This window comes from Natator depressus, chromosome 1 (genome assembly GCF_965152275.1).
Source record: "Natator depressus isolate rNatDep1 chromosome 1, rNatDep2.hap1, whole genome shotgun sequence".
NCBI classification, from domain to species: Eukaryota; Metazoa; Chordata; order Testudines; family Cheloniidae; genus Natator; species Natator depressus.
Genome location: NC_134234.1, coordinates 62325153 through 62771793, shown reverse-complemented (window position 1 = coordinate 62771793; position 446641 = coordinate 62325153). Strand labels below are relative to the sequence as shown.

Genomic DNA, 446641 nt, shown 5'->3' with positions numbered 1-446641 from the left:
TTGCTGAATATTGAACAACTTTCTTAGGAAAAAGAATACTGCATTGACAGATGAGTTGTGCATAAAAGAAAAAAAGACTATTATTTACTAAACTCAGTGCTCAAACTGAAAAATGTGATGGAGAACAGAAGTTGTGGAAGTGAACCTTGCTTATGTTCTCCCTCCCATCTGGCCATCACTTGATGGAAGGGTGTAGGAAAAGTTAGGGCTAGGAAAATAAGTGTCTTCAATTGAGCAGCTACATGAGGGTGTTTTCATACCATCATTTCAGGACGGGGTCCCTTCAAATGGAAGGACTGGTACATAGTTAAGCCTTGTTCTCAGAAGCGGATGTTTGCAGAAGTAAAATACACACAGAAAGTCCTCTAGAAAGCAGAAGCAATCATGTCTGCAAATAATGTTTTTAACTGCCAAGCTCTGTGTGGTTTGAAAGTGTGTCCCTTTCACTGACAAAAGTTGGTTCAGTAAAAGATACTACCTCACCCACCTTGTCTCTCTAATATCCTGAGACCAACACTACAAGTATTAATGTGTCACTTTAAAGTCTTATCCTCCACTACTGGCTTTCAGTGTGAAGCACAAGGAATTTAATAGTAAAATGGAGAATGTTCCACCTTATGCGGAACTCTGAGGAAGTGTAGAGTATTTGCTAGATGCAAACAGAAAGTTATTCCCATCTCTGTGGAGTCTCAGAAAAATGGCTGTCTTATGTAAGGTTCATTTAATCAAAAGGGCTTGGGAATGTTAGGACATCTGCTAGACTGTCGGAGTGAAACTTTCAGTAACACAGCTGGTTGTTGTGCTTGGAAACAGAGTGAATATTATAAAACCAACATGGCTGCAGCAGCTCTTGACTTAAATCCAATATTAAATATTAGCATTACAAACTGCATATGTTCCATGGGAAAACTCCAGTTTTCTGTATGACTTTAGTAGGCTCCCCACATTACTGATTTCATTTCAGCTTGGCTAGCAATTCTGCCAGTCTAAATGACATGATAAAAAAGATGTAACCTAATATTGTTTGCTATTTCTCATTAGTTTAGCATTTCTGTTATTTTGTAAAATAGAACATTCTGGGCTCACTTCTTCTTACGGCTCTTCAGTCACCAGTTAGTTAGTTACTACCCATTATGTCTCTGGCGTTTAGGGCAGCGACAAAGCTCCTCCATTCCTGTCTGTTTCTGGCAAGTATTCAATGGTTCCCCAGGAGTGCCCCAAGTTTTTCAGCTCAGCTTCCACAGCTCTTTGCCATGTTGTTTTCGGGTGTCCCCATTTTCGCTTGCCTTCAGGTGTCCATCTTATTGTTACTCTGGTGATGGAATCAGTTTCAATTCGGGTTAGGGTTGGTAATGATAGTGCTCATATCCTCTTGGCTGCACTGTGTCAATAGATCTTGGTTTGCGATTGTTCTGGGCCAAAAGATATGGAGGATTTTTCTGAGGTAGGTTGCATGGAATGAAGACAGTTTGGGCATGTCATGCTTTTTCATTCCCCAGCATTCTCCACTATAAAGTAGTGTTGAAAGTAAGCCGCCCTCATAAGTCTTAAGTTTGGTTTTGATGTTGTATTTTGATGATTTCCAGACTATATTTAAGCTCCTGAAGGTTTTCCTGGATTTATTGATTCTGTCCTGGCTTGTTCCACTGTTCTGGCTGATGGTGCTGCCCAAGTATGTGAATGTTTCTACACTGGTGAGAACATGATCTTCTATACATACTGGTGGTCGTGAGGCAATATTAAGGCTGAAAGCCTCAGTCATCAGGTAAGCATTTAAAGCTGGTTTGTCAGCGTCAGACTGGGGCTGGCCATACTAGTCAACACAGAGCATTCTTACAGGAGATCTGTTCTGTTCTCTAGAAGAAAAATTATAGATCACTTCCCCCTAAAAAATCACAAACTAAGAACATGGGCCTCAATTTCACGGAGATACACACATCTCATTGGTATCAGTGGGAGACTTGGGAGTACCTGGAATATGGGATCAGGCCCTAAATTAGGAGTGAATACGTCTCTATCAAAATCTTTGTTTTTCTATAGCTCACATTGCTGTAGTACTAAGTGTTTAAATATTTGGCTATGGTCTTTACTTTTTAATATGAGAAAATATCTGTTAAGGCATGACCACATCTTGATGGTTCGGAAAGTTCTTGCTAGTCTAAAAACATAAAGGGTAGAATTTTGTAATTGTCCTAACGATAGAGTAGTGAATAACAACTTCATTGGGCTGGGTTGTGTACCTGTCCAGGTTACACAGTAGATATAAAAAATGGAGAAATTACAGTTTGATGGGACCTAAGAAAACTCTGAGGATAGTTGCTAGGACTTCAGTATGTGGATTGCAGGCAGTATATACCCTAAAAGGGCTAAGCTTGCAAAGAACATAGAGGCTTAGCTGCAAAAATCTTTAACTGAAGTTATACAGCACATCACACAATGCTGCCAGACACAGCTGTAGGAATGAGAGATAGAGAGAGAGAGTGTGTGTGGGAGAGGGTCAGTCTCTATTGCTGGGTCACTAAGCTTAAGTGAAGTCAATGAATACTTAACCCCTGCCATGTAACAGGGATATCACTTTCTGTAACCCTGACCCATGTCATTTGACTGAAAATAAAGACCAATCTCTTACGAGCATTCATGTGTCACACCTTTATTAGATAAATAGTCTGCTCCGCAAGCCCTCTGCCACTTTGGAGAGGCCAGAATGGGGACAGTTCTACTTCCGGCTGCACTTTTTCTGGTTTTGCTTAAGCATGGTGGCAAGCAGAACTTGACCCAAAATATGCAACATTTCTAATGTACATACTTATAAGAGGCATTGGTATACAAGTATCAGTCCTATAATGTGTTGTTCTGGGCAAGCATTGTCTGTACAGTGCCTAGCATATTTTGGGTGTTACCATAGTATACACGAATTAAACACAAAAAACTACATTAAAAGATCATTATTAAGGTTGCAAAGTCAACCCTCCAAAAGTTAGGAAATTCCCATGTGATGGGGTGTGTACTTCACACCTGTCACAGAAAGAGTTGACTGGAGCAAGAGAGCAATTAGTGCAATGGGTTGCACCTGGAAGGTGGGCCAGGCCCTATTCAGGATTAGGCCCAGATGGGGAGGAGCTGGGTGATTAATAAAGGAAGAACTTCAGGGCAGCAGAAGGGAGGCCCATGGGGAGAGTAGGCCTTCAACTATTCTTCCAAGAAAGGCGTTCTGGTGAAAGGCCAGAATGGATACTGGGAATCCACAAGAGTGGAGTGAGCTCCTGTGGTGAGCCTTGACAAAAGGGCAAGACTCTGGGGGCTGGGTCTCTGGAGGAAAGAGCTATAGATATGCAAAGTGGCTGACAGGAGCCAGACCTCCAGGGAGAAAGTGCTGGAAGATGTTGCTCAGTACAGGAGCTGGAAAGAACTCTGCAGAGTCTGGGAGAGGGGCTGGCAAAAAGGGCTTAGAGGCAGGCTAAGGTAGGAAGTAGCAAGGAGTCTGAGGAAGCAGACCTTATCTGCTTGCTACAGGGTCCCTGCACTGCATCCCAGAGTAACAGGGGGGCCTGAGGTCCCTCTCTAGACACCAAAGAAGGTTGTGTGAATGCCCCTTGATGATGAATTATTTAATTAAAAGTGGAACAGCTTCAATAGGAGAGATTGAGACACCTGCATCAGAGTAGTCCAAACTCTCCTATTGAAGTTGTTCCACTTAATTAGTTGAATAGCTAGTGACTAGAACAGGGATCTGCCATCTCTCAGGTGAGTGTCCAAGTCCCTTTTTCCCCTTGAGAAGGACGGACTTAAGCTGGGGGTGTCCCACATCCTTGGGTTTTATCCACTAAGGTAAAGGTTACCAGGGAGATCCTTTGCTGGCCATTTTGTGACTTGGCCATTTTGCCACATTTCTTCCCCAGGCTCCTGGATCACAAGCAGAGAGAGGTGCCTCACTGAAGCCTGGATTTAGGTGCCTATCCCTGTGAGAGGGGTGGCCTTTCCTCAATGTCTCCCATTGGCTAGTTTAGATAGCACACTGGCTGTGAGGAGTCTAAAGTGCCTGCCTCTTCCCATCAGTTGTACAGGGAGCCTAGGTGCCTCACTCAGGTTTTGGGGATAAAAGTGACTTTTCTAGATGCCTAAAAGTTAGGAGTTGCAGTGCTCAGGATTGCAGCGCCTATGACCTTCCATGGATCTGGGCCAGGGAGATTAAGGTCAAAAGAGTCTGCTAATTTTGTGTGCTGCAAATTAGGGTGGGACCTGATTTTTTTCAGAGCACTTGGCATTATATAGTGCTTTATCTTCAAAGCTCAGCTCCTATTGACTTCAGTTGTGGCTGTGAGTAATCAGCACTTCTCTAAATTAGACACCAGGGTATTAAGTCAGGTACATGGAAAATGAGGAAAGCACAAGTAGTGACCATCTGTGAAAAGTCTGGTTTAGGTGACTTGCCCAGCATCACACAAGAAATTTGTAGTAGAGATAGGGATAGTCAATTAATTTATTCCTGTCTGCTTTTTCTTACACATCATGGAATATGAACCTTAAAATGTTTGAGTTTTAATTCAACTTTTGAACCCACCAAATTTGCATCTGTCCCAAATCAGGCCAGACGTTCACCAATCTTCAAACATACCAAATTGTTTGGAACTTAAAAATAAAGAGCTTTGTAAATCTCCACATAGTTAATTAGTAGCTTAATTATAGATAATAAAATTATCTGTAATTAATGGCTTATTTACTGAGGACCAATTCTGGTGTCACTGAAGTTAATGGTGAAATTTTTATTAACTTCAAGACTGACAGCTTGTTCAATGTTTCAGAACCTCCCAGAATTTGAGGTGATCATCTTTCACACAAGACATAAATCTGAGGTCCTGGCCACTTGTACTTATTGAAGATCCTATAACACTTTTTGCAAGAGTAACCCCATTTTCCAGGCTAAATTCCAGTTTGAGTAAACATCATCCCAACTATACATATAAAATGATGGGTCTAAATTAGCTGTTACCACTCAAGAAAGAGATCTTGGAGTGATTGTGGATAGTTCTCTGAAAACATCCACTCAATGTGCAGCAGCAGTCAAAAAAGCAAACAGAATGGTGGGAATCATTTAAAAAGGGATAGATAATAAGACAGAAAATATCATATTGTATCTATATAAGTCCATGGTATACCCATATCTTGAATACTGCTTGCAGATTTGGCCACCCCATCTTAAAAAAGATATATCTGGCCTGGAAAATGTTCAGAAAAGGGCAACAAAAATTATTAGGGGTATGGAACAGCTGCCGTATGAGGAGAGATTAATAAGACTGGGACTTTTCAGCTTGGAAAAGAGATGACTAAGGGGAGATATGATAGAGGTCTATAAAATCATGACTGATGTGGAGAAAGTAAACAAGGAAGTGTTATTTACTCCTCCTCATAACACAAGAACTATGGGTCACCAAATGAAATTAATAGGCAGCAGGTTTAAAACAAACAAAAGGAAGTATTTTTTTCACACAACACACAGTCAACCTGTGGAACTCCTTGCCAGAGGCTGTTGTGACGGCCAAGAATATAACAGGGTTCAAAAAAGAACTAGATAAGTTAATGGAGGATAGGTCCATCCATGCTATTAGCCAGGATGGACGGGGATGGTGTCCCTAGCCTCTGTTTGTCAGGAGGTGGAAATAGGTGACAGGGGATGGATCACTTGATGATTACCTGTTCTGTTCATTCCCTCTGAAGCACCTGGCATTGCCTACTGTCAGAAGACAGGACACTGGGCTAGATGGACCATTGGGCTGACCCAGTATGGCCGTTCTTATATTCTTGAGTAATTATATTCTGCCAAACTAAAACCCTCTCTCATCCAGTCATAATTAAATATAGTCTTCATGTCCATTCCTAAATTGTTAGACTGGTACCCGCACTTTCATGAGGGGTGAAATGATTATTGAAATTATGTGGTTTATTCATGCTCCCACAGAAGTCAATGGGAGCAGTACTAGGCTCTTAGGAGCTGATTCTGCAAACACTTACCACCTGGAGTAGTGACTTTGGTGGGATTACTCACAGTAGTAGGTGCCAGGCTTAGTAGTCACAGCATTTGTAGGATCAGACCCTCAGATGCTATTTTTTGTTCATAGCTTTTTCCTCTTGGAAAAATGAGACATGCAGAGGCATTTGATTAGGTGAAATAAAGTATGCAATCTTGTTAAAAGTATACTTCCTTCATTTTTCAAAATCTCTCAAGTAGGCCAAATAATTATCTTCTGTACAATGGAGAACAATATGTACTTAATATAATATATAATGGCAGGTACATCACAATAGCCTCTAAACTCTTTAGCATACTGTACTGTTTTTCTAACATGTCTTTGACTTTTAAATCTTAAGTCTCTTAGGAAAGTAAGATGTGGTTTAGCTGGCCTTGGTTTCTATATCAGAAATGTAGTGGCCCTCCCTTTTACTGTCTTGCTGTGAAATACTAGCTTTTATATTGGTTTTACAGTTTGTAAAACAGATTTTTATTTTCCATGTTGGATGAGTCCAGTGTTCATAGCTGGAGGAGGATCAGCAATTTAATGAAATATAGCGATTGTTATTACTGCATGCCCCAAACAGTTCCAGTCAATACAAAGCCAGTTCCAAAGGGACATTCTGCAGTTTAAGACAGGAACAGTTATGAGAGTTGAATGCTCAACCGAAGAGCATTTGATTTTTAAAAATCCCTTTTCCCCTCTCTCAGTTCTTAGCATGTGGCTAAAATTAGGTGAGCACGGTAGTAAAGAGACAACACTGTTTCTTGACTATAGAAAATTACTTTGGAGAGAAAACAATGTGAAAAGCTGCCTAAAACTATTTCACTAGAATCTGAATTGTGTGTGGGAGCGGGGGTATCAGACTTGAATTCTGGTGGAGAGTAAAGATGTCCAGTGGTTAGGGAGACCCAGGTTCAGTTCCCTGTTTAGCCACTGACTCTGTGTGACTTTAGCCAAGTGGTTTTCAAACTGCCAGTTGTGACCCGGCACTGGGTCGTGGCAGCTCTGGTCAACACCGCCGACCAGGCAGTTAAAAGTCCCATCAGCTGCCCGGCTAAGGCAGGCTAGTCCCTACCTGTTCTGACACCATGCTGTGCCCCAGAAGTGGCCAGCAGCAGGTCTGGCTCCTAGGTGGGGGGACCACAGGGCTCTGCATGCTGTGCCTGTCCTGAGCACCAGCTCTGTATTCCCATTGGTCAGGAACCAGCCAATGGGAGCTGGGGGTGGTGGTGCCTGTGTGTGAGAGTTGTGGGGAGCCGCTCGTGTACCTCCGCCTAGGAGCTGGATCTGCTGCTGGCTGCTTCCAGTGTGCAGCGTGGTCAGGAGAGGCAGGAAGCCTGCCTTAGCACCCCTGCTGCACTGCTGACTGGGAGCCACTTGAGGTAAGCCTCTGTCCCAGCCCCAGCCCTGAGCCCCCCCCAAACCCAGAGCCGCTTTCTGCACCCCAAACCCCTCATCCCTGGCCCCACCCCACAGCCTGCACCTGCAGCCCAGAGCCCTGACCACCTCCTACACCCCAACCCTCTGCCCCAGACCTGAGCCCCCATCCAAACCCCTCATCTCCGGCCCCACCCCAGAGCCTGCAGCCCCATCCCATCCCACCAAATTCCCACCCCCCCCATCCTGGCTAGCATATGACACTGAACACATTGCTCTCAGAAAAGGTACAATGGGAAGGTACACGAGTAAATATAGTGCATATTTAACAAGCTTTTAAACTCTTGCTTTCCAGACTCCAGTCTTCCCCAACAATGTTGGCCCCTTGCTGTATAATGGGATGACATTGAAACTGGAGGATGACCCAGTTTCCTATTTACACAGTGCCTCAGTGAATGAATGTGGCTGTGGAGTCACACTGCTCTCACTGTTTCCTTCCTTGACTGCCAGTGTGTCCTGGTGAATTACAGGCTTATCCTTGTCTATTCTTTGGGTGCACTAGTCCAGCAGTAAGCACTGAAAAGCAATAAAATAAGAAAGGGGCTTTATTTGCAGGGGCTTTCTGAGATTGGCTTTCATATAGTCTCCTCTAGCCTACACTCTCATTTTTTCCCCTCTCGTTTGGTGTTTTAACCACAGTTTTAATTAACACTTGTCTTTCATGCTGGTGAGGAAAGATTGTTTTACAACTTCTCTTGTGTAGGAGAAAGGAAGTTTCCATCTCCAGTCACACATGCTTAATTCAGTGTACCTGGTAAAAATGTCAGGGTTTCACCTTTTTGTCTTTATGTAAATGTGTGTGTGTGCTTGTACATAAAAATAAGAATTTGAGGGAAGCACTTGTTCCTCCTGAAATGCTAAAAGCATGTGTAAGTGCAATTAGATTCTGCTGTTCACTTTTTTCTTCTTGGTGGCTGGAGCCCCCACTGCCCCACCAAAGTACAATCTCTAGGATTACAGGTAACTGAACTTGACAGCTAGAGTTCTTACTTACACAAGGATGAGTGATCTGTGAAATAATCTTTCAGTGATGCACAACGCATGTGTTGCCGTTTGTAACTGTAATGTCTCTACTGTCTCCATCTGAAATTCATTAAGGACTTTTTAAACTAAACCAACTTCTTAAAAATAAAAATGGTCATCTGTGATGGGCGCAATATCTATAACTAAATAGATAATAAATAAAACACACAATATAATAACTTCAAATATTGTGCGTTCTAACATTGTATCTAGTTCTTAAGATGATGTCACAAATGTTCTCTCCTTTTTTTGGGGTACATCCATGCTTTGAGCTAGGGGTGTGATTCCAAGTTTGAGGGACATACTCATTCTCCCTCTGGTTGAGCTAGTGTAGCTGTGGCAGTGCGAGCAGTGGGACGGGCTAGCTGCCCCAAAAATACACCTGTCTGAGACATTCGGCTAGCTGCTCCCTCTCCCCCAGATACACTCTTGTTTTAGCACACTAGCTTGATCAGAGGTAGCATGGGAATGTCTCCCCAAGCTTGGAATCAGACCTCTAGCACCAAGGGAAGATGTACCTTTATTCCTGGTCTCTAGGCTCTGTGTAAGGCTCTCTCACTGTTGTATAATTTATTATTATTTATTTATAATAATCAAGATCAGGGCTCCAGTGTGCTAGGTGCTGTATGTATATGTAAGAGACCGTCCTGAAGAAAATACAATCTAAATTGGCAAGACAGAAAAAGGCTAGAAAGGGATACAGGGAAGGTGAAGCAGCCCCCTGTGGCAGGGAAAGAGCTCAGCAGTCCAATGCAGGGGCCCCTTCTGGGCAAGTGGGTCCTGAGGGAGTCTGGCCTGGGCAGGCCCTGGTCCTGCTTCAACCTGGCTGATTGTACCGTTCCCGAGGGGCCAGAGTGATCCCCGACCAGCCCCGGCCGTGCTGCCAGCTTGCTGAGCCCCGCAGACACAGTCACCTCTGAGCGGGGCTGGTGAGTGCGGCCGAAGTGGGCAGGGCATGGGAGAGTGGGTCTCTGAGGGGACTTGGGGGGAGCTCTGGGCAGTGAGGGGGTGGGGGGCGCTGGGCAGTGGGAGGCTTGTGGGGGGTGCTGGTAGTGGAGTGGGGGGTGGAGGAGGTCTGTGTGTGTTCGGGCGCTGGGCAGTTGTAGTGGTGGGGCTGTGTGGTAAGGCGCCTAAAAGTTAGAAGTGGCAAGGTACTCATGCCACCCACAGCAGTTCGGAGCTCCCGCAGCTCCTGGCTGGTGCAGGTGGCAGGGGACCCCCACAGCTCCCAGCCGCTGTGGCGCTGGGTGGTAGCCCCCTCGCAGCTCTGAGCTCCTACAGACTGGGGAGGAGCTCAGAGCCAGGGCCCCTACAGCTGCCCAGCCACTAGAGGTACTAGGGGCGTGCAAGGTGTAAATACGGCCCTGCCCACCTCCCAGGATACCAGGCTTGGGGGACCAATATCATTGTCAGTTCTTCAGGGAACTGGGCAGATCTTTAGTTTATCCAAGAGAAGCTTGGATCCAAGAGACCACTGTTTATGTGTCAACATGGGAAGGAAATCTCTGATAGAGAACTCTGTAATCTACCAGCCAAAGACATAACAAGATCCAGTGGCTGAAACGGAAGCTACACAAATTTAGAATAGAAGTAAGGCACACATTTTTAACAATGATGATGACTAAACACTGGAACAATTTACCTAGGGATGTGATGGATTCTCCATCACTTAAAGTCTTTTTAAATCAAGACTGGAAGTATTCGGAAAAGATATGAGAGAAAATCCTGGCGCCACTGTAGTCAGTGTGAGTTTTGTCATTGGCTTCATGGAAGCTGGGATTTCACACATGTTCTAACTCAACCATAAATTATGGGCTTGATGCAGGAATCGCTCTGGTGAAATTCCATGGTCTATGTCAGTGGCTCTCAACCTTTCCAGATTACTGTATCCCTTTCAGGAGTCTAATTTGTCTTGCTTACCCCCAAGTTTCACCTCACTTAAAAACTAGTTGCTTACAAAATCGTACAGAAAATACAGAAGTGTCACAGCACACTAGTGCTGAAAAAATTGCTTACTTTCTCTATTTTTATCATATAGTTATAAAATAAACTAATTAGAATATAAATATTGTACTTACATTTCAGTATATAGTATAGAGAGCAGTCAGTATAAACAAGTCACTGTCTGTATGAAATTTTAGTTTGTACTGACTTCGCTAGTGCTTTTTATGTAGCCTGTTGTAAAACTAGGCAAATATCTAGATGAGCAGCTGTACCCCCTGGAAGACCTCTGCGTACCCCTTTTTGAGAACAACTGGTCACATTAGATCACCATAATGGTGCCTTCTGGCCTTACAAATCTGTGACTTTTGCTCCTTCCTTCCTTTAACAGAACAACTGGGGAGAAATCTCTAAGAGAACCTTGTGGAAAGTCCTCCCCTTTAGGCCTCTTCTATAATTGTTTAATAGGCAGGCATGATCACCCCTGTTAACAGCCCAAGCAAATTGAATAACAACATCATTATCACCCTGATTTGGCTTCTGTACATCTTCAGACCAAACAACAAATAATTTATTATCTAATAAACAGTTAGCTTCATCATGATCTACATTTTTAAAAAAAAGTGCTTTCTCCCATCTGGAATTATAACCAATGATACCTGCTTACACTGCAAGCTGTTAGAATTCATTTAAAAAAATTAAAATAATTTCTTTCTGTGATACGCTGCTAAATTGCCCAGGGCAAATCCAGAAGTACATTAGTTCTGTTTCCAGTACATAAAAGACACTTTTGGTTGGTTGGTTTTTGTTTAAAAAAAAAAGAAAAGAAATCTTATCAGAAAAATTTTTAAATGCCCAATTAGAATAGTAACTTTCCAATGGAGCTGAAATCTCTAGACTCCTTGTCTGATCTAGGGATTCTACAGGTTTATATATTTCTAAGACTGGAACCAATTTTCCCTTCAATGACTACAATCCCCTCCTTTTCCTCACCCCGTATACTCAGCAGTCTCAATGACAAGGAGTTCAGCTGAACTCAGGCTACATAAATTACACTTCCGCTGGGAACTCTCCGAAGAGTCCACTCTTTTGCCAAAAACTAAATTTTTCTTTAGCAAGCACAAGAGACGAGAGGCATCAACTTTCCACTTTTCCTGGGGGTGCTCAACCCGTGCTCTGCCCCAGGTTCCCCCCAGCCACCCCTTTGCTCAACCTGTGCCCTGCCCTCGCTCTGCTCCCTCCCCCAGAGCGCCTCCTGCACGCCACTGAACAGCTGATCGTGGTGGGCAGGAGACACTGGAAGGGAGGGGGAGACGCTGATCGGTGGGGCTGCCGGTGGGTGCTGAGCACCCACTAATTTTTTCCCATGGATGTGCCAGCCCCGGAGCCCTCTTGTTGTCGGCACCTATGCAAGAGACAAAACCTACTTGCTTCCAGTCCATTCTGAATGTCTTGTTTGTCCTCATTATTTGCAACCTCTCCCCATGAGCGACTGTATTATTACCCAGATGATGTTTGGGGATATAGGTGACTAATTTTGTTTCTCTTTCACAGCATGGAACCCCCCCCCCCAAATCTATTCAAAGTAATCTCACACCCAGTAATCCCAATATTGTCCAATTAATGAGCTAACCATTGTGGGGCACATGGAATTGCCTCAAGGAAAAATCTAACTGGCAGCTCCCCTTTTGCTAATGGGGAAACTTGACCTGAGAAAATGGGCCATACCTGGGGATGCCTTAATACTTTGTGGTATTCTCTTTGTGGCCTAATGCTCAAATGGAAGAATAAATGAGAGAGAAACCATCATTCTGGAGGGGGGAAGGGAAATATTGGACACTGCCTATGTCAACAAAGCGACTTTCAAAAACCAGTAAGAAAACCAAGCAATGAAGCTACTTACAACCCTTCCTTAACACCCTCATCACCCCATGCTCTGCAAGAAGATGTCATCAGGAGGATCCTGTCTGGCATCTGCAACGTGTAAGAGCAACTAATACTAGACAGAGCTGGCTTTGTGCTTCCTCCTTCCTCACAAGATGACATAAATAGAGGTCTATACTAAAACTATTCATTGGCTCTGTGCCTCTTCTCCTTTCCCCCTAGAGGTAATGTCAGGGTTGGGGGGGGGGGGAGGCAGGATGGCAACAGAAACATCTGAAACAAGGAAAGTGTCTTTGAGCTCGTCCTTCCTCCACAAAGAGCCCTGCACCTCTGAAGACCTGTGTTCACAAGTGCAATGAGTGTTGTTGATTTAGTTCTTTGGTGATTTGGCTTGACTAGCTGAGAAGAAACCCAGAGTTGGAACTGCAGAGAAGCAGCAGGCTAGACTTCAAGGTACACTGGGCGGGGAAATTTTGCTCTGTCTCCAGTTAATTGTTTTAATGAGCACCATATGATGCATGCTTTATACATACATTATCAATATATAATTGTTAAGCCAATGGTATTTTTTCAGGTGGCTTTCTCTATGGTATATGGATCATTTCCGAACAGCAAGGGTCAGTGCTGTCATAGCTTTGGCTTTAGGAATAGCTTCTACTTTTCCAAGATAAATGTTAATCATTTGTTTTTGTTAAATCCAAATTAGCAACCCGACAGGCCTCACGGTCTTTGCTCTTCTGTTTTTTTAAAAAGTGCTTACATTAGTACATGTGTGGGTGGAAACAAAAAAAATATGAAACCAAGCTCTCCCCCCACAGTGCTTTGCAATAACCAGAGCTTACCATTAATCTTTCATTGTACCCAGTCATGTTTGGATATTCTTTAGTTTCAGTGTTATCCAAATTTTATTTTCACATAATCATGCTAATATGATTTAGATTTATAAAGATGCACTAATGCAACAACTAATTTGAATGCCAAAATTACAGCCTCCTACTGTTCCTTGCGGAGTAAAAATGGAAAATCCACAAACGTCGCAAGCGTATGTTGTGGGAGTTTTTTTCTTGGCTGGGCTTTTTGTTTAAGCCACAGTAACACAGAACCTAGTTTAAAGTTCATTATCTAAGATCATGTTAATATTTTTATGTACTTTGAGGAGAGGGGAGATATATTATAAATCTTTGTTTCATGCTCAACTACTTTGATCAATGGTTCTCAACCTTTTCCATTCCAGATCCCCCTGAGGCCCTCCTTCCATCTCTCTGGGATCCCACCTCTCATTTAACAATGTGGGAAGGGCAGGTAATCATGACCACCTACTGCCTGTTTGAGAGTTGGTCTTAGAGTTTTTGTTTCAGGCTCTCTGCAGATCCAGGTAGACATCACTGCATCCATTTATACCTAGCTCATGTTTCTGAAGTTGTCTCTGCAACAACAGGGGGCTAGAAACGTAACTGATTCTTTTTAAATGGAATGATAAGAGAGGACGGGGCAGGTGGTTGCAATTGCACTGAAACCTGGTTTTGACCCTCTCCCGCCACCCTAGGTTAAGAACCCCTGATAAATGAAATTCAGTTACAACCTACACAGAGACATATTTTCAATGGTAGGAAAAGTGGAACTAGACCCCTCCCCTAAGATCATCACTACCATCGTCCATATTTAAACTTGTAATATAAAAACTTTAAAAAAAAGTGTTCAACAGCAATCCAGGTTCTAATCCTTCAATATATTTTACACAAGGGGCCCTGTGTACCTATACAGAGGCTCATTGATTTCAGTAGGACTCTGCACAGGCATAAAGCTTCACCTGTGTGGATCAGATTGCAGGATAGGACCTAAATAGCGTTGAAAACACACAGTTAGTGGCTGGTGATGTTGTGACACTTCCATTTAAATGTATAGTAAAGCACAATAATATATTAAACAACAGATTGATAGATGGTAAAGGAAATACAGGGGAAATTTCTTTTCAGCTTTTATGACACCTGATAAGCTATATAATTTAAACTGTAATATTTGAGATTTTTATTGGTAAAATTGTAGTGAGCAGGGGTTGTTCAATATTCAGAGCTGAGCAAGCTGCTTATTCCCTGAACTGTGAAACCTTAGGGATCTGACACACTATGAGTTTGTCCGATTTAGCAGCGTGAAATTGAATTAACCCTGTACCCGTCCACACAACGAAGCCATTTTTCGACATAAAGGGCTCTTAAAACTGATTTCTGCACTCCTCCCCAACGAGAGGATTAGTGCTGAAATCGACATCGCCTTTTCGAATTAGGGTTAGTATGGATGCAATTTGAAGGTATTGGCCTCCGGGAGCTATTCCACAATGCACCATTGTGACCTCTCTGGACAGCACTCTGAACTCGGATGCACTGGCCAGGTATACAGGAAAAGCCCCGGGAACTTTGGAATCTCATTTCCTGTTTGGCCAGGCGAGCTCATCAGCACAGGTGACCATGCATAGCTCATCAGCACAGGTGACCATGCAGTCCCAGAATCGAAAAAGAGCTCCAGCATGGACTGAACAGGCGGTACTGGATCTGATCGCTGTATGGGGAGAGGAATCCATGCTATCAGAACTACGTTCCAAAAGACGAAATGCCAAAACATTTCAAAAAATCTCCGAGGCCATGAGGGACAGAGGCTACAGCAGGGACACAACACAGTGCCACGTGAAACTTAAGGAGTTCAGACAAGCGTACCAGAAAACCAAAGAATCGAACGGATGTACCGGGACAGAGCCTCAGACATGCTGCTTCTGTGCTGAGCTGCATGCAATTCTAGGGGGGCTGCCACCATTATCCCACCCCTGTCCGTGGACTCCGATGACGGGGTACTCTTCACCATGCCTGAAGATTTTTCAGACGGGGAAGATGAGGAGGAGGAGGAGGACGAGGACAAGCTTGAGGAGAGCACACAGCACATTGTTCTCCCCGACAGTCAGGATCTTTTTATCACCCTGACTGAAATACCTTCCCAACCCAATGAAGCTGGAGAAGGGACCTCTGGTGAGTGTACCTTTTTAAATATAATACATGTTATAAAAGCAAGCATTTTTTAATGATTAAGTAGCCCTGAGGACTTGGGATACATTCATAGCCAGTACTGCAACTGGAAAAGTCTGTTAACATGTCTGGGGATGGAGTGGAAATCTTCCAGGGACATCTCCATGAAGCTCTCCTGGAGGTACTCTAAAAGCCTTTGAAGAAGGTTTCTAGGGAGAGCAGCCTTATTCCATCCTCCATGATAGGATACTTTACCATACCATGCTAGTAGCAAGTAATCTGGTATCATTGCATGACAAAGCCTGGCAGCGTATGGTCCCGGTGTTTGCTGGCATTCAAGCAACATCCGTTCTTTAGCTCTCTGTGTTATCCTCAGGAGAGTGATATCGTTCATGGTAACCTGGTTGAAATAGGGGAATTTAATTACAGGGACATTCAGAGGTGCCCGTTCCTACTGGGCTGTTTGCCTGTGGCTGAAAAGAAATCCTCCCCGCAGTTAGCCACACGGTTGTGGGGGGGGGGGGCATTGGCACTGAGCTGTTCGTGTTTGGCTAGCAGGGATCTTCCCTGATACCAGCCATGCGGTGGAGTGAGGGGTAAAGCGATCATCCCAGAGAATTGGAGGGGGGCGGTTAGTTTGGTTTCTGCTGCTGCACGTTAACAGGAAAATTGCAGCACTAAACGGCCAACTCAACGTGCTTTGCTTGGTATGGGAGAGGAGGGCACTGCTGTTAGGAAGGTTGTAGAAGCCGAAAGACTATGGCTTACCATGGCTGCCTGCAAGCCAAATTCTGTTGCCCGGCACTGCATGTGTGATCTCTAACACCAAAGCCGGAGGCACTCAATATAAGATGCAAAATACGACCTTGTACCAAAATCACATATGCTATGTAATGTGAATAGTGTTGTTCACTGTGAAAGAGTATAGCCATTGTTCTGTAAAATGTATCTTTTTAAATACTTCACTCCCTTTTTTTCCTCCAGCAGCTGCAAATGTTTCAAGCCTCCCTCCTCCGTCCCAAAGGCTATCTCAGATAAGGTGGCGAAAAAAACACACGTGCGATGAAATGTTCTCTGAGCTCATGCAGTCGTCCGGCACTGACAGAGCTCAGCAGAATGTGTGGAGGGACACAGTAGCACAGTACAGGAAAGCGGCCAATGAACGTGAGGAGAGGTGGTGGCAGGAAGATCGGAGGAGGCATGAGGCCACGCTGGGGCTACTGCGGGATCAAACAGACATCCTCCGGCGTCTGGTGGAGGTTCATGAATGGCAGCAGGATCACAGACTGCCGCTGCAGCCCCTGTTTAACCACCCTCCCTCCTCCCCAAGTTCCATACCCTCCTAACCCAGACGCCCAAGGGGAAGGCTCCGGGCACCCAACCACTCCATCCCAGTGGACAGCCCAAGCAACAGAAGGCTGTCATTCAATAAGTTTTAAAGTGGCCTTTTCCTTCCCTCCTCCCCTCCTCCCACACCCCACCCGGGCTACCTTGTGAGTTATCTCCCTATTTTTATAATCAATGAATAAAGAATACATGTTTTTTAAATGATAGTGACTTTATTTCCTTTGCAAGCAAGCTGTGATCGAAGGGGGGAGGGCGGGTGGCTTACAGGGAATTTCGAGGCAACCAAGAGGGCGGGTTTTCATCAAGGAGAAACAAACAGAAGTGTCACACAGTACCCTGGCCAGTCATGAAACTGGTTTTCAAAGCTTCTCTGATGCAAAGCACTTCCTGCTGTGCTCTTCTAACCGCCCTGGTGTCTGGCTGCGCGTATTCAGCAGCCAGGCGATTTGCCTCAACCTCCCACCCCGCCATAAACGTCTCCCCCTTACTCTCACAGAGATTGTGAAGCACACAGCAAGCAGCAATAACAATGGGAATTTTGGTTTCGCTGAGGTCTGAGCGAGTCAGTAAACTGCCCCAGCGACCCTTTAAACATCCAAATGCACACTCTACCTCCGTTCTGCACTTGCTCAGCCTATAGTTGAACAGCTCCTTACTACTGTCCAGGGTGCCTGTGTACGGCTTCATGAGCCAGGGCATTAAGGGGTAGGCTGGGGCCCTGAGGATATAGGCATTTCAACATCCCCAACAGTTATTTTCTGGTCTGGGAAGTAAATCCCTTCCTGCAGCCGTTTATACAGACCAGAGTTTCTGAAGACGCGAGCGTCATGAACCTTTCCCGGCCATCCCACATTGATGTTGGTGAAACGTCTCTTGTGATCCACCAGTGCTTGCAGCACAACTGAAAAGTACCCCTTGCGGTTTATGTACTGGCCGCCCTGGTGGTCCGGTCCCAAGATAGGGATATGGGTTCCATCTATAGCCCCACCACCGTTAGGGAATCCCATTGCAACAAAGCCATCCACTATGACCTGCACATTTCCCAGAGTCACTACCTTTGATAGCAGCAGCTCAATGATTGCATAGGCTACTTGCATCACAGCAGTCCCTTCCAAATTGATTCCCGACTGACCGGTAGCTGTCTGGTGTTGCAAGCTTCCACAGGGCTATTGCCACTTGCTTGTGAACTGTGAGGGCTGCTCTCATCTTGGTATTCTTGCGCTTCAGGCCAGGGGAAAGCAAGTCACAAAGTTCCATGAAAGTGCCCTTACGCATGCGAAAGTTTCAGAGCCACTGGGAATCATCCCAAACCTGCAACACTATGCGGTCCCACCACTCTGTACTTGTTGCCTGGGCCCAGAATCGGCATTCCACGGCATGAGCCTGCCCCAGTAGCACCAGGATCTCCAAATTGCCAGGGACCGTGGTTTTAGAGAAATCTGCGTTCATGTCCTCATCATCACACTGCCGTCACCTCCTCTCCTGGTTTTTTCAGGTGCTGGTTCTGCATAAACTGCATGATAATGCGCGAGGTGTTTACAATGGTCACAACTGCTGTGGTGTGCTGAACGGGCTCCATGCTTGCATGCTATGGCGTCTGCTCGGGCAATCCAGGGAAAAGGGCGCAAAATGATTATCTGCTGTTGCTTTCACGGAGGGAGGGAGGGTTGACTGATGACATTTACCCATAACCACCCGTGACAAATTTTTGGCCCCATCAGGCATTGGGAGCTCAGCCCAGAATTTCAATGGGCAGCAGGGACTGCGGAAACTGTGGGATAGCTACCCCAGTGCACCGCTCAGAATGTCGACACTTGCCACGGTACTGTGGACGCACGCCGCCGAATTAATGTGCTTATTGTGGACGCATGCACTCGACTTTATACAATCTGTTCCCAAAAATTGACTTCTGTAAAATCGGAGTACTTTTGTAGTGTAGCTGTAGTGACTTAAAAATCCCCATCTACTGCTGTTGCTGCCCGGTTAGCATAGTCGTTTTAAGCTATTAGGGTTATTTACACAGCACTGCAATAACAAATGTGTACGGTTCTTTTTAAGATTAAATGGCCTTAATGTATTGTAGCACATCAATTTGGAAGCCCATCATTTAAGGGTTCATCCTACTGTGGAAACGAAGCCAAGTGGAATATTTCTGCTTCTTCTGCAATACTAAAGCAAATTCAAAATGTCTCTATGGGGGGGTGTGTTTTTCTTTGCAGAGATCTTTCAGTGAGTTTGCATCCTGCAAGTTAGAAAGGTAAGAAGTTTCACAATGGAAAGGGAATGGATTTCATCCTCTTCCACCCCCTACCTCTCTGGCCATGAAGCTTCCCCCAGGAATTAGGACTTCTCTACTGCACAAGGGATACTAGGGGATGGTGCGGGGGCTGCTTTCTGTGGGTCTGTGATCTGCTCTGCTCCATGGATATTTTTTCCTTTCCCCGTGGCATGTAAAGAGTGGGTGGAGGAGAGAGACAGGCACTGGATCAGAAGATCTGCCACTGCACTGAGTATTTGGTCTTCGTCCTCATCTGTAGTGTAGCCACATTAGGGGTGCTCAGTCCTGGGGCCGAGACAGCCTCTAAGGCAGGGGTCTCAAACTCAAATGACCACGAGGGTCACATAAGGACTAGTACGTTGGCCCGAGGGCCGCCCCACTGCCCACGCCCCCCCCACTGTCCCCACTCCACCCCTTCCATGATGCCCTGCTTCTTCCCACTCCTTCCCTGCCCCCATTCCAACCCCTTCCCCGAAATTCCCTCCCCAACTCCGACCCCTTCCTTCCCCCCAGGGGGTGCAGGAGGGGTGCAGGGTGCAGCAGGGGGCTCAGGGCAGGGGGTCAGGGTGCAGGGTGCGACAGGGGGCTTAGGGCAGGGGTGCAGGGTGCAGCAGGGGGCTCAGGCAGGGGGTTGGAGTGCGGGGTGCGGCAGGAGGCTCAGGGCAGGGGGTTGGGGTGCAGGAAGGGTGCGGCAGTACATTTAGGGCAGGGGGTCCAGTGCAGAAGGGGTGTGGGGTGCAGCAGGGGGCTCAGGGAAGGGGGTTTGGCTACAGGAGGGGGTCGGGGGGAGGGTCCAGCCCGGCGGGCACAGGGGAGGCACAGGGGGTCTGTGTCTTATCCTGGCCGCTCCTCCAAGTACCTCCCCCGCAGCTCCCATTGGCCGGGAACAGGGAACTGCGGCCAATGGGAGCTTCGGGGGAGGTACCTGGAGGAGCGGCCAGGGCAACACACAGACCCCTGTGCACCTCCCCCAGGTCCCGGCCACTTGCCAGAGCGGCGCAGGGGCAGAGCCTGCCCTGCCCCCGGTGGGTGCCGGGCCGGAGCCACTCTAGGTAAACACTGGAGGGACGGGGGGGGCCACGGGGAGCTGGCTGGCCGCAGAAAATAACCCCACGGGCCGCGTGTTTGAGACCCCTCCTCTAAGGAATGGCGCTGCACTTGCTCTGTGCTCTTGGAAGCCTGCTGCTTTCACCCCACTGCCCTTCCCCCAAACAAACGCTTGTATTAACCATAACTAGAATTGTCCCTTTTGCACTCCTCCAGTCTTACGGGTTCTAATGTGGTTGGGCTTTTCGGGGATTGTCTTTGGCAGCTGCAAAGTGGTCTGGGTGATTGACTCATTCACAAGGGGGAGATCCAGTTGTGTCCTCCTCTGGGAATTAAAAGCAGAACAAAACCGCTGTTGGAGGCACTCCCAAGACAAAAGAAACGGTGCAGTGATTCTTCCTAAGTATATTCATGATCTAGGGACATGTCACGCCTATTTGGCATGGTTCAGCAGAGTCTGGCTTCTAAATGAAGCAGATAAATTGCATGCACAGAGGCATAGATGTGAACCTTGGGAGCACAGAAGGGTTGCCACAGACCCTGTGTGGGAAATCCTCACGTTCGTTTTCATCCTCCCTTTTGGCAGTCCAGTATTGCTTGTGAATGACTTCTCTTAAACCAAAATGTCTTGCAGCCATAGATCAGCACTATGTAAATCACTGCATCTCTCACCAGAGACTGCCTATTTATTCCTGTATATGAAAGGGCTGGTTTCTGGCAATAATTTGGCTTTCGTAGGCTGGGGCTGAGACATCCGTTGCGTAACTGCTGCTGTCACTCAGCTGTTGTAGAACCTGTTCAAGTTGGCAAGATATTTTGAGAGTTGGGTGCTACCTGATCTTAACTTTATTCATTTTACCCTGAAACAGACAGTCAACAGATCATGATAGCTGTGACTTTTGGGGAGCTATTTAGACGTCACGTTAAATTCTGCTCAGTTACACTAGCGCAAATCTAGAGTATCTCCCCTGGTTTCAATGGGAGTAACTCTAAATTTACATTGTTGTAATAGAGCAGAATTTACCCATGCAACTAAAACTTCAGAGTACAGTCTTCTAAACGGACAGTTATCAAATAATTGGTAGAAAGGTAAGAGCAGACAGAATTAAAGGAATACGTCTTGATCTTTTAGTCAGTGGAACTCCATGCTAGGAGTTCCAAATGCAGGATTGAGGCTGTTCATTTATTCTGTAAGCCTAGAGGCAATTCTGGCATCTTGCTGGTCTATAAACCTCTCAATACCAAAATCTTTCTAGAGGAGCTAATAGTGGCTCTGTCTGATATGGCAACGAAGTGCACAAGATTAATTGTCTTGGGAGACCTCAACATCTATGTGGATGGTGTTTCTGGTATAATAGATGTGATTTAAATGGAGATGGGCCTGAACCAAGCCCAGGATCAAAACACTTGAACTTTGGGAAAGTTCAGATCTAGACAAGGATCTGATCTTTGAGCCTGGCCTCTCTAGAGTGGACTGAAAAAAAAATCCCTGGATCCAACCCCCTCAAACTTGGATAAAGGTCATGTAACAGACTTTTTAAGCCAGAAGGGACCATTATGATAAGCTGATTCTCGTACCACAAGCCACAGGATTTCATCCAATATTTCCTACATCAAGCCCATAACTTGTGATTGTGATAATTTGTATTATCTATAGCTAAACTCTGAGTCTTGGGCCCATATCTACAACTGTATTACTTTAAAGTAGTAGCTGATCACACAACTTCCCCAGTATGTGAAGAAGCTTCTAATATGTAAACTATTAAGCACAGTTACGTTTTAGTCAAGAAAGTCTCTGTAACTGCAGGATTGATTGGCCCCTGAGCACACAAAATGCTTAAAAGTGACGCTTCACTGATTATGGTATAGAGAAGCCAGAATAATCTTGGCTTTTTCTCTCTTTCCCAGACTACGAGAACTTTAGCAGTAAATTACAGCTGGAAAGCAGACATACCCTACACATTGGATATATTTTCAGAGTAGTGAGCTGGGATTCCTTCCAGCCAATTATTATTAATGTTAATGACAGTTGCAAGGCTAAATCTCTAAGTGCTGTGCTGAAAATGTAAGTCTTAGGTTTAGATTGTCTTTAATTGAAGTAGCAGCTGTAGCTTCATGCACAGAATAGCAATATCTTGTATCCCAAAGGATCCCAAAGCACTTTACACATATAGGGCTCAATCCTGCAAAAATTGGGCCCTTAATCTGAAGGCTTGCCTACACTTATCAGGGATCGATGCACGGTGAGACCCGCTAAATCGACTGCAGATAGCTTTCCTGTTGACTCCTGTACTTCACCGGATCAAGAAGAGTAAGGGGAGTTGACAGGAGAGCGTCTCCCATCAACATCGCATAGTGTGGATCCCGAGGTAAGTAGATCTAAACTACGTCAATTTGTGTTATGCTATTCACATAACTCAAATTGCGTAGCTTAGATCGACTTCTCCCTGAGTGTCGACAAGGCCTGATACACAATCTGTCCACAGGTATCACTTGATCTGCTACTGAAAATGCCATATTTGATCCCTGAGGTAGAGGCAATGTTTTAACACATCAGCAACACTACACATCAGTTTAGGAAAGGAAATAAAAAAAATGTATCCAATTAAGCTACAAGGGGAACTTGGTTAGACAGAATGCGATCACCAGAATAGGAGTTTGGCTGGGACATTAGGGTTAAAAGTTCTCCGCTTTTACAGAAAAAGCCATGGGATCCTTAATGAAAAAGTGGCTCATCTCAAAGACTGACCCTCCAGTAATTGTGTCCTACGTACCCAGAGCCTTGTATAATACCTTACCTTACTGACTTGGAGGAATGAGCATCACTGACTTAATTAACACTTTCTGCACCGTTCCCAATTCTTTGGCCACATTTACAAATTTTTGGTTACTTTTAGCAAAGGAGTAACCCGAGTATCTTCACTGGACCTTAGAATGCAGACATCTTTCAGCCTTGTAGCTGGATGGGTGTGTTGGACTAATACTTAGACTATATGATGGGGTGGTGAAGTACAGGTTATATGGGCATGCGTTAGGGATGGTTGTCAATCACTAGTGATGTAGCCATGGGTGCATTATGCAAATCATCCCACACAAATGCTGATAACACCTTTGTAACACACAGTCAGGTGTTTTGTACAGGCCATATTGGTTATAGACGCAAAGGCCTTTGGAATGTGTCAAAAGGTGTCTTGAAAAAAATTACCAGAACTAGTTCTTATTTTCCTCTGCCTTAAAGCCTGTTCCTTAGTTTCCATGAGTTCAATTCTACAGGGCTGGGGCAGGTAGGGGGTGGGGAGGGAAACCTCTCCAGAGGTGACTTAAAATGTCTTTAAAGTTGGTTAACTTGTTGCCAAAAGCAATACTGCCGTTTCCATGGGGACGCTGAGTATCTCCCTTACCCAGTGGGATAAAACTGCTGTTTCTACAGGGCCACAAGATAATGGACTTCTCCTGACTCTATGCTCTGATTAGCTGTTAACGGTGCAGGACTGAATCTTGGCCATCCATAAGCAGTAGAAGGGAATGTTTGTCTGACTTCGTACATACAAGGTGCCTTACTATGAACATTAAGCCCTTCAAGTTCACATAGTTAAAGAGTCTGCCATACAGCTATCTCACTCAAGTGAGACAGATGGCTTTCATTCAGGATTCCCCTTCCACCCCGCAGATGAGGGGATCCTGAATGAAAGCCATCTGGCTTAGACACAGTACAGGAAAGATAGACGTGCTGCTGATTGCCAGTGTGATATGGATCCTTGCTTGCTAGCAACTGATGGATTAGTGGAAAGGGGACTGTGATGTGTATCCATATTCATTAATGTGAGTTAGAAATAAGCTGAACCCCAGAATCTTCAGAACAGGTCAGAGGGCTCTGGCCCTCATGTGGGGGAGGAGAAGGCAAGAGGTTCTCTCTAATCCTAGCACTGGGCTGGGGTCAGTCACAGTCCTTGCCCTCAAGGGAGCATAGAGCCAGCTCCACAGGGAACAATCCATCCTAGAGAAGGTGGGTCCCTGGTGCTGGCCCTCCTCTGCACTGGCCTGCAGATCTGGCAAGTGTGCTGGAGAAGCAGGCTGCACTGTTGCAAGGGATGGTGTGAATAAGCCACCCCCGGAGTGACGTAAGTTACATCACCCTCAGCATCGGTGTGGACAGTGCTATGTCGGCGGGAGAGCTTCTTCTGACGACATAGCGACCACCTCTTGCGGAGGTGGATTTATTATGCCAATGGGAGAGGTCTCTCCCATTGGCAGAGACCTTCTTCCCCAGACACGCTATAGCAGCTCAGCTGCATCGGTGCAGCTGCACTACTGTAGCGCTTCTAGTGTAGACTAGGCCTGTGTCCGTACTGTAACCTTCAGACATTCAATATCTAATTTGCCTTCTGCTTTAGGCAAAGCTATTTCCAGGAAGAGATTTCCTGAATAGCTCAGCTCTATGTTTAAAAGAGGGGCACCAAAACGCACCGTGTCATTCTGGGCCATAAGGGTTCTACCTGATCTACATCCCTGATTCCCCCCTGGTTTGGTTTATACTGTTCCCTTAAATTAGACCTACTCCCATTTAAATAGAGCAATTGTGGACTATATGCTGCAGCAATTCATGTCTTCTAAACCACTTTTTTGCAGCAGGTTGGTTTCCATGACTATGTCAAACTCTTGCTTTGCTCTCATTGCACAAGTTTTATCTGCCATTTACTATAAGGCCTTGTCTATACCGCAGAGTTTTGTCAGCAAACGGCAGCTTTGGGTGGCAAAATAATGGAGGTGTACATGCTAGAATGCCACTTTTGACAACAAAACTCTTCAGTTCTGGAGACAAGATAAAACCATCTTGATGAGAGAGAGAGGGCTTTTTGCGTAAAAGGTTTTTCGACAAAGTGCCAGTGTAGACACTGCCTTGATTATATTGCTTTAATTGGCCTCTGGAAGGTATCCCACAATGCCCATCCAGACCACTTTGGTCAGCAGTTCCAACGCCACTGCCTGCAGCCAGGTAACCAACCCTCCCCATTTAAAGCCCTGGGAATTTTTGAAATTCCACTTCCTTTTTGCTCGGCTCCACGCAGCAGATGCTCTCCCGCTTGGACCACTGTGGAGCTGCTAGATCTGCTCAGTATTTGGGGAGAGGAGGCAGTGCAGTCCCAGCTGCGTTCCAGCCACAGGAATTTTGATACCTACAGGCATCTCTCTCAAAGCTTGTGCAAAAAGGGATATGGTCGGGACATGGTGCAAAGATCAAGTAACTGAGGCAGACGTATCAGGAGGCAAGGGAGCCAAACCCTCAGTCCGGTGCTGCGACGAGCACCTGAGACCTGCTATTTCCATAAGACACTATCCTCTGTGGCAAGCCCATCTCTACCACCAAGAGCCCTGTGGATACTTCAGCTGGGGCTGGAGCTGGCGGAAAGTGGACCTAACCTAGAGGACGAAGTCATTGATGAAGAGGTGGGAGTTAGATGACAATGTGGAGCCCACGGTGGGATTGCCTGGTGCTGTGGCCAGTCAGGAGCTGTTCTCCACCCTGAGATGTCTAACCCGTCTCGGCAGTCACACTCCGTCGAGCAAGAAGCAGGAGAGGAGACCGCAGTAAGTGGTTTTGCTTTGTGAAGTGTAGAGGTGAGTTGTGGGCACAGAAATGTTCAGCGATGGCTGTGTTTCTGTGTGCTGGACATTTCCCTGTGCAGCTAAGCAGTACAGCAGAACAGAGTGTGGATGCACACCAAGATTTCACGGGAAACCTCCAGAGCGATCTCTAGGAAACTTTCCTGGAGGTATTCGGCAATCCTCTACCAAAGGTTCCTTGGCAGAGCTGCTTTGTGCCTTCCCCATTGAAGGAAACTTTCCCATGCTATTCTGCAATCACTTATGCAGGGACCAAAGCGGCACACAGTCAAGCAGCATAGGGACTAGGTCGGAAGCTGCAAGCATGCAGTAGATGCACCTTTGCTTCCTTGCTTAGCAGAGTGAGATATCTGCTGCAATGACCTCTGCTTGTGGAAAAGGGTGGGAAAATTTAGAATGTTGTCCCTAGTCGACTGCATATTGCTTTTCTCCCCATGTAGCATGCCTGCCACCCTGGGATAAACTCACTATGCTTGGGGTGTTCCCCAACATGTGTGCTTGTCTAGGGTCCGTGAGAAAGTGATTGGTATGCAGTGGATCTGGAACATTTTTAATAGTGGGGATGCTGAAAGCCACCCTCCTTACCCTGTCCATGGCCCCCATCCCAGAGCTGAGGCCGGGAGCAGGGCCATGTCCGTGGGAGGGGCGGGGCCTGGGCAGGGCTAAGAGGGCTGAGGATGGGGCCGGCAGCCAGGACCCTCGGAGTGGGGCCAGAAGCCGGGACCCTCGGACGTGGGGCCAGAAGCCGGGACCCTCGGACGTGGAGCTGGAAGCCGGGACCCTGGGACGTGGGGCCAGCAGCCGGGACCCATGGGCGTGGGGCCGGCAGCCAGGACCCTGCATAGGGAGCCAGAAGAGTAGCATGGTGGGTGGGTCCGGATCCCACTTGTGGAGCCAGGAATGCAGCCTAGGCACGGGGCCAGCAGCTGGGACCCCACATGTGGGGCTGGGAGCAGAGCCCCATGTAAAACCTGGGGGTGCTGCAGCACCACCAATATCTCTAGTTCTCCGCCTATGTTGGTATGTTACTAGAGGTGTATTTTATTGCACTGTTTCATTGCTGTACATGTACTTAACAATCACACTTCTGTGTATTGTTCCTTGTGCTTCTGCAGATGTGGCCTTTGGAGGCACCGTCTACACATCGGCGGAGCACCTTCGCCAGATAAGAAAGTGCCTGAGATGGAGCAAGGAAGACATGTTCCGGGAGCTGCTGCAATACTCAGATGCAGAAAAGAGGGACCACACGGAGTGGAGGGAAATTGAAAGGCAGGACAGAAAAGAAAATGAGGCCTTTGTTAAGGAAGCTACTGAGCAGATGATTAAAGTTATGGAGGAACAAATTGAGATGCTCAAGTCCCTCATAACGTGCCAGATTGAGCAGATGTGTGCCCACCCTCCCCTTCAGCACATTCAGAACTATTTCCCAGCCCTCCTCAAGCTCCACCCGTGCATTCCTTTCCACTATCTGGGACTTCTCACTTTCCCGTTCACTCCACCCCCATGGACACCTTTTCAAATGATAGCTGGACTTATGCACAGCTCTGAAAGTCAGCCCTCCCCTTGTACCTCCTCTCTCACCAAGCATATTTTTGTTTTTATATGTGTGTGTTGCGGGGGTGGAGGTGGTGGTGGTAGTAGTGTTTTCTGTGCAATAAAAGCAACATTTTTTGAATGATAAGTAATCTTTATTTGTTTCATGCAAATTGCGACAGCTGGTGGCAGCAACACATACACAAGCAGTTTAATCGTAGAACATCAGAGTTGGAAGGGACCTCAGGAGATCATCTAGTCCAACCCCCTGCTCAAATTAAATCATCCCAGCCAGGGCTTTGTCAAGCCTGACCTTGAAAACCTCAAAGGAAGGAGATTCCATCACTTCCCTAGGTAACCCGTTCCAGTGCTTCACCACCCTCCTAGTGAAAAAGTTTTTCCTAACATCCAACCTAAACTTCCCCCACTGCAACTTGAGACCATTACTCCTTGTTCTGTCATCTGCTACCACTGAGAACAGTCTAGAGTTATCCTCTTTGGAACCCCCTTTCAGGAAGCTGAAAGCAGCTATCAAATCCCCCCTCATTCTTCTCTTCTGCAGACTAAACAATCCCAGTTCCCTCAGCCTCTCCTCATAAGTCATGTGTTCCAGTGCTCTAATCATTTTTGTTGCCCTCCGCTGGACGCTTTCCAATTTTTCCACATCCTTCTTGTAGTGTGGGGCCCAAAACTGGACACAGTATTCCAGATGAGGCCTTACCAATATCGAATAGAGGGGAATGATCACGTCCCTCGATCTGCTAGCAATGCCCCTACTTATACAGCCCAAAATGCCATTGGCCTTCTTGGCAACAAGGGCACACTCTTGACTCATATCCAGCTTCTCGTCCACTGTAACCCCTACGTCCTTTTCTGCAGAACTGCTGCCTAGTCTGTAGCAGGATTCTTCCATCCTAAGTGCAGGACTCTGCACTGGTTCTTGTTGAACCTCATCAGATTTCTTTTGTCCCAATCCTCTAATTTGTCTAGGTCCCTCTGTATCCTATCCCTACCCTCTAGCGTATCTACCACTTCTCCCAGTTTAGTGTCATCTGCAAAGTTGCTGAGGGTGCAATCCACACCATCCTCCAGATCATTAATGAAGATATTGAACAAAACCGGCCCCAGGACTGACCCTTGGGGCACTCCGCTTGATACTGGCTGCCAACTAGATGTGGAGCCATTGGTCACTACCCGTTGGGCCCGACCATCTAGCCAGCTTTCTATTCACCTTATAGGCCATTCATCCAGCCCATATTTCTTTAACTTGCTGGCAAGGATATTGTGGGAGACCGTATCAAAAGCTGTGCTAAAGTCAAGATATAACACATCCACTGCTTTCCCCTCATCCACAGAGCCAGTTATCTCATCATAGAAGGCAATTAGGTTAGTCAGGCATGACTTGCCCTTGATGAATCCATGCTGACTGTTCCTGATCACTTTCCTCTCCTCTAAGTGCTTCAGAATTGATTCCTTGAGCACCTGCTCCATGATTTTTCCAGGGATTGAGGTGAGGCTGACTGGCCTGTAGTTCCCAGGATCCTCCTTCTTCCCTTTTTAAAAGATGGGCACTACATTAGCCTTTTTCCAGTCGTCCGGGACCTCCCCAGATTGCCATGAGTTTTCAAAGATAATGGCTGTGCAATCACATCCGCCAACTCCTTTAGCACCCTTGGATGCAGTGCATCCGGTCCCATGGACTTGTGCTCATCCAGATTTTCTAAATAGTCCTGAACCACTTCTTTCTCCACAGAGGGCTGGTCACCTCCTCCCCATGCGGTGCTGCCCAGTGCAGTGATATAGGAGCTGACCTTGTTTGTGAAGACAGAGGCAAAAAAACATTGAGTACATTAGTGTTTTCCACATCCTCTGTCACTAGGTTGCCTCCCCCATTCAGTAAGGGGCCCACACTTTCCTTGACTTGCTTCTTGTTGCTAACATACCTGAAGAAACCCTTCTTGTTACTCTTAACATCTCTTGCTAGCTGCAACTCCAAGTGTGATTTGGCCTTCCTGATTTCACTCCTGCATGCCAGAGCAATATTTTTATACTCTTCCCTGGTCATTTGTCCAATCTTCCACTTCTTGTAAGCATCTTTTTTGTGTTGAAGATCAGCAAGGATTTCACTGTTAAGCCAAGTTGGTCGCCTGCCATATTTACTATTCTTTCTACAAATCGGGATGGTTTGTTCCTGCAACCTCAATAAGGATTCTTTAAAATACAGCCAGCTCCCCTGGTCTCCTTTCCCCCTTATGTCATCCTCCCAGGGGATCCTGCCCATCAGTTCCCTGAGGGAGTCAAAGTCTACTTTTCTGAAGTCCAGGGTCTGTATTCTGCTGCTCGCCTTTCTGCCTCCCAGGTTCCCATCTACTTTTGCTTCCCCTACTAATTCTTCCCGGTTTGTGAGCAGCAGGTCAAGAAGAAAAAAAAAATCATTTGCTTACATGGAATCCTAGGCCACAAAAATCACAAGTGCTTTCTAGCAAAACTCAATTTCACTGAACATTGCAGTCCCGAGTATAATGAGATACATTATTGGTTCTCATTTTCAAAGTGTTGCCTCAAAGCCTCCCTGATTCTAATTGCCCCCCCCTCCCCGTTTTGTCCCTCTAATAGCCCTGGTATCTGGCTGAGCAGCCAGGAGGTCTGCCTCAGCAGTCTACCCCTGAGCAAACTTTTCACCCGTAGCTTCACAAATATTGGGCAATGTACAACACGCGGCTATGACCATGGGGCTATTTTCCTCATTGAGGTCTAAACCGCCATAAAGGCATTGCCAGCGTGCTTTTAATCTGCCAAACGCGCATTCCACGGTCATCCTGTATCTGCTCAGCCTGTTGTTGAACCACTCCTTACTGTTATCCATGTTTCCCATGTAAGGCTTCATTAGCCATGGGAGTAAGGGATATGCTGGGTCTCCCAGAATCACTATGGGCATTTCAACATTCTCCACAGTAATCTTTTGGTCTGGAAAGGAAGTCCCCCCTTGCAGGTTTCTGTACAGGCTGCTATTCCTGAAGATACGTGTGTCACGACTCTTTCTGGACTATCTTGCATTGATGTCAGTGAAACACCCGCGGTGACGCACAAGCGCCTGCAACACCGTGGAGAAGTACCCCTTCCTATTGATGTACTCTGTCGCAAGGTGGTCTGGTGCAAAAATTGGAATATGCATGCCATCTGTCCGCCCCTCTGCAGTTAGGGAAACCCATCTCTGCAAAGACATCCACTATTTCACGCACATTGCCAAGAGTCATGATCCTTCGTAACAGGATGTGATTAATTGTGCACTTGAGCACAACGGTCGACTTCCTAACACCAAATTGATGCACGACCAACTGGTAGCAGTCTGGAGTTGCCAGCTTCTACACGGCTATTGCCATGCATTTCTTCATCAAGAGGGCAGCTCTCATTTGGGTGTCCTTGCACCGTAGGGCTGGGGAGAGCTCTTCACACAGTTCCAGGAACTTGGCTTTCTGCATCCGTTGCAGCCACTGCTTGTCATCCCAGACCTGCATAACGATGCACTCTCACCACTCAGGGCTAGTTTCTTGAGCCTAAAAGCGACAGTCCAACATATGCAGCTGTTCCGTGAATGCCAAAAGTAATCTAATGTTGCTCCTATCCATGTTGGACAGTACGTCAGGCAACTGTGAATCCTACTGCGTTAGGAACGTCACGATTAACTGCACTGTGATCCGCAATGTGTTACTGACAGCTAGAAGAGCAGTGCAGGATCCATCCTTTCACACAGAGATGGCGGGGTGAACAGCAAACAAGGGTTACGATCCACTCCACCGTCCCACAAGACCAAGTGGCAGAAGGTGGCGAGCTGAACTGTGGGCTAGCTACCCACAGTGCATTGCTCTAACTGGTGATGCTAGTGCCCCAAGCGTGGATGCCCTCTGTGACAGAGGGAGCCTAGTGTGACCATGCAATAGTGATTTTCTTTTTTTGGTCGGCGACAAAACTTTTGCCGAGAAAACTGTGCAGGGTAGACAAGGCCTTAGTAAATCTCTGGATTCAAAAATCCCACATCAGCTTCATCTGACACGGACCACTAGTTGCTTATTTCTTAGCCACTGAATACATTCAGCAACTAAAGCAGAGAAGTAAACTGTCCACTCAGTTCATGAGTGAAAGTTGGGCAGTGCATGTAAATCATAGTACGTCGGGGCATTGTTGAAGTTAAAAGCTTCATAGCCTGAAAAGAAGTTGCATAAATTCACAGTATTTTCCCTAAAGAAATAGGAATTAAGACTTTGGGCTAAACCAGTGTAATGGTTTAGCCGAAACCAAACTGGCATGAACGTATGTCATTTCACTCTTTTATTACAGCAAAAGTACACATTCGGGGCCTGTTTTTGGCTCCACGTGACAAGGCATGTCTAATGTGTATATGCAGATCCTGTGAGGATAGAAGACATTCAGTGGGGTTTTTTTTTGTTTTTTTTTAATAGGCACGGATGGCCAGTTTGAAGTCTATCTGGCCATTTGAATGCACATCTCTGGTATTGGTGTATGTAAATTAAAGTCCCATTGTTTTTAAACAATAACAGTCCCACAACAAAACATTCTTGTACTTTGGTGCTGTCAGTCCTTCAAAATCACAGGAGTTTTTGTTTTAAAACCACTGGATCAGGGGGTTGGGAATGGAATGCAGGCCCTTTGTCTTCCAGGGGGTGCTGGTTCCACTCCAGGCCCAGGTCAAGGGCACTGACTGGATCAGAGGAACTTGGAGTCCAACATTTTTGAGGGGAAGTGACATATAGCAGAACTAATAAATGCCCTCAGTTACTCCATGAATGGGGACAACAGGAACATGTAAACAGCTTTCCATGCAAACTTGAAATCCTCTTCAGTAACTGTCAAAGAGCCTTCAGAGTGTCCTGTTGTTCCCGTTCAGTGAAATACAGAATGAGTTTCTGCTAGTCCTACACTGTGCATTTCCTCCCAAAATGATAGTTGTCATTGATGAAAGGCACATCCATATTCTACTACAGAAATACTACATCTGCAGCAGGTATTTCTTTAAAAAAAACTCTATTTGGGGATTAAAAATATTTATCTATGTAAGATCTGATTATAAGTCACTTGAGTTTATCTTTTAAAGGTTTCCAAAGAGCATTTCACAAATCTCTTATCTGTGGTTTGTGCAGCGTTTTGAAATTAGAAGCAGGATGTTTCTCATTGAATGTAAAATTGCTCAAGTAGAGCTATAAACAGAGCTGTCGTTTTTTGAGCTTCAAAGAGATTACTGTACTGCTTTCAAATATCAGGCTTGGGAACACAGGTTTTCATTGTTTATATATGATTATACAGCAGATGCTAATTTGGGAAGAACAGGGAATAGTGATGAACTGTGAGTGAGAAAGAGATGAGATTTGGATCATTTGCATTACCAGTTAATGTATCTGGACTAACAGGAAACTACAGCTCTGAAGAGATGTGATGAGAAGGAACTTGAAGTCAAATTTGAGGGGAGTTGTTATTTAAGACACCCTGAAAATATTATATCTTCTTGGGAGGAAAGAGAGATTCCATTTTCTCTTCCAAGGAAATAAGCCTCTTTCTCTAACAAGCCCCCACAGACTCCTACATTGCCTCCCAGTTTTGCATTAGTGAAATGCAGAAGTAGGTACATCAGTGTAGATATCTGTACAGTATGTGCGTTCCATCTACCAGCTGCAGATGGGGTGGCTGCAGGACATAGACCAGGAAACGGATTTGAGAGTGATTACTTTTTTAAAAACTTCCACAGTGCAATGTGCAGCTGTATTGGAAAAGGACCAACAGCATTCTAGGTGATTATTGTTTGGACTAACTGAAGTCTCCATGTTATGGCAATATTATTACAAAGAGGCTCAGTAAGTGAAGTGTCCAAATGCAAAGAACATAAAAATCCAAACATGTCACCTACTGATGTTGATACTGGGACCACAAACTAGATCAGAGACAAAAAAAGATTAGGGAATATGTTTCTCAACTGCAAGATTAGCTAAAACAACAGCTCTTTCTAGCAATTAATCTTTGTGGCTATAAAAATAGGCTCCTTACCGTTAGGGTTGCCAACTTTGTAATATTTAAAAACCGGACACTCCAGCAGGAGTGCCAGAACTGCCCTACCCCTGTCCTATCCCTAAGGCCCTGCCCATGCCCCGCCTCTTCTCCCAAGGCCATGCCCCCATTCACTCCTCTTTCCCCCTCCCCTCTGCCTGGATCAGGAGGTACTCACCTGCAGAGCTAGAGCTGTCAGCTGCAGCCGCCCGATGCAGGTAGGAGGTGGCCCTGGCTGAGTAGGTGTTGGCGCAGGTGATGACCTGATGCTTCCTCACCTGCAGTAACTAGACTTGGGGTGTCTGGACAGTACATCTGACCGGACACTGTCAGGTCCCAAAAACCGGACACCTGGCCACCCTACTAACAGTATAAAGAATGACATGGCACTGGCCTGATATCACTGGGAGTTAGGCACCTAGATACCTTTAAAAATCCCACTAGAAACCTAGCTGCATCTTGAGGCATCTAAATACCTTAAAAATATGGCTTATTGTATCAGCTGGTGTCTCGAGGCTGCTCAAATTATCACTTTTGCTTATCAAAGAGTATGTGATACTTTTAACAAAGGATAAAGGTGTTTAATCTGCTCTTGTTTCATGAACCATGTGCTGGGTAATAACAAGAGAAGGCTTCACACTTGTAAAACTAATCTGGCTCATTATTAAGAGAACTATTTACAGACTGCGTCCGATGAAGTGAGCTGTAGCTCACGAAAGCTTATGCTCAAATAAATTTGTTAGTCTCTAAGATGCCACAAGTCCTCCTTTTCTTTTTACAGACATACTGTAGCTAGCATTCTATCCGTGTGCACACAGATTAACCCTCTGGTGCGTCGTCAAACGCTCTTCTCCTGCAACCTGTGCTCCTCACTACAATTTCTATGCATGTTGCTACAGTCCTGACCTGCTATTTCAGTCCAAAAGACATTTTTCAGTTTCTGGCCTGAATCATGGGAGGGGTGTGTGTGTGTGTGTGTGTGTGTGTGTGTGTGTGTGTGTGAGAGAGAGAGAGAGAGAGTGTGTGTGTGTGTGTGTGTGAGAGAGAGAGAGAGAGAGAGAGAGAGAGTGTGTGTGTGTGTGTGTGTGTGTGAGAGAGAGAGAGAGAGAGGAAAAACAGATGGGCCAAACTAAGCCCACACATAGTTTTACTGGGAGAGAGGGAAAGGAAATTTTAACGCTGCATGAGAGTGGATTTGGTGAAACCAAGTTTTAAATTTAAGCTCAACACCAGAGCTCAAATATTAAATTTCTATGTAATCCATCCCGAAAAAATGAAAATAGATGAAAAATAGATTTGTGAAATAATGAGCATATGTGAGATAAATTTACAATCTGCTCCAGGATGCCCGCTAGCATCTGTCAAGTACATTATTTGTTAATTATTCGCTCTGCCCGAGTCTTTAGTCTATTACTAATGGCAGGAATAAATAGGTCACGGAGTCAATATTGAAGACAAATCTCACCACAGTATAAACAACTCAGCTATGAATTTTTCACAGACGGGTACCTGAAAAACATGGAGCAAACTGCCAAAATCACCCGTTACATAAGTAACTCAAGAAGGAGATGGGTATATTTCCAAGACTGGAGAGCGTGAGATGGTTTTGGTGTTAAGAGAATGAGAGGTTGCTGATTGATGTTTCCTGGGGTTGAGGAAATTTTAGAAAACTGGAGGGGGATTTCTAGCCTGAATGCGAGTTACAGGAATCCATTTTTTTTAGTTTGTCTGCACAACGCATTGGAGGGGCTGTGATTTGTAAAGTTCTCCAATGTGCTGCACTGTAACTGCCCTGTGTAAACTTTACTGGTGTGAACTAAAAGGCACCCAGTTTGCATTAATGTAGTCATTTCTCAGTCTACATTAAACACAAACGAGATAGCTTTTAGTTGGTGCCAGCAGGATCTACATGGGTCAATTAGAGTATAGTACAGTGGAGCGTTTTGGTGAGTTGCCTCCAGACAGCTTCAAGTGTGTTACCAGCACCTTCTTCCGCAGCTCACCATTCAGCCGTACTGACTTTGGGAGAATTACAGGAGGCATAAAGTCACTTGGATGGGCAGTTCACAAACAGTTCTGCAATGGACAATATTAGGCAGAAAAAGTGCACAGTATAAAATTGAGGAAAGACAACCCAAGGCCAGTAATGCTATCCTTCAACACAGTGGCCCCCAAACTTTTCAGGTTCACGCCCCCTTTACCCCGTCCATGACTCCCATTCCGGGAGCCGGGGCTGGGAGAGGAGTCATGGCTCCTGGGTGAGGAAAAGGAGGTGATGTGAATAGGGATAAGGGTGCTGAGGTTGGGGGTGGGTCTGGGGCCAGGCCTGGGCCAGGAACAGAGCCGTGGCTAGGGGCCGAGGCTGAGGGGGTGAGGACGGGAGTGGAACTGCAGCTGGGCCACGGTGGGAGCCTTCAGCTGGGCCCACAGCAAGGGAAGGAGCCCGGGGAAGGGGTGGGAGTTGGGGCTGCTGCAGGGTGGGGCCAGAGCAGAGGTGGGGGCTGGGTGGTACTCCCTCCCTGCCCACCCCTCCTTGGGGGCTGGCCTGGGCATGCTGTGCCCCCCACCCTTGAACGTTTCTCTGTGTCCCCTACAATGCTAGAACAAGGGGGCCCTGATTCTTCATTAGCGGTTCTCGGTGTTACTGCAGTACAAATAATGTAAATAATTCTAACACGAGGCCTTACTGGTCCTGATTACAAAAAGAGAATCCTTCTAAACCTCACTCCAGTACCCTTTCAGCCAGAGCGTGCCCTGTTGCTGAGGTGATTGTGTATTTGGATGCTCTTTGGGGAAACTACAGTTGGGCTAAAAATAGACAAGCTTATTTGTATTTACTTTGAAGGGTTAGAGCCGCAGAATGGAACCCTACTGCTGTAGCCTGTCTCACATATGGAATAATACTCTACTATGAAGCTGTTATTTTTGAATGCACTGTAACAAGGTAACATTCGGTGCCTTTTCAGAGGCTACCTGATAATTACTTCAAGTATTTATTGAGCTTGGAGCATTTAAAATCACCAATGTCACAGTTTAAACAATGCTCCTCTTCTCTTCAGGTTTCATGGCAGATAACTGTTTTGGATTTATGTTGTGTCATGCTATCTCTGTAGTATGACCTGATGTCAGACCTCTGAGAATTTGCAAGTTTCTCTTTTCCCGAATACTAATATAGGGTTTGCCACCTTAAAAAAGCCATGGTTTGCCAGACTACACCATATAATTACCACACCATCACCAGTTATTGCCTATTACCAGTAGACATGAAAATTGAGTTTCTCAGACACTGCATTATTGCAATGGTATCTGGCATCTTGATAAATACTCCTCCCCACCCCCCCACCCGCACACACAGGTGGAAGAACTGTGAATGTTACAAAAAAGTGAAAGATTCCACCTCTTGGGCTAGAATCGCAACCCAGGCTAAACCCAATTGTGCTGTTCCTTTGTAGCAAGGAGAACATAAAGCTGGCCTTCTTCTACATTACTTGAATTTTCTCCCCCCCCCTCACCCCCAGCCCCCATGTGCACACACACAGAGGCAGACCAAGGATGAGTGACAGTATGTTCCAGTCATCTTGGGCTATTGCCAAAGTTTTTCTAGGTACTGTTCTAGCAGAAGTACATTACAATGTCCCTATGGCTGCTCAGATTTGTTCTGAGGTCTGGCTGAACTGCCATCTAGCCCTAGGATTTGGATGAAGCAGAAGGGTGACCAAGAGCCACTTTTGCCTCCCCTTGAGTACTGAGCTCCTTATCTCTGTCTCTAAGTTTTTCATATGGTATCTCAACTCAGGTTTCACAGTAGCAGCCGTGTTCGTCTGTATCCGCAAAAAGAAAAGGAGTGCTTGTGGCACCTTAGAGACTAACACATTTATTTGAGCATGAGCTTTCGTGAGCTACAGCTCACTTCATCGGATGCATACTGTGGAAAATACAGAAGATGTTTTTATACACACAGACCATGAAAAAATGGGTGTTTATCACTACAAAAGGTTTTCTCTCCCCCCACCCCACTCTCCTGCTGGTAATAGTTTATCTAAAGTGATCACTCTCTTTACAATGTGTATGATAATCAAGGTGGGGCATTTCCAGCACAAATCCAGCTTTTCTTCCCCCCTCCCCCAAAACCCACTCTCCTGTTGGTAATAGCTTATCTAAAGTGATCACTCTCCTTACAATGTGTATGATAATCAATCGCTACGTAAAAGAATAAATGGACACAAATCAGATGTCAAGAATTATAACTTTCATAAACCAGTTGGAGAACACTTCAATTTCCCTGGTCATGCAATTACAGACATGAAAGTTGCGGTATTACAACAGAAAAACTTCAGAAACAGACTCCAAAGAGAGATTGCTGAATTGGAATTAATTTGAAAATTGGATACAATTAACTTAGGCTTGAATAGAGACTGGGAATGGTTGATTCATTATAAAAAGTAACCTATTTCCCTTTGTTTATTCCTTCCCCCCCCCCCCCCCCACCACTGTTCCTCAGACGTTCTTGTTAAACCCTGGATTTGTGCTGGAAATGGCCCACCTTGATTATCATACACATTGTAAGGAGAGTGCTCACTTTAGATAAGCTATTACCAGCAGGAGAGTGGGGTGGGGGGAGAGAAAACCTTTTGTAGTGATAAACACCCATTTTTTCATGGTCTGTGTGTATAAAAACATCTTCTGTATTTTCCACAGTATGCATCTGATGAAGTGAGCTGTAGCTCACGGAAGCTTATGCTCAAATAAATTGGTTAGTCTCTAAGGTGCCACAAGTACTCCTTTTCTTTTTGCGAATACAGACTAGCATGGCTGTTACTCTGAAACCTGTCATATTGGTAGGAGAGGCCTTTGCCCGATATTGGCCAATGTTCTTGCATTATAGCAGGGAGACTTAATGAAAGAGGGCACCTGTCCAATCAAATGCCTTAGACTACGCTCTCCTCTTTTTATTTGCATGGTTTACATAAAACAACCCCCCACACACACACACATCGCAGCCCCAAAGGGCTATGGAACTCCATTTTGTTGACATATCTCATCAATACCTATTTCTAGTACAGATGATGCATTAGTATTAGCTTGCTCCAACAATGACATATAAGTAGCATCCTATTCCAGCTGCAATGCAGATGTGTGAACTTGATGACAAGTCTGCAAGGTAAGACATCTGCACAAGCAAATGCCTATCACACATCTCTCTGTACACCAGTCATGTAGCAATGACCTAGATAGAGGAGGAATGTTAGAACTGAAATGTCTCACATCCCAGAGAAATAATACAATTGCACCAGAATAGCAGCTCTGCTTTCAGAATTGATTTTATTTTGTTTAAGGCTGACCGGGGAATAGCTTAGTTGTTTTATTGCTTATTGAAAATAGCTCGCTGAGTCTTTGCCTGCCTGGAGCACTTGTTTAATCATATTGCTTGTTAGTGTTAGCACAAGCTCATAGGATCAGTTGATAATTTGGGGAAAATGGCCCGGGAGTTAGTCATAGTCTAAATATAGCTAACCTAAAATAATGCTGCTTGTTGTTTCTTAGGTGTATGCATTGCTCTGCCATGTAGCTATTGTGTCCACCAGAGAAAGCAAACACTGGAAAATCTCATACTAGATGCTCAGGTCAACTGTAATCCTAATTACAAGTTAAGAGTATGGCATATTTACTATTTTACAACTGTGACAGGTTAGACCACCTTCTGAGATGCCACCTGATGTACTGGGGTTTCACTGAGCTCCTCCTGCTCCACCAGCCTGGATTCCCTCTCCCTGTTTTGCTGAATTAGGCTCTCCGGCCTCTTGCAGCACACGCACACAGGTAGGGCCACAGCCAGCTGCAGATACAGACTGAAGTCAGCTCTGTGTGAGAGGATTCACCCAGCACTCACGTGCACACCCCCTTTGGGGAATAAACCCAAAATAATACTGTCTTCCGCTGTATAGAAAGATCTGCACAGGGCGAGCTCATAAAAATTCGCCTTCTCCGTCATTGTGAAGAGAGATATGCACAGCTTCTTGCCCCCCCCCCCAGTTATGGATTGCACAAACTGGGTTATCACCAAGAAATAAGTTTATTAACTACAAAAGACAGATTTTAAGTGATTATAAGGGATAGCAAACAGAACAAAGAAGATTACCAAGCAAATAAAACAAAACATGCATACTAAGCTTACGATCTTAAAGAAACTGGTTTCAAGAAATAATTTCTCACGCTATATGTTGTTTTAGGCAAGTTGATGAGTTTCTGTAGCTTAGAGTTCCAGTTATTTCTTCTTACAGCCTGGACCCCTGTCTCAGTCTGGACTCACCCTGCCTTTCCCTTCAGGTTAGTTCCTTTTCCTCTTCAGGTACTTTCAGCAGTCTTTCTTCTTGGGTAGGCAATGCAGGAAAGTCCAGCCTTAAAAAGGATTAACCCCCTCCCCAGCCTTAAAAAGGATTTACCTAAGGCGGGAAACCTTTGTCTGATCTCCATCCCCCTACAGAGGAAAAGTACCAACAGTGTCCAAGGTGGTATTTTGCATCAGGTGGCATTACCACCTGATCTTGTAGAGTCAATGCAGCATCCCAGGAAATGCCTCAGGAAGGTGGGAGATTAGTATCTTCAGAGTTCTACTGTCCTTCTTAATGGCTCGTTCAGGATGATTGCTTACTGTCTGGTGGGCGTTTTTCCAAGCACACACACAGTTGTAATTGTTACATAGTCAATATTCCTAACTTCAGATAAGGAAATGATACAGATGTAAGCAGAGTCAGGATGAGCTCCACCCTGACATCTGGTGGTGAGGTGTGGCAAGTTGTGGAAAAGAACTTCAGGGGCCGATCTCATTTGCATAGGCACACCCACCCTGCCTAGAATGAGGCCATAGCCGCCCAAATGGTCACTTTGGGATCCCCAGTGTCTCTGTTATTGGGGCAGGAAGAATAGATTGTTATTACCCTGATTATGGGAACTGTGCTTGGAACTGTACTTGGCCTTTTGTTATGATGGAGGGACTCACCATCAACTAAGTAGCACTCGCTAGGCAAGGGTCATGGGTTCCAAAAGTCTGTGAATTGAGAGAGATTGGGGACAAGTATTAATGCTTGGTGGCATGGGTCCCTTGGTGAGGGCCTTACATGCTAATTGCCCTTCCTTCTCTCTCTACTGTGGAATATCAGAGATAATTTTGATTCTATTAGGAGTTTAGTTACAGGCTGCTGAGCTCAGCTTGGGCTAATGGTGCACCAGCACTGAGGCTCCCCTACTACACGCTGAATTCACCTAAGAGCTGAAATCACTGAGTGTTGTGTTAAGTAGTGGGGGAGCCTGAAGATATATTGTGGAGCAGTTTGTGGGACAGCTGGAGTGCCTTGTGGACAGGCTGGTGGAGCAGTTCATAGGATGGCGGGAGCTGCTTGTGAGACACAGAGCAGTTTGTGGGACGGCGGGAGCTGCTTGTGGGACGCGGAGCAGAGCAGTTTGTGGATCGGCTGGTGGAGCAGTTCATGGGACGGTGGGAGCTGCTTGTGGGACGTGGAGTGGAGCCGAGTGAAGCAGTTCGTGGACCGGCTGGTGAAGCGGAGCGAAGGCCTATGGAGCTGCAGGGCGGTCAGCTTCAGATCATGTAAGGTGCCCCTTACCTCTCCCCCGCCCCATCTCCACCCGGGTTGGGAGGTAAAGCTCTGCAGATAAACTTTCAAACTCTGGGGCTGCCCTGACCAGGGACAGAGAATTTTGAGTCATTGGACTTTTGGGACTTTGGGTGATTTGGGGTTGCTGGACTCAAGAACCAAAGGGAAAGGGCATGCCCCAATTTGCTTGGGGTGGGTTTTTGCTCATGGGTTGTGTTATGAATCCTGTTGGTGGTGTTTCCCCAACATAATGCCACATTGTTTCTCTCTGTTATTAAAAGGCTTTTTGCTACACTCAGACTCTGTGCTTGCGAGAGGGGAAGTATTGCCTCTTGGAGGCGCCCAGCGGGGGTGGTATATATTTGTCCCAGGTCACTGGGTGGGGGCTCGAGCCGGTTTGCATTGTGTTATTGGAATGGATCCCCTAGATATTGAACCTGGCCCTTGTTGCTGCCAACTCTGACGGGCAGAAGGGTTACACATACATACAAACTGGATGATCACATTCAGTCAGGGCTTGTCTACATTGGCAAAGTTAAAGCGCTGCCATGGCAGCACTTTAACGTGGCTTGTGTAGTCATGGCACAGCACTGGAAGAGAGCTCTCCTAGTGCTCTAAAATAACCACCTCCATGAGGGGGTGCATCTCCCAGCGCTGGCGCACTGTCTACACTGGCACATTACAGCGCTGAAACTTGCAGCGCTCAGGGGGGTGTTTTTTCACACCCATGAGTGAGAAAGTTGCAGCGCTGTAAAGTGCCAGTGTAGACAAGCCCTAAATCATAACCTTTCCAATGATATCTTACATGAGCCCTCTTGCATAAAGTATAGCTTAGGTATGCCATATTCATATCATAACCACAGTTGCCAACTTTCACGTGGTAAATAAGCACCCCGACTTTCAAAATAAGCCAAAAATCAAGCTAATCCCATTTCAAAACAAGGCCAAAACAAGCCAATCCATAAGAACCCCAACACTCTATGTGACTAGATCCCCCCAGCATGCAGTCTGGGACTGTGGTGGGCCCATTTTGCACCCCTGACTCTCTCCCCCCTCACCCCTGCTTGACCCCACTTGTCCCTGCTTCCCGGGAGCCAATCAAAAAAAAAAAAAAAAAAAAAAAAAAAAAAGCAACAAGCTACAAGCCAAACAAGAAACAAGCCAAAAACTAGCCAACAAGCAACTCAGAAGCCAATTAAGCCAAAAAACAAGCCCAATTTCTGCATTTTTTTTCACGGGGTTGGCATATCTGATCATAACCATATTTCTGTGAAGAATATGGGATGTAACATCACAACAACTATCTAGGAACATTACATCGCACTATTTCTAGCCCCCAAACCCTTGTTAAAGTCAAAACTATTTTAATTACTAGTCTATTACTAACCTCTTAATAATTGTCCTTTGACAATCTAATACTACACAGCCTCAGTTCAGTGCCCTCAGAAAAACCTTGTCAAAAGTAGCTGATGTAAAAGTTCTTCTAGTGCTAGGGATAGCTATGTCTCTTCAGAGGTAAACTGCAGCATCAAGTCCTGGATTTATGAAGACACTGAGGTGGAAGAAGTTACTGATTATTTGGGATAAAAATGATCAACAACCCAATAAGAGACTGCATAATATTCTGCAGAATTCCAGAGAAAAGAATCTTAAATGGAACAGAAGAAAATGCCATATTAGGCTGAATGGGGCCTGGTCTATACTTAAGAAGTTTTGCTGGCATATTATGTTGGTTGGGAGTGTGACAAAATCTGGTATTTTAACAACACCAGCCAAAGAACTCTGGGATAAACTGCATCTACACTAGAAGTTCAGAAGGGTCCAAATAAATGGCTGCAATTTTGGAACATCTAGTTTTAGTGGCACGAAAAAAAATCAAGCAATTTAAACATATTTTAACTTAAAAATCTATCAACCCCCTAGACTTTTATTTTGAGAGAAGTTGACTGAACTCTGACATTCACTTGCTTTGTAGACTCAGATTTTCCCACATTTGCACGCATGCTTTTGCTAAGAAAAAATCATCCAGAGAAACAAAGTGTCTTTTGTTAACCTAATTGGCTGTCCTTAAATATCCTAAGTCTCCGCTACAGTATTGGAAAAGGTTTCATGACCTCAGCTTAGCTGTCTCTTTCTTCTAAGCTCCACCCGATTATGGTTGGAATTTGCAGAATAGTCAATGGCAGCCATATGCCATGATTTCATACACTCTTCACAATACCGGGACTTTGAGAGCTGGATGCAGTGAGGTGTTTTTAGATTTCCCTTTGTTATATAATGTCTGGAAAAATACAAAGGAGTGTTGGGTTTGAACAGTCTGTACTAGGCTGGCAGAGTCGAACACCCTTGCAGAGGAAGAATGCAGAATTCCTGTGAGTCACCCTTAGCTCAGGTGCTATGGCCGTGAATAAAGATGCAAAACAATGAATTTGTGCTGACTCATGTTGGCATCTCTCTTTGTTGTCTTACACTCTGGTACTCTCCTCACTGCCACTCCCTTTAGTGCCACTTTGTTTTCCAATCACTTTCTCTAATTTCCCCTAGCAACTCTGCTCTCACATCTTTCTTCATTACCTAACAACCTTAAGGCTGCTCTAAGGCTAAGGGCATGGCTACACTTGCAGATGTAGAGCACCGGGAGTTAAACCAGCCCTCGGAGACAGCAGCCGGGAAAGCGCCGCTGTGTGTTCACACTCTGCTCCTTGTGACTGTGGAGCAGGTCCACGTTAGCTGCTCTTGCAAGAGAGCAGTGCAGTGTGGTAGCTATCCCAGTGTGCAAGTGGCTGCAGCGTGCTTTGGAAAGGGTTTGCAAAGCATGGGGGGCAGAGTGTGCCAGCATACTATCTTGTAAGTTCAGACAGCGGCAGGGGGAAGGGGGAAACCTGACATCAGTCCCCAGCCCCCGCCTCTCTCTCTCTGTCTCACACACACACACAAAGGCCTGCCTCGGTGGCAGCAGCATTCCACAGTAATGGTCGCTTTGTCCCGGAGCAGATGAGCAGCCGGCTGTCAGAAACGGAGCTTCGAAAGGGGATAGCTGCATGCCTGCAGCCGAGTTCAAAACAATGACCAGAGTGGCCACTTGACTTCAGGGGATTATGGGACGTTTCTGGAGGCCAATCACAGCGCAGTAATGCAACACGTCGTCCACACTGACATCCCGGCGCTCCAGCCGGGGCGCAGAAAGCTCTATGCTTCTTGTGGAGGTGGATTGTGCGGCTCCAGCCGCGGGGTCCGGGCGCTCTAAGTGCCTTGCCAGTATGGACACCTCAGGAGTTAGGGCACCTGGGGCTGATTTAAAGCGCTCTAACCTGCAAGTGTAGCCAAGGCCTATGGATACACTGCACACCTTACAACGGCGTGGCTATGCTGCTACAGCCACGCCATTGTAAGACATGCAGTGTAGCCATTCTTTGTTGCTAGGAGTGAGCTCTCCTGATGACAAAATAAAACCGCGCCCAACGAGGGGCGGTAGCTTCGCTGGTGGGAGAGCGCCTCCCGCTGACAAAGCGTTGTCCACACTGGCGCTTTTCATCGTTAAAACTTGTCATTCAGGGGTGTGGTTTTTTTCACCCTCCTGAGCCACAAAAATGTTAAGTACAAAAGAGCAGTGTAGACAAGGCCTAAATTATGCTAGGAGCCAAACAAGTCCAAGGGAAGCTGTCAAATGTATAGGATAACTGCAATGTATCACAAGGATATTACCATCATAGATGGGGGTTGGGTGTTTATATAATCAAAGAATCATAGAATATCAGGGTTGGAAGGGACCTCAAGAGGTCATCTAGTCCAACCCCCTGCTCAAAGCAGGACCAATCCTGAATTAAATCATCCCAGCCAGGGCTTTGTCAAGCCTGACCTTAAAAACCAATAAGGAAAGAGATTCCACCACCTCCCTAGGTAATGCATTCCAGTGCTTCACCACCCTCCTAGTGAAAAAGTTTTTCCTAATATCCATAATGTAGGGATGCAGTTTACAGAGTATTTCACAGCAATCTGATGTGATGGTTAATTGTAGAAGACCAATGCTTACATGAAAAGATGAGGTGTGGTTTTAAAATGCCATTGATAGATAAAATATTTTGGGGTATATTTTAAACTTTCTTTAAAAAACTCAAGTCTGAAATCTTGGTTTCCAAATCACTTTTACAATGCCTGACTAGGAAAAGGTGGTGCATCTAAGAACTTAAGAACACTAATGACAGGGATTTAACTTGAATTTAAAGTAATAGTCCATCTGCCTGTCAGTCTCGATTCAGCTAATGGATGGTGCATTAATGAGGGAAAGGATTACTATGAATCAGGATAAGAAGTCTGGAATTGGTTCTTTACCTGTTGCCAACACATTGAAGTGTTGGAATGGTGCAATATGTTTCCTAAATTGCTGTGCTGTTTTACCACACTGACATCATTTTCCTTTACATTCATTTTGCAACTATCTTTTAGTCATTTAACCGAGTTAAAAATTCGTTAATGCTCCTGCATCTCGCTCTTATGGCAGTGGCGAGTTGTTCTGTAAGCACACATTTTGAGATAGAGCCTTTCAAAACTGGATGAAAATCGGCAACTTGTGCTTTCATGAAAATTCAAAGGAGAAAGGAGAACTACTTAAGTTTCACAATGAAATCTAAACCTGACGCTAAGGATTTTGCAGCGAGAATATTCCATACTAAAAACCTAATTTAAAAAACATTAAGTTTGCAGAGTGAAAGACTCAAGTCAGCAAATGCCAGAGTTTAGGTGGCACAAGCAATCGTTAATTCTGCTCCCTTTTGTGTGTTCATAACAATGCAGGGCCCAGTTCTCTGGTGTGGTGCAGCTGCTTTGTGGCACACTGCCATAGTAACGAGGCTCTACATTTGGCATAATCAGCCAATGGAAGATCACTCTGCTGTAGAGTTGTTGCAAGGGCTTTTATGACATGCCCTGTCCCTGCTGCTTGGGAACAGGGCCACAGTTGGTGTGTCCCTGTCCCACACAAACTCCCCAGCTGCAGTTTTGGGCTGGTAGTAGGCCTCAGGCTTCTCTAACTGTACATGTGGGGAGGAGTAGCCCTGTACTGAGCTGGCACTAAGATCAGGGGAGTGCAAAGATGAGCTTTAAGCCACCTCTGGATCCCCTTCCAACATGCACTCTGCAGATCAGGTGCAAACCAGGCTCTGGCTCACTGCCTTTAATCGTGTGTTCACACACTTCCACAGGATTGCGACCTCAGCTTTTGGCAAAAGATCTTGCTTCACTGAGCTCCCTGGGAATGCAAAATAATCAAGATCCAAATTGGCTTTGCAAATTAAACCTTTCAAAAGGTATAAACCACATTGTCACTTTTTATTCTTGGTTTTCTGTAGTGCATGTGATTTGAATTCTTAGGTGCTCATTCTCTTTTTGTTCTGAGTTGATTTTCTGGATGACTACTAAACTGTCACTTTGTAATTTAAGAACAACTTTGATCTAATGTTTCTTTTGTCTTTCTTCTTCTTCAAATTTCAGATTGAAGCACACTTGGATACTCTAATAAATGAACACGCTTTCTGTGTGTTAACAAGAGCCGGTCTAAGTTGCATATACAAATCTGTGCAGTTGCACAAACCAGAGCAGGTAAGTATTTACTTTTTCAGCAGCCAACGGAGTACTTCATTTTGCCTGAAACTGTTGAATGGCCTGATTCTCTAATCTACAGCACAGGTGCAACTCCACTGACTTAAATGGCATTAGACTAGCCTAAAACAGTTCTGTAGTGGAGAGGAGACTCAGGCCTGCACAGGTGTGGTGCTGTACTGTGAATGAAGAAGCTGTGCTGTATAACTTTCTTTTATCCTTGCTGTTGAGTGCGAGGAACCAGCACTCATCTTGTGCACTAGACCAAGATATTACAAGACAGGAGCCTAAGAGCAGGAATCTATTTTCACAGTTAGGCTCTGACATAAGTGATCAGAGTCTCAAAAGTGCTGAGCACTCAGTAACTCCCACTGAAGCCAAAAGGGCCCGGCTCCACAAACGGCCAGAGGTGCTGCGATGCTCACTAGCACCACACCTAACGTTCAGCTACCTAGAAAATCAGTGGCACAACAATGGTATCCACAAAGCCTGAGATAGGCACCACAGCTCCCTAAACACTGAACGGGGAGAGAGAGAGAGAGGTACTTAAGAAAGTCCTGGATGGGGAGACTAAGTTATCCCATGGGAGATGCTGGTGAGAGGTATGTGTCTTAAACCCCGCCCCTTCATGAAACTGGGTGTCAATCACTGCTAGGGATCCACACTCAGGAACCACTCTCCCGAGTCAGGTGGGGCTTAGGTGCCTAAGTCACTTCTTGTGAGAATGAGCTAGGTGCCTGCCTCACTCCTCACAAAGCGAGCATGGTATCAGTGACGGGCCAGTCACCTTATAACTTTTAGCCCAGTGATTAGAGCCCTCACCCAGGATGTGAGGGCCCAGGTTCCATTCCCCGGTGGTCTTGATAGGCAGAAATAATTTGAACAGTCGTCTCCCACTGCCCAGAGCACTCAGATACTTTGATACAGGGCTCCCTCAATCCCTCCTGTTGAACCGGTTCCTTTTGTATAAATAATTAAACAGTCATGGAGCAAGAGGGACTAAAGCCTGGGTCTCCCACCTCCCAGGTGGGTGCATTAGCTGCCAGGCTACAAAATCCTTCGCTCCTTGGCCTAATGACTCTCTCCTGTTGAAGCTATTCCACTCTGACTAAATAATGAAAGACTGAGGGAGCCCCACAGCAGAATAGGCCATAGCTTAGGGGTTAGAGCACTCTCCTGACAGTGGGTGTCCCAGTTTAAATCTTCTCTCCCCCTTTGGCAAGGGAACTGGGTCTCCCACATCCCAGGTGAATGCTGTAATCACTGCACTCAACATGATAAGGTGGGTTGCAGCAGCATCACCACCTCCTCCAGCCACCTTTTGAATGGGACCCAATCCTGTGGGTGGCCTCTGAGCATGCCTATTAGATCAGCCCCCCCACAGGTAAGTGAGATGCTCTTCTGCCTATCTTCTCCTGGTTCTTGGATCACTTTGGGGCTTCTGCTGGAGCAGGGAATCTGGATGCCTAGAGTAAAGTAGCAGTACGCATGCCCAGAGGCAGAAACATAGGTGACTTGAGAACTTTTACAGTAAAAATATAGGCACCTCCACGGTTAGGCAGCGGCTGAAAGGGAGTTTTATGGATTGCAGTGGCTCCTAAAACTGGGACTTAAACGCCTGAGTTTGTGGTTAGGCACCTGAGCGCCTTTGTGGATCTGGGCCCCCCTCTCCTCCCCAAATCTTGGCCTATGGACCCAGATCTGCTCTAACACTGGTGCAACTTCAGAATAAATCCATTGCCTGTGGTGGATTTACTCTAAATTTACACTATGGTAATTGCCAACAGAACTTAACCCCACATGGATCCACACACAGACGTATTCACTGTACATCGACTCTCCTTTCCTCTTATACAAGTATAACTTCAGTTGGGTCTGCATGGCTGCTTCTGATTCACAAGAGATTAAGTGAGAGGAGACAACACTCATGTGAATCAGAAGTAGCAGTGCAGAGCTCACTGAAGTTATACTTCCCCGCAGTACCAAGCCAGGGAAGGTGTTCTGGGAGAGGGCAGGATTTACTTGGTCTGAGGTACGCTTACCAGTGGGCAAATGTAGGGGCACTGAGGCACTTAATTATTGTCACAGTTCTTGAGATAATGTTAAGAGGTAAGTTTGATTTTCATATAGCTTTCCTGTACTAACATTAAATATCTTATACAGACTACTCTTGCTTCATAGGTATGTGTAACATTTTGCCATTTGTGAATATAAGTAAATTAATCTCATGTTTAATCCTACTCTTCTGACCTGTTATACTTATTTATAAGAGAATACACTTTTAAAATGCATAGACGTCTTTGAGCTGCCTTAGAAACCATCCTATAAAGTTGAGCTGTAGGGGTTCCCACTCTGCAGTGTTGAGCTGCAAACCTAAGGCAATGGATGAAGTCAATGAGCCTGTATGAATGCAGGAGTCCCCCCCGGATCAGAATGCGGGATTAGGGCCTATTTTGCCATTGCTCTTCATAGTATCTTCTGAACACCAAGATGTCTACATACCATCTTACAGCCAGGCTGGCTGCTTTGTCCTTTCTCTCTCTCCCACCCCATATGCCACACTTAGGCATTTTAATATGCCCATCACAAGAGCTTCAAGACTTCCATTAAAAACAATGCATGTCTATTAACCAGATCAAGTCTGAAGAGTTAATAATGTGCTTACACATAAATATAGTCAAGAGGACTTAAAAATGCAAACTTATTGACAGAGTCAGTGCACAAGGCCCTGGTCTTTCCACTTACATTTAGTGAAAGTGAAATATTAGTACTGAGCTAAGTCAACTCAGGCCATGTCAGGGAGCAAAAAATACCTAAACTAGACTCTCCACATGTAATTATGCACAATTTGGCAAGTGTAATTGGTTCTGGTTAAAGTGAAGCCCTGAACTACTGATTCCCTTCCTATTCAGAGTGGGCCCTTTAGGTTAGGCCTGAAGTTATCCACAGGGCAGAGGAGGAAAGTTCTCATTGTGGGGGTTGGTTAGCAGATAAAGAGTACTTTGATTTTCTGTGTTTCCCATTTGGACTTCAGCACCTGGCATCATGACACGGAAAGCCTGAACAGCATTAAGAAGCACTGAATAAGGTTTCAGAGTAACAGCTGTGTTAGTCTGTATTCGCAAAAAGAAAAGGAGTGCTTGTGGCACCTTAGAGACTAACCAATTTATTTGAGCATAAGCTTTCATGAGCTACAGCTCACTGAATAAGGTGGATTGGTGGTGTGTGGTCCAGAAAGAGATACCTATTACATAGTTTCAGAGTAACAGCCGTGTTAGTCTGTATTCGTAAAAAGAAAAAAGAAAAGGAGTACTTGTGGCACCTTAGAGACTAACCAGTTTATTTGAGCATGAGCTTTCGTGAGCTACAGCTCACTTCATCGGATGCATAGCATATCGTGGAAACTGCAGAAGACATTATATACACACAGAGACCATGAAACAAAACTTCCTCCCACCCCACTGTCCTGCTGCTAACAGCTTATCTAAAGTGATCATCAAGTGATCATCAAGGAAGGCCATTTCCAGCACAAATCAAGGTTTTCTCACTCTTCCCCCCCCTCCCCCCCCACACACACAGACACACATACAAACTCACTCTCCTGCTGGTAATAGCCCATCCCTCTTTGAAACCTCTCTTTATAATGCGCATGATAATCAAGGTGGGTCATTTCCAGCACTAATCCAGGTTTTCTCACCACCACCACCCCCACACACACACACACCCCCCTCCAAAAATCACACACACAAACTCACTCTCCTGCTGGCAATAGCTCATCTTACAATGTGCACAGCAATAATCCAAGTTTAACCAGAACGTCTTGGGGGGGGGGGGGTTGTAGGAAAAAAACAAGGGGAGATAGGCTACCTTGCATAATGACTTAGCCACTCCCAGTCTCTATTCAAGCCCAAATTAATAGTATCCAATTTGCAAATGAATTCCAATTCAGCAGTTTCTCGCTGGAGTCTGGATTTGAAGTTTTTTTGCTTTAAGATAGCGACCCTCATGTCTGTGATTGCGTGACCAGAGAGATTGAAGTGTTCTCCGACTGGTTTATGAATGTTATAATTCTTAACATCTGATTTGTGTCCATTTATTCTTTTACATAGAGACTATCCAGTTTGACCAATGTACATGGCAGAGGGGCATTGCTGGCACATGATGGCATATATCACATTGGTGGATGTGCAGGTGAACGAGCCTCTGATAGTGTGGCTGATGTTGTTAGGCCCTGTGATGGTGTTCCCTGAATAGATATGTGGGCACAGTTGGCAACGGGCTTTGTTGCAAGGATAGGTTCCTGGGTTAGTGGTTCTGTTGTGTGGTATGTGGTTGTTGGTGAGTATTCGCTTCAGGTTGGGGGGCTGTCTGTAGGCAAGGACTGGCCTTTCTCCCAAGATTTGTGAGAGTGTTGGGTCATCCTTCAGGATAGGTTGTAGATCCTTAATAATGCGTTGGAGGGGTTTTAGTTGGGGGCTGAAGGTGACGGCTAGTGGCGTTCTGTTATTTTCTTTGTTAGGCCTGTCCTGTAGTAGGTGACTTCTGGGAACTCTTCTGGCTCTATCAATCTGTTTCTTCACTTCCGCAGGTGGGTATTGTAGTTGTAAGAATGCTTGATAGAGATCTTGTAGGTGTTTGTCTCTGTCTGAGGGGTTGGAGCAAATGCGGTTGTATCGCAGAGCTTGGCTGTAGACGATGGATCGTGTGGTGTGGTCAGGGTGAAAGCTGGAGGCATGTAGGTAGGAATAGCGGTCAGTAGGTTTCCGGTACTGGTTAGTCTCTAAGGTGCCACAAGTACTCCTTTTCTTTTTTCTATTACATAGTGTGTCTATTTTGTTTTACCAAACTTCCATTGTGCTTTTTGTTGCAGAGAGTATAAATATAGTCAGGCTAGACACCTGGAGAAGTAGAGCAGGGAGTATCTGAATATACAGGAAAGTCCAAGAGAAAAGTAATCAAAATGAGACCTGACAGGCTAGACTAATTCTCAGCTCTGAAAGTATGTTCTTCCTTTTCTGTTGGATGTAAATTGTTGGAAAAGGGTGTGGGTTAGTGGATGTAAATTGTTGGAAAAGGGTGTGGGGGTTAGTGGCCTATGCCTCAGCATCATCATTATTATTATACTTTATTTATTAAATGCTGACTGTGCTTGGCACTGTTCAAACACGAACACGCTTTCTCTGCTACGAGAAGTCTCCAATATAACTCAAATATGGAAAAATACAGTTCATATATTATATGATACAGTACCCCATATAGGGACAATCCAGCCTCATTCTATTATTATTCTCAATTAGGAAACTTCTGTAGATGGCCCTAATGGCCTGAAACCAATCCAGGCTTGAATTACAGCTGTTTATATACTATATTCAGACCACATCCAACATGATTAATTCAGAATAGGAAAAAAAAGATGGTAATCCTGTTTGCAGGCCTGTGCTATATAGTTATAGCAGGTTTGCAGGCCTGTACTATATAGTGTAATACATTTGCCCAACCAAGTAAATAGTATCCTTGGACTTTATCCAAACCACTGTCTGCTTGTAATACTCTATCATGTTGCTTAATAAGATGGTCAAGATAATTCCCATAAAATGCGTTGAACTGAAAAGACCACTGGCAAAAATGGGATTAATATCTGTCCAAAGCAGAAAAGGATTGTTCATCATATTGAGAGGGGCGGAATGAAAGTTTCCACTGTAAGTAAAATATTACAGTGATTGCTAAATTTTGAGTTGTTCTAGGGAGCACTGAATTGTATGTGCTTGTTTTAGGGGAACAATACATTATTATTAAGAGGATACATTTGTCTTAATCCAAAATGCTTGTATTTATTTGAGGATATTAACTAACTTTAGTTAATTTAGCCGCAACAACCTTCTGAGCAGGGAAGTAGTTTATTATCTGCATGCTACAGGTGAGGAAACTGAAGCACAGAGATTAAATAACTTGCCCAAGGTCACATCCTTAAAGTTTGTAGCTAAGAATAGAACCCAACTCTTCAAATTCTTATGTCTTCTATCTCGATAAACACTTAGGGCCAAATTTATCCCTGGTGCCCCTCCACTGTCTATCTAAATTGACAGTTTAAAAAACAATCCTGTATAGGCCGTGTTAGTCCATTTAAAAAGTGACATAGAAATGACTCCATTTTCATTAAACTAAATATTTTAGTGTGCAAAAGAAAGAATAAGCCCTGAAAACACTTCCCCCCCCCTTCAAACTATTATGGTGCAAAGTTTATAAATGACAAGGAAAAATACCAAACAGACAGAGCCCAAGTTAAAGAAACAGTGAGATTTCCCCATATTTAACTTACCGTCTGTAAGGTGTAAGTTGCTGGGTTCTCTATTCAAAGGAAACTGGCCATTCAATTCTCTGGATTTCTTTTTAAGTGTAGCCTGATATCCTCATGAATTTGTTTTGTACCAAACATAGTCTAGCACCATTCAAAGATGGCTAGAATAGCCTGCATGCAGAGCTATATAGAAAACACATTACTTTTCATGATTTCTAGCTTTGTTTTGTTATTAAGCATCTCTATAGTGTCATAGATGTACACCGCATTTTGCAGAACATAAGACACACACTGTTCTGAAGAGCTTACAATCTAACACACAATATAAAGCAAGGAACATGGTATAGCAAAAGCTTATTTTCCACCTAAGTAATAGTCCACAAGATATGGTGTACCAAAACCTGGGAATATTTGTTGTCTCCTAACAAAATTCAACCTTGTGGCTACAGTAATGCTAAATGAATCATGTTCAAAATTTGTCCTGTCTTCCAGTGGGGCTGGAACACTTTTAATAGTGGGAGTGCTGAAAGCGAGCCCCCTTGTCCCTGTTTGCTCCCCTCCCCACCCCCAGAGCTGGGACCAGGAGCAGGGAAGTGTCTCTGGGAGGGGGGGACCGGGACAGAGGTAAGGGGGCCAAGGCTGGGGCTGGCAGACGGGACTCTCAGGCGTGGGGCTGGGAGCCAGGACCCTTGGGTGTAGGGCGGCAGCTGGGACCCCACATGCGGGGCCTGGAGCAGAGCCCTGTGTAAAACCTGGGGGTGCTGCAGCACCCCCTGCATCCCTAGTTCCCATGCCTATGCTATCTTCCCCTCTCAAGCTGTTCCAGTGGCTTCCACCTGATTATAGCTTATTACCTATATTTCTGCACTCATTTAGTCTTAGCACTGCTATTGCTAAGATACCTTTTCTCTTTCCTCCATGCTGCTCCCTTTGCTTGGCAAACTCTTCCTGTTGTATATCAAGTAATCCCACTGCTCTGTTAAATCAAATCCTTCCTTTAAAACTCACTTCTTCCATGAAGCTGTATTGGATGATGTACCTTATCATAGTTACAACTTTCTGAATATCTGTGTTCTTGTAAAATGTGCTTTAATGCTCACTGAGACATTATAGATTCTCTCTACAGGAAGACTCTCCAAATACACTTGTATTGTGAGGATTGAGGATCATGTTCAGACAGGTGTCCACAAATCAGAGATTTAGCAACAATAGTCCAACATGTTTGGGAGCCGGGAGAAAATACAAAGAGATGAACTTCTTTACAGAAGGCATCCTTGTGAGGAATGAGAGGCTGACTGCTAGTTCAGGGTACTGCTTTTCCTGGGAAGCTTGCAATGAACTAGGAAGAAGTGAGAGACACTGACAGGCGGTAACTTCTACCAACTTTTTAACATCTTTGTAAATTTCATGCTTCAGTTACAGCTACATGAGAGCAAGAGTAGAAGCTTTAAGCTCTGGAGTCAGGGTTCACAGAATTTCATCATTGTTTTAAAAAAAAAATTGAAAACCCTTATTAGCTCATCCTGTCCATTTAGACTTCAAAAACACTCAGCATTGGTCTAAGTCTGCTCCCATCGAAATCAGTGGGAGTTTTACCCGGTTTACTGCAACATTCAAAAATGCTCCAACCTTTGTGCTGGGGCTCTCACCACTTTCTGTGCAAAACTGTCTAAAAGAACTTGCGTTCTGATCCTCAGCTATTCTGTATATTTTCAGCCTATGATTTCTAGTTAGGGACTAAAACAATTCTTCTCTTTCCTTGTGTATTTACTTTCTGAGAAGGTCACCTTTTCAGGTCATTAGGTAGCAAAGCAATGGACACGGAACATAGCAACATCCCCCACAATTTTGATATGAATGGGCTGCCTCCTTCCACTCTATAGTACTCAGAGGTGGTTCAAAGCCAATGTGTAGCATGTGCTGGCCACGCCTCCTTTTCCTGCTTGCTTTCAGGTGAGTCTTTCCCAAGCTGTATAAATACTCACAGACGGATACTATTAACAACAACATCCAAGCCAACTTATGAACTATGCACAGCAGGCAGTTATCTGCATAGTAATAGTCCAAATCAAATGAGGACCGTTAGGCTAACAAGGCATCCAGGAAGAGGAGAATTGGGGGAGATGCTGCTAGCTGAAAGGAATGATTCCCTTCTGCAGCCCAGTGTCTCCCACAATTCTGATATGTCTGGGAAGTGGAGAGCAGTGAAACAGAAGCAGGGAGGGATCCAGAAACCACAAAAAACCAGAATGAGATAGGAAATTCCCTCTAAAGCTTGCTCAAAGGCAATACTATTACTGGGCCACTGCCTGCAGCACCTTTCTGCTGGAGGCTGCCTCTGCAGAAGACAGAAAATTCACCTTAGAGTATCTTATAAAGAATTTAGCCAGTGCCCATATGGCTGGGCTGCTGGCGTGGCCAGTCTGACTCTTTTGAGGAACCTGGATACTTAGGGTTCTCTGCCAAGGATCCTGCTAACATACCTGGAATGCTATGGTGCTGGGCTGGAGACCTTTATCCACACCTTCTTGTAGGAAGTCCAGAATAGTTGGAATTCCTGGATCTCTAGTGTCTACACCGTTCTCCTGGCCCCATACACTGAACTTGGCCCAGCTGGAGGAGTAGGCTTTTAGCACAGAGACTCCCCTGGATGACAGCAAAGTTTTGATGACTTTGGAAGAGAGGCCAGATGTTGCTAGTGCTTCCCGTTAAATAACCAGGATGTTAGCTGGAGACGATGGAGAAAGGGATGGAGAAAGGGACCCTGGAACAGGAAGTCCAGTCCCAACGGTAGCTGCAACAGTGGTTCCAGCTTCAGCAATATCAACTCAGAAAACTAGGGTCTCCTCAGGCAGTATAAGGTTAACTTGCTTGTTTCTGCTTTATCTTCTGGCTCACTTTCCCTAAGAGTGAAAAGGGTGCAAAAGGCATATAGCAGGCTTTGGGGCCATCTGTGCGACAGGGCATCTGTTCCCATGGACTTGGGATCTCTTTCCCTGGTGAAGTATTTGGGACTCTGTGTTCTTGTGGTTTTCAAACGAGTCAGCTGGTGGAAAGTTGGAGCGCTGAAAGATCAGGCTGAAAAATTCCTGGTTTAGAAACCACTCCAAGTCGTTGAGTCTGCATCTGCTGAGCCAGTTCGCCTTCTGTTACAGCTCCTCTTTTAGGGAAGGAAGAGACTCCATTCTCCATTGCTTCTGCATGTAGCACTGGGCTCCTTGTCCCTCCTTGGTTGTTTATGTATGTGACCATGGTTGTGTTGTCCAACTGAACCAGGACATTATTGCCCTGAGGTGGCTCTGGAACCTTCAAAAGGCTACTTTGACAGGTCTCATCTTCTGGAGACTGATGCTGTGGTTCCTCTGTCCATGGCTCCAGAAGATGAGTTTGGGTTTGTGCAGTTTGGGTTCCTAAATGAACTTCCCAACCCATCAGGCAAGTGCTGGTTGTGAGAACCAGAGGGTCTGGAAGGCATATGGAGAGGTCCTTGCAGATGTTGCCTGGGACTGTCAATTTTAGGGAATCATGCACTTGATTTGGGACCAGCATTTGATCGTTCATGCACTCAGGGGAGCAGTTCCATATTTTGAGCAGGAAGGCCTGGAGACATCTGATGTGTGATCTTGTCCATGGAGTGATCCTTATGCACAACACAAGAAGGCCCAATAGCTGAAGACACTGAGCCATGGCTGGCCTTGTGCACTCTCAGTGATGGACAGACTTTCATCATCGAGGTGTCCATGTCCACTCTCAGGTGTGATATCCTTGTTGAGGGAATCAGTGAACTTTTCTTTACAATTTATTACAAAATCATGCACCTGCAGGAAGTCCAGAGTCTGAATCGTGGCATTGTGTGCGGCAGTCTGGGTCAGAGCTCTGACTGGGATATTGCCCAGAAAGCGGTAAAGGTGGTTCCCCCCGAGACCTGAATCTGGCAACAATCACCATAAGAGTCTTTGTAAAGACTTGGGGGGAGGAGGGGAGGGGAACGATGGGAGTCGAAATGGGAGCATTCAGAACTGTGCCATACACAAACCTCAGAAGCTTGCGGTGACATGGGAGTATGGGAATATGAAGCTACACATCTGCTAGATCTACTGACGCTAGGAGGTCCCCTTGGGATAGAGATGACACCGGGGAGGCCAGGGACTCTATCCTAAATCTCATAGTCTTTATTCACTTGTTGAGCCTCTTGAGGATGGGGTGGGTTTGACTGCCCCACTGCTATTCTGGACAATAAAGATGGAGTAGAACCCTGAGAACTTTTCTTCTAAGGGAGCTCCTTCTATTGCGCCTGCATCCCGGAGCTGGGAGACCTTGTTCCAGATAAGTTCATACTTTGCTGAGTCAATGGATATGGGGGAGGGATGAAGAAGGGATGGCATGGAGCCCGTAGCTCAAGGGCGCATCCCTGATTCACTCTCTCACTCGTCTGTGGTTGACACAGACCATTCCTCTGAAAAGTGGGAAATCCTGCCTCCTAGAGTCAGATCCAGGCACAGCCAGATTTGGTCGTTGTCATGCTGGGTTATTGGGGGCTGAAGGACCACCCTTGAACTTTCCACTACAGCCTCAGTCCCAGGACTTACTATCGTCATTTCGGGTATCCTTCCTCTGATACATCTGTGAGGAGGAGGGGCAAAAGGAGCGTCTCTGCCTGCAAGTGGGCTTGTATGCCCTTCGTAGAACAAGTGGCAAAAAGGGGAAGGCCTGCTTTGATTTTTGCAGCATTTTCTGACACTATCTTGTCCAGCTTTTCTCCAAAGGGGAGAGATCCTGTGAACTTGGAGGAGCATAGGACATGCTTGGAGTGAGCATCTACTTTCCCGGAGCAGAAGCTCCTGGCTGCTGCACTGGATGCCATGACCCTGGCTGAGAATCTCATTGTGTTCAGCAAGGCCTCAGCCACAAATGCAGCTGCCAGGGAATCTTTCCTCAGTGCAGCGCCAGTGTTGGGGTGGTTTCTGTCCGTCGGGCCCTGAAGTCCACCAGCCAGCATTGTGTTGTTCTCAGAAAGCATGTGGCTGACAAGGACGCTCTGAGGGCGATCGAGGAAGCTTCAACATCCCTTCTAAGGGTGGCTTCCAGTCGCCTGTTAGGTCCTTTAGGGAAGAATTCCTCTTCTGAAGGAACAGCCATGTCTCTAGCTCAGGACTCTGCTGCTGCATCAACCTTTGGGACTTCAGTAAGAACATTCTTTGGGTCTTGCAACTTGTAGAACCTAACCTCATGCTTGCTGCTAAGTTTACCTGTGCCAGGCTTTTCCCATTCTTCCCTGATTACGTCCTCGAAGGAGGAGTACAAGGTCATCGCTGTCTCAGGGACGGATCTGGAGTGAGAGTATTTGCTTTGAGGCTTATCTTCAGGGGCCTGCTCAGATTGAATCTGTATTGTGGCCACCACCTTTTTGCACTCAGGTTTTGGAAAAACTGCAACAATTTTTTTCTCCTCTGCTCAGATTCAGATCCCGAAAGCTCGCCTTCCTTGGCAGAGGAGGAGTCTGCATCAGAAGCGGAGTACCTTCTGGATTTTTTATGTACTTTTTCTTCCCCTCTTTATTCTTTTTGGACTTTTTTGGCACACAGTTGTTTGCAGCTTCCTTTTGTGCAGAGCCCTCTAGAAATTTCACCCTGGAAGTCCTCCACTTCAGGATCTAATTTCTCCAGAGTGTGTGGGGGGGTCTCATAATCAGAGTTCTCTGGCTTGTTTTGGGAGGAAGGGGGGCTGGATATAAGCCCAGCTTCTCTCCCAAGGCTACCCAAGAACTATTTCCAGACTTGGGGGTGGGGCGGGGAAGAGTAAGAGGACTGGTAACCATGCAGGAGACTTATGTCTATGGTCCTGTGTCACCCCAGGATTTACTCCTGGCTTATCTGGATGTAGTGGTTGTCCTCAGAGTCTCTGTTCTGCCCTTGGGCTTTTTCTGTGGCAAACATGGTTACTTGGAGGGGATAGGGGCCCCAACATGACTATCTGACCTAGAGCCTCGTGCCCTAGCAGCAAGAGGGTTAGCTGGGTGGGAGCAAGCTGCTCCTGGGAAAGCTCTCTCACATCTAGAGCCCCATTTGTACTTAGCCCAGTGCTTGCACAGCGGCTCTGTCATGTCTGTAACGGGGCAGAGGAGCTCAGGAGGAAGCAGCTGCATTAGAGGTTCTGGGGGCAGTACAAGACTGCTGCACAGCTCCTGGAGGAGGAGTAAGATAAAAGAAAAAAGGCTTGTTACTGCACAGAAATGGCGATAAAAAATAAAGATAACAGGAAGGGATGGACGTAAATGAAACAACACTTGATTGCTATCGCAGAGGCAGGAGACCTGTTGGCAAGCAGGAAAAGGAGAAAGGGTCAGCATACACTATGCTGCAGCTTTGAACGGCCTCTGGGAGTTGCAGAGTAGAGGGGAGCAGCCCAGCCGTATCAGAATTGTGGGAGATGCTGGGCTGCAGAAAATACCTGGAGCAGAGTTACACCATGAGAATGTTGTGCACAATATTGAAACAAAATGTGATTGATAACTAGAAAGCTCTTCACAGGCTTGCATGTTGTGTCAAAATGAAAAATTGTATACAAAGTTCAGAAAGCCAAAGTTCATCTATTTTAAATCTATCTTTCTTAGCTTGGTTGTAGAATCTGATTGTAAAATAGTTCTGACATTATAACATCTTTTGGTTTTGTCTGGAACTTCCACAGGCTCTTTGAAAGTCGGTGAAAGAGCGTAACTCCTTTAGCTGCTTTTGAAAAGTTAACTCTGAATATTCAGTGCCACAGCTGGTCTCCTTTTCAAGTAATCATCTGATCAAAACCGGTGGTTCTCAACCAGGGGTCCGGGGCCCTCTGTGGGGCTGCAAGCAGGTTTCAGGGGGTCCACCGAGCAGGACCAGTATTAGACTTGCTGGGACCCAGGGCAGAAAGCCAAAGTCCCACTGCATGGGGTTGAAGCCCAGAGGCCTGAGCCCCTCCGCCCAAGGCTGAAGCCGAAGCCTGAGCCACTTAGCTTCATGGGGCCCCCTGTGGCATGGGGCTCTGGGCAGGTCCCCTGCTTGCTACCCCCTAACGCTGTGCCTTGCTTTTATATGCAGAAGAACAGTTGTTGTGGCACAAGGGGGCTGTGGAGTTTTTAATAGGACACTGGGGGGCCTCAGAAAGAAAACTGATCTAACCTGTATATGAAAGAGAATGTGAACTCAACTCAGAAAAGTTAACCAGTGAGAAATAAAAGATGAGAATGGGGTCATTTTAAAAGCATATCTTTTAAATTAGGTAGATTGTTGCTTGTTCATTTGGATAATAATGTGGACTATGGTTCTTTTCACTTTAAAGGCTACATGTATTGTTAATCCAAGTAATAACACTTCTACTATCAGAACATAACACTGCTTCATTTCATAGCAATGTGCACATTAGCCAGAAAAATACCACATGTAAAATTTGGTTTACTTACTTAGCAGTTATGCAACATTGGCATTCGAAAATAATCTGTTTATGAATCATTGTATGAGTGGCAAGGAGAACACTCTCTCTGTTTAAAAGTTAAGACTCAGACTACTCCTTGGCTCCCAAAAGCTCTTCAGTCCTTCTCCAGTTGAGTTTGCTTTGCAAGTGGTTTTTCTAGGGGAATCTTTGTTTAATAGGGTTTAAACCATTTTAAATAAACAAGCACACATTGTTCTGTAGGAATAGAAAGGGCAGGCAACATTCTCAGTGAATAGTGTTTAGTCACTTGAGAGATTTGCTTATAGATTTTTTTTTAAACTATCATTCCTTAACAGCATGGACCTACAAGGTGTGAAAGTCCCACTGACTTTTCTGGCACTTGAGGGCACTCTGCATTTCATAGGAGGGACTTGGCAACTGTGTCTATATACCTCCTTCCTTATTAATGGGGAGATACACTACAGTGCATAGTGTCCTTGGAAGCTTAAAGCCTTCAACAGCGTTTGTGTGGTGACTAGGGACTTGGAAAGGCCACACTGAGTGAATTTCATCTTAAACTCTTAATGGAAAATGTCTGTTCAGCTGTAAAAACACTTGAATGCCATGAGTGCCCTTCTTATAATAATTTGGGCAGAGACTGAAAGTGAGAAATGTTGCCTATCCTTTCTTGAACCGTTCTCTATCAATGTCAGCAAGACAGTTTATCCTCTCCAAATTACAGAAGAAAAGAAAAATAGGCAATGGGGAGTGAGGCAGAGAAAGTAAGGCTGACACAAAATCCAATCACTTCTTGTGCTTCTAGGAATGGGGTTATCTCACAGCCATACAGCACCGTGCTAGCCATTATTACACTTATAACAGTGATGAAAAACTCTATATTCAAACTACAAATAAAACAACAAAAAATATCAAGCCCCTCTAATACAAACATACAAATAAATTAGACTACTGATGGTGGTATATCTTTCTGCCTTCAGTACAAGTTAGTGAATTTTACTGGTAGCAGGTAAATTAGCTTGTATGTTCTCAGTTGTTTTATAGAAACTTTAACAATCAAAGAGATACTTGCAACGAACAACATAACAAAAAGTAATTTCTTAAACACATCTGTAACACAAGTATTCAAGCAGTTTTGATCCATGGCTTTAAAACGCGTAGCCCCTGCAAGAAAAGCACAACCTCTAGAGCGCTCACATTTGTCTGCAACCTGACAGCAGCTGTGAAGTTTATTTTACAGATACACAATAGCCCAATAAACTCCTGGATAAGAACCCAATTTTGAAGACAGGGGCCATACTGCAATTCAATAGCACTGCTCCTGTTGTATGTTTGTCTTTCCATTGATTGTTACAGCAGTGTATTAAATTAAGAAATTAAAATTTTACAAAGAAAGACTCTGAGCTATAGCATTACATACATAATGATTTCCAGGCATGTCCGCAAAGGAAACTAAGCTAGAGATGATAGATTGTAACGACATAAACTTCAAAATATGTAACTGAATGACTGATTGGGTCAATGAGACAAGGTGGGTGAGGTCATAACTTTTATTGGACCAACTTCTGTGGGTGAGAGAGACAAGCTTTCGAGCTTACACAGAGCTGAAGAAAAGCTGGTCTCTCTCACGCACAGAAGTTGGTCCAGTAAAAGATATGACCTCACCCACCTTGTCTCACTAATATCCTGTGACCAGCACAGCTACACCACCACTGCTGGAGTCAGTGTCAAGGATTAGCAACCTGCTCTTAATCTTTTCACGCTTTTATTTAGGCGCTTTATACTAACACAGGGCATTTTACAAGTAACGATACAAGGCTGCTTTAAGTTTTTAAATGTGCTTGTCTAATGCACTTTTCACATTCCAACAGAATACATTCTGTCCTCTTTTTATACCATTTGCTGCAGTATGCATCATAATCCTGATGGTAATAAATACATCAAACTGTCTCATGCTGCTTGAAATGAAAAACAACAAATAGTCAGTACGATTACACTTTATACACACAATCATTTAATGATTTTAAAGAAAACCAATTAAAAATTGCATTATTAGAGGTAGTTAAGATTACTTAAGCAAGGATGCTAATGACACATCAGTTGCAGTAAATCAGAACCCTACAATAACAAACAATAATATCCATGCAACGAAGCAATGGCAGTTCAGTAAATAATAGATTTGTTTCAAACTCCTAAGATGGTATAATTAACAGTGAGAAAAGGAGAAGTCATATGTCCTTTTAAGATACAATAAGTCTTATTAAATCAAATGGCAATTTAAGGGGATTGTTGGTACATGTGCTTTGGTGGACTCTGGAATGCTAAACAGGCAGTGCTGAAGTGAACAGCTAATCAAGATGTTTCTCATAATTGTTTTAATTAAATGCATATTTGAAAGCTCTGTCATGACTTAAGGACACAGAAGACCAGTGTGAGTTTGCTAAATTCTTCTATTAACTGGCTGAGCAGCAGAAATTTTTTTTGTAGATTCTAGAGGGAGGGGAAGAACAGCTGCTATTTTGATTTCTCAATGCCAGAGTGATGGATATTAAAGCAGGTGAGATATAGAAAGTCCAGATGGAATTTCTCATATTATAACAATGTAAAGGGACACTGTCAGGTCAACTATGTCCCAGAAGTGAGAGACATAAGTAAAAACCCTTCCAGAACCAACTGAAATCATTTAATGGTTTGGGGCAGGGGGTGGTGAGGGGAGGGGGGGGCAGCTGTCTTAAATTCCACCGGAAGATGCTTTTTAAAAAATTCCCTTGAAGTGTTTGGGTTGAAACTGATGCAGCATGTTGTTAGTACATGGAATCTGAAAATAAAATTGAATAGACACTGGCTGGAAACAAAATAAAACAAATATTTTCATTGTGTCAGGTGAAAGAACTGCACATAATTAAATAAACAGCATAAATAACTAGTACACTAGATTTTGAACATTTTTAATAATCTGCGGTGATGTGCGCTATACTTCTTGTAAACATGATATTTACCCTTGTCAGTCTCCTTTTTAAAATGTTAGTTCAAATTTAATCTAAACTACTCTACTGTGTCCCCAAAAGAAATACCATTAATCTCTATTGCAAAGTTAATGAGGTCACTGAAGTAAATGGAGTTACACCAGGGATGGATCTGTACAATCAAGTGGTCTACAGCAGTGCTTCTCAAGCTAGCTGATATGGGGGACCGGCAATTTTTTTTTCCAATGTGCGTGCAGACTGGCAGCCGATGGCTCGCAGACCGACACCAGTCCACGGACCACCACTTTGAGTAGCACTGGTCTACAGTACAGTAAGTACGATAAAATCTTTAGTTAATTTAAAAGGGAAAAGTATTTTCCTAACTGTAAGAATCTTTAAGGATAAAAGTAGAGTTTTGAGAAATTGCAAAAAGTTGAGTGCTAAGGAGTAATAATTCCATTTAGCACTGTTATACTTAGGGAGCTGTTATAAATACAATGAATGTATTTATAAGTCTGAGAAGCTTATATAATCATATTTTGACATGTGCAGGCAGTAACTGTGTGATTTGTTTTTTAATCCAGTCACAGAGTAGTATCCCAGTGATCTCTTCTCCTCAGGAAGCATAAGACAGTCCAGCTGGGTGTTGCTTTGATTGCCTGGCCAGTTTTTAAACTCATTTTGAATTAGGTTTATCTGTGGAGTTTAGTTTGAACAACTACTTCACAATATTGGGGAAAGACTTACTGCCATGGTATTAGGTATCTGGCAGAGGGGGCAATTTAATTTGGCTTTTCCACATCCCAGGTGAGTGCTCTAACCAACGGGCTAAAAGTTATAAAGTGGGAACCATGCCCACTGCCTCCTCCGGCTGGGTTTTGAGTGGGACATTTGAGCACTCCTACAGTAGCGGACCCTGCACATGATTTAGATGGCTGAATCCCAGTCTTCCCTGGTTTGTGACTTGCTTTAGGACTTGGGCAGGAAATCAGTGTTTGACCGCATGCCCAGAGGCAGAAATAGAGGGGCCTAGGGAACTTTTACCCTGAAATGTTAGGTGCTGAGTGAGTCTAGGCACCTACAGAGTTAGGCAGGAGTTTTCTGTATTGCAGTAGAGCCACACCTGGCACTTAGACACCTAGCTCCCAGAATGCCTCAGTCTTTGAGTTGCTGAGCACTCTTGACTGCCTTTGTACTTGAATGGAAGTTGAGGGTTCTCATCATCTTACAGGATTGGGTCCATAATGCTGCTGTGGGATTGACATGGTGGAAAATGGCAAGACTAGCAAAAATGCATTATGATACATTTAAAAACTGTGATGGTTTTGTAGAAATGAAGGAACAAACAGATTCTCTCTCATCACCCCTCATCCCTCCCAAACAGCATCTTTAATGTAGCTAGAAATGTTGTAGGAGTTAGGAATCTCATTTTTGCAGTGAAGTACCACAACTTCTAAGCATGATTGGAGACAGTGCTCTTTCCTGCATCTTTCAGCTCTTTATAATAATCAACCATGGGGCAAGAGTCTTTTTATTGGTGGTGATGAGAGCTAACAGTTACTCACGGTAGGATAGTGAATTCAATTTATTATGTATTCCAGTGTTCCCGAAGCACAGTGATTGCAAAAGTACTATTAGTTAGCCCATATATAGGGATTTTCATCTTCAAAGTGCTGTGCAAACTTCAACCAATTTAATTCTAAAGCAAGAGTTCCTGTTTGAGAATGTGGAAATGGGAGGAAAATACTTACAATAGAAAAGATGCAGAGTGAGAATGTTCTGCATTAAAAGAAGACCCCCAAACACAGATTTCCTACCAAAACAAAAACCACATACTTTTACTCTCTTGATCTATTTTTCCTTGTTACTTATTTTCTTCTTTATTAAAAGTGTTTTTCTGACACACAGATCTGCCCTCCAGCTCCACATTTTAGAAACCAAAACAGAACATGCAAAGAGCTCTTGAAGTGGAAGCAAAATGTAAAAAAACCATGAGCGCGTCCAGCCTCTGGGGGAAGAGGCCCTTTCCTAGGATTCCTGGCAACAGAGAAACTAGACGTCATCAACTGCTACCATGCAGTGGCAAAGTCATGGTGGTGCACCCTTTAGAAATGTTCATAGATGGGTCTTAGACCCCTTTCAACTCTGTCTTTCCAGGAAAAAATAATTTAACTTTTTTCTAGGGATTTTCACTACTCTGAGTTGTGTGCCAGATCCAATAATGTATGTTTATACTGCAATGTTCTGAGCTTCCACACCATTCTATTGTTCCTGACATCCAACAGCAAAGGTCAGATGCAGATCAGGACGAGCAGTCTTGTTCGAATGTGCAGTTACTTGCATTTCTAATTCTGAACACAGCACACACAACAGGGGGTAGATTAGCTGTGTCCGACTTGCACATTGCTGTATAACTTGGTATTCAACCCCAAGAAACACTGATAATAAAATCGAGTAAAATGATGCTGTCCCAAAGAGCTGCTGGCAATATATCAGCCAGAATGGTCACAAACAATCTGTTATCTGTCCCTCTGTTCGTTGGTCACAGATATTCTGTGCACTACATCACCCCCCTTGTACTCTCTTACCCCTCTGAATGCAGAACTTTAAGTCACCTGATGGCTATGCTGTACGATTTCACCAAAAATCTAAGCTACACAGTGTTATTTTTGGTATTTTGATTAAGCGACTGTAATATTTCAATACGAAAATTATATTTATCAGTTTTATAGTTCTTATCTTCAACAGGAGCTAATTTTGTCTTTCACCAGGCAGCTTGTTTCTGAATTGTGTTTGTTACAATGTCTAATTATTTAATAGTAACAGGAACTTCTTAGGCACTGGACAACATGGTGGATGTAAAGATCTGCTGCAAGATTTGGGGGATCTGCTTGGTATCCAGGGCAATAAAAGACCGGCCTGCTGGTAGCATCTTCTGCAGCCTAGGGATCAGAATGGGGGAAAAAAAGAATTACCATTGCAAATTATGTTTCTGACAGCAAACCAAAGAGTCCTGAGAGTTCCTTAAGAAAGGATGTTTTTACTTTTGAATACCTTGCTGATACATGCCATTCACACTGCGGCACTATGCAATTAAAAGCTTGGGAAAGCAGCAGTGCAAGGAAACACTGAAAGCGGTTATGTCACAGAGGTCTTTTCAGCAAGACAACTGACCTGTTTCTACAGATTTCCATTCCTTTGTTATGGTCACTGTTTCTGGTGTGTGAAAATCTCTGCTGAGATTAAGGTACCAGTGACCAAACAAGGTATTAGCACAGCTGATCTTCTAGAAACAACTAAAAACTCACTCTCTGAGGGGGATCATTTAGTTCATTTAAAAATGTTACTGTGCTAACCTGGCAAAGTGTTTGGGAAACTTTAACTCCACCCCACAGAAACTACTGATTTTATCTGAAGTTTTATATATTGGCTATAAATGTGCGGTTGATACTTCAGCTTCTAGCCTTGGTTAAATTGAATTCATGTTTTTCTACAGCTGCTAGCCCGAGGCCTAAGGTAGTCAGCCTTGTACATTTTTATTCAAAGCTTTTAATAGTACACAAGATGTACATAACAAAATTCACATCACTAATATTTAATCAGCAGTTTTGGTGTATACTGTTTCACTGATTTTTTAAAACAAGTTTTAATTTATATTTGTGTCCCACTGTCATTTCCCTATAGACTATAAACTCAATCCCAGAGATAGCCCATTTGAAATGAAAATATAAGCCATGTGGAAAGAAAAATGAATAAAAACAACTCCCTTCCCGCCTTCCCACCCAAAATTATATTTTAAAGGAAAGCTTTGCTTAATTATGCACATACATGCAGTTGTATTTCAGTGACACTGTGTCATATACATATTCCATATCTAGTAAATTGGTCAAACTGATAACCTCTTTTCCTCATGGATGAATGTGAATGATGAACCCATTTTTCCAGTCAGAAAAATAAAACTCAATCTCCAATAATATTTCAAAATAGGAGCTCTTTATGGGGAACACAAACAATAGATTGATGGAACCTGCAGAAACTCAATGAACAGCAACCACTGTGCAGCTGCATGTTCCAAACTTTTTAAAATTATACCACATGCTGTGGCCTAACTCCTTCTGGGCTTGATCCTATCACCCTTTCAGTCAATGACTTTTTTTTTTAAAGCAGAATTGGCCCTTTAACATTAGTGGTAACTGGCACATGTTTATGATAGAGATAATAGCTTTGAATCGTATGTACCGGTGACTGGGCAGCAGATGCAGAAGGTTGGTTTGTATAAAAGTTCTCTGTCTCCCCTGTACCATCTCAAGCTATGATTAGGGCCCCACCAAATTCCCAGGCATGAAAAACATGTCACGGACTGTGATAGCTGATTTCCCACCATGAAATCTGGTCTTTTGTGTGTTTTTACCCTATACTATACAGATGGCACAGGCCAGACCAGCGTTTCTCAAATTGGGGATCCTGACCGAAAAGGGAGTTGCTGGGGGGTCGCAAGGTTATTTTAGCGGGATAGGGGTATTGCCACCCTTAACTTCTGCACTGCCTTCAGAGCTGGGCAGCTGGAGAGTGGCGGCTGTTGGCCAGGTGCCCAGCTCTGAAGGCAGTGTCAATGCAGACGTAAGGGTGGCAATACCATACCAGGCCACCCTTATGTCTGCACTGCTGCTGGCGGTGGCTCTGCCTTCAGAGCTGGGATCCTGGCTAGGAGCTGCCGCTGTCCAGCTCTGAAGGCAGCGCCACCGCCAGCATCAGCACAGAAGAAAGGGTAGCAGTACCGCGACCCCCTCTACAATAACCTTGCGACCCCTGCACAACTCCCTTTTGGGTCAGGACGCCGACAATTACAACACCGTGAAATTTCAGACTTTAATAGCTGAATTCATGAAATTTACAATTTTTAAAATCCTATGACCATGAAATTGACCAAAATGGACCGTGAATTTGTTAGGGCCCTAGTTATGATATAGGCTATGTGTATATATATGTGTGTGTGTATGTCTATATATATATATCTCAGAAATATAGTTAGTAGTTAGTCTATATACATGTATTTTTAACTCCCTCATTAGGGAAGAGTCCACGGGTGCCGATTTGTGGCCAAAAGCTTAATTCCGTAGTGGATTTATGCCTTTGAAAGCCGCTATCTTGGAGCCAGAGAACTGAATGGACTCCCTCTTGATGCCACCAATGTCTTGAACTGGCTGGAAAAAGTTGCTAATAAGTAGCATAAGGCCTGTGCTGTCACCACTGCTCATCAAACAACATGGGACAAGAATCAAATCTTACTGACCTGTCACTTAGAGCAGAACACTGCTTGTTGCTTGGTCATTGCACCGACATACATTTTTCTGAAAGCACTCTTTAGAGTCATGGAAAAGGCAAATCATTGTATTTTTCAGGGACTAGCAGCAATATATTTACCTGTCTGCCTGGTCTCCTAAGGATCCTATGAATATGGCAAAAGCATTAACTTGAGGGTTGATGGTCAAGGTTTGGGCAAATCTTGCTGGTGGGATACCATATCGTTCAAGGTTTGCATCGCTTAAAACTATGACAAAATATTCGTCAGCCTCTTCTTTAGCAATTTCACGAACAGCATGCTCCGTCCCTTCCAGGGTATGGTCTCCGCTCATACAGAATTGAGCATGGGCGTGCATTATCTGGGTACACAACAAAATCAAAAGGAAATGTAGAGAGAGAACTATTCCAAATAAAACACACATTCTAGCTGGTATGAAAGGGAGCAAACATTCTTCTAAGCCATATTAAGTGAAACGCATTTATTAATGTGCATCCTGCTCCAGATTTTAGAGAATATGCAGCATTTTAGGATTCAGTCAAAGGTTCGTTTCACTCAGTACAACCATAAATTCTTAAAATCCAGTTTGCAATGTCAGAACTAGAAAAATCACATGGAGGGAATTTGGCTTTCAGAACTAGAGAGTGAAGAAGTAAAACACTATGGTAGGCTGGAGATTGGGTTTCCCCATTGCTATAGATCTGAGGGAGAATACCCTGACCAAATCCCATCTGTTCATAATGTATATTAGACTAATGGACTTCAGAATGAAGTGTTATTGCCAAATATAAGACTCATGATCAGATTAAAGAATTTTGTGGCCCTATGCACTGTGGAAATTGGGGCCTCCCACCTTTCTTAAAGTGCTTTCGTCCCATACATGCCACCCCCCCGCCACAAATCGCAGAATGCCCCTCTCTCCCCACCCCACACACAGAATGCCCCTCCTATCCTACATATACCTACAACCCTTCACCACCCCACTTATCCTGACAGCCCCCCCCCACATCCCAGCAGCCCTAACATGCATTCCACTCCGCAGGCCCCAATATTCTACACTTACCCCATAGCCCACCAACAACTCTCCCCAGCTCCTCACCACTGCCGTCCGACTCAATGCTCCCATCCCAGGCTAGGGCAGCTCCTCTCAATCCCAGTCGCCCAGCTCCGCTCCCTCCCCTTTCCCAGCCGACGTGCACACGGCCCTGAACTGCTCAGGTCTGGCCCAGCTACTCCTCCATCATGACAGAGGGGTGTCTGCCCCAAATCTGAGTGAGTGACGTCGTGACCTGGTGCACAAGGTGGCTGCAACACCCAATTTTGTTTTTGTTTGGTGGTCGGGGACCTCTTTCAGTGGGGCTCCGTGAAAGTGCCACAAGTGAACATTGGTTAATCCGGGCCCACTCATGGTGACAAAATAGACTTTAAAATTATTTAAACGTATGGTTTACAAAACAAGAGAGAAATGTGTTATTCTGCAATGGAGAATATGGAGGACAAAGCCATTTCCTATGCAAAAGCTAGGGAGTTTGGTCAATGGAAAACCCAGTTCTCCTAGTCTAATAAAACTGCCTATTTCTGGGGGGGGAAAAAACAGAAAAAAAAACCTTCATAAGAGACACACTGATTTAGAAAACAAAGATTTTCCCGTGAAACTGCCAGTTTAAATATAGAGTTCCATAGTGCCATTCTGTTAATTAGTTAAATTCTACGTTATATTCAGATTTTCTGCTGCTTTGATGTAGCAAAGGTTTCCTAATTACATTGACAGTACATGTTCGCTTCGCGATGATGGTTTAACACCTTTTCAGTCTAGGAGTTTACATATTCTTACTGCTATTACAGCACTTTATGGCTTCCAAGCACTGTACAAACAAATATTAAGGATCACCCCTTGAGTTTCACTCACCAGTGGCTACATGTTAACAATAATATTTTTTATTAACGGAGAGCTTTCCATGTAGCTGTACCAACTGATCAGTGTGTATGGAACTTCCTATAATCATTAATGGACTGTTTAGGACATAGATCCCAAAGAGATGCATCCTTATTCTATTACTATGGCACAGGTTTTTTAAAAGTCAAAAAGTTTTTTCCCCAGCTTCGTGTTTACATACATGACTCCTCATATCCCTCCTTCGCCTCCCTTCCAGCAACTTCCCTCTCTTTACTTTTTCTATTCTGTGACCTGTAGGAACTTATCCTCAGCATTTTAGAATCCTTGATTATCCAGAGCTATTTATTAAGAGGATTTACCTTAATAATCTCTAATCTTTGTTTATTGTTCTTGGGAACTTTGTCACTCCCAACCAATGCAATGTTGAAGCCATCTCCTGAATGTCCAACGATATCGTACTGCAGGAAAGAGAATTAAAGAGTAATCTGTTAAGAATAAGGAGTGACTGCTGACTCAGAATGACATGAGGTCTGATCAAAGGCAATTTGCTTTTAACTAAAAGATAAATACTGACTGCAGTTTACATTTATGATCAGTTTAAAGGAACTGACCACAATTTCTCACTACCACTAAAACACTTTTGCAAGATAAAATTGCCCAAACTAATGAAAATAAGCATCAGTAACTCATTATATTTCTTGGGTCTGATTCTGACTCATTCCACCAGTTTTACAGTGGTGTTAAGTGAGATTAGAACCTTAGCTTTTCACACTGCCCATTTTATCTGTAGAGTTACAATTTACTCTCTTCTCCCTGCAATCTAGCACACAAGAAGTGGATTGTTAAAGAGTAGCTCTGATGTTTGAAAAGCTGTTTATGTGACCTCCGTTCTGATCTGAAAAAAAAAAAAGTGTTACATGCTATTTTTTAAAATCCATCCTTCACTTTTTAGGTCTGCACAATAGATCAAAACCTATGGCTGGAAATACCCAGAGGGGTGAGTTCCAAGAGCCCCATTATGTTTTCTGATTTTTAATAACGATAATAATAGGATTGCATTCAGCATACTTTGGGCTTAGTAGAGAAACAAATCCAGTCCAATAATGGTCACACGGTGAAAGCACAGTGCTCAGTATTCAATACTGTATCGCTTCCAAAAATTATATATATTTTGTCCAAAACAATATGGGTTACTTTCTAAATTACATAAAGTGCAGAGATGAGGTTCTCTTGGGTTTAAGGTCATATGACTCTTTCATAATGTACTATCTCTTTGGATCTGGACCTTCTGATTTCTTCCCCAGATGGCTGTTCTGACACTGATGTTAGCGTACCAACTTTAAGGGTTTCAGAGCAGCAGCCGTGTTAGTCTGTATCCGCAAAAAGAAAAGTGGCACCTTAGAGACTAACAAATTTATTTGAGCATAAGCATTCGTGAGCTACAGCTCACTTCATCGAGCTGTAGCTCACGAAAGCTTATGCTCAAATAACTTTAAGGGGGTATTCCATATTTGCTGCCTGGGAATACCAGCCTGCTGCTTAGCATAAGTCAATAATGAATGAGTCTTTCACTCTGAAGCTACTAGGTTCAACTTGAATTTAGATGATTTGTGAAAATAGGCTTTGAGTAGCTCCTAGTCCATACATCACAAAATCAAGTCACAGTTCGGTTCCTGTATGAGAAAGGTCCATGACTAGTGTCTATGGGCAACTGCAGGCCAAGGCAAAAAGGTATCTGAAAAACTACTTGGAAGCTTGAGCACCTGGCTGCAGTAGGACTGACTTAATCAATGCTATTAGTCTCACACTTTAAGAATCATTAGCACAAAAAGGCTTACGAAAGCAGCTTCCCAAATAACAACTATTATAAACGGAAGTCAAATGCAGAACATCTTGGCCTTCTGTTTATCTTTCAGTGTCTGGCAGCAGACAATGCTTTTTCTCATGAATGCCATTGGGAGAAAAGATTAAGTAAGAATTAAGAACTTTGGGTGTGACCCTGGTGGAGGTTTTTTTTGTTTTTTTTTTTTAACCACAGTGCAAGTTAGCCTCACACATTAGCCTCACAAGCATGGCTGCACACACAAGGGAGATTATAAAGAGGCTATAAACATAAAAAATTCAGTAATAATGGGGGATTATCAACATGGGTACATGTCACCTCAGGATGGGATGCAGAGATAAAGTTTCATGACACCTTAAATGACTGCTTCTTGGAGCAGATAGTCTTGGAACCCACAAGAGGAGAGGCAATTCTTGATTTAGTCTTAAGTGGAGCACAGGTCTGGTCCAAGAGGTGAATATAGCTGACCCACTTGGTTAATAGTGACCCTACATAATAAAATGTAGCATCTCTGGGGGGAGGGAGAACACCAAAGCAGCCCACCATGGTAGCAATTAATTTCAGAAAGGGAACCTACACAAAAATGAGGACATTAGTTAAACAGAAATTTAAAGGTACAGTGCCAAAAGTGAAATCTCTGCAAGTTGCATGGAAACTTTTTAAAGACACCATAATAGAGGCTCAATTTAAATATATATCCCAAATTTAAAAACACAGGAAGAGGACGAAAAAAGTGCCATTCTGGCTAAACAACAAAAAAGTAAAAGTAAAAGTAAAAGAAGCAGTTAGAGGCAAAAGGGCATCTTTTAAAAAGTGGAAGTTAAATCCTAACGAGGAAAATAGAAAGGAGCATAAACTCTGGCAAATGAAGTGTAAAAATATAATTAGGAAGGCCAAAAAAGAATTTGAAGAACAGCTAGCCAAAGACTCAAAAAGTAACAGCAAAAAATGTTTAAGTACATCAGAAGCAGGAAGCCTGCTGAACAACCAATGGGGCCACTGGACGATCAAGATGCTAAAGGAGCGCTCAAGAGAGATAAGGCAATTGTGGAGAAACTAAATGAATTCTTTGCATCAATCTTCGTGGCTGAGGATGTGAGGGAGATTTCCAAACTTGACAAATCTGAGGAACTGTCCCAGCTTGAGGTGTCATTAGAGGAGGTTTTGGAACAAACTGATTAACTAAACAGTAATAAGTCACCAGGACCAGATGGTAGTCACCCAAGAGTTCTGAAGGAACTCAAATGTGAAATTGCAGAACTACTAACTGTGGTATGTAACTTATCATTTAAATCAGCTTCTGTACCAGATGGCTGGAGGATAGCTAATGTGACACCAATTTTAAAAAAACACTCCAGAGGTGATTCCGGCAATTCCAGGCCAGTAAGCCTAACTGCAGTACCATGCAAATTGGTTGAAACTATAGTAAAGAACAGAATTATCAGACACATAGATGAACACGATTTGTTGGGGAAGAGTCAACATGGTTTTTGTAAAGGGAAATCATCCCTCACCAATCTACTAGATTTTTTTGAGGGGGTCAACAAGCATGTGGACAAGGGGGATCTAGTGGATAAAGTGTACTTAGATTTTCAGAAAGCCTTTGACAAGGTCCCTCACCAATAGCTCTTAAGCAAAGGAAGCTGTTATGGGATCAGAAGGAAAGTCCTCTTATGGATCAATAATAAGTTAAAAGATAGGAAACAAAGGGTAGGAATAAATGGTCAGTTTTCACAATGGAGAGAGGTAAATAGTAGTGTCCCCCAAGGGTACCAGTACTATTCAACATATTCATAAAAGATCTGGAAAAAGGGGTAAACAGGGAGGTGGCAAAATTTGCAGAGGATACAAAACTACTCAAGATAGTTAAGTCCCAGGCAGACTGTGAAGAGCCACAAAGGGATCTCACAAAACTGGATGTCTAGGCAACAAAATGGCAGATGAAATTCAGTGTTGATAAATGCAAAGTAATGCACATTGGAAAACATAATCCCAACTATACATATAAAATGATAGGGTCTAAATTAGCTTTTGTCATTCAAGAGAGAGATCTTGGAGTCATCGTAGATAGTTCTCTGAAAACATCCACTCAATATGCAGAGGCATTTAAATGATTAGGGGTATGGAACAGCTTCTACGTGAGGAGAGATTAATAAGAGGCTGGGAATTTTTGGCTTGGAAAAAAGACGAGTAAGGGGGGATATGATAGAGGTCTATAAAATCATGACAGGTGTGGACAAGAAGAACAGAGAAGTGTTGTTCACTCCTTCTCATAACACTAGAACTAGGAGCCACTAAATTAAATTAATAGGCAGCGGTTTAAAACAAACAAAAGGAAGTATTTCTTCATACAACACACAGTCAACCTGTGGAACTCTTTGCCAGAGGATGTTGTGAAGGCCAAGACTATAACAGGGTTAAAAAAAGAACTAGATAAATTCCTGGAGGATAGGTCCATCAATGGCTATTAGCCAGGATGGGCAGGGATGCAAAACTATGCTCTGAAGTGTCCCTAGCCTCTGTTTGCAAGAAGCTGGGAATGGGTGACAGAGGATGGATTACTTGATGATTACTTGTTCTGTTCATCCCTTCTTAAGCACCTGGCATTGCCCACTGTGGGAATACAGTATACTGTGCTAGATGGACTATTAGTCTGACCCAGTATGGCCGTTCTTATGTTCTCTTTAAAGTTGATTTACAGCCCATGTGTGTTACAGCACAAATCAAATAGCCCAGTAATGCTTAAATTGGTGCAAGCTTCATTGACTTAATTGATTATTGCACTACTTGGTGCTGAATTTTCTAATACCATCGGATGCTCTGTGAAAGGTTTTGCTCTGGGTATACAAACTGCAAAACACAAGTCTCCCTAAATATCATCTTTTAGTTCATTACTTTTCTTCAGAAGTTAGTAAAAGTTCATTCCACTCTGCTGTTAAATACAGCACATACTGTGTTGTTGCTACTGTGCAATTCAGAAAGTGTGCGTGAAATGAGAAAAATGTCATCTTCCACTGCTGCTACCGCACTCTGCACCAAGATGTAGCTTTTTTCAAAGCAGTAAGGAAAAATGAAAGGCCATGTGTGTTGAATGGAAAATGTATTACAAATCAGACAGGCTTTTGCTGGAAGGAATACCAGCTTCCAAATCCCCTCCTATTCTGGACAACACTAAATATACCCTTTAATATTTTTATTTAGCCTGCCACCCGCTTCACTTTAAAAAAGAAATTATGCTGCCAAGCATCACAGAACATTTCTCCTTTTTCCTCTTCCACTTAAATGGCACTGCCTCTAATGTCAGCTTCTCAGCTGTGGCCTCCCGGATTGTGTATACAAAATGTGTAATGCTCCCTTTTAATATCACTATAAATCAAAAACTTAAGGCGTTTCCCCAACAATTATATAGCTTGCAGTTCATGGAATCATTTCTGAAGTTTTCTGAAACCCTCATAAAACCTAGTCTAATAACAGAGTTATGGCTCTTGATCTAAAACCATAGGACTTTGTACTTTATGTAAAGCACAGAACTAACGTCCATCTTAGGAGCTATTGCATTTTCAAATAGGTTCACCATGTAAGATGGACAACACTAGAAAAGATGCTGTAATAATTTCAAATCTGCAAAATGACTGTTATTATAATATGTATCCTGGCATTTGCAATGTGAAAAGGGTAGATGGATATGCAGGTGCACCTTTTGCATGCACGATTTAGGAGTAGCCTTTAAAAATGTGACCTCCTGGAGTACCACACAGTTAGCAGTGGTAGTAACATTTATTAAACGCCAACAAGGAGCTCAGCCACTTACAGGACAATTGGACACAGAACGATGCATGTTACCTTCCCCAAGAAGCTTAGAATCTAAATAGACAGCACAGAATGCACTGAGAGACTTGGAAGAAGGTTCAGTTTTAGAGCTTCATTCTCCTCTCTCCCACACATTTAATATGTTGAGTTAGAGGCTAAGCCCTTGTGAGATGCATAGAAGAGGTGATTTTGGAGGAGGAATTTAAAAGATGGCAGTTAATTTAGACCAACTGATTCCCTGATCGTAGAAAGAGTCTCCCTTCTCTTCCTCTCTGAACAAGGCTGTCCCTATGAGAACTGGAAACAAATAGCCACCTTGGGCATAAAGGCGAACAGACAGACAAGAAATGTCCATTGTCACTCTTCTAACCTTAAATGGATCACTACCATATTGTCTGTCTTGGAGCAACCACACTGTGCATTTTTAGTTCTTGCCCCTTGATAAAGTGAAGTAGCAGAGAAAAAAAAAGTGAGTCTACTTCATGTATCATGTAATCAATATGTCAGGCCTAAAAACTAATCTGACAACAAGGAAATCCTTGTCTCATGGGATGGTGACCAAAAGGGTAATATATATGTATTGAGAAAGCACAGTGAAGAAGGGAAAAAAGTTCCCTGATTCAGTCCCCTTTTCAGCAGAGAACTAATTAAAGCACAAGAACAAAAAGTGGGCACAGGCTGGCGAGTGGTTTTAAGCAGTCAAAAATAGAACTTTAATAACAGGAGCAGAGAATTTCAATATGTAATCAGTTCTGAACATTTTGCTTATACTGCTGCTTCACAGATCCGCCAGACCTTGCACCAGAAACTCCTAAAATCTGCTCTTAAATGGCTGCTCCTCTGAGAGATTAATCCAGTGGTTTTCAACCTTTTTTCATTTGCAGACCCCTAAAAAATTTCAGTTGGAGGTGGGGATCCCTTTGGAAATCTTAGACATAGTCTGTAAACCCCCAGGGGCCCAGGGACCACAGGTTTGAAAACCATTGCATTAGTCTACAACAGGAAGAGGTATCAGCAAGTACCTCTGAAGGTCAACAAATTCTGTCAAACCAAGTTATGGGAAGGGCGTGGGGAAAGGTGGAGGGATAAGAGAGAAAAGAAGAGAGTGAAGGCCATTTAACTCTTGCCTCTAGAGAAGTAAAGTAGCAGAGGGAAAAAACTGTGAGTCTACTTCATTTATCATATAATCAGTAAGTCAGGCTACAATTCCCAAACACTCTAAAAACTAGTCTGATAACAAGGAAACCTTTGTCTCATGGAAGAGAGATAAAAGGATAGTATGTATGGGGGAAGCACAGTTAGCTCAACAAGAGTTAGCTCAACTGTGGCTGGGTGCACCCACTGCCCTACAATTTCATGGGTCCAAGGCTCCCCCATTGCCCATTTGGGTCAACTCTGCTGGTCAGTGCAATGTGAGGCCATTTCCCCTCATTGCCAACTTTGGAGAGAACAGCACTAGTGATGACACTGGTCTTCTGCAGACCTTATGCTCCAGTTGTGTCTAGTTCTTATGAAGCAGCAGAGAGAGAAATGGAGAAAGAATAATATCTCACTTGTCCCAGATAAGAGCTGCTCTAATTCAAGATGGGTCCAGCTGGGGCAGAATCAGGGAGCTATATCTAGCTCCCTGACACCACCTCCATTCTCCTATACTGAACAGAGATCTGATGCACGGGAGAACTGAGCTAAGGTCCAACTGAAGTGCAGCAGACATAATGGAAGAGGAGAATGCCTCCTTGGTGTGCCACAAATTTCCAATATCCTATCCACCACTATTATGTTAAGTATAAAATGAGCCTTGCAGTTCTTTACGAGAGTGGCAATTGTCACAACTAATAACTGTGTTCCGTTTTTGTGTGACTGTTTTTATAACCATTAAATTGGTTGTTAAATGGGTGACCAATACTACAATTAACTACACTTTTAACTATTTATATGGCCAAATATGTGGCTTGGCCCTATGCATTAGGGGACATGCCCAGCCAACTGAAATTATTTCTGAATACGAGGTGATGATCTGTAACCCACAGAGCGGGATCTGAGATTTTTAAGGCCAGAAGACAGCATTGCAATCATCTAGTTGGACTTCTTGCATAGCAGAGGTTATAAAACCTTGTCCAGTAATTTCTGCACCAAGGCACCGTTATTTCTGTTTAGGCTACAGCCTATGTTTTAGAAAGAAATCCAGCCTTTAAATCTAGACTTCAGGTGACAGAGAATCCAACATATGCCTTGGGAAGTTGTTTCAATGATTTATTGCTCTCACTCTTAAAAATGTGCACTTTCTTTGTAGTCTGAATTTGTCTAATCTAGTAGAAAAAGGTGTAACAAAATCCAATGGTTGCAAGCTGATGATAACAAGCCATCTACTATCGGAAATCACTTCTCCATATAGGCACTTGTAGATCTCTTAACCTTCTCTTGGACAAAATGACTGAGCTTCTAAAATCTCTATCAGGAACATTCTCCAGACCCTGTACTCGTTCTTGTAGCTCTTTTCTGAACCCTTTCCTAATTTTTGGAAGTGTGGACATCAGAACTGACAAAATATTCCAGTAATGGTCTCACTAATGCTGTACACAGAGGTCATCCCACCTCTCTACTCCTATATGTTATTCCTCTGTTTATGCATTCAGTGATGGCGTTTGTCCTTCTAGCTAGAGCACTGCATTGAGAACTCATATTTAGTTGGTTAACTACCATTACCCTAAATCCTTTTCCATGTCCCTGCTTTCCAGGATACTGACTCCTATCATGTAAGTGCGACCTACATTTGTTGTTCCTAGATGTATGGCCTTGCATTTGGCTGTATTAAATGAGCCCACCTTACCAAGCGATCCAGATGATTGCTCTCCATACCTGACCTACCCCTATCATTGTTTACCACTCTACCAATTCTTGTGTCATCTATTTTGCCAACAATGATTTTATATTTTTCTTCTGATATAAGGGAACTAACCAAGTACCAAAATTTAGAGGAGATGGCAACAAAAACTGGAACAAAGAAAAAAATTCTGGATCCTTAAATTGAAGACATTTGCAACTCAGGGTTTAAGGGTAACCAGCAAAGGAAAAAATAGGCTTTGTCTTTTAAAAATTTCTTTACCTTGATTAATGAAGGCCTGAAAGTTTGTTTTTCCTTGTTTCTTACATCAGAAATTCAAATCTTGTTTTGTCATTTCCCAGAAGATGCTATGGAAGACTGGTAAGATTATGCCACCAGAGAAGCTATGTAAATAGGCTTAGGAGGAGTCCATTTTTATGGATAAATGTCGTAAATGTAAATTTCACCATACACACACAAACCCACTGCACATTATTTCCTTTGATTGTAACTGAAATTTATGGATGGGCAAAATAAGAACATAAGAACAGCCATACTGGGTCAGACCAAAGGTCCATCCAGCCCAGTATCCTATCTAGTGACAGAGGCCAATGCCAGGTGTCAGAGGGAGTGAACCTAACAGGTAATAATCAAGTAATCTCTGTCCTGACATCCATCTCCATCCTCTGACAAACACAGGCGAGGGACACCATTCCTTACCCATCCTGGCTAACAGCCATTAATGGACTTAACCTCCATGAATTTATCCAGTTCTCTTTTAAACCCTTTTATAGTTCTAGCCTTCACAACCTCCTCAGGCAAGGAGTTCCACAGGTTGACTGTGCGCTGAGTGAAGAAGAACTTCCTTTTATTTGTTTTAAACCTGCTGCCCATTAACTTAATTTGGTGGCCCCTAGTTCTTATATTATGGGAACAAGTAAATAACTTTTCCGTATTCACTTTCTCCACACCACTCATGATTTCATATACCTCTATCATATCCCCCCTTAGTCTCCTCTTTTCCAAGCTGAAAAGTCCTAGTCTCTTTAATCTCTGCTCATATGGGACCTGTTCCAAACCCCTAATCATTTTAGTTGCCCTTCTCTGAACCTTTTCTAATGTTAGTATATCTTTTTTGACATGAGGGGACCACATCTGTACGCAGTATTCAAGATGTGGGCGTACCATGGATTTATATAAGGGCAATACGATATTCTTTGTCTTATTCTCTATCCCTTTTTTAATGTTTCCTAACATCCCATTTGTTTTTTTGACTGCCGCTGCACACTGCGTGGCCGTCTTCAGAGAACTATCCACGATGACTCCAAGATCTTTCTCCTGATTCGTTGTAGCTAAATTAGCCCCCATCATATGGTATGTATAGTTGGGGTTATTTTTTCCAATGTGCATTACTTTACATTTATCCACATTACATTTCATTTGCCATTTTGTTGCCCAATCACTTAGTTTTGTGAGATCTTTTTGAAGTTCTTCACAGTCTGCTTTGGTTTTAACTATCTTGAGCAGTTTAGTATAATCTGAAAACTTTGCCACCTCACTGTTTACCCCCTTTTCCAGATCATTTATGAATAAGTTGAATAGGATTGGTCCTAGGACTGACCCTTGGGGAACACCACTAGTCACCCCTCTCCATTCTAAAAATTTACCATTTATTCCTATCCTTTGTTCCCTGTCTTTTAACCAGTTCTCACTCCATGAAAGGATCTTTCCTCTTGTCCCATGACAACTTAATTTACTTAAGAGAATTTGGTGAGAGACCTTGTCAAAGGCTTTCTGGAAATCTAAGTACACTATATCCACTGGATCCCCCTTGTCCACATATTTGTTGACCCTCTCAAAGAACTCTAATAGATTAGTAAGACATGATCTCCCTTTACAGAAACCCTGTTGAGTTTTGCGTAACAGTTTATGTTCTTCTATGTGTCTGACAATTTTATTCTTTACTATTGTTTCAACTAATTTGCTCGGTACTGACGTTAGACTTACAGGTCTGTAACTGCCAGGATCACCTCTATAGCCCTTCTTAAATATTGGCGTTACATTACCTATCTTCCAGTCATTGGGTACAGTAGCTGATTTAAAGGACAGGTTAAAAACCACAGTTAATAGTTCCGCAATTTCACATTTGAGTTCTTTCAGAACTCTTGGGTGAATGCCATCTGGTCCCAGTGACTTGTTACTGTTAAGGTTCTCAATTAATTCCAAAACCACCTCTAGCGACACTTCAATCTGTGACAATTCCTCAGATTTGTCACCTACAAAAGATGGCTCAGGTTTGGGAATCTCCCTAACATCCTCAGCCGTGAAGACTGAAGCAAAGAATTCATTTAGTTTCTCTGCAATGACTTTGTCATCTTTAAGTGCTCCTTTTGTATCTCGATCGTCCAAAGGTCCCACTAGTTGTTTAGCAGGCTTCCTGCTTCTGATGTACTTAAAAAACATTTTGTTATTACCTTTTGAGTTTTTGGCTAGCTGTTCTTCAAACTCCTTTTCAGCTTTTCTTATTACATTTTTACATTTAATTTGGCAGTGTTTATGCTCCTTTCTATTTACCTCACTAGGATTTGACTTCCACTTTTTAAAAGATGCCTTTTTATCTCTCAGTGCTTCTTTTACACGGTTGTAAAGCCAGGGTGGCTCTTTTTTAGTTCTTTTACTGTGTTTTTTAATTTGGGGTATACATTAAGTTGAGCCTCTATTATGGTGTCTTTGAAAAGTGTCCATGCAGCTTGCAGGGATTTCACTCTAGTCACTGTACCTTTTAATTTCTGTTTAACTAACCTCCTCATTTTTGCAAAGTTCCCCTTTCGGAAATTAAATGCCACAGTGTTGGGCTGTTGAGGTGTTCTTCCCTCTACAGGAATGTTAAATGTTATTATATTATGGTCACTATTTCCAAGCGGTCCTGTTAAAATTACCTCTTGGACCAGACACTGCACTCCACTCAGGACTAGATCGAGAGTTGCCTCTCCCCTTGTGGGTTCCCGTACCAGCTGCTCCAAGAAGCAGTCATTTAAAGAAAAATGCTGTTTGAGAACTTATTAGAGTTTGATTTAAGGATATTTACATTGTATATTTTGACATGTGATGTTGACAATTTATGTTTTAATGGTTATAAGGCTTTACCTTCTCAAATCTCAGTGTCTGTCATAAATAATTATTGTCTGATGCCCCTGTTTTCTGACACCCATAACTTCACAGAACTGTGAAAATTTAAATAGATAAAAATAGAAAAAAATGCATAAAAATAAACACCAAATCTGTCAAAATTTCAAAAAATTGAATTCTGCCAAGCCAATATGTAAATAAAAATGGATTGACTGAGATAAGGACAGGATTTTTATTCATTCTATTTAAAACTTTTCATATTTTGTTTTGATTAACATCTATTTTAAGTTATATGCCTGAATAGCTGGAAGAAAGGTCTTTACTAAATATCTGACACCTGTACCCTTTCAACTAAGGGCTGAGCTCTCATGCTTTTGTTCTCCAAGAATGACCTCCAGCAAAACAGGGAACTCCAGACCTGGCATCCTTATTTCTAAATTTAAGAAAACCTTTCAAGCCATATTTATATATCATAGAGAAGAAAAAGGGAGGAGGGCATAAACCCAATTTTTATTTCCCTTATGAGTTATCTGAAATGAGGTTTGGGTCTTATACCGGTCAGTGTGAGAAACAGACACTTTTCTTATGTTCAGATCATCATAGCAGTATTGGAAACAATGGAGAGTGTAGCAGAGGGGAAGGACCTGGTTCTTCTTCCAGCATGGATGCATGGGTGTTTGAGCTCTGGTCACCAACAAAGGCTAGTCATGCTTGTGTGTGCATTGAGCTCATGTCCCTGTGTTTTATAGGCTTAAATATTTCTGTTTAAAAAAAAAAAAGTTTCATAAACTGAATCATAATCTGCACTCATAGTGTTCAATGCTTCCTATCCAGGGGCTGGTATTATTTTCAGGCTGCTAGCAACAGATTTAATTAAGTCTATATTTCCTTACATGAATGAATAATACTCTTTGGCGAGACAGAGTAATGAAATACTTTTTTCCACTGCCCGTACGCAGCCTGTGCAAGTACTCATTACCACTAAACTCCTGGCCCAGCTATAGTTACCTTAAACTTGTGCTCGTAATTCTCAAAAGCTTCCATGACCATGCAGACAGCCTCCATGGAACGCTCTAGTCGACCATCTACCCCGTTAAAGCGATACATGCTGCCAGAAACATCCACTACCAGGCGCAGACGCTTAGGCTTCTGCTGAGGGCTCCCAAGCTATCAGAGAAAAGTACCAGAAAGAACTTTATGATTGGGAAAGCTACAGTTTTGATAAGAACAAAACACTTTAAAAGGAGTTATCACACACTTTTCAAAAACACTAGACAACAAAAACTCAGGCAATCTCTCTCTAGCAAGTTCAGATTATGTTTAAAAAAGGTGAAATTATTTGAATTTTTCTGATTAATAGTTGAGAAAAATTTATTTTAGATACCTGAATCTAGTCTCTCTCTTTCTCTGTTCTATATACTCAATGGCTGGAAACAAAATACGACGATTCCACACATTTATAGGGAAAATACCTTTGTTGCTATATTTCTAATTAACAACATTTTATTACAATAGAAGGAATCTCAAAAATCCAGTTTCTGCCAAGCGTCGTAAGGGTAATGCCTCCTTGAATTATGGTACTAAAGGGGACTCCTATAAGATTGTAAAGTTTGTCTGCTGAAGTTAATACCTTTTTAAAAATGTGTGAAGTCTTTTTCTGATTAACTCCTCAATTTTGTACATTCTGACTGTAAAGCTTTCCCCACTCCCACTTCCCCCTCCCCCTTAAATGTCTGTTTTAACAATTTCTGTCATACTAGATTCTGGAAAGGTATTTTATCCCATATGCAATGAGACAAGTCTGGATTCAAATGAAAGGCTATTAAAAGATGGTCTGGCAAAAAAACAAATATTTAAAATGTTTCTTTATCTGTAACTGATTTCCAAATATTTCTCTTTCATTCAGCTAGCATTTGATCATTTTTAGTTTAGTTTCTTCTTTTTATTATTAATGCAAAGGACTGCAATATCAACTCCCCCCCCCATCCCACTGAAGCCCATGTTTATATATTTTAATTCAAAATGTAAAATTTCCTTCTGAGCATTTTCCCTGCTCTTTTTATAATGTATTGAAAAATACAAAACCAGCACTTTGAAGAGTACTGGAAATTAGGATATTATAGCTTTCCCTTACTGAGCTCTGATGTAGGATGGCTAGGCTGCATAAGCTGTTCAAAACAGCAAATAGTGAGACCATGTAGCATGAAAAATAATTTAGAGAGAGTTGTATCAAATATGTATTTAGCTACTGAGAAGAAAGCTGTTCTAAATGATTGTTTGCAAAATAAAATTCCTTCATGTGTTAACCTTAAACATTAAAATTAAAAATAATCTGCTATATTAAATCTGGCTATTACAATATAATGATGATCAAGACTACTAGTCTTAAAGTTGCTTTGTTGGTGTGTGTCAACTGGTTTCTCTTTCAATGACTCATATAATTCTAACAAAAAAATTTCTGACGAACATCCGAAATGATGAGTAGTCATAAAATAGTAGATTTTTAAAAGCTTTTATTTAGGTTTTAATTATTCACTCATTTTCTCATTAATTTTATATTAGAATTGTTAATTTGCAAATCCGAAAACCTGAGTGCTGAAAGTTTTCTTATATCATGATAAAGTGTGTTAGTGAGGAAAGATGTGATGGTCATTTCATTTTATTTGAACTTGTTAACCATCTTTACTAGGCTAGCATAATGGAGCTCAAGGAACTAGTAAACTCGTTAGCTGCACCCATTAGTTATGGAATACTTACTTCTGGCTCAAGCTCTCCCCGTCGTTTATAAATGGCTTTTTCTCCTGTTAGTCCATCAATTATTTTGGCATCATCTAGCTCTCCAATAGCTTGGTGTCTCAGCCATTGTCTTTCCTTACCCTTGGCCTACAAGAGAAAAGCATCCTTAATTCATTCAGTGCTGCTGGAGCATTTTACACTGTTTAAGAAATACAGAACATGACACAAATATGGGTTTTCTTTGTAATTATGTGACAGCTCTGGCACAAGTTGGTGAAATCCGAACACATTTTCATCAATGCCTGGTCTCTCTTGCTGAGGGACTAATTATTGCTGACAAAGAATATATTTTTCTCCACAATTTTTGTCACTTCTAAGCCTTTTCACATACAGAATTTGAAATATGGACCATGTAATCTTTGCATTTTAATTGCAGATATGTTGGAAATAGTACACAAATGAGTCTATGCAGAAATCCATAAAGCTAGAGGGACAGGCACAACAGAAGTGTTTTCCATCCAGGTATTGTGAGAAAATGTATTGGATGACTAAAACAGAGGCAAAACTCAACATTATTACGTAAAAATACCTACACTGAAGGAGACGTGCATCTGAAGAAGTGCGTCTGAAGCGGGTTTTTTACCCACGAAAGCTTATGTCCTAATAAATCTGTTAGTCTTTAAGGTGCCACCGGACCCCTCGTTGTTTTTATGTATTGGAGTATGAGTGGTTCCTTTTATAACAGCATTCATAATAATCTGGTATGCAATTTACAATCAAAACATTGCAAATAGTAATAATCAAGAAATGCTAACAATGAAATCAAGAAATGCTAACAGCATTTTGGGCTGTATAACTAGGAGCATTGCCAGCAGATCCAGGGACTCGATCATTCCCCTCTATTTGGCATTCGTGAGGCCTCATCTGGAGTACTGTGTCCAGTTTTGGGCCCCACACTACAAGAAGGATGTTGAAAAATTGGAAAGAGTCCAGCAGAGGGCAACAAAAATGATTAGGGGGCTGGAACCCATGACTTATGAGGAGAGGCTGAGGGAACTGGAATTATTTAGTCTGCAGAAGAGAAGAATGAGGGGGGATTTGATAGCTGCTTTCAACTACCGGAAAGGGGGTTCCAAAGAGGATGGATCTCGACTGTTCTCAGCGGTAGCAGATGACAGAACAAGGAGTAATGGTCTCAAGTTGCAGTGGGGTTGGATATTAGGAAAAACTTTTTCACTAGGAGGGTGGTGAAGCACTGGAATGGGTTACCTAGAGAGGCGGTGGAATCTCCTTCCTTAGAGGTTTTTAAGGTCAGGCTTGACAAAGTCCTGGCTGGGATGATTTAGTTGGGGATTGGTACTGCTTTGAGCAGGGGGTTGGACTAGACGACCTCCTGAGATCCCTTCCAACCCTGATATTCTATGATTCTCAGACAATGCACTTTTTGCAACCATGGTTGTTTGTGCATTGACTGTTAATACTGATGTACCATTCTCTACAGCTCAGTCCTGCAGTCCATACGCTAGTAATACTCCCACTGAAGTAAGCTCTGAGGACTGAAGAATTGGGTGCTTAGACAAAAATAATGTATTTAAGAACATTTTCAAAGGATAGTTTCACAATGACTTGCATGTCAGAGGGTCCATTTGAAAATAGCACAGTTTATTTGCTGAGTGTGGGTTTCATGTTTCACTTAATGTATGGTCGGATTCACAGGATCTCCACTTTAACCCACTGGTCCTGGCAGTACAGCTGAGATTTTCATGGAAAGAGAGAATTATTTGGGAGTGAAATGGGATGGTTTGTGTGTGTCTGTCTCCCAACCTATGAGAAGCTGGACATTATACTCCTTTCCTGTAAATTAAACATCAGTGGGACTGGATTAAGGTGTAGGTATTATAGATCTTTGCTAGTGCTCCTGGAGTCACATGATTATGAGGACAACAGGGCTTAAGTGTCCTCTTACTGGTCTCTCATTGTCCTCACAGACCCTGGTTCTTTCAACTGTTAGAAATGTCAGTTTGTCTTCTTTTGAAATTACCTCTCATCAGAAATCTTCTGAAGCAGGGACCATGCTTTGCCAATCCCAGAGAAGTTCAAGATGCACGCCTGGAATTTGAGAGGACAGATCTCTGGAACTTTGTACATTGTGGACAGCTATTTGATGACCCACTACAGTCCACAAAAAATTGTACATCCCAGCTCACTGCCTCTGGCATGTGTTCAAATCTAGGTGTTCTGAACATGTTCTCAGTTTGAAATCAGTTCTAGAAAAACCTACTTTTGGTTCTTAATTGATGGATTCATTGAAGGTCCGACCTTTAAAGCCTTACGTGTCCAGATGTCTTTGTTAGAAGTCTTCTGTTTACACTCTGGAAAAGGGATTTAGCTTAACACCCATATTTCTGTGTTCTCCAGGCAGTGAGAAAACCTCACCTTCCACTTCAAGCCCACATAGCCAACTGGATACTGAATTTCATAGTGGAACAACTGATGAAACAGGTGTCTTATTTCCCAGATGGGCAAGGACAAAGGTTTTAAAACTGTGAAAGCCACCATCTTCATACTGGTTGGGGAAGCAGTTGTAAATCTTGTATGAGACTGGGCAGAACTCATCCTTCTTACTCAAGAGCTCATTCTACAAGATCTATTTCCACTTCAGGAGAAGAGAGGAATCTGAGGAAATCTACAAAGCAAATGATTTGGGCATCTTTTCTGATTCATAAAGTATTACAAAGTGGAAGTCTCATCTTCCTCTGATGTTGCCTTAGGTCAATAAGTTTGCAGTCTGTCATCCTGCCTTGGTTCCTTTTCTGACTGTTTTAACTTCCAGATGATATATACACACCCTATCAAAATTTCACAAGTGATGGCCAGTTTGCCCTGTCTCACACAGAGAGACACAAACGTGACAGGAACAGTAAAATGGGCTGAGATAACATTTTGTTCACAGCATTGACTACAAGCATTTGAGCATGGATGGGTCTTTAACACACCAAGTTCTGAGGACTGCTGTTCTTTCAAGCATTTGTGATCTACTTCCTCTTGGTCGACAGCAAGGGAAAAACAGCAGAAGGCAATAAAGTTTCAGCTTCACTGAGCATATTCTTAATTAGTTTAGTTATTGTTTACACTGACAAAGTTATAGCTTTGAGGATATTCACTACTGAAGGAAAAGATGTGTGGAAAGAAAATGTTTTGACTCGCGGCATGGTTCACACTAATCCTATTCTCTTAGTCATTTTCAGAGATGTGTTTCAGGTGATGATAGCTTCTTCTTGAAGATGTTTGCTATTCTGATTATGCATTAATTAAAAGTATTTGAGTTGTAAACATCTTAAGGGAAAAACGAGTTGACATTGTTCTTTTCCTGCTAAAATTTGATCTAGTTTCTTCTCCAAAACACTGCTAAATTATTTAAAATATTCAATGACTATCCCTTCTATGTAGAATTGCATACAGTTCCTATTCCATCTACAAAGTAAAAGCAAAACAAAAACACACCAAAATGTTTTCAATATATTTTGCAAATGCATGTGATGCTGCTAAAATAGAAAGAGCAAACTGTGCCTGAAAACTCTCAAGGAAGAAACTATTTTTCCATAATGATTTTCAGTTGTTTTTATGTCAATAAAATGATGGCCCATCTTTAAAGGATTCACGATAAAGCAAGAGACAAGTAAACAAATATTAGGGTCTGAATAATATAAACAATGTGCACACATTATGCAATCATAATAAGTTTAAATTTGTCTTTATTTCAAACTTAATTTGAAAAGTTATGAATTTGTATGTCTAGTTATTGCAGTTTATAATACCTCCCAAAGTTAGAAAGTGATTGAGGATTTTTAAGGAGCTTATTTTTCAAAACCATAATTACACAGTAAAATTTGAACTAAAAGTGACACCACTTTTAATTGCACCACTGACTTTATATTCCTGAAATAAGGAATGTCTGCCTGATAAGTTAACTAGTTCTACGTTTTCTCATCTCTAGTGCTATCGCCACCTGCTCCCATTAAAAATGTAAAAATTCTTTCCTTTTTCCAACTTTCTTCACTTTTATCTTGAAATGAATATACTTGTTTTTGTTTACAGTGTTTGTGTACCAGCATTGCTGGAAGCTAGCACAGTTCTATGGTTAATTAACTGATAATACAGCAAACAAAGGCAATAAAGGACAACCTTTCTTGTTGGTTATGTCCTACATAAAGAGAGCAGCTATTTTTATTTTTAAATGTGCCAGTGCGATGTTTCTTTTAAACTGAGTCAAATTTAAGCTTTATAAATTTAAGCTTTCTGCTACACACAGTTGGATGCCTGAAAAGCTATGACCAGGCAGGAGCCGTGGGCCCCCTATGAAAATCTGCCTCATTCACACTTCTGAGCCACAGGGGGGCTCCAGGACAGAATCAGGGACACGGAATGGGATCCATGCATTGTCACACACATCCTTCTCATCTCTCAATATCTCTTCTCTCACTCGGTTTAATTGTGCTTCTAAACAAGTCATCCCTGTGGTGAGTTGTGTGGGAATCCTGATTCTTGGGTGGCCAGAACACAGGTCCACTTTAATGCTGCTTTTGAAACAGTCACATATTCCTGTGTTTGCCCTAATTGTATGTAGGACCTGAATTTGCTCTCGACTCCCAATGATAATATTAATCACATAGTGATATAATGTTAAAGCACAGTTGGTAACATTTTGGTCCTAATCTAGTGAGTTGACAGTTCCCTTTACCAATGAATCAAGTGTTACCTGCAGATTGTCTAGGATGATTCGGAGAGACTGAACTTGTCTTCGGACAGCTCCAGAGAACCTTTCATAAGTAGACGCATCATATTCACTCATCTGGATCTCCTTTAATCTGAAGCAAGAAAGAGGCTAAAAAATTAAGAATGGAATCGTGAAAAAGCATCTAATCCATTTCTACAGGGAGAGGTAAATTTATTTGTTGATAATAGGGTGACAGACCCAGACCAGTGGGGTGCCGGAGTCTGGTAGAAGGCAAATATACTGGCCACTGGATGAACAGTTTTCTGTTCCCTGAGTGACCGGAGCAGGGGCTGCACTAGAGCAATCAGGAACCTGTTAGAACCAATTAAGACAGGCAAGGTAATTAAGACACCTGGAGCCCATTAAGAACATACTAGAATCAATTATGGCAGGCAGACTAATCAGGACACCTGGTTTAAAAAGGACCTCCCATCAGTTAGTGGAGGGTGTGCAAGGAGTGAGAAGGTGTGCTGCTGGAGGACTGAGGAGTACAAGCATGATTAGGCTTCAGAAGGAAGATCGTGCCGTGAGGATAAAGAAGGTGCTGGGGGAGGCCATGGGGAAGTAGCCCAAGGAGCTGTAGCTGTCATGCAGCTGATATAGGAGACATAGACAGATGCTATCCACAGGGCCCTGGGCTGGAACCCGGTGTTCCTCCCATCCCCACCCAACTCCTGATTAGACACAGGAGGAGTTGATCTGGTCTGTGAGCAACACCAGAAGGGAAGGTCTAATTTGGAAAGGGATCTGGCCTGTCCCCGACCCACTAGATGGGACAACAGAGACTGAGGAGACTGTTCTCCATTTCCCCCAGGCTGGCCAGTGATGAGGTTAGCTGAGTGAATGGCAGGTTTGAGCCTCTAGCAAAAGTGGCCAAACTGAAGGCTGCCATGAACCTCTGAGGTGAGTAAATCCGCCAAAAAGCGCAGGACCCACCAAAGCAGAGGAGGAACTTTGTCACAATAGCTAAACTCAAACAACAATGGACAGACTTTGAGGAGTAGCAGCTGCTTTTGTTGAGTTCTGAAGAGACAGTTAATAACTGATGTCCACAAAGCCTACATCACATTTAATATGTATGGAGGGTACTAATCCTTTAGCAGTCTCAGATCCTTGTTTTAGTGATTAGGCTGCAAGTCATATACTTTAACAACTGTGATAAAATTACGCAACAGTTGCTTGCTCAGGTGTTGCTATATGTACATAAAGGGAGTTGTTAAGGTGTGTATTTTTTACCTCATTTGTAATGCATTTTAAACATTCTGGGTAACCAACATTTAACACAAAGATAAGGTTAAGTAGTGCTCTGCAAGTCTGTCCTGGTAGACCTAAAACTAGTTAGTACCTTTTAAATACCCTTTACAAAACAAAGAAACCTCAGAACAAATGGAAAGTTTTGAACAAATGTTTAAAAGAATTGCTCCTAAACAAAGAAGGCAGAACACAGAGCTTAGTGCTGTTAGAAGGTCTAAAATAGAGAATTATTTCTGAGCTGCTGATACTGGTATATATATTTTATACCATTTCCTGTAGGGCTGGTCTACACACACATGTTCTACTGCTTTATCTGTTTCTAAGCATACAGTGAAAGCAGTGCAACACCCTACTGTGGATGCAGTTACACTGGTACAAAGGTGTTTATATCTGTATGGCTTATTTCCAGTAGAAGCACCTTTATACCAGTACAATTGCATCCACGCCAGGGGGCTGCACTGCTTTAACAATATTGGTTTTTAATCAAATATAGTTAAAGTGGTACAAAAACTGCAGGTAGACTAGGTGAGGTAAAACTTAATTTGCTATTACAAGATACTTGCCTCAAGCATATTATATTGTAACATGAATTCTACAGATGCATGAGGGCAGTGGTTCTCAAACTAGGGCTGCTGCTTCCTGCAGCCCCCATTGGCTTGGGGTGGCAAACTGTGGCCAGTGGGAGCCACGATCGGCCAAACCTGCGGAAGCAGCAGGTAAACAAACCGGCCCGGCCCACCAGGGGCTTTACCTGAACAAGCAGCGGCCCTAGTTTGAGAACTACTGCATTAGGGCCTAATCCAACTTGCAGTGAAAGCAACAGAAAGACTCCCATTGCCTTCAGTGGGAGTTGGATCAGTTCTTTAATGAATAATGTTGAAACAAAGATTACAACTTTGTTTTCTTTACTATGATCTAATGTTTTTCTACACTGAATTATACACTTTGTGAGACAGTCGTTACAGAAGATTATTACAGCACCATAGCTAGGAAGAGGAAAACTCTCAATACTGTGCACTGAGACAAAATAGGTGAGGTAAAATCTTTTATTGGACCAACTTCACAGAGCTCTTGTTTAGGTGTGGGGAAGGTAACCAGAGTGTCTAAGCAGGCCGTCCCTAGCTATTGTGGGGCCCTACATAGCCATCCCACAAGCCCCAAGCCAGTGAGTGCAGGCCCAGCCCTGCTGCACTCCTCAGGGGCGGGAAGGGGCGGGGCGGAGCAGGAGCTTTGGGGAAGGGGTGGAGTGGGGGTGGGAAGAGGCGGGGCTGGGGTGGAGGCCATGGGGAAGAAGCGGGGCAGGGGCTGGAGCAGCAAGCAGCTGCGCAGGGCACCAGGAAATTTGGTGCCCCAAATTTCCTGGTACCCTACGCATCTGCATACTTTGCACATGGGTAAGGACGGCTCTGCGTCTAAGCTAAATACAAGTTGGGACAGATTGTAAAGCATAAGGTGTTCACACATGCTGAAAGAGACCACTTAAAATGAAGTTGGCAGTTACTGGTTAGCAAGCGGGTCAAGGGCATGTGTGGTGTTGTGATGATCCATAAAACCAGTCTCTGCTGAGTTCATGGTTTTTAGTGTGTAGCAGAGTTATCTTGTGTCTCATATCCTGGGAACAACACGGCTACTGCAAACAACATTGTGCACTGGCATTTACCTTGGTGACTCCTGGAATCTGAGTTTAATACCTTTGCAACCCAGAGAAAATGTATCTCCTAAATATTAAACTAAAGATCATGTTTTACTATAGTAGTCTATGCGATGTTGTATTATTTAAATGCAACAAATGGACCAAAGGTATTAACATAATCATTCACTGCCCAACATTAAACAGTGTTAAAGGTCTGAAGTTTGGTATACAGAGACCTCAGCCTGCTTTGTATAATGGCAAACATACCATTAAAAATCCTTTTAACCTTTGAAATGTAAAGTATTAAGTAAGGCTTTCATTTTAACCACAATTCTTGTTCCCTTTCCCTTTAGCTGAAGAGAGTTTTTAGAAGGAAAATCCCCATTGTTTCAGAGTCTCTTGGAAGGTAAAAACTGTTCTTCTGAGGGAAAGAGAAGAAGTTAGTTGAGATGAGCTAGAGCTGTTGTTACTGCTGTTTTAAAGTCCAATACCGTTTTATCTCAGGTGGTGTTTCGGACACATCTGGGATTCAGCTGGATACAAATCTTACATTAAACATTAAAAATTTTAAAACAAAGTTTTGTTTGAAATGAACTTTGAAAATAATCGCTTGTTTGCTGAAGTGCCATCTTCTGAGAGAGTCACACATTGGGCTGCCAAAAATATTGCATTAATTTAGATGGAATAAATGGGCCAAGGTGTGGACATAACTGTCCAACATTAAATAGTGTTAAATTCTGTTCCGTTTCCCTTTAGCTGGAGAGAGTTTTAGAAGGAAAAAAAAACCCATTTGACAGTCTCTAAGATGGTACCGAAGACGGTAAATCTGTCCTTTTGAGGAAAAGAGAAGTAGTTAGTTGAGATGAGCTGGAGCTGTTTGTTGCTGCAGCTGCTGCTAAAGTCCGACAGATCCCGTTTCATCTCAGGTGGGTTTGGGATTCAGCTGGAGCTGGTAGGGGTGGTGATGTCATCTGGATCCCTCTCTCTGCCTCAGTTTGGTCAAGACACCTCAGAATTAGGACAAAGCTGGTCTAGGGTCTCAGGACATGGTGCGGGAGGCAGCCATGATGGAGAAGCTCACTCTAGTAGCTTCCATCTGGTTCTTCTCTATTCCACCCACCCAAAGTCTTTCTTTAAGAACCCACAAAGGGAATGGTGGGTGGAATAGCCCATCCCCTCATTATTTTGTCCATCAATTAAGTCTAATATCAGACACACCAATTCTGGTTCATTAATTTCCAGTTCCACATATTCTGTTTTTACCAAAAATGAATTTAACAGTCCTTGAACAATATGAGTAGGCCTTTTCGTTTAGACTAATTCAGCTTTTTTTATCTCCTTTTTGTATTTTTTCCCATCAACACTAGTTATTATAGGTTATTGTGACAACTTGTGAACTTTCACATACTTTTTACAGTTGAGTTCATGAGAGTAAATTTATAGGCCCAATTATCACAACAGTGACCATCCACTATGAAAGTCCACCTGCCAGAAGTAGCTTGATTACACTACTCTATTAACATTCACATGTCCCTCCAAATATTTACAGAGGATTGTCTCAAATGTCAAGGTGGATGTTGCATGAAAAATGATACAATCAGCAGACTGCAGTCTATTAGTTTGATGTCTACAGTTACAGTGGCTGTACCATTTATCCTCTCCCTACAGAGGGGAATTATACTGCAAGATTAATAAGAAAACCACAGTGCTTAGTTTAGAATTAAAAACAGTTCAGCAAAAGAGCTATGCAATATCTGAGGTTTTGCATAAGTTGTCTGATCTTTGAGAGCTCAAAAAACACATTGTGCTTACAGGTATGGATGAATAGTATGATCACATTACACATAAAAATGCACCATGTGTTATTTTAGTTACGATGAAAACTGGAAATAATATGACAGGTTGTAACAGCTTTCTGAAAAATCTCTTGTAAGGTATGTGGAACTCTCAGGGGATTCTAGAAGTTGAAACTGGGGTGGAGAGTAGCAGAATAAACAGAGACCACTTTTATTCAACTGATAATGTCAGTGATTTGATGTGTTTTCCATAGCCAGTAGATTTCAGCCAGGAAATTTCAGGAGTGATAATTTTAAATCCTAGCCTCCCACTCAGAACTGCTAAACAGGCTGCACTATATTTAAGTAGTCCTTTCAGATAATTACATATAAACAGTGAATCTTGCAATTCACTTCACTCTTTCCTTAGTCTAGACCCCAACCTTTCTTGGACTATGTAGCAGGTTCCTTACTAGTTCCTATTACCACTCAGTAAACTTGACAGTAATATTATTATTTATTATTTGCAGTATTGTAGTGCCAGGAGCTTTAGTCATGACCATTCTGATAAGGCTTTTTGAGGTTTGTGGTCTTATATTGGCCTGGAGAGGGTACCAGCCACCTTTCAATGTCTTGTAGATTACTGAGGGGAATGGAGGAGTTTGCTTGGCATATGTTGACAACATTTGTATTTTTAGCCGAATCTGGGAAGAACATATGTCCCAGGTTAGGAGGCTTCTCCACTGCCTTAAGGAGGCAGGACTGGCTGTAAAGGTAGAAAAGTATAAAGCGGAGTAGTAGAAGCGACTTATCTGGGACACAGTCTGGGGAGTGGTCTCATGAAGCCAGACCCTGCAAAGATGGAGGCCATTAAGGACTGACCCGCTCTCAAAATAAAAAAAACAAAAACAGGCCCACTCCTTTATTTGATGGTGGGGTTTTACAGGAGATTTGTACCCCTACTTTAACTCCCTAGCTGCTCCTATCAGTGAATTATAAAAGGGTAAGTCAGACAAAGTAGTTTGGATGGAACAGTGTCAAAAAGCTTTCTGTGAACTGAAGGAAACCCTAAGCAAAGATCCAGTTCTGGTAAACCCAGATTTTGACAAACCCTTTATGGTCTTCACGGATACCTCAGACACTGTGTTGATGCAGACTAATGCTTAGGAAGAGACATCCATTTGCACAGCTAAGCACAAAACTGCTCCCCAGGGAAAAGAATTATGCAACTATTGAAAAGTAATGTCTTGCAACTGTGTGGGCTCGTAAGAGGATGCATGGAAGAAGATCTGTAAGGGTGGCACTTTATTGTATATGGATCGCTTGCCTGGCTCAATCATATAAAAGCTTCTAAAGCCAGGTTGTTATGGACTATAACCCTCCATAATTATGATTATGGAAGTAATTCATATTAAGGGGAATGCAAATATTATTGCTTGTGTGTTGTCCCACGGTGCTTGACTGTCTCTAAATTACTGGGAGTAATCCCGCTCAGTTTGTTCTTAAAGGGGGAAGAGATGTGGAGCTTGGAGGAATTTTTGTAATATTTTTATGAAGCATTATTCAGTTTACCTACTGACTTTGTATGTCTAGCCACTGAGTGTGAAGGGATTAATTTCTACTCTGGGACAAGAGGAACAAGAGAGATGTTGGAATCATATAGGTGTCAGCCTGTCTGGGTGGGACCAAAATGCACCATCAAGAACTGAATGGAATCAGTACAGATAAATGGAGAGACAATGGAAGACCCAAGGACTGGACATTAACTTGTGAATACAGCATAGCTGCATCTGGAGACAAAGCATATGTCTACACTGCAACGTAAGCCCAGGGTGTGTGGGGCTCAAGCATGCAGACTTGGTGTTTGTAAGTCAAGGCCTGAGAGTCTATGCTGATTTAGAATTTCTGGATTCCGGTCTCCCACCTGCACTCATGCATCTACACTGTACGTCGCAGGCCCGAGTCAAACCAGTCTATCCCAGGCTTCCTAGCACCCTCCCGAGCTGTAGCCACTCTAGCCCTTGTTTGTGGTGCAGTGTAAGAAAACTTGACTGCCCATCCCATGGTAGTTTACAGGAAGTTGTTGCAGCCTCTAATACATCGTGCAGGGCCATGTTTTGGGTCTGCATGCCTCTGGCAACTGGAGCCAGCAACAAGGAGTCACCACCATCTATCCTGCTTGGGCTGGAGTCTGAGCCCAGGCTTACATTCCAGTGTAGACTACCCAAAGGGATCAGGTATGAACAAACCGGGGCTTAAGCTGCACACAGATAGACAATGGACTCCAGCAAACCATGGAAAGTTGGAGCAATTGCTTCAGTCAATGCAGACTCTGACTTAAACTTGGCATTTCCATGCAAACCTAAGGACTTTCAAAGGGTTGATTTCAGCTGACTAATAAATGCTGACTTATTCTGAAAAGGCTGCCCTGCATTGCTCCCTGCAGGGGTAAAGTCTCTAACAGGAGCCTGAATTCATTTGGACTTACTGGAGAGTGCACTATGATAAACAAGGGTGTTGTGACCCAAAGGGCCCAGACTTGGAGTCATGAGACTGCATCATCCTTGTAAAAGCCAAACTGAAAGCCTGGCAATAATAGGAGTACACCCAAAGGGACTGTCTGAAGGCTAGGACATCAAACCCCACGTAGATCCATGATAGCTGGTGACAGACTGTCAGGTACTGGATACAACAGTAGTATTTCGCAACAAGTTACTGCAACAGCTAAAACGTGGTAAGTCAAAGGAAACAGTAAGGCAAATGGTGTTTAATCGGCTCCATAAGGAAGATTATACAGCCGTTTAGTAAGAAAAGGTTGTGTTGGAAAAGCTAACCAAGTCACAGCTGATTGAACTGTTTGAGAAGGATAATTAGGCCAAGAACCATGGTCCAGTTCCAGACAAAATTCCAAGTAAGCAGCCCAACTCGTCAGCGTCAGTCAGAAGGGACAGAGGCCCAGCTATCTCGGAGGGGAGAGGAGAGTCCAAGGAGGACAGCTGCAGTGTTATACAGAATCAATGTGGTTTCAAGCTCCCAGAGTGGGCCAAATACAGTACTGTGTGTATAAGTCAGTGGTGGGCAACCTGCGGCCCGTCAGGATAATCCACTGGCGGGACACAAAACAGTTTGTTTACATTGACTGTCCTCAGGCACGGCCACCTGCAGCTCCCAGTGGCTGCAGTTTGCCGTTCCCAGCCAATGGGAGCTGTGTGAAGTGGTGAGGGCCACAGAGATGTGCTGGCTGCTGCTTCACACAGCTCCCATTGGCCGGGAACTGCAAACCGCAGCCACTGGAAGCTGCGGGCAGCCGTGCCTGCGGCCGGTCAATGTAAACACTGTTTCGCGGCCAACCAGCGGATTACCCTGACGAGCCATGTGCGGCCCATGGGCCGTAGGTTGCCCACCACTGGTATAAGTCCTGGGACTTTAATAATCCATGAGTTGTTGATGGTGCAGATATTCAGGTTATATAGCGCGCAGCTGCAACATTCCCATGTCATCTATCAGTAGGCGCTAGCCTTCCCCGGTAAGAAGGATAATATTCTGAAAAGGGGTAACTGGGGGAAGGGAAAAAACATAAAAAGCATGTTGGAGGGAGGTAGAGAGGGGTGTGTGTATGCATCTGTATGTATAATACAAAAAGCTACAAAATGTTAAAATATTTCATAGCTAACCGCAATAGTTGAGTCATTTTGAAGAACAGAGATATATAAACAGTGAGGTAAAAATATTTACCAACATCAGGTTCTATAAATAAATGAATAAAATATTGTACAAAAAGGAAATAAAACTGGGGTGGGTGTACATATTGCCAGTTGAAGTAAGTTTTTCTAAAAAGCCATTTTGTTTCATAGAATCATAGAAGATTAGGGTTGGAAGAGACCTCAGGAGGTCATCTAGTCCAACCCCCTGCTCAAAGCAAGACCAATCCCAACTAAATCATCCCAGCCAGACCTTTGTCAAGCCAGCCTTTAAAAACCTCTAAGTATGGAGATTCCACCACCTCCCTAGGTAACCCATTCCCGTGCTTCACGCCCTCCTAGTGAAATAGTTTTTCCTAATATCCAACCTAGACCTCCCCCACTGCAACTTGAGACCATTGCTCCTTGTTCTGTCATGTGCCACCACTGAGAACAGCCTAGCTCCATCCTCTTTGGAACCCCCTTTCAGGTAGTTGAAGGCTGCTATCAAATCCCCCCTCACTCTTCTCTTCTGCAGACTAAAGAAGCCCAGTTCCCTCAGCCTCTCCTTTTCAGTCATGTGCCCCAGCCCCCTAATAATTTATGTTGCCCTCCGCTGGACTCTCTCCAATTCCTTTTGTTTTCCATTATCATTTTCTGTGCAGCTCTCATATAGTGTTTGTTTTCTTTGTCTTAACTGCTTTGAATTCAGTGTTAACCCCTTTGATGATCATAGAACACTATAGGCAATTTGGTAATAAAATACTGCTGAAAATAAAGTTTTGAGCTGAGTGTTAAAGAGCTAAATTGTTAATTAAACAAAAATCTAATGATTCAACAGTGCAGTGCACATTCTACATTTAATACCCCCAAGAAAACAATAATAAAAATTGTTTATATATCTGTGTAAGCAAGTGGCATTCCCACACTGCTTAAATAACAGCAAATGTCAGTTCCTGATGGAGCTTCTCCAGAACTTGGTGGTTTCTAGGATTTTACTCTCCATCTAGTAGTTCCTTCTGTCCCAGTGACACTTTCAAACTGTCTTATAGCCTGGGCGGGAAATAATAGAACCCACTTGGTCTGGCTGCCAAGAAGAACTCTGCATCTTTATGCAACATACCACAGTTTGACACTAGGGGTGAGTCAGCAGAAACGTGCTGAATTTCTATGCATGGTCTTAGAACCTGACACACTATGCATCTAAAAGCCATTACACATCATGCTAATGCTGGTAAGAACTCTGGTTCTCTTAAGAAAGTCATCTAAGTTATGACAATTTATATGAGCCAAAGACTTGGCCCTAGATCCTTTAAAAATAAGCCATTTTGCTTTTCAAGGATAATTTTCAAAGCAGTTTAAAGGGACTGTTTGTTGGATACTGAAGCTTTACAATGGTGGATTTTTACCATCTGTATATAATCTGAATTCTTCATAATTTAAATGGGAATTTGTATATGGTTATGACATTTTTCATAAGAGTAGGAGCATTTACATCAAGGACCTGGCCAAATTCTCACTCAGGTAATTACAAACTGCCCACACAAATCACCCTAGCATTTTAACAGTGTAGTTTCAATTAGATATAGTTTTCTTCACTTCCTGTCTTAAACTGTGAAACAGTATGAAGGTGTACTGGTAAACAGCTGTGATTACTGTATGCAGTGTTGTTGTAGCTGTGTTGATCCCAGGATGTTAGAGAGTCAAGGTGGGTGAGGTAATATCTGTCATTGGACCAACTTCTATGGGTGAGAGAGACAAGCTTTCAAGCTTACAAAGAGCTCTTCTGGGATTGCTGTAATTTCATCTGAACAATTTCAGCCATCTTTGTTATAATGCTTCCATATAGCTATTCTTCTTGGTGTGGATGGGTGGTCGGCAGACTGGAGGCCGAAATAAAATTTGAATACTAACCTCTGTTTAAAGGCCTTTTCACCCATCTCCCTTGCAGCTCTCTTCACCTCCTCAGGAACAGCATCTTTCTCAGCTTGAGATATCTGGTAAACTTTGTGGCCAGCATCCAGTCTATAGGGCCCACCTTTGCCGCCCAGCCCTGCTGTGTCTCTCCCACCTAGAACAGATGATATGAAAATCAAGAATGTGTCATAACTATCACATAAATCTTCCTCTTTTAAAACCTCCACTATCACCCCACCCCAAGTCCCACAGAAAATATGTTATTTGCATTTGCAAATAACTGTGTACTTTCAAAAGTGAAGTAATACCATGGTAAAGCGGAGTTCTGACTCCAGTTTTATACTATTTTGCGATCAAAATAAGGCCCTTTATTCTTCAAAGATGAAATTCACCCCTGTGCAGAGAGCTTACACTCCACTTAACTCCTACTTTAAGTCCTCAAAGCTATTAGCCCTTAAAACTATTAACTTTGCTTCCTGTAAATTAACAATGTAACTCCAGGTTTCAGAGTAGCAGCCGTGTTAGTCTGTATTCGCAAAAAGAAAAGGAGTACTAATGGCACCTTGGTTAGTCTCTAAGGTGCCAATATAACTCCAAAATTTGTTGTTTGTGTGCCTATGGTTTTCACTACTGTGTATAGTGTGACTGCTGTCATATCATTCAGAATTAGGAGACACTGAACTCTTTGGATGGATGGAATCAGATATTAACAACCTTAACCAAAGTGTAAGAAATAAAGATTTCTAATACCTACTTGCCTGGTCCTGGGTATCTATGTTTATATGATTCTGAAGAACTTTTTACCTTCCACAGAATGCATTAAGTGTGGATTTAAAACTGACAGCAGGAAAATAATTTAATGATAAAATACTTTTGAAATTTAGAACTGTCACCAAAGGTATCTGAGACATCCTTCAAAGACTCACGCAAATCACGAGAACACAACGAATGCTAACCTGTTCCACCAGCCCAGGTGTTTCCGCCAACATGGGGCATGTTGTCTAGATCTATCTTTCCATGCTTAGGGGAGCTCACATCCAAACCACTGTCTCTCTCAATGGTTATCTGTGAAATTAAAAAGAAAGTAAGTTGAAAATATCTCTTCTTATTATACCCAGCATGAATTCTATGACCATCGTGATGGCATGATGATAATACATTGTGTCCTACTTAGGAACCATAGGCCCAGAGTGAACTCAAGAGATGTATTATTTCATAGGCCAGTAAATACAAAACATGTAAAAAAAAAAAATAGCCAGGAGGAGAAAGGTCAGAGCTGCACAGGCTCTTAGAATACTGCAAACCAACCAAACCACAGAGCAGTCTTGGGACTTGTCCACACTAGGAAAAAAGGTGTTTATTTAAAATGTGATAACTAACACTTTTAAAATCCGAACACAGACAGGATAAGAAATAGTTTTAACATGTGTTGGTTGGCTGATGTGAAGCTGAGGCGTCACCTCAACCAGCTAATATGTTAAAACTACAAATCAGTGACCGGTTTCAAGATGCCAGCTTCAAAGACCTGAAGGCTGACCTCTCTTCACTCACAAATAGGCAAATTTTCTGCATCTGTCTACCAACATGCCTGAACCCTGTTCTTAAATAAAAGGTTAGTTCAAATTACACGCTCATTTAATCCTTGGCCTGTCTGCCAACAAAGGTGATGTTTGTAATGGTGATTTTCTGATATGCACACCTGTCCACTGGGGGGCTGGACTTTGCCCACCAGCTCAATGGACACAAAAAACACCAAACAGCTGTCGGATGGTAATGACAGCATCAAATTGGAGACATTTAGGTAAAAGAATGACTCTCCGTTACCACTCCTCTGAGTCATATAGTGACTCAATTCCTAATGTATACATTTTCTTTATAGTAATAATTTTGTATAAATTAAAGCTATTTACTGTTACTTGAAATATAATGACACAGAACTGTAGGTAATAAAATTGATCTAGCTTCTGTGAATGAACTCTTCCCACCCATATACTTACTTTACATTTATTTTAATGTAAAATTGATGCATTCTGAGAGTACACAATTTTACAGCCCATTAAGGAACAAGTTCTCTGGCATTAGCAGGGTGTCCATCAGAGCTGCAGAATAATTTAATCCCTGAATTCACTGTGTGCTGCAGACTCAGCACAACACTGACAGGAATTCCAAATGTTCCTATGATCTGAAAACACATTCTAAAAACAGTGTATTGGCAACAGTTCAAAGAATAACTTTTTTTCATCCTCATATTATTTGTATTAATTCATAAATGTATAATACACCCTCTGTGAAACATGTCATCAATGTGAAATAAAGGTAAATAAAGATCTAATCTGATAAATATCATTAATTTAAAATTTGCATACTAAAAACAGACTTTCAAAAGCACACCACAGTGTTTTGTCCTACTTTCAGTGGGCTGTATAATTTTTTTTAAGTGGGTGCCTTTAAGGATAAAGTAAACAGTACCTTTTAGTGTAACTGCTTGACTAGCATTTTAAACATACCAAAGTCAATGGGTACACCAAAATAGCTGAGTTTATTTAAAAAAAAAAAGAATGAAGGCCTTACAAGATGTAATGAAAATATTTATTCTTCAAAAAGAAACTAAAAACATGGGAAATTCGCTGCACTTTGGCCCTCATGGACCCTTTCTCTATTGAAAATAAACAAAAATCCTACAAAGGGAAGCTTTATGCAGCTTATTTTGGTGTACTTAGTGATATTCAGCTGGTACTTTATTTTTCCATTGAGCAAAGTTCACAAAGTGCTGATTATTTTGAAAGACAGCCATTTTTGACATATTACTATTGGAAAGTTATAGTTTGAGACAGAATTGTATACTAGCTAGTGCTTGCAATTTTAAAATTAACATAAAATTATAAAGCCCTGTTTTGCCAGCATAAGCTGCATCTATCCACTTTTCAAGTGCAGACGTACCCTTACACTCTGTAGCAATTTAATTAATACATTAGCTTTTTCTAAGAATTTGGCACCACTATTGCTCTTACTTTGATTAACAATCTGTCTTACTGCTCTTAGCCACAGCAAAATATTCAATATTATCTTAATTTCTATTAAAAAATTAAAACAGACAAAACAAAAAAAATAAGTGAGAGAAAGAGCAAGCGAGCGGTCTAGAATTAGTCTTAGTTTAGCAATTTGCCCTTACTAAGTTCTCTGTATTTAATTAGCAGATGTTTTTGTTTGAATATTTGGAATACTCAAAGTGCTAGTATGGTATATAACAACAGTGATGTGTATTAACTGTTACAGTGACCTGGACCAAAAGGGAGGGCTGAATCAAAGATGAAAACATGACTATGGACTTGAACGACTTGGAATATTAAGACACAGGGAGGAAGGAGAAGGTTATGGGGGAAGATGAAGAGCTCAGTTTTGGTCATGTTAAGGGTCAACTAACGGCTAGACATTCATAAAGGTAAGTCAGAAAGATAGGCTGAGAATTTTGTTTGGCTGGAAGAAGATAGGTCCAGAGTATATTTGTGAGTCATCAGCATAAAGATAATAGTCAAAGCCATGATAGTGAATGACACCATCCAGAGAGGAAGAAAGGGGAAGTGAGCAATGACAAAGCTTTGAGACTTCCACAGAAAGTGGGAGAGTGGAAGAGTATCCCCCCGCCAATGAAACTCTGAAGAAGCAATCTTAGAGGTAGGAGGAGAACCAGGAGAGAACAGAGTCAGGGAAGTCACAATTTTGAGAAGAATTAGTTAACGACACCAACGGCAGCTGATATTTCAAGCAGGAGGAGGAAGAGTTCCTGAAATATAGCAGGTAGAGGTCCTCAGAGACTGGTGAGAGCCATTTCAATTGACTGTAGGAGTGGAAGCTAGATTGGATGGGATCTTGAATGAAGATAAAGGTGTATGTAAGACAAAGGTGGTAGACTGCATGATCAGTGAGTTTGAAGATGAAGCAGAGAAGGGAGATGGGATCAAAGCTGGATTTTTTATAATGGGAGAGATCAAATTTGTGCATCCTTTGATTAACTGGATCCTCCACTGTGTGACAGTTCTAAAGAGAGCTAGGTGAAATGCAGCAGAGTGTGTGCTGGAGCTAAGATCACCCCTCAACAAAAATACAACCAAAGGTTGGGAGTCATCTTGAGGTAATTGACTGTTAAAAGTTAAGCAGTCAATTGGGGGCTCAGGAGATGTATTTGGAGTCAGGAAAATTGAAAGATGCAAGTAGGGGAAGGATCTAGTTAGGCATGTTACACATACATAGATAATTTGCCAGTAGAAGTGCTAACTATCCCTTGTGATGAGATTTCTTTTGAATTCATTGCATGCCTTTATCAAACTAGTTAAATAATTTGATTGTTTTAGTCAGGTTTTAACTATAGTGAAATTTCAATTTTTCTTGAAAGTGAAACTTGTGCCATTTCATTATGTGCTTATAACTGTAGGCAAATGACAAACTTTATTCATTACTGTTAAGATTTTGCATAGTATGCTGTGCATATCACAGCTAAGTGAAATAACAGATGAATTCAGTCAAAAGTCTTTTGAGCTGTAGCTATGAGGTAAGGGTGACAGCAGAATAGCTGGAAAATATTTTGAAATTTTTCTTTTAAGATTTCCTGCTCTGAGGACTGGTTTCCACCACAACCACAAGCTCTGCAGTAACCATGGCATGTCTTTCTTTTGTGTGTGTCTAGGTTTGTTTACTTGTTAGTGATTCATGCTCTAGATATGGATTTATTTTTCCATTTTATCTGCCTTTCTTCAGGGTTTCCTACCCACAAACAGCAGAATTGTCATCCTCTACTATGCTGCATATGAGCCTGATCCTGAGTCCCTGTGAAGACACAATTTCCAATGAAGTTAATAGGTTGATCTGGACAAGCTGTCTAGGGCCCTCAAATTCTAAGGGAGTTAAAGGCCTGCCACAAATCACAGGATAAGACCCCAACTGACTCGATCACACAGTTCTGGCTTTTTAAACATCTCACTGTATTACAGGACTGATATATATTTGTGTTTCCTCTTACTGATTACAGTAGATACTCCCAATACTAGGAGTGATATAAACTAACAAAGAAGAAAAACCGTATCACTCTTCATATATACAAATGTGAAGTAGACATACAGCCTCAGAGAGCTCAGATATATGACTTACTGAATTGAATGCCACAATGAAATTAGGTCTTCCGTATTACATTTGTGCCAATCAGCTATTTAATTTATGCCATACTGTAATATGTACAATATGGAGACCTATGCTGGCCAGGCAATATATGAAAGGGGTACTCTGTCATGTGTTAATTGAGTCTCAGCTAGTTAAATATGTTTGGAATTAGGTCCAGAATTACATTCACAACACTACTTGTGTAAATGTGTCACTGCTTACATATTATTAAATGTGATTGTTTTACTTACTGCCGTGAAATTATAAAATCTAATGAAAGAAATTACTGAACAGTAACTACAACAATAAATTGGAAATCAGTGGCATCAATCAAACACAAGGTCCAATTTTGGGATTTTTATACCCTCATGGTGATAGAAAGGAGCTGAAAAAAGGTTTATTATGACCTACAGAGCTGACCGCATTAAACAGTGCATTATCTCTATGAGCAATTATAGCAATTGAAGATGAAGGATGTGTCTGCAGTAACCCACTGTGAAATAAGAAAAGGAGTACTTGTGGCACCTTAGAGACTGTGAAATGTGTTTTTTTAAAAAAAACACATATAAATTATGGAGGCACCAGTTGTAGCTCTGAAGCTAAGGTAATCTGAGTTTTGCACTTTATTCAGGGATTCTACTACTTTACCACGTATGAAAAATAACAGTGTCTCCCCAAAATTACAGCACTTAGCCTTTGAGTAAGAATGAATTTTACAAGTAAATTTGTTAATTAGTTTATGTTAAATTAATTTTAAAAATAGGTCATTTCAGATCTTTCTTTTTGTTCCTAATTATCTTAATGACCGCTAGACAACCAACAATCTGAACTCTGCTCTATAGTGACACCATGATGGGAAGAAGGAAAAAAGTCTTTAAAAATAAGTTTTGTTTAATTTGGAACCATAAACACTAAATGTCTTATTATAATCATATGGTTATTAAAAGGTGTCACTAGAAGGCAGAGTTAAGGTTGTTTGGGTACTTTAACTGTGTATTTCCATGCCTTAAAAGGAATCCAAACAGGTTAGGTTTAATCTTAACTCTGAATTTATAGTGCTTGTTTTGGATAACAACATCCCTAAATATAAGGTAGTTTGTCCTAAATTACTGATATGTACTCTCAACCCTAAGTTAATTTTATCAGATTTTTGTTTAGGAATACACACACACACACAATTGATGGGCAAGAATTGTTTCTTCACTTCCCAATTTTCAGGCAAACAATAAGGATATTTAAAAACTCATGCATACAGTGATTGATTCATGGGGATGATACCTAATATGTATTCTGTTAAATAAATAAATGGCTGTTTACCTGATAGACTCAGAAGCACTCTATGTAAGCATCATGTTCACTGCCATTTCTAAGAAAACAGAACATAAGAATGGCCATACCGGGTCAGACCAAAGGTTTATCCAACCCACTGTTAGGGAGTGAACCTAACAGGTAATGATCAAGTGATCTGTCTCCTGCCATCCATCTCCACCCTCTGACAAACACAGGCTAGGGACACCATTCCTTACCCATCCTGGCTAATAGCCATTAATAGACTTAACCTCCATGAATTTATCCAGTTCTCTTTTAAATCCTGTTGTAGTCCTAGCCTTCACAACCTCCTCAGGCAAGGAGTTCCACAGGTTGACTGTGCGCTGTGTGAAGAAGAACTTCCTTTTATTTGTTTTAAACCTGCTGCCCATTAATTTAATTTGGTGGCTCCTAGTTCTTATATTATGGGAACAAGTAAATAACTTTTCCTTATTCACTTTCTCCACACCAGGAAAAGTTATTTTCTGTTGCAGAGGGAATTTGTGATGGAGGGTAGGGACTCTTTAGTCAATAACCGACTAGATTTTGTGCTCCATGATGTTAAATGGGTCATAAAGCAAAAGGCCCAACAGGTAGCCTAAACTTTTGAATAGGTCATAATTATCCACATGAGAGCAATAAAGGCATCCTATTGGCTGCCTTTTTATACAGATGGATAAAATGAACTCTTTAGGATACTTTTAGACTGAATAAATATATTGTTTGAACCCCCCTAATTGTTAGAATATTTATTAATGTGCACAGTTTAAGCACAAAGAGACAATATTGGTAATTATGACCAAGTGAGCATTTATGAAATCAGGTAAATCATTTGTCATTTTAACACAATCAAAATTCCTATGTACACCTTTTTCTCCATTCCCCACACAGATTTCAACTAGTCCACACATCATTTCTCGTTTCACAGGCCTGTTGTTTTATTAAATCAAGGACCAAAAAATGAAGAGAGCATCTTTGTTCCCAGAGAAAAATCTCTCATCCATTGCTCTACCTTTCCACCCAAAACCAGGTTCACCATTATCCATGGGAGTTTTGCATATGAGATCTAACCTTCATCTATACCTGTGATATAGCCAATACTTCTCTCAGCCTGAGATATTCCTATCACATACCCTTTTCTCAGTCTTTTCTACCTAAAACAAACTGACTTTCCAACAACAGCAGAACATCTAGTTAGATTTTACAATAGGCGACAAGAACTCTTTGTAATTAGTTGGGAGATCTTCGTTCAGAAAGGGGGTAAAAGGTCAGACCACATATGTGAAGGTCACTCCAGGAAGAAGATACATCTAACTTGGATGGAAAGTAATAGATGAGCGACTCCCTTTCTGTGATCAACAAGTTTTGCCACTAATTAAGTGTGGAGGTTTTTTTTTGGTTGTCCCTTGACATAGACCTGGGTGCACTCTTGATGTAGATGGATTTATCTATCATATATAGTATTGTTGTAGCCATGTCAGTCCCAGGATATTAGAGACAAGGTTGGTAATATAGCATTTTTTATTGGACCAACTTCTGCATAAGCTTGAAAATTCGTCTCTCTCACCAACAGAAGTTGATCCAATAAGAGATATTACCTCACCCACCTTGTCTATCACAGGCATTTCTAGTACTCCTGTCACCATACTATCTAGAGATGACACATTTTTGTTCAGCATAGTAAGATGTCTAGAGAGTTTACAGACTTTTACACAGTGGCTTGTGTTTGTAGTCTTGTTCAGTTAGCTTTATTACAACTCCAGAAGGAATGAGAGGATTCACAGCCTTTCCTCAGCTACTGGTGCCAAAGTTCCTCCTTTGGAACCCTCATATGACTGAAAAGCCAGTTCCCTAAGGAGAATGGTGGAGGAAATGCTGGTTCCAATAGAGGTGAATCCTCACAGGCACAGAGAGATATAACTTCACTGAGTTAGCTTTAGTGAATGTACCCCTACAAATGTACACACTCATATCTAGTCTCTGTCCTTCTAAAGTATATTCTGCATAATTTTAAGAAACTAAATTATTCTAAATGAAAAAAGACAAGGAGTACTTGTGGCACCTTAGAGACTAACCAATTTATCTGAGCATGAGCTTTCGTGAGCTACAGCTCACTTCATCGGATGTAGCTCACGAAAGCTCATGCTCAAATAAATTGGTTAGTCTCTAAGGTGCCACAAGTACTCCTTGTCTTTTTGCGAATACAGACTAACACGGCTGTTACTCTGAAACCTATTCTAAATGAATTATTCTTAAGGGAAAAAACAAGAAAACACTGAAGGGAAATATTAGTCTGTTCAGCTTTTTACTCCCAAGCCTAGCCTCCAGCAGTATGAAGGAGTCTTAGCTAGATACCTTTTTGTTTTTTTTAATAATTTACCCATTTCAAAATTTCTCAGAATTACATTTCCCCTCTTCATTCTGGGGAATTAAAGCAGAGGCATATTCCTTACAGGATTTCATTGGTATACATCTCCAAAATGTAAGTGCATGAACCTCTCTTTATTGTATGCGGCGACAAATGATTAACTAAATTTTTCCTTAAGCCTTTATTCAGCACCCTATGGAACTTCCAAGCCATGCCAGGTGCAGCACATTTGCTAAACCATTGGAAATAATATGATTATATGCTTCTCTTAACTTGAAATACACACATTACTGTGTTAAATAGTATCTTGAAAGAACAGTGCCAAGGCTGCTGTATATACAGTTGTTGGAATGATTTACACCTAGTATATTAGGCATGAAAAGCTGAGGTACCAAAGTTTTGTTTCATTCACTAGCACTCATTCGAACAGTTAATGGGTAAATACCTACCCTTAATGCTGCCAGTGACAGGAGTGGGAAAGATGGGGAAGCGTAGAGCTCTGGCAATTGCATGTTTAATTAGAGTCATTCCACCAACACAGGACTGAAGTTCTGACTAAAAGTGGTGGATCAATTGCAAGGTAGTTCTTACTGCTGCTTGAAAAGAAATAAAGTGCATTCTCCTTCCTAACACTAAGCCCTGGTCTACACTAGGAGTTTACGTCGAATTTAGCAGCGTTAAATCGATGTAAACCTGCACCCGTCCACACGATGAAGCCCTTTTTTTCGACTTAAAGGGCTCTTAAAATCGGTTTCCTTAATCCACCTCTGACAAATGGATTAGCGCTTAAATCGGCCTTGCCAGGTCGAATTTGGGGTACTGTGGACGCAATTAGACGGTATTGGCCTCTGGGAGCTATCCCAGATTGCTCTATTGTGACCGCTCTGGACAGCACTCTGAACTTAGATGCACTGGCCAGGTAGACAGGAAAAGGCCCGCGAACTTTTGAATTTCAATTTCCTGTTTGCATGGTCACCTGCAGCTTGCCATGCTGGCCAGAGCTCATCAGCAGAGGTGACCATGCAGAGCTCATCAGCAGAGGTGACCATGATGGAGTCCCAGAATCGCAAAAGAGCTCCAGCATGGACCGAACGGGAGGTACGGGATCTGATCGCTGTATGGGGAGAGGAATCCGTGCTATCAGAACTCCGTTCCAGTTTTCGAAATGCAAAAACATTTGTCAAAATCTCCCAGGGCATGAAGGACAGAGGCCATAACAGGGACTCGAAGCAATGCCGCGTGAAACTTAAGGAGCTGAGGCAAGCCTACCAGAAAACCAGAGAGGCAAACGGCCGCTCCGGGTCAGAGCCCCAAACATGTCGCTTCTCTGATGAGCTGCATGCCATTTTAGGGGGTTCAGCCATCACTACCCCAGCCGTGTTGTTTGACTCCTTCAATGGAGATGGAGGCAACACAGAAGCAGGTTTTGGGGACGAGAAAGATGATGATGATGATGAAGTTGTAGATAGCTCACAGCAAGCAAGCAGAGAAACTGGTTTTCCCGACAGCCAGGAACTGTTTCTCACCCTGGACCTGGAGGCAGTCCCCCCCGGACCCACCCAAGGCTGCCTCCCGGACCCGCCAGGCGGAGAAGGGACCTCTGGTGAGTGTACCTTTTAAAATACTATACATGGTTTAAAAGCAAGCATGTTTAATGATTAATTTGCCCTGGCATTTGCAGCTCTCCCGGGTGTACTCCCAAAGCCTTTGCAAAAGGTTTCTGGGGAGGGCAGCCTTATTCCACCCACCATGGTAGGACACTTTACCACACCAGGCCAGTAGCACGTACTCGGGAATCATTGTAGAACAAAGCATTGCAGTGTATGTTTGCTGGCATTCAAACAACATCTGTTCTTTATCTCTCTGTGTTATCCTCAGGAGAGTGATATCATTCATGGTCACCTGGTTGAAATAGGGTGCTTTTCTTAAGAGGACATACAGAGGTGCTGGGCTGTTTGCCTGTGGCTGAACAGAAACGTTCCCCGCTGTTAGCCGGGGGGGAGGGAGGGGGGAGGGGCTAGCCACATGGTGGGGGGAGGCAAAATGCGACCTTGGAACGAAAGCACATGTGCTGTGTATGTAATGTTAACAGCAAGGTTTACCGTGAAAGAGTGTAGCCATTGTTCTAGAAAATGTGTCTTTTTAAATACCACTGCCTCTTTTTTTTTCTCCACCAGCTGCATGTGTTTCAATGATCACAGGATCTTCTCCTTCCCAGAGGCTAGTGAAGATTAGAAGGCGAAAAAAACGCACTCGTGATGAAATGTTCTCTGAGCTCATGGTGTCCTCCCACATTGACATAGCACAGACGACTGCGTGGAGGCAGACAATGTCAGAGTGCCGGAAAGCACAATATGACCGGGAGGAGAGATGGCGGGCTGAAGAGAGTAAGTGGCGGGCTGAAGAGAGGGCTGAAGCTCAAATGTGGCGGCAGCGTGATGAGAGGAGGCAGGATTCAATGCTGAGGCTGCTGGAGGATCAAACCAATATGCTCCAGCGTATGGTTGAGCTGCAGGAAAGGCAGCAGGAGCACAGACTGCCGCTACAGCCCCTGTGTAACCAACCATCCTCCTCCCCAAGTTCCATAGCCGCCTCACCCAGACGCCCAAGAACGCGGTGGGGAGGGCTCTGGCCACCTGGCCACTCCACCCCAGAGGCTTGCCCAAGCAATAGAAGGCTGGCATTCAATAAGTTTTAAAGTTTTAAACTTTTAAAGTGCTATGTGGCCTTGTCCTTCCCTCCTCCACCACCCCTCCTGGTGCTTCTCTCCTCCACCACCCCTCCTGGGCTACCTTGGTAGTTATCCCCCTATTTGTGTGATGAATGAATAAAGAATGCATGAATGTGAAGCAACAATGACTTTATTGCCTCTGACAGCAGTGATCGAAGGGAGGAGGGGAGGGTGGTTAGCTTACAGGGAAGTAGAGTGAACCAAGGGGTGGTGGGTTTCATCATGGAGAAACAAACAGAACTTTCACATCGTAGCCTGTCCAGTCATGAAACTGGTTTTCAAAGCTTCTCTGATGCGCACCGCGCCCTCCTGTGCTCCTCTAACTGCCCTGGTGTCTGGCTGTGCGAAACCAGCAGCCAGGCGATTTGCCTCAACCTCCCACCCCTCCATAAACGTCTCCCCCTTGCTCTCACAGATATTATGGAGCGCACAGCAAGCAGTAATAACAGTGGGAATATTGGTTTCGCTGAGGTCTAACCGAGTCAGTAAACTGCACCAGCACGCTTTTAAACGTCCAAATGTACGTTTTACCACCATTCTGCACTTGCTCAGCCTGTAGTTGAACAGCTCCTGACTACTGTCCAGGCTGCCTGTGTATGGCTTCATGAGCCATGTCATTAATTAATTAATTAATTAAGGATACATATAGGCATTTCAACGTCCCCAACGGTTATTTTCTGGTCTGGGAATAAAGTCCCTTCTTGCAGCTTTTGAAACAGACCAGAGTTCCTGAAGATGCGAGCGTCATGTACCTTTCCCGGCCATCTCATGTTGATGTTGGTGAAACGTCCCTTGTGATCCACCAGTGCTTACGGCATTATTGAAAAGTACCCCTTGCAGTTTATGTACTCGCCGGCTTGGTGCTCCGGTGCCAAGATAGGGATATGGGTTCCGTCTATGGCCCCACAACAGTTAGGGAATCCCATTGCAGCAAAGCCATCCACTATGACCTGCACATTTCCCAGGGTCACTACACTTGATATCAGCAGATCTTTGATTGCGTTGGCTACTTGCATCACAGCAGCTCCCACAGTAGATTTGCCCACTCCAAATTGACTCCTGACTGACCAGTAGCTGTCTGGCGTTGCAAGCTTCCACAGGGCTATTGCCACTTGCTTGTGACCTGTGAGGGCTGCTCTTATCTTGGTATTCTTGCGCCTCAGGGCAGGGGAAAGCAAGTCACAAAGTTCCATAAAAGTGCCCTTACGCATGCGAAAGTTTCGCAACCACTGGGAATCATCCCAGACCTGCAACACTATGCGGTCCCACCAGTCTGTGCTTGTTTCCCGAACCCAGAATCGGCGTTTCCCGAACCCAGAATCGGCGCGTGAACCTGGCCCATTAGCGCCATGATGCCCACATTGCCAGGGCCCCTGCTTTGAGAGAAGTCTGTGTCCATGTCCTCATCACTCACGTTACCGCGCTGACGTCGCCTACTCGCCCAGTATCGCTTTGCCAGGTTCCGGTGCTGCATATACTGCTGGATAATGCGCGTGGTGTTTAATGTGCTCCTAACTGCCAAAGTGATCTGAGCGGGCTCCATGCTTGCCATGATATGGCGTCTGCACAGAAAAAAGGCGTGGAACGATTGTCTGCCGTTGTCCTGATGGAGGGAGGGGCAACTGACGACATGGCTTACAGGGTTGGCTTACAGGCAATTAAAATCAACAAAGGGGGTGGCTTTGCGAGAAACTGAATGGCCCCTCAAGGATAGAACTCAAAACCTCAAGGATAGAACTCAAAACTGGGTTTGGCAGGCCGTTGATTTCACAGAGGGAAGGAGGAGAAAATGAATACAAAACAAATCTGGTCTATTTCTTGTTTTGAGCCACTTCATCTATCTTTATACATCTTGCTGGAGGCAGACTGTGCAGTACGACCGCTAGCCGTCATCATCTCCTGGGTGCTTGGCAGAAGATGGTGCAGTATGACGACTAGCCATCATCTTCTGCTGGCTGGAGGTTAAAAGACAGTGCACTGCCGGTAGGACTGAATCGCCATGAGACGGAACTTAAAAGGGAACTGACCTGGCTGAGTCACTCCCATGTTTGCCCAGGCGCCCGATTAAAAGAGCACCCAGGACTACGTCGATGACGGCTACCAGTCATACTGCACTGTCTGCTGCCAAAAGGCAATTAACTGCTGCTGTGTAGCAATGCAGTACCACATCTGCCAGCACCCAGGAGACATACGGTGATGGTTTGCTGAGCGGGCTCCATGCTTGCCGTGATATGACGTCTGCATAGGTAACTCAAGAAAAAAGGCGCAAAACGATTGTCTGCCCTTGCTTTCATGGAGGGAGGGTGGGAACAGGGGCCTGACAATATGTACCCAGAACCACCCGCGACAATGTTTTAGCCCCATCATGCACTGGGATTTCTACCCAGAATTCAGATGGGCAGCAGAAACTGCGGGAACTGTGGGATAGCTACCCACAGTGCAACGCTCCGGAAGTTGACGGTTGCCTCGGTACTGTGGACACACTCCGCTGACTGCATGCACTTAGAGCACTTGTGTGGGGACACACACAATCAACTGTATAAAAACGCTTTCTACAAAACCGATTTCTATAAATTCGACCTAATTTCGTAGTGTAGACATACCCTTAGTTTCCTAGAACTGTCTTGACCACAAAGTAGGAATCCTGCTAAGGTGCAAAGAGAAGGCTCATTTTACCCTTCTCTGTCTCCTAGCACAGTTGTACACCACAGGGAAAGAGCTAGCCCAGGGATCGTCAACCTTTGGCCTGCAGCCCGCCAGGGTAAGCCCCACATCCCTCAGCCCGTGCCACTTCCCGCAGCCCCCATTGGCCTGGAGCAGCAAACCACGGCCAGTGGGAGCTGTGATCGGCTGAACCTGCGGACGCGGCAGGTAAACAAACTGGCCCAACCTGCTAGGGGGCTTGCCCTGGCGGGCTGCGGGCCAAAGGTTGATGATCCCTGGGCTAGTTCTTTCTCTGTGGTGTACAACTGTGCTAGGAGAGAGAGAAGGGTAAAATGAGCCTTCTCTTTGCACTTTAGCAGGATTCCTACTTTGTGGTCAAGACAGTTCTAGGAAACTAAGTGTTAGGAAGGAGAATGCACTTTATTTCTTTTCAAGCAGCAGTAAGAACTACCTTGCAATTGATCCACCACTTTTAGTAAACAAACTGGCCCGGCCTGCCAGGGGGCTTACTCTGGCATGCCATGAGCCAAAGGTTGCCAATCCCTGAACTAGCCCAATGTTTTTCCCTTTTATTAACATACAGTACAAGTAAATGGGACAATTTATAATCATAGTCAAAGAAGGTTTCCTTTTCTATAAAATGTAATGTTTCAGTATTGAAAAATTAATAAAATCCAGATTGTACCTGAATATCAGTAATTTATTAAGGGACTTTTCCCCATACATCATTTTGGGAGGTGAATATTCTTGAGATGAAAGAAATAATAAATGATCAAAAACAAGATGACTCAAAGGATGAAGGATTACGTTTCCCATAGGATGAAGTGTCTCCTTCAGTGTTTGTGTACAAGACTATGGATTTTCCGGGACCTAAACTGTTTAAACTGCAAAAAGGATTTATAAAAATGTTGCCCTAGGCTACATTTAATAGTTCATAAGAACATCTTTTCCCAGAACACTCTCTATATCAACACTATAGTGAATACATATTCAAGAATGCACTGAAATTCTTACTCAGACTAAATTGATATCAAAAGGCAAATCTGCATGTTGCTATTTAAGTACAAAACAGTGTTCTGTGCTGCTCTCTCTCTTTAATGTAAAACAGTTTCTGGTGAAGATATGAAGAAAATGTTTTATAATCAGCATGTGAGTAGAAAACTTTTGGGCAGGAGAGGGACTCAGGCAAAAAAAACCCCTCGCTGCTCTTATTGCTATAGCTATGGGATTTTATCCTGCTTTCATTAAAGTTAATGGAAAAACTTCTACTGAAATCAATAGTGCTGACTTGAGCCCACACGAAAGGATCATTTTCACATAGAAAGGAGTAACAATGTCCATAGTTATCAAGAAAACAATAATGTATGTGTTATTTTGTGTGCTTTCAATGCTGCCCCTAAAGCTACTAACCATCATTATAGTATTAGCGTTAGCGATGGGTGAAATAGTCAGAATGGTTTTGGTGGTGGTGGTTGTTGAAATTTGCCTGGTTTGGATGTTGTGTAATGCCTGTAAAATTGAGGCATTTTTGCAAAATTTCAAAATGATTTGATAATACTTCATGCAAAATGTTTTTCACTATCTGAAGATTGTGAAAATATCTAAAAGACACTTTTGCTTAAAACATTTACCCTTACCAGTTTGAAAAAAGCTACTTTAAGGATAAGGAGGTAAAATGGAGACAAAGTTCATAGAAGCTACAGATGGAATCAAAAAGTCCTCAAGTGCTATCCCAACTCTGGTCTTAATACTATCTTACCCTTACAACAAACATTAATTTAGTAAACACATTATTACTTGTATACACGGAGATTCTGTTAAGTAACATGCCCCAGGTCAAGTAGATGTAGAAACTACATTTCCTGGGTAAAAGCCCAGCCCTATTAAAGTGAATAGGAATTTTGCCATTCACGTCTATCGGACTAGGATTTTATTCCATGACTCTAATGCCTAATTTACCATGCGTTTCTGAATCTGTAAAATGAGGAATAGTATTTCTGACCTCTCTCTTTTTCTGCCTATAGACATTCAAAACCCTGTATATTTTATGCTTTGGTAAATACCACTGCCCCTACTTTACCAATTCTGAAACCAAGACAGAGTGAGGGTTAATTGACTTGCCTGTGAAGCATTCTAGTTTAGAGAATTAGGTATAGGAATGGAAGTCAAGTGACCAGTTTTCTGATCAGTTGCAGTTGTATGACTTTGACCATATCATGTATCTTCTCTGAACCTCTGTATTTCAATCTGTAAAATATGAGGAATAATAACTAGCTGCTAAATGTTTGGAAAGTACTATATAAGTGTGACATGGATGGGAATAGAATCAATGGCTTCCAGGAATGTGTTTAAACCACTAGATCATGTGGATGTGATTGGCACCACCTTCTCACCTTCTCTTCTTTTTCCAAATTCACAAAGGTGAATTTTCATATGAACGTGGCATGTCAAGTTCCTGGATGATTCCTTTCTAACAATTCTCAGTCCACCAATATATCACAAAAATTAAACGTTTCAGGGGGCATGAAATCATGCAAAACCAACGGACAGAAACTTCTGAACAATTTTTGCTAACCATTTTTCATCAACTTTGCTCAACCTTAGCACCTTGAATTGCTCCTACAAAACCTTAGAAGTTGAGTAAACAATTTACAGGGGCAGGAAAGGCAAGAACATGTTTTTTGAATGCCGGTGTTTTCACAGAAAAGAAAAGAAAAGATATCTGGGCAAGAGAAAAGTTGAACTGAACTGACATACTTCAGACACCTTTGAACAAAGAGGCTGTTCAGAAAGCCGAAGACAGGTTCTGTAGCTCCACAACACTAACATTACCAATCTACCCTGGGCAACAATATGGATTTTTTCCTATTTAAGAAATACCACTTATAGCCAGCAGCAATCCAGTGAATACAGATTAGTATAAAAAAGTTTATTAGTATTACATTTCTTATTTATTTCTTTAAATCTTGCATATGAACTATTGCCTTCACTAGATAACCTTTTATTAGTCTTTAACCCAAATCACTGTCTCTTTGCCACTCAGATTTACATATACACGATTTCATTATTAATGCTCCATGTCCAAATCGTCGGTAATACAGCAATGTCCTGGACATTTTGCTATTCTAATTTAGGCACTTTGGTTTACTGCAGGGAGGACAATCATATTAGTGTTCTGCATCTTGTTCTCCTAGGTACAAAATTCCATCCTCCTCTTGTATTATTTTGACATCACATGTTTTGCAGCAGAGATATAACGTGTAGGCAGCAGATGTACCTGAGGGCTAATATACACTGGCAACATGGTTTGTGTAGTCTTGGTGCAGCACTGGGAGAGAGCTCTCCCAGCACTCTAAAAAAAATTCCTTCATTGCTTTGAATTCAGGCTTTCAGAGTGAAATATTTAACCAGATTCAAGAACGATGATTGACCATTTTTATACTCCTGATCTCACCAAGTTGAAATGAGGACTGATTTGCTTGAAAAATTAGCATCTCATGTACTAACTTGGATACCAAAGAATACAGTTTCTTTTAAATTAGCCCAGAGAATCAATAATGGGAACAGAGCTGAAGGGAAGCTAAAGTTTCTGATTTGCAAACAAGGGGGAGATTTTACTTGCAGAAGAAAACTTGAAAGGAACTGCATATGAAAGCAGAAAGATGATAATTTTCCACAGCCTTGGGGCCTGCAAGCTAGACCAGATGTCAAATTTTCCCTTAGAAAGTACAGATCTGAAATACCAGCTTTGTGGAAGAGACTGAACTGTTGGCTTTGTTTTACAGGTGAGCCACCTACGTCTAGTATTACTATAACATATTAAGTGATCTAACATTTTGATACCTTGTGTCTTTACAGTGATTACAGAGTAAGTTTAATAACGGCAGAACTATTATTTGTTTGATAACAGTGTCATCACTCGTGTTGTGAGCTCTAGCCTCTAAGGCCACAGTACTCACTGGTGCAGACAATAGCAATAGCACTGAAGGATAATTTGTTTGGGCAACCGATTATTTTTGCAAGCTACGGTCTCCCACATTTCTAGGGGAAAGAAAGAGGCACTGTGTACTGTATCTACCTGCTCTAGGAGAAAGCTGAGATTATTGTTCCCACTTACCCTTTGTCTGTCTTCTCTAATTAGTTTGTAAAATCTTCAGGGCAGGGACTGTCTTTCATTACGCATTTCTACAGTGCCTACAATGAGACTCTGATTTCAGCTGGCAGCCTTGATGATGATGTCACTGTTTCAGGGTAACTACATCTGTATTCCCCAGCTCTGTGATCCACTCCAGGAGTGCCAGTCAGGTCTCAGGTTTCCAGCCATCACCTGTGTCTGGACTGGGACTCTTTGACCGACTCCCTTCTGAAAAGAGGCACTCTCTCAGAGGACAATGACAATGTTTTTACAAGAGGCCACACAGCTCTTCCAAGCAAGCACATTAATTCATAGGGCAAAAAGCTTTACAGACAAAACATAAAAAACAACAAACAGATTTAAATTCACCCTCTAAACATACCAGAAATCACCCATCTTCCACATGGACAGTCTGACAGACCAACATCCCTTCCAACCCTTCAGCAAGGGTTGGGGCCTCCCCTTGGACAGAAAGGCATGTCCATTTGCTAGGGTTGCTAGGCATCCGGCTTTCGACCAGAACTCCCAGTCAAAAAGGGACCCTGGCTGCTAAAAGTCTGGTTGACTGCAGCTGCCAGCTCCAAGTAGTTCCTGGAAGCAGCCAGCATGTCCCTCTGATTCCTAAGCGCAGGGGCAGCCGGGGGGCTCCGTGTGCTGCCCCTGCCTGAGGCACTGGCACCGCCCTGACCACCGGCTCAGCAGCTCCCATTGTCCTGAAACCGTGGCCAATGGGAGCTGCAGGGGTGGTGCCTGTGGATGGAGCAACCTGGCCTACCCTCCGCCTAGGAGCTGGAGGGACATGGCAGCCACTTCCGGGAGCCGCCTGAGGTAAGCGCCACCCAAAGCCCGCACCCCAACTCCCTACCCCAGCCCTGAGCCCACTCCCGCACCCAATCTCCCTCCCAGAGCTCGCACCCCCTCCCACACCTAAACCCCCAGCCCTGAGCTCCCTCCCGCAGTCAAAACCCCTCAGCCCCAGCCCAGAGACCCCTCTTGCAGCCCAGAGGCCTCACCCCCTCCCGCACCCCAACCCGGTGAAAATGAGTGAGTGAGCGAGGGTGGGGAAGAGCGAGTGATGAAGGGAGGAGGGATGAAGTGAGCAGGGGCGGGGCCTTGGAGAAGGGGTTGGGCGTGGCGGAGCCTTGGGAAGGGGCAGTGCAGAGGTGGGGCAAGGGTGTTCAGTTTTCTGCAACAGAAAATTGGTTGAATCAATGGTTCAACCATTTGTTGAATCAAAAGGCCACAAGTCAGTTCAAGCTCATCTTTTTATATCAAAAGGCCTTTCTTTGTTTCCTAGTCTCTGGAAAACCCAGGATGAACCAGGATATGCAAACCATCCTGAGGGTGGAACTTCTCTGGAATTGTTTAGCCTTTGTGACTTGCCTTAATCCTGGAGGAGCTGTGTTAACCCTTGTCAATGAAATAGAACACAATCATACCTAAACCACTCATACATTTAATACAATGGTCCCCAAAGACATTGCATGGGGTTGCAATATCTGTCTCAGCGATAATGATAATGAATTGAGGGAGGAGCTGAGCTGCTTTCACCCAGTAGTGAGTTTTGAAGTCATGAACGTGTCAGGGTCTCTAGGTTGTTGACTTTCTAGTCTCATTCTCCACATATGTCAGTGACCTGTTTCAGAGGTCAGCACCTATCTGCTATTCCCGCATCTCCTTTAGAGCCAATCACCAGGCCAGGGAGAGGCCATAGAGCCAGAGTGGTGTCAGTCACCATGTTTGGCAGAGATTTCCCATCACTGAGAATCAGGGAGGATCCGGATGGGTCAGAGCTGGAATACCTGGAGCTCATAAAACTGAGAATTCCAGACATTGACTGTGCAGCCTCCACTCAGAGAGTCTGACTAATTCTAAAATCCCCAGTCTTCATCTCTTTCAGAGTCCCTTGTTTTAGCCCACAGAGTGAAATTTGTAGGAATCTGGGGTTCTCCCCACCTGGTCTGACTCCCAGAAATATGGTTATTCCAAATGCATGAAAATTCTGTAATTCATCATTGAATATTTTCTCCATGTAATTTATGCTATTTGTATGTAAGGATATTTAATAGATGAGAATCGTTAGCATTTTTAGCTCACTGATACCCTCATGTGGTCAGAATAAGCAATTATCCTCATAAAAGAAAAATATAGAAAATGTTACCCTTTCAATTAGTGAACAAGAAAGTATAGTAGCTACATGTAGTAAATGATGTCATTTAAATACCTTCCCTTTCATCAGATTCGAAGGATTGCAGCCATGTTCTGCACAAACTTCATGACAAATATGGCATTTAATGTCATAGAAAGGCTCATTTTTCAAGGCAATGTTTTAGAATAAAACTCCCCTCTACCCCTGTCAACACTAACTGAAAAATATTTCAGACAAAGGATAAAATTTTCCAAAGCACTTCAGTGACTCCGGACCCTAACTTTCCTTTTCAAAAGTATTATAGGCTCTTAGGACCCTAAGTCTCGCTGAAAATGGGACTTCAGCTTCTAAAAGCCTAACTCGCTTTTGAAAGGACTTGGGAGCTTTTTATAATTTTACCTCAATTCAACAATCTGGTTTCCAAACTGAGTTGATTCATGTGAACACAAGATTGAACTGATGTCTTTTCTGGATGTAAAGCATGTGCAAGTTGCAATCATATAACAGTCATTAGGTCTCAATAACACCTAACTCTAGAAGTAAATTTGAGCAACTAAGCTTTTTTTGTGCTAAACTTTCTTGAGCAGTATAGTATTTTACAGCTGCAGCAAATTAATGGAAATAATAAATGAGTTGAATAAAAATAAAAGTATTAACCCACTTAAAGGGTGAATAACTTACTATAGAGTCGCTTATGCACAACTGATGAGAGGAAGGAAAAAAGAATGCTCCAAGATTGCCTGAAAATTATGGAGAACTGAGTAAGCAGCTACAACTTATCTGCCCTCAGACTACAGAAGAGGAAAGGGGGACATCTCAGGGGATGAAGGAAAAGACACTGCCATTAAAAAACCAAACCAAAACAAAAAAAACTTTCCAGGATCCTTTTCCTTCAGACATATAAATAATACTGTGAACTTAATGTTGCTTTGGATTTACTCCAAAGTAATTAAGTGTAACTCCCTTGAATTGCATTGTAAGGGGAGATATGATTGCTCTCTATAAATATATCAGAGGGATAAATACCGGAGAGGGAGAGGAATTATTTAAGCTCAGTAACAATGTGGACAGAAAAACAAATGATTATAAACTGGTCATTGGGAAGTTTAGACTTGAAATTAGACAAAGGTTTCTAACCATCAGAGGAGTGAAGTTTTGGAATAGCCTTCCAAGGGAAGTAGTGGGGGCAAAAGACGTATCTGGCTTTAAGATTAAACTCGATAAGTTTATGGAGGAGATGGTATGATGGGATAACATGATTTTGGCAATTAAATGATCTTTAAATATTCATGGTAAATAGGCCCAATGGCCTGTGATGGGATGTTAGATGGAGTGGGATCTGAGTTACTACAGAGAATTCTTTCCTGGGTATCTGGCTGGTGAATCTTGCCCATATGCTCAGGGTTCAGCTGATTGCCATATTTGGGGTCGGGAAGGAATTTTCCTCCAGGGCAGATTGGAAGAGACCCTGGAGGTTTTTCACCTTCCTCTGTAGCATGGGGCACGGGTCACTTGCTGGAGGATTCTCTGCTCCTTGAAGTCTTTAAACCATGATTTGAGGACTTCAATAGCTCAGACATAGGTGAGAGGTTTATCGCAGGAGTGGGTGGGTGAGATTCTGTGGCCTGCATTGTGCAGGAGGTCAGACTAGATGATCATAATGGTCCCTTCTGACCTTAATATCTTTGAATCTATGAAACTATGTGCAAAAGTGTTGCCCGTCTGAGGATCTCAAAGTGCTTTACAACATTAATAAATATACCATCACAGCACCCTGGTGAATTAGCTACCAAGCCCATTTTACAGATGAGGATACCGAGGCATGGACTACTTAAATGACTGACCCCTGGCTCCAACTGAGGTTGCCAGGGATGCTGCCACGGAGTGGGGATCTTGCCAGACCCCTGGGTCTTGGCTCTAGCTTGGGCTCCAGCCACTCGCAGGCTTCCTGCGGAGCTGAGAAGCCTGAAACACTAGCAGGTTTCCAATGGAAACCAGCCTGTGTTGCAGTGAAAGTTTTGTCAAATCTGTAATAGATTTAGTGAAACATTTTACTACAAGGAATTGGCATTTTTCAATGAAACTGTTTCACCTGAAAATTCCCAACGAGCTCTACTGGGAACACAAGACTCAAGACCCCTAAAATTAATCTTCCCTCCTCAATGTGCGATGAGGTTAAGGCTTTGCTGCTTCTCTCAGCTGATCCACCATTAGTCTATGAAAATTCTCACTTTAGTTCCCCCCCCTCACTTTTTTCTCCCATTTCCCCCGCATGGTTTGAACGATTGCTATTTACAATTACGAGGCTTAGATATTGTTTCTGAATTCTAAATCTTTTGTTTTCGTGACTCTGAAGACTAGGCCTCTTTAAGGCTATGTGTACAGTATGAGCTAAGGGTTTGATTTCCCCTGCTCACGTACACATCACCACACTAGCTCTCATCGAACTAGCATGAGTATAAATTGCAGTGTGGCCGCGGTAGTACTGGTAGCGGCAGAGGAGGCATGGCTGAGCTGTGCTGAGTAAAAGCTACAAGAATTTCATTTTTTTCTGGGAGGATGCAGTAAATTTATATCTTCGGACCTGTTATCAGTAACAGAGATTAATTCAACCAGTACTTGGGGTGCATATTTCAGTGGTCTGCATGCACTGTGCTGCATATTTTAGTGCAAAATGGGAAGATTAAAGAATGAAAAGGAGAGTCTCTATTAGCGATCACAATTTCTAATGTATTTTAAATGTTATACAATTGATGGCTTATTATTCACTTGCAGCTAAATCTTGCACCATGTATGCAAAAGGCAGTGAAAAAAGTGCTTTAGTTTTGGTGGGCTGAGGGCAAGATGGGGAGGATGAAGGGAGCCTTCAAGGATTCCATGCACCTAATGGGTAGAGGACTTGGGGAAGGAGTTGGTGGACCACTACTGCATCTCAGAATCAAACAACCCTGTATAGGGGAATGGTGGGAGAGGAGAACAGGAGGTTTAGGGACTACGGCAGCTGTGAGGCTCCTCTTTGTGGTGATTGGAGGGCATGCTATCAAACCCCACAGTGCGCAGCACATTGACCTTTAATAAACTAGGAGTTAACTCTTGCAAGGAAAAACAGATGTATATTTATTTTTCATGTAACTATCTCTATCTCCTACAAATTTTAATGTTCCTTTAAAAACATCAGTCCAAACTAAGGTGGGCCTACAAATACTATTATATCCTAATCACAACTGTCTGGTTATTTCATGGCATTGCTACCGTTCTCTGAGATGTGAAGAGTATCATATAAGGATAAAGTACTAACTTTTCCAGTTCCCTGGGTAAGGGCACAGCCAGATTCATGTTTTGCAGGAACACTGGTTGAGTGTCACATTAATAAAGTGCCAGCTGGCCAGAGCTGAGGCCAAAAAGACCATAACCCTCCGTGATGTTTCTCTTTACTGAAAACAAATAAGTAGAACAATCAACAACTGTTCTTGAGAGGTACGAGTCCACCGAGAGGTGTGGTGGTTGGCACAAAGCACCTTGTCTTGGTGTACAGCTGGATGATCAATAGTCTTCTGTGATGTCCAATTTGATGGGAGTGTGAAGATCAAGATTTCTTCATAAAGTTGGCTGACAAACGTTTTAATGTCTCTACAGAGTAGAGTAGTGGGGGGTCGGACATTCACCTGGTTTGGCCTCTCTGCCATGGGCGGTAAGAGAGACCTGAGGGAGGGTTGTGGCTGCTCTGTGCTTTATGCCCTCCAACAGAAACTGCTTTTCAAAAGACTATGATCTTGTGTACATGATATGCATGTGCACCTACAATGGGATGCACACTGACACATACTTCAAGAAAAACTACTCTACTCTCCAACTACTACTGTTTTTAAAGGAAAGAGCTCTGGTATGGAACAGAGCAGCTCACTTCTGCAACCACTCGTGGTGCCCAGAGCACAGAAACTGCCTTGAATCTAATGGACAAGTTTTCATGGTGGTATTGTCTAGATTGAGACTGTGAGAATTTGGCGACATTTCACAATGGATCACTTAGCACCACAGCCACAAAGAGGAAAATACCATGGAAACATTAGAGTGCATTGGCCGGAGGTCTTCAGTAAGCCACCAGTGGCAGCGTGGTTTTGGATTTTGGGGGTGTGCAATGTGTGGGAAATTTTGTACACATCTTTTGTAATTTTTTAACCCAAGCACTTTATTTGCACTTGTATTCACCAGGGACTGATGTTTCAGATGTTTTATTTAGGCTTCTAAAAGCATTAACATTTTGACTATAATTTTCTACACATGGAATTCTGACCCTGAGTCTAAGTAAAGCAAGTTTCGTGTTCTAGTTTTGGCACCAATTTGCAATAGTAAAATGTGAAGAGTACTGACCATAGGGAATGTTGCTAGATGGCAACTTATCAGAAATGAGTAATTTATTTTAATTCTGTATTTGGAGATGGAAAGCTAGCTCTGAATGTTTCAGGTATATAAAGTACCTGATGTATAATCACATTATTAAACTTTGCACTCCTTCTAAAATGTATCTCAAAGCTTGTTTTTATATAAATACTGTGGTGTGAGTGGAAGAACCCTCAATTCTGAATGTATTGGAAACTAGATGGGACATAAGATTCAACAATGTGCTGTAGGAGACAACCAAGCACTGGGAGAATTTAATAGGACTTAGAATCATAGAATATCAGGGTTGGAGGGGACCTCAGGAGGTCATCTAGTCCAACCCCCTGCTCAAATTAAATCATCCCAGCCAGGGCTTTGTCAAGCCTGACCTTAAAAACCTCTAAGGAAGGAGATTCCACCACCTCCCTAGGTAACACGTTCCAGTGATTCACTATGCTTCTAGTGAAAAAGTTTTTCCTAATATCCAACCTAAACCTCCCCCACTGCAACTTGAGACCATTACTCCTCCTTCTGTCATCTGATGCCACTGAGAACAGTCTAGAGCCATCCTCTTTGGAACCCCCTTTCAGGTAGTTGAAAGCAGCTATCAAATCCCCCCTCATTCTTCTCTTCTGCAGAATAAATAATCCCAGTTCCCTCAGCCTCACCTCATAAGTCATGTGCTCCAGCCCCATAATAATTTTTGTTGCCCTCCGCTGGACTCTTTCCAATTTTTCCACATCCTTCTTTTAGTGTGGGGCCCAAAACTGGACACAGTACTCCAGATGAGGCCTCACCAATGCTGAATAGAGGGGAATGATCACGTCCCTTGATCTGCTGGCAATGCTCCTGCTTATACAGCCCAAAATGCCTTTAGCCCTCTTGGCAACAAGGGCACACTGTTGACTCGTATCCAGCTTCTCGTCCACTGTAACCCCTAGATCCTTTTCTGCAGAACTGCTGCCTAGCCACTCGGTCCCTAGTCTGCAGCTATGCATGGGATTCTTCCGTCCTAAGTGCAGGACTCTGCACTTGTCCTTTTTGAACCTCATCAGATTTCTTTTGGCCCAATCCTCTAATTTATCTAGGTCCCTCTATATCCTATGACTACCCTCCAACATATGTACCACTCCTCCCAGTTTAGTCTCATATGCAAACTTGCTGAGGGTGCACTCCATGCTATCCTCCAGATCGCTAATGAAGATATTGAACAAAATCAGCCCCAGGACCGACCCCTGGGGCACTCCACTTGATACTGGCTGCCAACTAGACATGGAGCCATTGATCACTACCCGTTGAGCCCGACGATCTAGCCAGCTTTCTATCCACCTTATAGTCCATTCATCCAGCCCATACTTCTTTAACTTGCTGGCAAGAATACTGTGGGAGACCATATCAAAAGCTTTGCTAAAGTCAAGGAATAACACGTCCACTGCTTTCCCCTCATCCACAGAGCCAGAGTCTTTTCTATCTCTAATTTCTAGGTCTGCCCTCTAATAGGCACCAACTAAATTTACTGAGGGTTCTGTGTACATTGCCCTAAAACATTTAGGGTAAGTTTTTTTTCTTTTAAAAATGAGTGCCTAAAGGAAAGCTTCTAAGCCCATACTTAGGCACCTCATAAAGTGGCCAGATTTTCAAAAGTGCTGGACTCCCAGAACATCTAGTAACTCCATTGACATAAATGGGTGTCCAGCGCTTTTGAAAATCTGAACACTTTACTGGTTGCCTAAATATGATCTTAGAAGCCTAACTTCAGACACCCAGATGTAAACATTTTGGCATACTATATAAAACCCCCAACACACACAGAGTCCAAACATTTTATGAAATAGGGAAAATTTCTGATTACATTTTAACATGTAATTTTACTTTTAGAAACTATTTTTTGTAGCCTCATGGTTTCAGCAGTTTGAACACTGTTGAGTGTGTATACAATACAAAACAAATATTGACTGATTTGAAGGCTAACAAAAGATTACACCACTGGATCTCAATTGATGAATACAAAGGCGAAATGGAACAGTTGTGTTTTTGCCTAAAACCTATCCATATTTGTTTAGCCTTGTGGACTGCTGTAGCTAAAGAAAGTTCGGAGGAAGTCCTTGTTGACATTTTATTTAAATACTGTTTGCTTTCCATTTGTTTGGCCGCTTATGTGCATACTGCCTGTTTCTGAGGTTTAATGCCTGCTTGCGGAAACCAAAGCACAAGTCCAGAAGCTAAAACTAAAACTGGTTTGGAGGCCTGTTCTCAGCTATCAGAACATACTTCCTATCAGAGACTTCAAACCATTTTGCTTCAAAGGACAGAAGCCTAGCAGACATGTTGTGTTGTTCGGTGGAGGGGTCAGAAACGTCTCATTAAATACCCGGGAAAAGTCCAACAACTTGAACAAATGTGATCTGCAAGACACTTTTGATTCTTCAAATGTGCGTATTAAGCAATATTTTGATGCAGCTTTTTTAGCAGAGCAGCTTGTCAGTATCTCCTGAGGCCAAGGTTAAATTCACATTTCTTATTTCTTGCTTACTTTCAGATAGGGTAATAATTTTTACTTTTGATAGGGGATAACTTGAGAACATATTTATGCATTGCAATATCATCCCTTAGCTTATGAAAATAAATGCCATGTATAAAACAAAGCTATTATGTCTATGTCCATTAAAAGGCTAACCGCATATGGAAAAAGGGCCTTCTCACTTCCCCACACCAGGTAAACTTATATTTCACAATGTGCACATATTGCGTGCCAACATTTTTAAAAAAAGATACGTTAAATGCTAAACGATAAATTATTTACTTGCTGCTCTATAAAATGCTGTGTGCTGAAAATAATGCATTTTGCAGCAAGTTTGATTTGTAATCAAAATCCTGACCTTTTAAAAAAAAGTAATATAAAGTTGAAAAATGTGCAGAAATGAATATGGTCTGAATTTGCAGACCAAAATGTAGGGTTTCTTCTCAGCCTTTCAGTTCAAATCAATGTTATATAATTTTAAAATCTGACAGTGCCCTGATAGGAGACGTATCTCCTGCATTGTCAGAAGGAAGAAGTAGATGTGCTAACAGGATTTTTCTAACTTTTAGAATCTTATAGCCAACAAAAACGTGGCAATGTGTCTTGTAGTTAGGAAGATTTGGTGTCAAGAGAACTAAATTCTATGACTAATTTGCCATTAAATTACTCTGTGAGCTTGGGAAAATCCTGTAGCCTTTCTGTAATAATTATTACTCAATGTTGTAATATGCTTTGACATTTTCAGATGAAGTATACTTCGCAAGCACAAAGTAGATTTTTTTTAAATATTCAGCTGAGTTGACTGAAATTATAGTAATTCGATGAGACTGAATCAAAAGAGAGCTACAGAACAAACAAACTAAAGCCAGTAATCCTGACACTGTTCTTCCAAGATAAGAACAGTGATATTTTGTTATTAACCACATCAACGAAAAACAACAAGGAGTCCGGTGGCACCTTAAAGACTAACAGATTTATTTGTTATAAATAAATCTGTTAGTCTTTAAGGTGCCACTGGACTCCGCGTTGTTTTTATGGGCACAGACTAACACGGCTACCCCTCTGATACTTGGTACACCTCAGCCAAAATACTCTGGTTAAAACCGACTACATTTGGCCATTAGATGGCACTAGCACTACTTTACTGACAATGGAAATGTCTGGCATTGGTAAAGCAATAAATAACAACACAAATGTTGGTACTGAAAGAGTGTTTTCTTTTCTCATGACTTTTATGAAAGGCATTTGCTCCAGTAACAAGAATATGTTAGTGGTTGCACAAATTTCTATAAATACAGAACATCTTGTGGAATGGGAGTTGGGGGTAGGAAGAGAGAGTGAAAGGAGAATTATACTTTCTGCCTACTAAATCCAATTTATACTTTGGGCTACTGGATCTCTTGAAAATAATGTGGAAAGATTTAATTTAGAAAAGATTAAATCTACTGTCACATTTGAAAGTGCTGGAAAAGGGGTTATACAGATTGATGAAAACTGAAATAATTATAATTACATATAAAGATTACAATTCCTTTTTGTGCAAAGAGACAAAAAGGGAGTAACATATTTATGGCCACATGGGGCTATATAGAGATTGATATACTGCACAGCATGGCTACTTGGAAATTTATGGCAAAAGCTGGAATAGAACTCAAATCCTTCTGAACCTCATGTCCTACTGATTCAAGTATAGGAAAACCTCTTTTAACTGTTTACAGTATACAGATTATGAGACAGTTGAATAGTGCTGATTCTGTCCATTATATTGCTGCAGTGCACATACACACTAGCTGATACATGTATATGTATTTTGTGTGTGCGCACGCATGCCTATACACACACAGTACTCACAGATATTTATATATTTTTTTACTTACATGTTGTATATTGTCATTATCTACAAATCTATTCAGCAATGGAATTTTTGAGACACTTACAATTTGGCCCAATCTGCCTAAATTCTCATGGGGACAGCAAAAGACACCACTCTCGAAACTGGACCGTTCTCCGCAACGTTTCAAGTTCCTTTTCGAAAGTATGGAGGTGGTACAGCGCTTAAAACAATTCCCAATAATTTCTTTGATTAGTGGAAAAATACCTATTTTGGAAATAGCTGAAATATTTTCACTGAAACTTTAAAAAAAAAATCTATCATGAGGCAGAAGGCAAGCTTGGAAAATTTCAGCCCAAATGGTTAAAGTCTAGTAAAAATGCAAACTGAAAACAGGAGGATTTCCTGGAAATGTTAGGCAACTACCAGAACGTAAGAACAGCCATATTGAGTCAGACCAGTCGTCCATCTGGCCCAGCATCCTGTCTTCTAACAGTGGCCAGAGCCAGATGCTTCAAAGGGAACGAACAGAAAAGGGCAACTTCGAGTGCACTATCCCGTTGTCCAATCCCAGCTTTTGGTAGTTGGAGGTTTAGGATACCTGGACCATGGGGTTGTATCCCTGTCCATTTCAGCTAATAGTCATTGATGGACCTATCCTACATGAACTTATCTAATTCTTTTTTAATCCAGTTATACCTTTGACCTTCAGAACATCTCCTGGCAACGTGTTCCACAGGTTGACTGCACTGTGTGAAGAAGTACTTCCTTTTGTTTGTTTTAATCCTGCTGCCTACTATCAGTTCCACCTATAATAAGCTCTTAAAAGACCACATGATTTTTCTGCAAAAAGATCTATTTGATTTTTGTTGCTGGTCTAGGTCTAATTCTACTTCATGATACTTTTCATCACAATTTATTTTTTAAACAACCTAGAAACTTCAACTCACTGGCAATGTTTTGTTAATGTTTTTAACTTGAGATTTTTAAAGTCCTACCTGCACAGGTCTACCATCCTCTTGTCCAATCATGTTTCTCCAGTCCTGCAGAGAGCGCTGTAGGCTGTCAAGTCCTGTCTCCCAAAGCCTGACACTGCCTCCCATATCCACTGTAACCAAACCTACTTTGCCCAGTGGCGCCAACAGAACGTCTGTGTCCGAGATCTTTGACAGCCATGATGTATATGGTGAGAGAGACACTGATCTGAAAAATAAAGCCAAATATGGTTTATCTAACAGTCACAATTGACACTAGAGAGAATATTTCTGTAGCCATGGTGCCAATTTTAAAAAATACCCTTGAGCAAGATCACAGAAAGCTGTATAGTAGTGAATATGATCCATCGACAATCCAAGTGAGATCAAGACTGGACCTGGTAGTCCCACTATATTACCCAAAGCACACCACATACTCGAACTAGATAGGGTGGAAAGATGTTTGCATAATACTGATAGCTGAATAAAAGATAGCTAAGACAAATGTAGCTGTATAAGTACCCTCTCTCTACAATCTATTTTAAGGAGATCAGTCCTCTTGTTAGAGAGAACAAGGGGGGATGAAATAACCAGGTCAAACAGGAAGCAAGCAACACAGAAAATCTGGAAAATAGGGAAGTTGAGCAGAAATCCAAAAGAGCATTTGTATCCTGACTGTTATAACCTCTAAGAATGACCTTCATTCAGGTGCCAGCAGCAAAGTTATTAGTGATCCCAAACTTATCATGCTGGGAATTACAGGAAGGCTCAGAGAAGAGAAATAAAAGATACGATAAAATTATGATTATAAAAATATTTGGCAAGGGAAAACAGAAAAGTACAAAATAAATGGGAAAGAACCCAATAGTAACTTTGGAAAATAACTTGAAATAATACGGAAAATTTCTCTAAGACCTGGTTTACACACTAAGTGGCACCGATTTAATTAAAGGTGTGAAGTTAAAATGATTTAAGCCTTGTCTACATAGGAAGTTACTGCGAGGGAAACCAGGGTGTGAATCTACAGCATACCCGCTTGCTGCACAGTAACTTACGATGTAGACACAGCTATGGTGCACTGAAGTCTTAGAGTACGGCTTGGCTTACTACTACTTGAAATCGTAGTACACCAAGCCAAACTCCAGGACTTTCAGTGCACTGTAACTGTGTCTGCATGGGAAGTTACTGTGCAGCAAGCTGGTATGCTGTAGATTCACACTGTGGCTTGCCATGTAGATAAGGCCTAAATTGATCTGGTGCAACTTAAGGTTATATAGGTTTAAGAATCCCTTAAATCAGTTCATCTTAAATCAGCTTGTAATCATCTTAAACTGAACTGATTTAAAGACTCTTAAATCCCACACTAGGAGAGGTTGTATCAGTTTAACTAAATAGGTTTCTATCCAATTTAATTTGCATGTAGACTGTATGCAGACAAGGTTTATCATCTAAATAATGTGAAATTAAATTAGTACAGCTAAATAACATGATGGTGGGACTAGTTTCATGCCACAAAACTGTCTGCATTACCACACGCAGTAGTTAGCACCATGTATCATGATCTTAACCCAGAAGGAAAACTCTGAAACCTTGATTCAAAAAAGCATCCTTAGGTGGGTAAGAATGCAAGCATGGGCTTACGACGCAATGAAATGAATGTTAAGGCTGAAAGAGATATCAGTGGAGCCCTGTTAATACCCAGAAACAATATTACCTTTCTTTAAAGACATTCTAAATTTCTTAAAACATACAAAAATTACAAAGAGTGGAAATGAATAATTTGGGGATCCAGTCTGTTTTTTACTACTGTATTATCCTGCATTGTTCACCATCATCCCACCTGATTGATCGTGCCAATCTGACCTAAACTTTGCCCCTTTAGTTTATTCTGTAACATAAATGTGCTGTTGGATGTATGCTATTGATTTTATGTATTGTTTATTAAATGTGTAGTAAATATTTCAAGAGGAATACAGTCCCATGTTAAGTTGTCAGAGTTCTATAATTTTTTTATTGTGTAATGTGTTGGAGTAAACAAATATTTTCATGGACAGAATTGGAATGATTGATCTGTTTGGTGTTATGAAATGCGCTAATAATAGTGATGCAATAACGTTATGTAGTGATATGTAGGTCCTGAAAGTTTGTTATTTTAACTATTTTAAATATATGGTGTAGCAACTAACATACCTAGTTTTCTGTAGTTAGGAATGTTTTAGTATATGTTTGTGTTATAGGGCATTAGAAATTAACCCTTAAAAAGGAAATGGAATTTATAATCTATTTGGACCTTTGAACATATTTTTGAAAACTTTAACAGGCAGAATATGCTGACACAACATGTGGCATATGTAATTTCAGACAGAAAGTTAACTTTTGGGGGATGTTTTGGGAGTTTGAAAATAGGGCTTATAATGGAAAACTAGCTTCAGTCTCACTTATGAAGCACCTATCACTGCTCCATAATAAGAAGCAACTCCGGAACCAAAAAGGTTCTGAATATAAGCTACCCACCCAGATTTGGAGGAAAGACCCAAACAGGACTTTCATCTGTATTACTATGAATTCATGCCTTTTAACCTATGTGCTGAGGCCCTGCAAACAATGCATTTCCCTGCCAAATGCTCTCTACAGATTGATAGGACAAAAGATCTAGCTGCAGATTTGCTCTTTGGCTGAATATATTCAGAACTTTTAGGTTATGCAAACCATGAGAAACATGGATGAACAATCATTTTTAGATAAAACTACACTGTACTATAAATAGAAATGTAGATTGCTCATTTACATAGTGGATTCCATTAAAAAAACCTACACTAAAGAATGTTAGTGATGCAAAATGAAGCATTCAAAATTCAGGAAATAATTCCAAATGTACCCTCAAAGTTCAATTGGAAGGAAGCAGAATACATTTAAAATCTGGTCTCATTCCATACATGCTCTTAAAGATCATATGGAATGAGACAGGTTTTTTTAAAATCAATATAATATTTCATACATTTTGGCTATACACACATGTGCAGTACCAATGAAAAGTTGGGAGACTGTTATTCAAGGAAACCTTTATCATTGTGAAAAATGACAATTCATAAGCAAAGTATGCTTTTAAAATTACACTTTGCACTTGCTGAAGATGAATTTATTAACGTAGGCTGTCAGGTACTATAACGTGGAGGCCATACAATCTATCTAAGGTACTCATATGGCCTCACAATTTTTAAGGTGTTTATCATCCAACACCCCTGTGAGGCAAGAAACTGCATTTTACAGACAGGGAACTGAGGCAAAGACAGACTTAAGTGATTTTCCCAAGATCACACAGGAAGTCTAGTGGAGCAGGAACTTGGAGCTCAGGTCCCCCTACCACCGGACTGTCTTTCCTCTCTATATTAGACCCTGGAGAGATAGAAATATGAAGACGAGAAGGGACAGATGAAAAGAGAGAAGGAAGGAAGCAAGGAAGATGAGGAGACAAAGGGTGAGACAGGAGAAGAGAGGAAATGGGGAGGGGAGAAAAAGGAGAAGAGGAAGGTGCCTCTAATATCAATTGCTAACACAAATTTTTTTCCTGGGTACCAGCTAATGGATAAATACAACTTTTTAATAGAGGGGTACACCATACACAGTTGCTGAAGAGTTCTGCACATTGGAGTAAAAATTACTTTCACAACGTTAAATAATCCAATAGATAATAAGGAAAGAGTGTACCGAAAACCCACCCATGCGTCACACAGAAAATATAAAAGCAAATATCTATTCTAAATAATAGAGCTTAATGAATTGTATTTGTTATTCCTACAAGATGAGGCTGTTTTACTGATGGAAATCAGATACCTGGGAATAGGGATGTATTTAAGTTTCTTTGAATTAAGGTCTGTTACTTCCAGATATCCAGCTGTTTGTGGAGGAGCGATATCTGCAGATAAATACATTTGTTAAAGAAAATTACTTTAGCTACATCATTAAAAAAAATTACACTTGTATCTATCAGATTAAATTTAAACATACATTATATAGGACATAACAGAAAATGATAAACTTTCAAATTAAATGTAGGTCTATACATTGCATTTATTGAATTTTATTACTGATATAATAGTCAGCAAATTAGGAGGCCACAATAATAAAAGAGCAACGTTGTACAGTGCAGTGGATGTCAAAACAAATAAAGTCCTGGTCACAAAAATGCCCATCAGGCATTATTGCAACCTCTACCTCATTTCTTTTACCTGTCATTGAAGATAATTCATATTGTTCATCTGACTGACAGTATATTTGTGGAGCATTTCAAAACACAGTGCTTTTAAAAATCTTGAAAATCGCAAGGTACATATTAACTGTGAGGTAATTTTTTAAATTAAATCTGCTGCCTATTAATTTAATCAGGTGACCCCTGGTTTTTGTATTGCGTGAAAGGGTAAATAACACATCTCTGCTCATTTTGTCCACACCATTGATGATTTTATAGGCCTCTATCATATTGCCCCTTAGTTGTCTCTTTTCTAAGCTGAACAGCCCTAATTCTTTTAGTCTCTCCTCCTATTCAGATCATTTATGAATATATTGAACAGTACAGATCCTCTCCCCACTGTGAAAACTGACCATTTATTCCTACCCTTTGTTTCCTTCTTTTAACCAGTTATGGATCCATGAGAGGACCTTCCCTCCTATCCCATGACTCCTTACTTTGCTTAAGAGCCTTTGTTGGGTGACCTTGTCAAAGGATTCCTGAAAATTCAAGTATATATATCCTGGATCACCCTTGTCCACATATTGGTTGACCCCAGCAAGGAATTCTAATATACTGATGAGGCATGATTTCCCTTTACAAAAGCCAGACTGACTCCTTCCCAGCATATTGTGTTCATCTCTGTGTCTGATAAGTCTATTCTTTACTATAGTTTCAACCAATCTGCCCGGGTCTGAAGTTAGGCTTACCAGCTCATAATTACCAGGATCGCCTCTAGAGGTTTTTAAAAATCAGCGTCACATTAGCTATCTACCAATCACCTGGTACGCAATAAGTTACATACCACAGTTAGTAGTTCTGTAATTTCATATTTGAGTTCCTTCAGAACGCTTGGGGAATACCAATACCAAACATAACTTATTAATGTTTAGCTTGTTCCAAAACTTCCTCTACTGACACCTCAATTTGGGACAGTTCTTCAGATATGTCAACTGAAAAGATGGCTCTGGTGTGGTAATCTCTCACATCCTCTGTATTAAAGACCGATGCTCCGTTAGCATCTCAAATCGTTCAGTTGCCCTACAGATTGTTTGGCAGGCTTCCTGTTTCTGATGTACTTAGTTTTATGCTTGTTAGATTTTGTGTCTTTTGCTAGTTGCTCTTCAAATTCTTTTTTGGCCTGCCTAATTATACTTGTACACTTGACTTGCCAGAGTTCTGTTTCTTTCTATTTTCCTCAGTACATTTGACTTTCAATTTTTAAAAGATGTCTTTTTGTTTCTAACCACCTCCTTTACTCTGTTTAGCCACGCTGGCAGTTTTTGGTCCTGTTTTTGTTTTATTTGAAGTATACATATAGTTTGAGCCTCTGTTATGGTGTTTTTAAAAAGTTTACATGCAGCTTGCAGGCATTTCACTCTTGTGACTGTTCCTAGCATCCTCATTTTCCTGCAGTTCTCCTGTTTGAAGTGAAAGGCTACTGCGGTGTGTTTCTTTGGTATTCTCCTGCTCCCCACCCCCGGGGATGTTACATTTAAATATTTATGGTTGCTATTACCGAGCGGTTCAGCTTTCGTCACGTTATAGACCAGATCGTGCTTACACTTAGGACTATACCAAGAACTACCTGTCTCCTTGTGGGTTCCAGGACTAGCGACTCCAAGAAGCAGAAATTTTATTCTGCATTCCATCCTGAGGTGACATGTTCCCAGTCAATATGGGAATAGTTGAAATCCCCCATTATTACTGGGTTTTCAGTTTTTGTATCCTCTCTAATCTCCCTGGACATTCCACAATCATGTCACCATCCTGGTAAGGTGGTCAGTAGCATATGCCTACTGCTATATGCTTATTATTGAAACATGAAATTTCTATCCATAGAGAGCCTATGTAAATAAGATTTTTACTATATTTGACTCTATGCTTTCTTTCACATATAGTGCCATGCCCCCACCACTCTGACCTACTTTGTCATTGCTATATATTTTGTACCTTGGTGTTTCCACATCCTATTGATCATCATAATTCCAAAAACTTTCTCTGATGCCTATTATATCAATATCCTAATTTAATATCAGGTCCTCATCTGCACCCATATTTATTTTTAGACTTGTATTTGTATACAAGCTTTTATAATATTTGTCAATATTTAGTTGTCTGCCTTCATGTGATGTGGTAGAAGTAAGCAGTTATTTTAAATCCATACCCAGTAAATGATAAATGCACAAGTCCATGTTTGCCCTTAAGTAGCCCTAATTTACACATCCTTGCTTTCAGACTTAATAAGTATATTACTGAAATATGACACGATCCCTTACCTATGTTTATATTTTGACGGCACAGATTTATTTGGTATTCTTTGGAGAGTTAATTATTTGCCCCCCTTTTTTTTTTTTAAATATAGCTATTATCTAAGTTACCAGTTCCAATGAAATAAAGAACAACTTCTTTGTTTGCTGCTGCTGGAACAATCTTGACAAAATGTATTGCACTGTGTTAGAATCTGGCTGAAGTATTTTAAATTCTTAATAGAAATGGAAGGCTGTGTGCCAAAACTGACCAGTTACTGGGGAGGATAGGAAAAGTAGGGCTACACACCAAATTCCAGTTATTTCAATTTGGCTGGATACTTAGAACAAATATTTTTTGTTTTTTTATTATAACAAATTGCAACAGTTGCTGAATCAGCATTCTACAGCATTTGCTCATGCATAAAGCCAAGCTTACAGTGATTTTTAATGATTGTTTTATATGCAACTTTCTTCTGTTTCACATGACAACTCAGTTTTGCAGAATAAATGGTGTGAATAAGCAACCTTCTGCTACACATACAAGCTCAAAAATGTAAGAGGCATGTATTTTATCCCTGAAATCAAAGTAGATTTCACATATCAGAATGAGTGAGTCAGCCACAATAAAAGAATATTAATCATTTGAGTGGTTTAAAAATAAAATACACTTAAATAATAACAAAATAAAACACTAATCAATTTAAAAAGAAGTACATTACATTAAAGCAATCTGTTTTTATTAGGGAAATTATATATAAACAGGGAAATTATAAAATTAGGGAAATTATATATAAATTGTATATAAACATTCATCCACAAAATATAATAAATAGTCAAATGTGATTTTCCTGGGAAGCAGATAAGGAAATACAATAATATCCCATTTGGCAGATGAGGAAACTGAGGCAGATACATTAAATGATTTCCCAAGGCAACATGGCAAATCAATGGAAGAAAAGCAGTTAGACTCAGGAATTGCATATGCTCAATATAATAAAAATATTTTGTTCTACTATGCCACTTTCCATCCACAGATGCGAAGGCACTTTACAAACATTTGTGGATTAAGCTTACAACACCCCGATGATGTACTGGCACAGAGAAATGAAGTGATTTGCCAAAGGCTACACAAGGAATCTGTAGCAGATTTACCTGTGCCTGAACCTCACGAACACCCCTTCTACCTTAGAGCATGTACGTGCACAGATGGCCACAGAGTCAAGTTATTGAAGACACAATTAACTCCATCAGGATTAACTCCACTAGGATACCTGTTCTGTGGGTATTCAGATGACTTAATTCCCTAATCTTACAATTTAGGATCTTTAATGTGCGCTAAATTCATTCTAGAATTGGTAAAATTTGTGCAACTCCCATCTTTCTCCCCAAATCCAGTTAGGATTTGAAATGTTTGCTTTCTGATTCTTTGAAGTACTTTATAAACATACAACATGAGTACTCTCCAACAAAGCCTTCATCTACAGTTGATATAGTTGAAATACGATATATCTCTTACCTTTTGGATAAAGTTCTTTCAAAGGGACATCTCCAGGTGCTAAAATTCTGACTATCTGATTAGTAGCTAATAAAGTCACACAATTGATCTGTTTTGCAACTCCAGTTTTCCTGCGCCTCCCATAGTAAAATGGATCAGAAGGAGAAGCATGTCTGCTGCCCAGCGACGAGTCTCTTTTCCAGCTGTACACCTCATTGGGAGACTGAGAGAGAGAGAAGGTAACTTGAGGACTTCAGTGAGCAAAGACTTGTATAAAGCACCCTTTAAACAAATGGTTTTGACAAGCTCCCACTTCAAATCAAACGTAACCATTCTGAACAATTCTCAGTTCATGCCACGACAGGTAGAAGAGTTGGCTGTCTCTGTCTTTGAGGGAGCTTCTACTGACAAGATGCGTGAGCTTCTACTAAAATAAAAACAGCCATATTGGGTCAGACCAAGGCTCTTCTTGCCCAGTACCCTGTCTCTGGCAGTGGCCTGTACCAGATCTTCAGGAAGAGTGTACAGAACAGGGAAATTATGGAGTAATCCACCCCTGTCTTCCACTCCCAGCTTCTGGCAGTCAGAGGTTTAGGGTCATTCCGAGCATGGGGATGCGTCCCTGACCATCTTGGCTAATAGCCATTGATGGACTTATCCTCCATGAACTTATCCGGTTGTTTTATGAACACATTTATACTTTTGGCCACCATAACATCCCAAGGCAATGAGTTCCACAGGTTAGTTGTGCATTGTGTGAAAAACTACTTCCCCTTGTTTGTATTAAACCTGCTGCCTATTAATATAATCAGGTGATCACTGGTTTTTGTATTTTTTGAAGGGGTAAATAACACTTTTCTATTCACTTTTGCCACATCATTCATGATTTTATAAACCTATATCATATCCCCCCTTCATTGTCTCTTTTCTAAGATGAACAGCCCTAATCCTTTTAGTCTCCCCTCGTATGGAAACCGTTCCATACCCTTAATCATCTTTTTTTGCCCTTCTCTAAATCTCTTCCAGTTCCACTATATCCTTTTTGAGATGGGGTGACCAGAACTGGACAAAGTATTAAAGGTGTGGGCATATCATAGATTTATATAATGGCATTATGGTATTTTCTACACCTTTTCTAATAGTTCCTAACATACTGTCAGCCTTTTTGACTGCTGGTAGGCATTGAGCAGAAGCTTTCAGAGAACTATCCAAGGTGATTCCAAGATCTCTTTCTTGGATGGCAACAGCTAATTTAGAACCCATCATTGTATATGTGTAGTTGGCATTAGGTTTTCCAATGTGCATTTCTTTGCACTTAACTTTGAATTTCACCTGCCATTTTCTTCCCCACTCATCCAGTTTTATGAGATCCCTTTGTAACTCCTCAGTCTGTTTCGGACTCAACTATCTTGAATAATTTTGTAGCATCTGCACACTTTGCCATTTCATTGTTAACCCCCTTTTCCAAATCATTAATGAATATATTAAGCAGCACAATTCCCAGTACAGATCCTTGGGGGACTCCACTTGTTCACCTTTCTCCATTGTGAAAACTGACCATTTATTCCTACCCTTTGTTACCCTCTTTGAACCAGTTACTGATCCATGAGAGAACCTTCTTTCTTATCCCATCACTACTTAGTTTCCTTTGGTGAGGGACCTTGTCAATGGCTTCCCGAAAATCCAAGTACACTATATAAACTGGATCACCCTTATCCACATACTTGTTGACTCCTTCAGAGAATTCTAATAGATTGGTGAGGCCTGAATTCTCTTTAGAAAAACCATGTTGACTTTTCCCCAACAAACTGTGTTTATCTATGTATGTTCTTTATAATAGTTTCTTTCAATTCTGCTGGTGTTGAAGTTAGCCTCATCAGCTTGTAGTTGCCAGGATCTCCTGTGGAGCCCTTTTTAAAAAAATCAGCATTATGTTAGCTACCTTGCAGTCATCTGGTACAGAGGCTGATTTCAGTGATAGGATTTGACTTCCAAATTTTAAAGGATGCCGTATTGCCTCTGACGGCCTCCATAATTCTGCAGTTGGTCCTCCTACTTTAAAAAAAAATATTTGGGGTATACATTTAGTCTGAGCCTCTATTATGGTTTTTTAAATAACTACATGTGGCTTGCAAGCATTTTACCCTTGTGACTGCTCTTTTTAATTTCCGTATAACTAACATTCACATTCTTGTGTAGTTCCCCTTATTAAAGTTAAATGTTAAGTGGTGGGTTTTCTTTTTTAACCCCCTCCCCCCCCCCAAAGGATGTTAAATTTAATTACATTAGGTCACTATTGCCAAGCAGTTCAGCTATGGAAAGTTGCTCTTGGGCCCAATCCTGTGCTCCACTAATAATTAAATCAAGAACTTCCTCTCTCCTTGTGGGTTCCAGGACTAGCTGCTCCAAGAAGAGTCATTAATGATGTCTAGAAATGTTATCTCTGCATCACACCCTGTCGGTGACATTCACCCAGTCAGTATAAGGATAGTTGAAATCCCCCATTATTATTGTGTTTTCTGGTTTTGTAGTCTCTCTAACATCCCCTATCATTTCAGAATCACCGTCATCATGCTGGTCATATGGTCAGTAGTATACTCCTATTGCTATACTCTTATGACCCAAGAATGGAATTTCTATCCAGAGATATTCTATGGTACTGTTTGAGTCACTGAAGATTTTCACCCTATCTGACTCTGCTTGTTTTTTTTTAAATATATAGTGCCATTCTCCCACCAGTGCAATCTACTCTGTCATGCCTATATATTTTGTTCCCTGAAATTACTGTGTCCCATTGATTTTCTTCATTCCACCAAGTTTCTGTAGGGCTGTTATAGCAATATCCTCATTTAAGGTCAGGCACTCTAGTCCACCCATCTTAGTATTCAGACTTCTAGCATTTGTATATAAACACTTACACATTTTGTCAATATTTAGCTGCTTGCTTTCATGTGTTATGTTTAAATGGATCTCTTTTACATTTGGCTGTTCCTCACTAAATACTACCTGTACTTTACCAACTTTTGTTCTATCCTCTATGCTAGGATATCGAATTCCCCCTATAATAAATTCCTCCCTCACAGATATCTCCGTCCGAACCATGTCAGCATTCCCCCAACCCTCAGTTTAAAATCTCCTCTGCAACCTTTTTAATTGTACGTGCCAGCAGTCTGCTTCCATTTTGGTTTAGGTGGAGCCCATCCCTTCTGTATAGGCTACTCTTTCACCAAAAGGTACCCCCAGGTTCTAATAACCTAAATTCCTCCTCCCTACACCATCGTCTCATCCACACATTTAGATTCTGCAGTCCTGCCTGTCTGTGGCCCTATGCAGGGAACTGGGAGCATTTCAGAGAATACTACCGTGGAGGTCCTGGACTTTATTCTCTTACCTAGCAGCCTACGTTTGGCCTCCAGGACCTCTCTACTGCCTTTTCCTATGTCACTACCTATAAGGCTATCTTGATGTCTCGTGAGATCTGCTACCTTCACACCTGGCAGGCAATTCACCATACAGTTCTCTAGGTCATCACAAACCTAACTATCTATGTTTCTAATAATCCAATCACCCACCATTATTATCTGTCTCTTCCTAATAACTGGGGTCCCTGTCCCCAGAGGGATATCCTCAGTATAAGAGGATATCATGACATCATCTGGAAGGTGGGTCCCAACTATGAGATCGTTTCCTTCTGCTCCAGCTTGATGCCCTGAGACTTTCACCCTCCTCAACAGCACAGGGGCTGTTGGACAGGAAGTGGGACCACTCTAACTCTACTATGTCCCGAACAGTCTCTTCTATGTTCCTCTCTGTCTCTCTATGCTCCTCCAGTTCAGCCACTGTGGCCTCAAGAGCCTGATCCCTGTCTCTGACGGCTGTGAGTTGCTTGCACTGCACGCCTACATATGCTACCTGCCCACGACAAGCAAGAGGCCAAAAGCACACAAGTCTTGTTTAGGAGAGGTCAGGCTGCTGTGGACATCAGAGTTGACTCTCTAAAGCCTTTTTAATAAAAGCACTTCCATTATTAAAGATAACGCCACAAAAGATTTTTACGCCCTCAGGCCATTCAACTAGGAAGAGAAAAGGTTTCAACAATTTGATCTATAACCAATCTATATAAAGGGGTTTATTTACAAACTGTTTCCCCAACCATGCGATACTGGCAAAAGCCATTAGGTCTGCATTACGTATAAAACTATTTAATGTCTATTTCCCAACATTCAAGAACATAGTTAAAACAAATGTATAATATACACATGGAAAACAAACCTAGTCTAATTATATAGTATTTTAAATATAAATCAGATCAAACTGAAATACTATCCTGTAAAAGTATAGAGGGAGGTTTACCTGCTATTTTCCTAATCTATTTTAGATTTCAGAATACTTGCTAGCTTTTTTCTAATGCCAGCTAATGGTTTCATTCTCTTATTTACCCTGACATATTATATGACCAGAAAAACATTAGACTAATAGTCCTTATAGTCACGTATCCTGTCTCTGATCTTGGCAAGTATGAGTTGCTTCATAAAATGTACTAAAACCCCATGTTGGAAAGCTATTCAGTAATACTGACTAACATTTCTTTCTAATCCAAGGGAGGTAGTGGTTGTCTTATGCAATGAAACATCAGGCCTAGCCAGTGTAACTGTGGCTGATACTGTAATTATTCTTAGAAACGTCTTGTTTCAATTTTAGTAAGCTCTGTACCTTCAAGTGCTATGGCAGTGAGTTCAATGGGTTAACGTTGTTATGTGCTATGTCAAAAAGTATTTCCTTTTATCAATTGTAAATCTGATGACTTTTAATTCCAACAGGTGTCCCCTTGTCCTTTTATTATTAGATAGCAAATAGAATTATCCTAAAAACATTCTTAATACCAAATATACCCCTGTCATGTCCCTCTTGTTCATCTTCACTCTGTGCTACATCCCTAATTGATATACTCTCCCCCCATATGCCTCACCCACAACTATTTCACATTTGGGGACAATATATACCTTCAGGTCAGCAGCACTGCTATGGGTACCCGCATGGCCCCACAGTATAACAACATTTTTATGGCTGACTTAGAACAATGCTTCCTTAGCTCTAGTCCCCTAACACCGCTACTCTAGTTGCGCTACATTGATGACATCTTCATCATCTGGACCCATGGAAAAGAAGCCCTTGAGGAATTCCACCATGATTTCAACAATTTCCATCCCACCATCAACCTCAGCCTAGACCAATCTACACAAGCGGTCCATTTCCTGGACACTACTGTGCTAATAAGCGATGGTCACATAACCACCACCCTATACCGGAAACCTACTGACCGCTGTACTGACCTACATGCCTCCAGCTTCCATCCACGACACCCTACACGATCCATTATCTACAGCCAAGCTCTAAGATACAACCACATTTGCTCCAATCCCTCAGACAGAGACAAACACCTAAAAGATCTCTATCAAGCATTCTTAAAACTACAATACCCACCTGCTGAAGAGAAAAAACAGATTGACAGAGCCAGAAGAGTACCCAGAAGTCACCTACTACAGAACAGGCCCAACAGAAACAGGCCCAAAAGAAAATAACAGAACGCCACTAGCTGTCACCTTCAGCCCCCAACTAAAACCTCTCCAGCGCATCATCAAAGATTTACAACCTATCCTGAAAAATGATCCCTCACTCTCATAGATCTTGGGAGACAGACCAGTCCTCGCTTACAGACAGCCCCCAAACCTGAAGCAAATACTCACCAGCAACCACACACCACACAACAAAAACACTAACCCAGGAACCTATCCTTGCAACAAAACCCGATGCCAGCTCTGCCCGCATATTTATTCAAGTGACACCATCATAGGACCTAATCACATTAGCCATGCCATCAGGTGCTCATTCACCTGCACATCTACCGATGTGATATCTGCCACCATGTGCCAGCAATGCCCCTCTGCCATGTACATTGGCCAAACCGGACAGTCTCTACACAAAAGAATAAATGGACACAAATCTGACATCAGGAATCATAACATTGAAAAACCGGTAGGAGAACACTTCAACCTCTGTGGCCACTCAGTAAAAGATTTAAGGGTGGCAATTTTGCAACAGAAAAGCTTCAAAAACAGACTCCAATGAGAAATTGCTGAGCTTGAATTAATATGCAAACTAGATACCATTAAGTTGGGTTTGAATGGAGACTGGGAGTGGCTGGGTCATTACACATTGTGACGAAGTTCCTCCTCTACCTTGGTGGGTCTTGCGCTTATTGGCGGATTTGCTCACCTTGGAGCTTCACTGCAGCCCTCAGTTTGGCCGTTTTCATGAACCCACAGTCCAGGTCAACTCCTCGTGTGTCTGACCAGGAGTTGGGAGGTTTGGGGGGAACCCTGGCCCGCCCTATACTCCGGGTTCCAGCCCAGGGCCCTATGGAATGCAGCTGTTTAGAGTGCCTCCTGGAACAGCTGTGCAACAGCTACAACTCCCTGGGCTACTTCCCCATGGCCTACTCCCAACACCTTCTTTATCCTCACCATAGGACCTTCCTCCTGGTGTCTGATAATGCTTGTACACCTCAGTCCTCCAACAGCCTGCGTTCTCACTCTCAGCTCCTAGCGCCTCTTGCTCCAAGCTCCTTACATGCGCACCACAAACTGAAGTGAGCTCCTTTTTAAACCCAGATGCCCTGATTAGCCTGCCTTAATTGATTCTAGCATCTTCTTGATTGGCTGCAGGTGTTCTAATTAGCCTGTCTGTCTTAATTGTCTCCAGAAGGTTCCTGATTGTTCTGGAACCTTCCCTGTTCCCTTACCCAGGGGAAAGGGACCTACTTAACCTGGGGCTAATATACCTGCCTTCTATTACTCTCCTGTAGCCATCTGGCCCGACCCTGTCACAACATATTGAATCTATTGCCTTAAGTTAAGTTACCTTCTTGTCAACTGTCTAAATGGGCCATTTTGATTATCACAACAAAAGTTTTTTTTCTCCTGCTGATAATAGCTTATCTTAACTAATTAGCCTCACAGTTTGTATGGTAACTTCCAACTTATCTGTATGTGTATATATCTTACTATATGTTCCATTCTATGCATCCGATGAAGTGAGCTGTAGCTCACGAAAGCTTATGCTCTAATAAATTTGTTAGTCTCTAAGGTGCCACAAGTACTCCTGTTCTTTTTGCGGATACAGACTAAAACAGCTGCTACTCTGAAACCTCTCATATTCCTCTAATCATTTTCATTTCCCTTTCTGGATTTTTTCTATTTCTGCTATAAGATTTCTGAAACAGGGTGACCAACACCAAATATGGTATTCATGATCAGGCACACCATCAATTCAGCCAATGGCATGATAGTATTTTTCTGTAGTATTCTCTAGACTTCTTTTTTTTTAAATACAGCTTGGCATCTCATTTACTGTCTTGTTTGCTGTTGCGTACTGAGTAGATGTTCTCAGAGAATTGTCCATAATTATGTCATTTTCTTGAGTAGTTACATTTAATTTAAAACTTTTCCATGTGTATGAGGAGTAAGACTGTTCTTCCATGAGTAGTGCATGAAACTTATCTCCATTGAATTCATCTGCCTTGTGTCACCCAATTTCCTATCACTGTCAAGTGCTTCAGAAATCTCTCTACACTTGACTATGCTAACAAACATTGCATATTCTGCAAATTTTATTACCTCATTATTCACTACCTCTTGCAAATAATTAGGTTATTAACTATTTAGATGACCTGGTTATGAAATAAATGTAATGATCATTATTTTACAATTTAATAATACTGGTTTTACCATAAGTTCTGGGAAGCCAACAACAATAGTGGCATAATTATGCACATCCAAGAGAATCCTGTTGGGAGAGCTGATCTTCTGTCCCACAGCTATGCTTAGGTTCTCTGAAGATAGTTGGTCACTTGAAACTGTGTGCGGCACACACAAATCAGATGCTAAAGTGGGGAATCAAATGATAAGCATTAAATCCAGATAAGCAAGAGGAACCAATTATCTTTATAAGCACTGAGCGCTAATTACTACTATTCTTATCATAATTCAACACAAATAAAATGAAGAAAAGAAGTAAAGATCTGTTTATGCTATATTGTACTACATACAAAAAATGACGTTAAATTAACATTATTTAGGTTGCAAAGTTGAGCACTCAAAAGTTAGGAAAGCCTTAATTCTGCCAATTTCCTAGATTTTTATGGATTTTTTTAAAGGAAAAAGCATAATCAAATTCTACTATATACAACAGGAACAACCCCCCCACCCAATCGTGAATCATCAGCATGGTTTCAACCGGGAACATTTCGCACTGCAGCAGAGATGGATGCTACTAGGACTACAGGAATCACCGTGTTAGCTGGCAGCAACAGCAGGCTTTTTTGATGTGGGGGATGGGTTGCCGGTTGCAGGTGGTGGGTCTGGGGACTGGTCAGGGGGATGCCCAGCCTAATGAAGATCTCTCTTGCCCCTGGGAAAACTCTGGCACCCCGTATTTACCCATCTGCTGCTCTTCTCGGTACTTCTTCCAATTCTATTGTAACTTTTTTGAGATGTGGCAACCAGAACGGCACACAAGTATTCAAGATGTGGGCATACAATGGTTTTATACAGTGGCATTATGTTATTTTCTGTCTTATTATCTATCCCTTTCCTAATGGTTCCTAACATTCCGTTAGGTTTTTGACTGCTGCTGCAGAGTGAGCAGATGTTTTCAGAGAACTATCCATAATGACTCCAAGATCTCTTTCTTGAGTAGTCACAGACAACTTAGACCCCATCATTTTACATGCACAGTTGGGATTATGTTTTCCAATTACTTTGCATTTATCCACATTGAGTTTCATCTGCTATTTTGTTGCCCAGTCATCCAGTTTTGTGAGAACCCTTTGTAATTCTTCCCAGTCAGCTCTGGACTTAGCTATCTTGAGTAATTCTGTATCCTCTGCAAACTTTGCCACCTCACTATTCACCCCCCTTTCCAGACCATTTATGAATATATTGAACAGCACTGGACACAGTTCAGATCCATGGGGGACCTCACTATTTACCTCTCTCTCCACTGACCTCATTTTCTTTGTTTCCTATTTTTTAACCAGTTACTAATCCATTAGAGGACCTTCCCTTTTATCCCAGGACTCCTTACTTTGTTTAACAGCCTTTGGTGAAGGACCTTGTGAAAGGCTTTTTGAACATCCAAGTACACTAAATCCCACTGGATCATCCTTGTTCACATAATTGTTGACTCTCCTCCCTATTAAAAAATTCTAATGGATTAGTGAGGCACGATTTCTTTTTGCAACAGCCGTACTGACTCTTCCCCAACATATTGTGTTCATCTCTGTGTCTGATAATTCTGTCCTTTAATATAGTTTCAACCAATTTGCCTGGTAGTGAAGTTAGGTTTACCAATCTGTAATTGCCAGAATCTCCTCTGGAGCCTTTTTTAATAATTGGCATTACATTAGCTATCCACCAATCATCTGGTACAGAGGTTGATTTAAGCAATAGGTTACATACCAGAGTTAGTAGTTCTGCAATTTCATATTTGAGTTCCTTTAGAACTCTTGGGTGAATAACATCTGGTCCTTATGCCTTATTACTGTTTAATTTATCAGTTTGTTCCAAACCTGCCTCTACAGACAGTGTTCAATAATTGTGGTATGCTGGCAACATTTTTCTGAGGAATACTAGTGAGAGAAGGAAAACGGCATGTTTTAACTCAATATCTCAGTCAAATCTAAATGGAATTTCATGGGATATAGAAAAGGAACTTCAGAAGCCTAAAGGATTCTTCCTCCTGAATATCAAAGTCTGCTACAAACAATGGAGGTGTGAGATCTCCTCAAATGAAAGGTTGCAAGAATCACTTATAATGGAAAGTGATAGACAGTCTAAATAAAGGGGCTGTTACCAGCGCCCCCTATAATAGATGTTTGTGTGTGTGTGTATAGTTCTCAAAATTTCTGAGGCATTTTATTCAAACAATTCCAAGCCCATGTACAGAACTTTGCCATCTTTTTTGAAACAATGGTATGAACACCACACTACAGGAAAAGAATCAGACACAAAATTACTCAAACATCTAAAGTACCAGAATGTTGTTTGTACAAACACAGAGCTGATAAAAAAACAGAATGACACAGGTTTACACTGAGTACCTGTTGTTAAACCAAAACCCTTGTCAACTGGGTCTTCATTCAATGCATGCAGCTGGCAAACTCCACTTTCTTCAGATACCGTATGCGCTGGCTTGGTTAAAAGAAATTTCCTGTAAACAATGCTGACTTATTAAAAAATGGTGTAACAAGAATATTTATTTATTAAATAGTAAAAATACTTTATACTTATATAACAAGGATCTCAACATGTTTTACTTAAATTAAGCCTCACAACACATCTATGAGGTAGGTAAGCATTTATTCTCTCTAGTTTACAGGTCGAGAAAGTAAACCACAGAGAGACAGATTTGCTTACGGTAACTATTTTTACACTTTTATTTACTGTGAGGTTAAACAGAAACAGGAAAATGGAGTACTGTTTGTTCCATTACACTATGAATCAAAGTAACTGGGAGAGTAGACTAATGAGCTAGATTTTCAGTTAGGCACACTAATATTTGCAAGGACCTAATTTATACAGGCTGTGTAAAATGTGGTATGAACGTGGACATAGCCAAATTTGGTCTAGATTTTCAGTGGTGCGATTTTACATAGGCTCATCTTGCACACTCACCACTCTGGATTCACAAGTGCAATTTGGGCATGGGGAAATCTGCACCTCTAAGAAATCTGACTGTAGGCACCTAACCAAAGACATGAATGAAATCAGTAAATTTGTGTGTACACATCAGGCATTTGTGCAGGTAGGTTAGATGCACACAAATATTGATGTGCAGCTGCAAATATTGCCAAATATCTCCATTTGTTCTATATTTGTATAGCTCTTAGCACAGGGGATCCTGATACATGACTTGGGCTCCTAGACACTACCAAACAAATAATGAATTGGTTAACTTACTGATTTGTTTTGCTTTCCACCAAGAGCCAACGGTCTTCAGCCACTAGGAAAATGGATTTGAGATTGATAGGTAGTGAGATGGTATGAGTTCGACCCTCCAGTACATCCAGCACAATAAGGTGGTTTCTGTGAAATGTAAACCAAGAAAACAATTATGAAGCAGAGAATGTACGCGACAAATCTATTTTTTTAAATAAAAGCAATGTAATTTATAGTTAACTCTCACCCTTCTTCTTTGTAGAACACCAGCCAGTTTTTATGTGAAAACTCTCTGCACATTTTGTGACTGATCTAAAAAAATGCATTACACATCAATTACAATTTGCCAGGTCAGTCCCCAGTAGTTTACCCTGACTCCTTACATTTATAGTTATGCTTTTTACTGTTTAGAAAGGTCAGAAACTAAAATATTTGGCCAAGATGATCAAAAAAATGTGCCTAAAGTTAGGTTTCTAAACCCACATTTAGGCACATAAATAGGTGGCCTGATTTTCAAGAGAGCTGAGAATCAAGCAGCAACCACGGAAATCATACCAAATTTGCTAGTTTTTCTTTAACTAAGTAATTCACTATGATAACTGCATCTCAAAGCACCTTTCCACCTACTCCAAATTCATAAAACTGCATCAGAGTAAAATGAATTACAGCTCACTCTGCTCTGGGCTCAACAGAACCACAACAGCTTGTAACAAAATGTTTTGTAACTCTTAGCAAAATATCTGAAAAGGTTTTATTGTAAAAATTACATATCCCTAGACAGCATCCTGAGGAGGTTGTGAAGGCGAGGACTATAACAGGGTTTAAAAGAGAACTAGATAAATTCATGGAGGTTAAGTCCATTAATGGCTATTATCCAGGATGGGTAAGGAATGGTGTCCCTAGCCTCTGCTTGTCAGAGAGTGGAGATGGATGGCAGGAGAGAGATCACTTGATCATTACCTGTTAGGTTCACTCCCTCTGGGGCACCTGGCATTGGCCACTGTCGGTAGACAGGATACTGGACTGGATGGACGTTTGGTCTGACCCAGTATGGCCATTCTTATGTTCTTATATTCTTATCCCTTATTTATTGCCCTTCTATTCTGTAACGATGATATATTCTGCTGGTACAAAACTGGGAATTCAATATATATATATATAATTCTCAGTTTTGTACCAGCAGAATATATATAAATATATATAAATATATATAAATATGTAAATATATAACAGTACACAATCTGTTTGTTCCATAAAAGATAGAAAGGAAGCTATCCTGCTATCATGTCGGTAATACTGAGCTCTGATACGTTTGCTATAGTCTAGCCAGGAAGTTCCTGTTCCTCACCGGCTCCTCCTTGTTGCCCCACCAGGATGCTCTCTTTGGAACTTCTTGGGTATCTGGTGAGAGTAAAAGTCTATGCATGGCACCAGTTTTCATATCCAGCAACAAGACAACATTACTCTGTAAACAGAAAAGAGAGCATTACGCCCAGTCTTCTTAAAGCTCACAGCAACAGGTCTACATGAAGTGTCTCTGTTCTTTGCAATTGAAGCCAACTAATATCACAAGGAAATTTAATTTCGAAAGTATGAATTGGATTTTACTTTACTAGAAAATTGCAGACTAGATCCTCTGGTCTAGTAAATCTGATCTCAGTGCAGAACTGGTGAAGTAAGGCAAAGGTACAACTTAACTGACAATGGTTGGTCCAGATGAATGGTCCTATTTAAAGTTCTATAATGTTTTATTCATGCTGAAAAAATCGAATTTGTTTGTTTACAGGGAATTATGTAAGTCTAATGTTAATTTACAGTGGCCTACCATGATTTATGCAGTTAAGGCTTAAATCACCTGCAGCAGCCATTTGCAGTCAACTACACAGAAAAGTCTTACCAGCTTTGCTTCTTCTATCTTACTAAAAGATTTGCTGCAACTCTTGTGTGTTTCCTTAACATTATGCTACAATAACAGAACCCCTGGGCCCCCCCAAATATTTAAAGTATATGGAAGTTGAAAAACTACTATATGGAAAGGTTAAGCTAAAATTTGATCTTATTGCATGATCCCTGTAGCATCACTTTAAATATTTCTTTTTAAAACATTCTAAAGTTGTTCCTAAGGCATTAAACTTTAAGGACTCGAGAAAATGATCACACACAGCCAACCTTAACTGCTCTAAATTAAATTTTAAAAGCTACAAAAGAATAAGCTAATTAAGTCTTGCATTTCATTACTTCATTAATGTCTTGGATCTAAATCTTTGTCATTCAGTGAAACGCTACGTTCCTTCAAGGTTTTTTTTAAGGACATATTAAAAGTCAACTGTATGTGTGTCTAAATCTGAAGTAATACACAGTGAATGACAAAGAACTAAAAAGGTGAAGTCCGTAAGATTCTCCTAAATAAAATACGTACTAACTCAATCTGTAGGTTATTTTTGCAGGTTATTTTAGAGCAATGAACTCTTCATTTTTAATGAGAGCTTACTGTAGCTAAATATGGTAAAACATTTAAAATATTATCATGACATTTGTAGCATTTGGAAAATTCAGCTGCAGCTCAACTCTTCTAATAAAAGAAGAATTTGTTAAATGCTCACGTATTCCAACCCAAATTATAGAAATGTGGCCCTGGAGAGGGTTTGTCTTGGATTTTGGTTTTCTGCCATATTGAATTTATATACTTCTGCATCAGCATAGCTGACCTGAAGAAATGCATTAGCCTTCCAAGAAACAAAAATCCCCATATGAATCAGTTATGTTCTGCTACTTAGCATTAAGTTTATACGTGCAGTTCGTAATATAAAAAGCCTCTCTACTCCACCCCTTTTGATGTTAATGGTTTCCTTCTGTGCTAAGTGACCGATGGCATATTCTGTCTGTGTTTAATAATAGAATTTTGCGTCACTTGTGAACACATCCAACTGCAGTTCTGGCAATCCTTCAAGTGGGATGGGAAAAGATGGTGATGTGCAGTTCCATTATGTTTGTTCTCGACTGGGAGAAAAGTAACCTTTGAGTGACCTCATGACCCTGATGTCTGGAATTCCAAACTTTGGACAGATGTAATATCCAGCCTTGTGAGTGGCGTTCTTTTATTTTTAGTGACTGCAGTTTTCCTTTCCTTACTGCTGCTTTTATTTTAGTTAGGATTTTCCTCTTAAAAGTCCTTAAACCAAAGAAGGCTGATATTTCACTGCCGAGTGGAGAAGCTGTGCTCAATTCTTGTCGGCATAGTGGGGAGTAGGGGGGAGCGGCCACAGATAAAAGTAATAATTTAAATATTTAACTTTAACTTACTTCCTCCTTTTTAACCATCTTTCTTGCCCACAAAATTTCCTGTCCCTTGGTCCTTAACTCTATTCCCAGTTTCTCCCTCTTATATGCCTCCTCTCAAACACAGCCATGCTCACACACACAGTTTCTTCCTCTCTTGTCTTATATGCCCCACCCCCTGGAAACACATATATGCAACAAATTCAAATATTCCTCCCCTTTCAGTTATAGATGAGACTTTCCTCCTGGCTTTTGGGCCTTGCAAAGTAAACTGCTCCCTACAGTGTGTGCTCCCAATGCCTCCCTTCCATAGGCAGCTTCTCCTAGCACTGCTACCTGCAGACCTGCACATCTCAGGTGACACTGACACATTTAGCAGCCCTGTCACTGTATATCCGTAAAACAGAGGTAGAGAAAGTAAGTGCAAGAAGTCTGTATAGTGGATTTGAAGGTCCTGGGTTCCAACTCTGCTGAACTCCGAGCTGGGAACATATAGTATATGAACATGTAACAATCACAATGCATACACAAAAGGAGGCGGAAGCAAGGTTCACTGTAGCAAACAGAAAACTGTTTTTTCCCAAATTGTGGATGTTTATACTTGTAAACTTAGGGTTTGTCTACACTGTGCAATAATGCACTCTACAGGAACTTTTAGTTCCTACCAGCAGGGTCTGCACGGACCAATTAATGTACAATCCTTTTGTGTGCTTTAGGAATCACACCCCTGTAGTGCATTACTCCACTATGTAGACAAGTCCTTAATGAGCTTTTATATAACACTTATTGTTTGTAAAATATAGTGTGAGAACCTTGGAATATTTCTAGCTGTTAAAATGCTTTTATACGGCAAAATGTTATATTTAAGAGTAAATTATTATGATGGGTTAATATCAATTTTATTGTTGTATTTCTACAGTTTACATTTCAGTTAATGGGGGCTGTCCCTTTAAGAACAATATGGGATGGAAGTACAGAACAATGTGTGGGAGATTTGGTCTCTGTGTCAACAGAGTCGAAGTCCTGACCTTGTGCAAGATCCAAAAAGGTCAGAACTTGATTTAATCCGTGTATCTTTCAAGAAAACAAATCTCATTCATGAAGGTGTAGCATCAGATCTTACTGGGGGACTGGATGCCTCAGAGCATTGCTTATGGGCTGCAAACCCTCCAACCTGTAGGTCACCAATTTTAATCCAGACCAGATTACTATGGATTAAAAACTGTTCCCACCTAATGGATGTTTGGTGGCCCCCCATTATGTGATGAGTTTGGTGAGTTTCAGTTTCAGTTCCAATGTCACAAACTCACACTATACTCTGCACTAGTTGGCAGACTCAGCAGAGGGGTCAAAAACCTCATGGGCCACAGAGATTGAACTACCCCTGCTACTCATAGAGCAAGTTTCTTCCACTGCATCCTCCAGATAAAGATCAAAGTATGCTGGCAGGGCACTGTGTGTGGACAGCCTGTCCTGCTGATAACAGGAACTTCATTTACTAGGATGCTGAATCAATGCTTTTTACCAGCACTAAATCCACACAATTTTTTCTAAAACAGAAGTTTATTGTTACAGATACATTGGTTCTAAATATGCAAATAATCTAATTAAATAATTTGCATGTGGTTTGCTTCACACACTCAACTCCACAAAACTTACCCGCTATCTACCTGTTACCATTCAGACTGGCCAGCAGCACTGGGTGCATTCAGAGGGGAAACACTTGGTCTGTGAGTGGGAGGGTACCCTGCAGTTTAGTGTGGTGGCAAGGAACACCACCACCACGCTATTTCCCTGAAGAGCTGAAGGCCTCTGCTGAGCACTCTGAACTCCTTCCCCCACATGAGAGCCATTATGGATCTACCACCAAGAGTCAGGTGATAAAGGGCAAGCCCTCCTAAATTACCAACTGAAGCGTTTGACATAGGAGAGATTAAAAAAGGGCCACGCTCACCACTGAGGTCCACAAGCCATTCAGTAGAATGTGAGTCTCCCATCCCTCTCCCAAGGAAATGTGGGGGTAGCTTAAAAGTTGGTAATCCCTACAAATATGCAATTAAGTTAAAGCCCCCAAAAAGTACACTTTAGTAACATTTTATTTAAGAAAGGAGGAAGAAATTAAGAACTTTTATTTTAGTGCAATGCTCTTGATTCAATCCAGATGGACATTATATGAGAAAAAATAAATAGCAGCAGTTTGTCTGCACAGCCATAGATATGGTTGTCTCATCCTTTCCACTATAATTATCTATTTAAGTGTGTTTTGTAATTGAATCATAAATGTTCATCTAAAAATGTTTTATTAAAACAGCTATTTGGAAAGTCACTACTTTGTGATACTAAGTACTGGGGTATTTTAAAAACAAAAATAACAAAAGGGGAAACAGAGATTTTATTTTATTTTATTTTTGAAGTGGTTTTTGTTTCCTTTAAGATTTTAGCATTTTTGGGCCCTTTTTTTGCAATACTCATAACTGGAGATCTGGTTTACATAAAGGTACCTGGTATTTATTATAGCACTTTCTGTCTCCAAACCACTTTACCAGTAGTAGCTAATCCTCATAATGTCCCTGTAACATTGGTTCTGTATGTTATTAGTCTCCCTATGCAGACACAAGGAAGATGCAAAACAGAAAAGTTAAGTGACTTGCCATAGGCCACCAACAGTCAGTGGCAGAGCTCAGATTAGCACTCAGAAGTCCTGTGCTTGGTTCACTATTTGTTTTCGCTTCTATGATGCTTATCACCTCACAAATATCAATACATTTGGCCTCATTTAGGTAAGTAATAGCATCATTCCCATTTTACAGATGCACAGAGACATTAAATGACTTGCCCAGGACCACCTAGTAAGTCTGTTGCAGAGCTAGGTATAAAACCTAGGTCTCCTGTTTTTTAACCTCACAGTCATCCTTGTCCACTAGATTACACCTACCCTCTGAAAGTTTAACTGAACTTTACTTGAACTATACCAAATAAAAAGAACTGCAAATGTAGCATTTTCTAAAATCTCCTGATTTTTTTGAAGTGGACAATACTGTCTTTCCTTCCCCTTCCCATGTCAAAAGTCAGGTGAGGAAATGCCAGCACAGGGGTCTTCCTCATCCTCCTGGAAGCAATAGGCTGAACGAATGTTAGCAGTAATCTGGGCCCTGCTCATTCTGCCTGATATGAAACTAAACAGACTAAATGAGCTGTGAACTAAGGGAGAGCCCAGATCAAAGCTTCAGATCACACAGCAGTGGCCATCAAGGCAAAACCAGGGTCCAGCCCACCAGATAAATGCCTGGTTCCTTGGTATCCCATTTTGGGCCTTGCACCGAGCAAATTATTAACCTGGCTTTCAACTGGTAAAAAATTAAATAGAACGATAGGCAACAATCCATGGTGATTAATAATATGCTACATGAGTGGATCATACTCCTTAGTTTTTATACATAAAGTGCAAGAAGCTGATTGTTATAGAAAGGTTAAGTCATTTTTGAAGGGATCCTAAACATACACAGGCTCTGTAAATCCAAACTGTCAGTTTAATGAAGTATATTTTAAGAATCAGTGAAGATCTATTTTAATATTAAGTTTGTATATGAAATCCTAAGATAATGCAAAAAACACAGTCACATTATTGTTAGTATATTATTTTTCAGCATGATAATTAGGTTTATTTTTAGAATGCCTTTGCCCAATTGTGCACTTGCTGAGAAAGACATGGCTGAAGTTGCCAATATTCAGAGAAAGAAATGGTCAGAGAAAGAAAAGAAGGTTACAGCTGAACAAAAGTCAACAACAATGGTTCATTGACCCACAGTAGCCAACCTACAGTACAGTCTTTATATCAGATTTTAATTCAGGCTTTTATTGAAAAATGTATCCCAAAAGGACAGACATTGTCACAGTGTAAAACCAATCACTGAGTTAACTGCCTAAGGTTTCACAGAAGCCTTTGATAAAATATTCCCTCCCCCCCCAAAGAGATTCAATGCTACTGAAATTTGGTTAAAAATAATACGAACAAGACAATTATTTTCATTTTAGGAATTTCAGAAGTTTAGAAATACAATGGGAGAGTATTGCTAGGTTCTGCCTTCAGAAAATGTCTAGTATTCTAAACATTCTCAGGTACTCAAGGCATAGGATCAAGTGCCATCTGTTTTATAATTTCCTGTACTGACTTTAGTCACAGAGGGCAAAGCCTTGTTTTGAACTGAACAAACTTGTTATGAGCTTCCCAAAATAGCTCAAATAGTACTTTTACAACTAATCAAGATAATTTCATTGGCAACAGTGAAGGAAGTTAGCTTTTGGATGAGAATTGGGAAAATGCATTTCTAGGAGCCCAATTTAACACGGATATAGGCAAATGCAATTCTTCTGAGATCAGTAACAGGTTGCCCCTGCTTACATATGCAGTGAATTTAGTCATAAGTCTAAGTAAAGCATGCTTATATTTAGGCTACGACAATATGCATGGCTTCCTGGGATATTAAATGTGTATGAAATATTTGACACCTCATCAGCTGTGTTGTTAATGGAAATTTCTCATTCTCTCTACTAAATGCAGGAAAGGTTCCTCTGAGCTTGCTAATAGCCACTGGGAAATGAGGAAAGAAACCAAGAACCAGTAGGAAAAAAACAAACAAACAAGAAAAGGAAGAGGGAGGCTGGTGACCAACAATAATGATAATTGTTAATGCTACGTCTCACATCACTTAGGAATGTAAACAGGACGTAAGACTGGAAGGGACCCCCTGAGCCATTCATTCTAATCCCTTGCTATCGCAGGTAATACTATCACATAACCCCATTCATAAATTTATCAAGGGCCATCTTTAAATTAATGGACTACTGCTATTGGAAGGCTGTTCCAGAATCTAATTCCTCAAACCTTCTAATTTCAAGTCTAAATGTTTTCATGGCCATTTGTGTTTGTTTCAACATTGCTATTTGGCTTAAATAACTTTTCTTCCTTCCTGGTGTCTACCCCATTCAGGCATTAATGGGACACAATCATATTTATTAGGCTATTATTATAACTCATACTAATACTTATTCTTTTTTTACTCAAGTCAGCATCTTGGTGGCTGCTCTCCCATCCCCTGTAAAAAGGTGTTAAATTGAAAATATTCTAATCAATTTCTAATAGCAGTTCCAAATAAGACTACTGAAGTGATGGGCCCAAACCAAACAGATCTGACACTGAGAAAGTTAGAATCCATCTCTACAATGTGGTTTACACCACCATCTTGTTTTACCCATCCATCCTACTCTCCGTTTTGTGTTCGCACAAAACTCACGTTATGGAAAGGAAAACATCATGATACTTAATAAAAAACAATGGTAGCATGAACAATTGTGATTCAGAAGTCATTTATTTTTTATTAAAAGTTCAAAAACTAGAACAGGGATGAGCAGGGCTTGGATTTGAATACATAGCCTAAAATAAGGTAGTTTAGACTTAATAAATTTCCTCTGCTAATTTGAGACTCCCAAACTCAAATCATAATCTCCTTTCCCCCGCTCCAATAGTTCTCAGTCTACTTTTACCACTAACAGGATAAACAGGCAAATCTCAGCATTAATAATGCAAAAGTATATAAAAACATACAGTAAACCAGGCTAAACACCGCAAGAAAAAGTAGAGCTGAGGGACCCCCTCCAAAGGTTTATTAGACTAAGTGCAATTAGACGAAGTATCCAGAAGTGTGCATATTTATCTCACAACCTACAGAGGCTGAGGAACCCCAGGGATCCTACTTTTGCTGTACTACTTTCCTCACAATGAAACATGAAACAGGAGGATTTCTAAACTACCTGCTCTTCATGTAGAATCACTTGCCCTTTGAGTGGATTTCCCAGAGGTGCCACAGTCACAAAGGGTTGCCATATACTTCCAACCGTTCTTGGGAAGATGTCATAACAATCCACAAAGTATCCATTTTTACTAGATACATTCATGAAATATAAGGAAACTGGATTGCATGTAGCCACATAGAGAATATTTTCAGTCTCATCTTCTGAAATAAGAAAGTAAGGCAAAATTAATGAAAGTAAAAGACGCTGTCATGATTCAAAATCATGTTAACCAGCAGATTAACTGAAAACTGAATGATGAACTATTGTGGGAATACAGCAACATATTTAAAATAAGTTTATACTATTATGTCACATATATCAATCAATCAATCAATCAATCCATGTAGGACTATGTGCTACTCTTAACCTACAGCAGCATTCCCATGATGACAAAGGGAATTTTGTACATAAATCAAGGATGCGATGTGGTCTATATGTAAACTAAACTTTTAACAGTCAAGTTGCTACCTGCTTCACACTGACTAGTTACTCCCTCCACAAATATTCCAAAAGATATTTGAGTAGCAGACACAAACCTCGTTTGCCATCCAAATCAATTGCTAAAGACTCTAGTTATATGAATCCTCATAACCAGAAACCTATACAGCATACGCAAGTTTACTTATAAAAAAGAAAAGTTTCTAGGAAAGAGAAAACTGTAGTAAAAGCTTTCAGATGCAGACTTTTTAAAAATGTGTCCACTTACTGGAACTAAAACACCAGGTCATTTAATAATTATAGACAAAAGGAAGGAAGTTTCATGTGGCAAGGGAAACACAACAGTTTTTGACTCACTTTAGACATTTCTGAGTATCAAATTAAAACTGTAATTTCTATTAGTGTCATCAAAAAATTGTGAACATGCTTAGAAAGTGAAGCCACAATCAGAAAAAGGCAGCGTTGTCAGTTTTCATAATTTTAATGTATTTACAATGTAAAATAAATTACAGTTACAAAATTTATTACATTTTATAATATACCATAAATAACGGTCACAAATATCAATAATGATGTGATGTGCATTGGGGCATATCTATATCTATATCTTTCTATATATAATGTAGTTAAATAAGGAAGGATTGATTCAATAAGAAAGGGCATTGATCAGCATAAGCACCAGAAAGAAAGCACAGAACTTTGCATGCTACAAGTCTTGCATTTTAACTGGTTTTAATTAAGGAGGGGCAAAGTTAGAAAGACTTTTTAAAATTAATTTTGAAACAATTATTATATCAGTGGTTCCCAAACTTGTTCCGCCACTTGTGCAGGGAAAGACCCTGGCGGGCTAGGCCGGTTTATTTACCTGCCGTGTCCGCAGTTCGGCGGATTGCGGCTCCCAGTGGCCGCAGTTCGCTACTCCAGGCCAATGGGAGCTGCTGGAAGTGGCGCGGGCCGAGGGACATACCGTCCGCCACTTCCAGCAGCTCCCATTGGCCTGGAGCAGCGAACCGCGGCCACTGGGAGCCGCGATCGGCCGAATCTGTGGACGCAGCAGATAAACAAACCAGCCTGGCCCGCCAGGGGCTTTCCCTGCACAAGTGGCAGAACAAGTTTGGGAACCACTGTATTAGATAATTAAAAATTAGGCACACTTTGAATTACACATCTATATTCCTTTTAGAGCCAAATTCCTTCGTAGTTTACATTATCACCAATATGTTTTAATGGAATTATACTTCTCTGTCGTGATTGATGGTTTTAGCATTTTGTCTTCTTTTACTTAAAAAAAAAAAAGTTAAACACAAAGAAGAGAAAAGCAAGCAATATAATTTTTTCTATATCTCATGCAGGCCTCACAGTACAGGTTCCCAGAAATGCACTCTCTGTGTTACTGCGCATACACTCAGTGCAGAATTTGTAGAGTTTCTTTTTTTATTGCCATTACAAAAATGTGATATTCCTCTTGCATATGTCAAAAAAAGGGTATACAAACTACATAGTACTGACTATTAATGAACAGCTATGATCTCATCTGTCCAATTCCGCATGGTCTCCAGTGTAACTTATATCAAACAATAACAGGGAGGGATCATTACAAAAGTTACAAATATTTTACTGTACCTTCTGCTACAGCAACATCACAGACTAAATTAACCTCATTCAATGGCAGTGTCCAAAAAGCAAGTTCTTCTGTGAAACTGAGGGACCTTGCTTCATGCCGTTCCAGTGGAAATCCCTGAACATTTAAATATACTGGACCCTAAGAGAAAATTATAACCATGAGGACTAGGTATTTTATTTCACTCACCAACCTTTATAAATGCTAGGAGTTTTCCTAAAGATTTCTATTGCTTTTAGCACTAAATGCCAGACCAAGCATTATAAACAAAAGAGAAAGGCTTATATTTGGGAAGAAACCAGATTGCTTTTTCTGTAAGCCCTCTGTATCCCACCTGGAGCCCTGAAGATCCTGACATCATTTCCCCCATAATATAAAAGCCACGCTGTTGTCCTCTCTTTAGGCTCCGTATTTCAACTACTACATCCATCTAGTCATGGAGGACTGCATGGAACTTAGTATGGAACCATGATCCTTAATCCCATGGAGGAGAGGTCACATTGCCTGGAGTGTTTTTGATCAATAATGAAAGACCGGATCACAGTGCATATGTGCAAGGAAACAATTCTGAATTTCTTGATTATGGAAGGTTTAAAATATCAAACAACATTACAATAACAGTTCCCCCCCGCCCCACTGAAGTAATAATTAATAAAGACAGGCCAAGAGATTGGGTTTGTAGAGGATGTGGATTAGGTTCAGGTTGGAGGCCAAATCAGACCAAAGGTTCAGATTCAGATTTGAGAGAGAGAAAATTTCAGAAGAATTCAGCTGCATGTGAAATGAAACTGGAAAACAGGCTCCTTCCCATTTTAGATCTCATCCAGATGAGTTGTGATCTGGGGATTGAAACTGGACCTCCCCACATATTCATGCTTGTTTCCGGGCTTTTCTAAAAATGGCATTGTCACCTTCATAGCAAGAACTCTGCAAGAGCTTTTGAACTCAACCCTGCAAAGTCCCCCCACCCCAGTACTCCTTTCAGTATATATCCTGCATATGGAGGGCTCACAAGATAGGACCCCACAGCAACTCAGCTTGCAGTGTGAATGCACAAAATAGTCTACTTTTTTAAACTGTACAATTAACAGCTTTTATTTTGTTACAAAAATCAACTCAGATTCTTCTTTCTGCAGGAAATGAGACATCTTATATTTATTAAATCATAATCTGGGCGATATTATATTGCTGTAAAGAAAAAATGACTAATCAATATTTTTAAGCATTAAAAAAAAGACACACACCTTTATATTTAACTGATGGGTTTCTGTTGGACACAGTAGTTTCTGCTGTGCGTTCCCTGATTGATTGATTCTCCAGTAGCCCATAAATGTATGGTCTGGCAATGGTAGCCTGTCAAACAACATATGAACAAAGAAACATTTATCCCTGTTAATTTGCAATGAACAAGGGATACGTCATTTAACCACAGAGTTTTTCCAAGAGGCTATTTTGAAGATTCTCTTGTTGAAAATGCTCCTTTGCTGAAACATTCAATTTCTTTTAAATGGCAAAAATTTCAATTTTCTGAAACACAAGCAATCTCAGGATTTAAAATACCATGCTCTGAAAAGAAAAGCTTTAAAAAGTCTGAATTGTCTGAGCTGTATAGCAAAGCATATTCAGTGCTCTCTTGATCAGCTTAATTCAATTCAAAGAGGATGCCAGAATGAGTGGGAGGAGCTCTTCTAAGTGATATTTTCCTCTAGGAAAAATGCATAATGAGTACAGTAAATGTTGTACCAGGTTATTGCTGCAAGAAGGAGCATTAATTGCTGTTGTATGTTCTCCTACCCCCAGTGGGTCACACAGTACAGACAATGACCGTATGCTAATTGCCTATGGGGCCAAAACTAGCCTCTGTTTGCCAGAAGCTGGGAATGGGCGACAGGGGATGGATCACTTGATGATTACCTGTTCTGTTCATTCCCTCTGGGCACCTGGCATTGGCCACTGTCGGAAGTCAGGATACTGAGCTAGATGGACCTTTGGTCTGACCCAGTATGGCCTTTCTTATGTTCTGATGTATCACAAGAAAGTGCAGACGGATGGTCCTTCTGTATGACCTGTTAAGGGTATCTATATGGCAGGTGTAGAGTTTCTCATAGATGCTTAGCCTCTACTACTTTCCATGGTTACCTGCTCACAACACAGTCCTTGCCAATCCTGCTGAAAAGATGGGGTTAATTTGCCTAAACTTGAATGATGTTCTTGACCTAATTTTTTTCCATTTGTTTTTCATTCAGGAAGAGAACACGTGGGCCACTGTCAAAAATAATTTCTGTAATAACTGAAAAGATTGGTATATGATAAAGCAGTTTCACAGAATATAATACACACATTTTTGTTCTTCCTCTACTCTCTCTCAAGTGATTTGCAACTACTAATAAAATGATTTAAAGTTTTGCTAATGCAGAATAATTAAATTAAAACCAATGAACTGATATGCTAAGATACAGTATCAGAAAATTTCCTTTTGGTCTCTCTTATTTGGAACTAGTTGGCACGTAGCATGTATTTAATTTGCTTCTAGCGTAAGTAAACTGAGAGCATGTGCAAGATATTTCTAAACACTATTTAAACCTCTTACGTTATTGCACAACTACAAAACTTGGCATGAGAATAGAAGACATCCTTCTAAAAATACATCTCTGAAGGCTATTTTAAGTAAGTTCTCCAAGACTGTTTGTTGTCTGTGCTTGATCTCTCTTGTTCTATTTGTCTCTGTCTGTTCCTACAATCAGAATTCTTTAAAAATAATAGGCTCTGCAATTAAAGGAGGTTTGTTTCTTATAGATATTTTGGTCAGAGAGGGGCCCAAACCAGAAGCCTGGGTCTGAGGCCCCCCCTAAACTTTGGAGAAGTTAAAATCTTTCTCTATTCCAACTTTAGGAATGAACAATTATATTTTCTAATCTTTCTGAATAGCAAAAGAAAAATAAATTAGAATATTCTAATAATTGTTCTGCCCATGTACCTCAATCAACCCGGAGGGGCCACCTCTTGGGGTGAGAGTAGTTCATTCTCCATACCCATTCAGTCCTTGGCCCATTTGCTGAGACTCTCAATAAAGTTGCCAACAATAAGTTTTGTGATATTGAATTAGGAAATGGATTGAAACCATCAAAGCATTTCACATAGGTCAATGTTCAGCCATAAAATGGTAATGGTTTTTGGTGATGCAATCTGGGCTGAATTTAAACTAGCTTGACAGGCGGTGTTTTCCATTACGTTTAATTCGCTAGTTAACCAGCTCTGAGAAGACAGTTTTTATGACCCCCTACACCTATTTACAACATCGGTCAATACCAACGTTTGAGAACTATATTTCTTGTAATTGCTTCCTATTTTCAATTTCCCCTCGTTTAATTATTTGCAGTGTGAGGCCTGTTTTTAACATTGATTGGAAAAAGATTAATACTTTTGAATGAATCTGTTCACAGTGTCTCAACCTTTTTAATCTGTTTCCAAACCAGTCTGGCCAGTTTTCTCCCACATCAGGAGTCAAAATTAAGCCAAAACCAAAAGAAATGCAAATATAACACAGCTCAGGTTATGACATCCAATCCAATCATTAACATTTATTCTGGGTATACTCTTTAATGCACATATAACCCCAAGACAGATGCATTTATGTATAGAGTCAGTTACTAGAATGACATGGTGGTTTATTAATGAAAGTAAATTTCACACTAAGAGTTTTGGATTTCAAAATGATTTTCTGGCAAAGCCTGGGTTTGATCCATTTTTGGGGGGTGTGGCAGGGCAGGGGTAAAACTCCTTGAATGCCCTGCCAAAATGCTGGCTAAGCCCTGCTTTCTGGTAGGGAAGCCAGATATAGGGGCCCAGGCAGCCAGCAGAGAGCCCAGCTGCAGGCCCTAACGAGGGCCGGCTCACGGCAATACTTCAGTTAAGTAAAGGCAGTTGGGCTGAGGAAGGGAAGGGCTATAAAAGCCCTGGAGAAAGCTCAGTCAGGAGGCTAGCCTGGGAGGGGGTAGGAGGCTTACAGCTCTGTCTCCTCACCAAAGGCAAGGAGCCTCACGGGCCAGGAGACCCTGGGAAGGGTCTGAATGGGGATAGCTGTTGGGGGAATAAAAGGGACTACACGGTGACACTGTAAATAAAGACACAAGGGTGAAGTACCAAAGAAGGCGTTGGGACTCTTTATTTGGCTGGACAACACAGGGCACAGGCACGAGGAGGTGGAAGCCTGTGCGGACCCTGTGATGGGGGTTATGAAGGAAGTACATGAATTTAAATTTATCTGTGGGTACTGAACTTGGTAACAGTAGCATCAACTTCACAAGGACTTAGATTTTAGTTTTGAACTCTTACACATAACTCTCATGTGTCATGCATTATAGATCGATGAACCTACTAATAATTATGACTATTTATGAAATTTTACAATTTTCTCCAGTCTTTGGAAAAGCTACATGCTCCTTTTGAGAGGCAATTAGAGCTGATCAATTGAGAGATATACCAGACCCGTTTGAAACTGGGTCATGTCCTGAAGAAAATGTCAAAGATTAGAGCCTTTGTTTTAAATCTGAGATGTAGACAACATATGAAAATACCATGAGTTTATAAATCCTCTATTTCCACTTCCTAAAAATGAATTCTAGTAGGCTGGTGTGATATGAGGTAGTGTCTGGCTAGGTGTTCTTCAAATTCTTTTTTGGCCTTCCTAATTATATTTTTACACTTCACTTGCCACACCTTACGCTCCTTTCTATTTTCCTCACTAGGATTTAACTTCCACATTTTAAAGGATGCCTTTTTGCCTCTCACTGCTTATTTTACTTTGTTGTTTAGCCATGGTGGCACTTTTTTGGTTCTCTATGTTTTTTAATTTGGGGTACACATTCAAGTTGAGCCTCTATTACATTATCTTTATGATGTCTTGCTGGAGCTTTGCTTTGTTAATACTGCATTTTTTTCTTTTCTTTTCCACTAAGGGGACTAAGTTCACCTTTCTCCTAAATTCTTAAGGTTTTATTCTCTTACCCAGTTCTGAATAGTTTAGTCCCTTGGATTTGTTGTAGAAGAGTCAACATGGTTTTTGTAAAGGGAAATCATACCTCATCAATCTACCAGAATTCTTTGAGGGGGTCAACGAGCATGTGGACAAGGGGAATCCAGTGGACATAGTATACTTAGATTTTCAGAAAGCCTTTGACAAGGTCCTGCACCAAAGGCTCTTAAACAAAGTAAGCTGTCATGGGATAAGAGGGAAGGTCCTCTCATGGATCAGTGACTGGTTAAAAGATAGGAAACAAAAGGTAGGAATAAATGGTCAGTTTTCAGAACGGAGAGAGGTAAATAGTGGTGTTCCACAGGGGTCTGTACTGGGTTCAGTCCTAGTCAACATATTCAGAAATGATCTGGAAGAAGTGGTGTCAAGGTTCCTTCCCCACTCTGAACTCTAGGGTACAGATGTGAGGACCTGCATGAAAGACCCCCTAAGCTTATTCTTACCAGCTTAGGTTAAAAACTCCCCCAAGGTACAAACTTTGCCTTGTCCTTGAACCGTATGCTGCCACCACCAAGCGTTTCAAACAAAGAACAGGGAAAGAGCCCACTTGGAGACGTCTTCCCCCAAAATATCCCCCAAAGCCCTACACCCCCTTTCCTGGGGAAGGCTTGATAAGAATCCTCACCAATTGTACAGGTGAACACAGACCCAAACCCTTGGATCTTAAGAACAATGAAAAATCAATCAGGTTCTTAAAAGAGAATTTTAATTAAAGAAAAGGTAAAAGAATCACCTCTGTAAAATCAGGATGGTAAATACGTTACAGGGTAATCAGATTCAAAACAGAGAATCCCTCGAGGCAAAACCTTAAGTTACACAAAGACACAAAAATAGGAATATATATTCCATCCAGCACAGCTTATTTTACCAGCCATTAAACAAAAGGAAATCTAACGCATTTCCAGCTAGATTACTTACGAACTTAAAAGGAGTTGGAAGGCTATATTCCTGATCTGTTCCCGGCAAAAGCATCACACAGACAGAGGAACCCTTTGTTCCCCACCCCTCTAGATTTGAAAGTATCTTGTCCCCTCATTGGTCATTTTGGGTCAGGTGCCAGTGAGGTTATCTTAGCTTCTTAACCCTTTACAGGTGAAAGGGTTTTGCCTCTGGCCAGGAGGGATTTTATAGCACTGTATACAGAAAGGTGGTTACCCTTCCCTTTATTTTTATGACAAGGGGAAACAGTGAAGTGGCAAAATTTGCAGATGATACAAAACTACTCAAGATAGTTAAGTCCAAAGCAGGCTGTGAAGAGTCCTTCAATCTCTGGAATGATAATCTACAGTATCAAACAAGAGCTCTTATTCACACTCTTCATCAAAAGCTAAAGCTTGTTTGTTTTTATGTCTCTAGAGACCCCTAATGTGACATCATATGGAATAAGGACCAACATCTAACACTCAATTCCATTGAATTATTTCCTAGTCAGTTATTTGATTGTGAATCAACCTGTCAGATCCTTTAGATCCATTTTGTTTCAATTATTACTTTGCGACTATTTTACCCTGAGGGCTCTAGATCCAGGATTCACTACTAAGTATGAGGTGGTTATGTAAATAATGTTTTTCTGAAGGAGGAGGAGATTGGCCCAAAACCTTTAGTCAACATGGTGATTCTACACAAAATTGTTTAGTTTGATTTTCTTTATGTACAATAGTCTAATGGGAGAATTTGTCAGAAAATAATTATCTAGAGGCAAAATATAAATGGAGTTCTTGAGTCCACTAAAAATGAAGAGACTAAGTCTATAGGAATCAAGTTACTTGTAATTTGTGTTTTCTGAAGGTAGCTATCAGAACTGATATAGCCGCAGGCAGGAGTTATAAAAGACGACTAGCAAATTGGGGAACTCACAGTCTTGTGAATCAAAGGTGGGATGGAATGTTTCATAACACAAGAACTAGGGGTCACCAAATGCAATTACTAGGCAGCAGGCTTAAAACAAACAAAAGGAAGTATTTCTTCACACACAGTGCACAGTCAACCTGTGGAACTCTTTGCCAAAGGATGTTGTGAAGGCCAAGACTACAACAGGGTTAAAAAAAGAACTAGATAAATTCATGAAGGATAGGTCCATTAATGGCTATTAGCCAGGATGGGGAGGGATGGTGCTCTGTTTGCCAGAAGCTGGGAATGGGCGACAGGGAATAGATCACTGGACGATTACCTGTTCTGGTCATTCTCTCTCAGGCACCTGGCATTGGCCACTGTCGGAAGACAGGATACTGGGCTAGATGGACCTTTGGTCTGACCCAGTATAGCCATTCTTATGTTCTTTGCCAACCAGATCATGGCACTTCAAACAAACAACTTTTGATTAAAGTCTTATTTGTATTATTTAAGATTTCAGTTTAATGACCTTCCTATTTCTTATCCGTGAGACAGGAAGGAGAAAAAAGAGACATTAAAAAATTCAAGCAGCTTGAAGTTTCTCTTGCCTCCAACTCGCTGAGTGAAGACTAAAAATTAAATAGTTCTCCCGTTCTTTCCTTTCTCCCCCTTTCCCTTATGGGAACAGCCTGACCAGTCATTCAATAGAAAAGCATAGGGCTTGAAGGAAGTCACTGTCACCTGTCTCTCCATACAGTCCCTGTTGTGCAGCCCTATCCAGCTCTTTACATTTTCACTACCACAGATCAACTCAGTGATACACAAAGCAGGGAGGGAGATGCTGAGGAATTGACCACAATGACAAGACAAGTTAACAGAAGCAGCAGCTTAGCAACTGAAAACCCACTCACCAATAGCCAGAGAGGGAAGGAATAAGATGTGGAAAAAGCTAATGTACTCAATGCTTTTTTTGCCTCTGTCTTCACGAACAAGGTCAGCTCCCAGACTGCTGCACTGGGCAGCACAGCATGGGGAGGAGGTGACCAGCCCTCTGTGGAGAAAGAAGTGGTTCGGGACTATTTAGAAAAGCTGGACGAGCACAAGTCCATGGGGCCGGATGCGCTGCATCCGAGAGTGCTAAAGGAGTTGGCGGATGTGATTGCAGAGCCATTGGCCATTATCTTTGAAAACTCATGGCAATCGGGGGAAGTCCCGGAAGACTGGAAAAAGGCTAATGTAGTGCCCATCTTTAAAAAAGGGAAGGAGGAGGATCCTGGGAACTACAGGCCTGTCAGCCTCACCTCAGTCCCTGGAAAAATGATGAAGCAGGTCCTCAAGGAATCAATTCTGAAGCACTTAGAGGAGAGGAAAGTGATCAGGAACAGTCAGCATGGATTCACCAAGGGCAAGTCATGCCTGACTAATCTAATTGCCTTCTATGATGAGATAACTGGCTCTGTGGATGAGGGGAAAGCGGTGGACGTGTTGTTCCTTGACTTTAGCAAAGCTTTTGACACTGTCTCCCACAGTATTCTTGCCAGCAAGTTAAAGAAGTATGGATTGGATGAATGGACTATAAGGTGGATAGAAAGTTGGCTAGATTGTCGGGCTCAACGGGTAGTGATCAATGGCTCCATGTCTAGTTGGCAGCCAGTATCAAGTGGAGTGCCCCAAGGGTCAGTCCTAGGGCCGGTTTTGTTCAATATCTTCATTAATGATCTGGAGGATGGTGTGGATTGCACCCTCAGCAACTTTGCAGATGACACTGAACTGGGAGGAGAGCTAGATACACTGGAGGGTAGGGATAGGATACAGAGGGACCTAGACAAATTAGAGGATTGGACCAAAAGAAATCTGATGAGGTTCAACAAGGACAAGTGCAGAGTGCTGCACTTAGGACAGAAGAATCCCATGCACCGCTACAAACTAGGGACCAAATGGCTCAGCAGCAGTTCTGCAGAAAAGGACCTAGGGGTTACAAGTGGACGAGAAGCTGGATACGAGTCAAGAGTGTGCCCTTGTTGCCAAGAAGGCCAATGGCATTTTGGGATGTATATGTAGGGGCATTGCCAGCAGATCGAGGGACGTGATCGTTCCCCTCTATTCGACATTGGTGAGGCCTCATCTGGAGTACTGTGTCCAGTTTTGGGCCCCACACTACAAGAAGGATGTGGAAAAATTGGAAAGCGTCCAGCGGAGGGCAACAAAAATGATTAGAGCACTGGAACACATGACTTATGAGGAGAGGCTGAGGGAACTGGGATTGTTTAGTCTGAGGAAGAGAAGAATGAGGGGGGATTTGATAGCTGCTTTCAACTACCGGAAAGGGGGTTCCAAAGAGGATGGATCTAGACTCTTCTCAGTGGTAGCTGATGACAGAACAAGGAGTAATGGTGTCAAGTTGCAGTGGGGGAGGTTTAGGTTGGATATTAGGAAAAACTTTTTCACTAGGAGGGTGGTGAAACACTGGAATGCGTTACCTAGGGAGGGGGTGGAATCTCCTTCCTCAGATATTTTTAAGGTCAGGCTTGACAAAGCCCTGTCTGGGATGATTTAGTTGGAGATTGGTCCTGCTTTGAGCAGGGGGTTGGACTAGATGACCTCCTGAGGTCCCTTCCAACCCTGATATTCTATGATTCTATGAATAGGGAAAAGGTATGCAGTAGAGAAGAAAAAGGGAGGAAGATGTGCAAGATACCCTCATAACAGCAGTTTGTTTGTTTTAAATTATTTCAGGACCAAATCCAGAGGGCTTCACTCTCTCTTTATTCAGTCCTATTTCATGTAAACACCACAGAGCTCAATGTAGTAATTTGCTAGAGTTAGAATTGACAACAGAGTACTTTCTGGCAGGGCGGGGATTAAACATTACATGTGTGATATTTAAATTCCTACAAATTGCTTTCCCCCAGTTTTAGGTGTAATAATACACTCCATGGTGAGCTCCTAAGCAGCAAATGTGAACCGAGGCACTTTACTGCTGTATGGGCCTCAGCATACCTAAGGTGTGTGGAGATCTGATGAACAGTGCACACCCTGATGTGTGTTATTTTGTACACAACCTCCAGCTGCATTAGATATCAATCAAAAGGAAAACTAATAGATAAAAACAATAGCTTTCCAGTGTGCCTGGCTGAGTGGATACCAATTATAATCACTACCTTCCAAGAACAGGATATGTAGGTAAGTCATCTCTCCTTTATAAACATCAATTCTACAACTCTAAATTTATCAAAAGATATTGTAAAATTCATAAAGATACCCTGACTTAAATAGAGGGGACTACTAGATGGGGAGCAGAGAGAACGGAATTATACTCTCCCACTCCTTACTTGACAGGCAATACCAAAAAACCCCTCAGTTAACTCAAAGGATCCTGGGAGCCAGGACCTGTCCCTAATCTATTATCTGACCACAGATTAACCTCACAGAGATATTGTCAAACCAGCTCAATTAGAAAAAGGTTCAGATGATTTTAAAATGGGAATGGGCAATGTATTTTCTGACTTGGAAAACTGGAGATCTAGAGAAGATATGATAAAACAATGAATGGCTTAAAGAAGGCCAATTTGGTGTTCCTATTTAATATTTCCAAAATAGCATGATGAAATTAAAAAGGCAAAAATAGAAAAAGTACAAAAAATAACTTTTCAAAGTCACACATGAAACTCGTGCCTACATGATATTCTACCCTTATCATGCAAGATCTCAAATACATAGAGTCCTATTTACTCAGTACTTGGACAGGAGAAAGCTCCAAAGAACAAATATGCTACAAGATGTGATGCTGGTGACTCGGTAAGTAGCATTCTTCCCTCTGTGTCAGTCGTGAACAAATGTCCAGAATGGTGTTAGGAGACATTTGTTGGAGATTCTGTCCTTCAGAGAGCAGTTAAAGACCTCACAGCATTTGTGAGTTTAGTAGTGTTAATCTGGTGTCTTGGCCAAATTTCATCTCAGGTCTTAAATTTTCCTGGCAGTTTCAATTAACTATGATAGTTTCCTTCGCTTCTTGTCCTGAACAAATGCTGCAGAAGTGATTGACTTTCAGTGGCATGTGAAGTGATCTTTTATACATAACTATTTAACAAGGATATTGTAAATTGATTAGTTAATGTTTGTGAAAGTATACTGAGATCACTGAATGAAGGGCTGTTAAGAAATGCAAAGCATATTATGGAGGAAAATAGCTTAGTACATTTTAAAAATATGAGATATATATATATATGTGAATGAGAAAAACACCTGCAGTTAAATTAGCTAAGAAAAATATTTTATGGGCCACTAATAACCAAGTGGAGAATCACACTGAATTTTCCCCAACTTACAGTATTGTTTAGTTAGGTGCATTTCCTCAAAAGTATCTGTGATTATCTAGTCAGCCTCTCTTGTGGAGAAACGGCTTTTGGAGGTTTATAATTTTGTTTCCTGGCCTCTAAACACGACTGATTTCTCTGAGGGCTCTCGGTTCTTTTAAGCTTGACAATCTGCTCCAAAATCTCATGCCAAAGACTGAAACCATGGAGAATGGAACTATTATAATTCATTTAACTTTGGAGAAATGGAGTGAGATTCTGTAGGCTACACTGATCACTTCCATGAAACAACTCATATTGCAGGAATCCCTTTTTACTGGCCATTAATGATCTCCTAACCCTTGTCACAAGACTTCATTCCAGAGTCCAAGCAAAAATTCCAGAATGGACAACTGCATTCTGCCTACCTAAATTCATCCTGAAATTTAACTGGATACAGTCTTCTTCTGTGTTTCCTGTCCTAAACTGCTGCGTAATACTCCTGTGTGTTGTTCGTGTGCCTAGCATGCTTTTGTTTCTATATAGATAAATAACACGTATCACATTCCACTCTGGTTTAGTGGTAGATGAAATAATTCCTGCTTGTAAATGTCTTGGATAAAGTGATATGGAACAGATACAAAGATTCACCTCTGCTAAATATGACATGCTCAGTATATTTAAAATAAAATAAAATATTCACAAACTGTTGTATCCAATAGATTAACATATGCAGTAGAATTCCTGTAGAAGTGAAACAATGCATCAATATGTTTCAGAGTGGTAGCCGTGTTAGTCTGTATCAGCAAAAACAACGAGGAGTCCTTGTGGCACCTTAGAGACTAACAAATTTATTTGGGCATAAGCTTTCATGGGCTAAAACCCACTTCATCAGATGCATGGAGTGAAAAATACAGTAAGCAGGAGATATAGATAGATAGATAGATAGATAGATAGATACACACACACACACACAGAGAACATGAAAAGATGGGAGTTGCCTTACCAAGTGCTTAATTGAATTAGCCTCGTTAGCATGGATCCCACACTTGGGAAGGTGGGGTGGCCACCCTGAGCCTGAGAAGGAGCCAGAATTTACCAATGTACATTGCCAAAGAGCCACAGTAATACGTCAGCAGCCCCCCAGGAGCTTCTGCTCCCAACGCCTCCCACGCACGGGCAGCCCCGCCAAACAGCGCCTCTCCCTCCCTCACCACACCTCCCGATCAGCTGTTTCGTGGCATGCAGGAACTCGGAGTGGGAGTGGGAGGAGTGAGGGCATAACAGGTTTGGGGAGGGGGCGGGAAGGGGTGGAGTGGGGGGCAGGGCCTGTGGCAGAGCCAGGCATTGAGCAGTGAGCACCCTCCAGCACATTGGAAAGTTGGCACCTGTAGTTCCAGCCCCAGAGTCGGTGCCTATACAAGGAGCCGCATATTAACTTCTGAAGAGCTGCATGTGGTTCCAAAGCCAAAGGTTGGCCACCCCTGTGGTAAAGCAACTCCCATCTTTTCATGTGCTATATATATACACACACACACACTACTTACTGTATTTTTCATTCCATGCATCTGATGAAGTGGGTTTTAGCCCATGAAAGCTTATGTCCAAATAAATTTGTTAGTCTCTAAGGTGCCACAAGGACTCCTCGTTAATGCATCAATAGAATTACTTCCATATCCTTTAGTTTAGCAGTCTCTACCAACTAATGTCTAATGGAAATGCGTCTATAATCACTAAAACCTGTTACTTCATTTGGCAACATTGGCAATCTGCTGAATAACAAGAATATTTCTGGAAACCTGGATTCAAGTCACAAGTGAAAATGAGTCAGGCAGTCTCATCCTAATCTCTATTTGTTTATTTCACAAAACCATCACGTTAAACAGGAGACTTGAAAATTAGGACTGAAGTACAGTGGCAAAACTACGTGGAAATATTTCCATAGCACTCAAACACATTATTCCTGGCTCGAACCAGCATCATTATTCCACTCTTAAATTCCTGTAAAATGTTTTCTAAAATACAAATAGGCCTAGACCAAAATCCCTAGAAACGAACACTTGTGAGCACTGGGGAAGTTCAGATAGGATATTCTTCTCTATAAAGGGCTAAACCCTGTATCTAATCACCTCTGAATCTGTACATGAACTTCAAGGCTAAGACCATATCCAATAAAAACAAACTGTACATTTATTTTTCTAAAATCCTTAATTAAATTAAATAAAATGCCAACTTATCAAATATAAATGATCATTCTAACTCAGACCACTTTATAGTCCTTCAAAACAGAATTCAGCAAATGATTTTTAGCAAGTAAATTATGGAGATTGTGGCACCAGTTTTAGGGGTATATTGTCATCTTGATGCATATGGTAGTTACTCAGGCATTGAGTTCCTCAGACACGCGATTCCTCAGACATACAGAGGAAAAATTATGCCATAGTAATTAGACTGACTGTCTTCTTCAAAACATCTATGTAGGTTGCTAGGCGTGATTATAGTGGTGCTCCTGCAGGAGAAATCTACACACTGACAAGTGATAAAGACATTTTGTCAGTGGAGTCAACTAAGCTGCTACTAAGCAAACATAAAAGTAATATAGTCCTATGTAAAACTGAATTTTCCATAATCCATCCTTTGCTTTATTATAAAAGGGAAATATTTGTTTCTCCATAAACAGTTCCTTGATTGATTTAATGGTTTGTTTTTTCTGAGATTCCTTAAAAGATGTATTAGATTTTTCAAAACATCTCAGAGGAAGTTTAAAAAAATAAAAATAAAAACATTGCTGTTAATTAGGTTTATTTATCAAATAATATATTATCGGAAGGCAGAAAAAGACAAACATCCATGTGAAGTGCAAAGGTATGAGCTAAATCAGCTGTGATTTTACAATTTAGTTTTTTTTTTAAATGGCTATTTTATTTCTGATCTCTCAAATAGTACATAGTATAACAAGTTCAGTCAATGGCCATGATTATTAAACAATAATGGGGATCTGGATATAAGCAAATGTTAAAACCCTTCTTGTTGCCTGCAGGGATAACTAAGTGCTCTGACATGCTATGATGATTTATTTTTATAGAGCTGAGGATTAAGGACCAATTCTTGCTCCCATTGAAGACAACGGGATTTGTTTTGCTTCTGAGTTTAATGGAAAATAGGAAAAGATCTGTAGTAATTCAATAAAAAACACAGACAGAGAAAGAAACAAATATTTCCCTTTATTTGTTTGTATCTGTTTTTCAGACATACTATTAACATTTACATGGACATTAAATAGAGATGAAATATTAGTAATTTATTACTACTAAATTTACTGGTAAAATATAATTGTCCATTATTTGCAGAAAACAAAACTTCAACCGTAAGAGTATTTAGCTTCAAGTATCCCAGGTTGTTGTTAATCAATTAGCAGCAAAATAAAAGAAAGCGAAAAATGGCTGATAGAGACAAGTGTTAATATATATTAGGTTAGCCTTACTCCTTGGCCAGCTGTATACTGGTGGGTTTTGCTCCAATAGGTATCCCATGTTTGTGCAAAGTGCTGATTAAAGTATCACGCATTTCATTGTTGTAGGAGTCAAAGTCAAACACATTTCGAACCACATTTGCAAGTCCTTCAGTTGGAAATTTCTGCACAGAAACAAAACCCCAACATTCATCTTATTACACATATCTATTAAGTTATTGCACATACTAAAATATTTTATATTGTAGTTAGTCTGTATAGTTAAACTGCTAAAGTCAATTGAGAGAGAAATGCTATGTTTATTTGTCATACAAAGCTTATGTCCAAATAAACAGCTCACGAAAGCTTATGCTCAAATAAATTGGTTAGTCTCTAAGGTGCCACAAGTCCTCCTTTTCTTTTTCCCTCTCTGTTTTCCCTCCTTTATAGCTGGACTTGTTTCTGTATCAGTCACAGAGACAGGTCCATACCTTCACAACTGGTAATGCTGGCAGCTGGGAAGGGGTGCAAGCAGCCTGATAGCCTGTCAGCAGGGAAGACTCTCCTCTCCCTTTTGCCTATGCTCAGTATGGGGTTTGTAAACCCCATTACACCCCTCCTTAAGTGACCATTGCCCCATTCCTACAAACACATATGCACATGCTTAACTTTTCTACCATTGTGAGACTACTCATAATTAAGCATATGCGTAAGTGTTTTCAGGGACAAAAAATTCCCAAGGGGCATATTGTGAACCCATCACTCTTATTTGGTAGCAATTACTCGCATAAGAGTCCCAACTGTGTAAGTAACTACACACCAGTGGAATAAGGGGTTCACAGCCTAAAAGTTCCATTGCACACTTTGACATACTCCTGTCTGAAACAGTGGTACATCAAAGCATACTATGGAATTATTACTGCATGGTAGCAGGGTCCACACGATTAGTTAGTGCATGAAAAGCTGATGCACTCTACATTCACGCCCTGGCTTGCTTGCTGCACACTAAATCACCGTATAGACAAGCCCTTTTAATGTGTGTATCACAAAATACTACAGCACTCATACACAAGAACAATACATACACAAGAATATGCCCTAGAAATTTTGCATACCTGGAGTATATAGAAAAGGCTGCATTATTACTTAGCTAATTATTTGCTTTGCAAAATATGTAATTGTGGGATTCTACAAGTCATTCTCTAGCTGCCCCCAACACATTTAATGTGGCTATTCCTTACAGAATAAAATATAAAAAAGTCCTGTGATAAATGTTCTAAGTTAAGTTGGCTGAAACATTTTAGATAGAATCCCGGTGGAAAAAGTTAATTGACATTTCTGAACTACTAAACTCCTTTCTACTAATAAGACTTACAGCACTGAATAATTTCACTATCCTGGAATCAAAATTAATATATTGCACAGAAAATAATCTACGCATTTATCATGATGTATATCAGACAGATCCATTGCATACACTATCCAAAATTAAAAGCACAAGTATCTACTTATATTGTTACTACTTAGCACATAAAACCATCCTGCCTGAAACAAAATTATACTTGGACAACTTCTATATTCTGCAAAATATATTTAATAGACATTGTAGGAAACAGAACTTATCAGGACTTGTATATACTGTAAATGTAACTGAAAAACATGGTGTGATATATCTTGAATTTTAGAATTTCTGCAAAAGTAAAGCAAATGATCATGTAATTAACAGTACACAGAGTATATTTTGAATAATAAAACAGTAATAATGATGAATAGTTATGGTTAGGTAGCATTTCTTAGTAATAACTCACATTCTTCCTCTCATTACAAAGTGTAACCAACAAAGCTTGCACCGATTTAATTAGTAACTTTCAGTACAGTATCTGAATACGCTAGAGGATAATGACAGGTTTCAGAGTAGCAGCCGTGTTAGTCTATCTATTGATACTGAGCTATTATCAGCAAATTGAATCTATTTCCCCATGTTAATTATCCTCACACCTTCTTGTCAATTGTCTGAATTGGGCCATCTTGATTATCACTACAAAAGTTTTTTTCTCCTGATGATAATAGCTCATCTTAATTAATTAGCCTCTTGGATTGGTACAGCAACTTCCACCTTTTCATGTTCTCTCTATGTATATATATCTTCTTCCTATATGTTCCATTCTGTGCATCTGATGACGTGAGCTGTAGCCCACGAAATCTTGTGCTCCAATAAATTTGTTAATCTCTAAGGTGCCACAAGTACTCCTGTTCTTTTTTTAAGAGGATAATGATTAGCCTCGTTTGCTCTACATTTATTGTTTCATGTAGCTTACAGAGGAAACGGCAAAACCTTTAATAAATTGACTCAAATGTTATCCAGCCCACCCAATAGTCTCTTTATCCTCTTTTGAACTATTTTGTTTCTTCTGACATACATCCCTCACATCTCTGAAACTGATATCTCCATGCTTCCTGTACCAATATTATATGATATGAACTTTATTTCTTTAGAGGCAGATCATCACTTTCAAAAAATTATTCTGAACTAGAGAACCTGTCAATAGGTTCTTCACTTAACTCCATTTTTAAAAATGAGCTCTACTGCTTCAAATGGTACAAATTCAGCAAATTTTTAATATCTGGCTGGAAAACTGTTTACCAAAAAATGTCACTGACAGTTTACTTGAAGCACAAAATTTGTCTGTCTTTACAAATCATTTACTGGATATTGATTTTTAAAACCAGATTCATTCACTGAGTCTTTCAATTACAAGTAACACTTCTATGAGTGTCTTGGAGTACTTTAATATTTTACTCCTAGATTTCTGGTTATTTTTGAAAACAAAAACAGTTTTTGCTTTTAGCAGCTTCATACTGGATATATTTTATGCTTAAAGTCATTACATAGTATGGCTTGAAAAAAAAAAGTACTTTACATGAATCTAAGCTTACGTGAATTGCGAATACGGGTACTATTGTAATCTACTTTAAACTACCGGTACTCCCACGGTCATTCTGTTACGTCAGCATTTACATTCTATGTAGTTTGACATCTTACCAAATACTTTACTAAAACTACTTTTTTTGAAGAAATAGCAAGCACAGTAGCAACCTATTAACATTGTATTCTATTATTCAATCTAAAACGTTTTACTGAAATAGTTTTCTCAGCATGAGCACAGAGATGCTGAACTGTTATTGGAACACAGCTTAACAGTTTTCCTCAGTTCTGCAATCCCTGCATTATGACTGGTTGTGAGTGATTTATCTTCATAATCTCCATAAGGTTATGTCTCCATAATCATAGAGTATGCATATCACTGTACTTTGATTGGCTGACAGTCAGAATGCAGAGATTTACATAATCACTGTACTATTACTTCTGATTCATACACTTAAAATTTTCAGGTTTTCTGCCAAAAACAAAGATATTGCCTTAGCTTCTAACCCTTTTCTGTAGAAGCAGAAAAATTCCAAAATTACATGAAAGAAAACAACAACATGAGTACAAAGAAAGTGAGGCTGTGGAACTGCTGTAAAGGAAATTGTTTAACCATATGACTAAATTACCTCTTTCCTTCCTACAGGCCAGCACTGTTCATTGACTCATTTCCCTCCTTCCTTTCCTCCTCTCCCTTCCGTCCCTGAAGTCCGGCAAGGTCCTTACTCCAGAATAACTATTATATTTTTATTTACACTAATTGTTTACATTAGGTTAATCCCACCTCCTTTACTTGCCAGTTTTGAAACACAATTTACTGTAAACTGTCGCCCCTCTGCTAAGCAGTAGCCGATGTTAGGGCCTTGGAGATAGGTTTTGCATTGAAGGAGAACTCAGTGATGCAATCTGCATATTTACTTAGTGCAACTTGTTTATTTACACTACATCCATTAGTTATTCAACAGAAGTGGGCACAAAAGGCACACAGAGAAACCCCTCTTTCGGAAATCTCAGCCCCACACACCAATACCCTGTTCCCAGAAAGTAACTCTGCACTAATAATTGACTCCAGTGAGGGAAATTGAGGAAGAGAACCAACTCTCATACTGTTTGCCACAGCTTTCCCCAAACAATCTGCATCAGAAAACTAACAAAGCAGTGTTTCTTCAAATATTGTACACTTCTTGCGCACTACGAAAAATAACTCATAAAGCAGTGTAACATTGTCATTTGGTGAGATCTGCCATTAAAACATATATTCTAATTACAGATTATTTGGGGGTGTGGCATTAGGAAGGAAGAACCAAAAGGGCTGTTTTTCTTCAAAACAAATCTGCCTTTCAGCAGTTTGGCAGCCCATTTTTTCTCTTTCATTTAAAATTTGATTATTTGTTTTAATATATTAATATTACTAATAACACACGATACTTGTTTCTATTAATCTGATAAATCACTATGACCTGGTCAATAACACCTCAGCTTTCAGACCTGTAGCTCATTCAGCCCAGGATAGTTATTACTTCATAAACATTCAAATTATCAGTGTTGTTATGCTGTATTTATATTATGGTAGCACCCAAAGGCCTCATCGGCATTCAAGAACTATTGTCTAAAGAACAACTAAAACTGCAGAATGACAAAGTCCCTGCTCCAGAAATCTAGAATTACTAGGTATAAGTATCATTGTAAAAAAAATTATACTATTTCTGAGTCATAATATCTTAGTGTCACATACACAAATTTGACACCCTCCCCCCCTCACCATGCAGCCCCATTGTGCTGTATTAACATACAGGTAGAAATGGTACTTTTGCCAAAGAACTTATAATAAGAGACATTATATTAAAATAATTATTACAACAATATTTCTAGGAAATATAAATTTAACACAGTAAGATCTTAAATCTAAGAAACAGCACTATAATAATTAAAATACCTACATCACGGATTATAAATAGTAGAAAATACAAACATTCCATATTCAAATAAGCAGCAAATACGTTTCAAGTTATACAGCTATTCTTCTATTAGCAGAACCTAACTTAAACCTTTTAACTTTATTATTGAATCAGAATTCAGGATATTGCATTTTGACTGTGTGAGGCAACCAAGGTACATGAGCAACTGTTTGCCAAGTCCATATTCATGTACAATTTTGACAATACAATATGATTTTTGATCTATTATTCTTAAGCAACAGTGTCCAATTTCCCATAAAGGCAACGTAAATCAAAAACGAAACAGCAGGCAAAAGCGTAAATTATTAAGTTATGTTATTCTTATAAAAGCTCAGGGAATTCTATCAGAAAAACCAATATGAACAATGCATAACAGGTTCACTTTCTCTCACACACACAAAGAACATAATGAAAGATAAAAATGTATTGTATGCATTGTACACACTTACAAATAAATGTTCACAAAGATCTAACTACCAACATACATATAGAACCCTATCATTGTGCTATCTGAGCATCTAGATATTGTTACCCTTTCTATATGCAGTTGTTGGACAAATCCTTCCATCCACAAATTTGATTTATTACTTATTTAAAAAAAAATCTTTATCTACAGTACTTGAAGGTTTTTCAAAGAGTATATTGCATTACTGTTCATTTAATTTATTGCATTCTTTTGAATTCAAGATAATGCATATTGTACCTGTAAATGTTTTACTATATTTACAACTTCTCTGGTTGAATAAGGATAGTTAATAATTCCTTGGTCAGCCAAGCTCCTCAGTTCTCCAAAAGCAGCCACCAGTTTCTGAAGGATTGACTCAGGAACATCCGGTCCATACTGTCTAAGCATAGCCAGTTCCGACTGTGGTTTGGGATTATCAACTGCATGGCAGCTAAAAATATCCCCTAAAATAAAAAATATATATAGGGTTCATTTAAGCTTTAATACAAAGAGAGTGTAATAATAATAGATAATATCCACCTTGTATAGTTAAAAAACCCTGAAAGCCTTCAGAAAGTACTGAGCACCCACCCACTGAAAAATCAGGCCACCTGAAGTCATCTCATGCTGGTCACACAAAAACGAGGCATCCAAAAATCACTAGTTACCTTTGAAAATACAAAATTCTTAACTCACTCTTCCTGAATAAAGAGACTGAAAGCTGAATTAGAAATGCCTGAAGGCAAGGTTGGCAAAAAAAAAAAAAAGAGATGCAACAGGAACCTCTGAACTGTCACTATAATTCCCCGGAAATGAGAACTTCTTCATGAAGTCCTGCTTTAAGCACTCTGCAGATAAGTGCTCTCTCCACAAATGCCTGTTTAGACCACAGGAGGTTGCTTTGCAAAATTTGTCCACTACCACCTCTCCTCAGTCAAGGAGGTGGAGCGGACAGTAAATTTCAGTACACAGATAATTTCTGAAGGCCTATGGAAACCAAACCCGGTCCATTTGGCCATTGCATAACTGGACATCTGGAAGCCTTTCCTTCAACTCTTGAAGAGAACAAAGAAAAAGGGATTTATTTTCCTGCTTCTAATCATTCTAACTTCACTTTGAATGTGCTTCTGAAGTCAAAGAGACAAGGTGTTTTCCATTCCTGGTTCAGAATTGGGAAAATCAGAAGGGAAGTGTAACTTGCCTAGGTGAAAAGGGCGCAAAATGTTTGGCAAAAACTAGGACACGTGTAAAGGACCAACTTGTTACTATGAAGAACCAATATGGACAGTTGTGGGAAAGTATGGAGAGCTTTACCCCTATCTTGGCTAAGGAGATCAATAGCCAGAAACCAACTTCAAGAAGAAGCAGCAGAAATTGACTGAATGAAGAAGTGCCACAGGGTGGCTGGCCCCTGAAATGAAGGAAGTTCAGCTCCCTTGTGCTAGAACAGATGCGCTCAGTTGGACCAATGATGAGAGTGGGGCACCCCAGGGCTATAATGAGCCAGGCTCTCAGTATGGAAGGGGGATTGCTCATGGAGCAGGAGCAGGCACAGGCAGTGGGAACCTATTGGAGGGAAAAAGAGCCTCCAAGAAGAAAGCCTTGGAAGGTGATCTGTTAAAGGAGTACAGGAGAATCCTGCCATAGGCCTTCAAGCAGGAGAGACTGAAAGACAAAGGGGAATGTCCCCAGGAAGTTGTAGCCCATGGTGTGCTCAGGAACTGTTTTGTTCTGTATATTTAGAAAATAAAACTGTCGATCCTTCATGGGCTGGGGAAAGGATACAGTCTTCCAGGATGCTTGAACAGAAGTTCACAAAAGCTGAGGAGGATCACTTTTATAACATACTCAAGGCATCAGGGAGCTAAATGAATAGTGGAGAGAGATCAGCTCTTTCAGGAGTACTCTGACGCAAACCTAAAGCTTAGGGCATAGGGATGTAGGGTCATTACTGGGCCCTGCTGAAGATGATCTTGACATGAAAGCAGAGGGGTTTCGACCCCTGGAAATAGCATCAAAAGGTAGAACAAAGCCCGGGACAATTACGACTAAAAGCAGTTTTCTTTAGGAGTTTCCATGTAAGCAGAAGGAGAGGACATATTTAACCATGGGAAAGTTCTATGGAATAGTAAAGACATCCTGGTCCAGTGTTGCTGGGTGAATTTCACTGGGAACAGGTCTACAACACGGACACAGGGCTGTAAAACATTTGCTCTTGAGTACCACTTTCCTGGAAGGGTCTTGATTGCCCTTGCCCACAGGAAAATATGTGGAACTAACTTTCTTGCTGAACAGATGTACATCCCAAACAGGGTCATGTCTAAGGCAATGAGTGTCCTGCCTTGGACCCGGAAGTAATAGATTTAGGGGTCCTCTCCCCACCCCAACCACCCCACTCTTCCTTTCACCATGAGATCAAGTAAAAGAAAGAAAGCTAATGTTCTCCCATACCCAAGACCATTAAATATACCTGATTTACAGTGCTCCCATTTAATACAAATCACTTACCTAGTGTGCCAAAAAAATCATTACCCAAAAAAGGAAATCCGGGTCTATTTGCTAGAACTACCATTCTAAAATCAGGATGAATTACTATTACATTTTCTCTCCCATCTACATTAGCAGGATCTGGAAAACAGATTGTTAAAAAATGTTTTAGTTTTGCCATTTATGAAACAAACAATAGAAATCTGTACATCTTCCAAAAAACCCAAAGGCTTTATCAGCATGTTGCTCCACTATGAGAGCTCTAGGCACTTGCTATAATTATTTTGTTTCATAAACCTAGTGGAATAATTTGTTCCAAGCTCAACGATGCATTGAATATCTCAGGACCAGAACAACTTGTGCCTTCAGTAAAACTTGTGGGAGAAGGCTGGTACCATGAGATATATCCATGAGAACCCCCTTGTGGAGATTTCTACATATTGCCCTGTGTGAGGCAGGGAGAAGAGGTCTGGGGCTTGCCCTCCTACAGAAAACCCTGTGCACAAACTTGAAGACCCCCGGGAAGCTGTGAGAAGCCAGAGCCACGTGTGCAGAGAATGTGCAAACTGGCTCAGGCTAGGCTTCTCCACCTGCTCCCTACAAGCATATCTTCATTGGTACCACAGGGAATCCTCTCACAATTACACAACCAGGATATTAATTTAAACAACCAGAACTATTTCTTTTAAATGACACCCTAGAGATTTGTGATCACCCAGTATAATTCTAGTATTGTATCACTTGAATACTGAATAATTACTTCATTCACACTTAAATCCGTGCTCCTAATCTGTTTAAAAGAAAAACACCACCTCTATTTTCATCACACATATAGCATTGTATTGACAAACAGTGAAGATGCACTTCAAATACAGCTCTACTCCGAAAAGTAACTGTAAAAATTCCAATGTGTTTCAGTTTTTTCCCCCAATGATTTCAACTTGATGAAATTCTAATGACGAAATTTCTCATCGTACAAGTAAAACAGCAACAAAAAAACCACACAAAGATTTTTGCTAACTGCCAGCCCTGAAAAAATTCAACCTGGGACCCAAAACCTAAGATATGGATCTGGCAGACCAAAATATGTTCTGAGCAATAGGACTGCACAGATGTAAGCAAGAGCACAATTTGGTCAAATGCATCCTTATTACTGGAAGTGATGAAGACAGAGCTCAACTTGATTTTTGAATCCCCACCCAAGAGGGTTGCCAATTTGGAAAACTTTTCCATGACAATAACTGCTGAAACACTAACATGGTATCTCACGGGCATGTTTACGGAGTCTCTCTACAAAGAAGTACCACACTTAAAACTCTAATTGCCAACATTTGCACAGCAAACATTTTTTCGACCACTCAACTCTTTTGTAGCTATGGCTTAATAAATGCAATTGCTGTAATATGGCAACATACTATGTTTTACCGTAGACTATAAAAGCAACTTACTGGCAACAAGGCGCCTTCCATCCGACAGAACCATTTCTCCACTTTCCACAAGAGTTTTTAAAATACAGGTAACATTTGTAGGTGCTTTGTCTGCCTCATCGATAACCAGAATATGCCCCAACTTGACTGATTTCACCTAGAAGACAGAAGAAATTAACTGTCATATATACATACACATACATACACACACACACACAAATATTGCAATATTGATTTCTCAGTTTCTTGTAGTAACATTTTGTATTTTCCCTCTATAAGTTAACATAGAAAAACAAAGAGACAGTAAGTGATTACTAATATAATGTTAAAGCATTAATAAATTGTTGCTTGAAAAACTGATGAAAGAAATGGGTCCTGTTAATACCAAAAATGTGTGTTTTCAGTAGGGCAGTTAATTAATCCCAGTTAACTCATGCGATTAATTCAAAAAAATTAATCACTATTAAAAAAAATTAACCATGATTAATTGCAGTTTTAATCGCACTGTTAAACAATAATAGAATACCAATTGAAATGTATTATAAATATTTGTGGATGTTTTTCTACATTTTCAAATATATTGATTTCAATTACAACACAGAATACAAAGTGTACAGTGCTCACTTCATAGTATTATTTTTATTATAAACATTTGCACTGTAAAAAAGATAAATAAAAGAAACAGTATTTTTCAATTCACCTCATACAAGTACAGTAGTGCAATCTCTTTATCGTGAAAGTGCAACTTACAAATGTAGATTTTTTTTGCTACATAACTGCATTCAAAACAAAACAATGTAAAACTTTAGAGCCTATAAGTCTATTCAGTCCTACTTCTTGTTCAGCCAATCACTCAGAGAAACAAGTTTGTTTACATTTACAGGAGATAATACTGCCCACTTTCTTATTTACAGTGTCACCTGAAAGTGAGAACAGGCATTTGCATGGTACTTTTGTAGCCAGCACTGCAGGATATTTACGTGCCAGATATGCTAAACATTCGTATGCCCCTTCATGCTTTGGCCACTATTCCAGAGGACATGTTTCCATGCTGATGACGCGCGTTAAAAAAATAATACATTAATTAAATTTGTGACTAAACTCTTTGGGGGAGAACTGTATGTCTCCTGCTGTTTTACCCACATTCTGCCATATATTTTGCGTTACGGCAGTCTCAGATGATGACCCAGCATATGTTGTTCGATTTAAGAACACTTTTGCTGCAGATTTGACAAAACGCAAAGAAGGTACCAATGTGAGATTTCTAAGGATAGATACAGCATTCAACCCAAGGTTTAAGAACCTGAAGTGCCATCCAAAATCTGAGAGGGATGAGATGTGGAACATGCTGACAGAAGTCTTAAAAGAGCAACACGGTGATGCAGAAACTACAGACCCTGAACCACCAAAAAAGAAAATCAACCTTCTGTTGGTGGCATTTGACACAGATGATGAAAATGAATGTGCGTCAGTCCGCACTGCTTTAGATCATTATCGAGCCGAACCAGTCATCAGCATGGAAGCAAACCTCCGAGAAAAGTATTACAGTACTCCTTTAATAAGCCCCAATCCTGTATAGTTTACAGAGAATTGATAATAGCAGATTTACTTCTGTTTAAATATGCATAAGCAATCACGCATATCAGAGGGGTAGCTGTGTTAGCCCGGATCTGTGAAAGCGGCAAAGAGTCCTGTGGCACCTTATAGACTGACAGACGTATTGGAGCATAAGCTTTTCTGGGTGAATACCCACTTCTTCAGATGTATGTAGTGGAAATTTCCAGAGGCAGGTATAAATATGCAAGCAAGAATCAGGCTAGTGATAACGAGGTTAGCTCAATCAGGTAGGGTGAGACCCTCTTCTAGCAGTTGAGGTGTGAACACCAACGGAGGAGCTCACACCTCAATTGCTAGAGGAGGGCCTCACCCTAGCTGATTGAACTAACCTCGTTATTCCTAGCCTGATTCTTGCTTGCATATTTATACCTGCCTCTGGAAATTTCCACTACATGCATCTGAAGAAGTGGGTATTCACCCATGAAAGCTTATGGTCCAATACGTCTGTCAGTCTATAAGGTGCCACAGGACTCTCTGCCGCAATCACACATATGTAGCTATATATATGTGTATACACAAACACAATGAATTGAAATAAAACACATTTTAATATATGAACCCTAGCTCTGTTTTCCTTTGTATTTCTAATTGAAAATAGGTAAATTACATATTACAGCTAAGGCTGCAAATCTGTGATGGAGGTCACGGAAGTCATGGACTCTGTGACTTTCTGGGACCTCCGTGACTTCTGCAGTGGCCAGTGCGGCTGGCCCAGGGGCCACCTGAGCAGCTTGGGCAACCCCTAGGGAAGCAGCACTGGCCACTGCTGGGGCAGTCTCGGGCCACCGCAACTCCCCCGCCCCCCAGCAGCAGCAGAAGTTTGGGTGTGGGAGGGGGCTCAGGACTGGGGCAGGGAGCTGGAGCATGGGAGGGGGGTTGGGGTGCAGGCTCCGGGCGGCACTTACCTCATGGACCTCCCTGGAAGCATCAACATGTCCCTCCCGTGACTCTTAGGCAGAGGCATGGCCAGGCAGCCCCGCGCGCTGTCTCCACCCATAAGCACCACCCCCGCAGCTCCCATTGACCACAATTCCTAGCCAACGGTGACTGCAGAGCCCATGCTTGGGGCAGTGTGCAGAGCCCCCCTGGCCACGCCTCCGCCTAGGAACCAAGAGACATGTCACTGTTTCTGGGGAGCTGTGCGGAGCCAGGTAGGGAGCCTGCCAGCACTGCCACCCCCCAGCACCAGTGGGGGTCCTGGGCCACCCCGCCTCCCCGAGCATCCGTGGTGCCCCAGGGCTTGTACACTGCCCCAGAGCACCTGATTTAGTCAGGGGTATATAGTACAAGTCGTGGACAGGTCACAGGCTGTGAATTTTTGTTTACTGTCCGTGACCTGTGCAAGACTTTTACTAAAAATACCTGTGACTAAAACATAGTCTTAATTACAGCCAAGATTTTAAAAATTGGATGCCTAAAGGTAGACTCCTAAATCCACGTTCAGGCACCTAAATCAGTGGCATGATTTTCAAGAGCTGAACTCTCAGCAACTCTCACTAACTCCCAGTGTTCTTCCAACAGAAAGTCAATGGAAACTGTTGAGCGTTCAGCATTTTGAAAAATCAAACTACTGATCTTGGTGTCTGAATATGGATTTGGAAGTCTAACTATAGGCTCCCATGTGAAAAAAAATCTTAACATATGTAGTATTGAAGACTACCTCTGGATTCTGTCTAGCTAATGGAGTGGATGCATGGGCAAATGCTGCTGGGAGAGAAGACCTCATCTATCATAGCAGAACCTGAACTCCGTGAATGGCATGACATGCAGAAACAGATTCTCTTGCATATCTGCACACCATGTGCCTGTGCACGAATGGTGATTGCCTGTGCACACATGGAAAAGGCCTTGCCAACATGCAGTGTATTGGTGTGTATGCAGGAAGGGCAGCAGGTGATACTGAAATGAGGAGGGAATGCTAGAAGAGGATGAAGAAATGCCACTGATCTGGGGTGAGAATGAGACGAAGCTGACGTGACAGACAAGAGTGGTTCTGGTAAAGCAGAACCAGGCGGAACGGGGTGCTGCAGCTGGGAGGGAGAGGAGGAGGTTGATCAGGAATAGATTCTGCTGATTGGAGTCTGGGTCCTGATTGCGTGGGAGGATGGAGCAGAAGGCGGTAAAGGGTTTAGGGAGTGGGGCACCGGTGTCAGGAGGCTGAGTCACTGGGTATGTAGGATGTGTGTTTAGAAGCTGGAAGGGAGATATGGGAAAATTTCAGTGCATCAGCATTTGAGGGGCATCAAGTAATTCCAAAGTGAAATAAATAATATGCTCCTTTTGCATGTCAGATACACCAAGACCCCAGAATACTACACTGATTAGCTTGTGGCACAGAAAATGTATGTGAAATGAACAATAATTGTCCTATACTGCCAATAATGTCTTGACATATTTGATTCTGTTGCTGAATTATAATATTCTCATGAAAGTTCTAGAACCCAGACCACAGGGATAAGAATTTTATAACTTAGCCCAGAATTCCTTGGTCTTTGTGGAGCTTCCAATATATTTTTTAGCATTGTTTTATAAATGAAAATAGATTTTCAAATCTACAAATATAATTTAACTACTGACCAGTGGTGAGTCTTCATATGTAATATGGCCATCTGTAACGGAAGGCTGCAGAGTAAGGCTCTGTACAGTGGTATCCCTGAGATTTAAAAAAAAAAATGCAATTGGAAACAAAATAAAACTGATTTTTAGTCAAACTAAAAGGAAAAAAAATATTAAAAGCCCTATTTGGAAGCAATACTGCGGAGTTTTCTCTCCTGTAACACGGAAAGCAAATATAAATAAAAAGCCCACAAACCATTATGCACCAGAGTGCAGAAACTCATGGAACCAATGTACAGGGTTGAGTAAGATAGTGATGTCATGTACGAAGTGTAATTTTATTTTTTTAACTTCATGAGGTACCAAAGTGATAGGTGCCTGGGTGCCCAGAGAGCCTGACTTTTCCACTCCACTTTCTAAGACCCATAAGAAGAAGTGGACTGAGAATGATTAGAGAGCCCATCACCATGATCCCTAATTCGTCAGAGAAGTTACTGTTCAGCAATTTCTCTTCCTCACTCAAGGTTTTCAGAGCAATTTCTTGCCCCTTTGAACCTGGGAAGTGAGAAATCTAAACACTGAACCCCACCTCTCCCATATGGAAGTGCAACGTGCTACCACTAGTTCTGGGTAAAGCATGCGTGTTTTAAACTATAATTTTCATGAAAAACATTTCCAAATGTCAAAGAAATCCCCTCAGATAAAGCAAACTGCTTAGCAGTGTCAAAGTGAAGTCCAGTTAATATTTTAATTGCCTGCTCCATACTACTATCTCCAAGAGAAAGTGAGATTAGAAAAAAATAGTTCTGACCAGAAAATAGTTCATTTTAAAATTTTTACTACCTGAACTGCACCAGATGGAATAACTATTTACTAGAACTTGATACATCATTGTATCATAAAGTGCTAAAGTTAGTTGTTGTTTTTTGGTTTTTAATGGCATGGTGTTCCTTTCTTTCCAAAATAACATACATTTAGGGAGGCTTTTTTTAAAACAGTCTGATGAAAATGTGGGGGAGAGTATACCCTTAATTTCAGTTAGTACATTTCAGTTAGTACCCTTAATTTCAGGTAGTACAATCGACTTCAATGAAAACTAAGTGTGCAGCAAATGAAGAACAGGTTGCAGTTCAGAAAGGTCAAACAATATCTCTTTATCTGTTTAAACCACAAACCTTATTATGAGATCTGATTTAACAAAAATCACACTCACCTTCATAGCCATCTACTGAACCAGAATTGTTTGCTTAACCTAAGGTTATTGATCACTCAAAACTTCAACCTTAGATTTATCTTCAGATTTTGTAACACATTTGTAAAAACCAGCAAGAACTCACTGAGGCTTCACAGACACAGGAAATCAAATATAGCATTGTTTGTAGTAAACTGTAAAATGGAAAGCATTCAATTTTAGCTGAAAACTGGAAGTAGTTAACATCCAAATCTCCTTTATTTGCTGTCAGTAGCATTTCTATCCCCAGCAACTACTGCCTTGTTTAACAAAGGTCATGATTGATCTGCCCTAAGGTCTCTGCTAATAACAAAACAAACAAAAAACCCCAAGCAAGATCATAATAAAAACACAAACTGCTAATTAAATCTTTGCAGCGGGGTATTTTTTACAGACAAACGCAACATGAAACACCACTTTCCTACTACCTTAACCCATTTCTGTCTTGCACAGAGAAATCAATACTAGATGCAGCAACAACTTCAATCAAGGAAATGTTATGGAAACCTTTTATTCTTTGATCACCGATTACTTATGATATAGGCCAAATTCTCAAATGCTGTATTTTGGCATAAATCCATTGAAGTTATAATCTTTAGTCCAAACCCAGAGAGCTTTAAGGGTACAAGAATTTTATGACACGTAAACCGTGCCAATCAAAGACTAGAACACACACATCCAGTGATCAATCAAATCTGGAATAAATGAGTTTTCATGAGTTGGTTGAAGGATAAAAGGGAAGATACTTATCATATACTACCAGGACTGTTCAAAGCATAAAAGGGGACACAACAAAGGCACAAATATGGGAGCACCACAGGAACAGGAGACAAATGGAGAAATCAGGACAAAACCTGGAGAAAACACGAGGCACAGGGGAGGCGGTTACAGAAGGCTTTGAAGACTACAAGTGTGACCTTCATAAAAAAGGAGAGGGAACCACTGCAGAGACAAAAGAGGTGGGGAGATATACAGTGGTATTATGAATGGGCATAAGAGGGCATGGGCAGAACTGGAAGAGAGGAAAAACAAGAGACCAATAAGTGCAATCAGTGTAAGTAAGAACAGTGTGTCAACTGGTTGTAGTTAATCATATGGCTCCAGTATGAAACATCATCTGACATGATGTTAAAAAATGGTCCCCATCTACAGAGAGTGCTAAAATCATGCTTTATGTAATGCTAATTAACACAACTCCTCATAACAACATAATTTTCTAGTGAAGACGAGCTCTAACTGACAAGGATATCTTTGGGGGAAATCAACACTGAAAGCAGTGGGAGGAAACAGAATCAGGTGACAGAAGGCAGAAATGTTTTAATCATCAGGGAGCCTGCAAAATGTAGAAAACATTCTACAAATACATTAGAAGCAAGAGCAAGACCAAGAACAGAGTAGGCCCATTACTCAGCAAGAGGGGAAAGACAATAACAGAAAATGTGGAAAAGGGAGAGGTGCTTAATGACTTCTTTGTTTCAATTTTCACCAAGAAGGTTGGTGGCGATTAGACATCTAACATAGTGAATGCCAGCAAAAATGAGGTAGGATCAGAGTCTAAAATAGGGAAAGAACAAGTCAAAAATAACTTAAGACAAGTTAGATGTCTTAAAATCACCAGGGCCTGATGATATGCATCCTAGAATACTCAAGGAGCTGACTGAGGAGATATCTGAGCCATTAGCAATTATCTTTGAAAAGTCATGGAAGACGGGAGACATTCCAGAACACTGGAAAAGGGCAAATATAGTGCCCATCTATAAAAAGGGAAATAAGGACAACCTGGGGAATTACAGACCAGTCAGCTTAACTTCTGTACCCGGAAAGATAATGGAGCAAATAATTAAGCAATCAATTTGCAAACACCTAGAAGATAATAAGGTGATAAATAACAGTCAGCATGGATTTGTCAAGAACAAATCATGTCAAACCAACCTGAGCGCTTTCTTTGACAGGGAAACAAGACTTGTAGATGAGGGGGAAGTGGTAGATGTGGTATATCTTGACTTTAGCAAGGCTTTTGATACTGTGTCGCATGACCTTCTCATAAACAAACTAGGGAAATACAACTTAGATGGAGCTACTATAAGGTGGGTGCATAACTGGTTGGAAAATCATTCCCAGAGAGTAATCACAGTCATGCTGGAAGGGCATAACGAGCGGGGTCCTGCAGGGATCGGTTCTGGGTCCGGTTCTGTTCAATATCTTCATCAATGATTTAGATAATGGCATAGAGAGTACATTTATAAAGTTTGCGGACGATACCAAGCTGGGAGGGATTGTAAGTGCTTTGGAGGATAGGATTAAAATTCAAAATGATCTGGACAAACTGGAGAAATGGTCTGAAGTAAAGAGGATGAAATTTAATAAGGACAAATGCAAAATACTCCACTTAGGAAGGAATAATCAGTTGCACACATACAAAATGGGAAATGACTGCCTAGGAAGGAGTACTATGGAAAGGGAACTTGGGGTCATAGCGGATCACAAGCTAAATATGAGTCATCAATGGAACGCTGTTGCAAAAAAAGCAAACATCATTCTGGGATGTATTAGCAGGAGTATTGTAAGCAAGACACAAGAAGTAATTCTTCCACTCTACTCTGCGCTGATTAGGCCTCAACTGGAGTATTGTGTCCAGTTCTGGGCATCACATTTCAGGAAAGATGTGGACAAATTGGAGAAAGTCCAGAGAAGAGCAACAAAAATGATTAAAGGTCTAGAAAACATGACCTATGAGGGAAGATTGAAAAAACTGGGTTTGTTTAGTCTGGAGAAAAGAAGACTGAGAGGGGACACGATAACAGTTTTCAAGTACATAAAGGAGGAGGGAGAAAAATTGTTCTTCTTAACCTCTGAGGCTATGACAAGAAGCAATGGGCTTAAATTGCAGCAAGAGCAGTTTAGGTTGTACATTAGGAAAAAATTCCAAACTGTCAGGGTGGTTAAGCACTGGAATAAATTGCCTATGGAGGTTGTGGAATCTCAATCATTGGGGATTTTTAAGAGCAGGTTGGACAACACCTGTTCAGGATAATACTTAATCCTGCCATGAGTGCAGGGGACTGGACTAGATGACCTCTTGAGCTTCCTTCCAGTTCTATGATTCTATTATTCTAAAATAATTGTTGAATTGTTCCTATTGGCATGCAGGAGTTATAGCATGTACAATATCGCAATATCTCTTGATAAAACAAGTAAATCTGAAGAAAGATAGTTTGCATAGTATTACAAAGTTTCCAGGATAGCCACAAAGCAATTTCCAAATCTCTTCTCAATTCCCTGGCTATTCGCCATTCCTTCCCTTTTCACAATATTTTTAAAAAGTACTGGGGGGACTTGCAGTTAATCAGGAAAGCTAAATGTCTGGCATAGCCCAGAATTAATTCCAGTGATTTCCCTCCTGTCCTGTGGATCAGTATAACCAAATCCAGTATGCCAAAATCCAATATTTTCTTAGCATACCAGGTGCAGTAGATATTAACAACCTGTCAGTCTTTCATAAACATAAAATATGCTGTTAGGCTTCAATAATTTCCACTTTTCTTCAATAAATTTAATGTGGATTACATGACAGAAAACATATACAAAACTGACTCAAGTCTTTCAGAAAATCTCCATCTTGTACTGAACTACATTAAGGTAGAGACATACACATTAAGTGACTACAGTTGAACCTTAGTTACGAACACCAGAGTTACAAACCCACCAGACTACCACACACCTCATTTGGAACCAGAAATACACAATCAGGCAGCAGCAGAGACCAAAAAACAAAACCAAACAAAAAAACCAAAACAACAACAACAAAAGGTACAGTACTGTGGTAAATATAAACTACTAAAAAAAAAAAAGGAGCATTTTTCTTCTGCATAGTAAAGTTTCAAAGCTGTATTAAGTCAATGTTCAGTTGTAAACTTTTGAAAGAACTATAATGTTTAGTTCAGAGTTATGAATAACCTCCATTCCCAAGGTGTTCGTGACTCTGAGGTTCTACTGTGTGCTATATTTGAGACTTCTCAACATTGCTGACTGTAGATTTTTTTAAAGCTAAAACCATGAATAACTGGCATTCCTGTCACCAGGTTGCAGAATTTCACTCCCCACATCAAATGACCTAAACTCTCAGTTTTCCTAGTTGATGTTTACTAAATAGAATCTCTCAGCATTAGCCAGGCTCTATCAGAGACATGAGCAACAGAGCCTTGCAGCCTCATCACGCTCTGCACAGAAGGAAGAAGTGGGAATGTAGGAGCAGGTGAGAAAAATGGTCTAATAAATTGTCATCCTGTTTAACTGAGACAATTAGTTCTGTCCTATTAAAAGCAGACAGCGGAATGATGTAGTGTCATTTCCTACTAGCTTATTTTTGCCTCTACAAAAAGAAAAACCTATCAGCTCTTCTCAATCATGATGCTGCTGGGTTCACGACGGTGTCTCCAAAACTCTTGTTGGCATTTTTTTTCTTACTCCATCCCATGATTATATTTATTTTGCCTAGGCAGGTTTTCCTTCTGGTAGCTGTGCATTGCTGCTGGTGCTTTGTTTAGTCCAGATTTATTTTTTTCTGGGGTTTACACATTTGTTCAACACTAACTTGTCTCAATTAGTTACCATCTGATTTTGATTCCTAGTATCCAATGGAGTAGCTGTGAGACCTCGGAAAATCCCGTTAGCAGAAGCACTTATTGAACAGATTGTTTGATCAAGTACTGGTGGTAGAAGAGAAGAGGTAATCCCTCTGCTGACTCTGACCATTTTCTTTAAAACTATGTAAGTCTTACAAAAATAATCTATTTTGGAGAAAAGACATTCTTGCTAGGGTATATTTAATTACCTTAATTAATGCAATTACCATGACCATTCAATCCTGCTGGCAATTTAAGCACTGAGACTAACCAGGGCGCCAATTAGTGCTAAATGCAATGTTGCCTTTTTTAAATGCAGTCACTTCTTCACTAAGGGATTGGATCAAAATCACTACTTATCTCAAACAGGCCACCAAGGGACTGGAACAAAATTACTACCTATTTCACACAGGCCACCAACCATACTGGTCATCATTACCAACCTGGATCATAATTCAAATCAGTCAACTAAAGAATGAAAGTCTCCATATCCCATTGCCAATTTCCCCAAGAAATTAAGTCCTCTAAGCAACTTATTTGAAAATAAGTGGAAAATTTGTTACCTGATATTTTACTTTCTGGGACTAACTTCTTCCCCCAGTGCAAGACTACTGGGTTGATCCTTTCTTACTGCAAATACCGGAGGTAGTACAGATTTGTTCATTAGGTCTGTGGCTTGGTCACATTCCTTCCACTCTCGCACCAGATGAATATTTCTAAAGCTGTTTGGAAATGCTAACTCCTTATTAATAGATTAATATTAAACAGTAATTGCTTATTCAACTATAGGAATGGAACCTGGAGGAGCCACGTAAAAGACTTAACTTGAGTGGGCAAGACTATGCGGAGAGATCAGTCCTAGACGGGATATCACTGAGCAACAAATTTTTCATTCTGGATCCTGACCTCTTCCCCATTCTGAGACATATGGGATGTAACTAACAGTAAGGAAAAATTAGTTGAGGAGGAGGAGGGAAAGAGAGAGGGAAGTAGGACAAAAGAATAACGTTCTCTCTTCCCTAGAATTGGTATTATTAGAGTATTCTGAGCACCTTCTTGCTGAATGATGTTTCCCCAGAGGAATGAACATCAAGCTAGTAATGTTTTATAGAAGCATTGATGGTGTCCAGGTGACAGCTTTACAGATTTCTTCTGTATTGGCTGATGTATTTTCCACCTAGGACATTACCAAGGAAGTGTTTGAACAAACTCTGATTCCTTTTATAATTGGCTTACATTCAGCTAACAGAAAAATAAGCATATGACACTGTTTAACTGAGATGGGAGAGTGAGATGTCTAGGGCATGTTGTAAGGAATCCAGAACAAACATTCAGTTTCACTAAGGTTAATCTTTCTATCTTGAAAACAGCAGGAGAATTTTGTCCAAATCCTTGTGTAGGCTGAGAGGGTGGAATGTTAGGAGAATCCCTTTGGAAAATTATCCCATATTGTTTAGCATCTACTGCTCAACTGCCAAATTATTAGGCTCAGGTAGACTGAATTTAGATACAGGAACAGGCCATGTGATTCAAGATCCAGCCTGCCAGGAAGATGGACAGCTGCCTCCTCCCCAGCTGGAGGTGATGAGACTGACCACTGCTTCTTCCTTTTTTAGCTTTCAAATCACATTTCCTAGTAGTGAAAGGGGAGAAAGCAGAGGACCTGATTCGACTATTTATTGAGGCAGAATGTATGTTCCTTCCAGTGAACTTTGGTCTGCTTTCATGATTAATAATAGTCTCACCGTTGTATTTCAGCTGAACACAAATAAGTCATTCTGGGGTGACTGAGACAGTTCAGGGACTGTTTTGAGTTGTCTAATTGCTGAGGGCTAAGCTACGCCATTCTTGTGTTTAGTGTCCCAATTGCTGTCCTCTCTGGGAAGTTGATGCTCTGGAGCCTGTAACCTTAAACACATTCTCTGTGTGCACTTATAATTATATCCCTAAGATTCCTCAGCCAGGCTATTATCACTATTTCAGCAACCCATTTTACTTGTTTGACATCAGCAGAACTCTTACTTGTGCTATAAAAGGTACAACTCAGCATGAGGAAGGTGGCAGAACCAAGCCCATAGAAACTATATGTCAAATTAACCTTTCCAATCAATGTGCCATCTTCAAATGGGGAAATTATATATCCTTCCCCCCAATTTTTTATTAAATTATAATGAAATCATCTCACCCTAATTGCTAGCTCCTCAGTGAGGGAGATGTCCTTCTACAACTCCCACATTGTGTTTAAGAACATGTTTCACTCAGTGAACAGCTGGAAACATTTAGATCAACTTGAGAGGAAAGTGAAAATCTCTGCCTTTCTATTCTAATTGTATTTCTCCATGACTACCAAACATAAGCAAATTCAAGAAGAATTCAGTTTCTAACAAGGTAAATAAGCTCTCTAGCAGCTGGAATCTGCCAATTTCAGTACCAGTCAGACTGACAGTTTATGAAAGGCTAGTGATGGGAATAGAAAACACAAGCTTGGACGAATGTTTGCAAGTCTTACACTGTAACATTACAATGACTGAAAACATACACAAAAATGGAAATAACAGTCACATGATAGTCACTGCTTCAATGCTCTTTAATGAAGAGAAATTTATATCACAAAGGTACTATTGTTAATATTTATTTCCCATCTCATAAGTTGTTCAAAGAATAAAGCACAGTTTTAGGCTATTTTGTTCAGTGATGCATGAACAAATATAATAATAGTTTAGACATGCATTTCTACTACTCAAATTCATAACAAAGAACAGATATTTATTCTTTATATGTCTGCATAGATTACAGCAACTATGACACTTTCAACTGGTACATCAGGTATAATATTGTCACTTAATATTTCTTCCTCGCTTTGGCATAATTGTCTATGAATGTATATAACTGAACCTAAAACCTAAGTTCTATAAGAGAACAATTTAAGAAATTATCAGGGACATTAGTACAAAAATGATTTTTCTGTGATTGATTACCTGTAAAATTCAATGTAGTTGTAGCCATGTTGGTCCCAGAAGAAGAAGAGAGAAGATAGGTGAGGTAGTATATTTTATTGGGCCAACTTCTATTGGTGAGAGAGACAAGCTTTCAAGCCACACAGAGTTGCTCTTTGTGGCATGGAAGCTTGTTTCTCTCACCAACAGTACTTGTAAAATGGACAGACCTGCCAAACTCAAGTAAACATGCAGATATATTTTGCCATTTACATTGTTCCCTGCTGTCTTAGATTCTAACTACCCTGAGAGAAAGATGTCCATCAAACATCAGCTTGCAAGAACAGCCATATCTTAATTATACTATATAAGCTGTCTTGGACCACGCAAGCTCTTCTTCCTTAAATCAACTTTTTAATTTAAAATTTTTAAAAATCTGAAGTCAAAGCTTAAAGGGTAATTTTAAATGATCCCAACTGGGAACAGAGATAATTGGATTTATAATGATTAGGTGATCTGTAAAGAGGGGAAAGAAAATTAACATCAAAAGATTAACACACAATTTATACTAAGTGTTGCTTGTAGGGACACCAAAAGCTCATTTCCCCCCCATTCATTTGATTGTTAAAGATCTCAAAATAATCATGTTTATTTTGAAAAGGACAGGATGTGTGTCAAGTCGGTCTCTTCTTTTTAAAATTGGCATACTTCAGCAGTTTATCAGTGAAGTGGAAAAGGCACAAGACACATTGTATAGCTTTTCAAAACAGGAATTAATATCCTTTTAATCATCAATCACTAAAACAAACATATTAGCTATGACAAGGAGGTGCAGAAGTAGTAGTGTAGATTCTCAGCCAAAAAAAAAACCCCTACAAAAATAGGGAAGTCCAGCAACAAATCAGTTAAAGTCATTTTAAATAATAGTAAGAAAGTCTTCCAAATACCTAACATTGCTATATCCAACTAATATTGGTATTTTGTTACCAGTGATAAATATACAAATATACTATGTCAAATCATCTACCAGCAAAGCCACTATGCACCTTAGCGCACACAAACAGTGCGGGGCAAGGGGAAAGAAGTTTTTTGAAATTTCAGTTCAAAGATAGCAAAGAATGAATTGAAGTCTTAATATGGTTAATTAAAGGAGCACCCTGACTAAACCTGCTTTATATTTATATTCAATTAAAAGGAGAGAGAGATTCTGCAACTTCTACTTACAAGAAAATGTACAGTAGTCTATATTCTCAAAGACAGCCTTCCAGAGGAGAGTACAGAGAACAACTATGTCCCAAACTAAAGGCAAGAGCATGGAGTAGCTTGGATTTTCAGGCCCTCTCTCTCTCTTTCTGGGCACTGACTCATTTCAATTTTCCAGGGAGATATTTTTGGGGAGAGTTCTCTCAAGACAGAGCCAGACAGACACTCAAGTTCTCAAGCAGCATTTTTCTTACTGTTCCTACCTGTAAATTTTGATTATTATCAAAAGACATTTTTTCAACAAGTAGGGTATGTATGGTGAAATCAATGTTTACAGACACTTACTGACAAATCTAATCCTTCCAAGCCTACAGATATTTTAAAACGTGGTGTCTCCCCACAACCATATACCTCTCATTCCTTTTTTTGCTGACTCAGGATACTATATGCAAGAGTTCAAGACAGTAGATAAAAGAGGAACACCAGGGTTTCTATGGTTTGCAACTATATTCAACTACATAGAGTTTGTTTACTTATATCATCTGATCTAATCTGGGTTTTTAAAGCTATACTTTGGAAATATGGATATTTTGTCATGGTCAGACACAGCCAAAGATTTTACTGAGAAGAATGGACCTGTTTCAAATTGTATAGTTGCTCAATTTGGTTGAATCTATAACTGAAAGCATATGGAAGCACACTTTCATAGCTACATCACCGAATTCTTCGTACCCTTCTTTAACAGAAATCCAGAATTCCTGGTTTGTTAGATTTGAAAACTTAACCTTCTGCATGTGATCACTTGACAATTCTAAGAGATCTTCTTGAGCTGAGATACTTAAAATTGGAATGGAGTAAACTGTTACCACAAATAGGTTTTGAATCTGACCAGTATCTATAGATTCATGTTCAACGCCAGGAAAATAACCATCAAAATGGGAATACAAAGCAGACAAATGAGCTAATATTTGGTTTTTAATTAGCGTTTTGATCACTTTCACTCTATTCTTTTTAAAAGTCTGATAACACTGGCAACAGTGATAGGGCTTTCTAAAGACAAATCAACATCAGGAAGGCTACGTTTTAGTCATGGGTATTTTTAGAAAAAGTCATGGACAGGATACAGTAAACAAAAATTCACAGCCTGTGACCTGTCCATGACTTTTACTATATACCCATGACTAAAACTTGGGGGGGTGCCATCGGTGCTTGGGGGAAGCATGGCCCGGGGGGGCGCCATGGGTGCTCGGGGGGGGGGGCAGGTTGGCAGGGCTGGGGCAGTTTCCCTACCTGGGTCCTGGGAAGCAGTGACCTCCAGCTCGTAGCTGTGCGACCTCCTAGCTCCTCCATGCTGCCTCTGCTCTGCCCAAAGCCCCCGTTCTGCAGCTCCCATTGGCTAGGAGCTAGGGGAGAGGAGTTCCTATCGCCCTTCCGGGGAGGCCCTCCCCACCCCGGTAAGCACCGCCCACAACCCAATCCCCAGCCCTGAGGCCCTCCCCCCAAACGCCTGCTGCTGGGGGGTCAGAGGGGCCAGAGACTGCCCCAGCAGCAGCTGGTGCGATCGGCTCAGGAATCCATGACTTCTGAGACCTCCGTGACAAACACAGAGCCTTTATCATCATTAATCCCCAAATTTTCTCTTTCGTTATCTAGTATCTTTGTATTCCTACCTTGAAGTGTTAGGTTCAGTGCATTCAGTTTGCCAAATACGTCCACCTGGTAAGCTTACACAGTCAAGAAGTCTACATTACACATGTAATCTGCAAGGTCTGTTTTCTCAAGGAGAAAATTCCGAGTTTGTCATGCAATTCAAAGACACGTTGTAACACTTTCCCACATGACAATCACCTTCACTGAGTTCACTGTGAAACAGAAGCTGAGTGTGGTCAGAGCCAATCTCTGCACAGCATACTAAAACAATGTGTGTTTGCTGCCCAGAATTTTATAACAAACTATTTTAATAGCAATGTAGAGGGCTTTGTGTATTTCAGATTGCAACATATTCTGTGCTAAAGCTTGGACGATGAAGCATACCATGTATCCAAATTGCTGCTGGTGTTGCTTTCTTTGTTCGTGTTGCAGTTCCACCATTCTTTCCAAACAGGGTTGCTGCCCCAACAGTGCTCTAGCCCCTGCCTAATTAAGACCTTCAGCCATTATGAATTTATGAAGGATCTTGAATAGTTCCTCACTAGTTGTTTGTGTTGCTTTCTCTGCAAAATAAAAGTACTGCAATTTCTGTACCTGCTTTGCCAAATCGCACATATCACAGAAGCTGAACCATGTTAGCTATGTCTGAGGATTCATCAAGCTCCAGTGCAAAATACTGACCCCTCAACTTGTTCTATCAACTGGTCCTGGATGTCTTCTTCAAGGTCCTGGTTACTACCTAGGACCCCATTCTTGGATTGTGCACTCTGAAACTGGTATAAACTGAGGTGAATTCCACAGTCCCTAGCTGCTGAAACTTTTACCTCCTCTTAAATTTGATTAACTACAGCTCAAGTTGTACAGCCTTGGCAAGAAACTGAACTTTCTTCCATCCAAGAAAGAGCTTGAGTCAGAATTCTACACACAAAGGAAAGAATTTATAATGGAAATGTAAGGATAACGATTATATCTCTAGACAAAAAAAAAAGGTGGCATCTTAACAGAAAGGAAGAACCAGTGAGATGACAAGGTGGCTGAGGTAGTTTTTTTTTTTCCTTTTTCTTTTCCTGGACCACTTCTGCTGGTGAGAGACAAGCTTTTGAGCTTACACAGAGCTCTTCTTCAGAAAGAATCAGTGTCACAGATGGAAATACATTTAAAACTAAGAGATGCAGAACTAAATGTTAAAATAATAGACAGAAGATAGTTGCACTCCAGCAAAAGCCTTTCTCCATATATAATTAGCTTCTAATGTAATAGAAGAAGAGAAGCAAAATGACGCTTTTCCATTTTATTACATCAAGGGAGCCAGCCAACTAAACTTGATGGTACCTTCTTATGTTGTTTTTGTGTAGCAGCTGGGAGCTTACATTTTTACATTTATATGTTACTCTCATCAGTGCTAAGAAGGGTTTTATAGTCTAACAATGCACATGTTTTTCCTTGAGTCTTTTGAAAAGCTTAAATTGTTTTTCCATTGCAGAATCTCTTTGCCCTGAGAGGCTCTGTAATTTTGAAATAAGTGCTGTCACATCCATTTTTCTTCAAACCGATGAAGGCTTTTCCACACACACCCCCGATCCCCCGTTTAAATAAAACTTCACTTTTAGAGTCATTCATTCTACTAACTTTGGCTTCAATTGTTTTTAATACACAATTTTTCATTTCTTTTCATGTGATGGCAATTTTTTAAATGATTAATATAACAGAAAACAAAAGTTAGCAATGTCAAAAGTGATAAGACGGACGAAGACTATTAAAAGAACAATACTACTACCAACAGTTTATAATTTTAAAAAAATGTTAAATACTTAACTATGAATTTACATTTATATAGTGCCTTTCATCTAGAGGGATCTCAAAGTTCCATATTAATTTTACCAATGGATTTTTAATCTCTATATAAGAATCAGTTCACCCATAATTTAAATATAATCTCTTCTAGAGAGAAATGTGACAACCATTAACCAGCACCAAACAACACTAAAAAACAGTTTAGGACAGCAAGTAAAAAAATAAAATACGCAACTGAAACTATAGGAGAATGTAATTATCCAAATAACAATTTAGCCAGGATTCTACACACTTCCCACTCTTGTAAATAAAAATGTCATGGAGTCTTTAATGTCTCAATACTGCCTTAGAAGGAAGAGTGCCACTTACTATATTCACCACTAACTGCAAACGATTTTTTCCTTGGAGGTCTCCCATACTTAGCCTAACCCTGCTTATTTTATGAATTCAAAGCTAGAGGTTGTATGTCTGCTTGTAACAGGGTAGCCATTGACTGAGAGCACCTTTGTGGCCGGGGTAGCTTTGCAGGCACCCTGTCCCATTTAATAACTGCACACAAGCTTTACTGTGGATAATAACACCCCCTGCCTGGGGCTAGTTTAATAACAACTGCAGTTCTTAACAATTCTCAGGGTCCCAAAATACAGTCCATCACCACACAACAGTCTATACTTCACTCTGTCTTCTCTCACAGCTGCATCTCTTTTTCTGTCCCAGTCTGTTCTCACAGTTCGTCTTGCCAGTTTTTCTGGGCCCAAACTCCATTTGAGTTTCCCCACATGAGCCTCCTGGGCTCATCTCTGTCACAACTCCTGTGGTCTTGGGGACTTCCACACAGGAGGCCTTCATACTCTTTGCTGGTTCTCTAAAATGTCTTGAGCGCCTCCCCTTCATTGCAGCCTTGTCCTGTTTTTTATAGGGCAGTCACCTTGATTTCTTCGGGGTATGACTCATTCTGTAATCAGAATAGCCTCAGCCTCCCAGCCACCCTGTTACACTGCCATACTGAGGTTATGTGATTTATGTACCTTAAATGTATGGTTTTATTGATGTGTTATACAACAGCCCCTAGAAGCTGTCTTTAATTAGGATTTCATTTCCGATTACAAATAAATGTGATTATTTATGTGTATACTTGTTATGAGGCATTAAAATACATTTGAAGTACAGGAAATAACTTACCCTGAAAGAAATGGCCCACAGTTTAAGTGATATTTTGTTAATCAAACATGTTTTGGAGGTTCTTCCCTATTAACTGTATCAATGTGTCCCCTTAAATTAATGTTGCAAGTACCAATTTTAGTGTCTGAGAACAAAAAATACCTAAAATGTAAAGATGACACTCAGGAAAGTAAGAAAACTCAGCTAAGAACTGTAAGAAAGGCTAGGAAGAATGATTTATGATTTATTTGTATTACCCCTTGTATGTGAATCAGAAGTAATACAAATACATCCAAATGCCAGAAGAAATCCTACTTATTCCACCTTTCAGTTCCTTTCATCATTATCATGTACAAGTGTATTTATGAAATGTGACTTCAAAATTACTCATGGTATCAGCTCACCGACTCTGATTAGGAAAGTGACCTCTGATGCTTGAATAATATATATTCTATAATTTAAATAATCCCTCAAAATTCAATTTACACCATGTAAATTAACTTCTGGATATGAAAATTGGGTAGATCGTTAGAACTCTTTATGATATTGTACCAATGAAACAAAAATATTTCAACAGCATTTTTAGTTGGATAGGTACCCATTTGCTGAGAAGAGAGTTGGGGAATCTTTCATAATGTATATTTACATCTTATAATAGGACATACTACAGTTACACTTTATTTTTTTTCTATTTCCCTCATATTATTTACTGAAAGTAAAATTTTCAAAAAATATCTTACAGTTTGTCTACATGGGGACATCCAGGAAAGTTAATCTAAATTAATAAACGGTGTGAATTTGAGATTGATTAAACTACATAAATCCAATTTCAAACAGGACTAGACCAAAGAGCATTAACGAGTAGTTAACGCGTGTCAGCAGGGTCTACACAGACACTTAATACAAATAAGTATTAGACTGACCTAGCTACATCGTTCAGCACTGTGAAAACGTTTTAACCCTGTGCAATTTATTTAGGTCAACCTATCCCACACTGTAGATGCAGCTATGTTGACTGAATAGTTCTTCCAATGACCTAGCTACAGCATCTCAGAGAGCTGGATTACCTACACTGATGGAAAACCCTTCCATCAATGCAGGAAGTGTCTACAATACAGTGACACAGCTGCAGCGCCATAGCTATACCGCTGTGATGTAGACATACCCTTAGTATGCGGCAGGCTAGTATGGGGTAGATTCACACGTCTGCTTGTTGAGAACTAAATGTTTGTGTAGACAAGCCCTCAGTCCCATGGAAAGTCAACAGGATTAGATGCTTTTGAAAATGGAGCTTACAGCAGGCTTACATTACAACTACTGCTGAAGCACTGCAGCTGCGCCACTGTAGCAGCATAGTGTAAATGCTTCCTACATTGATGGGAAGGGTTTTTCCAAGAGGCGGCAACTAGGTCAAGGGAAAAATTCTTCTGTCAACCTAGCTGCATCTACTCCAGGAGTTAGATCAATTAACTATGGCCAGAGTGCGAAATTTTTCACAGCCCTGAACAACATAGCTAGGTCAAACTAATTTTTAAGGATCGACCAGATCTGAGACTCCTAAGTCGCTTAAGGCACTTTTGAAAACTTTTACACTGATTGAATTTTAATGATCATTTTCTTTTATTTCCTTTTCCATTTCTCTACAATTTTTTCAAAATAAATTACTATATTTACAGTGGTTCAACTACTGGTAGATATATGTGTTACATTAATCTTTAAGGCCTTGGCTACTTTTTTCCCCAATTCCACCAGTTTCTTCTGCAGCAATTCATTAATTATAACCAGTATTAAGAATATATGATACTTAAGAATACATGTCTTTTGTTCCAAAAAGCACAATGTTTTGTTATATTGTAGTACCAATTGTTATTGTTAACCTTTGTCCTTCGCTGTTGTGTGTGTATATTACTTGTTTTAAATAATAATTATTACACACACACAGCTGTTCCAATTTTGATAAAAAACTCACGCACATGAGTAGTCCCCCTGAATTCAGTAAACCTGTGCCTGGGCAAGTACAGGTGCTAGATATTACCAACCATTCTGTAGAACAGATATCTCATCGGGACTCAGAGTCCCAAGGTAAGGAACTAGCAAGTGAACATTGTATTCAGATGAGATAAAGTGAGGTGGAATTAGAGTGTTCACCTCTAAACTTTAAGGAATGTGGAGGTCATGAGCAGTCAGACAAATAATGAAAGGGCCAACAAAGAGAAGGTCACAATCCATCAGTTAGAGTATACTTGCCTTCAGTCTCCACCATGTGACACTTGCAGAACCAAGTCAAATTGACGGACATTTACAGGAAGTATAACTCTGCTCACAATAGGCTAATGTAACCCATGTATAAAATATAAACAACTATGACAGTTAGAAAAGTTTGCAATTATTTTTCTGCAGTAAATAGCATGTGTTAGCGTGTTCAGATGTGCTGATGCTAGCCACTTACTGATCCGCAGAAATACTGCAGGGCATAATAGGTGATTATCACCCCAAGGCAATGCTCACATATTTTTGAATAAAGACATTCTCTATATTATCAATCAACTAGTTACTTGCTGGAGAGAAAGACAGATATAGAACCAAGAAGCATAATAAAGCACATATCTTTTGTAAACCTACACACAGTCTACAACTTACTTGACACTGGATTCGAAAAGTATGCCTCATTATTTATTATTATCCTTATTGAAAAGTCCTATAGAATTTCTTCAGAAAAGACCATCAAATGTAATAGGAAATGCTGAAATTTCTATATACTTTTTTAAATTACTTTGTAGAATTTCATAGGATTGTATCATTTTCTATTAAATTCTATAAAAATTTTTCTATAGGGTGTTTACAGATCCTTGTAAGTGTACACAGAGTTTTTAGAAAACTCAAAAAGGTTTTTCTTAACTGAGATAGAAAGAGGAGGTTACTCACCTGTGCAGTAACTGACCTTCTTCGAGAGGAGTGTCCCTGTGGGTGCTCCACTCCAGGTGTTGGTGCACCCCGTGTCTTCGCTCGGAGATTTTTACAGTACGTGCACGCGCGGTGCCTACCTCACACACTGAATGTGCCTCAATAATGCGTGTGCACGGCCGGGGTTCCTCACTTCATTGTATACAATGGAGACTGCTCCATACTCCGAAGTAGAGGGAAGGAGGGTGGGTAGTGGAGTACCCACAGGGACACTCATCTCAAAGAACATCAGGTACTGCACATGTGAGTAACCTTCTCCTCTTCTTCGAGAGATGTCCCTGTGGGTGCTCCACTCCAGGTGACTGAAAAGCAGTATCTGCTAAGGAGGTAGGGACTTCAGATCTGGTAAGAAAGCTGTAAACAGCACAGCTCAGCCCATTCGAATGTCAGTCAGGGGTCCCTGAGTAAAAGCATAATGTTTAACAAAGGTATGCTCTGAAGCCCAGCTGGCGGCTTTGCAAATATCTGTGACGTGAATGTTACGTAAGAATGCCACAGATGTTGACACAGATCTGGTGGAGTGTGCTCTTAACAGAAGTTGGAGGATTCATCTTCTTTAATTGGTAGCATAGGCGGATGGAGTCTGCTATCCAATTGGATATTCTCTGGTAGAGATGGATTTGCCTCTGGATCGTTCTGCGATTGCAATGAAAAGTTTAGGGGAAGCGCTAAAGGGCTTAGTCCTATCGAAATAAAAGGACAATGCTCTGTGCATATCGAGTGTGTGCATTACTGATTCAAAAGTGTTCGCATGCGGTTTAGGAAAGAAGGTTGGTAGATGGATAGGTTCATTGAGGTGGAAGGAGGAATGCAGCTTCGGGAGAAATTTAGGATGCGTTCGGAGTGTGACTTTGTCCTTAAAAAATATAGTGTACGGTGGGTCAGCCATAAGTGCGCCAAGTTCTCCTACACATCTGGAAGATGTAATGGCAACTAAAAACACAGTTTTCATGGATAGATGTTGGAGGGAGCATATTGCAAGTGGCTCAAATGGATGGCACATCAAGCATATGCATACCAAGTGTAGGTCCCAGGGTGGAGTGGGTGGTCTAATGTCCGGGTATAGGGTCTGGAGGCCCTTGAGGAACCGCTTTGTGATGCGGTGGGTGAAGATAGTAGTGTCTCTGGTCTTATTGTGAAATGCCGTAATTGCTGCTAGACGTACCTTTATGGAGCTAAAGGAGAGCCCAGATAGTTTAAGTTCTAAAAGACAGTCTAGTATTAGTGAAAGAGGGCGGAAGCAGGAGTGGTTTTGCTTGGCAGAGCACCAGTGAGTGAACCTAGTCCATTTATGGAGATAGGCAGTACGTAAGGATTGTATTCTGCTATGTAATAGTACTCTTTGTACCTATTCAGAGCAGCCTAGGTCCTCATTAGATAACCATTGAGGAGCCATGCTTTGAGGTGCCGCACCGTTACGTTGGGGTGGTGTAATTGACCCCTGCATTGTGATAACAGGTTTGAAAGGGATAGGGAAGTGGAATCGGCGGGCAAACTAACATCCTCATTAAAAATGAGTATCACGCCTGTCTGGGCCATGTACGGGCTTTTAGTATGACCCTAGCCCTCTCCACTCACATTTTTTGTATTACCCTGTGAAGAAGTGGTATCAGAGGGAATGCATATAGGAAATTGTCACTCCATTTGATGGTGAATGCGTCTCCCATTGAGTGCTTTCCTAGGCCTGCTCTGGAACAGAATTCCTGGCATTTTTTGTTGGTAGCAGTTGCAAAAAGATCCAGCTGCGGATAGCCCCATATTTTGAACATGTTGTGTAGGATGGTATCGTTTATCTCCCATTCATGATCTAGGGGGAAAGCTCTGCTGAGCTCGTCCGCGGTGGTGTTTAGTGAACCAGGTAGGTGGGAGGCTGAAATTTGGATATTTTGTGGGAGGCACCAATTCCAAAGTTTCATAGCCTCCGTGCAGAGCGAGTGGGATTGAGCTCCCCCATGTCTGTTTATATAAAACATTCAGGTGATGTTGTTGGTCATGATCCTGATGTGTTGATTCTGGATGTGCGGGAGAAATTGGAAACAGGCGTTGCGGAATGCTCGAAGCTCTAAAAGATTTATGTGCAGTAAGGTTTCTGTAGGGGACCAGAGTCTCTGAGTGGTGTGGTGTTCCATGTGTGTTCCCCAGCCCGTGAGGGAAGCATCCGTTGTAATTATAATGGAGGGGGACTCCTGCGCAGAGGTTGTGTGGAAGAGTCCACCATGTGATTGAGTCCTTAACTTTGGTAGGTATGGACAGAAGTCTGTTTAGGCCGTGCATATTCGGTCTGTAGCCAGTGGTCATCCAACCCTGCAGGCACAGCATGGAGAGGCATGCATTCTTGACCACAAATGTGCAAGAGGCCATATGGCCGAGAAGTTGCAGTCAGTGACCTGCGGGCTGTTTTGCAACTTGGCAACTTTATGGTGTTGAATCTGGAGGATGGGAGAGATGAAAGTCTGGTTGTGGAATCGAGGTGAGCACCTATGAACTCTAGTCGTTGAGTAGGCGTTAATGTGGATTTGTTTTTGTTTATTTGTAGGCCCAGACCCTGGAAGCAGTCGATGGTCATCTGCGTGGCTTGAATGGCCTCCCCGAGAGTCTGTGCCTTGAGCAGGCAATCGTCCAGATAAGGAAAAATTATGACTCCTTTTTTCCACGAGAATCTTGTAAAAGACGCAGGGTGCTATTGAGAGGCCGTCGGGCAGAACCCTGTATTGGTAGTGATTTGAGCCCATAACAAATCTGAGAAAACACCTGTGGGCAGGGTGTACAGTTACATGAAAATAAGCATCCTGCAGGTCGAGGGCTGAGAACCAATCTCGCTGCTCCAATGCTGGAATTATGGTTGTGAGGGTAACCATTTTGAATTTTTGGTTTCTGATGAACTTGTTGAGTCGCCTGAGGTCGAGGATGGGTCGCCATCCCCGACTTTTCTTTTCTGTCAAAAAGCAATGGGAATAAAAACCCTTTCCCATGTGCTGATCGGGAACCGTCTCGACTGCTCCTATTTGCAGAAGATGTTGCACTTCTTGGTGGAGCAAGTGGTCGTGAGACGGGTCCCTGAAGAGGGAGTGAGTGTGGGGTAGGGGAGGCATGGATAGGAAGGGGATGGAATAGGCCAATCGGATGATCTCTAAGGTCCATCCGTCCGTAGTGATGACTTGCCAGTTGTGGTAGAATGGGAGTAAACGGTGACCAAAAGGTTGGATGGGAAGTATAAGCATTGGAGGGGGGGAGGAGGTTTTCTATACCCTCGACGAAGGCTTCAAATCTGCTTATTAGATACAGGGGGTTGGGATGGTGCCTATGTTGTGGGGAGTCATCGCTGATGCCTGGGTCTCTGGCAGTGTTGCTGCTGGTGGTCGTATGGCCTCTGTTGTTGTTGTGTGTAGGCCAGGTATCGTGGGCATTGGTAAGGCTGACACCTGTATTGTCGTCTTCTAGTTGCCGCTGTATGGATGCCTAGGGATCTGAGTGTCGCTCTGGAATCCTTCATGGTGTGCAGCACCTCGTTGGTTTTTGCTGCAAATAACTTCTCGCCATCGAAGGGGAGATCCTCCACGGTGTTTTGTACCTTGCGTGGGAAAGAAGAAGAGGTAAACCATGAAGCCTGACGCATCACTACGGCCTCCACGGTGGACCTGGCAGCTGTGTCCGCAGCATAGAGGGCAGGCTGCAATGCCGTGCAGGAAATAATCTGCCCTTCAGAGACTACTGCTTTGAATTGCTGCCTCTTGTCCTCTGGGACATCATTAATAAAGTCCATGAGCTTTCTGTAATTTCTGTGATCATATTCGGCCAGTAGGGCTGCGTAGTTTGCCACTCTAAATTGTAGCATGGATGATACATATACTTTGCGGCCAAGTAGGTCCATTCTTTTGCTGTCCTTGCCAGAGGGAGTGGATTGGAAATGCTGCTGTTTGTTCTTTTGGTTGGCTGCTTCTACCACCAGTGAATTTGGTGCTGGGCATGAGAAAAGGAATTCTGAGCCCACGGAGGGGACATAGTATTTTCGATCTGCCCTTTTGCAGATAGAGGGTATGGTGGCTGGGATTTGCCACATATTCTTGGCAGGGTCCATAATGGCTCCATTAATAGGTAGGGCCATCTTGGAGGAGGTCGAAGGTTGTAATATGTCGGTCAGCTCATGTTGAGTCTCCAACACCTCATCCAGAGTGATCTTGAGCTCATTAACCACTCCTTTGAAGAGGTCCTAAAAATGAGTAAAATCATCTGCTGTTTCATAGATACCAAGGTCAGAAGGGACCATTATGATCATCTAGTCTGACCTCCTGCACAACGCAGGCCACAGAATCTCACCCACCCACTCCTGCGAAAAACCTCTCACCTATGTCTGAACTACTGAAGTCCTCAAATCGTGGTTTAAAGACTTCAAGGAGCAGAGAATCCTCCAGCAAGTGACCCATGCCCCATGCTACAGAGGAAGGCGAAAAACCTCCAGGGCCTCTTCCAATCTGCCCTGGAGGAAAATTCCTTCCCGATCCCAAATATGATGATCAGCTAAACCCTGAGCGTATGGGCAAGATTCATCAGCCAGATACTACAGAAAATTCTTTCCTGGGTAACTCAGATCCCACCCCATCTAACATCCCATCACAGGCCATTAGGCCTATTTACCATGAATATTTAAAGATCAATTAATTACCAAAATCATGTTATCCCATCATACCATCTCCTCCATAAACTTATCGAGTTTAATCTTAAAGCCAAATAGATCTTTTGCCCCCACTGCTTCCCTTGGAAGGCTATTCCAAAACTTCACTCGTCTGATGGTTAGAAACCTTCGTCTAATTTCAAGTCTAAACTTCCTGGTGGCCAGTTTATATCCATTTGTTCTTGTGTCCACATTGGTACTGAGTAAAAATAATTCCTCTCCCTCTCCGGTATTTATCCCTCTGATATATTTATAGAGAGCAATCATATCTCCCCTCAACCTTCTTTTAGTTAGGCTAAACAAGCCAAGCTCCTTGAATCTCCTTTCATAAGACAGGTTTTCCATTCCTCGGATCATCCTAGTAGCCCTTCTCTGTACCTGTTCCAGTTTGAATTCATCCTTCTTAAACATGGGAGACCAGAACTGCACACAGTATTCCAGGTGAGGTCTCACCAGTGCCTTGTATAATGGTACTAAAACCTCCTTATCTCTGCTGGAAATACCTCTCCTGATGCATCCCAAGACCGCATTAGCTTTTTTCACGGCCATATCACATTGGCGGCTCATAGTCATCCTATGATCAACCAATACTCCAAGGTCCTTCTCCTCCTCCGTTACTTCTAATTGATGCGTCCCCATCAATTAGAAGTAACGGATGAGGTGGATGAGGCTTTCTTCCGGCAACTCACGGAAGCTACTAGATCGCATGCCCTGATTCTCATGGGTGACTTTAATTTTCCTGATATCTGCTGGGAGAGCAATACAGCGGTGCATAGACAATCCAGGAAGTTTTTGGAAAGCGTAGGGGACAATTTCCTGGAGCAAGTGCTAGGGGAGCCAACTAGGGGGGGTGCTTTTCTTGACCTGCTGCTCACAAACCGGGTAGAATTAGTGGGGGAAGCAAAAGTGGATGGGAATCTGGGAGGCAGTGACCATGAGTTGGTTGAGTTCAGGATCCTGATGCAGGGAAGAAAGGTAAGCAGCAGGATACGGACCCTGGACTTCAGGAAAGCAGACTTCGACTCCCTCAGGGAACAGATGGCCAGGATCCCCTGGGGGACTAACATGAAGGGGAAGGGAGTCCAGGAGAGCTGGCTGTATTTCAAGGAATCCCTGTTGAGGTTACAGGGACAAACCATCCCGATGAGTCGAAAGAATAGTAAATATGGCAGGAGACCAGCTTGGCTTAATGGTGAAATCCTAGCGGATCTTAAACATAAAAAAGAAGCTTACAAGAAGTGGAAGGTTGGACATATGACCAGGGAAGAGTATAAAAATATTGCTCGGGCATGTAGGAAAGATATCAGGAGGGCCAAATCGCACCTGGAGCTGCAGCTAGCAAGAGATGTCAAGAGTAACAAGAAGGGTTTCTTCAGGTATGTTGGCAACAAGAAGAAAGCCAAGGAAAGTGTGGGCCCCTTACTGAATGAGGGAGGCAACCTAGTGACAGAGGATGTGGAAAAAGCTAATGTACTCAATGCTTTTTTTGCCTCTGTTTTCACTAACAAGGTCAGCTCCCAGACTGCTGCGCTGGGCATCACAGAATGGGGAAGAGATGGCCAGCCCTCTGTGGAGATAGAGGTGGTTAGGGACTATTTAGAAAAGCTGGACGTGCACAAGTCCATGGGGCCGGACGAGTTACATCCGAGAGTGCTGAAGGAATTGGCGGCTGTGATTGCAGAGCCCTTGGCCATTATCTTTGAAAACTCGTGGCGAACGGGGGAAGTCCCGGATGACTGGAAAAAGGCTAATGTAGTGCCAATCTTTAAAAAAGGGAAGAAGGAGGATCCTGGGAACTACAGGCCAGTCAGCCTCACCTCAGTCCCTGGAAAAATCATGGAGCAGGTCCTCAAAGAATCAATCCTGAAGCACTTACATGAGAGGAAAGTGATCAGGAACAGTCAGCATGGATTCACCAAGGGAAGGTCATGCCTGACTAATCTAATCGCCTTTTATGATGAGATTACTGGTTCTGTGGATGAAGGGAAAGCAGTGGATGTATTGTTTCTTGACTTTAGCAAAGCTTTTGACACGGTCTCCCACAGTATTCTTGTCAGCAAGTTAAGGAAGTATGGGCTGGATGAATGCACTATAAGGTGGGTAGAAAGCTGGCTAGATTGTCGGGCTCAACGGGTAGTGATCAATGGCTCCATGTCTAGTTGGCAGCCGGTGTCAAGTGGAGTGCCCCAGGGGTCGGTCCTGGGGCCGGTTTTGTTCAATATCTTCATAAATGATCTGGAGGATGGTGTGGATTGCACTCTCAGCAAATTTGCAGATGATACTAAACTGGGAGGAGTGGTAGATACGCTGGAGGGGAGGGATAGGATACAGAAGGACCTAGACAAATTGGAGGATTGGGCCAAAAGAAATCTGATTAGGTTCAATAAGGATAAGTGCAGGGTCCTGCACTTAGGATGGAAGAATCCAATGCACCGCTACAGACTAGGGACCGAATGGCTAGGCAGCAGTTCTGCGGAAAAGGACCTAGGGGTGACAGTGGACGAGAAGCTGGATATGAGTCAACAGTGTGCCCTTGTTGCCAAGAAGGCCAATGGCATTTTGGGATGTATAAGTAGGGGCATAGCGAGCAGATCGAGGGACGTGATCGTTCCCTTCTATTCGACACTGGTGAGGCCTCATCTGGAGTACTGTGTCCAGTTTTGGGCCCCACACTACAAGAAGGATGTGGATAAATTGGAGAGAGTCCAGCGAAGGGCAACAAAAATGATTAGGGGTCTAGAGCACATGACTTATGAAGAGAGGCTGAGGGAGCTGGGATTGTTTAGTCTGCAGAAGAGAAGAATGAGGGGGGATTTGATAGCTGCTTTCAACTACCTGAAAGGGGGTTCCAAAGAGGATGGCTCTAGACTGTTCTCAATGGTAGCAGATGACAGAACGAGGAGTAATAGTCTCAAGTTGCAATGGGGGAAGTTTAGATTGGATATTAGGAAAAACTTTTTCACTAAGAGGGTGGTGAAACACTGGAATGCGTTACCTAGGGAGGTGGTAGAATCTCCTTCCTTAGAGGTTTTTAAAGTCAGGCTTGACAAAGCCCTGGCTGGGATGATTTAACTGGGAATTGGTCCTGCTTCAAGCAGGGGGTTGGACTAGATGACCTTCTGGGGTCCCTTCCAACCCTGATATTCTATGATTCTATGATCTTATTACTAAAATTCTTGTTATTAATCCCTAAATGCATGACCTTACACTTTTCACTATTAAATTTCATCCTATTACTATTACTCCAGTTTACAAGGTCATCCAGATCCTCCTGTATGATATCCCGGTCCTTCTCTAAATTGGCAATACCTCCCAGCTTTGTACCATCCACAAACTTTATTAGCACACTCCCACTTTTTGTGCAGAGGTCAGTAATATAAAGATTAAATAAGATTGGTCCCAAAACTGATCCTTGAGGAACTCCACTGGTAACCTCCCTCCAGCCTGACAGTTCACCTTTCAGTAGGACCCGTTGTAATCTCCCCTTTAACCAATTCCTTATCCACCTTTCAATTTCCATATTGATCCCCATCTTTTCCAATTTAACTAATAATTCCCCATGTGGCACGGTATCAAACGCCTTACTGAAATCGAGGTAAATTAGATCCACTGGGTTTCCTTTGTCTAAAAAATCTGTTACTTTCTCAAAGAAGGAGATCAGGTTGGTTTGGCATGATCTACCTTTTGTAAAACCATGTTGTATTTTGTCCCATTTACCACTGACTTCAATGTCCTTAACTACTTTCTCCTTCAAAATTTTTCCAAGACCTTGCATACTACAGATGTCAAACTAACAGGCCTGTAGTTACCCGGATCACTTTTTTTCCGTTTCTTAAAAATAAGAACTATGTTAGCAATTCTCCAGTCATACGGTACAACCCCTGAGTTTACAGATTCATTAAAAATTCTTGCTAATGCGCTTGCAATTTCGGGTGCCAATTCCTTTAATATTCTTGGATGAAGATTATCTGGGCCCCCCCCCGATTTAGTCCCATTAAGTTGTCTGAGTTTCGCTTCTACCTCAGATATGGTAATATCTACCTCCATATCCTCATTCCCATTTGTCATGCTACCATTATCCCTAAGATCCTCTTTAGTCTTATTAAAGACTAAGGCAAAGTATTTGTTTAGATATTGGGCCATGCCTAGATTATCCTTGACCTCCACTCCATCCTCAGTGTTTAGCAGTCTCACTTCTTCTTTCTTTGTTTTCTTCCTATTCATATGGCTATAGAACCTTTTACTATTGGTTTTAATTCCCTTTGCAAGGTCCAACTCTACTTGACTTTTAGCCTGTCTCACTTTATCCCTACATGTTCTGACCTCAAATAAGGTAGCTTTCCTTGCTGATCCCTCCCATCTTCCACTCCCTGTATGCTTTCTGCTTTTTCTTAATCATCTCTCTGAGATGCTTGCTCATCCAGCTTGGTCTACAACACCTGCCTATGAATCTTTTCCCCTTTCTTGGGATGCCGGCTTCTAATAGCTTCTGCAGCTTTGATTTAAAGTAATCCCAGGCCTCCTCTACCTTTAGATCCATAAGTTCTTCAGTCCAATCCACTTCCCTAACTAATTTCCTTAATTTTTGAAAGTCAGCCCTTTTGAAATCAAAAACCCTAGCTGCAGATTTATTTTTATTAATCCTTCCGTTCAGTTTGAACTGAATTAGCTCATGATCACTTGAGCCAAGATTATCCCCTACAACCATTTCCTCTATGAGGTCCTCATTACTCACCAAAACCAAATCTAAAATGGCATCCCCTCTAGTTGGTTCAGCAACTACTTGATGAAGGAATCCATCAGCTATCGCATCTAGGAAAATCTGAGCCCTATTATTATTACTAGCACTCGTCCTACAGTCTATATCTGGGAAGTTAAAGTCTCCCATGATCACGCAGTTTCCATTAGTATTTACTTTATTTAAAACATTAAAAAGGGCTCTATCCATATCCAAATTAGATCCCAGAGGCCTATAGCACACCCCAAGCACTATGCCAGGGGAGGCTCTAATAGTTTTCTTCCCCAATGTAATTTTTGCCCAGACGGACTCTGTCTTATCCATTCCATCGCTTCTTATTTCTTTACATTCTACCTCATCATTGATATACAATGCTACTCCACCACCTTTACCTTTATTTCGGTCTTTCCTAAACAGCACATACCCTTCAATACCTGTAGTCCAGTCATGACTACTATTCCACCATGTTTCTGTTATCCCTATAATATCTGGTTTCACTTCCTGCACCAGTAGCTCTAGTTCCTCCATTTTGTTACCTAGGCTCCTTGCATTGGTGTACAAACATCTTAATTTTTGCTGTTTGGCCTTGCTCACATTCTGTACCCTATTAGGCACGGTCATGCTACAGCCAGTATAACCTATTAGACTGGTATCCACACTGCCCTTCCTCCTTATACACATTCTCCTACCCACGGCTGTATCCTTTCTTACTTTGTTTTCTTCCCTCTCAATGCTAAAATCTGGCGTGGAGATTACCTGGACATCTCCCAACCATCTCCCCCAAATTCCTAGTTTAAAGCTCTCTTAATCAGTTGTGCCAGCCTCCATCCTAGAAGTCTATTTCCTTCCCTACTCAGATGAAGTCCATCCCAAGAGAACTGTCCTCTGTCCATGAATGTCTCCCAGTGGCCATACATCCCAAAGCTCTCCTTATAGCACCATTGCCTAAGACATCCGTTGATAGTCATAATCTTGTCACACCTTTGTTGCCTTTCTCTAGGAACAGGCAGAATCCCACTAAAGATTACCTGAGCTTCGATTTCCTTAAACATCTTCCCCAGCCTAGCATAGTCTCCCTCAATACTTTCCAGCGAGAATCTAGCCGTATCATTTGTTCCCACATGAAGGATAATTAGGGGATTCTTTCCAGCTCCCTTTAGGATCCTTTTCAACCTCAGGTCTACATCCCGTATCTTAGCACCTGGAAGACAGCATACCCTTCTATTCTCTAAATCAGCTCTGGTTACAGGCCTGTCTATTCTTGTCAGTAAAGAGTCCCCGATCACATAGACCGGCCTTTTCCTGGTGATGGTGCTGTGGCCCCTGTTCCCTCTGGCTGCAAGTTCTGTCCATTCCTATTCTTCCTTGCAATCCTCTTCAACCCATCCTGTATCCTCCTAGGGCTCATATTTGGTGTCGTCTCCATTGACTCTTCCCCTTTTCCTATAGGACTAGCCGCTCTTCTCTTCTTCCTTGCCCTTCCACCTTCAGTGATGACCTGCTGAGCCCCTTCTTCATTTTCCAACTCTGCAAACCTGTTCTTGAGCTCTATTTCTCCTTCACTAGCCCGTCTTTTCCTCTGCCTGGTTCTTTAGTCACATGCTTCCACTGACCACTTTCGTCACCCAGTCTCCCCTCAGAATTCCTCAGTCCTGCTTCCAATTGCAAGTCTGAGCTTTTCCCTTCAGATACCTCATGTCTTGCTCCATAATCTGCTCAAACCCCTTCCTAAACTCAACCAGACTTTCCACCTGCATCTCCAAACCTCGGATCTTTTCCTCCATCAGCTCTATCAGATGGTATTTCATGCAGACAAAACTATTACCAGGTACCCCCTCCAGGATCATGGAGCTTCCGCAGCTTCCACATCCAGTCATCTTCATTGTGACTTCCACGATATGAGTCACTCCCACTGCTGCCTCTGTATCTGTCATAGCCTTCCCACCTAAATCCTGTTACTCTAGGAAACACAAACCACACCAAAACACCACCACCCACAGCAAAACCAACCCCCAAACAAGCACCGCAATACAAACTAACTCCCACTCAAACTCCCCTGTTTACAGCTCTGTTTGCTGGCTTCTGTGTCGCTACAGCTGTCTGTGCCGCTGCCTGACTGGCTGGCTACCTTTATAGGACCCTTAGTCAGAGAAGCCCCGCCCCCTAACCAGGACTCAGCTTCTCTCCCTAGTGAGGTGGATGAATTATTATTATTTGGGGAGGGTTCAAGTGCCTCCTTGTCTGCATGCACCGTTGCAGGTTGCCCCTGTCCATCCGTCGCAGAAGTGTGGACGGGTACAGGAGGAGATCTAATGTTGCCTCTGCGTGGGCTGTATAGCTACTGTAGTGCCTGCTGCAGGAATGCCAGGGGTTCCAATAATGCCATTGTCTGGAGAAGGTTATGGGTGGTCACATCCACAGGTGTCCATATCAGGGTGGTAAATCCCCAGAATATGAGGACCTTGGTCCCATGCTAGCAGGAGCGTGAAGGGGGAAGAATGGTATGGTGAAAAAACTCCCTCCACTTAGTCATCCTCATCACTAGAAAAGTGAGAAGGAATAGGGGATAGCTGTTGGTGCTGTGCAGATGGTCCCAGAGAGACATCGGTACCAAGTAATGAGGAATCTGGAGTTGGCGAGATTAGCAAATCGCTGGAATGAATAAATTATGGTGCCGAGGTAAAAGGAGCCAGAATATATAGCACTGGGTGTGGCAGCGGTGCCATACGGTTGGCTGGTGCTGAGCAGTGCAGCGCTGTATGCGGAGTCATAGGTGATTGAGGTGTCGGTGCCAGGACAGCAACCGTACTTGTGTGTGGCACAGGCAGACTCAGCTGAGTAGGCACCGAGTCCTTTGCGGTGCTGTGCGGTGCCATATAAGAAGAGGCAGGCAACTTTAAGTCCGTAGCTGCGGCACCAGAGCACTGCGTACCAGCAGCAGCTGGGATACGGATGGTGCCAGGGATGCAGCGTATGTGCTGAATTGCAGAGCAGTCGGCACTGATGAGACAGACCTGGTCTCTGTGAAGTGATGAAGCTGGCCCTTTTTCTGTTGTTTTCTTGTCCTTAGTGGACTTAGGAGGGCTCTGTCTTAAGTAGGACTCCTAACCTGGGTCAGAGGCAGATCTGAGGAACTTCTCCATTAGAATTACCTTGAGTCTCAGTTCTTTCATGCTCTAGCCTTTAGTTTACTGCAGTGGGCACATTTTTGGGGGACTCCCCCAAACAGCGAACACACTGAGAATAGCCATCAGAGATAGGGATGGCCTCTCTGCATGTAGTGCATCTCTTAAAACTTGGCGAGCCAGACACAGTATGAACTGTCTAACTGACAGAAAAAAACTGAAGTAAAAAAATGTTTTGTTTTTTTTTTTAAGAGAAGAAGGGGGAAATTAAACTTATCTGACTTAAAAAAACTAGATAAACCATAAAAAAAGACTAACTATCTAAAGTGAGAAATAACTGAGCAAGACGGCTGAGCTCCGTTTCAGGCCGGGGATGGTAGAGAAGGAACTGAGGAGCCCGGGCTGTGCGTGCGTCATTGAAGCATGTTTGGCAGGCACCGCACATGCGTGGACCGTGCGAGTACTGCTGTAAAAATCTTCAAGCGGAGGCGCCGGGGCACACCAACACTTGGAGTGGAGCACCCACAGGGACATCTCTCAAAGAAGAAGTTTGGGTTTTTAGTTAGAACATGTCAGCTAGCACATTCTTTAACTAAAGAATTCTAAAGCTCTAGTTTAAACAATGCAAGTTGTACTTTAGCTAGTTGGTTGATGTGAAGCCAAACTGAAGTACAACTTGCATTGTCTAGACTAGCGCTTTAACACATTAGTTAGAATGCGCTAGCTAAAGTATTTGTTTAAAAAAATCTTTTACCCTATTCAAGAAAAATCCAAGGAGACATGAGGCTAGATTTTTAAAGGTCAATGGGAGTAGGCAACTAAATACCTTTAAAAATCTGGCTCACGGTTCCTACCTTAAGGAGCTTCCAGCCTAGCAGAAAAATGTAACAACACAATATAGCTACGCAATTCAGATGCAAAAATGTATATGCTCTCAGTGACAGCAACACAGAAAAGTTTTGTGAAATAAACAAGTTCTGGAGAAGAGAAAAGGTGTTCCACACACAGGAAGTGGGAGGCTGTCCCATGCAGAGGAGATGGTATGAAAGCAGGCACAAAGCTGACAGTAGGAGGTAACAAAGGCTGCATTTAGAAGGGAAGCTGAGAGCAGAGAGATAGAGGGATGGAACTATACCAAGTCTTGAGTGTGAAGACAAGAAACTTAAAGTTCATGTGGAAGTAGAACAAGCCAGTGAAGGGAAATGAGAGGGGAAACGACAAAGGGATTATGCAGACAAATGGCAGCAGTGAAACCTTTTTAGTAGCATTGTTTTAGATACACTGGGGCAAAAACAGGCAGGCTAAATTTAAACACTGTTTGAAACTAGGTTGATGGGGAAGCAATCTGATCCAAACTGATTCTTCATTTAGATGGTCCAATGTATTGGACTACTGATGTCTCATCCATCATTCCAGTGTCTCCAAAGGAAACAGAGAGGACCTCCACAGCTTCACTTTTGAAGACTAAGCATGTAAATTGTTGATAAGTCATTATAGATCAATCATTTGTTGTTATATATGGTTGATATGTAACCAGTCATTATATATCAACCCTTTGTTGTAGATTTTGAATTATTTTGATTTGTGAGTTTAAAGTTTTTTGCCTTTTTTATTGTTTGCATATGAAAAAAGTATAAAGAATATATCATATTCCCCCGCATCCTTTTTCTGTATGTCTGTGATGGAGGTGGAAAGTAGGGGTGCAAAAGGAAAAAGAGAATAGTAGCTACAACTTCCAGTCTCCACAACCCACTTGGTAAATTTTCAGACAAACACCTTTCTGTTTACTCCCATGTTTGGGAGAAGCTCCCTGTAAACATCTGCAAAGCTACCTCATCATCTTCCTTCAAATCCTTTCTTAAAACTCTTCTTTGCTCTGATGCCTACAATAAACTAGACAACAGTCAGGTCCTTGTGTGCTGAGACTACTGCCTATCATGTTTACCAGTATTGTCTCATTGTTTCCTTGTACTCTTTCGTCTGTCTGTAGACGGTAAGTTCTCTGGGGCAGAGAATGTCTTTTGTTCTGTTTGTACAGCACCAAGCACACTTGGATCCTGGTGTCTGACTAGGGCTCTTATGCATTACAGTAATACAAATAATAAACAATAATAAATAAAACTTCAGGAATATGAGATGCGAACATTTAAAAGCTCAGCAGTGAAAATAAAGATGACATTGAAAAAAAGAAATCATGTAAAGTGACATTCTTACCTATGCAGCTGTAAATATTCTCTGGGTCTATTTAACAGGTGAAGGAATCGGTCAACAATCTTGTTTTTTCCCACGCCCTGAAATAACGTATATTAAAAAAATTACAGACAAAGAAGAGTACTTTAATATCCAAGAATTGTCTAGAGAATAAGGTCAGAATTCCTTTACTATCTAGTAGAATCTCACACAAGATACAAAAGTTTTGATCACAATTACGATACTATATTATTAGGTTTACACCAATGTTTAGTTTGAAAAAGAAAAGTCATATTCTTTGTAACTGCATATTTTGTCTGTCCTACTAGATTTTAATATATATATAAAGTGGTATAGCATGGAATATATACATTGCACAAGGAATAGCTACATAGAAATAGATGTGCAGAAATTTTCATATTACCAGTTGTACACTCCCTCTTAGAAATACGATGATAAGTTTTGTAGTTCTTATTTCTACATGCTTTATTTCATATTCAGCGCAACTGGTTTAATAACAGAGCACACTAACGTGAAGTACCCAAAGCAAAGGAGAAAGTGAGCAGCAAATACAGAATACAAATATAATCTACAACCATACTTTGTCTAATAGTGTTACCAGTATTTGGATGACTGAAATCTACATCTCCTTTTAACTAATTTCTAGTACTCTAGTACCTTTAATTCCCAGCATTTGACAGAAGTACAATAGGGGTGCGGATGGTGGGCTTACACTAAATACAAATGCAAAGTAGTAAACTTGGTAGTCAGGGGAAACATCTAGGAGCAATTGGCTGTGGTTAGAGCAGGGGTGGCCAAGCTGTGGCTCCGGAGCCACATGTGGCTCTTCAGAAGTTAATATGCGGCTCCCTGTATAGGCACTGACTTTGGGACTGGAGTTACAGGCGCCAACCTTCGAATGTGCCGGGGGGTGCTCACTGCTCAATCCCTGGCTCTGCCACAGGCTTGCCCCACTACACCCCTTCCCACCCCCTCCCCCTCACCTGAGCCTGCCATGCCCTTGCTCCTTCCCCTCCGCCCCACAAGCCTAATGCAAGCCATGAAACTGCTGATTGGGAGGTGCAGGGAGAGGCACTGATCTGCGGGGCTGCCGGTGGGCGGGAGGCACTGGGAGTGAGGGGATGCTGAATTACTGAGGTTCTTTGGCAATGTACATTGGTAAATTCTGGCTCCTTCTCAGGCTCAGGTTGGCCACCCCTGGGTTAGAGCATTGCCTTTTGTTCAATATCATGTACAATATTTTCTAACCCTGTTCTACTGAAATCAGTGGCAAAAGCCCCAAGTCCACAAACTGAAGTTATGGCTCATGCTGATCCATTGTTTCTTTTAGACTATCAGATAACAGTGGAGGGCAGTGATAACTTTCTCCATCTATCAATCAGAGGGTGAAACAATTCCTCTCTTACACAGACCATAGCATAATGGTTGCAAGATTGATAGATAGGAAAGATAGTAGAGTTGTCAGTCAGAGAAAAGAAACAAAGGAAAGAGATGAGGAGGAATGATAAGTTCACTATTTTGGAAAATATGGAGATTGTGATGAGACATCTAAGATACTTAAAGAGACATTTGAAAATGTAAGACTGAACAAAGAAATAGAGAAGTAGATTTGAGAATCATTCACATAAATGTAGCAGTTGAAATCATGGAAGCATATAAGGTTGCCGAGAGAACAGAGAAGAAAAAAAAAGCTGGTGACCAAACAGAACCACAATGTATGCTTACAGTGAGCTGAGTACGAAACTGGTTGAAAGACCACACTCAAAGAGTAGTTATCAATGGTTTGCTGTCAAACTGGGAGGATATATCTGGTAGGGTCCTGCAGGGATCAGTCCTGGGTCTGGCACTATTCAATATTTTCTGAATGACTTGGATAATGGAGTGGAGAATATGCTTATAAAATTTGCCGATGACACTAAGCTGGGAGAGGTTGCAAGAACTTTGAAGAACAGGATTAGAATTCAAAAGGATCTTGACATATTGGAGAATTGTTCTGAAATCAATACGTTGAAATTCAATAAAGACAAATGCAAAGTACTTCACTTAGGAAGGAAAAATTAAATGCGCAGCTACAAAATGAGAAATAAAGGGCGAGGTAGCTGAAAAGGATGCAAGGATTATAGCACATTACAAATTGAATATGAGTCAACAATGTGATGCTGTTGTGAAAAAGGTTAATATCTTTCTGGGGTGCATTAATAGGAGTGTCCTATATAAGATACGGGAGGTAAAAGGTCCTGCTCTATTTGGCACTGGTGAGGCCTCCGATAGAGTACTGTATCCATTTTTGGGTACCACGCTTCAGGAAAGATGTGGACAAACCTCAAAGAGTCCAGAACAAAGCAACAAAAAAAGAGGACTGGTTTAAAAAATCTTGACCTATCTTTGACCTAAAGGTTAAAAAAAACTGGGCATGTTTAGTCTTGAGAAAAGACAACTGATGTGTTAAGGGCTGTTATAAAGAGGACTGTGACCAATTGTTCTCCATGTCCACTGAAAACAGGACAAGTAGTAATAGTCTTAATCTGCAGCCAGGGAGATTTAGGGTAGATACTAGGAAAAACTTTCTAACTATAAGGGTAGTTAAGCTCTGGAATAGGTTTCCAAGGGAGGTTGTGGAATCCCCATCATTGGGGGATTCTCCACAATGTTAAAAACTGGTTAGACAATCATCTGTTAGGGATGGTCTAGGTGTACTTGGTCTTTCCTCAGAGCAGGAGACTAGACTTGATGACTTTTCACAGTCCCTTCCACCTCTACATTTCTATGATACCTCTATATTTCACACGTTAGGTTATACTACATAAATAAGTCCACCTTTTCATGATTTCTTGACATCAGAATCTCCCAATGGAGTCATAGCTTTATATACAAATGTGATGGGGACATAAGATATGCTTCGTATTACTGACATTTCTATTTTCAATAATTGCCAATATCCTGTAATCACATGCTTGAAGAATTATTGGACTTTTAAAATTCTCCAGTATTTGGAACAAGACATAATATAGCGAAATCATAAGTTCTTCTACAAAGTCAAAGAACACACATTTTATCAGGTAGAAATAAAACATAGCTGGAAAACTGTAATATCACATATGGAGATGGTTACACAGCCATACACTACTGTTACTTAAGCTATGAGATTTTTAAAACCATAAATGGGCTGATGTACTGAAATGTTCCACCTAGTTTCAGCACAGCTACACAGAAGGAGAACTGCATAATGCACTTTTTTAAAAGACCGTCAAAAACTATGGCAGATGGTTACAGTCAGTATTGTGTGCCAATTCCTAGTACAGTCCATGCCTAATTCTCTGCAGAATGGGACTCGAGCCAACTATAGCAAAAAGCAAGCTGCAGCGAGACAGATCAACATACAGAATCAGTACAGAACACATCAAATATCAAACAAATTGGATACTCTATTATAAGAAGAAAGATTCTTTGGCTTTCATCTGTATTGAGAGAGAAAGCATGATTTATCTGTTTGTTTGTAATACTGCCTTAGGAACTAGGGTGACCAGACATCCCGATAAAATCAGGACTGTCCCGATATTGAGCAGTTTGTCCTGCATCCCGACCGAAGTACGGTCGGGACGTCATTTGTCCCGATATTTTGTTTCGAGCACGTCTTTTTTTTTTTTTTTTTTTTTAAACTTAGGCGGTGCTGACAGGCAGGGGGAGCGCTTTTTCAATTGTTACACTCACCCGGCACGTCCAGGTCTTCGACGGCACTTCGGCGGCAGGTACTTCTTTCTTCGCTGGCAAGATTTATTTCCCACCGCCTAAGGTGCCAGGTAAGTGCAACAATAGAAAAGGCGCTCCCCCTGCGGCGGTCCCGATATTTTGTATTTAGTATCTGGTCACCCTACTTAGGAACTCACACATACTCAATTTAGATATTTCCCAACTATTAAACAATTTTGTGGTTTTTTTTCCCTCATCTCTCTAATGTAAGAGAGGACAACATGGCTGCCTCTTGTTTACTTCTTTCTAAGTTATCATTGCCAATGATGAGAGTAAGAATACGCCTAGCTTCCAAAAGAATGTTCAGATGCTAAATGGGTACTGTAAAGCACCAAGGAATGGAGTGAGCAGTACTAACACCACGACAGGTGAAATCCTGCCCCCTTGAAGTCAATGGGTGTTTTGCCATTGACTCCAGTAGAGCCAAGATTTCACCTTAGACATTTTTTGTGTGTTTCATCAAATACAGCCCCTTTTTTGTTGTAGCTTTATTTTCAATCAGTGAGAATGATGTATTTTTAAAATATGCATATAATATTTAGAAACAGGCATTCCCCACTAGATCGTAACGATTATAAAAATGTTAAGGTTGGTCAACTTTTAAACTTAGCTGCTTGAAGGAGTACAGTATGTGCCTACACAGATATTGTGGTGTACCTCACAAAATCCTTGACTGGCAAAAATGGTTAGGGAATCAGAGTCAAAGCTCTTTCATTCTATTCCTGACTGTCCCACAGACTCACACTGTGACAAGTCACCACCTCTGTTTGCCTCAGATTTTCATATCTATAAAATGGGAATACCTCACCAGAGTCCTTCAGTGATTAAAACAGTGTTTGTAAATCAGCTCTCTGGATGCAAAAGCTTCATGTATTGTTATTATTAAGAACAATCTTCCAGCAAGAGGGAATGATTTAATAAAACACTTGGGACAGATCCAGGCCTATTATAAGGCTCCATTGTGCCATCAAGAGACCACTACCGCCAGCTTAACTGACTTCCTGAGGAAATCCTAACTGACAAAGAGCCAGCTGGCTCTACACAACTCTAACCTGGCCTCCATGGTATAAAGAATGTGTTGGGACGTGGGCAAGGAAAAGAAATACTGCAGCACGTTGGAACAGCCTCTTAGGAAAAGTTACCAGTGGACCCAAGTTAGAATAACCCTGAAACAAGCCTGTGGTAGCTGTGGAGATCGAGGAGCATAAGGATGGCATAAAGCCACCCTCCTTGAGTCTTGTACTAAAGTGTCAAGAATAAAGCTCTCTCTCTTATATATACACTGATATCTAGAGTAATGAGCAATTTAACTATACACTTCATATAAAAAGGCTGAAAATATTGGGTTGTTCTATGGGCAGACTGAGGTAACAAATAATTCCTTCAATCTCATGTAACTCGCCCCCATGGATCAGCCAGATTTAACATCACCACCCACAAGGAACATGACTAATCAGCTTATCAGAAGCACAAGAACAATAAATTAGTTCTTTTCTGAGATATCTGCATAGCACTTCTGTATGAAATATTTCCGCTATATAAGCTTAAAGATATGCATTAATCAAAAAATACAGAAATATGCAAATCAGGATGAATAAATAACAGTTGTATTGAAGTTTTGGCTAAGCCAAATAAAAATATCTGAGAAAAGCAAGTGTTAGTACATTTTTTTATTCTGACAGAAATATAGCATACTTGAGCTATATAGCAAATATAGCACACCTTTATGTTAATAGCAAGGCCTTCTTTGAGGTGGTACATTCTTCCTTTGTAGAGGAAGCTGCACACCTTCACAGGCAATAGATTGAAGAAAAAAAAAGTCCTTTAAATTGCTCCATGTAGCAGAGCACAGCTGGCCCTCCTGGCTCCTGCCTCTGATAAAGTCACTCAGTGAGCCTCTGGTTCTGAAACCACTGGTGCTTTTATTTACAAGTCTGTGTTCCCACCTCCTTCTCACCATACAATGTACACAGCTCTGGGTTCCTTGTGTCTGAACCCAAGAGGGAAGGGCTTTCTCCCTGCCTGCACTTCCTCGCTCTCCTCCATCCCACCACCCAGGCTTCCTTCTTCCCAGCCTCTTATATAGCCCTGGGCTAATTGGGCTCTCAGTCCCTAATTAGGACAGGCTCTTTCCAGCTAGCTTCACTTTATTCACTTAAATGGTGTGGCAGGGGGCTGATTCTGCAGTCTCTCTGCTCAGCACCCTGTCACACTCCACAAAACAGGTAAACAATATACATTTGCTATTCTGAGTTTTGTTCAGTGTTACATGCCATTATGGTACTCCTGGTTTCTCCACAAGTGTGTATGTAATTAGATTGGAAGAAGAATATTATCTTTGAAGGAAACATGGTCAAGTTTTCTATAGAACACGGCCTTTGAAATACCTTAAGGAGTCAAGCATTTGTTTTATTAATTTCCTCACACTAAAATTTATTTCTAGTAAGAGCATGTGCGTCTGGTGGTCATTAACAGGGAATAGCACTGGTGAGCAGGGCTGGTGTGGAATGTTCTCCAATGCATCTCGGAGTCCCACTCCTCAGTCACATACAGCAGCTGAACTGCTCTAACTCATGCTGTGGTTTTCTGTCCTCTTTATGAGCAGATTAATGAAGAGGATACCCATAATTTTGGGAATACCCACCTAACCACCCCATTTCCTTCTGGCCATGCCCCTTTTCTCCATTATGCTACCCGCTGTGCTGCACAGTGGTATGGACTGCATTACAGACAGTCTATGCAGGCAGAGAACTGCGTAAGTGCACTGTACATCACGGGCAGTGTGCTTAGTCAAGCAAAGTGGTATAAACTGACTATAGAATACATGAGTCTGGCCATCTACTTTGAAACTTCAGTTACATGAACTGTGAATAATCTGAACAAGACACTATAGGACAGATAAGATTTAAAACATGACTACTCTGCTTTTGCTATGAAGTGGTAAAGAACGTTTTGTAGATTGCAAGGGTAACACTGCCCTCAAGCCAGGGCAGAACCACTGCTGTTGATGCCAGTTGCACCTAACCTGACACAAGAAGATTATCATACAACCATTCTGTTTTAGTTACTAGTAGATGTCCTGACAGAGGTGAACTTTAAGGAGGCATTTGAATTTGGAAAATAAAGTGTCCTTGTGGACCAAAACAGATATAGATTGTTATGAAGCATTTCTGTATATTTATTAAGCCTTCAAAGAAGGCGTCTTAGGGATCAACAGACACTAAGGCTATGTCTACACTGCAATTTTGTCCATCAGGGGTGTGAAAAAAAACCCACACCCCCGACCAGCAAAGGTTTTACTGACGAAAAGCAACGGTGTGGACAATGCTTTGTCAGTGGAGATGCTCTCCTGCCGACAAAGATACTGCCACTCCTTGTGGGGAAGGGGAGGTTCATTTTGCTGGCAGGAGAGCTCTCTCCTACCAGCAAAGAGCGGCTACATGGGAGACCTTACAGTGGCGCCGCTGTAGCAGCACAGCTGTGTTGCTGTAAGATACGCAGTGTAGACACAGCCTAAGCAATGTCTTCAATTATCTGAATAGCTTGTACTGTGCGTGTGTCAAAAAGTGACTATAAAATGGAGTAGTTCAGTCCTCCAACACTAGACTGAATATGTTAGTACTTTAGGATTATGAAATAATGGCGAGCTGAAGCCTTGTGACTTCTTACCTAGGTGTGCGCTTTCTCCCTCCAAAAGGAAAGAAAACACTTGAAACGCTGCAAGTTTTGTTTGGTCGCTTCAGGACTGTTCATATTTGCTTAGACTCCACATTAAGGGCAATGAAATGACAGAAATTGGCACCTCCATTGATATGGCTTCTAAAATCCAACAGTTCTGATAATTTCCTTCCCTGAAAAACTGTTCAGTAAATTTTATACATACAAGCAAACTCAGACATTTGGCAAAACCGTTAGGGGTGTGTGCGTGTGTGTATATGTATATACACGTGCACACACATGCATGCATGCACACATACCATACACAAAATTTTTCATGGACATAATTTCTCTCCCTTCTGCCAAAAATTGGAAATTAGTAAAGACACTGAAGGTCTGGACAGGACCAGATTAAGGTCCCAAGTTGGGATCAGTTGTCTATCCTGCAGGTAGAGTCTGTCAAGACCCTTCAGAAAACGAGGGACCATCAGGTTGGCGAAGACTGAACAGCCAGCTGCTCCTGGATGGAACGCCAAAATGGCCACCAGATGGACCTTGAGAGATGATACTGAGAGGCCCTGTGTTTCAAATGTAGTAGGTAGTCTAAGATAAGAGGTATAGGTGCCCGCATCGGGAGAGTGTGAACTTGAGAACACCAGATTGAGAATCTTTTCCACTTGGCTAGGTAGGTGGCCCTGGTGGAGGGTTTCCTACTGCCAAGTAGGACCTCCCTAACGGCCTCAGAGCACATTAGCTCAGTCAGGTTTAACCATCAAGCTTCCAAGTGGTGAGCTGAAGAGACTTGAGGCTAGGATGATGGAAGTGGTTTTGGGTGATCAGGTCCAGAAGCAGGGGCAACGAGATTGGGGTGTCCACTGATAGCTCCAGGAGCGTGATTTACCAGTGCTGGCAGAGCCAGGTTGACACTACCAGAATGACCGCAGCCCTTTCCCTGTGGATCTTGAGCAGAACCCTGTTGACAAGTGGAAATGGTGGGAATGTGTACAACAGGTGGTCTGTCCAAGGGCGGAGGAACCCATCTGTGAGGGAGCCCGGACTGTGATTCTGGAAGGAACAGAACTGGAGGCATTTTCTGTTGCTCTTTGTGGCAAACAGGTCGATTCGGGGATCTCCACTCCTTTGGAAAATGCTGTTCACCACGTCCGGGTGAATAGACCACTTGTGGTTATGAAAGGATCTGCTAAGATAGTCTGCCAACTCATTCTGAGAACCTGGATGCTATGAATTGAGTGGGCTATAGGGAAGTCCCACAGCTTGAGGGCTTCCCGACACAGGGGAGAAGAACGAGCTCCACCTTGCTTGTTCATATAAAACATTACATTGTGTTGTCCATCATCACCTCTGCTCGTTTCCCTTGCAAGTGCGCCTAGAACGTCTGGCGTGCCAGGTGGACCACTCTCAGCTTCTTGAAGTTGATGTGGAGTGAGAGCTCATCTTGCAACCAGAGACCTTAGGTCTGAAGGTCTCCCAAGTGAGCACCCCACTCCAATGCTGATGCATCTGTCACCAGGGACAGGGAGGGCTGGGGCTTGGTGAAGGGAACTCCCGCGCATACCTTCTGTGGATTGAGCCACCAGTGGAAAGATTCAAGAACTGACACCGGGAGGGTGACCATCTTGTCCAGACTGTCATGCCCTGGCCAACAGTCTGATGCCAGCCAGGCCTGGAAAGGTCTGAGCCTCAGCCTTGCGTGCTGTACCACATACATACATGCTGCCATGTGACCGAGGAGCTTCAAGCAATTCCTCACTGTGGTGGTGGCTTTTGGTGATGAAAATAGGGGAAGAGAGAGGAAACCCAAAGGTCCAAGAACATAAAAAAAGACTTCTCTGATCAAGTTGTACACCTTCCTTTGCAGATAAAAGGAGGATACAGCTCACACATATACACTAACATTATTGATCAGATTCTGTTCTAAGATGCACACCAACCCACTGAAGTCTTTGGGAGATGTGCGTGGGTATCTAAAGGGAAATCACTGTGCACATGCAAAGACAAACTGATCAAAACTGTTAGGTACTGTGACAGCCAGAAGGTAAGAGTCTCCCTGGTATCTAGCAATGAGTCTTAGCTGGCCTGACCAGCTCAGTGTACCACAACTCACTATTGTTATAATCTGTATCTAAAAGGTGTCATGTAAGATATCATATGAGAAATGGCAACATGCTGGTCATTCATATTATTGCATGGTGTATGTATGGGTGATATATGAAAAATTATAAATATGTGATGGAAATATGTTTGCAAAATGTGTTTGGGAAGCAGGGCTTAAGTCACCCAGTCCTAGACAAAGGAATGTGATTCCACCTCCTTGAAGGTATCTCCAACGTAAATTAACCAAGGAGAGACCATGAAATTAAATTTACATGCAAGGCAGACAAAGCCATCAGGCAAATCAGTGGGGGGATGGCCACTGGTTTGTCACTGTGGTGAGAAAACTACTTTGAACAAAAGACTCTAGCTTGCTAAGTAAGGTTTTAGTCTTAGAAGCATATTTTACTTTTGTTTGTAACCATTTCTATCCCAATCACTTCTACTTGGTGTCACTTAAATATCTGTTCTTTGTTAATAAACTCACTCTTGTTCTGTTACACAACCACTCATCTCAGGGTAGTGTTTTAAACTGAAGAGTGAAACCCTCAGCCAAGCTAGCAGGCTGGTACTGTGTACTATCTCTTTAAAGGAGCAGCAAGCTTGATAAGGTTTAGTGTGTGTTCCATTGAGTGGGACTGGACTCAACAGGGGAGATGATTTTGGGGAAGCTCAGGGCTGGAAGGGCTGTTGGTGTCACCCTGCATAGAGTAACCAGGCTGGGGAAAGCCATGCTGGGGCTACTGTGCTTGGGAGAACACTGCTGGTGTCAGGGATGTGAGCCAAAACTGCACAGCACAGAGGCACCCAGGGCTACAGGGTACGTGGTGACACAACCCCTTACTGGTCTGGGATGAACCCCTAAATGTCACAGTTATTCGTTGTATAGTTTGTCTCTCTGTCGCTCTCTCGCTCACATACAGACACAAAAACCTTCAACTAATTGAACACACAGCTTTTTGTGTCCTCCCCTACCCCAAACACACAAATCACCACTGATCCCATGTTATAGAAAGTGAAAGACAAATATGTGTTATAGTACTAAAGAAATGCTGGTAGAGTTAATCTTTCAGTCCCTATCAAACAGATCACACAAAACAGTGACATCAGACTTAGTTTCTAATCATAGATTAAACTTTTAACTTAAGTTAAATGAACAGAAAAGGATAGATTTTTTTTAATTACAACGTTTGCAAGCAAGCAGGAGATGAAAACCTTGGCACCTTGAATGGGAAAGTAATAGTGTTCATGGCACAAAAGCAGGCTTATCTTAATGTGGCTGCTTTTAAAAATATTTAAAATATGTCAACTGGATTAATTCCTAATATCTAGCCTCTTGTTACTTAGATTACAGCAAACGACAATAATCAAGAACTAATAGGAACATACTTAAACTTCTGTGCTGGCAGTGATCAACAAGCTGTGTTTTATGGACACAAAAAAAAAACCCCACGCCCTGAGTTCTGAGCAGGATTAACCAGACAAAAAGAAAGAGTCCTTATCAACTCTTAAGAGCACCTAAAGTGACTGAATCTGATATACAATCAGTTTTCTATGTTGCTGCACAGAAGTAATTTAAGGTACCTATCAAATAAGGCTATATATATACACACAATACTAGTATATTTGTCTTTTTAGGTTTAGATTTCTCTGTAGTTATTTACTTATTCTAAAACTAGATTCCAATAACATTCTCAGATGTAGGCACATGAAACTGAAGATTTATCAATGGCACGATAGATGCAACTTCAACAAAGCAAAAGAGAGTTTCACTTACTTATACCAATGGTGAATGTGGTCCACACACTGTAAAGAGAGATATGTTTTAACTTACCTGGTTGCCAACTAGAAGAAGGTGTTCTCCCAGCAAAAAGTCTTTTAGCATATCCTCCATCACCATCATATGCTAGAGACAAAGAAAACAAGAATTTTAATTACTGTGCTTATACACACAAAATAAATGCAAGATTATTACTTAAAGTATTTTTCACCAGAACCCTTATCTATACCTATTTATTTGGTATTCTAATGAAATAGAATTGTCTCAATCAGAGCAGAGGGAATCTATTCAGTAACAAACAATGAAGTACAGTTTTTAACTCCATTGATATACTATCCTGCACTATGACTGGCGTCAGGTGTCTGATTTCTGTATTTCTCAATAACTGTTCAGAATGAATTTCCTTTTAGTATGGTTGGCTAATATTTGTCAGCCACAGTGCAAGGACTGATATAATGACTGTATGTATGTAGACTGCATCATAGAACGGGCCACCCAAATACCCCGAGAAAACCTGCTTCAATACAGAATTAAAACCCCTGCCACCCGCACACACCTAGTTGTCCCATACCACTCCACACTGGAATCCATACAGGGCATCATTAAACAAGTACAAGCCGCACCCTATGTGGATAGCATCCTGAAACAAATCTTTCCTTAACCCCCTCTTCTGACCTTCAAACCACCCCCCAAACCTCTCCAAACTCATCATCAGAAGCAAGCTCCCCATAGACCAGGACATACCAACTCAAAGAAGCACCAGACTCTGCCAGAACAGATGCAAAACCTGCAGACATATCTCCACTCCCGACAATACACCTTTCAAGATCCATGGATCCTGCACATGCCTATCACAACATGTGGTGTGCTTCATCCAGTGCACTAAATGCCCTGATAAAGCTGTGTGGGTGAACCCAGAGAATTACTATATTCTTAAATGAACTCACAAAGGAAAATGATAAGCCGAGGGTGGCGGGGCACCCCCGCAGCTCCAAGCCGCGGAGGGCAGGGAACCTTGGAGTTCCCAGTCACAGGGGCCCCTGCAGCTCCCAGCCAGCAGCGGGGGACCCCAGAGCCCCAGCAGTGATGGATGCTAGAGATCTGTCTAGCCTGGAAACTATGACTGTTTCTTTGGGTCACAGATTTTACTACTGCAAAACCAAGCCCTGTCACCTCAAATTTAGATGACTATAGTTATGTCCATAACGGTACCTAGAGAAGACTCTTGAGCTGGAAGCCCCGCCACAGGTATAAAAGAAAGAAAGTGGCTGGCAAATCATTCTCCAGAAGTACCCACAACTTTGGAACTCTCCCCCATCCTGCACTGGATCAAAATAGTTTGAATTTGTTGAACTTCAAGGCATGCAGCAAGGTCCATCTTTTACCCAAGCTTTCGGAGAGGAAACAGCATGCAATAGATTACAGCAAACGACAATAATCAAGAACTAATAGGAACATTTTTTGTATGATATGAAGAAAAGTCCCAATGGTCAAATTTGTCTCTGGTACAACTCCACTAAGTCAAGAGATGAATTTGATCCAATATGTTTATAATTACGCACATTTATATTACCTGAAGGTGAGACATTGATCTCAAATTCAAGTTACCTCTGACTTCATCTCAAATACAAGTTTTTATTCCAATTACAGTTTATTTTCAAGAAAAAACAATGAAAATCCATCCCAAATCAAAAGTGTGTGTATTTCTCACAGTCTCAAAATTAGACTGACTAATCACAGCCACTGTTAAAATGCTTGATATATTTAATACTAACTAAATGTTGTAAAACATTCTAACGTACAATTAGTAATGTACTTGAAAACAAATATCAACCTAAACTTGCTCCAAACAAATAGATTTGTTGCAAATAAAAATAATGCAATCATCTAAGGAGCCTGATAACATGAAAAATGCAGGCTGCTTTACTAGCATCAAAATCTTGTGTATCCTCTGTATTTAGTGAAAATAGGTCATGTGTAAGTAGGTCAGACAGGGTACTTAGAAAAAGGAATAACTGTCTTTATATAAATGTAGCATAATACTATTTTTTTCTTTCAGCATCATCATCTCATCATTGGTATTTGCTTCTTGAAATCAGTAACTCCTGCATTATTACTGAGTATACAGAAATATTCAATTTAGAACACTGCAAAAGCTGTTTTGATTTTCCAAATCGCTTTAGACCAGAACAAAAGGCAATATTTTAATGATGCTTATAATCAAAGTTTAATATTGCAAAATCCTAACTACCCAGGTCAAGAGACTATCAAATGCACCATAATTTTTGAGGAGTAGGGGAGAAGGCTTGAAGACAAATTACTGTATTTACGCATACACTGTAAATTTACAGCTGACCCGATTAGTTTTAGTCTCGATTTAACATCATGAATCCCAGCAAGCCACGTCCATTACACTTTCTGAGTTAATTGCTAAAAACATGGGAGTACTTCCTCACAATTCTTCATTTAAACAAACAAATCCTAATTGTATAAATAACTGTGCTCAAGTTGTTTCCCTCAAACAACTGTTTTTTCACAATAAATGCAAGTACTCATTAGAAATTGTCTAATTTTCCTAGCAACAGGGTCCAAGCTAGTATTGTAGTGAGATATACAGAGAACATTTACAATCACGTCATGTTCATATAAGAGATTTGCAAATGGAAATGTCAAAATTCCACTAGCTTTGGCAATACATATTCAATGCTCCCCAAAAGCGAGGCTGATTGGGGCATTTAGCACATATCTAAAAATCATTGTTCTTCTTCTGAGTCTCACAATATGCAGCCCAGTTTAGATAGCTGGCTCCAGCTTTGGTACTACATCTTCAGTTGCAGCATGCTGTGATTTCACAGCAATGCTGAAACCCCACTGGAACATGAAATGTTTTGGGGGCAAGTGTGCATAACTCAATGCTGGGTTTTTAACAACATCACACAATAATGGAATATATTGCCAGTTTCATTCTCCAGCAGAGTTTTATGGTTGTGAAATCATCATCAGAGCACTTTAGTGTGTCACACTGGGGTGGGAGCTGGCAGTGCAGGACTAAAGAAGAAAACTTATTTTTAGTTGGTAATATGTTACTTTCTGACAGTTTTTTAGGAAGATAGATTTGGGGCAATTTCCTTTAGCCAACATGTTTAACAAAAATGTGACACCTAACAAAGCAGATAAATAATATTCTAACATAGGTCAGGTTCAGATTTTTGCAGTGCTTTCAATTTGTAATCACTGCAATTATTGCCTCCTTGAACAAGAAGATGGAAAGAGTAGCACACACACAAGAGCACTGTTCTAGGGTTTAGGATTTCATCTGTGAGAGTCCCAAAGTTAAAGTACTTTACTGAAATGATAGCACAGAACAAAACCTCAAACATCGAATTTTACGAGGGAAAATTAAGAAGATTCTCACAGATTCACATTGCCAGCAGGGCCCATGCAGTGGAGGCTGCACGCTCTGCTCTGCGGAGAACCAACAAATGAGGGGGAAAAGAAAGAAAAGGATATGAAAAAATGAAGGAAAGGAAACTCCCTAAGGAAGAGGCCCTGCCAAGGCTCTAAAAGCTAGTGCTAACAGGCAAACACTTCACAGGAGCTGCCTGTGCTGCCTTTGGATGGCAAAGCATTCAGGAGATTCACTCAGTGGGCAGGCCCTATGGCTAAGCATACCCTGGACTGACAGCTGACACTTCAGTGCTGTGGTGACCAGACACTTGCCCTCTCTAGTGAAGAGCAGTGGACCCGCCTTTGCTAGAGAAAAACACTTCCCCTTTCATAGCACGTTTGCAGACCCACGTCTTTGCTTTTTGTTATTTTTCTTATTCTCTTTCCCTTCATATACATTTTGGAATTTCTCTGGGTCAGCTGAACAGCGTGAGAGGCTGAAACAACATTTCTATTAACACCAAATAGCATGATAATTGTGAGTACAGAGCAGAGATTTTAACCATTAGTAGCCATATTAAAGATTTGCATATATATAGCATAGTTCTCGAGCAATTCTTGCACTCTGATTAGCTAAAAATGTCTGTCAGCCAATTAGAATCCTGGGACTTGCACATAATATAGTTATTAAGAATACTGTACAGTGATTATACAAGTTAGACACTCAGAACCAATGAAAGTGCACAGACTACATAAATGGAGGAAAACTATGCTGCAGCAACTTTTGTTGAATTTCTGCACTCTAGAGAGTCCATTTTAGAATAATAACTGAACTGTATTGAAACAGGAGTGCAGTAGTGTATGATTTGGCTCAGTATGCTGTTAATAAGCATATTGTTTGTGTATTAAAAAAGTGTTACAAATAAAATTACTATGAACAGTGATAGGTTTTCAAAAATTTAATTGTTTTTGTATTTTAAAAATATATACAAGTAATTCCTAAACCAAATTGTGTACTGCAAGCTGCCAAACTTCAAGTTATAAACTTCTAAAAATAGGATCTTAAAAAGGAACTGTTTACCTATAAGAATAGTGGCTTAGGCAAGCTGCAATAATAAAACCTCTCAACACAGTACTTTATTGATTCACTATAAACAAAATCCAGGTTCAATAGTTGTTTCTTTACTTTTTATTAAAGTTCTACAAGATTTTTATAATCTCTTCACAAAGGGATGGTTAAGAAGCTTGATCTCTAGTCATCTGAAATGAGCACCAAATTTACCAACAAGATTAAAAATTTTCAAGGATCACTGTTTCAGCCTGACGCAACCACTTCACCAACATGCTATTTAAAAAAATCTTTACTACAATGTTTAACAAACTCTATTGCATCTGTAGCGTCAGAGAAGTGCACTCACCTGGGTGTTCTCATAAAACAGAACATCAGGCACTTTCATTTTCTCATTGGGGTTATAAACAGGCATGGTGGCAGATCCAATCCTCAGAAACCCATTATGTATTTCACCTATACATTTTATGAAAAACAAAGAATTACTTAGAACACTGATTTGCAGATATGTGGTCAACAATACTGGTAATGAGATAATGCATACATTTGTTGCAATGTATGGGTACAGCAAAGCTTCCAGCTTTCGGAAGAACGAGGACAGAAAAGGAATAGCATAAAGCTCTAAGGCTTAAAATCAGTTCCATTGCAATGTGTGACAAATTGGTGATGTTAGGGGGACAAGTATCAGAAAGAACATTGCAAATTGTGACAGCTGCTTTGGCTGAAGCCTTAACTTGGTACTCTCTTTCTCTAATCATTGAGTGTTATTAAAACTGTTTGACCGTACTCACCCCTTGGAGAAACAGCATGCCAGTCATTTCCTTTAAACTTTAGGCAAGATAAAGTCACCATTGGTTTCTCCATTCAGCACATTTTATACAAATGGTTTAATAACTCAAAATAGGCACATTTAAAATGTCGGTGAAAAGTGGCTAAATTTGCATATGTTGGGGAAACATTCAGAAGTAGTTTGGAGAGAAAAATAATTAAAACCACTGTATTGGCTAACCACAGTAGTCTGCTACAAGGAGTTACGCTACAACACAGCAGTTCCAGATAGTCAACTCTGCCTCCCACAGACGCTTGCCCTTTTCCTCTATTCAGACATCCTGTTGGGTTGGATAAATCTGAACTGTAATACTGAGAAACTGCTCTCCATTGTTTGTTTTTATTTTGTTTAGTTTAACTCTGCTATGGTTTTGCAAATGGTGGAATTACAAAATTACTGGTAATATGAACATGAACTTACTAAATCTGTTGTATTTTTGGTAGTTCTAATGTTGCACATTGTTAATGAATCAGGTTCAATCAGATTTATAAAGTAATATACAGTTTGCATATTAGTGTCAGTTTTGCAAAAAACTAAACTTTGAATGCAACGGAATGACTCTCTAGTCATATTACTATAATTCAAACTATCCTACCTATGAAGTTAGTACTTGGCCCCAATTTATACCACATATGTTTTGAAACTGAAGAGAGCCTGCATTACTAGATACAGTAGCTGTAGACATTTTTACTGGTACAGCATTTTCCAAATATATGTTAAGACATGTCCCCCTGTTTTAAAGATCTAGCAATGAAAACAGACAAGACAAACACATGTAAAACAAAACTCTCAACAACTATGCAGGAGAAGAACAGCAAAGAGTACTGGTGAGGCTAGAAGAAAATAAAATAAGTTGAAAAGAAGGATTTAGTGGACAGGAAGTGACAGACTCTATGGTACATGATAGAAAACATGAAGCTGAGTGTAAGAAAAAAAGATGGAAACAGGAAGGCCAGAGGACAGAGAGGAGTAAATTGGGGGGGGGAGGGAGGGGGGAGGAGATAGGAAGTGAGATAAAAGATGGAAGCGGGAATGATATGTACAAAGTTAACGGGGGGGGGGGAAGAGAAGAGCTTATTTGGGTCATATTAAAGAGGAGGACGCACAGAGTATTGGGGAGGTGGAGGATGTGCTGCAATGGAGAAAGATCTAGAAGACTCAATCACACAAAAATTGTAAGCCTGGACAACAAGAAGGATGACGCGCGCAGTTCTCAAGAATGCTAACAGAGGAAGGTAGCAAAGTGACCCAATAAAGCAAAGTGAACAAGGGCCCCATTGATCTGGGAGACTTAAAAATGTAAAGGTCACACACAAAATTCCACGGGCCAGGCTATGATAAAGAATCACTTAGATTTAGGAAGTTCTACAGTTATGAAAATTTAGAGAACGTATGTAGAGAAATATAGGTACATTCTTTAGCAAGACAATGGCGAAGGGATGTATCTAAAGTAGGGCACACTTAATTAAGGGAACATTTAATACATCTTTTTGTGTTCAAACAGTTGAGTAATGTTCATGAAAGATTAAAAACAAAAGGTGACAGAAGCTTACAACTATAATCCTTTTCCTCTTGTTTCCTAATATCATCCGGGTTTATCTCAATCCCTGAATCCAGCAGATTTTTATGTAAAGCTGATCTTGCGAGATTCGGCAAAAACCTAAACCAAGGAGGGGGGAAAAAAGGAAGGTCAGTTTTTACTTTTCTCAGGGTTCTTTTTGTCTTCCAAGATCAATGTGACACTTCACCCTGACTTCATGCCCTAAATAATACCAAATCCTGTCCCACTCTGACAGTTTCCAACTCCTCACCTACTCTATCTGTGCTTAGCAAAGGAAATGGGTCCTCATGCTATTGGAAACTGTCCAATTTCCTCTCCCCACATCAATAACTCCTAATTCCAAAGTTATATGAGTTTAAAAAAAAATACAATCACAACATACGGAAACTTGTAGCAGCCAAGTATCCTTTAGACTTAATCTAAATTTCAGTCCCAAAATTATATTAACATAAATGCTCATTTTAAAGCACTACATTGTTATGTGGGATTCCTGTGAAGAAGCTGTAATGACGAACAAGTTAGGATGCTGAGGGGATAATGACATTGTTCCTTCCACAGTTAATTGGAGCCAGATCCTTCAGCTGTGACTGATCCCAGATCATACAGGCCGCAGAATTGGACAGCTTAAGATTCTCTGTACCTTGGAGAATTTGGCCCTTAGATTTTCGTCACTCATATTTTCAGAACTTTTTCTAACTGCTGTTGCCTTCCTATGCAATATCTGAGTTGTCTACAACTTTTTAAAAAAATGCAATGCCTAAAACTAAATACAAACCTCCAACTGACACCTAACCACATTGTATTCCATTAATACAATCCTGAGGAATATTTTATCTTTGAGACAGCATCACACTTTCGACAATCATTAGTTCTGAAGACCTATTTCTATTAAGTCATTAAGCATATGCCACACACACACAGATTAGAAAGAAGTGCTGAATGATTTGTTTCAAATGATGTTTGAAATCTGGGAATTCCATAGAAGTGAAATCTAACATTCTTTGATTAGGGAGGATCGGAATAGTAGCAGTTCTACTTTTAATGTCTAACTCCTTTAAAAAAATTTAAGCCATCTTTTTAGCATATTAGCAATTGTTTCTTTGAACCTTAAACTTTCACAGTAAAATTAGTATGGCTACCTGGAAAGACAGGCTTTATTGACAGCATGGTAGAGACTTTCATCTGGATACTGTGATAGCCGACGACAAATTCGTAATAGCTGTCGTGTGGACAAAGATGATGCCAGTGACTGTGCCTGCCAAAAATAAAAGGTAATTTTATTAATAGTCCTCTTGGATTTAAACTGGAACAAACTTGGAAAAAAACTATTTACATTGAAAGCAATTATTTCAAAATTTTGGTCTTAAACAGGTGCTTTCATCCTCATATCCCAGTTTGCACCACTTAATCCTTCACAGGTCAGAATTCCGTGTTTGTGGCAGGAATCTATTACCATGGAAATAATTATGTCATCAAAATGTCAGCATTATGATTTCATTGATGTGTGTGTTATATAAGATGTGTTAACATTATATTATTAATTATTATTATTTATTAATATTAGGAATTACACCAAAAAGACAAATAAGTGAAAATTAAATTATTTGTGTTAAAGCTGATTTATCTGAAAGTTTCCTGCAGTACTGTATGGCACTGCCTCAACATATATGACATGCCTCTGCACATATTAGAGATACAGTATCCTGATTTCAGATCATCTCATGTCCATTATTTTTGAACGAATTTGGCATTTGTAACAGAATTGACATCCTGGAAATCGAAGTCTTCCATTTATTACCAGCTGAATATGAACTCCCCATGTGAAAGAGCAAAAAGAGATAGCACAATCCTTGATGTATAAACAAGGGAATAATGGGCAAGAATAGGGAGATTGTATTACCTACTTATACAGTACTGCCCAGGGCATTACTTGAACACTCACAAAACTGGGTGACTGGGCAACAAAATGGCAGATGAAATTCTGAAAATGTTCATAAATGCAAAAAGAAAAGAAGGACTTGAGGCACCTTAGAGACTAACAAATTTATCTGAGCATAAGCTTTCATGAGCTACAGCTCACTTCATCGGATGTAGCTTATGCTCAAATAAATTTGTTAGTCTCTACGGTGCCACAAGTACTCCTTTTCTTTTTGCGAATACAGACTAACACGGCTGCTACTCTGAAACCTGTCATAAATGCAAAGTAATGCACACTGGAAAACATAATCCCAACTATACATATGAAACGATGGGGTCTAAATTAGCTGTTTCCACTCAAGAAAGATCTTGGATTCACTGTAGATAGTTTTCTGAAAACATCCGCTCAAGGGACAGCAGCAGTCAGAAAAGCGAACAGAATGTTGGGAATCATTTGGGAAGGGATAGATAATAAGACAGAAAATATCATATTGCCTCTATATAAATCCATGGTATGCCCACATCTTGAATACTGCGTGTAGATCTGATCACCCCATCTCAAAAAAGATGGATTGGAATTGGAAAAGATACAGAACAGGGCATCAAAAATTATTAGGGGTATGGACCAGCTTCCATATGAGGAGAGATTTATAAGACTGGGACTTTTCATCTTGGAATAGAGATGGATTAAGGGGAATACAATCGAGATCTATAAAATCATGACTGGTGTGGAGAAAGTAATTAAGGAAGTGTTATTTATTCCTTCTCATAACACAAGAACTAGGGGTCACCAAATGAAATTAATAGGCAGGAGGTTTAAAACAAACAAAAAGGAAGTATTTGTGGAACAATCTGTGGAACTCTTTGCCAGAGGACATTGTAAAGGTCAAGATTACAACAGGGTTCAAAAAAGAACTAGATAAATTTATGGAGGATAGGTCCATCAGTGGCTATTAGCCAGGATGGGCAGGAATGGTGTCCTTAGCCTCTGTTTGCCAGAAACTGGGAGTGGGCAACAGGCGATGGCTCACTTGATGGTTACCTGTTCTGTTCATTCCCTCTGAAGCACCTGGTATTGGCCACTGTCGGAAGACAGGATACTGGGCTAGATGGACCTTTGGTCTGACCCAGTAGGGCCGTTCTTGTGTTCTGGTGTCCACATATTCCAATGGATATTGAAAGTTGGAGACAATTCAAAAAGAGCTATCAAAATGATTCACAGTCTGGAAAATGTGCCTTATAATGAGCACTAAAGGAGCTCAATCTATTTAATTTATTCAGAGAGAGAGAGAATTAAGAGACTACTTGATTGCAATCTGTAATTACACAGGAAGAAGGTATCTGATTCATCTGAGGGTATGTCTACACTACGGAGAATATACTGGTATAGCTATAATCCATAATGTATAATAATGGCATAATCCATAATGGCATAATCCCGTAATGTAGACACAGCCTACACCAATGGCAGAGGTTTTTCCATTGGTGTAGAAATACCACCTCTGCAAACAGCAGCAGCTATGTTGACAAAAGCATTCTCCCGTCAACATAGCTGTGTCTGTGTTGGGCTAAGTCAGCACAGCTATGCTGGTCAGGGGTGTAGTTTTTTCAGACCCTGACAGAAGTAGCTATGGTGACCAAACTACTAATGGGTTCTTGAATCTAGCAGCAAAGACAATAATGTTTGCAAGGGTCTAACAGTTGAAGTCAGAAAAATTCAAATTAGAAATAAGATGCAAATTTTACAATGAGGGTAAATTAACTATTGGAACAAATTGAAGTCTTTATATCAAAACTGGAGATCTTTCTAAAATAAATCCTTTCATTCAACCACAAGTTATCAGATAAAATTCTGCGTGCTGTGTTATGCAACAGTACAGATTAGATGATCATAATGGTATCCTCTGGCCTAATTTATGACTTCACAAAATAAGTACGTAGCATGGGTGACAAAAATACAAGCTTCTCCACACCGTCCTGCCAACGTTTCTAAACTCTGCTTGAGTGAGGCCACCTGTAGAATCAAGATAACAGTTCAAGATCCAAGCCCATTCATTCTTGAGTCTCTGCTGGGTCCATTTACAAAATGGACTGTTATTAATTAAATAGTAGAGCTGGGCAGGAAAAGCTTTTTCTCTCGTGAAAATTTTTGAGATTTCAGAAATTTTTCCCATCTCAAATTGAAATCAAAAATCAAAAATCTCAAAAATGTTCGTGAACCAAAAGTCACAAAAATAATTTGGTTTGGGTCAATCAAAATGTTTCATTTTGATAATTTGAAAGTAATAAAGGGAACCACTGACGTGAAACACACATGTCAACGCACAGCACGGGCATGCTATTTTTATATATATGAGATAGATAGATATATCGCCCAACCTGTGATGTGTATGATTATTTTATATACATATATGCACATCTGATATCATACTGATCTACAGGTATCTTCCAACAGTGAATCATTTGTCTGATAGCATACACTTTCTCTGGATATTTCACAATGCTATGGATGTTAGAGACCCTTTTTTTAATCGCTCTGTTCAGACACCGAACACTTTACAAACAAATACATTCCCTTTTGTAATATATATTGTTAAAGAACCACATACATGCCAATAATGCAATAAATACATAAATAAGTATCAGGTTCACTTCCTTTTATTCATTCATAGATTCATACAGTTTAAGGCCAGAAAGTACCATTACATCATCCAGTCTGACCTCCTGTATATCACAGGCCATTAAGTTGCATCCAGTTACCAACTATTGAGCCTAATTACTTGTGTTTGACTAAAGCCTTAGTTGTGTTTGGTTAAAGCATAATTTCCAGAAAGGCATCCAGTCTTAATTAGTAAATATCAACAGACGGAGAATCCACCACTTCCCTTGGTAATTTGTTCCAGTGCTTAATCATCTGCATTGTTAAAAATGTGTGTCACATTTCCAATTTGAATGTGTCTGGCTTTCAGCTTCCAATCACTGGTTCTTGCTATGCCTTTCTCTGCTAAACTAAAGGGCACTTTAGTACCCACTATTTTCTTCCATGAGTGTACTTATACACTAATCAAGTTACCTCTCAATCTTCTTTCTAATAAGCTAAATAAATTGAGCTAAGTCTTACGCTGTAAGGGAGCCCTCAAATCATTTTTGTGGCTCTTCTCAGTCATTAATTCGAGTCCCCTCCATCCTTCCTGCACCGATATTGGCCCCCCCCGGTGGACACTAGTCTCTTCCACTCCTCTATGTCATTTGCTACTGCTTCCATCTGCTATATGGTGTTGAGATCAATTGTTCTGCCCCCGCTAAGAATTCTTCGTCATGGTTTCTCTTGGGGGTACTTGTTTCCTCACACCACTTGGTTTCCACTTGACAGCTTCATGTGGGAGTCTGTGTGTTGTCATCTGGAGTATACGCCCCAAACATGTCCAGCACATCCATCTGATCCTGGTGGAAACAAGCTGCTGGTTCATGATTTCTCGGATCTCTTTGTTTGTAATGAAATCGTTTCAACCAATGACCAGAATCTTTCTTAGGCACTTATTTTTTGAAGGTGTATAGTTTTAGTAGATCTCCAACTCTCACAGCTGTATGTTATCAATGAGATTATGTTTGAACTGAAAATTCTCAGTTTTGTTTTGATGCTATACATATTTGATTTCCCTACGTTGTTAAGTTTAATACATGCTGTGAATGCTTTTCCTATCCTTGATGTCACTTCCTTTTTGAGCTCTCCATTGGCCAGTAAGTTACTCTGACAGGTACGACAATTTCCTGCAATAACCTTGAAAATCCTTATTGTGTTAAGGTTAAATATCTTTGGATTTCATTGTATTAAAAATGCAAACTTTATGTATTATTGTGAAATTGTATGTAACGTCGGGGGGAAAGGTGGAGGGATGTACCCAATGACCAACTTAAACCCTGGGAAGTGTTATCAGCTTCAACGAACTATTTTAAACCATGTGCCAGACATGAATGAACTTTTGAGACAAACAAAATTAGGTGGGTTTCTCAAGAAATCTCTAGGACAGTGGTTCCCAAACTTGTTCCACCACTTGTGCAGGGAAAGCCCCTGGTGGGCCGGGCCGGTTTGTTTACCTGCCGCGTCCGCAGGTTCAGCCAATCGCGGCTCCCAGTGGCCGCGGTTCGCTCCTCCAGGCTAATGGGAGCTGCTGGAAGCAGTAACCAGTACATCCCTCGGCCCGCGCCACTCCCAGCAGCTTCCACTGGCCTGGAGCAGCGAACCGCGGCCACTGGGAGCCACGATCGGCCGAACTTGCGGACGCAGGAGGTAAACAAACCAGCCTGGCCCGCCAGGGGCTTTCCCTGCACAAGCAGTGGAACAAGTCTGGGAACCACTGCTCTAGTAAATGTAAATATACCACCACCCAGATATGCAAAATCCCAGCCTTTTGAAGATATGCCCTGAGGAGAGAGCTACTGTCTGCCGATCACCTATTACATGAGGACAAGATCAAAGGCATAAGATGTACAAAGAAACGGGCTGATTGGTGCAGGCTGTGTACTTGTTCTAAACCAACACCTGTTTTGAACTTGTAACCACAGAAAATCCCCTAGGTGGGATTTGAAGGACTGATCACCTGCGATAGCCCTTGCTGGAGTTGGGGGGATAGGGGAGATCCTGCCTAAGTTATTAGAATGTGTGTAGGTTCTTTTATTGTTTTTAGTATGTTTGCTCTGTAATTCTATCACCTTAAGAATAAATATGCTTGTGTAGAAAGAGCTGTTTTGAAACTATAACTGTGGGCAATTATGCTGTTTATAGCTTTTGAGGAGAAAGCAAAGCAGGCCTGCTTAGGCAGTCTCTCTTGCTGGGAAACTCACAGTGTAGACACGTAACTGTGAAGTCTGGAAAAATCTTGGTTAAGAGTGAGAGAGATGTGGGTCTCCAGCCCGAAGAGGTGATGGCTGAGATGCTGGGAACCTTGCGGGACCACAGGGCGGAAATACAGGTGCAATTGCCCTGAACTGTGACAGGTGCTGCCCAAGTAGATGAACTTTTCTACTCGCTTGATTTGGCCCTACCAAATTCACGGTCCATTTTGGTCAATTTCAAGGTCATAGGATTTTTAAAATCATAAATTTCATGAATTCAACTATTTAAATCTGAAATTTCAGTGTTGTAATTGTAGGGGTCCTGACCCAAAAAGGAGTTGTGGGGTGGTTGCAAGGTTATTGTTGGGGGGGTGCGGTACTGCTACCCTTACTTCTGTGCTGCTGCAGGTGGCAGCACTGCCTTTAGAGCTGGGCAGCTGGAAAGCGGTGGCTGCTGGCCGAGAGCCCAGCTCTGAAGGCAGAGCCGCTGCCAGCAACAACGCAGAAGTAAGGATGGCAAGGTATGGTATTGCCACTCTTACTTCTGCACTGCTGCCTGCAGAGCTCGGCCATCAGTCAGCAGCTGCCACTGGCCGGCCACCCAGCTCTGAAGGCAGCAGCACAGAAGTGAGGATCACATGGTATGGTATTTTTTTTTTCCAGAGTAGCAGCCGTGTTAGTCTATACCCGCAAAAAGAAAAGGAGTACTTGTGGCACCTCAGAGACTAACAAATTTATTGCCACCCTTACCTCTGCACTGTTACCTGCAGAGCTGGGCCCTCAGTCAGCAGCCACCGCTCTCCAGCTGCCCAGCTCTAAAGGCAGTGCAGAAGTAAGGGTGGTAAAATCACAACCCCCCCTAAAATAACCTTGTGACACACACACCCCCCCGCAGCTCCCTTTTGGGTCAGCACCCCCAATTTGAGAAATGCAGGCCCCCCCTGTGAAATCTGTAGTATAGGGTAAAAGCACACAAGAGACCAGATTTCATGCTCCGTGAAATATTTTTCAAGGCCATGAATTTGGTAAGGCTCGAGTTATATTAAATATATTTTGTTTGAATGGGCCCAGCTGGCCAAGCAATTCACAACATTCTGTATGACCACCTTGTCTTCACCATTATTTATCATTCTGCCAATCTTTCTTATCAGCCACAAATGTTATATATGCTTCCAGACCACCGGTAAAAAAACTGAGTAGCTGTGGGCTTAGTATATAGGCCCCTCTTCAGTGATGATTCCCCCACGAACAACTCCTTTTTTTTGAGACCTGTCATTTAGGCAGTTCTTAATCCATTTAGTGTTTGCTTTATTGACATTGTATAATGGAAATTTTTTAATCAAAATGTCATATGGTATTAACTCAAACACCTGATAAAAACATCTAAGTATCTTACCTCGCCGCACTTTACTTAATCAAAGTTGTAATCTCATCAAAGAATGAAATGAGCTTTTTCTGATAGACCTACTTTTCCATAAAACCATGTTCACTGTCCCTAATTATAATCCCATCCTTCAGTTCTTTATTAACTGAATTCTGTATCAGCTTCTCCATTATTTTGCCTAGGATTGATGTCTGGCCTATACTTACCCAGGTCATCCCATTTGCCCCATTTGAATACTGGCCCAACATAAACATTTTTCCAGTCTTGGGGAATTTCCTCAGCATTCCAAAAGTTATTAAACATGAACAATAGCAGGCCAGAGATCTCCTCAAGTCACCTTTTTTAGGACTCTTGGGTGGAAATTATCCAGACCTGCTGATTTTAAAAGATTTATTTCTAATGTCATCCTTGGTTACTAATGGACTACAAATACTTCATCTCATGTGAAACAAAATTGCTGTCCGCTAAGATGTGGACAGTGCACTTTATTTCTTCCTGCAATGCAGCCAATCAAAAATCTAAACAGTAACATGGTGGGAAACTATTACTGGTGCTAACCTCCTGAGAGTTGAGGAAAGTAGATTACTGTGTATAACCTAACCTAACACAAGTTACATGTGCACACCTATACACCCATGTTGGGTGGCTCCAATAAAAATGTTTGAAACTTTTTATTGCAAAAAGTAAAACATCAATTCACTATTTTAGTTGCCACTGAAATTAATTTTTAAAACTGAGTCTTGACTGTATCAGTTTTAAAAGAGTTCTGCAGTTTTTGTGCCAGTAGTAATTTTTTTTTTTTAATTACTGCTTTAGTAGAACTGCCTACCACAGTAATACTACTAACAGTTCTGAGCACTTTCCTCTTTTCCCCATCTCCCTACCTCCCTGTCTGCATTTTCTAATGGTTAGATAGTCCTCCCTGCCCAAGTAATCCCAAAACAAATCCAGGTATCAAACTTACAATTACTAAAGCACTGTATGACACATAACAGTATTTGTTAAGGGGAGGCGATTTTAAATAAATTCAGTAAACAATTTAAGCATATGCTTTAGTCCATCCCTATTCAGCACATGCTTTTAAGTCCCATTCCTCTTTTATGCATTTGCTTAAGTCATATTGACTACAATGTACATGTTATAATACTGCATGACTTCACTAGAATTTGAGCATACATGCTTAAAATTATGTACATGCTTCAGTGCTTTGCTTAATCAGGTCCTAAATGAGTATATCAAAAATAAAAAAAGGTGCCACATGTATATAGCACAAGAAACCAGTGTTGGATTTCCAAGGCTGGTTTCTCAAATCCCATGCAGGCAGGGTCTACGAATACCATGCTGGCAGCACACTCTGCTCCTGTGGCCATACAAGAAGTGAAGGAACTGGCTCCAGAATGAGCCCAATCCAGCCTCCACTGGTCAAGATAGGTCAGCATAAGGCAAGAACGTAAGGAAATAAGGAAGCATCCTCACATTGCTGGAGAAAATAATTCCTTTGTTGAGTAGAGATAAAATCCTGACTCTAAAAACAGCTACACATATAATGACAAGTAGAACACAAATCTGAAAAACTAGACTCACTGTGGGGTCATTTGTCTCCCGAAGCTTGTGTGTTAACGATAACAACTGTTCCACCGCAACCATGGGCACATTTGGAATCTGTTTAAAAGACAAAAAAAGTATTTGATATATATTTCATGTGTGCATATGTAATTTATATAGACATACACGTATGCACCTACATAAACACAGCCTGCATGTATGTACTGCATATACATTTATTTCAAATAACCAAAAGGAATAACTGTGTCACAAAATATGAAAATATACTGTAATAGAAAACTACCAAGACGAATTTATTCTAATTACAGTAGAAGATACCCTAGACTTAAAAATCAAGGAGTCACTTAGGCTGTGTGAAAGGATTTCACATCATATAAGAAAAGGGAGTATCTATGGTATATTAAAATATTCCAGTTCATAATCATATTCAGCATTTTAAATAGGAACCAATATTAATAACTGGCCAAACCATTGCAAGTGCTTACCATTTCTTTAATAACTTGAATTTCTTCATTCCTGGTGAAGGATTTAACATTATGGAACAGAAACAGAGTTAGAAACTCTGGGCCTAACCATTGCTTTGTGCTACTTCCTATGACAGGAGGCTCGGCCAGGGCAACTACTCTGAACGAGGAATGGATACGAAAGATGGACCTGCAAGAAAATATTTTTTTAAATGCATTACCTGGTAAAAGCAGCAAATAACAAATCTGAACTTACAAACTCCACCTGAGGTACAATCAGTCTTCAAGTGAATTATTGTATTAAGCCACAGCCACAATTTATATTCAGGACATTCGCAATGCAACATAAAAAAAGTCAAAACTGACAAAAATTGCATAATGTAACTAGCAATGTAAAAAACAAAATATCTCTCTCGTAAGTTGAAATGCCTACAAGGTTACCCAAGTTTTGGCTTCATCTACAGCATGACCTGCATGCTTCAAGTTGAGCAAATACCAGTAACCATGCTACCTTTTGTTTACTCTTTTGTATGTATGAAATAGACAAAATTTACAAATGTAATGGTTTTGAAACATTCTCCAAGAGTATTACCTAAAACAGCATTACTAAAAGGCAGATCTGGGGGGCGGCAATATCTTTTGAAGCAGCAACAATGGGTAACTTTTTCTACTCAATTAGACAGACAGGAAAGATAATTTTGTAGTTAAGACACTAGACCGGAACTCGGGGAGGATCTGGGTTTAATTCACAGACTGACTTCCTGTGTGACTTAGAGCAAATCATTTAAAACTCTCTGTGTCTCAGATCCCCATCTGTAAAATGGGGATGATACTATCTCCCATCCATTGTCTCTCTTTTCTATTTAGATTATAAGATCTTCAGGGCAGTGACTGTCTTTTAATATGTTTCTATACAGTGCCTAGCATAATGTGACGCTGATTTCACTTGCGGTCTCCAGGTGCAACTGTTTATACAAGTAAATAATAGCAACTCAGATGTAAATTAGTTGGATGTTGCAATATGGCATGCAATATTTACTCAACACCTCAATTACAATTCCAGACAAATAATTTAGTATTCAAAAATGAGAAAATTGTAATGCAATCATTTATATTTCTCCTGCCTGTTGTCATATGCTACTTTTCATATAATTCTGTTTGAAATTAGAATATTTTGGCCCCAATTCCATCTTTGGTTATTCTTTGGGGGAAATTATGGGTGTAACCGAAGGTAGAATTTGACCATTCAATTTAAATTACACAATGTATAATAGCTTAGCAGGCAGATCTGGTATATACAACGAATCTGATACAGAAAAGCATATACAGTGAACACCCTTGAAAAACTGTTTCCTGAATATGCTGCGCTGTATCAGACTCCCAAATCAAAGCAAACAAAGTGGATGGCATCGGTTACTCTCAGCCGAAAGTCAGAAGCCTAGAAGCTATACCCAGGTTGATAAAAATAGAAGGAAACGTCTGAAAGCATCATGTGAAATACGAACCAATGGGTATGTCATTATCTCTACGCACAGAAAAGGTCAGGGAACAGTGACCAACCTTATTATAGGAGAAACTGTTTTGAAGATAGGAGAAGGCATGTTTAATTTTCGATTAACCTCTTTTTTTCATTAGTAATAAAAATATTCAACATACGTTAAGCTCACTCCTGATCCTGGCTCTGGTCCTTTTGCAATGTTTCTATGTCATAAAGGATCCAAAATGCAGTCAGCTTTCCTCAGCTGGGGATTCCCCCAATGCAGCTGGGGCCATTCTGGCATGTGGCAGGGAGTGGATGAGATGGGTAACACAGCCAGAACACAGTGCACTATGGCAATCCCCCGTACGGGTATGGCCAGCTGGGCAAAGTTTTGAGCTGTTCTGAGAAACAAGCCCCCAGATGAGTCAAAGATCAGGAGTGGGGAGACACAAACAGCACCCCCATTGCCCCCCACTCCTCTCAGGGATAAAGAGTACATCTGAGGACTGAATCCATTATTTCTGAATTAGCTACCAGCAACAGTATTCCAAAAAAATCTTTGAATTTTTAAATTGCATATTTTAATAACTTACAAATAGAAAATTTCCCTGGCAAAGGAATTTTTAATAAACCAGCTATTCGCTGAGGAAAGCTTTCTAACAGGAGAAGCTACTGCACATTGGAAAGCTATCTACAAATGCATTTCTCTTTTTGTTCTCATTAACTAATCTACTGAGCACTTTACTGGTATATTCTCCTCTCCATCATTTGCTCTGTGGCCCAGTGCACCATCTGTTTCAGTTTCCCAGTTTGTAAATGGGAACAACATTCATCTGCTTCACAAGGGTGTTGTTTGGATTAATGTTTGTTCAATCTCTTGAAAATGTAAAGCCAAATATTTAATTATTATTTTAAAAAGGGCTTAATCCTGCAAGCTGGAGAGAATCCTCCATCCAACGTCAACTGGAGATGAGGTTGTTCAGTACCCTGCATGATCAGGCTCTAAACAATCATAGCCACTGTTTCTTTGTGGAGCTATGTTTATTAAGTCTATGCCATATTTGATCACTCTGCAGACAGAAGCCATGTAAGTAACCCCAAAGCCCAACACACTAAGACCTAGAATAAAATTGGCTGGAGGGATTAGCAATACTTTATTAATGTTGAGTACCAGACATCTTCATCCTTTCCTCTTGCCTGTTCAATCTGTAGGTCAGACAAGTAGGAGAGATCATCAGACCCTATTTCTCTCCACCCAGGGGTAAGAAGAATCTTAGGACTTGTCTACACTACAGGGGAAATTTGATCTAAGCTACACAATTTGAGTTATGTGAATAGCGTAACTCGAATTGACGTAGCTTAGACCTATCTACTGTGGGGTCCACACTATGCGATGTCGACGGGAGAGCATCTCCCGTCGACTCCTCTTACTCTTCTTGATCCAGTAGAGTACAGGAGTCGACAGGAAAGCAATCTGTGATCAATTTAGCAGGTCTTCACTAGACCCACTAAATTGACTGCCAATCCATTAATCGCCACTCATCGATCCCCCCGTAAGTGTAGATAAGCCCTTACAGAAAATAACCTCACTGAAGGTCAAACAGAGAATGCAGCCTCACCAGTACAATGCTAAAGACTGATTTCTTGTCTTTGGCACACAAAGAGCATTCCCTTGCTGCCGCACATAAACTTTTCATTTATTTGTCTTTTCCTCTTCTCCAGGTTCACAAACCATCATTTACTACTGCAAACAAAATGAGAACAAATGTAGGAGTGGCGATCGTTTAAAAATTATTATCGCCACACAAGAGTATAATTGTGTGTCAGAAGGTTAGGTGTTTGCATATGAAATATTTATGTAATTCACGTATTGACAACAAAATTTAACAATAACTATAATTTAAAGGTGTTTAAGATAGAGGACATATATTTAAATTAAAGGGAAAAACTATGCTGCATCTTTTCAAATATTCCATCACTTATCCCTGCCAGAATAAAAAGTTATCAAGCACCTGTTTCCTTTTTACTTTTCTGCAATGTATAACACACTGGCTTGGATTATTGTGTTTTCTAATCGACTGACTGCTTTAGTATATGTTCAAACATACTAAAACTGAATGACCAAACAAAAAGAAGTGAAAATAAACAACTCAGAACTAAAGGGTGGTGAATATATTCAGTTAAAATTTAACATATTGGAGCTTCTATTGTCTACAAAATTCACCTTCTGCCACATTGCTTATATTTGTCTCATATGCTGTATGAGCTCTCTTTCAGCCTAGTCACATGGACAGTAATTCACTGCCTTAAGGGTGTTAGGAATACCCACCCATGCATTATAATCGGCTCCTTTCAGCTTTTGAAGCAAATCTGATTATATAAACATTTCTATATTTTTCTCTACTAGCTGCCTGTTTACTATAGTAAATGCTTAATATGTGGAAAAGTCTAAAAACAAAACAAAACAAAAAACCATCTGAACAGGTTAAAATACTGTTTCATAGAGAAACTGGTGCTTTGCCCTATGTCTTCCAACAGTATTTATAGTTATGGAATGCCACCTTCACAATATCTGCCTCAGCAAATGCTTATGTAGGAAAATTCTACACAAAAAGCCTGGATATACATTCTGAATCAATTTTAAGTGACTGCATTTCTTCACGCAGAACTAATTCAACATAGTGAATCATACAATTCTATTAATAGCTAATACTGTGCAGCAACAATTTCTCTATACATAGAGAGTCTTTTTAAGTCCCTTCCTCATCGCCAGCATAGATTTCTTCCCCCATTATCCATAATCTACAAAATAAAATTTCCCCATGTGACCTGATGCCATTGTAACTGGACTGTTTAGTAATAACACAGCACAACTGGCTAAAGCAAGGCCAGTGGAAACAATTTGCAATGCAGGCGGCTAGCTAGCTCATAGATAAAAGGCCTTCAACTGGCCAATGAGTATCCTCCATCCCCAGAACCGCAAATCAGCTGCTTGAGCTCTTGTCATGTCTGCCAGAGTCATCCCACCCACCTGCGTAGCATGTAAACCTTGTTTAAAAAACTTAGTGCAGACTATGGAAGTAGTAACGTGGTGGAACATCAAGCGAAACTGTAACTGATGGCATGTGTAAGATCTTTTGAGTCAGAAATATATTTTATTAGCGCTTAGAGAAGTTATCAGCTTTAACATACATCCTCCAAAAATTTTAATTCAAGAATAAAACTATGATTTTTAGCCTAAAAAACCAGAAGTCACTGTAATATTATTTCATTTGATTTTTGTAAACTAAACAAATAACATGCCACCACCCCCACTCAATCCCTCAAATTCTACCCCTTCTTAATTAAAAATGTTCAACTCTCAGGAACACATGTAATTTCTCTGGGTCATAATACAGCCTGTGTAATTCTCCTTTCTCATCCACCCTCCCCTCTAAAAAAAAAAATAAAGTGATGTTAAAATAAAGCAGCTGTTATTCTGTCAGAAGAATCATCTTATCAGCTTTGGAAATTTTCATTAAGCGTTGGGTTATACAGTATCTAAAATACCACAAATTTACTCTGGGTGAGCATCTGTGTTCTTATTATTGAATAGGTGCCCAGATTTAAAAAATATGTTAGTGGTTAATTAAACTAACTAAAAGAATGCAGATATAATCTTTCCCATCATGTTTACTTTACTATTAATCCTTTTACAGATGGAAAGATCACTTGAAAGATTTGTTAAAATGTTTCTTGCTTCTTTAGAAGAGGATACCTTCTACAATTCATAGAATATCAGGGTTGGAAGGGACCTCAGGAGGTCATCTAGTCCAACCCCCTGCTCAAAGCAGGACCAATCCCCAACTAAATCATCCCAGCCAGGGCTTTGTCAAGCCTGACCTTAAAAACCTCTAAGGAAGGAGATTCCACCACCTCCCTAGGTAACACATTCCAGTGCTTCACTACCCTCCTAGTGGAACAGTTTTTCCTAATATCCAACCTAAACCTCCCCCACTGCAACTTGACACCATTACTCCTTGTTCTGTCATCTGCTACCACTGAGAAGAGTCTAGATGCATCCTCTTTGGAACCCCCTTTCCGGTAGTTAAAAGCAGCTATCAAATCCCCCCTCATTCTTCTCTTCTGCAGACTAAACAATCCCAGTTCCCTCAGCTTCTCCACAAAAGTCGTGTGTTCCAGTCCCCTAATCATTTTTGTTGCCCTCCACTGGATGTTTTCCAATTTTTCCACATCCTTCTTGTAGTGTGGGGCCCAAAACTGGACACAGTACTCCAGATAAGGCCTCACCAATGTCGAATAGAGGGGCATGATCATGTCCATCAATCTGCTGGCAATGCCCCTACTTATACAGCCCAAAATGCCGTTAGCCTTCTTGGCAACAAGGGCACACTGTTGACTCATATCAGCTTCTCGTCCACTGTAACCTCTAGGTCCTTTTCTGCAGAACTGCTGCCGAGCCATTCAGTCCCTAGTCTGTAGCAGTGCATGGGATTCTTCTGTCCTAAGTGCAGGAGTCTGCACTTGTCCTTGTTGAACCTCATCAGATTTCTTTTGGTTCAATCCTCTAATTTATTTAGGTCCCTTTGTATCTTATCCCTACCCTCCAGCATATCTACCACTCCTCCCAGTTTAGTGTCATCTGCAAACTTGCTGAGGGTACAGTCCACGCCATCCTCCAGATAGTTAATGAAGATATTGAACAAAACCAGCCCCAGGACCAACCCTTGAGGCATTCCGCTTGAGTGCCTCTAAAGGTTTCAAGGTCTAAAGGTCTAAAAATGCCTCCATTCTTCTCATTCTTAAAAAGGGAAAACCGTAAGGAATTTGCCCCATATCATCCAATCTCCTCAATTAATTTGGATTTGAGACTTTTTGCAAAAGTTTTGGATCACTGGTTGGAGTCTGTTCTCCCATGTCTTATATCAACTGACCAAACAGGTTTAATTAAAAATAGGAATTCAGTTTTAACATTCGTATAGTATAGGCTCTAATTGGACAACCAAGAAAAGTAGTATCAACTTACCTTTCCCAGTACAGAAGAGGTGTTTTATTTCACCTAATTTACTACAGAGAGTCACCTTATTATTGAGGTAAAAGTTATAAGGAAATATAGAGAAGAATAGAAGATTTTTTGTATTTTACTTCAGAATCCAAATATTATATTATACAAAAGACCCATGCAATTGTACCCATTATATAGTTGACATACAATCCCTCATGTTTATTTTCCTGCACAAGACTCTGTTCTAATTACAGGCAAACCATAATGACTTGTATATTGTAAAAATCAGCTATTGCTCTTGGTCCCTGTAAAACAAGAATTTTTATTTATCACAATATAAGTAGTATAAAAACCACATTATTTAAACTGTAGTGTCATCTAAGAATAACAGTTTCATCTCTTCAGAATTTATGGAAGATAGTATTACATATTAAATTATATTTGTTTTGAGTAATATAAAATAGAATCCTGGCAATTAACTGAAATCAGTCAGTACAATGACTGTGTATCTGTCTGGCCAGCCAAGGATTTGAAATATTTCAACACAGAGAATATTTCTAGCAGACAACTGGAAGTCAAAAAGCAAGAAGAATAAGCATGACAGGCACCAACCCATCCTTAGGATTTCCTGCCTCATGTTAATTCTAAATTACATACCAGTTTTCTAGCTAATCTATTGGAAGAAATAATTATAACATTCAACTTTTTTTTGTTTAACTCTCAATGTCTCTTAATAAAATGCTTCAAAACAATGCAGTGCATCCATGGATATGTCTATACAGCAAACAAGAACCTGCAGCCGGCCCAGGCCAGCCAACTTGGGCTCATGGTGCTCAGACAGCGGGGGTGTTTCACTGCTGTGTAGACATTTGGGCTTGGGCTGGAACCCGAGCTCTGGGACCTTCCTACCCCACAGGGTCCTAGAGTCTAGGGTTCCAACCTAAGCCTGGCAGTCTACACAGCAATGATACAGCCCTGCAGCCTGAGCTCTGTGAGCCGGAGTTGGCTGGCATAGGCCAGCTGCAGATTTTTCTTTGCTGTGTAGACATACCTTATGTGTCTAAACTTTTATGTATTTATATTGTTTCTTTCAGCTAGGATATTTTAATGTTTCTGCTCTAAGTTTCCCTTTTAAGATTTTTCTTCTCATGCTAACACAAAAAGTACTGAGGATAGCAGTATTAAAAACAGATTCTATTACTGATTTAAAAACCAAGCATCTTGCAAGAAACCTTAGTAACATCAAGCAATAAAATAGAAGACTGTTTACAACCTGAATCACATACAAACTACTTTGAATACCATGTTAGCATCTAACAAATTACCTCTGTTGTAGTTCCTTATCGGAGAGCTGCAGTTCATCTTTTAAACTTTGATACCTATCTTCTCTCAGTAATCTGCTGCCATCATAAAGAGTCAGTTCTCTGTCATGGATTAGTCTATTCGGGAATTCAAAAGAGAACAAAAATCTAGTATTTAATTGCCTTAGTTTTTACAGTTATCTCAACCAATGTTACTTTAATGAGGAATTCTACCCAAGAAGTCTTAATTTCAATGCCTGAGTTATTAACAAAAGTTGGGACCTATATCTTTCAGTGAAGGACCTGCTGATGAGAAAAATACCAGTTAAATGGCAAGCTCAAGGAAGAACTTCAACTATTTTCTGTAAGTACAGTACATAACACCATTCATGACAGAATTTTTTTTCAGAGATAAACAAACCACTGAAGACCATACATGAAGACTTTATATTATACTCTCAATGTGTATGGCACGAAATTCAGAATATTTTTGTCCAACTGGCACACAGTGCTATACTCCTATTTTGCTCCTAGAAGCAATACATTTTAGGAGTCATCTTAACTGATATATATTCTGTTAGTGAAAAGGAAAAGAATCAGAGGTGAACAAAATGCACAAGAGAAAAAAAATGGACTTATGCCCAGCCCTGCACTACCTTGTCCTCCTTTTTTTGTAATGTGTGAAGAAGGCATGAAAGGTCTTTTCAAGTCTGTTTATTCTTATAGATGGGGTTCTGCTTAAGTTTTTATATTAAAACTTCAGGTCTTGTCTACTTCGAAGACTCTTTGGATGAATGGAAAACTAACAGGGAATATGATAGCACAGGTACCAGGGAAATGAAACCGAGTTGAAAGAGAGGAAACTATTTTTATTTAGACTGTTGGTTTTGCTAACAGCTATGTAACTACAAAACTTGGGTGAAAAGCTCTTTTTGTTAAGGATTCAACACCACTTCCCCATTAGCAATGGGCTGACAAATCTCCCTATTTGCAGTGTAGTTTTAGCCATGTCAGCACCAGGATATTAGAGAGACAAGGTGGGAGAGGTAATATCTTTTATTGGACCAACTTCTGTTGGTGAGAGAGACAAGCTTTTGAGCCACACAGATCTGAAGAAGAGCTCGGTGTGACTCAAAAGCTTGTCTCTCTCTCATTAACAGAATTCCGTTCAATTAAAGATACTACCTCACCCAACTTGTCTCTAACAACTCCCTATACACATTTCAGAGCCATCCAAGAAGTGCACCAACAACAAAAAAGGGAAGACAAGACTTGGCATTCCTGTTATTTCTACAAAAAACAAAACAAGCAGAATATTTTTGGAGTTGTGAAAAAAGAGAGAGAAAAACTATTCAGGTCTTTGACCAACACATCATAAAGAGGCAAAAAAGAGCACAAATCCACGGTTTTTCTTTTTCAGATCACTTCAGTCAAAGAAAAAATAAATAAAGAGGAACAGAAAGCAAAGGAAGCACTTTTCATATTTATCAAACTATAGTGAAACTGACAGGTTGACCAATAGCAATTTGGAACTGCCATCTTCCTAATTACATATTATGGTACAAATACAGTTTGAAAATAAAATGGGTTAGCTATGTCTAATGCAAGGATCACCTTGGTATCTAATAAAAAACTGAAGATCAGAAGAGATTATTAGGTTTTCAGAAAGTTCAGATGTTAACTGAATTTTCTAGTTTATGCACTACAAATGCTGTCATATATTTGTATCGAATATGTAAGTCAATGATGAAAGTCTTATTTGGAATAAAACTTAAAAGGTGATAACATGTTATGAGGTGAAACCAAAAAGAATTGAAGATAGGTATATTCAAAAGTGATATTTTTACTTGTTCCAAGTAAAAAGAAAATTTTCATCTCTACAGGCAGTTTTGGGCTCCTTATTATGGGGCAGACTCTGGTACCTCCTTACTCCTGATTAGCACTTTCCTACACAAGTGGCCCCATTAACGTGATCACTCACGGAGAAGGGTATTACTATTCAACATGAACACGTGTCAAAATCTGGCCCTATATGAGTAGTAATTATTTACTAATAATACAGTTTACATTATTATGTGTAACTTTTAGGATTTTTGTTTTGAATTCATAAGAACATAAGAATGGCCATACTGGGTCAGACCAATGATCTATATAGCTCAGTATCCGGTCTCTGACAGTGGCTAGTGTCAGTTGCTTCTGGCACAGATTTAGGGATACCCAGAGCATGGCGTTGTATCCCTGACTATCTTGGCTAATAGCCATTGATGGACCTATCCTCCATGAATTTATCCAATTCTTTTTTTAACTGAGTTATACCTTTGGTCTTCACAACATCCTCTGGCAGTGAGTTCCACAGGTTGACTGTGTGCTGGACAAAGAAATACTTCCTTCTGTTTGTTTTAAACTTGTTGCCCATTAATTTCCATTGGGTGACCCCTAGTCTTTTTAATATGTCCTCGTATGGATGCTGTTCTATCCCCCTAAACATTTTCGTTGCCCTTCTCTGCACCTTTTCCAATTCTAATACATCTTTTTTGAGATGAGGTGACCAGAACTGCACACTGTATTCAAGGTGTAGGTTTACGATGGATACATATATTGGCATTATGATATGTTCTGACTTATTATCTATCGCTTTCCTAATGGTTCCTAACATTCTGTTAGCTTTTTTGACTGCCAGTGCACATTGAGCAGATGTTTTCAGAGAACTATCCACAATGACTCCAACATCTCTTTCTTGAGTGGTAATAGCCAAGTTAGACTCCATCATTTCGTTTGTATAGCTGAAATTATATTTTCCAATTTGTATTACTTTGCATTTAGCAACACTGAATTTCATCTGTCATTTTGTCATCCAGTTAACCAGTTTAGTGAGATCCCTTTGTAACTCTAGCACTCAGATTTGGACTTAACTGCCTTGAGTAATTTTGTATCATTGCAAATTTTGCCACCTCACTGTTCACCCCCTTTTTCAGATTCCTTTAATCAATTTAGTAAACAATTCCAAAAAAGCATTTTTCAGAGTGAGTATAATTAATCAGTCATTTATTAGAAGCAGAATGCATTTTCAAATACTATTTATAATGTCTTTACTACTTAATAAATATTAACTTATTAATGTTTAGGCCTCATAGTTTTCACTAGGATAGAAACTACTACATTTTCTAATTCAGTTAGAGTACAGCATGAATAAACAGCTGCAATTGCCAATATTAATAAAGGTTTACGTAACACACTCATGGCTTGCTGCTGCTCTCCATATCTGAGGTCCCAACATAATGTATTCTGTAAAAATCCAATACCTTGACTGCAATTTTACAATATACCTGGAGTTGCACAGCTGTGTATTTGCAAACAGGACACAGCTTCTGAGCATGAATGTCCTGAATGAACAAGTCTCAAGCACTCTGCTTAACAGGGTTCCCATACCGACCTTTGTAGTACAGCTAGGGTGCCAGAGTTGACGCGATGAATACCATCAAGAATAACAAGCTTCCCATCCAAGGCAGCAGTAACAAGTGGAGATGGTCTCCAAGCAGTGTCTCCATTTGGAAGAGTATACCTTTGCTGCACCAAATCTCGAGCTGTCATATCCTATGAGTAACAATTATCAAAAGAATGCATTTAAATAGGGTTGTCAAACGATTAAAAAATTAATCACAATTAATCGCACCGTTAAACAATAATAGAATACCATTGATGTGAACAGTTTTGGATATTTTCTACATTTTCAAATCTATTGATTTCAATTACAACGCAGAATATAAAGTGTACAGGGCTCACTTTATATTTATTTTTATTACAAATATTTGACTGTAAAAAACAAAAGTAACAGTATTTTTCAGTTCACCTAATACAAATACTGTAGTGCAATCTCTTTATCATGAAAGTTAAACTTACAAATGTAGAATTATGTACAAAAAAATAACTGCATTCAAAAACAAAACAATGTAAAATTTTAGAGCCTACAAGTCCACTCAGTCCTACTTCTTGTTCAGCCAAACAAGTTTGTTTATATTTTCAGGAGATAATGCTGCTCACTTCTTGTTTACAATGTCACCTGGAAGTGAGAACAGGGGTTCACATGGGCACTGTTGTAGCTGGCATCACAAGATATTTATGTGCCCGATGCACTAAAGATTCATATGTCCCTTCATGCTTCAACCACCACTCCAGAAGACATGCGTCCACGCTGATAACGGGTTCTGCTCGATAATCATCCAAAGCAGTGCGGACCGACGCATGTTCATTTTCATCATCTGAGTCAGATGCCATCAGCAGAAGGTTGCTTTTCTTTTTTGGTGGTTTGGGTTCTGTAGTTTCCACATCGGAGTGTTGCTCTTTTAAAACTTTTGAAAGCATGCTCTCCACCACGTCCTGCTCAGATTTTGAAAGGCACTTCAGATTCTTAAACCTAGGATCGAGTGCTGTAGCTATCTTTAGAAATCTCACATTGGTACCTTCTTTGCGTTTTGTCAAATCTGCACTGGAAGTGTTGTTAAAAGAAACAACATGTGCTGGGTCATTATCCGAGACTGCTATAACATGAAATTTATATGGAAGAATGCAGGTAAAACAGAGTAGGAGACATACAATTCTCCCCCAAGGAGTTCGGCCACAAATTTAATTAATACATTTGTCATAAATATAAAGGGAAGGTAACTACCTTTCTGTATACAGTGCTATAAAATCCCTCCTGGCCAGAGGCAACATCCTGTTACCTGTGAAGGGTTAAGAAGCTCAGCTAACCTGGCTGGCACATGACCCAAAGGACCAATAAGGGAACAAGATACTTTCAAATCCTGGGGAAAGGAAGGCTTTTGTTTTGTGCTCTTTGTTTACGTGGTTGTTCTCTCTTGGGACTGAGAGAGGCCAGACAGAAATCCATCTTCTCCAACCCATCCTAATCTAAGTCTCCAATATTGCAACCAGTATAGGTAAACCAGGCAAGGTGGATTAGTTTATCTTTTGTTTTATGTGAATTTTCCCTGTGTTAAGAGGGAGGTTTATTCCTGTTTTCTGTAACTTTAAGGTTTTGCCCAGAGGGGGATCCTCTGTGTTTTGAATCTGAATACCCTGTAAAGTATTTTCTATCCTGATTTTACAGAGATGATTTTTACCTTTTTTTTTTTTTTTTTTAATAAAATCCATTTTTTAAGAACCTGACTGATTTTTCCATTGTTCCAAGATCTAGGGGTTTGGGTCTTTGATGATTTTGTAACAAATTGGTTAGGATATTATTCTCAAGCCTCCCGAGGAAAGGGGGTGTGTAGGGCTTGGGGGGACATTTTGGGGGAAGACGTCTCCAAGTGGTCTCTTTCCCTGTTCTTTGTTTAAAATGCTTGGTGGTGGCAGCATACTGTTCAAGGACAAGGCAAAGTTTGTACCTTGAAGAAGTCTTTAACCTAAGCTGGTAAGAATAAGCTTAGGGGGTCTTTCATGAGGGTCCCCACATCTGTACCCTAGAGTTCAGAGTGGGGAAGGAACCCTGACAGCATTATTTATTTTAAGAGCGTCATCAGCATGGAAGCATGTCCCCTGGAATGGTGGCCGAAGCATGAAGGGGCATACGAATGTTTAGCATATCTGGTACGGAAATACCTTGCAATGCTAGCTACAAAAGTGCCATGCGAATGCCTGTTCTCACTTTTAGGTGACACTGTAAATAAGAAGTGTGTAGCATTATCTCCCATAAAAGTAAAAAAAATTGTTTGTCTTAGTGATTGGCTGAACAAGAAATAGGACTGAGTGGACTTGTATGCTCTAAAGTTTTGCATTTTTTGTTTTTAAGTGCAGTTATATAACAAAAATATCTACATTTGTAAGTTGCACTTTCACCACAAAGAGATTGCACTACAGTACTTGTACAGTACTTGTTGGTGAATTGAATAATACTATTTCTTTTGTTTGCCATGTTTACAGTGCAAATATTTGTAATAAAAAACAACAACATAAAGTGAGCACTGCCTACTTTGTATATTGTGTTGTAATAGAAATCAATATATTGGAAAATGTAGAAAAACATCCAAAACTATTTAATAAATTTCAATTGGTATTCTATTGTTTAACAGTGCGATTAAAACTGCAATTAATCACAATTAATTTTTTTGAGTTAATCTCATGAGTTAACTGCAATTAATTGACCGCCCTAATTTAAACTATATTATACTGATCTATCAGAGCTTGATTTCATTTGCAAGTACTATATTTTGTTTTTTTAAGGGGCAAATACCCAAATGTATTTAGGCAAGAAATCTTTGTTTTAAATAAAATTTTAGTTTCTATACACATTAACATTGCCTTTTCAATACTCCAACAAAAGGGAAACTTTTAAAAGCAATTTAAATGGAATTTTTGTTGTATGCAATACATGTATTTGAGAACTATAGAGCTTTGAGTATAGAAGGGAGCAGCAATTGTCACCTGTCATCAACTGAAGACACTCAGTTGTAAGACTCTGCAGAAATTATAATTAAATCAGGTACTGATTTCACTGATGTGGAACACGGGTAAAAAATTCTATTAATTTTCAAGACCCAGAAAAATAAAATACAACTGAGATATTTAAGAGGGGGAAGAGAAGGTAAAGCAATAGAGGGACCAAGAGCCCCCATACAAAATGGAGTAGAGTTCCATATCGGCGCTGCACCTCAGCATAGAAGGTACTTTTGTAGACAAAGCAACAGCAAATCAGAGGAGGGGGCCAGCATATCAACCATTACATATATATTCTTTGTGGGTTCCCTCATAGGAGGTACTCCCCGTTGCTATACAGGAAATCGTAGTGGCCACCATGTGGCCTGGAAGATGAATTCCTTCCTCCTGTTTAGACTGCAGAAGATCTAACCAGGGCATAGCCCCGCAACTTTGGTGGCAGGATAGATAAAAATCAATGATTATTTTTTTTAAATCAAAAAAATCTGATTTTTTTAATTTAAATCAGATTTTTTTGATAAAATGCTTTCTGAGAAAAAAACCTATCTAAAGATAGTTTTAATTAAGATATATTATAGCTCAAAGATATCTCATCATGGAAATAGGGATTATAAATTCTAATTCTACAGTATGAGACAATATATTCATGCAATATTTACGAAAAGTTTTGTAAATGAGTTCCAACAGTTAATGGATTAGGGACCCAATCTTATGGGGTTCCAGGGCCTTCTGTATAGATTATTTAGGTTAATTTTTCTATCTACCCAATTGGACTCAGTGTTCAGTCTAGAAGATACCATCAGAGATGCTTAGTTTTGCAGTTCTCCAACTGTGGCTTTGTCTCTCCAGAGATAACATGCTTGTTAACAGCAAAAATGTTTTAAAATAAATAAATAAAATAAAGTAACAGACCTCAACCCTCTGCAAATTTGTGTAGACAGAGTCAATCCCTTACCTCTCTCTAAAAGTGCAAAGTTTCAAAAAGTTCAATGAATAGAAGATTGTTGGGGACAGAATAGATCTGGACAAGGAGAAGAAGTCTGGAGATAAATGTGAGACGGAAGGGACAGGCAGCAGAAACAAAAGTGAAACTGTTTGAGCAGCATATTCCAGAAGTCTTGAGGTCTTTCTGAGTGTAGCCTTCATTGATTTGAGATCTACCATACCATTCTCTCACTAGAAGGGAAAACCTATAATCGCAGCAGGCCATAAAAGAGACCCAGTTTGGGAATATTTTAATAAAGTTCCTCTACCTGTGGGTAAGACAGGCATGCTTGCAAAATGCAAACAGTGCAACAAGAAGTGCAAGGCCTGGTTTCCCGAATGAAACAACATCACGAGAAGTGTTCCTTCTCAGGAGGAAGCTGCACTGAAGATGATGAAAGGAACATGTCTGAACATGCAGGATCTTCAGGTTGGTGGTAACCAACAAGAATGCACTTTTATGTAGAAATCCATAATTAAATTGAGTCTTCCTGACTAGTGATTTAAATCATGATTTAAATCAAATCCACCCTGTTTGGTTGTTTGCAGTGAACAGCATTTGGCCTAAAAATCAGAGGTGGGAAAAATATTTGTTGCTGCAGTTGCCGCTTTTGCATACATTCTTCTTACAGCGGTAAATCCTTTGAACTTTAAACAATGAAAATAGAATAAATTACATCATATAGCCTGGATCATTTCCTCTTTCTGCATTTCCTTAACAGTCTTAAAATAACAGGACAAAGTCTTGTTCCTTTGAGGCTTCCACGGATATGTAACTTAAGGTTTCACCGTCAGTACCATAAAAACAACACATCTTTTTACTGTTGTACTTATCCACCATTTTGCTTTACTACTGAAATACTCAGTCTACACACAGAATGAGAAACATATCTTTATCAAAACAAAGGAAAATGTACCAAAAATATTTCTGTGCCCTTGAACTGCCACTTATTTCAGAAATTCTCTATACATTCTGTAGTTAATAAAGGCTGCACAGGAGAATGTACTATAATTCAAAATTAAATTAAATTTCTCTTTATACCTGACTCCTCTTTGGGAATGAAATTAACTGTGCATAGTATGAATTCATTAAGCTAAGACTAATGTTGAAAGCAAACAAAGACAGACACCAAGAGCCCAAACGGAAAACCTAAATTTGCTGAAGATAGAAAATCAGAAGAGTAGAATGCAATAAAGTGTAATTCAGAAATAAAATCAAACTTCACATCATATTCTAAATGACTTGAATTGGATTTTATCTGGTTATGTAGAGATGAAAAACTATCTTGTTACCAATTCTCTCAATTATTCAATTTCTGTGCTGCGGTTAAAGTTATTAGTTTTTTGTCCAAAGATTTCTTTATTAGTATTTATTTAACCTTGATTACTTATTTAAATATTACACTAGTAATATATTTCATATTCTTTCACTCTGAAGTTGAAAAACAACTGCATTTTTAATTTTTTTTCCTGTTTTGAGCCAAGTCCTTGTAAAGTCTGATTCGGTTATAAGACAGAAAGGTTATTTCGTTTCCCTTTGGAATTAAGTCCCTTTAGACTCAAGCTTTCATTGTGTTTTAAGGAGGTTAATTCTTTGATTTTTTTTGTTTTATTTTACACCAGATATTTCAATTTATTCTTCATACTTGCTTCATTACTCTTTCTCTGTCTAAAAGTGATTTGACAACTACTCTTATAGTGTGAATGTCACAGAAAGAACTTTCACTGAGGATTCTGGAAACCTTTTAAATCAAAAGAAGAGGATCCAAATAATCTATCGCAGTGGTTCCCAAAATCTTAATGCAGAGATTGTCTCACGGAGGCCTTCCTCTCTCATTTTGTTCTCATATACCACCTTTTCTCCCATTTCTGATTGCATAAAATCCCTGAAGCAACTACGGCAATTGCTTACATGGGAAAGTAATTTTAGGAAAGTATTTAATTTATTTTTAGTTGTCTTTGAATGCACTTAAGCAACTGGAAATGAGGAGAAGCAGCAGCCTAAGTACCATATGACCAGCCAGCTCTTTCCTGTGGACAACAGTTTGGGAAACGCTAGTCTAAATTACTTAAAAAAAAATTTAAAAAAAACAAACAACAAAAAAAACTTAAAACATTCCTCCCTTGCAGATGTTCCAGAAAAATCTAATATTCAAATAGTAGTAGCTTTAACACAAATTCGCACTTTGATTTTTTTTCTAGAAAATAATTATCCTTTATAAGCATTTTAATACTTTTTTTTTTAAACTAAGGCGTGTCTTTCACTAACCCAGCCATTAGTTGTTACGTGATCTCAAAATTTTCTCTACTACCTACTTCATTCCTATTTTCTGTTTGAGAAATCTTAGCAGAATGTGAATCTAACGTGGCATCAAAAGTAAGAAACCTAGACTCTCTAGCCTCTGAATTGCGAAGAAAATGATAACTGTTGGCGAAGCAATGGAAACTGGCTAATTGGGATGCTTCTATTGCCATAGTTGCTAAAGGGGAGTGAGATGTAAGGGACATAATACTGTTATTTTCATTAGACCCTTGAGAGCCATAAAAAGTTCACTAAGTAAAAACATGCTCCCTCCCTCTCTCTCTCTCTTTTTTTTTTGCTTTCTTTCTGGAGATATTTTAGGAAATAAATTGTGGGAAATTTAATTTCTTCCCAGAACTTTCTCCTGAAGGCTACTGAGTTAAGCCTGAAGAGGGGAAAAATGTTATTTCTTCAGCTGAAGTTTACTTCATTGCATATTTCTGTGCTTATATTATTACTTGCTAAATTATAATTGACTATGAAGACACAAAAATTTATTGAATTTTAGGATTAGGATTATAGTAAGAGATTTTGGCCTCTTAAAGAAGTCACAAAGACTTTTTTTCCTGACCCAAAAAGGTGAAACTAGATATTAAATTCTATATTGCCTAGTTATTGAATGAATGCATGTTGTTAATATTTGTTCAAGTATCAGATTAAATTATGATATTGATATCCAATGCTAATTACTTAATATCATGAATTTAATTTTTTTGTAGAAACCAGATACGTCCTACTTTTTTTTCTAGTTTATCCCTAGGGTGTTTCAAGTTCTTAGTAATTTCCAGTCAAAACTGGATAAGTATTTTGGAGATGTACTTATGGTTAGGCTTGGAAAGATTAGATACAATTTGTGTTTTAATGGTTCTGATCCTTTACATTAATCTTGTCTTGATTTTACGTTATTTCTATAATAAAATCATTGATGTTATATAAAAACACTAGTATATGTTTTAAAAATTATTTTATGCAGAAAATAACTCTCTCTATTCTGGCAGACATATATATATATACACTGAATAACAAGTTTATAAAAGTTATTAATATCACCTAAATATAGCTTTATAATTCCTAAAAGTCAAAGAAATGTCTTTGTAAACTCTCTTTCCTTAGAATCTGATCCAACTCCCACTAAAATCAATGGAAAGACTCCCATTCACTTCCGTGGGAGTTGGATCAAGCCCTTTTGCATAGGCATCATAGATACCCTTTTGAAAGTGAAAGTTTAAGCTATTTTATAAAGGGACTGAGTTCATTTGTTCAAGTGACTTCCTGAGGTCCCTTCCAACCCTGATATTCTATGATTTTCAGCTTTATCTGTCATGGGCCCCCAAATGGGAAGTCCTTGGCTGCCTTTCTGCTGATCCATACAGGTTAGAGGTGGGGCCTGGAAAAAACTTTGCCTGAATCACTGGTATTTGTAGCCACATTCCTAAGTTTCCAAAACCAACTGGCTTCCTATACCGGCGATGAGTAAATACCCTGACATTGTGTACACAAATAATGAAGATTTCCCTTAGTATATAACAAGGGTCAGCGTTCATCTGTCATGAGTGGGTTCATTTGTCAAGCTGCAAAGAGCACATATTCCCTTGATACCAGTTAGCTGAAATTCTCAGCCTGTTCTCGTATCAAACTCTAAGCCATCCTGCAGAGAAAGAAGACAAGTCCCCTGGGAAGTATATACTAGATAAGCCCATTGAAAGTGAAAAATTGTACAGGAAGGGGAAATGATGTGCACAATAACCATCTTCAGAGGAGTTTGAACCTCATCATATAATCCTGAGGTAAATACTGGAAGAGACAGGTTGATCTATTCATCACTTAAACACTCACATATAAATGTGAATAGAACTAAACCAATAATATTTTGTAGAAAAATATTTCTTCAGGAAATGTTTTTCTATAGTTTAGTGTTTTTAGTTTTATTCAGATATTGGTCAATGGTCGAAGTCTTCTCCCATCACATTCCTTTGACTGGCATGCCTGAATACATGGAATGCCCTAAAGATGTTGATGTGCCACAGGTTGATTTTGACTTATGTCTCATTCAAAGCAGAGCCATTCAGATGATTCTCAAAACCTTCCTTCTGAAGGAAGATATATTTTTCATATTCTTTTATTTAAGGCCTGTTTTTAGAGACAAGAAAAAGACAGTGGGGGGAAGGGGAATCAAACCTTAACTGAGAGAAATACCCCACAGCCATTTTCTATCCTGCAGAATTATATGACAGAAAATGACAAAAGATGGTAACCAGGGAATAACTTGTCAGACTCAGAACAGACATCAGCTGTGGATTTGAAATTCTTCCAGATATGTTCCTGTCAACCTTTCTATGTTACAGATCTAAAATTTAAGTGTGGTCCGTAGGCAGAACTATGCCAGATTTCAGTTTCAGACAGGGTTTGCGTGAGCTGCTTTTTCTTTTTTATAATAATATTTACTTGTCTAATGATTCTTTACTTTACCAAATGTGCTCAAATAGTGAGCTATTTGAGAATACATAGTCAGATTTCAGGATGTAATAACACATATATCCATTCTAACAGGAGCAAATATTCTTTTTAAAATTACTTTTGTAATTTGAGATTTGCTGGCTATAACTTAGCAATTTAAAGAGAGATTTATTATTTCTGGAATCAGACTAAAAAAAAGCTCTCTCTTTTTATTTCACTGTCATTTGAAAAGATAATTTAAATTAGACACTACTGAGACCTTTTCTCCCACCTCCTCCCCTCCATTCCCATGGGGGACACTTGGCAGGTCATTGGTTCTCCTCTTCTCCAAGCTCAAGCAGGGCCATGATGGGGTTGAGGGCCTGTGAGCAAGAAACACACTTGGGCCCATCCACTGGGAGGAAAAAAAAACCTGCCCCCACGCTTGTTACACTGGCAGGAGTCTCTTACAACCTACCATCTGGAATCCAGCTGCAGCAACTCCTCAGCCAGAGGCTCAGACACTCTGTACTGAAAGGAAAAAGAGAGAGAGAGAGAGAGAGAGATGCAGGGATAAAGAAAGGAGGAAAACTGAATGAAGATAAAGAGAAATGAGAGAAGAAAAGGAAAAAGTACAGCTGGGATCCCCAGCAAGAAGAAACAGTGGTACGTAAAAAGTAGGACCTCAGAAGCTGCCACACATGGCTACTGCAGAGGCAGAACACTTCTGGGAAGGAATATTGTGGGTGGGCCCTCTTAAACTGGCCAACTTTGACAGCCCTGTGTAAGCTTGGAAGTCCCTCCTCACCCTCACTCCCTTCACCTACATACAAGCTGCTATCACCTGGAGGCTCCAGCCTGGTCAGCCATCAGCAGGGGAAGCACAGAGAAGGAAGGTAGAGAGGTCACCAGGTTGCCTGAAACCAGGCTTGACAGCCAACCACCTCTTTTGTTATGAAGAGTCTTGTGATATTTGACATTCTTCTTAAAGCCCCAACTCTTTTAGCCACATGATTATGAGAATCACAGCTTCCTCAAAAAAAAATGTCTAGCCCTTATGGCTGCAGAAAGAAACCTGAAAACAAAACTTTAAATGCTCAAAAACCAGAAGACAAATAAAAAGTCCATCTTTTCTGTTAACATATCATGATTAACATATCATGATTTTTAAGCCAGTCTCATGGTTTTGGGGCCTGATACTTGAGGTTCGCAATACTGTCCCTGTGACAAAGAAGAGTGACTGCTGCTGGCTGTAAAACACTCTGTTGAATGTTGGAGATGAAGGGGATGAAGATAAACGGGATACATACAAAATGGGAAAGGACTGTCAAGGAAGCAGTATTACAGAAAGAGATCTGGGGTTATTTAGCCTGTGATCTACCATATGAGTCAACAGTGTAATACTGTTGCCCGCCCCCCCAAAAAAAGAGCAAACATAATTCAGGGATGTATCAGCAGGAGTGCTGTAAGCAAGACACAAGAAGTAATTCTTCCACTCTACTCCACACTGATAAGGCCTCAACTGGAGTATTGTGTCTAGTTTTGGGAACCACATTTCAAATTGGAGACAGTCCAGACGAGAGCAATAAAAATTATTAAAGGACTAGAAAACATGACTGATAAGGGAAGATTGAAAAACTTGGGTTTGTTTAGTTTGGAGACAAGAAGGCTGTGGGGGGACATAACATTTTTCTAGTACATAAAAGGTTGTTACAAGGAGGAGGGTGAAAAAATTGTTCTTTTAATCTCTGAGGATAGCACTACAACCACCTTGCACTGATATAATGAGTTGCAACGTTATAACTGCAACCCTTTCATGTTTCATGTTTGCCCTAAGTAAGTCCCCAACTTGCTATAGGGAAGACAAAACCCGCCCCATACCTTGTCTTGGCCTATCTGGCAGTGAGATAAAAAGCCTTTCCCAGCCCCCCAAGAAAAGAGCAACTAACATAATGCCCACAGCAAATCATGACAAAACCTGATATTTAACTACATCCACAGGAGGGACAGTGGGTGCTGCTTTGCCTGGTCCAGGTAAAGGTGCACTTTTCCTGCACCGGTGTGGACCTGCATAGATCCCTCCTCTCTTCTGGCCACCTGGGAGGTGGAATGGGTCAGTGTTCCCATGATGATCTGGTTTAACGCTATCGCAGATAGTCAGTCTGGCTCTCTACCCCATAAATTGGCCAAACACCTTTTCCTGCAAGCCAAACACTGCTTAACATGTAGTGAGGTCATTGTCCCATGCCTCCTACAGTCAACCAACAAAGCCATCCATTTGTCAGCTTCTTGCAAAAATGTCTCTATACCTTTTTCCACCCCTTCCCTGAACTGCTCTGTAAATCGTCAACCTTGTTCTCCAAATCTCTCCTCAAGACCCACCTCTGACACAACACATCGGTAATCAGTCAATTAATGATGGCTAGGCTGATGGACTGAAAGAGACAGTGGCACTTACATATCTATTTACAATGAAAAAAATGTAAATTTGTAAAAAAACTGTATATATTTGATTAATCTTTCTCTGCTCCCTTCCCCCTACACTTCATAAATCACTTCTCATCTTAGATTCTAAGCTCTGAGAGTGAGGTACCATATCCTTGAATGTGTTTTTCTAGAACCCACCACAACAAAGCCTCACTCCCGACTGGGATCTGTGTTATATTTAATATAAACATTGAACAACAAGAATCATGACAAAAATCAAATAGTAGTGGTTTAAATTCTATACATTATGCATCAGAAAAGTAAATATGTAAGACAATATGAGAAGATTATGGAATCTGAACAAAGAAAGAAAGATTAAAGCTATACATACTCCTGGGAGAATTCTACACCAAAAAAATTAAAAATCCTGTGCACAATATTTTAAAATTCTGCAAAATTCTGCATATTTTATTTGTCAAAATAACACAATATAGTCATGCCAGTTTAAATTATTTTGGTAATTTATTTCAAAACTGTCAGCAAGTATGTCTGTAACAATACAAACAACAAAAAAGATTCAGAAAATGTTTTTTGACAAATAGATTCCTTACTAGGCCTATTAATACAGAACTCTGAGTAATAATTCATTTAAACTACAGTACAGAAACACATTTCCTACACCCCTCAGAAGCAATGCAAAGGCTTGGGGGAGTCAAGGATTACGGAGGAGCTGAGGGAGAGGGAAGTAATTGTTGGGAAGGAGCCGGGGTGTGAACTTGGAGGGTTGTTGGGTGTGATTGGGAGAAGTATGGAAGTTTTGGGTGTTTTGAGGGGGACGAGTTGTTAGGGAGCCTCCCCCATGCAGACCCTGGCTGATCCCTAGCCTCTCTCATTGTCAGGCACATCTGCCCCTGTTCCCATGTGTCCCTGTGCCCCTCCCCCATCCCCATGTGTCCCTGAATCCCCACTCATCCACCCCCTCCCCCATATCCCCACATCCCCACTCAGTCCCCGTCCCAGTCTGTCCCCCTTCCATTAGCCCTTTTGAACCCCAGTCTGTGACCCCCCAGCAACCCCATGTGCCCCAGGCTGTCCATCCCCCCATATCCCATGCCTCCTGACCTGGCCCTACAAGCAGGGTGCTGTGAGGAACCCAGCCGCTTCTCTTCCCTATCTGCAGCTGGGGCAGCTGTTCTCTGTTCTGATGCCACAGCAGCCCTTTGTGGGCAAAAAGGCATACTGCACTCCGACAGAATGTATTTTCTGCAGAGAAAAAAAATTCTACACAGGACATGAATTCTGCACATGTGTAGAATCGCAGAATTCCCCCAGGAGTATACAGAACATAAAAAGTAACACATAAAAGCAAATATGCATTTTCAACAAAATAAAGAAACTGCCTTCCAGAATAGAAAAATGAAGATGGTGGACAATTCCATTTCACAATTTTATAGCATACGGACAAACAAAAAAGGGAAGGGGAAAAGGTCTTTCAGGGCCTCTAAATATGCCAAAACAACTGGTCACCATGCAGACCCAAAGGCAGGAAACACACTTAGGAGAACAACATCCAAAGACTAGAAAGAAAAAAAAACTTTTCTTTCTTACATTGTTATGCTAATTCACAGCACCAGCTGCCACCTCTTTGTAACTAAGAAATATCATAATTTACTTTATTGAACAAATCTCCTTATACTCCACTCACTGACGTTCTCTCTTTCTATCTCTACTAAGAGCCTGAAGTCAACGTTACCTTTGCTACTGACTTAGTATCCGGCCCTATACACATAGTAACCTACCTCAGAATTCCATACCACACTCTATATAATAATCGCTCTACGTAGCCTTGCAAATTGGAAGAGACTCTGCAACTCAGTATTCTGACATCAAGTGAACAAAGTATCTCAAGAACTACTTTCCTTTCATTCTTATATTACTTTTGCTTCTTTCCTTAGATGAAAGATTTTTCAGAGGCTGTAGCCTTACATAGAGATTCCATCTAGTTTCTTTCATCTGTAACCTATGTATTTCATGTTTCAGACCATTTGTAAGGCATACGCACCACTGTATAATTTACTTTACCTGATACAGCATGACAGGCTCTATGTTGTATCCTAACATATTGGCAAACTCCTTAGCAATAACTGTTTTGCCACAGCCCTATAAAGTAAAAAATAAAATAAAATAAAAATTAAGGCATTAGATTTAAAATATCTTGCAAGGAGGAAAAAAAAAAAGGAAAAGTTTACAGTTCTTACTTTTCCGCCTATCAAACACATATCCTTAACCATATGTGACTGCATCATTTCTGCCAACAGCTGCTTATGGCTGGAAGTCTTTATGAAAGTGTCTGATCCAGAACACAGTTTTAATGGTCGAGTCCCAGCTGGGACCTACAAGGAGAAAAAAGAATAAACAAGTTATATGAAAGTGGTTTAGGCTCGGGGGCAGATTGGTTTACACTGGGTCAGTAGCCCTGTAACTTTTCACTGGTGATTGCATTCTTGTGCTCCAGAATCTAAATCTTTAAAAAAAAAAAAAAAAGTTGCCTTTATGGCTTGTGGTTGCCCCCGCTCCCCCCCCCCCCCCAAAAAAAAACACCCATGAAATAGGAATCAAATGGAAATCAATGCAATGGTATTTGGTTTGGTTTGCAGGCAACATGAATCAATAGTCTCGAGAGGACTCTGACTCACCTCAGTAGGGTATTAACACTGAAACCCAATTACGAAGTGAACACTAGAATCAGTTATTGCAGATCAGGCGGTAAGAAAGAGGAGAAATGATCCATTGGTGAAGATATGAACAATCCACTTGGAGGGAAATCTCACTCCGGTGTTATAAGTGGGCAGAGCTTTGCAGAATAGCAACACTTGTTTTTCCTCTAGTTTAATCCCTGCTTAAGCTACTAAATTCTGTTGCTCTTTCCACACACACACACACACTGGTCACTGCTTCCCCTTCAAATTCCTCCTCTACTCTTGTTCCCAAAGAGGCTGTTCATTCCTCAGAGAAACTCCTCAATCAACTCTGAGTCCACCCCAGTGCCTAATGAAGCTAACTATTTCCTTCAGAGCAGCTCTCCAATCAGCTTCTCATAGATTCTACCCAATTTGTTCCTGCTCTCCAACCTCCTTTTTCACCTCCATTGTACAAACTCTCTGAGGCCGTCCCTCCCCAGTGCGACTCAGATCTCTCTCTGCCTCCAACTAACTCTCCTCTATTACATAGATACCTCAGTCTCACTGAATTCAATCTCTACTTTAAACTCAGATCAACATGTGTGTCTTTAAAAAGTGCCTTATTTCTCCACCCAACAGACCATAAACTTCACTGGAAGAAAGTCAGACTAACTGTATTTGATGTGAGTAATATGAAGACTTTTTCTCCGTTTTCTGTTTCAACATCCTGTGTTGGAATAATATTACCAAGCACATTTTATTTGATGTGGTGGACAAAAGGAAAGAAACTACTATTGTTTTTATTTAAAGATATAGTGAAAAAAATTATTCTTTCAGAAAAACATAACTATATAGAAGATAGCCCCAAGAGCATCACAAACGCTTTGTATTATGCTATTCCATGGCGCAACGCAAAATAAGAAATCAAGGAAGTACTTTTCCACCAACACTTTAGTAATTGATTAAATAAATAGGTCATGTCTCTGAAAAAATAACCACATAGAAACCTGCACAAGTTACCTAAAAATAAAGCCTTACTTTTCCAGTTCATAAATTACATTTGATAAATATTACCATAAAAAGTGGATATTCACTGAGGCTTTCAGTCAAATTCCTTATCAACGTAGAGCATCAAAACGTAGGTGGGAGTCAACCGAAAGGAGCATAACAAATTTGCGGTAGTGATATGAAACCAAGAATATACCTCAGGGGTGGGCAAACTATGGCCCGCGGGCCAGATCCGGGCCGCAAGTCGTTTTAATCTGGCCCTTGAGCTCTCACTGGAGAGCAGGGTCTGGGACTTGCCCTGCTTCGACGCTCCAGCCGGGGAGCAGGGTCAGGGGCCGCTACATGCAGCTCCCAGAAGCAGCCATATGGCCCCGCTCCAGCTCCTACATGTAGGGGCAGCCAGCTCTGCATGCTGACCCCACCCCAAGTGCCACCCCTGCAGCTCCTATTGGCCGGGAACCTCAGCCAATGGGAGCTGCAGGGTCGCCTGGCCACACCTCCGCATAGGAGCCAGAGAAGGGACATGCCCCTGCTTCCGGGAGCCACTTGAGGTAAGTGCCGCCCGGAGCCTGCACCCCTGAGCCTCTCTCTGCACCCCAACCCTCTGCCTCAGCCCTGATCCCCCTCCCGCCCTCTGAATCTCTCGACACCAACCCAGAACAGCCTCCTGCACTTCAAACCCCTCATCCACAGCCCCACCCCAGAGCCCGCACCCCCAAGCTGGAGCCTGCACCTTTTCCTGCACCCCACTCTGCTGCCCCGCCCAGAGCCTCCTCCCGCACCCTGAACTCCTCATTTCTGGCCCCACCCAGAAGCCCACACCCGCAACCAGAGCCCTCACCCCCTCCCGCACACCAACCCCAATTTTGTGAGCATGCATGGTGGACCATGCAATTTTTATTCCCAGATGTGGCCCTTGGGGCACGAAGTTTGCCCACCCTGATATAGCTTGTTGAATCTGTGAATCATTACCTGGAATTTCACTTCTTTTTCAGCAATCTGGAGAATTACATCAGCCTGTAAGGTCTTGCTTCCATGTATTCTTTCCACTTTTTTAATCCTACTGGGAAGCAAAGGGCTTTCTGAATCTTGGAGCTCAAAACGCTGTAAAAATTGAGAAAGTAGTAATTATTTAACAAAGTGCTGTGCTTTTAAATATTTCCACTGAAAACATGGCAGAAATTGATGCAAGACTAATTTCTTCTGAAGTTCAATATCCATTTGCTGAAAGAACCTTAATACTGGAAAAATTAAAATGGATCTTTTAAGATGCTAACATTGGTATGTATCTATTAAGTGTTCTCTATTAAACTATTAGCTTGCTGCTCCTCTTGTCAAACAAATTAAACTAAGTCATGAACTGGAACAACAGAAATCTGTGAATTCTGAGAAATCCATGAATTCCAGATCTTTTATAGAATTTTCTGTTATATAGATTTTAATGTTTCTTTTCTAAATTAAAAAAAAATCTAGGTTATTCTGACTGCAAGATAGCCCTATTGATATAATTTCCCACCGCTGACTTGTTGATGTTGAAGCCAGAGAGACTGAAATAAAGCTCCAAGCCTCCAGCACTTATGTTACCACACCATTTATCTTTGAGGACTATTATGACCACTTAACATCCAGCTTAAAAAAAAAAAATACGCATCAAGTTAAGATGTTTATTTAGTTTGATAGCCTTGTGTGTAATTACAGTTGAGGGCTCCCTACACACAAGAAACTTTTATTATATAGCCTTTAATAGGCCAAGGAAAAAATTGCCTTTTGCCCCTTTTATCACCACCACTGCCCTCCACCACCCCTCCATCACTCTACGCTGTATGCAGGAGGCGTGAAATTTTTTTGCTAAAAACGGTGGGGTTTGAGGTTTTTTGGTTTGTTTTCATCTTATCTGTTTATCTGGGTGGAGCCTGGGGTTATATTAGAAATTCAGGTCTTCTTATGCTTGAAAAAGTTATGGTGTCACTCTATTGACATCAAAGGAGGCAAAAGAGTGAAAGCTAAGTAATAGAGAGCAAGGGATTTTTAGTCAGATTTTTTAAACTACTGTTTTTTTTTCTTAACACCTCTAACTCTACTGCCTAATGAACACTTACAAGAGAGGATATGTCCATGTGTAAGATTCAACACACCCACGCACACGCACACACACTTCAGTAAGGATGTGAGCGCTCGCCACACACATCCGAAGGCTTGTCTACACTTAAAATACTACAGTGACACAGCTGTACCACTGTAAAGCTTGAATGTAGATGCTACCTATGCTGATGGGATGGATTCTCCCATCCTTGTACTTAATCCACCAGGAACTTAGGTCAGCTTAACTAAGCCACAATGAGATGTGGATTTTTCATACCCCTGACAGATGTAATTAAACTGACCTAACTTTCTAGTGAAAACCAACCCTAAGATACCCAAAAAGTCCTCCCGTAAAACCTGCTATTTCAGAGGTAAAAAAAAACAAGTAAAAAACCCAACCCACACTTATTTGGGAAATGATTTTTCGTCTTTTTTCTACATAATCAAGAAGCAAAAAGGACCCTAACTGATTTTTAAAAATTGTTTCCAGAGCATCTTAAATTTGGCTGGCCATCTTGGCCATAGCCTCATGTTCCAAGCAGGTGAAAGGATATTCCATAGGAATTAGGTTATGAAGGTTCAGAGTTCAAATATCATGATAAATATCTGTCTGGTAATTCAGATAATGATGAAGATTGCTGCTGTGATGAAAACATTTGATGCAGTGTTGTTGTAGCCATGTTGTGTAATATCTTTTATTAGACCAACTTCCATGGTGAGAGAGACAAGCTTTCGAGCTCTGCGTAATCTTGACTCTTTCACCAATAGAAGATGGTCCAGTAAAAAGATACTACCTCTCCCACCTTGTCTCTTGAAAACATTAGAGTAAGCTTCACATTATTTTAGGCACATTCGATTGCTTTTATTAAAAGTGTATTGCAAAGAATATAAAAATCTATGTATCTTTATTTGTACAAGATACCATAACATTGCAAATTAAGGTTAGAAACACAATTATTTTTTGTAACACAATCAGACATATACTTTGGCTCTTCACTCTCAGATTCACATTCTGGACTAAAAGACTACAAATATTTCATGTTTAAATGTGAACTTTTTTTAAAAAAAGCATAGTGAACTTTAGTGTAAAACTGCCAAAAATTCTATTTTTATTTTAACAGCTGAACCAATTTCAACCACCACCAAACACTGGAAGAAGAATAGAAAAAAGCTGAGAATGTGCATTCTGAGTTTCATCTTGAACTAAGATTTTAATTGGCAAGTTAGAGATCCTGATCCAAAGTTAACTGAAGTAAACAAAAAGACTCCCACTGAGTTCAATATACTTTGGATCAGGTCCAACGCTATTTCCACATGCATTGCTGATAGACTCTCATAATTACAGCATCATTTCCAGGTGCCATTATAACAAGAGAAGGAAACATTTTATTTCTTCACATTTCTCAAATACAACTATAGATGGCTATCTAATGCTCTGGGTGCTAGCAAAATAAATTAAAAATCATAACATAAAGAAAGTACTTCCCACGAATACAGTAAAGTTTCAATCCTTCAATCATTACTCAAAAAATTAACTGAAATTAAAGAGAATACTAACTATGTAACAGATAAAGCTCAAAATGGTTACACACCACCAAATCACATTCAAGGATATAGTAACCAACTCCTTAAGCACCTACCTATATAACGTGTAAGAGAAAAAACTGCATTATTGTTTGTGACTTCAATCTGAGTAACATAAAGCTGGAGGTTAGAGCTGGTAGGGAATTTTTCAATGAAATTTCTTTTCATCAGAGAATAGGTTAATAGAAACCAAAACTTTTCACAGGAAATGGTCAGTTTCAATGAATTTCTTGAATCGAAAAAATGTTGAAAATAGTTTCAGAATGTTTTGTTTTGACATTTTATACATGAAAAATTCCAGTCTTCCAATTCAAAATAAAGTTCTGTATCAAAATCTAAGCTAATTATACTAAAAAATAAAAATGGCCAAACCTGAAACATTCTGATTGATTTGAGTTAATTATTTTTTTCCTGGATTTTTCAGTTCACAAAAATTTCCAGGATTGATTTTTTGTCCGAATTAGAAACAGGAAAAAAACCATTTCCTGCCCAGCTCAACTGGAAGTCTCATGCTACTAACAGTAAAACATCTTTGGAATTTCTATGTCGTATAAATGACCATTACCTAACTCACAAAGCATGGCATCTAACATAAAAAGAATTCTATATTAGACCTCATCTTGACAGATAAAGAGGAAATGATCTTAGAACTAAAAGTTAGTGGTTGCTTTGGTACAAGTGATCATGTGATTAATTATATTTGATATGTGCAAACAGAATAAAGTTCCAACCAGTAATATTTATACAGGGTGCTTTTAAAAGGACCAGTTTCACAAAGTTGAAAACAATTATGAGCCAAATCAGCTGGGAGAATTTAAACAAAAAAAAAAATATAACTGTTAATTGAGAGATGTTGAAATACATTTTACTGAATTCCCAAAAAATCACAACTGAGGAAGAACACTACACAGGTTAAAAACCAGACTGGCTTAGGGCAGCGAAAGAAGCAATAAATAAATTTTAAAAGTGGAAGAAAGGAAATGTTGATAGCAATTAATACAAACTAAAAGCTAGAAATTGTAGAAATTGATAAAGGAAGCAAAAGGACACAAGGAAATATCTACAACTAACAGAGTTAAGGAAAACAAGAAATGTTTTTTAGTGTATCGGGGCAAAAGGACTCTAATGGTATCGGTTCGTTATGAGATGGAAAGGGTAAAACGGTCAATAATAATGCAGAAAAGGCAAAAGTGTTCAATAAATATTTCTGTTCCATATGTGGGAAAAAGCCAGATGATATATACATATCCTATGATGAAATACTTTCCATTCCAGCATTAACTAAGCTGGATATTAAATACCCACTACTAAATTTAGACATTTTAAAGTCAGCAGGTACACATTACTTATACCCAAGCTTTTTAAAAGACCTCCCCAAGGACCTCCCTGAACAGTTAATATTGATTTAAATAAATCTTGGAAAACTGGGGAAGTTCCAGATGATTGGAAAAACGTTGTGCCAGTATATAAAAAGGGCAAATGGGACGACCTAGGTAATTATAGGTCCGTCAGCCTGACACTGAACCTGGGCAAAATAATGGAACACCCGATAAAGGACTCAATTAATAAAGAATTAAAGAAGGGTAATATAATTAATGCCAACCACATGTGTTTATGGAAAATAGATCTTGTCAAACAAACTTGAGACTCTTTGATGAAATTACAAGTTTGAGTGATAAAGGTAACAGTGCTGATGTAATACACCTAGACTTCTGTAAGGCATTTGTGTTGGTACCACACAACATTTTAATTAAAACGTAGGACAATACAAAATCAATATGGCACACAAATTTATAAAAATCTGGATGACAGGTCTCAAAATGTAACAGTCAATGACAAACATGACAAACATCACTGAGCATGTATTTTTTCTTGCTGAGTTCTGCAGGGATTGATTCTCAGGCCTGTGCTCTTTAATATTTTTATCAATGACCCAGAAGAAAACATAAAATCATTACTGATCAAGTTGGTAGACAAAGATTGGGGGAGTGATAAATAATGAAGAGGACGGATCCTGGATTGCTTAGTAAACTGGGTACAAGCAAACAATAAGCCTTTCAATAGGGCCAAATGTAAAGTAATACATCTAAGAAAAAAGAATGCGGGGCATACTTACCAGTCGGGAAATTCTATCTGGAAATAGTGACTCTGAAAAAGACTATGAATCTAGGAAAATGCTGGCAGGAGGAGAAAGTGGGCAGGGAAATGAAGAGACATAAAATACGCATTTTCTCTGTCTTTCTTTTTTAGTTTTTTAGTTTTTGTTCAGCATTATTTCAGAAAGCTCTATAGATTAACTGAATGTTTAACAGATACAAATGTCCATAAAGATAAACAAACTAGTAGAATTGTCACGACACACTCAATATTTTTCATGTGAGGTAATTTAATCACAATTAATTTTCTAAGAAGTTTATGAATTTTAGAAAAATTATTATTTTCCATTTTAGTGACAAAGACCTATCTTGTCAATATCTTCTCGCTAAGGCCCTGATTCAATAAGGCACTTAAACACATGCCTAACTTTAAACATGTGAGTACTCACATTGAAATCAATGGGACTATCGCATTGTTAAAGTTATGCATGTGTTTAAGAACCTCTGAATTGTGGCCTAAATTCAGTAGAAGATATAAAACACTCATCTAATGAAATCTGTTGGTTTATGAAGGTATTGTTCAAAATCTTTTTTTTAACATCAGCATTATTTAAATAATTAGCATTGCTTTGATGTCTTATTATGATTTAATGGGGCTACTGTAGTAACTGACTGCTCTCTGGGATTTGTATATAAAATGCACAGTACTCACTTTTAATGCATCTTCTACTGCAGTCCTGCCTTCCTTTCCTAGTAGGACATTATAAGGGTAAAGCCATTTGATTATATGCCGGACTGACATCATAGGGAAGGAATCCTAGTTAGAAATAAAAATACAGGAAAGATTAATTCGATTATCCATTAACCTGGAACACATTATACTGACACAAGTGCAAAAGAGGCAAGAGAGACAACAAACAAGTGCACCATTCAGCTTTTGAGACAAAAGCAGGGACACTTCATCCATGCTTCCCCAATAGATGTCTCACCTACCTCCCCACCTCCACTCCCACTAGGTCTCATACTCTTTTCTCATGGTGGAGAGAGGGGTCAATTGTTGAAACTGCAGATTCTAAAGAATCTCGATATGAACTGAAGAATGAGCCACCAGCTGTTGATTTCTAACATCACGCAGAGGAGGCAGGGTAGTTTCAAGATATGACAGCTGCTGTCTTTCCTTCTGGTGTTCTGTGCTACTTAACTCCCTTGAGGTCTTGGAAGACATCAGGGAGAAGTAAAGAGTGTTGCAGTTTCTTATTGCATATACTGGCCTCCACTGCAGACTGCCAGTGGTCAGAATCTGGTATGTTTTTTAAAAAGTGCTGTAACCAAGAAATTCAGTACACTTGAACAAATCTTATCTGCTCACAGACTGTCTTTGTTGTTTCTGCTGCACTATAGGTATGAATGGTGCTAAAAAGACAAATCTCAGCTTGCAAGACTTTATAATCGAGGTTAGACAACATGAGGAGGTGGGTCTAGATGCATCAGTTACATCAATATACACTGTAGAGGTTAGGCATGCATCTTGTAATTGGATCTTAACAGAATTTGACTGGATTTCAACAGAATTGATAGAATATAAATATTTACCAGGTTGGGAGTGGGGGATTGTTTGTTTTTTTACTTAAGTCATAAATGGCGGGAGAGAAGACAAAAGGTATTTTAGGAAGAGAGCAAAGTGGCGAGGCCCACTAGACAGTGAGGCTGTTTCAAGTATCGGAGGTAACATGAAAGGAGTAAAGTTAGGAGTGGGAGAAAGAGGTGAAAGATTGGGAGAAAGCAGGCAAGGATTGCCAAAGACTGGAACATAAAAGAAGGTGTAACAGGAAAAAAAGTCAAAGATGGAGACGAGCGATGCAACACAGTCTTGACAGTGAGGAGGAGTATGAACTTTATGTGGAAACACAGGAAGCCAGTAGGGCGATTCAAACAAGGTGGGAAACGATTAAAGCAACAGGAAAGAAAGATACATTTTGGCTGCAGCATGTTGAAGGCCGACGGGAGTATAATCAGTTAGAATACAAGCCAACAACAGAACTACCATAGAGAGATCAATAAAAATTACTGGAGATTGATGCCACTAAACTGCAGAAAGACAGTTTCCCATAAAAGTAGACAGGAGTGTGAAACTATAAAAAGGACCGAGAAGACTCACATGCAAGGGGAGACTACAATTTTCCTATTTTTAAGATTTATTAAAAGTGGACGCAGTTTAGAAACATTTTAATGCTGAAACCAATGTGACACTTTGCCCCTCCACACTTTTCCTTTATCTTCAATTTTCTATTTCAATCCATTTTCATATGCAAGTCAAGAGATCAGGCCCATTTCTGTCACTTCTGATACCTGCAATCTGCTTTTTTTGGGTGTAGAGACTTAACTTTGTATACAGTGATGGTAGGACTTCTCAAGAAGAGTTACTGATTACAAAATGTTAACGTTCTTAAATTCTAATGTTTTGTGGTCCTTAAGGGTATACTTTTTAATCACTTTTCAAAAAGGAACTGAAACTAACAGCAGCCACAACTGTAGTAAAGCAAGATTTTTTATGAGGAAATTCAGCGATGACATTTAAGTTTAGGCAATACTGGCTATTAGGTACTTGGAACTAAAAAGGCTCTTTCGCCCTCCCTACAAGATATTTATAAATTAAGCCTTATTTTACTGTGATTGCTGCACTTACTTGAACCATTCTCTGTATTGCACACTATAATATAGAATAAATCATGCTTACATATATTTTCTAAATATCTCTGAGCAAAGAAATACAATGCAATGGGCAGTTTCATAGAAGTAATAAATAAATATCTGTATTACAGAAATCTGCAGCATGGTTGAGTCACTCATAGCAATTTATAATAATTAAATATTGATTCCATTACACTGTACAGATTTTACTTCATAATTCAATTACTGGAAATTACTGAATAGTTTAGTTAATATTGTTTAGCGTAGAAATAGGCTACTAAAAATTACTACACTTTACTTCCAATTATTTGCAGAAAAAATAAATTGTATTAGCAGTCTAAAACAATTTGATGACTAAGTGTAAGTAATAACTAACATGTCTCTCTGTTTCTTTTTTTTTATATACTCAGCAAGCCCTTAAATAACTGAGTTATGGTGGCAAAGTAAAAAAGAAATAAAAAGCTGAGCATAGCTATGAATGTCATTGGGGATCACTAGGTATTAGCTATGTATACCCTTCAATGGGAGAAAAAGAAACTCCAGAAAACTAAAATCCCAATCAATGCTCAATTTACCTGCTCTACAGTTGGAATTCCATATAATTAAGTGCTAGATCGTGCAACCTTTACACAGATGAATGAAAAAAAAAGTCTACCTACCTTCTCGCAACTGTTGTTCTTTGAGATATGTCCATTCCAAGCAGGTGTGTGCGATGCGTTAACAGGTCGTCAGAAATTTTTTCCCCTAGCGGTACCTGTCAGGTCGGCTGCAGAGCCAACTGCAGTTGGGCCTTCATGGCGGTGTATATAGGTCCCTGCCGACCTGCTGCCTCTTCAGTTCCTTCTTGCTAGAATACTCTGACAGAGCGGCAGGCAGGTGGGTCTTGGAATGGACATGAGCAACACATCTCAAAGAACAACAGTTACAAGGAGGTAGGTAACCATTTTTTCTTCTTCGAGTGCTTGCTCATGTCGATTCCAAGTAGGTGACTCCCAAGCATTTCCTAGGAGAAAGGGTTGGAGCTCAGTAGGTCACAGACTGCAGCACCACTCTGCCAAATGTGGCATCATCTCTGGCCTCCTGAATAATGGCGTAGAGCAATTTGAAAGTGTGGACCGATGACCACATTGCTGCCCTGCAGATGTCTTGAATAGGGACTTGCACCAGGAATGCCACCAAAGATGCAAGCGCTCTTATGGAGTATGCCGTCAGCGCAGGGGCAGGTATCTTTGCCAGGTCATAGCATGCCCTGATGCAGGCCATGATCCATGAAGAGATTCTTTGGGACAATACTGGAAGTCCCTTTATCCGCTCCGCAATGAAAAGTTGCACTGATTTCCAAAAAGGCTTCATTCTTTCAATGTAAAAGTCTAACGCTCACCTGACATCCAGGGAGTGCAGTGTTCGCTCCCGGTTGCTAGCGTGTGGCTTAGCAAAGAACACTGGAAGAAATATGTCCTGGATTATGTGGAATTGTGAAACTACCTCTGGGAGAAAAGCTCGGTGTGGCTGCAACTGCACCTTGTCCTTATACAAGACTGTATATGGGGGCTCAGAAGTTAAGGCCTTAAGCTCAGACACCCTCCTGGCTGAAGTTATAGCCACCAAGAACGCTAATTTCCAGGAAAGGTAGAGAAGAGAGCTCAAAGGCCGGACCCATCAGTCTTGAGAGCACCGTGGGGGGGATTGGCTGTCTTACTTGAGGGTTCAGTCTAACTAGTCCTTTGAGGAAGCGGCCAACCATCGTGTTGACAAAAACCAACCATCCTTCCAAGGAAGGAGAAAAGCATCTGTAAGCAAGTCCAGGCTGAGATTCAGGAAGAAACAGAACTGCTGACATTTCCTGTTGTGCCTCATTGTGAACAAGTCCATCCGGGGAAATCCCCACTGTTGGAAGGTGCTGATCACGACATCCGGTTGAAGCAACCACTTGTGATTCTGAAAGGACCTGCTGAGATGATTGGCCAGGTCGTTCTGAGAGCCTGGAAGGTACGATGCCTCTAGATGTATTGATTACGCAATGCAGAAGTCCCACAGTTTGAGGGATTCCTGGCATAGGGGAGAGGAGAGGGCACCACCCTCTCTGTTTATGTAGAATATTGCTCAATGCCCTTCAGATGGGTTTGGAATGCCTGGCAAGCAAGGCGAACCACTCTTAGCTCCCTGACATTGATGTGCAGTGAAAGTTCTGCCTGGGACCAGAGACCTTGACTCCTGAGTCTTCCAAGGTGCATCCCCCATCCCATCGCCGAACCATCCATGACTAGAGACAGCGAGGGCTGGAGCCTGGAGAAGGGTACTTGTGCATACACTGCTTGCCACCACAGGAGCAGGGGTGGCAGGCTTGTAGAAATTTTGGTGGTGCCCAGAACCCGCCCCTGCCCAAACTCCACCTCCCACCTGCCCAAGGCTCTGGGAGGGCGGTTGGGGATGGGAGGGGGTTTGGGGTGAGGGCTGTGGGGTGTGGCTGCAGATGAGGGGTTTGGGGTGTGGGAGGGGCTCAGGGTGAGAGTAGGAGTGTGGGGGTGAGGGCTCTGTCTGGGGCTGGGGGCTTGGGGGGTTAGAGAGGCTCAGGGCTGGGGCAGAGGGTTGGAGTGCAGGGGGATGAGGGCTGTGTCTGGGGCTGGAGATGAGGGGTTTGTGGTGTTGGAGGGGGCTCAGGGCTGGGACAGAGGGTTGGAGTGCAGGGGGATGATGGCTCTAGCTGGGGCTGGAGATGAGGGTTTTTTGTATTGGAGGGGACTCAGGACTGGGGCAGAGGGTTGGAGTGCAGGGAGATGAGGGCTCTGGCTGGGACTGGGGATAAGGTGTTTGGGCTGTTGGAGGGGCTCAGGGCTAGGGTAGAGGGTTGAGGGTGCAGTGGGGGGGCTGAAAGCTCTGGCTGGGGGTGTGGGCTCTGGGGTGTGGGCTCTGGGGTGGGGATGAGTTTGGGGTGCAGGCAGTCTGCTCCGGGACAGGGGCCAGAAAGGAGGACTCCCCCGAGCCCTTTCCCTGCCGGCAACAGCGAGCTCTGGGGGAGGAGCCCCCCTTTCCCGCCCCCCCCCAGCAGCACACTTACCCCCACCACTGTCACTGCATGTACTCCTAGGGCCCTTCTCAGGTCCAGGAATCTCCCTCACCTCCAGCATGGTGGGTGCCGCCTCCTCCCCTGCTGTTGCCCCTGACTGTAGCCTCACTGGGGGTGAGGGATGGGGCTGCCTCCTTGACCTGCATGGGGCAGGAGCGGTTACTGCGGGCGGAGGGGCCCCCTGCGCTGGTGGAGGGTCCCGCCGGAAAAGGGAAGGGTCTGAGGTGGAATGGCAGGCTCAGAGTCAGTGTGCCGTGGCAGTGGAGATGGGGGACCCTGCGGCAGCAATTGCTGCAGGGAGGCAGCACGGAGCTGCACGGAAGAGGCAGAGGCAGGGATGCTCTGCTCCGGGGCCCGGGGAGGCATGCAGAGGACCGGGGGCAGCAAGAGGGGGTCGGGGGACACTCAGGGGAGGCGCGGGGGAGTGGCAGGTGGGGTCGGGGGGACACCCATCCCCAAATACTGGTGGAGCTGGGCCCCAAATATTGCTGGTGCTAAGGCACCACGTGGAGATATAACTAGCCGCCCCTGCACGGGAGGGACTCAATAACTGGAGAAGGAAGACTAACCAGCCTGTCTAGGCGGTCTCGGTTTAGCCTGTATACTGAGGCCAGCCAGGCCTGAAGAGGTCGGAGCCACAGTCTCGTGTGCTGAACCGCATATGTATAAGCAGTCATACGACTAAGCAGCTTCAGGCAATTTTGCACTGTAGCAGCGGGCTGTCGTTGTAAGCCCTCTATGATGGTGCCCCTGGTCAGAAAACGCAATTCCGGAAGGAATGCTTTGGCTTGACCTAAGTCTAGAAGAGCTTCAATTAACCCTATCCTCTGAGTGGGGGTTACAGTGCCAACTCCATTTCGAGACATACTACTCTGGCTCTGAGTCCGATAAGGACTCTGATCTCGGTGACCACAGGGATGCCAAATGGGGTGGTGCCAGGAAGCAGTGTCAAGGGGAGGGCGGCCGGTGCCGCATTATGGCTGGTTTGTCCTTAGAAGGCATAACACTTTTCTGCAGTGCCGGTGCCAGCTGAGCTGTCATAGCTACGAGGTCCCTGGCTGCCTCGAATATGTCCGGGGTGGACGGAAGATCCAGATCCTCTACCAGACTCTCCCGCGTGGGGGAGTCCACCAGTACTGGACTCAACGGATCTCTCTGCAAGGCTGTTGCCAGTTTAACCGGAGCAGGGGCTGAGTGTCCTGGCATGGGATGCACTCCGCTAGCGCTTTCGCATTCCACGGCTCTAATTGTGAGCGAACGCCCCCTCCTTTTGGCTCTCTTCTGCTTCTTGTGTGGCACCAGCGAGTGCGAGCGGTGCCGGGTAGCCACAGTGGAGGTCTTCGGTGCCAGGAAGTGGCGGTGCCAAGGGTCTCTGGACCCAGAGTCCTTTTTCCATGCCGCAATCTCTCTCACTGAGGCTGGTGCACTCCGCATCGAAGCACTGGACTTCGGGTCTGACGCAGGCTGTCCCGGCTGGGGATGGAGAACTGACTCCACAAGGAGTAGTTTTAACCTAAAGTCTCTCCTTCTTGGATCTCGGGTGGAAGTCTTTGCAGATCTTGCACCTGTAGGTCTGGAGAGCCTCCCCTAAGCACTTTAACAAGAGTCGTGGGGGTCACCCCTGGGGAAAGGCTTCTGGCAGGACCTGCATGGTTTGAACCCTTGAGACCGAGGCATGCTGCAGTCCCCAGAAGGGGAAGAACACAGTGGGGGAAACCCTAACAGAAACTTATCTAACCAACTATAAATACTACTTGAAACACTAACTAATACTAAGTTAACTATTTACAAGTACAAAGAGAAAGACCACTAGGGGATCGCTTCCCGTATCAAGAGAGAAGCAGCAGCTCCAATGACCGTCATGGGCGGTAGGAAGGAACTTAAGAAGCAGCGGGTCGGCAAGGACCTACATACACTGCCATGAAGGCACGACTCCAGGGGGCTCCACAGCCGACCCGACGGGTACACTAAGCACGCACATCTACTTGGAATCGGCATGAGCAAGCACTAGAAGAAGAACTACTTGTTTAAGTGCTCATCAAGGTGAGTAATAGTTGCATAATCAAGCCCTAAATAAAACAAAATAGATTTTTCACTCGAAATTCTCTAGTTTCTTTTGTTTGCACATATCCCCAACATATATGGGCAAAACAGCAATGAACTATCCTGGCACAAGTATATTTTTGTGAAATGCGAACTCAACTCATTTTGTTATTCAGTGATGCTCCTTGAATCTGGAGCATTATAAATGAATGTAGTAAAAATCATCCACTTGAGCGCATTCTAGGTAAAATGTGCTGCTCAGGTGATCAGACATTCACATTGCATTTAAAAAGCACTTTTTGTAAGGGCCACAAAGAGAGCATAATTACAATGGCGCAGATGAGATTAGCCTCCTCCTCACTCGAAAAAGCCTTCTGTTTCAGATAGGAATTTTCAGTCTGGGAGTCATGACCCTGTAGGAGCTTGCAAATGTGTTGAAAGGTGGGGAGCAAGCAACCACCTTGCCTTTCCCATATTGCTAAATGGTCAATGGTGCGAGCCAGATGAGGGGAGGAACATAAGGTCCCAGAGGGGAACAGGGCCACAGTATGGAAAAAGTTGAGAACCTGGTTTAGGAAGCTATAAATAGATCAGACACTGGGACACAATGATAACACACTACATTTTTTAATGTAAAATAAAATACTTCCTTCACCCCTCAGGTCAGATAAATAGCTGAGTGGACATTTTATTTCCACTATTTTGGAAGCAGTCTGACATTAATTTAAAAGTCATTTTCACTACAGGGCTAGAAGAATAAAATGATATAATGTATTTAAAAATCCAACATATATTCCTTTCCTAAAGCACACTATAAATTAGTCAAATTTCTGTGCTTATCACTTCATAGTTTTTTATGTGGTGTCAATAAGTCAGTTTCTCTGAGAGAAATTGTTATAAATTCCTCCCCCCCAAATAAACACACTTAAATCAATTTTAAATCACCTGGGTAATCCACACGCCTAATGAATTATTGGAATCTAATCATTGTTCAATACACCAAGAAGCTCTGCTGAAATCTTTCTTGTCTCATGATTCATACTAATTTATCTCCTGATCTTACATCTGGATCTCTGCAGTCTTTATGGTGCCCACAGAGATCCAATTAAGGATGTGTCCAATGAGATCCAATTCAGAGAGAGAAAGATTTTTTTAGTGTTCTTATTAATCTAGTAGTTCCAAAGACACTAATAAGATATGAACAGTTCAAATTATATCTGAGGAAATTCCTCACTTTTAAAATTTCACTTCACAGATACATGCACATACCAGAATCTGAACTGCAGCTGATAAACTGTCTAAAGGAAAATCTGGAAGTCCTAGCGTAGAAGATTCCTGGGAGCAGAGAGTTGTAGCAAAAGACAAGAGCTGAGAGATTCTGGAAAATAAACAAGAAATTGTAATGTTTTATACATGCAAAACATACTTTAAAACTTTAAGCCCTATGAAGCTAAACACAGCATAAGATGTTGAAGCAACTTCTGAATACAAGTAAATTTTATCTAATAAAGTTCTACAGAATTAAGGACTCACAATATGAAAACTGTAATTATATATGAAAAACTGTTTAAACATATTCCCATACTTACTAAAAATTCACTTAGTTCTCATCAGTCCCTAGGGTGTGAAAAGCTCCAAGTCTGTTTTGGTGGGTCCTGCGCTTCCAGGCAGATTCTGTGGCGTCAGAAGCTCACTGAGCTGCCTTAGCCTAGCAGCAAGGACCACAGCCTACACCGAGATACTTTCATCACAGGCCAGTATGGGAGGTGGGAAGGGGGATACCCCACAGTCTCTGTTGGGCCCACCCTCTACTCCAGGTTCCAGCACAGGGACCCTAATGGTAGCAGCTGTTGGTGGCTTTCCCTTCACCACCGGAGCTGCTTCGACTCCCTGGGCCACTTCCCCGCAACCTCCTTTTCTACCTTCTCCTTTACCTCGGTCCTTCGCAACACTTCCTCTCTTCCAACTCTTTCTCTACCTTGACCCTTCCTCAGGCTTCAGTTATCACTTCCTCTCCTCCAATTTCCTTCCCCTGGAACTCACTGGAAGGAGAGCTTTTAAGCAGTGTAAATGGGACCTTGATTGGTTCCAGCTGTCTCCATTAGCCTAATGGCCTTAATTGAGCCTTTGCTGGTTAATTGTAATCAGGTGCCTGCATTAGCCTAACAGCCTTAACTGATCCTTAGACAGGTTAAATGGCATTGCGTGTCTTGATTGGCCTGGGGTAGCCTTTGTTTGGCTATCCAGGAAACAGGGACCTGCTCATCCTGAAGCTGATATATTTGCCTTCCACTACTCTTTTATAGCCTTCTGGTCTGAGTCCATCAGAAGGGATACAGCACACAAATTGCAAACAATCCTGACAGGACAGAACATTCAGCCTCTCAACACTACTTTTTTGTAATTATGAAAATTTACCTCTGTGCAGAAACATTTGATCCAACCGAGTATAATAGCTTAAGATGGTCCTGAAAATAGAACATAGCATCACATATCAGATTAATTTCTGGGTTATACCATGGATAACAGTGCATATTGTGCGAGATGTTTTCTATTTCTCATCTAATTAGACACCGAGCCTTTTGTAGCAAAGAGCCTGGTCTTGGCACACATAATTAATTTTCTAAAGGAAAAAAAAGTTAGCATATCTTTGTTTTAGGATTATATTGTTTTATTGAAATTAATTTTAGCTACAAAATAAAAACATCAGAACAGCCATAGTGGGTCAGACCAATGGTCCATCTATCCCAGTATCCTGTCTTCCGACAGTGGCCAGTGCCAGGTGCTTCAGAGGGAATGAACAGAACAGGTGATCCATCCCCTGTTGGCAAACAGAGGCTAGGGACACTTCAGAGTATGATTTTCAGTCCTGTCTAATAGCCACTGATGGACCTATCCTCCATGAATTTATCTCTTGGAGACTCTCTCTTTCTTTTCAGTAATTAACTGGGCATCAATATGACCCCCACCCAAAAAAGGGTCAAAATATTTTATTCATGTTCAATGATTAATTTTTGAATGTATAATAGGTAAAATACAAGATTAAAGTATCAATTAGTCCTGCTCTGTAAACAAGCTCTAACTGATCTACAATGGCACTTACCTTAAAGGGTAGATGATAAACATCTCTTGCTTGAAATCTAGAACGAAGAGGAGGGTCCAGTGGGTTACCAGAATATCTAGGTACCGGCAGGCCCAGAGCTATCACACGAAAATCTTCACTTACTCGAACAATCTTCCATGCATCTAACTCAGTTTTAGTATGTTCCTGGATCAATTAAAATAAGGTAATAATTAGAATGCAATGACATCTTTTAGTGAGGGCCCTGATGCCTGAGCTACAGACTGAAGACCTATAGGGGAGGGATCAAAAGAGTGGTCTTCCAGTTAAATTTGGTCTTCTGCTTCCCTTGTCTTTAACACAAAGGGGTCAGGATGAAATGTTCTATCTTGATTTCAGGTATTCAATTTGTAGATCATATATCGAGGACTTCTAAGGTAAGGGTGGCTGAAATATGCTTCACTGAGTTCAGCCTTCAGGCAAGCTAATGATGGATTTCCACAGATGCTCAACGTTTGGAAACTATGAATTAGAGTTACAAATATCTTTCTCTTTATAAAGAAGAGAAAAAACAATGAAACTGTGTTATGTATTTTCTTCCACAGAATTAAAAGTCTAACTTTAGCAAGTTTGGTTTTTTTAACTATAATGAAGGGATGCTCCTCTGAATAAGAGAACATTTTGTTTGTATATAATATGCTGTACCACAAGTAATAACAATACAGGTTTATCACTGTACTCTTTTCTGAAGAGTACATCTATTTCACATTGAAAACTTCAATCACGTTGCCAGGAAAAGACTCATTGCAGACAAAGAAGACAGTTCTGCAGTCTTCCCACATTACAATCAAGTCTTGCTTGAAATTATACATGACTACTTCGTGCAGACCCAATGCAAGAATAATGATTCACATAGAAGAACAGAAAATGAGCCATAACTTATGTAATACAATATTCCAAAACAAAAAAACAACAATATTAGATTTAGTATCACTATAGGAGATTTATTCAAATCAGATAACATTAGCAGTATACCTAAGGGACCAATTTAGAGCCATTTTATCATTAGCAAGGTACAAAAAAATGTACTGCACAATCTCAATCAATTCCTATTTGAATTTAAAGTCAGTTTTCATGTCTCCTCCTTAAATGTAGCTATGATAAAAAACCACATTTTGTACTTCAGTATGTTGATTACATTTTCATAAGTTACCTCTCCTAACCGAAACAGACTGGAATGGATCAGAAATACTCTAAAAGCAAAAAGAGGCATAACCACCAACCATAATGTCTCAGAAATGAGTTACAGTATTTAATGGCTCAGTGGGCAATGTTGTGCAATAATATGTAGGATCATGGGTGTATTTAAGTTGGAGTAGGGCACAAAAATTTTGGACAAAGTTTATTTGTTGAAAAATGCAGTTTTAGGTCTACTAAAACTATTCATGAATTCAACACAAATCTGCCAAATAGTTTCTGACAAAATATTTTCAAGGTAGCTTCATGAAGTGGAAAGAGAAGGACCCTGGGGTGGTGGCCTCTTTATGCCTTATTGCCTCGTGGTTAGAGCAGTCACCTGGAACGCTGGAGACCGGATTCAAGTCCCTGCTAAGCATGTTTCAGAACAGGGACCTGAACTTAGATCTCCCCTGTCCCTGATGAGTACCCTAACCATATATGGTATTCTGGAATAGGCCTCACTCAGTCTCTCCTATTAAAGCTGTTCCACTTTGTATAAATAGTCATTGGAGCAGGGACTTGAACCCAGAACTCCCCCTCCCAGGTGAGTCCCCTAACCACCATTCTCTCTCTCTCTCGCCTAATGAATATTTAATTATTTAATACAAAGTGAAACAACTTCAACAGAAGAAACTGGGCGAGACTCACCCTGGAATACCCTATAGTCTGGTTGTTAGGACACACACCTGCAAAGTGAAAGGACCCAAGTTAAAGTTGTTACTCTGAATCAGACAGAATGGGGACTTGAACCTAGAATTCCCACATCCCAGGTGAGAGCTCTAACCATAGGACTATATAGTATCGGGGCAAAGGACACCATCTCTTCATCCTGTGGTGGTTTTGTGAACAGTGTTCCAAATTGCCTTTACTTTTATTTAAAAATGCAGTTAAAAACACCCCAAATCTAAATTAAACATTTTGGTCCAACAGAAAATTTTGCTAGACCTGAAACAATTTTTTTTCCTGTGTTGCTGAAGGGACTAAAAAATTTTTGTTTCAGATTGATCTGAAACAATTCTTTTCAACTTTTTGGTTTGTCCAGAGAACTGAAAAATCAATTATTCACAGTGCTCTATTTGCAATTTTCCTTCCTATGACTCGTGTAGGCAGAGCCACATGGGGCTCCATCTCAGCCCAGCACAGAGTTTTATGGGAAGTTTAGTGAAGGTTAGAAAAAGGACATTTAAAGTCACTTTTTCAAATTAATCTGAAGTTAGAAAAGTTAACTTGTATTAGCTCATAATAATTGATATCCCACACTAAGACAGGGTTAGAAAAAGGAGCAATTGAAATGCTGAGGGGAAAAGAAACAACAGAATACTTACCCAGTTCAACCATGCTATAGGGCCAGGAAGCAAAGAAGAACTGAGAAGCTGATGAACTATATACACTACTTAAGAGACTTGAAATGAAGGACTCTATTTTTCCCCCACTCTGTTTAAAGCAAGCTTAAGCTATTTCTCGTTTGCTGGGTTTTTTGAACCTGGTAGAAGAAAGCCCCAGTTCTAACTCCCTGTACCTAATGCCTGGTGGAAACACGCTTCGTACAGTGGTATGTGTGCCTTTAACTGAGAAGCTACTATGTTTTGTTTGCATTCCCTACGTCAGCTTTCCTGTCCCCTGAAGTTACAGACTGGCCATGTTCATACAGAGATGTTTAAGAAATATTGCAGACCAAAGTCTAACATTATTTAAAAATGATTATCAACTGACAAGCTACTGCTCATTTGGCAGATGGGGGTAGACATAATAGGAAGAAATATGGATAGGTACGAGTCAGGTGGATGGTAAGAAACTGACAGGGTATGGGACAGGAAACCATGGGGCATGTAAGTAGAGTACAGAGGACTGACAAACAACCTGCTCAAACTTAATTTTGCCTCATAAAACTTGAAAAAATGTACCAGAGGTCAAAGTCATCATTTGGAAATTATAAAATCCCATTTCCTATTCAAGGGATCAATTTCCAATAATCTCGCTGTAATTTATATTGGCCTTTTGCACATATTATTGCAAATTATAGGATGAGTGAAGGCAGGGGTGAAAGTAACTTAAAGGACGTACCGGTACGCAGGGCAGCCAGGGTCCTCGGCAAGGTGGGGGCGGGGTGGGGCCTTGGGTGGAAGGAGTAGGGCTGGGGCCAGACTCCCCCAGCCATCCCTTCAGCGCTGCCTGGGGCTCCAGCAGCAATTTAAAGGGCCCGGGGACCGCTGGCCAGAGCCCCAATCCCTTTTAAATCACCAGACCCCGGGGCAGATGCTCCTTTTGTGTGCCCCCCGCCCCCGCATCAGCAGCCCTGCCAGTACGGCGCTTAAAGCCCTGACGCAGCAGTGCTTTAACATCGGCTGCGTACTGGCCCATATTTTTAGAGGGCTTTCTAAAGAGAGTAATGTTATTTTGAAGTGTTAGCTCAACTCCACTGGAACACTTCCAACCTCAACTTTTTTTCACAAATGTTTTTCTTTGTGAATCAGAATAGCATGTATTTGCTAGAAGTAAGTAGAATTTACTTCAAAATTAGTAGCCAGTCTCTCTCTATGAGAATAAAGGACATTCAGGAGACTTTTTTTAAAAAATTATTTTTAAATGACCGAATGGCTGATTTCACCCATGACCTTCACTTAGCCAGCTATCATCTTGAGTCACATCCTCACACAGGTGAAGACACATCCAAGGGATGTACCCTGTTTATCTCAGGACATCTCTGACATAGTTAATAGGGTCACTTCCCTGTCAGAAACAGATAAAAATTCAAAACAACATAATGCTTTCCTGTACCTGTAGCAGTTTGTCATAACGTTCTGCAGACATAAGAAAGCGCCCATCTTCAAGCTGCATTTCTCTGTTTTCCAACAAATTGTTTAACACAGGCAAGACATTCCGCTCTGCCTTCTCCAAACCCTCCAACACAAGGATTCTGCCTTCTGTAGCTGCACGGACTGCACACTTTTTCAACAAAAACAACAACATTAAGAGACATATACAGCATAATATAGCACATGAAATCCAACTGAAAATGAAGGGCTTAATCCTGCACACATTGATGCCTAAGTAATCTGAGTCAATGGGACTGAGCATGGTAGTAAGTACTCTTTCCATTAGTAGCATTTGGAGGATCTTACCCTTACATAACAATTAAATTGAACACATTTTTCTGTAGAAACAATTAGTTACCATAGGTGTTTATCTAAAAAACTATTTAATCCAGGCAACAAAACAGCATCAAAACAAACACTGGAAATTTTTTGTGCTATATTTTTTTGTTAAAAATCTGATAATATTTCAAGCACAGAATGTAAAACTAAATATTAAAAGTTAAAACAATAAAAACGCCAAATATGTTCAACTTGTTCCATGGTCACAAAGCATTCCTTTACTGAATCAAAGTGAAGAGAAGACACAATTCTGACACTCACATTGGGTGGTACCTCACTGAATGCAAGTAGTCCCATTGAAATCAGTGTAGTAAGTGACTACTTTGTATGCATAAGGGTGGTAGGTTCAGGCCCTTAAAGCACATAAGCAGCAATCAAGCACACTGCAACAAGACTCAAACCACCTCTTACTGTAATGCTGACAGACCCCGGTCGTTGTCGGGCGGGATCAAACCTGGGACCTCTGAAGTATGAGCCTCTACTGCATAAGCTAAAAGCCACATGGCTCTTAGCTAAGGCTATAACAGACTCATTAATCTCTAGCTAGGTTAGTTGCCCCTAGAGTGGGACAGAGCACCACACCTAGCAGGTCTGTCTACTGAGCTGGGCAGCAAAATGTTGCATCAATTAAATATATCTTAAGCAACTACACAAGGGACCAACAAAAATCAGTTGCTTAAAGGTATTTTGAGTGCCTTTGTATCAGTGTAGTAAGATGTAAAATCCTTTTGCTGGCATGTATTTTTTAAATATACATAGTGAATATTACATATTAGGTATTCAGATGTGCCAATGAATATTTACTTCTTTTGATTTATGCTTTTTGATTTTTTCCCCTATATTTTTCATTTACTTTTAGCGCACACAACAATTCTGGAACAAAGGTATTTAAAAGTAAAAAAAATATAGAAAACTTCAATATTATGTTTACAATAATCCTACAAAAGTTTACAAACTGAATCACCAGTTTTATGACTGTGTAACTACATCACTACTCTGCTGCTCCAGTTTTACACCAACGTGACTCCATTAAAACCAAAGGTTCTTTGTTTATCCCATGGTAAAACTGAAGTAATGCCGTGATGAATCAAGCCCAATATTATTTTAAAACGATGACAAGTTACTTTAAAAAAAACTGTTAGTTAACTGAAATAGGCTGCTACTAAATGTAGAGCAAAATTATATTCAAAACATTTTGGGATATTTTGGAGCTCTTTCTGAAACAGAAGGCTGCCTCAAAATGATGTTCTCTTATCTAGATTTCATCATATTTTAGTTTGGGGGATTTTTTATCTTTGGGTGTTGATTTATAGTACATAATTTGAGCCAATGGTCAAAACTGACCCTTAGCGCCAGTAATTACATGCAACCTCCTCATTGCCCATCATCTTAGTCCCTATAAACTTACAGTACTTCATACCCAAATATTCACAATTACCATCCTATAGAAGATTCCTGAATCATAATACTAGACTATTTACAAATAACTGATTTACACAATGGGGTGGCCTATCACACATGTTTAGAAAGTAGCAACAGGGCTTGATTTAGGCATAGGCAGCCTCATAAGGCACTACATCAAAGAGTTTTACACCAGTGTAACTCCATTCAAACACCTAAATTAAGGCACTTAGCAGAAGTTTTCTTAAAGCACTTTTACTTAAGGGCATAGCTGCAAAGGAAAAATTACCAAAGTCCCTTCCCAGCATGTTTCTTCTAAGCACCTACAGGAGCACCTCATGTCCTCCTAGCATCGAGCCCTTTGTTAAATAAGAGAGGCAAATAAAGGGAGAGCAAAGCAAGGGCTGGGAGCTGGAGTGAGAGGAAGAGGATAGCAGGCAAAGTGAACAGGGAGAAAAGGGAGAGGGGGGAACTGGAAGAGAATGAAGGGAAGGAGAAAGGAAACGGGAGGAAATAAGGAAACAACTAGGAGGAAAAGTAGGGAAAACGTAAAATCAGAAGAGTTTGCAGCTGGAAGAAAGGGAGGGAGACCAAGAACTGGGTCAGGAAGACTCAGATGAAGAGAACTAGCAAAAAGGCATTAGGAGGAAGAAGCACAAAGAACAAAAATAAGAATGAAAAATGGAAAGCAAAACTCAGAAAAACACAGATAATTGAGATGAAAAGGAAAAAAGAACAAAAAAAGATAAGGCAGGGGGAGAGAATGGACCAAAACCAAGTGAGATGCAACCACACACCGGTGTGTAGCACTGTGGATATGATGAGAATCAAATGCAGGTCCCTCACAAGAGGCAGACGGAATTCCAACCTGAGAAGACTCTGAACCTCTTACCTTAGTTCTGTTTATGGACAGCAGAGATACAGCACAAGCAGCAGCAGTGCAAGCTTCTCATATCACTAGTAAGATATCATGTGTCATAAATATAAAGGGAAGGGTAATCACCTTTCTGAATACAGTGCTATAAAATCCCTTCCTGGCCAGAGGCAAAACCCTTTCACCTGTAAAAGGTTAAGAAGCTAAGATAACCCTTTCACCTGTAAAAGGTTAAGAAGCTAAGCTGGCACCTGATCCAAAATGACCAATGAGGGGACAAGATACTTTCAAATCTGGAGGGGGGGGGAAACAAAGGGCTCATCTGTCTGTGTGATGCTTTTGCCGGGAACAGATCAGGAATGTAAGCCTTACAACTCCTGTAAAGTCAGTAAGTAATCTAGCTAGAAAATGTGTTAGATTTTCTTTTGTTTACGGGCTTGTAAAATAAGCTGTGCTGGAGGGAATGTATATTCCGGTTTTTGTGCCTTTTTGTAATTTAAGGTTTTGCCTAGAGGGATTCTCTATGTTTTGAATCCGATTACCCTGTAAGGTATTTTCCATCCTGATTTTACAGAGATGATTCTTTTACCTTTTCTTTAATTAAAATTCTTCTTTTAAGAACCTGATTGATTTTTCATTGTTCTTAAGATCCAAGGGTTTGGGTCTGTGTTCACCTGTACCAATTGGTGAGGATATTTTGGAGGAAGACATCTCCAAGTGATCTCTTTCCCTGTTCTTTGTTTAAAACGCTTGGTGGTGGCAGCATACTGTTTAAGGCCAAGGCAAAGTTTGTACCTTGGGGAAGTTTTTAACCTAAGCTGGTAAGAATAAGCTTAGGGGGTCTTTCATGCAGGTCCCCACATCTGTACCCTAGAGTTCAGAGTGGGGAAGGAACCTTGACAGCATGTCTAAAACCTGTTTTGGCAGAGGCACTTCTAAAGACAGTGTGGAAGATCATTTCTGTTTAAATCCTTGGCTTTTCTAGTAAGATTGCAAATAGTTGAGTCAATTGTGACAGTAATTTTGTTATATGTGTCCACTAGCAAACGGACGGAGACCACCGGCTCATTTCACAAAGGTTAAAGAATCATCAGAAGCTCAGGACTCCTGAATACTATCCTATATAAACTGGATTCAAGCCAGCGACTTAGAAGAGAAAGACAAACTGAATACCCTGGGACCTGCCTCCAAATCAAGTCCCCTTCTCTTGCACCTGCAAATAAATTCTACAGAAACTTCTGATTGAATATCTAGCTTCAAAACAAACATCTGAGGAATCTGGAATGCAACTAGCAAATAACAAGCAGCCCTCGTGTTATTTTCCCTTAAAATGAATCACTGGGTGGACATAAATTAATTGCTTCCAAAAGCAAAAGATTTCTAAATTAGTTTTATTCTGTTGACTCAGAGCAAAAAGTATGTTTTTAAAACAACACCCCGGTCATACTACTATTTCAAACACATAGCATAAAATGTCCTATCTCCTACCCTCCATCCCCAACTATAAAATTCTTGTATCAAAGGAAAACTACTTTGACATTCTTGTTTAGGGAGATCATCGATCAACTCAATAATATGCTCCAACTGACTTAATAGAAAACTTTAGTCTCCAAAGTTGTCAATCCAAGAGCTTGCATGAGCAAAACACTCCTACTTTGTGTAAATAGGGGGTGTGGAGAAACCCAGAATAAACTTCAACAAACTACTAATTTTCCAGTTTAGAAGGATTTGCATATTATAAAGCTATAAAGACTTTATGAGTGAGTTTTACTAGCCAGGGGAAAATACACAAACTGCTCATTATCGTTTCAAAATATTTTGAGTATCCATAGTATCTTTTTGCCTTAGTTGAGATACACATACTATGGATGTAGATTTCCAGAATTTATATCCTACCAACATCAGTGCAAATTCACTGTGAGGGTTCAAACATGAAGGAAATCTATGCTTTTTCTTGCATGTTATGAGCAGGTGTATGACAGAATCACTAATTTGGAGGAATGAGCAGGCTACCAGTTAATAATATGATCAGAATTTTACTCCATAAGGAACGTATTTTTCTACATTAACTTTTTTTTTTTTTAGTTGAAAATGAGTCTGACCAAATTTTAACAATTAATTAAAACTCCGTTTATAACCCGTTCTTCTGGACATGACAAATTATTTAAGATTTTGCCTTAAAAACACATTTCTCAGTATATGTTATCTTTCCAAATATGCTATATCTTCTTTTGCTTATCATTTATTACAATTTTATTTATTTTTAAATGCTTCTGTCTACAGCCAATTTCTTTCACCTTCCATGAAAATTATTTATAACGCACCCATCACCATAATATGTAGGTATTAATTTTATCACTATGATATTCATCCGATTATGCTCTCTATGGATTTCTACAGTGCAGCTATGAAGTATTAGAAATCACTCTCCAAAATCCTATGAAATATGCACACAGCATTTATCTACCTCTAGAGAACTCATGGAAAGTAGTATTAACATTATATCCAATGAAGGTTGCTCCTGAAAGCAAAACAGCTATAAATCTTCCTTTGGAAAAACATATTTATGCATTCTGATGGCTCACAACTAGAGTATTTTCAATAAACCAGACATAATGCAAAACATCCATTATTTCAGTTTTATCTGCATCAGGATATGTATTTTAGTTTAAAAAAAAAATGACAAAAATAAAGGGGGAAGGAGAGAGGGACAGAAAAAGTTTGAAATCTTTCTTTGAAAATCTTTTTAAAAATGTTTCCATGAAACTGTCTTCTTAGTTATATAATAAAAATACAGAGATTGTTGTGGTTCTCAGCCTCCAACCAAGGCTCATTGTAATGTTTGTTCAACATGTTCAAAATATCAATCAACGGGTTTTGAAATTATGCAACAAATCACCTTGATAATCCTGGTTTTGAATATTTGTTCTTGTTAAAAGGGTGAGGGGAATTTGTGAAATGTTTTTCTCTAGGTTTATTGTAGCTGTAGCTAGGGACTATTTTGCTCATCAGATAGAAACAAGCTCTTTCCTTCCAACCGACCACCTGTGCCCAGAAGCAATGACAGTATGGTTACCTGGATACCTGCCCTGGGGGATATACACTGTAAAAATTCAGTGGTTAAAATAGGCTGATTTGTTGTCCTAAAGCAAAAACCTTTAATAAAATGTTATTTGGCTGGTAATGGCTTATAGAATAAATATGTTATGAATATTGCTTATTACAGTCTATTCCACACCTAAAAAAAGTTAACTTTAAAGCCATGAATTCCTACATTCAAAAATTCCAGAAAAAAACATTTTATAGTCTTTCCTATAATCACACAATTTTGTGCATCTCCAAATGACCAATACAAAGTAAGACAACTACAAGAATCTGTAAATCCTGCTATGAGGTAAACAGTGGCCATGGAGCAAAATTATATTGTGACAAAATGCATGTACTGGCAATTGTAGAGAGAGGTAAAGCTCGTGAGTGAAATCAGCTGTCACTGGATGTTGAAAATATGGAGCTGTGTCCTATTGGGTTGCTTAGTTTATGAGACTATATTAGTAATTATGAATACCTGAAAGATGAGGAAAGCATCTGATAAAATGATTCTAAATAAAACTGGCTAACTCATCTTATTTTTGAGTCTTCAAAAGCACTGAATTTACCAGGTGATTGTTTCACATTTGCTATAGTTACAATGGGAAAGGTGCTGAGAAATACTGCAAATGGATGATTCTTAGTGGGGAAAAAATGCGTAAATGAATTGAAGTAATAATAATATATACTTCCTCTAAAGTCAAATGTGTAAACATTATCCAAAGTTGTTAAGTGGCAAGATAGAGACTGGCTCTTCCCATAATCGACACAAAATAGTTTTCTTCAGATTCTCCATTGAATGAAACTTTTGTCTATTAAAGTGGAATAGCAGAATTTTGGAGCAAGTGACATTTTTTCAGAACATCAACAACATTGAAATATAGCATGAATGATCATTTAAGACTCTGTTCAACACCTTCACCACCTCTTCAACATTTTTCCACAATCAGGCTTAATGGAATTGTCAGGAAGACTGTGTATCTCTATATTTGCATCCAACAACAATAAATATATTGACACTTGCACTGAGGACAAGGAGGACTTTGATCAAAACATAGCAAGAATTCTACACGGGCATTAGACATACAAAAGCAACTGAGGGATGGTTTGGAATAATTTGACAGATTACTAAAGGATCATACTACTGTCAGTCTCAGCAGTATCATAGAATCATAGAATATCAGGGTTGGAAGGGACCTCTGGAGGTCATCTAGTCCAACCCCCTGCTCAAAGCAGGACAGATCCCCAATTAAATCATCCCAGCCAGGGCTTTGTCAAGCCTGACCTTAAAAACTTCTAAGGAAGGAGATTCCACCACCTCCCTAGTGAAAAAGTTTTTCCTAATATCCAACCTAAATCTCCCCCACTGCAACTTCAGACCATTACTCCTTGTTCTGTCGTCTGCTACCACTGAGAACAGTCTAGAGCCATCCTCTTTGGAACCCCCTTTCAGGTACTTGAAAGCAGCTATCAAATCCCCCCTCATTCTTCTCTTCCGTAGACTAAACATCCCCAGTTCCCTCAGCCTCTCCTCATAACTCATGTGTTCCAGTCCCCTAATCATTTTAGTTGCCCTCCGCTGGACGCTTTCCAATTTTTCCACATCCTTCTTGTAGTGTGGGGCCCAAAACTGGACACAGTACTCCAGATGAGGCCTCACCAATGTCGAATAGAGGGGAACGATCACGTCCCTCGATCTGCTGGCAATGCCCCTACTTATACATCCCAAAATGCCATTGGCCTTCTTGGCAACAAGGGCACACTGTTGACTCGTATCCAGCTTCTCGTCCACTGTAAACCCTAGGTCCTTTTCTGCAGAACTGCTGCCTAGTCATTCGGTCCCTAGTCTGTAGCGGTGCATTGGATTCTTCTGTCCTAAGTGCAGGACTCTGCACTTGTCCTTGTTGAACCTCATCAGATTTCTTTTGGCCCAATCCTCCAATTTGTCTAGGTCCCTCTGTATCCTATCCCTACCCTCCAGCATATCTACCTCTCCTCCCAGTTTAGTGTCATCTGCAAACTTGCTGAAGGTGCAATCCACACCATCCTCCAGATCATTTATGAAGATATTGAACAAAACCGGCCCCAGGACCGACCGTTGGGGCATTCCACTTGATACCGGCTGCCAACTAGACATGGAGCCATTGATCACTACCCGTTGAGCCCGACAATCTAGCCAGCTTTCTATCCACCTTATAGTCCATTCATCCAGCCCATACTTCTTTAACTTGCTGGCAAGAATACTGTGGGAGACAGTGTCAAAAGCTATGCTAAAGTCAAGGAACAACACGTCCACTGCTTTCCCTTCATCCACAGAACCAGTTATCTCGTCATAGAAGGCAATTAGATTAGTCAGGCATGACTTGCCCTTGGTGAATCCATGCTGACTGTTCCTGATCACTTTTTTCTCCTCTAAGTGCTTCAGAACTGATTCCTTGAGGACCTGCTCCATGATTTTTCCAGGGACTGAGGTGAGGCTGAATGGCTTGTAGTTCCCAGGATCCTCCTTCTTCCCTTTTTTAAAGATGGGCACTACATTAGCCTTTTTACATTAGCCTAACAGTAACCTGGTTTTGATCTAGTGAAAAAAAAGCCAAAAAACCCGGAAACACACAAGGTCAAAACTGAAAAATGATTCAGAGAACTTGTCCATTACTTAGCCAACGTGACTGATCACAACTATATATGTCATAAATTGAGCCCAGAATAAAAGAGAAGCTGAAATGTGGTTGATGAAAAGTAAACTTGAATTCCCTTTTTTTTCTTTTTGCAGTTAAACCGGAATCTCACGATTTCTACCCTAAAATCATGCAACACAAGCCAGGTGAATCTAGATTTTTATTAATTTCTAAAAAGACCTGCAGTCTTGTCCAGCCAACAGCATTACTGGAGAATACTCAGATTGGTTTGCTTCTTCTAATAGGCTAGGCATAAAAAAAGGCAAAAATGTATTGGTATATAGTTTTAAAATTGGTTTGTTTTTGTTGCTAATCCAAACATTCTTGGGTAGAATGAACAATGCTGTAATACTTTAGTTGATAAATATAGCATGTAAGCAGCCAAATATTTATTGTAACACTAATAATTTTGTAAGAAAGCAGAAAAATCCACATTCCAAAATCTAGAATGGCTGAGCAAAGTTTACCAAAAACATTTTCATAGTTATTTAAGCAAATTCTTCGTGAACACCAATGCATCATTCAAGTGGTAATTTCTTATCTTAAAATTTTATTTTAATGATATACACAAACTATATTACCATTCAAGGTGCACAGTTTAATGTACACTGCCTTTGCTAAATGTTAAAGATGCAGAATATATAATTATATATTTATAATAAAATGTTCTTAATATGGACATAGAGTTGAACTGAAATAATATAAGTTAAAACAAACCTATCTCATGGGGTTAATGTAACAGCTGTTGGAGTTTATTTTCATGCATTTAGTTGATTGTTAAAAGAAAGAGAGGGAGGCCCAGACCCACGGAGGGATAGTTCAGGGGTTTGCGCATTGGCCTGCTAAACCCAGGGTTGTGAGTTCGATCCTTGAGGGGGCCATTTCGGGATCTGGGGCAAAAATTGGGGATTGGTCCTGCTTTGAGCAGGGGGTTGGACTAGATGACCTCCTGTGGTCCCTTCCAACCCTGATATTCTGTGGTTCTAAGATAGCCTTCTAGGTTCTACCCAACCAGATGGATGTTATCCTTGTTGGAAGAGGTTAGGGATGTATGAAAAAATTTATAGCCAAAAGATAGAATTTATAGCCAGAAGAAAATCAAACATCTTCAGCATCACCACTACTCAAAAGCAGCATTAGCTCTCTATAACTCCTACTGCTTAGCATGGAGGGAAGCAACTATTCACAGCAAAAACCAAATGGTTACTAAAGTGACAATAGTTCAGAAAATTTGCATCAAACATAGAAAGCAAGACATGCATGAGGAAAAAAAAAATCGATATTTGAATACTGAAAAATGAAAACAGGGTGTTAATCGGTATAGTCCTTTCTCCCTATTACAAAATATGCCAATAATTTTAGGGTTTTCATCTGCAAGTAGCAGAGTAGGATCAGACTCTTAGGTAGAAAATGCCCTCATTTGAGGGGCAGGACACAAGGATTACAAGATAGTCCCTCTTGTAAGAAGCAGTGAGAGGAAAAAAGGCATCCTTTAAAAAGTTAAATCCTAGTGAGGAAAATAGAAAGGAGCATAAACAATGGCAAATGAAATGTAAAAATATAATTAGGAAGGCCAAAAAAGAATTTGAGGAACAGTTAGCCAAAGACTCAAAAAGTAATAGCAATTCTTTTTTTAAGTATATCAGAAGCAGGAAGCTAAAGGAGCACTCAGTGGACAAATGGACAATAAGGCCATTGCAGAGAAACTAAATGAATTCTTTGCATTGGTCTTCACGGCTGAGGATGTGAGGGAGATTCCCAAACCTTAGCCATTCTTTTTAGGTGACAGATCTGAAGCACTGTCCCAAATGGAGGTATCATTAGAGACGGTTTTGGAACAAATTGATAAATTAAACAGCAATAAGTCACCAGGACCAGATGGTATTCACCCAAGAGTTCTGATGGAACTCAAATGTAAAATTGCAGAACTACCAACTGTAGTCTGTAACCTAGCATTTAAATCAGTTTCTGTACCAGATGACTGGAGGATAGCTAATGTGACGCCAATTTTTAAAAAGGGCTCCAGAGGTGATCCCGGCAATTACAGGCCTGTAAGCCTGACTTCAGTACCAGGCAAACTGGTTGAAACTATAATAAAGAAAAATATTGTCAGACATACAGATGAACACAATTTGTTGAGGAAGAGTCAACATGGTTTTAGTAAAGGGAAATCATGCCTCACCAATCTACTAAAATTCTTTGAGGGGGTCAACAAGCATGTGGACCAAGGGGATCCAGTGGATATAGTATACTTAGATTTTCAAAAAGCCTCCGACAAAGTCCCTCACTAACGGCTCTTACACAAAGTAAGTTGCCACAGGACAAGAGGGAAGATGGATTGGTAACTGGTTAAAAGATAGGAAACAAAGGGTAGGTATAAATGGTCAGTTTTCAGAATGGAGAGAGGTAAATAGTGGTGTCCCCCAGAGGTCTGTTCTGGGACCAGTCCTATTCAACATATTCATAAATGATCAGGAAAAAGGGATAAACAGTGAGGTGGCAAAATTTGCAGATGATACAAAATTACTAAAGATAGTTAAGACCCAGGCAGACTGCGAAGAGCTACAAAAGGATCTCTCAAACCTGGGTGACTGGGCAAAAAAAATGACAGATGAAATTTAATGTTGATAAATGCAAAGTAATGCACATTGGAAAGCATAATCCAACCATACAGATAAAATGATGGGGTCTAAATTAGCTGTTACCACTCAGGAAAGAGATCTTGGAATCATTGTGGATAGTTCTCTGAAAACATCCACTCAACATGCAGCGGCAGTCAAAAATGCAAACAGACTGTTGGGAATAATTAAGAAGGGGACAGAAAACAGGACAGAAAATATCATGTTGCCTGTATATAAATCCATGGTACGCCCACATCTTAAATACCTTGTGCAGATGTGACCGCCCCATCCCAAAAAATATATATTGGAATTGGAAAAGGTTCACAAAAGGGTAACAAAAATTATTAGGGGTATGGAACGGCTTCCATATAAGGAGAGATTAATAAGACTGGGACTTTTCAGCTTGGAAAAGAGACGGCTAAGGGGGGATATGATTGAGGTCTATAAAATCATGACTGGTGTAGAGAAAGTAGATACGGAAGTGTTGTTTACTACTTCTCATAACACAAGAACTTGGGGTCACCAAATGAAATTAATAAGCAGCAGGTTTAAAACAAACAAAAGAAAGAATTTATTCACACAACACACAGTCAACCTATGGAACTCCTTGCCAGAGGATATTGTGAAGGCCAAGACTATAACAGGGTTCAAAAAAGAACTAGTTAAATTCATGGAGGATAGGTCCATCAATGGCTATTAGCCAGGATGGGCAGGAATGGTGTCCCTAGCCTCTGTTTGTCAGAAGCTGGGAATGAGTGACAGGTGATGGATCACTTGATGATTACCTGTTCTGTTCATTCCCTCCGGGGCAACATTCTTTCTGTACAGTTTCTTTGGGATGCAATAATTGATACCAAAGCATATGAGGTCGCTGTTAATGATTTGCATTGGATGCAAATTTAAGTTGATGTATATATTGCTCTTTGGTATGTGACATGTAAAAAGACAAATAAGAATGGGAACGGTGCAACCATACACAAAAAAATTTGACCTAAATCCCGTAAATTTACAAAAATAAGCTATACTTGTATAAGAAACTTCATACCAGTTTATCTGCATCCACACTTAGGGCAGGTCTACGCTACAGCTGGGATCGACGCTCTGAGATCGATCCAGTGGCTGTCGATTTAGTGGGTCTAGTGAAGACCCGCCAAATCGACAGCAGATCACTCTCCAGTCAACCCCTGTATTCTACCCACAACAAGAAGAGTAAGGTAAGTCGATGGGAAAGTTTCTCCCGTCAACCCCCGTGTTGTAGACCCCGCAGTAACTCGACCTAAGGTTATTCACGTAGTTGGAGTTGCGTAGCGTAGGTCGACTTACCATGGTAGTGTACACATACCCTAAGGTGTTACACTGATTTAACTATACTGTTTTTGTAAGGGCAAGAGGCCTGTGGCTAGCAACCTTAGTACTAAGGAGACGTACCTGAGCAGGGATCAGCTGATTCCCAGCCCCATAAAGAGCAGCGGAAAGTTTCAGAGAGGGGGGAAATGCGAAGGGAGACGAGACGGGAGTACAAAGGCTGCTAGGAGCAAGTATGCTCCATCAGAAAAATCTGAACTTGGGAATGAGACTACAGACAAGGGAGAAGATAGGCAAAAAAGGCCTGAGCATTACCTAATAACAGGGTAAATGAATGGATTTGAGAACTTTATTTTGAACTGTTTTATTAATCAAACATACCTCCAAGGAGGGATGGTACTCGATGGTACTCCTGTGTGTGGCATTTAGGTAAGGAGCCCCTGGAAGGGAAAAACTGAGGCAGGATGCTGCAAAGCCACCCCGGACCATGAGGGGGCACCCAGAAGGCAGTATGCCCTGACAGGTTCTAAACAGATATAGTTTAAGCGGTACAAAAATTCTCTGGAGACCAGCTCCTCTGTCTATAAAAAGAACCAAATATGAAGAAGAGGCCATTTGAATGTTTAAGTAATACAAGAAAATTCAGACTAATTACTTCACATGCAACATAATTAACACATGTAATAAATTACAGAAGGTCAAGAGGTTACTTAATTGTCTTCATAGCAGCAATAACGGCATCTCTGGAGGCTTGTAACAGTCATTTAATGACTGGATAGAGAAATTAATGGCCATGAGCAAAGACAAGAAAACAATACTTGACTCTCATTACCTGACAGAGGCCAAGTAACTGGTCATTAACCCATTATAAAATTTTTATTTTACACAATTTAAAACAGAAACTAAGTATAACATATAATTTGAGGTTTTCCATTATTTCACCACAGCTTAGTTTTCTCAGCTTTTGAAGTAATTTACCTGTCCAAAAGTAAATACTTTTTCACCCATCAAAAAGATCCATTCCCAAATGCACCCACAGACACCATAATTTTCAAAAAGATTCAACCCATTGCTTCATAATAAAAATATGCAGTTAAGTTTACTATTTCTAATCCATTAAGATCTCTCAAACCTATATTTAAAAAAAAATCACATTTAAGATTAGAACCTCATACTCAGATACTCCACGTAAAAAGACTACATTCAAATAAGAATGCTTCTAAAACAACTAAGATGTCAGTTTACAGTATTTATTCTCTCTCTCTATATATAGATATATTAAACTTAGAGCTATAAATAAGAACATTATCTTCTTAACAGTCTCAGACAGAAGTTCGGCAAACTTTTGTAGTTCAAAAAAAAAAAACGAAGAGAACTTGTGGCACCTTAGAGACTAACAAATTTATTTGGGCGTAAGCTTTCGTGGGCGAAAACCCACTTCATGAAGGTGGCCACAAGTACTCCTCAGTTTTTTTTTGCTGATACAGACTAACATGGCTACCACTCTGAAACCTGTCACCATGCAAGGCACTGTATTTTCTAGTTCAGTGATCATGGAGCCTAATCCTGATTCACTATTTTAAAATAATTTCTGGTAACAGCATGCCAGCGTTAGTTTCGGTACAGTATTATTTAGTTACTGTATAAGATTGTAGTACTAAATGTTGAAAAATGTCAGTGTTCAGAGACATCATCATGGCACAAGCTGTGCTACACAGAGCCTCACTTATCTTCAGCAGCTGAGAAATACATAGGGCTTTATTCCACCAGCAGCACTCAGGCTACAGGCTTCCCTGATGTTCAGAATTTAAAGCTGCTCTCCATTTTCCAGGGGGTCAGAAGCAGCAGGCACTCAGATACCGGGTGACGGACCTGGTGTAAGAACTCTGGGCTTATCTACACTACAAAATTAAGTCGACTTTATCTAATTCGACCTTGAGCCTCCGAATTAAGTTGATTGAGCATGGTGTGGCCATGCACATTGTCTCGATGGAGTGCGTCCTCACTAGCAGTACCTGCATTGATGCACAAAACAGTTCATCATGGGTAGCTATCCCAAAGCGCAACTTGCCGCAGTGTGTTTTGGGAAGTTCGTGCAATGCCTCATGGGACCAAAACGTTGTCACAAGGGAGAATGGGAACATTGCGTCGGCATCTCATGATGCACTGTGCTCAATGGCAAACAACCCAGTGGTTTTCGCACCTTAAAACCGTTGCGCATACGCCATAACCCCAGAAGCATGGAGCCTGCTCAGTTGTGCACTCTTGCTGTGAGCATCTCAAACACCTCGCGCCTTCTCCTGCAGTATTTCCAGACCCGAAGTAGGGTCTGCCACATGGAACATAGCAATGTCCTGCAAGCAGCCCGGCTGCAAGCCATTGAAAAAAACAATTCACAGTTGCTGCTGGCAGTCACAGAGCAGCTGCACTCTGCTGAATGCCGTTTCTGGTCCCATGAACAAGCACTGACTGGTGAGAACGCATCGTTTTGCAGGTATGGGATGACGAGCAGTGGCTGCAGAACTTTCAAATGCAGAGAGCCACCTTCCAGGAACTTTGTGCAGAGCTTTCCCCTGCCCTGCAGTTCAGCAACACAAAAATGAGATCTGCTCTGACAGTGGAGAAGTGAGTGGTGATCGCTATTTGGAAGCTTGCAATGCCAGACAGTTACCGGTCAGTGGGGAATCAATTTGGAGTAGGTAAATCAACTGTGGGAGCTGCTGTGCTCCAAGTGTGCAGGGCCATTAATTGACTTCTGCTATGAAGGGTAGTGAGTCTGGGAAATGTGCAGGACATAGTGGATGGTTTTGCCGCGATTGGGTTTCCTAATTGCAGTGGGGCAATAGATGGCAAGCATATCCCCATCTTGGCACCAGACCACCTTGACAAAGAGTACATAAACTGAAAGGGATACTTTTTAATGGTGTTGCAAGCTCTGTTGGATCACAGGAGGCATTTCACCGACATCAATATAGGATGGTCGGGAAAGGTTCATGACGTGCGCATCTTTAGGAACTTGGGTCTGTTCAAAAAGCTACAATCCGGGACTTTATTCCAGACCACAAAATGAACACTGATGACATTGAGATGCCTATAGTTATCCTGGGGGACCCAGCCTACCCCTTGTTCCCATGGCTCATGAAGCCATACACTGGCTGGACAGCAGCAAGGAGCGGTTCAACTATAGGCATAGCAAGTGCAGAATGGTGGTTGAATGTGCCTTTGGTCATTTGAAAGGGCACTGGAGAAGTCTACTAACAAGGTTGGACTTTAGTGAAGAGAAGATCCCCATGGTTATAGCTGCCTGCTGTGTGCTCCATAATATCTGTGGAAAAAAAGGGGAGGAAATTTTTAGGGGACAGCTGAGACAGATTGCAGCCATTTTTGAGCCAGACACCAAGGAAATAAGAAGAGCACAGCAAAGTTTTGAAAAGCCGTTTCGATTATGAGTCACAGTAATGTGAGCTGCTTGTCTGCACTGTGCTTTCCCAAACCTTCACCTGCCTTGTATCACTGTCCCTGTAAAGCCAACCCCCAACCCAAGCCCACTGCTTTTACTCAATAAAGAACATTTATTTCTCAAATCCATTTACTTTATTTAACAAACATAAGTAAAGAGGGAGAACAGAAAATAAAGGTAACCTTGGGGAAAAGGGGTTGTAAACGTGAAACGGGAGAAACATTTTCAGCTGTGTAACATAATACTGCATTCCAGACCATCAAAGGTCTGTGAATTGGCACCTTCTGTTCCATGTACCCTCCCCGTGCATTAAGTGAAAGGGATAATGGACTTTTCGTCCACGCCCCGGGGAACACTTCGGGGAGGGTGTTTCTGCGCCATGCTGGCTGTCCACCAGAGTCTGCAGAGGGACTCTACCCTCCTGCTACTGTTCCTGCAGTTCAACCAGATGCCTCAACATGTCTGCTTGGTTCCTCATAATCCGAAGCACCACATCCTGCGCCGCACGCTCTTGCTCACTGGAAGTTTTCCTGCTCTCCATGTCCATGTCTAACTTCTCGGAGAGTGAAATCCTCCACGCTCTCAGCTCTGTCACAGCTGTCCCAGAGGCGTTCATTCGCTCAGTGAACATGTCCGCCCATGTTCTCTTTCTCCTCCTTCTAATTATCAAAAGTCTGTTTTCAGGTGTTGATGACACACCGAAGGACACTTTTCCCTCTGTCAGTCATAGGAAAAAATAAAGGAGCCATTGTACATGAATAAAATGCTTCCATAGCAAGGCCGTTCTCATAAAAAAAACAAATCCTTATTACACTAGGTGCAAGCTATAACATAATCAGAATCCGTTACTGTTCACTGTGCCGTTTTGCTGCTCCAGCCATAGTGAGTAGGCCCCCCTGGGTCATGGGTGACCGCACTTTTTATGAATTTTATGGAAGGCTAATCTCGGAAGCAGAGGTAGCTAGAAGAACAATAGCATTTCCCCATAGCACCATGGGAAGCTGTTTACAGTGGGCGGCGGGGCGGGGGGGGGGGGGGGGACATTTTCACTCCCAAATTGCAGAATCTCTCATGTGGGGCCCCAGTCCCCTATCAGCCACTTTAAACTACTTGCTGATCCATGCCGAGCACAGTAAAGGCACATTAGCAGCTGTGTGTTTTGGCGATCCTGAATGTGTGTATGGGGAGGGGGGTCTGCATGCCCTTTTTTTTCTTGTAAGAGCACTTTTAATGAGAACTTTCCCCATTTCCCCTGGGCAACCCTATGTGATATCAGTCTCCTGAGGGTAACAGAGGCAGAAAGGAAGGAGATGCTGCAAGCGTCTGGGTATAGACCCAGTCCTTATGCTGCTATGCTGTGTACCGCAATGATGCCAGCAGAATTAATTCAGGAGTTGCGTGGAAAAGTGTCATACTATGGTGGAAGAAATAAGACTGCCCTGCCCAGAAACCTTCTGCAAAGGATTGCAGAGTACCTCCATGAAAGTTTCCTAGAGATATCCATTGAGGATTCCCAGGCTATCCCAATCCACATACACAGTCTTTTCTGGGGGACACCATCTGCGTAGCTGGAGCGGCCTCTTGTAAGCAGAGAGCCACAGCACCTCGCTTTTTCTTCACAGTAAACATACCATACCACCAAATGGGTGTGTCCGCTAAAGTTTAACTGAACTTTGATTGTAACTGTATACTCACCAGAGGTATCTTCCCCAGCATCACAGTCAGCCACCGTGATGTCCTGCAACCCACAGGGCTCCAGGGTTAAAAATATTTCCTGGTTCTCGGCGAGAATGGATCCACCGCTCACCTGTCTCCCATTCTCCTCCTCCTCCTCATCCACCATATTGTCCTCCTTGTTGTCCCTAGACTCACACACCCGTGAGGTATCCACGTTGCTTGTGGGGGTGCTGGTAGAGTCACCCCTGAGAATCGCATGCAGCTCATTGTAGAACTGGCATGTGTGGGGTTCAGCACCAGAACAACTGTTTGCCTCCCTTGCCTTCTGGTACGCTTGGCAAAGTTTTTTTATTTTCACACCGCACTGCTGTGTGTCCTTCGTGTAGCCCTTCTCTCCCATTCCACAAGTGATGTCAGCATTTCTTCTGCTGCATCAGAGTTCTGCCTGCACAGACTCTTCTCCCCACCCAGCAATGAAATCCACCACATCCTGTGCAGACCAGGCTGGAGCGCATTTGGGGCATGTAGTCTCCATGATCAGCTCTGCTCAAGCTGGCATGCTCCCAATGCAGATCAAACAGGAAATGGGAAATCAAAAGTTCCCAGGGCTTTAGCAGGGGCGGGCTGTTTCCTGTGTACCTGGCTGAGGTGCAGCAGAGTTGAGAATGATCTCCAGAGCAGTCACAGATGAGCATTGTGTTAGTTTTTAAACGTCATATGATACATAGAATACATAATCAGCAATAACACAAATTTAGATGAATATATTTAACAATACGGTTTAGATATTAGAATCTGGATACTCAGGTATCTCACTCATGAAAAGTTGTACAGAGATTTGATTGTGGAAAGTGAAATATATCAATGAGTGGAGATTGTCCCTCAGTAATTGAGAATTAGGTTGGTTGTCCATTTAGAGGGAAGTACTTGTTACTTTCCTGACTGTGCTTCTCATCGACACTCTAGCTCATCCCTCCTGGTATTGCCAATGGAGACTATTATAATCTTACCCCCAGGGGTGCATCTCAACTCCGGCTCAGCTATGCCAGTGGAAGTAATTCAAATCCAAAGTCTATTGTATACATTATTTTATATCATCCTTTTGGGGTATATTTCAAGATAGCCTACATAGAGCCTCCTCTATTTTGAAACAACCCATACTCTGCGGATCACACAAACTACAGAAAACTAGTGTCTGGCTTCTATAATGTTTTGCATTTATATAGCACCTTACATCTGAGAAACTCAAAAGCACTTTATAAATATAAATTAAGATTTAATGCACCTGTACGAGGAGTATAATATTTCCTTTTATTACTAAAAGGTCATTAGATCTGTTATGGCTTTATACACAGTAACACGGCACATACATTTACTTACCATCAATTAAAGTTTAGGTTATGAAAGTTTCATTATTGTAGGTAGAACATCAGTATCTAAATTAATGCTCCTAATGAACACAGTTCTATTTAAAATGCATGTAGCCACGTACCAATAAGTTCATCTCATTTCTCTTTAAGGCCTGAAATGTGGTCCTTAAGCATGTGTGTAACTTTTAAGCATATTAGCAGTGCCACTAACTTCAGTGCTTAAGTACTTTGCTAATTTAGGGTCTCAAGCCATGTCTACACTTACCAGTAGATCGGCATTGCGGCAATCGATGCAGCAGTGTGCAGTTAGTGAAGACCCGCTAAATCAATCACGGAACGCTCTCCGGTCAACTCCGGTCATCTCCCCAAGAAGAGTAACATAAGTTGGTGGGAGAGCATCTCTCATTGACCCAGCACAGTGTAGACACCTCTGTAAATCGACCCAAGCTACATCAACTTCAGTTATATTATTCACATAACTGGAGTAGTATATCTTGGGTCAACTTACTGCGGTAGCGTAAACAAGGCCTCAGTGCTGAAGCATTTTCAGAAGCAGCAAAATCAAGTGGACTACATAAGCCTTTCGGTCTACAGAAAAAAGCACCTTAAATCAATATTTCTGGAATTCCAATTTACAGCTTTAAATGTATTTCTTTTTGATTTTTCAGACTGCAATTTCCTTTGGACTAGCTGTAAACAGTAAGAAGTTTGGGATGTGATAGCAACTTGCCTGATCAATATAAAAAGCAGTCCCAGCTCGGATCTCTCTGCGTTGTTTCAGATCCGTTTCTGTGGTGTCCCTTGATAGTGCAATATACTCAACCTCTCGTTTGGTCAGCTCCTGTGGGCAGTAGTGAGAAATTTTTACACAGCCCTAGGCTGCAGCACAGTCATTTAAAGTAGCTCTGAACAAAAATTTAATCTCTCTTAGTTTTAAGATGTTTACAGTGTTTTCTTCCTCACACATAACAGTTTGAATTTTTGCTCAATAAAATTTTTATACTCCCCAAACCTGTTCTAAAAATCATAACAACCACCAATAAATTCTCTAAACCGAACAGCTAAGCCCTGTAAAATGCTTTATCTCCAAGATGACTTTCTAGTAGTGACCACTGAAAAGCAATGAGTCATAAGCAAAAATTCACAAGTTTCCTATTAAGTTCAGGAGTATTATAAGTTCCCACCCTGCTTCTGTTCAGTGATGTTAATATTGGTCTCAGAAAAATAACCACTGAGTTTAAACATCCTTGTGAGTATGCTGAAGAACTACATTTTTTGCCTACTGAATCATGCTGTTACTTTTTGTAAGCTTTTTGGAGCAAGGACTGTGTTTGTGTTTATACAGCACAATGGGGTCCAAGTCCATGACTGAGCTCCTGAGTACTATGGTATTTATTATTTATATTAATAACTAAAGTTTTAAATCCGGAAATTAACAGATTACCTCTATAAGACAAAAAAAATGGGTTTGTGCCATTTCGCTGTTCTATGGAATAGGTTTGAATTTTCCCCCCTTATGTTTGTATCCTACTTTGCTTTTTTTAACCTTAGAAATAGCAGGAGTATCAGGTGGGTCTCCTGTTCTTCTGTAGGCCTCAGTGGGGACTCGGAGATACACACCAAGAATGCTCTCAGCTCTTAGCTGAAAGCGTTTTGCATCTTTACCAGAACTTTCTTCCCAAACAGTTCATTTGAACATTTGTAAGCAAAACAAACTGTGATGTTTCACTCCATATTCTTTATGAAAATATGTTTATGATATGAATATGACATAACTGAGATATACTTTATGCAAGATGGCTTTTGTACGATATCATTGGAAAGGTTATGATTTACTGAATGTGATTATCCAATTTGTATGCCAACATCACTTCTGTATCTGAAGTTAGGAATACTGACTATGTATCTGTATTTCAAATGTATTACTTTGGGTGTCACTCCCAACTAGCCCTTCAGGTACAATAATGGAAAAGCCAGACAGGGCTAATGGCCCATTCGCAAAGACAATGGGCTGTGAAAGAGCTTAGTCTTCCTGTGGACACACCAGACAGCCTACGAGTAATGGCTGCCACAGCCCTGCAGAGACATTGGTCTGAGTCACCTGGTACTGGACCCACCCCTGGAAATGCCAGTGTTCTTCCACTGGGAGACAAAAGGTTTCTGCCATAAACAAGAGCTATAAAAGGCAGGGGAGTGACATCATTGTGGTTCTCCTTTGCCTCTCCACCCAAAGAGATACTGAAAAACACCTAGAAGCAAGAACGGAACTGAGGGGAGAAGGGTAGAACCCAGGCTGGGAGGGCGACCAGTCTGTGAGTGGAAATACCTGAAGTCTCAAGCTGCCAGCCAGTGCAGCTGCCTTTCAAGACTTTCTGTAACAATATCTAGGGTGAGAAATTACTATTTGTAACCAATTTCTTTAGTGAAACAAGCTTAGTTTGTGTGTTGTGTTTTATTTGCTTAGTAGTCTGCTTTGTTCTGTTTGCTACCCCTTTAACCACTTAAAATCTGCCTTTTATAGTTAATAAACTTATTTCTTGTTTATAATACAACCCAGTTTGTGAAATTCATAACTGAGGGGGAAAGGCGGGGGGGAGAGAAGAGGCTGTGCATACCTTCCTCCACAGTGAGGGAGGAGACAGATTTCATAATAACCATTAGATCTGCACCCCAAGGGAAGTGGACACCTGAGCGCTGGGGCAAGTCCTTTAAGCTGGGTCCCCAGAGCTGATCTCAGTGTCTCTGTCGTTCTGCAGTTGGGTGTGGCCCTGCCTGTGTGTGTGCTGGAGGAGGCTGAATAGCCTGGCTCAGCAAGACAGGTAAAAAGGGTACACTGGCTGGCAGAACAGGCAAGTTCAGTGGTATCTCAACACATCAGGTGGCATCTCAAATGGGGGCAACCCATCACACAAACATAAAAAATTTTTACGCAATCTTATCCAGTCAGAAGACAGGATATTGGGCTAGATGGACCTTTGGTCTGACCCAGTATGGCCGTTCTTATGAATAACTGCCATTTAATTACATTTCATTTCCTTGACATCTAGTAAGTTATAACGATACCAGTTCTCTCATGGTCCATACTATCTCCCAGGACAGATGCAATTTGCATTTCTAATGTAAAAAAACAAAGCAAAAGAAAAACATATGGCAAGGAAAATGCTTTCTTTATACAACTTGAGAAAGCAGAAAAGGGCACATTGTGGTAGATTTCAAAGCTAATGGATGAAGCCACACACCCATGGATCATAGTGGGGTGGGCAGGAAACCTCACACATGGTGCAGTCACAAGACCTCCAGCAGATACTTTAGATCCAGGGTGTGGGTGCCACACTCCCTCCCCTTTCCCCAGGGGACAGAGGATAAAAACAAATGCATATCTCTACCTAAACATTATGAGGAAAATCTGCAAGGAAAACCTCAGAGTATTCCTTCCCTCAACCCCTTCCCTCAGTTTTTCCATGGAGGAAGCAATGTGGCTCACTGTCTTTTACAGTATGCAGAGATCTTGATTCCGAAAGGTATGAAATACAAAGAATAGGCTATTTTTCCATTTGTGATTGCATATGGTAACACTTTTTCAACTGTTTTTTCTTAGTAACATTTAATTAAGCAAAAAAAATATTCACTTAAATGTTTGTACTTTTTATTCATTGTAAAATAAAAATCAAACTTTGAAAAGCATGTGCATGGAATAAGTTCTTTGGCAACTAAGTAACAAGTCATATAAGCTTTTCTAATATTACCTTTTACAATTCAACAAGTAATAGAATACATACACTCACCTACACACATATAGACACACATGCACCCACACACACAGACACACAATAACAACTAAATAATCTTAACTACTTCCATTCTCATTAATATAAACAAAGTTTTAAAACGTACCAGGTACTGCATGGCAATAGAGCGTCGAAGAGGTCCAGGGGGGCCTATAAGAAAGACATCTTGCCCCAAAAGATCTTTTTGCATTATCCATCTTAGATGCTGGACTACAGATTGGGCCAAATTGTCTGACACTGTAAGAAAAAAATATATATATAAATTAACTCTAGTCCGAATTATGCAGCTTTAAACAAATACTGTTAAATGAGGTTGGTGGCCAGTAGGGATTACTGACATCGTATTCCTTGTTTATTTAGACTTTAAAATTGAATACATAAATAAATAAATCCAAAGTTGAATAACTCAAAAGCAGCTAATTGTGCACATAGTCTCTGTAACCACATATGTTCCCTACCTACCCTCATTCTCCCTGCCTCACTCCGTTCATTTGTTTGTTAAATTCATGTCACAGTTGCACAATGTGGCCCCAGTCTTGACTACTGTAACATGAATAATAAATGAATTACTACTGTTATTAGAGAAACAGGACTTATCTAGCCTATATCTCATTGCTTTCATATAAAATTATATTTATTAAATAGTAATGTTTGCACCAGATCAAGTAGCTTAAGTTGTAGTGACAAATAAGGTCTAATTTGCTAGGGGTTTTTTTAATCAAATTCTTCTATACATTTTAATCTACTATAATACAGATAAGTAGCTATGCAGAGTTAAAAATTCTAGTCAAATCTTAGTACTTCAGTCTTCTATATTATGCAGCCTCCAAAGACAGACTGAAAGCTAACAGACTCAAAGCAGATCCACTGGCTCTACATTAGAGTTGCTGAAGTCAGGGATGGAAGTATACCAGAAAAATACTACTTATCCTGTTAATTTACATTCCAGTATACTGCTCAAAGCATAAACTGATACAGTTGATATAGTTTTTGATTTGTGTGTTTCTGCTTACTCTCTGATATGCAAAATTTGGTAATTTGGAATAGATTTCCCAATCGAAAATAAAAATTAACAAGATTCTTCTGTGTCTTATTTTCATACTTCCTATATGTTTTGCAGCAGCCTTTTATCAAACAATCCTAAGTCTGTTTACAGTACATTACTAGAGATAGTAATGGACTTGCAAACAAAAAATGTGCCCAAAACATTTGATAAAATTTAAAACAAAAAACAAAAATACGTTCAAAGGCAAATGGTTTCTATGAATGGTTATACCACCACCGACTATACCAGTCAATCTCTCTCGTAGACAGAAACTGTCACAGAAGATTTTGTGCCTTCCACAACACATCCAATTCTCACCTCAGCATACTCCCAATTAGCTTCCAAGGCAAAAGCAATATAAAAGTTAGCCTATTCTTTGTCTCAGACATGCCACTGAAGAACTCCCCTAGGATCCTAAGTGTTGGGAAAGCTACTGGCACTGAGTCATACAAAATCATTAGCCATTAGGTACAGCATATGTTTCCTCTGTGACTTGCCACTGCGGCAGACTGTTTAGAAGAGGCAATGAAGGAACACAGAAATTAGGCAGTGATGAAAAAAGTTCTTTCACCTTTTCCTTCTAATCAGAGAGGACCTTCCAAGGCAGTGGGTGAAATTTGAGCTCCAAGGAAGTCAATGAGAATTCAGCCATTAACTTCAATGAAGCAAGGATTCCTCCCAGGGCCCTAAGCCCTTGGGAGTCTGGCACTGAACAAACCAAAGATTTCATGTTGTCCTTATACAAGCTCCCAGAATTGTGGAAAGACTGTCACATATCCAACTGGCATAACTTTTTTCACATAGGTTTCACTGTCTCCATCCATGGAGGCAGACGATTCTTGTAGAGTGCAGAGTTTTTAAGGAAGGGTGTGGTCTGAGCCATCTGGTTAAGCTGAACCATGAATTCAGAGTGGGTCCTCAAAGAGAACAAGGAATCAAACATTCAAAAAAACCAGGATGGGAAGCAGTAAATCATAAGAGCGCTGGAAAAATTTAAGGGTTACCACATCTCCCTTGACTTAGAAAGATATTAGGCTGTATACACTATCTTCATTCCATTCAATCTGCCTTCCCTATCTTTTGTCCCAGAACAATCTCAAACCAAGACTTATTCACACAGTGCCGCCAAGAAGATATGAGCACCATCATTACCAGGAGGCGTTGGAGATGGATTGGCCATGTTTTTCAGATGGAAACTGATTCCATCAACAGAATAGCAATAAGATGGACACCTGAAGGCAAGCGAAAACGAGGCCGCCTGAAAACAACTTGGTGAAGCTGAGCTGAAAAATCTGGGGCACAACAGGGGAACCATTGAAAGACTTGCCAGAAAAGGATATGAGTGGAGGAGCTCCATCGCTGCCCGAAACACCAGGCGTAATGGGTACTAATTAACTAAACTAGGCTGTGCAGTCAGTAAGAAGCAGGAACTAATACGTAGGACCACTTTTTTTCTATGCAAGACCAGTAAGAGGCACAGAATACAGCTATCTGCTGTCCTCTGAGATAATTGCTATGTGAAAGTCTTTGCAGAATCAGGGCATAAAGCATCAAAGGATATCTCAGACAATTTCAGATGCTAGTGATGTACCCAAGCCTTGCAGAAGAAACAAAGAAACCAGATCTTGAAAGATAAGTAATATACAAAGTGATTTTCTATGTCTGACTTTCATTTTTTATTTATTATATTTTATGTGCATTTACTGGCTTGTGGGATGATCCAACCATTTTTATATTGTTATGAAAAATTAATTCTATATGCACACCCAGAGAATAAGATGAGCATCTGTTTTATAAATCTAAATAAATGCAATCAGTTAAAAATAGATACAAATTATTTATCATTTCATCTTACCTAGATATTCGGCTAATCATCTCTTGCCCTAAAAATAGCATTTGGTACCTATTCACTTTAAATGCATTTTAATTCAACTTTAAAGTTAATCACATTTCTTGTATGAAAAGCATCTGTTTAAAGTATCAGGGTGGACAGGGTACACTACAATGCAGCATACAAAACTACTCCATGTTGTTCAGTAAGATTTTCAGTGCAGAATAAAAAACTTCAACATTTTAAGCTGAATATTTTGACCTGCTATCCAGGAAAACCACTAAAGGCTTGATCCTGCTTCCACTGAAGTCAATCAGATTTCCGTCATTGATTTCAATGGGAACAATACTGGGCCCTAAGCACGAACTGTTTAAAACAACGTACACATTTGTATTACACAACCAAAGGGAACAGACAATTCAAGTAAGTGCTTTTAAACAACAGATTATTTATGGATGTATAAATGATAACATATTGTTTATTCCATCTGGTGTCACCATATAAACACATCTATGCTGGAAAAATATTTTTTTCAAATTCAATATGCATTCCATAGATAACACATACACACAGATTATGAAAAATAAATTCCCCACAGAGAACAACAGAATGTTGGGAATCATTAAGAAAGGGACAGATAAGAAGACAGAAAATATCATATTGCCTCTCAATAAATCCACGGTACGCCCATATCTTGAATAATGTGCGCAGATGTGGTCACCCCATCTCAAAAAAGATATATTGGAATTGGAAAAGGTAGAGGAAAGGGCAACAAAAATTATTAGGGAGATGGAACAGCTTCCATATGAGGACAGGTTAAAAAGACTGGGACTTTTCAGCTTTGAAAAGAGACCACTAAGCGGGGATATGATTGAGGTCTATAATATCATGACTGGTATGGAGAAAGTAAATAAGGAAGTGTTATTTACTCCTTCTCATAACACAAGAACTAGGAGTCACCAAATGAAATTAATAGGCAGCAGGTTTAAAACAAACAAAAGGAAGTATTTCTTCACACAACGCACTGTCAACCTGAGGAATTCTTTGCCAGAGGATGTTATGAAGGCCAACACTACAACAGGGTTCAAAAAAGAACTCGATAAATTCATGGAGGATAGGTCCACCAATGGCTATTAGCCAGGATGGGCAGGAATGGCATCTTTAGCCTCTGTTTGCCAGAAGCTGAGAATGGGTGACAGAGGATGAATCACTTGATGATTACCTCTGAAGCACATGGCATTGGCCACTGTTGGAAGACAGGATACTGGGCTAGGTGGACCTTTGGTCTGACCCAGTATGGCCATTCTTATGTTCTTAACAGTGTGAAACTTTCTATGAGAGACTTTGGGAAATTAAAAAAAGCTTCATTATAACACATAGTTCAAGAAGAGAGGGCTCATGCAGCAAATCAGAAAAACTGCACTACCAAGAGATTGCTATTTATAATTGCTGAAAAAGTATTTGCTTTTAAAAAATATAACCACAAATGTAAAATTGTTTTAATAAATAAACCTATCCTAAAAATTGTAAGATGCAGACCATCCTTGAAAGGCATTAACTACGTTCTTTAACCTGTTTTATGAACTTGTCCCTTGTGCTTTTTTATCATGGCTACTCTTTAATAAGAGGGTTACAACAGCCATATATGATGTTTTAAGTAGGTAGGAAATCTTGCTGTAAAATTGAACTCTTCAATTTCGCTAATCATGCATTAAAAGCATGGCAAAGTCAGCTGTCATGCAGCGTGACTGTGAATGCCTCTGGTGTATTTCACAATAATATGAGTAGCCAGTTCTATTTTTAGGATGGCCTCAAGAAAAAACTTGGGTCAGACTTAAAAGCAGTGCCAGAAATAGAAACAAGATTTAAGAATGTACAGCAACATCTGCAAAACAAACTGTCATGTAGAACAGAACATAAATGTTGTACAGCATACAAGAAAATTCTAAAGTCTCTAGGGCATTCCCCCATGGATTTAATGTACTCCAGTGCACTTATGTTCTTCTGGTTGTAGTAGTTACCCTGGAGTTTTAACATCCAGAAATACTGGTTATTAAATTCCTACAAAATTTCATAATATCCCTTTTTAGGGATAACAACACCATAGGCAGAATTCCTTACTGACATATTTAGTACCCAGGAGCTGGAGAAATGTTTCTTTGCTTACTCGTTCCAAATCATTCTGTTAGCATGCAGATTAAAGTTCTATCAATTAAAATACATTTCGTAAAATAACAAAAGTCAATACATTGAGTATTTCTAAAATCAATCAGAGGCAATATGTTTCACATAAATGCTGAAAAGTCATCAAGGAAAGTATGCTCCTAGATAGTCTCTCATGACACTACCTCTCTTGTTTTTCCAGAAATTATTTTTATACTAAAATTTAACTTCTATACATCATTGATCCTCTCTATACATATAATCTATATATTAACCATGTTTAAATTACACAGTTAAGTACTCAATAATTCAGGAAATTATGAAGTTATGATTGTATATACAACCTCGCCTCTCCTCCTTGTACCTATGTATTATAATTCAGTCCATAATTAGGTGATCACATTTTTTCGACACTTTCTTTAGCAACTTATACTGAACAAGTGCATCTAACTTACATTATTTTTTGTGTACTTACACTATTTTCATTGTATATCCAGTACATTGTATACCCAGTATATCTATATTGACTTACACTTTTTATATGGTTATATTCTCTTATCTATCATCATCATAGAAGTACTATACATTTACTTTATGGCCAATAGTATAGCTTTTTTTAAGGTGAAATTTAGGGGTTGAGGCAAACTAGTTGAAAGTTAGATTGCATATATATGCCACAAAACGTTCACTATTATTCAGTGTAGCTCTATTGGCTTCAATGGAGGTAAGCTGATTAACACCAGCTGAGGATCTGTCACTATATTTTTATTTTGAGTCTGTAAGATGTTGTATAAGAAGAGTTTGCAGTATATTCTGTGTAAGTTACACACTAAAAGACCATCAGGCACATACAGAATAGTACACAGTATTACAAGTTGCTACGCTTGTATATCTAGGCTGGGGGAAAGAAAGTGCACGATATTATATTATATTATTTGAGAAGCAGGAGGACACCTTACAAAGTGTGCATGCATTGCTTATAAAGTAGGTAGTCAAGCCTGAGCCCGAGAATCCTCAAAAACACCTAAAATACAGTCTTTGCAGCACAGGATGGCTGTCGCTGCTTGTTCTTCCTAACTGGCAGATTTCAAAATCAAAATGGTTACCCAGCCAAAGATACAATCCAGCCCACTAATGCTTGGATTTGCAGCTTGTACCAACTCTGCCCCCACAGAAAGGGTGAAAGCCACCACTGAAAGACTCTAGGCAGTCTCTCCTGGCAAGTCTCTCTGTTCCAGCTAGAGTGAATCCCATCATTCTGGAAGATTCATTTTCCTTCATAGCTACCATCTTTATGCAGGCAGGCAAAGAAATTTACCCCCAACAAGATAACATCCACTCCCAAAGGAGCAACATAACATACTAGATCACGTAGAAACCCAAACTGCCTTGGCAAAAACAGAAAAGAAAATGCAATGGTTAGTCAGGATAACAACAACATACATTTAGCGATAACATACCAATGGAACATTCAATAGAAACGGATGATGGCTTACCCTGAGCCCTGCCTACAGTGTGTGGATGGGGTCAGAGGAAAAACCTTGCGATATCAGAAGACCTTGAATTGCCCTTTGGCTCCTTCCCCAGAAGAGACTAAATATGGGGGAACGAGGCTGCTTCTTCTATCCCAGTCAAGATATCCTTAGAGCCAGAGAAGTCACCAAAGGTGCAGCCCAACACACAGACAGGCTATGATTGGGTGCCAAGGAGCCCTTGACAATCATCTAGGAAAACCTGCAGCAAATCCAGCCCACTGGGCTGTCACCCCACTTCCTTCTGAGTCTATGAAAAGGATAAAGGAGAGGCAGGGAGCCTGAGCTTAATAGCCAGGCATTGGGAGGCAAGGAAGGGTGGCTGAGCTTAATCAAGCAGTCATGCACAATGGTAAAGTGTAAAACTAAGGAGACCACAAGTAGACCAGTCTTACTTTGCATGTAATGAGTACAGTTTTCAAAGGCTCACAATTTGATCAAGTCCAAACCAATTTTCACTGGAGCACAGAAAATATATTTTTTTCTTATTCAAGTCTATTTCTCTGCCAAATTTCTAACCCTAGCCACTTCTGTGCTAAAGCTGGTAAAGAAGCAAGTTGCAATTTTCTGGAATTTGGTTCTGTTTTTTTTAGGAATATAGGCATTGCCAAAATGGATCAGACCAGAGGTCCATCTAAACCTGGATCCTGTCTCTGACAAAGGCAGTACCAGATGTTTCAGAGGAAGGTTTAAGCAGTAGGCACATGTGGGATTATCTGCCCTCCACGGTAGGTCTCATCCTGATTACCTTAGTCCTTGAACGTGAGGTTTAATAGCCATCCCACATTTTTGTCATCATTAAATTCTAATTATGTGTATTCTTGATATCAATATAAATGTCCAATCCCCTTCTGAATCTTGCTAAATTCTAGGACTCAATGACTTCCTGTGACAATAAGTTCCATGACAAAATTATGTGCCACACTAAAAAGCATTTCCCTTTATCAGCTTTTTATTTGCCATTTTTAAAATTTAATAGAATGAACTCTTGTTCTTGTGTTACTAGACAAGGAACAGAAATTTCCAATCTATATTTTCTGTATTTTTCACTATTAGAATACCTTTATGATGTTCCCTCTTATTCATCTCCTTTCTAAGGTAAACAAATTCCAATCTTTTCAATATCTCTTCATATGAGAATTTTTCTAAGCCCTTGTCATAAATATAAAGGGAAGGGTAAACCCCTTTAAAATCCCTCCTGGCCAGAGGAAATCTCCTCTCACCTGTAAAGGGTTAAGAAGCTAAAGGTAACCTCGCTGGCACCTGACCAAAATGACCAATGAGGAGACAAGATACTTTCAAAAGCTGGGAGGAGGGAGAGAAACAAAGGGTCTGTGTGTCTGTCTATATTCTGTCTTTGCCGGGGATAGACCAGGAATGGAGTCTTAGAACTTTTAGTAAGTAATCTAGCTAGGTACGTGTTAGATTATGATTTCTTTAAATGGCTGAGAAAAGAATTGTGCTGAATAGAATAAATATTTCTGTCTGTGTATCTTTTTTGTAACTTAAGGTTTTGCCTAGAGGGGTTCTCTGTGTTTTGAATCTAATTACCCTGTAAGGTATCTACCATCCTGATTTTACAGGGGGGATTTCTTATTTCTAATTACTTCTATTTTTATTAAAAGTCTTCTTGTAAGAAAACTGAATGCTTTTTCATTGTTCTCAGATCCAAGGGTCTGGGTCTGTAGTCACCTAGGCAAATTGGTGAGACTTTTTACCAAACCTTGTCCAGAAAGTGGGGTGCAAGGTTTTGGGAAGTATTTTGGGGGGAAAAACGTGTCCAAACAGCTCTTCCCCAGTAACCAGTATTTGTTTGGTGGTGGTAGCGGCCAATCCAAGGACAAAGGGTGGAATATTTTGTACCTTGGGGAAGTTTTGACCTAAGCTGGTAAAGATAAGCTTAGGAGGTTTTTCATGCAGGTCCCCACATCTGTACCCTAGAGTTCAGAGTGGGGGAGGAACCTTGACAGCCCTAATAATTCATAGAGTTATAGAATTTAAGGCCAAAAGTAGCCATTAGAGCATCTATGGACCACTAGATCATTCTTATCACCTTCTCTGAACCCCCTCTAATTGTGCAATATTCTTGTTCAGATGGGGTGACAGTACTAGATGAGGCCACACCACTGGTTTACATAATGGCATTATTATTCTCCAACCTATTCCTTATATATCTGATTGCTATTGTGACCACACCTACACACTGAGCAGAGCTCTTTATTGAGCTATCATGACACCCAAGTCTCTTTCCTGAGTTGATACAGTTAATTTAAAACTTTGTAAGGTGTAGAAGTAGTTCAGTTTTTTCCTCCAATGTGTATTACCAACTGTGTGCATTTATCAACTTTGAACTTTATATAACATCGCATTGCCCATTCACTTAGTTTGGTTAGGTCTCTCAAACTCCTCACAATCCTCTCTCGCCTTTACTAATCTACATAACATCATGTCATCTGCAAATTTCCTCATCTCACTACGCACCAGCCCCTTCTCTAGATCATTAATATATTAAACAGCATGAAATCCAGTATAGAACCCTAAGGAACCCTGCTGTTTACCTTGTGCCATGATGAACATAGACCATTTAATCCTATTATTTGCCTTCTCCCTCATAGCAAATTTTTGATCTATGACGGTACTTTGCATCTCACCCAATTATTAGTTTCTTTAGTAGACTCTCACATGGTACTTTTTCCAAAAGCCTTTTGGAAGTCTAAATAGACATCAACCAGTTCTCCTTTATCCACTAATTTAGTGAGACATTGAAAAAATTCTGAGAATTAGGGAGACACGATTTTCCTTTGCAAAACCATTCTGGTTAGACGCTGTCATATCATGATCTTCTAGGTATTCTGTCATTCTGTTTTTAATTACCATTTCAACCAATTTGCAGGTACAGATATTTACTGGTCTGCAATTCCATGGATCATCCATAGAGCCAATTATAAATACAGTAGCATTTATTACCCTCCAATGCTCTGGAAGAAGAGTAACTAGAGTTCTTCGAGATGCGTGTCCCTGTGGGTGCTCAACTTTAGGTGCATATGTGTCCAGTGCCTTTGATCAGATATTTCTGGTAGCAGTGCCCAATCAGCCCACAAATGCACTCTACACATCTTTGTGCCCTGTACTAAGGCTATATAGGGCTGTGTGGGTAAACTGCCTTCAGTTCTTTCTCTCCCACAAAGTCCACAGAGAAACCCCAAAGCAGAGGGGAAGGAAGGTGGGTAGTGGATCCACAGGGAGATATGCCTCAAAGAATGCACAAGGTGAGTAAGTGTTCCTTTTTCAACTAGTGTCCCTGGGAGTGCTCCACTTCAGGAGACTCCCTAGCAGCAACCCCCTTAAGGAGGCAGGAGATTTGGAACAGATTCCATTACTGAAGAGAGAACCACATTGTCTACTGCAGCATCCAATCTAGCAGCATGAAAGAAAGCATAATGGTTGGGAAAAAAATATGTACCAAGGTTCACATTGCAGCTCCAAAGATTTCAGCAACTGGAACGTCCTTGAGTAGGTTACAGATGTAGAATGTGATCTAATAGAATGTGCAGTCATTCATAGGGCAGGTTGAACATCAGTGAAACCATAACAGGTAACACATACAGAAATCCATTTAGAGAGTCTGTGTGTGGAAACAGTGGATCACATAGACCTATCCGCGAAAGACACAAAATGTCCAGAGGACTTCCTGAAAGGTTTGGTTCTGTTCAAGTAAAAGCCCAGTGCTCTCTTGACATCTAATGTACGGAACATAACTTCCTGTACTGTCTGACATGGCTTACAAAAGAAAACTGGAAGGTGAATAGTCTGATTAATGTGAAACTCAGAAGAAACTTTTGATAAAATTTTTGCAGGGGTTGTAATGACACCTTGTAGCCAGACAGACAGCCCCCCCTCTCAGACCAGCATTGCTGGAAACACACGGGAGCCAAAAACCACAGGGCACTTAACATGAATTCCAGCACAGCCTTTGAAGCTGAGAGAAGCACAGGTGTGCTGCGACAATGTGCCTCTGGGAACGTATACAACAATTGGGCTCACAGCAGGCAGAGGCGCTGTGACAGACATGGCTCTTAGCCCCTACTAAAACAGCATGATGCACACACACCAACATCCTAGGTGGGAAAATATTTACCCTGATAAAAGAAGTGTCCAGTAGTCGAAACTTATTGTTTCTCCCTTGCAAGTGTGAACTACTCTTGCGAGAGCTGGCGTCACCCCGACAGACCAGCCCCAATTTGGCATAGAAAGGAGAAAGAGAATAAAGGAGTACAGAGGTATAAGTAGGGGACCTACAGCACCATGATTTTTGAGTGCTTTTCACTATCTATCTGCTGGTCAGATAAGTGACAGCCTCCCAAGGCTTCTGCAGCTAAGAGGGTCCCTGAGCCTTGTCCCTTATTCGTCTTTCCGCGGAATTGAGTGACCGATCCTGGCTTGGCACCGCTGGAATCGAGAGATGCAAGGAGGGTAAGAAGCACCCACACCTGATCTCCTATCTTTAGTGTACACATATTTTGAAATAGAGCTCTATACTTTGTTTTCTCTCTTTGGGATTGTAGCTTCAGTTTTGTAACTTGTTTGTGTGTGTAACATCTCTACACTTAAATAAGTAGGCACTAGCAATTTTGTAACCACATGATTAGAATCTAGTTTAATAAATTTTGGTAACCATTTATGCATAAGCCTGACTTGTTTCTCTGGTTTACTGTAAAGCAGCCAACACAATTAAAAGAACCTCAGCCGTTTTGGCTATAAAGCCTGGCCATTAGGTGAGAGTACTAAGAGCCTAGCGTTGAGTTGTGCCGCCTCCACGGGGCAAACTCTTGGGGCACCTGTCAGTCAATCCTGACTGCCCGCTGCGAAGGAGCTCTGAGCTCTAGCAGTTAAAGTCACGGGTGTGGAGAGGCTCTTAGTGCTGCCATTGGGGCACCTGTCAGTCAGTGTTGACTGCCCGCTGCGAAGGAGCTCTGAGCTCTAGCAGTTAAAGTCACGGGTGGTTAGGACCTTGGGGCATCCGTCAGCCTAGCCCGGGCTGCCCGCCGCGAAGGGACAGTGCGTCCTAGCGGTTAAAGTCACGGATGGTATAAACGGGCATAGCTGGCACCTCACCAAACATCCCTGGCCATCGGCTAACACACCTTCTCCCTGGAGAACAAAGTAAATGGAGGGCCTGCCATTAGAACCTCAATCAGCCCAACCTTTGGAGCAGAACTGATGGCCACCAAAAAGGCCATCTTCATACACAAATGTAACATAGAGCACATAGTCAGTGGCTCAAAATGCTGTTTCATGAGATGATTAGGAACAAGGTTGAGATCCCAAAGCAGAGTAGGATCTCAACTCTGCAGGAAAAATTTATAAGACCTTTCAGGAACCTCATTGTAGTCAACTGTGTGAAAATTAAGAAACCTTTTACAGGTGAGCGGAAAGCTGTTACTGATGCTAAGTGAGCCTTGATGGAACTCAGACTGTCCTGATGTCTTCAATTCCAACAGATAATCCAAGATTGTGGAAAGAGATGACGGGACAGGTAAAAGATAATGGCAATTACACCAAAGATGATATCTTCTCCATTTCTGGAGGTAAATGTGTCTTATAGATTCCTTCCTGCTATTTAACAGCACCCATTGCACTTCCAATGAACAGGATGCCTCTAGTCCAGACAGGAACCATGCCTGGAGTTGCAGAACATTCATACTGGAATGAAGCGTTCAATCTGCATTTTGAGACAATAGTTGAGAACTGATCAGGAGCCACCATGGAGGGCAAGAGGTGAGTCTGATGAGATAAGGACACCAACTTGCCCTGGACAAGTTGGTGCAATCAGAATGATTCTGGCTTGGTCCTGATTGATTTTGTTGAGAACCTCTAAAAGCAATGGAGTTGGTGGATACAGATAAAACGAACAACTTGTCCATAAAACGAGAAAAGCACCTCCTAAACAACAGAATTTCATGCACTTCATGTTGGCAGCAGGGCCAAAAGATCATCCTCTGCAAACCCCAAAGCTTAGGAATATTTTGTCGAGGACTTGAGAGGCCAGAGCCCATTCACAATTTAGGGGGAAATGTCTACTGAGACCGTCTGCCATGGTGTTTTGTATACCCGGGAGGTAAGAAGATCAAATGACTATCTGGTTGGCTCTGCGCCTGCTCAAAAGCTTTATTGTTTTGGTGCAGAGCAAGGGGGAAAGTCCTCCTCTATGATGATTGATATGATATATACAAACTACGCTGTCTGTTACAGTCTTACAACAGAGGCGGGCAGCTACAGCCATGATGTTTTTTGAGAAACCCCCTGGGGCAGAAATCAGGCTGCAGGGTAGGACCCGATACTGGTAGTGACCGTGATCAACTATGAAATGAAGAAATCTTTTGCAAGAGGGATGAATTGTTACATGGAAGTAGAGGTTGAAAGTCGCAAACAAGTCCACGAACTCCAAGGAGGGAATAATAACTACTCGGAACACCACCCTGAATTTCAGATGTCTGACATCCTTGTTCAAATGGCTGAGATCTAGTATTGGTCCCCAAAACCATTTTTTCTTGGGTATCAGAAAGTACCTTGAATAGAACCCTTTTCCTTTGTACTGAAGTTGAACTAGAGCACGGGTGGACAAACTACGGCCTGGGGGCCGGATCCAGCCCGCCAGCCATTTTAATCCGGCCCTCGAGCTCCCACTGGGTAGCAGGTCTGAGGCGTGCCCCACTTCGGTGCTCTGGCGCTCCAGCCGGGGAGCAGGATCCATGTGGCTCCTGGAAGCAGCGGCATATCTCCCCTCCAGCTCCTACGCATAGGGACAGCCAGGGGGCTCCGCTCTGCACATTGCCCCTGCCCCAAGCCCCACCACCGCAGCTCCTATTGGCCGGGAACCACAGCCAATGGGAACTGTGGGGGCGGTGCCTGCGGACAGGGCAGTGCGCAGAGCTGCCCAGCCGCGACTCCTCGTAGGAGCCGGAAGGGGGACATGCTGCTGCTTCTGGGAGCCACTTGAGGTAAGCACCGCCTGGAGCTTGCACTCCTGAGCCTCTCCCTGCACCCCTGCCCCAGCCCTGTTCCCCCTCCTGCCCTCCAAACCCCTCGATCCCAGCCCAGAGCACCCTCCTGCACCCCAAATTCCTCATCCCTAGCCCAACCCCAGAGTCCGCACCCCCAGCCGGAGATGGAAAGCATAGAGAACAAGGTCCACTATATTCCTTATAAAACTGAATCTGGGCACCTTGAAACTACTTGCAGGACATTACCTATGGGCTTCAATAAGGCCAATGAGGAGGACCATGAGGCACGGAGGAAGGTAGCCATCACTGGTCTTCCCAAGAACTAATAGGCAGAGGTCTTCAATGCTGCCTCTCTTTCCTCTGCAGAGGGGAATAACATCTTCTCGAATAAACTGGAGACCCTTGAACAGAAAGCTGAGTCTGAGTCCGAATGCTCCTCCATATATTGTAAAGGGGGTGGCAAACCTTCTCCCTGAATGGTAGAAGTTTAGGAAGCAGTAAGTTTCAATACAAAATATGCACTTGGAGACCCAGCAGATCTTGGTACTAAGAGGTGTCTGGAAGTCGCAAGGAGGCTCGTTCGGTACCATGAGATCTTTAGGGCACCGGAACTCCTGAGATACCAGGAACACAATAGAACTTGACATAGGCTTCGAGGTTGTTCCCGATGTTGCTGTCAGAAGCACTGATGAAAATACTGATGGCACCACAGACTCTAAGGAGGCTGTTTTTCTTGCTATTGTGGGCTCTGATGGTAGTAGTAGTCATATTTGGTCCCATTCTTTTCCTGCCAAGAGACAGATCTGAGATGAAATCTTAGAGTGCTTTACCATACCTGAAGTAGTCAGTGCCTCAACAGCACTCCTTTCGGAGACTGAAGTCTCCAGGGACTGGATCTTCTTTGAGGAGGAACTCTTAGTCCTGCTCCTTTTATCCCTTTCCTTCATATTTGAGTGGAAAGTTCAGAACTGATGGACCAGTTATAGGTAACCTCAGTCACAGAGAGTTTTGAAGACTGGGACCTCAATGCTGTCTTCACACTGGAAGCTCTCGTGACCATGATCTTAAAGTACACAGGGCACTAACAGAACTAGAGGGTTCCTGTACAGGAGGGCTCTCCGTACCCTGGCCTGAAGCCGGTCTTAAGGTTTGCTTCATCATTAATAGCCTCTACTTAATTTTCCTGTTTTTATGGGATCTTCCCTTAAGAGAAGTGTAAATCTTACACTTGCAGGGGATATGCAAGTCTCCCAAACAATGCCTGACTTAGCAGGAGAGGCACCTTTTAAAACCCAGGGAACCCAGCATCCCAGATACAAGAAAAAAAATTTGACCTCTGAATAGGGGAAAAAACAATATTTTTATTTTTTAGAAGGAAAAAAGAACATGGGAATAACAATTATAACAACTATATACAGCTAAGTATCCTATAAACTAACTAAAGAACTAACACTATGTACTATATTCTAATGCTAAAAAGAAAAGCAGACACACACTAAATTCTGTCACTGGACGAAGGCGGTTGAGAAGGAACTATGGGTGTTTAACATGCACACACCTATACAGCCTTGACATGAGACATGAAGAGGATGTGAAGGGTGCACACATGGGCCGAACATACACTGCTACTAAAAATCTCTGACCAAAGGCAAAGGGCACATGCACTCCTGAAGTGGAGCAACCACAAGTGGAGCAACTACTCGAAAAAGAACAGTGGCTGTTTTTAAATGAAAGATTGGATAGTTTTGTAGGCACATTAGCCATTTCATACTTAAGCTCCTTCAGAACTCTTAGATGTAAATCATTGTTATGGATTTCATGTTTTTTTAAATTATCAGTTTGTTCTACCACCTCTTCTTCTGACACTTCAATATCTGCTTTCTTATATTTCTAATCCAACCATTTCTTTCTAAAACTGGTCAACATTTTTTTGCAACTTCCTTGTGACTCTGGGGAGCCTATTTAAAGGAGGAAATATAACTTTGCCTCACTCTCCTCCTAAACACTGGTGGCTGAACAATTTTTTCTCAAACAAACAAACCAATCAACCAACCCTGAGCAGGAAAAAGCCTTGACAATTTCAGCCTGCAAGCTGAAAGTTTCAGAAATGTATGACTACCTGAGAAACACAGCTTATCTTACCTTGCAGTTAAGTGCAGTTATTGCTGTAAATCCTGCTATTAACACAAACGTATTAATCATTTATGGGCCTAGTAATGTCACTGACTTTTTAAGCAGAATTGCTAATTAGCTTCAATAGGGAATTCTGTTTAAAGATCAATGCTACAAGATGGCTCTGTTTTGCAGTCAACATCAGTAGGAATTACTGCTTTAATTATACTATATTGTGAAGTAAATAGAGGGGACCATACAAGAATACTTTAATTTATTAGTAGAATACTTCTACAGAAAGTTCAACTCATGGTCTCTGTATGCTATTCACCCACAAGATGCTCATCCACTGGACAGACTTAAGGTTGTATTTACGAATATTACATTATAATAATTTAAAATCCAATATGTGGAAAGTCTTTTTCGGGTAATCTGATTTTACAATATATACTGCGTCCAAGAAAATTACATTAAAAGACTGTTAAGGTTGCAAAGTCAACCACATACAAATTAGGAAATACCAAAATGAGGATTGCCAGAGCATATGCATATAATGCAGTCATTAATTACACGGTGACGTACTATTTTATCCATGTGCAATCAGGATGGATGCTACTCACTGAATAAGTAGCCATTCAATATTTATTTTTGTCCTCACCCTTCAGTGTGTCCCCCCCATGCACTATTTACTCACACCATGCAACCCTTACATCCTGTATACAGAATTATTCTTGTCTAGGGACTTTTCTATGGTGTTTTCATTTTCAGGCTTTAGTTCTTTACAAACATAAATTAATTTATCTTCAAACCCTGTCTGAGGTAAGGCGATATTATTGTCCTTATTTTACACATGGAGAACTAATGCAGAGAAATTAACACCAACATTTTCAAAAGTGTCAGCTAATTTTGGGTGCTTAACTTCAAAAGCTTAAGGCCCGATTATTCAGAGTACTTACATTTTATAACACTTCATATGTTCAGTGCACAGCTCCCATTAACCTCAGCTGCAACTTCTCAACTGCTCAGCACTTCTGCAAATCAAACCCCCCAGTGTCTTAAGTTGGGCACCCAGAAAATGAAGAACTCAGTGACCTCTCTGAAATTTTAGTTTTATTTGATTTGCCTAGCATCATGCAGGAATTTTTTTTCTGATGGACCATATGCCAAAAGTATTTGAGGGTGGTGTTACCCCTGAAGCATCAGGGATACCAGACAGGGTGGACCAGTGCTCTGAGGTAGTACAGAGAATCCTCTTTCTTAGATATCTTGCTGGTATGTCTTGCTCACATGTTTAGCAAATCTTGTAACTTAACCACATGTCCTCATGGATGAGGCTTTTTTTTAAAACAACTAACAAAATCATCCAAAGCACAAGACTTGGTGGTGATGGGGGACTTCAACTACCCAGACACCTGTTGAGAAAATAACACAGCAGGGCACAGATTATCCAACAAGTCTTGGAATGTATTGGAGACCATTTTTTATTTCAGAATGTGGAGAAAGCTACGAGGGGGAAGGCTGTTCTAGATTTGATTTTGACAAATAAGGAGGAACTGGCTGAGAATTTGAAAGTGGAAGGCAACTTGGGAGAAAGTGATCATGAAATGGTAGAGTTCATGACTCTAAAGAATGGCAGGAAGGAGAACAGCACAATAAAGACAATGGATTTCAAGAAGGCAGACTTTAGCAAACTCAGGGAGTTGGTAGGTAAAATCCCATGGGAAGCAAGTCTAAGGGGAAAAACAATTGAAGACAGCTGGCAGTTTTTCAAAGAGACATTATTAAGGGCACAAGAGTAAACTATCTCACTGCGTAGGAAAGACAGGAAGTATGGTAAGAGACCACTCTGGCTTAACAAGGAGATCTTCAGTGATCTAAAACTCAAAAAAGAGGCCTACAAAACGTGGAAACTTGGTCAAATTACAAAGGATGAATATAAACAAATAACACAAGTATGTAGGGACAAAATCAGAAAGGCCAAGGCACAAAATGAGATCAAACTAGCTAGGGACATAAAGGGTAACAAAAAAACATTTTGCAAATACATTAAAAGCAAGAGGAAGATCCAGAACAGAATTGGCCCGTTACTCAATGAGGGGGGAAGACAACAGAAAATGTGGAAATGGCAGAGGTGCTTAATGATGTCTTTGTTTTGGTTTTCACCAAGAAGGTTGGTGGTGATTGACATCTAGTGAATGCCAGTGAAAATGAGGTAGGATCACAGGCTAAAACAGGGAAAGAACAAGTCAGAAATTACTTTGACAAGTTAGATGTCTTCAAATCACCAGGGCCTGATGCATCCTAGAATACTCAAGGAGATGACTGAGAAGATATCTGAGCCATTAGCAATTATCTTTGAAAAGTCATGGAAGACGGGAGACATTCCAGAACACTGGAAAAGGGCAAATATAGTGCCCATCTATAAAAAGGTAAATAAGGACAACCCGGGGAATTATAGACCAGTCACCTTAACTTCTGTACCCTGAAAGATAATGGAGCAAATAATTAAGCAATCAATTTGCAAACATCTAGAAGATAATGAGGTGATAAGTAACAGTCAGCATGGATTTGTCAAGAACAAATTGTGTCAAACCAACCTGATAGCTTTCTTTGACAGGATAACAATCCTTGTGGATAGGGGGGAAAACGGTAAATGTGATATATCTTGATTTAGCAAGGCTTTTGATACTGTCTTGCATGACCTTCTCATAAACAAACTAGGGAAATGCAACCTAGATGGAGCTACTATAAAATGGGTTGGAAAGTCATTTCCAGAGAGTAATTATCAGTGGTTCACGGTCATGCTGGAAGGGCATAACGAATGGGATCCCGCAGGGGTCGGTTCTGGGTCCGGTTCTGTTCAATATCTTCATCAGTGATTTAGAAAATGGCATAGAGAGTACACTTATAAAGTTTGTGGACAATACCAAGCTGGGAGGGGTTGCAAGTGCTTTGGAGGATAGGATTAAAATTCAAAATGATCTGGACAAACTGGAAAAATGGTCTGAAGTAAATAGGATGACATTCAATAAGGACAAATGCAAAGTACTCCACTTAGGAAGGAACAATCAGTTGCACACATACAAAATGGGAAATGACTGCCTAGGAAGGAGTACTGAGGAAAGGGATCTGGGGGGTCATTGTGGATCACAAGGTAAATACAAGTCAACAGTGTAACACTGTTGCAAAAAAAGCAAATATCGTTCTGGGATGTATTAGCAGGAGTATTGTAAGCAAGACCCGAGAAGTAATTCTTCTGCTCTACTCTGCACTGATTGGGCCTCAACTGGAGTATTGTGTCCAGTTCTGGGCGCCACATTTCAGGAAAGATGTGGACAAATTGGAGAAAGTCCAGAGAAGAGCAACAAAAATGATTAAAGGTCTAGAAAACATGACCTATGAGGGAAGATGGAAAAAATTGGGTTTGTTTAGTCTGGAGAGGAGAAGACTGAGAGGGGACATGATAACAGTTTTCAGGTACATTAAAGGTTGTTACAAGGAGGAGGGAGAAAAATTGTTCTTCTTAACCTCTGAGGACAGGACAAGAAGCAATGGGCTTAAATTGCACCAAGGGCGGTTTAGGTTGGACATTAGAAAAAACTTCCTGTCAGAGTGGTTAAGCACTAGAATAAATTGCCCAGGGGGGTTGTGGAATCTCCATCATTGGGGATTTTTAAGAGCAGGTTGGACAAACACCTGTCAGGGATGGTCTAGAGATAATACTTAGTCCTGCCTTGAGTGCAGGCGACTGGACTAGATGACCTTTCGAGGTCCCTTCCAGTTCTATGATTCTATGCCAAAAAACTAAGAGACACTGTCCAATAATTCAGGCCTCAAATTTAGATCACAGAAAATAAATACATACCCATATAGATTTACCAACCTAACAGAATTAAAATGTTGTAATTTGTTGTTATTGAAATTAAAGCATTTGTATTAGTGTAAGAGAACTGGAAACTGACTAAACAAAAGTGAAATGGACTAGTGCATATTCATTGTTAAAATTGGGTGAAATGCAAAAGTAAATGTACAGCACAAATGGTGTCAAGTATCAGGGGTATGCCTGCATCTGTGATTTTCACTCCATGCATCTGAAAAAGTGGGTTTTTTACCCATGAAGCTTATGCTCAAATAAATCTGTTAGTCTTTAAGGTGCCACCAGACTCCTTGTTGTTTTTTTAGCACAGATGTTTAGGAATTTTAAATGATGTAAAGCAGTATTTCTCAGCTGGTGTGTCACAGCCCCTAGGGGAGTCACAAGGCATTGAGAGAATTATTACAAGCTAAAGCAAAGAAATCTCACTTCCCCGCTCCCTGCACACCCTTACTCTTCAAGGTCAAATACGCTCTATCAACCTCTCCATACACATACACAGTTAAATTATATAGGTTTATTGTTACCAATACATTTTGTACTCTGACTTTTATAGTAAATGAGTACAAGTGTTGTGAAAATGTTTTACTTCAAATAAGGGGTTGCCAACCTGAGAAGATTGAGAAACACTAATCTAAGGTATTAACACTAATGAACGTAAGTAATTTTACTAAAAGTACTGTAACATCAAGAGTATCTGAAGGAATGAAGTAAGACCATATTATCTAAAAATCCAAACAACTTTAATGCAACCACAGTCCTACCACAACAATGCCTGCCTCGCCTAGCGCCAGCAACAGGCCCACCACAAAAAGCATTTCCATTCTCATTCCCACAGCTTCTCTCTCAAGGGGGATGGCAGGGTAGGGTGAATACCCATTACAATTTTAATCAGCTTCCCTCTAAAAAATATATACTTCTCAGTTTCTTCTTTAAAATACTGAGGGATAAGTTGAGACATATTGTTTGCATGAGAGTAAGGGTTTGTAGGACTGGGCTCCAATAGTCTAGACACATTATACATTCACTAGCCAAAGGAAAGAGGTTTCTTACTGTAGTTCAGTGGCACAAGTTCAGGGCTCTTTGGCACTTTGAGTTTAAATGACACATCTCCAATAGTAACAGTATCACCTAAAAAAAAGAAGAAATATTAAAATATATTGTATGCTTTTTTAAAAACATACATGTGCTTTCAATAATGCTAATACTGTAGCCCTAAAAGTGAAGAAGGGTATGACTGCACATTCAGGGAACAGCCTCTGCTGAGTTTCAGAACTATTACTGTACTAGCATCTAACACTTTCCAACGGTTCAAGCACCAGGATATTTTTGGTTTAAATAATAACTGAACACTTCCATAGACAGTACTTTTGCTGTTGTTATAGCCAGAGCCCTCTGTATTCCACAGCTATGGAATTCACTCTTCGCCGCAGAGCTGTGCTCCAGAATCTGAGCTTTCATCTTTTAAAAATTAATCTTCTAGCCCTCATGACTGCAGAACCTTGAAAATGTGAAATGAGCATAACTTAATGGAGTGGTGATTTTCCAGAGTATGCAGACAGCCTGAAACAATACCTCTGAGCTGTGCAAACTGACCCACTCATCTCAGTCAGTGCCCCATCAACTCAATGGTTGTTGAACCTGCAGAATCTGGTATCTTCCTAAGATGTCACAAAACATTAAGTCCTTTCAGCTCTTGTGAAGTTTTAGAATTGGTAGCTTAGTTTACGGTTATATTTTTCTGAGAGATTAGGGTGGCAAATATATGGCCTGCAAGTCAGAACTAGCACCCAGAACCCTCTCATGAACCCCCAGGTCAGCCCATGTGCTTCAAAAGGATCCTGGCCACAGCTCCCTGTTTGCAGCAGCTCACAAGAGGCCACAGGGGACAATAAATGTGTTCGCTCATCATTTTAACATGTATGCAAAATGTCTGATGTTGATTGTATATATTCAAAGTTTCCAAGTATCCCTTATCTATGGTTATTTTAGAGGGTCTTTCACCTCCTTTTTTAAGTAGTTGATTTTTCCCACCAACCTTTCTCTAGTTCAAACAGTTCTTCTAGGAGGGTTTTTTTAAAAAAAACATTTTTAAAAGTTCACTAGACACAGACATATCCCTCCTCATTTTAAGTACCATTAGAGACCAGAGTATGCAGCGGAATTAGGGGACATAAAAATATCACAGCATGGAGGAATGAGAGCAGACTCCACAGAGCCACTTCTCCCATTCTTGCATAGTTGGGTGGGAAGGGAAGTGGGTGAAGCCTTCACTACACCTCTTATACCCCCACAAATTCACCAGCCAGCACAGCTGAGCTGGCATAGAGGGGAAAGTATTTGGGCCAGGCACAGAGCTGGCGCAGATTACTTCCTCCTTGGAGCAAGAGAGGAATTAGGGATCATTTTGTGACACTCTAAGGTTCTCCTTGGGCAACACCTAGTTGTACTGCCATTTACCCAGGGTCTGTGGCAAACCCATAAGCTAGTCCTTACTGATGGACTTTCTCTCAGGTCTTACAAGTTTTCCCTGATAAATTCTAAAACCCTAATTATTCCCTTGACTCTCTCAACTAGCATTAGCTCATTCTCCAGCTTTGCTACCTTTATCTTTTCCCAGCATCCCTTAACTGGCTGTATTCTTGCGTTAAGTTGCACTTTTCAATTTTACATTTCCAGTACAGATTTGTATTTTATTTTCAACTTCCAGTCCTTGGCCAATCCCTCAAAAAAAAAAAAAAAAAACACATTAGCTCCTTTTCTTACACACTTCATTTTTGAATCAACAGTAATGTAATGTGTCTGAATTATGATATTTTGTAGCCTCCTTTCATGCTACTCTATTTTAATACCATATTCCTCTTGCTGTTTCCTGAATCCTGGTTCCTAAGAAATGCTTGAACAAATCTAACATTCATTATTTAATACCTTTAACAGTCTACAAGAAGCACTGTATCGACAAACAACGTATGCAGTGTTTCCTACAGTAACTCCACTTACATCAATATAATAGGTCAGTCTTTGCCTGTGGCTAGTTGATGGTCACTGTACCTTTAAGCTCAGGATCCCTTTAAAAATTACTCTTTCCATTTGCTATAAAAAATATAGTAAGCCAGCACTCCAGGGCTGAAAACTACAACCAAAGCATCCCCTCCCCCCCCCACTCTCCTTATGGGTCTGCAGCTCTAACTTCTCTTGCTCACTAGGGTGATAATGAAGGGCTAAGCAAGCTGGATACAAGTAGGTGGAAGACATCTGAAATTTCGGCAACTGTCCCAAGGGGTCCACCGCTTGCCTGAAGCCCCACAACCTCCTTCTTCAGGTCATCTTCTTGAAAGCTAAAATTCCTCTTAAAACAGATTTGTCTAATTGTCTGCCTCAGGAATTTAGTCTCAGTTTGTTTTCTTGCCTTCCCCCACCCAACGAGCGACAAAACAAGTGTATATGACTAATTAGCTTCTAGCTTAAATCATTTACATTCAAGCTGTAAACATACTGTCTCTCTCCCATATACACATGATTCTTTCAAATACAGCAGGAATGAGACAGGGGCTGAAAGAATAAGGTGTGTGATACCAGACAAGGAGCGGGCCAGTAAAAAAAAAAAAAAGAAGAAGAAGAAAATAAAAACCAAAACAATTTCCCTTCTATTTTTGATGTTTCTTGTATACAAAAATAAGACACTATAAGTTTTAGGATCATAATAGAAACTACTTTTATTTGACCAACTTCTCACCAACCTAAGTTGGTCCAATAAAAGATATTACTTCGCCCACCTTGTCTCTCTAATATCCTGGGACTGACACAGCTACAACTACAGCAGTTTTTTAGACTATTTTATTCGCCAAGCAAAGCAAGGCCTTACACTCAACTTGATGGCATTTCTCTGTTTGTCTGTCTTCCTGTAACATGATATATTCTGAAAACCACATCCTGTCAATTCCAAAGTTTCATGCACTGTTCTAGGTATCAAAGAGCAGAACCTATTGATTTTGATGAAAATCAGAAAACCAGAAAAGCCTGAAATTCCATTAAAATCAGGCCCATACAGTGCCCATTTGGTGAAAATGGGAAGGTGGAAATAGGGCACATACAGAGCTCCTGACATCTGGTTAGCAAACACATCAGATTTAACCAGCTCTATAAAAAGACCAGTTGATGACATCCATTAACACTGTCCAGGTTACATCCTTCTCCCCATCTCAGCTCTGCTCATGATGGCAATGGAATTTAAAATGATGATGCCCTGAATGACTTATCTCCCAGATAGAAAGAAAATAAATAATTTTACAAATTGTGGTGAAATGGAGGAATGCAAGGAGCTCCAGGTGTGTGCAATGAGCTCAGCCTACAGAAACACCACAGTGTGCAACTCTAGTCTAGGTTCTTATTCATGCTTATCTCTATGGTCCATACATAAAGGGACCTCACCTGTCCTTCTAACATCAGCATAGTCAAGTATATTATTTGGGTTCCCTCTATTGACACACTGTTTTTTTAAAAAATTACAAACCTATATTATGAGCATTCCAAACTTTCCCTCTTCTTGTACTACCTCCATCAAAATGGAGTTAAAATACTACAATGGCACAGTTGTGTCACTGTAGCGCTTCAGTGTAGACACTACCCAGGCCAATGGGAGGGATTCTCCCATCGCTATCGGTAATCAGCCTCCCCGAGAGGCGGTAGCTAGGTTGATGAGAATTGTGCTGTTGACCTAGCACTATCTACACCAGGGGTTAAGTCATTATAGCTACGTCTCTCACCTACATTTTTCACATGTCTGAGAGACATACCTATACCAATGTAAATTCCTGCGTAGACCAGGCCCTAGAATGAGCACAGATGAAGTCCTGAAAACCACAGCTGAACAGATAGCTTTGGGGAAAAAAGTGCCAGTTTAAAAGTGAACCTTAACACAGTAGCTCAACAGCACTTTCCTGAAGCTGTGCAATTTTTAACTTTCACTCAAACACAGCAAAAATGTTGGAAAGTGAGCTTCTAAATAAAGATATTTGCTTATCTTGAGTTAATTTAGCTAATAAAAATGTGACAACCCAGGGAAACTAACACCCGCTATTTTTCTAGAACTGCAATTTAGACTGGATAACACATTTAATATACCCCTATTCCTACAAGAAGTGAAAAAAATCCATGTCTACACTATGGTTGCTACAGCAGCTACAGCATAGCCCCATAGTGTAGACACAGACTACAGTTTCAGTAGGGGGTTTTCCATTGCTGTAGGAACTGCACCTCCCCAAGTGACAGTAAATAGCATTCTTCTGTGGACCTAACTGTGTCTACATGGTCAAGAATTAGGTCTATCATTCAGACTATCAAGCCCATGCCTAATCCCACATAATAATTTCATGCAGACAGCAGTCCACACACATGGATTACAATCGCAGGATTGGAGACCTAGGTTTACATCTCATTTAAAAACTCATATATTACTTTGATATTTTTTCCACCCCATCAAATTATTTTTCCTACAAGTGGTGAATAAAGAGCTATTGTTAGATCTATTTTTAAAAACTGTGAGATACAAAGGCCTGATCTACACTTAAAATTTAGATTCACATAGCTACTTTGCTCAGGGGTGTGGAAAATCCACAACCCTGATCAACAGCTATCCCAACCTAACCCTGGTGTACATGCAGCTATGCCAACAGAATAATGCTTCCGTTGACCTTACTATCATCATTCAGGGAGGTGGAGTTCCTAAACTGACAGAAAAAACCCTTACACTGGAATAGGCTACGTCTACACTGTGGGGTTATGCTGGCATAGCTACAGCAACATAACTATGCCAGTATGGTCTCCGTAGTGTAGACATACACCACTATTGTGTATGAGAGTGAGTCATATATAAAGACAGATAAATAGATTATATCTTTACCTCAATTTTAAAAAAAAGTAGCAGAAAATAGTTTTTCCTACATTTTTCTTTTAGCTACTTTTTATGGTGAAATAACGCATCACGAAAAACAAAAGAAATACAATAAATTTAAAATGGCCATTTTAAAACAAAGAATCCCCTCTATAATTTTAGACTGCTATCTGAAAGGACGTAGGCATGTATATAACTTTACTCACTGTGAGCAGTCCCACTGAGGTCAGTAACATTATGCATATAAATAATTCCAAGCACACATGTCAGTCCTTGCAGGATTAGGACCCTAATGAGACACGGGGAGGTTTGAAATTCATTCTTATTGGGTGATTGAGGGTTCTCTCTTTTGCCCTCTTTAGGTCTGAAATTATATGATTACCATACTGAAAAAGTGATCTCAAAATATCTATAATTCAGTTTTATATAAAATATTCATCTTCTCCCTGCAACTAATAGCACAAACACATTTAAACTGTGGTGTTATGCACTGCTAACACTAATTTCTGTGTGATTATACCACATCTGTTTGAGAAAAGTTCAACAGCTAAATTACATCTGTATATATATTTTTAGATCCTCATTGCATGATAAAGTGAAGGAAAGGAAAATAAATGCTTCCAACTGATATCATTTATAAAACACCTTTACAAAAGGACATGTAGCAAAGAGAATGGCAACTCATCCTTAGAGATCCAATTTAAGCTTGAAAAGGGTAATGGTATTGTTATTAAGAATTTGGTTTTTCCTTTTCCGCAGCCTTTTTGAATAAATTATTACGAAGTACAGTAAGCATGTATTTGGAGTTGAATGCAAGATTTTACACTTATTTAAATAGTTCTGTGCCTGCATTTCGGCTTGTGCATTGTAGTCTTTAGTTATAAATTTACTCATGCTCGCAGACCTATTCTATACACACCTGAAGGATAACTGTGGTCTTTGGAATACTAGGGGTGTTTTGTTTTGTTTTTTTATTTAAGTGTTCCAGGAAAACAGTATCACAAGCAAAAATTTGTTCCACTGCTTCCTTTTTTTGGGTTAACTGACGAAGTTAGCTCTATATCCACTGCATTAAACAGTCTGCAGACATTGCAGAGTTGGGGATTACTTGTTAGCAAATAAAGGTACCTACGTCGAAATTCTACTAACATTCCAAAAAAGTCTCCTGCCTTAGTTAGCAAAATTTCTTCAAGCGAGAACCAATACTCTTCTGGACAAAATATGTGGTACCACATTTCCCTCTAAGGAAACACAGTGCTGACTTTCAGCATCTAATGTTTTCATAATACATAATGTCATTTCTAATCAACATTAGCTGTGTTAGAACCAGAGAAGTTCTGATGTTTTTTGGCTGAGACTTGATTTTCTTCTGTGCTAATAGCCCTGCTATGAACTAATGATTTTCTTCACTAGTTCACTACAACAGGGATCGGCAACCTTTGGCACGCGGCCCATCAGGGAAATCCGTTGGTGGGCCGGGACGGTTTGTTTACCTGCATCGTCCACAGGTTCAGCTGATCGCAGCTTCCACTGGTCGCGATTTGCCGTTCCACGCCAATGGGGGCTGCAGGAAGTGGCAGCCAGCACATCCCTCGGGCCATGTCGCTTCCCGCAGCCCCCACTGGCCTGGAACAGTGAACCATGGCCAGTGGGAGCTGCGATAGCTGACTTGCGGACGCTGTAAGTAAACAAACCATCCCGACCTGCCAGGGGATTTCACTGATGGGCCACGTGCCAAAGGCTGCCGATCCCTGGTCTACAATGTCAATAAAGACATTGGTTGTGTTCTCTGAGGCCCGCAGTTGAGACAGCATTCTCTGAATCTTAGTGACATGGAGGGAGTATATGCCAGCTGCTTTATTTTTCCAGTAAAAACATGAATTTAATGGCCAAAAATTCTCTGGCTCAAAGAGAACGATATCCTGGGCTGAACAGTTGAGAATTGTCCTGTTCACCAATTAGGCAGTTGGCACTTCCCACTAGTGTGCTTTATCAGTGCTAAGCTGTCCAGGCTTGTCAGTACTGTAATATGAAAATTAACTTAGTGTTTCAATACTAAAATAAGGTTTGCAAAGTACAGTTTGTTCAAAGTGGAATATCCAAGCTGTCAACCTATTCTTAAATTAGCTTAAACATCAAGCATAATGGATCATTAGAATATTTTCAGTGACACAATAAAAGAAAATAAACTATGTCTGAAAATCAAAGAGACTTATTAAAAAGAACTTCCTTTTATTGAAAACTAGATGAAACACCCTTCAAAATTCACCCTGGCAATTCCTATGTGACTATTAATAAGAGTCCTGGTCGAGTGCTTGAATCGGCTAAACAAGTTCAACTTCAGGACAACAAGGTTTATGTATTAACCCAAAAAGTATTTGCAAAACAAACCAACAAACAACTGTGGCTATAATTAAATAAATATTTACTAAATATCAGAAGTTAAATTTAAAACAATTGCCAGATTTTGAATTTCACAGCCTATATACTGAATTTTACTCAAAGAGAATGACCAAGAAATCATGTTTATTAAGTGTTAATAACCTGTTGAGCTGTGCATGGCTATGTCTACACTGCACACCTTACAGCAGCACAGCTGTGTCCTTTAAGGTATGCAATGTAGCTGCTCTTTGTCAGCAGGAGAGGTCTCTTGCTGACTAAATAAAACCACTCCCTGCAATTCCCCTACTCCCATCTTCATGCCAGAGGCTCTGTATGCCCCCTCAAAAATTCTCCCTTTCACCATATGCCAAGAACTCACAGTCTTCCCCATTTCCCTTGTAACTGCTCATCTTACCCTGCTTACATCTAGAGGGTTGCCAACCTCCTTTCACACACAAGGGGGTCCTTGCTGCCCTCCATTTCCCCCCTAATTTGGAATTTGTAAAATTATTTCTTTTCTCTCTGTCTGGAATATAAGTCATTCAGGCTGTCAACATTTTAAACGCTTTTGGAACGATAGGCAGAGCTGAGATGGGGTATTTTGTTATGCTGGAAGGTGTTAAAAGAAAAAGTTGATGGCAGCCATTTTTCTTTTAGACTCTCTAGACAACAACAGATGTGGTTAAAGCTGAGGGTGTGCTAACCAAATGTCAAGAGCTGTCTCCCTCCCACCCGTTTCTGGTTTCCACCAAAAATGAATAGGATTCTTCCCATTTTTGTGTATAACATATCCTGCAATTTTGGAATTGATCGCCTGTGGTGTTCAAGAATTATGCCCAGACACACAAGCAGAGAAATGTCATCAGGAGTGTAGGCCTCACTTCACTCAGCCAACTAAAAGATTGCACACTTCATTGCTCATAAGCTCAGCCAACAAAGTAAATACATTTTTTAAAAATTTTTCATCACCACCACTTCACTGAAGAAAAGTAACAGACGGTTATACTCCACTGGCTTGGAACATGCAACCTGAATATAAAAATTCTCAAATGGTCCAATTCTTGGCCTTTATTCAAGAAATCAAACAATAATCAGAAAAAACTAGGATCTCCCATTTGAGCTGCACAAGTGCAAATCTCTCACAAGTATTTCCATGAAGCTTTAGTAACCCCTTTTCTCTTCCCATAATTCTATGACTTCCCCACCCCCCTCTTCATAACTTTCTGACACTGGCTGCCTGCATCTGTTCTTCCACAGCTCTTCATAGGGTGCCAGGAGGCCACTACTCCCTATTGCAAAGAAAGTTAGGGGGAGCTGGGTGCCACCTCTTCACATTTTACAGGCAGGCAACCATTCTGTCCCAATACTGAGGAGCTACTGCCACACCAGTATCTGGGATGTGTGTCAGCTTCAGACAATCAGGGCACCAGACTGATGTTGCTTACCTAGCTGGCTGCAGCTTCCAGCCCTTCCCAAAAATCTCATTTTGCATGGGGGAAGAGAGGAAACACTATATCAAGAAGCCTGCTAGTGGGGGCAGCCCCCTGAAAGCCCATGGAGAAGGTAATGAAAATACCCATTGTTGCAAAAGAGGAGGAGGAGGTTACCCGACTGCACACCCAAAGTTATCAAAGGTATAGGAGTCCTGGGTCCTGCAAGAGGATGCAGGGAGGACCTAAGGAGAATGAGTCCACTGGAGGAGAATGGGCAATAAACAGAATTCCTAATATCAAGACCTCACAATTTATAGGAACATAGGAATTGCCTTACTGAGTGAGATCCAAAATCCATCTAGTCCAGTAGCTGGTCTCTGACAGTGGCTTCAGAGGACGTGCAAACCCTGAGGCACAAGGCTTACTATTCCTTCCAAATTATCATCATTAATTTTGATAAAAACAACAGAGTTATCCATAGACATACCCCATCTTCTTTTGAATTTCTCTCAATTCTTGGCCTCAATGTCATCCTGTGGCACAGAGTTTTGTAATCTAATTATGCATTGTGTTAAAAAGTTTCACAGTCTAATTATGCATGGGGTGAAAAAGTACCTCCTTTTATTAGTTTTGAATTTTCCACCTTCTAATTTAATTGAATGCCTTCTTGTTCTTGAGTTATGAGATGGGAGAACTAAAGCTCCTGATTTACCTGTGCTATACTATTACTTACATAACTTTTATCACCCCCCCTCTAATGCATCTCCTTTCTAAGGTAAAAAATCCCAATCTTTTCAATCTCACTTTTTATAATTTTTTTCCTATTCCAACATCCTCTGAATATTATACTAGCTCATTATATTCATTCCTCAAACTAGCTCCTTCCTTGATTAACTCAAATCTGTTCAAATACTTGACTGATTGTCTCATTATCTGGCAGCAAATCTGAGTAATAATGCTGTAAGTAAGAATTAAAACAAGTACATAAATTTAAGAGACCATCAGGACCTCTCAAAAGGATTCTAGCTCAATAATTCATAATTGGTCATTATTCATTCTATATTTAGGAATTGTGATGCCTTTGTCACACACCCAGAAAAACGTCACCTACTGTTGGCGTATGTTATTGTTTTAAGAGCCAGTACTAATTTGTGTGAGGCTGTCACATTTCTTGAACATCATTATAAGATACTCTGGGATTGTTCAAGGAACAGGGAGGGTCCCACTCATCCCAATATATGCAGGACAACGGTCAATTATATGTTCTAACAGTGCTGCTTAAGGGAACATATACAGGTCCTGAGACCAAGTTTTAAACCTGTAAAATTGCCTCAAGGTAAGAGGAGTATATTCTACAGGCAAGTCCAATCCTGCAAATAGATCAGCACCATTGGACACCTGAATTTAGTGGGGTTGTGCCTTCATAAGGTGGCAACCCTGTGCAATGTAATGATACAAGTATCACTACTCTGTCCCAGGGGAGTGGTTCTCAAACTATAGGCTGCAGAGCTCTTCCTGATGATCCACAAAATGAAGCATTTTGAAACAAAAGTAATGGACAGATAAGGCAAGTGTTTTGGAGGCTTTTTCTCTCATGAGGTGCTTCTCAGAATGGAAAAATTGGTGAATTGTTGCCCTAAAATGAGGCAACATCCCCCAATTTCACTACAAAACCTATACATCCAGTGGAGTTTAGATAGAGAGGAGCTGGGAACTGTCCTGCTCCTATTCCCCAGTTACTTTTGTTTTGATTTTCCAGACAAGTAAAAGGGATACAAGACCCTGAGAAAAATTTAAAAGTAAAATCCACCAAAAAAACCCCAACACACCCAGTGTGTTGAAGATAGCATGAGATGGAAGATACCACTAGTGTGTGAGGAGGAGAGGAGATTAAGACTAGAAGAGCTTAAAAACATGTAGCCAGTGAGTTTGGGGATGAGGGAAGGAGGGAATTAGAACTGGATCTGGACAGGTGAGACTGGGATTTGGGAGCAGTAGGGGCTGATGTGGATTAGGTTTGGGGGCTGGGATTTGGGGGTAATGGGGATTGATGGTGAGGCGTGGAGGAGGCATTAGAGGCTGATGGTGGTTGGATATGAGGTAGTGAGGGGCTAATGGTGAATGGGGGGGGACTAGAATTTGGGTTTATGGCTGAATCTGGGAGCTGGGGTTTTTGGGGCACTGGGGGCTAATGGTGTGATTTTGGGGCACTGGGGGCTGATGGTGGTAGGATTTAGGGTCAGTGGGAGTGGATGGGGACACGGAGGGGACTGGAGTTTGGGGACAGTGAAAGCTGATGGTGATTGGATTTGGGGGCAGTGGGGGCTGATGGTGGGATGTGGAGTAATGGAGTTTGGGGGTGGAGGGGGCTGGAGTTCAGGGCCAGTGGGGGCTGATGGTGGCGGGATTTGGGATCAGTGGGGGCTGATAGGGGATGGAAGGGGCTGGAGTTTGGGGGCAGTGGGGACTGATGGCGGGGTGTGGAAGGGGCTGGAGTTTGGGGCCGGTGGGGCTGATGGTGATTGGGGCAATGGGGGTTGATGGTGGCTGGAGAGCTGATGGGAGGCCGTGGAGGCTGACAGGGGTGTAGAAGTGGCTGGAGTTTGGGGGCGGAGTCACACCCCATTAACTCGGGAGCAGGGAGGGGAGTTACCTGCGGCGGCTCCCGGGCCGTGCAACGCCCTGACCTCCGGCTGCAGCTGCCTCTCCCCAGCCAGGCGGCCCCGCACCACCTGCTGCAAAAGGAGCCGGACTCTCCGCGCTGCGGGGCCGCCGCTGAAGCACAGAAGCCGGGACTGCATGGGGAAGGCCGGGCCGGAGACGCTCACCGGGCGGGCAGGGACCGGGGAAGCAGCAGGCCGGGGGGGAAGGGAAACGCCGAGGCACAAAGTCCCACCGGAAACTGGTGCCGGCCGGACTCGGGCTGCCCGGGGAGGGAGGCGCCCCGGCGGTTGGATGTGACCGCGTTTGCCCCGGGGCCCGATTCTGGCCCCTGGGAGCCGATCCCAGCGTTTTGCCATCCGCTTCCATGGGAGCAGGCCCGGGCCCCGAGAGGCAGGGACTGAGTGAACCTGCCCCGAGTGGGTCCGTCTCTCCCCAGCTCAGGGGTGGGGGGAGACGTTGCTGGGGTGCTGTGCCATAGTCTCCCATCCCCCCTTTCGTGGGGATGGGCACAGGGGGATTTTGCTCTGTGGACGCCACCGGCACTGCCTCTCTCTGTGGACAGAGGGGGTGGGGGTTGCTCTGTGGGTGTGTCAGCACTGGGATCAGCCTTCAGCCACCCATCAGTGACCTGCCCTGTTCAGTTGCACTGTAGCCTTGAGGAAAAAAGAAAAGGAGTACTAGTGGCACCTTAGAGACTAACCAATTTATTTGAGCATAAGCTTTCGTGAGCTACAGCTCACTTCATCGGATGCATTCAGTGGACAATACAGTGAGGAGATTTATATACACACAGAACATGAAAAAATGGGTGTTATCATACACATTGTAATGAGAGTGATCAGGTAAGGTGAGCTATTACCAGCAGGAGAGCAGGGGGGATGTTATAATTCTTGACATCTGATCTGTGTCCATTTATTCTTTTACGTAGAGACTGTCCAGTTTGCCCAATGTACATGGCAGAGGGGCATTGCTGGCATATGATGGCATATATCACATTGGTAGATGTGCAGGTGAACGAGCCTCTGATAGTGTGGCTGATGTGATTAGGCCCTATGATGGTGTTCCCTGAATAGATATGTGGGCACAGTTGGCAATGGGCTTTGTTGCAAGGATAGGTTCCTGGGTTAGTGGTTCTGTTGTGTGGTGTGTGGTTGCTGGTGAGTATTTGCTTCAGGTCTGTAGGCAAGGGTTGGCCTGTCTCCCAAGATTTGTGAGAGTGATGGGTCGTCCTTCAGGATAGGTTGTATAAGTCCTTGCCTATAGACAGCCCCCCAACCTGAAGCAAATACTCACCAACATTCATAAACTAGTCGGAGAACACTTCAATCTCTCTGGTCACTCGATTACGGACATAAAGGTCGCAATATTACAACAAAAAGACTTCAAAAACAGACTCCAAGGAGAGACTGCTGAATTGGAATTAATTTGCAAACTGGATATAATTATCTTAGGCTTGAATAGAGACTGGGAGTGGATGTGTCATTACACAAAGTAAAACTATTTCCCCATGTTTATTCCCCCACCCCCCACTGCTCCTCAGACGTTCCTGTTAACTGCTGGCAATGGCCCACCTTGATTATCACTACAAAAGGTTTTGAGTGATGTTCCATTAGCAGAAAGAGGGATGCAGTACAGTATTGGGATCGGATGACAGCTAGGGTGAAAGGGGAAGTTCGGGAGAAGGCATAGTGACAGCAATGCATGTCTCTGACGAGCTAATAGAAACAGGGATCAGGAGGTGAGGTAAGATTCATGGGAACCAGAGTAAAGTGTATGAGGGGACAACGTGTCAAAGAAGGGAAACTGGGAAGAAAAATACTCCTGTGGGAATTCTACGCCAAAAAAATAAAAATTCTGCACATTTTAAAATTCTGCAAATTTTATTTGTCAATAAATAAATTTGGAGGCTCCAGCACGGCAGTGGGGAGCACAGGGCACTGGCTGCATGGAGGTGGGAGATCATCCTGCAGCCCCCCTCACACAGAGGCTCGTTGGAGGATTCCAGGTGCAGGGGCACAAACCCAGCAGTGAGGCTGCATCTGACCCTGACACAGGGCAAGGGCAGACTTGCCCCAAAAATACCCCTGGGGTTGGGCCTTGCCCCACCACACCAGGTACACCAGGTGTGGGCAGGCAGGCTCAGTCCGGCAGGATCCAAGTGTGGAGGGGCTTAGTGTGGGGGTTGCAGTTGTGGGGGGAGAGGATTCGGTGTGGGGCAATCTGGACAGCTCAGTGGGGTGGGGGGTCTGGGTGCGGGGGGAATCTGGATGCACGGGGGTTCGTTGGGTTCTGGGTGCAGTGGGAATGGGACTCTGCAGGGGATCCAGGTGAAGGTGGTTGAGGTTAACGGGGGGACTGGGTATGGGGGGCACCGTGGGCAGGGATCCGGGTGTTGGGGGAGTGGTGATTGCTGGGGTAGGTGTCAGGGTGCAGCTGGTTGGGGCTCAGTGGGGATGGGGTCTGGGTGTGGGGAGGATCTGGACACAAAGGGGCTCGTTGGGGGTTCCAGGTGCTGGGGCAATGTGACTCTGCAAGGGGGGTTCAGGTGAAGGTGGTTTGACTCAGGGGGTGTTGGTGTGGGGGGATGGGTCTACGTGTGGGGGGTCATCCAGGTTCAGTGGGCATGGGGCTCTGCGGGGTGGGAGTTTGAGTGTAGGGGGTTCAGTGGGTGGTGGTCTGGGTGCAGGGGTGGGGGTGTGGATGTAGGGGGGGTGGGGCTCAGCAGTGATGTTCCGGGTGCAGGGAGTTGGGCTCCGCAGGGTGGGGCTTGGTTGTGGGTGTCTCAGTGGAGGGAGGCTGGGTATGGGGGGTCCATCCACACGGGTTGGGCAGCCAAGGGGCAGCTCCCCGTACAATGAGTCCTCCCTCCACAGCTGAGGAGCAATGGGGACAAGAAGCGGGGGTATGGGGGGAGATGCAGCAGAAGAGCAAGTTCTGTCCTCTTCAGCCTAGCTGGGACTAGCAGCTGAGCCTGGCTCAGGACAGAAGCCACCGGCCAGGGCGTCACCAGCCCCTTCCCCACACAGTGATTTACCTCTCCACCAGCTATTCCAAAAGCCTGAAACAATGCACCAATGCTGATGGAGAGGGGTGTATGACCACTCTTGTGGCTTCCCTTTGCTTCCCCATCAGAAAGTCATTTTTATGAGGGGAAGCAAAGAAATCTGCAGGGGACGTGAATTCTGCGCCCATGCAGTGGTGCAGTATTCCCTCAGGAGTAGAAAAGGTCTCAAGAGTGAGACAGGAGACCAGCAGAAGGATCAAAGGACAAAGGGTCCAAGAGAGGTTAAAAATATGGACAGAAAACAATAAAATGAGATACAACTGGGGCATATACAAACTAATATCCCTTGAGAAAAATAATCAGAAACGTTTTTGATGAGACCAGAATCCTGAAAATCGGTGATGCCAAAACAGGCTTTGGGATGATTGTGGATAGCAAATTAGAGGTGATTTTTGCAATTATATGTGACACCAAGAAAGGTCAATGTAATTTTGGGTTGCAGAGACATGACAGAGCATAGAGGCATACAGTTTGTGTGATGTTGCATCCATTTGCATGTATCGCATCACCAGAGAAGAAAAACTCTCTGGTGGGAATTCGGAGAAGATCATCTAAAGCCTTAATCCTGCAATTTACTGTGTCCAGGCAATCAGGTTCCACACAGGCTCTGCAAAATGCAGGATTGGGGTCCAAATGAATAAAGCCAGGAATGACTAATTTATGAGGAAAGAGATAAAATAATTAAATATGAATAATATCTACCTTGGTTCTTACAATGCCCCCATTTCCATAGTATCTTAACTTGACTAAGTGATAGCTAAATATTTGAAAGGTATAAACAATGAAGACAGGAATTTGTTAGTATGGCACAAGGTATAACTAGAAGTAATGGGTTGACATTTTAAAAACAGCAGATTATAGTTTAACAAATTGCAAGGAAACCTGAGTGTGTGAACTGAGAGAGTGGAATAATCTTCAAAAGGAAATGGTTGAATCCCCATGTGGTAGGATGTATCAAACATTTGTATCTTCTCATGGAGGCCCTGCAGCACCCCATCTAAAAAGATGCCCATATTAGGGGAAAACAGCTAGTTCATACCTCCAAGAACTGCCTAGAGAGGCCATTTGGGATCAGCTGCCGGCAGAAACAACAAGAATTGGTTCTTAGCTGTTAGAAGGGCCAGGCGTGGGCAGAAGTCAATTACAGCCCAGCAGGTAAGATGAAAAGGGCTGGCTGCTTCTTCTAGGGTCCAGTTCTGGGTGAGGCTGGGATACAGGAGGAAGCACGTCCCCTGTCTTAACCCAAGATGCCTGGCCTCATCGTGGGCCTCACTCTGACAATACCTTTTTGGTTGAGTCAGTGAAGAATTGTTTTTCAGTGTTTAAAACCCCAATGGCTATCTTGAGTTAAATACCAATATGTTGTTGTAAAATTAAGGTGGGCTTGTTTTCTAGTACAAGTGAACCTGAGACAGCCCATCATTGGAGATATTTAAAACATACTAGAAATTAAACTACAGGGAACACTCAGTGCAGTGAGATGATGCCTAAAAGATTTTTTCCATTTTTAATTTCTGTAATTCCATGAGATTCTTCTGAAGGAAGAGTGTTATATAGATTAAATTATCTTTCCTGCAAAGACTAAAAAAACTGTAGTGTCACTGTTGCTTCAGGCTCAGGGACGTTAGCCTCATTTTATCCATCTGTAACCTGGCCCCCCGTCCCCCTTCCACTCTATTCTCTTCCCCTAGATAAAAGCCCTCAGTGACCTAATTTCTTTTATGAACAAGAGCTTCTAGTCATTGGATTATTTTTTCTTTTCTGGCTTCTTGTAATTTAACATACATGTCTCGCTTTTCTGCCTTCCTGTATCTAGGTATTATTCCTTTCTTTAGTTTGCGAGGATAGTCTATCTAGTTATGTTCCTAATCTGAAGTTCAAGCCTCTGGTCTTGGGAGCAAAGAGGCAAACCTGGAACCACCTCCCCTTTTGTACTGGATGATTTTTTTATTTAAAAATAAACCTAATTCTGTTTGGTTACCCTTTGCCATTTATTCACTTAGAATGCAGTGTTTGTGGATAAATATAGTTATGATTCCTCATGCACTTCATGTACAGACAATTTTTAGATATTACATGCAAAACACTATGTACAGATAATGTTAAGTTTGCAAATTTAAAGACATAAAAGTCAGGAAATGCAAAAGCTCAAGATCTCAAAGCAACATGAACTCACTGGACATAAGAAAAGTTATACTGGGACAGATCAGTGGTCCATCTAGCCTGGTATACTGTCTCTGACAGATGCTTAGAGGGAATAAGCAGAATAGGGCAATTTTGAGTGATCCTTCCCCTGTTGTCCACTCCCAGCTTCTGGCAGTTGCAGTTGTAGGGTCACCCAGAGCATGGGGTTGTATCCCTGACCATCTTGGTTAACAGCCGTTGATGGATCTATCATTCATGAACTTATCTTAATTCTTTTTTGAAACGTTATACTTTTGGCCTTCACAGCATCCTATGGCAATGAGCTTCCCAGGTTGACTATGGGTTCTGTGAAGAAATACTTCCTTTTTTTATTTAAACCTGCTGCCTATTAATTTCATTGACTGACCCCTTGTTCTTGAGTTACGTGAGGGGGTAAATAACACTTCTCTATACACTTTCTCCGTACCATTCATCATTTCATAGACCTCTATCGTATTGCCCTTAGTCATCTCTTTTCTAAGATGAACAGTGCCAGTCTTTTTAATCTCTTCTTGTATGGAATCTGTTCCTTCCCCTTAATCATTTTTGTTGCCCTTCTCTATACCCTTTCCAATTCTAATATATCTTTTGAGATGGGGTGACCGAAACTCCACACAGTATTCAAGGTGAGGGAACACTGATATATTGATATAGTGGCATTACAATATTTTGTTTTGTTATCTATCACTTTCCTAATGGCTCTCGCCAGTCTTAACTTTTTTTGTCTGCCATTGCACCTGGAGTGGCTGATTTCAGAGAACTATCCAGGATGTCTCCAAGATCTCTTTCTTGAGTGGCAACAGCTAATTTAGAACCCATCATTTTGTAAGTATAGTTGCGATTTTGTTTTCCAGTGTGCATTACTTTGCATTTATCAACATTGAATTTCACCTGCCATTTTGTCATCCAGTCACCCAGCTTTGTACAGATCCTTTTGTAACTCTTTATAGTCAGCTTTAGCCTTATCATGAGTAATTTTTGTATGGTCTGCAAACTTGCCACCTCACTCTTTAACTCCTTTTCCAGATCATTTATGAATATGTTGAACAGCACAGCTCCCACTCTAGGTCTGGGGGACCCCACTATTTACCCATTCAATTGCAAAAACTACTTATTTATTCCTACTCTTTATTTCCTATCTTTGAACCAGTTATTGATCCATGAGAGGACCTTCCCTCTTATCCAATTACTGCCTACTTCACTTATGAGCCTTTGGTAGAGACCTTGTCAAAGGCTTTTTGCAAGTCCAACTACATTATATCTAGTGGATCACGCTTGTCCACATGCTTATTGACCCCCCTCAAAGAATTCTAATTCTAATAGGTGAGGCATGATTTCCCTTTACAAAAGCCATGCTCACTCTTCCCCAATGTATCATGTTCATCTCTGTGTCTGGTCATTCTGTTTTTCACTATATTTTCAACCAATTTGCCTGGTATTGAAGTTAGGCTTACTAGCCTGTAATTGCCAGGATTCCCTCTGGAGCCTTTTGTAAAAATAGGCATTTCATTGGCTATACTCCACTTCACTCATCCACTGGCCCCAGAGCCTGGTTGGCAGGCTTCCTGCTTCTGATGTACTTAAAAAAAAAAAGTTGCCATTTAATTTGTGTGTCCTTAGCTCATTGTTCTTCAAATTCTTTCTTGGCCTGTCTTCTTATACTTTTTCGCTTGGCTTGCCACAGTTTATGCTCCCTTCTATTTTCCTCAGTAGGATTTGACTTCCATTTTTTCAAGGATGCCTTTTGGCCTCTAAGCACCTATTTTATTCTGCTGTTTAGCTACGGTGGCATTTTTTTAGTCCTTTTTTTTTTTATTTGGGATATACATTTAGTTTGAACCCCTATTATAGAGTTTTTTAATAGTCTCCATGCAATTTGCAAGCATTTCACCTACGTGGCCATTCCTTTTAATTTCTGTTTAACTAGCGTCCTCATTTTTGTGTAATTCGCCTTTTTTGAAGATAAATGCTACTGTGGTGGGTTTCTTGGGTATTTTTTGCTCAACAAGAATGTTAAATTACATGATGATTGCTACTACTGAGCAGTTCAGCTACATTCACCTCTTGGACCAGATTCTGTGCTCTACTTAGGACTAAATCAAGAATTGCCTCGCCCCTTGTGGATTCCAAGAAGCAGTCATTTATGTTGTGTATCTGTATATTATGAAGCCATGATTCCATAAGTAGTTTTAACCAGTGATGAGCTGCCAGAAGCTGAAGAACTGGTTCCTTCAGTCACTCCAGATCTTTGGTAGCACTTCGAAGGCACGTCCTTCAGTCGCTCCAGGTCTTTGGCGGCACTGAAGGACCCGCCACCGAAGTGCCACCGAAGGCCTGGAGCGAGTGAAGGACCCGCCGCCGAAGTGCTGCCAAAGGCTCAGAGTGCCACTGGGTGAGTAAAAATTCACAGGGGAGCCTCCCCAGCCGAGAGCTCAGGCGGGACGGACAGGACGGTCCCGCAGGCCACATGTGGCCCGCGATCCAGAGTTTGCCCACCCCTTTAACAACCGGTTCTAAACCGGCTTCAAAATTTAACAGTTCGCGCGAACCGGCTCCAGCTCACCACTGGTTTTAACTAGTTTGCCCTTGTAAGTGTGATTTGATGTGATCTCTTGCCCCAAACCCCAACTTTTTTTTAAAAAGTTTTAATGCTGAAATTCCTTCTCTTTCTATAGCCAAAGAAGAATTTACCCAAAATTTTAGATTACTCAGCTGAGATCTTTTGCACATACAGTAGAACCTCAAAGATACAAATACCAGAGTTGCAGACTGACTGGTCATTTACCATGTGAAACCAGGAGTAAACAATCAGTCAGCAGCAGAGACAAAAAATAAAAAAAGCGCAAATACTGTACTGTACCTGTATTGCATCTTAAATATAGGCACATCTGGGTTGCCTATCCCCATCCCCACCTCCACATATGGGGCAGCCACTTACAGCAAGATGCCAGCAAGATGTACAGAGCCGGTAGAGCAGGAGCAGCGCTCCTTTCACCGCTTCCCCCTGCCAGGAGAGGGATGCGCTGTTTTGTATCCCCACTTCCCCAGAAGGGGGACACTCTGTTTTTTCTCTCTCCCCCTATCTGTCTCACACACACACCTGCCAGGAGGGGGACAAGCTTGCACAATCATACCAGCACTGAATAGGGAGCTCAGCTGCTGCTGAAACTTGGCCTGGAGTGTCAGCTGCTGGATCTGGAGCCTGAACTGTGGTCTGTTCAGAGTTATGAACATTTCAGATTTATGGACAACCTCCATTCCTGAGGTGTCCTTAATTCTGGCATTCTTCTGTGTAGGAGTTTGCATACTGGCAGGTTTTACACTTTCAAAAAAGTCTAAGGTTTTTGGAATGTAGTATTTCAAAACTGGCCTGGTTTAGAAAGTGCCAGTTCTATTCATCTTGCCTCAATTAAAACTCATATTTAAATATATTTGGAAGATTTAAGAGTTAATTTTAGAGAAATTTATGAACCTCTGAAACGATCATCAGATCCTGGGGAAGCTAATAAGACATGACTTATTCCTGAACTAGAATGTGCCATTATACACACACAGTTCAACTGGGGAGTGGGATAGGCAGGGGCACAACCACCTATAAGAGGACAGCTCCAGAGCCCAGGACACACAACAAGGGCCATGAGTGTTAATAATTATATGGAGGTGAGTGGAAGGCTTGGGAGAGTATACTAAAAGGCCAAGGAAGAGAGGTAACAATGGGACTACTCATGTTTATAAAGTTAAGCACATGTAAAAACGCTTGCAGGATCAGAACCTGAGATTATCAGCTTTGTTAAGAGGTGGTCTCTGCCACCTGTTATTGTACAACATCTACCCCAACAAGGACCTCATCTTGATAAGAGGGCTCTGGGCATAACTAATACAGATGATAAACCACTCTGTAGAGCGGGAAACAATTAAAATGCACAACTATAGAATTGTGCTATACCAGTGCAGTAAAGAATGGCAACTGTTTCATACTGTGCATGTACAAGACCCATTGTTAATTGTGTATGTAGTTTAACACCTGTAAAGTTCAAAGTTTAAAGTTCAGTCATTTGAGTTGTGTATATTAAAAAAGTCTTTTTTACGTTCCAAAGTATATATTTTTCCATTTTTGTATCTTCAAAACTGCTCAAATTAAAAAAGCCATCTTTGGGTTAAGAAGAAACATGGAAAGTTTCAAAGAAAAATGTATATAAGAGAAAGCTGAATGCAACTACTATGAATTCTATGACAACACACTATTATCCAATGACCTTTGAGCAGGAAATTTCTTTACATTCATGCCAACAGTGGTTCTGTGTGTAGTTATAAATATTTATTTCTTTTAATGCTTTAGTATTCCTTCTGTTTCCTGGCTAATCACAACTGACTTAGCTCTACACCTGTATTACTGTATTACTTTCTATACATTGCACTCAATCATTCCTCTTCTGTTAGAAGAATGACTCCTTATGTAGTTCTCTCCTGTGATGGAGTGGAAGGATTGAGCAGATGCTCAGGGTGGTTTTCCACAGATGATTTAACACCAGGAACAAACATATTTCATAGTTTCATTTGCTAGACTTAACAGACTAATACATTTCTGTTTGGAACTTGAAGATTCTTAACAAAATGCTTTACTTTTTTTAAAGAGAGAAAAGATATTTCAAAGAGTGAGAGATCAAACAGCAGCTCTCTGACAGCTTCCAGACTGTTCTCTCTAGTAGCTGTCAGCTGCTTTGCTGCACAGCTGTATATCCAGACTAAATTAATTAGATACAGGTGCAAGCTGTAAAGAACAATATATCATCTTTGACCTGTTCCCAGTCAATTCTAGCACCCAATAAAGAGAGCAGACACCTGCGATGAAAAATCCTGGCTGCACTGAAGTCAATGGCAAAACTTTAATTGACTCAATGAAGCCAGGATTTAATGCCTCATGTTCTGATTGACCCATCTGCAATATATGCAAAGATAAATAACCCTTTACTTGCTCGTAATCTTTTGTATAGAGGATCTTCCAGAGCCATATCCAGAAGATGGAAAAGGAAATCCATTCTGTTATGTTCTTTAGGGAATTCAGTATTTTTTATTCCATCATCCGATAGTGCTAGTAGTAACTAGGGCTTTTTTTTTTTTTTGAGTTTATTAATTTCATTCTGGTTTTTTTAAAATTCAAGTTTTATGTAGATGTCCAAAAATCAGGGGTTCTCTCTTTACAATATATACTGTAATGAGTAATATTTTTGGAATGTTCCCTAGTGTACTTTAGCGCTGTTTCAAAAAGCACTATATTAAAGCACACTAGGAAACATTTACAGTTGAATGTCCTCAGAGTTATGAACACCTCAGGAATGCAGGTTGCTCGTAACTCTAAAATGTTTGTAACTCTAAACAAAACATTATGGTTGTTCTTTCAAAAGTTTACAACTGAATATTAACTTAATACAACTTTGAAACTTTATTATGCAGAAGAAAAATGCTGCTTTCCTTTTTTTTTTTTTTTTTTTAGTAGTTTACATTTAATACAATACTGTATGTTCACCTTTTTTCCCCCTTCTCCGCTGCTTCCTGGTTGCATACGTCCAGTTCCAAATGAGGTGTGTGGTTCACTGGTCAGTTCGTAACTCTGAGGTTCTACTGTAGAGCATACCAGAAGGATCTACATGGACCAATTAATGTGCAACACCTTAGTGTGCTTTAGAAATTACACCTCCCCCAGTCTTTACTGCTCTGTTTAGAAAAACCCTTAGATACAAGTAACCATTTCCAGTGTTTCTCTTTTCTTAAGTCCTATATGGTGTTACATGGCCTTGCATTAAAGCATGAAATAAAAAAAAATCTTCAATCTAGGGCAGGGATTGGCAACTTTTGGCACACGGCCTGCCAGGGAAATCTGCTGACAGGCCAGGATGGTTTGTTTACCGGCAGCGTCCGCAGATTCAGCCGATTGCAGCTCTAACTGGCCACGGTCCACTGTGCCAGGTCAATGTGGGCTGCAGGAAGCAGCGGCCAGCACATCCCTTGGCCCACACCGCTTCCTGCAGCCACCATTGGCCTGGCCTGGCGAACTGCAGAAAGTGGAGGGTCCGATCGGCGGAACCTGTGGACGCTGCAGATAAACAAACCGTCCCGGCCCGCCAGCAGATTTCCCTGGTGGGCCACATGCCAAAGGTTGCTGATCCCTGATCTAGGGTTAAAAATCAAGCTATTTATTCTACCACAAAAAGTATTTTAACATATTATTTCTCCTCAGAATAGCATGTAATTGTCTCCTAATTAGTTGATGGTTTGTTTAACTCTTTGTACTAGTACTTTACTCAAGAAGCAAACATTCACTATGTAAAATTGTTTCTTGGTGTTTTTTCCAGGGCTTTGGAGCAGACCCTGGAGCTGGAGTGCGGAGCAGCTCCAGAATAGTGGAGCTGCAGGTTTTTGCCTGGAGCTGGAGCAGAGCCGGAGCAAAGCTCCAAAGCCCTGTTTTTTTCAGAATTTTTTAGTTTTTTTTTTATTCCCCTTTTCTAAATTGAACAGTTAATTAACGAAGAACATTATCAAATTTTAAGCAATAATGACATCTAGGTCAGGAGCTTCTTGGCAATTGATGGCTGACTGGAAGAGTTGAGGTTTACCTAGCCAGTATCTGATTGCTTGGAAATGCCTGCTTTGAAGATAATTGTATTGCAGGCATAAATGCTGTGATTATTTTTTTTTAAGTACACAAGGTAATAATAAGCTATTTTGTTTTTTTCCTTTGCCCATTCTGGCGATTGCAGAATTATGCCTTTTAATTTACTATGCTGGTTGTTTTCTAGCAGCTAAAGATAGTTAATGGAAGTCATTGTAAACACAAAACTTCTTTCGGAACATTTTAGTTCCAGTCAGGGCTGGCTTTACCATGAGGCGAACTGAGGCAGCTGCCTCAGGTGCCAGATTGTGGCGAGGAGGAGGAGAAAGGGGGGAGCGCCACCAGGACCCAGAGTGTAGAAAATTGTGTCTGCTGCTGGTGCACGTGTATTCTCTCTGCTCTAGATGCACAGAAATGGTGGAGTGCTGTGCTGGAGGAACGAGGGCACAAGAGACATAACAGGCAGGCAGGAGAAAAGGTGAGAGGGAATAATAGAAAGCAGCAGGAGCTGCAGGGAGAGAAAGGAGGAGGAGGAGCAGAGGTGAAAGTAAGCCAGCAAGCCCCAGTACGGCGTACAGGTAAGAGCCGATGCGCCGTACCGGGACCGGCTTTCCCAGAAGGCAATTTAAAGCCCTGGGGTAGTGGCAGCGGGGCTGCGGCGGGGATTTAAAGGGCTCCGGAGCTCCAGCCGCTGCTACTGCCCCTGCCCTTTAAATCTCCACCTGAGCCCTGCGGCTGAAGCCCTGGGGTAGCAGCGGCGGCGGCGGGGCTCTGGCGGGTATTTAAAGGGCCCCGGAGCTCCAGCTGCCACTACCGCCCAGGGCCTTTAAATCCCCACCGGAGCCCTGCTGCCGAATCCCTGGGGTAGTGGCAGCGGGGCTCCAGAGTGGATTTAAAGGGCTGGGGCGGTAGCAGCGGCTGGAGCCCCGGGGCCCTTTAAATTCCCGATGAAGCCTGGCTACCGCTACTCCAGGGCTCGGGCAGCAGGGCTCAGGCGAGGATTTAAAGGGCTCAGGTTTCCGGCAGCCACTACCACAGTGGAGCCCCAGGCCCTTTAAAGCTCTGCCAGAGCTCAGAGCCCCAGGGTAGTGGTGGTAGCCAGGAGCCCCCAGGGCTCCTCAGTGATTTAAAGGGCCCAGGGCTCCCCTGCGGTAGTGGCAGCTAGAGCCCTGGGCCCCATTAAATCGCCCCCGAGCCCCGCAGTTCCCAGCCATCTCTGCAGCTGGTAGCTCGGGGGTGATTTAAAGGGCCCTGGGCTCCAGCTGCCACTACCGCAGCTGGAGCCCTGACCCTTTAAATCAAGATTTAAAGGGCCTGGGGATTTAAGGCCCTGCCTCTTCTGGTTAAGGCCACGCCTCTTCTGGTTGAGGCCACGCCCCCTGCTCAGGACTCCGGCATACCAGTAAGTCCTCTAACTTACTTTCACCCCTGAGGAGGAGCCTCTTATGTACCTCTCTAGCACCTCCAGGAGTCTGGACTGATTAACACCAGCTTCTCAGGGAGCTTCCTGTTTCCTGCTGCTTCCCTGAACCCACTTGAGGAGAACAGGCAGCGGGGGTGAAAGTAAGTCTAGTGACTTACTGGTACGGGGCTGGGCTGGGGCCGGCTCTGGTGCCCAGAAGGGGCGGGGCCTCGGGCGGAAGGGGTGGAGCTGGGGGAGGTCCTAGCCAGCCCCGGCCCACCCTGTACCAAGTGCCTCCTTCCCCCTTCCCGGGGTAACAGTGGCAGCCGGGGGCTCTGGCAGCAGTTTAAAGGGCCCTGGCTACCATAGATGATCAGCATCAAGAGAAGATTGCATCAGAGTCTCTTTACTGGCAAAATGTTCTGAAAGGGCTCATTGCCATTGTAAGAATGCTTGCTACCCAAAACCTAGCACTGCATGGCACTTCAGATCAGCTGTATGTGCCAAAAAATGGAAACTTCCTTAAAATTGTGGCGCTGATGTCTGAGTTTGATGCTGTACTCCAGGAGCATCTAAGACTCGTCACCACCCAAGAAATGTACACACACCACTACCTTGGAAAAACAATTCAAAATGAGATCATACAGTTACTGGCAACAAAAGTCAAACAGAAGATTGTGGCAGATCTGAAATCAGGAAGATATTACTCTGTTATTCTAGACTGCACACCTGACATCAGCCATATGGAACAAATGACTTTAATGGTGCATTTTGTAACAACAGAACCTAGTGAAAATGTCCCTGCATTAGTGACTGTCAGAGAGCATTTTCTAGAATGTATTGACATTAATGATACTACAGGAGTTGGAATGACAAATGTGCTTCTTAAAAAGCTGGAAGATACAGGAATTGCGATAGCTGACATGAGAGGTCAGGGCTATGATAATGATGCCAACATGAGAGGAAAGAACAGAGGAGTGCAGACACGGATCCGAGTTAAACCGTCGAGCTTTTTTCGTCCCATGCAGTTCTCATTCATTGAACTTGGTGGTCCATGATGCAGCATCAGCTTCTAGTGAGGATGCTGAATTTTTTAATGTACCTCAAAGCATCTATGTATTTTTCTCTGCATCAACTCATCAGTGGCAAATTTTGAAGCAACATCTGGGAACATCCTCTCTGACACTGAAACCACTGAGCCACACAATGGGAAAGTTGAGTGGAGGCGATAAAGCTTATCAAACACCAAATTCGGAAGATGGATGATGCCATAGTTGCCATTATGGAGGATAATGCTGTGACAGGAATTGTTCGTGGGAGAACAGTGTCAGGGGGAAATGGAATCACCAGAAACATACATACCTTCAAATTTCTGTGTAGCTTAGTGTTGTGGCATGACATACTGTTTTGAAATAAATGTTGTAAGCAAGAGACTCCAAGGTGTTGATCTTGATATATCTGGAGCAATGGAACAACTGGACAAAGCAAAGTCATCCCTACAGTCTTACCGGTCAGACGAGGGATTTCAAAACGTTCTGAAGAGTGCACAGAAGTTGGCAGAGGAACTTCACACTGAAGCTATTTTCCCACCAATTCAAGAATACAAGAGTCACTGAAGAAGAAGACATTTTGATTATGAAGCATGGGATAATCCCATAAGAGGCCCCAAACAACAATTCAAAGTTGAATTCTTTAACCAGGTGTTAGATTGCTCAATACAGTCAGTTGAAGAATGTTTCATGCAGCTCGAGGAACACAGCAGTATATTTGGGGTGTTGTATGATATTCCAAAACTCCGCACTATACCTGAAGAAGACCTACACCAGCAATGCAGGGCACTAGAGACAGTGTTGACACATGATGACATGCATGATATTGATGTGAGTGATTTAGATGATGAACTGAAAGCCCTTTCAACATACATTTCAGCAGGATCAACTCCAAAGGCTGTTCTGGAATATATGTGCACAAATACAATGACCGCCCTCTTTCCAAATGCTTTTGTTGCTCTGCACATACTTCTAACACTTCCTATAACAGTTGCCAGTGGAGAATGCAGCTTCTCCAAGCTGAAGTTAATAAAAACATATCTATGCTCCACAATGACACAGGAGAGGCTGGTCAGCCTTGCAACCATCTCAATAGAGCATGAGCTGGCCCAGACTGTGGACCTTCAGGAATCAGTTCAGATCTTTGCAGCCAAGAAGGCACAGAAAGCACCACTTTGATTATTCAGACAGATAAAAATGCCAGTGTTTACTATGCAGACAAGAAAAGTTACATTTGCTGTTCAGGCATTTGAAAGTTAAGTGTTACTTAAAATTTTTGAACAAGGCATTTTAAGTTGTTAGTTCTCCTTTATTGGGGTAGGTAGCAGAGCAGTACTATGAGAGGAGTAGAACAGGAAGAAGGCAGAATTGAGACCTTTCAAAGTTTTGGCCCAAGCGAAAGGGTATGGGACGTCATTTGAGCTCCCTGCCTCAAGTGCCAAAATGTTGTGGGCCGGCCCTGGTTCCAATGTTCCACTTTCCATAAGTGTATGGATGGCACCAAAAGCTTGTCTAAGTGTGTAGGGAATGGAAAGAGTTCCACTGCATGCTTTCTCTCTACGTGGTCCCCACAGAAGCCATGCTTATTCCACATGATCAGGGCCATGGCTACAGCCAGCCTTTGGGGACTACAAACCCCATTGTTCTGGTATGTCTGTCACAGTTTGGAAGACCTAGAAATCTCAAGCCAATTTTTTTTTTTAAATAAGGGTCTAGGATTAGTTGCAACAGCTTTCATGCCAGCAGGCTCCCATTAGCTTCTGTGGGGTTCCATGTAGATTCAGGACTCTATGTGCATGCTATTGAAGGATCAGGTCCTAGCCCTTTTCATTACACATATAGTCTTGACAATGTAAGCTGATCAGTAGGACACTAATCAATATGGTCTGGATACACAGGGATTTAAGTGCTATGAGGCTCAGTATAGCAATGCCTAACTTTTAGACACCTAGAAAAATCACAGGAACAACATTGTTATCAACAAAGCCTGGATTCGGCACACATAGGCAGCCGGCTATACGGTGAATTGAAAGAGACAGGCACCTAAGAATGCAATCCACAAAAAGCCAGTATGCTAGATGGGGAGCTGCCTGTCAGGAATGAGGACTTGCAGTTGCACCTGCCTGGGCTCAGACTGCCTGTGAGCGCAGCTGAGCCACATTAGGGCTTCCTGATAAGCTTCTTTGTCTTATCAGCCAGAGTGGTCAAACAGCAACCAATGGTCCCTGGCTGCTCAACATACGTATCTGCAGCTGTGATCTCTCCTATGCCTGTCCTGCTCCTAGCCTTCCTAGTCTCATCCTCTCCTGGGTCAGTTTAAGGAGTCTGTCCATGCCATATCAGTAATATTTTGATGACCTGTACCATACATGCACAACTGAGGCCAAACTCTGGACCCTGGCTGGTAGCCAGCTATGCTGCAGGTTTTCACCACCTTTGTGGTGGACATCAAATGGATGAATCTGCTCAGTGCTACCACTTCCAGCTCAGCTTGAATGACGACAACATGGACAAGCTATCACAAGTAGAACCCCCAATCAGCCTGGATGCATTTATTAACCCATGTATTCATAGATTCATAGATATTTAGGTCAGAAGGGACCATTATGATCATCTAGTCTGACCTCCTGCACAACGCAGGCCACAGAATTTCACCCACCACTCCTACAAAAAAACCTCACACCTATATCTGTGCTATTGAAGTCCTCAAATCGTAGTTTAAAGACTTCAAGGAGCAGAGAATCCTCCAGCAAGTGACCCGTGCCCCATGCTACAGAGGAAGGCAAAAAACCTCCAGGGCCTTCCAATCTGCCCTGGAGGAAAATTCCTTCCCGACCCCAAATATGGCGATCAGCTAAACCCTGAGCATATGGGCAAGATTCATCAGCCAGATACTACAGAAAATTCTTTCCCAAGTAACTCAGATCTTACCCCATCTAATAACCCATCACAGGCCATTGGGCCTATTTACCATGAATATTTAATTAGCAAAACCATGTTATCCCATCATACCATCTCCTCCATAAACTTATCGAGTTTAATCTTAAAGCCAGATAGATCTTTTGCCCCCACTGCTTCCCTCGGAAGGCTATTCCAAAACTTCACTCCTCTGATGGTTAGAAACCTTCGTCTAATTTCTAATCTAAATTTCCTAGTGGCCAGTTTATATCCATTTGTTCTTGTGTCCACATTGGTACTGAGTTTAAATAATTCCTCTCCCTCTCTGGTATTTATACCTCTGATATATTTATAGAGAGCAATCATATCTCCCCTCAACCTTCTTTTAGTTAGGCTAAACAAGCCAAGCTCCCTGAGTCTCCTTTCATAAGACAGGTTTTCCATTCCTCGGATCATCCTAATAGGCCTTCTCTGTACCTGTTCCAGTTTGAATTCATCCTTCTTAAACATGGGAGACCAGAACTGCACACAGTATTCCAGGTGAGGTCTCACCAGTGCCTTGTATAACGGTACTAAAACCTCCTTATCCCTACTGGAAATACCTCTCCTGATGCATCCCAAGACCACATTAGCTTTTTTCACAGCCATATCACATTGGCAGCTCATAGTCATCCTATGATCAACCAATACTCCAAGGTCCTTTTCCTCCTCCGTTACTTCTAATTGATGCGTCCCTAGCTTATAACTAAAATTCTTGTTATTAATCCCTAAATGCATGACCTTACACTTCTCACTATTAAATTTCATCCTATTCCTATTACTCCAGTTTACAAGGTCATCCAGATCCTCCTGTAGGGTATCCCTGTCCTTCTCTAAATTGGCAATACCTCCCAGCTTTGTATCATCCGCAAACTTTATTAGCACACTCCCACTTTTTGTGCCCAGGTCAGTAATAAAAAGATTAAATAAGATTGGTCCCAAAACTGATCCTTGAGGAACTCCACTGGTAACCTCCCTCCAGCTTGACAGTTCACCTTTCAGTAGGACCCGTTGTAGTCTCCCCTTTAACCAATTCCCTATCCACCTTTCAATTTTCCTATTGATGCCCATCTTATCCAATTTAACTAATAATTCCCCATGTGGCACGGTATCAAACGCCTTACTAAAATCTAGGTAAATTAGATCCACTGCGTTTCCTTTGTCTAAAAAATCTGTTACTTTCTCAAAGAAGGAGATCAGGTTGGTTTGGCACGATCTACCTTTTGTAAAACCATGTTGTATTTTGTCCCATTTACCATTGACTTCAATGTCCTTAACTACCTTCTCCTTCAAAATTTTTTCCAAGACCTTGCATACTACAGATGTCAAACTAACAGGCCTATAATTACTCGGATCACTTTTTTTCCCTTTCTTAAAAATAGGAACTATGTTAGCCATTCTCCAATCATACGGTACAACCCCTGAGTTTACAGATTCATTAAAAATTCTTGCTAACGGGCTTGCAATTTCTTGTGCCAATTCTTTTAATATTCTTGGATGAAGATTATCTGGGCCCCCCGATTTAGTCCCATTAAGCTGTTTGAGTTTCGCTTCTACCTCAAATATGGTAATGCCTACCTCCATATCCTCATTCCCATTTGTCATGCTACCATTATCCCTAAGATCCTCTTTAGTCTTATTAAAGACTGAGGCAAAGTATTTGTTTAGATATTGGGCCATGCCTAGATTATCCTTGACCTCCACTCCATCCTCAGTTTTTAGCGGTCCCACTTCTTCTTTCTTTGTTTTCTTCCTATTTATATGACTATAGAACCTTTTACTATTGGTTTTAATTCCCTTTGCAAGGTCCAACTCTACTTGCCTTTTAGCCTGTCTCACTTTATCCCTACATGTTCTGACCTCAATAAGGTAGCTTTCCTTGCTGATCCCTCCCTTCTTCCACTCCCTATATGCTTTCTGCTTTTTCTTAATTACCTCTCTAAGATGCTTGCTCATCCAGCTTGGTCTACAACTCCTGCCTATGAATTTTTTCCCCTTTCTTGGGATGCAGGCTTCCGATAGCTTCTGCAGCTTTGATTTAAAATAATCCCAGGCCTCCTCTACCTTTAGATCCATAAATTCTTCAGTCCAATCCACTTCCCTAACTAATTTTCTTAATTTTTGAAAGTCAGCCCTTTTAAAATCAAAAACCCTAGCTGCAGATTTATTTTTATTAATCCTTCCGTTCAGTTTGAACTGAATTAGCTCATGATCACTTGAGCCAAGATTATCCCCTACAACCATTTCTTCTATGAGGTCCTCATTACTCACCAAGACCAAATCTAAAATGGCATCCCCTCTAGTCGGTTCAGCAACTACTTGCTGAAGGAATCCATCAGCTATCGCATCTAGGAAAATCTGAGCCCTATTATTATTACTAGCACTCGTCCTCCAGTCTCTATCTGGGAAGTTACAGTCTCCCATGATCACACAGTTTCCATTAGTATTTACTTTATTAAAAACATTAAAAAGGGCTCTATCCATATCCAAATTAGATCCCGGTGGTCTATAGCACACCCCAAGCACTATCCCAGGGGAGGCTCTAATAGTTTTCTTCCCCAATTTAATTTTTGCCCAGACGGACTCAGTCATATCCATTTCATCGCTTCTTATTTCTTTACATTCTATCTCATCATCGATATACAGTGCTACTCCACCACCTTACCTTTATTTTGGTCTTTCCTAAACAGCACATACCCTTCAATACCTGTAGCCCAGTCATGACTACTATTCCACCAGGTTTCTGTTATACCTATAATATCTGGTTTCACTTCCTGCACCAGTAACTCTAGTTCCTCCATTTTGTTACCTAGGCTCCTCGCATTAGTGTACAAACATCTTAATTTTTGCTGTTTGGCCTCACTCACATTCTGTACCCTATTAGGCACGGTTATTTTACTACCAGTATAACCTATTAGACTTGTATCTACACTGCCCTTCCTCCTACCTACGGCTGTATCCACTCTTACTTCATTTTCTTTCCACTCAATGCTAAATTCTGGCGTGGAGATTACCTGGACATCTCCCAACCATCTCCCCCAAATTCCTAGTTTAAAGCTCTCTTAATCAGTTGTGCCAGCCTCCATCCTAGAAGTCTATTTCCTTCCCTACTCAGATGAAGTCCATCCCGAGAGAACTGTCCTCTATCCTCTATTAAGATTGATGACTGGCTATCAGACCACCTCGAAAGAAAGAACCACTCAACCCATATCTGCTCCACCAACCCTGGTCTGCTGACCTCCAGTAACTTTCTCCACATGCACACATACCAAACCCATGCAAGCTGACATAGACATGGCCTTATCTCTGTGATGCCGGACACCAGGCCAACATTTTTACTGTGGGATCGGTGCACTTCTAGTCTACTGCTGAACAGGAAGAGGTGGTCTGCATCTCAGGCGGGAAATAGACAGGGCTGGGTATCTTCCCCTCAAGACCGCAAATGACCTCTGCACTTGTCCACCAGTATCCTAGCAGCAGTCAACCAACCTTCTACTTTGAGAGACTCTGCCATGTCAGAGGTCAACTTGACAGCACTAATAGACTCTGGTGCTTCCAGCTGTTTTATGGACTCAGATTTTGCTCGAGGTCGCGGAATTCAGATACACTTCAAGGCTCTTTCGCTCACCTGGTTGAATCCATTGACAGATCACTTCTCTCTTGGAGTCCTGTCAAGCTTCCAAACCAGCTCTTCAGGGACACCATGAAACCCTTCAGTTCAATCTGGTGCATTCCCCACATTCTCTGGTCATCCTCAGGATCACCTGGCTTTCTACCCGTGACCTGTAGATCCTTTGGAAGTTCTGGCAAGGTTCCATTCTGCTCATCATTCTGCAACAAACAGTCCTGCTTCCTCAAACCTGGGTTCAAATTAGAAGCAATGTGCAATTCAACCCCAAGGACACACTGCCCCTCTGGGGCCACAAGAACAGCAGTGATGGACTGTGAAACCACAGATATCGACTACCCACACAAGATCGGTAAAACACCAGGACCTTGTAGATGTTTATGGCAAGAGGAAGTCAGACATATTTCCCCCTCTCCTCTCCCTGCCACCCCATCATTGCTGTGACTGGCACATAGACCTCCAGCCAGGGGCTCAGATTTCATTTGGCCGCATTTACTCCCTCTTGGATCCTGTGTTGGATAGAACCTGAAAAAGAAATTAATCCAATCTGCCTATCCAGCTTCCCAGCAGGAACCCCAGTTTTCTCTGTGTCTAAGAAGGATGGCTCCCTGTGCCCTTGCAGGGACTAGCAAGCAAGATACCCTTTGCCTCATTAATAAGCTTTGAGAGACTTCATTCCACAAGGATTTTCACCAAGCTGGACCTTTGTGGGGGCTACAACCTATTCCATATCTTGGCAGAGGATAAATAGAAGATGGCATTCCACACCCACGACAAGCTTTTCAGATACCTATTGATGCCCTTTGGGCTATATAATGCTCCCACAATCTTTCAGCACTTTATCAATAACACATTTAGGGGTATGTTGGACCAGTTTCTACTGATCTATCTAGGTGACATCCTTATGTTTTCTGAGAACAAGGCCCTTCATAATCAACATGTACACTGTGTTCTGGAGAGGCTTCACCAGAGCCACTTCTATTGTAAATTAGAGAAATGCAAATTTGATCATAGCATGTTCAAGTTCCCTGGGTGTATATTATCCCCAGGTCGGTTAACTATGGAACCCCACAAAGTGTCTGCCATTTCTGAGTGGTCTGCTCCAAGTGACATGCATGAGGTACAATCATACCTCAGTTTTGCCAACTCCTATTGGCATTTCATCAAGAGGCTTTCCCACCTGGTATCTTTCATTACAGCACTCCTTTGAAAGTGGAGCCAATTTATCTGTTCCAGAGGCCTAATCTGCCTTTAACCAGCTGAAGAAGGCTTTTACTACTGCTCCCCTCCTTGCCCATCCTGACCCTACCAAGGTCATGGAGGCCGATGTATTGAATTTCACTACAGGAATTGTCTATAAGTGGGACCCTGTAACCAAGTCCACCGTTGTGCCTTCTACTCCAGAACACTAAGCCTGGGTGAGTGGAACTATGACATCTGAGACAAGGAGCTACTCCCAATTAAGGCAGGTTTTGAGGAATGGCATCATCTCCTTAAAGGAGCCCAATTCCCAGTTCAGATCCTTACAAACCACAAAAACCTGGCATGCCTTTGTACAGCCCAAAATCAAAATCAGTGCCAGATCCGTTGGTCTGTTTTCTTCACCCAATTTGATTTAATTGTTACATACTGCCCAGGTGCAAGAAACGGGAAGGCAGATGCCCGTTTTGCAGGGATGAACTTGCTGAGTCATGCACACCTCATTCAGCCATCCTTAGCCATCCAACTTCACTCTTGGAACAATAGACAGGGACCTAATGTCACTCATTCAATTCCCACTGCCTCATGAGCACTTCACCATCAGATCTGCAAGACCTCAAGTGATGTAGGCACTCAGATTGGTTCAGAGTTTTGGTTGTAGGATGGAATTCTCTACCATGGAGACTGCATTTATGTTCCATTTGGCCAGCTGAGGTGCAAGGCTCTTGGATTATGTCCTGACTCCCAGCTCGCTGCCATTTTGGTCGAACTAAAACCAGGAACTTGGTTTTGCAAAACTTCTGGTGGCCAGATTTACACTCCTATGTCAGGAAATACATTGACTCCTATGATCTGTGTTCCAAGACCAAGAACTCTCGTGAAAGGGCATTTGGTCTTCTTCAGCCCCTACCCATCCTGTCTCAGCTCTGATCTACTATGTCCCAGTATTTCATAATAGAAATACTCTGCTCCTGTGGATGTTTAGTTGTGTTGGTCACTGTTGATCTCTTGACCAAGATAGCACACTTTATTCCCCTCTGTCATGGTTCCCGCCACCCTGGAAGCCACTGGTCTCTTTCTTGAACCTGTGTTCTGGCTCCATGGACTACTGTGGGGCATTGTCAGACCGAGGCTCATAGTTTATCTCCTTCTTCTGGCAAGAACTGTTTAAACTCTTGGGTATAGAATGCCTTATTTCCTCTGTATATCATCCACAGACCAACAGACAGTCAGAGCAGGTGAACCAGATTCTCCAACAGTACCTGTAGTGCTTCATGCCACCAGGATGACTGGGTCTCCTTGCTCCCATATGCCAAATTTGCTTATAACAACATGATCCAGGCCTCCACTCAGCAGAGCCTGTTTTATGCCAATGTTTCCATCCTCTCTTCCACACAGGGCAGCCTATGAGCTCCTTGGTCACTCCAGCACTGGACCTGGTCACCCATCTGCATTATGTACAAGAGCTCACAGAACACCTATAAGCAGCTAAAAAGCTCTACAAGAAGTATGCAGATAAGGGCCATCAAGCCACACCTAAACTAGCTACTGGAGGTCAATTAAAAAATCTCTGGTCCCCCCCAGCCTGTGGCCAAGTTACATCACCAATACATGGGACCATTAGAGATCACTGAACATTAATAAGTTCTAGTGCCTCAATGCTTTTGAGCAAGGATTTAAAATTTGGCAGGGAATTCATCTTGATGGCGGGAGTGTTTTTTGCTACCCTTGTGAAAGTCTGCTTATATTTGACCAAATTATGAGCCTCTGAAAATCATAGTTTTCATGTGGTCAGTAGAGATTTGTTAGAGTTTGGTAGTTAAGTTCTCTGACAATTGTCTGTATTACAGTAGCATAGCAGTATCACTGTAGTTAAGGTTGCATCACAACTTCTATTTAGAGGACTTAAAGGTCAACCTCTAAAGTCAACATGCTTAGTTATATTCCTTTGAAATTTGGTGTGCTTCAGGCAGAAACAGCATAGGGTTAGTGACCCATATTTGGGGACATTTGATATAGGAGTTGTAGAGATAAAAGCCCTGAAAAGATAACCATTTTGAAAAAGTTTCTAGCTTTGATTGACTGGGGTTTTGTTTTCTGCTCAGAGCTAAAGCTCAAACTATTGATGTGAAACAGGTCAAAATGGTCTCACTCTGGCAAGTTTTACCCAACATTGGGTGCAATGCACCCATTTTGGGAGACCCAAATTGAGACTGCTAATTAAGAAATGTACAATTGTAGTGTTAGATGGAATCCTGTGGATGAGTGTGAATGGTCTGTAGGAAGTAAAGAGCTTGTACAGCAACTGTGGGGATAGCAGAGAAAAGGTATGTGTGTAAATGGGACTTACCTTGTGGGGCATTGCTGAAAGAGGGCAGAGTTAAGATTACATGGGCAACCTTAATTGCTCATTTCATGGTTTTCAGAAACTTGAGTTTTGCTCAACTCAGCGTTCCGCAAAGGGATAACATACCACCAAGCAACCATAACTCTGTGTTAATGTGCTGTTTTTTCCATTAAAAATTTAGCATACTTAGGTCTGGCAGAATTTTTTATTTTTATCACTTAAAAATAAACATTTATCAATTTAGATTTGTACAGCAAAATTATGGGGTTTAAGCATTTTATTTTTATTGATTTAAATTTTCAGTTGCGTGAAATTGTTGTGCAGTCAGACAGTTATTTAATGACAGGAGATTCAAAGAGTTAAAGTTTTCTAACAAACAGTTTGTCAACATCACATGTCAAAATACAATGTAAATATGCCTAAACTAAAGGTCTTAAGCTGCATTTATCTTGTTTTGCCTACCTGTAAATTTAGATAATTTTCTATGGAAATACATTTTATCTGTTTGTGTATATGGTGAAATAGATGTTTACCGACAATTACAGTTAAAAATCTAATCCTTCCAAGCCTTAGCATATGACAGTCCAGAACTGCAGGGACTGAGCAGGATTTTCCATGCAATTGCTCCTCCTAGCCACCAGGGGCCACTGTGGTGGCTGGCACAGCAACAGAGAAGGAAGACTGTCTCTTGTGTGCTCTCACTGTTCCCTCTGCTGGCTCTCAGGCAGTGAGGAGGAGGAAGCAAGCAGGCTGCCTGGAATGCAGAGGGGTGAGGAATTGACTTGGGGGTGAGATACTGGGACAAAGGTCCAAGGAGGAATGGGGTTAGAAACAAGGATGTGGATCCAAGCTAGTGGGGGCCTGGGATGTAGAGGGATGGGGGATTAAGGAAACAACTGGGACAGGGACAGGTGTGGGGGGGCAGAAGCAGGAGGGTCTGAAACCACTAGAATACACTCCCCTCAGAACCTAGACGAGAGCTAAGGTTTCCTCTGTCTCAACATTCCTCTGCTGTCAGCAAATAGCTGTGAAATGTACTGGCAAAGTGCGTGCCTCAGCTCACTCTAGTGACTGGTCTACACAGAGGATGACAACCTACTACTGCTATCACTTACTCTGTTAGCTCAATTGGCGGAGGACTGTGATGTTGAGCTAAAGATTCTAACTCCAGTGATGAACCAGGTGGGAGTCAACATGATTCAGCATAATGGAATTTGGTTTTTTCCTCTGTTTGTTTTAAATTTCAGAAACTACATATAAAATTGTAGATTAAAATGTTAAGGTTGCAAAATCCAGGAAATACCAGAATTAAGTTTGCCTGTGTATTCTTAATTTGGCACCCTTGGGCATATCTGTTATGACAGTTTAATTACACAATTACACACTACTTTTTCAGAGGAGCCATGCCTCATTCAGTGCATACGATGGACCATGCTCAATGAATGAATCAGGGCTTTGTAAATAATGAGGCTGCAGTCTGTAGGACCCCTGCCTCATTTGTTGAAAGGGATGGCTGCTGATTTCAGGGAGAGAAAAGAGGGACTTGTGCTTTAGGCAGTCAGAATCCAGTTTTACTGGGTGACATCTATCACTGCCTCTGCCATAGGGTTCCTGTGGGATGCTGGGCAAATCATTTACATAGACCTTTTTCCAGGTGGCCACTAATTGAGTGTTCCTCATTTTCTAGGTGCCTGACTTGACACCATAGGGTTTGAGTTGCAACAGGGAGTGCTCACTACTTCTGCAACTGAAGGCAACGAGAGCTGTGCTTTGACCACAGAGTGCTATAAAATGGTAAGTACTCTGAAAAAATCAAGTCCTCAGCATTTAAAATTGGGCATCTAAAATTAGGTTATATCTGACATTAATTTTTGTCAGTTCTCCAGCTGTAAAATGGGAATAATTTTACTGCTTTCCCTCACAGGGTTGCTGTGAAGATAAATTAATGTTTCTGAAGCACTCGGATTCTGTCGTGTTGAGCACCATAGAAAAGTCCCTGAGGCAGCTAACAATTCTATATTTGCAGTAGGGTTTGAATAGTGTGCAGTAAATAAGGCATACGGCTATGCATTGGAGTGAGTGCCACCCATCCTGTCCCTTAAATCAGAGTTAGGAACTGTGGGAGGGGAGAGAAGAGTATGTGATCATGTAATGAAAGACCATTATAATGCATAGGCACAAGGGGTTGAATTGACAACCTTAATTGTGGCATTTACTAACTTTTGAGTGCTTGACTTTGCAACCTTAATGCTATTTTAATGTAGTTTTTTGTATATAAATTTAGTCTGGGTGCAGCTGTACAGAACAACAGCTAGAGAAATGCTTCTTAGCAGATTAAGTGAGATGTCTTGAAGTTTGCTACCAGATCTTAGTGGTTCTGAGGCCTAGTCCTGCTCCCACTGATTTCAGTGGCAAAGTGATAAAATTTCCATTAACTTCAGTGGGAGCTGGATCACAGTCCTTGGAAACCTTTTATTTGCTTATTTTAAAGTTTAAGCATTTGTTTAAGTGGGTGTTTTGTGATTCTTCAATACCCATTTCTTGAATAGAATTACTTTACAGATGAATGATATAATTCCTTTGGCTTCTTTACTTTCTTCATTTTTTGGACATTTCTAGAAATGAGTCTAGTTACTTTAATATACTACACACATTTGATTCCATCATTATGCTCATTGAATACCATCTTAAATTCTGCTCTGAGCTCTGAGCCCCCAGATATGGTTTAGCTGCAGTCTTGTTTTTTTAAGCTTCTTGCCACAACATTTGTGTGATGCTAATAGTTGGGTTCTTTGCCCAGTTAAGTGGATAACAAGTGTAACTGGTGACAAGGCAGCCACAAAGGTGCCTGTAAAGCTGTTAGTGTAACAGCTGTGCAGCAGTTAACAAAAGATTAAACTACTGTACTCGAGGCAGGTGAGGAAAGGGATTTAACTTCTTTCATAATGTGAAAGTTGCTTAAGATAGCTTTTCTTGTGGCTTTTATTCTATCAGTCACTGAGAACAGATGCAGATTGGAAAGATGCTTCAATAAAATGAATTCAATGAACATGGTGTTTTTGAATATGGGCTTAATCCTGATCCCACTGATACAGGATGAAGTCCCACATGCAGTGCATACTAACTACATGTGTCATAAAGGTAGTTTAACATTTAAAAAGGTAGTGGAGGAGCTAATATAGAAGAGCAATGTACAAAACTTAGTTTTGGTTTAGCCTTAGAATTTGCAACATTGGCCAGCAGGGCCTGAGAGCAATATGGAGGTTACTCAAACCCAGAGGAAGAGAATATTTATTGTATTATTCCTGAACCCTTGAAGACTTGCCTCTCTACAGGCATTAATTTCATTAAAAATTGTCAGCCCTCCTAGCTAGCCACAGGGTAGTGCTGCTGGTGACACATGGTACAAAAATTTAGCCCAGAATGGAGAGTTAGGTCAACACCCAACTTCCATTTAGGCAATATAATATCCTAAGTCCTTGCTTTAGGGAGTAGCTGATGAGAACCCCTTTGGCATGTGTTCTTGGGCTGTATTACAAAGCAGAAGAGAGTTCATACTCCGCTGCCTAACCCCTCAACCCTGTCACTCCAAATAAAATAAAAGAAACAAACTTGTGCCTTTTGCTCTGTCACCTGCAGGAAGAGCCATTACAGCCTATATGACATATCTATGTGAACTTGGAATGTAAAACCTTATATTGGGCATACACAAAAGGGTAGAGTTAAATTTTCTCTGAATTTCCTGGTGTTTGAAATCCCAAAAGATGTTGTATTAATGAATTCTATTGCACTGAATATAAATTAACGTGAGTAGGGCCATTTGAAGTGTGTGTGTGTATTTTTTCCCAGAATTTAAACTGAAAAATAATTAAACCTACATTTACAAAATGGACTATAAATTAATTATCTTTGAAAAATGAAAAAAAAAATCACCTATGAGGACATGCCAGGATTTGCTTCTAAAGAAAGATCTTGAACATATTTGAAATTCAATTCTTGTAAAGTCCATCTCTGGACCCAAGTACAATCTGAACTCTTTCTGAATAAAGAGTATTTAACACAGAACCTCAAGGGAAACTGAGTTGATTAAAATTCTCTCAGTATTTTGATTAATACAGCACTCTCTTTCACTAACTAAGCAAAGACAAACCACACTCATGTGGATTATTTCTGTACTTATTTCTTCTGCTTCTTAGTAATGTTCAGGTGAAACAATATAAACTGAAAGTTAGTAATATTACCATAACTAATTGAGAGCGGCTTCTAAAAGAAGGTGCATGGAATGTCAAAAACAAACAAACAAAAAACAATCAGACAAACCACTTTTTTGTTGTAGTCTGAATTTCAGGATCTTTGAACGTGCAGGTTCCTTTCACCATCTTTCTTCAATGTACTGTAGCTCACTGTATAATTTTAATCAGATAATCCATCAAGGAAGAGTCAATCTTATGACAAGTGAAAGAATGTGCAAATTTTCATTGCAAAGAAAGTTTGATTAAGGCAGCACACAGCAGGGTTAACACAGATTATGTCTTGCTTTCAGGATTGGATTCCTTGTTTTGTTCTGTTTTAGAACATTTAAACCAGAATTGGCTTTGAATATCCATGAAATTTATGGATTTCTCAAATCAAGATTCCATCCTGTAACAGGTTGGCACTCACATCTTGTGAGCACCCCTCCCCAGTGGCTAACAGGGAGAAGGGGAGGGAGACCCAGGCCTATCTACTACTCCAGGTCCCAGCCCAGGGACCTTGTAAATAGTAGCCATCTGCCACATCCCTTTAACTAAACTGCATCACTTCTACACTTCCCTGGGGTACTTCCCCACAACCTCAACACATTCTTCACCCTTATCTCAGGGCCTTGTTCTGGTTGAGTCCCAGCAGTCAGCATGGAGATCCTTCTCATGTCAACACCCCCACCCTGGTCTCTGCCAGCACTGCTCTGTCCAAGCTACTGTAGCTCCCTCAGCCAGCCAGCCACGCTCCTCTAGCTCCAGCAAGGAACTGAGTGACTCTGGCCCTGCAGCTCCTTGTAAGTGAACCTGCTGGCTCCAGATTGGCTATTTCCGGTGACCTCCCTCATTGGCTGCTTCCCCACAACCACTCTAGGCTGCTTGGAGGACTTCTCTTCTGCTCCTGTTTGGGACAGAATGTGGCAGGACTGCAGGGTCTTCCAGAGCACCTCAAAGGGTCTGGTATACCCCGTCACACCCCCACAAATTGATCTGAATATATTTGTAAAATTGAAAAAGATATTTTTGTTTTTGTTCTTCCTACAGGGAGTGACCCAGCACACTGTCTTAGACTTTCTCTCACTATCCTGATCAAGGGGGTTGCTTTCACTGTCTTAATACGTAAAACGGATTAATGTTCCTTAAAATAGCTGTATAATCCCACTTAGGCTTTCATCTACACCTGGGACGTTATTCTTTCCCTTTACAGTTCCTTTCTCCATCTCTTACATTGGCTTTGGGTGATGGTAGAATTAAAGATCTGACTGTTATTTATACAGCACTTAAAATGTACTAAGCATTACAAAGCAAACAACACAGGCGTTTGCCCTCAAAAGTTTAGTCTAAGAGCTTGACTGTGCATGTTCACGCACTACTCGCTGATCCTTTGATATCCATAGGAGTACTCACATGAGTGAAGTTACTCTTGTGTACATTAGTGGGCTTGAGCCATGTGACACAATGAATGTGTAACACACAGAGGAAGTGTCAGGGAGGACAAGAATTACAGTGATAAGATCAGTTACTTAGTTTTGATGTGTGCATCTCTTAGTTCAAATACATATATTTATTCTCTTAGTGATGCGTGCATCTCTTAGTTCAAATACATTATTTATTTAACATTAACTCGCTTTCAGCAATGTGGAAGAAAAGAGCTTTTAGGAAGCTTTTGAAATGAGGAGAGGGTGGTGGCTAGCTGAACAGGGAACAAATGGCCCTGGTGTCACTGCACTGGCAAATGTATGCTCAGCCATATAGATCTCATTCCCAGTTTAGTTGTGCACCTAATTATTTAACCATCACAAAATGTATTTAGTGACCAAATAGGATAGTGGTATCCATCCAGCATTAGCAATAAAGGAAAGAGAAACAGGGGGGAATTTGAATGCATTCACAGAAATAGGAGGTGTGCCTCTTATACATGGCAAGAGATACCAGTAAACAATGGCCATCTCATTGTCCTCCTTCAAATCCACTTTGAATACCTTTAAACTCTCCTCTGACATGATGACTACCAAAAAAAAAAAAAAACCAAAAAACTTAATCATAGTTAGGCAGCTGGTATTCTGTGACTTATCAGGCTGCCTAGTATTGTCTCATTGTTTCCTTGTACTCCCTGTTTGTTCTATTCACCTGTTGTGTGTTCTGAACTTAGGGCTTCTTTACACTGGCAAGTTTGTTCACAGTAAAGCAGCTTTGAGCGCAGTAACTCCCGACGTGTACACACTGCCAAGCCACTTAGTGCGCAGAAACTGCGCAGTTGCAGTGCTCTAAAAAAACCACCTCAACGAGAGGTGTAGAGCTTTCTGTGCCAGGGCCACAGCGCTGCGGTGCCAGTGTAGACACTGTCGTGATTACAGTGCTGCAATTGGCCTCCAGGAGGTGTCCCACAATGCCTGTTCTCACCTATCTAGTCATCGGTTTGAACTCTACTGCCCTGCCTTCAGGTGACCAGCCGTCAGCCCCACCCCGTACATTCCTTTGCAAATTTGAAAGTCTCCTTCCTGTTTGCTCTGTGACGTGTGCAGTGGTCTCAGCGCATCTTTCCAGGTGGCCATGCCTGCTCCACGCACCAGGTGATCCCCCACTTGGAGCAATGCCAAGCTGCTGGACCTCATCGGCATTTGGGGAGAGGAAGCAGTGCAGTCACAGCTATGCTCCAGCCGTCGGAATTTTGATACCTATAGACAGATTTCTAGAAGCATGATAGAAAAGGGCTATGACCGGGATACATTGCAGTGCAGGGTCAAAGTGAAGGAGCTGCAGAATGCCTACCACAAGGCGCGGGAGGCAAACCACTGTGCCCACGAGCTGCTGGTTCTACAAAGAGCTGGACGCGATACTTGGTGATGACCCCACCTCCACTGTGAAGTCTCCTGTGGATACTTCTTTGGCTTCGTTGCCAATCGAGAGTGGACCGAGCCAGGAAGAGGCAATCTTGGATGAAGAGGGGGAGGGGGAACCAGAGGCAGAGGATGACTCGGGGGCCAGAGATGCATGCAGTCAGGAGCTCTTTTCTACCCTGAAGGAGCCTAGCCAGTCACAGCAGGCGGATATTGGCGAAGCGCAAACAGGAGAGGAGGCCCCTGGTAAGTGGATCTGATTTGGGGAATTGCTGAAGCGAGTTGTTGGGGGCAGGAGGGTTGCAGGAAGCAGGCTTGTCTCCCACATCATGCCTAGTTTGAGCGGCGGAACAGGCTGTTGATACACTCCCTCACTTCATGGGAATCTCCCTCAGAGATCTCCAGGAAACTCTTGTGGGGGTACTGGGCAATCTGCTCCCGCAGGTTCCTCACCAGAGCTGCTTTGTTTCTTGCCCCATTAACGGTAACTTTCCCGCACCACTGTGCCATCGGGGGGAGGGGGCGGGAGGAGATGCGGGGGGGGGGGACCATAGCTGCACACAGGCTAGCTGCATTGGGGCCAGGGTGGAAGCCACAGACTTGGAGAAGACCCTCCCTTGATTCCCTAATCACCCTCAGCAGTGAGATATCTTCCAAAATGATCACCTCCTGTGGAAAGTGTTGGGACAGGAATGATTATCAGGCCCACCCTACAGTGCTGGCTCTCCCCACATGCCCAGGAGCCACGTTCCCAGTGTACAGCAGTGTCCAGCAACAGTGATTTACCCTGCCCCTGCAGCTAATCACCATACTGGGGGTCTTGTGGCTTGTGTGTGCTTGCCTGGGGTCAGCCAGTTAGTGTCAGGTGTGTGAGTACTGGCTGTCTTTTAAAGCACTGAAACAGTGTTGTCTGTGTTGCAAACAATACTGCTTCTGTAAAATGTTGCATTAAACTTCACAGAAATGACCTTGGGAGGCCAGCCTCCCTTATCGGCGGCAGAATGGTTGCAAAGAATTTGAAAGTGGCCAAGAAGGACTAAGGAGGACTTTATGCATGAGGTTATGATGCAGTCCGCTGCCGAGAAAAAAAAATTGAAGGAGTGGCAGGACAGCGAGAAGAGGGATTGAAAGGAGAACGCGGCACACCAGAAAGAAGCCACGGAGCAGCTCTTAACAGTTATGGAGCGCCAAGCGGACACACTCCAGGAGATACTAGCTCTTCAAACCAAGCAGCTTCGCGCCCACCCTCCCCTGCAGCCGCTGTCGCAAAACTCTTTCCCAGGCGCCTCCACACACTGCCTACACACTCTTATCAACCTCCGCAGCATTCTACTCCCAATACCCACTACACTCAACACCCATCCATCTGCAGTTTGGCCCTGCTGAAGTACAACACCCGCTGCATCGTACTCCAAAGGAGAAGGTTGGGTATGATCCCTGGACATACACAAATCTGTATCCGTCTCGGGACCCTTCCTCCTCTTGAGACCTTCCATTCCTTCCATTCTGCCTCCCCTGCCCCTCCCTGCGGATTAATTTTTTCATTTGACTCTGTCCTCTGGTTGTTGTCTATCAATAAAAGAATTGTGTTTGTTTGAAAGCAATCTTTATTCTATTAAGTGAAAGCAAAAAGAACACTGGAAAGCAACATACATACAGCTGTGTTAAAGCCCCTTCTTGCATCAAGTGCACCAATCACCTCCTAGCATTACAAGCACTGCAATCCCGAGCATAGCAACAAATATTAGTGGCTTTCAGCTTCAAATGGATGCCTCAAAGCATCCCTGATCCTTATGGCCCCACGCTGTGCCCCTCTAATAGCCCTGATCTCTGGCTGTTCAAATTCAGCGTCCAGGCACTGAGCCTCAGCGGCCCAGCCCTGAATGAACCTTTCACCCTTCCCTTCACAAATATTATGGAGCGTATGGCACGCTGCTATAAGCATAGGAATATTGTCATTGGCCAGGTCCAGCTTCCCATATAGGCAGCACCAGTGGGCCTTTAAAAAGCCAAAAGAACACTCAACAATCATTCTGCACTTGCTCAGCCTGTTGTTCATAGAATATCAGGGTTGGAAGGGACCTCAGGAGGTCGATGTGACGATGTGACGCAGCAGGGAGGGGGGAGTGTTGACCTGGGAATGTGCCCTGGGGACGGGAGACCTGAGAGCCTGTTACCTGAGCCAGGAGGGGGAGGGGGAGGTAACACCTCTGCCCAGGAATGTGGATGGAGGCTGCAGCAGGGAACCTGCTCGGTGGGTTTAGTGTCAGTTTGGGGCTGGGTGGAGGAACACAGGGAACCCCAGGGCTGGGGTCTGAGCTCCCTGCTCCCCCAGAAGGACTTGACTGAGGGGTCCTGGGTGTACCCACAAGCTCTGTTTTGGACTGTGTTCCTGTTGTCCAATAAACCTTCTGTTTTACTGGCTGGCTGAGAGTCTCAGTGAATCCCAGGAAGAGGGGTGCAGGGCCTGGACTCCCCCACACTCCGTGACAACTGGTGGCAGCGGTGGGATCTACTGCACCCCGTGAACGGCGCTTCCTGCAGTAAGTGACTGGGGAACAGTAAAACGAAGGGGGATTGACGGGGACCAGGCGTGCTGAAGATTCAGAGAGAGACGGTTTCAGGGGGCGGCTAACCCCTGGGAGTGTGTGACCAGAGAGAAGGACTTTTGCAGTAACAGGGTCCCCCGGGGGATTGCAGCGAGCGGTCCCAGGGGCGGAGGAGTCTGCAGCTCGACCCTGGCAAAGAGGTGGTGACCTCAAGAAGGACTGGCACACTAGGGGTTTTTCCTGGAAACCGTGGGAAGCTGCCCGGCCTGCGAGTGGCCAGCCGGGAGATGTACGCTAAACGCCTTAAGAGCGACCTGGTGGAGCTGTGCAGGCAGAGGGGGCTGCGCGTCGGGAGGTCCACCAAGGAACAGCTGATTGCCCAGCTGGAGGAGAGGGATCGTTTGGAGGACCCGATCCCTGTCCCTGAGGGAAGCCGCCCGGCGGACGCAGCGTGGGCCCTGGGGCCTGACCAGGCTGGGAGGGGTCAGACTGCTGCCCAGGACACCCCGAGACCCTTCCTACCTATGCCTGGGGGAGGGGTTGTGGGAAGCCCAGCGAATACCGAGGGCCCCCTGACCCCAGCAGCCAGCAGGGGATCCTCCCAGCGGAGCTCCCCATCCCTGGAGCGGATGCGGCTGGAATGGGAGAGGGAGAGGAAAATGAGGGAGCTGGAGGATCATGAAAAACAACGTCAACATGAGGAGAAACAACGTCAACATGAGCAGGAGGAGAAGGAGAAACAACGTCAACATGAGCAGGAGGAGAAGGAGAGGGAGCGTCAGGAGAAGGAGAGGGAACGTCAACATGAGCAGCAGGAGAAGGAGAAACAAAGACAGCATGAACTGGAGCTGGCCAGGCTGAGGAGCAGTGGGGCCCCGGCTGCGGTGAGTGAGGGGGGACCCAAGACTGCAAGGAGCTTTGATAAGTGCTTCCTGGCCCAGCGGAAGGAGGGGGAGGACATAGATAGCTTCCTGACGGCCTTTGAGAATGCCTGCGAGCTGCACAGGGTTGACCCTGCAGACAGGCTCCAGTTCCTCACCCCCTTACTGGACCCCAAAGCCGTGGAGGTCTACAGCCGGATGACAGGGGCAGAGGCAGGGGACTATGAACTGTTCAAACAGGCCCTGCTCCGTGAGTTTGGGCTGACCCCCGAGATGTACCGGAGAAGGTTCCGGAGTCAGCGTAAAACGCCTGAGGTCACCTACCTACAACTGGTCAACAGGATGCAGGGATATGCCCGCAAGTGGACAGCGGGGGCCCAAACTAAAGAGGACCTGCTTGACCTGTTTGTACTGGAGCACCTGTATGAACAGTGCCCTTCCGACCTGAGGCTGTGGCTGGTGGACAAAAAGCTCGCGAACCCCCAGCATGCAGGGCAGCTGGCCGACGAGTTTGTGAACAGTCGGTCAGGGGGTAGCCGGGAGGAGTCCCAAAAGAACAGGCCCCCCCCGATGCAGAGAGAGAGTCACCATGGGGCCTCCCAGCGGGGAAATAGGGAGAACCCCCTCCAAAGGGGAACGCCTGGTGTCGGGCCCCTCCGACCCGTTCGAGGGGACCAACGTGACCTGAGCTGCTATCACTGTGGCCAGAGAGGCCACGTACGGGCCCAGTGCCCCGGGCTCAGGGACAAACTGAGCAGACCCAACCTACCCAGGGTTAACTGGGTAGGGACTCAGCTGGACGAGGGGCAGGCGACCCAGGAAAGGGGGGCTACCAGTTTGCCACCTGCTCAGGAGGGAAGAGTACCCCCAGCCAGCCCCGCCAGAGGGCTGGAGGCTCTGGACTCCGGGTGCTCGGTTTACAGGGTGGGTGCGGGGCTGTCCCTCCGGAGAGAGTGCCTTGTTCCCCTGGAGGTGGATGGGAGGAAGGTCAATGGATACTGGGATACGGGCGCGGAGGTGACGCTGGCCCGGCCCGAGGTGGTGGCCCCAGATCGGGTGGTGCCCAACACCTACCTGACCCTGACGGGGGTGGGCGGGACCCCATTTAAGGTGCCCGTGGCAAGGGTACACCTGAAATGGGGGACCAAGGAGGGCCCCAAGGATGTGGGGGTACACCACCATTTGCCCACTGAAGTTTTGATGGGGGGAGACCTAGAGGACTGGCCAAGCGACCCCCAGACCGCCCTGGTTGTGACCCGTAGCCAGAGCCGGCGAGGGGCACTGCGACCTGACCCTGGGGAGGGTACCACACTGGAGGCGCGAGACCCTACTCGGGTGGGGAGGGAGCGCCGAGGGGCACGGCTCAGAGAGGCTGCGGCCTCAGACCTGGCCACGGAGGGGGAACCGGGCCCCATCCCTTCCCCAGCCGCTGAGTTCCAGGCCGAGTTGAGGAAAGATCCCTCCTTGCAGAAGCTCAGGGACCTGGCCGACCTCAGTGAGGGACGGACCATGAGGAGAGGCTGCCAGGAGAGGTTCCTGTGGGAGAAGGGGTTCCTGTACCGAGAATGGGCTCCCCCAGGGGAAGGGGAGTCCTGTGGGATCAGGAGGCAGCTGGTGGTCCCCCAGAAGTACCGCCGCAAGCTCCTGTCCCTGGCCCATGACATCCCCCTCGCAGGGCACCAGGGAATCCGGCGCACCCGGCAGAGGTTGCTACAGAACTTTTACTGGCCCGGGGTCTTTACCACCGTCCGGCAGTATTGCCGATCCTGTGACCCCTGTCAGAGGGTGGGGAAGGCCCGGGACAAGGGGAAAGCGGCGTTGAGACCTTTGCCCATCATAGAGGAGCCTTTCCAGAAGGTGGCCATGGACATCGTGGGGCCTCTCAGCAAGACGACCCGGTCGGGGAAGAAATACATTCTGGTGGTGGTAGATTTCGCCACCCGCTACCCCGAGGCAGTGCCCTTAGCTTCCATTGAAGCAGACACCGTGGCAGATGCGCTCCTGACCATTTTCAGCCGAGTGGGGTTCCCCAGGGAAGTCTTGACAGACCAAGGCTCCAACTTCATGTCGGCCCTGCTCCGGTGCTTGTGGGAGAAATGTGGGGTCCGGCATGACTGGGCCTCAGCGTATCACCCCCAGTCCAATGGGCTGGTGGAGAGGTTTAACGGGACGCTAAAGATGATGCTGAAAACCTTTATGAACCAGCACCCGCAGGATTGGGACAAGTACTTACCTCACCTGCTGTTCGCGTACAGGGAGGTGCCCCAGGAGTCTACCGGATTTTCGCCTTTCGAACTGTTATATGGAAGGAGGGTGAGGGGCCCCCTGGACCTGATGAGAGACGAGTGGGAGGGGAAGGCCACTCCCGATGGAGAGTCAGTGGTGGAGTATGTCCTGACCTTCCGAGAGAGACTGGCTGAACTCATGGGCCTGGCCAGGGAGAATCTGGCCAGAGCCCAGAGGAAGCAGAAGGTCTGGTATGACCGCACGGCGCGGGCCCGTGCCTACGCCACCGGGGATCAGGTGATGGTTCTCATCCCCGTGAGAAAGAACAAACTACAGGCCGCCTGGGAGGGCCCGTTCAAGGTCGTCAAGCAGCTCAATGAGGTAAACTATGTGGTGGAGCTGTCGAACCGGGCCCACCACCGCCGGGTGTACCATGTGAATATGATGAAGCCATATTATGCCAGGGGGAATGTGGTGTTAGCTGTGTGTGGTCAGTGGGAGGAGCAGGGAGATGACCCTTTAGTAGATCTATTCCCTGGGACCAGAGCTGGTTCCCCCCTGGAAACAATCCCCCTCTCGGATCAGCTCACCCCTGCCCAGCAAGCTGAGGTCAGGGGGGTGCTGCATCCGTACCGACAGCTGTTTTCCAACCAGCCTGGACGCACTAATCTGACTGTCCACCGGGTGCAGACAGGGTCGCACCCGCCGATAAGATGCTCCCCCTTCCGAGTCACAGGGAAAACTGCTCAGGACCTGGAAAGAGAGGTCCGGGACATGCTGGCTTTGGGGGTGATCCAGCCATCGGCCAGCCCTTGGGCCTCGCCGGTGGTGCTGGTCCCCAAAAAGGATGGGTCAGTCCGGTTCTGTGTGGACTATCGGAAGCTCAATGCCATCACTGTATCGGATGCCTACCCCATGCCCAGGCCGGACGAGCTCCTAGACAAGCTGGGAGGAGCTCGGTACCTTACCACCATGGACCTTACAAAGGGCTACTGGCAAGTGCCGCTGGATGCAGATGCCCGGCTGAAATCGGCCTTTATCACCCCTCTGGGGCTCTATGAGTTTCTGACCCTGCCTTTCGGCCTCAAGGGAGCGCCGGCCACCTTCCAGCGCCTGGTGGACCAGCTCCTGAGGGGGATGGAGAGTTTTGCCGTGGCGTATATTGACGACATCTGTGTCTTTAGCCAGACCTGGGAGGACCACGTGTCCCAGGTTAGACAAGTGCTGGACCGACTCCAGGGGGCTGGGCTGACTGTCAAAGCGGAGAAGTGCAAGGTGGGGATGGCTGAAGTATCTTACCTGGGCCATCGGGTGGGGAGCGGCCGCCTAAAGCCGGAACCGGCCAAGGTGGAGGTGATCAGAGACTGGCCCGCTCCCCACACCAAAAAGCAGGTCCAAGCCTTTATTGGGATGGCAGGATACTACCGAAGATTTGTGCCCCACTTTAGCGCCATAGCCACCCCCATCACTGAGCTATGCAAGAAGGGGAAGCCAGACAAGGTGGTCTGGACCGAGCAGTGCCAGGAGGCTTTCCGGGCGCTGAAGGAGGCTCTGGTCAGTGGCCCAGTTCTAGCAAACCCAGACTTTGACAAGCCCTTTGTGGTGTTCACCGACGCCTCCGACACGGGACTGGGGGCGGTGTTAATGCAGGAGGATGAAAAGGGGGAGAGACACCCCATCGTGTACCTGAGCAAGAAGTTGCTACCCCGGGAGCAACACTACGCGGCCATCGAGAAGGAGTGCCTGGCCATGGTGTGGGCCCTCAAGAAACTAGAGCCCTATCTCTTCGGGCGACACTTCACCGTCTACACCGACCACTCTCCCCTGACCTGGCTGCACCAGATGAAAGGAGCCAACGCCAAGCTCCTGAGGTGGAGCCTGCTCCTGCAGGATTACGACATGGACGTGGTCCATGTGAAGGGAAGTGCCAACCTGATAGCGGATGCGCTGTCCCGGAGAGGGGGCCCCGAACTTCCCCAGGTCACTGGTCACAGTGACCCCGCTCCGTTCAGTCTCGAAGGGGGGAGAGATGTGACGATGTGACGCAGCAGGGAGGGGGGAGTGTTGACCTGGGAATGTGCCCTGGGGACGGGAGACCTGAGAGCCTGTTACCTGAGCCAGGAGGGGGAGGGGGAGGTAACACCTCTGCCCAGGAATGTGGATGGAGGCTGCAGCAGGGAACCTGCTCGGTGGGTTTAGTGTCAGTTTGGGGCTGGGTGGAGGAACACAGGGAACCCCAGGGCTGGGGTCTGAGCTCCCTGCTCCCCCAGAAGGACTTGACTGAGGGGTCCTGGGTGTACCCACAAGCTCTGTTTTGGACTGTGTTCCTGTTGTCCAATAAACCTTCTGTTTTACTGGCTGGCTGAGAGTCTCAGTGAATCCCAGGAAGAGGGGTGCAGGGCCTGGACTCCCCCACACTCCGTGACAGTCATCTAGTCCAACCCCCGGCTCAAAGCAGGACCGATCCCCAATTAAATCATCCCAGCCAAGGCTTTGTCAAGCCTGACCTTAAAAACTTCTAAAGAAGGAGATTCCACCACCTCCCTAGGTAATGCATTCCAGTGTTTCACCACCCTCCAAGTGAAAAAGTTTTTCCTAATATCCAACCTAAATCTCCCCCACTGCAACTTCAGACCATTACTCCTTGTTCTGTCATCTGCTACCACTGAAAACCGTCTAGAGCCATCCTCTTTGGAACCCCCTTTCAGGTACGTGAAAGCAGCTATCAAATCCCCCCTCATTCTTCTCTTCTGTAGACTAAACATCCCCAGTTCCCTCAGCCTCTCCTCATAACTCATGTGTTCCAGTCCCCTAATCATTTTTGTTGCCCTCCGCTGGACTCTTTCCAATTTTTCCACATCCTTCTTGTAGTGTGGGGCCCAAAACTGGACACAGTACTCCAGATGAGGCCTCACCAGTGTTGAATAGAGGGGAACGATCACGTCCCTTGATCTGCCGGCAATGCCCCTACATATACATCCCAAAATGCCATTGGCCTTCTTGGCAACAAGGGCACACTGTTGACTCGTATCCAGCTTCTCGTCCACTGTAACCCCTAGGTCCTTTTCTGCAGAACTGCTGCCTAGCCATTCGGTCCCTAGTCTGTAGCGGTGCATGGGATTCTTCCATCCTAAGTGCAGGACTCTGCACTTGTCCCTGTTGAACCTCATCAGATTTCTTTTGGCCTAATCCTCCAATTTGTCTACGTCCCTCTGTATCCTATCCCTACCCTCCAGCGTATCTACCTCTCCTCCCAGTTTAGTGTCATCTGCAAACTTGCTGAGGGTGCAATCCACACCCTCCTCCAGATCATTTATGAAGATATTGAACAAAACCGGCCCCAGGACCGACCCTTGGGGCACTCCACTTCATACCGGCTGCCAACTAGACATGGAGCCATTGATCACTACCCGTTGAGCCCGACAATCTAGCCAGCTTTCTATCCACCTTATAGTGCATTCATCCAGCCCATACTTCTTTAACTTGCTGGCAAGAATACTGTGGGAGACAGTGTCAAAAGCTTTGCTAAAGTCAAGGAACAACACGTCCACTGCTTTCCCTTCATCCACAGAACCAGTTATCTCGTCATAGGAGGCAATTAGATTAGTCAGGCATGACTTGCCCTTGGTGAATCCATGCTGACTGTTCCTGATCACTTTCCTCTCCTCTAAGTGCTTCAGAATTGATTCCTTGAGGACCTGCTCCATGATTTTTCCGGGGACTGAGGTGAGGCTGACTGGCCTGTAGTTCCCAGGATCCTCCTTCTTCCCTTTTTAAAAGATGGACACTACTTCAGCCTTTTTCCAGTTGTCCAGGACTTCCCCCGATCGCCATGAGTTTTCAAAGATAATGGCCAATGGCTCTGCAAACACATCCGCCAACTCCTTTAGCACTCTCAGATGCAACGCATCTGGCCCCATGGACTTGTGCACGTCCAGCTTTTCTAAATAGTCCCGAACCACTTCTTTCTCCACAGAGGGCTGGTTACCTCCTCCCCATGCTTTTTCTGCCCAGTGCAGTAGTCTGGGAGCAGCGAACTGTTGTTCGAACTGTTGTTGAACCGCTTCTTGTTGCTGTCAAGGTGTCCTGTGTATGGCTTCATAAGCCATGGCATTAAGAGGTAGGCAGGGTCTCCCAGGATCACAATGGGCATTTCGATTTCCCCTATGGTGATATTCTGGTTCAGGAAGAAAGTCCTTGCTTGCAGCTTCCTGAACAGGCCAGTGTTCCAAAAGATGTGTGCGTCATGCATCTTTCTGGACTAGCCTGCGTTAATGTCTGTGAAATGCCCACGGTGATCCACAAGCGCCTGGAGAACCATTGAGAAATACCCCTTGCAATTAATGTACTCGGTGGCCAGCTGGTCTGGTGCCAGAATTAGAATGTGTGTGTCATCTATCACCCCTCCGCAGTTAGGGAAGCCCATTTGTGCAAAGCCGTCCACAATGTCATGCACGTTGGCCAGAGTCATGGTCTTTCAGAGTAGGATGCGATTAATGGCCCTGCACACTTGCATCAACACGAGTCCAATGGTCGACTTTCCCACTCCAAACTGGTTAGCAACCAATCAGTCTAGAGTAGCCAGCTTACACAGTGCAGTCATCACGCGCTTCTCCAACAGGGCAGGGCAGCTCTCATTCTCGTGTGCAGGGCTAGGGCGAGCTCATCACACAGTCCCATGATGTGGCTTTACTCATGCGAAAGTTCTGCAGCCACCGCTCGTGAAGTGCATCATGATGTGATTCCACCACTCAGTGCTTGTTTCCCAAGCCCAAAAGCGGCTTTCCACAGTGGTCAGCACCTCTATGAATGCCACAAGAAATCTCATCTTGTAGCTACTATACATGGCAAGATCAATGTCATACTCCTCTTGCCTTTGTGCCCCGCTCCGAATAGCGCCGCAAGTGTGAACACATTATTGTGCAGGCAGCTGGCAGTGTGAACACACAACAGCGGTTTTCCTTCTGTGCTCTCTGTGTGGTGCTGTAACTGCCAGCACTGTAACTTTGCGAGTGTAGACGCGCCCTTAGATTGTGAGCTGATTTTTGTTATGGTTTGTACAATGCCTAGTACAGTGGGGCCCTGAACCATGACTGTGGCCCTTAAGCACAACAATAATACAAACAGTAAGTGTCCTGGAAAGAATTCCCAAGCCTTTTATCATCAAATTCATATCATCCTCCAAATTACAGATTGGAACATTAAAACCAGAGTGAACTGTGTTGTCTCTTTTCCTTCAGGTACTCAGATACGCGTAGGCCCCCAAAATCCTACTCACATAGGAGTGCATAAGCTCTCTGCCAGCTCTGGCTACTCAGAAATACCCCTAGGGCAGTGGTTCCCAAACTGGGGTTCGCAAAATGTTACAGGGGGTTCTCAGGAAAAAATTCCCTAATGGCGGACAGTTGTCCCTAGGGACCCTGGGCAGCACAGGGCCGGCAGCCCGGAGCCTCTGGACTTCCAAGAGCTAAGCAGACCAAAGCAAGCATATCTATCACACTGAGGAGATTTAAACTTCAAGACCTTATAAGAAATGGAAAGGGAGGTAGATATTTTTTGCTGTTTTTAAAATTAAATAGACAGCTAGTATTGTTTTTAAAATTATTATGAAGAACAAGTTTAAGCTTTGTTGTAACGTGCGTTGTTTGCCTGGACGCTCAAGACCTGAATGTTTGTGTAGGAGGAACTCTTTGAGTTGGCTTCTTAAATACCTTCATGCTGTTTCACATCTGATACTCCTTGATGAAATGTAGGAGCCTTGTCTTATAACAGGTTTACTCAAAGGGATACAAGCTACGAAAGTGAGATCTTGGAAGAGTGTTGCCGTTTTCATAATGTAATAAAAATACTGTATTGATAAATAACTATTAATAATAAATAGTGTGTAATAAGCATGTCATAAAAACTAATTTTATATGTCCAAGATCACTGCTTTTATAATTTATACTCAGATAAAGGAGAAAATCCCTGGAAATATTCATTTTTAGGAGGGGGTTCGCGAGACTTGACATTTTAGTGAAAGGGATTCACAGGTTGTTAAAGTTTGGGAACCACTACCCTAGGGACAGCTTAAAGTCTGCTTTGTTCCACCAGAGTTTCTAACTCTTTCCTGGGTCATCTTGATGTCTGCTTTGTGGAACTGGCACAGAGTCATCCATTTTGACCCAGTTTCTGCACTGAACAGGGAGACAGAAGAGATGTTTGGGAATGGGGTAGCGTGAAAAGGAGCATCAGGAACATTTTGCACACACTGAATTCTGGACAGTTGAAACTTGGGGCTGTGATGGGGCATCATACCACACCCCCACTTCTTCCACAGACAGAGTGCTCTGAGGCTTTGCCTGTGAACACTGCCATCAAGTTTATTTACAGTGTTTTAATCCCTCCCCTGATGCACATTAGTATTTCAACACCTTTACTGTATCTCAGTTTTCTAACCCCTTCACCAAAAGGAAGGGGGTAAGGTGTCTCTACTCAGACAAGAGAGAGTGGTGGGATTAGATTCCCCCCTCCCAAACACCCCTTCCTGTGCGTTTTTATACAGCTTCCTTATTAATGGGCTGATTGGCTTATTGACTCATTAGCCCCCATCTGTCCAGGTAATCAGGTACACCTGTCCAATTAGGCCCTCTCGGGGGAAACCTACTCAGTATTAATAGTGGCCAGAGTGCTAGCCCTTGACACTGTCACAGAGGCAATAAAATAAAATGTAACCACAAATGAGTTTTCATTAGAGGTGAACTTGAAGCATGGGTAGGAAAGTTCAGGGTAAGTGATCTTGCTATTATTACAGACAGTGGAGACAAATGTGAAGTGTAAATTAACATGGGAAATATAAGGACAGAGCCATGCCTGGGTATACTCCTCTTACATGTCTAAAACATAGTCATTTGGGTAACTGAAATAAACTGATACAAAGCCACAGGTTTGTTTAGCAGTGAATCAGAGATGAGTGTTTAATGACTCCTTATACAAGTCATCAAATGACAATTGAACCTAGGACCTTCAGTAGCAGAGGACAAGGCTGTACCACTTGAGCTAATAGAATAATTGTATCAGTTATTAGGAGAAATACACTCTTATCTTCTGTCCAACCAAGTGGGAGACAAAACACACTTAGCCAGTGTTTTATGCCCGTATAGCTATAGCAGCAGTGTCACAGGGGTGCTGCAGTTGAGTGTGGTATTACAATTTTTTCCATTCCTGGCACCCTCCCCAAAGGTTGCCAATCTCACTAGGTCGGTCTTCAGTGCCTCAGCCCTCCCGCCAAGTCAGACAGTCAAAATTGAACCCCTTCTGGGTTAGCAAAGAGTTCATCAGACTGTCTGCCCTCACCAGGGTCATCAGCCCCATCTCTAGGCCCTTTTAATCCAGCCCTTTGCTTGGGCTTCTAAAGGAGCCTTGTTCCCTTCTTAGGGCTTAGGCCAGTTTACTAGCAGCCCATGGGGGAACCCAGGCCCACCCACCTCACTCTGGGTTCTAATCCAGGGAGTATATAAACAGCAGTCACATACTGCTCCCTTCAGTTAGTTGCTGCTGTGTTCCCTGGGCCTCTTCTCACCTGTTACCTTACGGAAGTGGGGGAATGGTCCCGCTATTGTGGGGAACGTTCCTGGCTTATAAATTACCCCTGTGAAATGGGCTAGCAAAAGGATCTGAGTCCTCACTCCCACTTCCTTTACCCAGAGGCCTGCCTGATCTCAAGGGATCCCTTTCCATTCTCCTGTGTGGCAAAGTCCTCATAACCTCAACAAGGCTGGGCCCAGGATTCGTGGGGGGCTTGATCCCCAACCTTGTTGTGGTCACTTAGAACAGAAGCTAGGGTGTCCCCACTCCAGGGTGTTCTCTCTGCTCTGGACACTTCCCTGACACACTGGTCATTACATATAGTTCAAGCAAATACAATTTATTAAGCAGCAATCAATTTAAAATAAATAAGGAAAAATGGGAAAGGTTAAAGGAAAACATATAACCCCACTCTGTGGCACAGGGACACTGTAAACAGCAGTCTCTGGGATGTAAGGGAAGTGCATAGTCCGTTCCTCACATTCCCAGGCCTCCTGCCAGGCCCTGGCTGTGCTGCAGGGATGCTGTGGGTCGGATACTTGCTCTGGCGGTGGCCACAGGCCTTCAGGCTCTAGGTGGCAGGACTCTTCTTCCCAGCATCAGTACCCCTGCCCCATCAGGATTATGATCCCCCTCCAAGTCTGGCCTGCCAGGCCTCTTGGCTGGGGGCATCTCCCTGAGGTAGGCCCGCTGCCCAGGGCCCCCCCACTCTCCCCAGCTGCTCACCGCACGTGGCTCCATACTGCTCCACCCCAGCCCCAATACTGCTGCTGCTCTGCCTCCAGATCCCTGGGCTGCTTTTCTGGCCCCTCTGGCTCTGGTTGCTGCAGCTCTCCTCCCAGCACAGGTCTGCTCTCTGGGCTGCTTCTGTGGCTCTGCTCCCAGCACTGACCTGCTCCCTGGGATTTTTCTGTGGTTGGCACAGCTCTGCTCCCCAGCTTGGCTCAGGCTCCTGCTCTCTCTTTAGCTCACCCCGGCTTTGGCCCAGGAAGTTCCAGCTCATACGGAGGATGGAACCCCCTGACCTCCTAATTCCCTCATTAGCCTGCCCACTCTGTCAATCAGGCTGACCTGAAGCATTAGCCTCTCCCCATTGTCCCTGGGAACTGTCAGTCTCAGGGTCCTGATTTCCCACCACCCCTTCCCCTTTCTTTTGGTACTGGGAGCTAGCAAACCCAAAGTCCCCCCACTAAGTTTTAGTAAGGGGCCAACAGTCCCCTTACACTTAGGGTTCAAAGTCTTAGGTCCTCTCTCCCAAGTCCAGTACACACAGTGCATAGAGCACATTTGGACAGCGAGGTACATCCATCTTCACCCCTCTTATTTCCAGCCAGGAAATGAGCTGCTATAGGCCTGCAGCTCATTTTATGTAAGCCTACTGGGGGCTCTGATTGGCTACTTTTGTGCAGCCTTTCTAGGCAGGCCTGGTGGACCCACATTCACTGCTCCTCTCCCAGGGCAAGGTGTAATAGGATGGCAAGGCCTCCAGTGGGGGTTCACTCTGTCACAGACAATCTAAGGAGACTGCCAGAGTGTAAATGGCTGCATTTGTGTAACCCTTCTGCCAGGTGGAGCCAGCAGCAACCAGGGCCGGGTTCAATATCTAGGGGTTCCTTTTCATCGACACAGCACAGAACTGGCTCAAGCCTCCACCCAGTAACCTGGAAAAATTACACACCACCCCTGGGCACCTCTGAGAGGCAATACTTCCCCATTCACAAGCACAGAGTCCGAGTGTAGAAAAGAAACTTTTAATGAAAGGAGGGAAGTCACCCCACATTAATTAGGGAAAATGTCACAAGCAGGATTAATAATCATAGAACTGTGAGCAGGATACCCACCCCAGAGTGCGTGGGGCAGTGCCTTCCGCCTCGTGTTCTTGAGTCCTACAACCAACAGTTCCTTTTCTTTGCCCCTCTCCATACCCCACTCACAGTGGTTGTCCTTGGTCAGAGAGTACCCCAGGGTACAGAGGCACGTCCCATCTGGGAAAGAAGGCACCTTGCTTGCTCTGGCATCTGAGCACTTACTTTGGCTGGTCGCCCCGCCAACTGCTGCTCCTCTCCACTGGCCATCCTGCCAGCTGCATTTCCTCTCTGCAGTTCCTCACCAGCCACTCGATCTACTCACCACCTTGCCAGCCAATCGTTTACCAGCCGACTATCAATCACCTTCTGCTGCCACCTGCCTCTCTGTTTTGACCTCTGCACATCAGTCTCAGCTCTTAGCAAGCAGGACAGAAACACTGCCCTATCTCAAGTGATTTCAGCTCTGATTGAACATTTTAAAATAATGAAGAGGCTCCTAATAGAGCCTATTTAACTCTTTTTGAACAGTGAGGAAGGAACATGTTAAACCAGCCCAGAGAGGACCCTTGGGGAGGAGCTACACAATCCTGCCTGAGATACTTGTCATCATCCCTCTTACTTCCACAGGCCTCTGGCATTCGAGCCCCTGGCTTAACAAGGTCCTTTCAGCTGAGGGTGACCCCCTTATTTGGGACAGGTTAAGCACAGTTCTGCTCCCCTTTATTCGCAATAATGCTAACATTGGTAACAGCATTTCACTACCCCTGTATTCAGTACTAAGGTGATTTGTAACCCAACACCAGACAAAGTTGATCACTTTGAGCAACACACTACTCTATCTGCTGGATATCTGAGCAGAGTAGGTGTGTTCATGTAAATACAGTTGCTCTTGAAGTCTCTCCCTCTCCCAGCTAGTTGTCAGGGAAGAATTCAGCAGACCCTGCTTACATCAGGATCACAAAGAATGAGGAAAAAAGTCACAGAAAGGTGCATGGAGATCAGTTTCTAGCCAGAGCAAACCTTAACATCAAAAATACTGTTTTATTTACTACTATAGTTTGCTTATCATCTTACCTGCTTGTCGTTATTAGAAAAGAGATATACATTTCATTATATCAAGTTTCTTGCTAAATATATTAGTTCAGGCAGAAATACTTCAGCTTATATTTTAAAAAATATTTCAAAAAAATTGTTCCTCAGTCCCGGAATAGTTTATGATTATTAAGAAGTTAATGGGAAAGAGCCATCATTTCAGCTCTCAGTGTAGTAAGTAGTTTACTATCTAGAAAAGTGTAGTGCAAAACATTTTATTTATAGAAGAACTGCAGATTGTTTTATGCCTATATGGAATTCCAAACAGCTGTTTAGCAATCTTTTATTTCACTTCATACAAGATTGACCAGGCCACGGTTTTTCAAAGACCAGTTTCTAGCTTGTCTAAATATAGATAATGTAGAGATTTTGTTTCAAGTGCTTTATTCTGTGAGGGGGTACTTTCTTAGTCATTTTATTTGTACTTCTCACCTTAACTACCACTTTTTTACTGATGATACTTAGCTGCACATATCTTTTTACACATGGTAGCTTCAGCACAGATCTGAATTCTAGCCCAGTGCCTTCACCACAGGACTGTGCTTCCCCCCATGCTTTAGCGATAAGCCCATCAACTTGCAGACCCAACCAATCAATGTTCTTCTCTGTTTTGCATGATTTGTAGTGGGGTGTGCTCCTTAGCTAACCAGCAGGTATTAATCAGATTAAATGTAGTATTTTACGCAGCAGAGTCAGACATAGGCTAAACAGTTCAAGCAAATAAAAAAAAGCTAAAACCTTCATCCATCTCCTGAGATAAACATTTGCACTTTGTTGATCATACTCCTCCTTAACAGTTCCATGGCCTGTTACCGCATTTACCCCAAGGTATATGTAGCCACTCTTCCATCATGGTGAGATGGTCTTTTGTAGTGATGGACAGGCAGTTTTTTCCTCTTTTTCCTGCCCAGATAATATATTCAGAGGATGGGTGGGTGGCCTCCTGCCCTGGTAGGTGGAGTGAGACCAACCTGTCTATTTATAAGCATTTCTACAGCACCTATCCCCTAGCTTCTAAGCCTTATTGGCAGCTGATGCTCCTATATAATGGAACAAGTACGAGTAAGTGGCAGGACTCAGCAAGATTGCTGGTGTAGCTAACTACTCTTTCCTGCATTCTAGAACAACTTTTGCCAGCTCTTTTATTCTGCCAACCACATTTTGTAGGAGAGAGCCTAACTTCCCACTCCTCCACTTTTCTCACAGCATTTTCAGTTTGTTTTGCTGGTTTTATGGATTGTATTTTCAATGTATCTAGAAATTGTCTCTTATAATTACACCCTAGAATGCATTGTGCATAAGAATCACTAGAGCCAAATTTTCTAAGCTTGAGTTTGATTTTGAGGTGTATTTTTCTCTTTTTCCCCAAATTTTGTTCAGTTACGGACTTATCTTTTAATTGACTTCAGTGGGCTTTGGAGCGGGTCCTTTTACTGGGAGACAAACAAGAGAATCATAATTGGTGCCTCTGAAACATTTAACATGAAAGACAGGATGTTATTGGAAAACAAGAGCTCGATTCAGTCCCTTGTGGATAACACCCACTTGAATGAAGATGCCATCTGTTGTTTTCTTGGATTGTGTCAAAATATATGAAATAAATGGGAAGAGAGAGAAGCAAAACTAGAGAGAAAAATGTGAGCAGGAAATAATGTTTGGAAATTTACTATTAAAGAACAAAAAATATGAGGAGCAAGGATGTGAAACATTTTATGTTGGGTCTGAACACCATAGTGGTGTAAAAGGACCAAAAAATGGACAGGCTCACTGGATGGAGGAAAGATAGTGTAATTGCTCTATACTGGTCCTCCTCACAGTCCCCAGTGTAGAGGGTGTGCTGGGTACTGGCAATGGAATGGAGAGTGGAAAATAGGGGCAGCATAAAGGTGGCTTAATGCCATTATCATCCCCCATTCATGTACCAACCAGAGCCTGGCTGTTATGTAGAATCCAGTTTTCAGTCCCTGTGCTGAAAGAAGTTACAATCTAAGCAGAGACACAACAGGACAAAATAAAAGAAAGAAGGAGGGATAATGAGAGTTACAAGTACAAAATTGATTTAGCTTAGTGATAGTGAACACATTTTGGTGTTTTTCTGTTGTTTTTAATATATATTTCATTGGGTGTCTTAAGACTCAAGGTTGTTTGTCCAGGGATATCCCTGAACAGTAACAAGCCTGCTGGTGAGAGAGAAACAGGGTAGCTCATCAAAATGACCAGTTTAAGCATCCTTACTAGTGTAATATATTTTCTTCTGCTCTTAAATTATGTTGAACTTCTTGAGTAATATGTACAACAGATATTTTGACACAGATTTCCAATAATATACAACAGAAGACACACATCTGTTATCTAGAAAATGATACTTTCAGCATTTTGTAAAATAAGAAATATTTCATCAAATGACTACATCATATTATTTACATTAAAAGGAAGCCTAACATAGGAGTTAGTTCAGCTGTTTGCTTTTGAATTTAAACAAACACTTCATGAATTGGGTAACTGTGATGGGGTGTACCTGGCCTTTGCAGCTCCCTACAGGAGGTACCATGGTCACTACGTAGCAGCAAAGTGGGAGTAAAGCAGTAGCAAAGATAGGTCCTCCAGGCATGCCCAGAGAGGCTTCACTTGAGCAGCTATCTTGGAAACTACAGAAAGCTGGTCCTCCAAGAACTAGAAAGGCTAGAGACAGCCAATTAGAGCCCAGCAGGTCAGTCAGTGGCTGGGACCAGAGCAGGGAGGGAGAAAGAAAGATCTATTTACAGGAGTCTGAGGATTAGTGAGGGTTTATCTCTGGCTACACTTGCATAGCTGGGTTTGCAGGGAGAGAGGGATCTGAGAACTTTGGCCCTGAGCTAAGGGTTAAGATAAAGAGGTCAGATGGAAAGAAGCCCAGAGAAGTACTAGCACTGAATTAAATTGAGCAGTATGTTGCTGCTTGTAATATGGTCTCTGGGTTGGAGCCTGGAGTAGTGGGTGGGAGGGCCTGGGTTCCCCAACTGGCAAAGTGGTGTAAACCCAAGAGCAGAGGGGGCATGCCTCACCTAAGCCCCAAGAAGGGGACAGAGCTTGTTTGGAAGCCCAAACGAAGGGCCCAGAGCTGGGGCTGAAGACCCAGGTGGGGACAGATAGACTGTCTTATTTTTTTGACTGTTTGCTACCCTGGAAGAGGCTCATTTTGACTGTGTGATGTGGTCAGAGGCCAAGCCACTATGGACCTACAGGGGTACTCAGAGCAGGAAAAGGACTGCAGTACTACACCCAAACACAAGGAGGCACTAAAGAGAGAAGTGTCCCCCTTATGCTAACACTTACTGTTACTATAAAGGTGTCAGATTTGTCTGAAAGCTGTATTTTCATATTACTGCTTTTAAGAATGTTTGAGAATCAGTGGTATAAAAAAGATTTCCTGCAGAAGAAAAAAGGTTTTTTTTCTTTTATTGATTTTTAAGGGCATCAGCTTTAGCAGTGAGACACTTATTTACGAGACAAATATTAAACAGAGGTTGAAATTCTACTCTTTTTTTACACCCTATGCAACCTCACTGCTGTAACTAAATTATGAAAAAATCACCTAGAATAGATATTGCTGTTCTTACTTAAGGAATAAAATTGAGAAAAATAAAAATGAGGACAAAAACTACACCTAAAAAATTGAAAATATTTTATATCCATCCTCTAAGGCTTGCTAAACTTCAAATCTAATTGACCACCCAGGGAAGCAAATTCCACAGAGAGACCTCCTCCAGTGAGCAACTTCTGCCATCAGCCCTGAAGTGTTTAACCACAAAAAGTGACAGCAAAATACTCCCAACTGATCTTCAATGAAGAGATAAGTCTGGGTATCATACCATTCAAGGCTTTAAAAATTAGGCTCAGTATTGAAACTGCACCATGGATAGAACAGGAAGTCAGTATAGAGGCTTGGGTCTTGATCCAGGAAAGATTTACACGTGCACTTAACTTTACTCACTGTGAGCAGCTGAACTGCACCTATGGGGCATAAAGTTTAAACACCTGCACAAGTCTGCAGAATTGGGTGTTAGCCTTGATCTTGCAAGCACTTGCACAGATGTTTAAATTTATTTTGTTTCTTTGTTGAGATGGATGGTCAGAAAAGTCAAAGGCTTACTCAGTGGAATGGATTGCCCCATGGTTCAGCAGTATCACCCTTGCTGTTTAATGTCTACACAGATGATCAACCAGAATTCCCTGATGTGCAAAGATTCATTTGAGTCATCTGGATCCCTCTCTCTCACCCAATCTAGGCAGCACATCCCAGAGAATTAGGACAGAGTAGGTCCAGGATCCCAGAAAATGGTGGGGGTGGCAGCCATGATGGTGAGGCTTGCTCCACTAGCCTCATTTTGTTTTTCTCATATTTTCCCACCAAGTTTGTTTCTTTAAGGACCTGAAAAGAGAATGGTGAATGGAATAGCCCATCCCTTAGTCCACCAATTAGGCCTAATATCTGACACAGCAACTATGCTTTGTTAATTTTAGTGGGTTCCACATATTCTGTTGTTACCAAGCATGATTTTAACATAGTCCTTGAACCATATAAGTAGCCCCTTTTTGTTTAGACTAATACCAATTTTTGTCTCTTTCATACTTTTCCCGTCAACATTTGTTACTATAGGTTATTATGACATTTTATAAGCTTTTACACACTTTTTACAGTTGAGCTCACAATCAGGGTACATTTGTAGATCCAGTTATTACAACAGGGCGTTCTTGTGTTTGAGGCAAAAAAGCTATATTTAAATGATGCTACAGATTTCCATTCTCTAATTATCTGTCTTGTTCTGTCATATACTGAGTTAATGGTACACAACGTTCAGACTTAAGATTTTCAACTGTGTTTACTTTGCATACAGAAATATTCAGTAGTTGAGCTTTGGGTCTTGTATCCTGTTAAACCCTGGATTTATGTGTAGGACATAGATTAAATAATAGTTCTCTAAAATGAATTCTCTTGTTCATTCCCTCCTTTCTGGTTTTGGGGAGAACAGGATTGCCCTCAGGACACTCACAACACTTGTAGTTCTGCATTGAGACAATGAATATAATCTAAACTCATGCTTCAAGGCTTCAGCAAGGTGCCTGCAGGGGTCAGGAGGGAATATTTTTCCCTGATGCACAATTGAGCAGATTTATTCTGATTGTTTTTTTCACCTTCCTCTGAAGCATCAAAGATTGGCCACAGCTGAAGACAGGATACCGGCGAGGGTGGACCACTGCTCTGAAGTGCTACTGAGAATCTTCTTTCTTAGAAGCCTGAGTAATGTGCCTTACTCACATGCTCAGGGTCTAGCTGATCACCAGATTTGGGTCTAGGAAGGAATTTCCCCCAAAATCAGATCGATAGTGACCTGGGGCGGGTCACCTTCCTCTGCAGCATGGGATATGGTGTGCCTTCTAGAATCATATGGGCATATCTTTGCAGGGAGTTAGTCTGTGACAGCCTTATGAAGGCCCCACCTGTGGGTAATTGACTACTCCAGATGGCTGAATAGTAAACAAGTACCTGGACCTAATAAAGTTCAGTTAGAGGGGAACTCTAAAAGGAGGTAGAGAGAAGCTCCCAGGAAAGGCCTGAGTTGGGAGCCTAGAGGGTTAGCTTTCCAGGGAACCCAGTAGAATGGGGAGCCTCTAAAAGGTGCTCCTAGATAGCGGAGTGTCTTAGGTAGAGGACTGCCATTACCAGGCATTCAAGAGGGCCTGGTCTCAGCCAGGGGCCTTCCAGACACTGGCCAGAAGCCCAGCCTGGCAAGGATCATCCGCTGTTCCTGAAGAAGAGTTGCAGTAGACAGATCTCCAAGGACTCCTGATTCCAGAGAAGGATCTTACCCTGATAGGGGCCAGAGGCTGGAGCAAGAGAACCCCTGGGGAAGAGCTTGAGTAGAGGCAAGCCCTGGAATCATGTGGGGCACAGATGGACTAAGAATGACCTGGTCACCCAGCTAAGATACTGGGGTGAAAGTTTTGTTTATGTTCTGTTAAAAAATGTTAATAAATGAGAATGAGACCCTCTAGAAGGAGATGCTCTTTAGCATCTAATTGGTCTGTTTGGACTTGTTGACACCTTGGGTGACGGAAAAGTCAAGTAAGGTCTCAACTGCAACACCATGCCTGCCTGCAAGGGGCGGATGCCAGGTCACCTGGAACGATGATTCTCACCTAATAATTCCCTGCCATTGCAGGGGCCTTGGGCATTGGCCTTGGTATCTTCTGTTCTCTGCATGCGGTATACTACAGTTTAGCCCAGCTAAAGTCATTGGGCTCAATATAGGACTATCTGGGTGAAATTTAATGGCCTGTGATATGCGGGGGTCTAATAGATCTTTTGGTCCTTTGTGGCCCTAATCTCCATGAAATAAAAAAGGGAAAAAAGTGAGTCCCTTAGATAGCAAACAATTTTACAATATGCTTAATTCTGCTCATATAGACTTCTCTGGGTTTGCATGTATCCGAGAGCAAAATTTGGTCCATTATGTAAAAATGCAGGGATACTGAGATTACTTAAGTGAAAACATGTATCTCAGAAGGTCTTAATTTGTTCTCCTTTCTGAAGGGTTGGTGTCTGAATCTTTGTACCATGTACAGCTAGATCTGGAAATCCACACATGTCGACAATAATGTAAACATCAAAATGAGCAAGCTACTCCTTGATGATAGTAATAACCACAGTCAAGCTTCACTCTGAAAAATTATCTTCTTAGATAGTTTCAACTTCAAATTAGAATCCAGCAAATGTAAAAGCCAGCTGTGGATGGGCACTAACAGGGAAAGTTCATCACTTGTTGCAAAAGTCATGGAATTGGCTTGTGTACGAGTAGCAGCAATTGTTGATGTATGCTTTTGATGCAATCAAAGCAAGTGCAGATTCTAATATTTTTTCATTGTAGACTTTTTTGATTTTCTTGAAAGTATGTGCTGTACACAAAGCTAGGTAAAATCAGTGCTCTGTATTTCCGTCCCTCTGCCTCCTTAAATCAGGGGAGATTGCTCCAAGGTCAGCACAGCTCTGGTAAGCCAGAGTACCACATTTTTTTTATAGCTATTAAGATACTTAAAGATGCAGATAGGCACCTAGGTGCCTTTGCAAATCCCACTAGGCACCTAATACCTAGTGAAATCAATGGGAGTTAGGTGCCCAGGGGCTTTTGAAAATCCCACTAGCCACTTATTGGCATCTGTAAGTGCCTAAATACTTGGTTTGAAATACTTTGCAGAAGCGGGTTTGAGCTACCTGTAGCAGTTCCATAGTGAGCTATGTCTCCTCTGAATCTACAGGTACCCTAATCTTTTTAGCTAAAATGTCATTATTCTGATTATTTGTGGAGGTGTTATAAAGACATGATTATTTTATTATTGATATTGATTTAAACTATGACTCTGTAAAACCAAATGTTAGTCTCATCTCAAAGCTGCAGAACACTGTTGCAAATGCTTGGTTGAAAAGAGGGACACGTTCTGACTGAATTTAGTATCTTGAAAAGTAGTGCAAAAAGCAAATGGTAACAATGTAAAAATACATTTTGTTTAGAAGCGAAGTTTGGAGCAGTTTAAAATACAATATCGTGAACTTTTCAAACCAGCGTTATAATCTCTGCAGCTGGTACACAACTCTGGATACTGCTGAGGATATTTGTAAAATATTTGATTTTGTAATTTAATTTGCTCAGGAATTTTTGTAACTGTTTAATTGTAATTTGTGTACAGATTTTTACTAGACCCAATTCATTTTGTTTTCTAAGTGCCCAATTCTTCCACTATTCTCACCTTGAGTAATACTTACTCTGTGAATAGTTCCAATTAAACCCGTGGTATTGCTCATGGAGTAAGTTGCTGCTGGCAGAACTAAAGGGCATTATCCTGCTAGATAGTCTCTGTGCCTCTGGCAGGTGTTGAATGCTCTCAGCTGCCTTTGAAGTCAATGGAAGTTGATAGTGCTCCGTATCTTACAGGTCTAGGCCCTATAGGAATACAAGCTTATTGAAGAAGATAGCACAAATCAAATGAGTTATACAATGCTGAATAGATTTCCCCTATCGTATTTTATATTTTGGTTAAGCTATGAAAAACAAGGCATTCAGTATTGGTAGGTTTATGGTATTGTATTAAGCATTGACAGTGGTTCTAGTGGTTCAGGTCTAAGAAAAGATGGAAAATAACTGGCAATTAGAGGATTTTGAGGTAAAAAAAATGAAGATTTAAAAATAAGGCCCTGATCCAGCATGCATGTACTCACTTGCCTAGCTTTACTACTGCGAGTAACAGGATGGATAAAAATCATTGATTTTTTTTTAACAGGAATTTTTTATTTAAATACAGGTTTATTTTAAAAAGTAACTTGAAAGTTTATTTTAAATAGATTTGACAACCTACATTGCAACAAACTTACTGTAATCTCTTAAAGTTGTTTAAATTAAAATTTTAAAAATATTAATTAGCATGTTTACTGCCAAAGTTTTTTTAAAAGTCAAACCACAGAACTGATGGAAGTCACTGGCTACGCACTTTGAAATAGTTTGTTGAAATGCTAGGCCAGCTTTTGTCAATAGTAGCCTCTTCTGCAGGTGCACAGAGAAAATTTTCTTCACTTCAGTTCATTTGACTGGATGAGTTCAATGACAGTTCATTCAAAGTTAAGAAATCAACTGGGAGTTGAAAAAGCAGGGAAGCTTATTTTTCTCTTAGAATCTATTAATAAAAACGAGGTTTGAGAAGAGAGCTGCTAGTTCTAAAATCCTGAAGGACAGTGGTAACCAAAACCAATCAGTCCATCCATTAACTACAACTAATACTTTGTTTAATAAATCAGTTAGTTTTAAATGTAAAACATATTTTAATAAGCTCTTCTCTTATTTATCCAGCACACTTAAAGTACTTTTATTTAACTAAAAAAATGTTATATGTGCATTAATTGAATATTAATTTTCATCCAAGTAGAGCTTGAAACAAATCACAAGCAAAAATTAATAATCATCTATTAAGGGAGAAACTAATTATTCACCACTAGTGTAATAAAAGGGTAAATATTAAGAATCTGAATAAATGTCAGTTAAGCTGTATAATTGTTATATAAATGTGTATCTTCTGGTTAGCAAAAAGAAGCCCAAATTCAGTGTAAAGGCTATATCTAGTTGCAAATCAACATGTTTTAATGTTTACCAACCAATAAGAATCAAAGATTTCTTTAGGAAAATAAGTAAAAGATACAAATGCAAAAGGAGACTAGAATCAGTTACTAAAGTCAAAGTTTCCTGCTTGCTAATTTAAATCGGGACTGAAATTGGTGATTAGACTCATAGACTTTAAGGTCAGAAAGGACCATCTTGATCATCATTTGATTTAAACCAGTCCACCCTGATGAGTAGTGCCTTTGAAGACCCTGTAGAATATTGCTGAAAGCTATGGGTACAGGACAAGTCGATCAATATAATAAGTAAGAAAGTAGCACTCAAAAACAATACTAGGTGTAATCCTGGCCTGATCGTAGTCAATGACAAAACTTCCATTGACTTTAAGTTTACTGCTATGTACTGTGACAAAGTTCCTGCTCTACCTTGGTGGGTCTTGCGCTTATTGGCGGATTTGCTCGCCTTGGAGCTTCACGGCAGCCCTCAGCTTGGCCGTTTTTCTGAACCCACAGTCCAGGTCGACTCCTCCTGTGTCTGACCAGGAGTTGGGAGGATTTGGGGGGAACCCGGGCCTGCCCTCTACTCCGGGTTCCAGCCCAGGGCCCTGTGGAATGCAGCTGTCTAGAGTGCCTCCTGGAACAGCTGTGCGACAGCTACAACTCCCTGGGCTACTTCCCCATGGCCTCCTCCCAACACCTTCTTTATCCTCACCATAGGACCTTCCTCCTGGTGTCCGATAATGCTTGTACACCTCAGTCCTCCAGCAGTCTGCGTTCTCACTCTCAGCTCCTAGTGCTTCTTGCTTCCAGCTCCTCACATGCACACCACAAACTGAAGTGAGCTCCTTTTTAAAACCCAGGTGCCCTGATTAGCCTGTCTTAATTGATTCTAGCAGCTTCTTGATTGGCTGCAGGTGTTCTAATCAGCCTGTCTTAATTATCTCCAGAAGGTTCCTGAAAAGGGACCTACTTAGCCTGGGGCTAATATATCTGCCTTCTATTACTCTCCTATAGCCATCTGGCCCAACCCTGTCACAGTACATACATAATGAAATATTAGGGTTAGTTTTTTTAAATAAAGACCTATGTACTTATAAATATGGAAATGAGCAGTTAAGGAAAGGCAGCTAAATATTCAAATTAACTCAGTTAATTAACCAATCAACTAATTCATGGAAATGTAGGGCTGCAAGCAATGTTCCCTCTAATTTTTAACAGGCCATGTGTACAAAAAATTTCTTCTGTGCCGCCGCCAAAGCAAAAAAAAAAAAGCCGGAGTGTCACCACCGAAGCAAAAGAAAAAAAAAAGCCGAAGCTGGAGTGCATGCGGTGTTTCGCCGTGTGCACGGGGTTTAAGATCTGTGTGCGTGCGCACAGCTTAGAGGGAACAGTGGCTGCAAGGAACTTGGAGAGGTTATTGAGTCAAGCCCCCTGTGCTGAAGCAGAACCAAGTATACTAAGACCATCCTTGACAGGTGTTTGTCTAACTGGTTCATAAAAACCTCCATGATAGGGATTCCTCAACCTTCCCTGGAAGCCTATTCCAGGCTTAACTATCCTTATAGTTAGTTTTTCCTAATAACTAATCTAAATCTCCCTTGCTGCATGTTAAGATGATTACTTCTTGTCCTACCTTTAGTGGAAATGGAGAATAATAGATCTCTGTCCTCTTTATAACAGCCCTTAACATATTTGAAGACTGTTATTGGGTCCTTCATCAGTCTTTTCTCAAGACTAAACATGTCCTGTTTTTTTTCACTTTTCCTCATAGGTCAAGTTTTCTAAACCCATTATCACTTTTGTTGGTGTCCTCTGGACTCTCTCCAGTTTGTCCACATCTTTCTTAAAATGTGGTGCCTGGAACTGAACACAATACACCAGGTGAGACCTCACCAGTACCAAGTAGAGTGAGATAGTTACCTTCTGTGACTTACATACAACATTCTTCTTAATACAGCCCAGGAATATTAGCTTTTTTTGCAACTGCATCGCGTTGTTGATTCATATTCAGTTTGTGATCCACTTCTTCTTAGCATATGTACAACGTGCCTCAGGTGGCATGTAACCAGGATTCATCACCGAATTTGGTCCAGTGGTTGGATCATTAGCTCCCCCATCTTGGGCCAGGTACTGGCGGAGAATGGAATGTGAACACTAATCCATGGCCCCCTGTGATTCACTACAACCCACAGATGCTTTTCAGCACTATAACTGTCTCGCCAATTATTCCCCATTTTTAGTTGTACATTTGATTTTTTTCTTCCTAAATGTAGTACTTATCTTTATTGAATTTCATCCTGTTGATTTCAGACCAATTCTCCAACTGGTCAAGGCTGCTCTGAATTCTAATTCTGTCCTCTGAAGTGCTCCCAGTTTGGTGACATCCACTCCATTATCCAAGTCATTAATAAAAATATTGACAAGTACTGGGCTCAGGACAGATCCTTGCAGGACCCCACTAGATATGTTTCCCTAGTTTGACAGGAAACTATTTATAACTATTCTGAGTATGGTCTTTCAACCAGTTTTGCACCCACTGTATAGTAATTTCCTCTAGAAATTCTAGAAAATTTTCCTGGTTTGCTTATGATAATGTCTTGTTGGACTCTCTTAAAAGCCTTCCTGAAATCAAGATATCTCCCCATCCACCTCACCAGTAAGTCTGTCAAAAAATGAAATTAGGTTGGTTTGGCATGATTTATTCTTGACAAATCCATGTTGGCTATTACTTATAATTCTGTTCTCTAGCTGCTTACAGATTGATTGCTTAATAATTTGTTTCAGTATCTTTCCAGGTATCAAAGTGAGGGTAACTGGCCTATAATTCCCCAGCTCCTCTTTTTCCCCTTTTAAAGATAAGTACCGTGTTTGCCTTTCTCCAGTCCTCTGAGACCATACCTGTCCTCCATGAGTTCTCAAGCATAATTAACAATTCCAATATTTGGGGACTCTATGGTGAATATCATCAGACCCTGCTGACATGCATACATCTAATTTATCTAAATACTCTAACTTGTTCTTTCCCTATTTTGGCTTGTGTTCCTTCCCAATTGTTGTTAATATTGTTTGAGTTAAGTATATGGTCACAATTAACCTTTTTAGTGAAGACCAAAGCAAAATAGGCATTAAACACCTCAGCCTTCTTGATGTCCGCTATTCTTAGCTTTCCTTCCTTGCTAAGCAGAGGACCTATGCTTTGTTTTGTCTTTCTCTTAGTCCTAATAGAACCTTTTCTTATTGCCTTTTATGTCCCCAGTTAGGTGTAATTCATTTTTGATTTTGTCCCTACATGTTTATGCTGTTCTTTTGTTCTCATCTTAAACAGTTTATCTATATTTCCACTCTTTGATTTTTTTTTCCAGGTCACTAAAGATCTCTTGATGGAGCCATATCAGCCTCTCACTGTTCTTCCTATCTTTCCTTCACCTTGGGATACCTTGCTGTTTTACATTTTATATTGTCTCTTTGAGAAACTGTCAGTTCTCCTGAACTTCTTGTTTCTTTTCTTCCCATGGGACCTCACCTACCAGTTCTCTGAATTTGCTAGTCTGCTTTTTTGAAGTCAGTTGTCCTTACTCTGCTCCTTTCATTTCTTCCTTTCTTTAGAATCATGAAATCCGTCCTCTCAGGATCATTCTCATCCAAACAGCCTTCAACCTTCAGATTCACAACCAATTCCTCCCTATTAGTCACAATGAAGTCCTCCCTGGTTACTTCCTCCTCCTTCTGAAACAAAGTTGTTACCAATACATTCCAAAAACTTACTGGATATTTGTAGAGCTCTGAGGAATTTTTCTATTCAAAGGGTATTTGTGTATGTTTTTGCTTTTTTAAATTATAAAATAATGAAAACAGTTTTATTGGAAGAATGTGGGTAAATTAAGAAAAACTGGAGATTTCAAATTAAAGGGGTTACAGAGTGAAATATTCTGATATACCAGATATATAGGGGTGAAATCAATGCAATTTTTAAGAATAAATACTTTTGCCAGTAATTTCAGTGGTATTGGTAACTAGTTACACCATCTTGTACAAGCTGCCAGGAACACTTGAAGAAGCATATCAACTCATCTCTTATAAATACTTTAGATGCAGAAGGACATAAGAACAGCTGTACTGGGTCAGACCAATGGTCCATCTAGCCCAGTATCCTCCTGTCTTCTAACAGTGGCCAATGACAGGTGCTTCAGAGGGAATGAACAGAACAGGGGATGATGGATCACTTGATGGTTGCCTGTCATCCACTCCCAGCTTCTGGCAGACAGAGGCTAGGGACATTCAGAGCATGGATGAGATCTAAGTTTTAATAATTCTAGCATACTTCCCAACTTCATATTCAATTAAGATGTCATTCCCTATTTGTACAAAATATTTTGGCATATATATACTTTTTATTTTAAAAACTGCATCCCATGCGACTTCTGCCTTGTCTGCTCTCATAGGCTAAGCAGAATTGGACCTCATCAGCACTTGGGTGGAAGACAGTTAAGAAAAACCCAGAGTCTATGGGAGCTGGTATCCGTATTTCAGTAGGAGGCATTCTTCCTTAAGAGTGCATACTAACCCAATACTACCACATGGTGTTCAGTGCTGCTGAAGTAAACTCTGTCAGATGAGATGTAAAATCAAGGTCCTGATTGATTCAGGTCATTAAAGAGCAATAAAAAACCCAAACAAAGAAAATCCAGTCCCTACTGACTGAAGGGAAGTCAAGGAGATAGTGTAGTGTACACATGAAGATATAATTATCTATCTTGACAGGTACTCAGGTTTAGTGTTTAATATATATTCATCCAACCTGTTGAAATAATTTCAATCAGTAATGAAATGTTGCTCTTTCTGGAGTGGAACAGAGAGGCTGTTCAACAGTGCAACACTATCCAGTAGGTTTAGAACAGGAAATGAAGAAGAATATTATGTCCAACTGAAAATAGAAGAGGATTTCAATAGGACTACTCATGGTATTAAAGTTAATCATATACACAATTGTTTGCAGGACTAGAGCCCAGCTAAATTATACAGGTGCCTTTAATTTCAAGGTTTTACCCACTGCCGGGAGTGGGGGGGTGATTTTTGAAATATTTCCTTAATACTTTATCCCCAGAGTTTAACAAGTACCTGGCATCTTCTTTAAGGTTCAGTTAGAAAAGGCTGTGAAATTCCTTAATCCCATCTAATCTATTCCTGTCACTTCTCTAAATCCCATTTAGTTTTATACTGATGTGGCTGACAAGGCTCAAAACTAACAATATAAGCATTCTAGAACTGACACTCTATTCCTCGGTACCTTCATTAATAAATACTACTTAATGATCTCTTAATACGAACAATATTTCTCAGCTTATGAATCCAACTTTAATCAACCTCTTTTTTTTCCTATGTTTCATTTTACCTTTCTGAACCTCCTTCCCGCATCGTAGTAGATGGAGTGAAGTTGTTGGTCAGTTGCCTAAAGTAACCAAAGCCAATGTTACTACATAGCTCATCTGAGGTCAGTGTGTCATATAAACTATTTGGCTGTAAATCACTGTCCTAAGTAGATTGTGAACCAATCATCACTGTGATACATTTACCCTCTAATAACCTGACTTCTACTTCAGAATCCAGCTCTATATTAAACATTTATCTGCCAGTTCTCTGCGCTGCTTCATTTTTAAAGCACATTTATTCTTTTGGGTAACAAAAGAATGAGAGTACTGAAAAGTAGAATTTTAAACCACATTCTATTATATGTATATTAAGTTTTATTGAAGTGTGTTAACTTATTCTCTGGGTGTCCAGAACTGTAAGTCAACTTGTTACTCCCCTGGCTCAACTGCTAAATTGTGTATCTGTTAGCTAGCCCAACAAATGCCCCAGGACTCTGCCAGCCCTTGCTTGGTCTTGCGGATAACACTTGCTACATATTCATTTCTGAACCCTCTTGAAAAGCTTTTCCCTGCAGTATACAGCCCCTGTCACTGGACACTCACAGAAAATTACTAAGGACTTGTCTACACCATAATTCTTGATATAGAATCATAGAATATCAGGGTTGGAAGGGACCTCAGAAGGTCATCTAGTCCAACCCCCTGCTCAAAGCAGGACCAATCCCCAATTTTTGCCCCAGATCCCAAATGGCCCCCTCAAGGATTGAGCTCACAACCCTGGGTTTAGCAGGCCAATGCTCAAACCACTGAGCTATCCCTCCCCCCATAGTGTTAATACATACATTTCTCAATGACATTAATGCTTTAATGATATTAGTGTGATGTTTTTATGTGATAACTTACATGACATGACAGCAATGTGTTAGGTATAGGGAGTTTGTCAGGCCCAGGCCCACCGACAGCAATTACGGACCCCAGGGCAGAACAGTCTGTGATGGGTTAAGTCAGAGACTCCCTTGGGATTGCCACCTGATGTGCTGGGACTACCTCTGAGCCCATTTTCCCTGGCAGCTTGGGACTTCAGTACCCTGCCTTGTTGAGCCAGACGCGCTAGCCTGCTGCAAACCCAGGCTCAGGTCTGAACCATGTCCCCCAAAAGCTGCAGGCTTAACTGAAAACAGCTTAAGTTTTCCTGTCTCCAGCACCAGATACCCAGTTCCCAATGGGGTCGAAACTTCAAATAAATCTGTTTTACTCTGTATAAAAGGTATACAGGTTAAACTCATAAATTGTTTACCCTCTATAACACTGATAGAGAGAGATGCACAGCTGTTTGCTCCCCCAGGAATTAATTTCTTGCTCTGGGTTAATAAGTAAAAAGTGATTTTATTAAATATCAAAAGTAGGATTTAAGTGGTTCCAAGTAATAACAGACAGAACGAAGTAAGTTACCAAGTAAAATAAAATAAAACACGCAAGTCTCAGGCTAATACAGTAGGAAACTAAATGCAGGGAAATCTCACCCTCAGAGATGTTCCAATAAGCTTCTTTTACAGACTAAACTTCCTCCTAGTCTGGGTCCAGCAATCACTCACACCCCAGTAGTTACTATCCTTTGTTCTAGTTTCTTTCAGGCATCTCTTTGGGGTGGAGAGGCTATCCTCTGAGCCAGCTGACGACAAAATAGAGGGGTTTCCAGGGCCTCTTATATTCTCTTTCTTGTGCAACATCACAGCCACAAGATGGGATCTCTAGACACTTTGGCAAGTCACATGCCTATAAATGATTCAGCTTTTTGCAGGCCGATGCCATTGTTTACATGTTAGTTTGAATGTTCCCAGTAAAGCTCAGATGTGGACTGGCGTCTCCCAAAGTCCATTGTTAGTTAAGTACTCCCAATTACTTGAATAACCCCTTCACACTATCTTGACCAAATCTGTCTTATGTGCTTCCTACAGCAAAAACTTTAAATACAAGCATAGAGCCAACACTCTTAATTTCAGATATAACAATGATACATGCATACAAATAGGATGAATATATTCAGTAGATCATAACCTTTGCAAAGATATGTTACATGGCATATCTAGCATAAAACATATTCCAGTTATGTCATATTTACATTCATAAGCATATTTCTATAAAGTATTATGGGGTGCAACGTCACACAGTCAATGGGCCCCCATGCATGCACAAGCTGCGCCCATGCGGATGCGGTCCGCCTGACATGTGGGCACTGCTGTGCCTGCGTTGGCTGGTGCCCAGAGAGCTGCCGGCTGCACTGCTGATGCCCAGTGAGCTGCTGGCTGCGCGGCTGGACATGCTTTTCTGGCATGGCCAGGGCTTCCACATGCCCTCTTGGTAGGGTTGCCAACTGTCTAATCGCACAAGCCCAAACACCCTTGCCCTGCCCCTTGCCCCACCCTTTCCCTGAGACCATGCCCCTGTCCTGCCCTTTCTCCAAGGCCCCATCCCTGCTCCTTCTGTCGCTCGCTGTCCCCCACCCTCACTCACTTTCACCAGGCTGGGGCAGAGGGTTGAGGTGTAGGAGGGGGTGTGGGGTGTGGGCTCTGGGAGGGAGTTTGAGTGCGGGATGTGGGCTCTAGGCTAGGGCAAGGGGTTGGGGTGTAGGAGGGGGTCAGGTGGTCAGTGTTACCTTGGGCGGCTCCCAAAAGTGACTGACACAACCCTTTGGCAGCGGCTCCTCGGTGGGGGGCCCCAGGGGCCCCGCTACCCGCAGGCACTGCCCCCTCAGCTCCCATTGGCCGCAGTTCCCAGCCAATGGGAGCTGCGGAGTTGGTGCTCAGGGCGGGGGCAGCACGCCAAGACTCCCGTCCCAGGGATGTGCCAGCCACTTCTGGGAGACGCATAGAGTGAGGGCGGGCAGGAAGCCTGCCTTAGCCCCACTGCGCTGCTGGCGGCGGCGGTGGCTGGGGGCCCTGGGCAATTGCCCCCCTGTGGTCCCCCCCATTGGCAGGTCTGGTCAGGCCTGATAGGAGTTGCTGCAATGTGACAGTGAACCCTTGGCCAGTAGGCATTCAGGGCCACTTAGGGTCACAGACCTGATCTAATATTTGGGACAGTTATACATATATGGTTATTGACTTTAATTTTAAAACCTCTCTTTGAAGTGAAATGAAAAACATCATGGAGGCAGATTGTTTTACATTTGTGTATTTCACCAGTAGCAATGCTGCTTTTGAAAATCTTGATGAAATGAAAAGTAGCAATGCAAAATGAGACATAGATTGTACCACCTAAATTAAATCTTAACATTCAAAAGATATTTTTGTATTACATTGATGCATAATAGGTTGCAGAAAAAACAGACCCACAGTCTTATTATAGATATGTCAAATCTAGCAGAAAAGATGTGAACAAAGACAAAATGCTGCAGTCATTAGGTTGTTCTTTTATTCTTCCAATTGGGTAAAGCATCTTGTCTCTTGAAAAATGTTCTCTTCAAAAGGGTTTTCACCTTTTAAAGTATTTTCTTTTTAAGTAATTATTAGGGATGTACTGAACTATTTGATATACCAAGCAAATTGAACATAGTTCAAAAGGTCAGCAAATTAGGAGTGCAGCTTTGTGAACATCATGGGAACTTTAGCAATGAAGCTATTTTTATCAAACCAAAAATTGAAAGCAGCATTTGGTTTCCCTAAGGCCATGTGAATAGGTATAAAAAAAAAGTCAGAGAATTTGAGAGAGCAATGTAGAAGTCCTCAGATTCTGTCTATTTTTCATCATTGCCAAGGTGGGACAATCTGATTTGCTAGCTGATTAGAATTTAATGTTTGCTTTATAACTGAGAGGTCAATTTCTATAAATAGTACAAATGTTTGAATCTCAAAAAATAAGATCAGGAATGAGAAAGTACTTAATGTTAAAATTTGCTCCATGCAGAAACTTTGCTCAGACTCTCTTCAGGGAGGAGGTTAATTAATGACTTAGGAGTTCTTTTCAAAAAGAAAAGGAGTACTTGTGGCACCTTAGAGACTCCTTTTCTTTTTACGGATACAGACTAACAGCTGCTACTCTGAAACTTTTCAAAAAGGAAGACTTGCTCAGACAAAACACTAGATAATACAAAATAGTTTGTGGCATTCTGACATTGTAACACAGGATTTAATTACTTTAGAGGAAACGGCATACTGTCCCACATGTTTCAAATGATAACACGGACAATACCGTGTTGTTGTAGCCATCTTGGTCCCTGGATATTAGAGAGACAAGGGAGGTGAGGTAATATCTTTTATTAGAGCAATTTCTGTTGGTGAGAGAGACAAGAGTTTGAGCTTATGCAGAGCTCTTTTTCAGGTCTGGGAAACTTAGGCCGTGTCTACACTACAAAGTTAAGTCAACATAAGGCAGCTTACATCAACCTAACTATGGAGGTATACAATGCACCTCCTGCCAATTTAATTCTCCTGTTACGCCAATGTAATAAAACTACCTTGACAAGAAGCATAGAGCTTAGGGTGACATAGTTAGAGTGACACAGTGTCAGTCTAAACACTGCATTGCTTATGTCACCCTAAGTGCCCTCCAGAACATGTCCCACAATGCCCATCATGACTGCTCTGGTCAGCAGTTTGAATTCTGCTGCTCTGCAGCCAGGTGTACAGGCATGTGCCCCTCCCCTTTTAAAGCCCCAGGAAGTTTTGAAATTGCTCTTCCTGTTTGCTTGGCATGGAGAGCTCTCATAGCAGCTGCCCAGGTGAGCATGCCAGCTCCACACAGCAAACGTACTCCTGCCTGGACTACACAGGGAGGTGGTGGATCTCCTTGGTCTGTGGGGTGAGGAGGCTGTGCAGGCACAGCTCCGCTACAGCCGCAGGAACTTGCTCAGGGCATGGAGGAGAAGGGCTGTGATAGGGAGGAAAACTCTCGCCCTGGTGTGGGGCTGCAGACATGCCACTTCTACAAGGAGGGGGCTGGGGTCAGGGTGATGGTATATGGCGGGGGAGCAGTCAGGGAGAGGGTCAGGATACTTAGCCTCCAGCTCTGGGAAAAGAGAGTATGGTTTTAAGGAAGAATGAAAAGAAACAAAATTAAAACTTTCCCTGGAGAAGTAAAAACAGACACCACAGCAGTAGCAGCAGATACTGCAGCAGTACCCAAGGCACTCCACCCTGTGGGAGATTAAACACAATGACAGATACATACACACCCAGCTGTGAGAACCTCGTTGATGTATGTGCTTGTGAATTCCCTGTTACCTCCCCTTTAAAGATACTTTCCCCTGCATGTATGAAGTTTACTTCAGCATTACATAGGTATGTCTGCATGGTTGTGGAATAAAAATCTACTTATGGAAACTGAATTTATCTTTATTATTCTCCATCACACAGTGGCTGCTGCTAACATCCAAGACAATAGTAATAGGCGCATGCGCATTGTTATAGTCTGGCTCAAACAGCAGTCATTGCAATGTTCATAGCATGGTGCAAACAAACAATGCCAGGCTCAGCTTCCTAAATCCAGACCAAGTTATAGGCCCCATGGAGGTTGAGCTTAGTGAAGACTCTGGTGGAGCAAAGTCTCTAGAAGAGCTCATTGATGGGAGTACCTATTCCAGATAGTTACCTTGTAATCCACACAACAATGCAGGGAGCTGTCTGTCTTAGCCAAAAAGAAAATCAGGACCCGCACTGAGATTGTGGAGGAACAAATGAACCCCTTTCCAAGTCCAAGGTTCTGTGGGGACGGGCCTGGAACCCAGGTCTGTGGGGTTGCCAACACCTCCACTGCTACTACCTGGCAGCCATCATAGGGTTGTATGCATTACCCCTAGATCCCATTGAGGTAAATGCCGCAGGAAGTACCACCTCACAGGCTGAACTGACAGCTTTCCTTGTGGCTCCTGCCTGGTCCAGGGACCCTGTTTAAGCTCAGGAGGAGTTCCAGGAAGTGTCTGTGCAACAAAGTGGACACCCTCGCCAGTTGTAATGATGGACCTGCCTCTCAGCTTGCTCTTGGACTCCTGCCCCTTGGCTCTAACTCCTACTTCCTCACTCTGACCATCACTGCTCTGCCCACCCAAGCTCTGGTCAGGACACTGAGAGGATGGAAGTAGATACTCCTCAAGGGAAACTTGGCACCAGACTGGAAGTCAATGGGACAGGTGGCAAGATCCCAGCCTTCTTACTGAGAACATTTGCTCAGTCTTGGTACTTCATTGGGATCATCAAGGCTGCTAGGGGGGCTGTGGTAGCTAATAAGAGTGTGCTTGCACTGGCCTCCTCTCCCTCTGAATCCCTAGGCACACAGGGCTTATGCAAGGTTGAACTACAGAGAACCTCCAACCTGGAACTGTGTTCAGGGAGACAAGACTGATAGTATGGAGAACTAACATGTACCATGCATGCACCTCATAGGATGCGTGGATCATGAGTGGTGAGCCAGGCGATGCCAAGAATAACTGGGAAATGCGGGATGCAGACCTAACTGAACTGAACTCCAAGGGCACAGTCTCTTGCATGATTGGGCCTGATGAAAAAAGGGATTCATTAGTGGACTCTTTCAAATCGGAGAAAGCCTTGCAATGTGTTGCGATCTTATTCACTCAAGTGAATTCCAAGTCCATAAAATTACTGGAAGTACCAGAGTTCACTAGTGCCTCCAGTTGACTCTGACATGGAAGAGTACCACAGCCAAGCAGAATCTGAATGTGTGTCAGGTGCTGGTTAGATGCTGCCAGACTACCAGTGGTAAAATGAGGGTGCTGCAGGTGAGAGCAAGGAAAGAAATTCCAGGCCAGCTCAGACTCCCCTATCTGGGCTAAGGCCTGGTGTTTCCTGACCAAGATGTGGATCAAGCCTTGGCAGGAGAGCTCAAGGCAAAATGTCCAGGTTCCCTGCAACACAGATATAGACTAGACACCCAACATCGGTTCTTCTCTTCATTGAAGAGGTGGGGCCATGCCAAGCTACATTGGTTCAGATTGTTGGCTGGACAAAGGGGGTTGTCTGGCAGGTTCCATCAACATAGGCATGGGTCAGGAAACCATCCTCCTTTCTTGACTGTGTTCTGAAAGGCAATTGTCAATCTTGATACCTGGGTTGATTAAGGCGTCCAGCCCAGTCAGGGGTTCCACCCATGCCAGCTCATCTTTGATCTCATTGTTTAAACCAAGGGGGAAGTGTTAGCACTGCATGGCCTCATTCCAGTCAATGTCTGCCACCAAGCACTGAAATTCTGTGGCATAATTAACAACCAGCTGGAATCCCTGCCTCAGTGCTTGGCATGCAGCTTCTGCCATACATGTATGACTCAGGTCATCAAAAATCACTGCTGTGGCTTAGACAAAGTCCGGGAACTAGATTTCTCCAAAAGTGGAGAGGCCCAGGCCAATGCCTCTCCAGTTAGCAGACTGATAAGTCCCACCCTGGACCAGTCTGTGGGATACCTCTATGGGTGCAACAAGAACAGGAGATGACACTGGTTTAAAAAACCCCATGGAACTTTTGACAGTCATGGTCAAACTTGTCCTACAAAGAAATCTTAGTTCTCGATGGCCTAGGGCCAGGGGTAGTGTGGCTTGTGGGTGGGGTGGGGTGGCATTAGAGGTGGGGCATTAGGGGTGGGGTGGGGCGGGGTGGCATTAGAGGGTGCCCTGCAGACCCAGGTTAACTGTGCCCCAGCAGTAAAATGTTCTCAAGGGAAGAGAAAATAACAATTGTATCTATTCTAGTCTTTCATTCAAAGATGTGGGAACTACCCCAAAAGCTGCCCTGTGGATTCCAGGTGTGGTCAGGGTGAACACGAGGCAAAGCCTAAAGGAGCAGAAGAGGTGATAGGTTTGGTGATTACTTCATAAGGAAGGATTTTCCCATTATTTACCCATCAGACAAGGATGCCTATACTGTTCTTTGTAACTCTTTAGTCTCCTCCAGGCTTACAAAAATGAAGCATTCGTAGTAACTTGGCATGTTTACATTGTGACTTGCAGGTTCATTCACCTTCAGTTTCTGTTGCATTTTTCTCAGCTATCTTCCCAGCTTTCTCCAAATGTTTATGCTTTTTGCTTCTATGTCCAACATGCTGCATCTCTTTTCTTCTTTTCAGTGAGTTTTAAATTTCACTTAAATTTTTGTTTAGATTTTTTTTAACTTTTGAAAAATAAACCTAATCGTTGTCCCTGATCTAGTTAACTTTCCTTTTAAAAGCATAGTACAATACCATAGTGTATTAATCAGTGTATAAAGGGATAATTTCAACTCAGTTGACCTAAACGGAGTTACACCAGTGGTACGTTTAACCTAGTGATTGTAAGAGCACTAATGTCTTCCATTTTTGCTTACTTATTTTTTTCCACTTTGTATTGATTTATATATTTGGCATGTAAATGTATAAATCTTGCAGCTGAGCCAATTATATAGAGGAACTGTACTGAAGAAAAAAACAGTGTTTTCTTTGCTGTTCTTTCGGTATGAAAGAGTTAAGTAAAGGAATGTAAAAAGTAGCACCTACCACAATATGAGTAGGCAGAATGATGGATGTTACTCACCCTTTCCATTCTCTCATTAGTTCAGCTTCCCATCTTCCCTTCACTATAACTAGTCTCATAAATCCTGATTTACTGCTGTAAAATGTCATCTCTTTTCTGTTATTCAGTCTCACCACTCCATAACTTCTCATTGCTGCCACTTCCCAATCACTAAGTAACAGATAAATCCAGTTCAAGAATTTCAACCAGGCATTCTCTCAGCTACTCAGACACAGACTCCATTGCTCTTGTGAATCTAAAATGACGGGCTACATGGAAGAAAAAGAAACACGCAAAGGGCCAGCTAGTGCCTGACTATTGGGCAGATGCACAGGAGGGGTGAAAAGTGTGCAAGAAGCCTTCCTCCCCTGCTATGCATAGCAGCTGGGTAGTCCCTGTGGGTATGTCTTCACTGCAGTTAAGCAGCCATGGCTGGCCCATGTCAACAGACTTGGGCTACACGGCTGTAAAATGGGAGTGTAGATGTCCTTATGGGGGGGGTGGGGGAGGTCCCAAAGCCCAGGTTCCAGCTTGAGCCTGAATGTCTACGCTGCCATTTTATAGTCTCGCAGCATGAGTCTGCTGACACGGGCCAGCTGGTGTTTAATTGCACTATAGACAAACCATGTATTTCCCTGAGTGCTGGGACCCTCCTCTACATGTACCTCTCAGGGCATAAAATGGTTGTCACAGGATTCACTCACCACTGGGCACCTTCATGTGACTGTGTCTAGGTTAGCTCCACTCAGGTCTGACACTCCCCGCTTCTGATTCACTCTACAGAATTCGCAGCGCTCCCTTTTCGTGACTCAACCCTCCAGCCAGGTCACTATATACTCCTCCTCTTCTGTGCTATCAAAGTCCCACTGGGTCAGCTGTCCACAAGTTGTTCCAGACAGTCTTCTGCTCCAAGGCCAGGTCCTATGCTATTTCCCCACTGACTGGCAGGGGAAAACTGGGTTCACCCACTATTCCTGATTCCAGCCCAGAGGCCCTATGTCTAGCAACTATGGTCTGCTTGCTCCCAGACCCTGTTGTTGTTTCTCTGGACTCCTTCCTACTTCCCGTCTCTATTGTCTGGCCCCCTCATCTGGGTTTACCAGCCCAAACTCTTGCCTCCTAGGGAGTAACTGTAGACTACTCCTTTCTTTGGGTTTTTGCCAGACAAGTAGCCCCAAACACACCTCCCTTGTCCCAGGGCATGATCGCAGACTACTTCCCATACAGCCCTCTTCTGGTCTCAGCTTGCTGACTTTATACAGGGTCAGCTATAGGTTTCATCATCAATTAGGCTTTCAGTCCCTGGCTGGCCCTAGGTGCAGGCTATCAAATTAATTATCCTAGCAACCTGCTTTGCCTTGTATGGGGTTGACACCATATCACAGGAGGAGATGAGTCGGTGGCCCTTTTCTCCCTTCTACACTAGCTAGAAGAGCTGGCCAGGTGTAGAGGGGGTAGCTGCACTCCTAAGGGTGTCTTGGCTGATGAGGTATCCAAGCCTCTGAAGATTCTGCTGTGAGAAAGGGAGCATGGAATGTAATGAAGTGTAAGATACACTTCTCACTATAGGTCCATCCTTAGTTTATTGAATAACACTTTTCTGAATTGGTATGGTCCTTTTAATGTAGAAAAGTTGCAGTCCCTCCTCCAGTTAGATTCCTGAACTTCTAATCCTTCCATATGTAATAGTCATGTTGATTTGAATGGGAGCTGTGTGAGCGTGCTAAGGGCTAAATGATCAAGCAAGTAGCCAATGTCATCCCTGTCATTCAGGATTATTAAGGCCCCATATTGAAGAAGTTTCTCCTCAGAAAAGTGCAGACTACAGACATACATGGATAATCTTACCTTAGACAATTTCACTGAAAGGTGGACATATTCTTCTAAGTCAGATTCAAGTAAGCAGAAATGTTGGGTCCCAGGTGTGACGAGTTGCCCTGCTTAGGTTGCCACCTGATGTACTTGAGATACCACTGAGCCTGTCTATTATGCCAGCCTGGATACCCTTTTTACCTGTCTTGCTGAGCCAAGCTATTTTATTAAGTCTCCTCCAGCACACACACAGGCAGGGCCACACCAAACTGCAGAACGAAACAGACACTGAGATCAGTTCTGTGAATGCTCAGCTTAAGGGATTTGCCTCCAGCACTCAAGCATCCACCTCCCTTGGGGTGCAGACCCAAAGATATATTATGAAATCTGCCTCTCCCCTCAATGTGGAGGAAGATATGCACAGCCTCTTACCCTCCCACCCCAATGGTGAGTTGTACAACTGGGGTTATATTATAAACAAGAAATAAGTTTAACAACTACAAAAGGTGAACTTTAGGTGAATATAAGAGATAGACAGAACAAAGACGTTTACTGAGCCAGTAAAACAAACTACACAAGCTAAGCTCAATATACTTAAGAAACAGGTTACAAAATGTGATTTCTTACCCTAAATATTATTTTAGGCAGGTTTCAAAGTTTCTGTGGTTAAGAGTTCCAGTTATATTTCTTTTCAGACTGGACCCCTGTCTCAGTCTGGACTCCTCCCTTGCTTTTCCTTCATGTGTCTTTTGCAGTCTTTCTTCTTAGGCAGACAGACCATGGAGAGGAGGAGTCCCATTTGCCTTCCTCCCCACCCTTAAATAGGATTTACGTAAGGCGGGAATCCTTTTGTTTCCCAAACTTGACCCCCCTTCCCAATCAGTGGAAAGTTACAAGAAGTCCCAGGTAATGTTTAGTATCAGATGATAAGACCACCTGACCTAGTAGTGTCACAGTTACATCCCCGGATGCCTCCCAGGAGGGAGAGAGATTAGTTAGTATCTTCTTGGTTTTGTTGCCCCTTCCTGATGGCTCATCAAATCTGATGGCCTGTTGTCTGGTGGGTATCTTCCCAATACACACCCAGTTGTAATGGTTACAAAGTCCATATTCGTAACTGAGATACAGAAATGATACATGCATACAAACTGGAAATCACATTCAGTAAATCATAACCTTTCCAATGATACCTCACAAGAGCCATCTTGCATAAAGCATATCTCGGTTATGTCATATACATATTATTAGCATATTTTCATAAAGAATATGGAGCGTAGTGTCACACCATGGCAAACAATTTGCTTCTGAAAATGGCTTTTTTTTAATTAGTATGGCTGCCAAGCACTTGAGATGGACTTAGGTAAAGCCATGTTTGGAGAGTTTGTAACATTAGGTAAAATGAATACCCTGTCTGATTCAAGCCAAGGTAGGCAAAACTTCCCATCTGCTCTGAGGAACCTACGCTCCTTCTAAAGCATTGGATTTAGGAAAGCCTGCTAGGACTTGTCTCCTTCTCTCCACACTGGAAGATATTAGTAAGAGTTTCTGAACTCTTGCAAAGGCCAAACAGGTGAGTCAGAAGGATTTCTATAACTGCTACAGAACGCCTAAGGGCTGCTGTAAGGCATGGAGCTTGGTTTCTTAAGTGAGTCTGGCAGTTTTTGTCTTTTCTAAAGAAAAATATATATATTTAAAGAGGAAGTACTGCATGTCCTTAACATGTTTATTCCTGAACATTTTGTAATCTATACAAAACAGACCACATCAGTGGCTCTTCGGAATAAGAGGAATCCCATGGGTGAGTTAGAAGTTCTTTGTATTTCTCTTGCTGGGAAAATGGAAAATTTTCTCAGTGTCTTAAGACACAATGATTAATGATTCTGTATCTTAATTTTAGCAGTAGTTCTTCTGACTTTTTTAAACTTTTGATTTTGTGGATTCATGAAACAGAGGTTTTTCTGTTTTGCAAGGATTTGGAATTATATGAATCCCACTGCAACTTGGCACAGAGAGGAGCCAATTTAACTAATGGAAAAATCGCAGAAATGGGATTTGGGGGAAGAACTGCCTCTCCCTATGGTCAATATGTTGGATCATATTAAAGAAGTTCTGTATTAAAATCACAAATGAGTTTGATTCCCCATAGTTTAAATTCCAGGGTATTACTAATTAAGAGGTCTCTTGGTTTTTGGTACTGTTTCTCTCCCTCTGTATGTGAAACTTGCAAGCTGCTAATTGCGTTAGTACATTCTAAGACAGAGTCTGTTCTCAAAGCAATTCACAGAGAGAGACTCAAAGCAATACTCTAACAACAGACACAGCACCCAGAGACTCCCCGCCCTTTTGTTGTATTAACAACTGTGATTAAAATAGAGATAGAGGATGGATGTGGATGGATGCTTGGTGTGGATAAGAACTGAATGATCAGGGAGGTGCCAGCCTAAGAATCCAGTGTCCATCGGCTGAAGAAGGCGTCAAGTGGAAATAACCAGAGGACCCCGGAGGGCAGACTGGAATCCACCCAACAGCCTCAAGAATGGGAGAACCAAAGAACAAGATAACATCTAGCAGCACGGAGCCGTCAGGAATGTGCTATCTGCTGATTGATTCAGCAACAGCATGATGAAGCAATTCCCATAGACTGGCATAGGAAGAAATTCCTATAAAAATAGACTCTAAAAAAGTGAGAACTTTGGGGTCTGATTCTGCAAACCAACTTCCAGGAGCATCAGATGAGCATCTGACAAGGCCCTGCTCCCTCCTCATGTCCAGGCCACCTGGCCAGTGGCTTGGCATGAGCAACTCTAAGGCTGGTAACTATGATGACAACCTTGCAGAACCTCTGTGTGTGTGTGTGTGTGTGTGTGTGAATGTGTGAATAAATATGAGATTGAATGGAATGTTATAGCTATAACTAACTGCTTACTATGATAACAACCTTGCAGAACCTGTGTGTGTGAGTATGAATGAATGAGTGAATAAAGATGAGATTGAATGGAATGTTACAGCTGTAACTAACTGCTTACTATGATTCTTTCTGTATTCACAATAAATGTGGTATTTTGCCTTTTTCCCTTTAATAAGATCCTGCTGGTTTTTAATTTATTGGTATAACATTTTGGTGGAGAATTGCGAAAGGGGGAATATTGGTAAAAAACCTCAGTTATTGTAAATATTGGTGTGCACACCGCCAGCTCTAGTGAGCTAGGCATTTCTATTAGGTTAACCAGACCTGCTGGCCTCCGAGAAGGTAGCAGGGGACCTGCTGGCCTCCGAGAAGGTAGCAGGAAAAACAGATTAAACCAGACCTGCTGGCCTCCGAGAAGGTAGCAGGGGACCTGCTGGCCTCCGAGAAGGTAGCAGGGAAGAACAGATTAAACTAGACCTGCTGGCCTCCGAGAAGGTAGCAGGGGACCTGCTGGCCTCCGAGAAGGTAGCAGGGAAGAACAGATTAAACTAGACCTGCTGGCCTCCGAGAAGGTAGCAGGGAAAACAGATTAAACCAGACCTGCTGGCCTCCGAGAAGGTAGCAGGGGACCTGCTGGCCTCCGAGAAGGTAGCAGGGAAGAACAGGTTAACCGGACCGGCTGGCCTCCGAGAAGGTAGCAGGGAGAAATAGGTTAACCAGACCTGCTGGCCTCCGGGAAGGTAGCAGGGGACCTGCTGGCCTCCGGGAAGGTAGCAGGGGAAAAACGCATAGATTAAGCTATGATTTCAGAATCTAGGCTGTGTCACTTGCTAAGTAATACCAGCAGTGACAAAGAGATTGAAATATCCATGTTAAGATGTTTAAAAGAAAACAGGGTAAGCCAGTACCAGAGGGAGGAATGGAGTCAGAAGGAACTCCAACCTCACCTTTTGTTAAAGAAATTACAGCTTTTAAACAAAACCTTCAAAAATTTGGGCACAGTCCTTGGACTAAACAAGCCCTAGCTGATCTCTGCACTATTTCGGACCTAGAGGATAGATTGGCTCAGTATATCCTCATATACAAACCTTCTAGTGCTGCCAAAAGAGATGCAGCAGCAATTTGGTTGTTGTGGGAGGCATGTAAGGATTCTTCCCTCCGCTTGTCTTCATGTAAAGAGGAAAAGGCACAAACGGAAAAGGGAGCAGACAATTGGAAGGTGCTGGCTACAAATACCCAAAGCCAGCTGAAAATAGTGAAAGAGGCACTCCAGGAATACAAAAAGAGTGAAAAAGTTAACTCTGCAGAGGCTGGAGGGAGGCAGGTAAAGGGGGAGAAGGTCCTATGTATGGCACCCCCAGGCATAATTACAAAGAGAAAGAGTAAAAAAAAAAGTTAACTCTGCAGAGGCTGGAGGGAATTAAGCAGCTAAACTTTGTGAAAATGTTAAAAAGGAAAAAAAAAAGTGTTAGAGAAAGAGCATTCTTGGTTTCTTTGCAGCCATTCTGAGGGAAAAATGGGCCCTTTTCCAAAGGAATGTCTGTAAATTAGCCAGGCAAAAGAAACTGATTAAAATCATTTGACTGGACAATTTAGTCAAGTTTGCTAAAAGAACATAAGGGGGTTCTATTGGAACTTAACTGCCTCAAATGTATAAAGGGAATGTAAGATGTAAAAAAACAGAGCAACGTGAAAGGGATGTTAAAGAAAAGAAAATGTGTATGTATCTATCTGTGTGTGTGTAAATATGTAAAGTTCTAAGGACCAGTTGGTTTTGTTTTTGTTTTAAATAATGCCACTAAAAATCCATTTGACTCTTTAATTCAAAGTTGCAAAACTGACAGACCTTTTTGCTAGACACAGGTAATTAGTGCTGTTTGGCTTTGGGATTTGGCATTTAACCCTTAAAAGGTAACTCAATGCTTTACAAAATTTAAAATGTTTTTAAGTTGTGGCTGCAGCAGGGCAGTCAAAATCTGGAGAATAGAAAAAAAATTGGATTATTTTTGTTTGGTTGGTTGGTTTTTGTTTGTTTGTTTGATTTTGTAACAAAATAGCAGATGAGAGCTGTAGTAAAAAAAAAATAAATAAATACGAAATTTAAAAAAGACAGTGGCCCTCTGAAGCAACAGCAGGGGTGAGGTGCACAAAACAAAAAGAAGCAATGTTAGAAACACTGAGTCTTAAAATGGCTCTGAGTAATCAGACTGTCACTTTGATAAAGGTACATGAAAACTCTGTAAGCAAAAAAAAAGAAATAGTTACACCTTATGTAAAAATTGATATGGATAATGTTATAGAAGTTAAACTATGGAAGGAATGTGCATTTGCCCCAGAACATGCGCAGGGTATATTGTAGAAGGGGCAAAAGAAATGCAAACGTACCATGCTACTTAATTAAAATGCTATTAGGGCTCCAAAGGGAGCCACAATAGGTTGGGTTTTCTTTTTCAGATTGCTGTGTGTTTTGGAAGCAGAAGTTAAAAGTAATCAAAACTCTGGTGAAAGTTGATTGTGTCCCTTTTAAGATAGAGTCTCTGAGCTGCTGATGGCTTTAAATCCAAAAGCAGGAAGTGTCTGTGAAAATGCAAATTACCTAAATGATAAAGGAAGGAAAGAACTAGCAGCACAAAGGAGCTGCAGATAAAGGACACACCTGGTCAGCAAACAAATTGTCTAAATAAAAGACATGGGATAACAAGATAATTTTAATAAATTTAATGATAATAAGTATCCCTGTAACAACATATAGTGTGTATGATTTTTGGAAAAACCCTTTAAGGTCGTATGGTAATGATGCTTCTCAGTTATTACCTGTAAATAAAACTTGAAGCTTAACACAGCAGGAAAAACATTATAAACTTGGTCTTCTGTATAAGAAGGAAAACTCAGGGATTTAATGACTAAACAGTGGGATAATTTCCCCATAACCCTTAAAAGATAAAAGCCATTGAAACCTGGCCTGCCTATAGAACAAAAACAGGAAAATACGGGGGCAATTCCTCTGTTTTGCCTGCAATCAGCAAGGGTATTTGTAAAAGAAATATTTTAAGCAATAATCTGCCACCCCAAAAAGGGGTAGAAACATGTTCTTTTTGTCTTTCAGAAAATCAGGAAAAGCTGATGCCAGCTGAAAAGCAACCCAATACCATGAATCTACTGTCACAATAGAAATTGTGTTTTGTGTTCTATGTTTTGTCTTGTTGCTAGCACTGTTGTGTGTTTAAAAAAAAAAAAATACTAAAGACCTGCAGGTACTTAAAAATAAATTAAGCTCTCTGACCCAGCTACAGGACAGCCTGACACAAAAACAAGTACATGCCAATGTAGACTTGGTCCAAATTGGTCTGGGTAACCTAAAAGCCCGATGGAATCTTTGGCAATGGCTTAATACTACCACATGGCTTATGCATAAGAAAAAAAAAAATATTAGAAATAGGAAACCACACAGCCATAGCTATGGGATGCACTGAAATGCAGATACTTGCACTAGCTACTTTGGAACACGAAATGTTCTGGGTCATATTGGGAAATATTAAGGGTTTGATGCATTTGTTAAAACAAAGAAAGAGATCATTGTTTGACACTTATCAATATGAATGGATGCAATATGTTTCCAGTATTGTAAAACCAGACTTGTTAATGGGAGAAATTGTTGTCAAAATTGCACACCAACAGTCCCTGGAGGCAAAGGTATTGAAGGTTAGCCCACTCCCCATATTACACGTGGGATCCTTCTGGCTACCCTGGACCTCGAGCCAGTGGGCTGGGGAGGGAGGGAAGCTATTGGACACTAGAGGTTGTACCGAATGGACTCCTCAAAAGTGGGTGTGCCTCACCTTGCCTGTTGCCCCAGAACCTTGTAGTAAAGATACATCACTAGGATCATGTATGTGGCATGAATTGGAATCACAAACTCAAATTGCCTCACAGTACCTTCTCTTGAATTGGCTACATAGAAAGTGACACTGACGATTATAAATCTTAGTGTCAAAAGGGGGATTATGTTGGATCATATTAAAGAAGTTCTGTATTAAAATCACAAATGAGTTTGATTCCCCATAGTTTAAATTCCAGGGTATTACTAATTAAGAGGTCTCTTGGTTTTTGGTACTGTTTCTCTCCCTCTGTATGTGAAACTTGCAAGCTGCTAATTGCGTTAGTACATTCTAAGACAGAGTCTGTTCTCAAAGCAATTCACAGAGAGAGACTCAAAGCAATACTCTAACAACAGACACAGCACCCAGAGACTCCCCGCCCTTTTGTTGTATTAACAACTGTGATTAAAATAGAGATAGAGGATGGATGTGGATGGATGCTTGGTGTGGATAAGAACTGAATGATCAGGGAGGTGCCAGCCTAAGAATCCAGTGTCCATCGGCTGAAGAAGGCGTCAAGTGGAAATAACCAGAGGACCCCGGAGGGCAGACTGGAATCCACCCAACAGCCTCAAGAATGGGAGAACCAAAGAACAAGATAACATCTAGCAGCACGGAGCCGTCAGGAATGTGCTATCTGCTGATTGATTCAGCAACAGCATGATGAAGCAATTCCCATAGACTGGCATAGGAAGAAATTCCTATAAAAATAGACTCTAAAAAAGTGAGAACTTTGGGGTCTGATTCTGCAAACCAACTTCCAGGAGCATCAGATGAGCATCTGACAAGGCCCTGCTCCCTCCTCATGTCCAGGCCACCTGGCCAGTGGCTTGGCATGAGCAACTCTAAGGCTGGTAACTATGATGACAACCTTGCAGAACCTCTGTGTGTGTGTGTGTGTGTGTGTGTGAATGTGTGAATAAATATGAGATTGAATGGAATGTTATAGCTATAACTAACTGCTTACTATGATAACAACCTTGCAGAACCTGTGTGTGTGAGTATGAATGAATGAGTGAATAAAGATGAGATTGAATGGAATGTTACAGCTGTAACTAACTGCTTACTATGATTCTTTCTGTATTCACAATAAATGTGGTATTTTGCCTTTTTCCCTTTAATAAGATCCTGCTGGTTTTTAATTTAAAATGGAAAATTTTCTCAGTGTCTTAAGACACAATGATTAATGATTCTGTATCTTAATTTTAGCAGTAGTTCTTCTGACTTTTTTAAACTTTTGATTTTGTGGATTCATGAAACAGAGGTTTTTCTGTTTTGCAAGGATTTGGAATTATATGAATCCCACTGCAACTTGGCACAGAGAGGAGCCAATTTAACTAATGGAAAAATCGCAGAAATGGGATTTGGGGGAAGAACTGCCTCTCCCTATGGTCAATACACTGCAGTTCACTATTGAGTAATTAAGTGGGGCATGGACAGTGGGACAAGGGTTTAATCAAGGAGTTTAGGCACACAAGGAAGTGAAGCCACATACTTCCCTTGGGGAAATAATCCACTGCTGCCTGGACATCCAACAGGCATGTATGTTGATACTGCTGAAGTCAGAATCAAGGTTTTCAACATACAGCAACCATGAATTCAACATCTTTATTAATGATCTGGATGATGGGATTAATTGAACCCTGAGCAAGTTCGCAGATGACACTAAACTGGGGGGAGAGGTAGACACCCTGGAAGATAGGGATAGGATCCAGAGTGACCTAGACAAATTGGAGGATTGGGCCAAAAGAAATCTGATGAGGTTCAACAAGGACAAGTGCAAAGTCCTGCACTTAGGAAGGAAGAATCCCATGCACTGCTACAGGCTGGGGACCGACTGGCTAAGTAGCAGTTCTGCAGAAAAGAACCTGGGGATTAGAGTGGATGAGAAGCTGGATATGAGTCAGCAGTGTGCCCTTGTTGCCAAGAAGGCCAACGGCATATTGGACTGTATTCGTAGGAGCATTGCCAGCAGATTGAGGGAAGTGATTATTCTCCTGTATTTGGCACTGGTGAGGCCACACCTGGAGTATTGTGTCCAGTTTTGGTCCCTCCACTACATAAGGGATGTGGACAAATTGGAGAGTCCAGCGGAGGGAAACAAGAATTATTAGGGATCTGGAGCACATGACTTACGAGGAGAGGCTGAGGGAACTGGGGTTATTTAGTCTGCAGAAGAGGACAGTGACCCCTAGATTTAGGTCCTCGAACACATTTAATTATTAAGGATTCTTGTGACCTTTTGTTTGAGAAGCATTAACACATCTGTTGTTTTCAGCAGGCCTTTGATACTCAGCAGGGAGAGTCTTCTCAAGTTACAGAAGCAACTCTTATTTGTCCCATGAAATTCTGTTCAGATACAGGGCTCATCTATACAGATATTTTTTTCCAGTTATAGCATTTAATTACACCACTATAGTTATATCCATGTAACTCCCCATGAGAATACTCTTACTCCAGAATAAGAGTGGATTTTTTTTCCTCTTAGTTTAAACCACTTCCAAATAAGGTAAACCAGAAAAAGGCACTCTGGAATAAATGTCTACATAGGGAGTCATACTGATGTAACTAGAGCAGTTTAAATTTATACTCTACCTTTATAGTGACATAACTTTCAATGTGGACAAGCTCTTAGCTGAGTTGCAAAGTGTTAACAATCACTACTTCCTTTCTCTCACTTGTGTTCCTCAGGAAACATTTGGTGTCTGACAAAATCTCTGAAGCATTCTAAAGACTCCAGTCCAAGTATCAGGAACAACTGGAACCTGCCAGAGCCACTGGAGCAAGTGCAAAAAGGGTTGTTAAGCTTGGGATGCGTCAACATGCACAAATAGGAAATAAATCAGGTGTCTGTAGTGAATGAAGTTGTTGCCTGTCAGACCTGTTGACTACAGAAGTTGGAAGGTGTGTAGCAGGGTGCCGGAACAGGGGAGGACAGGGGGCCATGGCCCCATCACTTTTCAGGGCGAGCAACAGGGGGGAGGGGCAGAGAGGAGCAAGCGGGGGCTGGGGTCTTGGGGAGAAGAGGCGGTGCAGGACCGGGGTCTCGTGGGAAGGGACAGCGTGAGAGCGGGAGAGAAGGGGTGATGTAGAGGCGGGGCCTGAATGGGAAAGAGCAGTGCGGGGGGGGGGGCAGGGCCATGGTATGGGCACCCATGCCCTCCCCCACACTTTTAGATAGCTTCCATCGCTCCTGGTGTGTAGTGAATGAGGCAGGAGATTTCAGGAAGCAAAAGGATGGCATTGTGGTCAGGGGTGCAGAAACTGGAAGGGCCAAGAGGGTCATGGCCCCCATGTGATTGTTTCCCCCCGAGGTGCCACCTGGAACTGGGGTACTACTGAGACCCTTGAGCCATCAGCCTGGCCTCCCTTTTACACTGTACTGCTGTGACAAGCCCTCTCTAGGCTCAAGCCTGCACCTTCACCAGCATATATACAGGTAGAGACACACCCAGCTGCAGTTACATGCAGATGCTCTGACCAGCCCCTGCATGGGAAGGCTCCAGCTAGGGTACCTCCCAGTTTCTAGGCATGCACCCCCTCTGGAGTATAAACCCAAAATTATATTGTCTTGCGCTGCACAGGGAATTGTACAGTGTGGCGCAATGGTCTGGGCAGTGGAGCTGCAGAGCCCGGCCTGACCCGGTGCTCTGTGCGGCGCGGCTGCCTCTCCTGGTGCAGCCACGCTGCCAGCCACCGGTGTTCCAGGCAGCGTGGTAAGGGAGCGGGGGGGAGGGGAGTTCGGGGGGTGGATAGGGGTCGGGGTGGTCAGAGGGCAGGGAACAGAGGGGTTGAATGAGGCAGGGGCCCCGGGGGGGGGCAGTCAGGAAGGAGAGGAGGAGTTGGATGGGCGGTGGGGGATGGTCAGGGGACAGGGAGCGGGGGGGGGGTGGTGGATGGGGCAGGGGTCCCGGGGGGGCAGTCAGGAAGGAGGGGGGGTTGAATGGGGTGGTGGGGGGCAGTTAGGGGTGAGGGGTCCAGGGGCAGTCAGGGAAAAGGGGTGGTTGGATGGGGCAGGGGTCCTGGGGGGGCACTCAGGAAGGGGTTGGATGGGGCGGCGGGGGGCACTTAGGGGCGGGGCGGGTCCGGGGGCAGGGAGGGGACCGAGAGCAGGGGGGTTGGATGGGGCAGGAGTCCCAGGGGGGCCGTCAGGGAGCGAGAAGCGGGGGGATTAATAGGGGGTAGGGGCACAGCTTCCCCTAACCAGCCCTCCATACAATTTCAGAAACCCAATGCGACCCTCAGGTCAAAAAGTTTGCCTGCCCCTGGTCTACACTACAATGTTCCTTCTACCGATTTAACTCATAGACTTTAAAGTCAGAACAGAAGGGGCCATTGTGATCATCTAGTCTGACCTCCTTCACATTGCAGGCCACAGAACCTCAACCACTCCTGAAATAGACTCCCAACCTTTGGCTAAATTACTGACGTCCTCAAATCATGGCTTAAAGACTTAAAGTTACAGAGAATTCACCATTTACACTAGTTTAAACCTCCAAGTGACCCATGCCCCCGAGGAAGGCGAGAAACCCCCAGGGTCTCTGTGAATCTGACCCAGAGGAAAATTCCTTCCCAACCCCAAACAGTGACTCTGAGCACGTGGGCAAGATATTCCCAGCACTCTAAAAAAACCACCTCAACAAGGGGTGTAGCTCCCCGCGCTGGGGCACTGTTTACACTGGCGCTTTACAGCGCTGCAACTTGCTGAGCTCAGGGGTGTGTTTTTTCACACCCCTGAGCGAGAAAGTTGCAGCGCTGTTAATTGCCAGTGTAGATAAGCCCTTACTTTCTTTCTGAAGTTCTTACAACCTTTCATTTGCATTCATATTGGTGACAGGAGACCTACTGTGAATGATTCAATACCCAATTTACTTGTAAACAGATGGAAGGACAAACACCTCTTCTCTGACAGAGCCTGTTTTTCACCTTTGCTGGTGACCAACCCCCCCAGACACAGACATTAAAAACATATTTTCAGTATATTTATATAACTTCTTACATAGTATCTGTACATACATTTCACAATTATCTTGATGATGAGAGTGACACAGGCTTTTATTCAAGACCTCACATGACACTCTTTTGGTGAGCAGAGTCAGGAGATTCCTGTAACCACAGGTTCGGCTTCCTCCAGACCCCGGGGGTGCTCAACCCCAGGGGTGCTCAACCTCCCGCTCCACTCCAGGCCCTGTCCCCACCCCACTCTTATCCCCAAGCTCCCACCCCTGCCCTGCCTCCTCCCACCCCTGCTCTGCCCCTGCCCCACCTCTTCCTGCCCCTGCTCTGCCCCCACCCCCCTCTTCATGCCCAGTTCCGCCCCCTTCTCCGAGCACACCCTATCCCCATTGCTCCCCTGCCCCCCACCCCAGCGCCTCCTGATCTGGACCAGCTGATCACAGTGGGCAGGAGGTGCTGGTGAGGGGCAAGGGGAGCTGGCTGTTTGTGGGTGCTAAGACCCAGAATTTTTTTTCTGTGGGTGCTCCAGCCCTGGAGCACCCATGGAGTTGGCGCCTATGCCTGTAACCCCCGTGCACCCTCTCTGTGCCCCTTGCCAGTTGGCACTAAGAGCTTCCTATATCAGACAATGGCCCTTTATAAAGGTTTAAGACTTTGTGAGACATGCTGTATTAAGCCTTGTAAGATCTGGAAGATCAGAAAGTAACACTCCCTTGTACAAAAATGGCTTACCTGTTCCATGCCCTGAAGACTCTTTTCAAAATTCACTCTGCAATTTTAAAATGTAAAACAACAAGTTGGATCCTGATCTCACTTGCACTAGTGTGAGGCTGGAGTAAATCCATGAAAGTCAGTGGTGTGAATCCAGAGTTTCACCACTGATACTGAAAACAATATCTAGCCTAATGGCTTTAAATCCCTACTTCACACACTACCTACATCTTAATTTGCACTGTTAATTTCTGAGTGAGTTAAGTCTCAGTATCTCCAAAAAGAAAAGGAGTACTTGTGGCACCTTAGAGACTAACCAATTTATTTGAGCATAAGCTTTCGTGAGCTACAGCTCACTTCATCGGATGTAGCTCACGAAAGCTTACGCTCAGATAAATTGGTTAGTCTCTAAGGTGCCACAAGTACGCCTTTTCTTTTTGCAAATACAGACTAACACGGCTGTTACTCTGAAAAGTATCTCCAAAGCATCTCCTCTTACCAATCAGTCACCCATGACTGGTTTTCCCTTCCTTTATTGTTATAGTCAAAGGATGTGCCAATACACATTTTGGTGCTTTGATGGAATTTTCTTTCCCATTATAATTTAGAAGGGTTTGGTATAATGCCTCCTTCAACTCTGTGAAAATGATATAATCTGTGTGACCCAACCACCAACCAGTTTACCCTTATGGTTTCTAAAATTATACAACTAGTTGACTGAGGATGCTCTTCATTCTTGCAGATCAATCATTTTTACAGCCTACTGTTGTGGTTTACAATGAGCTGGTTATGACATCCCAGGTCTCAAACCCAAGCTGCTGAATGCTCAGACAGCTGTTGCATCTCGGCCACCACCCAATATCTAGTGAAAGCTGGAAGGCTGAGAAACTAACAGGACTACAGCCTCAGCCAAGGCACCACCCATGGGACCCCTGATTGGAGGATCGCCCAGCTCCACTGATTGGTCCAACCATACTATATAAGCCAGAAGGAGGCATAGCAAGTTGTCTGAGCAACTAGGTGATCCCTCTGCTGCTGTATTAGACCCTGTATGCTGCACCCAAGCCAGTTTCTGATTCCTGCCTTGCCCCTGCCCTTTGCTCCTACTTCCCACAGTGATCCTGCTCTGTGTCTGATCCTTTCCTCTCCTCCAGTTCCTGCCCTTATGCCTTGCTTCTGTCCATCAGTTACCAGTCCTGGCTCTGACCCCCAGTTCTGACTCTGGCTTGATGCTTGGCTCTGGCAGTTGGTATCTGACCTTGGCTCTGACTCTTAGCTTCAATTTCTGGCTCAGATTCTGGCTTACGCCCGGGCTCTGGTAATCAGCAGTTGACCTGGTGCTGGCCCTTGACTCTGTTCCCTGACCTGGATGCCTGCTCTGACCACTAGACTGCCTACCTCCTGTTCCTTAACACTGGTTTGCCTAGAGTCACACACCAGCCCCCCCAAAATTAGAGGACTTGAAGGACTTGAATGGGGGGGAGGGATTACTTGTGGGGATGACATGGCCAAATCTGAAGACATATCTTGATTGACAAACAAGGAATGCAGTAACAACCATCCCTACCATACGCCATGTTCCCGAAGGTTTCCTGCAGTTTTCAGGACACAGTGGTACCAGAATGGGTTTGGCAGTACTGAGAGTTGCAGTTGGGGATTAGGCCATGTGAGACTACTCCTGGGGGTCACTGCTCTGGTCCTAATTCTGCTTAGCCTCTCACTTGCCTGACAGATCCACAGCTGCCCTGAATGGAAAATCCAACTATTTCACTTTGGCATGCATTCCACTTCCATTAAAAACATCCTTACCAAATGGAACAATGACAGTAGAAATATATTTCAGTGAAGCTCTAGAATTTATTAAAAGTGAATGGAATTCCATCATTGAGCAGTGACTGACCCAGCACCTCTTTAAAACAACTTGACAACCTGCCACTATCTTGTTTTAATGGACACTTTCAATCATTATTCATATAGTGTCATCAGTGTGCATTATGCTGCAAAAGTAGAGATAAGGTACCCCAGCACTGGGCTTCCTGGTGCTGTCCGTTCTCTGCACTGCCCCATGGCTGCTGTGAATGATAACTGGAAATTAATTTCTTATTTGTTTTGTTTATGTACATTCATATATTTTTTGTTTCTGAAATAAAATAGCATTTTGCCTTTGCCGAAGAGCCTTCTCAATCATATTGATGGTGAAACACAGCCATAATTCTAGAGACTCAGTTATAGCTTTCTGCACTTGATCTCTATTGACAACAAAGTTCGGTGCTTCAAAATTCATTTTTCAAAGTCCTTCACCAGATTGTTGTGAGCTACCAGAAGGATGGTTTCTTTCTCAGCGATCATGACCTCCTGCAACAGCTTCTTTCCAGTGGAATTGTCAGCCTCAGGAATGAGCCTTGTGTTCACGGGAGAGACAACACTTTCATGGTAACTGGCCCCTGTCAGTGACTTTGCTCTTGAATACTTGAGAATCCCCAGAAACTTCACCTTTGTCAAAATAAAATTTAAAACCCATCTTGAACATAACATCCCAAGTTCAAGTACACAAGCGATCCCACTGACTTCAGTGGGACCACCTGTGTTTAAAGTAATGTACAAAGTAATGTACATGCTTACCATACTAAACTAGGGCCTCACTCTCCCCATGTTTTTTTCCAGCAGTGATTTTCTCAGGCCTGGCCTCACTCAAGTGCTACATTAAGAAAAAGGCTTAAAATGTCCTAAAATAACCTAAAGCTCCTCCTTATTTCATAAAGTGCTTCTCACTGCAGAACTCAAATTTCCAGTGAAATGAGTAAACCTTTCCTCTCTTTTATAGGTACTCATTCATCCAGGAAATAATACCATGGGACTGGCCATCATAGTCACCCAGGGGTAGTAACAAATAGCAAATATACAAAGTGAAGGCAGTTTGTGAGCAAAAACTATAGGCTAATATTTGTTCACATGAACCATTTGTTGAACTATAACGAATAGCAAACAAATCCATAAAATCCATTCTGTCTGTGAACTAGATAAATGCAGAATTTGTCACAAGCTGTTTGCTACAAATAATTTGTCAAAGTGCTGCTTCAGAAGTAATGACTTGAGGGGTTTGAAGAAGCTGCCAGCATTATGTGCAGTGTATAATGGGACAGCATACAACGCTTGCAAGTTCTTTAAAATGCTTTCCCTAGTCCACAGGTGTTACTTCAGTCTTCTCAGAATGTTTGCCAGACTGACAAATATAACCAGCTTACTCTGTTTTTAATATCTGTCTCATTTTAATGATCTAATACAAGCTGCAACTACAAATCTGTCTGGCAGGAACCACCCAATTAACATGTTGATTAAGCCCTATTTCAAAATGTTATGTAGAATTATTAACACAAAAGAAAAGTCAACTGGCACATATACAAAATGAGGGATGGACAGTAACACCTCCTTGAAGACATATCTGTCTTTAAAGAATTTGTTTGAAATGGGCATATGTTACTATGTGCCAGATACCAAGAAGAAGGAAGAAACAGGTTCGCATAGACTGAGGAAAATTAGTACACACCAATGCTATAATATACTCGAAGTGGCATAGATGTTTGTAACACGAAGAAACATAAACCAATATAAAAAACTGAATATGTTCTTTGACCTATGTTCTTTGAATATGTAGTGCAGGGGTGGTCATTTGCACATTAGGGGCAAAATCATAAAATCATAGAAATGTAGGACTTGAAAGGACCTTAGACGGTCATCAAGTCCAGCCCTCTGTGTCGTATACCTAGTATTATCCCTGACAGGATTTTGTCTAACCTGTTCTTAAACACACCCCCTCCCCCGCCCCCGGAAGCCTATTCCAGTGCATAACTAGCCTTATGGTTAGAAAGTTATTGCTCATATCTAATCTGAGGCTTTGTCTACACTGGCAAGTTTCTGCACAGTAAAGCAGCTTTCTGTGCTGTAACTCCCAAGGTGCACACACTACCAAGCCACTTAGTGCACAGAAACTGCGCAGTTGGAGCGCTGTAAAAAAAACACCCTGACACGAGGCATAGAGCTTTCTGCGCTGGGGCTACAGCGCCCCAGCACCAGTGTAGACACCCTGGTTGATTACAGTGCTGCATTTGGCCTCCGGGACATTTTCCCACAATGCCTGTCCTCACCTCTCTGGTCATCGGTTTGAATTCTACTGCCCTGCCCTCAGGTGACCAATCGTGAGACCCCCCCTTAAATTCCTTGGGAATTTGAAAGTCCCCTTCCTGTTTGCTCCGTGACGTGTGCAGTGGTCTCAGCGCATCTTTCCAGGTGGCCATGCCTGCTCCACGCACCAGGCAATCCCCCGCTTGGAGCAATGCCGAGCTGCATCAGCATTTGGGGAGAGGAGGCTGTGCAGTCACAGCTGCGCTCCAGCCGTAGGAAATATGATACCTACAGACAGATTTCACGATGCATGGTAGAAAGGGGCCATGACTGGGACACACTGCCGTGCAGGGTCAAAGTGAAGGACCTGCGGAACGCCTACCACAAGTTGCGGGAAGCTAACCACCACTCCAGTGCTGCACCCATCAGCTGCTGGTTCTACAAAGAGCTGGACGCAATACTTGGTGGTGACCCCACCTCCACTGTGAAGGCCACTGTGGACACTTTGGTGGCTCGTGTCCCAACTGAGAGTGGTCTGAGCCAGGAGGAGGAAATCTTGGACGAGGATGTGGAGAGGGAGGGGGACCCAAAGCAGAGGATGACTCAGAGGTCAGAGATGCATGCAGCCAGGAGCTCTTTTCTACCCTGGAGGAGGCTAGCCAATCACAGCTGTCAGAGCTTGGTGAAGCACAAGCAGAAGAGGAGGCCCCTGGTAAGTGGCTTTGATTTTGGGAATTGCTGAAGCGAGTTGTTGGGGGCAGGAGGGTTGCAGAAAGCAGGCTTGTGTCTCTATGATACGCGTACCACCATGTGTCTAGTCTGAGTGGCAGAACAGGGTGTTGATTGACTCCCTCACTTCATGGGATCTGCCTCAGAGATCTCCCCGAAACTCCCATGGAGATACTGTGCAATCCGCTGCCGCAGGTTCTTTGGCAGAGCTGCTTTGTTTCTTTCCCCATTAAGGGTAACTTTCCCATGCCACTCTGCCATCACTGGGGAGGGGACCATTGCTGTACACAGGCAAGCCGCATAAGGGCCAGGGCAGAAGCCGCAGTCTTGGAGAAGACCCTCCCTTGATTCCCTGCTCACCCTCAGCAGTGAAATATCTTCCATAATGAACACAGCCTGTGGAAAATGTGGGGACAGTAATGATTATAAGTCCCCCGCCCCCGGTGCTGGCTTTCCCAAAGTGCCACGTGTCCAGTGTACAGTACGGTCCTGGAACACTGATTTCCCCTGCCCCTGCAGTTACTCACCATTTTGGGGGTCTTGTGGCTCATTTGTGCTTTGCCTGGGGTCAGTCAGTTAGTGATAGGTATATGAATATTGGCTGTGTTTTAAATCACTGAATCAGTGGTCTGTGTGTTGCAAACAATACTGCTTAGGTAAAAAGTTGCATTTTGGCTTCACAGATATGACCTTGGGAACCCAGCCTCCCTCTTTGTTATCGCTGGCTGAACGGCTGCGCAGAATTAGAAAGCGGCCACAAAGAACTAAAGAGGACTTTCTGTGTGATGTCATGACGCATTCTGTGGCTGAAAAACAAGAATTGACGGAGTGGCGGGACAGCGAGAAGAGGAACCGAAAGGAGAATGCGGTGTGCTAGAATGAGGCCATGGAGTGGCTTTCACACATTATTCCAGGAGCTACTAGCACAGCAAACTGAGCAACTCCGCACCCATCCTCCTTCTCCTGCAGCCACTGTTGCAAAACTCTTTCCCATACACCCCCGAGACCCCGCCAACACACTCTTATCAACCTTCTGGCTCCAGTCTGTACCCGCTGCATTCCACTCCTCCCCCATCACAGTCCAGCACTGCGGACTCCCAGTACCCACTGCACTCAATGCCCGTCCCTCTACAGTTTAGCCCTGCTGAAGTACAATACCTGCTGCACTGTACTCCAAAGGAGAAGGTTGGATATAATACCTGGACATACACAAATCTTTAACCATCCCAGGACCCCACCTCCTTTTGGGACCCTCCCTCCCCCCATCCCCCTCAGTGCTGATGTGTTTTTTTGTTTGTCTATCTCCTCCAGTTGTTGTTTTTTAATAAAAGAATTGTTTTGGTTTGAAAGCACTCTTTATTCCATTACTTGAAAACAAACAGAGCCCTGCAAAACAACAGGCAATTTTCTTAAACCTTCATAGCACATCGTCTGCACCAATCACAATCACCTCCTAGCATTACAAGCACTGCACTCCCAAACATAGCAATAAATATTAGTGGCTTTCAGCTTCAAATTGATGCCTCAAGGCATCCCTGATCCTTATGGCCCCGTGCTGTGCCTCTCTAATAGCCCTGATCTCTGGCTGTTCAAATTCAGCTTCCAGGCACTAAGCCTCAGCAGCCCAGCCTTGAATTAACCTTTCACCCTTCCCTTCACAAATATTATGGAGCGTATGGCACACAGCTATAAGCATAGGAATATCGTCATTGGCCAGGTCCAGCTTCCCATATAGGCAGCACCAGTGGGCCTTTAAACAGCCAAAAGAACACTCAGTAGTCATTCTGCACTTGTTCAGCCTGTTGTTGAACTGCTTCTTGCTGCTGTCAAGGTGCCCTGTGTATGGCTTCATAAGCCATGGCATTAAGGGGTAGGCAGGGTCTCCCGGGATCACAATGGGCATTTCGATTTTCCCTACAGTGATCTTCTGGTCCGGGAAGAAAGTCCCTGCTTGCAGCTTCCTGAACAGGCCAGTGTTCCGAAAGATGCATGCGTCATGCACCTTTTCGGACCAGCCTGTGTTAATGTCCATGAAATGCCCATGGTGATCCACAAGCACCTGGAGAACCATTGAGAAATACCCCTTGTGATTAATGTTCAAAGATTAATGATTAATTCCTGTGACTAGGTGGTCTCGTGCCAGAATTGGAATGTGTGTGTCATCTATCACCCCTCCACAGTTAGGGAAGCCCATTTGTGCAAAGTCATCCACAATGTCACGCACGTTGGCCAGAGTCACAGTCTTTCGGAGCAGGATACGATTAATGACCCTGCACACATCCATCAACACAAGTCCAGCAGTCGACTTTCCCACTCCAAACTGGTTAGTGACTGATCGGTAGCAGTCTGGAGTAGCCAGCTTCCACAGTGGAATTGCCACACACTTCTGCAATGTCAGGACAGCTCTCATTCTCATGTCCTTGCGCTGCAGGGCTGGGGTGAATTTATCACACAGTCCCATGAATGTGGATTTCCTCATCCGAAAGTTCTGCAGCCACTGCTCGTCAACCCAGATGTGCATGACAGTGTGATCCCACCACTCAGTGCTTGTTTCCCGAGCCCAAAAGTGGTGTTCCACTGTGGTCAGCACCTCCGTGAATGCCACAAGCAATATCGTGTCATAGCTACTTTGCGTGGTGAGATCAATGTTGAACTGCTCTTGCCCTTTTGGTTTAAGGAATAACTCCACTGCCATGTGTGACGTGTTAGTGAGAGCGAGCAGCATATTGGTCAACAGTGCAGGATCCATTGCTGCAGACTGAAGAGGAAGAGCAGAGCACACAGAGTACTAACCATTGAAAGATGGCGCCAAATATGGATGGAAGCACAGGGATTGCTGGGATGCGAAGCAATGCATCACGGAGCATTGGGACAGGACCCAGGATGCCCCATGACCCCCTCTGCCTTCCCACAACTCTTAGTGGCAGAAGAGGAAGAGATGCTCTGTGTGATAGGTGCCCAGAGTGCACTGATCCAAATACCGCTGCAAGTGCCGTAAGTGTGAACATGCTATTGCACAGGCAGCTGACAGTGTGAGCACACAACGGCAGTTTCCCTTCAGTGCTTTCTGAGCAGCGCTGTAACTCCCAGCGCTGTAACTCTGGCAGTGTAGACATACCCAAATGTCCCTTACTGCAGATTAAGACAATTTCATCTTGTTCTACCTTTAGTGGCTATGGAGAACAATTGATCACCATCCTCTTTATAGAGGCCTTCACATATTTGAAGTAGCCCTTCATACATTTGAAGACTGCTCTTAGGTACTCCCTCAGTCTTCTTTTTTCAAGACTAAACATGCCCAATTTGTTTAACCTTTCCTCTTAGGTCAGGTTTTCTGAACCGTGTATCATTTTTGTTGCTTCCCTCTGGATTCTCTCCAGTTTGTCCACATCATTCCTAAAGTAGGATGCTCAAAGCTGGACACAGTACTCCAGCTGAGGCCTCACCAGCGCCAAGCAGAGTGGAACAGTTACCTCAGGTGTCTTACATAGGACACTCCTGTTCATACAACCTAGGATATTATCCTTTTTTGCAACTGCATCACATTGTTGACTCATATTAAATTTGTGATCCAATAGACCCCCTAGCCACTTATTCTCCATTTTGTATTTGTTCCTTTGATTTTTCTTGTGAGCAGAGAACAAGAGGATGGACAAGAAAATGGTGTCTAGACTGCGTATGGGAGGATGGAGAGGATATGGAGTGAGCATTGGACCAGCAAGCCTTGAAAAGACTGACCCGGTGACCCAACCCCTAGGAAAAGGGATATTTTTTTCTTCATAAAATGTGTGCCAGGAATCATGGCCTGCAGCAGAGCAGTCTCTGGACAACCTAACAAACACAGTTGGCCTGTAGCTGCCTGATTGGCTACAGTGCCTGATTGGTTGGAAGGGTCAGCAGACCAGCTATTAAGCCCAGCAGCAGCAGTAGTTTGGTGACGTCTCAAAGCATTCATCCACAGCTGTGATAGCTCCTACACCTGCTTGTTCCCAGCCCTGTTCCTGCTTTGTTCCAGCCCTGCTTCTACCTTGGACCCAGCCCTGCTCTTGCTTTGACTCCAGCCTTGCTGCTGCCTTGCCTTACTCCAGGTAACGCACTTCTGACACTCGGCTCCAATTCCTGACCTCTGACTTTGGTTCTGACTCTTGGCTCTAGCATCTGGCCACTGACTCCAGTTCTGACCCTGAGCTCTGATTCCTGGCTACCAACTCCTGTTCTGACCAAAAGGCCTGACTTCTTCTCCAACAAGGTTTGAGCAGCCCCAACACAAACAATAAGGGGACTAGAGATGATATAGCACATATTGATCCTACAAAGGCCAATATCTCTCTGAGAGAGATAGTGGGAGACATAGAGTTGCCGTAGAGCAGTGGGTTGTCCCGCTGCAGGCGCCGAATGCAGTTCTGCACGCTCAAGCTGCACTGCCTTCAGCTCTGACCCCCACATTCCACAAGTGCAAGTTCCCTCTGCCTGACAAGTTCATTGGTGATCATGACACATGTTGAGGGTTTCTAAATCAGTGTCAATTCCTATTTCTTCTGTGCCCATGGTCATACTGACCAGTGGGATTGATTATTAGCCTGCTTACTGGAGAGACACTGGCTTGGGAGTCTCTGCTCCTGGAAAACTCAAACCTGTTTCTGAGACAATTTGAGGACTTCATTACAGCTAAGTGGTGGTCTTCAGTGACACAAGTAATGAACATACAGCTGAAGCTGCCCTTCAGGTATCACGACAGGGATGGTGGCCAGTTGCTCAATATGCGGTGTAATTCTGACGCTTGGTAGTAGACACCGAGTGGAATGAGGCTGTCTAGCAGTGTCATTTCCGGCTTGGCCTCAATGACTGTATTAAAGATGAATTGGCACAGGTGGAATCCCTTTCCAGCCTGGTTGCCTTAGTTGACATATGCATCAATATCAACGATGGCCTGAACAAACGCTATCAAATAAAAAGATGGTAATCCCTGCTCCCTCCAGCCCTGCTGATCCTGGGTCCCCCATTACCAGTCCCTCCTCCATTACCCAAAGCCATGCAAGTCAATCAGGTCCAGCCCAGCTCTCTGACATGGAGAAGAATTGATGTCAGGCATCAGACCTGTGCTTGTACTGCAGAGAATCAGGACACTTTGCACAAAGCTGCCCCACCAAGTTGTGCTCTGGTCAGGAAACACCAAGCTCCACCCCCAGTTGGGGGGGTCCAGGCTGGGTTGGTGCCCCTCCCCTGACTTAGTGGATTCCATAGATGGGTCATTCCTTTTGTCAGGACTAGTCATCTACCAGACAGCTCCCTTAGAGATAACTACCCTTTGAGGTACTGAGAAGTCCTCCAGTTTGAGCTAATTTGTGAGTTGCATTCATCAGTTGTCCTTGGCATTCCCTGGCTTGTCACCCATGATCCGCACATCCGCTGGCGGTCAGGCACAGTACGCTTTGACTCCCCGTCTCACAGACAATCCTGTTTCCCAAGAGCCAACCCAGGACCAGCAACCCTTTGTGGCTTACTCTAAAGAATTCAGAGGCACAAAGAGAGGATTCAAAGGTGACCGTGTCAATCCCCAGGACCTCACCATTCCTGTTAAATATCAACACTATGTTGATGTGTTTGACAAAAAGAAAGCCAACACCCTACCACCTCACGGCAGCTGACTGCCCCATCAACCTCCAGCTGGGGACAGAGATTCCCATTTACTCCCTCTCCAAACCCAAACTACAGGAACTCCAGAGTTATCTTGAGGAAAACCTGCAGAAAGGGTTCATTTGCCCCTCCTCATCCGTAGTGAGGGCCCCAATCTGCTTTGTGGTAAAGAAAGATGGCTCCTTCTTTCATTGTCTGGTCTACCCAGCTCAGAACAAGATCACAATCTGAAACTGGTGTGATGTTATTCACATGAACTGTGACTGTATATATCATTGTTGCAACCAAGATCCTATAGTTGCAGCAAATCTTGTACAAAGGAGGTCAAGTAAGGTGTCTATGGAAAGGTTGTAATTTGCTAGTTATGATTATGCTGTCTGTATGTGTGTATCATTTTTGTATTTGAAGTTATGAATATTGGCTATGTACTTGAATCTCAATGTGTTTGATGCTAAGTAGCATCAGTGAAGCATTTCGTCAGCCTCTTAAGAAAGGACTATTCTGAGTAAGTGCCCAATCAAGAAACACTTAACTGACAATGGACTTTGGGAGCCACAAATCCATATCTGAGCTTTCCCGGGAATTTTTGAACTAACATGTAAACAATGGCGCCAGCCTGCAAAAAGCTGAATCATTCATGGACATGTGACTTGCCCAGGTGGCTACAAACTCCATCTTGTTGCTGTGATTTTGCACAGAAGAACAAAGGGGTTTCCACCCACAAGAGAGAGAATATAAAAGGCCCTGGAAGCCTCTCTATTTTATCTTCAGCTGGCTCAAGAGATGGCCTCTCCACCCCAAACTGATGCCTAAAAGAAACTGGAACAAAGGACTGTAACTACAGGGGTGTGAGTGGTTGCTAGACCCAGGCCATAAGCCAAAACGTTGGTCTGAAAAGGAGTGGGCCCAGACTAGGAAGGAGTCTGGTCTGGGAAAAAAGCTTATTGGGACATCATTGAGGGTGAGATTTACCTGTATTCAGTTTCCTACTGTATTAGGCTTAGACTTGCGTGTTTTGTTTTATTTTGCTTGGTAACTTACTTTGTTCTGTCTGTTATTACTTGGAACCACTTAAATCCTACTTTTTATACTTAATAAAATCACTTTTGCTTATTAATTAACCCAGAGTAAGTAATTAATACCTGGGGGAGCAAACAGCTGTGCATATCTCTCTATCAGTGTTATAGAGGGCGGACAATTTATGAGTTTACCCTGTATAAAGCTTTATACAGAGTAAAACGGATTCATTTGTGGTTTAAGCTCCCCAAAAGACTGAATACTGGG

The 446641-nt window shown here is 42.0% G+C and overlaps 1 protein-coding gene and 1 long non-coding RNA gene across 3 annotated transcripts; one reads left to right on the top strand and one right to left on the bottom strand.

Moving 5' to 3' along the window:
* Positions 1 to 64596: 64596 nt before the first annotated feature.
* Positions 64597 to 350181, bottom strand: VWA8 (von Willebrand factor A domain containing 8). Of its 2 annotated transcripts, none has more exons than XM_074961437.1 (45): positions 349968 to 350181; positions 338660 to 338737; positions 318152 to 318282; positions 314988 to 315098; positions 295408 to 295575; positions 291433 to 291597; positions 290748 to 290797; positions 289599 to 289707; positions 281241 to 281345; positions 275739 to 275870; positions 273336 to 273470; positions 273160 to 273237; positions 259927 to 260087; positions 256518 to 256631; positions 248729 to 248897; positions 248262 to 248339; positions 239680 to 239795; positions 238533 to 238639; positions 236500 to 236606; positions 231749 to 231820; positions 220399 to 220475; positions 188107 to 188182; positions 183934 to 184069; positions 182507 to 182626; positions 180257 to 180462; positions 174703 to 174854; positions 161300 to 161408; positions 160058 to 160196; positions 157955 to 158154; positions 150213 to 150329; positions 149112 to 149176; positions 148886 to 149011; positions 148027 to 148136; positions 145655 to 145809; positions 137889 to 138090; positions 133727 to 133808; positions 129917 to 130121; positions 100634 to 100742; positions 99675 to 99831; positions 89401 to 89509; positions 84663 to 84788; positions 82914 to 83072; positions 70659 to 70757; positions 68525 to 68763; positions 64597 to 66042 (listed from the first exon to the last, which is right to left on the bottom strand). In XM_074961437.1, the coding sequence occupies exons 1-45, from the start codon at positions 350113 to 350115 to the stop codon at positions 65934 to 65936; spliced, it is 5718 nt and encodes a 1905-aa protein (XP_074817538.1). In that variant the 5' UTR covers positions 350116 to 350181; the 3' UTR covers positions 64597 to 65933. The 2 variants fall into 2 exon arrangements, with proteins under 2 accessions (XP_074817538.1, XP_074817550.1); XM_074961449.1 differs by having other exon boundaries at positions 157955 to 158157; positions 349968 to 350130.
* On the top strand, positions 151812 to 162319 carry LOC141992408 (uncharacterized). The gene is made up of 4 exons (XR_012640592.1): positions 151812 to 151947; positions 153063 to 153191; positions 156705 to 156925; positions 162302 to 162319. It is a non-coding gene; the product is annotated as an uncharacterized LOC141992408 (long non-coding RNA).
* Positions 350182 to 446641: the final 96460 nt, after the last annotated feature.

Excerpts from the sequence above, each read along its gene's own strand:
- VWA8 (XM_074961449.1), bottom strand. The coding sequence starts at position 350,115 with ATGCAGTCCCGGCTTCTGTGCTTCAGCGGCGGCCCCGCAGCGCGGAGA. Across the intron at positions 180,463-182,506 it reads TGATTTTTTTGGCACACTAG|GGGATATTTTTAGCTGCCAT; the intron begins GTAAGTGATTTG and ends TTTTTATTTTAG. Across the intron at positions 70,758-82,913 it reads ATTACGAGCACAAGTTTAAG|TACGATATCGTTGGACATTC; the intron begins GTAACTATAGCT and ends TCTTTCCTGCAG.